The sequence below is a fragment of the Hyla sarda genome, chromosome 3 (genome assembly GCF_029499605.1).
Source record: "Hyla sarda isolate aHylSar1 chromosome 3, aHylSar1.hap1, whole genome shotgun sequence".
NCBI lineage: Eukaryota > Metazoa > Chordata > Amphibia > Anura > Hylidae > Hyla > Hyla sarda.
In genome coordinates, this window is record NC_079191.1 from 267,624,893 (window position 1) to 268,201,608 (window position 576,716).

At 42.9% G+C, this 576,716-nt stretch overlaps 2 protein-coding genes, 2 long non-coding RNA genes and 1 pseudogene across 10 annotated transcripts; 3 read left to right on the top strand and 2 right to left on the bottom strand.

The window, feature by feature from the left end:
* Positions 1 to 43,198: 43,198 nt before the first annotated feature.
* Positions 43,199 to 43,307, bottom strand: LOC130363494 (U2 spliceosomal RNA; annotated as a pseudogene).
* A 69,424-nt stretch (positions 43,308 to 112,731) lies between these two features.
* LOC130362323 (uncharacterized) lies at positions 112,732 to 191,041 on the top strand. Its single transcript, XR_008891360.1, has 3 exons — positions 112,732 to 112,842; positions 171,340 to 171,478; positions 190,547 to 191,041. It is a non-coding gene; the product is annotated as an uncharacterized LOC130362323 (long non-coding RNA).
* LOC130362321 (2-aminomuconic semialdehyde dehydrogenase-like) lies at positions 151,666 to 289,385 on the bottom strand. 5 transcript variants are annotated; one of them, XM_056566594.1, is made up of 23 exons: positions 289,253 to 289,385; positions 273,543 to 273,608; positions 261,572 to 261,703; positions 261,303 to 261,497; positions 223,550 to 223,652; positions 213,207 to 213,457; positions 208,056 to 208,221; positions 207,295 to 207,412; positions 203,294 to 203,440; positions 201,785 to 201,859; positions 201,576 to 201,693; positions 194,151 to 194,219; positions 191,051 to 191,155; positions 188,081 to 188,171; positions 185,129 to 185,237; positions 184,880 to 184,980; positions 183,253 to 183,397; positions 171,328 to 171,475; positions 168,485 to 168,640; positions 168,264 to 168,413; positions 160,961 to 161,217; positions 155,455 to 155,616; positions 151,666 to 152,165 (listed from the first exon to the last, which is right to left on the bottom strand). In XM_056566594.1, the coding sequence occupies exons 1-23, from the start codon at positions 289,293 to 289,295 to the stop codon at positions 151,713 to 151,715; spliced, it is 3,360 nt and encodes a 1,119-aa protein (XP_056422569.1). In that variant the 5' UTR covers positions 289,296 to 289,385; the 3' UTR covers positions 151,666 to 151,712. The 5 variants fall into 5 exon arrangements, with proteins under 5 accessions (XP_056422569.1, XP_056422566.1, XP_056422565.1 ...); XM_056566591.1 differs by lacking the exon at positions 289,253 to 289,385 and adding an exon at positions 279,135 to 279,502; XM_056566590.1 differs by lacking the exon at positions 289,253 to 289,385 and adding an exon at positions 278,988 to 279,107.
* On the top strand, positions 279,400 to 378,806 carry LOC130362322 (uncharacterized). 2 transcript variants are annotated; one of them, XR_008891359.1, is made up of 4 exons: positions 279,400 to 279,525; positions 361,359 to 361,431; positions 366,589 to 366,810; positions 378,686 to 378,806. It is a non-coding gene; the product is annotated as an uncharacterized LOC130362322 (long non-coding RNA). The 2 variants fall into 2 exon arrangements; XR_008891358.1 differs by lacking the exon at positions 378,686 to 378,806 and adding an exon at positions 371,379 to 371,523.
* Positions 378,807 to 527,457: 148,651 nt separating this feature from the next.
* MYB (MYB proto-oncogene, transcription factor) lies at positions 527,458 to 546,890 on the top strand. Of its 2 annotated transcripts, XM_056566598.1 has the most exons (16): positions 528,098 to 528,153; positions 532,891 to 533,005; positions 533,475 to 533,546; positions 534,858 to 534,950; positions 535,587 to 535,807; positions 536,522 to 536,750; positions 537,905 to 537,973; positions 538,342 to 538,446; positions 539,762 to 540,004; positions 540,734 to 541,096; positions 541,467 to 541,612; positions 541,823 to 541,937; positions 542,214 to 542,339; positions 543,162 to 543,275; positions 543,688 to 543,795; positions 546,100 to 546,890. In XM_056566598.1, the coding sequence occupies exons 1-16, from the start codon at positions 528,131 to 528,133 to the stop codon at positions 546,208 to 546,210; spliced, it is 2,253 nt and encodes a 750-aa protein (XP_056422573.1). In that variant the 5' UTR covers positions 528,098 to 528,130; the 3' UTR covers positions 546,211 to 546,890. The 2 variants fall into 2 exon arrangements, with proteins under 2 accessions (XP_056422572.1, XP_056422573.1); XM_056566597.1 differs by lacking the exon at positions 540,734 to 541,096 and having other exon boundaries at positions 527,458 to 528,153.
* The last annotated feature ends 29,826 nt before the right edge of the window (positions 546,891 to 576,716 follow it).

Sequence of the window (576,716 nt, forward strand, 5' to 3'; positions counted from 1 at the left end):
CCCTCTCTGGCACAGAGGATCCACTACCTGCCAGCCGGCATCGTGACATTACCTATGGGATACTGTGATGCGTTCCACTGTGGAGTACATCGGGTTCCTAACTTAGTAGACACACGTGTTGAGCGTTTACTCTTCTCCACATGTGCATTAGGGTTATGCGTTCCATTGTGGAACGCATAACTCAAGGAAGCCGGCGGGTGGTTTCGATCATGTGACGGTAGGTGTCACATGACCGTGGCTTTCATTGATGAAACTTCCGGTTTACCTCCTCAAGGAGGAAAACGTTAGTTTACTACGATACTGGGTATCACGTGATCAATCATCATGTGGCCCAGTTATAGATCACATAATCTGCAGGTCCTTAAACTGGATCTGCAGGTCTCCAAACCGGATATTTGTGAAAAATGAACCACCAATTAACACGCTTCTCCCCCGGACGTGGTATGTATAAGAGGATTGTTTTATTATGTCTTACTATATGCCTGAGGAAGGAGGCGACTCTGTAAGCCCTCCGAAACACGTCGCATTAAACCGTATCTTAATATACCCACGGACTGTTCGGCTACTCTGTTGAACCTACCAGGAAGGGGATGATGGGAAAGGTTATGTCCTATATACATCTCCCCTAGTGAAGTAAGTGTACCTCTATGCCATTTTACCTCACTTATTTTGATTACAATCTCCATTGAACCATCTTCGAGCGCTGGTCTTTTCTGCATTTTTTCTCTTATGCTTATGTATGTGATTTATGTGTTATTGTACCCTTAAAGGGGAATTCCGGCTTTGTACATCTTATCCCCTATCCAAAGGACAGGGGATAAGATGTATGATTGCAGAGGTCCCGCCACTGAGGTCCTGCCGCAGGGGTCCTGCCGCATTCTGTGCCGGGCGCGTCCTCCGAGACGTGACATCACGGCCACGCCTCCTCGTGATATCATGTTACGCCCCTCCATACATGTCTACATGCCCCCTCCATTCATATCTACACATGAATGGAGGGGGAGTGGCGTGACATCACAAGGGGGTGTGGTCATGATGTCACGTCTCAGAAGCAGTGCCCGGCACAAAATGCTGGGGGCTGCACTAAGTTTGCTGGGGTCCCAGCAGCGGGACCCCTTGAATTATACATCTTATCCCCTGTTCTTTGGATAAGGAATAAGATGTATAAAGCCAGAATACTCCTTTAAGAGAGGAGCTGTATAAACCCCATGTGACCCTGCCTGCCAATGGGAACCCCTAAATTCTAGTCCATATAGGGTAGTGGGGGAGAAGTTGCCCAGTCTAGTTTAGCTTGAGCACCAGTGTGGTAAAGGTGTAAGGTGTGTTGTGTTCTCTAAGGGAAGGCCCAGATAAAATCTACTTTATACAGTCATTTTGCAAGGATCGCCCATTCGGTGGAAGTTAATGCCCTGGCGGAGGAAGCTACAAGACCTTGACAGAACCCTAGCTTCCAAGATCATTCTCTAAATCTCAGTATCATTTAATTGGGTGAAAGCACCACAAGTCCCAGCAAGACAACAGGGCTCCCAAGTGGGTACGCTGCATCCTCTCCCTCTGCACCAGACTGTACGTGTAATACCATCTGCACCCTACTCAGTAAAGACAGTTATCTGTAACCTGACGTTGTTGTGTTCCTTTAATTCCCATGTCTGGCCCAGGAGAAGCTGTCTCCAACCTCGGACCGTGTATAGGATAACGGTGCCCTGGCATCACAAAGTGATAAGGTATTTCCCTACACCACCTGTGGTACCACAGCAGCTTACTATGAACCAGTGGATTGGGCCAGTTACATTTCTGAGTGGAATCACAAAGAAAGAGCATAACACAGAAGTCTAACTAAATATTCCAGCAATATTATCTAATGGGTACTACAATTAATTACTAGAACATACAGGTCACCACTAGAATCCAATGATTTACAGGTGGCATCCTCTCTGAAAGATCAGAGTCATTACCTTTTCTTTCTCTTTATTTAGCCGGCTGGCCCAGATCTCTAAAAATACTTCAGAATTTTTCTACTAAAACACCTTTGGCCCTTCACTTCTGCATTAGTCCCTGGTTTCTTGTTTTCTTCCAGCATTCATACTTCATACTTCTACATCCACATGAACACCACACTCAAGCTAGAGCTGAAGCACTTTTATTGACATCATCATAGGTCTCTGAGGTTCTAGCTGCTGACCTCTTCTGTTTAGTTATTGCCATGATTTGCAGCATATTGCAACAAAAACACATCAATTTTGGAAAATCATGACAAAATACAAACACAGTCCGGGCTTCACTTGCAGAAAGGAGAAGGAAAATGGCCCACAGAGGAAACTGGCCCATCTGGCATTTGCCAAAATTGCTAGATGGGCAGTCCAGCTGTGCCTATAACCACAAATCTTAACCTCTTAAAACGTGTTACTATGTTCTACTACTATTTGATGATGAGTGTCAGAATTGGTGTCACTTTGTTCTTAATCCAGTTGTCTATGAATAGATTTCTTACTGATAACACAAGCTTTAGAGCTTCAGCACTTCCTACACATTGTGGCCTGCCAAGTGTTCCGATGACTAATTTCTGTCGACATATGACAAGTCACTTATGTGTGAAAGCAGGAATTTCAGAAGTCCCTTAAAAAGCAATAGTCTCAGAATTTCCATGTACAGAAATTAACCATAAAAGAAGTATAGGGTGGCTTTGTCCATGTTGTAGGCCTCCAGGTATATACTTGCTATCATTTGTCAAAAGCAATACAAATGACTAAACTAGTCAACACTAAAGCATACAACAATATATAGTTATTGCTTAGTTTATGTGTAAAGATTTCCCTGTGATAGTTAAAGGGTTTTTCTTACTATACCAACCCTTTATAAAAACTATAAAAAATAATGAAAGTGCAGCTCAAGCAGACTAGACCTACTCAGTGGCGTACTAAGGTGGTGGCGGGGGGTTGGGGGCGGCCTGCCCCGGGTGCCACTCTCAAGGGGGGTGCCAGGGGCGGACTGACCCGCCGCAACTACTGAGGATCTGGGACAGCTCTACATTCTCCTGTATGCGCGATACACGCACATACAGGAGAAGGCGTCCCCTCTGTGTGAGCCGCATCTGAAGTTACACAGAGGAGATGTGACCTCCGCCCCCACGCAGCACGCAGTACAGGCGCCGGTGACGTCACTCATCCGGCGCCTTTACTGTGGAGGGGAGAAGACGCGGGCCCTGCTGCTGAGGAGATCGCTGCGTGGGATATCAGGTGAGCATCCTTTTTATTTATTTTTTAACCCTGCCTAGAGAAGGGGGAAGGGGGGGGGGTGCTCTGTATATACCTATGGGGGAGGGGGGTGCTCTGTATATACCAATGGGGAAGGGAGGGAGGGGGGGTGCTCTGTATATACCTATGGGAAAGGGAGGGAGAGGGGGGAGGGTGCTCTGTATATACCTATGGGAAAGGGAGGGAGTGGGGGGTGCTTTGTATATACCTATGGGAAAGGGAGGGAGTGGGGGGTGCTCTGTATATACCTATGGGAAAGGGAGGGAGAGTGGGTGCTCTGTATATACCTATGGGAAAGGGAGGGAGAGGCGGGTGCTCTGTATATACATATGGGAAAGGGAGGGAGAGCGGGGTGCTCTGTATATACCTATGGGAAAGGGAGGGAGGGGGTGCTCTCATATACCTATGGGAAAGGGAGGGAGAGGGGGGTGCTCTGTATATACCTATGGGAAAGGGAGGGAGAGGGGGGGGGTGCTCTGTATATACTAATGGGAAAGGGAGGGAGAGGGGGGTGCTCTGTATATACCTATGGGAAAGGGAGGGAGAGGGGGTGCTCTGTATATACCTATGGGAAAGGGAGGGAGAGGGGGGGTGCTCTGTATATACCTACGGGAAAGAGGGGGGTGTAACTCTGCGTATACCTATGGGAATGGGGGGTTGTAGCGCTGCTCTGCATATACCTATGGGAAAGAGAGGGGGAATGTAACTCTGCATATACCTATGGGAAGGAGGGGGTTACCTGGCTACCTACCCACCTGCCCTTTTACTGTGCAGGACACCAAGGAGGGCATTATTACAGTTTGTGGGCCTATAGATGGGAAGATTGTGTATAGGAGGGGAGGGCACTAAAAAATGCAGAGTCTGACATGTTTTTCCTGCATATGTTAAGAGATCCACATGGCAGTCTTATCCGTACGGAGAAGAAAAGGAAAGAGGACGCCGCTGATCAGAAAAGACGTAATTGTGAGTCCCAAAATGTAACTGTAATCGCTTATATGGTGCACACATCCTGTGTATAGCTGATATCTACCGCCATATGGTCCTGTATATAATCGCTTATATAGTATACAGGTCCTGTATAGTATACTGATCTGTGTATAGTGGTTTTATTCAGTACAATATGGCGGTATTATCCAGTTAATGTGTGGTGGTAAATATTTACTCCTTGTATACCAGTATTATTGGTCATTGAAATGTACCTATTTTAAAGTGTTTCTTACATACCGTATTTTTCGGCGTATAACACGCACTTTTAAAACTTAAATTTAAGGCAAAAAGTCTGCCTGCGTGTTATACGCCGATAAGTCTTTTGGTCACTGATTTAAAACGGCCGCAGCAGCGTCTGCTTGTTAAGTATTAACAGCAAGGCCGCGGCCACTTTAAATCAGTAACCAGCGGCATCTCCTCCCCACTCACATGTTTTCTCCCGCACTATCCACAGGTACTGGTGATTAAAATGAGCCCTACCTTGCCTGGATCTGCGCTACCTTTTAATCAGCATCTCCCGCACTAGTCACCAGTACCTGTGTATAGTGCGGGAGAACCTCCCCCCTCCCTCATTATTCCCCCTTTTCCTGCTTTTTATAGTTTTGTTTATTTTCCTTACCTGTCTGCGCTTCGGCAGGTCAGGCGGAGGGTCTTGCTTGGTCAGTGAAGCAAATGAGTTACGTCCTCTGCCGGCTTCTCTGTGCGGCATCACTGACGTCACTTTTCATTTCCTGTAGTCGCCGCCGAAAAGTGACATCCCTGATGCCGCACAGAGAAGCCGGGAGAGGACGTAACTCATCTGCTTCACTGACCCCGCAGCCCGCAAGACATTTGAAGCGCAAACAAGTAAGGAAAGGGGAAGAGTGGTCTTCAACCTGTGGACCTCCAGATGTTGCAAAACTGCAACTCCCAGCATGCCCGGACAGGAGTTGGCGGTCCGGGCATGCTGGGAGATGTAGTTTTGCAACATCTGGAGGTCCGCAGGTTGAAGACCACTGGATGCCATAGGAGGAAAATGATGGGGGGATTATGAGACGGGGAAATGATGAGGTGGAGGGGAATGATGGGGGATGAGACAGGGGGAAATGATGAGGGGGGGATGATGAGGCAGGGTGGGGGTATGATGAGGGGGGAATGATGAGGGACATGATGAGACAGGGTGGGGGGATGATGAGGGGGAATGATGGGGGACATGATGAGACAGGGTGGGGGGATGATGAGGGGGGAATGATGAGGGACATGATGAGACAGGGTGGGGGGATGATGAGGGGTAATGATGAGGGACATGATGTGACAGGGTGGGGGATGACGAGACAGGGTGGGGGGATGATGAGGGGGGAATGATGAGGGACATGATGAGACAGGGTGGGGGGATGATGAGGGGTAATGATGAGGGACATGATGTGACAGGGTGGGGGATGACGAGACAGGGTGGGGGGATGATGAGGGGGGATTGATGAGGGACATGATGAGACAGGGTGGGGGATGATGAGACGGGGTGGGGGGATGATGAGGGGGAATGATGGGGGACATGATGAGACAGGGGGAAATGATGGTGGGGGAGGCACTAAATGCTTAATGTCTGTATGGCTAGTGGTGGTCTATGACAGGGGGAAATGATGAGACATGGGGGGATGATGAGACATGGGGTGGCGATGAGAGGGGTAAATGTAGCACAGGGACTGATAAAAGGGAAGGAATGATGTGGAACTGGAGGGGACGGGACCAAACAGGTGCAGAAGAAAACGAAGTTGGGGGGATGATGTGGCATTTAGTCCAAGTCATTTATTTTACATTTTATTTTTTTTACTTACATTTCCCTGTTAAAATGGGGGTGCGTGTTATACGCCGATAAATACGGTATATAAATTTAAATTTATTGTGTGTGGGATTTGGGTGGAATAGGAGCGTGGCAGAAGATTTATTAGCTGAGGAGCCTAGCAGGGGCCCTTGCCTTTTTTTTGGTCTGGGGGCCCCGTGTGTTGCCAGTCAGAGGGGAGGGAGGGGTTGTAATTAAGGGGGGGTGCGTGTGTGTGGGGGGGGGCCAAACAAAGGGTCCGCCCCGGGTGCCAAATGCTCTAGGTACGCCCCTGGACCTACTGGGGGGACTGAGGATAAGTAAAAACAGGGGGCATCCAATGTGCCTGTTAGATATGAAAAAAATACTGTGTATAATGAAAAATTAGTCCTCATCCTACAGTCTAGGGGTATTTGGAGTGTATAATTCAATTTAATATACGGTATCTATTGCTACAAATACAGAAGATAATAGAAGAATAGCATATCCAGCTCCAATATATCCGTACGGAGGTGCTCGCAGATCCTGGATCCTTGGTTAGAGGATCAAAAATTGTTTAGACAGCGGAAAAAAATCTTGTCCACAGCACCAATTCCAAAAAAGTGTAGGTTTTATTCCATAACAGGTTGAGCTGACTGAAACGTCGCTATTGCTACAAAAAAAAAAAAATATATATATATATGTATATATATATATATATATATGACAATGTGATGCCAATATTAGATAGATAGATAGATAGATAGATAGATAGATGGATAGGGTCATGTAAATAGCAAAATGGAATTTAATGAAGGAATATAATACAAAAATATAATACAGAAAAATATAATATAGAATATGAGCATATGTTGTATAGTGTTGCTCGTGAATATTCGCAATGCAAATTTTATTCGCGAATATCGCATATCCGCGAATATAGCACTATATATTCGCAATTACGAATATTCGTTTTTTTTTCACAGTACACATCACAGTGATCATCCCTCTCTGCTTCCAGCTTGTGTGGTGTAAAGAAGGCTCTAATACTACTGTGTGAGACTGGCGTACGAATTTTCGCATATGCGAAAATGGGCATATGCTGATTTTCGAATATGCGAATTGTCGTTTATGCAAATGTCCGCTTATGCAAATTTTTGCATATGCTAATTTTCTCTTATGCTAATTTTCGCATGTGCAAATATTACGAATATGCGAATTTAGCGAATATATGACGAATATTCGTCCATATATTCACGAAATATCGCGAATTCGAATATGGCCTATGCTGCTCAACACTAATGTTGTATACCGCAATGCTCTTGTGGTTTATATAAGGCATAAAATGCGTGTGGTCCACCTAAAAATGCAGAGGGCATAAGATCCAAGTACAAATATTGATGTCTTAACTACATTGCTGTTTAGTGTCAAATAAAAAGTTCTAGAAATTCATACAAGGCTGATTCGATAAAAGGTCTCTACATATATGTATATATATATATATATATATATATATATCTATATATATATATGGTCCTATGTGTCTCACAATTGTAGGTGCTGTGCACTGCTCCTCTCATGGTGTTATTAAGGGGTCTAATGTACTTTCTCTAAAAATTGCTCAGTTATTCAGTGTCCGTTCCGGCAATAGAACAAATAGATACAATCTCTGTTCCTGTGGAGAGAAGATGTGGGTGCTATGCACCTCTCACCACTCCAAAGTCCTTTTAGGTCTTTTGTCCCTTGTCATTCTGTCCAATTGTCTTTCTCACCTGACAACCGTTGTTTGCTCCAGCTGAATGTGGCCACTACCAGCTGGCAGGTCATCCATACTAGCGAGCTGGGAGAGGGAAAAGTGAAGCTTGGATAGAAAAGGATCATCGATGGTAGTGGTAGAAGTCACAAGTACCGGTATGTATCGATAGCTAGGCTTGTTTCAGTATTTCTTGATCCTTTCCTCAGCCATAGCTAGGGGGCAGGCATGTATGGAATGAAATGTTTGCGTGGGCCAATTAAGTCGTTGAGAATGAGAAAATCTAATAGATTTGGGGTACCAAACAAGAGACCACTATGGCATCCATTTATGCTATATGCGCTATGGAAAGACCTCATTTAGTGGCTCAAAAATATCTTAAAGTTAAGGTCAAACATTGTGTAAACGCAGCATTTTTAATGCTGTGCAGCAAGAAATATGCTGCATATTCTCCTATGAGCAGACACACAGGGCTTCCCCAAGGCCGCTCTATGTGTTTTAGTGAGGTTTGTAGGCCGGGCAAGTGTGCCGTCATATGACTGTAACATGCGGGCCTGCCTCCAAACCTCACTACACACACAGGACAGCTGCGGGGAAGCCCTGTGTGTCTGCTCTTACGAGAATATGCAGCGTATTTCCTGCTGCACAGCGGATTTTGTGCAGCATGAAATACACTGCGCATACGTGTGACCTTACCCTAAAGGCATATTCCCATCTGAACATTTATTTCATATTCACAGCATATGCCATAAATGTCAAACTCGGGGAATAATGTCCATATTAAAATCAAGTGGCCTCTGGTCCCCTTTAGCCTGCTTGTGGCCACAGAGTGTGGTTAGAAAAGGCAAAACCAGTCAAATGGGCTGTTTAACATATAACAAACATATAACTATTTTACATGTAACTTCTATAGAGGTAATTGGGAGCTGTGCAAACAGTGTATTGTAGCCATTCTGTTTCTGTAACTATGGAGTTAAGTGACGGTTGTGTCACGTATGTGTTCCATTGATTTCTACAAGCAGAATCGCCAGATTTTGGTTAATGCAGTACACAAATATGGTTCCTTAGGATTGAAGATTCCCTGATGAAGGATTACACAGCTCAACTCTCATGAAGATATGCTCTAATATGTTATACCTAGAGAAATCTTTGAGGCAAAATGGCATTGCATTTTTAGAGAAATTGTGAAGTGATTTAATGTGACATTTTATGTTCCCTGTAGATTTCCCTGTCTTAATATGTAGGCAAACATCTCATTTACAGAGAGCACAACATGTGGTAAGTGGTCCATTGAGGCACAAAATAATAAGCAACAACAAAATCCAATATATTCAGTTACACATAGTAATGCTGTGTTTTATGTAAAATGATATACAATAGTACTTATCTGGGAATGCCACTACTGAGAAATGTTAGACTAAATTAACTGTAGTAAAACATAGACAGTAATCACAGACCGATACTCATACAGTGAATATGTTAAAGGAGCAGTCACCATATAACCTAGATGTTTTCCATTACTATTGCACTCAATCATAAAGCAGATTAGTGCCCCCAATACTAGATATCTGTCCCACAGACATCATTGCTGTGTATACTGACCCTGGATTTACAAACCAGTTCAGATTGGACTGAAGCATTATGGCTACTGACAACCCATATAGGTGTTTAATACAGTTTACTATCTTGTTTGCTTTACCCTATGAGCCATTGTCCTTAGCTATTTACTGTGTGTTCATTTTCTCTTTCATGTCAAAGAAGTACAAAGTGTTGACAGATGTGAAGACCTTTTGTAGTGATAAAGGAAGAGAAACATACGACTTCCCTTGCAAAACTAAGAAACTGGCCCAAACCAGTGCGATCTACTATAGGCTGCTGTGCTGCTGTTGACATTCCAGAAGGGCACTTGTCTGACTTCGGGATGATTTGTCTTCCATTTCATCTCAAAGCGCAAGACACAATGACTATGCACATGCTGGACTGTGTAGGAATAGCAATAGGTCAGACAGGAAGGGCTGAAAGGTCACATTTCAATGGAATGTTTCATACTGGGGTTTGTTTCTTTAAGTTGTATATTATTTTTAGAGTGTCAGAGATAGAGGAAACTGGACCTTAGCTCAAAAGAACCTAAACATACCAGCAATATACAGTATACTAATCCAGTCATCCCCAGTCACATTTCTTAGAAGGAACAGTTTCCAGTTTATGTATTGTATATGATGGACCAAGCTGACATAAAAAATGCCATCTAATCGAGGATGTACAAAGGTCAAGGGGGACATAATCAAACTAGGGCACCACTGGGTTCCCATTAGGGGCCAGGGAGGTTGGCACTTTTTATACCCTCTTCCCAGAATTGGCCAATATTAGACTGGGCCCCACTCCCCCGAAATGAATGGGCCTATAGATAGTGAAAGTGAAACCTATTTAATACATATGTTGATATAATAATCATATAAAACAAAAAAACACCGGGGAGAAATTCATCAATAGTGTGGAGTTCACATTTCTCATGTTGTTTTGTTCCCCACTGTGTAAACTTCTTCACATTTATTAATGTGTCTCACATTAGCCAGAATGTGGGCCTATCTCAATTTGTGGCCCATTGCACACAAATTTCTAACATACATCACATGATGCATCTTTACCTCACAACTTAAACTTTGGGATGGAGGAAAGATGGAGGCGCCTGTCACTTAGTGTGGAGGCTCCAGGAAGACACCAGAAGCCATAACAATTCTTAAAGACACATTTTCCACAGGAGGGTGAACCTAGAAGCTAGTATTTCCCGCAACCAAGATGTGACCATCTCCATCTACAAGCACAGCCATAGCAACAGTGGCAACCATGGTGGCTGAGGTAAATCCATCTCAGAATTTATGTTGTGGTAATAAGGAAAGATATAGGAAGTGGCTTGCAAAATTAAATTCCATAGTGTGAACATACCCTTATGCTGACAGGCACAATACACTGGACTACCACTACATCAATATGTCAACAGTAAAAAATAATAATAATATTTTATCACTTGTGTTACAACTAGCATTCCGGCCAGACACGCTGGCCATGAGCACTCCCCTGCCCTGTCCTCCTCTGCTGGCGGTGCTGCGGTTCGCATAGTTGGACGCGCTCGCATGTGAATGCTGGGCCGTTACTCACCTCCTGCTTCTTCCGCTGTCCCAGTTCGCCGGCGTGTGTGTACCCGCTCTCTAGGGTGCGCCCGCGTGCCGGCTCTCTGCGATTTAAAGGGCCAGTATGCCCTTAATTGGTTACTGCTGCTTGCTGACATATTAAGTGTCAGCACTTCCTGTTTCCCCTTGCCGGATCTTTGTGCTCACTAGCCCTAGAGAAAGCATTTCAGTTGTGTGTTGTCTACAGTGTTCAAGACTTCTTGCTTTGTGACCTGACCTTGCTCCTGTGCCGCCTGCCCTGTCCAGACTACGAGATTGCCTCATCCTACCTGTGCCACATAACACCTCAGCAGCCTGTGTGGACGAGTCGTCTGGCCGTGGGGACCCCGAACTATGCAAACTAAGATTTAAAAAATGCCAGTTATATATATATATATATATATATATATATATATATATAGTCTAGTTCTGTAAATACAAAGAAAGAGGGAGGAGTTAATGCAGGCAGATATGATCCAAGGTTAATTAAGTACATGTAAGCAAATCTGCAGGACTGGATGGATTATACCCAAGAGTTCTTAAAGAACTAAGTTCAGTCATTTCTGTACCCTTGTTCATGATATTTAGAGATTCTCTGGTGTCTGTTATTGTGCTGAGGGACTGGCGCAAGGCGAATGTGGTGCCAATCTTCAAAAAGGGCTCTAGGACTTCCCCAGGTAATTATAGACTGGTAAGCTTAACGTGCATTGTGGGAAAATTGTTTGAAGGACTCACAAGGGACTACATACAGGAAGACATAGGGGATAATAGTATTATAAGTGATAGCCAGTATTGGTTAACTAAGGATAGAAGTTGTCAAACCAATCTAATTTGCTTTTCATGAAGATGTGAGTAGAAGCCTTGACAGAGGAATGGCTGTGGATATAGTGTTTTTGGATTTTGCTAAAGCGTTTGATACTGTCCCTCATAGACGTCTGATAGGTAAGTTAAGGTCTTTGGGTTTGGAAACTTTAGTTTGTAACTGGATTGAAAACTGGCTCATGGATCGTACCCAGAGAGTGGTGGTCAATGATTTGTACTCTGATAGGTCCCTGGTTATTAGTGGTGTACCCCAAGGTTCAGTACTGGGCCCACTTTTGTTTATTTATGAATAATATAGAGGATGGTATTAACAGCTCTGTTTCTATTTTTGCAGATGACACCAAGCTTTGTAGTACGGTACAGTCTATAGAGGATGCGCACAAGTTACAAGATGACTTGGATAGACTAAGTGTCTGGGCATCCACTTGGCAAATGAGGTTCAATGTGGATAAATGTAAAGAGTCACTGATAGAAAAGGATCTGGGTGTACTTGTACATTCTACAGAATAGCATGCAATGTCAGGCAGCCACTTCTAAGGCCAGCAGGATATGGTCCTGTATCAAAAGAGGCAATGGCCCATACAAAAAATATGGGTAAAAACTGTTACAGGTTAAGCCCCCTCAAAGGACAAAGGTGCACTCCCTCTGTCTGGAGAAGAAAAGGTTTGGTCCCAAGGGGCGACACGCCTTCTTTACCATAAAAACTGGGGATTTATGGAACAGTCTACCTCAGGAACTGGTCACAGCCAAAACAGTTGTAAGCTTTAAAACAGGGTTAGATCCATTCCTAGAACAAAATAACATTAATGCTTATGCAGAAATATAATCACATCCCTTCCCCTTCATCCAACCATACCCCTTCCCTTCAATTCCTTGGTTGATCTTGATGGACGTATTATGTAACTATATATTAAATTATAAATGAATAAATACTGGCGCAACAAGTGTGCATAAAAAAATTACTCTATTTATTTTAGCTTTGTGCTTAAAAGTAGAAACCTACCGTGTTGCACAAACAGAGGCAGAAGAACATTCCCCTCGGGATCACTGGGTGAGGCAAATATTCTTATATGGCCAAAAAATACAAGCGGTTGGTAATATAGTAATAAATTACGAAAAACAGTATATATAGAGATACAATTAGAGTATTATGTACCCACCTAATGGTGTTCACTTGGTCTGAATGCGCATTGAAGCTTCTGTATATGGACCTTATGCGAGGCTATATAGAGGTGGTGTACATCTATAGGAAATGGATAATATTCACAATCTTATACACGACGAACAGAATTTTCACAATTAGGACATACTATTATATTCACGGTATCTTACGCTGTTGTTATATAGTTCATTCAAAGATGCTGGTGACTAGGTTTGTATAAACAGAAGGTGCAGTCAGTTTTCCAAGTTTAGATTAAGTTAGCTGTACCTTCTGTGTATAAATATATGTCATATGAGACAAAGGGGCTTGTTTGGTATTTACCCCCTATATATCCAGATGTTTAATTATGTACCTGTGGGTAACGTGGTATGTTCCGGTCCTGATATTTGGGGTTCGGTTCCGTGCAGATCTGGTGGAAATGTCCTGGTATCAGCTGTTTGGTGGAACTGGATGGGAGACTTCCCCGGCATCTCTACCATGCCTGGTCCCGCTGGATTGCACGTTGATGAGCTGGTTGCCGCTAGTGACGTCACTATGGAAGTGCAGATTGTTCGAAGGCAGTATCGGCCTCCTTCATCTGGGATAGGTGTATTTTATGTCTCCAGACCTTGAATGACATTGTTCCAGTTCCGCCTAGTTCAGGTAGATATTTCCTTCTTCTGAATTACTCCAAATATTTTTATTTAGACGTTGCTACATAAAGTGTGATAGTGAAAAAATATACAAGTGAATCCTCCAAAAAAACGAAGATTTCATAAGCCGCTAAATATCCATTTAGCCTCCGCTCTGGACATACAGGCAATGTAGAGTGTGTGTGTCCCCCCCCCCCCTCCAATGTGGCATGATTTTTTCTATGCCACAGAAAATTGAATCCTTCATTGTGGATTTGTGTTTGTCTCTTTAATGTACAGATAATAGATGCCCGTCATAACATTGTAGAGATGCTCAGTTATTCTTTGGGACAATACTTTCTTTGTTCGTCCAATATACCATTTTTTGCAGGGGCACCTAATTCCCTATATTACCCCCTTCTTTTTGCAATAAATGTGGCTGTTTATAGTTTTCTGTATATCCCCATTTTCTATAGACAAAATGGGTTTTGAATTATTCTTGCCACAACATGCCTTGCATTTGCGGTAAGGAAAAAACCTTTAAGTTGTTCTTGGGGGGAGAAAATATGCATTATGCTGGTCTGTTTTTTTTTTTTTTTTTTTTCTATTGTTGGTGCTACCAGATTGCCCAAAAGGAGGGTTTATCCGGTATTTTTTCTCCAATTATTTTATAATTTTTTTAAGTGTCCCAATGTCTTCTAATTATTCGTTTAAACAAATAGCTTTGGTTTAAATATGTTGCGATGATTGATAGTCTAATTTTTTCCTTTTCTTCTTCATTCTTGTTCTTTCTTTTATTCTTGAGTGAGTGTTCTTCATACCCTTTATTAAATAATTTTTTCTTTAAATCTTTAGCCTCTTGTTGGTATTCTTCTATTCTTGTGCAGTTTCGTCATGCCCGAATAAACTGATTGCGCGGAATGTATGCCAACCAAATTGGTAAGTGGCAACTTGTTTTCCTAATGAAGCTGTTACTATCCGTAGGTTTATGGAATATTTTAGTTTCGATTTTATTGTCTTTAATATAGACATTCAAGTCTAAAAAGTGTATGTCTGTTCTGTAATAACTGGCGGAAAATTAAAAAAAGAAATAATTTTTATTGATATCCTTTAAAAACAGTTTTAAAAGTTCTTCTCCTCCTCTCCAGATGAATACAATATCATCTATAAAACTTTTCCATAGGACCAAATTCGTACCCCGCTCTCCCCCAGGGTATATAGCTATGTTTTCCCAATACCCTACATACAGATTAGAATAACTGGGTGTGAGTTTGGTCCCCATCACTAGTGTTGCTCGCGAATATTCGCAATGCGAATTTTATTCGCGAATATCGCATATTCGCGAATATAGCACTATATATTCGTAATTACGAATATTCGTTTTTTTTTCTTATCACAGTACACATCATAGTGATCATCCCTCTCTGCTTCCAGCTTGTGTGGTGTAAAGAAGGCTCTAATACTACTGTGTGAGACAGGCGTGCGAATTTTCGTACATGCGAAAATTAGCATATGCTAATTTTCGCATATGCTAATTTTCGTTTATGTTAATTTTTGTATATGCCAATTTTCGCATACGCGAATTTTTAGCATATGCGAAAATAAAACGCGAATATTACGAATATGCGAATATATGACGAATATTCATCCATATATTCGCGAATATTCGCGAATTCGAATATGGCCTATGCCGCTCAACACTACCCATCACCGTGCCCCATGTCTGAATAAAAAATTCCTGTTTGCATTTAAAATAGTTGTGCTGTAAAATAAATTAAATACAATCCCCGATATGTGTAACCTAGGTAAATCTGGCTTCTTATTTAGAAAAAATTTAGCCGCCTCTCTTTCTTTGTCATGCTGTATGATAGTGTACAGTGATGTTACATCCAACGTGCCCAGGATGTAATCCTCCTTCCACTCTATTTCATTTAATATTTCCAGAATGTGTGTGGTATCTTTGAGGTATACGGGTAATCACACTTTATGCAACAACATCTAAATAAAAATATTTGGAGTAATTTGGAAGAAGGAAATATCTACCTGAACTGGGCGGAACAGGATCAATGTCATTCAAGGTCTGGAGACATAAAAAGTGGAGCATACACCTATCCCAGACGAAGAAGGCCGATACTGCCTTCGAAACGCGTCGGCAGGTTTTTCGTACAATCTGCACTTCCGTAGTGACGTCACTAGGGGGCAACCAGCTCCCCAACGTGTAATCCAATGGAACCTGGCACTGTAGAGATGCCACCGGCCGGGGTAGTCTCCTGTCTAGTTCCACCAAACAGTGAATACCAGGACATTTCCACCAGACCCGCACGGAACTGAACCCTGAATATCAGGACCGAAACATACCCCCTTACCCATAGGTACATAATTAAACATCTGGATATATAGGAGGTAGATACCAAACAAGCCCCTTTGCCAGCTAACTTAATCTAAACTTGGAAAACTGTCTGCACCTCCTGGGTGATTATTCACTGCTTTTTTCTTATTATTCTTATTATTCATATAAAGAAGAAGCTTTAGCAGTAACAGTGTTTGTGAGCCTTTTTTCATATGACTGTAAGCAAACCTAGTCACCAGCATCTTTGAATGAACTATATAACAGGGTAAGATACCGTGAATATAATAGTATCTTCTAATTGGGAAAATTCTGTTCCTCGTGTATAAGATTGTGAATATTATCCATTTCCTATAGATGTACACCACCTCTATATAGCCTCGCATAAGGTCCATATACAAAAGCTTCAATGCACATACAGACCAAGTGAACACCATTAGGTGGGTACATTATACTCTAATTGTATCTCTATATATACTGTTTTTCGTAATTTCTTACTATATGACCAACCGCTTGTATTTTTTGGCCATATAAGAATATTTGCCTCACCCAGTGATCCCGAGGGGAATGTTCTTCTGCCTCTGTTTGTGCAACACTGTAGGTTTCTACTTTTAAGCAAAAAAGCTAAAATAAACAGTCATTTTTTATGCACACTTGTTGCGCCAGTATTTATTTATATTTTAGTTCTGTCAATTTATATGTGGGAAACAGGGACCATAACTATACCAGGCCGCAACACACACATATATAGTTTTTTTCATTTAAGACAACCATCTTCACCCATTCCATAGGAGCGCTAGTGAAGTATACATATTATATATTAAATTACAAATACAAAGGTTAGCGTTACACCATTGTTCCAGTTACATTTCCAACTGATAAATAATAGCTATAACTTATCCTTAGATAATGTTTTCATGCTACTGATAGATTGGAGCATCTACTCTCCTGGAAATAAGATACAAATCACCAGGTATCCCCACCATGTATCTAATGATCATGGTTAGCATTAGAGCTTCACTTTTTACAAGTCCAAGAGACAAGTTTTGATTAATCGGAGTGTTTGTACCTCCACCGATCACTAGAACAAGCAGAGAAAGAAGCACATGACCGTGTGCTTCTCTCCTCGCTCTGTGTCTACCGGAGCAAGATAGTCCAAAAGACTTGCATTATGAGACCATCTTGGCCACATGACACAGAGCCCGAAGAGAATGTCATGAACACTTTTTTTTTTTTTTTTTTAAATGCCAGTGCCCATTTAGTGTCCTCATACATCTTAGACTAATGTCAGCCAAACCTGCCGCCACCGGAGCAGGGTCAGGTTAGAAAAAATCCAAAACAACTGACCCTTCTCTCCAGCAGTATCATCTGTCGGTGGGGAGTCAGAAGGTCACCATGCACCTTAAACAGACCTCTCCCCTCCAATTCGATCATAGTAAATGTTTGTGTGTATGGGGCGGTTAGCTGACAGTTACTGAACATGTATCAAACCTTTAAGCTTCTCATATCTTTTTGTATTTCAGCATATACAGTCCGGGGAACTGCTCTGAGAGGTTTTTTGTAAAGACTTATTCCTCTTTCCCCAAACATGGAGGTTTTGCTGGATCTGAGTGGGCACATCTATGTTAGGGCTTCAGCCAACATCTCTCTAATGTGTATGGCCAGATTTATTGTATTTCTAGACAACTAGAAATCTAATGTGTATATACAAAGCTACCATATATTCTTGTTTTTGGCTGACAGCCAAATTTTGTGAACTATCTATTTACATGTATGTTTGGCCATGTATGTATTCACAAAAAGTCACTGTCAGCCAAATTTTGTAAACTATCTTTTTACATGTACGTTTGGCCATGTATGTATTCTCAAAAAGTCACTGTCAGACTTGTAATTCAACATGCCTAATCCTTCTCTCCCCCAAAATCATCAGGAGATTGAAGGTCACAGACATCACAGAAAAAGTTGTTCCCAATTTCTGCAGGATAAGCCGACTGTCCAATGTGTATTGAAGCCTTTAGACCAGTGATTCCCAACCGGGGTGCCGCGGCACACTGGTATGCCGTTCGGCACTGCCAGGTGTGCCGCGGAATTTTGCAGTCAAAATTATTATTTATTATTTAATTATTATTGTTACTCATAGCGCTGCAGGGGGGAAGGGAAGTATGTGTGCGCTTTGCTGTGCGTGTGCACACAGCATCCCCCAGCGGCCCCCTCCCCCCTGCGGCCTAGTGAGTGAGTGCCCCGGCGGTGTAGTGACCAGTGCCCCGTGCCCCGGCTGTGTAGTGACCCATGCCCCGGCGGTGTAGTGACCCATGCCCCAGAGTCCCCCTCCCCTGCGGCGCAATGAATGAGTGCCCTGGCGGTGCTCTGCTGGATTCCCGTGCCGGCGTAATGACCCGTGCCCCAGCGTCCCCCTCCTCCCAGCGGCGCAGTGAATGTGTACCCTTTCCACCCCTCTGTCACCACTTCTTAACCCTGTCCACCCCCCCCCTCCTGTCACCCATGTGCACCCCCCTGTCACCCATGTCCACCCCCCTGTCACCCATGTCCACCCCCCCTCTCACCCATGTCATCCATGTCCACTCCTGCCATCCTTGACCACCCCTCTGTGACCCCTGTCCATTCCCCTGTAACACATGTTCACCCCCCCTCGTCCACCCCTCTGACCACCCCCCAGTCTACACCTGTCACCCATGTTCACCCCCTCTATTGACCCCTTTTTCACTCCTGTCCACCCCTCTTTTAACCGCTTGTCCACCCTCCTGTCATCCATGTCCACCCCTCTGACCCGTCTCCCATGTCCACCCCCCTATCTACCCCTCTGTCATCCCCCATTGTCCACCCCTCTTACCACATCCTTGTCACCCATGTTCACCCCTCTGTCCCTTTGTCACCCCTGTTACCACATTGTCACTCCTGTCCACCCCTGCCACCCATGTACACCCCTCTGTCACCCATGTACACCCCTCTGTCACCCATGTACACCACTCTGTCTCCCATGAACACCCCTGTCTCCCATGTACACCCCTGTCACCCATGTACACTCTTCTACACCTCTCTGTCTCCCATGTACACTCCTCTACACCCCTCTATCTCAATTGTACACCCCTGTCACTCATGTAGACTCTTCTACACCTCTCTGTCTCCCATGTACATTACTCTACACCCCTCTGTCTCCCATGTACACCCCTGTCACCCATGTACACTCCTCTACACTCCTCTGTCTCCCATGTACAACCCCCTGTCTCCCATGTACACTCTTCTACACCCCTCTGGCTCCCATGTACACCCCTCTGTCACCTATGTACACCCCTCTACACCCCTCTGTCTCCCATGTACACCCCTGTCACCCATGTACACTCTTCTACACCTCTCTGTCTCCCATGTACACTCCTCTACACCTGTCTGTCACCCATGTACACCCCTGTCAACCATGTAGACTCTTCCACACATCTCTGTCTCCCATGTACACCCCTCTGTCTCCCATGTACACTACTCTACACCCCTCTGTCTCCCATGTACACCCCTGTCACCCATGTACACTCCTCTACATCCCTCTGTCTCCCATGTACACCCCTCTGTCTCCCATGTACACTCTTCTACACCCCTCTGTCTCCCATGTACACCCATCTGTCTCCCATGTACACCCCTGTCACCCATGTATACTCTTCTACACCTCTCTGTCTCCCATGTACATTCCTCTACACCCCTCTGTCACCCATGTACACCCCACCCCTCTGTCTCCCATGTACACTCCTCTACAGTCCTCTGTCACCCATGTTCACCCCTGTTACAACCTTGTCACTCCTGTCCACCCCTGTCACCCATGTACAGTTTTCTACACCCCTCTGCCACCCATGTACACCCCTCTGTCACCCCTGTACACCCCTCTGTCTCCCATGTACACCCCTCTGTCTCCCATGTACACGCCTGTCTCCCATGTACACCCCTCTGTCTCCCATGTACACCCCTCTACACCCCTCTGTCTCCCATGTACACCCCTGTCACCCATGTACACTCTTCTACACCTCTCTGTCTCCCATGTACACTCCTCTACACCCCTCTGTCATCCATGTACACCCCTCTACACCCCTCTGTCTCCCATGTACACCCCTGTCACCCATGTAGACTCTTCTACACCTCTCTGTCTCCCATGTACACCCCTCTGTCACCCATGTATACACCCCTCTGTCTCCCATGACACCTGTCTCGGGAAACGCCCAGTTTAGAAGAGGTTTGCTATGGGGATTTGCTTCTAAACTGGGCGTCTCCCGAGACAGGTGTCATCAGAGGGGACTTAGACAGAAAAGAAGAAACTTAACTTCAGAAGGTCATAAGTACTGAAAGGATTAAGATTTTTTAATAGAAGTAATTTACAAATCTGGTTAACTTTCTGGAGCCAGTTGATATATAAAAAATGTTTTTTTATTGTTTTCAGCTAATCCTGAAACTCTCTTCCATTCTATGTATCATAGCTGCATATTAATACATTTTTACAAAAATAATAATACAAGTCATCTTGTACAGTGAATACAGTATGGGCACTTTGTCTTTTTGTACACTATGTCCTAAAAGAATTGTACCTAGTTTACTGTTTGTGTCTTGTCTTTCTTCTATTTTCAGAGAAAGGGCAGAGTCGTATTTCCACTTTGAACTAAAACCTGCATAACACATCTCTAAACACCCTCTTTAGTTTTTCTAGTAATATCTAGTTTGCTCTGGGTTTGTCCTAAACTGAGTGTCTTCCATTAGTCAAATGTGAGGTTAAGTGTCAATAAAAAAAGGGTGAGAGACACTGGTTGCTATGCGACAGACACATGTCAACAATCTAGATTCTTGAAAGCGTAGAATGAGCTGTAAAAGAGATGTGGAAAGTATATAAAATCATTTTGCATAGTTTTATTTCTTTTAATCTGCATCAAGAAAATGATATTAATAAAGTAAACACATTACAGACTTTAAAATATTTGTGTTTAGGTATGTTTGTTGTATTTAAAGGGGTACTGTGGTGAAAAGTAATTTATCGCTTAGCCACAGGAGCTGTGTCAGATTCTCTATGGGAGCGCCAAAGAGACCTGAGTGCTGTACTCGGGCATCTCTGGCATTCCCATAGGAGCGTGTGCCAACCCCAGCACATGCACCACTCGGGCCTTTTCAGGGGATTGTGGAGTGTCCCAATGGTCAAGGGTCCCTGTGGATAGGGGATAAGTTACTTTTCAGTACAGTAACTCTGCAATATTATGCAAACTATATTGTAATTTGTATCCATCCTGTGGAGGCCACAGAAGTGTAACTTTAAGCATTGGAACCCTGATAAATTATTTAAAACCAGGCCCCTTACATACAATGTACTTTTTTATAATAGTGGTATCTACTTATGGGGATTGATCCTTTCCTTGACGGAAAAAAAAACGCCAATCTAGTAAATCGGTGCTTGTCTAAAAAGGCTTTATATAGCTCAGGGGCACGAGAATAATCACTGGATCATTCATGCAGTCACCCACTTTTATCATTGTTGACAATGGACTCTCTATTTACACAATGCGATGTGCAGCCGACACAATAATTTTTAGACCCATATAAACTTTCTGATCAGCTGACATACAAGTGGTATTAAATTCATCAGCTGATCGCTGGTCCTTTTACATGAGCAATTATTGTGAGTGATCATTCCTAGAAGCATTCATTCAGCTTATAGTCAGCCCATGTTAAAGTACCTTTAAAGGGGTCTCTTTAGGCATCAGAGCCTAAGTATGGCAGTTACCCCCGCACACCTGTAGCTTCACCCCTGACAGGTCACTTCCATAAACAGCTTATTTTTTATTACGATATAGTTGAAAACTAGATTGTCCAGAGAAAATCTATAAACAAGGAGATTATGCTTACTACATGCAAATGAGACTATAATGAACGAATGGATGACATTAGAAAAGAGAACTATCTGGAGCATAGCTGTGGGGTAGCAGAAGTAGCAATTGACCCAAAGACCCTTTTATAAAAGGACACACCTCACAGGGGTGTGAGGTGGGGAAACACCTTGACTGTCGCTGCTGGTGTTCTTGGTATGTAACATCTTTTGTTTGAGGTTTATTTTATGAGCATTGGGGCATTGTTCTCTTAGCACCACCTTCTACTGTGGGATTTTTCCCACTGTGTGAGATATTTATATACAATAGGGGCACTGTGCCCATAATATATAGGGGCTTCTTCCCATCTGGACCATAGGGTACATTTTTGTGCTGTCATGTAATATTAACTTATGATTGCCTTGCTCTTCCCAGAAAACTCTGATGTGATTTTGTAATCTCTTACCTAGATAGGGTTTCACTAGCAACAGGTGGCATAGTGCAATATATACTTGTTTACATTTGTACATATATTCATTAATAAGGTGTTCCCCCACCACATGTTTTTTAAACTGTCTTGTGTGTTAATGTCTTAAGGAGGGGTTAACCTATTGTTATGAATTTATGTGATTATGATTCAATAAAGATTGATATTTTTTCATGAATTGGTGATTGTATTATTAGATTTTGGGTAAGTTGTTGTAGGGGGATATTTACAGCTTGTCCTGCTCTATAAACTTGGACTAAATACCGCCCATTCAGATGATTTCACGTGCATCAGAATTTCTTCATGGAGATCTGTCCGAATAGGCAGCAAAAACCAAATGTGTTACATGCACATTTTATTGAAGATTCATGAATTTACACAGAACGTGGTAAAATCAATCACAAATCTACAACATAATGAACATGCTGCGGCTGTATATCTGCAGGTAAAGTTCACAGTTGTAAACCGTGTAGATTCACCCAAAGTGAGGAAAGTTTTTTGTTTTCTCTCTAGGCCAGAGCATAGCAGCAACACATACATGAAAACTATAGATCATTTGTTTTTGTTACTCACTAAAGTGCTGCCCCCTTTCAAACTATTGCCCTATGCACAGGTCCTTGGGTCCCTCATGGCAAATCCAGCCCAGGCTCTGAGTACCCTTCATTAGGAAATTGAAGGCATCCACCCACTAAGGTTTCGCTGCAGGAATAGAAGTCTTGGCATGGTTTGTGTCATCACCATTACAATAAAGCTAGGCAAATTTTTCTTATGGACAACAACATGATCTCTGGGGTCAATGAAAGGGAGACATGATAGATCTTCTTGTATAGTTCTAAATCACTCAATTTTCAGGATAGGAAAAATAACTAGGCACAGCACTTAGGTCCTCGTATGTTTTTTTGGATTAGCATGTATGGTAATTTGAGCAGCATGTCCTCTAATGTTTATTTTTCTCCTTTCCCAACCTGTTTCTTACGTCCACTCCCACATTCCTCCAGATTTCTAAGAAGCTCCCTACACATTGCCCAGTGATGTAAACAATGGTGATGAGCATTCAGGTTTCCTCCAGTTGTAAGTGGCTTTAAAGTTAAGTTAGATTGTTGACATTTTTGCTAGGTAAGCGACCTTACGAGAATGATAAGGACTTTCTAACTCCAACCCTGTATACCAACCCTGTATAAAGTTGTTTGAAGCTGGAAATGTGAATAAAACCCTGCCAGAGATAAGCATATAACTATCCTAAGATAAAAATAAGAACAAAGGGGAGACCAGATGGACCATGTGGTCTTTTTCTGCTGCCAATATTCAATGTTTCTAAATGTATTTCTGTATCACATGATCCACAAGGTTAAGCTTCAATCTATGTTTTGGGAAATTATTTTATTTTGATTGTAAACAGTGAACATTTGAATTTTCTCATCATTTTTAATGTAGGCAAATAATATTCTCATAATATAAATATTACATTAAAAGTCATAACAACTAAGGGAAGTAAAAGTGTTCAAAATATTTTTTGTCTAAAATAATCGGCATGAACAGTTAAATCTATAATAATGACCAACTCAGTGACAATCCAGTTATTATTGAAGGGGTACTCCCCCCAAGACATCTTATCCCCTATCCAAAGGATAGGGGATAATATTTCTGATTACGGGGGGTCCTGCCACTGGGGACCCCCGCGATCTCCCTGCTGCACCCGGCGTTCGTTTAGAGCATTGGGTGTAGCGCCGGAGGCTCGTGATGTCACGGTCACGCCCCACTTGTGAAATCACAGCCACACACCCTCAATGCAAGTCTATGGAAGGGGGCGTGATGGTCATGCCCCCTCCCATAGACTTGCATTGAGGAGACGTGGCCATGACATCATGAGCGTGGCATGGCCATGATGTCACGAGCCTCCTCGCATAGCCAGTCATCTGGCACGGAGCGAAGTTCGCTCTGTGCACTGGATGTCTGGGGTGCTGCAGCCAAGATCCCATGGTCCCTAGAGGCGGGACCCCTGCAATCAGACATGTTATCCCCTATCCTTTGGATAGGGGATAAGGAGTTGGCTGTTTTAGAACCATGCACAGCCAACACTGTGTGACAGCCCCATGGCACAAATGGATATTTCCATATGTTGGCATTAAAAACTGTTAAAAAGTGTTGTTATAACATTTTATAGTGTGCAATACTAGAGAGTACAAACATGTTGACTTACTACATTTTATTTTAAAAAAATAAACACAATTGACTTAGCATTTTGAAGTTCTGCAAATCTAACTATAACATATAAATATTTCTGGAAGTTCTCACAACTGGACACATGGGAGATAAAGTAGTGTGTCATAGATATATCTCTGGACATTCTGCCAGTAATCCCATTAAAGATCACTATAGTCATACCCTCCCTAGCCTGGAATGGCCAACATCGGGTGAAAGGAGATCACATTTACTAGTACAGGAAATGTTATTTATTTTCAGAAATGTTTTATTTCTTTATTTAGCATCTTTTAGGTAAAACACTGGGTGGAACATTGGCTTGTGATAAAAGGCGAAGATGCCAGGGAAAGTATATTCAAAATAAATTCACCAGGAAAAGGGAAATTAAATGTTAAACCCTTTTGGAAGGACTAATGTGAGTAAGAACATCCTATGTATAGCCCTAAGAAAGGGGATTTTGTGATCCCTGATAGAAGGGAGGGGTGGTGAAACAGCAACTGCTGCTCCATTCAACTAGTGCTCATAGGACCCCATTCTAATCATGTGGATAAGCTATACCTGTCATTCATGGGACAACCACTTTCAGCACACACTTAAAGGGAACCTGTCACCATGAAAATGCTATGTAATCAGCATTATAGTTTAGAGCAGAAGGATCTGAGCAGAATAATATATAGTTTTATGGGAAAATATTTAGTATAACTTGTTATTTATTGATCGAAATCTCTGCTCTTTCCATGTGGAGGAGTCCAGTGGGTGGTCCTATGATTGTGAGTGGCACTCCACAATAGACTCCCAAGAATAAAAAGAATACAAAATATTTTCCTACAAAGATATATATATATATATACATATAAGGCTTCTTTCACACTGCCATTTGAACACGATGTGCAATGCCAGTGCAACGACAAGCAATGCAACACCCGTCAGGGAAACAGGAGAGAATAGCGGGAGAAAACATGCATCATGCAACGTCTTTTTCTCCGACTACTCCCATAAAAAAACCACTGTGCCCAATGGACCCCATGATAGTAAATGGGATCTGTCAGGCCCCATTGTTGCCCGTTGAGTCCCGTAGGGATAACAGACGTTAAAGGCATTAAAAAAAAAAAAAAAAAAGAACCTGATGGCTGTTTTCCAACGGAGCACAACAGCAATACAGCAGTGTGAAAGTAGCCTTAATCTGCTTTAAGGCTTTTTTTTATACATGCCTATTATATGCAAAATGAGCATTGTTAGGAACATTTCTTTCCAAAAACTGTCCTGTATAAAAGGGCTAGCATTCAACCAACAAATGAGAAAATGCTTGATGCAGCTGATCGCATTTTTCATACAGGCATTAGAATCCTTGTTATCAGCCACACTTCACCCCGTGAAAATGTAATGGAGCCCTGTGAAGACTTACTACAGAAGCGGGGATCAACAAGTGGTACCTGCTCAGCCCGTGTAAAAGGGCCTTTAAGTATGATATAGAGGTTTAATATGTACTTTTTAATGGTAAGTCTGGTAACATATTCTCCCAGGCTCTCCTGCTTCTTCTTTATAAAGCTACACTAAAGATTATTTCAGACACATATTTGCTTCCTGTATAGAATATTAGTTTCCTGACAAGTATTACAGAGCAATGCAAAACAACAAAAGCTGCTTTTAGCACCCATCCATCTTGAGCTTCAGGGGATACATAACCTATGGCTTCTGGCACATTTCACGAACAGGCTTAATCCTCCCCCACCCACAATCCGGTACTGTCTCAATCCACTACCTACCCTTAGGACACAAACATTCAGAGAGATACTTTCCCTGTACATATATAAGCCAGCACCGAGTAAGTACAATTAGTACGTTATTGTGGTAGCGGGGTGTGATGAGGGCAGATGTTATTACCCTAGGGACAGATGGCATTAACCCCGTGTATTCATGACGCCAGGGTGGGGTTTAGCCTAAAACCACCCAATGGTATACCGCTGGATACTGGGCTAGGCACGGGGGCAATAAAGACTCCAATGCCAAGTTACGGACAACCGTAACTTTACTGAGGGTAGACAGTTGGTAAAGTCTATACTGTTAAGCCAGGGTCCAAGGGGGTGACCAGTGACGCAGAGACCTTAACCTGTTGGGGACAGAGGACGTACCTGTATGCCCTCAGCCCACTCCCTTTCTATAGTGCGGGGCCATATGGTCATAGCGGGTCAGGCCTGGCCTCTAACAGTGGCCAGGACCCGTAGCAGTGCTATTAACCCTTTAGACACGGCATTCACGCCGCATCTAAAATGAAAGTAAACTGCTCCTGACTAGCTCAGTGGGCTGTTTGGGATCGCCGTGGCAAAATTACGGCATCCCGAACAGCTGTAGGACTGCAGGAGGGTCCCCTACCTTCCTCCTTGCTGTCCGATCACCGAATGACTTCTCAGTGCCTGAGATCCACGCATGAGCAGTCAAGCGGCAGAATCATTGATCAATGATTTCCTGTGAGAAACCATTGATCAATGTAAAAGATCAGTGTGTGCATTGTTATAGCCCCCTATGTGGGCTATAACACTGTAAAAAAAAGTGGGGGAAAAAGTGAAGAAAGATCATTTAACCCCTTCCCTAATAAAAGTTTGAATCACCCCCCTTTTTCCATTTAAAAAAAACTGTAAATAAAAATAAACATATGTGATATCGCTTTGTGCGCAATTGTCCGAATTATAAAAATATATAATTAATTAAACCGCACAGTCAATGGCATCCAAAATAATGTATTTTTGGTCACTTTTTATATAATGAAAAAATGAATAAAAAGCCATCAAAAGTCCGATCAATACAAAAATGGTACCACTAAAAACTTCAGATCATGGTGCAAAAAAATTAGCCCTCATACTGCCCCATATGCAGAAAAATAAAAAAGTTATAGGGGTCAGAAGATGACAATTTTAAACGTATTCATTTTCATACATGTAGTTATGATTTTTTCCAGAAGTACGACAAAATCAAACCTATATAAGTAGGGTATCATTTTGATTGTATAGACCTACAGAATAAAGAAAAGGTGTCATTTTTACCGAAAAATGCACTGCGTAGAAACGGAAGCCCCAAAATTTACAAAATGGTATTTTTTCTTAGTAATAAGATCTTTACATAGTAATAAGATCAGGTTCTCCTCTTACCAAGTGTAGCAGATCTTACTCTGAGCAGCAGTTCCTGTGTGCTGTCAGCAGGAGGAGCCAGAACCAGTGAGGAGAAAGCAGACTGTAGAGGCAGCAGTGAGCATCTTGTCTGTACAGTATGTAGTACAGACTATGTAGCCTCTGGACCAACAGTCACTGTGTCAGCCTGTCAGTTTCAGGACCTGTGTGTGATGCTGTAGCTGCGGTGCACAGGTCCTGAGTTCTCAGGCTGAAACACTGACTGATCTATATGTGTGTCAAGACTCCTAGCCTCCAGCCACTGCCAATGTTCCGACCCTGGCTGCTGCATGGGGGTGCAGCGGGCCAGGCCCCCTTGGGAGCTCGGTACCCTTACTGTGGTAATGGCTGTACCAACCTGATGGCGGCCCTGCTTCTACCCCTCTCATCCCTTGTGCTTCTACCCCTCTCATTCCTTATGTTTCTATCCCTCTCATCCCTTGTGTTTCTACCCCTCTCATCCCTTGTCTTTGTACCCCTCTCTTCCCTTGTGCTTCTACCCCTCATCCCTTGTGTTTCTACCCCTCTTATGCCTTGTGTTTCTACCCCTCATCCCTTGTGCTTCTACCCCTCTCATCCCTTGTTTCTACCACTCTCATCCCTTGTGCTTCTTCCCCTCTGATTCCTTGTGCTTCTGCCCCTCTCATCCCTTGTGCTTCTACCCCTCTCATCCCTTGTGTTTCTACCCCTCTCATCCCTTGTGCTTCTACCCCCTCATCCCTTGTGCTTCTACCCCCCTCATCCCTTGTGCTTCTACCCCCTCATCCCTTGTGCTTCTACCCCCCTCATCCCTGGTGCTTCTACCCCCTCATCCCTTGTGCTTCTACCCCACTCATCCCTTGTGCTTCTACCCCCTCATCCCTTGTGCTTCTACCCCCCTCATCCCTTGTCCTTCTACCCCTCTCATCCCATGTGCTTCTATCCCTCTCATCCCTTGTGCTTCTACCCCCCTCATCCCTTGAGCTTCTATCCCTCTCATCCCTTGTGTTTCTACCCCTCGCATCCCTTCTGTTTCTACCCCTCTTATGCCTTGTGTTTCTACCCTTTATTCCTTGTGTTTTTACCCCTTGTCCCTTGTGCTTCTATCCCTCTCATCCCTTGTGTTTCTACCCCCTCTCATTCCTTGTGCTTCTACCGCTCTCATCCCTTGTGTTTCTACCCCCTCTCATTCCTTGTGCTTCTACCCCTCTCATCCCTTGTGCTTCTACCCCCTCTCATTCCTTGTGCTTCTACCGCTCTCATCCCTTGTGTTTCTACCCACTCTCATCCCTTGTGCTTCTTCCCCTCTCATTCCTTGTGCTTCTGCCCCTCTCATCCCTTGTGCTTCTGCCCCTCTCATCCCTTGTGCTTCTACCCCTCTCATCCCTTGTGTTTCTACCCCTCTAATCCCTTGTGCTTCTACCCCCTCATCCCTTGTGCTTCTACCCCCCTCATCCTTTGTGCTTCTACCCCTCTCATCCCTTGTGCTTCTATCCCTCTCATCCCTTGTGCTTCTACCCCCCTCATCCCTTGTGCTTCTACTCCTCTCATCCCTTGTGCTTCTATCCCTCTCATCCCTTGAGCTTCTACCCCTTTCATCCCTTGAGCTTCTATCCCTCTCATCCCTTGTGCTTCTATCCCTCTCATCCCTTGTGTTTCTACCCCTCTCATCCCTTGTGTTTCTACCCCTCTTATGCCTTGTGTTTCTACCCTTCATCCCTTGTGTTTTACCCCTTATCCCTTGTGCTTCTATCCCTCTCATCCCTTGTGTTTCTACCCCCTCTCTTTCCTTGTGCTTCTACCGCTCTCATCCCTTGTGTTTCTACCCCCTCTCATTCCTTGTGCTTCAACCTCTCTCATCCCTTGTGCTTCAACCCCCTCTCATTCCTTGTGCTTCTACTGCTCTCATCCCTTGTGTTTCTACCCCCTCTCATTCCTTGTGCTTCTACCCCTCTCATCCCTTGTGTTTCTACCCCCTCTCATCCCTTGTGTTTCTACCCCCTCTCATTCCTTTTGCTTCCACCGCTCTCATCCCTTGTGTTTCTACCCCCTCTCATCCCTTGTGTTTCTACCCCTCTCATCCCTTGTCTTTGTACCCCTCTCTTCCCTTGTGCTTCTACCCCTCATTCCTTGTGTTTCTACCCCTCTTATGCCTTGTGTTTCTACCCCTCATCCCTTGTGCTTCTACCCCTCTCATCCCTTGTTTCTACCACTCTCATCCCTTGTGCTTCTTCCCCTCTGATTCCTTGTGCTTCTGCCCCTCTCATCCCTTGTGCTTCTACCCCTCTCATCCCTTGTGTTTCTACCCCTCTCATCCCTTGTGCTTCTACCCCCTCATCCCTTGTGCTTCTACCCCCCTCATCCCTTGTGCTTCTACCCCCTCATCCCTTGTGCTTCTACCCCCCTCATCCCTTGTGCTTCTACCCCCTCATCCCTTGTGCTTCTACCCCACTCATCCCTTGTTCTTCTACCCCCTCATCCCTTGTGCTTCTACCCCCCTCATCCCTTGTCCTTCTATCGCTCTCATCCCATGTGCTTCTATCCCTCTCATCCCTTGTGCTTCTACCCCCCTCATCCCTTGAGCTTCTATCCCTCTCATCCCTTGTGCTTCTATCCCTCTCATCCCTTGTGTTTCTATCCCTCTCATCCCTTGTGTTTCTACCCCTCTCATCCCTTCTGTTTCTACCCCTCTTATGCCTTGTGTTTCTACCCTTTATTCCTTGTGTTTTTACCCCTTATCCCTCGTGCTTCTATCCCTCTCATCCCTTGTGTTTCTACACCCTCTCATTCCTTTTGCTTCTACCGCTCTCATCCCTTGTGTTTCTACCCCCTCTCATTCCTTGTGCTTCTACCCCTCTCATCCCTTGTGCTTCTACCCCCTCTCATTCCTTGTGCTTCTACCGCTCTCATCCCTTGTGTTTCTACCCACTCTCATCCCTTGTGCTTCTTCCCCTCTCATTCCTTGTGCTTCTGCCCCTCTCATCCCTTGTGCTTCTGCCCCTCTCATCCCTTGTGCTTCTACCCCTCTCATCCCTTGTGTTTCTACCCCTCTAATCCCTTGTGCTTCTACCCCCTCATCCCTTGTGCTTCTACCCCCCTCATCCCTTGTGCTTCTACCCCTCTCATCCCTTGTGCTTCTATCCCTCTCATCCCTTGTGCTTCTACCCCCCTCATCCCTTGTGTTTCTACCCCTCTCATCCCTTGTGCTTCTATCCCTCTCATCCCTTGTGCTTCTACCCCCCTCATCCCTTGTGCTTCTACTCCTCTCATCCCTTGTGCTTCTATCCCTCTCATCCCTTGAGCTTCTACCCCTCTCATCCCTTGAGCTTCTATCCCTCTCATCCCTTGTGCTTCTATCCCTCTCATCCCTTGTGTTTCTACCCCTCTCATCCCTTGTGTTTCTACCCCTCTTATGCCTTGTGTTTCTACCCTTCATCCCTTGTGTTTTACCCCTTATCCCTTGTGCTTCTATCCCTCTCATCCCTTGTGTTTCTACCCCCTCTCTTTCCTTGTGCTTCTACCGCTCTCATCCCTTGTGTTTCTACCCCCTCTCATTCCTTGTGCTTCAACCTCTCTCATCCCTTGTGCTTCAACCCCCTCTCATTCCTTGTGCTTCTACCGCTCTCATCCCTTGTGTTTCTACCCCCTCTCATTCCTTGTGCTTCTACCCCTCTCATCCCTTGTGTTTCTACCCCCTCTCATCCCTTGTGTTTCTACCCCCTCTCATTCCTTTTGCTTCCACCGCTCTCATCCCTTGTGTTTCTACCCCCTCTCATCCCTTGTGTTTCTACCCCTCTCATCCCTTGTCTTTGTACCCCTCTCTTCCCTTGTGCTTCTACCCCTCATTCCTTGTGTTTCTACCCCTCTTATGCCTTGTGTTTCTACCCCTCATCCCTTGTGCTTCTACCCCTCTCATCCCTTGTTTCTACCACTCTCATCCCTTGTGCTTCTTCCCCTCTGATTCCTTGTGCTTCTGCCCCTCTCATCCCTTGTGCTTCTACCCCTCTCATCCCTTGTGTTTCTACCCCTCTCATCCCTTGTGCTTCTACCCCCTCATCCCTTGTGCTTCTACCCCCCTCATCCCTTGTGCTTCTACCCCCTCATCCCTTGTGCTTCTACCCCCCTCATCCCTTGTGCTTCTACCCCCTCATCCCTTGTGCTTCTATCCCTCTCATCCCTTGTGTTTCTACCCCCTCTCTTTCCTTGTGCTTCTACCGCTCTCATCCCTTGTGTTTCTACCCCCTCTCATTCCTTGTGCTTCAACCTCTCTCATCCCTTGTGCTTCTACCCCCTCTCATTCCTTGTGCTTCTACCGCTCTCATCCCTTGTGTTTCTACCCCCTCTCATTCCTTGTGCTTCTACCCCTCTCATCCCTTGTGTTTCTACCCCCTCTCATCCCTTGTGTTTCTACCCCCTCTCATTCCTTTTGCTTCTACCGCTCTCATCCCTTGTGTTTCTACCCCCTCTCATTCCTTGTGCTTCTACCCCTCTCATCCCTTGTGCTTCTACCCCTCTCATCCCTAGTGTTTCTACCCCTCTCATCCCTTGTGCTTCTACCCCTCTCATTCCTTGTGCTTCTACCCCTCTCATCCCTTGTATTTTTACCCCTCTCATCCCTTGTGCTTCTTCCCCTCTTATCCCTTGTGTTTCTACCCCTCTTATCCCTTGTGTTTCTACCCCTCAACCTTTGTGCTTTTACCCCTCTCATCCAGTATGCTTCTACCCCTCTAGGATATGATTCTACAATTTGCCTATATTATCTCTATCATGGGTTACCCTCTATGCGGCATCATAGATATTGTGTCATACATAGTTAGTCCTATGTTTTTACTACAGCCATTTGCCTTACAGTCAGTGACATGGCAGATCTGAGTAAGGGGGCAAATCAATGATCTCGTGGAACCCATATTTGAAGGAGATATATAATGCCCAAAAATGGATCCCCTATCCTCAATATAGGGGATAAGTTTTAGATCCCAGGGGTCCAACCGCTGGGACCCCACTGCGATCTCCTGTACGGAGCCCTGGCTCTCTCTGGGAATAGGGCATGTTGGGGCCCACACGAAGCGGCGGCCAACACACCCCCTTCATTTATCTTTATGGCTGAGATGAATATAGCTGAACGGCACTCCTATAGAGATGTATAGAGGGGGTGTGTCTACCACCGATTCATTCTACGGTCAGCACACTCCATTCCTGGGGAAAGCCTGGGCCCGTACAGGAGATCGAGGGGGGTCCCAGCAGTCAGATAGGGGATACGTTTTTGGGCATGATACTTCTCCTTTAAGAAATCTAAACAGTTTTATTTAAAAGGATTGTGTTTTCTACATTTAGTATTCCTTTAATTTGGGCATTACATAGTTATGAAAAAAAATTCCATTTGTGTAATCTTATGTAGCTGTCTATCTGGTATATACAGTCAGGATTGCAGCAAATGTTAAATGGGCCATGAATATGAAATGGCTGGAGATTTATAGTGCTGTTAGGTTAATGAAAAGCAGCTTGATAAAAAAAACATCTTTTTATACAAAAATAAAACAGGACTATTCAGATTAGGAATGTTATTATAATATTTAATGCTGTAGAATAAAAGTATTAGTGAAAATGCATTTAAACTGTCATATTGGAAAATGTTTATCGGAGTAAGCACAATATGGCCTGTCTAATAGATTTGTCTGCTTGGGTCTAAACATTTCATAATATAGTGAAATAAACAATATCCAGATATTGAGAGTATGAGTAATGATCTATGTATCCCCGAAATCTATAAAAACGACACCATACAAGAAATATGTTTTTACCTAGTTCCACAGATGTAAAAATAAAATAGTTGTTGGGGTCAGAATGCGGTGATGCAAACCATTTTCTTAAGAAGAAAATATCACAGAAACTATATAACTTTGATATTGCTGTAATTGAACTGACTCATAGAATGAGGATAATGTTATATATGTTGTTAACTATTATGCCTTGTTGTGTCCCCCTTCTCCTCCTCCATTTTAGTAAAGCAGTTGATCAGACTCATTCCATGATCGTCCCCAGCAGCAGGACCCTTGCGATCATACATCTTATCCCCTATTCTGTGAATAGGGGATAAGACGTATAAACCCGGAATACCCGGAATTGTACAGCATATACTATGCGGTAATCTGTCTCTATTTATTTATTTTTCTGATTTTTGTTGGCGGGACTTGCTGGATGACTTTCTAGGTTATAACATCAAGGAAAGTCAAGTTCTTGGCTTAAATGGAATAACAGACTTCCTTGTTTATGCTACCTGTGAATTCATAATGTCTGTAGGCACTGAACATGTGCTGGTCATGACTTTGGAGCAGGTTAAGGCTAGTTATTATTTAATGCTCCATTTGGCAGTGCCTCTGTATTCATCATCCATTAACAGTCTATGAATATATATACATTTTACCATATAATATATTCTCTATTCCTTTACTATGTACAGCAGTAACTAAAGGGGTCTTCTAAACATAAACAATCATGGCAGAGGATATATCATAAGCGTCTGACCTTTAGGGATCATACCTCTTAAACTCAATCAATTAAAGAGGTTGTCCTACCTTGCTACTTCCAGATTTTCCAGCTCCTTTGACTTGTTTGCATCAGCCGGAGGTGGTTGTAAAAGATGAAAGCAGCCGAAACAGGGAAGTTACGCAATTTGCGTGACTCCTATTCATTTTAACGGGAGTTGCGGAAAAGGTCTAGCTTTGCAGGTTGCTCTGGTCATGGAACTCCAGACTGCTTTTCAGCTGCTTTCATCTTTTCTGACCACCTCTGGCTGCTGTAAACAGGCCAAAGGAGCCGGAAAACCAGGAAGAAGCAAGGTGGGACAACCCCTTTAAGATAAGTGGGTCCATGACTGCATGCAGGATGTTCAAAGCTCGGTTCATTGTAGTCTCTGGAAGATAAAGAAATGGTAGAGATCATTTCTTTGCCTATGGATGATGTATCTTATAACATAGTATTTTCTGTTTGGAGATCTTCTCTTTATGTTAACTTCATGTTGAAAATAAAGGGGTTATCCAGGCTTAGAAAGACATGGCTACTTTTTTTTTCCAAAAATGGTGCAACCCCTGCCCTGTTGAATGTGGTATTACAGCTCAAATCCATTTACTTTAAAGGGTTACTCCACTGGCCAGTGTGAAACTAAATGTTTTGCTTATTTCGCGCTGCAGGGACGTCACAGCCACACCCCATAAGTGCAAGTCTATGGGAGGGGGCGTGATGGCTGTCACACCCCCTCCAGTAGACTTGCATACAGGGGGCATGGCTGTGATGTCACAAAGGGGGCATGTTGTCGACCCCTGCAGCGCAAAAACAGCGTTTGGAACATTTAGTTCTTCGCTGACCAGTGGAGTACCCCTTTAATGAAACTGGGCTGAGTATCACACACAATCTGAGGACAGGGTGGAACTGTTTCTGGGAGAAAGCAGCTGTTTTTATTCTAAGCCTGGATAACCCTCTTAACACAGATAACATAACATTTTGTATGCATTTACTAAGGGACATTTAATAAAGCAGACTTATCATGTAATATGGCATTTCAACTGGGGTTCCTTGGAATCTAGTGAATAGTTCCAGAGAAGACAGCAACAGCTGCCACCTTTATGGAAGGGATGGTATCATTTTAGGGGTTTCCAGTAGGGGGAACTTTTGCCACATGTTTTTTTTTTGTTTTGTTTGTTTTTTATGGTAAAAGGGTTGGGCATTGCTGGTTTACATAGAAGAGAAAGAGCAGTTTTTATAAGAATGAGTTATACATTTCTGAGCTGTGCAGACAATGAAGGTTGGCACGCATCAGAATCAGGTTTTTCTTCCATGCCTGACTGACATGGCATTAGTCATAGATGCAACAACCACTTTTATGAAAACAGCTTGAAATAGCAATGTTTTGCCTTGCAAGACACTAGTGCTATTGACGACAATTCCTTGTTTTTTACTGTCATTTTTTCTGTTTCTCAGCCAATGTTCTCTTTCAAAAACTCAGTAAATCTATTGCAACAATTTGGATAACATTGCAGCCGCTGTTGTGTCCCCAGGTATACAGGACAAATAGGCCTTCTGGTCATACTCCAAAACTGGTGCCAGGATTTTCTGCCTGTTACATATATTTCATCATGTAGGTGTGGCATTGTGAATTCTACATATCAACCAACCAGGATCAGTCTCACAGGACCAGCCTTAATGGCCGAGAGATGGAACAACTGTCAATATAGCATTGGATGATGTCCATAAAGTGTTTGAGCAAGTCTGTTCAATAAACTCAAATAACCTAACTCTTTCAGTGCACCGATCAGGCCAAACTGACCTCCTCCTACTAGACTGAAGTCAATGCCCTGTTCTTATGTTGGCTCAAGTATTTCCCCATCTCATGCAACAATATAGTTATCTAGACTATTACCAAATCTGCACATTTAACATCATCATGAACAAGCATTATTCTCTGAAATGGATTTAGAAAAGTCAGGGTTAGAAGATATATTGGGAGAAGAGTTCATAAATGGTCAAAGTAATAAATGGGTGGACTACAGTACCCAGAAAGAATATCAGAATTGGTGTTATTTAGTTTAGAAAATATCTGAGGGGTGATCTACGAACTCTAACTGTCTAGCTACTTGTCTGTCGGGTCAATAACAGAGTTCTCTCCCATGATTTATTTATACTCTGAACTGTATTTAGATTGTTCTCTATATCAATAATAAGCTTAATAATTGTGGTCTTGGTTCCTGCAATGAATCTTGGGATACAACTTTAGCTGGAATGTATTCATAGTAGGAATCATTTGCTAAAGACAGTTTATGTACTAGCTAGTACAAGTTATGCTTCCTAATACAACAGACCTTTGGGGGTTTGTTTTGTCCTTCAGGTATCTATGAGAGACTGTACTGTACCAAACATCTTTGCAAAGTCCAAAGTCCAAAACTATTATTTTGCAGTAATGGACCGGCATCAAAATCATATTAATGTGGTATAAAACAACTTGGGTGCCAAGACCTTATTAAAGGGGTTATCCAGCCTGTAAAAAGTGATAGCCTTTACCTGTCCAAGCTGTGACTTTGTCCCATTCAAGTTAACAAGACAACACTGCTGTTACGCCGAGCGCTCCGGGTCCCTGCTCCTCCCCGGAGCGCTCACGGCGTTCTCCTCTCTGCAGCGCCCCGGTCAGACCCGCTGACCGGGAGCGCTGCACTGACACTGCAGACGGGGATGCGATTCTCATAGCGGGACGCGCCCGCTCGCGAATCGCATCCCAATCCACTCACCTGTCCCGGTCCCCGGCTGTCACGTCCTGGCGCGGGCGGCTCCGCTCTCTTGGGCGCGTGCGCCAGCTCTCTAAGATTTAAAGGGCCAGTGCACCACTGATTGGTGCCTGGCCCAATCAGTGTATTAGCTCCCACCTGCTCCACGCCTTTATAACCTCACTTCCCCTTCCCAGCATGGCCGGATCTTGTTGCCCTTGTGCCTAGTGAAAGCGTTTCCTGTGATTGCCTTACCAGTGTTTCCAGACCTTCTGCCGTTACCATTGACTACGAACCTTGCCGCCTGCCCTGACCTTCTGCTACGTCTGACCACGCCTCTGTCTAGTCCTTCTGTCCCACGCCTTCTCAGCAGTCAGCGAGGTTGAGCCGTTACCGGTGGATACGACCTGGTTGCTACCGCCGCAGCAAGACCATCCTGCTTTGCGGCGGGCTCTGGGGAATACCAGTAGCAACTTAGAACCGGTCCACCGATACGGTCCACGCCAATCCCTCGCTGACACAGAGGATCCACATCCAGCCTGCCGAATCCTAACAACTGCATTTCCCTGTACCACCAGCACTTAATGTATGGCAATTACAAGGATGAGTACACATAAACATCAAAGAGGCTGCAGTGCTTGCTCAAGTGCCATGGACTCTTCAAGCAGCTGATAGTCAGAGATGCCATAGTTGGACATCTACCCATCTAATATAGGCCACCAATAATTTTTACAGTCTGGATAACCCCTTTAAATTACATATATGAATTTATACATCAACAACATGCACCTACTACATCAGCTACTCATTCTTCTTATGGATACACAGATCTAAAAATCCTATTAAACAGCTTTACTCAATCCTTTGAAGTTTTATGTTTACAAAGCATCTCTATAGGGTGCAACACAAACAGATTATGGCGCGGTGGCTTGGTAAAGAGATGATTTTCACTTCAAGGAGTACTTGGGTATTTAAAGGGGTACTCCTGTGGAAAACTTTGCTTTTAAAATCAACTGGTGCCAGAAAGTTAAAGGGGTACTCCAGTGGAAAACTGTTTTTGTTTAAATCAACTGGTGCCAGAAAGTTAAACAGATTTGTAAATTACTTCTATTAAAAAATCTTAATCCTTCCAGTACTATTGGAATGCTGAATACTACAGAGAAAATTATTTTCTTTTTGGAACACAGAGCTCTTTGCTGAATCACGAGCACAGTGCTTTCTGCTGACATCTCTGTCCATTTAAAGAACTGTGAAGAGTAGGAGAAAATCACCATAGTAAACATATGCTGCTCTGATGCTCGTGATTAGAGATGAGTGAATCGAAGCCGACGAACCCGAATTCGTTGCGAATTTCAGTATTTATTGCCACGATTCTATCGCGTGAATCGCTTCATTAAACTCTATTTTACAGCGTTCCAGGCTCCAGAGCACCTAAAATGGAGGATCCAAATGTCATTACATGCGGCAGGGGATGCTGGGAAGGCGGGAATGCAAGGCAGGATGCAGCCTATCAGCATTCATTGACCCCTGTGATGTCAAAGCCCTGTATAATCGGCAGCCATTTTGCGGCTGCTCATTTCATGCCATATACACTGCAGAGATAGGACGGACTGCGTGTCTGTGTCTGTTACACAGAGATGATGAATTGATTATGCTGCAGCGTTCCACTGCCAACTGCTAGTTACATCAGCATTGTGGACAGAGAGCAGTGCAGTGCTTTGCTTGTTGTCGCTGAGAAGGATTTTGTCGCCAGCCATTAACCTCCCAGTCACTTCATTCAGCATTTTATCAGAGAGGGGCAGATAGTATGAAACTTATCACAGGAGGCAGGAATGATTTATCAGCGCAATTCTGTGTATTTTTTCCACAAGAAATCATCTGCTGCTTATACTAGTCTGTAGACGGTATAAAAACCAGTTCACACCATTCTTAACACTCTGTGACAGAGTGCAATTTAGGGTTTAATCCCCCTTTTTTTTTTCTGGTGCTGCACTGTTGTGTCCTGCTGCTGTGCAAAAATAATTTTATTCAGCGGACTGTAGTGCATTTGTCTGCCCTCATACGTGCATACCACATACCTACATCAAAGCAGTCTAATATTTTGTATCTGTAAATCTGTAACAAGTCTAGATACTGGGAAAGTCCAGGCAAAAGTAATCACCGGCTAGTGTTTTACGAAACTACGTTTTCCAAGTGTACTGTAGCGCATTTTTCTGCCCTCATACGTGCATATCACATACCTACATCTAAGTAGAGCACTTTTTTGTACCTGTTAATCTGTAACAATCCTACATACAGTGAAAGGCCAGGGAAAACTAATCACTGGCTGTTGTTTCATGAAAATACGTTTTCCAAGTGTACTGTAGAGCATTTTTTTGCCCTCATCAGTGCATACCGCATACCTACATCTAAGTAGTGTACGATTTTGTACCTGTTAATCTGTCAAGGGCCTACATACTGTGAAAGGACAGCCAAAAGTAATCACCGGCTTGTGTTTTACAAAAATACAGAGTTTTAATGCGTATTGTAGCGCATTTTTCTGCCCTCATCAGTGCATACCGCATACGTACATCTAAGTAGTGTACTATTTTGTACCTGTTAATCTTTCAAGGGCCTACATAATGTGAAAGGACAGACAAAAGTAATCACCGGCTGGTGTTTTACAAAAAGAAAGAGTTTTTAATGCGTATTGTTGCACATTTTTCTGCTCTCATCAGTGCATACCGCATACGTACGTCTAAGTAGTGTACCATTTTGTACCTGTTAATTTGTCAAGGGCCTACATACTGTGAAAGTCCAAGCAATAGTACTCACCGGCTGGTGTCTTACAAAAATAGAGTTTTTAATGCGTATTGTAGCGCATTTTTCTGCCCTCATCAGTGCATACCGCATACGTACATCTAAGTAGTGTACTATTTTGTACTTGTTAACCTGTCAAGGGCCTAGATACTGTGAAAGGACAGCCAATAGTACACACCTGCTGCTGTTCTAGACAAATACTGTTTTAAGTGTAGTTAAGCGTATTGTACTCCCCTCAATAAGTATGTCAAGAAGAGTATTGCCAGGACGTGCACAGAGGAGTGGCAGAGGCCTTAATTCATCAGGCACAACTAGAGGTCGCAGCAGAGTAGGGGTGTGTGCCAGCCGGAGTCACAGCAAGAGGTCTGAGCTCCCGGTGTCAGCTAGAAATCGTGTTGCGACCAGCAAACCAGCAGCCGTGATTGATCGGTTCACTCGGTCATCCACTTCATCTCAAGTGACATTCGACACCCCCAGTCAACAGTCGGTGGGTTCCTCACATTCAAACCCTCAGTTGGCATGGCCCTCATGCTGCTGCTGCCACCTCCAGGCTCTGCCATTGTGCTGCTCTATGGTCTCCTCATGCTGTTGCTACCACCTCCAGACTCTGTCATTGTGCCGCAATATGGTCTCCTCATGCTGATGCTGCCATCTACAGGCTCTCTCATTCTGCTGCTCTATGGTCTCCTCATGCTAATGCTACCACCTCCACACTCTGTCATTGTGCCACAATATGGTCTCCTCATGCTGATGCTACCACCTCCAGGCTCTGTCGTTGTGCCGCCATATGGTCTCCTCATGCTGATGCTACCACCTCCAGGCACTGTCATTGTGCCACCATATGGTCTCCTCATGCTGATGCTGCCACCTCCAGGCTCTCTAATTGTGCTGCTCTATGGTCTCCTCATGCTGATGCTGCCACCTCCAGGCTCTATAATTGTGCTGCTCTATGGTCTCCTCATTCTGATGCTACCACCTCCAGGCTCTCTCATTGTGCTGCCATGGATACTGCAAAACATAATTAAGGTGCTGGTCCCCAGTTTCAGAAATTCCTTGCATTAGGGACACTAGTCTTTAAAACCAGACATGAAAATTGGACCAGCAATACAGGTTCTTCTCTTATTAAAATAATTATTAAAATATTATGAGCAGTTTACTAACAACTTAGTGTGACAGAGTCTTTAAAACCAGACCATGGTAATTCCAAAAACTGTTCAAATGCACTAAAATGTGCATGTGACTAGACAATGAGGGAGATTTATGAAAATTGGACCAGTTGACCATAGCAACCAATCCCTTCTTTAATTTTAAAGAGACATCTCTAAAAAAACAAACAAAAAAAAGCCATCTGATTGGATGCTATGGGCAACTGCTCGACTTTTCTTTTTCACACGTTTTGATATATCTTCCCCAATATACATACAAAATGCATGCTGGTAATCTCAAACTTGTGTGCTCATCTGCAAATCTGGGCTGGGTTCCAGTAAGGATCCTCAAGCATTGACTAGATTCTCTTGTAACAAGGGGTCAGCTGATAAAACATAAAGTGGCTGAGGATAACCTCCATAGGGAAACTTCACTCTGGACAAGAGCTTTACAGTGTAGTCTGAGCAGTTAGGTATTGTTTCAGTGAGGAGCCTACACAAGCTGTGCCAGCTGCTACCCACCAGAGTAGTCAGGTGACTGCAGTATAGAAGGTTTGCTGGACAGTAAAGTACATTGCTCAAAAAATAAAGGGAACACAATGTAACTCCAAGTCAATCACACTTCCGTGAAATCACACTGTCCACTCAGGAAGCAACACTGATTGACAATCAATTTCACATGCTGTTGTGCAAATGAAACAGACAACAGGTGGAAATTATAGGCAATTAGCAAGACACCCCCAATAAAGGAGTGGTTTTGCAGGTGGTGACCACAGACCACTTCTTTGTTCCTATGCTTCCTGGCTGATGTTTTGGTCATTTTTGAATGCTAGTGGTGCTTTTACTCTAGAGGTAGCATCAGACGGAGTCTACAACCCACACAAGTGGCTCAGGTAGTGCAGCTCATCCAGGATGGCACATTAATGTGAGCTGTGGCAAGAAGGTTTGCTGTGTCTGTCAGCGTAGTGTCCAGAGCATGGAGGCGCTACCAGGAGACAGGCCAGTAAATCAGGAGATGTGGAGGAGGCCGTAGGAGGGCAACAACCCAGCAGTAGGACTGCTATCCCTGCCTTTGTGGAAGGAGGAGCAGGAGTAGCACTGTCAGAGCCCTGCAAAATGTGCCTGTGTCCACTCAAACGGTCAGAAACAGACTCCATGAGGGTGGTATGAGGACCCGTAGTCCACAGGTGGGGGCTGCGCTTACAGCCCAACGCTGTGCATGACGTTTGGCATTTGCCAGAGAACACCAAATTGGCAAATTCGCCACTGGTGCCGTGTGCTCTTCACAGATGAAAACAGGTTCACACTGAGCACATGTGACAGAGTCTGGAGACACCGTGCAGAACGTTCTGCTGCCTGCAACATGCTCCAGCATGACTGGTTTGGCAGTGGGTCAGTAATGGTGTGGGGTGGCATTTTTGTGGGTCCGCACAGCCCTCCATGTGCTTGCCAGAGGTAGCCTGACTGCCATTAGGTACCGAGATGAGATCCTCAGACCCCTTGTGAGACCATATGCTGGTGTGGTTGGTTCTGGGTTCCTCCTAATGCAAGACAATGCTAGACCTCATGTGGCTGGAGTGTGTCAGCAGTTCCTGCAAGAGGAAGGCATTGATGCTATGGACTGGCCCAACCGTTCCTCAGACCTGAATCCGATTGAGCACATCTGGGACACCATTCTTTTTTTTTTTGCCGAGGCAAGTGCTCTCTATCACCCAAAGTGCAAGAAAAAGTGCAAACGTGTCACACTAAAAAAACGTGCACAAAGGATGCGGTCTATCGCTAAGCCCTTCTCCAACAGGATAGAGGCCCCCCAACAAACCTACCCTTCACCTCCGGACCAAAAGGCACCTTCAAGGATCCAGGTTCGATGCCCCTTTTCACCGAAGCTACTAAGGGGCCGAAAATGTTCCTGGCTTCAACCTAGGCGTTAGCCAAGGTATCAGCCAAGGAGCCGTATACTGGTGGCATCTTGACCAAAGCCAAGATGCCCAGGGGTTGCAGGGAGGTGAGGAACCTAATGGCCACACACACCTCCCCTAGACCGCCAGGAGGGACACCCAGAAGGGCTACCGCATCCTGCCAATCCTGTGTACAAAACAACACGTAAAAGTGGCACAGTGACAAAACACAAAAAATAAATAAGTGCAGACATACTGCCCCGTCATCCAGCCGGATCTATAAAAATTTCCCGGATCCTAGCGAGAAGGCCGGGATACCAAGGGTGAGTGCCAAAGGTGAAGAGTAATGGTGCAGTGCTTTCACTCAGTGAGTTATAACACCCAGTGAGTTTCGGCACCTCAGGGTCACCATTCCCCGAGGCACAGAAGTACCTCGGCTCTACACCCCTCTACCTCATGGCAAGACAGGGAGGAAACAGGTCACATCAGGGCTGATTCCTCAGAACCAGCCTCGGAATGCCCTGGTACACCTGCCCCCTCCATGCAGCACCCATCCCCACCAGCCCCACACTGATGGGACTTCTCCACCAGTATGAAACTGATAAGAACAGATACTACACTTGATCTTAGCCATAAGGCCGAGAAGCGATCTGGGACATCATGTCTCACTCTATACACCAATGCCACATTGCACCATAGACTGTTCAGGAGTTGGTGGATGCTTTAGTCCAGGTCTGGGAGGACATCAGGAGACTATCTGTCACCTCATCAGGAGCATGTCCAGGCCTTGTGGGGAGGTCAAACGGGCATGTGGAGGCCACACACACTACTGACTAGGACATAACATCAAAGTTGGATCAGCCTGTAGTGTTGTTTTCCACTTTGATTTTGAGTGTGCCTCAATATCCAGACCTCCATGGGTTGATAAATTTGATTTCCATTAATAATTTTTGTGTGATTTTGTTGTCAGCACATTCAACTATGTAAAAACGAAAGTATTTCATACGATCAGTTCATTTATTCAGATCTAGGATGTATCTTAGTGTTCCCTTTATATTTTTGAGCGGTGTATGTATTTCAGGTGCTGAAGGCCTAGATATGTTATGTCTGACATTTCATACAGTTCATTACATAATACAAATATGTATAGTACATAAACATTTGCAGTCATGGCCGTAAATGTTGGCACCCCTGAAATTTTTCTAGAAAATGAAGTATTTCTCACAGAAAAGGATTGCAGTAACACATGTTTTGCTATATACTTTATTCTTTTTGTGTGTATTGGAACTAAACCAAAAAAGGTAGGGAAAAAAAGCAAATTGGACATAATGTCACACCAAACTTCAAAAATGGGCTGGACAAAATTATTGGCACCCTTTCAAAATTGTAGAAAAACAAGATTGTTTCAAGCATGGGATGCTCCCTTAAACTCCCCTGGGGCAAGTAACAGGTATGGGTGATAAAAAAAATCACACCTGAAAGCAGATAAAAAGGAGAGAAGTTCACTTAGTCTTTGCATTGTGTGCCTGTGTGTTCCACACTAAGCATGGACAACAGAAAGAGGAGAAGAGAACTGTCTGAGGACTTGAGAACCAAAATTGTGGAAAAAATATCAACAATCTGCAGGCTCAGGGAGCATCAGTGTCAGCGCAAACTATCTGTCGACATTTAAATGAAATGAAACACTATGGAAGGAGACCCAGGAGGACCCCACTGCTGACACAGACATAAAAAAGTAAGACTTTTTGCCAAAATGAATTTGAGTAATCCAAAATCTTTCTGGGAAAACGTCTTGTGGACAGATGAGACCAAGATGGAGCTTTTTGGTAAAGCACATCATTCTACTGTTTACCAAAAATGGAATGAGGCCTACAAAGAAAAGAAAAGAACACAGTACTTACAGTGAAATATGGTGGAGGTTCAATTATGTTTTGTGGTTGTTTTGCTGCCTCTGGTACTGGGGGCCTTGAATGTGTGCAAGGCATCATGAAATCTGAGACTTACCAACAGATTTTGGGTAGCACTGCACAGCCCAGTGTCAGAAAGGTGGGTTTGCGTCTAAGATCTTGGGTCTTCCAGCAGGACAATGACCCCAAACATACATCAAAAAGCACCCAGAAATGGATGGCAACAAAGCGCTGGAGAATTCTTAAGTGTCCAGCAATGAGTCCAGATATAAATCCCATTGGACACCTGTGGAGAGATCTTAAAATTGCTGTTGGGAAAAGGCGCCCTTCCAATAAGAGAAACCTGGAGCAGTTTGTAAAGGAAGAGTGGTCCAACATTCTGGCTGAGAGGTGTAAGAAGGTTATTGATGGTTATTGGAAGCGACTGATTTCAGATATTTTTTCCAAAGGGTGTGCAACCAAATTTTAAGTTAAGGGCGCCAATAATTTTGTCCAGCCCATTTTTGGAGTTTGGTGTGACATTATGTCCAATTTGCTTTTTTTCCTCCCTTTTTTGGTTTAGTTCCAATACACACAAAGGGAATAAACATGTGTATAGCAAAACATGTGTTACTGCAATCCTTTTCTGGCAGAAATACTTCATTTTCTAGAAAAATTTCAGGGGTGCCAACACTTACGGCCATGACTGTATAATATACATAGATAGTAAATAGCCAGGTTGTGCTATAAAGTTTTGACCTAATATAGGTCTTTGTCAGTCATGCTTGCTAAAGACCTATACTATGTCAAAACATTGTAGATTTGTGTATGCGAGAATAAATGCTTGTTATGATTACATAGTTACATAGTTGTTGTGGTTGAAAAAAGACTATCCATCAAGTTCAAACAAGGAATTGAAGGGAAGGGGTACTAATTGAAGGGAAGGGGTACGAATTAAAGGGAAGGGCTACGAATTGAAGGGAAGGGGTATGCATAAACACCTATGGATGCTGTGACATATGTTTGCTTTGACTACTTAAAACTTAGAACTAGGAAAATCAGATTTCTAAGCTTTTTGTCAACAAAACTAGGATATTAAGAATCACTTACCTATGAGTTACTTTACTTTCATAGACAGCACCTAAAATAGATCAAGTACAAAAACTATGAAACATAACTTGAAAGACAAGCAATGTCACCTGATAATGTACACAATATTATATACTCAAGGGCTTGTGTGGTCTATTGTGGCCACCCAGGGTGTATGCTGGAACTAGTATGTCTACCGACATATCTATGGTGCTGCAAGTGGTGTGGCAGTCCCATTTAATGTGCATGTGGTGGTAATATGGCTGTCCTCTTGGGGAGCATTCCTTCATAATGTGTACTGGTAATGTTGGTCAGTTTGCCTTTGGTGTTGTGGTGCATTTAGATAATAAGACACAAGGAGATGAGAAAAAGGTGCAAGGCAAATTTACTTGCAAAACTTTAGATGTAACGTAGTCTTATGATTTTAATGCCTCAATTATTATATTTGTTACATAATGCACCGGTTTAGTTACCATTAAGCCTTTTCCAGAGGATCAACATACAATTTAGGGAATTAATCTGGAACGCCCGTAAACCAAAATTAAAACTAGAGTATTTGCAGCATCCCAAATCTGAGGGAGGGCTAGCTTTATCTAACCCCTGATGGTATTTTTTGGCTGCTCAGGCCCAATACTTTAGGAATTGGTACAAAGGGGACAACGGAAATATTCTGGACGGAATGATAAAGAGTATAGGGAGAGGAGAAAATAATTTACTACTTTCTTTAGAAAAAGGCGAGTTTAGGAAAAGAAAAATCAATAACTCCCTACGCTTGATCTAATGCACAGGGTATGGAATAGCATAAAAAAGATTAGAGGAGTCGGTCAGGTTAATGAGTATACCCCAATATGGGGGAATGATACACTTAAGGAGTTAAGTAAATTGGAAGGTTTTGTAAAATGGGAAAAAGCGGGAGTCAGGACATATATGTAGGGGAAAATAAAAGCTCCTTTTTGGAGTTACAGGAGGAATTTGATTTACCCCGATATGCCTTCTTCCAATATCTACAGCTGAGGCATGCGATGTCTGCCCAACAAAAATACACGGATATTAAATTAAGCAAAGACATAGCATTATATTTTATAATAAAGGACGATAGGAAGAAATGATTCATTTCAAAACTATACCAACTTATAGCTATGAAGGGCTGGGAAAAGCAAAACATACCAGCTTTTTATAAATGGAGAGAAGAGCAACAGGTGGCATTGGATCAATGGAATAATATCATGAGTAGTGTACCCAATCAGGCACTGGGTAAGGGTGCGAGACTATCCCAGCTGTATATATTGTATCGGGTGTATCAGACTCCAGCATTCCTGGCTAAAATAGGTTATCTAGAAGTGGCAAAATGTCCTCTGTGTATATGCTCTAGTGCTGATCTGCTCCATATGTTGTGGGAATGCCCAGTTATTAAAAGATATTGGGAAGAAATTATAGAATATATGAGGTTGATATTGATAGGAAGGTTAAAATATGTATACTGGGTTATGTGGAGGAACTGCCGATAGAAGACAACACTAAGTTAGCGGTGGGCAGACTATTATATAATGCGCGCAAGTTGATAGCCCAGCGCTGGAAAAACCCAAATCCACCATCCAGACTGCACTTTGTTCAAAAGATGGAAAAAATAGTTGCTTGGGAAAAAGCCATATATTTTAAAAGAGGGAATGAAGATAAATTTTGGTTGATATGGCGGAGATGGATTGACAGAGATTGGGTGAGGGGAAGAGAGAGAGAGAAAAGTATAATATGTTTTTATTTTGTTTTGTTTTGGTGTGTTTTGTTTTGTCCAGGTTTATTTTGTTTTCTTCCCCCCTTCATGGAATCCTTCCTCCATAAATGTGGGGAGAATATTGTTGTTTAAATCTTTGAGGAATGTAATGTGCCTTTGCTGAGTTAATGTATAAATGAAAAGCTTAATAAAAATGGAAGTATTAAAAAAAAAAACTTAATCTGCAGAGGAGTTGCTATCAGGACCTTTGGTATCTGCCTTTCTCCTGAAAGCTCCCTTAGACTTGTAGTGGACAATGAACATCCTGTCAGTGTGGAGGAAATTAGGTGTAGTACGTGTGACCTATGCATCACATGTGTGTAGTGCAATTAACCCTTGCCATACCTCCTTGCAGTGTCAGCTTTACTTTGTAAACTATAATAAATCATATACATAGAATGAAGACATATTTTCTTAATAAAACTCATTGTTGGACATTACACTATAACGTATTGCCGTGTTCTCTTATAGCAGAAAGCAGAGGTAACATTTTCATCAATGAGGATGAGATATTTGTGGCTACTAATGTAGGATATATCACAGATGCAAGATGTCATCACCATAAGCTATAGAATGGGGCAGAAGAAGACAGAAAAAAGGTTTCAATAGGTATTTGGTAAGACTAGTTTTTTGTTGTTACTGTTGTTTTTTTCCCTAATGGATTTTCTTCTCTAATGTTCATTAACAAATGAAGAGGTAATCCGGCCTTTGAAAATTAATGGCCTATCATCAGGATATATAGTATTATAAATAGGGTATATTATATTAGATTTGCAGGGGTCTGACTCCCTGCATTAAAATAGTTGAGCTTTCTAAAGGTAGCCATTCGCATGATGGCTGAATGCTCATGGACTACAGTTATTTCTTCCAACACCTCCCCCATTCACATGTACAATTCACTTGACTGAGCATACACGTTTTCAATAAAAAGAGGAAAATGAGCCACTTCCAGACATCTCTTTCAGTGGCTCATATCTCATGGCTAATCTTCCCTTGACATCGATCCGAGGAGTCAGGACACCCACATACACATATGATGGTTGACTGGTGCTCCAAAATAGCAATATCAATTGTGTATGGCCACCATAACTTACTTCTACTCAATAAGCCAGACGTAAGTCATGGAATTTCAGCAAATAATTAGCTAACAAGTATTATATTAAACATTTAATCTTGAAATGTAACATGTTTGTAGTAAAAACCTGTAGTAAAAGTTCTGAATGTTTTCAATATGAAGAATTAGAGCACAGTGAAATTTGGTGACATTTTCATTTGGACTAACATTTAATCTTTTAACACAAGAATTAGCAAAGTAAAGTCTAATTGTAAAATATTAATAAACTATGTGGTACACAAGGTCAGATTGGGCACCTACCCTCCTTGGGGAACTTCATTTCATTGCCGCTGGCTTTAGCTTGCCATAACTTTGATGTTGCTGGGACTATTCCCTCTTAGTTTTTGCAGCTAGTGGGCAGGCAGTTAGATTTCAGGATGCGTGTCCTCATTATCTAGGCAATACAAAATAGCATCAAATATATAAATAAAATAAATATTGACATGCAGTGCCCTAATAATTATCAGCCAGAAGCACAAGGTAAGTAAAAGTGTTAATGCATCATACCTGAGGTCGAATGATTACTCACCTTTCCAGGGCCCAACATTACCCCCCTTCCTTATTGGCCCACTGACAACTGTGACCGCTATGGCTAGGACACCAAAAATAAACTTCTTATGGAATTGGACCCATGGAAAATAAAAGACTGTCCAGAGCCTGACTTTAGCTGAAACACAGGTTGTACATTATCATACAAATGGATTTTATGTATAACAAATGTAAAGATGTTTGCATTTAGGTTAAGATCTTTATTGCCAAGTAATTTATATTGCCGCTAACCTCTTTCCTATATTACATGGCTCATAAACTAAACCAGTAATTTGCTCTTAACAACACAACAACATATTCATGGAAAGTATGTCTGTATAGAAGGAGGCCTTTTTATCAAGGTAAGTGTTTACAGTAGGAGGCCATTTTATCAAGGTAAGTGTTTACAGTAGGAGGCCTTTTTATCAAGGTAAGTGTTTACAGTAGGAGGCCTTTTTATCAAGGTAAGTCTTTACAGTAGCAGGCCATTTTATCAAGGTAAGTGTTTACAGTAGGAGGCCTTTTTATCAAGGTAAGTGTTTACAGTAGGAGGCCTTTTTATCAAGGTAAGTCTTTACAGTAGGAGGCCATTTTATCAAGGTAAGTCTTTACAGTAGGAGGCCATTTTATCAAGGTAAGTCTTTACAGTAGGAGGCCTTTTTATCAAGGTAAGTGTTTACAGTAGGAGGCCTTTTTTATCAAGGTAAGTCTTTACAGTAGGAGGCCTTTGACAAATGACATGGGATCTATGTATCAGCTGGTGATATAAGATAGATCTGTGTTATGATGGGATCATGTAGAGTCTATTTAATTCCTGTTGTAAATCCATGCTAGTTTTGCAAAACCCACAACAAACCTCCATTCGCAGTAATTATGATGAACCATACAACCTGCCGTGCAAGTAATATTGTTCTAATAACTATATAAAGAACCTTCTCAGTCCTCACTATTTTAAACAGGCTTTTACTACAAATAATGTCAGATTCTTCTACACATTCATGCTTGATTCTCACTTTATTATCAAGTCATTTTGTTCCCCATCTATTTTTTGGGGGAAAATGTTATTGTAGAATTGAATGTAGGCATGCAAATGAAATATACATTTTTTGGAAATAAATCTGAAGAATGCCAAGGATAATGTCACATTTGTACATTATTTGAATAAAGGAGAATACACAAGATAGAAGTAGACATGAAAAGTTCAAATGTAAGGAAGCATCTGTAGATGCCGCCACCGGTTGTAGACTTGTCACATCCGGTCAAAAATTCAAATAAGAGGATCTTCAGGTTGTTGTCCTGAGAATGGCCACCAGTTGATAGATGGACAAAGCAAGGATGAAAAAGCTGATACCAGATCCGATGAAAAGCATAGAATAGGACAGAACAGGAACAAAGGCATGAGGAACATGAAAACCAGATCACAAATGGAATGTGGTCATATCAGCAGAACTGGAACGCGGTCACAGCAGCAGGACTATAATGTGATCACAGCAACGAGTGGCTATAAAAAAGGAATCCATAAAGGCTGTATATACAGGGAAGAACCAGGACCAGGCTATATTATGTTGACACAGGCAAAGAATGAGAAAACCATTTGTGTTTACATAGCAGATACTAATAAGGTTGAGTTAAAGTTAACCGTTGTCTTGCTGGTGTAACAGGACAGAAAAAATAAAATAGCTTTAGCTCAACCCCCCCCCCCTTCTTAAGGTCCTTTTCCTTTCATAAATTGGAAACCATATCTGTTTTTATTTCATAGCATTCACACATACTTTTTATTGTCTCCTCTGTAACCTATATAGATTAATAAATACTAGCCTGGCAGTAAATCTACAGTGACCTTGAAACTGGAATTATATTACTACTGTACTTTGTGTTGATCATAAGCTCTGGTGAAAGTTGTAATATGTTTTTCAGCACTTAGTAATTTATGTATGTTAGCACAGCTGGCAAGACACATGCAATATGTTCACTTGTTTGGCCAACGCCTATTTCTGCCAACTCCACCATTACCCTGTGTTAACATTACCATGACCCTGCAGAACAAGCAAGTTCATTTCAATAGATAGTTATACAGAAACCTGGGCAATATCTCATTTACCCCATGACTCTTCAGATGGGATGAAAACTAAGCCAGTGTCTTTAGATTTGTTTGTCAAGGAATATGCAAGATGTCATAGTATAGCATTTATATAAATATATCTTGGCAACAGAGTAATATTGCATTGTGGAGAATAACAGGGGCCCTACAGAGAAGAAATAGTGTTATGGCAGGCTGAACTACAAATTCCTGTATGAATGTCAGCAAAGAAAGGATTTGTAAGCAGTATTTTCAGAAGAAGTAGCTCCAATCTGAATCTTTGTTGTGGGCAAGAAGGAAGCCTAGCATCATCGAGGTTGTGTATGTAGGACACCACATGTGCCTGGGTAAATTCAGTCTTTATATCTATATCGCAGTTTAGTATCTGGTAACACCAATATGTATTCAGTGATATTGTACAAATACAGTGCTATGTGTAACAGGCAATGGGTGTGAACCCACAATGCTACTGAACCAGCTTGACTTTGTGCCACATCTGGGAGCGGAGTTTATGCCCTGTAGGTCTTTACCCTTTATCCTGCTCCAGGATGCAAAAGCTGCTAGAGGAACCAGGTTGCTCCAGAAGTATGGTCCTTTTTTAGGTATTGGCTGGCCCAGCAGACCAGATGGTACTGGTGCATGGCATGGTGCGGGGTACAGGCAAGTAAGCGTAGTCAGCAAGACAGGTCAAACACAGGAGAGGCAATTTGATACTGTAGGAACAGGCAGAGTGAATAACAGGCCAAAGAATCAAAGCAGGCGGCACAGGTTCAGAGTTAACAATTAAGGTTGGTAGGAACAGCATTAAATAGATGCTTTCGAGTTGTGATAGGAAGGGAACAGATTTTAGAGATGGGCACTGTCCATTTAAATCCCAACAGGATTCACCTAGGAACTGAGGAGGGACAGGAGCATAGCAGTGGCCAGGAACACAGTGCGGGGTATGGATTAGGACCTAGAAGGAGTGGTAAGTGACATTGTCAGAACTACAGGCATCACAATGTGCAATGTGTTTTGCTATTTTATGCACATAATGTAAAGGGGGAGTACCTGACTGTAGGCCAGACATGCATTTTGCAATGTATAACAGGTACAGTATGTTCCCAGTATTTTTGTTTCTCATTTTAGATGTAACCTTTCTTTGGTGGTCATTGCACTACTACGTTCCCTAGTGAAGGACTTAATGTCCCTTTTCCATTAATATTGCTTCAATGCAGCATTTCTTTCCTGCTTCCAGCATCTTGAACAGAACTACAAGCAGCTTAAACCAGCTGTTAAATGAAGAGAAGGAATTCAAAGCTCACACACCAGCTAAAGCAAGCTAAAACTAGTCACCCTCACACAAAAATAGGAGCAACATGTGGAAGAACGGCTTTACACAGCAAGCTCCTTCAAGATCACCTCTTCTTTAAGAGATTTTATCACAGAAGAAACTAAAGCAGTAGTGTATCTCCTTTAAGAAGACCACTAAAGTAATATATAGAGACTTGCGAGCCATGCATTGCTCCATGGGAAAAAGCAGTAGAGGTGAGCTACTTTATATGACAGAAAGAAAACTTGTCTGCTTTTCCCCAGAAACCATTTTTGTCCATAAGATGTGTTTGCTATTACATCTTAAACCAATTGATTTAAAGAGTAGTCTTTGCATAAGCATATAATCCAATCTGAATTACACATAGTCACCAGAGGAAGAGCTACATTGGATACTGTTTAATCTCAAATTCTTCATGACTTCAATTTTAGAAGATGAATTCTGCTTTGATCAGTGCTTTATTCTCTGTATACTGTGAACTGCAATGTACATTCTGCGGGCCAATGTCAGGAAATGTTGTATTCCCCACAGCCTAGTAGTAGTATAACCTTTCATAAGGTGTACCTGTCAATAACAAAAACCTTTTATATAATTTAGAAAATAACATTACATGTATATTAGTAAGATACTTTGGTTAAAAATGTGTATATTTTTGTCTCTGCCGCTATTGTCTGTGTGTCTCTGTGAGTAAAAGAAATATAGGATGTGTGGGAGCACAAGCAAGGCTCTGTGCAATGAAAACAAGCAGGGCTCTGTGCACTGAGGACAAGCAGGGCTCTGTGCACTAAAAATAAACAGGGCTCTGCGCACTGAAGACAAGCAGGGCTCTGTGCACTGAACAAAAGCAGGGCTCTGTGCACTGAAGACAAGCAGGGCTCTGTGCACTGAGGACAAGCAGGGCTCTGTGCACTGAGGACAAGCAGGGGTCTGTACACTGAGGGCAAGCAGGGCTCTGTACACTGAGGACATGCGGGGTTCTGTACACTGAGCACAGACAGGACTCTGTGCACTGAGGACAAGCAGTGCTCTGTGCACTGAGGACAAGCAGGGCCCTGTGCACTGAGGACAAGCAGGGCTCTGTGCACTGAGGACAAGCAGAGCTCTGTGCTCTGAGGACAAGCAGGGCTCTGTGCACTGAGGACAAGCAGGGTTCTGTACACTGAGCACAGGCAGGGCTCTGTACACTGAGGACAAGCAGGACTCTGTACACTGAGGACAAGCAGGGCTCTGTGCGCTGAGGACAAGCAGGGCTCTGTGCTCTGAGGTCAAGCAGGGCTCTGTGCTCTGAGGACAAGCAGGGCTCTGTACACTGAGGACAAGCAGGGCTTTGTACAATGAGGACAAGCAGGGCTCTGTACACTGAGGACAAGTAGGGCTCTGTACACTCAGGACAAGTAGGGTTCTGTGCACTGAGGACAAGCAGGGCTCTGTACACTGAGGACAAGCAGGGCTCTGTGCACTGTGGACAAGAAGGGCTCTGTGCACTGTGGACAAGAAGGGCTCTGTGCAGGGAGGACAAGAAGGGCTCTGTACAATGAGGGCAGGCAGGGCTCTGTACACTGAGGACAAGCAAGGTTCTGAACACTGAGCACAGGCAGGACTCTGTACACTGAGGACAAGCAGGACTCTGTAAAGTGAGGACAAGCAGGGCTCTGTGCTCTGAGGACAAGTAGGGCTCTGTTCACTGAGGACAAGCAGGGCTTTGTACAATGAGGACAAGCAGGGCTCTGTACACTGAGGACAAGTAGGGCTCTGTGCACTGAGGACAAACAGGGCTCTGTGCACTGAATACAAGCAGGGCTCTGTACACTGAGGACAAGCAGGGCTCTGTACACTGAGAACAAGCAGGGGCCTGTACACTGAGGCCAAGCAGGGCTCTGTACACTGAGGACAAGCAGGGCTCTGTGCTGTGAGGACAAGCAGGGCTCTGTACACTGAGGACAAACAGGGCTCTCTGCAACGAAGACAAGCAGGGCTCTGTGAAGTGAGGACAAGCAGGGCTCTGTACACTGAGGGCAAGCAGGGCACTGTACACAGAGGACAAGCCGGGCTCTGTACACTGAGGACAAGCAGGGCTCTGTACGCTGAGGACAAGCAGGACTCTGTACACTGAGGACAAGCAGATCTCTGTACACTGAGGACAAGCAGGGCTCTGTGCACTGAAGACAAGCAAGGCTCTGTGCATTGAATACAAGCAGGGCTCTGTACACTGAGGACAAGCAGGGGTCTGTACACTGAGGACAAGCAGGGCTCTGTACACTGAGGACAAGCAGGGCTCTGTACACTGAGGACAAGCAGGGCTCTGTACACTGAGGGTAAGCAGGGCTCTGTACACTGAGGACAAGCAGGGCTCTGTACACTGAGGACAAGCAGGGCTCTGTACACTGAGGACAAGCAGGGCTCTGTGCACTGAGGGCAAGCAGAGCTCTGTGCTCTGAGGACAAGTAGGGCACTGTACACTGTGGACAAGCAGGGCTCTGTACAATGAGGACAAGCAGGGCTCTGTGCACTGAGGACAAGCAGGGCTCTGTGCACTGAGGACAAGCAGGGCTCTGTACGCTGAGGACAAGCGGGACTCTGTACACTGAGGACAAGCAGGGCTCTGTACACTGAGGACAAGCAGGGCTCTGTGCACTGAATATAAGCAGGGGTCTGTACACTGAGGACAAGCAGGGGTTTGTACACTGAGGACAAGCAGGGCACTGTGCTGTGAGGACAAGCAGGGCTCTGTACACTCAGGACAAGCAGGGCTCTGTGCACTGAGGACAAGCAGGGCTCTGTACACTGAGGACAAGCAGGGCTCTTTACACTGAGGACAAGCAGGGCTCTGTGCACTGAAGACAAGCAGGGCTCTGTGCACTGAATACAAGCAGGGCTCTGTACACTGAGGACAAGCAGGGCTCTGTACACTGAGGACAAGCAGGGGTCTGTACACTGAGGACAAGCAGGGGTCTGTACACTGAGGACAAGCAGGGGTCTGTACACTGAGGACAAGCAGGGCTCTGTACACTGAGGACAAGCAGGGCTCTGTGCACTGAGGACAAGCAGGGCTCTGTACACTGACGGCAAGCAGGGCTATGTACACTAAGGGCAGGCAGGGCTCTGTGCTCTGAGGACAAGCAGGGCTCTGTGCTCTGAGGTCAAGCAGGGCTCTTTGCTCTGAGGACAAGCAGGGCTCTGTGCAGTGAGGACAAGCAGGGCTCTGTACACTGAGGACAAGCAGGGCTCTGTACACTGAGGACAAGCAGGGCTCTTTACATTGAGGACAAGCAGGGCTCTGTGCACTGAGGACAAGCAGGGCTCTGTACACTTAGGACAAGCAGGGGTTTGTACACTGAGGACAAGCAGGGCTCTGTACACTGAGGACAAGCAAGGTTCTGTACACTGAGCACAGGCAGGACTCTGTACACTGAGGACAAGCCGGGCTCTGTACACTGAGGACAAGCAGGGCACTGTACACTGAGGACAAGCAGGGCTCTGTGCACTGAGGACAAGCAGGGCTCTGTGCACTGAGGACAAGCAGCGCTCTGTACACTGAGGACAAGCAGGGCTCTGTACACTGAGGACAAGCAGGGCTCTGTGCACTGAGGACAAGCAGGGCTCTGTACACCGAGGACAAGCAGGGCTCTGTACACTGAGGACAAGCAGGGCTCTGTACACTGATGACAAGCAGGGCTATGTGCTCTTCTGCACTCAGGCCGGTACCGGACTCCCTTAGGGAACCAGTAGGGATGCAAGGGAAATAGGAAGGAAAAAAAACATGCTGTGACATGCTCCCGAATCACACATCTGGATGATTGACAAGCCAGGAGCCTGCACAGGGCCTTGCTTGTCCTGCCCTGTATCTGGTCTCCTCACAGAATCACACAGGTAATAGCTGCAGGGACAAACACTTTTGGTAATTACTTTAATTTAAAGCTCGTGTGTCCAATGAATACTTATTACAGGTGCCACTTAGTAATGTCAGCCATACATAAACTTCCATGTTGTTAAAAGTCTGCTACACTGTATACATTTTTTGCCATATACCGCTTTATATAATAGCACAGCAGGTTGTGTTATTGTGATAGCCTTTGGGAGTAGGGAATATGGGATGTAGCTGTGTGGTTACTAAAGGGTGCTTGTTCAACCCTTTCTATTCGTGACGCCAGGGTGTGGGCTCCTCTGTAATGCTTGTCCTACCGCCACCCTTCCCAAGAGCGATAGGAAGGTATAGAATAATTGAATGTCCACAACCAGAGAGTTTGCTGAAAACAGTCGGAACTTTACTTAAGATTTTATGCAAGCTTCATAACCGGAACGGTCTCTATACAGGCAAAGTCTCTTAGAGATTGACAGCGGTTGGAACCTTAATCATTTAGGGTCCGTAGACTGATATTCGCTGTTCCACTGAATTTAGGGGATTTAGTTTTGGTCCTGTACTCACGATAGCTTTAGCGGGGATTTAGTTAAGGACTCACGGTTTAGTTTAAGCTGAGGCCGGCAGGTTTTCTGGCCTAGCTTGTCTTTGAAAGTTGCGCAAATCCGTCCTGCTAGTCCGGCATCCACTAGAGCAGCAACCCAAGAGAGCGATCATTGGCTACAGCTCCCTTATATGGGCAAGGGCTGGACTAGAGCTAATTGATCCAATACTTCTGTCAATCATCTTTACATAGAGTTATGGGTAAGCATATGACCCAAGGACCTCCAAAGGTCCTCCAACATAGCATAGAGGAATCAACATGGTCACTTAACCGAAGGTCCTGCAATGCTATCAAGGTAAGCACACTAATATGCATTATATTAAATATACACACTATTAAATATGTACACATAAACACTATAAAATTAGAAAAGTAGGAGGCGACTAGGGGCTGTCCCCCCTGGGAGACCCTACCTGAACGTAGTAACTCTGACTTTGGGAACCACCATACAAGGCAGGGTATTAAATAAGATACCGGGACACCACAAACCCCCTTACTTAAAATAAGTCGGCCTCGACGTCTGTCCCCTAAGACAGAGGGACGAAGTGAAGGTTGCTTTATAACAGTCCTGGGCATAACTTTTGAAATGTCCATTAGTCAGGCTGTATAAACACTACAAGAAGTTAAATAACCTTTTAGTTGCAAACATAAGCACGGGTAAACTCATGAACAGGATTACTTGGTTCATGAATTTAGTAACAGGATGACATTATCATACATGAGATACATCCTACTTAACATTTTTGAATTTCACTAGACATTTTTGAATCTCACTAGACATTTTTGCCATATTAGCTACCTGTTTAGTACACTGAGGGTTTTACTGGCTTGCCTGAGGCTTTCTACCAATGAAATGGCTACAAGGGTCCATTGGCTACTCGCTCTTACTCCTAGAACACAACAGATAAACCTTACCTAGGTTACCTTTTTGATTACGTGTATTATTTTTGCTCGCAAGAGCACCTACTGGCCGGGCAGGGCATCTCGCAGACGAAAGAGAAAGAAGAGAACAGTTAGTGTACATAACAGTGGCAGGAAATGGAAAATGACATAGGCTACAATTCCTAAAGCATTTACATGAGTGTGAGATATTTTTGTTGTTTGCAATTCTGACCACTGTCACTTTAAACATTAATAACTCTGGAATGCTTTTACTCATCATTCTGATTCTGAGATTGTTTTTTCGTGACATATTCTACTTTAACTTAGTGGTAAAATTTTATGGTAACTTGCATCCTTTCTTGGTGAAAAATCCCAAAATTTGATGAAAAAAATGAAAATTTAGCATTTTTCGAACTTTGAAGCCCTGTGCTTGTAAGGAAAATGGATATTCAAAATATATTTTTTTGGGTTCACATATACAATATGTCTACTTTATGTTTGCATCATAAAATTTATGAGTTTTTACTTTTGGAAGACACCAGAGGGCTTCAAAGTTCAGCAGCAATTTTGAAATTTTTCACAAACTTTTCAAACTCACTATTTTTCAGGGACCAGTTCAGGTTTGAAGTGGATTTGAAGGGTCTTCATATTAGAAATACCCCATAAAATACCCCATTATAAAAACTACACCCCCTAAATTATTCAAAAAAAACATTCAGTAAGTGTATTAACCCTTTAGGTGTTTCACAGGAATAGCAGCAAAGTGAAGGAGAAAATTCAAAATCTTCATTTTTTACACTCGCATGTTCTTGTAGACCCAATTTTTGAATTTTTGCAAGGGGTAAAAAGGAGAAAATTTTTACTTGTATTTGAAACCCAATTTCTCTCGAGTAAGCACATACCTCATATGTCTATGTTAATTGTTCGGTGGGCGCAGTAGAGGGCTCAGAAGGGAAGGAGCGACAAATGGTTTTTGGGGGGTATGCCGCATTTAGGAAGCCCCTATGGTGCCAGGACAGCAAAAAAAAAAACACATGGCATACCATTTTGGAAACTAGACCCCTCGGGGAACGTAACAAGGGGTAACGTGAACCTTAATGCCCTACAGGTGTTTCACGACTTTTGCATATGTAAAAAAAAAATTTTTTTTTACCTAAAATGCTTGTTTTCCCAAAATGTTTACATTTTTAAAAAGGGTAATAGCGGAAAATACCCCCCAAAATTTGAAGCACAATTTCTCCCGATTCAGAAAACACCCCATATGGGGGTGAAAAGTGCTCTGCTGGCGCGCTACAGGTCTCAGAAGAGAAGGAGTAACATTTGGCTTTTTGAAAGCAAATTTTGCTCTGGGGGCATGCCGCATTTAGGAAGCCCCTATGGTGCCAGAACAGCAAAAAAAAACACATGGCATACCATTTTGGAAACTAGACCCCTCGGGGAACGTAACAAGGGGTAATGTGAACCTTAATACCCTACAGGTGTTTCACGACTTTTGCATATGTAAAAAAATATGTATTTTTTTAACCTAAAATGCTTGGTTTCCCAAAATTTTTACAATTTTAAAAAGGGTAATAGCAGAAAATACCCCCCAAAATTTGAAGCCCAATTTCTCCCGATTCAGAAAACACCCCATATGGGGATGAAAAGTGCTCTGCTGGCGCACTACAGGTCTCAGAAGAGAAGGAGTCACATTTGGCTTTTTGAAAGCGAATTTTGCTCTGGGGGCATGCCGCATTTAGGAAGCCCCTATGGTGCCAGGACAGCAAAAAAAAAAAAACACATGGCATACCATTTTGGAAACTAGACCCCTCGGGGAATGTAACAAGGGGTAATGTGAACCTTAATACCCTACAGGTGTTTCACGACTTTTGCATATGTAAAAAAATATGTTTTTTTTTTACCTAAAATGCTTGGTTTCCCAAAATTTTTACAATTTTAAAAAGGGTAATAGCAGAATATACCCCCCAAAATTTGAAGCCCAATTTCTCCCGATTCAGAAAACACCCCATATGGGGGTGAAAAGTGCTCTGCTGGCGCACTACAGGTCTCAGAAGAGAAGGAGTCACATTTGGCTTTTTGAAAGCGAATTTTGCTCTGGGGGCATGCCGCATTTAGGAAGCCCCTATGGTGCCAGGACAGCAAAAAAAAAAAACACATGGCATACCATTTTGGAAACTAGACCCCTCGGGGAACGTAACAAGGGGTAATTTGAACCTTAATACCCTACAGGTGTTTCACGACTTTTGCATATGTAAAAAAATATATATATTTTTTACCTAAAATGCTTGTTTTCCCAAAAATTTTACATTTTTTAAAAGGGTAATAGCAGAAAATACCCCCCAAAATTTGTTAGGCAATTTCTCCCGAGTACGGCCATACCCCATATGTGGCCCTTAACTGTTGCCTTGAAATACGACAGGGCTCCAAAGTGAGAGCGCCATGCGCATTTGAGGCCTAAATTAGGGACTTGCATAGGGGTGGACATAGGGGTATTCTACGCCAGTGATTCCCAAACAGGGTGCCTCCAGCTGTTGTAAAACTCCCAGCATGCCTGGACAGTCAACGGCTATCTGGCAATACTGGGAGTAGTTGTTTTGCAACAGCTGGAGGCTCCGTTTTGGAAACAGTGGCGTACCAGACGTTTTTCATTTTTATTGGGGAGGGGGGTTGTATAGGGGTATGTGTATATGTAGTGTTTTTTACTTTTTATTTTATTTTGTGTTAGTGTAGTGTAGTGTTTTTAGGGTACAGTCGCACGGGCGGGGGTTCATAGTAGTTTCTCGCTGGCAGTTTGAGCTACGGCAGAAAATTTTACGCAGCTCAAATTTGCAGCCGGATACTTACTGTAATCCTCCGCCCATGTGAGTGTACCCTGTACGTTCACATTGGGGGGGGGGGGAAATCCAGCTGTTGCAAAACTACAACTCCCAGCATGTACGGTCTATCAGTGCATGCTGGAAGTTGTAGTTTTGCAACCGCTGGAGGCTCCGTTTTGGAAACAGTGGCGTACCAGACGTTTTTCATTTTTATTGGGGAGGGGAGGGGGGCTGTGTAGGGGTATGTGTATATGTAGTGTTTTTTACTTTTTATTTTATTGTGTGTTAGTTTAGTGTAGTGTTTTTAGGGTACAGTCACACGGGCGGGGGGTTCACAGTAGTTTCTCGCTGGCAGTTTGAGCTGGCAGTTTGTAGTTTTGCAACAGCTGGAGGCACACTGGTTGTGAAACACCGAGTTTGGTAACAAACTCAGTGTTTTGCAACCAGTGTGCCTTCAGCTGTTGCAAAAGCTTCAACCCCCAGCATGTACGGACAGCGGAAGGGCATGCTGGGTGTTGTAGTTATGCAAAAGCTGGAGGCATACTACTTTGGCTGGGGATGCTGGGGATTGTAGTTATGCAACAGCTGGAGACACACTGGTTTGCTACTTAACTCAGTGTGCCTTCAGCTGTTGCAAAACTACAACTCTCAGCAGTCACCGACAGCCAACGGGCATGCTGGGAGTTGTAGTTATGCAACCACCAGATGCACCACTACAACTCCCAGCATGCACTTTAGCTGATTGTGCAAGCTGGGAGTTGTAGTTATACAACAGCTGAAGGTACACTTTTCCATAGAAAGAATGTGCCTCCAGCTGTTGCAAAACTACAAGTCCCAGCATGCCCATAAGGGCAAGCTGGGAGTTGTGGTGGTCTGCCTCCTGCTGTTGCATAACTACAGCTCCCAGCATGCCCTTTTTGCATGCTGGGAGCTGTTGCTAAGCAACAGCAGGAGGCTGTCACTCACCTCCAACGATCCTCGCTGCACCAGGTCAGTCCCTCGTCGTCCCCGCCGCCGCCGCTGCTCCTAGGGCCCCGATCCCAACAGGGGCGCCGGGGATCGGGGTTCCCAGCACCCGAGGTGCACGTCCCGCACCCGCTCACGTCCCACGACCTCCGGAAGAGGGGCGGAGCGGGTTGCGGGAGTGACACCCGCAGCAGGCGCCCTGATTGGTCGGCCGGTAATCCGGCCGACGAATCAGGGCGATCGTGAGGTGGCACCAGTGCCACCTCACCCCTGCTGGCTCTGGCTGTTCGGGGCCGTCTCTGACGGCCCCGATCAGCCAATAATACCGGGTCACCGGGTCACTGGAGACCCGATTGACCCGGAATCCGCCGCAGATCGCTGGACTGAATTGTCCAGCGATCTGCGGCCATCGCCGACATGGGGGGTCATAATGACCCCCCTGGGTGATATGCCCTGATGCCTGCTGAACGATTTCAGCAGGCATCGGGCACCGGCTCCGCTCCAGATGGTTGCGAGGGGCCGGTAAAACACATGACGTTCTCATACGTCATGTGTCCTTAAGGACTCGGAAATGGAGACATATGAGAACGTCATGTGTCCTTAAGGGGTTAAAGGACAAGTCTCACAGTAAACAATTGTTCAGCTTTTAGTGCTGAAGGTAAAGTTATACAGGTTTGTAAATCACTTCCATTACCAATGCTGCTTAGAAACCAGCTTTATCTGCATTCTTCTGTCTGACAGGAAATTCAGCTGTTCCAGGTTTTCATGACTTTCGACCCCCTATTCAGGCTGTTATCAGCAGCATCCAGGGGCCGTGACGTGACAATTACCCAGAAAACCCCTGTGCTGCAGAGAGCTGACTGAGCTCGGCCTTAGCCCCTCCCATCTGATGAATATTCACACTGTCCTCCCTCTGTTCTGCAGTGATTGGCTGAGCAGCACTGCCTATATGCCGGCTGATTCAGATCATAGTTCTCTCCCCTCTCCTTGCTAATGTTTTTACACTGATAACGGAGGAGAGGGGGGAGGGGAGGGAGCTGCCAGCGTAGGGCTGTCACACTGAGAATGGAGGGGAGGGAGAGTAGAATTGTCACACTGAGCACTGGGGAGAGAGGAGTGCAGGGCAGAGGAGGGGGGAGGTGATTGTGCCACTGTAAAGCTGTTTCATTGAGAGGAGGAGGGGGAGGGAGTGATTTTACAGTGTAAAACTGCAGCTTCCACTCCAGGGTCCCTCTCTCTGAGCACTGAGATTACATTTTGTTTCCTCGTGGCCACCCTGCTGTATAGGGCTATGATTGGAGCTCAGTGTTATGTGGGAGTGACTAACATAAGTTAGGGGTGGTAACAAGCTCTCTGCTCAGGCAGCTGAGAGCAGGAAATGTGAGCAGTGCATGCAGGGAAATGTAGTCTTTGAGATCACAGGCATAGCCACCATAACCAGGAAGTAACTGCAATTTATGAGCTGAATAGCTGGTGAATGGGGGGCGGAAAAAAAATCACAAACATGTCAGAGAGGTGGTAGGTGAATATACTATGGAATGGCTAGGTATTTTTTTTTTCTTTGCTGCATGGGATATCTTCTTTAAGTGATTAGTTTGAGGTACTATGTGTACAGTAATACACAAAAGTCAGTCTTGGTACCTTAAGGGTGGTTTTCCCTGGGTAGACCGTTGAGATGGTGTTAGTGATGGGTGATGGAAATGTTACTCTCAGAGGAGCTGATAGAGCCACCCACTAGCAACTACTATAACACCTATTATTTAATTTTTTTTGTGTACACGTGCACAAGGCTATTTTTTTTCCCGTATACAATAACCATTTACATTGATGTACCTTAGCACAAATATCTATTAAACACCCCAACAGGGTTCAGGTGCATTCACCTGATAAGTGCAATTTAAGCAAAGAATATTACGTTACTATTAAGGTATTTACACGTAAACAGACGTGCAAGGATCATCAGTCCACCTGCACTAAGAGTCCAGATATCACGGCTAGCGCAGTTTAGCCAGGCACACACTTACGAATCTCCTACGGCTAGGAGTTTCTTGGTCTAGGGACCAGGCACAAAAGCTTGATGGTTAAGGTTTAACTTGAACAGTCTTAGCATAGTCCTGATAGGCACACTTCTTAAACGTTGCACACAAATCTGTGAAGGCAAGACCTTAGAAAAACATGAATATCACAGATCAGAAGAAACTCTTGCGGTGTAGTCCTGCTCCTCTTCTGGAACCTCTACCCCTCCCAACATCAGAAACAGGCAAAGAATTGATGTGGCTTTCCCACACCACATTAGTGAGGGTAGAGTGGGACACTGTAGGGTTAAGATTAATAGTTGGTGCTGGTTGACTCGGTCCCACCTCCTCGTCGGGAGTGGGCCGCAGCACTTTCGTTGTTACCTGGTGGGCAGGCCAAACCTCCTTGCCAGGAGTAAGCCTAGGTAATGTGGTTGGTGCCCGCTGTTTAGGCCAAACCTCCTTGGTAGGAAACAGAAGTAAGTGGCTGCTGCTGTAGAAACTCCTCCTCAGGCTGGCAGTTGGAGGCATCAGGAGCAGGTCATTTCGGCCTCAGCTGGAAGGGGTCCGCCTCCCAATCAATAGATGGAAAATACTTGAAAGGAAGCTGGGTTGGAGCTGCTGGTCTGGTGTCTGCGGCAGCCAACTCTCCTCGCAGGCTCTGGACAGGTGTGTATTCCATTACCTCACCCACCTCCAGGGAATGGAACTCTTTATTGATGTATGGCCTCTGGACAGCTCGACGGTTTACGAGGATGGTAAAGCCGGTGTGGCAATCAATGAGGGTACCGTAACCTCTGACCTTATTGAACTTGGCCACTGTTGCTCTGCAACATTCCAAGGGCTTCTCCCCTTCTCGGAGATAATCCCACATGCAAATATAGAGTGCCTCCATTTCTTTGGTGTTTTCTTGGGAACGGATCTTCTCCTCATGAGGCAGATGAACATGCTTTGCTGCATAAAGTTCACGATGTCGGGCCTTTAACTTTGCCATCACTTCAGCCAGTTTGGCTTCCTGACGGGTCCTTTCCCTCTGTGCCTTAGGGACCGGTGGAAGGAACTTACCAGGCAGGGTTTGGAGAACATCATGCATGTACTGGATCATTTCGAGTTCATCCCCAAAGGTCCATTTGGGCAATCTTGGCAAGCACGGTCATGCACTCGGCAAGGCAGACAGTGGTATTTCTGGCTCAGGGCTGGTGGAGGAAGAGAATGCAGCTTCTGATGGTGTACTTACAGAAGACTCCTCCATCGGGATCTCAGCCCATGAACCCCATGTCCGATGGTGAGGGGACAGTCTCACCAGTGAAGATGCTCCAGGTGTCCCAGCGGTTTCCCCTGGAGAGGTATCCAGCCAGTCATCATCATCGTCGGGCAATGGGGAAGATTGCAGGCCCCCTCTTCATCCAACGATAACTGCTGCAGACGGTCGGCAAGGTTGTGGAACAGTTGGGCTGCAACCGCCGCAACTTTCCTTTGCTCCGGTGCCATCTTGGTGCTCACGCCACGTGGACCACTGCTCTCCGCCATGTCTGCACTCTCCGTCTTTTCCTTGTGCAGACTGAAGAGGTCGCTGTGCAGGGATCCTTTTATAATGGGCTTCTCCAAAATGGCTGCCGGCCGGAAGGACGTCATCGATGCAGCCCCGACTTCCGGTCCCCCCTGGAAATAACAGCAGTGAATTTAAGTTCCCTTTTGGCTGTGACACATTTACTGCCCGCAGCGCGGGCTTTCTTCACGCGATTTTCCGGCAGCAAGTTAACTCTTGCATCGCTGACCGGACCAGAGGATCGTAGCATACATTCACTTCTCACTTTACACATTTCTGCAGCCAATACATTTTCGTCTCCCCCCCCCCCTTACTTTTCGCGTGTTCTCTCTGCACGCGGCACCATGCACACGATTCCGTACACTTAGATGGTGCTTTGTAACACATTAATAAAGTCTTTTACATAGGGGGAGTACACTTTAATTGGTGGCAACAGCTGTAGGCACACACCCGTATCCTATTCGTAGGACGCCAAAAAGCTATGTGATAGCCCTGGGGGAGTACTTATATGGGATGTAGCTGTGCGGTTACTAAAGGGTGCTTGTTTAACCCTTTGTATTTGTGACTCCAGGGTGGGGGCTCCTCTGTAATGCTTGTCCTACCGCCACCCTTCCCAAGAGTGATAGGGAGGTATAGAATAATTGAATGTCCGCAACTGGAGAGTTTGCTGAAAACAGTCGGAACTTTTCTGAATATTTTATGCAAGCTTCATAACCGGAAGACTCTCTATACATGCAAAGTCTCTTAGAGATTGACAGTGGTTGGGACCTTAATCGTTTTAGAGTCCGTAGACTGATATGCGCTCTTCCACTGGATTTAGGGGGATTTAGTTTTGGTCCAGTAGTCACGCCAGCTTTAGTGGGGATTTAGTTTAGGATTCACAGTTTAATTTAGGCTGAAGCCAGCACGTTTTCTGGCCGAGCTTGTCTTTGAAAGTTGTGCAGATCCGTCCTGCTAGTCCGGCATTCATGAGAGCAGCAACCCAAGAGAGCGATCATTGGCTACAGCTCCCTTATATGGGCAGGGGCTGGACTAGAGCTAATTGGTCCAATACTTCTGTCAATCATCTTTACATAGAGTTATGGGTAAACATGGGACCCAAGGACCTCCAAAGGTCCTCCAACATACCATAGAGGAATCAACATGGTCACATGACCGAAGGTCCTGCGACGCTATCAAGGTAAACACTCTAATAAACACTATATTAAATATTCACACTATTAAATATGTACACATAAACACTATAAAATTTGAGAAGTAGGAGGCGACTAGGGGCTGTCCCACCTGGGAGACCCTACCTGAACATAGTAACTCTGACTTTGGGGACCACCATACAAGGTACGGTATGCAATACGGTACTGGGACACCGCATTATTTCATGCAGAAAATAAAGGGAAACCCAATGTAAATTACCCACAGAGAGGTCACAATGACATTATTGTGGCTTCCCACAGATAAGGGGGTATAAGCAATCCTAAAAATGCCTACTATAGAAACAAAGTTATAATGTTTATAACACATTTAGTTATACAGTTAACACGTAATTTTAGATTATAACAACACAGATCAAAGAGCCTGCAACTAGCATCATGCTGCTGTATCTGGGCCATGTCATTTGGTGACTGAGCCGCCCAGCACATCCAGTAATGTTTAAAAATAAAACTACTAATGAATTTCTAAAGAAATCTCTCTGGGTTTACTCATCGTTTCCACTTGCAGGGGATGGAGGCGTCCATCAGACACATCTCCCCTTAACCAGCACAGTGCACTAGATACAATCCACTCTATAAGGTATTATTTCTCTTAAACACAGTAGCACTAAAGAGGACAAACTTGTACTCTGGCAGCATAAAACTAGTGACAGTCCCCTTAGGCACATAGGGATTCCCTCTGATTATTTAAGCACTGAAAACACCAGCGTTCACCTCCAGGGGTCAAGGTCGGTTTATATAGGATTGTACCATAATATTTTTGTCAGTCAGTTATCACGTGGGGCATTATTCTAAGAATAAGGACATCGCCCTTTACATTTTATAAATTCAGTGCATAAGGTCAAGACAATATTATTGTCAAAGCTGAATATTCATTGACCTGCAGTATAAGTAATGTATATGAGCACTAATTCTGGTACTATCTAGAATAAAGATGACCTGAAATAATACCTGGCGGGGGAAAAACAGAAATAACTTTAAAGGGGATATCCAGTATTATGTGGTATTGCAATTCAATTCCATTGGAGTTAAAGGAGTCAAGTTGTAATACCACGCACAACCTGAGGACAGATGTGGTGCTATTTTTGAAAGAAATCTGCTCTGTTTTTCTATTCTATGTCTCACCGCGGGGGTTCCGCCGCTGGGGACCCCTGCGATCTTGTATTCGCCACCCACCTGTTTGAGCTGCATGCCGCGGTGCCAGCTCACAAACAGCCGGGTGGCGACCACGGGGCCGGAGTATCGTGATGTCACGACTCTGCCCCGTGTGACATCACCCCTGCCCCCGCTATGTAAGTCTATATGAGGGGGCGTGACGGCCGTCACCCCCCCTCCCATAGACTTGCATAGCAGGGGTTGATGTCACACGGGGGCGGAGTCGTGACGTCACGATACTCCGGCCCCGTGGTTGCCACCCAGCTGGTTGTAAGCTGGCACCACGGCATGCAGCTCAAACAGGTGGGTGGCGAATACAAGATTGCGGGGGTCCCCAGCAGCGGGGCCCCCATGGTGAGACATCTTATACCCTATTCTTTAGATGGGGATAAGATGTCTCAGGGCCGGAGTACCCCTTTAAGGAAAAGGAGAAGTTGTAGAAGCATTTCCCAGCTAGGACAATCCTGTGCCTCAGTAACACCATGTGACTCAACAACAGGGTAGAAGTTTCTCCTGCCTCCTATAACAGATAGGCCATTAAGTGAAGACCCATGTGCCCTATTTGTTTTTTGATAAATTGTTTGACAGGACACAGGCTCTTTGCAAAGAAAGCATGCTGTCAAAATCCTGTGACTTGCCTTCCCTTCCTGATTCCTTTTATGTCATTTATTAAAAAATGGTTATTTTCACACACCTGTGGTTTTATACATTTTTGGAGGTCAAGGGAAAAGCTTTACCACATTTACCACATATTGCAGCAATTTTGTAGTGCCCATTGGCAGTGTGGTTTCTAAAAAGTTTCACAGCTGCGCTGTCCATAACCGTATTACTGTACTACTGGGATTTGGATTGAAAGCACATGCAAGGTCCTCTTCAAAATAAAAAAACACAATGCATTTTTTCATGACCCTCAACATGTGGAAGAAAGTGCAAATCTAGTGCAAAGTTTTTCCACTAAGTTGTGCTAATTTTTGTGGAATCTGTCTGCCCCTGTATAGTAGTGTGGTAGCTTGGGGGGTGTATGGTGGATAGGGTGTAGCTGTGCAGTGATAAAAGGGTGTAGCATTAACCCTCAACTGTCGTGACGCCAGGGTGCGGGTTCCTCTTCATATATATATCCTACCGCCACCCGTCCCAGGAACGATAGGGAGGAATAAAGGATTGCCCACAACCGGAATTGTAATAAACGGGAAATAACTTTACTGCAGATTTTATGCAGGATGAAATCAGCAAACAGTCTATACAAGAGGACCGGACTTTAGGCTCCTCACAGGTTGGTTGGGACTTTGTAGGGAATAAGCTTTGAGGCTTGACCGCATTGCCACTCACTAACCATCGCCTAGGAAGTCATCCTGGCCTGGGCCGGCCCAAGACATTGTGCTGCCTGGGTCCAAGAGGGAAATGCTGTGCTCTTACACCAGGCCTGGGGAATGTACAGTTAACAGCAATGCATACAACACTGTATGCATCACTGATAAGTACAGAAAGTGTACACTCACATCCAGCTTGGTAAGTAAGTGACAATGTACACAGTACTGGGTACCGTACAGGAACAAGTCCATAGAGTCCAAAGATAAACTGCAAAAACCACAACAACTCCGGACTTGGATTTCCCCATTAAAATCAATGGGTGAAAAAAACACAATAATCCATATTGTTGGTGAGATTTTTTTTCTGCAAGGTGCAGTGCTGTAAGTGATACAAATTCTCTGCATAGAAATTCTGTATGTAAAATCCGCATCATTTATACCACATCTGGTCCCCTGTGGATTACTATCACAAACTCATGGCTGCGAGCAGGTCTGTATGGTTTATAGGCGTTTCTATGTTTTACTATCCCATTCCTAGTTTGTATTCATTTATTTAAAATATACGTCAGCTGATCAGACTTTTTTTTTTTATCAAAATGCTCTCCTATAGATCAGATTTCAGTGTTTTTATTTCTGTTTGAACATAATTGCCCAAATGTATCAATTTGCCTTAAACTAAAAAACAAAACTGTATTTAGATGTTGTGCAGCTCACAGAGTTGGGAGTGCGAGGTTAACTGAAAGTTCTCACCCTATGAGAACAAAAAATTGCTAAATAAATCAGTAATATGGATTCAGTCCTCAGCACACCCCTATAAAAAATATAGTATTGGGTGGGTGTCTGTGTTACCCAATGAAAAAGAAGAGTTTAGTACATATATATTTATTCCACAATAAAATATATTAAAATAAATTTATAACAAACTTAAAGCGTTTCCCGCAGGGCCCTACGGTAGCGCAATGTAATATTAAAATTCCAATGGATATGAACAGATCAGTATGACATTACAGAGCGGTATTCCCATAAATAAGACTACTGCTAGAATTGTAACATAGATTGACACACTCCTTAGTTTCAAGTTCTGTATATGATAGTGTGTCAAGAAAGTAACACCTGTAAAGAAATACAATATATATCCTGTAAGAAAAAAGGATTTCCTATGAATAATGGCAGTCTTAGGAATGGGATTGTTCCTGTAGAAAGAAATTTGCAAATGTCCTGGAGAAAAGTAGTGCAATATAACCTATAGAAATGAGTAGAAAGTCCTACAATAAGTTCCAGTTTGTATAAGCCGTTTAGATCGGCAATTTATAGGTGGTACTGACACCAGTTTATTAGTACCGGTTGGTCTACTCCATACTGGCAATACCTGTGTAAAGAAATATATAGTTTTGGCACTGTTGTGCCACTCACCGCACCGCTGACGGGACAGATGGATGGTAGTCAGATGTGCTCCAGCCGGGAACAGGATACCATCACCCCTATACTCGGCCGGAACCTGGTGTTCTAGAGACATTATATCAACAATATCATTTTAATTTGGAAAGGTGCCCAGGGTGAGCTGGAATATTTCATTGTCGGTCTGAATGCCAACAACCAAAATTTTATATTTACTTCTACAATTAGCAAGGAGAAAATAGAATTTCTAGATTTGGAAATTTTCCCTTTGGATTCTAAATTACGGTGCAAAACATTTATCAAACCCACAGCCCGTATTAGTTATATTCAGTATAACAGTTGTCACCTACCAAGGTGACAATACAGATGATTGAAGTGCAACTGTACCTCAGACGTTCATTTTCAGGAAGAAACTTTAACCTTAACTACTCAATTTCTGGAGAAACAATATCCTGCACAAATACTGGAGAGATCTCTGAATCAAGTCAGGGACATAGATAGGACATCCTTTTTTATATCAAAAGAAAGAGATCAGGAGATTAGTGATCAACAACCCAAGTTAATTCTCCCATTTAACACCAACCACAAAAACGTTGAACAGATAATTTTCAAACATTGGCACTTAGCACGTAAGGACAAAACAATAGGTGATCTGCTTCCCCCTAGGCCTCAAATAGTTTATTAAAAAAAAAAGCAACAAATCTGGGATTAACTATAGCCCCATCTATTAAGAAACCAAGTGAGAGCAAGAAATCCCAAACCTGGATGTTCACCCAAGGCTTCTTCCGGTGGGGCAGTTGTTCCAACTGCCACACCACGGAAGGACCAAGAACAATTCAGGAGGTCAACTCCACTGTAAATTCTTACAGATGGAGGATTCCTGATTTAATCACGTGTTCAACTAAGGGGGGTCCTATACCTCTTAGAGTGTGGTTGCCACAAGCAATATGTGGGCAGAACTAAAAGGGCTTTAAAGGTACGCATAGCTGAGCACATATATAACATCAAAAGAGGATGCCCGAAACATCCACTATCACATCACTTTGCACAATATCATAATAGAGACCCAAAAAGTTTGTCGTATGTAGGGGTACAGGTAGTGAGAAAAGATTGGAGAGGGGGCAGCTTTCTCATAAAAATGTCGAGGATGGAAAGCCAAAAAATATTTGAGTTTGAATGCCTGGAGCCAAAGGGCCTCAATTCAAATATGGAGCTATTCAGATTCCTATGGGGGGGGAGCTTTTGCAAAAAGGAGATATGTTGTATGTTCATTTGTATACATTATTTCAGATAATTCAGATATATTTACATTCACTACACATTTTTATATATGTTTAATTCAATTTTTATTGTATTTTTAATTTTTACCTTTATTATTTTTCTTTTAATTTATTTTCTATTTATTTATTTTTTATCTCTATTTTATTTTATTTTATTTTTATTTTTACTTATTTTTATTTTTATTTTATATATATATATTTTTTTATTCTTATTTTTATTTTCGTTTTTATTTTTATTTATATAATTTTTTATTAGCACTTTTAGTTTAGTTACCTCACAAACACACAATATAAGCTCTATTTATGCACATACCCATTTTAGTACCTTTCCCATGTGGAACATAAGTTTATTGTTTATTTTTATTTTTAATCCACCATCACATTAAGGAATATAATAATAAAAAATCCAGTACATGGTTTAGTAAAATCTTGGAGAAGATCCATGCCACAATTTGTATCTATCCTAGTTTGGACAGTGGGTGTGACCCTAGTAAGGGTATAAAAATAGACCCTCAGTCCAGTTTTTTATACACCACTGAAGAAGGGGTTTATATTTGTGCTTTGACACCCCAAAACGCGTTTGTTGACTGAATTTGAGACTTTGTACATTGGTGTCAGTCTACACTACAGTTGCGGCTTTTAAGCGTTTTTTGGATTATTGCACCTGGAGAAACTACCATAGTGCTACCTATTCACTTCCCGAATCTGTATACCGCTGCTAACCAGCTAAGATTGGTATATAACCTTCCATTGTGGGAACATTGCCTCAAAACGGTTGGAGTTCTACTTTACCAACACGCCACTGAATACCTGCATCTATCTGCACCTTCGGCATCCAGCGCTCAATCTACAATCCAGCGCGGACTACGCCATTAAGCAGAAACCCGGCTCCCGTACCTGGTCAGCTGACTTGCCGTCAGCTGACTCTGACGTCAGATGCTAAGTCCGAGCTCACCGGCAAAGAGTGGCTGCATACTGTACTAACACCACGCCGCCCCGGCTGGAGCACATCTGACTACCATCCATCTGTCCCGTCAGCAGTGCAGTGAGTGGTACAACAGTGCCAAAACTATATATTTCTTTACACAGGTATTGCCAGTATGGAGTAGACCAACCGGTACTAATAAACTGGTGTCAGTACCACCTATAAATTGCCGATCAAAATGGCTTATACAAACTGGAACTTATTATAGAACTTTCTACTCATTTCTATAGGTTATATTGCACTACTTTTCTCCAGGACATTTGCAAATTTCTTTCTACAGGAACAATCCCATTCCTAAAACTGCCATTATTCATAGGACATCATAGGACATTTTTTCTTACAGGATATATATTGTATTTCTTTACAGTTGTTACTTTCTTGACACACTATCATATACAGAACTTGAAACTAAGGAGTGTGTCAATCTATGTTACAATTCTAGCAGTAGTCTTATTTATGGGAATACCGCTCTGTAATGTCATACTGATCTGTTCATATTCATTGGAATTTTAATATTACATTGCGCTACCGTAGGGCCCTGCGGGAAACGCTTTAAGTTTGTTATAAATTTATTTTAATATATTTTATTGTGGAATAAATATATATGTACTAAATTCTTCTTTTTTCTTTGGGCAACACAGACACCCACCCAATACTATATTTTTTATAGGGGTGTGCTGAGGACTGAATCCATATTACTGATTTATTTAAAAAAACAAAACTGTCTGGTTTTGCCCTTAACAACCAATTACAGCTCAGCTTTCACTTTAACAGAGCTCGTTAAGATATGAAAGCTGAGCAGTGATTGGTTGTTATGGGCAAACCCAGACAGGTTAGGTTTCAAGCAGATTTATAAATCTGGACCATTAATCCTCTAATATATAATCAGGGCCAGTGCCTATTGGCAAGCCAGAGGCATATCTGTCCTACCTATCAGCAGATTCATCCTAGCCTAACCATGCCAGCATGAAATACCAACAGACTTCCATATTACATAAGTTCTGAAAACAGTTTTAAAACTATGTGGCTTAGAGAGAACTGTCCATCAGGTAACGCCTCTCAACTTCTCCCCATCCAGCTCGGCATGATTGACAAGTCTCTCCCAGAAATAAAGTTCAGAAATAAAGTGGTCCGGTAATATGGTTCAGAAATGATATAATGGAGCAGTTCAGGGAGCGATATGCAGATAATGTAGGTTTGATAATATTAGGTAGCAGCCGGCTACCTCAGGAGTAGCAGTCTCGCGGTGGGGGTTTCTGTCGGTGCTGGCACGGCATGGTGGCCGGCCTTTGTGATCGATGGTGATCCCAGTAAAGTGGATTGGATGGGTCCAGCAGAGACAGGTTTGCACGGGATAGCGTCCGCCCACAAGAGGAGTATCATGGATGAATAGGTGATCGCTGACCCTAGCGTCTTCGTGTCCTAAGGAGAGAGGATCGTGCATGCGGTCCTCAGAGGTTCCAGAATAAGGGGTCTGCAGCGCTGCCAAAGCCGAGGTGGGCTTTAAAAGTAGTATAAGGTGGTTGCCGTAGGTAATGGGTATAAGACCAAGGCTATACGCGTTTCAAGACGACTGTCTTATTCTTCAGTGTAATGAGGATACTCATTATCTATGGCTACTGAAGAATAAGACAGTCGTCTTGAAATCGCGATGTCCCGATCAGCAAGGACGTGAGCGGAGACCCACTTACCTTGCTCAGTCGCATCCGATCGGCGTTTAATTGCTCCAAGCCTGAGCTACAGGCTTGAGCAATTGAGCCCCTATCTCGCTGATCCATACAAAGCTATGGCTTTGCAGGGATCAGTGTAAAAGATCAGTGTGTTCAGTGTTATAGCCCCTATGGGAGCTATAACACTGCAAAAAAAAAAAAAAAAGTTAACAAAGGTCATTTAACCCCTTCCCTAATAAAAGTTTTAATCAGTCCCCTTTTCCCATAAAAGAAAAACTGTGTAAATAAAAATAAAGATATGTGGTATTGCCGCGTGCGGAAATGTCTAAACTATAAAAATATATTGTTAATTAAATGGCGTACGCGCAAAAAAATTCCAAAGTCCAAAATAGCGTATTTTTGGTCACTTTTTACATCATGAAAAAATGAATAAAAAGCGATCAAAAAGTCCGATCAATACAAAAATTGTACCGATAAAAAAATCAGAACACGGCGCAAAAAATTTGTCCTCATACCGGCCCGTACGCGAAAACAAAAAAAGTTATAGTGGTTAGAAAATGAGAATCTTTTACGTATACATTTTCCTGCATGTAGTTATGATTTTTTTCTGAAGTACGACAATATCCAACCTATATACGTAGGGTATCATTTTAACCACATGGACCTACAGAATAAAGATAAGGTGTTATTTTTACCGGAAAATGCACTGCGCAGAAACGGAAGCCCTCAAAATTTACCAAATGTAATTTTTTCTTCAATTTTGTCGCACAATTAATTTTTTTTCTGTTTCGCTGTGGATTTTTTGGTAAAATGACTAATGTCACTGCAAAGTAGAATTGGTGATGCCAAAAATAAGCCATAATATGGAATTTTATGTGCAAAATTAAAAGCGTTATGATTTTTAGAAGGTGATGAGGAAAAAATGAAAATATAAAAACGGAAAAACCCTGCGTCCTTAAGGGGTTAAAGCCCACCTCGGCTTTGGCAGCACTGCAGACCCTTTATTCTGGGACCTCTGTGGACCGCACACACGATCATCTCTCCTTAGGACACGAAGACGCCAGGGTCAGCAATCACCTCTTCATCCACGATACTCCACTTGTGGCCGGACGCTATCCCGTGCCAACCTGTCTCTGCCGGACCCATCCAATCCACTTTACTGGGATCACCATAGATCACAAAGGCCGGCCACCACGCCGTGCCAGCACCAACAGAAACCCTCACCGCGAGACTGCTACTCCTGAGGATGCCGGCTGCACTTCGCCAGTAAGTGATACCACTCAAATCGGCAAACAGGTAGTACCTAATATTATCAAACCTACATTATCTGCATATCGCTCCCTGAACTGCTCCATTATATCATTTCTGAACTATATTACCGGACCACTTTATTTCTGAACTATATTACTGGACCACTTTATTTTTGGACATTTCCACATTTTTTAGCCCTATTTTAGGTGGTTGCTTTATAAATGACTTTTTAATATTACATCTATTTTAATATCAATATCTTATTAACATCTGGTGCAAGGGCCCTGCCCAGATGTAAGCAATTATCTTGTGAATAAATGTTATATTGTATTATTTTACTGCATTATCCTTGATTCAGGTCTTTTATTATCATTATATTATTCATTTACTTTCATTTACCATCATTATTTATTCAGTATCTATTTTATGACATTTAACTTATTGATTTTACATTTATTTGGTTCCACATCACCTTTTTTCTCGTTCATTTTATCTCCTTTTTTATCTCTTTTTATTTCACTATCCTTGAGGACTGGTTTTATATAATTTATTATATATACCTATTCATATTCTGTAATGACAGATACACTTTAAGAATCCCTATACTGTGCATCACTAATTACAAAGATAATAGGAAGGTTGTCCAAACACAGATCCTCCACACTAACATATGACTTACATTTCATGGAAAGGTTAATGTGAACAGGGTTGTGGTAATTAAAGGGGTACTTCAGTACATTGAAACTTATCCCCTATCTACATGGGGTTTTCAGGTAATGGAGTACCCCTTTAACATTATACCCAGACAGCTGTAATCCACTGCTAGAGGGCTTCTGATGAAGTCAAAAGTAACACTTGTAACCCCTACAAATATGGCAAATTGACCCCTATTGGTTTATTTTTATTCCCACTATAACAGTATATGTGTGGGAGTCAGAAATAGATAATAAACCTGACTGTAGACAAAGGTGATATTGCATACAGTTCAATAAAACTTTTTTTTTTTACTATACGCTAGATAATGAGTTATGATATATTGTAACTGCTGAAGATTTTACTAGTTTAGAAGATATCCTTGTGGATCTTTAACATCTTTAACCCCTTAACGACCACGGACGTAAATGTACGTCCTGGTTTGGCGGGACTTCCCGCACCAGGACGTACATTTTCGTCCTGTGTATGACCGCGAGCATCGGAAGGGTGCTCGCGTCATACACGGCAGGTTCCGGCTGCTATCAGCAGCCGGGGACCCGCCGGTAATGGCCGACATCCGTAATCGCGCGGATGTCCGCCATTAACCCCTCCGATGCCGTGATCAATACAGATCACGGCATCTGCGGCATTGCAGCATTTTGATTGGATGATCGGATCGCCCGCAGCGCTGCCGCGGGGATCCGATCATCCAGCATGACAGCCGGAGGTCCCCTCACCTGGCTCCGGCTGGCTCCCGGGGTCTTCTGCTCTGGTCTATGATCGAGCAGACCAGAGCAGAAGATCACCGATAATACTGAGCAGTGCTGTGTCCTATACAAAGCACTGCAAAGTATTAGCAATCAAATGATTGCTATAGATAGTCCCCTATGGGGACATAAAAAGTGTAAAAAAAAAAGTTGAAATATGTAAAAATAAAAAGTAAAAAAAAAAGTGAAAAATCCCCTCCCCCAATAAAAATTGTCAGTTTTTTCCATTTTACCCCCAATAAGTGTAAATATTTTTTTTAATAAACATATTTGGTATTGCCGCGTGCGTAAATGTCCGAACTATCAAAATCTAATGCTAATGATCCCATACAGGGAATGGCGTAAACATAAAAAATTTAAAAATCCACAAATGCTGCTTTTTTTGTCACATTTTATTAAAAAAATTAATAAAAAATGATCTAAAAGTTTTATATATGCAAATGTGGTATATAAAAAAAGTGCAGATGATGGCGCAAAAAAATGAGCCCTCATACCGACCTATATACGGAAAAATGAAAAAGTAATAGGTGGTCAAAATATGGCGATTTTAGATTACTGATTTTGTACAAAAAGTTTTAGATTTTTTTTAAGCGGTACAAAAATATAAAAGTATCTAGTCATGGGTATCATTTTAATCGTATTGACCCACAGAATGAAGAACACCTATCATTTTTACTGTAAAGTGTACAGTGTGAAAACAAACCCCTCCAAAATGTGCAAAATTTTGGTTTTCATTTAAATTTCCTCCCTAAAAAATTTGTTTGGGGGGTTCGCCATACATTTTATGGTAAAATGACAGGTTTCATTACAAAGTACAATTGATCACGCAAAAAACAAGCCCTTATATGGGTCTCTACATGGAAATATAAAGGAGTTATGGATTTTAGAAGGCGAGGAGGAAAAAACGAAAACGCAAAAATAAAATTGGCCTGGTCCTTGAGGTGAAAATGGGCTTGGTCATTAAGGGGTTAATAGTACCTCAGAATAAAACATTCACTGGGACCTCTGTGCTAGTGCAGTTATTTATCTATACAAAGAACAAGCTGTTATTTCATGTTCTCATTGATTCTTAGAATATGATAAAAAAGAGAGTATGTGGAGCTCACACTAAAGGGACACGAGGTTAACTGGATTCCTTCACTCAAGGAATATAATGGAAAAAATCTAGAAACAAAGAGGTCAGTCCTCAGTGTCTCACCCACATCTGTGAGTTTGTGATGGATATCTGGTATAAATAATGAAGCCAGTTATAATTAATATACTATTTAATATACAGTAATAAATGTTAATAAAAATTTTCTCTTAAAGTTACGCCTCCGCAGGGCCCTTGCGGTAAATAGGCTCACTTAAGAGAATATGTTAGTACAATTCTTTATAGAAATGGTGATCTGATATATTACTGCGGTTCACCCTTATGTAAATTGTAAATAATAATAATATTGCCAAAAAATAAATAAAGTCCTGTAGTGGAATAGCCTGTAAAAATAAAGTCCTGAAAAAATATATAATAAAATGTAGAATCCAATTAATTCCTAATGTTTCCAATCCTGTGGATAAATGATATGTCCAAATTTGATACAACAATATTATTATCAGCAGACACTGGATCTTTAAATTGAGTGTCTCGATGTATATCCTGTTTGAAGGAAAACCGGGCACACTGTGCCACTCACCGCCCTTTGCTCAGATGTTCACAGGGTCTCGAGATGGTGACTTTTCGACTGGAGGTGGCGACAACCAGTAATGGAGTCAAGCCTCTTCTAACAGTCTAGTACCGTTGCCTGCAGATGGTAACATGCTCACTTCGGCGTGAAGATGGATACCGCCCGATGAAAGCGGCGTGTAGAGGCAGCGGCATGTGATGTAATCGGTCAGCTGATTGCAGGTCAGCTGACCTCAAATGCAATCGATCCCGGTATGTCCCGCAAGTTGGAATTCACCCTGGCTTCGGATGGGAGGTTGCAGAGTGGCCTGGAGGACGTGGTTGTTGAGTCCAGTAATTGACGCTGGATAACAAAATCACAGTTGGCTGCTGATGGATCGCAAACAGGTCTGCTGGTAGTAGTAGTCCTTCTAATAATGAAAGTTATAGTCCTTGAATCCTCAATGTCCCGGACATAATAGACACAGACGGACAATCATTCCAATATGATCCCTCTATATAGCAAAATAAAACCGCAAGTGAACCAAAACCGCAGGTGAACCGCATCTAATATGAACTTGTAGCAATACCAAACGCGTTTCGGGGTATCTATGGATGGTGTCCTGACCCCTTCCTCAGTGGTACATACAAAGAAACTTCAGTGCATAATTGTTCAAATAATTAAAATATAACATTATTTCTCCCATATGGTAAATAGAGTCAATGTAAAAAAAAATTTGTAAAAATGCCAGACTTGCGATTTTTTTATCATGTCATATCACAGAAAATTATTATTTTTTTGTTTCGAAGTATGTTATGGAACAATAAAAGGTGTCATTACAAAGCACAATTGGCCCCACAAAAAAACAAGCCCTCATATGGGTGTGGAGATTAAAAAATAAGAGAGGTATGGCTATTAAAGGGTGAAGATTAAAAAACTAAAGTGCAAAAACTACAATGTGTCCTGTCCTTAAGGAATTAAAGGGGTACTCCAGTGGAAAAAAAAAATTTTTTTCAACTGGTGCCAGTAAGTTAAATAGATTTGTAAATGACTTCTATTAAAAAATGTAATACTTCCAGTACCTATCAGCTGCTGTATACTACAGAGGGAGTTCCCTTATTTTTGAGTTTCTTCTCTGTCTGACCAGAGTGCTCTCTGCTGACACCTCTGTCTATGACAGGAACTCTCAAAAAAAAAAATCCCCATAGCAAACCTATGCGGCTCCGGACAGTTCCTGAAATGGACAGAGGTGTCAGCAGAAAGCACTGTGGTCAGACAGAGAAGAAATTCAAAAAGAAAAGAACCTCCTCTGTAGTATACAGCAGCTGATAATGATATGGCACCAGTTATTTTGAGAAAAAAAAAATTCTACTGGAGTACCCCTTTAAAGGGATAGTCTGCCCCTAGACATCTTATCTCCTATCCCAAAGAATAGGGGATAAGATGTCTTATCGCAGGGGGTCTGGCTGCTGGGGCACCTCACGATCTCCAGCATTTTTGTTCAGAATGCTGGTTTTGGGAGGCCATGGCCCTATAGATATAAATGGAGGGGGCAGGGCACAACGTCACAACCAAGGCTGACCAAAACTGGTGTTCTGAACATGAATGTTTAGAACGCTAGGGTTCCGGGCAGATCATCAGACACTTTATCCCCTCCTATGCCTAGGGGCTGAGTACCCCTTTAAAAACTAGGAAGTATAATCCGCCACTGCTGTTAAATTAAAGACGATAGGGGAGATTTATCAAAACCTGTGTAGAGGAAGAGTGGAGCAGATCCCAATAGCAACCAATCAGATTGCTTCTTTCATTTTTCAGATGCCTTTTTAAAAATGAAAGAAGCGATCTGATTGGTTGCTGTGGGCAACTTCACCACTTTTTCTCTACACAGGTTTTGATAAATCTCCCTGAATGTAAATATGAATATCCAGGCAATGTACCACCATCAATGCTATCATGCAATTACTGTACTGGATTATTTATCTTTTAGATGAAAGCTGGACACAGGCAGCCAATGGCTGTCCGGGCATGCTGGAAGTTGTAGTTTTGTAACAGCTGGAGGCCCACTGATTGGGAAACACTTCCATTCGTTGTCAACACTAGCTTTTTTATAGTACTTTTTTATTAACTGCAAACGTATGCATGTCAGCATTAGATTGTCCCATAGAAATGAACAGGATCCTTATGTTTGTGACAACTAAGCAAACTGGAAAACAAGTTGACTAGTGGGCTGGAAACATCTATCATCATTATTTGGAAATAATATTTAGTCATTGTGTGGAGGTGTTATTCAGTCATTGTGGTATTATTTGGCCATTGCATAGTGTCAGCTAGTTCCTCAACGAGTCTAAGGTGTTTTCGGAGTTTAGCAACGCCCCTGGTAATAAATGAAATAAAGCAAGATTAATAAACATGTTAGGAAATATACAAAGTGTACTCACGTGTACCACTACAGGAATTATAAGCGTCAAACTGATCTTATCTATACAGCCTGTAGACCTAGAAGTGTTGCATAAGTAGGTGTGACGTTATTAATGTTTTAACAGTGTATTTTGCAAGAATATAGGCTTTGGCTAATAAAGGCTCATGTGGCTGTCACAAGTAGCGCTGCAGCCATACGTGCTGGCTGCGAGCGCATTCTGGTTCCATCCTCCAGTGCTGCTTCTGCCGCTGGTCGCATTGCGGGACGCGCCCACATGCAAATGCCGGGCTCTCACTCTACTCTCTGCATCTCTGCCCCCTCCACTGTTCCCTGCTGTCGGCCCATGCACCCCCGCCTCCTAGGGCATGCGTGTGCCGGCTTCCTCAGATTTAAAGGGCCAGCGCACCATTGATTGGTGCTTGTCTGATCCTGTGTCTATTTAACCCCACACTTCCTTCCAGTCCTTGATGGATCTTTGTGCTCACTAGCCCTAGAGAAAGCATTCCAGTTGTGTGTTGTCTAACAGTGTTCTTGACCTCTTGCTCTGTGATCTGACCTTGCTCCTGTGCTGCATGCCCTATGACCTCCTAGCTTTATTCCTGACCACACTTCTGTCCCGCCTGTCCTGATCCCTTGCCTGTCCAGACTACGAGTTTGCCTCATCTTACCTGTGCCACGTAACACCTCATCAGCCTGTGCTGACGAGTCGTACCAGGGGTAGTGACCTTGGTGCCTTCTGCCGCAGCAATTCTATCGCGCTTTGTGGCAGGCTCCTGTTAAAACCAGCGGCACCTTAGACTCCACTCCCTGGTACGGCCCACGCCATCATCCACACAGGTTCAGCGGATTCACTGCTCCACTGCCATTTTAGTTGCTTATCATTGTAGCCATTCACAAACCCCACAGCATTTTGGCAGTTCTGATACTTAGTGTATGGTTTGACTAAATACTAGGACCAAGTAAATAAAATACAGGTTTTCCTATGTAGGATTTGGGGTTTCTGATAAGGCATGACAATAATTCACACAAAACTACAAAGACTATCTTCACCAGTCAGACAAACAGAGGACACTACGTATTGAGAGGTGATGGGAAAGTGGTACATCACAATTCTCTATTGAGAAATACAACATCAATATTGTCAGCAAATGTAGAAAGGTAAATGCCGCAGAATATAAACAAGGAAGTAATTAACACAAATAATAGATTTCAGGAAGTATTAGTATGAATGCAAATGAAAGAAGGCATTTGAATGCATGAGTCAGTCTTCCTGATAAACTTTAGAGGGAACTCCTATGTTTTGCATGTACATCCTCAAACTATTTTGTGTTTTGCATTGATCCTTTGATGGTTTATGTGTATTTAATGAAAATCTGCACAAATGCCAGGAACCACTGAGGGTGTAAGGGGTACATGGTGACCTTGGGAAACACTCTTGTTAAATAAAGAGAGAAATACATAAGGTGTCCTTTACCTCTAATGGGCCTACTGTATATGCACCTGGAGTAAGCAGAGGTAACACCCAAACAATGGTAGCAAAGTATAATCACATGATTCTTAAAGGGGTACTCCACAGAAAAAAAATATATATATATATATATGTATATTTATTTATTTATTTATTTTAAATCAACTGGTGCCAGAAAGTTAAACACATTTGTAAATTACTTCTATTAAAAAATCTTAATCCTTCCAGTACTTATCAGCTGCTGTATGATCCACAGGAAGTTCTTTTATTTTTCTATTTCTTTTCTGGCTGACCACAGTGATCTCTGCTGACACCTCTGTCCATTTTAGGAACTGTCTAGAGTAGGAGTAAAATCCCCATAGAAAACCTATCCTGTTCTGGACAGTTCCTAAAATGGACAGAGGTGTCAGCAGAGAGCACTGTGGTCAGGCAGAAAGGAAATTCAAAAAGAAAAGAACTTCCTGTGGATCATACAGCAGCTGATAAGCACTGGAAGGATTAAGATTCTTTAATAAAAGTAATTTACAAATCTGTTTAACTTTCTGGCACCAGTTGAGTGGGGTACTCCTTTAACCTGTTAAGGACCCATGACGTAACGTTACGTCATGAGTCCGCTCCAGATCTATAACGTGGGGCCACGGCTCTAACAACGGCCGAGACCTGTGGCATTGATCGCGGTGCCACGCGCTATTAACCCTTTACACGCGGCGTTCAAAGTTGAACGCCGCGTCTAAAGTGAAAGCATGCCGGTTAGCTCAGGGAGCTGTTCGGGATAGCCACGGCGAAATCGCGGCATCCCGAACAGTTTACAGGACAGCTGGAGGACCCCTACCTGCCTCCTCGCTGTCCGATCACCGAATGACTGCTCAGTGCCTGAGATCCAGGCATGAGATGTCAAGTGTCAGAATCATCGATCACTGGTTTCCTATGAGAAACCAGTAATCAATGTAAAATATCAGTGTGTGCAGTGTTGTAGGTCCCTATGGGAGCTATAACACTGCAAAAAAAAGTGGGAAAAAAGTGAATAAAGATCATTTAAAACCTACCTTATAAAAAGTTTTAATCACCCCCCCCCCCCTTTTCCCATAAAAAAAAACACAGTGTAAATAAAAATAAACATATATGATATCGTCGAGTGCGGAAATGACCGAATTATAAAAATATATCGTTAATTAAACCACATGGTCAATGGCGTGCGCGCAAAAAAATTCCAAAGTCCAAAATAGTGCATTTTTTGTCACTTTTTATGTCATGAAAAAATGAACAATTAATAAGTCCTATCAATGCAAAAATGGTACCGCTAAAAACTTCAGATCACGGCGCAAAAAATGAGCGCTCATACCGCCCCATACACGGAAAAATAAAAAAGTTATAGGGATCAGAAATGACAATTTTAAGCATATTAATTTTCCTGCATGTAGTTATGAATTTTTTCAGAAGTACGACAAAATCAAACCTATATAAGTAGGGTATCATTTTAATCGTATGGACCTACAGAATAAAGATAAGGTGTCATTTTTACCGAAAAATTTACTACGTAGAAACGGAAGCCCCCAAAATTTACAAAACAGCGTTTTTTTTTTTCAATTTTGTCTCACAATGATTTTTTTTCCCGTTTCGCCGTAGATTTTTGGGCAAAATGACTGACGTCATTTACACAACCACGGTTTCTATATAAAAACCTTGCGGGTTTTACCCATGAAAACTAACTATAAAAGTTGTATGTAACTCCATATATATTGAAGGCATTGGGAGCTCTGTGTCAGAAAAAAGGAGCTACAACTTCTAGATTGGTACTAAAACTAATCCAGAATTTCATTCTATTAGGATTTAAAAAAGAAAAACTAATTTGTGTTCTAGGTTGAACATTCTTTTTAACCTGTTAAGGACCCAGGGCTTACCTGTATGCCCTGAGTCCGCTCCAGTTCTATAACGCGGGGCCATAGCGGGTCGGGCCCGGCCTCTAACAATGGCCAGGACGCGTGGCTAATAGCATAAATTTTTGGGTAAAATAACTGATGTAATTACAAAGTAGAATTGGTGGCACAAAGAATAAGCCATCATATGGATTTTTAGGTGCAAAATTGAAAGAGTTATGATTTTTTTAAAGGTAAGGAGGAAAAAACGAAAATGCAAAAACAAAAAAACCCTGGGTCCTTAAGGGGTTAATATTCTATTATAAGGCTTCACACTCACCCTTTTATGATCACTTTCCAAGTGAGTGGGGTAGCGGGGTGTGATGCAAAGGGCAGATGGAATTACCCTAGGGGCAGATGGCATTAACCCCTTGTATTCGTGATGCCAGGTTTATCCTCAATACCACTCGAAGGTATACCACTGGATCCTGGGCTAGGCACGGGGGCAATAATGACTCCGACACCAAGTTACGGATAACGGTAGCTTTACTGAGGGTAGACAGGTGAAAAAATGAAAAAGGTGACCAGTGACTCAGAGATCTTAAGGGCTTGCTGGGACTTGTAGTAGATGAGATCAATTTAATGCAGGCCATGTTGACTTGACAAATGACGACTGTGACTGACTTGACTTGTGACTGATGACTGACAAGACTGTGACTGTGGCTTACTTGCAGGTTTGTAGCTTGTGGCTGCAGACTGGACTTGAGGCCTCCTATGACTCTGGACACACACTTAGGCACGACTTGACTGGACCTCAGCAGGAAGCAAGAGAAGTGCAGAGGCTCCACCCAGGGTTTATATGGAGGAGGCTCTGGGGGGGATCCCATTGGTCACCCTTAAGTCACATGGTCACTGATACCTCCTGGGTAACAATCACATGACAAATCACATGGTAAACAGTCTTAAAGTGACAACATTTTCTTCACACATTACGCAGTATAATACATAATAAACATATTTACATGGGGGCCCAGGGGACACTGAAGGGAGGCTGCCTGAAATGGCAGCAAGGGTACAGGGTAACACCCCCCGTACTGGGCAACCCCATAAGGATTTTGTTTGAATTATGAAGAAAGTCTTAGAAAATATTCAGTATGTCACAAAAAGTTATTTTTGTATCCATGGTCCCACTGAAGTCAACCTATTTAGTAGTGACAGGATAATAATATGTCCTCAAGTTAAGAAGAAACAAAAACTATTTACAAATGATTGCACTAAAAATCTACACTAAACTCTTCACCACATATTGATCATGCACTTATTGGGGGAGATTTATCATTGCTTTTAGAGCATTTTTTTATCTATGTTTTGGCACAGTTAAGGTGCAAGCAGCTTATTTTGATACTTTTATGCTTCTTTTGATATTGACAGTTTTACTCTTTTTGCCTACCCGTAGAACTTTTTCTTTTTGACCATGCAGTGGTCACGTATTTGTCATTTGCGACTTTTGTCAAAAGTCGCTATTTTGTGCGCAAAGGTACTTTTTTAGGCACAAAGCTACACCACCTACCAGCACCTACCTTCCGCAATTCAACCTTTAACCTCTTGTGGACGACAGCGTCCCAATCCCCTTCTAGGACACGCGCTCAGGAGCTGAGCACGTGTTATAGCTCGGTGTTCCTGGCGACTATCTGCCACCAGGACCCATCTCTAATGCCAGAGATCATCGATGACAGTGATGCCCGACTTTAACCCTTTAGACACCGCAATCAAATTTGATTTTAGCTTCTAAAATGCAAGTAAAAATGTCCCGGCAGCTCTGTGAAAGTAAGTAAAAACACCTGACCTGCCAAATTCAGGACCCGGGAAAGTGTCTACTTCCCTCCCTCACAAGCGTCTAGAAAAAGTGTATAAAGTGGTAGAGCTTTTCCCATCACAGCAGAGCTGCGCAAAATTCATCATCCTGCTGCACCTTCTTGATAAATAAGATGCATGCTAGTCAAACCCACCACCAAAATAAAAGTGGGAAAATAGCTCTACCGTAGACATTCTTTGAGAAATCTGGGCCATTGTGTCTCAAATTAATATACTAGAAAGTTACACTGGTAAGGAAAGGAAAGAACCAGTGGTTGCACAGCCAGAAATTCAATGACAAACACAATAGAAAAATGGATCTTGTGCAGCGCTGGTCTCTGTGCGGCGCCGGCTCAGAAAAAAAACACTTCATTTATTGCACATATCAATGTGTTTCAGGCCTGGAACAGGCCCTTCCTCAAGAAAAGTGCATAGCATATTTGGTATCCCCACATGTAGAATTGTCTAAACTTTCAATATATAACATTATTGATCCTGTAGTTTAACAGCATAAATGAAAAAGTTGAAAATTGCTGATTATTACATCCCAGAAAAATTGAATAAAAAATTATGAAAAAGTCCAATTCAAAACAAGAATGGTACCGATAAAAACTGCAGACCACGGCGCAAAAATTAGTCTTTATAAAGCCTCTTACACCAAAAACTAAAAAAGTTACAGGGGTCAGAATAGGGCAATTTTAAGCATTTCTATTGAAAAAAAAAATATGCCTGTTTTACCATAAAGGTACACTGTGTAAAAAAAAATTTTTTTTTTAATTTCGCCAAACAAATAATATTTTTTGCTTTCACCATACATTTTATGGTAAAATATAATGTGTCAAAACAAAGTACAATTGGTCCCAAAAAACAAACAAACCCTCATATGGCTCTGTGGATGGTAGCATATAAGACGTTTGTCACCTAAAAGGCGAGGTGATTTTTTGTTGGTACCATTTTGGAATACGTATGACTACCGTATTTGATCGCTTTCTTTTATACAGCAATTCAGTTGTTTTTGTTTCTGTGTATACCATGACGAGATAAATAATGAAGTAATTTTATTATTTGGGTATTTACAGATGTGGCAATAGCACAAATGCAGGGTTTTTAGTTTGCTTTTTAATGTGTATGGGACTCTAAGAAGTGATAAGCAACATATTTCTGGACAGCCAGGTACACAGACAATGCCCATTTGTGTGCCTTGATCTACTTGCACATATTCAGTCATTCTGTACCGTGATTCATCCTTTCTTGACTTTAAAAGCATAGTAAGATGGATGCCACATAGAAAACTCTAAAGCAGGGGCACTCAACTGGCAGACCACGGTCCCGATCCAGACTGTGGGCACCAGTCATCCGGACCGCCCGCAGATCTCCCCTCATTCATTTGTATAGGTGTCCAGGGGCGGACTGACCGGCCGGGTAAAGGGCCCGATGCAGCTGCTGAGGATTCAGGACACTTGTCCCGGATCCCCAGTCAGACAAGCGCTACTTTCAGGTGATGTCTTTCTCTATGTAAATATCTCTGCACTGCTCCTGCTCTGCGAATCATTAGCAGAGACAGACAGCAGTGCAGGGATGAAGGGAACCTGATTGTTGGCTCCGCCCCCAGCACAGGAAGAGGACGGGGGCAGAGAGCCTCCAAGGAACACAGAGCGGCTGCTTCATGTGAGGGTGAGTGATGTCCCTGTGCGCTGCCTCTTTCCCCTCTGATCAGCAGTATATTCTGGCTGGGTCATGTGTATAATAGCAGCCCAGTGGGGTCACTTTCCCTCCTCCAGTGTCCACAGGTCACCAACAGGTCACATTACAAGAACAATTTTTGGGAAAAATTGCGGCAAAAATGGCACAGTTTTACCACGATTTTTCGAAAACACGGTAAAAGTGCGCCATTTTTGCCTCAATTTTTCAAAAAATTGTTCTGGTAACCTGTGGACACTGGAGGAGGGAAAGTGACCCCACTGAGGCGACAACATGTGAACACACTGCTTGTTTATTTATCATTAACCCTTGTACAGGATACAGGACATGTACAGGATATGCTGCATATTTTTCCTGCGTATTTTGTGCAGCTGATTTTACTACCGATTAGCTTCAGTGGGTAGCAAAATCATCTTCAGAAAATATACAGCAGATCCTGTATGTGTAAACATACCCTAAGTGCCCATTCACATGGACGGATCCACAGTGAATTTTACGCTGCAGATCCGCCTGCAATGGATGCTACAGTGCTGCCTCCATCTGCAGCAATCCGCCGCTACGAGCAGACATGCTTCAATGTGCATGTTCGCCGCACGCATGCACAGTGTACTCGCACACATCGCAGCCGCTCCCTCTGCTCCCTGAGCTAGGCCGAGAGCAGCCGAGATGTGTGCGAGTATACACATCAAAGCATGTCTGCTCGTAGCGGCAGATTGCCGCTATGAGCAGGCACAGATGGAGGCAGCACTGTAGGGTCCATTGTCGACGGATCCGCACCGTAAAATACGCTGCGGATCCGTCCATGTAAATGAGCCCTAAGGACACAAGGCGTACATATACACACTGTGCCTGCTCCCACTGTGTTGTATAAATCATTAGCTGGAACCCTTGGCTAATGCCAGACATCACCAATCAGGCTGATGTCCGACATTAACCCTTTAGATTCAATGTTGTTGAATCTAAATGGCCCTGTATATAATCACTTGTGTACAGCTGGTATATATTGCTATATAGGAACTGCATGGGGGAATACTGGTGTTTGTATAGTGGTTTAATTCAGTACTGTATGGCGGTATTACCCAGTTATTGTGTGGTGGGATATATTTCCTCCTTGTATACCAGTATTATTGGTGATGAAAAATTCTTACCTACGTTACATATATTTCATTTTATTTTGTATGTAGAAGTGGTGCATGAGAAGGGATTTGGGTAGAATAGGGGTGGGGCAGAGTTGTGGCCAGGGGCCGAATGGGGGCCCTTGCTTAATTTGGTCCAGGACCCTGTGTGTTGTCAGTCCGCCCCTGTAGGTGTCTTTCAACACCGATACGAATGAATAGCCGTGGCCGAACGCTGTGTCGCCCATCCGGCACTTCTTTTGTGATGCAGGCTGTGTGGTTAGCGCTTCCTGCATCATCTGCTCTGGCCAGGTCACTGTTATTGCCACCACTGCTTTATACAGCGTTGGCTTTTGTGAAGTAGCATGGCGCAGCATAACGTGCTGCGTGGTCTGAATACCAGGAGATGGGGCGGGGAGGCTGCTGGGAACAGACGTGACCCGCACAGGCACACAAGTCTGTTCTTAGCCCCGCCTGCATCTTCCATCATGTGCTGAATGAGGGGGAAAAAGTGAATGCCAGCCCGGTACACTGGTGTCCTGTCATAGTCTGCTGTGAGCGCTGCCTACCCGCGCTACATCCCCTGCCACTGAAGCTACTGAGCAATGCTGATCTCCTGTCAGAAAGGTGAGGGGGGGCGGAGGTGAGAAGGGGCACAGCGGCATCATTTATTGTGGGGGCACAGCAACATCTTTTATTGAGAGGGCAAAGCGGTATAATTCTTTGTGGGGGCACAGGGGCATAATTGATTGTGGGGGCACAGCGGCATCATTTATTGTGAGGGCACAGCGGCATCATTTATTGAGAGGGCACAGCGGCAATATTTATTGAGAGGGCACAGCGGCATCATTCATTGTTTTATGGTATAATAAGTCGGTACAGGGTACAGTGTTTTGTCAAAATTATATTTGGGGACATAGGGGGAGATTTATCAAAACCAGTGGACAGGCAAAGTTGCCCAGTTACTCATAGCAACCAATCAGATCGCTTCTTTCATTTTTCACAGGCCTTGTTAAGAATGAAGGACGCAATCTGATCGGTTGCTATGGGCATCTGGGCAACTTTTCCTCTCCCCAGGTTTAGAAAAATCTCCCCCATAGCATGTGGCAGTAATATAACAGGGATATAGCATGTGGCAGTAAAATAACAGGGATATAGCATGTGGCAGTACTATACCAGGGGCATACTGTGCGGTAGAAATATACCAGGGATACAGAATTTGACAGTAATATACCTAGAGCACAGCATGTGGCAGTAATATATTAGGGGCATAGCATGTGGCAACACTATACCAGGGGAATAGCATGTGGCAATAATATACCAGGGCACAGTGTGAGGCAGTAATATATCCAGGGGAACAGCGTGCAGGCAGTAATATATACAGGGGCATAGCGTGTGGCAGTAATATACCAGGGGCACAGCATGCGGCAGTAATATATGCAGGGGTATAGTATATGGCAGTATTATATTCAGGGGGTACAGTGTGTGGCAGTAATATATTTAGTGGTACAGTGTGTGGCGGTAATATAATTAGGGGTACAGTGTGTGGCAGTATTATATTCAACAGAAATATATAGAAAAAGACAGAGGAGACACAATGCGCATCTAAGCGTAGTAAAAAAAAATATATATATATATATATATATATATATATATATAGATAATCTGAGTGTAAAAGAAAATAATTAAATTAAATAAAAAATGGATGTCGGCTCCAAGGAAGGGGGGGAGCAGCCGTTTCCAGATTCGTGTTTTCAGTTGTTATGTTAGGTTTGCTCACCTTTCTGTGTTGTACCGTGGGCACAACACCAGTAGACGCTTGTTTCCCACTATTCTGGGGGACACAGATTGGAGGAGTGCAGCCGGCACTAGACCCGTTCTCACCGGCGGAGGACGGTCACTGGAATGGAAGAATATCGGTCCCGTGGTCCCGAGAAAAAAGAGAAGTGCTTCTGTGGGCGCTCACCTCCGTCACAGATGTAGTCCGTCACAGGTATGTGGAAGTTTCCGAGAACTTGGTAAAATAAAACCGCTTGGACACGGATGTATTTTGGAAAATAAAAAGAAGGTTTATTCCTTCAGCATGCAATACAGCAACGCGTTTCGAGGGGCAGGGACCCCCTCTTCATCAGGCTATCTGATTGGGCAGTGTGGATGTCCTTTATTTATACCTAATTTGCCCGCGAAAATCACATGTGTGTGTTACATAACATGAAAATAAAACAATAAAGAAAAAGTATTATATTCAGGGGTACAGCATGTGACAGTATTTTAGTTAGGGGGACAGTGCGGCAGTATTACATTCAGGGGCAGTATTTTATTGTCTGTGGCAGTATTATTTTCATTGGTACAGTATGTGGTAGTATTATTTTCAGAGATACAGTCTGTGGCAGTATTATTTTCAGGGGTACAGTATGCAGCAGTATAATTTTCAGGGGTATAGTAGGCAGCAGTATTTTAGGGGTACAGTATGCAGCAGTATTTTCAGAGATACAGTCTGTCACAGTATTATTTTTATGCAGCAGTATTATTTCAGGGGTACAGTAAACAGCGATATTATTTTTAGGTATGCAGCAGTATTTTTAGAGAGTCTGTGACGGTATTATTTTCAGTGGTACAGTATACAACAGTATTAATTTCAGGGGTACAATAGGCAGTGGTATTATTTTTAGGGGTACAGTATGCGGCAGTATTATTTTTAGAGAGTCTGACAGTATTATTTTCAGGGGTACAGTATGCAGCAGCATTTTCAGTGGTCTAGTAGGCAACAGTATTATTTTTAGGGGTACAGTATGCGGCAGTATTATTTTCAGGGTTACAGTAGGCGGTAGTATTATTTTCAGGGGTACAGTAGGCAACTGTATTATTTTTAGAGCTACAGTATGCGGCAGTGTTATCTTCAGGGGTACAGTAGGCAGCGGTATTATTTTTTAGGGGTACAGTATGGGGCAGTATTAAGAAAATACAGGAAACAGTACATTTACATCCTCCAGAGTTCAGTCATTTTACCTATGTCCTTCATGGCACTGCGGCCAATAGGTGTGAACCAGGCTTTAGCGCTTAGCTCGGTCCTTTACCAGTGACAGACCTGGATGAGCGGACCCTCACTAAAAATAGTTGAGTACCCCTGCTCTAAGGTTAAGAATAGTCATATATCTGTAAAGGCACAAAATAAAACATACTAAGTGCATTTTGCAATGATTTGCCCTCATGGAATAAGCCTCAATGTCTGCTAGGGACTAAGTTACATATTTTCACACAAATAATTATCAGTTTAGTCCAGCTTTCTTGGCCTCCCGTACACCAAAATTCCTTTTTTAGCGTGACATAAAGATTTAATTGCATTAGCTGATCCGACAAACGTTATCCACCTAATCTTATGTTATTAGCTTTTCCCTGAATCTAACCATGACTTGTGTCCTGGAACACAGTGACTTACGTAAACTAAGTACAGATCCGTTCTCAGAGTTACATAAAACACATCAATAGCTCTTTAAAAAAATATTATTATATACATTTTTTATCTTATGAAGGATGAAGCCTGCCTGTCATTTGCAAAAACTTTTTATATAGTGTAGATAATAACATTATATGCATATTTGTAATATCTATTGGTTAAAATGTGTATATGTGTGAGTAAAAAATGCTGTCCTAGAGCATCACTGCACAGAGCCCTGCTTGTCCCCACTACACAGAGCCCTGTTTTCCACAGTGCACAGAGCCCTGCTTGTCCTCAGTGTACAGAACCCTGCTTGCCCTCAGTGCACAGAACCCTGCTTGTCCTCAGTGTACAGAGTCCTGCTTGTCCTCAGTGTACAGAGCCTTATTTGTCCTCAGTGTACAGAGTCCTGCTTGTCCTCAGTGTACAGAGCCTTACTTGTCCTCAGTGTACAGAGCCCTGCTTGTCCTCAGTGTACAGAGTCCTGCTTTCCTCAGTGTACTGAGTCCTGCTTGTCCTCAGTGCACAGAGCCCTGCTTGTCCTCAGTGTACAGAGTCCTGCTTGTCCTCAGTGCACTGATATTTATTCTGTAGGTCCATACAGTATACAGTTAAAATGATACCCTACTTATATAGGTTTGATTTTGTCGTACTTCTGGAAAAAATCATAACTTCATGCAGGAAAATTAATACGTTTAAAATTGTCATTTCTGACCCCTATAACTTTTTTATTTTTCCGTGTATGGGGCGGTATGAGGACTCATTTTTTGCGCCGTGATCTGAAGTTATTAACGGTACAATGTTTGCATTGATAGGACTTATTGATCGCTTTTTATTCATATTTTCATGATATAAAAAGTGACCAAAAATGCACTATTTTGGACTTTGTAATTTTTTTGCGCGCACGCCATTGACCGTGCGGTTTAATTAACGATATATTTTTATAATTCGGAAAAAAAATTATGGGAAAAGGGGGGTGATTCAAACTTTTAATAGGGAAGCGGTTAAATTATATTTATTCACTTTTTTTTTGCAGTGTTATAGGTCCCATAGGGACCTATAACACTGCACACACTAATCTTTCACATTGATCACTGGTTTCTCATAACAAACCAGTGATCGATGATTCTGACGCTTGACTGCTCATGCCTGGATCTCAGGCACTGAGCAGTCATTCGGCGATCAGACAGCGAGGAGGCAGGTAGGGACCCTCCTGCTGTCCTGTAAGCTGTTCGGGATGCCGCGATTTCGCCACGGCTATCCCGAACAGCCCACTGAGCTAACCGCCATGGTTTCAGTTTCACTGTCGACGCAGCGTTCAACTTTGAACGCCACGTCTAAAGGGTTAATAGTGCACGGCACAGCGATCAATGCCGCACGCTATTAGGCACGGGTCCCGGCCGTTGTTAGAGGCCGGACACATGACGTTCCAGTACGTCATGTGTCCTTAAGGGGTTAAAGTTTTTCACTTTTTAAAAAACATTTTTTTATGTAGTACTACTATTCCCAGCATGGAACAGACTGTTCCATGATGGGAGTAGTAGTACCTGTACTAATAGACAGATTGCCCCGGGTGTCACTTTTGACACCCGTTGCATTCCTCTCATATAATGTATAGAAGACACGGCACGGCCACTCTTCTGCGCGATCCTGCACTATGTTCTGCTATATATAGTTCTTCAGATCCCAGATTCATATTTCCCGCAGAGAGCTGTGAGGCAGTGCAGGGGACCAGAGAAGAGCGTCCGTGCTCCTCATCTATACATTATACAGGAAGATGGTAGCGGGTGTCAGGAGGGACACCTGCTGGGATTTTTCTTTAACTGCAGGTACTACTGCTCCCAACATGGAGTACACTCTGCTCCATGTTTGGAGCTGTAGTACCTGCATTGATAGATCAGAACAGGTGTAAGACGTGACACCTGTTGCGATCTGTCTAATAATGCAGGTACTACAGCTCCCAGCAAAAAGCAGAGTGTGCTCTATGTTGGGAGCAGTAGTACCTGCAAGAGCACAGCAGGTGTCCCTCCTGACACCCCCTGTGATCCTCCTGTATAATGTATAGATGCTGCCGGCCGCTCTTCACTGGTCCCATGCACTGCTGTATATATACCTATTATTCATATTTTCTGCAGAGAGTTGTGATTGGCTGGAACCATCTGGCCAATAACAGCCCTCTGTGGGAAATATGAATCTGTGATGTTTCTTGCAGTGCAGGAACGTGCAGAAAAGCGGCCAACCGCCTGCTTCTATACATTATACAGGAGGATCGCAATGGGTGTCAGAAGTGACACTCATTGCGATCTGTCTATTAGTACAGGTACTACTACTCCCATTATGGAACAGTAGAAAAAATGTTTTAAAAGAGTTAAGCCATGGTAATTGAGGGAACAACAACTAAACTAGTAATACTACATGATTGTTTATTGTTATTCTATCCCTTAAAGGGTAACTCTCATTAAAAAATTTTTTGCTATTGCACTCCTTATGGTAAATAAAAAAAAATTCTAATATACTTTGTTTAAAAAAAATGAAGTTTTCTATGTTTTATATGTGCTTTTCCCCCATCTCATACACAGACTTTGGACGGAAGTCCAAACACAGAAAGTGCAGCCTGGAGTGCTGAGGGGGTGTGTCCAGCCTCATCCAATCATAGCTCCTCTCACACTTAACTGCCATATGCTGTTGGTTGGACCCCCCCCCCCCCCTCAGCACTCCAGGCTGCACCTCCTGTGTTTGGGCTTCGGTCCAAAGTCTGTGTATGAGATGGAGGGAAATGTGCTCTTGAGCTCTTTTTAAGCAAAAATAAAACATAGAAAACTTAATTTTTGAAAACAAAGTATATTAGAAATATTTTCTATTTACCATAAGGAGTGCAATAGCAAAAATTAGTTTTGATAAGAGTGCCCATTTAACAGATTATAAATCTGGGCCAAGGCCCTTTACCCTCTCAAGAAGTTATGTATGCAGCTGACATTAAATGCTTGCACCTCCCCCCACACCCCTCTAGATAGATGGCATGGTCAAAAATTGGAGAATCTGCATAGATAGATAAAGAAAGCCACCAATTTATTTAGACTCCATCTTTTCATGGCCATTTGGTGAGAAGAAACAGAAGAATTAAAAGCCATGCTATAGTGATGGTTCTGGGACCCTTTCCCTAGTGATCATACATTTATCACCTATAGTGTAGATTGGATAATATTGTAGATGTTGTTAAGGGATTACCCTAGGTTAATATATAAAAATATTATTATAAAACGTCACATTGTTGAGTTGTTTACTGCAACTTGACAAAGAGTCTTCAAACACTAATGTGTACATAAAACACAGAAGCAAAATAATCACAAAGCTTGGTAACAGGAACTGTTCTGTTGGGGGTCAAGAAATTACACTGGGTGTAGCATTGGAGTTATCATATTATGTCTAAGAATCCTTGGTGTTGAGCGTGGTGCATTGTAAATGTTGTGGCACCCAGCTTATGATTATTTTTTTGTTTTGGTGCATTGTGTGCACATCAGTGTTTGAGGACTTTTTGACTATATGTGTAATGTCAGTTTATCTGTATTTTGAATTTTCTGCTTAGGGTCCTGTTCAGACACAAACCTAATGTCTGAACAGGACCCTAAGCAGAAACTTTTCTGCGTTAATTCTCCCTGGCATGGGAAGAGTTAACCTTCCTGACTTCAGCACTGGAAGGATATATAAGGCCTCTTCCGGTGCTGTTCTTTGCAGGTGATTAGACCTGTACTCTGACAATGTCTTGTTTATGAGGCACCTTAGCTTTTGTCTGTCTGTGCACATATCCTGAGTTTTAACCATGGTTATTAATCCTGTTATATATATATATATATTTTAGCTTGCCTTGTTTAAGTACTTTAGATTTTAGTATTTTTGTATTGTTTGTTCTGCATATGCTTTGTGTTTCCTTATCCTGTATTCTCACTGTGCATTTTGTCAGTCCTGTTTTGGCCTTGTTTGATCCTGGATCTCCTAAGATACAATCTGCTCTGAGCCTTGAGCTAATCCATCTATCTAGGAGTGAGTTATTCTTGTGTCTGTACTTGTGATGGCTTGTATTTAGGATTTTTGTTTCCTCCTAGGCTAGCATTCTGATCACTCGGTGGAGTGTGTACTCTAGTGAGGAGCCAATTAGGCTTTGGTATTGATGTCCCTCCATGATTGGAGTGGGGTGTCTAGTGTGTTTCTTGTTCAGAGTCCAGTGTGAACAGTGCTCTTGTTATCCTGACCCGTTTAGTGTTCTGACATTCTGTTAACCTGTTCATCCCCTGCATCTCCTGGTTTTGTCTTCTATATAATTATCCTCTTATCTAGTCTTGTTGATATTATCATATCTGCCGTTAATCTTGATTCTGGTTTCTGAACTGTATGTTAGTATATTATTTCCTGCTTTGTTTATATTTATAAATGTTTGTTGGTTATTGTATTCCTGTTATGTTCCTGACTAGTTCCCCGACTTTCTACAGTACTATTTGTTTTATTTGACTCGTACGCCCATGCACTTTAACGTAAGGAAGGGACCAGCTTCAAGTTAATGATCCGTCGTTTAGGGCGGATGTGCAAGTAGGCAGAGTGGTCTTAGGGACAGCTTTAGGGCTCACTTCTCCCTGACCCCAGTTCATGAAAATATGTTAAGGATATGCAAAAAGTTTTAATTCTGGAACGTTGCTCCTGTGATAGCTCTGGTACAACTATCTTTACCTATTACCCTATTGTGAGTCTACTAAAAGCAACTTGTACAGCAAACTTACATCAGCATCTACAACTGGTCTTTTAGATTGGTTACAATTAACAGCCATACATTAATAAAGTATGTACAAAATATGTTGGTACTATTGTTATGCTATATATTGTGCTATTGATGATGAGTAAATTCAGTGTACAGTATACATAACTGATGCACCATTTATTTTCACTCTAACTGTATGTCTCCTGAAGTTATTTGTAGATTGATTTAGGTAGCGTGCAAAGTTGTGTTGAAATATTGCTCCCTGATTTGCCTTTATTTTCAGTCTTGGGATAATAAACTAAGCACTACTGCCTGCCAAATATCTGTGTACAGTATAATAATCCTAGCTTAGGCTGGTTTACAGTGGTTGTGGATATCTTTGCTGCATATCTCTATTCAACTGGGTTCAACAATGTTAAGTGCAGTTCACAAAAAGACCATTACAATGCTTTAACACTTTCAGCCACAAATGTGGAAATCTAAATTTTTGATTTTTTTGCTGACCCACAGCTAGAATCCCCCCAGTCCCTAAAATGGGGTCCCAAATCTTCAGTTTCGCCTCACCTACTAACACGTTCAACCATCACTCTATACAAGCCTCTCCTCTCTGGTTATGTAGGTAGTGGGTCTTTTTCTAATGGTCAATAGAGCCCCCAAGGATCAAACATTTATTACCTATCAAATGGGGGAGATTTAGCAAAACCTGTTCAGAGGAAAAGTTGCTAAGTTGCCCATAGCAACCAATCAGACTCCTTCTTTTATTTTTCAGAGGCCTTTTCAAAAATGAAAGAAGCAATCTGATTGGTTGCTATTGGCAACTCAGCAACTTTTCCTTTGGTTTTGATAAATTTCCCCCAATCTTTTTATTTCTATTTTTCATATGTCTCTTATTTAAGAAATATTTAATGCTTTGAAAGAGTAAATCAATAAATAAACGATAATAAAGATAAACAAGTTGAATAGAATCTAAATATAATATCATAATTCGATCCTGTCCTTGGGGCACTGTCCTTGCTAACAGATGGTACTTTCAGTAAGAAGAGATAATAAGACTGTGTTAGATATTTGACCCTCGTGTCATGGGAATTCTTATAATGACCTTGGTATGGGATGAGCTTTGATTTCAATAGTCTTTTATTTACAATGCTTATTGTATTTCTGTGAAATACTGTATACATTTACACAGACAACACCAACAGTAGATGAATATGGGTTCTGTTCTAGATGCTTCAAAAAATCTGACTTAGGAAAAAAAAAAAATCTTTTTACGACAAAAGTCTTCTACAAAGATTACATATTACATACAATACAAAGGCCTCTTGTCTGAAAATAGAACGCATTTGCAAACACTGAAATAGTCCAAATTTTCAACCCACGGTGAAGAACTGCAGTAAAACCTAACAGACACAGAGTTGTGAGAGGGCGTTTTTTCATATCAGTGTCACATCATAGACTGTGTATGAAAATATATTGAGCAATCCAAGAGATTTATATGACTATTACAATACATGTCATAAGCTGACCCACATTTTAAAATAAAATGTTATTGAGCCGTGGACAAGAGTAGGAGATCATTAAAATTCTAGTGGCACATATACTTGCTCAGCAAGGTCAGGCTATGGACTTTGAAGGTGTTTATCCTATTCTGAACAGTTAGAAGGACAAAGTGCTAAATATTGTGTACTCTATATTAAAATGTTATAGGTTGATACTAACTAGAAGTCAATTATGTAAGAAATACTATTTTCAAATACCCTATTACCGTATATTCTCGAGTATAAGCCGACCCGATTATAAACCGAGGCCCCTAATTTCACCCCAAAAACCCAGTAAAAGTTATTGACTCAACTATAAGCCTAGGGTAGGAAATACATCATCCCCCCCATGTCATCATCCCCCCCCCTGTCATCATCCAGACCCTCGTCATTAACACCTCCGTCATCATCACCCTGTCATCATCACCCTGTCATCATCCCCCTCGTCATCACGGGGTGATGATGACGGGGTGATGATGACGGGGGTGATGATGACAGGGTGACGCTGCTGGGCACGGACGTTCCTGTCCGTCGTCATCAAGGCAACGTCACTAGTCAGGGGCCGGCCCGGAGCAGAGAAGAGGGCCTCCCGGTGAAAATGGACAGCCCGGAATGACTAACCCTCCCCACCGGACGGTCCCTGCAGCATAGATGGCCCAGACCAGCTCACCCTTCCTTCCCACTGAGGGGAGGTGAGTAGAAAACTAAAGGAGGGTCTGGATGATGACGAAGGCCGCAGTGGTCTTCAACCTGCGGACCTCCAGATGTTTCAAAACTACAACTCCCAGCATGCCCGGACAGCCGATGGCTGTCCGGGCATGCTGGGAGTTGTAGTTTTGCAACATCTGGTGGTCCGCAGGTTGAAGACCACTGAGAAGGGATTGACAGGCGGAGAGTTCACTCGAGTATAAGCCGATGGGGGCCTTTTCAGGATGAAAAATCGTGCTGAAAAAATTGGCTTTTACTCGAGTATATACGGTAGTTTTTGCCTTTTTATTATTGTCCGTTATTACTGCATATTTCTGCAGCTGATTTTGCTAACAATTGAAGTTAATGGGTAGCAAAATCAGTATATGTAATCATTGTGCACACCTCCTCAAGCATTGGCCCTGTGATACAACAACATTGCCACTTTATATATGAGAGTGTAGCCAAGGAGTTCTGCAACTGTCAAGCTTGAATGCTTCCTGTGTTGGAAACTGAAGCTTTGAATTCAGCTGCAGTCTACAAGATTTTAAAAGCATTCCACCAAAACAGTGCTGTTCGGATAAGAGAAGCTCCCGAACTCAAATAAAAAGCTAAAGTTTAAATAGGACTTGCTAGCATAACTGGTGTATCTGTTTTAGTAAATACTTTTATCCCTCATAATAGTTCTGGAACATCTTTTCTTGGTGGCTGCAGATCTCAGCTAAGGGAACAAAAGCTGGTTGAATTCATACTAGGCACTTGTACTTAAAACTTTTCAGGTAAAATATGTTCAACAAGAATATATTACTCTTCAAAAGTTTAAAGTTGGTCTCAGGTTCATTTTCTCTTCTCTTTCCCACCCTGGTCTGTTTCCTCACAAAGGATTACACCAGTTCACAGCTTCCACTAATGACAATTCCAGGATTAAGGACTCCACCACTCATCCATACAGGTCACCAATACTGTGCGGACTTTATGAGCCTTGTTCACCTACAGCCAATACTTTTCTAGAATAAGTGTAGTAACAGCAGTCACATTATTAACCCACTGTCTGCTTTGTGATATTCTAGCCCCATTTGTCAGTGCATCACAATTTCATACCCTGCTAAGGCCAATATCATTCCCATCTGTACCTCAGAAGGCTGTCTTTATTCTTCATCAGTGCCAAATACCAAACCAAGCCCTTATAATGCCCTTCCTAGGCTCCTACCATACCAAATGAAGAAAATAAAAGAAAAGGATGGAGGCGCCTCGTTTAGTCGTGGTGTATCTTTGTTGTGGCCCTCTATGAGGGTATCGTAGGATCAGCGTCTGGGTGAAGTCCCTTCATAGGGTATCCAAGCCGCCAGTAGGCTGGACGGTGTCCTGGCAGTTACTCGTAAAGGTATTCAGAAGGGTAGGAAGAAAAAATGGCACTACTGCAATGGCGCTCCCATATAGTATCTGAAGTCGTACGTGTTCAGCATCAAGTAAAGTTTATCGATACAAGTGTAAGCTTAAACAAACATAAATAAAATAAGCATAAAAAGAGCAAAAAGCATTTTGGGAGGGTGATCTCCCTTTCTCAATTACAGGGGGTAAAAGTCTACAACCTCTCAGTAAGGGGAGGTATATACACAGAGAAAAGGCACCAAATAGACAAATTGGGGTGTGTACAGGTAGGGGAGCATAGTGATAAACATCAGAATTAATATGTACCCAAAATCAGGATCGAGAAGGGAGAAGTCCATATTTGTAAAGTCTTTTAAAAAGGAAGGATTAAAATCGAAATACAAGGTTTAAAAATTTGCACCGGCATCCTGGTGTGGAGCGACCAATCGGGTGTCTCGGCGTCAGCTGTTGTCAAGCAGATTAGGTAAGAATGGGTTTGAAGTTGGCGCTGAAGGCTCGGTGAGGAGTGACCAATTGGCATGGAGGATTCAGTGAGAGGCGACCAATCAGATATTTAGCAAACCCAACGTCATCTGTTGTCGTGCCGGTGTTTAGTGGCAGTCAAGTAGTGTGAGTTCATTGATTCGATTGACTGATCCATGAGCCAATCAGCGAGGATCAGTATTCTTACATAAAAGAGTCTGTATGTACGCTGAATGGTGTAATGAGTGGAGAAGACGGCGACCAATGTGAGAGTTCCTGTATTGTTCAATGGAGTAAAGGCAGTAATGTTACGTACTGTATAGTCTTCATTGTACAACAAGTCACATATGGTGTGGCGGCCAATGAAAAAGCTTCTGGTGTTCCACAGGCCTGAACTTGGATTTCAATGCAGGTGCCACTGGAGGTATCTGGTAGGAATATTTCAAGGTGCATAGACCTGTGGATAAATGGGAGAAAGGAGATATATCCAATATAGGGAAAGGTAGAGATAATATGAGATTCGGTAGATGTAAATGGATTAAAACCGATGGGAAAAGTTTAGACATTCGGCTGTGCGCGAAAATGGTTGTTAGCTTTTGAGCACCTTCATCCCGTCGTCTCCCAGCGCAACGGAATTGTCTGAAATACAGCAAGTCACAGAACCGGTGAGTGCAAGTGAACATTCTCTTTCTATATTGTATATATATATATATATATATATATATATACATACGTACATGTAAGTCTGCTTACAATCTGCTTTTTTTATATGAGTAATGGAAGAATGCATTAATACTGGATAACTGTTTTTTTTTATAAAAGCAACTCACAGACCATGTCATGTGATTTTTTGTCCAGTAATACACCTTCAGACATTTTGCAATTCCCCAAGGACAAATTAAATATGTGCATGCATTATATGGCGCAAAGCTGCCACCTTAAAGGGGTTCTCCACCATAAGGTGAATTTAGTACATACCTGGCAGGCAGTAATGGACATGCTTAGGAAGGATCTGTGCTTGTCTTGGGGCTAAATGGCTATGTCATGAGATTACCATAACACTGTATGGTATTTCCTGTTTGAATTTTCTTTTTTGCCTACAAATCCCACTATTCCATTTTCCTCCCTCCCACACATCAGCCACCCCACCCATTGAAACATAAATGAGCTGCATCCATTCAAAAGACCTGTGGTTTTCAATCAGGGTGCATACAGCTGTTGCATTAGTTGTAGATTGAACTCTCTCTCACCAAGTGATCCCTCCACCCATTGAAGCAGACAGGTTTCCTGTCATCAGCTGACTAGTGAGTCAGGTCTCGGCTGCATTGCAACCTGGGAAAAATCTGAGACAACAGTCATGTTGTATGCTGTTAAAAATAATTATGGGGGTGAAAATCACATAAGAATTGTGAGAAAACACAGGTACAGACATTATATTATGAACTACACTAACTTTACAGCCCCTGTAGCATAGTCAAATGCCCCCTTAAATATGTAGCATCTTACAGCGGGAGTTACTGACTTGTGATGTATATATGATGGATTATAGTAATGGAGACTATGGTATTGATTAGAATTAATATATGGGCTAAATCTAGTAAAAACAGCCCTCTCTGGCAAGGGAGGTTGGAATTTAATTCCGGTTCTTACAATGGACATAAGCTTTTTACACAGCTCTTTAACAAATTTGCAGAGTCACTGAGAAATATTTGGGATAGAAAGTTTTGTATTACAAAGCTGGAGGACCTCCAGAGTACTTACAATAACTATAAAGGAGTACTAGGGTTGCCACCTGGCCGGTATTTTAGTCACCCTGCCGGTATTTTTATATTAAAAACACCGGCCATGCAATGGCCGGTATTTATCCGACCAGTTTTCCAACTCCCAAAATGTTGCACTATATACTATAAAAGTGTTTCCCAACCAGAGTGCCTCCATCTGTAGCAAAACTACAACTCCCAGCATGCTCGGACAGCCGTTGGCTGTCTGGGCATGCTGGGAGCTGTACTTTTGCAACAGCTGGAGGCACCCCTGGTTGGGAGACACTGACCTATACTATATACTACTATCCAGCATGTCCCCCAGTCTGAGGCTATATACCCAGCAGATGTGAGTGAAATAAGTGTTAGGGTCCCATCCAAAACTAGGCCACCTCCGCGTGGTGGATGGGGGACACATTTTGATCAAAAAGTGCGCTAAGAGCCTCCATTTTTTGACCAAGAGTGCTGCTGCAACCTTCTTTTTTGTATACTCTATATACTACTTTATAGTCCAACATGCTGGGAGTTGTAGTTTTGCATCAGCTGGAGGCACCCCTGGTTGGGAAACACTGATCTATACTATATATTACTATATAGTCCAACATGCTGGGGGTTGTAGTTTTGCATCAGCTGGAGGCACCCCTGGTTGGGAAACACTGATCTATACTATATACTATATATAGTCTATATATACTATATATAGTCCAACATATAGTCCAACATGCTGGGGGTTGTAGTTTTTTTTTTCGTTTAGGGCAGCTGCTGAGCCACAGGCTGTATCAGGGCATGCTGGGAGTTGTAGTTAGTAACTAACTGCAACTCCCGAATTTAATTGAAAAAAAGCGATCAAAAAGTCACATCAAAACAAAAAAGGTACAGATCGGGCACAAAAAAATATCCCTCATGCCGGCCCGTATAAGGAGAAATAAAAAAAACCTTATAGGGGTCAGAATAAGACAACATTTTCCCCGCATATGTGTATCCTGTGATATTACACATACATAATTAATTATGCAAATTAGCATGACTGGTATTTTTTTCGCAGCAAAGGTAGCAACCCTAGGGAGTACCCACCCCTAATACATTAAGCAATGGAACATGTTATCTATCATATATATATATATATATATATATATATATATATATATATATATATGTATATATACAGAATTATCTATTATATATATATATATATATATATATATATATATATATATAGAATAAATCTTTATGGTGGACCCAGCACTCAAATAGCTTCATAACACAAACTTTTACAGTTTATTTCTATACAATAGGGCAGTCAACCAGTTTTTCTGGCTGGATTTATTCTTCCTGTTTTCCGTGTCAGATTGGTCTCTACGTGTTATTTCTGCGCATCATCCCTAGTCAGTGCCCTTGTATAGCACACATTTATTGCGCTCTACTGGTTCCTGATTTGTGTATACAGCACTGTGGCGCTCAGGCAATACATGTCAACAGTCCATTGGTGCAAACACCCACACAACATTAAGGATTTGCCTTCTAAAGTAGCCAAAAAATAATATCACTTTATGCTTTTGAAAGGACAGACAGATGTCTATAGAAATGGTTTACTCATCCATGATGTATTAAGACAATATGTGGCCAAAATGTTTTCTTAATCTAAGTGGATTTGTGGGCGCAAGGCATTAGATGAAAAGTAAGCAGTCACGTCACTGATACAAAACATAGAATGGAATGCCCATGTTTTCTTTGCTCTGACTGGAATAAAGACCTGTCCAAAAAAAGGCTATAATATTGTCTATGTAACTGTAAAACACAACATATACTATCGGTTCCTCTTCAGTTTATAATACAGCTGGGAAGAGATGTACATACAAGCTGGGCTGAAATAAAAATTTAAGTTTGTGACCTTCTTGTCATTAAAATAAACACTAAATGCTGAAATTATGTTAATCTACAATATGAGGAAGTACAGTGTCCATATTTTAAAAAAAATCGCCTATTGGCACCATACAAGAAGCACTATTCAGCTAAATGCCAAATGTGGGGTTCCTGACACTGGACCATAGGAACAGACATCTTGTAAACCTTTTACAGTAAGAGAATGCAGCTTGCTAACATATATTCTCTAATACTAATGTGGTAGAGGGTGTTGGAAGGGCAGGTGTTGTAACCCTTAGGGCAGATGGTATTAACCCTTTGTGTTCGTGACGCCAGGGCGTGGTTATCCTCTACACCACCGGAGGTATGGCTGATGGTTCCTGGGCCAGGAAAATAATACTCCGATGCAAGGTTACGGAACAACAGCAGCTTTACTGAGGCAGATAGATGATAAAGTCTTTACAGCTCAGTTTAGGCCCAAGGAGATGACCAGTTAACTTAAGGAGGCTTGTTGGCTCGCTGGGACTTGTAGTGGACTTGGACTCAATTATGCAACCCACACTGACTTTAGACTTCACAGACTTGACTATGCTTACTGGACTTCTCCCCTGTATTCGTGCTTACCAGGCTTTAACTTTCACCTGTAGGGGGTTCCATAGATGGTGGCCGCATGGCTGCGTGACTGGGCCTTGGTCTCCCTCAGGAAGACCAGACACTCTCAGGTCTTCACTTGACTGTACCTCAGCTTAGACTGATCTCAGAACTGACTATACTAGCTCCTCCCAGCTATATATAGGAGCAATTTGGAGGGGTCCCATAGTTCACCAACAAGTCACCTGGTCACTTACACCTTTACACAGGATTTAAAGATACATCAACACATAATGCAATACATTAACTCTGTATGGGCAATGAGAGTTCTGAGAAGTGTGGGGGCCAAGGGACTGGGACTGAGTCCATCTGATAGGACCAATAGTGTACAGAAGGGCCACTTTTGTACTGGGTCACCACACTAAGCTTTAGGCAAATAATCAATTATAGGGTTTCCACTCATGGCATACTTGTAGAGAACACTCATTGTGCTATATGGGGCACTAAGTACAGTATATGAATACTACTTTAAAATATTCTTGGCTGATTCTTCATATATAAAATAATAAAACCACATGTAAAAATGCTTAATTAAGGTTGCTATACACATTAGACGAACGTCTTTTCCCAAAACCAGATGTCAGAGAATAGAAGTATTACATTTCAAATGACCAATCCTTTAAAGTGAATGGGACCCGATACCAACACTACACAATGAAAAGAGCCAACTGCTTCCAGCCATTCAGTGTGCATGTGCCAGAGCTGCATTACCAAATAGCTGATCAGCGAGGGTTCTGAGTGTCAATATCTTGTGGGGCTATTAATGTGAAATGCCCTTAAATATAGAGGGTGGCTTCAGGAGTGAGGGCCAAAGATGTCAAACTTTGTGGATATTGGGATAGGCCATTATGGCGGATTGGGCTGGACAGAGAAGAATGAAATGTAAACAACTGCAATCAGAGAGGATACTACTTGTGAGTCACCAGTGACTGTGTCTGATCACTGCTGTATTGTCTACAGGGTAATGTAAGTATGTGGAGCCTGACCCAAAGTCCAAATAAAAACAGCATACAATGTTTCCCAGAAAAGATTACAGTAACATGAACAGCGATTAGAGAATTCATAGGCTCCTATTGCGCCCATTATGCCCTACGCGTTTCCTGTATACACATACATTCATCAGGGGTAATTATATAGTGGTTTATGCAGTCATAGCGTAGGGAATGTGCATGGTAATTTTATTGGTTTTTATTTTTCTTCCATTATTTAATGTTTATTTTAATACATACATGCATAATTTTGGGCAGTTGGGTTGGTGCTTGCGCTATAGTAGTGACTGAAGGGGAAGTTGTTTTTATGGTACATTCACACGTACGCACATTTGATGCGCAGTATTTGATGCACAGGATTTTCTGCTGCAGATTCTAATGTAAACTAAATGACTGAGCACAGCTTCTAATCGGCAGTTACAAATCCTGCGCATAAAATCTGCGCAGGATCCCGTACGTGTGAATGCACCCTTAAAGGGAATTGATGTTGCATGTGGTCGTGAGATCTAAAAAAAAGAACAGCCCTGGGTCACTAGAGTCAACAGCACTTATGACACTTGCCAACCCAGTCTGACACTGCATCCAATTTTTTAAATCGTGATGTGTAGGTGGCCAGATATATTGTTTTGTATTATTTTTAACAATGTTCCAGAAAAATCTCTCACAGCAGGATAAATCATTTACATACCTTATATTACTCTTACAGTCAGAAATAGCAGCCTAAAGGTAAAATGCAACAACTGTATTGTCAACTTAAGGTCTGACTGGAAAATAATAACTTTGCATTCTATAAAAAGCCATCATGTGACACAAAAGGCATGGAAGGAGCAAGTAAATTGGAAAAATGACTTTGTTTTCGCTTACTGTACTAAGGACAACTCGGTCATGCATTCTCTGGTTAGATATTAGAAGAGTAGACACACAGAGACATATTGTGGGTATTTATAGACTTCAGTTTTAACAAAGCTCGTGCCTACAGTTAATGCTGTACATTGCGATTATTAAAAATTTATTGTGAAGTTTATACATTTTAAATCATTTTAAACTACAAAACCAGCTTTGTGTATGAGTTATACTGAAGCAAAGTTCAATAGAATCCACAATGTGTCTCTTTGCATCTGTATTTTCTACACTTATTTGATGGTAGAAGGAGTAGAGTGGTGCAAAGACCTGAGCAACATTATTTGCTCTCAAACATTAAAGGGGTATCCCATCAGAAGAAGTCATTCCCTATTCACAGAATAGGGTATAACAAGCTGATCAGTAGATATTTTACCTGCCTCACCGGTCTCGACCTTGTCTGTGCTAATATGACTTCAGCTTAGGAAAGGTGGATTTCATGTTTCAAAAGGTCATTTTTATTCTCTGTACCTTGTTTAAAGCAGCAAATTGAGCAAATCTGAGAAACTTTCATCATCCAGCACAATAAAGAGTGCAAGACTATGTCCAATGACCTTAGATCTTAGATTGAAATGCTATAAAGAAATGTGCTACTTGTGGAACAGTCAAAAACTCTTCAAGATGTATTGGAAAGATTAACAAGAGAACTGTCATGTTCGGGGTGGGGATTGGTGCAGATCTGAGCTTGCCCAAAACCACTGTCTCTTCCTACTTTGTTGATCTGGTCCCCAACTGGATGATGGTCCCTACACTGAACCAAGTACACGGGGCATCAGAAAAGTCAGACAGACCTGGTCGGCAACAAACAGACAGCTAGGCACACAATGGACAGACAAGGGTTTAACCAGGGAAAGCCAAAAGTCAAAACCAAGGGGCAGTGCAGTACATAAACAGAACCAGAAGAGATGTCAGGCAAGGGACACACCTATAGTATAGCGTCTTACAAAATCAGCAGGCAAATTCAGGGTTGGTTTACAAGCAGAGGTCAGGTCAAAAGCAGGGGTCAGGTCACAGGGAAAGCACTAGAAATGTGAGTGAAGCCATCAACCACAATAGTGGGCGTAGGACTGGGCAGATGTTCAGTTTAAATGTTCTCCTGGGGAAGGTGTGAGCACCAGCAACACAGCTGATTGGCAGAGCACTCCCATCTTCTGATAGGCCGGCTCATCATTCAGTGACTAAAGACCCTGCAAGGTTTTGTCTGGATGAAGAGGTAAGCTGTTGAGGGGGGCAGAGTGAAAAAAGGAAGAGGAGCTGGAGCCAACAAGGTACATAATCTAACAAAAGCTCTACAAACTGTGTCAAAGCAACAAAAAACATCCAAAGAACTTGGAAATATCTGGAGACACCTGGAATGATGGTTTCAACCCATACCATACACTGCACACTTAATAGAACATGCATCTATGTGAAAAGGTCAAGGAGGATACCATTGCTTAAAGGGGTACTCTGCTGCAAACATCTTATCCCCTATCCAAAGCATAGGGGATAAGATGTTATAGCGTGAGGGTCCGGCCGCTGGGGACCCCCGCGATCTCCCAGCCGGCACCCCTGTCATTCGGGTCTCGGAGTGAACTCCACTCTATGCCCAATGACTGGCGATGCAGGCCAACACGCCTCCTCCATTCAAGTCTATGGGAGGAGGCGTGACGGCTTTGTACTAGTTGTCATGCCCCCTCCCATAGACATGAATGGAGGGGGCATGGCGTGACGTCACAAACGTGGAAGCTGAAATCTTCTGTGTTTCGGATGTCACAGCTGCCGGCCCAGAGATCCTGGTGGTCCCCAGTGGTTGGACCCCCACAATCTAACATCCCCTATTCTTTGGATAGGGGATAGGATGTGTGCAGTGGAGTACTCCTTTAAGGAAAGACATGAAAATGAGCAATTGAGGTTAAAATTAAGCCTATAAAGAAAAGTGCACGCTACCTACAGTAATACATGGTGGAGAATCTAGGACTTGGGGCCTAGAATGTGGGACAAGAACAGTGAAATCAGAGGATTATCACAGCATTTTAGAGGGAAATTACATTTGTACTCAGGCATACCGTAAGTTATGCATCTGTGTAATTATGAAGAGTATAACGGACGGTAATGTCAGTATCTATGTTTGTAGTGATAGATCTTGTGTATGTGTTTCACTAACATGTCTGTCTTATCACACTCTGATGGAGCCATCTGGAGGCAGTTTTGTGTGAAGCAGTATCCATTCATCATGTCATCGTGTAATATTCTGTCATCATGTGAAGGGCCTTGCTAAAAGCTCAGGCCTGGTTCACACCTAGCGGCCATTGAAAAAAAGAGGAACTGCCTGTTGCCTCTTATTACGCCAATAATAAGTCACAGAGTAAAACAATCTACTAAAGTGTGGAGGATATAAGTCTACAGCCTCCAGTATGACCTGCATACTGCCACACATTGTGCCCCTGATTATTATAATCCTGCACACTGTTCATTGTTCACCTAAGTATAATACTTCCAAACACTGCCCCCCTGAATGTAATACTTCCACAGACTATGCTTATAAATGTAATAATGCTGCACACATAGCTGCTGAATGTAACAAAAATAGATTAAAATAAACATTGCATTCATATTGCACTAAAATAATTTAAAGGTGTATTCCAGGGGAAAAAATACTTTTTTTTTAATATAAACTGGCTTCAGAAAGTTAAACAGGTTTGTAAATTACTTCTAATGAAAAATCTTAATCCTTCCAGTAGTTATCAGCTGCTGAAGTTGAGTTGTTCTTTTCTGTCTGACAACAGTGCACTCTGCTGACACCTCTGCTTTTATCAGGAACTGTCCAGAGTAGGAGCAAATCCCCATAGCAAACCTCTAATGCTTCGGACAGTTCCTGAGACAAGCAGAGGTGTAAGCAGAGAGCACTGTTGTCAGAAAGAACAACTCAACTTCAGCAGCTGATAACTACTGGAAGGATTAAGATTTTTTAATAGAAGGAATTTATAAATCTGTTTAACTTCCTGGAGCCAGTTGATTTTTTTCCTGTAATACCCCTTTAAACAAATCCTGTTTCCCAATGCATATCTGGTAAAATTGTTGCATATCAATATAGAGTTAGTACATGCCAAATTTACCCATACTGACATCTGACGTATGTATGTCCTGGTGTTCTGGTACATGATGCACCAGGATGAGCAATTACATCCTGAGCGGCATTCCAACTATAAAATTAGTGCTGAAACGGGGTTCGCTTTACAGGTAGTGGGGGGTCCTGGCTATCAGCAGCCGAGACCTGGCCACTAATGGTGGTCATCAGCGATGATGCTGATGCCAACCATTAACCTTTAGATGCCATGATCAATACTGATCACAGCATCTAAAGTAGTTGCAGAGCTTAGTGACACTCATTGGACCATTTGCAGCATGATTGGGGGAGTGGATGTCAGATGAGTAAAGATGATGGCTGAGGTGTCTGTGATGCTTTTCTGGGATCTATTTGTATAGTTTGCTGCCTGGCAAGCTGTAAAAGTGGATCGCCAATATCACTGATCAGTGCTATGCCATTGTATAGCACTAAACAGTAATAGAAATTAAAGTAAAACAGTAAAGTAAATAATAAAAAATGTTTTTTAGAATATAAATAAGCCCCTCCCACAAAAAATTTTTAATCAACCCCCCCTTCCTTACCACTTTACAAAGAGAATGTAAAAAAAAAAAAATGTAAACATTTTTCCCAGAAAAAAAAAGAAATAAAAAGTTATCAAAAAGTCACATGTGCAGATGTGGTATCAATAAAAACTACAGATCAACTGTGCAAAAAATAAGTCCTCAACTGAAAAGAACTGTGCAATTACAAGCAAATTTTGTAAAATAGTACTGCATCATTGGAGCATTTATCTATCACCCGAAGGCAGGTAAGGGGACATTCCACTGAAATTTCAGCTAAACACACCCTCGCGATCATATTGCGAGGGTCCAATGAGCTTCCTGCGCTAACCGGCATCTGTGATTTAATACTTTAGACATCGTGATATGCCCTGGTGTGTAAAGTCCCAGACAGCAAGTATGTACATGTATGCCTGATATTGTTTATGGGTTAATCATATCGACCCACAGAATGAACATAGCATGTCAGGTTTTACTATAAAGTGCACTGCGTAAAAATGAAACCCCAAAAAATTTCCAAAATTGCAGTTTGCTTAAAGGACAACTGTAATGCAACACTTTTATATATTCCCGTGCCCGGGCCTCAAAAATAAACAAAATCAACTTTAACATACCTTCCTACATGCGCCCATTGGTCCGGCACAGGCTAACCTCCTTCCACTTCCTGGGGACGCCGCGGGGCCATCAGCGTATCACCGGCCGCAGCGATGTCCCGCCCCGGCTGGTGATAGGCTGAGCCCACTGTCATGTAAGAAGCCGGCCAGAGCTCCTTACATGACAGTGCGCTCAGCCTATCACCGGCGTGGGACATCGCTGCAGCCGAACACTAAATGAAAATTCGGCAAGTTCGGCGAGATGAACTTTTGTAAATGTGAATGAGTTGTATGCAGTGAAGCAGCTGTATATGCTGCAGTCTATTTGGCTGTATTTCACTGTGTGTGAGAGGAGATCTGAACAACTGAGCATGCCTGACCAGAAGAGAAAACTACCTACAAGATGTAACCCATTGCAACAAGCAAAAAAAAAAAAAAAAAAAAAAACAAGAGAGCATCCAGCCTATACTGGTAGGGCTGCCTTTCAAAAATGGGTCTGATGTGTGTACATGAGAATGAAGACTATTTCTGGCCAGTAATCACTTATGTGTGACATTTTTTAAATCAGATTTCTGGTCTGTAGGCTTCATCTTTAGTTTTCAGTTCTATGTGGATCAAGTCCTGGGGTGCGATCTTTTATTCAGAGTGACTGGTGTTGTCTCTTTGCTGTCTCTCTGCAACAGCTTCTTGTCTCTCTAATCACTCCCCCTGCCAAATACTGCACTCACCCATATAAGTTGCGCCTATGGAGCACAACTCCATGTGGGCCAATAAAGTAATATAGAAGCTGCAACCATTTTCCTCCTGGATCTCCATGTAAGGATTGGTCTTAGTAGCACTCTAGTATGTCTCACATTTGGGGTAGAAAAAATGGAAGTATGCATTGGACGCAGACTCTGTTTCTCCATAGGAGGAAATGGATGGATGAAAAGAATGTCTTTGCTCCCAAGTGCTAAATCTCAGGAATTTGCTTCTACATATTCAGTTAAGGAGACATCAAGAGACAGATGCTGATATAAAAGTGAATCCAGGTAGTTATTAATGTGGAGCAAAGAGATGTTTATATTTCTCTGAAATCCAACATTAAAGAACATCTTTTAGGTACACAACAACAGGGAAAAACATCAATCTTATATGTAACTGATCCTGTGACAGCAGCATTGTGATCTATCTTTTAGAGTGCCAATGCCAGAAACAATATGTGGGGAAAACCAGGCAAACGCTGCAGAAAAGAATAACCAGACATAGGAAAAAACCTAGGGCAGCGACATAGAACAGCAGACCAAGGTTGGTGCCCATTTTATGCTATTCCCTAATTTATTTGATAATGTAATTTTTGCAAATGTAATTTACCATCTTACAATTCTTGGCTAGTGAAGGTCTCCCATATACTGCACAACCCCAAAGGCATTTGCTTAGCTTTCCAGGTAAGTAACGGTTGGTTTACTATTTTAAAGCATACTTGTCAAATCCTACAAAAGAAAAAAAGAATTAATATGTTACTCAGTACCTAATCCTGACCATGTATAATCAAATTTTTATGCCTCTATCACCTATTTTTATTATAAAAAATACCTCTTTTCCTTAGCTCACAGTGATAGAAATCCTCTCGGGGGAAGGGGGCATGTCCCTCCCTTGTGGTGGGAGGTGATTGGTGTGTCTTGTTCATTTGTCATCCCTTGTCCGTGATTCATGGACAAGCTGATACTGCTGCAGTTTAAACAACCATATAACAAAAAAAAGGTCTTTAATTTTCATCAATAACAAGATATAATTTTTTTTTTGATCTGACAGTATTTGGGGCTCCAAAAAAATACTAAAACATTGATAATCCATTTAAGCTGTCCGTGTATGTTTCCAACCGTGGGAGCACGGACGTTCTTTTTATTTATTAATGTTTGCTGTGGAAATAGGGAGCCTGTGTCTGTTGCATGCTTCCAATTTTTGCCACCCCAGAGGTGGGTATACCAGACCGGCCCAGATTGGTCAATCTGCCTGAAACCAAAACTGTCTGGTTTAGCCCATAAATCAGTTGCAGCTTAGGTTTCATTTTTTGAGAGCTAATGTCAATGTATTTGAGTGCTAATGTTGGTAGGATGTAGCCTGCTGATCTGACTGCTGTTGCTGTGCACAGCACCTATTACCTATATATAGCACAGCGGAGATCAATTATACTCTATTTACATAGGCAGTAATCAAATAGAAAGTTTTTATAGAGGTAGTTGTTTAGCACAAAATAAGCATCCAGTGGAATAATAGGTTTCATAATGGCAGAATTTCAGGATTTTAAAAGTTTTGTTTCACAACTTTGGTGCAGGTAGTACAGCTTATTTTAAAGAGAATCTGTCACATTGAAATGCATTTCAGTCTACAGGTAGTATGTTATAGAACAAGAGGAGCTGAACATATTGATCCTGCAGATCCTGCTCTGGACAGTTCCTGACAAAGACAGAGGTGGCGGCAGAGAGCACTGTGGTCAGACTGGAAAGAACTATACAACTTTTTCTGGAGCATTCAGTGGCTGATAAGTACTGAAAGGCTTTAGATTTTACATGGAAATATTTTAGAAATCTGTATAGATTTCTGGCACTAGTTGATTTGAAAACATGTCTTCCCCTTTAACCCCTTAAGGACCAGGCCATTTTACACCTTAGGACCCGGCCATTTTTTGCACATCTGACCACTGTCACTTTAAGCATTAATAACTCTGGAATGCTTTTAGTTATCATTCTGATTCCGAGATTGTTTTTTTCGTGACATATTCTACTTTAACATAGTGGTAAAATTTTGTGGTAACTTGCATCCTTTCTTGGTGAAAAATCCCCAAATTTGATGAAAAAATTTTCCTTAAAAAATCCATACCTAAAATTAATTCAGTGTTTTTTTTTTTTTCGTTTTGTTGATGATGTTTTTATGCTTTTGAGCGGGTCCGTCGAAGAATTTGACCAGTTTGTAGCTATGTTAAATGTGAACGAGATGAACATGAGGTTCACCAGTAAATGCAGCAAAACGGAGTTGGAATTCCTGGATGTGCAGGTTTTAGTGGAAAATGGTGAACTAACCACCAGAGGCTATAGGAAGAGTACAGCTTCAAATTCTTATCTACATTTTTCTAGCTTCCACCCTGCGTATACCAGGAATGCTATTCCATACAGACAATATCTGAGGTTGAGGAGAATTAACAGTGAGGAAAGTAGTTTTCAAAATCGGGCCCATTCTCTCACACAGCGTTTATTAGCGAGAGGATATCCACAAGATGTCCTCTTGAAAGCACTAACCAAAAGCTAGAAAAATCGATAGAAAAACCGTAATGCAGAAAAAAACAAGTGCAAAAAATCCCTCAACAAAAATCTCAGAAGAATAACAGGTTTACGTTTTCTTTTAAATACAGTCCGGCCGCAGACATAATAAAAAAAATGCCATCTGTCAAAACTGGCATTTAATCTCAAGAGACACGGATTTTGGGGACATGAGATTAAATAAGCCACTGATAACGTTCAAAAGAACAAAAAACTTAAAAGACGAATTGGTGCAGAGCAAGTTTGTGGACAATGATGAAAATAAAAATTGGTTGGAAAAAGGTACCCTTCTGGGGAACTTTAAATGTGGCCGTTGTAAATGGTGCCCTTATTTTGCTCCAGGAAAATTTATACAAATAGGAGGACAAACAAAGAACATAACTGAATTTATTTGTTGTAGGACACCAGTCACAGTGTATGCGTTAATTTGCACCTGTGGTAAATTCTATATAGGAAGCACGATTCGTGCCCTTAATACTCGGTTCCGGGAGCATGCCTGGTCTGTAAGATCAAAAAAAACATTACCTGCTTTTTGGTTTTAAACTTTGTGTTTTGTATCTTTTCACTTGTTTTTAACTAGGTGTTCTGTAATCCCCGCCCTAGTGCTTGCGTCATCCAGGTGAGGTGTTTAAATGGATGTGTGACCACAGGAAGGGGAGGGTCTGTTGAAGCTCAGTTGAGCGAAACAATTGTAAACTGGGAACATACAAGCTGGCGTCTGCACCTTGCTAGGTGAACTATGTCGTTTTAAAAACATGCACAATTTTTTGAATAAAGGAAGAATTTGAAGCGTATGGTGAGTGCCTTTCCTGTTTTCTACTTACATGAAGTTTACGTTTTGCCTCATCTTTTCTTGGGAGTAGAGCACCGCTGGCTTCTTTTAAAAAAGGAGGACTCTGCTTTGCAGTTTCAATATTGGGTGTTTGCAGTGCCAACCAGCTTTCTTCTCCTATGCATTTGATAGAAAATTGACAAGTTTTTACTTTGGGAAGACATAAGAGGGCTTCAAAGTTCAGCAGCAATTTTCAAATTTTTCACAAAATTTCCAAACTCACTATTTTTCAGGGACAAGTTCAGGTTTGAAGTGGATTTGAAGGGTCTTCATATTAGAAATACCCCACAAATTACCCCATTATAAAAACTGCACCCCCCAAAGTATTCAAAATGACATTCAGTCAGCGTTTTAACCCTTTAGGTGTTTCACAGGAATAGCAGCAAAGTGAAGGAGAAAATTCACAATCTTCATTTTTTACACTCGCATGTTCTTGTAGACCCAATTTTTGAATTTTTACAAGGGGTAAAAGGAGAAAATTTACACTTATATGTGTAGCCCAATTTCTCTCGAGTAAGCACATACCTCATATGTCTATGTAAATTGTTCGGCGGGCGCAGTAGAGCGCTCAGAAGCGAAGGAGCGACAAGGGGATTTTGGAGAGTACGTTTTTCTGAAATGGTTTTTGGAGGGCATGTTGCATTTAGGAAGCCCCTATGGTGTCAGAACAGTAAAAAAAAAAACATGGCATACCATTTTGGAAACTAGACCCCTTGAGGAACGTAACAAGGAATAAAGTGAGCCTTAATACCCCACAGGTGTTTCACGACTTTTGCATATGTAAAAAAATAAAAAATAAATTCACTAAAATGTGTGTTTCCCCCCCCAAATTTCACATTTTTGCAAGGATTAATAGCATAAAATACCCCCCCAAAATTTGTAACCCCATCTCTTCTTAGTATGGAGGTACCCCATAAGTTGATCTGAAGTGCACTTCGGGCAAACTACAATGCTCAGAAGAGAAGGAGTCATATTTGGCTTTTTGAGAGCAAATTTTGCTCGGGGGCATGTTGCATTTAGGAAGCCCCTATGGTGCCAGGACAGCAAAAAAAAAAACCACATGGCATACCATTTTGGAAACTAGACCCCTTGAGGAACGTAACAAGGAATAAAGGGAGCCTTAATAACCCACAGGGGTTTCACGATTTTTGCATGCGATTTTTGAGGAACGTAACAAGGGGTACAGTGAGCATTTAGCAATTTTTAATTTGCACAGCCCACTGTTCCAAAGATCTGTCAGACACTGCACCCCTCATTACATTCCGTGAGGGGTGTAGTTTCCGAAATGGGGTCACATGTGTTTTTTTCTTTTTTTTTTGCGTTTGTCAAAACCGCTGTAACAATCAGCCACCCATGTGCAAATCACCTAAAATGTACATGGTGCACACTCCCTTCTGGGCCTTGTTGTGCCCCCCCAGAGCACTTTGTGCCCACATATGGGGTATCTCCGTAGTCGGGAGAAATTGCATTCGAAATTTTGGGGGGCTTTTTTCCCTTTTACCTCTTGTCAAAATAAAAAGTATAGGGCAACACCAGCATGTTAGAGTAAAAAAAAATTTTTTTTACACTAACATGCTGGTGTAGACCCCAACTTCACCTTTTCCTAAGGGGTAAAAGGAGAAAAAGCCCCACAAAATTTGTTAGGCAATTTCTCCCGAGTACGGCAATACCCCATATGTGTCCCTAAACTGTTTCCTTGAAATACGACAGGGCTCTGAAGTGAGAGAGCGCCATGCGCATTTGAGGACTAAATTAGGGATTGCATAGGGGTGGACATAGGGGTATTCTACGCCAGTGATTCCCAAACAGGGTGCCTCCAGCTGTTGCAAAACTCCCAGCATGCCTGGACAGTCAGTGGCTGTCCGGAAATGCTGGGAGTTGTTGTTTTGCAACAGCTGGTGGCTCCGTTTTGGAAACAGTGGCGTACCAGACATTTTTTTCATTTTTATTGGGGAGGGGGGCTGTGTAGGGGTATGTGTATATGTAGTGTTTTTTACTTTTTATTTTATTTTGTGTTAGTGTAGTGTAGTGTTTTTAGGGTACAGTCACACAGGCGGGGAATTACAGCGAGTTTCCTGCTGAGAGTTTGAACTGCCGCGCAAAATTTGCTGCATCGCAAACTTGCAGCCTGATACTCACTGTAAGCCCCCTGCCCATGTGAATGTACCCTGTACATTCACAGGGGGGGGGGGACCTCCAGCTGTTGCAAAATTACAACTCCCAGCATGCACAGTCTATCAGTGCATGCTGGTAGTTATAGTTTTGCAACAGCTGGAGGCACACGGGTTGGGCAACACTGAGTTAGGAAACAGACAATGTTTCCCAACCAGTGTGCCTCCAGTTGTTGCAAAACCACTACTCCCAAACATTCTCAGGCATGCTGGAAGTAGTAGTTCGGCAACATCTTTAGAGCCAGATGTTGCTGAACTACAACTCCCAGCATGCTTGGAGTTGTAGTTTTGCAACATCTGGGGGACTACAGTTTGGGAACCATTGTATTAGTGGTCTGCAATCTGTGCCCTTCCAGATGTTGCAAAACTACAACTCCCAGTATGCCAAAACTGTACAGGCATGCTGGAAGTTGTAGTTCTGCAACATCTGAAGGGCCAGATGTTACAGAACTACAACTCCCAGCATGCCTGGACAGCAAGGGCATGCTGAGAATGTGTAGTTTTGCAACATCTGGAAGGGCACAGTGGTCCCAAAACTGCGGACCTCCAGATGTTGCAAAACTGCAACTCCCAGCATGCCCGGACGCCAAGGTCTGTCTGGGCATGCTGGGAGTTGTAGTGTAAGGGGACCAGATGGAGCAGTCCAGATCGCTTTACGGTGCCGCCGGGATCTGGGTCTTTAGGGACGAGGAAAGTACCGGGGCCGGGTCCCAGCAATCACCCGTCCCCCGCCGCGTCCTCCGGTCTTCCTCCTGTTCTCTCCGGACTTCCAGGGGCCAGGCAGGGTGGGAGGAAGTAACTGCCCCCCCTGCGATTGGTCGGTTAGCTAACCAAGGAATCCCAGGGGATAGGAGGAGGTGGCAGGCTTGCCACCTCGCTCCTATACTTCAGCATGGTCCTGGCTGTCTGTGACAGCCGGGATCATGCAAAATTACCGGTCGGTCGGTCGGTCCCAGAGACTCGATCAGCACAGTATCGTCGCAGATCGCATGGGCAATTTCTCTCGCGATTTGCGACGATCGCCGACATGGGGGGCCTACATGGCCCCCCTCAGCGTTTGCCCTGGGTGCCTACTGAAGCATTTCAGCAGGTATCCGCTTACGATCTCTGCCCGGCGCGCGGCAGGGACCGGAAAACGCCATGACGTACTCATACGTCATGGGTCCTTAAAGCCCAGGGTGCGGAGACGTATGCATACGTCATGGGTCCTTAAGGGGTCTTTACCTCAATGGCTTTGTGCCCAAAGGAGTTTGGTAATGAATGAATAATGAATCGGACCTCTCACAGGGGATCTCATACTGAAGACTACCTGGAATACAGACCTCAGAGAATCATGGAATTATACCATTTCTCATATTGATTTCTTCTTACAAGACTAGTGTTGACTGCTTCTTCTGCATATAGTTGTACTGGTCGCGTGAACAGACCCATAAAATAGAAGTTCTTCAGTGAGTCTGCTAAAGGTCAATGCTCTAAACGTCTCTCGATGAAGCAGAGCTCATCCAGTACGAATGTTCAGCTTGATTTTACTAGTTGTTGCTGTGCAGAGAACCCTGACATTATTCCAAGCTGTCTTGGATTTGGATGCATTCTTATATGTTTTTATTCTGGTTGTATGATAAAAGGTCAGACACTTTATGATTGTTTGGTCTTGTACTGAGCAACTACCAGATAACACACTACTTCCGTGTATGAAACGTTTTGATGCACTGGTGAAACAAAAATCTTTTATTAGAAGGAAAGTACAGATTTATAGGGCAGCAGAGTACAGCATGTTTTCCAATGTGTGACTTCTGGTGACAGCCGGAATAACACTAGTTAAATTCAATGTTCTTCCTTGGGTCTAAATCCTTTCCAAGTCGTTGACTTGTATTAAATGATCTGTTTGATTTCTTGTAAACTGAACCTGAATTTCCTAGTGTGACCTGTACAAATGCCGAGTCTTGGCATAAATTAACCACACCGAATTGTGAATGGCACCACCTTTTGTGGTCACCTGATCATATTTTTCTAACGCAAAGAAAAAATAAGCTGTCACAATATAGATCCTTGAACTCCCAAGTTAGAACCATAAAGCTAGGATAAGCCAAAGTGGTGGTTTCATAAGGTGCACTGCACGGCCAATCAAAGGCTTTGTATGCAAGTCATTTTTTTGAGCATTCTTTTTGCACGTTGCGTTTCTCCATGCCCGCAGTCCCTACCCTACGCATTAGACTGTTGCATGGAATCCTACTACAAAAGGTACATTTAGGCAATTTTATTTACAATTAGAGCATTAAGGCAGTGGATGTCAGGTGCTCTATCTTCCTCTGCCACATATCATGTAAAACCTAGTAAAACGTAAAATGTACATAACAGTTTTCCAGTAGTAGAGAGGCTATTTGTTGCACCATATAAAATTTGTCAGAAATGACAGGATCTTAGAAAACATAATTGTCTAACATTTATACAAATATAAATTATACAGCTGGACCGCACACGTCACGAGGGGGCGGGCTTGTCAGGAAGGACAATAAGAAGCCAAGCCCCCTGTGATCAGCTGTTGTCTCAAGCCAAACAGGATCCCAGGACAGACTTGAGACAACAGTCATCCAGAGATTAGAGAAATGCTGAACCTTGGGGACCAAGGACCATGGAGTCGAAGCACCCCACACTAATTACTTAAGACATAACTTTGCTTCACAAGCACGATACTGAAAAGTTAATAAAACTTGGAATACCCCTGGAAAACCTGGAAGTGGACGTAAATGTACGTCCTGATGCGCTGGTACTTCGTGCACCAGGATGTACATTTATACCTTATACATGATCCAAGCACCAGAGGACAAAGGTGTCAGCAGGGAGCATTGTGATTGTGACAGAAAAGAAATCCCAAAAGAAAGAATTTCCTCTGTAGTATACAGCTGCTAATAAGTACTGTAAGGATTAAGAATTTTTAATAGAAGTAATTTACAAATTTGTTTAACTTTCTGGCACCAGTTGATTTAAAAAAAAAAAAAAAAGTTTTCCACTAGAGTACCCCTTTAAACATACTTATTTTGCAAAGAAGAGTTTGAGAGTTTTTAAAAGCAGTACAATAATAGAAAAGTATGTAATTATGGGTATCATTTTAATTGTATTGACCCACAGAATAAAAAAAACATATCATTTTGACTGTGCAGTGTACAGCGTGAAAACGAAACCCTCCAAAAGTAGCAAAATTGTGGTTTTCATAAACATTTTCTCACGCAAATAATATTTTTTGGGGTTCACCGTACATTTTATGGTAAAATGAGTGATGTCATTACAAAGCACAATTGGTTGCACAAAAATCAAGCCCTCATATGGGTCTGTAAATGGCACTATAAAACAGCCTTCACGCCCCCTCCCATAGACTTGCATTGAGGGGGTGGAGTGTGACACCATCTACTTAAAGGTGTACTCCGCGACACAAGCTACTTAAAGGGGTACTCCGCTGCTCAGCGTTTGGAACAAACTGTTCCAAACGCTGGAGCCGGTGCCGGGAGCTTGTGACGTCATAGCCCTGCCCCCTCACTGCAAGTCCATGGGAGGGGGCGTGACAGCCGCCACGCCCCCTCCCATAGACTTGCATTGAGGGGGTGGAGTGTGACACCATCTACTTAAAGGTGTACTCCGCGACACAAGCTACTTAAAGGGGGACTCCGCTGCTCAGCGTTTGGAACAAACTGTTCCAAACGCTGGGGCCAGTGCCGGGAGCTTGTGACTTCATAGCCCGGCCCCCTCAATGCAAGTCCATGGGAGGGGGCGTGACAGTCGTCACACCCCTTCCCATAGACTTGCATTGATGGGGTGGAGTGTGACATCATCTACTTAAAGGGGTACTCCGTGACACAAGCTACTTAAAGAGGCACTCCGCTGCTCACTCATCGTTTGGAACAAACTCTTCCAAACGCTGGAGCCGGCGCCGGGAGCTTGTGACGTCATAGCCCCGCCCCCTCAGCGGGGCTGTGATGTCACAAGCTCCCGGCGCCGGCTCCAGCTTTCGGAACAGTTTGTTCCAAACGAGCAGCGGAGTACCCCTTTAAGTAGCTTGTGTCGCTTTGCCAATAGTAAAGGAAAGTCTATCATTTTCCCTTTCTCCTCAATAAAAAGTACATATTGACCTTCCTACTTTATTGCTTTATATTGTTTTGAAGGAAATAAACAGAGGTAACCGGTTTTATAAAATATAAGGCGTCTTGTCATGAAGTCTAGTTTGAGGTTACTGTCCACAAGGACAAAGTCAACTACTGAAGAAGTACAATAATGTACAAGAATAGACTCCACTGTTCTCATCTGAGGTTAAGCTTCATTTTATTAGCATACTAAGCCAATGAAAGTTTCCATGTATATAACCCTGACTAAACTGTACTAGGCAGAATTACTGTAGAGACTGGAGTCATTGAAGTGAGGAGGATTTACTCTAACAAACGGGAGTCTGTACAAGAAAAGGATCAGCGCTTGTAGGTCTTGGAACACGAGTATCTGGAACACGAGTATCTGGATGAGACCCTCAGGCCTAGTGAATAAATGTGATGAGTTTCGGGAAATGTGATGTGAGGAGTTTCGGGAAATGATTCAGTGCTAATAGGATAAAAACCAAGACAAAGCTGAAGTGACAGCAGTCTACCCCCACATAAAGGGAAACTGACAGGTGAATCGACTTCACTAACCTGTATATACAGGTGGTTTTGTGTGGGTGATCCTAAGTAAATTTATGTATTTTTTACCCAAATCCATTTAGCTGCTCTCGAGATGTAGCACAATTTTGCAATATGCAAATAAACTCTTAAAGGGGTACTCTGGTGGAAAACTTTTTTTTTCCAGTACTTATTAGCAGCTGAATACTACAGTGGAAATTATTTTCTGTTTGGAACACAGAGCTCTCTGCTGACATCATGACCACAGTGCTCTCTGCTGACATCTCTGTCCATTTTAGAAACTGTCCAGAGCAGCATATATTTGCTATGGGGATTTTCTACTACTCTGGACAGTTCCTAAAATGGACAGAGATGTCAGCAGAGAGCACTGTGCTCGTGATGTCAGCAGAGAGCTTTGTGTTCCAAAAAAGAAACTAATTTCCTATTTAGTATTCAGCAGTAATAAGTACTGGAAGGTTTAATATTTTTTAATAGAAGCAATTTACAAATCTGTTTAACTTTCTGGTACCAGTTGATAAAGTTTTCCACTGGATTACCCCTTTAAAGGAGTACTCTGGAGCAGACTACCCCTGCTCCGTCCTGCCTGGGCTGCAAAAAAAATTAAAATAAACCATCACTCACTTTCCTGGGTTCCCTTGGAGCGCCACTACAGCTGATCGGTCCTCCGGTCCATCTTCTTCTTACTTCCGTGTGAACGAAGCGTCACATGGCGCTCAGCCTATTATGGGCCGAGGCAGAACATCGCAGCGGCCGGCCACAGGCTGAGCGCCAATGTGACGCTTCGTTCACACTGAAGTAAGAAGAAGATGGACCGGAGGACCGATCAGCTGTAGTGGCACAACGCGGGAACCCAGGAACGTGAGTTATGGTTTATTTTCATTTTTTTTTGCAGCCTGGGCAGAACGGAGCAGGAGTAGTCTGCACCAGAGTACTCCTTTAACTGCAATGGAGGCAGGCTTGAAGACTATCTGCATGCGTCATCCTCTGGGTCCTGCTTGCGCCGCCGTGTTTATCAATATTCCTCTCTCCTCTCCAATATCTCCAGGATAAGTGGGGTGGTGCGAACAGAACCCAGGGGATGGTGTCAGAGGTGCAGATAGGCTGTAAACCCGCCTACAGTGCAGTTAAGACTTATTGTGCTATAACTTGGGAATGGCTAAACGGATTACGGTAGGGAATACATTGTTTCACTCAGGATCACCCACACTATCCGCTTGTATATTCAGGTCAGTGGGGTTGATCCATATGTCAGATTCCTTTTAACATTCAAGGTAAAAAACATACAGTGATCCCTCAACATACAGTACAGTAAGGGTACGTTCACATGTACGCAGATTTGATGCGCAGAATTTTTTGCTGCAGATTTCATTGTAAACTATATGACTGAGCACAGCTTCTAATCTGCAGTTACAAATCCTGCGCATCAAATCTGCGCAGGATACTGTACATGTGAACGTACCCTTAAATAAAGTTTCACATGTTGTAAAGACATGTCAAAAGTTTTGATCGGTAGAATGAGCCAGGCAGAGAGCGTGCTTAGTGAGACAAACTTACAGTGTAAGGCCCCTTTCACACTGCCGTTATGTTCCTGCATTCTGACACCCAATAACGGGTCAAGAAAAAAAAAAACGAAATATCTACAACGGATGATAACTGATGACCAATTTTGACCAACATTCTGTCAAAATAAAGGACATGCACCATGCAGGAGCATAACGGTAGTGTGAAAGGGGCCTAAGTCTATGGGATTTTCTCAGTCAGCCATGCTTTTCTAGCAATTGGTTGGGTGTGACCCAGACCGATCAAAACCTTTAACATGTCTTTAGGGCAAACTTTTGACAAGTACACTTTAACCCCTTAAGGACGCAGGACGTAAATGTACGCCCTGGTGAGGTGGTACTTAACGCACCAGGACGTACATTTACGTCCTGTGCATAACCGCGGGCATCGGAGCGATGCCCGTGTCATGCGTGGCTGATCCCGGCTGCTGATCGCAGCCAGGGACCTGCCGGCAATGGCCGACGCCCGTGATCTCGCGGGCGTCCGCCATTAACCCCTCAGGTGCCGGGATCAATACAGATCCCGGCATCTGCGGCAGTTCGCGATTTAAATGAACGATCGGATCGCCCGCAGCGCTGCTGCGGGGATCCGATCATTCAGAACGCCGGACGGAGGTCCCCTCTCCTGCCTTCGTCCAGCTCCCGGCGTCTCCTGCTCTGGTCTGTGATCGAGCAGACCAGAGCAGGAGATGACCGATAATACTGATCTGTTCTATGTCCTATACATAGAACAGATAAGTATTAGCAATCATGGTATTGCTATGAATAGTCCCCTATGGGGACTATTCAAGTGTAAAAAAAAATGTAAAAAAATGTAAAAGTAACAGTAAAAAAAAAGTGAAAAATCCCCTCCCCCAATAAAAAAGTAAAACGTCCGTTTTTTCCTATTTTACCCCCAAAAAGCGTAAAAAACATTTTTTATAGACATATTTGGTATTGCCGCGTGCGTAAATGTCCGAACTATTAAAATAAAATGTTAATGATCCCGTACGGTGAACGGCGTGAACGAAAAAAAAAAAGTCCAAAATTCCTACTTTTTTCATACATTTTATTTAAAAAAAAATTATAAAAAATGTATTATGTTTTTTACATGCAAATGTGGTATAAAAAAAAAGTACAGATCATGGCGCAAAAAATGAGCCCCCATACCACCATTTATACGGAAAAATAAAAAAGTTAGAGGTCATCAAAATAAAGGGATTATAAACGTACTAATTTGGTTAAAAAGTTTGTGATTTTTTTTAAGCGCAACAATAATATAAAAGTATATAATAATGGGTTTCATTTTAATCGTATTGACCCTCAGAATAAAAAACACATGTCATTTTTACCATAAATTGTACGGCGTGAAAACAAAACCTTCCAAAATTAGCAAAATTGCGTTTTTCGTTTTAATTTCCCCACAAAAATAGTGTTTTTTGGTTGCGCCATACATTTTATGATATAATGAGTGATGTCATTACAAAGGACAACTGGTCGCGCAAAAAACAAGCCCTCATACTAGTCTGTGGATGAAAATATAAAAGAGTTATGATTTTTAGAAGGCGAGGAGGAAAAAATGAAAACGTAAAAATTTAATTGTCTGAGTCCTTAAGGCCAAAATGGGCTGAGTCCTTAAGGGGTTAAAGAAGCACCCCAGGTTCCCTTTGTTTTTTGCCCTTATCATACACAATCACCATCACTTGGTCTACAGTGTCATTTTGTTTCCTACTAGCACAGCTGCATCTGTGTATTTCATCATTGTAACTGGGTCATGTGATCACCAGTCTGACACACAGAAAATCACAGTGTTTAATGTGTCAGTCCTGGGTCAGTTCCAATGAACTACAGGATGGCATCATGATCTATCAAATTCTCCTCTCAGCTACCAGACCCCTTCCCTCTCAGCTCCATATTTATACTGTTACTACTGCTATCTCTATGGGATCCAGATATATAGTAACTAAACCAATCACCTAGGCCTCCCTGCGCATGAACGTCCCTGTGCGTCATCGTCAAGGCAATGTCACTAGTCCGGGGCAGGCCAGGAGTGCGGAGAAGAGGGGCCCCCCCCTGGTGAAAATGGACAGCCCGGAACGACTAACCCTCCCCACCGGACGGTCCCTTCAGCATAGAGGCCCGGACCAGCTCACCCTCCCTTCCCACCGAGGGGAGGTGAGTAGAAAACTAAAGGGGGGGTCTGGTTGATGACGAAGGCCGCAGTGGTCTTCAACCTGTGGACCTCCAGAGGTTTCAAAACTACGACTCCCAGCATGCCCGGACAGCCGATGGCTGTCCGGGCATGCAAGGAGTTGTAGTTTTGAAACATTTGGAGGTCTGCAGGTTGAAGACCACTGAGAAGGGATTGACAGGCAGAGAATTCACTTGAGTATAAGCCGAGGGGGGCGTTTTCAGCACAAAAATCGTGCCGAAAACTGAGCTCATACTCGAGTATGTGCGGTAATAACGCAATTGCACAAATCGCATGCTTGAAATGTGTCATTTTAAATCGATTTTGAAAAATTGCAGCAAAAATACAACCAAAACAAAATGAAAACAGGTCCCGTTACGTCACATTGCCGCTGAGTCTATCACCGGCTGAAACCGGACATCGCTGCAGCTGGCGATTAGCGGACAGCAGTGTGATGTGTCGGGCACCAAAAACCGGAAGAAGAACGAGGCCGGTTGAAGAGAGACTCATTCCAGCGGCACAGCCACAAAAAGAAGGCTAAAGGTTATTATTTTTTGTATGGCAGCCCAAGAGCATAGGATAACGAAAACATTTCGCTGGAGTTCTCCTTTGAATCGACTCCAATCCGATCGACAAAATCCAGCAGTAGACAACCTTAGTTTCAGTAAACCTTGGAGCCATTAACATTTGGCCTAATATTGGTATATCTTGTGCATGCAAGGAATTTTTTCGCTCTTATTGATATTACATAACAACATGCAAGACTAGAATTCTTGCAAATGGTAAAAAATGTATAGTTTACTGTCGCCATGGACACCGATTATGTAATTTGCTTCTATGACGTTAAATTGAGGAATCTGCTTTATGAACCCAGCATTGCAAACAAAGACCGTTTTCTAATTTTTCTGACATCCCCTTCTTCAGAAGCCCTACAGAGATTCATCACACATACCAGGATGTTCTTCTGTCATCTCCCATTTCACATGATTCTTAATATAGAAGTCAAATTATTCAAGAAGGGAAATTGGACTGTTCAAGCTGACCATGGCTGCTACCATGTGATGAGGCCGCCATGTGACTTCTTGTCATAACGCAGCATTATGACCTTGACGACTAATAGAAATCTATCAAAGACAACAGTCCCCACCCTTGTGTCTCTCATCAGAACATTATAGGAATGCTTTTTATAAGTTCTCATCTAATTTTGTCCGTACACAGAAACTTTTCACTGGCAATGTCCCAAGGGATAACCGAAGAGCATTTGGAGGTGGAATGTCACATGAACAATGTTCAGTCTCTAACTTATGAACACAGTAAATATGAGTTAATATATTTCAGTCAAACAATATCTGACTGAACTTAAACACATGTTTTTTCAGAAAAGTACCCCTCTCAGGAGTGCACTGTTAAGAGGGGAATAAACATGGTTGTAATACCACACATGTCCTGTAGACAGATGTGGTGCTGTTTTCCGAATCCTAAGCAATCAGTAGTGTTGAGCGGCATAGGCCATATTCGAATTCGCGAATATTCGCGAATATATGGACGAATATTCGTCATATTCGCGAATATTCACATATTCGTAATATTCTCGTTTTATTTTCGCATATGCGAATATTCACGTGTGCGAATATTAACATATGCGAAAATTTGCATTTACAAAAATTAGCATAAGCGAAAATTCGCACATGCGAAAATGTGCATTTGCAAATTTTCGCATATGCGAAACTTCGCGCACCAGTCTCACACAGTAGTATTAGAGCCTTCTTACACCACATAAGCTGGAAGCAGAGAGGGATGATCACTGTGATGTGTACTGTAAAAAAAAAAAAAATGAAAAAAATAATTAAAAAAAAAAACGAATATTCGTCATTACGAATATATAGCGCTATATTTGCGAATATTCACGAATTCGCGAATATTCGCGAATTCACGAATATGCGATATTCGTGAATAAAATTCTAATTGCGAATATTCGCGAGCAACACTAGCAATCAGTACAGAGACGATTGCAGATAAATAGTGCCTATGCTGTCCCTTAAAGCTTTTAAATGTAACCTTTGGAGGAAATATATGGCATCTGCCCTAACCTCACTGTCAAGCATCTACCCACGGGTGTAGCTGAGGTTACTATTCATAGAATAGCACAAACTGACTTGGCCCCGCTATGACGCATCACATAAGTGCATCCACGTGAGTATCCCCCAACTTGTCTATCGGTCTGCTATCTGGACCAGGACCTAGAAGCATGCAACATGAAGTGCACTGAAGTCAACAGAGTATCTTCCTTCAATGCAACCCATTGTAGCACTATCTTGTCAGCGTGGTCTTGGCTAGTAGTGTTGAGCGGCATAGGCCATATTCGAATTCGCGAATATTTGCGAATATATGGACGAATATTCGTCATATATTTGCGAATATTCGCATATTCGTCATATCCTCGTTTTATTTTCGCATATGCGAAAATGTACAGATGTGAAAATTAGCATATACAAAATTAGCATACGCGAAAATTCTAATTTTCGTATATGCGAATTTTCGCGCGCCAGTCTCACACAGTAGTATTAGAGCCTTCTTTACACCACACAAGCTGGAAGCAGAGAGGGATGATCACTGTGATGTGTACTGTGAAGGAAAAAAAACAAGAAAAAAAAACGAATATTCGTAATTACGAATATATAGCGCTATATTCGCGAAATTCGCGAATTCGCGAATATGCGATATTCGCGAATAATATTCGAATTGCGAATATTCGCGAGCAACACTATTGGCTAGGTGAAAAAGCAGTTTCTATCTCGCTGTCTCTTTCTATCTGAACTGTCTCCTCTACCTCAAGGGCAGTGACCTATTGATTTTAGGAGCGAATACAAAGACAATATATACAGTGGGGCAAAAAAAAGTATTTAGTCAGCCACCAATTGTGCAAGTTCTCCCTCTTAAAAAGATGAGAGAGGCCTGTAATTTTCATCATAGGTATACCTCAACTATGAGAGACATAATGAGAAAAAAAATCCATAACATCACATTGTCAGATTTTTAAAGAATTTAGTTGCTAATTATGGTGGAAAATAAGTATTTGGTCAATAACAAAAGTTCATCTCAATACTTTGTTATATACCCTTTGTTGGCAATGACAGAGGTCAAACGTTTTCTGTAAGTCTCCACAAGGTTTTCACACACTGTTGCTGGTATTTTGGCCCATTCCTCTTGAGCAGTGATGTTTTGGGGCTGTCGCTGGGCAACACAGATTTTCAACAAAAAAAAACTAAACGTTTTCTATGGGGTTGAGATCTGGAGACTGGCTAGGCCACTCCAGGACCTTGAAATGCTTCTTACGAAGCCACTCCTTCGTTGCCCGGGGCAGTGTGTTTGGGATCATTTTCATGCTTAAAGACCCAGCCACGTTTCATCTTCAATGCCCTTACTGATGGAAGGAGGTTTTCACTCAAAATCTCATGATACATGGCCCCATTCATTCTTTCCTTTACACAGATGAGTCATCCTGGTGCCTTTGTTGAAAAACAGCCCAAAAGCATGATATTTCCACCTCCATGCTTCACAGTAGGTATGGTGTTCTTTGTATGCAACTCAGCATTCTTCCTCCTTCAAACAGGACGAGTTGAGTTTTTACCAAAAAGTTCTACTTTGGTTTAATCTGACCATATAACATTCTCCCAATCCTCTTCTGGATCATCCAAATGCTCTCTAGCAAACTTCAGATGGGCCCAGACATGTACTGGCTTAAGCAGGGGGACACATCTGGCATTGTATGATTTGAGTCCCTAACAGCGTAGTGTGTTACTGATGGTAGGCTTTGTTACTTTGGTCCCAGCTCTCTGCAGATCATTCACTAGGTCTCCTGGTGTGGTTCTGGGATTTTTGCTCACCGTTCTTGTGATCATTTTGACACCACGGCGTGAGATCTTGCGTGGAGCCACAGATCGAGGGAGATTATCAGAGGTCTTGTATGTCTTTCATGTTCTACTATATGATACCACAGTTGATTTCTTCACACCAAGATGCTTGCCTATTGCAATTCAGTCTTCCCAGCCAGGTGCAGGTTTACAATTTTGTTTCTGGTGTTCTTCGACAGCTCTTTGGTCTTGGTCATAGTGGAGTTTGGAGTGTGACTGTTTGAGGTTGTGGACAGGTGTCTTTTATCCCGATAACAAGTTCAAACAGGTGCCATTAATACAGGTAATGAGTGGAGGACAGAGGAGACTCTTACAGAAGAAGTTACAGGTGTCTGTGAGAGCCAGAAATCTTGCTTGTTTGTAGGTGACCAAATACTTATTTTCCACCATAAATTGCAAATAAATTCTTTAAAAACCAGACAATGGGATTTGATGGATTTTTTTTCTCCTTATGTCTCTCATAGTTGAGGTATACCTATGATGAAAATTACAGGCCTCTTATCTTTTTAAGTGGTGGTGACCACAGACCACTTCTCTGTTCCTATGCTTCCTGGCTGATGTTTTGGTCACTTTTGAATGCTGGTGGTGCTTTCACTCTAGTGGTAGCATGAGACAGAGTCAACAACCCACACAAGTGGCTCAGGTAAAGCAGCTCATCCAGGATGGCACATCAATGCGAGCTGTGGCAAGAAGGTTTGCTGTGTCTGTCAGCATAGTGTCCAGAGCATGGACATACTACCAGGAGACAGGCCAGTACATCAGGAGATGTGGAGGAGGCCGTAGGAGGGCAACAACCCAGCAGCAGGTCCGCTACCTCCACCTTTGTGCAAGGAGGAGCAAGAGGAGCACTGCCAGAGCCCTGCAAAATGACCTCCAGCAGGCCACATGTCCATGTGTCCACTCAAATGGTCAGAAACAGACTCCATGATGGTGGTATGAGGGCCCGACGTCCACAGGTGGGGGTTGTGCTTACAGCCCAACACCATGCAGGACGTTTGGCATGTGCCAGAGAATACCAAGATTGACAAATTCACCACTGGCACCCTGTGCTCTTCACAGATGAAAGCAGGTTCACACTGAGCACATGTGATAGATGTGACAGAGTCTGGAGACGCTGTGGAGAACATTCTGCTGCCTGCAACATCCTCTAGCCTGACCGGTTTGGGGGTGGGTCAGTAATAGTGTGGGATGGAATTTCTTTGGGGGGGGGGGGCGCTCTCTGTGCTTGCCAGAGGTAGCCTGACTGCCATTAGGTACCGAGATGAGATCCCCAGACCCCTTATGAGACCATATACTGTTGCGGTTGGCCCTGGGTTCCTCCTAATGCAAGACAATGCTAGACATCATGTGGAGTGTAAGAGAAAGGTATTGATGCTATGGACTGGCTTGCCAGTCCCCCAGACCTGAATCTGATTAAGCACATCTGGGACATCATGTCTCGCTCCATCCACCAACGCCACGTTGCAACGTTGTCCAGGAGTTGGTGCCACCTCATCAGGAGCATGCCCAGGCATTGTAGGAAGGTCATATGGGCATGTGGGGGCCACACACTACTGAGCCTCATTTTGACTTGTTTTAAGGACATTGCATCAAAGTTGGATCAGCCTGTAGTGTGGTTTTCCACTTTGATTTTGAGTGTGACTCCATATCCAGACCTCCATGGGTTGATAAATTTGATTTCCATTGATAATTTTTGTGTGATTTTGTTGTCAGCACATTCAACTATGTAAAGATGAAAGTATTTCATATGATTAGTTCATTCATTCAGATCTAGGATGTGTTATTTTAGTGTTCCCTTAATTTTTTTGAGCAGTGTAGTAAATTAATAGTGGTGCCTTGTCATCAACCTTATGCAAGACAGTGTTATGGCTGCTTTATTCCTAGACACTTAAAGGGGTACTCCAGTGCTTAGACATCTTATCCCCTATCCAAAGGATAGAGGATAAGATGCCTGATCGCGGGGGTCCCGCTGCTGGGGACCCCCGTGATCTTGCACGCCGCAGCCCAGTTAAAATCAGTCCCCGGAGTGTGTTCGCTCTGGGTCTGATTACCGGCGACCACAGGGTCGACGGCGTGTGACGTCATGCCTCCGCCCCCATGTGACATCACGCTCCGCCCCTCAATGCAAGCCTATGGGAGGGGGCGTGACAGCTATCACGCCCTGTGGTCGCTGGTAATCAGACCCGGAGTTAACACGCTCCGGGGACTGATTTTAACTGGGGTGCGGCGTGCAAGATCACGGGGGTCCCCAGCGGCAGCACTCCCGCGATCAAGCATCTTATCCCCTGTCCTTTAGATAGGGGATAAGATGTCTAAGCGCTGGAGTACCCCTTTAAAGGCATGGAACCACATAAGCATTAAAGGGATATTTTGTTATCAAAGCATTTAATAAGACTATCACCCCATGATATATAACTTCCTAATATAGAGATATCACAAATTGTACTGGCTTCAGTATGCTTTTGCGTAATTCACACCTGATGGGAAGTCGTGTAGTTCTTTAATTTTCAATGTGGTATTGTCTCCAAGTCCCTGCTCCTCCCTCTCTTCTATGACAACACATATTCATCTACTGTCTCAGGAGGTGTGGACGGATCTTGTCTCGGAGCTTAAGCTTCATCCCCCAAGTGATATAATGACCTCTGATTAATTTCTAAAGCCTATATCATCATCTCCCTGTCATATAAATATATACATTTTTTAGACATTTAGGGAGAATGATGTGTGTTTATGTTGATACGCCGAGCGCTCCGGGTCCCTGCTCCTCCCCGGAGCGCTCGCAGCGTTCTCCTCTCTGCAGGGCCCCGGTCAGACCCGCTGACCGGGAGCGCTGCACTGTCTCTGCCGACGGGGATGCGATCCACGTAGCGCAACGCACCCGCCCGCGGGTCGCATCCCAATCCACTCACCTGTCCCGTTCCCCGGCTGTCATGTCCGGGCGCGTGCCTGGCCCAATCAGTGTCAATCACTTCCAGTGTTATAAAAACCCACTTCCCCTTCCTGACCTTGCCGGATCTTGTTGCCTTGTGCCCTGAGAAAGCGTTTTAGTGTGTTCCCAAGCCTGTGTACCCAGACCTTCTGCTGTTGCCCCTGACTACGACTCTTGCTGCCTGCCCTGACCTTCTGATACGTCCGACCTTGCTCTTGCCTTGTCCTTGTGTACCGCGCCTGTCTCAGCTGTCAGTGGGGTTGAGTCGCTATCGGGTGAAACGACCTGGGGGTTACCTGCCGCTGCAAGTCCATCTCGCTTTGCGGCGGGCTCTGGTGAAAACCAGTAACCCCTTAGATTCCGTTCCCCTGGTACGGCCCACGCCATCACCTCACTGACACAGAGGATCCCCCTCCAGTGTCCTCGCTGCATACCAGTCCGGATCCTGACATATGTGCAGAGGAGCAGACACGGAATGAAGAGCAGGTGCTGACATTGATTTCACTGCTACGAATTGAGATCTTCTGCAGCAGCTCTGGGTGAGGAACTGGAAGCAGTGTTGTGGAAGGAGAGTGAGCAAGTTGGAAGGACTGTGATGAAAAGCAATGCATTCTGGGAATTAGTACTAAGCAACTGTTTAACCAGGAAGTACATTGTAATTCAGATCCCAAAATGAAATAGTTTTTTGGTGGTTTCAGAACTGGGGAATAGAAGTAAGCAATGATATATGCTTCTGCAGCATTTTTATGTTTTTATTTATTAATTTGTTTTACCTGACATCAGAATACCCCTTTAAAATCATAGACCATAAAGCTTGTAAAAACATGGGACATAATGTGAATCTAGATGTTATATCAACACATTGTTCTGCCCAGATATGGTCTGTTGCTGGCATAATAAAAGTCAGATGCCTTCCGTCCTATTTTCTCTTATCTAATTGGTTTGAACTCTGTCCCTCACCTCAAGCCACGCTAGATCTTGTCAGCTCCAAGAAACAGTTTAGACATAACAAGCTCCTGTAAACACATAACCAGTAAATAGCATTTACACTTTTATTAAAGCACTTTATACAGGATTTCTAGTTTGATGTAAATAAGGCTTGATCACGGCATAAAAGATGTTTGGAAACTTTATAAAGGTCCCCATACACATCAGTCGAAAGTCAGCTGAACCTATCCATTTCAGTGGGACCAGTCTAACGTCTAATGTGTACGGAGGCCTTCAGACTCTCCCCCAACAGGCAGAGGCATACCTAGTGCCCCATGCGCCCATGGCGAGCTGCCGTTTCAGCACCCACCCCCACACATGCATGCATCGACACCTTACCCCCGCCTTTTTATCATGCAGTTCAATTAAGCAACTCACCATTAACATCTTTTCTGATTGGCATCATCCTCTTTCTTTTTCTTTTCTTTTTGGCTGAGATTGGCATCATGGCGACTTCTTTAAGTTAAAACTTCATCTCTTCAGCATATGAAGGACAAACAACTTAGAATCCACATTTTCAGTGCCCTCCCCTCCTCTAAACAATCTCCCCATCTATAGGTCCCCAAACTCTTATAATGCCCCTCCCCCCTTGTGTCCTGCACAGTAAAAGTGGGTAGAATTGTAGGTACCCCATTAAGTAGGTATATCACTATGTTGGTAAGTAGGGAGATACAGTGGGGCCAAAAAGTATTTAGCCAGCCATCAATTGTGCAAGTTCTCCCACTTAAGAGAGAGAGGCCTGTAATTTTCATCATAGGTATACCTCAACTATGAGACACATGAGAAAAAGAAATAAATAAAATCACATTATCTGATTTTTAAAGAATTTATTTGCAAATTATGGTTGAAAATAAGTATTTAGTCTCCTACAAACAAGCAAGATTTATGGCTCTCACAGACCTGTAACTTCTTCTTTAAGAGTCTCCTCTGTCCTCCACTCGTTACCTGTATTAATGGCACCTTTTTGAACTTGTTATCAGTATAAAAGACACCTGTCCACAACCTCAAACAGTCACAATCCAAACTCCACTGTGGCCAAGAACAAAGAGACAAAATTGTAGACCTGTACCAGGCTGGGAAGACTGAATCTGCAATAGGCAAGCAGCTTTGTGTAAAGAAATCAACTGTGGGAGCAATTATTAGAAATTGGAAGACATACAAGACCCCTGATAATCTATCTCGATCTGGGGCTCCACACAAGATCTCACCTCGTGGTGTCAAAATAATCACAAGAACGGTGAGCAAAAATCCCAGAACCACACGGGGGGACCTAGTAAATGACCTGGAGAGAGCTGGAACCAAAGTAACAAAACCTACCATCAGTAACACACTTCACTGTTAGGGACTAAAATTATGCAGTGTCAGACGTATCCCCCTGCTTAAGTCAGTACATGTCTGGGTCCGTCTGAAGTTTGCTAGAGAGCATTTGGATGATCCAGAAGAGGATTGGGAGAACGTCATATGGCAAGATGAAACCAAAGTAGAACTTTTTGGTAAAAACTCAACTCGTCGTGTTTGGAGGAGAAGTAGTAAGGGTTAGGTAAAGGTAACCAGGGAGGTAGTATTTACAAACAGAAACGGAGATGGCTCTCTGACCAAAATAATACAATTTTCTAGATTGGGCTAGCCAGTGTTCACCTATACCTCAGGTGTAGGAAAAGACACAATAAACAAAACCATAACTGGTGCTCAAGATCTGTAATATAAGGCACAGTAATTATCTGAACTTTCTAATAAGACTTATTCTGATTATGTCACAGTTATAGAAAACAGTAAATTAAAATTAAAATAAAATAACTACCAACACAAACAGGGCCCTTGTTTGAGTGATAACAGTAATAATAGTATAAAGAATATAGTGACATAACAATCTCATTATATGCAAGAGATAAATATATTGGTTACTGATTTGGAAATGTACCAAGTTAAAATCGTAATATTTAAAAACTCTCGTAGTCCATAAAGATTGTTCCCAGTCTATTGTGGAGTTTAACCGACTGCAAATAGTAGAAACAAATGCGTGGTACAATGTGCCGCTCACCCGAGTGGAGCGTGCAGGCTTCCTGGTTCTTGCACCTAGCACACATGTGGTGCCATCCTTCAGTGTAGATCTCGTTGATCACTGGCGGTGACCCAGGCAGATTGCTACTGCCAAGTGATACAGATCATGATTGCTGCTCAATTTGGATGATCATGCAGACCTCCTGGTTCTTGCACACAACGTAATGCTGGTAACGGTGGAGTGTGCAGACCTCGAAGCTGTAGGAGATAACTGTAGGAGAGATTCTTCCAGCTCAGGGTATCGCTGAAGTCGGAGGAATTGTTAAAATTTCACTGGTGTCCTCGTGGTAATGGACTGCACCAAAACAGAACTTTCAATACGTACAGATAATGAATTTTTGCTGTCTTGCAGGGGTCCCATGGTTTCAGCATAGCTCACCCTCACACCATTATTTTAGGTGTTCACATCTTCTATGAACAGACTATCCTCCTGACAAGTGTGTACAGGGGCAGGTTGATGTTCACATTTGACAGGACAGTCTGTTTATAGAAGATGCTGAAACCATGGGACCCCTGCATGACAGCAATAATTAATTATCTCTCCATATTTGGAAGTTCCATATTGGCACACTCCATTACCACGAGGACGCCAGTGAAATTTTACCAATTCCTCCAACTTCAGCATTACCCTGAGCTGGCAGAATCTCTCCTAGAGTTATCTCCTGCAACTTCGAGGTCTGCCCACTCCACTGTTACCAACATTACATTGTGTGCAAGAACCAGGAGGTCTGCACGATCATCAAGGGCGAGCGGCAATCATGATCTGTATCACTTGGCAGCAGCAATCTGCCTGGGTCACCACCAGCGATCAACGAGATCTGCACTGAAGGACGGTACCGCATGTGTGCTAGGTGCAAGAACCAGGAAGCCTGCACGCTCCACTCAGGTGAGCGGTACAATGTACTACATGTTGCACTCCACAATAGACTGGGAACAATATTTTTCGACTTTCCAATTTTTTTCAAATAATTTTAACTTAGTACATTTCCAATTCAGTAACCAATATTTTTATTTCTTACATATAACAATATTTTTATGGTAATGTATTCCTAATTCTATTATTACTGTTACCAAACAAACAAGGGTCATTTTTATTTTATTTTAATTTACTGTATTCTATTATCAGAATAAATCTTATTAGAAAGTTCAGATAATTGCTGTGCCTTATATTATAGATCTTGAGCTCCAGGTAGTATTAACTGGTTAACAACAATGGACGTATATATTTACGTCCATTGCTGGCTCCCACTGTATATGGCGCGCTCAGAAGCTGAGCTTGCTTCATGCCCGATGGGTCCTGGTTGCGGATAGTGATAGCAATCAAAGTTGATTGCGGCGTCTATATAACGGGAGAAAATTAATCCCATCTAGCTCAGTGGGCTGATTTGGCTAATGGCCCTTACCTGCCTCCTCTCCATCTGATCGGAGCTCCAAGGCTCCAGTCAGCCATGGCAGGCTCAAGCAGCAGAGCACCAATAACACTGATCAATGCTATGCTATGGCATAGCACTGAACAGTGTATGCATCCAATGATTGCATGTAATAGTCCCCTATGGGGACTAAAAAGGTGTAAAAGAAAAAAAAAGTTAATAAATGTGAATTAATCCCTAGCCTAATAAAAGTTGAAATCACCTCACTATTCCTATTTTTTTTAAATAAAATATTGTGAACAAAAATGAACTTATGTAGTGTCACCACGTGCATAAATGTTCGAACTTTTAAAATATTATGTTAATTTAACCACACAGTCAATGGTGTGCACATAAAAAAAATATCATAGTGCAGAATTGCGTATTTTTTGTCACTTCTTATATAAAAAAAATGAATAAAAGCGATCAAAAAGTCCCATCACAACAAAAATGGTACAGACAAAACCTACAGATCACGGCACAAAAAAAAAAAAAAAATTATCACTCAAAAACAAATAAGTTATAGGGTTCATAAAAGAACAATTTTAAGTATACTCATACATAAAAAGTAATAAAATAGGACAAGGAGCTGTTCCTGCAGGCTGGAGGAGGCTGTGTAATTCACATTGGCAGTGCTCTGTGTGTCTGCCCATCAACAGAGATCTCTCACCTTAGTGCCTGTCTTCATCACCTTCATCACCTCCTCTTGCACAGGTGCCATTGTGCCGGGGCTGCAGCCCTGATACACAAAGGGTTAAATTTTGGATACATAACCTTGTCCGGATCTGTGATTGCCATGCCTGCGGAAGCTGCGCCTGCACAGTGAAACGCATTTCATCTTTGTCGAATAAAAGCATTTTACCTGGATTGTCTCTGTTCCGTTCAGCACCATAGAGTTCCCTACCACCCACAAAGTTTACTGGATTGTAAAAGTACAATCGGTGGCACAAAAAAAAAGCCCTCATATGGGTCCGTAGGTGGAAAATTGATAGCATTATGATTTTTAGAAGGGGAGGAGGAAAAAAAACGAAAGTGCAAAAAAAATAAAAAAGTTGTTAAGGGGGTTAAAGGGGTATTCCAAGATTTTTTTTAATTTGACTATGCTACAGGGGCTGTAAAGTTAGTGTAGTTCATAATATAGTGTCTGTACCTGTATGTGACGGTTTTCTTAATATTCTTCAGTGATTTTCACCCCAATATTTATTTTTAGCAGCATACACAATGACTGTTGTCTCGGATTTTGCCCAGCTTGCAATGCGGCCGAGACCTGACTCACTAGTCAGCTGATGACAGGGAGCCTGTCTGCTTCAATAGATGGAGGGATCAATCTGCAACTAATGCAACAGCTGTAGGCACCCTGACTGAAAACTACAGGTCTTTTGTTTCAATGGGAGGGGTGGCTAATGTGTGGGAGGGAGGAAAATGGAATTGTGGGATTTGTAGTCAAAAGAAGAAAAGTCAAACAGGAAATAGCAGTTCACAAAAAGCTAGCCACAGTATTATGGTAATCTCATGATATAGCCATTTAGCCCCAAGACAAGCGCAGATCCTTCCTAAGCATATTCATTACTGTCTGCCAGGTATAAATCACCTTATGGTGGATAACCCCTTTAAGGGTTAGGTATAGGTAGAATTTTGGATTAGGTAAAGGTAGCCAAGTAGGTAGTATTCAGGGTAAGGTATAGGTTGCCAGGTAGGTAGTAGTCATAGTTAGGTGTAGGTAGTGTTCAGGGTAAGGTATAGGTAGCGAGGTAGGTAGTATTCAGGGTAAAGTATAGGTAGCCAGGTTGGTAGTATTCAGGTTTAGCTATGGATAGCCAGGTAGGTAGTATTCCGGGTTAAGTAAAAGTAGCCAGGTAGGTAGTAGCACCAATCCTCTCCTTGCCCTTCCCTCCCCTATGATTGCAAATTTAAAAAAAATTAAAAAAAATCTTATGCTTACTTCACCATGTCCCATGCAGCGATCTCCTCCACAGGCTGTCCGCAACTCCCTGCCTTCATAGTGCAGGCGCCGATAAGTGACGTCATTGGCACCTGCACTGCGTGATGGGTGCGGAGGTCACATATCCTGTCAGTGTAGGCCGCAGTTAATGGTGGCTCACACTGAGAGAAGGCTTTTAGTTGTATGATCGTGAGCCACCCATACAGCTAATAGCAGCGCCTACTCGCATGGGGATCCGGGGAAAGTGTCCTAGATACCCATTAGCAAACGAGCACCGGTGCCGGATCTACACTTTGGCGGCCTGCGCCCCAACTCGGTGTGCGCCCCTGGTGGGGGCGGTTTTGCCAAGGTGTAGGTACGCCACTGCTAACAGGTAATGTCTGGGAGAAAAAGGTTCAGACATACTGGATTTCAACTGCCAACTCACTGTTTTTTGAGAGTTAGGTTATGTTCACACAGGAGAATGTCTGCAGGGAAAATTTCCAGCAGAACATGCTGATGCTAGGAGCGCATAGAAATTTGCTGTCTCATAGACAATGCATTTCCATACAGACTTTGCAGAAAAAGCAGACATGTCAATTCTTTCTGAGGACTCCGGAATTGGGGAATTGGGATTTCCATGGCAGAAGCATCTGCCGCAAAAATTCCGCCATGTGCACAGTGCAGCAGAATCCCATTGAAATCCCATTGGTGCTGCGGAATTTCCATGTGGAATTCTTCTGCCGAATTCTGCACAGAAATTCTGTCGTGTGAACATAGCCTAAAGCTGCTGTCAGAGGAGTCTGGCAGTGACTTACCACTCCTCTCTCCACTGATATGTGGGGAACAAGAGAGATAGCTGTCGCCATATGGGATCTTCAGTTTACAGTTATTGAAAGTGTATGACCACTGGGTCTACACCAAAGATGTTTGTTTGCTCTCAGTGAATGACGATAGTTGGCACCTTTTCAAAAACAGGGGCTTCATATGGACGTTAGATAAATTCATAGGAAATTTGTTCACCATAAAGAATGTCTCAACAAAATGAAATAAATCCTATAAAAGATTTGATGTATAGTTTTCCAACATTGACATATTTGGCCAATAATTTGTGTAAAATGGCTGCACATATATAACTTCTGATCCTTGTAGGATACTTTTTTTTTTTTTTGCTATATTTAGAAATGTATCTTTACAGATAAAGGTTCACACACAGGGGGGCTCTTCTGGGAATATACTGGAAGGTATTCAAAAACATTTCTGGAAGTTTCAACAGATATCAACCGTTCTCAGTTCCCATCAAGGTTATAACCTGACAGATATTGATACACAGGAGCATGGATCCAATGAACGTTTCTACTTAGATTTCAACAAGTTTGATTCCTGGCATCACTTTGTGAGTTTCCTTTCCTTCCCCACCCATCCCATGAATAGATAAAGGAGTATCTTCCTGTACAGGGTCATACCTCTGTAAGATAAGAGCGCTATTGTTAGGAGAATGGTGGATGATCAGCAGACATCAGAGATGATCTCACTTGCCGCAGCATGCCAAGAGATAGGGGTCTATTGCCAGGTCAGTGTACTTGGAGGGGAAGTACAACTTTACAAATCCCTGACTGACAGTGCTGGAATATGTGATACCAATGCCAGGCATTGCACAACTGCTTAAAGCTCTTCACTTCTCAACACTCTTGAGAATACAAAAGCCTGTGGTATCCACTTCTCAACATTTCTTAGAGAATTATCACTACAGTATTGTAATATGAAGCATTCCATTGAGTGTATTAGTCAGTGGAATACCTACCATAAAGGCAAAGCATTCAACTGCTCTGGGGCCTGCCATGTGAAGTCATATAGGACTATATATATATATATATATATATATATATATATATATATATATATATGTTAATCTCTCTGAAACCTAAATTGTCTGGCTTACCCAAAACAACCAATTACAGCTCAGCTTTCCTATCTTAAAAAGCTCTGGTAAAATGAAAGATGAGCTGTGATTGGTTGTTATGAGCAAAACCAGTTTTAGTTTATGGCAGCTTAGTGTTTGGGCCTTAGTGTTTGTTTTCTTGTTTATTTATCACAAAAACAACTAAATTATTATTTTTCTTTTTTCAATTCCATCCCAAACTGTCTAGATACCACTTCAAATATGCCTTGCCAAAATTCTGATATTTTCAGGCAGCTCCACCAAGACTGTTTATAATCTGCATTGCGATTTTCACACTTCGACATTTACCATCTCTCTTATAACATATCTTATTTAACCACTTCAGAACACAGCCAATTTTGGCCTTTAGGACACAGCCAATATCTATCAGTAGGCATGCCGGGCAAACCCCTGGGGGGGTCCTGAGACCTGAGATTTGCGGTGTTTCCGAGTCAATCGGGTCCCGGTGACCGAGAAAAAAAAGGGTGAATGGGGCTGTCCAAGACCCCATTCACCCTTACCCAGCAGGAGTGAGGTGGCATAGGTGCCACCTCACGATCACGTGATTGGGCGTTGATCCTCGATCCTGCTGGGCGTTGATCGAGGTGGAGATCGGGGCCGGCAGGGGTCTCTTACCTCTCCCTGGTCTGGCTGGGGTCCCTTCAGGAGTGGCGGTCCCAGTGGCAGGAGCGGCAGCGGTCCCAGTGGCAGGATACAGCAGGAGGTGAGGCCAGCATGCCCTTTGGTAGTCTGTGCATGCTGGGGGATGTAGTTATGCAACAGCTGGCGGCACATTTTTCCTATGAAAAAGTGTGCATCCAGCTGTTGCATAACTACAACTCCCAGCATGCACAGACTACCAAAGGGCATGAGTTGTAGCAGTGTGCCTCCAGCTGTTGCAAAACTACAACTCTCAGCATGCCCTTCGACTGTCAATGCATGCTGAGTGTTGCAGTTTTGCAATAGCTGGAGACACGTTGGTTGTGAAACAGAGTTTGTGTCCTAACTCAGTGTTTCGCAACCACTGTGCCTCCAGCTGTGTCAAAAGTACAACTCCCAGCATGCACTCAGAGACTGTACATGCTGGGAGTTCTAGTTTTGCAACAGCTGGAGGCACACTGGTTGCAAAACACTGAGTTAAGTAAAAAAAACTCACAGTGTTGTGCAACCAGTGTGCCTCCAGCTGTTGCATAACTACAACTCCCAGCAAGTATGGTCTGTCAGTGCATGCTGGGAGTTGTAGTTTTGCAACAGCTGGAGGTACAGGGTACATTCACACAGGCGGGTTTACAGTGAGTCTTCTGCTGCAAGTTTGAAATGTGGCAAATTTTCCGCCGCAGCTCAAACTCCCAGCGAGAAACTCACTGTAAACCCCCGCCTGTGTGAATGTACCCTAAAAACAATACACTACACTACACAAAATAAAAAGTAAAACACTACATATACATTTTGCCCTACACAGTCCCCTCAATAAAAAAAAAAGTCTTGTACGGCAGTGTTTCCAAAACAGAGCCTCCAGCTGTTGAAAAACAACAACTTTCAGTATTGCCGGACAGCCAATGACTGTCAAGGCATGCTGGAAGTTTTGCAACAGCTGGAGACACCCTGTTTGGGAAACACTGCCGTAGGGTATTTTGGTGGCATACAAATTTTTCTCCTTTTACCTCCTATGAAAAGGTAAAGTTGGGGTGTACACCAGCATGTTAGTGTAAAAAAAATAAATAAATTTACACTAACATGCTGGTGTTGCCCCATACTTTTAATTTTCACAAGCGTTAAAAGGAAAGAATTACCCACAAAATTTGTAAGGCAATTTCTTCTGAGTATAGAACTACCCCATATGTGGGTGTAAAATGCTCTACGGGCGCACAACATGGCTCAGAAGTGAGAGCACACCATGTACATTTGAGGCCTAAATTGGTGATTTGCACAGGGGTGGCTGATTTTACAGCGGTTCTGACAAACGCAAAACAATAAATACTCACATGTGACCCCATTTTGGAAACTACACCCCTCACGGAACGTAACAAGGGGTATAGTAAGCCTTAACACCCCACAGGTGTTTGACGAATTTTGGTTAAAGTTAGATGTGAAAATGCTGGTGTTACCCTAAATTTTTCATTTTCACAAGGGAGAATAGGAAAAAGCCCCCCAAAAGTAAGAACATACCCCATATGTGGATATAAAGTGCTCTGTAGGCGAACTACAATGCTTAGAAGAGAAGGAGCACCATTGGGATTTTGGAGAGAGAATGTGTCTGGAATTGAAGGCCACATGTGTTTACAAAACAGTACAGTGCCAGAACAGTGGAACCCCCCCACATGTGACCCCATTTTTGGAAACTACACCCCTCACAGAATGTAATAAGGGGTACAGTGAGCATTTACACCCCACAGGTGTCTGACAGATTTTTGGAACAGTGGTCTGTGAAAATGAAAAATTTTATTTTTCATTTGCACAGCCCACTGTTCCAAAGATATGTCAAACGCCAGTGGGGTGTAAATGCTCACTGCACCCCTTATTACATTCTGTGAGGGGTGTAGTTTCCATAATGGGGTCACATGTGGGGGCTCCACTGTTCTGGCACCACGGGGGGCTTTGTAAATGCACATGGCCCCCGATTTCTATTCCAATCAAATTCTCTCTCCTAAAGCTCAATGGCACTCCTCCTCTTCTGAGCATTGTAGTTCATATGCAGAACACCTTACATCCACATATGGGGTATTTCCATACTCAGAAGAAATGTGATTACAGATTTTGGGAGGCTTTTTCTACTATTACCCCTTGTGAAAATGATAAATTTGGGGTAACACCAGCATTTTAGTGAAAAAAATAAAAATTTTCATTTTCATGTTAAGGCTCACTTTCCCCCTTGTTACGTTCCTTGAGGGGTGTAGTTTCCAAAATAGTATGCCATGTGTTTTTTTTGCTGTTCTGGCACCATAGGGGCTTCCTAAATGCGACACGCCCCCCAAAAAACATTTCAGCAAAATTTGCCTCCAAAAGCCAAATGTAACTTCTTCTCTTCTGAGCATTGTAGTGCACCAGCAGAGCAGATGATGTCCACACATGGGGTATTTACATACTCAGAACAGATGGGGCAAAAAATTTTGGGGGGGGGGGGCATTTTCTTATATTACCCCTTGTAAAAATGTAAAATTTGCGGAGGGGTGTTAAGGCTCACTGTACCCCTTTGTTACGTTCCTTGTTACGTTCCATTTCCAAAATGGTATGCCATGTGAGGGGGTTTTCTGCTGTTCTGGCACCATGGGGGCTTCCTAAATGTGACATGCCCCCCAAAAACCATTTCTGAAAAACTCACTCTCCAAAATCCCACTGTCGCTCCTTCCCTTCTGAGCCCTCAAGTGCACCCACAGAGCACTTTACATACACATATGAGGAAAAATTTTAGGAAGATTTTTCTCCTTTTACCCTTTCAAAAATTGGGTCTACAAGAACATGGGAGTGTAAAAAATGAAGATTTTGAATTTTCTCCTTCAATTTGCTGCTATTCCTGTGAAACACCTAAAGGGTTAACAAACTTTTTGAATGTGATTTTGAATACTCTGAGGGGTGCAGTTTTTATAATGGGGTCATTTATGGGGTTCTTCTTATAAGAAGGCCCTTCAAATCCACTTCAAACCTGACCTGGTCCCTGAAAAATGTTGATTTTGAAAATGTTGTGAAAAATTGCTGCTGAACTTTGAAGCCCTCTAATGTCTTCCAAAAGTAAAAACACGTCAACTTTATGATGCCATCATAAAGTAGACATATTGTATGTGAATCGATATATAATTTATTTGGAATATCCATTTTCCTTATAGGCAGAGAGATTCAAAGTAAAAAAAAAAAAGCCAAATTTTCAATTTTTTCATCAAATTTTTGATCAACGAAATTTTACCACTAACATAAAGTAGAATAAGTCATGACAAAACAATCTCAGAATCAGAATGAAAAGTAAAAGCATTCCAGAGTTATTAATGCTTAAAGTGACAGTGGTCAGATGTGCACAAAATGGCCGGGTCCTTAAGGGGTTTTAGCTATACCTTCATATAGAATGCTCCTTACAAAAGATTTCAATGTCTCCTATACTGTGCTATCAGGGGCCAATTTTAAGTTTACTGTTTTCAATTGAACTGAACTTTAATCACTAATATATACGAGCAAATTGAGAGCACAGGGTACTTTAATACCTTTCTAATATTTAACCAAGTTGAACCAATCCTAATAATCTGACACTTTTTATGTCATACGTTATTCATTACTATGACTATAGTGTAGTGGTCTGAAACGCCTCTGTAATAATATTTTACTTATTCACTACATAAAATCAAGTCCATATGTGACATAGTGAGTTATTATAACATGAATTATTCTGAAGGGTGCAATGGCACGTAACTTATAGTATTGGTCTCCCAAACAGTGTAAAAACGCTTATTCCAAGGGAACCTTTAAAACATCACTTTTATTGAGTTACTATTAAAATGTTATACACACGTGATAGTGATTTATAAAATATGTGACAATGGCCACCTCCAATGTCCCGCATCCACGGTAAGTATATTGATATTAGTCCGAGTCACTTATTACTCCTGTAAATGAATGCTGTGCACCACATACGTTCCAATTGCTGCTATATTGCACATACAGCAGCAATTGGAACGTATGTGGTGCACACCATTCATTTACAGGAGTAATAAGTGACTCGGACTAATATCAATATACTTACCGTGTACAGTTACAGTTCTTACCGTGTACAGTTCTACTCAATCCATAGTACAATAGAGAGTGTCTATGTTCTTGACAATTGTACAATGTCCCAATATTTGCACCATGTCAGTATATTTCTCTGCTAAACTATATCACTCAGACAGCGGTGTTTGTGAAGTCATAAAATTGCACAATGTCTTATAGGTTTCATCACATAGTCCATAGACCTCACTGCACACTTTCCCAATATTGCACAGTAATATCCGCTATTTGTATTGCACTTAGTCCCCATTCACCAAACATATCAGTCACAGCATATTGAACAGTATCTAAAGTGCATAGTCTTATAAGTGCATGGTGCTTGAATTGCTTAATCCTTCCAGTGTACTATACCGGTATATTAGTTTGCTGGCCTTATACACTTAGCTGCTTCTTGAAGGTAATGGAGGTGGACTTGTTGGTCCTCGATATTGCAGATCCCACGCGTTTCCTTCGCCTTAATTCATCAGGGATCTCTTTGGCTGTACGATGACATTGTTCATATCGTGTGCGGCTCTTATGGCGGCTGTACACTTCTGTTTGTTTTACCGTGGTTTTATATCTGTAGCCCCTCCCACTGATCCCCCACATGACCTGTTCTGTGCAATCCCAACTTTTCTCCTCAGCCGTAGCTTCTGTTGCACCTTGTGTGATTGTTACCTATTCTGCAGGTATGTTGGGGCGGCTTTTTTTCTTTCACATTCGGATATGCTAGTCAAGCCTCGTGGATGCATTGGAGGTGGCCATTGTCACATATTTTATAAATCACTATCCCGTGTGTATTACATTTTAATAGTAACTCAAGAAAAGTGATGTTTTAAAGGTTCCCTTGGAATAAGCATTTTTATTATTTCATGAATATTCCTTTCTCTGTACACAATCTTGCTAATGGAGTTGTATTTAAAGACCTGCCCACAAAAATACATCTGGCCCTAACAAGGCTTTGTTCATTACATAGTTAATATGGCCCATAGTCATCAAAGGGCAGTCATTTTAACCTACTGAAAATAGACATAGAAGAATAGAGGGGTGGAATATAAACAAAAGCAGGAATACAAACCAAGTAGTATAATCTACAGTAAAGAAATATCACCCATCATTATCTATCTCCTTACCCAGTGTTTCAAATTTAACTCTTCATGGATAAGGACACCCACCCGCTTCGAAAAGGAGGTGTGTATCGAGTAAATTTGTTGTATGCAATATTTATTATCTAGTCTAACAATCTTGTCCCTTATCAGGTGAGTTTCTGGTATACATATGATTGCTAGGAATTGCTTTTTAAAATATCCAAATAATATTAACCCTTTCAATTCATCTCTCACTCCTCAATGCTTTCTATAGTACACCCTTAGGCTCATATACCTATCATAATTGATTATACTATGAATCATACATATAAGCCTAAAAATATATTTTCCCCAGACCGTTCTCCTCTCCGCCATCCCACCCCCAAATTTGGCTCTAATCATCTATGAAGCTTATCTACTCAACATTCCCCTGCCCTTACCATCACTAAGACATTTTCCTCAGCAGATGAGTAAAAGTTTGCTTTGTTTTGATAAACCACCCGCATCTTAGCTGGATACATCAAAGAATATTTGATCCCGGCTTCTCATAACCTTTTTTGTGTATAATTAAAGGATTGCCTTCTCTGCTGCCTTTCAAAGCAATAATCCGGATATATTGCTATTTTAGAATTATTATACAGTATGTTAAGTTCTGTCACTCTCTGCCATTTCTTAAAATAACTTCTCGATCTTTAAAGCACATTACTTTGGCAATAATCGCTCTAGGATTAGCCCCGGAAGGAGGTGATCAAGCCGGAATCCTATGTGTTCTTTCAATTTAAAAGAGTGGTGATAAATGCTTTTTCCCTATTCCTTTCATAATCCAATTTTGTAGATGCCTAATCATTTCTGCTTCTAGAATACTGAAAATTCCTAGATAGCTCTTTCTAGACCATTCTTCCAGACCCATAATTTTATTTTTAAGGCTCTCATTTCCTTCTTTTAACTTACTTCTCTTTTTAAAAAGTCACATCATTTTCTGTTATGCTTACCGTATATACTCGAGTATAAGCTGAGTTTTTCAGCACAATTTTTCGTGCTGAAAACGCCCCCCTCGGCTTATACTTGAGTAAACTCTCCGCCTTTCAATCCCTTCTCAGTGGTCTTCAACCTGCGGACCTCCAGATGTTGCAAAACTACAACTCCCAGCATGCCCGGAATTGTAGTTTTGAAACATTTGGAGGTCCGCAGGTTGAAGACACTGCGGCCTTCATCATCATCCAGACCTCCCTTTAGTTTTCTACTCACCTCCCCTCGGTGGGAAGGAAGGGTGAGCTGGTCCGGCCCATCTATGCTGCAGGGACCGTCCGGTGGGGAGGGTTAGTCGTTCCAGGCTGTCCATCTTCACCGGGAGGCCCTCTTCTCCGCTCCGAGAGCGGCCCCGGACTAGTGATGTTGCCTTGACGACGACGCACAGGGATGTTCCTGCCCATGTTCCTGCTCCCCCTTCCTTCCCACCGAGGGGAGGTGAGTAGAAAACTAAAAGGGTAGGGTCAGAATGATGATGAAGGCCGCAGTGGTCTTCAACCTGCGGACCCCCAGGTGTTTCAAAACTACAACTCCCAGCATGCCCAGACAGCCAATGGCTGTCTGGGCATGCTGGGAGATGTAGTTTTGCAACATCTGGAGGTCCGCAGGTTGAAGACCATTGATTGAAGGGATTCACAGGCGGTGATGATATAGGGGGGCGGGGATGATGACAGTGGTATGGATGATGACAGGCGGTGATGAAGAAGGGGGGATGATGGCAGTGTGATGATGAAGGGGGGGATGATGACAGGGTGAAGATAACAGGCGGTGTTGATGAAGGCGGTGATGATGACAGGGTGATGATGATGGGGGTCTGGATGATGACGGGGGGGAATGATGACATGGGGGGATGATATATTTCCTACCCGAGTCAATAACTTTTCCTGGGTTTTTGGGGTGAAATTAGGGGCCTCGGCTTATATTCGGGTCGGCTTATACTCGAGTATATACGGTACCTTATTTTTAACCTGAGTACTTCTTTTTCTAAGTTTTCTTAGTTCATCTCTTATAATAGTAACTGGCATTCTCTACCTGAAAAGACACTTTATTTGTTGCTCCTTTTTTTTTGCTGTTGTGGCTGTATTGGTTTGAACAGGGGGAAAACCGTATCCACTATCTCAGAGGTTTTGGCATCTTTAGGTGGACTGAGTGATTTCCTACTTTTAGGTGGTATATTACAATACTTATTCATTTGCCGTTAATAGGGTAGAAATATAGTGATCCTATATCTTATCTGGAGTTAACAAAAAATGCTCATGCTGACTCAGGCATCAGCGGCTTAGTCCTGTAATGACCTGTAGTGACTTAAAGGAAGTTAAAAAATATACCATCTTACTGTGTCAGCTTAGTCCTGGCTGACCTTATCAGCTCAAATTCAAGCAGTCCAACGCCCTGCTCAGACAGCTCATATGATCTAAATATATACCCAGATTATATTGACAGCCATACAACACAAGTGCTAGTGCAGATTAAGATGCAAATAAATAAATATTCAAATTTCTATTCAAGTATAAGCAGGGTAAAGCGATAATGTAACATTATTGATATATCCTAAGCAGTTCATCCAAACCCAGTAACAGATTAACAGTTATTCATAATTTCTCCGTTGTGAATTAATGAATGGCGCTCCTATTCAAGTATATGTAGGACAAAGTGCACATTCAGCTAAAGAGCAGAAGTGTCAGTGACTTCATTTCATCCAGAACCGATAATTGTTTAGTAGAAACTCATAGTCCCTTTCTCATCGGTTAATATTTCAGTTTCTGTTCAACCACATGCAGGTCAAAGTGCACAGTGCACATGCAGCAAATGGGGCGACAATCTGGCAAACAAAGGTTACTGTGGAGACCTATATCTGACCATTGCCCCGTGTAACAATCCCAGCCATCAGCTGACAAAAAACACTCAATGTTAGCTGATCGCATCTTTTATGAAAACATTAATATTATCATTTGTTTATAGCACATCCCTCTATGGGGACATTAAACGGGTGCTAGACATGTTATTTCTTATCCAAAAGATAAGGATAACATGTCTGATCGCAGGGGTCTGGCCGCTGGGGACCCCCGTGATCTCTGCTGCTGCACCTCAGTCATCCGATGCATTGAGCGAACTCCGCTCTGTGCCAGATGACCGGCAAACACAGTTGCCACTCCCCCTCCATTCATGTCTATAGGAGGAGGCGTGACGGCTGTGTACTAGCCATCACGACTCCTCCCATAGACATGAATGGAGGGGGTGCTGCGTGACGTCACGATCACAGAAGGTGGGGTACGCTGGTTTTAGACAGGGAGTGTGGAACGAGACGTTGAGACACAGTCTAAACAATAAACATATATGTTGGCATCTGGATGATAATAGGCATCAGTAGCTGAGTCCTATACAACAGTACCACCTAGTGGGCTGAAAGTGAAAGCGCCTCACCACACCACCTGATAATTTTAATCCTGTATGTGTTTGAATTAATAAAAATATTAATCTTTTAAACGGAATAATAAAAGTTATATTTTAGGTGGGTCTTCAGTTTAGGGTATTATTCCCTGTAGGAGTCGCCCTCCAATAAGGGGATTGGTTTTGAAGTCAATGATCCTGAGACCCACTGGGACACTTTTTGATTTATTTGTCACGATCACAGAAGCCCCAGGTTACCGTGACCATAGCACTGGTGCAGAGATTGCGGGGGGGGGGGGGGGGGGGGGGGAGGGGTCCCCGCGGCCGAGCTGCCCACGATCAGACATGTTATCCCCTATCTTTTAAATAGGGGATAGCATGTCTGGGGGCGGAGTACCCTTTCAATCATTTGACTGTTATCAAAGTGAGTTTTTAAGTAATTTAGCTTTTTCCTTTATTTTGCTTATGCGCAACATATTTATCATACTATCAAGTGGGGTTGATAAATTTGGCTCACTTAAGCAAAAAAAAATACAAAATAATCACTTCAGAACACAATTTTGTATGATTCCTCCTCTCCTGTGCAACTTTTCTGCACAAAAAGTTGCTGTTGCGACTTTTTAAAAGTGTTCACCAAAGGCATTTTGACTTGCAACATTTTGGAGGGGTTTGCAACTTTTTATTTTTTCCTACGTGCGACATTTGTTGCTTAAGTGATGTTCGCTACATTACAGTGCTTACAGTGCTTAGGCTTATGTGAGACATTTTGTGTGCCGGAGTAAGCATAAAAAATCCTTTAAATGCAATGATAAATCCACCTCTATGTAACCAGGAAATGTGCTGCCAATGAATGGTGTATGTCTATGAGTCTATGAGGGAAGGGGTTTTGCTGAAAGATCACAAGTACGTTGTTTTGTTCAAACCCCTCTCAATAATCAGTTCGAAAAATAAAATTGAGCAAAGCGCCAACTTCCTGCTTTTTTTAAATTGTATTTAATAAAACACATAAATGCAGTCATTCTGAGTTTTTTTTATTTTTATTTTAACAAATTTAAGCTACAGATCAGTGTTTTATTGTAACAGTTTTCACTTCAGTGAAGAACTCATATGAATCTTTCGCCCCTTCTCTACCCAGACCTGACGCTTTCATGCCACCAAATGGTAAATTAAGGTCCCTCACTAACCAGCAATTGGTCCATATCAGACCAGCCTGAAGTCTCTTGGCCACCCGGTGGGTACGGGCCACATCCCTTGTCCAAATAGTTGCAGCTAAGCCATATTTTACACCATTAGCCTTTTCAATGGCTTCTTCTTCTGTATCAAATGGAACCACACATGTCACAGGACCAAAAATCTCTTCTTGCATGCAGCAGGATTCCTCCTTTAATCCAGTGATAACCGTAGGCAACATGAAATAACCACTCCGGTTACTTGGTGGGATGTTTAGGGTATCCACACTTTCCCCACACTTAATTGTAGCACCTTCTGCCAAAGCCTTCTTGACATAGTTCCTCACCTACAGACACATCATGGTATATTGTTAGCTTCAAACTTGCAGGGTGAAGTCAAAAGAAGCATGTATCCTAAGTCAAATCACCATTGCAAAGGGCTGTTTGCCCCCACTTTGGACCTAGCCCTTCCTAACAGACACTTAAAACATATACTTAAATCTTTAAGATAATAGTGGGTAGGTTGGATGAAAACTGAATTAAAAGCTACAGTTAAGTGTACAGGGCATAATTTCAAATACTGACACTGATGTATATAAAATCCAGAGATATACTAAGGTGTGTCTGCATCCAGACCTGTCAACCATCAATTAAAGGGTTACTCCACTGCCCCAGCGTTTGGAACATTTAGTTCTGAATTCTGGGTGCGGGCGTTGTGATGTCACGACCACGCCCCCTCAATGCAAGTCTATAGGAGGGGGCATGGTGGCCGCCACGCCTCCTCTCATAGACTTGCATTGAGGGGGTGTGTCATGACATCACGAGAGCCTTGGCTGTGACGTCATGACCCCTACAGCCCACACCCAGCATTGGGAATTAAATGTTCAGAATGCTGGGGCAGTGGAGTACCCCTTTAAATATTGCATTGTCACCAACATAGTTAAAAGCTTCCACACAATCAAAATAGTTTCCCCTGACATGTTTTGCTGCAGAAGCAGAGTCATCAGGGTAATGGGACACAATTAGAAATGACAGCCATGAACTGTCCTTCACTCTCTTAAGGATTAAACAATGAAGGATAAGTTTGAAGTGCCTGTTAGGAAGGGCTCGGTTCTTCATGGGGCCATTTAACCCTTTTGGAAAAGTGATGTGTTCTAATACATTTCTGTTCCAAAGAAACTTTTTATTCTTAGACATGCTTTCTGTCCTAAGTCAGGCAAATATTCAGAGGCATGGCTGGATTGTGTACAGAAGTAGCATCTGTTTTTCTGTCCTCTACTTCAAGTCCATGAGGTCTGCTGTCTGACATTAGGCTTAGTGAGGGAGATTTATCGTTGTTGCCCTTGGAGTTTTCTAATATATCACTGGGAAATTTATTCTTCAATAAGAACACCCCTTTCCCCATGAGACTTCTCACTAATAGGGTGTATTGATAAAGATGCCCTTGGAGAGAAAAATTATACTGTATATGTAGAGTTTAAGGAACATCCAATAAGGCAGTGATACAAAAATAATAAATAACTTTTATTCTGATTCTGTATATATAATACGAAAATTTTTAAAAGTCCATAACTGGCAGTATAATTGGTCAACACAGGACCGTGCTCAAAAGATGGGTATAGGGTAACAGGTGAATACCTATATCTAAATAGTCCTACCTCATCCTAGGACTATCCCTCACTACGTTTAGTGTGGGTGGGGGTGGGGTTTAGTGATTTCCACTCGCAGGTGGTTGGCTAATTATTCTCTCATACTCCTGTCCATGGACAGGAGTATGAGAGAATAATTAGCCAACCACCTGCGAGTGGAAATCACTAAACCCCACCCCCACCCACACTAAACGTAGTGAGGGATAGTCCTAGGATGAGGTAGGACTATTTAGATATAGGTATTCACCTGTTACCCTATACCCATCTTTTGAGCACGGTCCTGTGTTGACCAATTATACTGCCAGTTATGGACTTTTAAAAATTTTCGTATTATATATACAGAATCAGAATAAAAGTTATTTATTATTTTTGTATCACTGCCTTATTGGATGTTCCTTAAACTCTACATATACCCTTGGAGTTTTGAAGTATTTATTTATTTTTTGCCTTATTTTTGCTTATGTGCTACAAATGTATCATACTATCACAGGGGGTTGATACATTTGGCGCACATTAGCAAAAAACAACAAATCACTTCAGAACACCCGTTTGTATGATTCCTCCTCTTTTCTGAGATTTTTCTGCACACAAAGTCTCAGAGACTTTTAAAAGTGCTCTCCAATGGATGTTTTGTAAGCCAGGTCTCCCCTGGCTTTGACTTGCGACTTCTTAGAGGGGTTTGCGACTTTTTTTTTGCCTACATACGACATTTGCACTTCATAAATTTGGGGCCACTGCAGAGTGAAAAATGAAATTTGCTAAGGTACCGTATTTTTCGCCGTATAAGACTCACTTGGGGGGGTAAAGTTGGTGCGTCTTATACAGCGAATACACACCTATCGCGGCGGTCCCTGCGGCCATCTACGAACGGGACCCACGGCTAATACAGGACATCACCGACTGCGGTGATGCCCTGTATTAACGCGCCACACCCCTACCCCTTAATTCCCTGGTTGAACTTGATGGACATATGTCTTTTTTCGACCGTACTAACTATGTAACTATGTAACTATGTAAAAATAAGATTAATGCTTATGAAGAAATATAAAATCTCATCCCTTCCCCAATATCGCGCCACACCCCTACCCCTTAATTCCCTGGTTGAACTTGATGGACATATGTCTTTTTTCGACCGTACTAACTATGTAACTATGTAACTCTTCAGACGCGGCAATCAAAGCTGACCGCTGCGTCTGAAGAGAAAGTGACACTAACCCGTCTGCTCAGTTGGGCTGCTCGGGACCGCCGTGATGAAATCGCGGCGTCACGAACAGCTTACAGGACGCCGGGATTGACCTTACCTGCCTCCTCGGTGTCTGCTCCGTGCCTGGATACCCTGCATAGCCGGCGCTCTCCTTTGACATCATCACGTCGTCGCGCATCCAATAGGAGCGGCGTGCGTAGCGACGTGATGACGGCAATGGAGAGCGTGGATCCCGGGAAGAAGACGTCCGGAGCGTCGGGGACACCCCGGGGACTCGGTGACAGTGATGGAGCGACATCAAGGGCAGCGGTGACAGGTCTGGAGCGGCGGGGACACGTGAGTATTACCTCCTATACAAGTGATCTTCAACCTGCGGACCTCCAGATGCTGCAAAACTACAACTCACAGCCGTTGGCTGTCCGGGCATGCTGGGAGTTGTAGTTTTGCAACATCTGGAGGTCCGCAGGTTGAAGATCACTGTTGGGTTCAGAATCTTTTTTTTTCTAGATTTTGCACCTTTAAAATTGGGTGCATCTTATATGCCGGTGTGTCCTATAGGGCGAAAAATACGGTAATACTGCTTGCTACTTTATAAGTACCCGCGAACATCGGAAAAAAAGTTCTTAGGTGCACGTGCAACATTTCGTGCGCCCTGAGTAAGCAAAACAAAAGCTCTAAATGCAATGATAAATCTCCCCCAGTGAGTATTTTACATATTCTGTTCGCAGTCATATTCCATCAATGAAAAGCACTATGAAAATGCAGTGCAGAAAATAGAATTACCTTTGCTAAATGCATCTCACTTATCAAAGCCCCCATACTGGCTGTGGGGTCAGAGGGAAAAGACACCTTCCATTTTCTTGTCGCTTCCACAAACTTCTGCAGAAACTCATTATAAATTGAGCGCTGAACATAAATTCTGCTTGTGCAAAGACAAATCTCCCCCTGCAAAACAACATGGATCACCAAAAGAATGAGCTCATGGAATGCACTAGAAGTCTCTTTTTAAAGTCATAGGAATCCATGACCACATCAAGTGCTGGAAGCTGTATTGGAAGCAGGCGCCAATTGGCACATGGAGTAAAAAGCAGTAAGGTCCATATTACAAAGTTACTTCTTATTTCTATAATAACTATAGATAGATTTATATAACTTACAAGTTTAGACCCCTTTTAATATGACTTCATTATCTTACGGGTTCAAAGCCTACCCCCTAGCAATCTGTCAATAGGCACTACCATTGTCTTTCTACAAACTAACATTTTCGGCACATCACCACCATCTTGTGGTAGAAATAGGCATTTGCAACAGTAAATTTGGATAGGGCAATGTATTGATCTGCCATGTAGGTAGTTGATCTAAACTGTAAAAAAAAAAAAAAAAAAAAAAAATGACTGGCCCCAAAAAAGAGAGTTGTCATTTGTAACAATGGAAAGGATTATAAACAGTGGTGTCGCTACAGGGGCCAAAAGAAGGATCCCGCACTGGCACGGCAGAAGGAAGCTCTAACAGACATACTGTCAGGAGCCGCTTTGTCTATCAGCTCCCTGTCCTGCGTACATACACAGGCAGGTGCACTAGGGAGGAAACACCTTCTCAGAGGGTTTAACCCTTACAGCGCCTTCCCTCTAATAAAAACTCTCTGCAGGCACTGTAAAGGTTAAAGGAGTACTCCGGTGGAAAAGTTAAACAGATTGGTAAATGACTTCTATGTAAAAAACCTTAATCCTTCCAGTACTTATCCGCTGTTGTATGCTCCACGGGAAGTTCTTTATTTATTTATTTATTTTTCAGTCTGATCACAGTGCTCTCTGCTGACACCTCTGTCCGTGTCAGGAACTGTCCAGAGCATGAAAAAATCCCCATAGTAAACCTATGCTCCTCTGGACAGTTCCTGGCATGGACAGAGGTGTCAGCAGAGAGCACTGTGGTCAGACAGAAAAGAAATGTAAAAAGAATTTTGGGAAATTTTGGGACCCCTTAACCTAGCTCCGCGGTAGGTAGTGTCCCCAGGTGGGTAATGTCTCCCAGGTGGATAATGCCCCCAGTTGAGTAATAATGCCTTCAGTTAGGTAATAATGTCCCCAGTTAGGTAATAATGTACCCAGTTACGTAATAATGTCCCCAGTTAGGTAATAATGTACCCAGTTAGGTAATAATGTCCCCAGTTAGGTAATAATTCCCCCAGAAAGGTAACAAAGCCCCAACATAGGTAATGCCCCCAGTTAGGTAATAATGCCTCCACATAAATAATGCATACATTTCCCCCACATAGGTTTTATAAAAAATATTAAAAATTTATTCACCTTTCTGCCAATCCTGCGCTGAGGATGGGCTCTCAGTAGCCTGTGGAGCGGGACTTCGCTAGCAGGCCGCGTAATGAAATGATGCCATCACGTGGCCTGCAGTGCAATCTACACTCTTGTATGGACATTGTGTACGCTATTTCTGTAATGTAAAAAAATAGCAGCCGGAAAATGCTTTAGCCTGTATGTACATTATGTACGCAATTTGCGTATTGTACTTCCAGAAGCAGGAGAACGCTGTTTAAACAGCGGTTTTCTGCTTCTTCGCTTCTGCTGCCGTGGGGCGGCGAGGCCCGGGGGGGTTGGGGGTTTGGGGTGCAGCGAAAAAGTGTGCAAAAACTCCATGTACTCCTACTGTGCATTGACCCTGTGCATTGACAGGGTCGCGATCAAGGGGGGTACAGCCAGTTCTCCAGTAAGGGACCCGGGCCCCTTACCTGGGTACTGGCTCAGCAGTCAATGCACAGTAGGAGTACATTATGTTTTTTGGACACTTTTTCAATTCTATTGATAATAAATAAGTTTGGCAGGAGCAAAGAATGTTAAAATTTGCAAAGACATATTCACTATATGACATGACCAGTAAATAGTGTGGTAGCTCAATCCTGACTGAAAATATTTTTTGTTAAAAAAAAAACTATAAAAAAAAAAAAAAAAAAAAAAAAATTTTGGCTTGTTACTCCATGAAGCAAATCTGATTTGTGTCAGATGTGAGATTTGTGTATTTGCTGCTAAGTGAACAATCTCCATGAATGTTAAGTGTGTTTATTCCATAGTATTTTTTTCCAGGGATGATGCAGGAAAGATCCCTGTGTACACACTGTAGGGTATGAACACTTATCAATACAGGATGCAACATATCTGCCATCTAGTGGCCACTGAACTTTAACATTACAGTGAAATCAATTCTATGCGGGTGCTGAATCTCCAGTTTCGGAAACCTCCGGGTTTCCGGGACAGGGGAAGTGACGTCATGCCACGCCCCCCCATTCATGTAGGAGAAACTGGAAACTGGAGATTCAGCACCCGCATAGAATGCGGGTGCTGCAGGGAGATCGCGGGGGGTCTCAGCAGCGGGCCCCCCGCGATCAGACATCGTATCCCCTATCCTTTGGATAGGGGATACAATGTTTTTGCCCGGAATACCCCTTTAACCCCTTAACGACGAAGGACGTAAATGTACGTCCTGGTGATGCGGTACTTAACGCACCAGGACGTACATTTACGTCCTAAGCATAACCGCGGGCATCGGAGCGATGCCCGAAACATGCGCGGCAGGTCCCGGCTGTTGATCGCAGCCAGGGACCCGCCGGTAATGGCGGACAACCGCTATCCCGCGGATGTCCGCCATTAACCCTTCAGATGCCGTGATCAATACTGATCACGGCATCTGCAGCATCGCAGTCACTTAATTGGATGATCGGATCGCCCCCACAGCGCTGCCACGGCGATCCGATCATCCAGCACGGCAGCCGGAGGTCCCCTCACCTGCCTCCGCTGTCTTCCGGGAGTCTTCTGCTCTGATCTGCCTTCCCGCAGACCAGAGCAGAAGATGACCGATAACACTGATCAGTGCTATGTCCTATACATAGCACTGAACAGCATTAGCAATCGAGCGATTGCTATAAATAGTCCCCTATGGGGACTATTAAAGTGTAAAAATAAAAGTAAAAGTTAAAAAAATTTGAAAAACCCCCTCCCCAAATAAAAACTTAAATTGTCCCATTTTCCCTATTTCACCTTTAAAAAGTGTTAAAAAAATATTTTATATACATAGATGCTTTTTTTTACAACATTTTATTCCCCAAAAAATTTTATAAAAAATTTATTAAAATTTTATATAAGCAAATATGGTATCAATAAAAAGTACAGATCACGGCGCCAAAAATGAGCCCTCATACCGCCGCTTATACAGAAAAATGAAAAAGTTATAGGTCTTCAAATTAGGGGGATCTTAAACGTACTAATTTGGTTAAAAAGTTTGTGATTTTTTTTAAGCGCAACAGTAATAGAAAAGTATGTTATCACGGGTATCGTTTTAATTGTATTGACCCAAAGAATAAAGAACACACGTCATTTTTACCATAAATTGTACGGCGTGAAAATAAAACCTTCCAAAATTAGCAAAATTGCGGTTTTCTTTTTAATTTCCCCACACAAATAGTATTTTTTTGGTTGCGCCATACATTTTATGGTAAAGTGAGTGACGGCATTACAACGGACAACTGGTCGCGCAAAAAACAAGCCCTCATACTAGTCTGTGGATGAAAATATAAAAGAGTTATGATTTTTTGAAGGCGAGGAGGAAAAAAGGAAAACGTAAAAATAAAATTTTCTGCGTCCTTATGGCCAAAATGGGCTTCGTCCTTAAGGGGTTAAATAGTGATCTTCAATGAGACTGGTGTCCTCAAAAAATGGTCAGCATGTATAATGTATCATGGAGTGATCTATCACATAAATAGTCTGGATAAAGAGGTGATCTCAAAGAGGAGGTTTAACAGTATTTATTACCGTATATACTCGAGTATAAGCCGACCCGAGTATAAGCCGAGACCCCTAATTTCAACCCAAAATCCCAGGAAAAGTTATTGACTCGAGTATAAGCCTAGGGTGGGAAATACATCATCCCCCCCCTGTCATCATCCAGACCCGTCATTAACATCCTCATCATCATCACCGCCGGTCATCATCCAGACCCTCATCATCATCACCTGTCATCATCCCCTTGTCATCATCCCACACATCCCCCCTTCATCATCCCATTGTCATCATCCCCACCCCCCTTCATCATCCCCTTGTCATCATCTCCTTGTCATCATCCCCACCCCCCTTCAGCATCCCCTTGTCATCATCCCCACCCCCCTTCATCATCCCCTTGTCATCATCCCCACCCCCCTTTATCATCCCCCCTTCATCATCCTCTTATCATCCCACACCCCCCCTTCATCATCCTCTTCTCATCATCCGCCCTCAGTGGTCTTCAACCTGCGGACCTCCAGAGGTTTCAAAACTACAACTCCCAGCAAGCCCGGGCAGCCATCGGCTGTCCGGGCTTGCTGGGAGTTGTAGTTTTGAAACCTCCGGAGGTCTGCAGGTTGAAGACCACTGCGGCCTTCGACATCATCCAGCCCCCTCTCACCCCCCTTTAGTTCTGTACAGTACTCACCTCCGCTCTGCGCTGGTCCGGTGCTGCAGGGCTGTCCGGAGAGGAGGTGGTCCGGTGGGATAATGGTTCCGGGCTGCTATCTTCACCGGGGGCGCCTCTTCTCCACGCTTCCGGCCCGAAATAGAGGCGTTGCCTTGACAATGACGCAGAAGTACGTTGGCAATGAACGTACCTCTGCGTCGTTGTCAAGGCAACGTGACTATTCTGGGGCCGGGCCCGAAGCGCTTAGAAGAGGCCTCCCTGGTGAAGATAGCAGCCCGGAACCACTATCCCACCCGACGACCTCCTCACCGGACAGTCCTGCAGCACCAGACCAGCGCCGAGCGGAGGTGAGTACTGTACAGAACTAAAGGGGGGTGAGAGGGGGCTGGATGATGTCGAAGGCCGCAGTGGTCTTCAACCTGCGGACCTCCGGAGGTTTCAAAACTACAACTCCCAGCAAGCCCGGACAGCCGATGGCTGCCCGGGCTTGCTGGGAGTTGTAGTTTTGAAACCTCTGGAGGTCCGCAGGTTGAAGACCACTGCGGGTGGAGAGTTCACTCGAGTATAAGCCGAGGGGGGTGTTTTCAGCACGAAAAATCGTGCTGAAAAACTCGGCTTATACTCGAGTATATACGGTACATTGTTATTGCATTAAAATGGTTTCACATGGATTTTAGACTTCTCAGCACTTTGGACTGGCCGCAATAAAATAGACGCATAATACACACAAAAATTTCTTCAACACTGAACACTTGTGATGCTCCAGAGATAAGAGAACAATATATAGCAAAACAATGGTGATGACTGTTGATTTATTAATATTCATGTCACTTACCTGGTTAGAAAAACTTGACCTTACAGTGGTAGTCACACATTCGTCTAGGTTGGCATCTTCAAAAACAATGGCTGGGTTCTTTCCTCCTAGTTCTAAGGACAGCTTTTTACAATAGGGAGCGCTCTTTTCTATTATGCGCTGAGCAGTCCCAGTACTTCCAGTAAAGGAGATAACGGGCACATCGGGGTGACAGACAAGGGCCTCCCCTGCTTTCGGGCCAGTACCAAACACTATATTAACAACTCCTGGTGGGACACCTTTAATGATAAAACAATAGAAAAGTTTAAAGGTAATGTAATCACCTAGGAAACACGTTTCTGAAATAAGAATAATCCCAGGTTCTGATGTAACATGCAACAGTTTTTTTTTACATTTTGTTATAAGGAGGCCTTGTGCTAAAATGCGTTTCCTCTCATTAGGCTGCACCAAATACCCCATATTGTGAGAAAGGAAAAAAATCTTTTTTTTGCATTGACATAAGTAATCAGACCCTTTGCTCTGCCACTTTAAATTTAGCTCTGGCTCCTCCCATTTCTCTTCATCATCTTTGAAATGTTTCTACACCTTGATTAGAATCACCTGTGGTAAATTCCGGTGAGGCTAAGTCTCCACTTGTTTTTTTTCCTGTCAGTATTTGGCTCAAAAACTGCAGTGGGATTTTTCCAAAGTCAGAAGTGGATCTATAAGAGGGGAGAAGTATAAGTCCTTCCTTTATATGTCCTATTCCTTTTGAATACATTTCTGGCTTTGGCTCAAAAGCTGCAGTGGGAGTTTTCCAAAAACTGCCAAAAAAAAAAAAAACAAGTGGAAACTTAGCCTGATTGGACAGGATTGGGTAAGACACAGCCCTATCTATATAAGATCTCACAGCTGACTATGCATATTAGAACAAAAAAACTGCCATGATGTGGAAAGAACTACCTGTAGAGCTCAGACAGGATAGTCTGGAGGCACAGATCTGGAGAAGGGTACAAAAAATTTCTGCTATACTAAAAGTACTTTTTAAATAGACAAAGTTTAAAACAACCAGGACTCTTCCTAGAACTAGCCACACCACCAAACATAGTAATCAGTGGAGAAAGGCTTTGGTATGAGAGGTGACCAAGAACCCAATGGTCACTCTGGATGGAGCTTCAAAAATAATGTGTGCAGATCAGAGAGACTTCCTAAAGGTCAAACATGACTGTAGCACTCCACCAATCTAGGCTTTATAGCAGAGTGATCAGAAAGAAGCCTCTCCTTAGTAAAGGACACATGAAAAGTCTGCGTGGAGTTTAAAAGAAAGCACCTAACGGGCTCTGACGGTAGGTTCACACGTGGGGATTTTCGCAGCGTATTTCGCTGCGGATCTGTCGCTGAAGGCCCCCCTACATGCTGCCTTTATATGTACCTGCTCGGAGCGGCAATACGCCGCTCCGAGCAGACACACTGCAATATGCGAGTTGTCGCGCGCATGCGCAGTATACTCGCACATCGCGGCAGCTCCCGGCCTAGCTCATTGAGCAGGGGGAGCGGCCATGATGTGTGCGAGTACACCACGCATGCGCGGCGACTCGCACATCGCAGTGTGTCTGCTCGGAGTGGTGTATTGCGGCTCCGAGCAGGCACAGTTAAGGGCACCATACAGAGGTCCTTCAACGGTGGATCTGCAGCGTAAAATATGCTGTAAATCCGCACGTGTGAATGTATCCTAAAAAAGAAGATTCTCTGGTCTGATGAAACCAAAATGTAACTTTGTGGCCTCAATTCTAAGCATCATGTCTGGAGGAAACCAGGCACTGCTCATCCCCTGCCCGGTGAAGCATGGTGGTGGCTGCTCTATTTATCTTCTCATCTATCCTACAGCATGATGCTAAACTACAAAGATATTCTGAATACCAACCTGATCCAGAGTGCTCTGGACCTCAGATTGGACGAATGTTCACCTTCTAACAAGACAATGGGGCAGATTTATTAAAACCTGTACAGAGGAAAAGTTGACCAGTTGTCCATAGCAACCAATCAGATAATTTATTTAATTATTCCGAGGCCTTGTTAAAAATGAAAGGAGCGATCTGATTGGTTGCTATAGACAACTGGTCAACTTTTCCTCTGCACAGGTTTTGATAAATCTCCCCCAATGACCCTAAACACACAGCGAAGTCAACACTTAGGAACAACTCTGTGAATGGTCTTGAGTGGCCAGAGCCCTGACTTAAACCCCCCTGAAAATTGCTTTCATATAAGTACTGAAAGGTACAAATAAAGGGTCTGGATACTTATGTCATTGTAGTATTTTAGATTTTCCTGTTCATATCTGTAACATTCTGTTTTCAATTTGTGATTATGGGGTATTAAGGTGTAAAAAAAAATGGAGGAAAACTTGATTTTATTTTTTATTTTAGCACCAGGTTGCAAATGAACAAAATGTGAAAAAATTGAAAGGGTCAGAAGATTTTCCAAATGTATTGGAAATACAATTCCTACATTCCTCAAAAGTTGTAGAATTATGGAAATCCCAGGATTGACATGTCAATGATGAAATGGAAATAAAATATTCAAAACATCTCGCTTTATTCAGTACAAAGTGTGAGCACCACGCGCACTTACATGCCTTACCATGCTATCAATTAGTTTATAAATGGTTGTCAGAGGGATTTTATGCCACACAACGCGTAGCGATCTGCTGTGGTGATAAACCAAGGTCACTCACTTTAATGATAACTGGCTGTTATGATTCGGCTGGCTGGAGGTGGATCCTCTGTGTCAGAGAGGGATTGGCGTGGACCGTACCGGTGGACCGGTTCTAAGTTGCTACTGGTATTCGCCAGAGCCCGCCGCAAAGCGGGATGGTCTTGCTGCGGAGGTAGCAACCAGGTCGTATCCACCGGTAACGGCTCAACCTCTCTGACTGCTGAGACAGGCGCGGTACAGAAGGACAAGGCAAGAGCAAGGTCGGACGTAGCAGAAGGTCAGGGCAGGCAGCAAGGGTCGTAGTCAGGGGCAACAGCAGAAGATCTGGAACACAGGCTTTGGACAACACTAAACGCTTTCTCTGGCACAAGGCAACAAGATCCGGCAAGGAAGTGAAGGGGAAGTGAGGTTAAATAGACAGGGAGCAGGTGGAGCCTAATTAGACTGATTGGGCCAGGCACCACTCATTGGTGCACTGGCCCTTTAAATCTTAGAGAGCTGGCGCGCGCGCCCTAAGGAGCGGAGCCACGCTCGCCAGAACGTGACAGCCGGGGACCGGGACGGGTAAGTGGCTTGGGATGTCAGTGCTCCCGGTCAGCGGGTCTGACCGGGGCGCTGCAGAGAGGAGAACGCCGCGAGCGCTCTGGGGAGGAGCAGGGACCCGGAGCGCTCGGCGTAACAGTACCCCCCCCTTAGGTCTCCCCCTCTTTTTGTCTCCTTGTCCCTTCAAATGAGACGAGAACATAGGGGGCGCCTCGAGTTTCCTTCCGGAACAAAAAGAAGTCCTGGGTAGCTACATCAGCGGCAGGTAATCCAGAAGAAGTGGGAATGGGGAGGGGGGGCAGAGGGTGAAGCTTGTCACGGGGCAGAGTGTCACCAGGAAGGGGGCTATGAGGAGCAGATGTGAGACATCGTTTGTGACAAGCAGGACCCCAATTCTTGATCTCCCCGGTGGTCCAGTCAAGGGTGGGAGAATGACGCTGGAGCCATGGCAGACCAAGGAGGACTTCAGAGGTGCAGTTGGGCAAAACAAAAAATTCAATTTTCTCGTGATGCAGTCCAATGCTCATAAGCAAGGGCTCTGTGCGGTAACGCACAGTGCAGTCCAACTTCACTCCGTTGACCGAAGAAATGTAGAGCGGCTTGACGAGACGGGTCACCGGGATGCAGAACCTATTAACCAAAGAGGCCAGAATAAAATTTCCAGCAGAACCAGAGTCCAAGAAGGCCACAGCTGAGAAGGAGGAGTTGGCAGAAGGAGCAATCCGCAAGGGCACAGTGAGACGTGGAGAAGCAGAATTCACACCAAGGGACGCCACTCCCATTTGAACAGGATGCGTGCATGCCTTTCCCAGACGTGGAGGACAAATAGGGCAATCCACCAAGAAATGTTCGGTACTAGCGCAGTACAGACATAAATTTTTATCTCTGCGGCGAGTCATCTCTTCATGGGTCAGACGAGACCGATCCACTTGCATAGCCTCCTCGGCGGGAGGCACAGGGGTAGATTGCAAAGGATACTGGGAGAGAGGTGCCCAGAGATCAAGGTCCTTTTCCTGGCGGAGCTCCTGGTGTCTTTCAGAAAAACGCTTGTCAATGCGGGTGGCCAAAAGGATAAGTTCTGACAGGTTAGCTGGAATTTCTCGTGCGGCCAGTACATCTTTGCTGTTGCTGGATAGGCCTTTTTTAAAGGTCGCGCAGAGGGCCTCCTTGTTCCAAGATAATTCAGAGGCGAGGGTACGAAATTGGATGGCGTATTCGCCTACAGAAGAATTTCACTGGACCAGGTTCAGCAAGGCAGTTTCGGCAGAAGAAGCTCGGGCTGGTTCCTCGAAGACACTACAGACTTCAGCGAAGAAGGACTGGACTGGACAGGCTGTGGCAGGATCATTGCGGTCCCAGAGCGGTGTGGCCCAGGACAAGGCCTTTCCAGACAGAAGACTAACTACGAAAGCCACCTTAGACCGTTCTGTAGGAAATTGGTCCGACATCATCTCCATATGTAGGGAACATTGAGACAGGAATCCACGGCAGAGTCTAGAGTCCCCATCAAATTTGTCCGGCAGGGACAAGCGGAGGCTAGGAGCGGCCACTCGCTGCGGAGGAGGTGCAGGAGCTGGCAGGGGAGATGGTTGCTGCTGTAGCAGTGGCAGAAGTTGCTGTAACATGGCGGTCAACTGCGACAGCTGCTGTCCTTGTTGGGCAATTTGTTGAGATTGCTGGGCACCACCGTGGGTAGGTCAGCGAGACTTGGCAGCAGCACCTCAGCGGGATCCATGGCCGGATCTACTGTTATGATTCGGCTGGCTGGAGGTGGATCCTCTGTGTCAGAGAGGGATTGGCGTGGACCGGTTCTAAGTTGCTACTGGTATTCGCCAGAGCCCGCCGCAAAGCGGGATGGTCTTGCTGCGGCGGTAGCAACCAGGTCGTATCCACCGGTAACGGCTCAATCTCTCTGACTGCTGAGACAGGCGCGGTACAAAAGGACAAGGCAAGAGCATGGTCGGACGTAGCAGAAGGTCAGGGCAGGCAGCAAGGGTCGTAGTCAGGGGCAACAGCAGAAGATCTGGAACACAGGCTTTGGACAACACTAAACGCTTTCTCTGGCACAAGGCAACAAGATCCGGCAAGGAAGTGAAGGGGAAGTGAAGTTAAATAGACAGGGAGCAGATGGAGGCTAATTAGACTGATTGGGCCAGGCACCACTCATTGGTCCACTGGCCCTTTAAATCTTAGAGAGCTGGCGCGCGCGCGCCCTAAGGAGTGGAGCCGCACGCGCCAGAACGTGACAGCCAGGGACCGGGACGGGTAAGTGGCTTGGGATGTCAGTGCAGTGCTCCCGGTCAGCGGGTCTGACCGGGGCGCTGCAGAGAGGAGAACGCCGCGAGCGTGTAACACTGGCACATCGAATAACAGGACCTACCACTCCGGCAAAGACACAGTTAAAGGGGTACTCCAGTGAAAACATTTTTTTTTTATCAACTGGTGCCAGAAAAGCTAAACAGATTTGTAAATTACTTCTATTTAAAAATATTATTCCTTCCAGTACTTATCAGCTGCTGTATGCTCCACAGGAAGATCTTTTCTTTTTGAATTTCTTTTCTGCCTGACCACAGTGCTCTCTGCTGACACCTCAGTCCATGTCAGGAACTGTCTAGAGCAGGAGCAAATCCCCATAGCAAACCTAACCTTCTCTGGACAGTTCCTCACACAGTCAGAGGTGTCAGCAGAGAGCTCTGTGGTCAGACAGAAAAGAAATACAACTTCCTCTGTAGAGCTGATAAATACTGGAAGGATTAAGATTTATTTTTTTTATAAAAGTAATTCACAAATCTGTTTAACTTTCTGGCACCAGTTGATAAAAAAAAAAAAAAATGCCACCCGAGTACGCCATTTAAGATGTTAATAATAAATAAAGGGTTTTCCGGAACTTGTAGTCCCACACATCCCAGAGCAGGGAAAGTCACAGTTGAGGTTACAGATGTCACAGTTGGCTACTGTAAGAATCTCAGAGGGACCGCACTGATGGTATATAGTCAGTATCCCCTGGGGCACTTGCTGGTGACTATGTCTTCTTTGATGGTGCATGAAAGGCCCATGATGTTAAGTGCACATTATAAACCAAGACAAGGAAACTTAAAAGGTGTTACAATACAATGGCTAATTTTTACTTAACTTTTTCCACATAGTGAAGGTACTAATCTTATAGATTTCCAATGAAAACAGTACCTGAGGTAGGTGATTGTAGATGGTACTGTACAATAGGGACAGGACTATGCTGTCAAGCACAGCCACATTCATATGTATGGAACAGTACATGTGTAAGAAATACTTGATTTACTTGACCCCTTCTGGCCAGCAGGGTCCTTTTTTTTTTTTTCTTCTTTTTAGAATAAAAAAGAAAAAAACCAAAAAGAAAAAAAACAAACACTATTCAATAAAACAGTTCCCTGTAGTTTATTATATAGCTTCATACATTATCATAATGGTCTTCAAGTATCTTTTTCTACATACCTTAATCCCTTAAGGACATGGCCCATTTTAACCTTGAGGATTTCATTTTCATTTGTGCGTTTTTGTTTTTCCTTAAAATGTACCGTGAAACCAAAAACTTGTGGGTGGGGGGGGGGGGGGGGTTTACACAGCGCACGTTATGGTAAAAATGATACATTATCTTTACTATGCAAACTTTTTTTTAACAGAATTGGTATGCATAAAATTGTTCTTTTCTGAGCCCTATAACTTTTTTATTTTTCTGTATACATAGATGTTTGAGGGCTACTTTTTTGCGCTGTGATCTGTAGTATTTATTAGTACCATGTTTGTTTTGATGGGACTATTTGATCGCTTTTTAATCTTCTTTTTCTGATATATGATATTGTACATTATATATTTTCATGGTAGCCGAAGTTTATTTCTTGCATTCACAAGTCATGCACTCAATGTCACGTACAAGCAGCAGAATGAGACAACACCAGGAGGGGTTACTTAACAGTGAAACTAAGCTCTTCACCTTCTATTATGTCATCGGTGTTTGTACTTGCTGTTAGCTAAACATTGAAGCTTTTTAAGGGTCTAACACTTTTCCACAGTTGTCTTTCTAAAGGTTAGATTGTTTATAAACCAATACCTGCTTCACTCAGAAATCTGCACATCATCCATGCCGTAACTGAGGTCATCTCACTCGGCTTTGCCACAACTGTATTACCACAGGCTATAGCAGGGGCAATCTTCCAGGTCAACAAATATAGGGGTAGGTTCCATGGGCTGATCAATCCAGCTGACAGAAAGAAACACAGTTAAGGAAGACACAGTATTAAGAAAATCCAGCCAACCTATGACATATATTACCGACTCCAATCGGGGTGCGCACGGTGTAATTCATGCAATTCAGGTGGTCCATCTGTGTGCATTCTGTGGTGTGATGCAGGATGGATGAGGCAAAGAACCGAAAGTTGTATGCAGAACGTGGTATATCCACAGTACGTGCAAATGTAACAGTTTTACCTAGAGAGTTAAAAAAGATGTTCACTTTTAGAAAGGGTCCAGGGAAAATTTGAACTATTGCTAATAAGTGATGGCATGCATGGGTTAATATGGATGCAGGGCTATACTGTGACTTTTTGTAGAGCTACAGGATTTGTTTTAACTACTGAGGGATAGCTGCAGTCCACAAGATTGCAAAGAGCTCAATGTACAGTGGGGATCAAAAGTTTGGGCACCCCAGGTAAAAAATTGTATTAATGTGCATAAAGAAGCCAAGGAAAAATTGAATAATCTCCAAAAGGCATCAAATTACAGATTAAACATTCTTATAACATGTCAACAAAAGTTAGATTTTATTTCCATCATTTACACTTTCAAAATAACAGAAAACAAAAAAAAATGTCATCTGCAAAAGTTTGGGCACCCTGCAGAGTTAATATCTTGTACTGCCCCCTTTGGCAAGTATCACAGCTTGTAAACACTTTTTGTAGCCAGCCAAGAGTCTTTCAATTCTTGTTTGATGTATCTTTGCCCATTCTTCCTTACAAAAGTATTCCAGTTCTTTGAGATTTCTGGGCTGTCTGTCACGCACTGCTCTTTTAAGGTCTATCCATAGATTTTCAATTATGTTGAGGTCTGGAGATTGTGAAGGCCATGGCAAAACCTTCAGTTTACGCCTCTTGATGTAATCCCCTGTGGATTTCGAGGTGTGTTTTGGATCATTATCCATTTGTAGAAGCCATCCTCTCTTTAACTTCAGCTTTTTCACAGATGGCATCAAGTTAGCATCCAAAATTTGCTGAAATATTATTGAATCAATTTTTCCTTCTACTCGTGAGATGTTCTCTGTGCAACTGGCTGCAATACAACCCCAAAGCATCATTGATCCACCCCCATGCTTAACAGTTGGACAGAGGTTCTTTTAGTTAAATTCTCTTCCCCTTCTTCTCCAAATGTACCTTTGCTCATTCCGGCCAAAAAGTTCAATTTTAACCTCATCGGTCCACAGAACTTTTTCCAAAATGCATCAGGCTTGCCTATATGTTCATTTGCAAAGTTCAAACATTTTTGTGGTGAGGACGTAGAAGAAGTTTTCTTCTGATGACTCTTCCATGAAGACCATATTTGTACAAGTATCTCTTTATAGTGTAATAGTGTACCACAACTCCAGTGTCTGCCAGATCTTTCTGGAGGGATTGTGCAGTCAAACGTGGGTTTTGAATTGTTTTTCTCACAATCCTGCGAGCTGTTCTGTCTGATATTTTTCTTGGTCTTCCAGGTCTTGCTTTAACTTCCACTGTTCCTGATGACTGCCATTTCTTAATTACATTCCGAACAGAGGATATTGACATCTGAAAATGTTTTGCTATCTTCTTATAGCCTTCTCCAGCTTTGTGAGCGTCAACTATTTTCAGTTTCAGATTTCTAGACAACTGCTTAGAAGAACCCATGGTGCTGATTGTTGGGGCAAAGTCAGATGAGTCTGGGCACTTAAAACCTTTGAGATTGACATCACCTGGTCTTCCCAGATGATGATTGAGAACAATCCATGACACTGGCAGGTCTCAGCTTTGCAAAGGTGGCAGTGCATACTATAAATTCTGCAGGGTGCCCAAACTTTTGCAGACGCCATTTTTTTGTTTTCTGTTATTTTGAAAGTGTAAATGATGGAAATAAAATCTAACTTTTTTTGACATAAGAATGTCCAATCTGTAATTTGATGCCTTTTGGAGATTTTTCCATCTTTCCTTGGCTTCTTTATGCACATTAATACAAATTTTTACCTGGGGTGCCCAAACTTTTGATCCCCACTGTAGACTGTGGGCTGCAGCTCAATAGTTAAAACCAATGTTGTAGTTCTACAAAAGGTGGCAGAATAGTAGAACTTGTCACTTTGCTATACATATTACTGGGAAGATTACATTGACGGCTATCAAAGTACGCTTGAAGCTGTTGTTTCGCAGCAGCTAGAGACCACCAAACTGGAAGAATGTTATATTTGTATGATCAACAAAACAATGTACCAAGTACTAGACCTGGACAAATCTATTTGGCTGCTGACATTGTTGAGAACCTTATGACAGTTTTTACCATGTGATTTCTGGGAAATGTGGTTACCAAGAATTACATATCTTTTCATATATGGGTGAAGCATAGAAAAGCACTTTCCCCATTTGGTGCAGGTACCTTTTAGAGGAAATGGTTGATCTACAGTACAGGCAGAGGCGTGTTGACTGCTTCTTTAGGAAATACCCATACATGTTTTAAGTTAGTAAATCTGGTGCAAACCAACTTAGATGTTATGCAAACTCATTTCCTTTAGCATACAAGCTAACTTTCCCTGTTTGGGATTTTGCAGGCATAAAAAGTTATTTTGTGACTCATTTCTGGCCCGTTACTAAAACACCTTTAAATATGCTTGCAAATCAAGTGGTTTTTTTACCTAATGTGATGGCTTAAGCATGTCACATATCTTTTATTTAATTTAGGCTCTACAATAAATCCAGAGATTTCTTAAACTGTAGATTCCAGTAATGCATTACCCAATGCCTATATGTTACATATTTGTCATTTTTAAGGGGAACTCCACTCCCAGATAGTCATCACATGGGACAGTGCTGTGGGCATACATATTAAATATGATGACTGTACATGTGCCAACAAATTACTATACCACTACAACTTCAAAAATATATGTCCTTTGTCACCTTGGTCCTTAGATTCGGCCTGTGCAAACTCCTCCAAGTGGTTTTCAATAAGGTCTGCTAGCTTGTTCATGACTCTTGATCTGTCTTGGGCGCTCCAAGTAGACCAGATGGGGAATGCAGCTTTGGCAGCATCGACTGCTGCACCAACCTGGTAAGGAAATATCAGCTATTTACTACTTATCAACCATACATTGCTGGCAGAAGTTATTTATGCTTGTAGTCTATTTTCTAAACATTCTATGACCTAGCCTATGTTAGGATTGGCGATCAATGAATGATCAGTGGGTTGGGGAGGGGGGGATTTCAAATGATCAGTGCAATGAAGGAGCTGCAGCACTCCTTTGATTCCAACATTGTCACAGCATGTTCTATTGAACAGGCTGAAATATGGTACCGGGCACCACAACTCCTCAAGACAACTTCTGTGCTTATGTACCGTAGAGATTAAAGGGCTAGCTGTGCTCACAAGACCCTGAAGGTTGGACAGCCACTAGTCAAACAGTGATGGCCACTATAGACAATCATTGTTATAGTCCCAAAGAAACCCTTGGAATTAGGAATCATGGGAAAATACTTTTTCACTTTTCGATTAGTAAAGAGAAGTCATTTCAGGAGACAAGAAGGTTCTCAAATAATAGGCAGCCATGAATTACAACCAACCACACAGTAAGGCACAGACACAACTTTTAGCAGAGAATATGCAACCTTATTACTTGACAACCTTATAAAAATGGATATACTTGTGCAACAAATGGACTGCTCCAAGGTCAGCTTTAAATGGAGTTTTCCTATCCTGGATATCACTTGTCATTTTGTTAAAAGGCCCGAATATCAACTCAGAACTTAGCACCACCTAATTACGCTCTGGTCCTCTTCTGGACCAGTTCTACCATGTGTTTTGGCGATATACCAGGACAAGTAAGCAAATGAACCAAAACCTTTCCACAAGACCACCATGTGATAAATTGTTGGTCCACCATACATAATGCATAGTGACCATTTTCTTTGAGAAGCCCACCCCCATGCAAAAGTGTAGTATCAATGCATCTTTACTCCATTGGAACAGAACAGGGTAACATTTTATAATTTTGGACTGTTGGTGGTCCTCGAGGACTGGGTTGGGGACCTGTGTTGTAGCAGAACATCATGGTGGGTTAAAAAAGAATAAAAAGAATAAAAAAAATAAAGAACACCAGCATATTCTGCAGAATTTTGCAATACAGAGGGGCCAAGTACAAACAAAATTAAACATGAAACAAGGAAATAGCACTGACAACAGTCAAAAGTTCTTGTTTTCCACAATGGTCCAGTCATCTTTTATAAGAAACCAGCATGACCCAGTCATCTAGTAATGGTTTTGTAAGGCTGAGATGCTATTAAGTCAGGAATAAGCTCACATTTCCTGTATATAAATATATATTTACATTAAATGATTCATACATGTAATCAAGACGTGACAAAGGCATTGTGATTGATAGCTATAAAAGACTCATCATTGAATTGTCCCCAGTGTATTTGGTGGAGTGTCAGGTTCTTTCTTGCACCACTTTAAGGATACATTCACACGTGCATATTTTTGCTGCAGATTTGCTGTAGCAGATTTTGCTAGCCATTAAAGTCAATGGGCAGCCAGATCTGATACAAAAATATGAACGTGTGAACGCACCCTAAAAGGACAAAGACAAGATAAAAACAAGATTGCTGCAGTTATTTTCCTCACCTCCTCATTGTCACTATCAGGCACCTTGCAGTTGACCTTCCCTGTAGAAGGATCATATGAATCGATGTAGGATTTAGCTGGGACAAATCTTCCACCAATATAGTTTTGCAGCTCCAGAAAAGCAGTCTCAGTCTCCATGTTTAGCTAGAAAGAGTTGTGTTCTCTTCCCAAGGTTCAGAAAACAGATCATTAATCTGGAATTTGGACTGTAATGTTTATTGGGATAAGCTCCTCCCAACTCTGCAAACACACAACTAGGTAGTTGTGTCACTGCACCTTTACCTATTCCAGCCTTAATACAGAAGGTGGAAAATAAATAACGGTCTCTGTGCCATAGAAGCATGTAATACGTATATGCAAAGAGTAAAGAAGAAAAAAAGATGCAGGCACTCTCTAAGTGTAGTAATCCCGATAAGTTGGTTACAATTAATGCAAAGTTTTAGAATAAATTGTGCATGAGAGAAGTGATGTGTGCGCACACTCACCTTTTAGTGTTGCGCTACAGGCACAACACTGCACAGCGCATGTATGAGTGCATTCACTCAAATCAAATCCTTGTGGCAGCCTTGCATCCTATCTCGGACATCTGTGATGGCGGTGAGGCAGTAAAGGATACGGAGTGAAGTTCAGAGTATTCCACTCACTTGTTAGGATCACAGTGCGGAGCCTTGTCAGAGATGCACGGAGGGCAATGGATGTAAATCCAAGACGATTTATTGAAATAAATATAATAAAAATATGAGACAACGCGTTTTGCCAGGGGGGCCCTCACTTCATCAGGTCTAGTGTACCATACTATCGTGAAACCTTAAATATTTTTTTTTTAAAGTGTGACGTCACCTTCAGACCGGAAGCATGCAAAATTCTCATTCACGTAAATACATTTAAAAACCTTACATTTAGCATAATAGTAAGTAGAGATGAGCGAACTTACAGTAAATTCGATTCGTCACGAACTTCTCGGCTCGGCAGTTGATGACTTATCCTGCATAAATTAGTTCAGCTTTCAGGTGCTCCGGTGGGCTGGAAAAGGTGGATACAGTCCTAGTAGACTCTTTCCTAGGACTGTATCCACCTTTTCCAGCCCACCGGAGCACCTGAAAGCTGAACTAATTTACGCAGGATAAGGCATCAACTGCCAGGCGGAGAAGTTTGTGACGAATGTAATTTTCTGTAAGTTCGCTCATCTCGAATTGTAAGCATAAAGGACAGTAAGAAGTATAACAGTATCTCGTATGTATCCATATATTGCATGGGTTTGGATAGTGCTCAGCGCTAGAGATGAGCGAACTTACAGTAATTCGATTTGTCACGAACTTCGCGGCTCTGAAGTTGTTTACTTTAGCCTGCATAAATTAGTTCAGCTTTCAGGTGCTCCGGTGGGCCGAAAAAGATGGATACAGTCCTAGGAGAGAGTCTCTCTTGGACTGTATCCACCTTTTTCAGGCCATCGGAGCACCTGAAAGCTGAGCTAATTTATGCAGGCTAAAGTCAGCAACTGCCGAGCTGAGAAGTTTGTGATTAATCGTATTACTGTAAATTCGCTCATCTCTACTCAGCACCACTGCAGAGTGCATCAACCAGGGCAGCTGTAGAATCCAGCGCTGCGCCGTACGGCATGGGACCTGCCAATCTAGCTGCTGTTCTGGCCGTGGACTGTATGGGAGACCTGCCTGGACAGCTTAGGAGGGTCAGATTGCACTCAAAGCTGGGACCTAGTAATTATAAAATTATATTATATTCTAGTGTAGTCCTATTAAGTTATTATAATGTAAGTAGGAGTGTGGAGCGCTCCCAGCACAGGGCACCTAAATGTACATTTGGCATATGGAGACATCCTGGTATGCGTGTTGGCGTTAGTATAATGTATAGCACGGTTTGTATACATGTCGGCATAGTATGATTGATATATTGATTGTTGTATATTTATGAGAAGCTATGTTACTATTCCATGTATAATGTATAGCACTGTTTGTATACATATCGGCATAGTATGATTGATATATTGATTGTTGTATATTTTTGAGAAGCTATGTTACTATTCCATGTATAATGTATAGCACTGTTTGTATACATATCGGCATAGTATGATTGATATATTGATTGTTGTATATTTTTGAGAAGCTATGTTACTATTCCATGTATAATGTATAGCACTATTTGTATACATATCGGCATAGTATGATTGATATATTGATTGTATATTTATGAGACGCTATGTTACTATTCCATGTATATTAGGAATTGGAGCGATAATCCATCGGGGAGCGCTCAGTCATTTTTCTCTGGTCACTAGCATGCATAATGGTCTTATTTTGGATAGATTTATAACCTCAAAATATAATCACTAGTATGTGCTGTATTATAGTGGTGGACATTCTGTGCCACCATTTGGTGATAAACCACATAAGTAATGTGTTAAAATAGAATAGGTAAAATCACAAAGTATGGTACACAATATAAATTATACAATATAAAATAATGTAATTGGGGAGGGGGGGCAATAAATTAAAATTATATAATAATATAATCTAATAATGTGCAGAATGGAACTGTGTCCCCCAATGGAGCTTCTGAGAAAAAGATTTTACGGTAAGTGTAAAAAATCTCCTTTTCTCATTTCAGCTCCATTGGGGGACACAGGAACCGTGGGACATACCAAAGCAGTCCCCGGGGGGGGGAAACCATGTAACCCAGAATCAAGCAGACGGCAGAGCCACCGCTGCCTGCAAAACCTGACGCCCGAAAGAGGCGTCGGCGGATGCAGAAGTGTGCACTTGGTAAAACTTGGTGAATGTGTGCACCGAAGACCAAGTAGCCGCCTTACACACCTGTAGGGCCGAAGCCCTGTTAAAGACCGCCCAAGAGGCCCCCATAGAGCGAGTGGAGTGAGCCGTAACTCGGAAGGGAGGATCCTTCCCCTTGGAACGGTATGCTTCAGAAATGGTGGACCGGATCCATCTGGAGATGGTGGCCTTAGAAGCCGGCAAACCCTTGCGTCGGCCCTCCGGAAGGACAAACAGCGACTCCGACCGTCGGAAGAAGAAGTGGCCTTGAGGTAGACTCGCAAGGCTCGCACCACATCCTGATTGTGGAGAGAACACTCCTTAGGATGAGACGGAGCAGGGCAGAAGGAAGGGAGAGCGATATCCTCGTTCAGATGAAAGACGAAACCATCTTCGGTTGAAAAGAAGGAAGGCGATATGCCTTCCACCTTGAGTTTCCTGAGCACTCTGGGAAGGAGGGGATTGGCGGAAACAGGTATGGGAGAGTGAACAGAGACCAGAGAATGACGAGGGCGTCCACGGCCAACGCCAGAGGAACTCTGGACTTTGGCACGAAGCTTGGAACCTGCCGGTGTAAGCGGGACGCAAGAGGTCCATGTCCGGAATCCCCCAACGACGGCAAATGGACTCACACACCTCTGGGTGAAGGGACCACTCCCCTGTATCAGGGGAGGAGGGACTTAGAAGTTCACCTCCCATTTGTCCACCCCCGGAACGTGGATCGCTGAATTGGAGGGAACCATGCGTTCTGCCCAGGTCAACCTTGGACACTTCGGTCACGGCGACACTGCTGCGAGTGCCCCCTTGGCGGTTGAGATACGCCATGGCCGTGGCGTTGTCCGTTTGAATGCGAACCGGGCGACCCAGAAGAAAAGACACCCAGTGTCGGAGACAAAGTAATATCGCCCGAATCTCCAGGACATTGATAGGAAGCCTGGTTTCCCGAGGTGACCGCTGGCCCTGGACCGTCCAGGCCAGGAGGACACGCCCCCCCACACCGGGGAGGCACGCATCCGTAGTTAGAACCAGCCAGTTCAACGGTAGAAACGAGCGGCCGTTCTGAAGGAGGGGAGAGTGTAGCCACCAAGAAGAGACTAGCAAGCCGAAGTGGGCAGACGAATCCGATGATCCAAGGACAGGGGGGATCCATCCCACAGAGACAGAATAGCCCACTGAAGTGGGCGGCAACAGAACTGTGCAAACGGAACCACCGTTATGGCCGTCCGTCAAGAGACGAACACCTGACAGCAGAGCACTCCGCTTGTCCGGAGGGATGAAGATTCGGGCACTCCCAGTATCGAACCGGAGGCCCAGAAGGACCAGAGATTGGAGGGAGAAAGGTTGGATTTCTCCTCGTCAATCAGCCACCTGAAGCTGGTTAGGGTCAGCAGGGTGATGCGGAGACTCTCCTCGTTCTGGATCCGGGACAGGGCCTTGACAATAAGGTCGTTCAGGTAAGGAAGGACAGACACCCCCCGGGACCTGAGAATGACCATGACAGCCGCCAGGATCTTGGCAAAAAACACGGGGGGCAGTGGCCAGGCCGAAAGGCAGAACCACAATTGAAAGTGACGGCAAAGCAGCAAAACGGCAAAGAAGAGGAAACGTTGATGAGGAGGAAAAAAATCGGAATGTGTAGATACGCATCCCAAATGTCCACCGCCCTGATCCATGGATGCCACGATCGACCGTAGTGACTCCATAGGGAAGTGGTGAAATCGAGGAGTTTCAGGTCCAAATCGGACGGACTGAATCCTCCTTTTGGCACAACAAAGAAGATTGAATAGAAACCCCTGGAACGGTCCTGAGGTGGAACAGGCAAAATAATACCCTGTTGCAGCAGAGTGCGAATAGCAGAATGAAAATCTGCGGCCAGTGTAGGTGAACGAGGATGCCGGGATCGAAAAAAACGATCCCGGGGAAAGAAGCGAACTCTATTTGGTAACCGTCGGAATGACATCCCGAACTCAAGAGTCCCTGACTTGAGCCAACCAGACGTTCCGAAAAAGTAGTAAGCGACCGACCACCCGAGACGGAGTCCCGGGTTGGGGGCGCCCCTTCAGGCAGGGTTTGCGGGTACCTGATTTAGCGGGAATCGGTTGGAACGATTATCCTGCTTCCAGGAGGAGCGAAGTTTGAAGGATGGCCTGCCTACCTTGCGAGGGGCTCGAGGTTTCCTGGCGCCCCTGACCCAAGGGGCGAAGGACCGAAAGGAGGTTGACTTACGAAAACCCCCACGAGCCTCGCTCTGGGGAAGCAAGAACTTTTACCTCCCGTAGCCCAAGAGATGATGTCGTCAAGCCGTTTCCCCAAAAAAGGCGACTGCCAGTAAAAGCCATTGTCGTCAGAGATTTCTTGGAAGCCGAATCGGCGTTCCAAGCTTGAGTCACAAGGAGCGACGAATGGCGACTAGATTGCAAGACGCGACAGCCGCACAGAGTGCAGACACCAACGAAACCTGGCATAAATATTCACCTGCGTCTGAAACCTGACGAGCAATCTCAGCCAGAACATCCAGGGAGGCCCCGGACAACAGAACTTGACGAAGCTGAGAAATCCACACTGCTATGGCCTTCGCAACCCAGGTGGAAGAGAAGGCCAGAAGCAGGGAGGATCCCACCGCTTCAAATGCATATTTGGCTAAATCTCGACCCGCTTGTCCGCGGGATCCTTAAAGGAAGCGGCATCCGCCAATGGTAGAGTGGTGGATTTGGATAAACGGGAGACTGGGGGTCCACAGATGGTGGAACGGTCCATTTAGGGATAAGGTCCTGAGGGAATGGACACAAAGTCTTTAACCGTTTAGTGCCCTGGAAGCGCTTCTCCGGAAGCTTCTAGGCGGTCTCCAGAAGCACATCCAACTCCATCCAGGCGGTCTCCAGAAGCACATCCAACTCCTTATGAGGATGGAAAAACTTAGGAGAACGAGGAGTACGGGCAAAGGAAACCTCAGGAGCAGGGTCCGAGGGGACTTGAAGAGACATTGGTCAGTTTTCCATATACCGCACTCAGCAGTGGGGTATCGGAACTGCAACCACAGGCATCTCAGCCGTGAGACGTGTGATAAATGGCCGAGGAAACCATGCAGACCACTGTCTGGCTTACTGGTATGGGTCCTGAAGAGACATTAGTCAGTTCTTCCCATACCGCACACAGCAGTGGGGTATTGGAACTGTAGCCACAGGCATCTCACGAGGAAACCATGCAGACCACTGTCTGGCTTACTAGTATGAGTCATTTCCACCTATACCGCACCCAGCAGAGGTATCGGAATGCAGCAACAATACATCAGTCGTGAGAGACCCCCGTCCGGCTTACCGGTATGGGTCCGCCTGCAGGTATGGACAAGACATGCCATTGGACATCTCGCACATAAGAAGGCCCAGAGTACCCCAAATGTGCAGAAAGCTGCAGAATTATTATTTTATTTTGTTTTCTTTTTGTTAGCAGCAAAATGAAGGAGAAAATTCAAAATCTTAATTTTTTACACTCGCATGTTCTTGTAGACCCAGTTTTTGAATTTCTAAAAGGGGTAATAGGAGAAAAAGCACCCCAAAATTTGTAACCAAATTTCTCTCGAGTAAGGAAATACCTCATATGTGTATGTGAAGTGTTCGGCGAGCACAGTAGAGGGCTCAGAAGGGAAGGAGCGACAGTGGGATTTTGTGAAATGGTTTTTGGGGGGGCATGTCGTATTTAGGAAGCCCCTATTGTGCCGGAACAGCAAAATAAAATAAAAAAAAGCACATGGCATACTATTTTGCAAACTACACCTCTCAAGGAATGTAACAAGGGGTCCAGTGAGCCTGAACACCCCACAGGTGCTTGACGACTTTTCCTTAAAGTTGGATGTGTAAATGAAAAGTTTTTTTTTCCAAAGTGCAGTTTTTCCCCCAAATTTACCATTTTTTACAAAGGGTAATGGGAGAAAATGCCCCCCAAAATTTGTAACCCCATCTCTTCTGAGTATGGAAATATCCCATGTTAGGATGTAAAATGCTAATATTAATAAGAGGTGCAGTGAGCATTTATACCCCACTGACGTTTGACAGATCTTTGGAACAGTGGGCTGTGCAAATGAAAAATTACATTTTTCATTTTCATGGACCATTGTTCCAAAAAATCGGTCAGACACCCGTGGGGGGGGGGGGGGGGGGGGGCGTTAAACTTCCAGCTGTTTCAAAACTACAACTCCCAGCATGTACTGACAGACCGTGCATGCTGGGAGTTGTACTTTTGCAGCAGGTGGAGGCACACTGGTTGGAAAACCTTCAGTTGGGTTCTGTTATCTAACTCAGTATTTTCCAACCAGTGTTGCAAAACTACAACTCCCAGCATGCCAAGACAGCTGTGTAGGCATGCTGGGAGTTGTAGTTTGGCAAGATCTAGAGGGCCACAGTTTAGAGACCACTGCACAGTGATCTCCAAACTGTAGCCCTCCAGCTTTTGAAACATCTGGAGGTCTACAGTTTAGCCCAGATGTTGCTAGGCAACTCACCGGCTTCCGTAGTCTGCACCAGGGAGCCAGCCGCACGTCATTGCCGCCCGCTGCCGCCTCCGTTGGTAAGTGACCTCCGGTGCCAGTCACCGATGGTTCCCCTGCTCTGCCTCTGCCCGGACAACAGTGGGTGGGCAGAGAGGGAGAACCGAACTATAACCCCCCCGATCTGCTATTGGTCGGTAGCGTCTGACTGACCAATAGCAGGGATAGGAGGGGTGGCACCCCTGCCACCTAACTCCTATTCCTTCAGGGGGACCGGGGTGTCTTGGTCACCCCCGATCCCCCTTATTGCCCCCCTTAATCCTGTGCCAATGCCCCCACCCCCCTCCGGGCATTGGCACGGGATGCCTGCTTAAGGAATGTCAAAAGTGCCTAAAATGAATTCTCTAACCACAACTTTAAAAAAATTAATAAATAAAGTCGCCACCCACACAACGAAACTATAAATTCGCTGACACTTTCTCATACATTCTTTTAATGCACTGTACAGTCATGGGCAAAAGTTTTGAGACTAAAACAAATTTTGGTTTTCATAAAGTAGATAGGGGCTAAGTTTAGTTCCGTTGACCACCCCTTTCAATAAAAAATATTAAAAAGTTGGTATTATTTTGAGAAACAGTGCCAGTTATGTTCATGTACTTTGTCTAGAATTGTATTGCAGCTCAGCATCATCCAAGAGAATAGATCACAGCTAAAAAGCTAGACAGAGTATGTGGTACAAGGATTTGTGGAAATGAAGACAACCCTAGCTTTCTAACCCTCAATGGGGCAGATTTACAAAATGTCACAAAAACCGCAGCATAAAAAACTAAAAAGATAAAATAAAAAATAAAACACACCAGTGTGTGAAATCGGGCCTTAAATGTGCGTGAAAACCTCCCACAGTATTTTACATATTTAGGTAAGAATAGCCTATTACATTAAGCAGATGCAGAGACAACTGATAGGTTATGCTTAAACCAAGGCTTTTTAATAAGTCTAAATTAAATCCATATTTATCACTTAATTAAATTGGCTCACACAGCAAATTCCCAAATCTTCTCACTTTTCAATGGCCAACCATGCTCTAAAACTTAAAAAAAAAAAAATAAATTGTCCTTGGATTTGTTCTGATGCACAGAAGCAGTTTATACTCCGCACTAAATATTTTAGATCAAATCTATTAATATAAAGGAAAAAAAATAAAAGTCTGCAGACATTTCAGAAAAGAGAACTGTAAACTTGTCTGCCGGTTTTAGTTGACAGCATCATGCCAAGTTTCAGAAAATTATCAATATAAATTAATTTAGCATTTTGTGCGAGAAGCTGCAGCAAGTCATTGTTATGTAGGACGGTAGAGAGAGCTGGAGAGACACTTGATCACCGGTCGTGTGTTCTTCATGATTCTGGACAAGGTTTCCTGGCTCTTTGTTCTAGGAAGTTCTCCGCTTGTAACAATCCACAGTGGCTCTCTGTTCTTTCAATTGCACTTCTGTCTTCAGCCAGGGATTCTTAGGTAGAGAACTTGAGCAGCCAAGGTGGATGTACTCAACTGGTTGCAAAGGTCTCCATAATGGGTCAAGTGTCATTCTTTAATCTGAGAAAAAGAATACATTACTATACTACAGATAACTCTCCCATTATCACTTTATACCCAAGATTATCCATAACAAAAGGGACAGCCCCAAGGTTTTTACACCATCAAAGCAGTGAGAAAGTGGTCATAGTGAACTCACTTGTGTTTAAAAGGGGCCTGGATGCATTCCTGGAGAGTCATAAAATTACAGGTTATGATACTAGTTTCTGATCATGTTTTTTTCCATCACTGCAGGGTAAGGGGCTGAACTGTATGGATGGATGGCTTTTCATCTTCACCCTTACAAACTAGGCTGATATAAAATACAAAATACTGCACAATCCTTGTCAGCTACACACACAAAAAAAAATAAAAATAAACACTTGGCATAAACTGCATCACTAAAAAGGGAGGACATGCAATATTTTAGTTGGAACAGCAGTTTTACTGTACAGAAAAGCAACCAACCACGGAGCCCAGCATGTTGTTGACTAGAGTGGCTCACAATATCCTTATGTTTTATCCAGTGGGGTAACTGCACGAATGAAAATCAGGGCCATATACTGTAGATTGAGTTTAGTGACTCAACTTAATGGGGTATGCCAAGTTAAATTCTGCCCCATATAGCAGCAGGCCCCCCACCCTGCCCGCACATACTGCACTCATACAGCAGTAAGCTCCCCCATAAGTAAGTAGGCCCCCATTCCCATTAGTTACCAACAGTGCTCCAAAGTCAAAGTGATGCATAATCCTCCTCCCCTGCTCCAATTTGGTGGGCAGTGACAGGTTGTAGCAGACATGCCCGTGCATGGCATGTCTGCTCCCAACAGCTGCCACGTTCTTAAAGCAACAGCAGCAGAGGTTCTTAAACATTGGGGCTGGGAGTGAGCCACACAGCATCTAGGAAACAGCTGCATGCAGCTTAGGAGCCACAGCTTGGCTACCCCATAGATAGGTTATATTACACTATTCTGCAGTTCTGTCATTTCATAAACCAAGTAAATGAAATAAAATTGAAATGTAGAAAATTCCAATGAGGTTTATTGTTGATTAAGTGACGCATATGCTTTAGCATACTTGGACAATAAATAACTTTGTATGCGCATGTGATGGATTTTATTCATTTCAGCTGTAAAAATCATTCAGAATGAGTACATTCAATTTATAGTAGTAGTAGGTGAATGGCTAGATCTCTACGGGTTCCATTACTGCATGCTTGTGTGGTTACGTAGCATGCTAATTCAGCCGATTTTAAACATGCTTGTTGTTTAGAATGGTGTTTGGACATCTCATGCTGTGATATACATAAAGTGCTAGCATAACCATTCTGCAATTGAAAGCAGAGAAAACTGCAGCAACCTACCTCTGTGACAACTCCAGCTGCTATAGATGACCCACTGTATCGAAGCATGAACCTGCCAAGTTCTTTAAATTCTTTGTATAATTCTAAAGCAACAGGTCTCTGTGTCTGCAGCTCTATTATGGCATTCATACCTTTTGTTAGACACCTGAAAATTAAAGCAACAGCATGAAAACAAACCCAGATCTTAATTTAAAAAAAGGGATAGATACAAAGTTTATAGAGCATAAGAGCAGAGTGTACTTGGTCCCCAGGCTACATTTTGCTAACCCTCCCCTGTTATTATTATACTGTGGAAATGAAGCAAATCAGCTCTGCATGTACATATATAGTAGGCACAAATTGGCTGTGCATGTGATTGTACTGAGGGTGGTGAAACAGTGCTGCATGTCATAACACTGTGTGGGTGATGCAGCTCTGCATGTAAATAAACTGTGTGGGTGATTCAGTTCTGCATGTAAAACTGTGTGGGTGATGCAGCTCTGCATGTAAAACTGTGTGGGCGATGCAGCTCTGCATGTAAAACTGTGTGGGCGACGCAGCTGTGCATGTAAAACTGTGTGGACGATGCAGCTCTGCATGTAAAAAACTGTGTGGACGATGCAGCTATGCATGTAAAACTGTGTAGGTGATGCAGCTCTGCATGTAAAACTGTGTGGGTGATGCAGCTCTGCATGTAAAACTGTGTGGGCGATGCAGCTCTGCATGTAAAACTGTGTGGGTGATGCAGCTCTGCATGTAAATAAACTGTGTGGGTGATGCAGCTCTGCATGTAAATAAACTGGAGACTGTCAAAAAATAAATAATTTTTTTTTACAGTCCACATAGATGCCATGATCACAATTAACCATTGCTTCTAATGGGTTGGATGGCCTGGACCAGAGTTATTATGGTGGAGACAGAGAATACAAGTAAAGGTTTACTTTCATGTATCTTCAGGCATTCAAGAGGTATGATTGTTTCTACAAAATAATTAAAAAATAAATAAAAATAAAACAATTCTTTAATTCCACAGGATATCTGCTTGCAGTCAATACATTGGCCAACTTTTTTTATTCACTGGAAGTAACCATGAAGATTCCCAATCAATGACTGCAAACAGGGATTTTTAAAAACCATTAGAAATTGATACAAAATAAATTGAAAAATAAACATATTGAAAGCACATTGCCCCATTAGGACTGATTGTCCATAAGCTGGGTAAAGGTGTGTGCAAAAGTCTCATTCATTTAAAACATTTATTTTATGTCAAAAAACATGTCCCTAGGTAGAGTACACCTCTATCAATGCATTTTTTCTTTTAGGGTACGTTCCCACCTGGCGTATTTGCTGCTGCGTATTTTATTTTCCCATAGGAAAATACGCAGCAGCAAATACGCAGCAAAATACGCCAGGTGGGAATGCACCCTTAAGGGGTAAATGTGGCACTTATGCAGCCTTTTTTTTTAAATATCTGCATTATCTCTGATGAGCATAAACACAGTCCTTCCCCGTTGCATCACAGTCACGCCGGCATGTGTATACTCGTCGGAGAATATACAGTGTATTTCCCGCTGCGCAGCATGAAACACATGTACCCTTATACAGTAAAAAGGTATATGGCCAAAAAAAGAAACTATAAAAATCTCACTTTGGCTTTTTCTTAACCACTTCTCCAGTGCTCTTGTGTAGAACGCTGATCAGCTTCCTGATGGTGGCAGGCTCACTCACAGTTTGGTAGTGTATAATAACCTAGAGGCGCAAAAATATATAAAACAAAATGCACACACGGACATACACCATAGCATATGACTAAAAAGGGTGAAGACAATGGAGCAGACAAAGATCTTTAAAAGAAATAAGATTGTAGTCGAGGACTAAACATAAACAATGTACTTACCGGGAATCCCCGCGTTATAGGAACATCAAAATTAAAGATGAGAACTCTGGCTCGGAAACGTGTGCAGGCTCTGATGGGTTCAATAGGATTGCAAAATACAAAGCCCACGCTGAAAAAGAGGAATATTCCCTGTCAGGCTAGAATACATTCATGCTGCCATACTGGTTTACAGGAAGGAAAGGTTCTGTAGACCACGATCAGAAATGTGACTAGCAAAACCTGTGCAGAAGAAAATTGAAGCCGTTGTCCAAAGGAACCAGATTGTTTATCTTTCATTTTAAAAAAGGCCTTTGAAGTGATCTGATTGGTTGATATCACGAACTGCTCCATAAGGAAAAATTGATTTGATCTATAATTACAACTGAGGTGTTTTATGAAGAAACGTTCACATGCTGAGTTTTAGCATTTTGTACTGTTTTTACTGCGTTTAGGCTGTGTTTTTGCTGTCATTTTCCAAAACTGCGGTACACACAACATTTTGTGAAACTAGCACCAAATAGCACCATTTTTCTGCCATTTTAGGAAAATCACAAGAAAACTCATTAAAACCACAGCTAAAACGCAACATATGAACACAGAATCAGGAGTTGTGTATAGCTACTATATATCCTAAACCAATAGAGATAGCAGCAGCAGTAATACAGAAAGAGCTGGATAGTGAGGGGTCTGATAGCATCCTGAAGGTCAGAGGTAGTCCACTAACACATGGCAAACTACTGACATTATACACAGATTTTCTGTGTGTCAGGCTGGTGATCACATTACCCAGTCACAGTAATGAAACACTGATGCAGCTGTGCTGGAAGAAAACATATGGTGCTGTAGGAATAGTGATGGTGAGTATGCTTGATATTGGGGAAAAAGTACCAAGTTTGAAGAAGCACTACAGCTTGAGTGCAAAATCCATGTCAAAGTTCTCCCGTCCCTTAACTTGTTCATTACCATGCATGTTTAGATTACTAAAGCATGGATTTTTAATTAAGTACCCATTCAGCCAGCATTAAAGGGGGTTCCCCAATCTTGGTACAAGGGCCCCCTCCAGCCTGTCTGTGGCTGCTGGAGGGGAAACAAAAAATAGCAAAGGCAACCATTTTATGCAATTTGCGCAATTTCCATTAGCTTTAATAGGAGTTATGTAAACAGAGTAGCTGGAAGTGCTATATGGAAGCTATGCATATTGTGTATAACAGCTGGCTTGGCTGTTTCTGGCTTCACCTCCAGCAGCCACAAACAGGATGGAGGGGGTTCTTGTACCAAGATGGGGGATCCCCATTTAATGTGTATGGCTTACTACCAACCTGCCTCATTCTATCAACTTTATCTATTAACAGAAGCCCTGAAAAAAATGCAGCTATTGTACTACTTAGTCATGTTTCAAGGGTTTCTGCTTCACAGAGAAACCTTGCCATTTCAAGGAATGCCTCCAATTGCTGTGGTTAGGAGCCTGACATACGGTTCACTTCCTAGAATGCCTATATCATGTAGTGTCATGTATGTGTTACTCTCAATGTGTTCCTAGAATCTGTTCCAACTGTGGTATATATTTTAATTCCCAGCAGTTGGACCCCACTGAACAGCTAGTTATCCCCCTACCCTGTATAGGAGATCATTCCTTTAGGGTGCGTTCACACATGCATATTTTTGTTGACAATCCGCTGCAGATTTTGCTGCCCATTTACTTTAATGTGCAGTTGAATCTGCTGAAGCAAATCTGCAACAGATCTGCAGAAAATACGCACGTGTGATGTACCCTTAGGGACAGTACACACATTCGTATTTTCTGCTGCAGATCTGCTGTAGCAGATTTTGCTACTTATTGAAGTCAATGGGCAGCAAAATCTGCAGTAGCAAATCTGCAGCAAAAATACGCATGTGTGAACGCACCCTTAGGGTCTATTCAAGCATACAGTATCCTGTGCAGATTTGATGCACAGGAATTGTAACTGCAGATTAGAAGCTGTGCTCAGTGATTGTTTACATTGAAATCTGCAGCAGAAAATCCTGTGCATCAAATCTGCACAGGATACTGTGCGGTAGGTTCACACGTGCCATATTTTGCTGCTACGTTTTGGCTACCAATTGAAGCCAATAAGCTGCGTATTTTGCTACAAATTTACTACAATGGGAAGAAAGCTACGCAGCAGCAAATACGAAGCAAAATATGGCACGTGAGACCCTACTCTTAGGGTGTACTCACACGTACAGAATCCTGTGCATATTTGATGCGCAGGATTTTATTGCTGCAGATTTCAATGTAAACGAAAATACTAAACAGCTTGAAATCCTGTTCATTAAATATGTGCAGGATGCTGTACATGTGTATAGATCCATATGTTTTGTTTTTTTGCAGTCAACAAAAAGACCTCTCTCTTATCTATACTTACCAAGGCCACCACTTAAAAGGTGAATCAAAAGATTACATTTTGGGGACAATTTATATCCAATGAGGTAAGGTACCTTACTGGTAGAGAAAGGATCCGAAAGGAGCCCCTGTGTATATCATCAAGTGGTTCTCATATTGCTGTTTGACATGATACGCAAACGTGACCCAATATCTATCGTGTAGACAAAACACTTGACCGCAAGACAATTCCAAAATCAGTGTCCAATTCACTCGTAACCACTATGCAAATGAAGAAGTCACTAATGTGACTAAAAAGGTACAAGGGAGCAATACCACACCCAGGTGCAGAGTTCTGCAAAGGTTGCAATGTGGTGACAACTGATGTCTTTTGGCTGAGAACAGAACAGACGAACAAGTTACAAACTGCAGAGTAACATGTTCCTGTTTACGGGAGAATAGTTTCAGACCCGGTTTCATTAATAATTGACAAATTTCAAGCAACAGTCAATTCTGTCTAAAAATAAAACCACGTAATTCTCAGAGACTACGCCCTGTTCACGGTGTCCTGAAACCGCTGCTGAGTCAGACACTGATTGATGAGCACTTACTTGATTTTGATGATATCCATGCCGGTCAAAGTGAGACTAACGTGATCTCCGGCAGCGGCCCAGTCAACTGCTTCATCATGTAATGTGATTCCTGGAAATGAGTAAGATCACAACCCAATTGCTGGATGCAAGAAACACAACCTCTTCTCTGCGCCAAAACTGATACATGACTCATTGCTTTTCTGTTAGAAATAGTTACAGGCAAAAACTAAAATCTATATGATGGCACAGAAGACGGGGGTATAGAATACTGACAGCAATGGATTCAATGATGTGGAGGGTTCTATTTACTAACTGCAAGCAGTGATCCTGAAAAAATGGTTAGAAACGGATACACTAACCGTGTAACGGTGCATAACTTTTTACTGCGAATCAATGAATTGTTATGCATAAAACTGGTAGAGATGAGCACTATCCTAGATGGATTTAATAATACAATATACCTGACCAGCATACAAATGCTGTCCTGACTGCAATTACACATGTTCTCAATAGAGGGCACTAAAGGCAAGTAAGACATTTCTTACACAAAACTAAAAACTGCGAACGTGGTAGAATAATTAGAAATTCCTATCACTGGAGAACAAAAGGACTCCACTAGCTATACTAAATACTTCTCTATGTTCGGCTAAAAAAAGACTGACAAAAAAGGGAAAGCAAGAAAAAAAGGGGGATATAAATTCAATGTGACTCTGCTGCTGCAGAATGTCTGTGTGCATTATTCATGCGGAATTCCATACAGACATTCTGCCATATGAACATAGCCTCACTGTTCATGGAAAAATACAAGCCCTCACACAGCCTCTAATGGGGTTTAAAATAGTTTGACAACCCCTTTACGTGCAGTAACAGCCCTATTTATTGCTTCCATTTTAATTCTATGTAGCCTAATTTGCTAGTGACAGCGTTGAAAAGCCTAGTATAAACTTTTATACAACAAAATTAAGGGTCTCATTTACAGTTTGAGTAAAAAAAAAAATTTATGGATCTGCAGCATGTCAATTTAGGGGTTCGGTCACAGACTGATCTTCTGCGAGTTTTTCACTGCAGGTTTGGCCGTTGCAGAATTTCTGAAGAGAAAAATCTGCAGCAGATTTTGTGGACCTAAACAGAGTCTGATGCAGATTATCCACAGCAGAAAAACAGTCGCGGTTAAACCTGCAGCGAAAAAAACTCAGTGTCAGAGTCACTGGATTTATTGTGGATTTTCCCCATTGATTTCAAAGAGGAAGTCAAAATCCAAAGGATAGGGGATAAGATGTATGATCACGGGGGTCCCGCCGCTGGGGACCCCTGCAATCTGTCATTCCACAACCACCTTTGTGAGCTCTCCGCAGCACTGGAGGCTCAGAGTGTTAAGCGTGACAACCACAGGGCCGGAGTATCATGACGTCATGCCTTCGCTCCCGTGTAACCTCACGCCCCGCCCCCTCAATGCAAGACTATGGGAGTGGGTGTGACGGCTCACAAAGGGGGGTGCGGATGACAGATTGCAAGGGTCCCCAGTGGCAGGACCCCCGTGATCAAACATCTTATCCGCTTGCCTTTGGATAGGGTATAAGATGTATTAGGGCCGGAGTACCCCTTTAAATCCTCAGTAGCGGATCCCCTATCTTATCTGTTGATACATTCTGTGTTTCTATGTTTAGTGTTAAGTTCTTCACGAACCCTGTTCCGTGCCAGATCATGAGCGCCCCACAGCTGCCCCGCCCCCTTCCCCTCCCTGTAGTGAAATATAACTTATCTCCTATCCAAAGGATAGGGGATAAGTTATAGATTGCAGGGGGGTCCGACCACTGGGACCCCCTGCAATCTCCTGAACAGGGCCCCAGCAGTCTGCTGGAAGGGGGCGTGCCAACCCCCGCACGGAGCAGCGACCGACACGCCCCTTCCATGTATGCCATAGAGATACATGGAGGGGACATGTCGGTCGCGGCTTCTTGCGAGGGTCGGAATGGCCTCATTCAGGAGATCGTAGGGGGTCCCAACGGTTGGACCCCCATGATCTATAACCTATCCCCTATCCTTTGGATAGAGGATAAGTTACATTTCACTGCACTACTCCTTTAAGGGAGGGGGGTACGGGGACCACGGCTGCCCGCAGCCTAGCACAACAGACGTTCTAAACATAAATGTTCAGAACGCAAGGGTGCCGGGCATCAGCTTTGAATAGGAGATGTCTAGGGGCGGAGTACCCATTTATGGATTTTCTGCAACTGATCTGCAGCATGTGAACATACCATTACAATAGAGTCTGTTTGAGTCATGGCGGGACAGGCTGAATAATTATTGCAATGTCCTCCTCTGTGACTGATTTTCTGTAAGGTTCTACAGAGGAACAGAAGCAACTACAATCTCTTCACATAGCAATATGGAATTAATTTATTGTAAGGCTTAAAGCCCTGGGTAGACTACACTTAAAAGATGAGTTTCTGCCATTCCTTTATTTCTCTCTTTTTGTTTTAGATAAAGTTGTGGAACCTACGCTAAACTTGACAAGCTTGCATTTATATTGCTAACGTTGCAAGAAACGTCAGACTTTCGAAATGATATAATACAAGTATAAAAGTTTTATTTTTAGGACCATAAAGCAAAAACATAACCCCTCTCACTAGTCTTATCAGAGTGTGATCTAAAAGGGGTTCGAAGGCAAGCAACAGTGTATAAACAAGATGACTAATAGAGCAATGTGGGAATCATATGGTGGCGTGAGAAAAAGAAGCCTCAAGCTCAAGCATCAAGCGAAATGTCTCACAGACACGCAGCCCCAGAAACGTTCAGACACACAGTCACCTGTGAGGAGATTCGTTTCAAGATTTTGGATAAATTATTCAACAGTCAGTATCAGTTTGACAGCATGTTCCAGTTTCAGGTGCAGAAAGGGCTTTCAGAAGTTGTCCCAAAACAGATGCTGTGAAGTAAAATAGAGCATCCTTCGATAGCAGACTTCAGCATTGTCTATCTACTTACCTTTTACTGTGCAGGCCTCATTAGGGGGCATAACTAGTAAGCGGTCTCCAGTTTGGACATACCCAGCTTCTATTTTGCCAGTTATACAAAATCCAGAGCCTTGATCTGAGCAAAAAGACAATCACATACAATCATTTACACTTTTCCTCTTATCCAACATATCATAATAAAGATGTAAAATACAGGGTTATAAAAGGTTTTCCAATGGCTCACAGTGAGGGCATAACTCTATATGCTACAGGGATGTGGAATTCCTATCGCCCGACGCCCGGGACATGCAGTTACGGGCACCGGGCAGGTGAATTTTTAGTCCTGCTTCGGGCAAGCAGAGCCGGACCTGACAAGCATGGCGGCGCTCAACAGTCTGTATGGAGTGGGCTCCGGACTCGTGCCCAGTCCATACTCTGCAGCCCCCAGCTGTTCTCAGTAGCCGGGGGCCACTGCTAATAGCCAGCATGCAGCGATCGCCGTGGCTGGCTATTAACCCTTTAGATCGCCGCTGTCAAAGCTTTGACAGCGGCATCTAAAGGGACATGTGAATGCTCCCAGATGGGCTAGTGCGGTGGATCGCCGGGGGGGAGATCCACTATAGAGGTAGCCGGAGGGCTTACCTCTGTTCCCTGGTGTCTGTGGCTCTGTCATTGATAGTGCCTGACTGGACTAGGCTCTATCAATGGATTGCAGAGCACACAGATCAATGGAGTTCAATAGAACTCTATTGATCTGTATGAGGAAACTAATGATTTCTCCTAAAAGTAAAAAAATAAAAAAAGTAAAAAAACAAAAAGTTAAACGTTTAAAGACACACATTAACCCTTTCCATGTTAAAAGTTCAAATCATCCTATTTTCCTATATAAAAACATGTGAACGTAATAAAAATAAACATTTAATATCGCTGCATGCGTAACTGTACGAACTATTAAAATATAACCTTATGTATCCTGTACGGTAAATGACGTAAAAAAAAAAAAAAACACAGAATTGCAATTTTTATAATATCCTAGAAAAAAAAAATAAAAGTTAAAAAAGCGATTAAAAACATTGATACAAAAAACTGATTATGGCACAAAAATGAGCCCTCATACAGCCTGGTATGCGGGAAAAAAAGCTATAGGGGTCAAAAAATGGCAATTAAAAACATTTGAAAAAGTTCAGAATGTTTTTTCAATTAGTAAAACATGACGGAAACTATACAAATCTGGTATTTCTGTAATCAGGCGCCCTAAAGTTTCAAAATATGATGGCTCAGCTACAAGGTAAATGGCGTAAAAGAAAACCACCAAATTAGCAAAATTATCACTTCACAGATATATATATATTATATATATATGTAGAGGAGAGCAGCACTCTCAAAATAGCAGCGTATAAGGTGCAGAGCAGTTTCTAGGGCTGTGGTCAAAAGCCCACCATTTGGATACAAAAAAGGGATATACTGCAGCACACAAGGTTAGGTGAAAAAGATTCCAAGTGATTTATTCCATAAAAAACAGGGTGAATTCACAGCAAATAGCTACGTTCACCCTGTTTTTTATGGAATAAATCACTTGGAATCTTTTTCACCTAACCTTGTGTGCTGCAGTATATCCCTATATATATATATAATTCTTTTTTTTGGGTTCGGGAATATGTTATAGAAAATTAAAAGGTATCATGGTAGGTAGTTATGGCTATTATAAGGCAAGGAGGAAAAAATGAGAGCGTAAAGCGAAAATTGATCCGGACAAGTGGATCGTCATGAGGGAGAAGTAGATTTTGCTCCGTATTAGTCCAGTAGTTTTTTTTAAATAAAATTTCCACACCCCTGTGCCACCAATATCTGACTGCTGGGTATAAATGGATTTTACAACCTCTAGGACATCTGTAACCACACATACGTTAAAGACCCCCACGATCATGAGAATGGGAATAATCTGTTCCGTGTAAATGGAGCAACAGGTGAGCAGCCTCAATCTATGAGACATCCAAACATAGTCACAGAGTTCATTACAATGTTTTGACGTCCTATAGAGAATAAATTAAGCCACATTCAAGTGTGTGCACTGCGCCTTCCTTCTCCTGAGTGACAGAAGACCCCCTCGAGATAGGGGATAACAAGCTGATCGATCAACACGTTCAGCTAGTTATCCCTTATTCTAACTTTAGATCTTCAAATAGCCCCTTAAAAAGGTATTTTAAATCAACTAGTGCCAGAATGTTAAACAGATTTGGAAATTACTTCTATTTAAAAATCTTAACCCTTCCAGTACTTAGCTGCTGTATGCTCCATAGGAAGTTCTTTTGTTTTGAAATTTCTTTCCTGTCTGACCACAGTGCTCTCTGCTGACACCTCTGTCCATGTCAGGAACTGTCCAGAGCAGGATAGGTTTGCTGTGGGGAATTGTTCCTGCTCTGGACAGTTCCTGGCACAGAAAGAGGTGTCAGCAGAGAGCACTGTGATGTCAAACAGAAAACAAATTAAAAAAGAAAAGAACTTCCTGTGGAGCATGCAGCAGCTGATATGTACTGGAAGGGTTAAGATTTTTAAATAGAAGTAATTTACAAATCTGTTTAATTTTCTGGCACCAGTTGATTTTTAAAAAATTAAAAAATTCACGGGAGTACCCCTTAACTGTTTCCAATCTCAACCAGCCTAACTGCGATTGCATCTCTAGGATATAATGCAGGATGTAACAAAGGATCCATGTCAAATAAGAAATCAATGTAAATATTAAAATGAATGGAGTGCGAAGTCCATACCCTTTATCTCTTTAGCTATAACCCACCTGCCATTGCCAGAGATAACTATTCTAAAACCTCAATTATCTGCTCTTTGAACACATATTATAGTAATTTACAGTCAACTTTCAGGTCTCCTGTCTATTTTACGCTATTGTGCCACATACAAAGAATGATTAAATAAATAATTAAAGTACCGGTATATAAATGAATAAATGCTAATAAAAACATAAGTTGTTATTAGAGATATTGGTGGCAGAGAAAAGAAATCAACAACTATTGTGCAAATTATGTGCAAATACAGGTACCTAGCACAGAAGGGTGAGCTCTGGCTAAGTAAACCATTATAAGCAAATTACAGATCCTTTAATACGGAGTTCTTACCTTTAAAAACATCAGATGCACACAACCTGAAAGGTTTGTCTACTGAACGCTGCGGCGCTTTAAACGAATCTGCATTGAGTAAAAAACACTTTCAATTATAAGTTATAAAGAGACCAAAAGGAGTGAGCAAATTAAATTTAAAGGAGCACTCAAAAAAAAAAAAAAAAAAAAAAGCCAAGCAAAGAACAACAACCTTCTTTAAAGGGGTACTCCCACGCTAGACATCTTATCCCCTATCCAAAGGATAGGAGATAAGAGGTCTGATCGCAGGGGTCCCGCCGCTGGGGACCCCCGCATTATTGCATACGGCACCCACCTGTGTTCTCACCGGAACTGCTGGAGGGTCTGAGTCACGACTCCGGGAAAGGAAGTCTGTGATGTCAAGACTCCGCTCCCGTGTGACGTCACGCCCATCCCCTCAATGCAAGTCTATGGGAGGTGGCGTGACGCCCCCTCCCATAGACTTGCATTGAGGGGACGGGCGTGACGTCACAGGGGGGCGGAGTCCTTACGTCACGGACTTCCGTTCCCGGAGTCACGACTCAGACCCTCCAATGGTTCTGGTGAGAACACAGGTGGGTGCCGCATGCAATAATGCGGGGGTCCCCAGCGGCGGGACCCCCACGATCAGACATCTTATCCCCTATCCTTTGGATAGGGGATAAGATGTCTAGGGTGGGAGTACCCCTTTAATGTCCATATTTTCTTGCCACCATTCTGGCTTATATTACATTATAAAAAGTAAAATAAAAATCAAAAATAGAAAATCAGTGTGTTCTTACCTTGGAAGGCAGACACATTTATCCAATGGTGATCAGAGAGTATTAGGCCTTGATACATGAACATCTGTATACACACAATTTACCTAAGCAGTATGTGTATTTTACATAACCATTATAGAGGTTATCAAGCAATATTCCCGGACTGCACACTGTCACATCTGCCTAGTTATGCATTGTTAAATCACTCATATTCTGGCACAAGCAATCAGATTTTCTGAACACATCTCTGTATTTATTCTCTGGTACACCCACATTTTGCTGTGGCATTGCTAGGCAGTACACGCCTTCCAATTTGAAGTCCACCGAAAGTATGAACAAGTTCATTCTTTTGGTGGAATTCACTGGGAAAAGCCCATTAGTCAATGGGATTTTGATTACTGACGTTTATTTCCTGAGTAAAATTCTGTATAAAAATAAGCATAATTTTGAGTGGCACAGATCCATTGAGGAAATTTAGCAAGTGAATTTCTTGCTGAACTAATTCAGTATGTGTGAGCCCTTAGGATTCCTGGGAAACATGGGTAAACCTTATGGAGCAGTAATACAGATCAGTAGAATACTAAATCTACCTAGATACATTTTTCTTCTCGTCAGCAAATCCAGTCATATCCGGAACCTTAGCAAGCTAAGTGACAGGGTTCTTTTTTTGGCATTTAAGCGACATATACTTTTTTGTAAAAATGATTTAATAAAGATTCTTACTGTGGTTACCATGCACACATCAGAACGCAAAGTGAGTGAAAACATCAGTGAAAACAAAAATAAATAAAAAGTAGCTGATTCCCAGCTTCAGATTTTTCAATATAGTACACTAAGGGGGAGATTTATCAAAAACCTGTCCCGGGGTAAAGTAACTGAGTTGCCCATAGCAACCAATCACATTTCTTCTTTCATTTTGCAGAGGCCTTGTTAACCCCTTATGACGAAGGACGTAAATGTACGTCCTGGTGAGGTGGTACTTAATGCACCAGGATAGCAGCCAGGGACCTGCCCGTAATTGCGGACATCCGCGATTGCGCGGATGTCCGCCATTAACCCCTCATACAATACAGATCACGGCATCTGCAGCATCGCGGTACTTTGAATGGATGATCGCTGCTGCGCCGATCCAATCATCCAGCATGGCGGCCTCACCTTGCTCCGGCCGTCTCCCGGGGTCTTCTGCTCTGGTCTGCGATCGAGCAGACCAGAGCAGAAGATGACCGATAATGCTGATCAGTGCTATGTCCTATACATAGAACAGATCAGTATTAGCAATCGAATGATTGCTATAAATAGTCCCCTTTGGGGACTATTAAAGTGTAAAAATAAAAGTAAAAAAAAAAGTGAAAAACCCCCTCTCCCAATAAAAACGTAAATTGTCCCATTTTCCCTATTTCACCCCAAAAAAGTGTAAAAAAAAAAATATTTTATATACATATTTGGTATCGCCGCATGAGTAAATATCCCAACTATTAAAATAAAATAAAATAAAATGTTAATGATCCCGTACGGTAAACAGCGTGAATGTAAAAAAAAGTCCAAAATAGCTGCTTTTTTATAACATTTTATTCCAAAAATAATTAACTAAAAAAAGTTATAAAAGTTTTATATTAGCAAATATGGTATTAATAAAAGGTACAAATCACGGCGCAAAAAATGAGCCCTCATACCGCAGCTTATACAGAAAAATGAAAAAGTTAAAGGTCTTCAAAATAGGGGGATTTTAAACGTACTAATTTGGTTAAACAGTTTGCGATTTTTTTTTTAAGCGCAACAGTAATAGAAAAGTACATTTTCATGGGTATCATTTTAATTGTATTGACCCAAAGAATAAAGAACACGTCATTTTTACCATAAATTGTACGGCGTGAAAACGAAACCTTCCAAAATTTGCTAAATTGCGGGTTTCTTTTTAATTTCCCCACACAAAGAGTTTTTTTTTTGGTTGCGCCATACATTTTATGGTAAAGTGAGTGATGGCATTACAACGGACAACTGGTTGCGCAAAAATCAAGCCCTCATACTAGTCTGTGGATGAAAATATAAAAGAGTTATGATTTTTTGAAGGCGAGGAGGAAAAAAGGAAAACGTAAAAATAAAATTGTCCGCGTCCTTAAGGCCCAAATGGGCTGAGTCCTTAAGGGGTTAAAAAGGAAAGAAGCGAGCTGATTGGTTGCTATGGGAAACTCAGCAACTTTCCCTCTGGACAGGTTTTAATAAATCTCCCCCTAAGAGTTTTTATTATCAATTAGGACTAAAGTCTGGCTTTGGTCTGTAGCCAGGGATGTGGAAATCCAATAGCCCGACGCCCGGGACAAGTAGTTTTGGGCGCCGGGCAGGTGAATTGTTTATAGATTTAGCCCTGTATCGGGCGAGCAGGGACAGACAGACTTCCCCCTTATTTTTCTTTAATGTCGGTGTGAGGTGCAGGAGCCGATGGAAGTCTCCACCTCACACCAGCTCCGAGTGTATGGAGGGGCGGCGGCGGCCTCCAGCTGACTGCAGAGCCCCCTTATCTCCCCTCCCGGAGGATGAAGGACGCAGCTCAGAAGACACAGCAGGGGGAGAGAAAGGACGTAGACAGCTCCGTGCACAGCTCCATCCCCCACACACAGCTCCATCCCTCCCCCTCCCCTGATCTGTCTAGACAGGACCTAATCCACCACGGGGAGGTTGCTTGTTTGCACGGGGAAAACACAGAGCAGGGGGGAGGGGAGAGAGGAGAGGACGGAAATCTCACCTCACACCGGCCTGGACTACAGCTCTGATGTCCTCTCATGGCGGCTCAGGTGAGGAGACCAAGAATACAGACGGCGGCAGGAAGGGTGGTTGTATATGTATGGTGTGAGTGTATGTGTGATGTGTATGTAATGTATGATGGGGGGGGGGGGGGGGGGCAGCGGCACGTGTATGTATGATGTGTGCATATGTATGGTGTATTTCAGTGTTTCCCAACCAGGGTGCCTCCAGCTGTTGCAAAACTACAACTCCCAGCATGCCCTGGGCATGCTGGGAGTTGTAGTTTTGCAACAGCTGGAGGCACCCTGGTTGGGAAACACTGGTGGATATGTATGGTGTGAGTGTGTGTGTGTGTATGATGTCTGTGTGTGATGTGTATGTAATGTATGATGTGTGTATAATGTCTAAGTGTGATGTGTGTGTATGTGATGTATGATGTGGGGTGGGCAGCGGTAGGTGTATGTATGATGTGAGCATATATATGGTGTATATGTATGGTGTGAGTGTATGTGTGTATGTAATGTATAATGTGGGGTGGGCAGCGGTGGGTGTATGTATGATGTGAGCATATATATGGTGTATATGTATGGTGTGAGTGTATGTGTGTATGTAATGTATGATGTGAGCATATATATGGTGTATATGTATGGTGTGAGTGTATGTATGATGTGTGTATGATGTCTAAGTGTGATGTGTATGTAATGTATGATGTCTAAGTGTGATGTGTATGTGATGTATGATGTGGGGTGGGCAGCGGCGGGTGTATGTATGATGTGTGCATATGTATGGTGTATATGTATGGTGTGAGTGTATGTATGATGTGTGTATGATGTCTAAGTGTGATGTGTATGTAATGTATGATGTCTAAGTGTGATGTGTATGTGATGTATGATGTGGGGTGGGCAGCGGCAGGTGTATGTATGATGTGTGCATATGTATGGTGTATATGTATGGTGTGAGTGTATGTGTGTATGTAATGTATGATGTGGGGGGGGGCAGTGGCGGGTGTGTGTGTGTGTGTATGATATGGGGGCAGTGGCTGGTGCATGTATGATATGTGTATACATAAATGTTTTGTATAGGAGCAGACGGGCATTAGGGCAGTTGTGCCATCTAATTTTATTTATTTTTAGTGGCCCCCGCACTAAATTGCACCCCCAGAATCCTGCCCCTTCATACTCACCCGCCAACCAAGAGCCCCACGGATGCACACAAACACGCCCGAACCAAAACTACAACTCCCAGCATGGTGGACCATAACCTAAACTGTAGAACTATAAAGTGCAACATGCTGGGAGTTGTAGTTTTGGTTCGGGTCAGCTGCAGAGCTATAGGCTGCATCAGGGCATGCTGGGAGTTGTAGTTACTAACTGTAATTCCCAGTATTCCTTGACACAGACTATGGCTCTGCAGCTGACACGAACCAAAACTACAACTCCCAGCATGTTACACAATAACCTTAACTGTACTATACAGTGCAACATGCTGCAACACCCACACAACCATAGGCTGTATCAGGGCATGCTGGGAGTTGTAGTTATCTAGTAACTAAATGCAACTTCCAGCATTTTCTGACACAAAATGCAGCACATAAACTGGAGAAGCAGAACACCCCCCCCCCCCAGTAACATAAGTCCCTATTGAGACTGAAAAATTGTGATTAAAATATTGTAAAAAGTGCGTATACATGTGAATAAGCCCCTTTCCTAATAAAAGTTTCCAATTTTCTTTAAATAAAAATAATGTACAAAAATAAACATAAGTGGTATCGCTGCATGTGGAAATGTCCAGACTATTAAAATATAATGTTAATTAAACCGTACGGTGAACGGTGTAAATGTAAATAATAGTCCAGAATTGCTCATTTTTGGTCACTTCATATGAGAAATTTTTTATAAGGTGATCAAAAAGTTATATCTAGACTTTTCTGTGGTTGTCTCGGGCGTAAGAGGAGCTACAGCTCTCCCCCGCTAATAACCTGGCATACTGCGATCACCTATTAAACCATTAGATCAGCGCTGTCAGCTGTGTCTAAAGGGATCTTATATCCATCCCTGGTGGTCTAGTGGGGGGGGATCAGACTATTTTGGTGGAAATTATTTTATCTGCCAGGACAAGTGGATTTTCTTGAGGGACAAGTAGATTGTGTTCCACTTTAGTCCCTTGGACAAGTAGTTTTTTTTTAAATTTCCACACCCCTGGTAGCCATAAAATACTTGTAAGCATATCTATAGAGAACATTTTTATATATGTATTCTCTTTATGTATTTTAACCCCTTAAGGACTCAGCCCATTTTGGCCTTAAGGACTCAGACAATTTAATTTTTACGTTTTCATTTCTAAAAATCATAACTTTTATATTTTCATACACAGACTAGCATGAGGGCTTGTTTTTTGCGCGACCAGTTGTCCTTTGTAATTACATAACTCATTATATCATAAAATGTATGGCGCAACCAAAAAACACTATTTTTGTGGGGAAATTAAAAAGAAAAACGCAATTTTGCAAATTTTGGAAGGTTTCGTTTTGACGCCGTACAATTTATGGTAAAAATGACGTGTGTTCTTTATTCTGAGGGTCAATACGATTAAAATTATACCCATTATTACATACTTTTAAATTGTTGTGCTTAAAAAAAAAAATCAAACTTTTTAACCAAATTAGTAAGTTTATAATCCCTTTATTTTGATGACCTATAACTTTTTTATTTTTCCGTATAAGCGGCGGTATGAGGGCTCATTTTTTGCGCCATGATCTGTACTATTTTGTGATACCACATTTGCATAGAAAAAACTTTTAATACATTTTTCATAATTATTTTTTTATAAAATGTTTTAAAAAAGTAGCAATTTTGTTCACGCCGTTCACCGTACGGGATCATTAAGATTTTATTTTAATAGTTCGGACATTTACGCACGCGGCGATACCAAATATGTCTATAAAATTTATTTTTTACGCTTTTTGGGGGTAAAATAGGAAAAAACGGACGTTTTACTTTTTAATTGGGGGGAGGCGATTTTTCACTTTTTTTTTACTTTTACTTTTACATTTTTTTTTACACTTGAATAGTCCCCATAGGGGCTATTCATAGCAATACCATGATTGCTAATACTGATCTGTTCTATGTATAGGACATAGAACAGATCAGTGTTATCGGCTATCTTCTGTTCTGGTCTGCTCGATCTTAGACCAGAGCAGAAGAAAACGGGAGCCGGAAGGAGGAAGGTGAGGGGACCTCCGTGCGGCGTTCTGAATGATCGGATCCCCGCAGCAGCGCTGCGGGCGATCCGATCGTTCATTTAAATCGCGCACTGCCGCAGATGCCGGGATCTGTATTGATCCCGGCACCTGAGCGGTTAATGGCGGACGCCTGCGAGATCTCGGGCGTCGGCCATTGCTGGCGGGTCCCTGGCTGCGATCAGCAGACGGGATCAGCCGCGCATGACACGGGCATCGCTCCGATGCCCGCGGTTATGCACAGGACGTAAATGTACATCCTGGTGCGTTAAGTGATTAAGGGTTTATTTAAACAGTCAAGGGGTTAAGGTTTAGGGTTCCTTTAAACAGTCAGCTCCTTAAATACAATCAGTGGTGTGTTTAACTAGAGATATGTTTGTCAAATCATATACTTTTTGGTAGCACCACTTATGCCAATTCTCAGAAATGGTGAATTAGGCTGGGGCTACATGGCGATTTCTGGTCACAAAAATCACAGTGTCGTGTTGTGACCCACAAGTGGCAGTGACTGCGACCACGCAGTCACTTGAGGGTCGCAGTGCACCTCCATTCATTCACACGAGTTGTGCGATCATGGCAGCGTGAAAGTGACTAGACATCACTGTGTAGCCCCGGCCTAAAAGCTGTTCAAAAAGCAAAAGCAGTTTAAAAGACATACAGAAAAAGGTACAAAAAAGTTCCCACCAATTTGGTCAATAAGGCAATGTCCTTGGTACCAACTTGTCAGTTCGCTTATTTCGCTCTTTTTTGCCAAATTTTCACCACTTAGACCACTAGTGGGAATGTAATAAACATCGCTGTCCTACAAGAGGTGAAATAAATATAAAGAATTAGCACTGCAGTTTTCTTATGCCCGGTGTCATATCAGATATGTTAACCAAAGAGCATACTACCTTAAAACCAGCTTGCTTAAGGAAATGTCCAAGCTTACTAGTAACTTCCCGAAATCTTTCCTCCTGCCAGTTCACCTGCCAAAAGTAGAATGTTTTAACACAAAGAAAACGCTCTTAACCATCATGTGATGAATGGATCCAGGAGATCCAACTTTCATTTCATAAGAAACTGATCAGCCCAAAAAAGCATCATGGTATAAAGCCCTAGCAGTCTGTGACACGTCAGAGGGTAAATCCACCCTTTTCCTTCTCTACGGACTACTGAAAATACATACCGTACCATTCAGTGAATGTCAATATCTTGGTCCATCAAGTATTCTAAACCTACTGAACTTCTTTCCAGATGTTAAAAATTAGGCAAATAAAAAAGGGTTTCTTTCTTACAAAGACAATGACTATTTATACTGAAATCGGCTTTGTGATGCTCTGATCATTATAGGTCCAATATCCCCAACCATCAACTGTCCTCTGCAGTGGTTACTTTAGAGGACTGTAGAGTTATGTGCCAGCCACTGTAATGACTAATCATCCATGTAATGCACAGATGTGGTGGGTCTGCCAGAGTGGTTCTCTGTTCTGGTTCTGAGTGGGGCAACCCAAAGAGACCCCCATTTTTCATTTATATGCACATGGAACAGGATACTCCTAATTAGAATGCTTATTTAAAAGGTGTGAACAAAGAAAAAGGGAAAAAAAGAAATAAAAATAAAATGGATGTTTAGCACAACATTACCATTATATTCCTCTCTACTTTTGCATTTACTGTTTACTTCTGAATCACCTACCGGTACAGGAGTAAAGCAATACAACTAGGGTACAACAGTTATGAGATTACTACAGCCAAGTGGGAACCCCTCACAACCTTTTAGCAATGAGCAGTTTGCCCCATCTCTGTGCTAAATGAATCAAGATTCAGCAAGTCTGTAATCAGATAAAACAAAAAGACTGAAGTCATGAGGTAGGGTCCGGTCAGAGCTTTATGTAAGGACTATACAATTTGATGGATTGCTTTAGTCGAGTCATGGCGTGGAGGTAAATTCAGAACAAAGAAGGAAAAAAGGAATTCAAGTAGTGCAGACCAGGAACAGAAGGTAAGTAACTTTATTGATCAAGATGCAACACGTTCTGTTGCGCATGTGAAGTTAAATGCGTTGCATGTTGGTCGATAAAGTTACTTACCTTTACCAACGTTTATGTCCTGTTCCTGGTCTGCACCACTTGAATTCCTGTTTTTTTCTTTGTTCTTAAGTTACTTCCACGCCATTATTCCCACACAGGAAGGCTGCAGACAGGATCTTCTCTACTATATACACATTCTCCATTGTTGTGTTATGTGATTACACAACTTGATCCGGTAAGCGGTTTTTAATATTTCCCTTGCTGTTGTACAGGTTTTACTTCACATTGGAGTGAATACAATAAGGCAATAGTAGAAGCATATGCACAGTGCTGTAGCTACCGCGCACTGTCACTAAACGTACATGTAAAATATTTATTAGCAAAAAATACCTGATCCATTTTATTGACTACCACTGCTAACTGAGTCACTCCAAGAGATCGGACCAGGAGTGCATGTTCACGTGTTTGTCCACCAGCTTCAAAGCCTGCTTCAAACTCCCCACGACTGGCATCTACAACCAAAATGGCCACGTCAGCCTGAAAGACAGGAGGAAAGTCTATATACAAGACAGCCATACAATGCAAGAATACGATACAAAATATATTACAGCTACAGTGCAGTACAGAAAAATTGTGTCTGCTATTGAGAGATGTCCCCTATTGTAAAAAAAAAAAAAAAAAAAGCTCAAAATCTTTCTAAATGACCGAATACTGTACTGTACTCACTCCAGAGTGTAATTACCTATAGAAAGTGATATTACAGTAGACTCTCCCAGTAATGCATAATCACCCCTTATCACCTCCCTGTACCATTTCACCTACCCCCCCCGTGCCATTTTATTCCACCTCTTGATCCCTCCATGCACCTTCATTCCTACCCCCTTGAACCTTGTCAAATAATCCCCTCCTTAACCCGTGCTACATTTCCCCTTGACCCCCCTCTGTGCCATTTCATTACCCCTGTGCTATTTCATTCCCCCTTTATCCCCGTGCCAAATCGTTCCCCTTCTCACCCCTTGTGCCACATAACATAATCTTTCCCCTTCCCTACTCCCCCTGTTCTTACCTGGCCAGCAAGCTCAGGTGCAGGGGCTCTCAGTGGGTTTGACGTTCTCCTGACATCCTCTGCACTGCACTTACTGAGAGCACTGATGAGTGACATCAGGAACATTACTCTTGACTGCTGGCAGCCTGTCAGTGAGTGCAGTGCAGTGGATGTCAGGAGAATGTAAAACCCGCCGAGAGCCCCTGCACTTGAGCTTGCTGGCCAGGTAAGAAGAACAATGGGGAGGAGGGAAGGGGAAAATTGGTGTGGCACAAGGGATGAGGGGGGATGATTTGACACAGGGGGAATAAAGTGGCACGAGGGGATTGGGGGGGGGGGGGGGGCCAAGTATGATGTAGCCGGCGGATGTACAGAAGCAGGAGACCACTGTTCAAACAGAAGTCTTCTGCTTTTGTGCTGGAGCTGCAGCAGAAGGGTGCAGTGGGGGCCAGGGCTCCTTACTGGGGTATTGGTTGTACTCCCGACAGCAGCCCTGTGTACAAGGTAGGGCCAACACTTAAGCCTAGTTGGCCCCTGTTGAGCGAGTGCTTTGTTCCCTATTGGTAGTGTCCGCATCAGTCATTGGGAGTGTTCCCTGCCGGGGAATAAGAAAAACTGTCCGCTAGTGCTGGGCGATATACCGGTTCATACCGAACACAGTTTTTTTCTTTTTATTCTGTACGATATGAATTTTTCCTATACCGCAATACCGGTCGGGCCCCTCCCCCCTTCGAATGTATGAATTATCAGTTGAATTATTAGCCGCAGTGGCTGTCCCCACATCTGGGAACTAATCATATGTGACCCCCGGACGCTGCTCCCCCCCGTCCTCCTGTGAGCCGCCGGCGCTTTAACCCCTTAAGGACTCAGCTTTTTTCCGTTTTTTGCATTTTCATTTTTTCCTCATCACCTTCTAAAAATCATAACACTTTCAATTTTGCACCTAAAAATCCATATGATGGCTTATTTTTAGTGCCACTAATTAGTAATTTTACCCAAAAATACATGGCGAAACGGAAAAAAATAATCATTGTGCGACAAAATTGAAGAAAAAAATTTCATTTTGTAACTTTTGGGGGCTTCCGTTTCTACGCAGTGCATTTTTTGGTCAAATTTACACCTTAGGTCCATATGGTTAAAATGATACCCTACTTATATAGGTTTGATTTTGTCGCACTTCTTTGTCGCACTAACTACATGCAGGAAAATTTATACGTTTAAAATTGTCATCTTCTAACCCCTGTAACTTTTTAATTACGGGCTCATTTTTTGCGCCGTGTTCTGAAGTTTTTATCGGTACCATTTTTGTGTTGATCGGACTTTTTGATCGCTTTTTATAAATTTTTTTAGGATATAAAAAGTGACCAAAAATACGCTATTTTAATTAATGATATCATTTTATAGTTCAGACATTTACGCACGCGGCGATACCACATATGTTAATTTTTATTTACACAGTTTTTTTTTTATGGGAAAAGGGGGGTGATTAAAACTTTTATTAGGGAAGGGGTTGAATGACCTTTGTTAACTTTTTTTTTTCACAGTGCTATAGCTCCCATAGGGAGCTATAGCACTGCACACACTGATCTCCTATGCTGATCCCTGCAAAGCCATAGCTTTGCAGGGATCAGTGAGATAGGGGCTTGATTGCTCAAGCCTGTAGCTCAGGCTTGGAGCAATCAATCGACGATCGGACGCCACGGAGTCAGGTAAGGAGACCTCCGCCTGCGTCCCAGCTGATCGGAACATCGCGATTTTATCGCGATGTCCCGATCAGCCCGACTGAGCTGCTGGGAAGAGTTTACTTTAGTTTTCAGACGCGGCGGTCAACTTTGAGCGCCACGTCTGAAGGGTTAACCGCGCGCGGCACAACGATCGGTGCCGCACGCTGTTAGCCCAGGGTCCCGGTTATCGTTTGCAGCCGGGACCGACCCGGTGTGATGCGGGGTCACGGCGTGATCCCGTGTTTCACACCGGGACCGGGCTCAGGGCGTACAGGTACGCCCTGAGTCCTTAAGAGGTTAAATGAATGAGTTGCGGGCCGCAGCACTGGAAATGATTAATAAAGGACATCTGTACTGATTAATTTTACATATTCCTGTGCCCGGGCTGCAAAAATAAACTTTGACTCACCTTCCTAAGTGCATTTTTTTTGTAAAAACGACACATTATTCTGTAGGTTCATACGGTTAAAAGGATACCCTACTTATATAGGTTTAATTTTGTCGTACTTCTGTAAAAAATCCTAACCTCATGCAGTAAAATGTATACGTTTAAAAATGTCCTCTTCCTACCCCTATAACTTTTTTATTTTTCCGCATATGGGGATGTATGAGGGCTCATTTTTGCGCCATGATCTGAAGTTTTTATCTGCACCATTTTTGTTTTGATCGGACTTGATTGCTTTTTATAAATTTTTTTAAAAAGTGACCAAAAATACGCTATTTTGGAATTTTTTTTTATGTGTACGCCATTGACCATGAGGTTTAATTAACAATATATTTTTATAGTTCGGACATTAACGCACCAGGCGATACCACATATGTTTATACTTATTTTTATTTGCATAGTTTTTTTACATGGGAAAAGGGGGGGTGATTCTGACTTTTATTAGGGAAGGGGTTAAATCACATTTAACACTTTTTTTTTAACAATGTTCTAGCCCCCATAGGGGACTAACATTGCACACACTGATTTCCTACACTTATCACTGCCATGCATTAACATGGCATTGATCAGTGTTATCACCGATCGACTGCTCCTGCCTGGATCTCAGGCACGGAGCAGTCATTCGGCAATCGGACACGCAGGAGGCAGGTAGGGATCCTCCTCGTGCCCTGCAAGCTGTTCGGGATGTAATTAGTTTCACTTCAGATGCGGCAGTCAACTCTGACTGCCGCGTCTGAAGGGTTAATACAGGGCATCACCACGATCGGTGATGTCCGGTATTAGCCGTGGGTCCCGGCCGTTGATGGCCGCCGGGACCGACCTGATATTACGTGAGGTAACGCGTGATCCCGCTTATATCGCAGGACGTAAATATACGTCCAGCGTAGTTAAGGGAGTTAACCGAGCATATAAGACTTTTGGATCAGACTAAAAAACACAGCAGAACATCATTTTTAGTGAGATCCAACAGTGGGACATGCTCTAAAATTAACCCAAATGTAATCACTAGCTGATTACACTTGGGTCATAGGATTGAAAGGGGTCTGTGCTTGTCCGTGCAGAGCTGGAATACCCCTTTAATATGCCATTGTGGCTGTGAGGTAAACAAAAGTATGGTCTCCAACTTCAGCACAGCACTAAAAGCACAAAGAACAAAGAAAGCAAAACGACAACTTACTTGTGCAGCTCCTGTAATCATGTTTGGGATAAAATCTTTGTGCCCAGGGGCATCCATCAGAGTAATAACTTTAGTCTTTGTTTCAAATTTGGTCATGCCTACATCCATAGTTACTCCTCTAACAGGAAAAAAAAATAAGAATATAAAAATAAGGAAATAGTGCCAACATATACAGTATAAAAGTTTTTACACAAGCTTTGCCCAGGCTTACAGTAGTGATGATCTTGCCTCAGTTGCTGTAAAACGTGTAACGGTGTTACAAGGTACTGAGGCACTGTCTCATTTAAGCTGCAGTCCCCTCAAACAGCTGATCAGTAGAATGCTGGGAGTACGAGGATACTGGTAACAAGGTACCCTGATTCAGCCACATCTGGAGGATATGCTCTACCAAAACGTGCGCAAAAAAATGCGCAAAAAAAATACACACAAAATAGGGGTAAAATCTTTGATACATGTCCCCCCGTATTTCTATATAAGCGTTCTTAGCATTTTGGTTTATACATTACATTCTACTAGCAAAGCAATTCATAGTAGTAACATTCATGAATGGCTGAAACTATAGATGACTTTAAACTGTTCAAGTTCCCCTCCAGCGGTTACGTTTATTGGATTAACTTTTGGTCACAACTTTATTCCAGTACCATAACCACTCCCAGAACAGAACATTTTAGTTCACCATGGAATAAATAACCTGGATGATGCCAAAAAACATTAATATGCTATATTACAGACGTCACAGAAGCTTGTAAGGGACAAAATACCTTTGCCTTTCTTCTCCAGTCTCATCTAGCACCCACGCATAAGCAAAAGAAGCTTTTCCCGCTTTCTTGGACTCTTGTTCATATTTGTGCATAGTTCTTTTGTTTACATGTCCCAAAAGGTATAATAAATGTCCCATGAGAGTGCTTTTACCGGCATCAACATGACCTAAATGAATGAAGAGAATACAGCGTGAATACTCACACACCATCACCCCAGTCTACTGCAGGCTTTCAATGCTATGTTTGCCATAGGGAAGAAAAATAAGGTTTCCCAGCTTGTATGATGTAACTTAACCATTGTAAACAGCCGAACGTTAAACAGCCAAGCTATGCATATTAGAATATATTACCTGAATGACACAGTTAACATTCAGACTATCTACTAATACTAAAGAAAGGTGAATACATTTATTTGTTCAAGATTTAAAAAACATGTCTGCCACTTGCTACAGAGACAAACCATTGTATTTTAGACTATAGTGTGTTTTATGAGGTCCTTAAAGGGGAACTCTGATAAATAAGTTATTTTGCCCTAAACACAGGATCCTGATCACGGGGGTCCAACCACTGGTTGACAGTAATGTGTGCATGGAGCGGAGGTAGCTCCGTGCATGTAGAGAGCCAGGGTGTCGGGCTGGGACCCCTATGATCAGACAGTTATCCCCTAGCCACAGAATCCTGTGGATAGGAGATAAGTACTTATGTACTGGAATCCCCTTTAAGATTATAGCTTCCCATTGGATCCAGTCTACTCCACCTACCCTTTTTGAATTTAGAACTAGGATGAATGCTGTTATGGGGGTGGAGAGGCGAGTCTATCTTAAAAGACCTCTAACTTTAAATATAAAATAAGCAATCTGGTTGATATGGGCAACTGCAGCACTCTTCCTCAACATGTTTTGATAAATTTCCCCCATTGTTTACACAAGATTAACCCCATGCCGCAGAACGCAGTTTATAAACGGCACTGCGGCATGGCTGGGTTATAAAGCAAGCTCAGGAGCTGAGCTCGCATCATGCCGGCACAGTCCCAGGTGCTATCAGCAGCCAGGACCCGTGGCTAATGCCGGACATCGCCATTCAGGCAGATGTCCGGCATTAACTCTTTAGACGCGACGATCAATGGTGATCGCCGTGTCTAAAGTGAAACTAAAATCTTCCCGGCAGCTCGGTGAAACCGCGGTGTCCCGATCAGCTAGGACGCACGAGGAGGATCCCTACCTGCCTCCTCTGCATCAGATTGGCGAATGACTGCTCCGTGCCTGAGATCCAGGCAGGAGCAGTCAAGCTGTGACAACACTGATCAATGCTATGCTATGGCATAGCATTGATCAGTGAAAGAGATCAGCGTAATGCATGTTAGAGTACCCTATGAGAGCTATAACATTGAAAAAAAAAAAAAAAGTTCATAAAGATGATTTAACCCCTCTAATAAAAGTTTGAATCACGCCCCATTTTTCCATAAAAAAATAAATAAATAAAAAAAAATGGGTAAATAAGGATAAACATATGTGGTATTGCCGCATGCATAAATGTCCGAACTATAAAAATATATTGTTAAATTAAACCGCACGGTCTATGGCGTATGCGCTAAAAATTCCAAAATAGCGTATTTTTGGTCACTTTTTATACCATAAGTAAATGAATAAAAAGCGATCAAAAAGTCAGATCAAAACAAAAATGGTACCGATAAAAACTACAGATTACAGAGCAAAAAGCCCTCATACCTCCCCGTACGTGGAAAAATAAAAAAAGTTATAGGGGGTCAGAAGAAGACAATTTTAAACATATTTGTTTTTGTGCATGTAGTTATGATTTTTTCCAGAAAACAAAATCAAACAAAAGGGTAATCATTTTAATAGTACGGACCTACAGAATAAAGATAAGGTGTGATTTTTACCGAAAAATTTACTGCGTAGAAACAGAAGGCCTAAAAAGTTACAAAATTGCATTTTTCTTCAATTTTGTTATATATTTTTTTTTGTGTCGCCGTAAAAAGGCTCAGTCCTTAAAGAGTAGCTCCCACCATGTAACAAAAAAATGTTTCTGTACCTGCCTATTGCCCATCTATCACTAACCCCATTCCTGCCTTTAAAAATGTATTTACCCCCTTAGCTTATTTTTGTCTGCCAGGCAGTGTGCTCACTTATCAGGCAGACCTTCCCAGCAGGCGCAACGTCACTGATGCCTGCTGGGGGGCCAACTCCCGTCAGGAGCGCACATAGATGAGCGGCCAATAGCATGGCAGGCTGCTCCGGGGTCTCCTCCTCCCTGTTTAGCAGTGTAGCGTTATCCAGGGAGGAGGAGTATAGAAGCATCGCCCACCTGCCGTGCTCACCGCCGAGACCCGGGACCGAAACGAAGTACGGGTAAGTGAAATAAGATCTCACTTACCCGTACAGGACATGTACAGTCCTGGAGCATCAGTGCAGCACAGAGATTCGGTGTCGCGCTGCCTCAAGACTGTACATGCCGGGGGTGGCAGCCAATGAGCGCAGGCAGCTGCAAGGCGAGGCAGCGAATGAGCTCAGCCCAGGCATTCACATCACTCTCTCCCGCCTGTCTGATTGACAGGCAGGGAGAGAGCGCAGGCTGACTGAATTAGGACAGATTGCTCGGCTGCCATCGGTCCGAATTCAGTCATGACGTCACGGCAAGCTGCAGCCGGCCACTAGGAGGGAGACCCCTAGTGGCCGGTTTTCAAATATAAAATACTATATTTTAATTTAAAAAAGAATAATGAATGTTTATTAAAGATATGTTGTAGTACGTAAGTACTACAACATATATAAAAAATAAAAAAAAAGGTTAATGACAGTGCCCATTTAAGGGGTTAAATTAATTCATGGATGCTGAATTGACACTCCTGACCTATCCACTACTATGGTGTAGTGCATATATAGGAATCCTATGCAAGTATTTTTGAACACAATGCTCTGATTATATAACACCGAAATATTCAAACATTAGAGGAACATAAAAAAAAAAAAAAAAGGAAAAGGGGGAGAAAAAGAAAAACGCCATGGCCCTAATGCTGCCTTAACTCTGTAGCTTAATTTCAGCCAATGACCAGTGTCTATTAATCTTCTGATACCTCCCTATACATTATAATAGACAAACCAAAACAAAAAACTCCTCCTTCTGCTCTTTCCCTTCCCTGATTGCAATTGCTCACTGTATTAATTTACTGCAAATTCTAACCACCTACTCCAAATTCTTTTATAGAATTCTTGCTTCCCTTGTGCCTCTGCTATCCACTCTTCAGCTCTCCTAATAGCTGATAATTCCTTGTACCATTCTCTGAGGGATGAGGTTGTCTCCCTCCCCCTGTGTCTTGGAATTATCATTCTAGCGGCTGCCAAATCTAAAAATTCCCAATTTATAAGCGCTTATTGAACCATGTCAGTCTGCAGTGCTACCTGAGGGGTATCCTAATTCCAGTCATTTCCCTATGGATTCCCAGTATTCTGTCCCAAAAGCTCTTGATCCTTGTACATCCCCGCCAGATGTGGACCATGGTCCCTCTCTCTATATTGCATCTCCAACAGCTATCCGATTTATCCAGTGAGATTTTATGGATTGTTGTAGGGCATATACACCATCTGGAAATAATCTTAATTTTTTTTTTCTTTATGCTAGCTGAAACAGACATCCCATATGAAAGTATGCAAATCTTAGTTATCTCTTCTTGACTGAATATTCTCCCCAAATCCTGTTCAAGTTGAAAAAAAAAATGCACTACCTTCATTGCATAAATGGGCACTGTCAAATACAAAAACTTTTGATATGTTGTAAAGCATGTATAACCAAAAGCAAAAATGTTTAGTATTTCATACTGAAAAAGCCAGTCAAACAACTGCCCCCCCTGCCTGCTTGGAAACATACTAGTCATGCTGTGTCCATGCATCATCACCTATGTCATGGACACACTTCCTTGATTGACAGCTGTGAGTGCAGGGCTCACAGCTGGAGGAAAAATCCTCCCACTATCAGCTTGTGTCCCGCTACTGTCAGTGAGGACAAGCTGGGAGTTGTAGTTTTGCTAATGCTAGGGGAGATGTGAACAGACAGCATACTGAGGGAGGGGGCAGAGTCCCGCACAGTCAGGCCACACCCCTCCCTTTGAGAGGAATTCAGACTAGGGAGCTAAATTAAAAGTGTAATAAAAATAAAGGTGGTAGACACAAAAATTTTATGTACATGGTCAGGATTAGGTACTGAGTGATATATTTAAAAAAATAATAATTATTTTTTGTTGGATCTGACAGGTACGCTTTAAAGATATCAGAAGTTGATACACCTTTGACAGCTGACTTAAGGGGGCTTCTTCAGATAAAAAGATTTTATCTGCTTTCGTAAGCTCCTGGTTTTCAGATACATCCAGATTTGCTCTTACAAAAGCCCCAATCTGAGCATGTTCTATCCAAGATATTAAAGCACTCAAACGTGTTTTGTCCAATCGTCAAAGGTGATCAGTCGGTCATCTACAAATAAATCTTTTACTCTGTTTGTTCCTAAACCTCTCTTATACCCTGGTGGGAATGCTGGATTGTCAAAATGGCGGGCATATCAAGAATCAAAAAAGAAACTACTTAAAAAAAAATGCAGTGGGGAAGAGTTGGATTACTGGATATTAGGTTATATCAGGAAGCTGCATTTCTATAATCTATGTTGGACTGGGGACATAGAGTTCACACTAAAAAATTAGTTATAACACAGAGTAAAGAAATGCACTCACCACACTCTTGAATAGGCTGTAAATAGCTGGTCTCTTTATTGATGTCCAGGCTTGACACTATATACAGCACTTCCAGCTAAGCAAGATACAGCAGGGATACCCCCGTTATCCCTGCTGTATCTTGCTTAGCTGGAAGTGCTGTTTATCGTGTCAAGCCTGGACATCAATAAAGAGACCAGCTATTTACAGCCTAGGTACTTTTTAAGATGAATATTAAGAAATTTAGAAAAATCGGCACTGTTAAAATGAGTTATCCAGAGAACTAAAACTGTATCCCATTCTTCCCCTCTAAGACTTTGATAATAGTCTAAATAACTGTTTTTGTTGGTATTGGATAACTTTTTTTTTCCACATAAGGCATGATGGCAAAACATAACATGTATATTTTCAGCCTTTTACACAAGTGCTTATACCTATAACAACAAGGTTGAGTAGCTGCTTTCCTCCTTGTCTTTTCTCCAGCTCCTCTTTAATATTTATCTTTTGTTTGGATTTGCCAATAATTTTCACTTGTGATGGAGTAGAATTCAGGTCTTCTGAGATCAGAGATGCATTAGATAATGTAGGAGATAGAGTATGGTTGTCAATTTCTTCCATAGTGTCGTCCATAGCTTGGCCTCTTGTACAAGACGTAACACTTTGACCATTAAGTTCAGATGGTGTACTGTTGAAAGCATGAATAAAAAAAATTAAAATTATGTCACAGACCACAAGACGGAATATTTAATACATAGAGGAGTCTAGTCCTTTAGAACTAGAACCACCGATATTTTCCCTTAATATTATCCATAAGGTATTTGACACATCCACATTAATAATTAAACACTCAGTGAACTCCTCAGAATGTGGGTGCACATGACTAGCAGCACTATTTCTGGGTGTTCTATACCATGTTTCACCAGGTTTTCTTTCCACAGGCTTCATCTCTAATTTTTAGTTGTCTCTGAGATAGTAGGCAGAGACTAGCTGCTATGATGGCTGTCATACGCTGCACACAAGCGAGAGAATTCTGCTCTTGTATACCTCTAAAGCATGCGCTAGAAGCAGAAGTACAGCCGGCATTATAGGGCAGTACTGAACAGCATAAGCTGTACATTAAGTACTGGGTAAGATAGAAGTATTTCTAGAAGTTTCAGCTGTGTCTTTCTCTGCCTATAACGCCTCCCTATCTATTGGCAGAACCCCCAGTTAGTTTATAGTCTGTCTTGCAAGATGGATTTTACACAGTTTTTAACAGTAAATAATAAGTGTAGAAGAGGGAAGAGGAATAGAGTCTGATAAGTGGAAAAAGTGGCATTTTTCTTAGTTAACATAGTAACATAGTTCATAAGGTTGAAAAAGACCAGAGTCCATCAAGTTCAACCTATACCCCTAATAAGTCCCTACTGAGTTGAGTTGATCCAGAGGAAGGCAAAAAAAACAACTCAGAGGTAAAAATTCCTTCCTGACTCCAAATATGGCAGTCAGAATAAATCCCTGGATCAACTTTCTGTCCCTATAAATCTAATATACATAACCTGTAATGTTATTATTCTCCAAAAATGCATCCAGACCCTTTCTGAACTCTTTTACAGAGTTCACCATGGCCACCTCCTCAGGCAGAGAATTCCACAGTCTCACTGCTCTTACAGTAAAGAACCCCCGTCTGTGCTGGTGTAGAAACCTTCTTTCCTCTAAACGTTGAGGATGCCCCCTTGTTATAGATACAGTCCTGGGTATAAATAGATCATGGGAGAGATCTCTGTACTGTCCCAAGATATATTTATACATAGTTATGAGGTCTCCCCTAAGCCTTCTTTTTTTTTCCAAACTAAATAACCCCAATTCTGATAATCTTTCTTGGTACTGTAGTCCTCCCATTCCCCGTATTACCCTGGTTGCCCGTCTTTGAACCCTCTCCAGCTCCACTATATCTTTCTTGTACACTGGTGCCCAGTACTGTACCAGGGATGTAGAAATCCTATCGCCCGACGTCCGGGACAAGTAGTTTTGGGCGCCGGGCAGGTGAATTTGTCATAGATTTAGCCCTGTATCGGGCGAGCAGGGACAGACCGACTTCCCCCTTATTTTTCTTTAATGTCGGTGTGAGGCGCAGGAGCTGATGGAAGTCTCCACCTCACACCGGCGCTCAGAGTGTATGGAGGGGGCGGCGGCCTCCAGCTGACTGCAGAGACCCCTTATCTCCCCTCCCGGAGGATGGACGGAGCTCAGAAGACACAGCAGGGTGAGAGAAAGGATGTAGACAGCTCCGTGCACAGCTCCATCCCCCACACACAGCTCTATCCCTCCCCCTCCCCCTGATCTGTCTCCACAGGACCTAATCCACCACGGGGAGGTTGCTAGTTTGCACGGGGAAAACACAGAGCAGGGGGGTGGGGGGATTGGGTGAGGGGGAAGACGGAAATCTCACCTCACACCGGCGGTGACTACAGCTCTGATGTCCACTCATGTCGGATCAGGTGAGGAGACAGAGAATACAGGCGGCAGGAAGGGTGGTTGTATATGTATGGTGTGAGTGTATGTGTGATGTGTGTATGTAATGTATGATGGGGGGGCAGCGGCAGGTGTATGGTGTATATCAGTGTTTCCCAACCAGGGTGCCTCCAGCTGTTGCAAAACTACAACTCCCAGCATGCCCTGGGCATGCTGGGAGTTGTAGTTTTGCAAAAGCTGGAGGCACCCTGGTTGGGAAACACTTGTGGATATGTATGGTGTGAGTGTATGTGTGATGTGTGTATGATGTCTGTCTGTGTGATGTGTATGTAATGTATAATGTGTGTATGATGTCTGTCTGTGTGATGTGTATGTAATGTATAATGTGTGTAGGATGTCTATGTGTGATGTGTATGTAATGTATAATGTGTGTATGATGTCTGTCTGTGTGATGTGTATGTAATGTATAATGTGTGTATGATGTCTGTGTGATGTGTATGTAATGTATAATGTGTGTATGATGTCTGTCTATGTGTGATGTGTATGTAATGTATGATGTGTGTATGACGTCTGTGTGATGTGTATGTAATGTATGATGTGTGTATGATGTCTGTGTGATGTGTATGTAATGTATAATGTGTGTATGATGTCTGTGTGATGTGTATGTAATGTATAATGTGTGTATGATGTCTGTCTATGTGTGATGTGTATGTAATGTATGATGTGTGTATGACGTCTGTGTGATGTGTATGTAATGTATGATGTGTGTATGATGTCTGTGTGATGTGTATGTAATGTGTAATGTGTGTATGATGTCTGTCTATGTGTGATGTGTATGTAATGTATAATGGGTGTATGATGTGTATGTAATGTATGATGTGTGTATGAGTGATGTGTATGTAATGTATGATGTGTGTATGATGTCTATGAGTGATGTGTATGTAATGTATGATGTGTGTATGATGTCTAAGTGTGATGTGTGTATGTATGTGATGTATGATGTGGGGTGGGCAGCGGTGGGTGTATGTATGTATGTATGATGTGTGTATATGTATGGTGTATATGTATGGTGTGAGTGTATGTGTGTATGTAATGTATGATGCGGGGGGGGGCAGTGGCGGGGGGGGGGGGGGTATGTATGATATGGGGGCAGTGGCTGGTGCATGTAGGATATGTGTATGCATGAATGTTTTGTATAGGAGCGGACTGTCACGTCGGGCATTAGGGCAGTTGTGCCATCTAATTTTATTTATTTTTAGTGCCACCCACACTGAATTGCACCCCCAGAATCCCATCCCCTTCATACTCACCCGCCGACCAAGAGCCCCACGGATGCACACAAACACGCCCGAACCAAAACTACAACTCCCAGCATGTTGGACCATAACCTAAACTGTAGAACTATAAAGTGTAACATGCTGGGAGTTGTAGTTTTGGTTCGGGTCAGCTGCAGAGCCATAGGCTGCATCAGGGCATGCTGGGTGTTGTAGTTACTAACTGCAATTCCCTGTATTCCTTGACACATCCTATGGCTCTGCAGCTGACCCGAACCAAAACTACAACTCCCAGCATGTTACACAATAACCTTAACTGTACTACTATACACTGCAACATGCTGCAACACCCACACAACCATAGGCTGCATCAGGGCATGCTGGGAGTTGTAGTTACTAACTGTAATTCCTAGTATTCCCGGACACAGACTATGGCTCTGCAGCTGACACAAACCAAAACTACAACTCCCAGCATGTTACACAATAACCTTAACTGTCCTACTATACAGTGCAACATGCTGCAACACCCACACAACCACAGGCTGTATCAGGGCATGCTGGGTGTTGTAGTTATCTAGTAACTAAATGCAACTTCCAGCATTTTCTGACACAAAATGCACCACATAAACTTGAGAAGCAGAACCCCCCCTCCCCCAGTAACACATAAGTCCCTATGAAGACTGAAAAATAGTGATTAAATATTTAAAAAAGTGCGTATATATGTGAATAGGCCCCTTTCCTAATAAAAGTTTCCAATTTTCTTTAAATAAAAATAATATACAAAAATAAACATAAGTGGTATCGCTTGCATGTGGAAATGTCCAGGCTATTAAAATATAATGTTAATTAAACCGTACGGTGAACGGTGTAAATGTAAATAATAGTCCAGGATTGCTCATTTTTGGTCACTTCATATGAGAAATTTTTTATGGTGATCAAAAAGTTACATCTAGACTTTTCTGGTCTTGCCTCGGGTGTAAAAGGAGCTACAGTTCTCCGGCCGCTAATAGCCCGGCATGCTGCGATCACCTCGGCCGCTATTAAACCATTAGATCACCGCTGTCTAAGTTGACAGCAGTGTCTAAAGGATCTTATATCATCCCTGGTGGTCTAGTGGGGGGGGGGGGATCAGACTATTTTGGTTGAAATTATTTCATCTACCAGGACAAGTGGATTTTCTTGAGGGACAAGTAGATTGTGTTCCGCTTTAGTCCCTTGGACAAGTAGTTTTTTTTTTAATTTCCACACCCCTGCTGTACGCAGTATTCTATGTGTGGTCTGACTAGTGATTTGTACAGCGGTAGAATAATTTCCTTGTCGTAGGCATCTATTCCCCTATTGATGCACCCCATGATTTTATTTGCCTTGGTAGCAGCTGCCCGACACGGACCACTACAGCTAAATTTACTGTTAACTAAGACTCCCAAGTCCTTTTCCACGTCAATCGTCCCAAGTGTGCTCCCATTTAATACATAATCCCAGGCCGGATTTTTCTTCCTTATGTGCATTACCTTACATTTATCAGTGTTGAACCTCATCTTCCCAGCCCAAACTTCCAACCTATCCAGATCCATTTGTAACAGTGCACTGTCCTCTATAGTGTTTACCGCTTTACAGAGTTTAGTATTATCTGCAAAGATTGCTACTTTACTATTCAACCCCTCTACAAAGGTCATTAATAAATATATTAAATTTAAATTAATGATGTGTCTTGTAACTGCCTGCGCTTTTGTGTCCCTTAAGATATATTACAATGTGTATGTGTGATACATTTGCTCCACTATTAATTTACAGAAAGTTTGTTCAAAGGTTCTCGACCATTTAGGCCTATTCAGCCATAAACTTTACTTAAAACTGGTATTATAGTTTCAGTAAATAAAAATGTCACTTTGTATAATGAAAAGTTACTTGACATTATAATTTCTGTATTAATTTCTCATGGTTATAAAGATCTTCGATTGCTGTTATTCAGTAGGAACCTTCCTTGTCTACTTGCAGAAAAAACAAATCTATCTTGATCATGTAAGGGAAACAAAAGTGCAGGCAGTTACAAGACACATCACCAAAGTCTGTACTAGAACAATCTAGTCTTGCACTTGTGTGTCTATTACATGACAAGGACAAATTTTGAATGACCACAAAAAGAGACCTAGAAAATTGTGAAGAACTAAAATATATTGCAATACTGTATAACTTATTGATATAGAAAGAATACCTTGCATAAGCTATAATAACTCTTTAGGGTAAGGTAACAAAGCGCTTTTGCTGCAGATGCCCTACTGACCGTCCCTAGAGTAAGCCTCATATTTTGCCCGTGTGTCCTGCTTTGTCTGCTCGTAGCAGCAATACGTCGCTACAAGCAGACACAGATGGAGCTGAGAGTCAAGCACACATGCACAGCATACTTACAGACATTGTGGCCGCTCAGCTTAGCAGAGGGAGCAACCGTGATTTCTGCAAGTACACTGTGCATGCACGCGACTCGCAGCTCCATCTGTGTCTGCTCGCAGCGGCGTATTGCTGCTACGAGCAGACAAAGCAGGACACACGGCAATGTAGGAGGCTGACTCTAGGGGCAGTGAGTAGTGCATTTCCAAGTCGAATGACGCAGCAAAAGCGCTACGTGTGACCTTACCCTTAGGCTGCATTCCAATGTTGAATAAAATTTGCACGTTCGATCTACATTTAACTGCATATTTGGCAAAATGGCTAGGTTCCCATTAAAGCAAAGTAAAATAGCCACAAATAAAGTTTTCTCATAAACTGCTCAAAAAAATAAAGGGAACACTATGATAACACATCCTAGATTTGAATGAATGAACTAATTATTGGTAAGAAATACTTTCGTCTTTACATAGTTGAATGTGCTGACAACAAAAATTATCAATGGAAATTAAATTTATCAACACACAAAATCAAAGTGGAAAACCACACTACAGGCTGATCCAACTTTGATGTAATGTCCGTAAAACAAGTAAAAATGAGGCTCAGTAGTGTGTGTGTGGCCTCCATGTGCCCGTATGACCTCCCTACAACGCCTGGGCAAGCTCCTGATGAGGTGGCATATGGTCTCCTAAAGCATCCGCCAACTCCTGGACAGTCTGTGGTGCAATGTGGCGTTGGTGGCTGGAGCGAGACATGATGTCCCATAGGGATGTCCCGATACCATTTTTTTAAAGACCGATACCGGTCCGAGTACCGATACTTTTATTCTAGTACTCGCCGATACCAAGTACGAGTACTTATATTTTAAAGGGAATCTAACACCAGGGTTACCCGGTTTCTGGCTCTGCTTACCGTGCTGATATGTAGGTTCCTTGTCGTGCGCAAGGGAGGCGGCTGCTGTAGTATGAGCCAAGATTTCTCTCTTATCCATTGAGCAGAACAGGGAATTTGCATTGGCGGTGAGACCGATGTACACATGGTGAGCAGCGGTAGAAACCGGGTCTATAAATTCAAGTTATAGCAGCTGACTCTGCTGTAAGATTGCCTTTAATAGTAGGTAGTATCCCCTTGTAGACATTAGCAGCAGCCCCCCGGCAGTCATAAGTAGCAGCCCCCCTTGTAGACAGCAGCCCCCCTTGTAGACAGCAGGCCCCCCCCCCTTGTAGACATTAGTAGAAGCCCCCCTGTAGACAGCAGCCCCCCTTTAGAGAGTGGGCACCCATTTAAACAGCAGCAGGGCCCCCCCCCTCTAATCAGCAGCAGCAGCAGCCCCCCCTCTAGTCAGCAGCAGCCCCCCCTCTAGTCAGCAGCAGCCCCCCCTCTAGTCAGCAGCAGCCCCCCCCTCTAGTCAGCAGCAGCCCCCCCCCTCTAGTCAGCAGCAGCCCCCCCCTCTAGTCAGCAGCAGCCCCCCCCTCTAGTCAGCAGCAGCCCCCCCCTCTAGTCAGCAGCAGCCCCCCCCTCTAGTCAGCAGCAGCCCCCCCCTCTAGTCAGCAGCAGCCCCCCCCCTCTAGTCAGCAGCAGCCCCCCCCCTCTAGTCAGCAGCAGCCCCCCCCCTCTAGTCAGCAGCAGCAGCCCCCCCCTCTAGTCAGCAGTAGCAGCAGCCCCCCCTCTAGTCAGCAGTAGCAGCAGCCCCCCCTCTAGTCAGCAGCAGGGGCCCCCCCCCCTCTAGTCAGCAGCAGCCCCCCCCCCCTCTAGTCAGCAGCAGCCCCCCCTCTAGTCAGCAGCAGCAGGGCCCCCCCTCTAGTCAGCAGCAGGGCCCCCCCTCTAGTCAGCAGCAGGGCCCCCCCTCTAGTCAGCAGCAGGGCCCCTCTGTCTAGACAGCAGCAGCCCCCTCCTTGCAGACAGCTCACCTGCGGCTGTACTCTGTCGGGTGCTGCCGCTCCACTGCCCCGTTCTCCCGTCTGCATCATGGCGTCCTATGGAGGAGCATGTGACATATACGTCACTCTGCTTCCTCCGTAGCCTTACGCTGGGCGCAGGGGAGATGGTGGAATGACGTGTGTGTCACATGCTCCTCCATGGAACACTATGATGCGGACGGGAGAATGGGGCAGCGGAGCGGCAGCAGGTATCGGACTTGGTATCGGGGACATTAAACGAGTCCCCGATACCATGCAAATGGATAGTATTGGCCCCGATACAGATACTAGTATAGGGACATCCCTAATGTTCCAGATGTGCTCAATCGGTTTCAGGTCTGGAGGAACGGGTGGGCCAGTCCATAGCATCAATGCCTTCCTCTTACAGGAACTGCTGACACTCCAGCCACATGAGGTCTAGCATTGTCTTGCATTAGGAGGAACCCAGGGCCAATCGCACCAGCATATGGTCTCACAAGGGGTCGAAGGATCTCATCTCAATACCTAATGGCAGTCAGGCTACCTCTGGCAAGCACATGGAGGGCTGTGTGGCCCTCCGTCACATGTGCTCAGTGTGAACCTGCCTTCATCTCTGAAGAGCACAGGGCACCAGTGACAAATTTGCCAATCTTGGTGTTCTCTGGCAAATGGCAAACGTCCTGCACCATGTTGGGCTGTAAGCACATCCCCCACCTGTGGACATTGGGCCCTCATACCACCCTCATGGAGTCTGTTTCTGACCGTTTGAGTGTACACATGCACATCTGTGGCCTGCTGGTGGTCATTTTGCAGGGTTCTAGCAGTGCTCCTCCTGCGCCTCCTTGCACAAAGGCAGAGGTCCTGCTGCTGGGTGGTTGCGCCTCCATGCTCTGGACACTACGTTGACAGACACAGCAAACCTTCTTGCCACAGCCCACATTGATGTGCCATCCTGGATGGGCTGCATTACCTGAGCCACTTGTGTGGGTTGTAGTCTCCGCCTCACGTTACCACTAGAGGGAAAGCACCGCCAGCATTCACAAGTGACCAAAACATCAGCCAAGAAGCATAGGAAATGAGAAGTGGACTGTGGTCTCCACCTGCAGAACCACTCTTTTATTGGGGGTATCTTGCTAGTTGCCTATAATTTCCCCCCGTTGTCTGTTCTATTTGCACAAAATCATATGAAATTGATTGTCAATCAGTGTTGCTTCCTGAGTGGACAGTGTGATTACACAGAAGTGTGATTGACTTGGAGTTACACTGTGTTGTTTAAGTGTTCCCTTTATTTTGTTGAGCAGTGTATAATGCTATCCATTCCTACTCATGCAGATGAATGCAAAAAAACTATGTAAATGAGCCATATTTGGTACCCTTGCTATAGTCTTATGTATTACTAACATATAATACATAAGACTATAGCAAGGGTACTAAATATGGCCTCATTTACATAGTTTTTTTGCATTCATCTGCATGAGTAGGAATGGATAGCATTATACTATGGTCTATGTAGAGGACAGGATCTTCTTCGGGGTCCTGTACAGTACACGCAATCTCCTAAAAAGTAACATGGAGTCACCCTCACCTGGTGTCCAAAGGAGCAGCTAATTCTGGTACAGGTAAAGTGTACAGAAAATGTAATACCTCCCTGTACTGTAGGGGGCGCTACCAGACACCAGTCCGTGAATACGCTTCAGTAATACAGGGGTTTTACCAGTGAATGCCCATTCTGATTGGTCAGTTCTTCCGGCCATTGACACGTTTCACAGATCTGGACTGTCCGTAGCATTGTATGTTGAGTCTGGTCTCAACTTACAATGGTCCAGAAAAGACCATTATATGTTGAAACTATTGTATGTTGAGGCCATTGTAAGTTGAGGGATCACTGTAATTGCAAATTGGTATGTAGGTCACATTATTGTCATATAATCATGTTGTTATATGTTGTTTAGTATAAATTATTCTATGTGTTCTAAACATCCCAATATGTGTAAACCTGTTCCACCCATGAAAAACAAACTAAACCTAAATTGACTGAGTTTAGGATACGGATCAAAAAAGGTCTGCAAACTGCTACAAGCGCAACCTGGCTGAGACTTTAACGGCCATTCACATATAGAAAAATGCAAAACCCCAAATGATTTAAGTAACGGACACAGATATTACTCATCTTTGCACTTGTTACCTACAGAATCTTCCTGCTGTAATGCCTTGTTCTCTCAAGTTTGACTCAATTCACCCCACCTGTCCGAGTGAAGTACACATGCCTATCCTTCCTCAGCAGTCTCATATCCTGTCCCAGATGACACGTTAACTATGCTACTTACTGAGCAGAACAACATGACCGGGGGGAGATGGAAGAAGCTGTGTATATAATGTCCCAGCTGCCTTCATATTGATGTTTCTATTATTGATCTACAGTTTCAAGTTGAGAATACTTGTATATATTCAGGCAAATGTATGTTTTTATACCAAGCAGAGTATTGTTTGTATGCCCTTTTTTCATTTTTAGTGTCCCTCATCTACTGATTCCCACTGATGATTTCTTGCTTTTTTTATTGTGCTTTTTTTTTTTTCTTAGTACAGGGGTCTACAAAATAATTTGACTGGCCAATTCCGTGTCCTGGTCTGTCACCCAGTAGACAGTCTTCAGTATGAGCACTAGTTGAGGATGATCGGTCACGCTGAGAAATAACTTACATGCCGCTTTATGGCATGCAGCAAAGTAACACATGTGTACTCATCCATATCCTTTATTATACACACCTTGGAACAGCGAATCCCATGGTTTGCTTATTTCCAGAGACTGTCAACTTGGCAATTTTAGGAAGAATTTGTGCATCTGGAAAAGGCAGTTCCCTTGTTTTTCCTATAGTAAAAAGAAATGTAAAAAAATATATTCATATAAAAACATTTGCTGAAGTCAAATTCTGCTTTGGCTACAGTGACTATATTTTTAGCCCAAAAAGTTTTAAATACAAAGGTTCCAAGGTGAGCGTGATCAGAATAATACACTGAAGTGATATATACATATATACACAGCCATAGCTTAAACTCCTACCTGTGCAGCCTGAATATACCCCATTAGGATCCTACGTAGAGTACAATTACACAGCGTTTAATGACTAGACAACTGATGGTTTAAGATGCAAGTTAAAGAAGAAAAATAGATTGAAATACCCTAGGTATTATGTGTGCAATAAGGCACATATCAGTGACCACTGCCATGATTAGTAAAATAGGCATTTTTCACACAAGCACAATACAGATACATTATACATTAAGCCCTGGTCAGACTGCAGATCTGATCAGCTAAAACGTCATCTGCTCTATTTGGATCACCAAAAACGCAGTAGGCAGCCAGTATGACGCCTGTGTGAGACAAGCTGTAAGAGATTTCAATAAGGAACTGTCAGCTCGGAAATCTCCATAAGACAGCAGTTCTGGAGTATATTTTCTTAGAACTCTGCATTGTGCCATTCCTCTGTCACTCCTCCTGGAAATGTGTAAGTAAATGGACAACTAGGCACAGCTATGCACTTTGTTACTATAATGGGTGTAACTCATCAAGGGTACTGACAATAACACCGCCCACTTTTCCATTTACAGTGGTCCCTCAAGTTACAACATTCCAGGGTGACCATTGTATGTTGAGACCATAACTCTATGGAAACCTGGTAATTGGTTCTGAAGCCCCAAACGGTCATCCAAAAATAGGAAAAAGTGAGGGTTAAAGAAAAATAAGTAGATAACTAATACAGATAAAACTAGTCCTTACATAAAAAAAAAAAAAAAAGAAAAGATCTGCTGGGAGCTGTAAATCACTGTATGTAGAAGACAGGAGCTTCTTCAGGGTCCTGTACAGTACACACAATACGGGAGATTTATTAAAACCTGTCCAGAGGAAGAGTGGTGCAGTTGCCCATAGCAACCAATCAGATCGCTTCTTTCATTTTGCAGAGGCCTTGTTAAAAATGAAAGAAGCAAGCTGATTGGTTGCTATGGGCAACTGGGCAACTTTTCCTCTAGACAGGTTTTGATAAATCTTCCCCTATGTCCCAAAGAGTTTAAAATGGAGCCCCCCTTACCCAGGTGTCCAAAGGAGCAGCTATCCCTGGCACAGGTAAAAAGTAGTACAGAACGAGTCGTAAATGCCCCAAGAAGTTTGACAAAGTAGGGGTACCATGGATGTTGCTTTATGTCTCTATGGATCCTCCGGTTCGGGGGTGGGGGTGGTCTCCCAGGTGTAGTATAGTTAATGGGTTGGAAGGTGAGCTCCTAGGATGTGTTCTGATGTGTGTGTGACTGTGTCTGTGCTTGTTCTGTTTATTGGTATTCTCTCCAGGGATGTACCATGCCTTACTAACTGGACTGGAATATAGTCCTTGTAGCTTGTTTAAGTTATGCAATGTTCCTGCATCCTATATTCTTTGGCTTATTGTACTCTCATACTGCATAAGGGGTGGTGTGATCCCCAGAGGATTGTTTGAATTTGTTCATGTTTTTTTTTTTTTTTTTTTTATTTAAAAAACAAATAAAAACATTAAAAAAAAAATAGTAGTAGGGAGTAGTGCAGAACATGTACTACCTCCCTGTACTGTAGGAGGCGCTACCAGAAAGCCAGTCAGTGCATGCACTTCAGTAATACAGGGGTTTTACCAGTAAAATGCCCATTCTGATTGGTCAGTTCTTCCAGCCACTGGCACATTACGCAGATCTGGACTGTCCGTAGCATTGTATGCTGAGTCTGGTTTCAAGTTACAATGGTCCAGAAAAGACCATTGTATGTTGAAACTATTGTATGTTTATGCCATTGTAAGTTGGGGGATCACTGTATATATTTCCAATAGGAAAATTTAAGAAAATATGCTCCAGCAATGCAAGTATTTACTAAATCAGACACGTCAGGAGAGTGCACAGGCCTTTTTTAACAGTCAATAGTGAGGCTAGGTTCATTCCATAATTGGTGCCACGGAGCACGGACATGTTAGGATAATGTCAACATACCAACAAGTTTGTGCTTGGACAGGCAGGGGCAACATTCATTCCAATGGCCTGAGTGTAGTCAGCTAGTGACTACTTTCATGTAATTTTCCAAGCTTATTTGAGATTTGTCTGATTTGTTTGAGCCAAAACTTGAGTAAGCTGGGGAAATCATCTAAACGTATTCACCAGCTGACTACACTTTGGCTATTAAAAATTAATGGGGCCGTGTCTGAGCATGGACAGGTCAGGATGTCAATTTGACATTGATGTATCCGTAGCTTGAAGGCACAGATCATGGTGTAAACAAGGCCTTATTCTTCCATTTAAACTTGTATTCTAAATACAATACAAAAACAAGTGCAAGCTGCATTAATTCTAGAATGTTAGGAAGTGGTATGCAATGTAAAACGTCCTCCAACCTGGTGACTGGCTAGAGAGGCGCTGGACAGTGTACATCATGCATAGCACTCCCTGTTGGCTGTTATTTCTGGACAATAAGCAGTACTGTAGAACCTCTTTATGACTTTGCAGTTGTGTATTTTATTTAAAACTAGCTGAGTACCCGGCGTTGCCCGGTTTTTCCTTCCTAATCCTTTTGGGGAGGAAAATAAACAAAGGAGGAAGCTTTTGACTTCATATGCAGTCCTCATATATTGTTGTCATATCCCGACCTCATATCCCAACCTCCTGTGTCCTCATATCCCGACTCGTAATATGTGTACCAGGTAATGAAATATCTCCAGCCTAACGGAAATTAGATGGAAACATACATTTCCCATTGATTTACATGGGACTTTTAAAAACCCTGACCCTCACAAATGGGGGTAGTTAAGGGTTAAATTAACTATCCTATATTTTAAGTGGACATATAAGTAACGTGACCAAGTATTATCGAAATATCTCCAGCTGTTTGGAAGTTATGCAGTAACATATATTTCCCATCGACTTGCATGGGACTTTAAACATAAGCCCCGCCCCTGGCAAATGGGGGTGAGTATGGGTTAAATTACCTATCCTATGTTTGTTGTTGACATAAGTAACGTGTGCCAAGTTTCATGTTAATATCTTTAGCCGTTTGAAAGTTTTTGTGGAACATACACATATACACACATACATACATACATACATACATACACACACACACACACACACACACACACACACACACACACACACATTGAGTTTTATATATATTGATTCACTAGTATATCTGGGATGGGAAAGCACCCAAAATATATCTGAGTACTTTGCAAAAATGCAACCTATGCACTAGACTTCTACGGAACCCTGTAAACGTTGATTCTGTACCATATACTGTCACATGGTAAGGTCAGATACAATTGTTCTTTATCTTTTCCATTTGTCAAGGAAGGAAAAGACTAAACTCCTAAATTGTAGTCATATTCCGCTAATCCTTCTTACATTATATACATTCCATAAGTCTATATGTTGCACACATTTACATATAAAGAAGCTAACAGACATTAAATCATTGATAAGGCCACAGAAAAGTCTAAACTGAAGATGAGGAAAATACCCTGTAGAAGTAGAAATAAGGACATGCTCATTCTCTTGAGAACATTTCAGTTGTGTATAGTAGTTGTGATTGTAACCACAATTGGTTTTAAGGTTAGAAAGACTGCCTAGTTATTAACTTTTATCTTCTGAACCACAAACGTCTGGGGCTTGGCTCTTGCCACACAAGCTTAACCTTTTTATAAAAAGTCTGGCCACAACGAAGATGTACTGTAGCCGTGGTGTATGGGAAGTAAAAGTACATCCTTTGCAAATACTTTACAGATTATCTAGAAAGATACTAGCTCTACCTATTGAGCTGAGATGGATAACCGACTGGTCTATTGAGAAAAAAAAAATCCTACAAATGACTTGAACAAAACTGTCAACTAAACTAAATGAAGTGATCATTTCTAATTTCAAAAAATAAAAATATGCAAAGACTTGTATGTACCTGTATGATTGGGACCAAATCTGACTAGTGTAAGGGTCTATTCACAGGTGCAGTATCCTGTTCATAGTTTCCGGATATAAAAACGTATCCGCTATCCTAAGAACAGAAGGAACAAAAAATCAGATTGCAGGGGGTCAGACCGATGGGCTTGATCTCTTGCCAGACACTGTGCCTCTCCTACTGAATGGGGCGCGGTGATCACCTTAGGATAGGGGATAAGGTTTTCTATCCCGGAGTACTCTTGAGCAGGATTTAAAGCTGCAGTTTTGAAGCTGTGTTCTTTCATTTAGTTTACATTGTAATCTGCAGCTTTCAATCCTGTGCAGGATACTGTACATGTACGTAGAGAAGGAGGAGGGAGTGCGGCTGCAGTAACTCTACCTCAGTGTTGCAGTGAAAAAGCATAAAGGAAAGAAGGCAACATTAGTGGGGAGGAGACAACTTAATGGTCTCTTAATGGTTCAGTTGCTGCTCAGTTCAGGTAAATTGGTGTTTTTTTCTCTATCAGCCGTTCTCACTTTAAAACTCCATTTTTGGAGACAGAAAGCCATTCCTTTTCTCTTATGGAACAACTTAAATAACTTTTCTGTGCTCCCATAATGCACTAATGTATGTTAACAGGAAGCGACCAATTCTGAAATTAGCTTTTCAGCGTAGGAGAAACCATCATGTGACTCATCAGATCTGTACACGACAAGTAACCCGCTTTCAAATCTACACTTTAAATGTACTGCTGGAAAATATACTTCACAGGCAGAGTCTACAAAAAAATATTCCCTATCCAGGACTAGGTCACCCTCTTCTGTTCTACTATACTGCTAAGAAATGCTAATGGTATGTATGTTACTTATTATAACCACTTCAAGCCAATGTGTATGGCAACCACTTATGATCTTCACAATATCAGATCTGTAGTGACTGAAAACACACACGTTCCCCTTTCAAAGTCATTCTACAAATAGATAAAGAGTTAGCCCAAGTATTACACCAGAGGCCTATTCTTTGGTTAGCCCACCAATATTTGATTGCTGGGGGGGGTCTTAAGGGACCACAGAACAAAGTGTCCATTGATAGTTGTATAATTTTACTGAATATACAGGACAAAACATTTCACATACGTAGGTTTCTTCTACTGCAAATCATACACTTATCCTGTTGGACATCATACTCCATTTTCCTGATTTTAGGCACCTAAGCTGGGATTGTTCATTTTTCTGTTAATTCTGGACTGAGGTCGACACTCATGACCCAATGCCATTAGTAAGCGACCACCAAGACAGAGACTGTCACAATGGAAGAAACTTGTTAACACTTTGTTTATGAGAACGTGGTTCATAAAACAAGGGTTGTCTACAAAAAATTTCACAAGGTGTAGACCAGGTGGTATAACTACCCCCTGACGCACTATACTGCACTATGCCTCCATACTACTTTCTCCATACTTTATACACACGGCTAAGTGATGGCTAGAGGTATAATCCATGGTTAACAGCGGTTTCCAGGAAAAGAAACAGAGCGGATTTCTTTCAAAATTTGCACCACTCTTGTCTGCATGTTGTGTATGGAATTGCAACTTGGCTGTTACTTCACTGAAACGGAGAATGCAATACCACACACAACCTGAAGACAGAGGTGGTGCTGTTTTTTGAAAAATGTAGCTCTGTTTCTAATCCTGAATAACCCATTTTAGTCTTCTCAACATTCCTCTCCCCTCCATGTCTACTTTAGTCCTTCACCTTTCTTCCCTGCACCCCATCCCACTCCTCTTTATCCCATATCTGAAGCATTATGACTGTAAAAGCCAAAAAACCTGTGAACACTTCATCAATTTATTGTTGAGTAAAGATGAATGAAAACCCCAAAGTGAAAATTGGCCTTAAGGCTAAAATGAGCTACATCTTTAAAGGAGTACTGCAATCTTAGACAATTATCACCTATCCTCAGGATAGGGTAAAAGCATCTGATCATGTGGGGTCTGACTGCTGCGACCCCCCTGCGATCTCCCGTACGGGGACCCGGCATTGCCGTGGCTACTGCATGTGTCTTCATCCTCACTGAGGTCAACAACACGCCCCCTGCATACAGCTCTATGGGAGAGGTGGGGGATGCACAAACGCTGCACCTCTGCCTTTCCCATAGAAATACAGTCATGGCCGTAAATGTTGGCATCCCTGAAATTTTTCAAGAAAATGAAGTATTTCTCACAGGAAAGGATTGCAGTAACACATGTTTTGCTATACACATGTTTATTCCCTTTGTGTGTATTGGAAGTAAACCAAAAAGGGAGGAAAAATAGCAAATTGGACATAATGTCACACCAAACTCCAAAAATGGGCTTGACAAAATTATTGGCACCCTTAATATTTGGTTGCACACCCTTTGGAAAAAAATAACTGAAATCAGTTGCTTCCTATAACCATCAATAAGCTTCTTACACCTCTCAGCCGGAATGTTGGACCACTCTTCCTTTGCAAACTGCTCCAGGTCTCTTATTGGAAGGGCGCCTTTTCCCAACAACAATTTTAAAATCTCTCCACAGGTGTTCAATGGGATTTAGATCAGGACTCATTGCTGGCCCCTTCAGAACTCTCCAGCACTTTGATGCCATCCATTTCTGGGTGCTTTTTGACATATGTTTGGGTTCATTGTCCTGCTGGAAGACCCAAGATCTCGGACGCAAACCCAGCTTTCTGACACTGGGCTGTACAGTGCGACCCAAAATCCGTTGGTAATCCTCAGATTTCATTAGGTCTTGCACACATTCAAGGCACCCAGTGCCAGGGGCAGCAAAACAACCCAAAACATCAATGAACCTCCACCATATTTCACTCTAGGTACTGTGTTCCGTTTTCGTTAAACAGTAGAATGATGTGCTTTACCAAAAAGCTCTATATTGGTCTCATCTGTCCACAATATGTTTTCCCAGAAGGATTTTGGCTTACTCAAGTTCATTTTGGCAAATGTAGTCTTGCTTTTTTTGTCTCTGTGTCGACAGATAGTTCGCGCTGACACTGATGCTCCCTGAGCCTGCAGGACAGCTTGAATATCTTTGGAACTTGTTTGGGGCTGCTTATCCACTATCTGCACTATCCTGCGTTGACACTTTTCATAATTTTTTCTCTTCCATCCACGCCCAGGGAGATTAGCTACAGTGCCATGGGTTGCTAACTTCTTGATAATGTTGCACACTGTGGACAAAAGCAAATCTAGATCTCTGGAGATGGAATTTTAACCTTGAGATAGTTGATATTTTTGAACAATTTTGGTTCTCAAGTCCTCAGACAGTTCTCTTCTCCTCTTTCTGTTGTCCATGCTTAGTGTGGCCCACACAGACACACAATGCAAAGACTAAGTGAACTTCTTCCCTTTTATCTGCTTTCAGGTGGGATTTTTATATTGCCCACACCTTTTACTTGCCTCAGGAGAGTTTAAAGGAGCATCACATGCTTGAAACAATCTTATTTTTCCACAATTTTGAAAGGGTGCCAATAACTTTGTCCAGCCCATTTTTGGAGTTTGGTGTGACATTTGCTTTTTTCCCTCCTTTTTTTATTTAGTTCCAATATAGACAAAGGGAATAAACGTGTATAGCAAAACATGTGTTACTGCAATCCTTTTCTGTGAGAAATACTTCCTTTTCTAGAAAAATGTCAGGGGTGCCAACATTTATGGCCATGATCGTACACTGAGAAGGCGTGTCTGTTGCGGAGTCATATTGCGGTCGACATGCCACCTGGACGGAACGGCCCTGGACAGGAGATCCTGGGAGGGGTCACAGCGTTTGGACCCCTCATGATCAGACACCTATCTATCCCCAATCCTGCGGATAAGGGATACCTGTCTAACATGGCAGATCTCCTTTAAGAGGTTAATGTGATTTTGTTTGTACTGTTTACGATCATTACTTGCACATATTTTTACTTGACATTGTTGCACGATAATCCACTGTAATGTTAGAAGAAAACTCCTCCAGCTGGAGTTTCTTTTAACTATGGCCATTGTGCCAGAAGACAATCACATCGGGGTACTGAAGCAGGACACTGGGTTCCGTCTCCATTGCACAAAGTCAGCAATAGCAATGGAGGCTAATGCAACAGGTATCTCCGGAACCAGATCATGGATCTGGGTAAGAGTTACCTTACTGTAAATAACCCAAATCCCTTCTCTATAAATATTCTTACATTGGAGGGCAAAAAGGGGATATTGCAATGAGGTTCCCAAATGGGTAGTTTCAAGCTTAGATAACCCTTTTGATGTAAATACGTATGTTCGCTAAATATATTGTACAGTGATAGTGAATATATTCATTTACATGACACTGGCAATACTAATATAAAAACTGAATTCTCCTTGAGTCTTTTTCACTAGACAAGTGTCATTTACATACCACATTATCAATCGCTGCTAAGGTTACATTTTGTGGTTACAGATGTTACACATTTGCTTCAGGTAAGGAAGCAGCAAACCGCAAGTTTGCTCTTAGTGGACAAAAGCAAAAATAGATGAACTACAATTGCACGATTCATCAAGAATAAGGTGTACGTTATAAACCCCAGATATTCAGGGATACAAACCACAATAGCTATTAACAAAGGGGTCCAGCGAGGCAAGATGTGGGAAGCTATTTGCAGGGTCACTTCATCAAAGAACGCTAACTTTACTCCACTTAAAAATAGCAAGTTCACATCTTAGGCTCTGCTCTCTTCTGTACTTTGGTTTCCATTTACTTTGGTGCCTGAACCATTATGTGATATATTAGGGCCTGTCAAGGTTTCCTTCATGCTGCACTACTTCTGAGGTAAAAAAATAAGTAATGACAGTCAAATGCAGATGGGAACTATGCCCTATTTTACAATTCCCGTGATGACAAACACACAAGACTATAAGGGGTGCTCTTCTGCGAAACATGCAGCACAACATCTGAAGAACAGAGGCTGCTAGAAGGGACTGTCAAGTTGATCATGACACATTGGGGGGGGGGGGGGGGTCTTCAGTACCGAACTTAAAAAATAAAAATAAAAATAAAAAGTGAAGAGTCAGATGTGAAGAACTATTGCTTGGACTATTAACTACTTTATTTATTGCATTAAAAAAGCATATATTATACATAGCCACCACACTTCTACCTCAGAGAATTCATGTTTAATCCATCTGACGGATTTCCAGAACTGTGAAAAGGTCTGTTATCCGTGCACTCAAAGCTATTTAATGACCATAAAACCTCATTTTTGGGTTGGGTTCTTCATGGGTTATCTGAGTAAACATCCGCTTATATGCCACATATATTGGGCTGCATTCACATCAGGGTTAGTCACTATGCCAAATCTCATTCACTTACATGAGCCGACCGGAGTCAGATAGTGACTCCGACCGGCTCATTTTTGCCCTGTATCCGGTTTTGTGACCGGACTTAAACCGTAGCATATCACGGTTTTAAGTCCGGTCAAAAAAAAACAGATACTGGGCAAAAATTAGCCGGTCGGCTCATTTAAGTGAATGAGATTTGGCGTCTGTCCGGCTGGGATACGGGAGTGCCCGGTTTTGAAATTTCCCAGCCATAGAGACAAACCATGATGTGAATGCAGCCTTAGACAAGTCTATCAACTGTATGTGGAAAATCTACAGGCTTCCACAAAGTAAAATTTAGCTCCTAGATGAACAAACCCATGTGAAGGATATATGGTAAGAAGGATATGGTGCTTAATGTTGACACACCACAAGATGACTGTCATTGACATCTGTCAGAAAATAAGGTCGGAACAGATGTGTCTGCCAGTGACTTGTCTGCCTGTCCCCTAAACAACATGAGAAGGGATAAGCAGAGGGGTGATATTGGGTGGTCTTTAAGCATACAGCACATCTCATCATACAAGGAAAAACACAAACAAGGTAATAATGTGGGCATGAAACAAAGGCTAATTTGAAGAAGGATTTAGTTAAAGGGGTTATCCAGGAAATTTTTTTTTTGATTTATCAACTGGCTCCAGAAAGTTAAACAGATTTGTAAATTACTTCTATTAAAAAATCATAATCCTTTCAGTATTTATGAGCTGCTGAAGATGAGTTCTTTTATGTCTAAGTGGTCTCTGATGACACCTGTCTCGGGAACCACCCAGTTTAGAAGCAAATCCCCATAGCAAGCCTATTCTACTCTGTGCAGTTCCTGAGACAAGCAGAGATGTCAGCAGACAGAAAACAACAACAACTCAACTTCAGCATCTGATAATTATTGGAAGGATTAAGATTTTTTAATAGAAATAAATTTACGAATCTGTAACTTTCTGGAGCCAGTTGATATAAGAAAAAAAGTTTTTTCCTGGAATACCCCTTTAAATTATGCTGGTCCATGGGTTGTGCTTGCCACTGCCCCTCCGTTGAGTTCACTTAAATTAAACTAAGTTGCAATACCGGACAACCTGCAGACACATATGGAACTGTTTCTGTAACAAAATGTTTTTTTTTTTTTTTATAGGATTAGAAAAACTACTAGTCAGTGCAGGCACCTCTTCCTGAACAGTCAGTATAGCAGTCAATTCTCACAATATCTATGGATCTTCTAGATCTCTACTGATCAGTGTTTAGCTACACTTCCCATTTTTAAAGGAGAACTACGGGATTGAAAATGTTATCCCCTATCCTAAGGATAGGGGATAAGTTTCAGATCGCCGGGGCTCCGACCGCTGGGGCCCCCCACGATCTCCCGGCTCTCTGGTTAGAGAGGGCGTGTTGACCACCACATGAGGCGGCGGCTGACACACGCCCTCCATTTACTGCTACGGGAGAGCCGAAGCGCTGCCTTCGGCAATTTCCGCCTTTCCTATAGCAGTGTATGGAGGGGGCGTGTCGGCCGCCGCCTCTTGCGGTGGTCAACACGCCCTCTCTAACCAGAGAGCCAGGGCCCCGTACGGGAGATCGTGGGGGGCCCCAGCGGTCGGACCCCCCGCGATCTGAAACTTATCCCCTATCCTTAGGATAGGGGATACATTTTTCAATCCCGTAGTTCTCCTTTAAGTCCTAAAACTATTTGGGAAACCCCCTAAGCAAGGGAAGAATCTGATAGTTCTGAAGATTTCAGTTCCTTTTGTAATTTGCATGTCACGCTTTTATGTATTTTACTTTTGTAACATAATAGATTACACGAGCATTAACATGGGTGGTAATAGCTTTTATTATACAAGTTTACATACGTATTATTAAATAAAATTGTGATATGTGCTACACAAGTTATTTAGGTACCCTGACTGGGGCTTTCCTGAGCGTCTATGAACATTTACGTGCAAACAGTTTCAGTCTGTCTGTACTAGATACTCAGAACAATTCTGCGTAAAGATTCAAAGAACATCTGGGTTTTTCAAAGAAGACAGATCTCCAAATGCAAAACAAATATTCACTAGTTAGAAGATACTGTCACCTACAAGTACGGCGAAAGTCACTTTTCACACCGCAACTACATGAACTGACACCAAAGCAGATAAAGCAGCGAATGTTATGAAGCACTATGGCCTAAAGTTGTAAAAGTACAATATGATTTTTGGTTACCTTTATTTAATGGGGTTGTCCTGAACTAGAAACAGCACCAGCCTTGTCCATAGGCTGCATCTAGCATTGCAGCTTGCCCTATTCAATTGAATTTCCTACCTACTTTCATTTCAAATCCACAGTTACCTAAGAGCCAAGAGGCCACCAGACCCATTAGAAGGTCACCGAATCCCTTCCTGGTCTTAGCCAACATTTGTCTTATTTGTATGGCTGGCTTTAGCATTGGTCTCCCTCAAAAAACAAAAAAAAGCTAAAGGTGCCTTTTGTAACTTAAAGGTCTTTTATCAATGGTACAATGGGCTCCCCATCAGGAAGAAAAAGGGAAACCTACCCTAAGGAACATCCAACTTCATATGTAGTTATTAAAGGGTTACTCCGGCCCTAAGACATCTTATCCCCTATCCAAAAGGATAAGATGTCTGATCGTGGGGGTCCTGCCGCTGGGGACCACCGCAATCTAGCATGCAGCACCCACTTGTAAGCATTGCTGGAAGCTCTCAGACTTGCATTGAGGGGGCAGGGTGTGATGTCACATGGGGGCAGAGTCGTGATGTCACAATACTCCGTCCCTGTGGTTGGGAGACATAACACAGAGCCTCCAGCAGTGCTTACAGGTGGGTGCTGCATGCTAGATTGCGGGGGTCCCCAGCAGCGGGACCCCCGCGATCAGCATCTTATCCCCTATCCTTTGGATAGGGGAAAAGATGTCTTGGAGCCGGAGTACCCCTTTAAATGGATAGATCTCACAGAAGCCTAAAAAGGTTCACATGGCAGATTTTCAAGCTGATTATGTAACATAATCCACACATTTTTCAACACATCAATTCCACCCCAAACCACATCACACTGTTTTACATACCACCGTGTGGCATACATTTTAGGCACTCTTTACACATGTGCATTGTCTGGCAGGGTTTTCTGTCAGGCGCTGTATAAAATAAATTAAAAAAAAACCTACGGGAAACTGATTTTAAGACTGATCCCATTTAAATAGGACAGTTTACAAGCTGGACGTGCACGGGACAGGGAAATGCATCTTGTCGCATTTCATTGTCTGGCTTGCACAATTAATGATTGCTGGACTAAACAATGGATGCCAACCGATGCACTTTTGTCATGAGTTGTGGAGAGTTTAGGTTGGTTTTATGGGTTTATCGAGCCAGACATAGAAATCCAAAGGGCATACTCTGAGCCTGAGTTTTCATGATACAGGTACAAAACAGATTTCTTTCAACAGAAAAATCTATTGCATACTCTATTTAAGTCCACTTTTAGTGCCTTTTCAATGTCCTTCCAAAAAAATAACACCCTGAATGTAAATACAATATGCTAGCATATATTTGCTGTCAGCGATCTAGAACACAACTTCATCCAGTCTACTTATTACCCTGCCAGTTACTTACCTGGGCTCCAGATACATTTAGTTCATACAGAATTTCCCATACTAGATTTTCTGCTGCAATACATAAAAGTGCCCTAATTCACTGACCGCAAACAGGTCTTTAAAACTGTCAAGAACTTAAAAGGGGTACTCTGACCCAAGACATCTTTATCCCCTATCCAAAGGATAGGGGATAAGATGTCTGATCACGGGGGTCCCGCCACTGGGGACCCCGCAATCTCTCATGCAGCACCCACCTGTCTCAGCTTCAGGAAGCGATGATCGCTCCGTGTCTGAAGCCTCACAACCATGGGCCGGAGTATCTTGATGTCACAACTCCGCCCCCTTGTGACATCATGCCCTGCCCCCCTCAATGCAAGGCTATGGTAGGGGGCATGACGGCTGTCACGCCCCCTCCCATAGACTTGCATTGAGGGGGGTGTGACGTCACACGGGGGCGGAGTCGTGATGTCACGATACTCCAGCCCCATGGTTATGAGGCTTCAGACTCGGAGCCTCCAGCGCTGCATGCAGCTCACACAGGTGGGTGCTGCATGAGAGATTGCGGGGGGTCCCCTGCGATAGGGCTGGGCGGTATGACCAAATGTGTGTACCACAGTATTTTTGTGACTTTCGGTGGTTCCACGGTATATAACGGTATTTCCTCCTCCTCCTCCCTCCCTCCCCCCCAAAAAAAATGTATTATCAGCCCAGCGCTGCCCCATTGGGGTAAATACTCACATGTCACCCGCTAGCGCTGCCTTCTTCCTGCTGTTTGTTGCGGCCGCCGACACTGGCACAAGGTAAACAAAATAAACTAACGGATGTTCCTACGTCTGTCTTACGCTGGAGAATGGAACGTCGGCCAGCCGTCAGCCTATCACCGGCCGCTGCGATGTTCCACCTCGACCGCTCATAGGCTGAGCCCCTATCATGTAAGGAGCTCTGGACGGCTTCTTACATGACAGTGGGCTAAGCCTATCAGCGGCCGAGGCGGAACATCGCTGCGGCCGGTGATAGGCTGACGGCTGTCCGACGTTTCATTCCCTAGGAAGCAGATTAGGCCGGTACCGGACCAACGGGAGGTAAAATAAAGTTTATTTTGTTTATTTTTTGCAGCCCGGGCATAGGGATACCACACAGTATAGAGCAGTGGTCTTCAACCTGCAGACCTCCAGATGTTGCAAAACTACAACTCCCAGCATGCATGCTAATAGTTGTAGTTTTGCAACATCTGGAGGTCCGCAGGTTGAAGACCACTGGTATAGAGTGTCAGCGCCGGCGGCCGCAACAAACAGGAGGATGGGGATAGCGCTGGGCTGATAATTAATTGGGGGGCAGAACAGCGCTCGCGGGCAACATATGATTAGTTCCTCGATGTGGGGACAGCGCAGCACTGGGCTAATTCATTCATTCCCGAGAGGGGAGGGGCCAAACCGGTATTGCGGTATGGGTTAAAATTCATATCGTGCAGCACAAAAATGTCGGTATTCGGTATGAATCAGTATACCACCCAGCCCTACCCCGCGATCAGACATCTTATCCCCTATCCTTTGGATAGGGGATAAGATGTCTTAGGGCCAGAATACCCCTTTAACCCCTTAAGGACCAGGCCCATTTTGGCCTTAAGGACCAGACAAATTTATTTTTGCATTTTCGTTTTTTCCTCCTCGCCTTCTAAAAATCATAACTCTCTTATATTTCCATCCACAGACCCATTTGAGGGCTTGTTTTTTTGCATCACCAATAGTACTTGGTAATGACATCACTTATTTTACCATAAAATGTACGGCGCAACCAAACAAATATTATTTATGTTGGAAAATTGAAAAGAAAACCGCAATTTAGCAAATTTTGGAAGGTTTTGTTTTAACGCTGTACACTTTCTGGTAAAAATGACATGTTTTCTTTATTCTGTGGGTCAATACGATTAAAATGATACCCATGTTATATGCTTTTCTACGCTTAAAAAAAATCTCAAACTATTTTAACAAAATTAGTATGTTTGAAATTGCCCTATTTTGACCACCTATAACCTTCTCATTTTTCCGTATATGGGGCGATATGAGGGCTCATTTTTTGCGCCATGATCTGTAGTTTTTATCAGTACCATTTTTGCTCAGGTTTTACTTTTTATAAAAATGTTTTTGGAATAAAATGTGACCAAAAAAAGCAGCAATTTTGGGCACTTTTTTATTATTTTACGTTCATGCCGTTAACCGTACGGGATAATTAACAATATACTTTAATAGTTCAGACTTTTACGTACGCGGCAATACCAAATGTGTATTAATAATTTTTTTCTATTGGGGGAGGGGATTTTTCAATTTTTTTCCTTTTTTATTTTACATATTTTTTTCCTTTTTTTTTTTTTTCCTTTATACTTTTTATGTCCCCATGGCAATCAGTTGATTGCTAATACTGTTAAATGCTATGTATAGGACATAGCACTGATCAGTATTATCGGTGATCTTCTGCTCTGGTCTGCTCGATCTCAGACCAGAGCAGACGGCCGGAGCCAGGTGAGGGAACCTCCGGCCGCCATGCTGGATGATCGTATCCCCGCGGCAGTGCTGCGGGCGATCCGATCATCTATTCAAAGTACAGCACTGCTGCAGATGCCGTGATCTGTATTGATCACGGCATCTGAGGGGTTAATGGCGGACATCCGCGCGATCGCGGATGTCGGCCATCACCGGCGGGTCCCTGGCTGCTGATTGCAGCCAGGACCTGCCGGGCATGACGCGAGCACCGCTCCGGTGCTCGCGATCATGGTGGCGCGTAAATGTACCTCATGGTGCGCTAAGTACCACGTCACCATGACGTACATTTACGTCCATTGTCATTAAGGGGTTAAAGTATATTAAAAAGCTTTATAACTTCATTTCTACAGGGATCTAGTCAGATTAAAAAAGGTCCAAGGGATAATACCTTAACTCTTTATTGATTCAACCTTGTTTTGGCCTTTATAAAGCACCATTTGTTTTCTCCTCTCATTTTGAAATCCATAGCGCTATCAATTTTTCCCCTACAGGTCCATATGAGGCTTGTTTTATGTGGGACTATTTGTACTTTGTAATGACATCACTTATTTCATAAAAATCTACAGCTAGGCCAAAAAAGAATATTTGTTGAGCAAAATACAAATAAAAAAGCAATTTTGCAACTTTTAGGTGGGTTTTTTTTCCATCTAAGCAGTGCACTTTATTAAAATGACATTTTATACATCATTACAATTTCAACTACTTTTAATAAATTATAGCTTTTTGTAAAAAAAAATGTTGTCCTATTCTGACGCCTGTAAACACTTTGTACCGTATACAGGGCTGTATGTGCACTATGATCTGCAGTTTTAATCATTTTTACCATTTTGTTTTGATGGGACTTTTTGATCATATTTTATAAATTTTTTCAGGTATAAATAGTGACCAAAAATCAGCCATTCTGGACTTTGGTAATATTTTTATTTACATTTACACCATTCACTTGTAGGGGCCCTCTGGCCATCATCTTAGCTGATCGGTACCCAGCAGTGGTCCCGATTGGCTTCCCCAACTTTGGGGATCAATTTAGACTGTGGGATCTAAAGGGTTACTGCTGGGCATGGGCATGATCTCTGCTGCCCGGTATTAAAGGCGCCTCCTGGCTGCTGCTATCAGCTATTTCACACTATTGAGGTAAACGCAGCTCCTGCTCTTGTATAAAAGAAGGTTAAATGCTACATGATGTAAATATACGTCATGTCCCGCTAATATATTTCCACCTATGGCTTAACTATATGCCATAGGGTGGAAAGGGTCAGAGGGAACCAATAACATTGTAAATGCAGTCTGATCTGCCAATATCATAAAGAGCAGGAAGAGCTGAGCAGATTGATGTATATCTTTGTGGGAAAATATTCAGTAGAACTTCTCATTTATTGATTGAAATTTCCAATCTTTCCATGCTGAGGAGTCCAGTAGATGATCCTATCATTGAGTGACACTGCCCACTGGACCCTGAAGGGTAGGGTCACGCGTAAAATACGCTGCAGATCCATTACGTGTGACCCTACCATAAGACTAGAAGGAGCAGGGATTTCAATCTGTAAGTAGCAGTTCTGCTTATTTTTTTGTCACATTTACCTAATCCCCCACCACGGCCGCTACGAGCAGCCACACAGGGGGCCTGCGAGTCGGCGAGTGCACTCTTACATCGCGGCTGCTCCGTGATATCAAAGTGCACTCGCCGACCCTCTGTGTGGCTGCTCGTAGTGGCGGATTGCCGATGCGAGCAGGCCAGGCACAAAATGGATCAGATCACCGGCGGATCTGCAGCGTAAAATATGCTGCAGATCCGTTACGTGTGACCCTACCATAAGACTAGAAGGAGCAGGGATTTCAATCTGTAAGTAGCAGTTCTGCTTATTTTTTTTGTCACACTTACCTAATCCCCCACCACTGCCATATATCCTGGCTGGCAACACTTGTACAGGGGTAGTCCACTGGCCAGCATTCAGAACTAAATGTTCCGAACGCTGTTTTTGCGCTGTGGGGGGTCAGCCATGCCCCTCGTGACATCACGGGCCACACCCCTTCAATGCAAGTCTATTGACGTCACGCCCCCTCCCATAGACTTAAATTGAGGGTGTGTGGTCATGATGTCACGAGGGGCGTGGCCGACCCCAACAGCGCGAAAACCGTGTTTGGAAAATTTAGTTCCGAATGCTGGCCAGTGGACTACCCCTTTAAAGAGAATCCGTCATTACTTTTGACCTTCTGCAACAGTCACTAACATGTTTTATGAATGAAAGTCCAGAGAAGGTCGGCACTGCAAATAGGTGGTAGGTGCCCGAGGACCAAATATAGCAATAATCCAAATGAAGAAAGGGCCCCGGCACTCAATTGCTTGTGAAAGCTCAGTAATTTATTTATGCAACATGCATAGCATACAGACAGGTACGCATTACGGCTCAATAGCCTTTGTCAACCATGTCTTGACCATGACATGGTTGACAAAGGCTATTGAGCCGTAACGCGTACCTGTCTGTATGCTGTGTATGTTGCATAAATAAATTACTGAGATTTCACAAGCAATTGAGTGCCGGGGCCCTTTCTTCATTTGGATTATTACTAACATGTTTTAGACCTCAGGATCAGGGCAGATTTCTCGGCATCTTGTATGGGTCTCTGCAATACTTAAAAGGGGCAGGGATGTGGAAATCCTATAGCCCGACGCCCGGGACAAGTAGTTTTGGGCGCCGGGCAGGTGAATTGTTTATAGATTTAGCCCTGTATCGGGCAGGGACAGACAGACTTCCCCCTTATTTTTCTTTAATGTCGGTGTGAGAAGCAGGAGCCGATGGAAGTCTACACCTCACACCGGCACTCAGAGTGTATGGAGGGGGCGGCGGCCTCCAGCTGACTGCAGAGCCCCCTTATCTCCCCTCCCGGAGGATGGACGGAGCTCAGAAGACACAGCAGGGTGAGAGAGAGGACGTAGACAGCTCCGTACACAGCTCCATCCCCCGCACACAGCTCTATCCCTCCCCCTCCCCTGCTCTGTCTAGACAGGACCTAATCCACCACGGGGAGGTTGCTTGTTTGCACGGGGAAAACACAGAGCAGGGGGGGACACAGAGCAGGGGGGACGGAAATCTCTCCTCACACCGGCCGGGACTACAGCTCTGATGTCCACTCATGGCGGCTCAGGTGAGGAGACCGAGAATGCAGGCGGCGGCAGGAAGGTTGGTTGTATATGTAGGGTGTGAGTGTATGTGTGATGTGTATGTAATGTATGATGGGGGGGCAGCGGCAGGTGTATGTATGATGTGTGCATATGTATGGTGTATATCAGTGTTTCCCAACCAGGGTGCCTCCAGCTGTTGCAAAACTACAACTCCCAGCATGCCCTGGGCATGCTGGGAGTTGTAGTTTTGCAACAGCTGGAGGCACCCTGGTTGGGAAACACTGGTGGATATGTATGGTGTGAGTATGTGTGTATGATGTCTATGTGTGATGTGTATGTAATGTATGATGTGTGTATTAATGTCTAAGTGTGATGTGTATGTATGTGATGTATGATGTGGGGTGGGCAGCGGCAGGTGTATGTATGGTGTATATGTATGGTGTGAGTGTATGTGTGTATGTAATGTATGATGTGGGGGGGGGGGGCAGTGGCTGGTGCATGTATGATATGTGTATGCATGAATGTTTTGTATAGGAGCGGACTGTCACGTCGGGCATTAGGCAGTTTGTCCAACTAATTTTATTTATTTTTAGTGGCCCCCGCACTAAATTGCACCCCCAGAATCCCCCCCCCCTTCATACTCACCCACCAACCAAGACCCCCACGGATGCACACAAACACGCCCGAACCAAAACTACAACTCCAAGCATGGTGGACCATAACCTAAACTGTAGAACTATAAAGTGCAACATGCTGGGAGTTGTAGTTTTGGTTCGGGTCAGCTGCAGAGCCATAGGCTGTATCAGGGCATGCTGGGAGTTGTAGTTACTAACTGTAATTCCCAGTATTCCTTGACACAGACTATGGCTCAGCAGCTGACACAAACCAAAACTACAACTCCCAGCATGTTACACAATAACCTTAACTGTACTATACAGTGCAACATGCTGCAACACCCACACAACCATAGGCTGTATCAGGGCATACTGGGAGTTGTAGTTATCTAGTAACTAAATGCAACTTCCAGCATTTTCTGACACAAAATGCAGCACAAACTGGAGAAGCAGAACACCCCCCCCCCCCCCCAGTAACATAAGTCCCTATTGAGACTGAAAAAAAGTGATAAAAATATTTTAAAAAGTGCCTATATATGTGAATAAGCCCCTTTCCTAATAAAAGTTTCCAATTTTCTTTAAATAAAAATAATGTACAAAAATAAACATCAGTGGTATCGCTGATTGTGGAAATGTCCAGGCTATTAAAATATGATGTTAATTAAACCGTACGGTGAACGGTGTAAATGTAAAAAATAGTCCAGAATTGCTCATTTTTGGTCACTTCATATTAGAAATTTTTTATAAGGTGATCAAAAAGTTACATCTAGACTTTTCTGGGCTTGTCTGGGGTGTAAGAGGAGCTACAGCTCTCCCGCTTCTAATAGCCCGGCATGCTGCGATCGCCTATTAAACCATTAGATCACCACTGTCAGCAGTGTCTAAAGGATCTTATATCCATCCCTGGTGGTCTAGTGGGGGGGATCAGACTATTTTGGTGGAAATTATTTTATCTGCCAGGACAAGTGGATTTTCTTGAGGGACAAGTAGATTGTGTTCCGCTTTAGTCCCTTGGACAAGTAGTTTTTTTTTAAATTTCCACACCCCTGAGGGGTTATCCACCATAAGGTGATTTTAGTATGTACCTGGCAGGCAGTAATGGACATGCTTAGGGAGGATCTGCGCTTGTCTTGGGGCTAAATGCTATGTCATGAGATTACCATAACACTGTGGCTAGCTTTTTGTGAACTGGTATTTCCTGTTTGATTTTTCTTTTTTTGACTACAAATCCCACAATCCCATTTTCCTCCCTCCAACACATCAGCCACCCCACCCATTGAAACAAAAGACCTGTGGTTTTCAATCAGGTTGCCTACAGCTGTTGCATTAGTTGAAGATTGATCTCTTCACCCATTGAAGCAGACAGGCTCCCTGTCATCAGCTGACTAGCGAGTCAGGTCTCGGCCGCATTGCAAGCTGGGAAAAATCCGAGACAACAGTAATTTTGTATGCTGTTAAAAATAAATATTGGGGTGAAAATCACAGAAGAATTGTGAGAAAACCGTCACACACAGGTACAGACACTATATTATAAACTACACTAACTTTACAGGCCTTGTAAAGTAAAAAAAAAACTAAAAACTGGAATACCCCTTTAAAGAGAAGCTGAGAAGTCTGCCGTGCCAGGGCTATCGATCACACATGATCACAGCCCTGGGAGCAGTGACTAGTTCCCAGCCCAGAATGCCCCGATGACTGTTCCAGATTTAGATAAGGCAATGGAAAGTTTTATAAATTCACTTCTCATTACTGTACAAGGATCCAGAAAGGACATGGAAGCATAGTAGGGATCACTGTGAGGTATAAACATGTTTGTGAATGTTGTAGATGGTTAAAAGTAACGACAGGTTCCCTTTAAAGGGTACTCCGGTGGAAAACTATTTATTTTAAATCAACTGGTGCCAGAAAGTTAAACAGATTTGTAAATTATTTCTATTAAAAAAAATCTTAATTCTTACAGTACTAATCAGCTGCTGTATACTACAGAGAAAGTTATTTTCTTTTTTAATTTCTTTTCTGTCTGACCACAGTGCTCTCTGCTGACACCACTGTCCATGTCAGGAACTGTCCAGAGCAGGAGCAAATACCCATAGCAAACCTATCCTGCTCTGGACAGTTCCTGACATGGACCGAGGTGTTAGCAGACAGCACTTGTGGACAGACCGAAAAAAATAAAAAATAAAATAAATAAAGAACTTCCTCTGTAGTAAACAGCAGCTGATACATACTGGAAGGATTAAGAATTTTTAACAGAAGTAATTTTCAAATCAGTTTAACTTTCTGGCACCAGTTGATTTAAAATGGTTTTACACCGGAGTACCCCTTTAATGTCTCTTCTCCAACTGCAAAATAAACAACTATAATTGATTCCATCCTTTTCCCCTTTCATCATTCTACAATCAGTATTCGCTTTGTTAGATTGTACAGGCGGATTATACAGAAATGTTTCCGTTTTGTTCTTTAATCATTTCCCTATTGGGTGATCAGTAGAGGAAAGAGAAAAGACGGAGGCGCTCCTTGTGGAGAAAAATTCCTATAATGTAGGGGGAGGGTAGGGGGAAGAATCACCGCTCACCCGACATAGTTGTGTAGCCCATACACAACAATGGTAATCGCGTAGAAAATGGTCCGGGTCTGCAGCCTTCCTGCTATGAGACAATGGTGAACAGGGCGGGCTTCTAGTTCAGGAATTCATCGGCGCTGACCGGGAGAAGGACATCAGACAGGTAGGATACCTTGACAGAGGATTTTATTGTAGGTAATGCAACGCGTTTCACCACGCATGCGTGGTGAAACGCGTTGCATTACCTACAATAAAATCCTCTGTCAAGGTATCCTACCTGTCTGATGTCCTTCTCCCGGTCAGCGCCGATGAATTCCTGAACTAGAAGCCCACCCTGTTCACTATTGGGTGATCAGGATAGGATCCTCTGGACTTTTGCCCATATAGGATAGAATCCTCCACTCCAGCACAGACGATATGAAGATTTTATACTTTTTTTTTTCCACATTTCATCTCAAAGTTTCAGAATGGCAATAGAGCAGTGCTGACTAGTGTGAATTTACCCTTAAGCTAGTAATAATAATTGGAGAATTTACTAAGCTGGATACAGCCCTCTAAGTATGCATTTACTACTAAAATAAAATAAAATAAATATAAATAACTGATATGGCTAGTTTTACCTGAAATATTAAACTATTGATTGAAAGTCACGTCTATAGCAGGGCCCTTGCCACATACATATGAATTAGAAAAAAATTATGAGCGGCCGGAAGAAGCTGTGTGCAAACGGCTGTTAGCCGCTGAGAACTCATCTGAATGTCTCCCTGCCCCCCGGAGGTCCCGTGAATGAATGAACTACATATATATTGGATGCTATCTTTGCATTTTATTGGAACTTAGCACCCCGGCAGTAGCTACACTTAGCAGCTTCGGATACTGAACACGAATGGGACTGTGTTATATTATTTGGTTCAAGTCTGCTTAATTTTGACTGTGCCCTCTGTTTTTTTCTATTTTTTCTATTGAACTTTCAAATCTATTCACCAAACAATTTTTTTTTCACTCGCAACTGCTGGAGCCTCACTACTTAGGTACCACTGTACCACGCACGCAATACTCAGCACGAGGACGCCACCACTCCACACTGCACCAACCACTGCTACCAACTACAGCCACTTCCATCACGGTTGGACGCACATCAGTGCCATCCTGCAGCAAGATCAGATCGCAACAAGCAGTACTCTCCGGAGCAGCAGACTAAATTTGGGCCGGACGCATGTCTATGCCAGTCTGCAAGCATTAAGAAGAACGGCTCTGTTCATGTACTGCTACTCAGATGGCACATCTCCTCTGAAAGCTGCAGGGACCTTGCTCTATTTGCAGGCTGTTGGGTGGTGAGTGGTGCAGCGCACCAACTGTCTCATATGTTTATATACGCTTAACATAGAATGTGTCGGCAGATAAGAACCATTTGGCCCATCTAGTCTGCCCAATAATCTGAATCCTATCAATAGTCCCTTATATGAAGGATAGCCTTATGCTTATCCCATGCATGTTTTAACTCCTTCACTGTATTTGCAGCGACCACTTCTGCAGGAAGGCTATTCCATGCATCCACTACTCTCTCAGTAAAGTAATACTTCCTCATATTACTGCAGAAACCTTTGCCCCTCTAATTTAAATCTATGTCCTCTTGTGCTTAACTTATCTGATTATATCATAGACCGTATGCAATGAGTGACAATATATACATTTTTATACAGGCGGTCTTTCATTGGACTTAATACTGATTTTTATCATCTTTTTACTCATCACTTATTACTAATTCATATATATGTGTATCTCGTCTGTGGCAAGGACCCTGTTGCTATAGACATGACTTTCAATCCTAAGTAAAGCTAGCCATATCAGTTATTTTTAATTATTTTATTTTAGTAGTATATGCATACTTAGAGGGCTGTATCCAGTCGTGTAAATTCTCAGTTTGTTTTTTGGCACGAAGAGTATTGAGCAACACAGCGACCTCGATATATATTGTACTTTATAGTGTGAGACACCCACAACCCTTTGTATTATTTAGTAATAATAACTGCCAGCTGAGGGCGCTAGTGGACTACAAAACCACTTCGATGTGCACAGCGGAAGGATTGGGGGCACTGCATTATTTACTAGGTTCACACACTGTTTTTAGTCAAAACCATGAGTGGAACAGATAGAGAAAAAAAACAACACAAAGATATGCACCTTTTTCTGCGTTTTGGACCCACTTTTGGTTTTGACTAAAAGCACTGGCCAAATGATAAAAAATACAACGAGACACACTTTTACAGTAGGATTCCCTTTGTTGCCCATAATAACCAGTGCTCAGCTTTAGTCTCTCATATGGCTCTGGTAAAATGAAAGCAGAGCTGTCATTGGTTGCTAGGGGCAACAAAGTGAATCTTAATGTAAGACAGCTCTTTTGTTATAAGGCACTCTATTCTGCCCACAGAAAAAAGTGTAATAAAAATATATATATATAAAAAAAAAAAATGTTAATAGATGGTTCGGTAAAACCAAATCATGCCCAGTGGTTCCCTAAACAAACATGTCTTTAGTAGTAGAAGGTCTACAAAAAAATGTAAAAAAAATAGTGTTTAATTCAGGCCTATGACCAAGATCTTAAGGTGGTCATACACATAGATTTGCAAATGCAGGACATCAAAATCACACATGGTAACTGAAGGGAGAATAGCCAGGGCTTGTCGCAGAGCAGAACAAAACCTTAGCCATACTTATAAAAAAAACTAAACAAAAAAAATAAAAATTTATATATATATATATATATATATATATATATATATATATATATATATATATTTTTTTTTTTTTTTTTTTTTTTTTTTTTTGCTGGATATACTGTACTTATATGGTTGCCAGACTGGTGGTCACATATCGCAGTTCTGAATTGAGGACGCAGTGGAGCTGTGATGAAACTAGCGGCACTACAGTAATACTGGTGGTGACTGTGCATATACAGTGAAATCTCCCTTAGCAGACACCTCCCAATAGCGGTCAGTATTTAATTCCCCGACAGAGTCCCATAGCGGTCGTGGACACACCCAATAGGGGGGAATGATTTGGCATTACTTTTTCTAATTAAAGGGGTATTCCAGGCCAAAACTTTTTTTTATATATCAACTGGCTCCGGAAAGTTACCGTAAACAGATTTGTAAATTACTTCTATTAAAAAATCTTAATCCTTCCAATAGTTATTAGCTTCTGAAGTTGAGTTGTTGTTTTCTGTCTAACTGCTCTCTGATGACTCACGTCCCAGGAGCTGAGCAGTTCCTATGGGGATATTCTCCCATCATGCACAGCTCCCGGGACATGACATCATCATTGAGCAGTTAGACAGAAAACTTCAGAAGCTAATAACTATTGGAAGGATTAAGATTTTTTAAATAGAAGTAATTTACAAATCTGTTTAACTTTCCAGAGCCAGTTGATATATATAAAAAAAAGTTTTGCCTGGAATACCCCTTTAATTATATTGTTGAGATTTCTTTAAAGCCTTATAAGGGTACGTTCACACGTACAGGATCCTGCGCAGATTTGATGCGCAGGATTTGTAACTGCAGATTAGATGCTGTGCTCAGTCATTTAGTTTACTTTGAAATTTGCAGCAGAAAATCCTGTGCATCAAATCTGTGTATGTGTGAACGTGCCCTTACAGTGCAAAATTATGTATTTATATTTAGCTTTTAAAAATAAGTGCTTTTTAGGGTCTATTTACATATATGATGCACAGGATTTGAAGCGGTTTTCAGTGATTGAAGGAGATGTGGTCCGACTGCTTTAGAGCTGTATCCCATTTATGCCTTTTTCCTTGCACAGCAGCATCCTTGCTATATAATGATCCCATTCAAGTAAGTGGTGTTGTACCCTAGGAACCTGAACAGCAGGAACACTGGGCTAATCTAGTGCTGATGCCCCTTTATTTTTAGGAAAGAGGGGGGGGGTCCTGCGATCTTCTGTATAGGGCCCCGGAGAGCCCCATGCAGGAGAGCCACAGCATGAGGCCGCAGTCGACACACCCCCTCCATGTATCTCTGCGGGAGAGGTCGGAGATGCAGCGTTCGTGCATCGCCACCTCTCCGATAGAGCTGTATGGAGGGGGGGTGTCGTCACCTTCAGTGAGGTCGACGAAACGTGCATTAGCCCCAGCAATGCTGGGTCCCCGTACGGGAGATCGCAGGGGATCCCAGCGGTCGGAGCCCCTGCAATTAGACACTTATGCCCTATCCTGAGGGCTAAGACTGCAGTACGCCTTTAAATTTTACCAACTCCCCACCAGTGTAATAAAGGTGCATTTCTATGTATGCATTACATCCACAGCTGCGGGTCTTATCACACAAAATAATAGCACATTAGGTCCTCGCGACACCGCTCATTTTTGTGATCAGACCCATGTCTGGGCTAGGATTTGTGACGGTCATATAGGTGCGGAACAGGGCTGCACAATTTGGGGAAAATGTGTATTTGCGACTATGGAGGTAAAAATTGCGATTTCCATATGGGATTGTGATAACAAACATATGCTGAAATCCCTCCTATTTCATGTCCAATCCCCTCATTTCATATAGCCAACAGTTCTCCCCCCCCCCCCCCATTTCATGTTCATTGGCTGAACATAAAATAGAAGGGATTGGCTATGAAATGGGAATAAAAGAGCCTATATCCTCCTCCGCATTTCATGTGCCTGGTATAGTGTAATCCGCGTACTCTCCGGTGCTGTTACGTTGCTCTATGGTGCAGCGCAGCCGCGTAGGAAGGAGCACTGGGAGTAAGGGACTTCCTTTTATGCGCCAACAATTATACTTTGTCATGACATCACTCATTTTACCACAGAATCTCTGACCCCTATAACTTATTTTTCTGTATACAGGATTGTATGAGAGCTTATTTTCTGTGCCGTGATCTCTAGTTTTTATCGGTTCCTTTTTTTTATTGGCCTTTTTGATCACTTTTTATAAAAAAAAAAAAAAATTCTGGTATATGAAGTGACCAAAAATCTGCAATCCTGGTATTTGGTATTTTTTATTTACGTTCATGCCATTGACTGCACAGTTTCATTAATGTTATATTTTGATAGTACGGACTCCAAATAGGTTTATGTTTATTTTTGTTAACATCATTTTATATAAAAATGGGTTAAAAAAGAGGGGTGATTTAACCTTTTATTAGGGGAGGGGCTTATTAAAGGGGTACTCCGGTGGAAAACATTTTTTATTTTTTTTATCAACTGGTGCCAGAAAGTTAAACAGATTTTTAAATTACTTCTATTGAAAAATCTTTACCCTTCCAGTACTTTTTAGCAGCTGTATGCTACAGAGGAAATTCTTTTTGAATTTATTTTTTGTCTTGTCCGCAGTGCTCTCTGCTGACACCTCTGTCTGTGTCAGGAACTGTCCAGAGCAGCATAGGTTTGCAATGGGGATTTTCTCCTGCTCTGGACTGTTCCTGATACGGGCATCAGGTGTCAGCACTGTGGACAAGACAAAAAAAAGAAATTCAAAAAGAAAAGAATTTCCTCTATAGCATACAACTGCTAAAAAGTACTGGAAGGGTAAAGATTTTTTTTTTATAGAAGTCATTTACAAATCTGTTTAACTTTCTGGGACCAATTGATTTAACCCCTTAAGGACGCAGGACGTAAATGTACGTCCTGGTGCTGTGGTACTTAATGCACCAGGACGTACATTTACGTCCTAAGCATGACCGCGGGCATCGGAGCGATGCCCGTGTCATGCGCGGCTGATCCCGGCTGCTGATCGCAGCCAGGGACCCGCCGGCAATGGCCGACGCCCGCGATCTCGCGGGCGTCCGCCATTAACCCCTCAGGTGCCGGGATCAATACAGATCCCGGCATCTGTGGCAGTGCGCGATTTGAATGAATGATTGGATCGCCCGCAGCGCTGCTGCGGGGATCCGATCATTCATAACGCCGCACGGAGGTCCCCTCTCCTTCCTCCGTGCGGCTCCCGGCGTCTCCTGCTCTGGTCTGTGATCGAGCAGACCAGAGCAGAAGATGACCGAAAACACTGATCTGTTCTATGTCCTATACATAGAACAGATCAGTATTAACAATCATGGTATTGCTATGAATAGTCCCCTATGGGGACTATTCAAGTGTAAAAAAAAATGTAAAAAAATGTTAAAGTAAAAAAAAAAGGGAAAAATCCCCTCCCCCAATAAAAAAGTAAAACGTCCGTTTTTTCCTATTTTACCCCCAAAAAGCGTAAAAAATTTTTTTTATAGACATATTTGGTATCGTCGCGTGCGTAAATGTCCGAACTATTAAAATAAAATGTTAATGATCCCGTACGGTTAACGGTGTGAACGGAAAAAAAAAAAAAAAAGTCCAAAATTCCTACTTTTTTAATACATTTTATTAAAAAAAAATTATAAAAAATTTATTAAAAGTTTTTTATATGCAAATGTAGTATCATGGCAGATCAGTACAGATCATGGCGCAAAAAATGAGCCCCCATACCGCCGCTTATACGGAAAAATAAAAAAGTTATAGGTCATCAAAATAAAGGGATTATAAACGTACTAATTTGGTTAAAAAGTTTGTGATTTTTTTTAAGCGCAACAATAATATAAAAGTATGTAATAATGGGTATCATTTTAATCGTATTGACCCTCAGAATAAAGAACATATGTCATTTTTACCGTAAATTGTACGGCGTGAAAACGAAACCTTCCAAAATTAGCAAAATTGCGTTTTTCGTTTTAATTTCCCCACAAAAATAGTGTTTTTTGGTTGCGCCATACATTTTATGATATAATGAGTGATGTCATTACAAAGGACAACTGGTCGCGCAAAAAACAAGCCCTCATACTAATCTGTGGATGAAAATATAAAAGAGTTATGATTTTTAGAAGGCGAGGAGGAAAAAATGAAAACGTAAAAATTAAATTGTCTGAGTCCTTAAGGCCAAAATGGGCTGAGTCCTTAAGGGGTTAAAAAAAAATATATAAAAATCTTTACCAACAGAGTACCCCTTTAAAAAAATGTTACATTTTCTTTTCACTTTTTTTTCCAATTTTTCTGTCCCCATAGGGCAATGTTTTCCAAAGAGTGTGCCTCCAGTGGTTGCCAAAGGCTGTCCAGGCATGCTGGGAGATGTAGTTTTGCGACAGCTGGAGGCACTTTGTTGGGGAAAAACTGCCATGGGGCCTACACTAATACTTGCAATCTTGTGATTGCAGACACTGATCAATGCTGTGCCATAGGCAGAGCATTGATCAGTTATCGGCGCTCAATTACTATAGTATCATGTATTGTGCAGGCACTGTATTTGAGTGCTATCTAGAATGCAGGCGTCTAGAATCAATAGACTATGCTATAGTGTACTACTGTTTACCTGTCAGCATAACCCCACACTATTCTATTCCCTCACAAGAAAAATCTCTAGCTTGCACTAGAGGGTTTCCTAAATGCCAGAACACATGAAGCAAGATTAATCTGAATAAACAGACATTCCCTAAAATGGTGTCCCTGTCAATAGGCTATGTCTGCTGACCTATAAGAAGAACAGGAATGTCAATCATTTCCCTTTTGACCAAATCAAGTATACCACTACTACAGTATAGAGGGGCCAGCTATACCCTTACATATTACCATCATACTGTTAATGACCAAAGTCAGTACACCCAGGATCAATTATACCACCACCATATAGCTATATTGTTACTAAAGAGAACACACTTGTAGCCATACACAGACATGTTTTATTAAGATATGCATAAATAGAATATAGTGCAGAAAAACTGATAAGACTTGGAAACTAAACAAGACCTCTACAAGAGAAGGCAGAGATATTGATCAGCAGATGCTTGTCAATTACCCAGCATCTACTTATAGGCTACTCAATATATTTATACATGAAAGAAAACCATGAAAAACACTGAAGTCTCAGACTTTCCAGTGTGGGTGTGCTGGTAAAAAAATAAAAAAATATGCATTTGAACCATGTTTTGTTGTAATAGAAGCCACATCCTCTGCTCAGTACCCACAATGCAAAATACCACCGTGGGGAAGAATCTGCACAAACCCAAGATGAACCCCATTGTCACTATAACAATCTGGACCTTATGTAAATGAAAACACTATACTATCCCTATACAAGTTACACATTTAAATATAGAAAATTGTTTCTTGTCATGCAGTAGATTCAAGAACTCAAAGGGCTAGGGCTTCAGGTGGCAGGGGACAGTACGGGAAGAATGGTAGGTTTTCACCAGTAAGTAATCATGTGAGGGAGTTATTGTTGTGGAGTAGAGGTCAAATGATCTTTATACGACTCTACAGTCTTTCTTACAGTGAGCGAATGGAGTGGCAGTCAGGTGTGCACGCTATGAATATACAAGCATTATTCTCATGACTGGTGGGGGTCCCCCCCATCAACCTGTATATGGATGATCATTTAAAATCTTGCAATAACCCCCTTTAGGGTATGTTCACACGAGCGGATTTACAGCGGATTTTACGCTGCGGATCCGCTGGTGAAGGCCTGCTCTATGCTGTCTTTACATGTGCCTGTTCATAGCGGCGATACGCCGCAACGAGCAGACACACTGCAGCGATGTGCGCTCTCTCCCTGCTCTGAGCTAGGCAGAGAGCTCCCGCGATGTGCGAGTATACTGCGACTCACACATCACATTGTGTCTGCTCGTAGCGGTGTATTGCCACTACGAGCAGGCACATGTAAAGACAGCATAGAGCGGGCCTTCAACGGCAGATCCGCAGCAAAATCTGCTGCGAAAATCCGCTCGAGTGAACGTACCCTTAGAGTCCAGAACCTTAACTTTCGACGATGCAAGGCTCAATACTTTAGTTGCAATATTCAGGGTACAGCATGTGTTTGAGGTCCAGGAGCAGAATGAAGTTTTACTCCCTAAGAGAAGTGGGAACGGGCGTCACTCACCGGTATTGTAATTTTTATTTAAAGGTGCAGCATGAAAGGGTGCAAACACGGAGGAGACCTTAGGGGATGCAGCTAGTCAGCCATGAGCTGGGTAACCAGGCTCTATGGAACCACGGTGGTTGTATGTGTTCACCGTTTAAAGTGAAGCTGTACCAATTATGAAGTTTACGCTGCTTTGAAGTTGCTCGTGTAGAGTTGGAATATTAGTGGGGTAGTTGTGCCAACTGCTGTTTTATTACAAAAATTGATATGTTCACAAGGCATGTTTCACAGGAGGGAAAAATACCCCGTATAATATGTGACAAAAATTCTTAATAGGCATACATTTTTGTCATGCATTTTACTAGCTGTCAAGGATGCAGATTTGCTCCATTCAATGGACCAGCACTTTCCCAAGCGATGTGCTCAGAATAAGTTCTGACACGTATTGCAGCATATTTAATCTGTGCATTTAAAAAAATACATGCTACATTTCGCAGCGTGATCTGTGGAACGTATTCTCACTGTAAAAACTAGGGACAAGCCCACATAGAAGTATCATACAGCATGAAATTTGCCACATAGGGCCCAAAATAAGTGACAAACCTACATGCGAACCCAGCACATCTTTGCCACTGTATAATCTATAGTGAATGGAATATGGACTTTTCTTTATGTTATCACCCCTCTTCCTAAACCTTCTATATTAGTTGGTGTTGTACATCTAATAGTAACAATGTAAAAACAGTTTTGCTTTGGAATGATTAATCTTTATGACTAACTAATTCATAATCAGATGTACTATTTGTGTTTGTGTGGAAAAGATATGCACCACGTGCACAGCAATGGAGCACACACTAAAGAACCTACATGATAAATACTCTGACATTATGCCTGCTTAGACATAACTGGACTGGGATTCTGAAGGGGGAAATCCTAAGCATACAAAAACATGAAAAAGTGAAAACCTGTGCCATTCCAGTAAAAGCAGTTTATAGAACTGCTGCTACAGAAATCAGGTCACAGAAACCCAGAGAAAATTGCTAAGACTGATATTTTTGGAAACATTTCGTCCACTGAAGAGAGCCATCATTTTTGTTTTGTGGCTGTAAAATGTAAAAGTAAAATTTAAAAAATTAAAAATTAAAATACAACAAATATGTGAATACAGCTCCTAAACACAATGTTAATAAATAGCGCATGATAAATAGGGTAATGTGCAGGAGTCAGAAAAGGAGGGTCTCCCCTCTTCATCTTTATTAAGGATACAGCATACACAAGCACAACACATCTGATAAAATACCATCTCTATATGGTTTAAAAAGTTTTATGAGAAAAACAAAACACCAAGGTAGAAAAAGTTGACCATAAAATTTTTACATCTTGAACATGTCACTGTAATCATATACTTCATACTGACACCTGCCCCCACCCCCCCTGGCCATTTACTGCTTCTAACTGCAGATATCCCCGGCAAATGGATCGCTACGCGTCTACTGTGGTCACACAGCAAATGTGGTTTTACTACCAGTTTATAAGAAGGGAAAATGCTTGATACAAATAATACATTGATATTGAGTATAAAAATGTTTTCTAATCATTAATAAAATTAATGGTTAAAAAACAATAGGTAAATTATAAAGTAGGCTTTTCAAAAAGGTCTCCCAAAAATCTTCGCAAAAATAGCCAAATTTTCTGATAAGATCTCGAAGCCAACAAGTTTGACAAAAATACCTTTGAGGACAAGATACTGCTTGTGGATCTAAAAGTATAAAAAAATTCTACAGAGTATAATGAAGTATAAAAATAAACATTTCTAAAATAGAACTAGATATACATAGCTTCATTTATGCCGACTTTACATACAATCCAGGAAATTTCTATGTAAAAAAAAAAGAAAAAAAGAAAAAAAGGGGGAAAAACTTCCATCGGAAGGCTATCTCATAAAAGCTTTCTTCTGATTCTCTTTTACAATGTCATCAGGGGAGGGAGCCTGGAAATCAAATGGAATGATCTCAGGATGAGCCATGTGACTAGTCAGCTTCAGTTCATTCCTATTAAAGTCTGGTGCCGGAGTTATTGAAAGAGACTTCCTGCACGCTTTGGGAATGTAGGTAAAACACAAACTTAATGCAAATGTTGAAGGCTTGGCTTTCAAAGACTTAACCCAAAGGGCAGGTTTCTTGCGGTTTTTAGAAGCTAGTCTTTTCACATCGTGTATACATTTGTCACTGGAGGGATTGAGTTCTAATTGTTCATGGGCAGTAGGCTTTGTATTAAGACTCACGGGATCGAGTCCACCAAGTGGCTCACTAATAAGAGAGCGGAGATCAATGTTGGTATCAGTCTCAGTCATGGTGACTCCACTTGACTGAAAGAAGCTGTGCAAGTCATCAAGAGGTTTATTGGCTTCAGCAATGAGATCGGACAGAGAGACGTGACAGTCTCTCCGACCAGCGCTCTGAGAAACCGCAAGGGATGACAGAGATGTTGTCAATGATGGTATATCTAATACTGCATTAGGGCCATCACATAACTGAGACAAAGGAACGAATGATCCAGTCTGCACGTCTGTATTACACGGATTCTTCTGAGGAGAATCAATCACAAGGTCTTGTAAAGGGTTCCTCTGTTTGTGCTCCTGGATCAGATCAGCCAGTGATGGGCTTCCATACTTTGGCACAGACAGATTTTCTCCATCAGAGGACAGACTATCTTCAGAAAGTAATACTGAACTTAGGCTTCCAAATAAAGTAGCCTTTTCAAGCAAGACATGATTTTCTGTCCCAATGTATTTTGGGAACAAAGTTGCTTGAGAACTATTTACGCCACTGGCAGAAACACCTTTAGTCTCCTGTACATGCTCAGAAGCATTAGAATGACCCAATTGTATCAAATCAGGGATCTGGGCTATGGGCTTCGGTGCAGACCGATCTAAATCACCAGAGGATGGATTCATCAAATCCAACAAACTCATATGAGACAGCCCGACAGGTTTCCCAGTACCAACATTCTGCTGCGAGCTTTCATTTATGAGGGACGATAAAGAAAGAGTGGGAGTGAAACCAGATAAAGTGTCCTCCCTGTTACCATCTATGGGATCACCAGAAAATATGGTAATCTGAGGTGGTCTTTCTGCTGGGTTATTAAAGCTTAGCCCTGAACTGTCTGCACATTTTGGTTTGTTTGGAAGTAAAGAAGATAAAGGTTTGTCATTGGGTAAGTGCTGTAAAGAGGTAAATAAGGCTTCTTACCTTACCAAGGCCAAGAATATTCAGGTTGTCAGAAAGAGGCAAAATCCATACAAAAAGTTAGCAGGAACAAAGCAAAAAGGAAGAAGACACAAAAAGGCATTTATTTGCTAAATGTCACATTAAAATAATATATACAGTAGATGTGTTTATAAAGACATATCTTGAGCATATCAAAATGTATTCAGCCTTTTATATTAAAGTCTGCCCACATACATCTGCTTCACTGAGGTTATCTGACCACTTCCACTGAACGCATGGGTCAGGTTAACTTTCCCTCAACGTATGGATTTTGTTTTACAGCAACATAACTATTAGGCTAGGTTCACACTACGGAATCTCCAGATGGAAAAATACAGTCTAGAGATTCTGAGTACGGCCAGCACCAACTGAATCAGTCGGTGCTAGGACCGTGCGTACATTACCGTCCCCAATAGACTGCTATGTCTTCCGTGAGTAGATCCGCCTGAAGAACGAGCACCACCATTCTTTAGAGCAAGTTTTCTGCTTCAAAAATTATGAAGTGTGAATTAGTGGACGGAAAACCTCTTGACTAGCTTCAACATTTTAGTAAGCAGAATTTATGTCTGCAATTTCAAAGCAGAATTGCAGGCAGAAATTCTGTAGTGTGAACCTAGCCTTAGAGGATGGCTCCATTACTGAACAAAGTAGTTCTGATCAATGCAGTGTAGAGCCTAAGTAGTGCAGCAAAATCCACAGTATCTATAGTTACACCTCAAGCTCCTTCACAAATATTACATTCTGTGACTTTAAAGGGGTACTCCACTGGAAAACTTTTTTTTTAAATCAACTGGTGCCAGAAAGTTAAACAGATTTGTAAATTACTTCTATTTAAAAATCTTAATCCTTCCAGTACTTATCAGCTGCTGTATGATCCACAGGAGTTCTTTTTCTTTTTGAATTTCCTTTCTGTCTGACCACAGTGCTCTCTGCTGATACCTCTGTCCATGTCAGGAACTTTCCAGAGCAAGAGAGGTTTGCTATGGGGATTTGCTCCTACTCTGGATAGTTCCTGAGAGACGTGTCAGCAGAGAGCATTGTGGTCAGACAGAAAGGAAATTCAAAAAGAAAAAGAACTTCCTGTGGATCATACAGCAGCTGTTAAGTATTGGAAGGATTAAGATTTTTAAATAGAAGTAATTTACAAATTTGTTTAACTTTCTGGCACCAGTTGATTTAAATAAAAGTTGTTTTCCAGTGGAGTACCCCTTTAACAAAACACTTAAGACAAAATATACAGGCTATATTAAAAATGCTAAATTCCATTAACCTGGTATAAGTGGAACATGAAAGGAGTTACATACAGTCTTGGCAATAGGTTTCTGAGACTGACACAAATTTTGGTTTGCACAAAGTTTGCTGCTTCAGTTTAGAATGTTAAATTGTATTAACTGTTTTGAAGAGTGAACGGACGAATTGCAATCATTTGCAAAGTTATTTCTTGCCATAAAATTTTATTTAAATATCCCAAAAAATGAATTTCCACAGAATTTAAGCCCCATCACAAAATGATCTGCTAACATCATTTTAAGTGCCAGGTCCATCTCCTAAAGAGGATTCAGCTAAAGTATCAGTTCAACGCCAGTGGACAGTTTTGATCAGGAATGGTAGCAGGCAGGTATCAGTTCTTGCACAGTGAGGCTCTGGTATTAAGAAAGTCAGCAAAGAAGCTGTAAATTTCTTCTATTAAAAAATCTTGATCCTTCCAGTACTTATCAGCTCTTATGATCCACATGAAGTTCTTTTATTTTTGAATTTCCTTTCTGCTGACACCTATGTCCATGTCAGGAACTATCCAGACTCTGATCCTACTCTGGACAGTTCCTAAAATGGACAGAGTTGTCAGCAGAGAGCACTGTGGTCAGGCACAAAAGAAATTCAAAAAGAAAAGAACTTCCTGTGGATCATAACAGCAGCTGATAAGTACTGGAAGGATTACGATTTTTTTAATAGAAGTAATTTACAAATCTGTTTAACTTTCTGGCACCAGTTGATTTAAAAAAAAAATAATAAAAAATGTTTTCCAGAGGAGTACCCCTATAAGAGAGACAATGTCAGACTGACAGGGATTGGACTACAGAGTACTGGGGTAAAATGACCTTCTCTGATGAAGCCCTGTCAGATTGTTTGTGACATCTGGAAGAATGATTGTCCAGAAAAGAAAAAGGTGAGCGCTACCATGTGTCCTGTGCTATAGTAAAGTGTCCTAAATCCAGTCACGTATGGGGTTGCTATCCATCCAAGGGAGAGGGCGCACAATTTGGGTTCACTCACAAGAACACAGCCATGAATAAAGAATAGTATCTAAACATCCAAGAGCAACTTCTCCCAACAATAAAGGGGCAATGTGGTAACGAAAAAATGCTTCTTTCAGCATGATGGAACACCAGGTCAAAAGGAAAAAGGGATAACTGTGGTTTGGTGAACAAAACATCAAAAGTTTGGGTCCATGGTCAGAAAATTCCATTTTCCATTCTTAAAAAGAGAGTGGACAAAAACACAAAGAATTTGTGATAAACTCCAAGCACTGATAAGAATATGTCACCAGTCGGGATTTGGCCCAGAAGCTGATACCCAGCATAACAGTGGGAATCGCATACGTTTTGAAAAAGAAGGGTCAGCAGTGTTAAAATTTGCATAACCTATGAAATGCTTATATTTGGACTTCAGTATATCATAGAAACATCTAACAAAAAGCTCTAAAATCACTGAAGCAGTAGACTTTGCGAAAACCAACATTTATGTAGGTCTCAAAGCCACAACTGTATATTAATATATTACTAAAGAGCAGCTTTAAAGAAGCATAATACAGCCACAATTCCAGCCAGGCTGTGATGCTGTCCCCAAGATGCTTGCCTACTGGGAATTGTGGCCATTTTACACTCATCTGAAACTAGCTAAAGAAAAGGGCTATAAAGGGAAAAAAAAAACAAATCTCAACACATAACACTATGGCCCAGATTTATCAAACTGTGTGAGAGAAACAGTGGAGAGATTTCCCCACAGTGACCAATCACAGCTCAGCTAACAAGCTCTGGTAAAGTGAAAGCTGAGCTGTGATTGGTTGCTGAGGGAATCTCTCTCCACTTTCACTCTGAAAAAGTCTGATAACTCTGGGCCTATGTGATCACTTTAGTCATTAATCTTGTTTCTATGGGGGAAGATTTATCAAAACCTGTGCAGAGGAAGAGTGGTGCAGTTTCCCATAGCAACCAATCAGATTGCTTCTTTCATTTTCCACAGGCCTCTAAAGAGGCCTGTGGAAAATGAAAGAAGCAATCTGATTGGTTGCTATGGGCAACTGCACCACTCTTCCTCTGCACAGGTTTTGATAAATCTCCCCCTATGTGTTCAAATTCCCAGAAGTCTGGTATGCGAGACTTCATGGTCTTTTCTGGGGTATCAAAACACTTGGAAAGGGGAATGACCAACAAGCCTACATAAATCACTGGCCAATTCGTTAGATTCGAGTTTACCAAATGTTACCGTAGATTCCATCAAGTCCAGATCTATATGTTTCTGATTTTGAGAAATCCAACATATCTCTTATGATCTTAGCAGGGGTAAGCAGATGAGCCAAGATCAGTGAGGTCTCAGTTCTGAAAATAAGAGAACAGTCGTAAAGTAAACATACCTTTTCCTGGTCTGTCAGCAGGGGAAGCATCTTGGGTAACCGGCTTCTTGCTTCTGTTGCTGTCCTGCCCAAATACTAAGTCCAGAGCCTTTGGTACATCAAAGCCAGACTGCAATACTGCATCCATCATGACTTGCTCTGCTACAGACTCTCCAAGGACTTCTCTCATTTGATCAAGGCATGAATACATACGAGCTGAAAGATATATCAAATATGTAAAAATGCTTCTTAAATAGTGAAAACTGTAAGAAGAAATAAGTTCAAAGTACCTTGATCTAAAGAACTTAGGGCGGGACAAGAGGCTTTGGATTTGTCATCCTGTTCATATTCATCATCTTCCTCTTCCAGGGGCTCTGTACAGCTGGCATGTCTGTGCCGTTTAGAATATATGAATTGAGCAGCTGCAAATAAGAACAGAGTAGGCTGAAACAGCAATATTATTATTCATATTACAAAGAGTTCTACCAGGGTCAGTACTGAAAAACATAGATATAGAGTGGGGCAAAAAGTATTTAGTCAGACACCAATTGTGCAAGTTCTCCCTCTTAAAAAGATGAGAGAGGCCTGTAATTTTCATCATAGGTATACCTCAATTATGAGAGACATAATGAGAAAAAAAATCCATAAAATCACATTGTCTGATTTTTGAAGAATTTGCAAATTTTGGTGGAAAATAAGTATTTAGTCAATAACAAAAGTTCATCTCAATGCTTTGTTATACACCCTTTGTTGGCAATGACAGAGGTCAAACTTTTTCTATGTCTTCACAAGGTTTTCACACATTGTTGCTGGTATTTTGGCTGATTCCACCATGCACATCTCCTCTAGAACTCCCTCCAAAGGTTTTCTATGGGGTTGAGATCTGGAGACTGGCTAGGCCACTCCTTGAACCTTGAAATGCTTCTTATGAAGCCACTCCTTTGTTGCTCGGGCGGTGTGTTTGGGATCATTGTCATGCTGAAAGACCCAACCATGTTTCATCGTCATTCACTCAAAATCTCACGATACATGGCCCCATTCATTCTTTCCTTTACACAGATCAGACTTCCTGGTCCCTTAGCAGAAAAACAGCCCCAAAGCATAATGTTTCCACCCCCATGCTTCACAGTTCTTTGAATGCAACTCAGCATTCTTTCTCCTACAAACAAAACGAGTTGAGTTTTTAACAAAAAGTTCTACTTTGGTTTCATCTGACCATATGACATTCTCCCAATCCTCTTCTGGATCATCCAAATGCTCTCTAGCAAACTTCAGACAGGTCTGGACATGTACCGGCTTAACCTGTTGGGGCCCACGGGCGTATGGGTACGCCCTTGCGCCTGGTACTTAAGGACCACCCCTGCGAATTTAGCCCAGAAAATAGGGATGATCGGAGCGGTCAGAGGCAGCTCCGACCATCCTGAAGGATAGGAGTGAGGTGGCAGGGTGCCACCTCCTCCTATCCCCTGCGATTGGCCGATCAGGACTGACCAGCGAATCACAGGGCAGGGGTGAAAGTTCATTTCCCCTGCTCTGCCCACCCCTGGATGTCGGGGCAGAGCGGGGGAAAGGTGGTGGTGATGGTGCGGCAGCTGTTACCTGCGATCATGGCGCAGGGACCAGGACCGGCGTCTGACAGGAGGCGGCAGGCAAGTAGCGGTGGCAGATACAGCTGTGAAGATCGCCGTAAAGTGATCTTTACTGCTATATCTAGGAGTTTCAAAACTACAACTCCCAGCATGACCAGACAGCCTTTGGCTGTCTGGGCATGCTGGGAGTTGTAGTTTGCAACATCTGGAGGGCCACAGTTTGGAGACCACTTTCCTTCCAGATGTTGTAAAACTACAACTCTCAGCATGCTCAGACAGTCCAGGCATGCTGGGAGTTGTAGTTCTGTAACATGTGGCCCTTCAGATGTTGCAGAACTACAACTCCCAGCATGCCTGGACAGTCTCAGCATGCTGGGAGTTGTAGTTCTGCAACATCTGGAGGGCACTATCTACAATCTACAGTGGTCTCCAAACAGTTCTTCCCCATTTGTTGCATAACTACAACTCCCAACATGCCCTTCGGCTGTCTGGGCATGCTGGGAATTATAGTATTGCAACAACTGGAGGCACACTCGTTGGAAAACATTGTCTGTTTCCTAACTCAGTGTTTCCCAACCAGTGTGCCTCCTGCTGTTGCAAAACTATAACTCCCAGCATGCACTGACAGAAAACTGAGTTAAGAAACAGACAGTGGAGCGGAAACACTGCGGTAGTCTGTTACCTAACTCTGTGTTTCCCAATCCCAACCAGTGTGCTTCTAGCTGTTGCATAACCACGACTCCCAGCATGCACGGTCTGTCATTGCATTCTGGGAGTTGTAGTTCCCCCCCCCCATGTGAATGTTTAAGTTTGAGATGCGGCAAATTTTCCGCTGCAGCGGGAAACTCACTGTAAACCCCTGCCTGTGTGAATGTACCCTAAAAACACTTCACTACACTAACCCTAAATAAAGAGTAAAACATTACATATACCCTTACACTGTCGCGCCCCCCAATTAAAATAAAAAACGTCTTGTATGTCAGTTTTTCCAAAACGGAGCCTCCAGCTGTTACAAAACAACTCCCAGTATTGCTGGACAGCCATTGACTGTCCAGGTATGTTGGGAATTTTGCAACAGCTGGAGGCACCCTGTTTGGGGGGAAAACTGACAGTATTTTTGGTGGAGGAGGAAAATCCCTAATTTAGGCCTCAAATGCACCTGGCACTCTCTCACTTCAGAGCCCTGTTGTATTTCAAGGCAACACATGGGAAATCTCTGTATTTGGGAGAATTTTTCTCCTTTTTTTCTCCTTTTACCCCTTATGAAAAGGTAAAGTTGGGGGTCTACACCAGCATGTTAGTGTAAATTTTTTTAATTTTTTACACTAACATGCTGGTGTTGCCCCATACTTTCCATTTCATAAGAGCTAAAAGGAAAAAAAAAAAGACCCACAAAATTTGTAACACAATTTCTCCCAAGTACGGAAATACCCCATATGTGTACGTAAAATGCTCTGCGGGCGCACAACAAGGCTCAGGAGTGAGAGTGCACACTGTGCATTTGAGGCCTAAACTGGTGATTTGCACAGGGGTGGCTGCTGGTCACAGCGGTTCGGACATAAACACAAAAAAATAAATACCCACGTGACCCCATTTTGGGAACTACACCCCTCACAGAACCTAATAAGGGGTATAGTGAGCCTTAACACCCCACAGATTTTTGGAACAGTGGTCCATGAAAATGAAAATGTAATTTTTCATTTGCACAGCCCACTGTTACAAATATCTGTCAAACGCCAGTGGGGTGTAAATACTCACTGCACCCCTTGTTACATTCCTTGAGGGGTTTAGTTTCCTAAATAGTGTGCCATGTGGGGTGTTTTTTGCTGTTCTGGCACCATAGGGGCTTCCTAAATGAGACATGCCCCCCAAAAACTGTTTCACCAAAATTCACTTTCCAAAAGCCCAATGTCACTCCTTCCCTTCTGAGCCCTCTAGTGCACCCGCAGATCACTTTACATACACATGAGGTATTTCCTTACTCGAGAGAAATGGGGTTTCAAATTTTGGGGGACATTTTTATCTATTACCCCTTGTGAAAATGAAAAATTAGGGGTAACATCAGCATTTCAGTAAAAAAATATATAATTTTCACGTCCAACTTCAACGCAAAGTCGTCAAACACTTGTGGGGTGTTAAGGCTCACTGAACCCCTTTTTTTGTTCCTTCAGGGGTGTACTTCACCAAATAGTGTGCCATGTGGGGTGTATTTTGCTGTTCTGGCACCATGGGGGCTTCCTAAATGTGACGTGCCCTGCAAAAACCATTTAAGCAAAATTCGCTTTCCAAAAGCCCAATGTCACTCCTTCCCTTCTGAGCCTTGTAGTGCACCCACAAAGCACTTTACATCCACATATTTTCTTACTCAAGAGAAATTGGGTTACAAATTTTGGGGGGCTTTTTCTCCTTTTACCCCTTGTAAAAATAAACAATGGGTCTACAAGAACATGTCAGTGTAAAAAATGAAGATTTTGAATTTTCGCCTCCACTTTGCTGAAACACCTAAAGAGTTAACAAACTTTCTGAATGTCATCTTGAATACGTTGAGGGGTGCAGTTTTCATAATGGGGTCCATTAGAGGGTATTTCTAACATATAGACCCTCAAATTCACCCTAAAAAATTCTGATTTTGAAATCTACTTGAAAAATTGCTGCTATACTTTGAAGCCCTTTAATGTCTTCAAAAAGTAAAAACGTCAACTTTATGATGAAAGTATAAAGTAGACATATTGTATATGTGAATCAATATATAATTTGGAATGTCTTTTTTTCTTACAAGCAGAGAGCTTCAAAGTTATAAAAAAGCTAAATTTTCTAAATTTTCATGAAATTTTGGAATTTTTCACCAAGAAATGATGCAAGTATCGACGGGAATTTACCACTAACATAAAGAAGAATATAAGTACAAGCATCCCAGAGTTATTAATGTTTAAAGTGACAGTGGTCAGATGTGCAAAAAACGCTCTGGTCCTTAAGGCCAAAATGGGCTCGGTCCTCAAGGGGTTAAAGGGGTACTCCGGTGGAAAACTTATTTTCTTAAATGAAGTGATGCCAGAAAGTTAAACAGATCTGTAAATTACTTCTGTTTAAAAATCTTAATCCTTTCAGTATTTATTAGCAGCTGTATGCTACAGAGGAAATTCTTTACATTTTGAATTTCTTTTTTGTCTTGTCCACAGTGCTCTTTGCTGACACCTCTGTCCGTGTCAGGAACTGTCCAGAGCAGCATAGGTTTGCTATGAGGATTTTTTCCTGCTCTGGACAGTTCCCGATACGGGCATCAGGTGACAGAAGAGAGCACTGTGGACAGGACAAAAAATAAATTAAAAAGAAAAGAATTTCCTCTGTAGCATACAGCTGCTAATAAGTACTGGAAGGGTAAAGATTTTTTAATAGAAGTAATTTACAAATCTGTTTAATTTTCTGGCACCAGTTGATTTAAAAAATAAATGTTTTCCACTGGAGTACCCTTTTAAGTCCCTGGCCGCGTAGTATGTTACTGATGGTAGCTTTTGTTACTTTGGACCCAGCTCTCTGCAGGTCATTCACTAGGTCACCCCGTGTGGTTCTGGGATTTTTGCTCACCGTTCTTGTGATCATTTTGACACCATGGGGGGGGATCTTGTGTGGAGCCCCAGATCGGGGGAGATTATCAGTGTTCTTGTATGTCTTCCATTTTCTAATAATTGTTCCCACAGTTGATTTCTTCACACCAAGCTGTTGCCTATTGCAGATTCAGTCTTCCCAGCCTGGTGCAGGTCTACAATTTTGTTTCTGGTGTCCTTCGACAGCTCTTTGGTCTTGGCCATGATGGAGTTTGGAGTGTGACTGTTTGAGGTTGTGGACAGGTGTACAGACCAAATGCTTATTTTCCACCATAATTTGCAAATAAATTCTTTAGAAATCAGACTGTGATTTTATAGATTTTCTTCCTCATTATTTTCTCTCTTTAAGTGGGAGAACTTGCACAATTGGTGGCTGACTAAATACTTTTTTGCCCTACTGAAGCATGCACACTGATTTACTCTTTGCCTGCAAGTCTCGAATGGAGATCTGTCCTTTTGCCCAGTGTAGATAGTCACTAGAAGCAGCCAGCAGTGACACAAAGAGCACAAGCACAATCACAATTCAAGATCCCCGGGAAGAGATAAGGATAACATTGATCAATGATTCTGTCGCTTGACTGCTCATGCCTGGATCTCAGGCACTGAGTAGTCATTCGGCGATCGGACACGCAGGAGGAAGGTAGGCACCCTCTCCTTGTGTCTGACAGCTGTTCGAGATGCTGCAATTTTGCTGCGACGGTCCCGAACAGCCCGCTGAGCTAGCCGGGAGCCGTTTACTTTAACTTTAGACGCGGCAATCAACTTTGAACACAGTGTCTAAAGGGTTAATAGTGCGCAGCACCGCGATCAGTGCTGTGCGCTATTAGCCAGGGGTCCCAGCCTTTGTTAGAGGCCGGGCCTGACCGGCTATGACGTGGGGCCATGCCGTGGTCCTGCGATATAGAAAGGGAGCGGACTCAGGCGCACAGGTACGCCCTGCGTCCTTAAGGAGTTAATGAGATGACTGATCGATGTATAACTGCCTATGTACATGCAAACATTGTGTACAAGGTCAGAAGTGTTGTCATGAGGACATATGAATGAGTGTGACCTAGCAAGCACTTTTTCTTCCAATACTAAGGTCCTAAAATGCCTACAAAATCATGCAGAGAAAAAACATAGCCTACAGAGTATTCTATTACATCAATCGTCCTTCTTTAAAAGGGTTACTCCGTCCCGATACATGCTATTTTCTGTCTGATCACCAGGGGTCCAGCCGCTGGGACACCACGCGATCTACAAGCCAGTGCTGTTGCGTTTCTGTGTTCATAAAGGCAGCAACGCCGGCTCGTAAATCACAGGGGGTCCCATTTATCTCTATCTGAGTGAGCGTGACGGCTATGTACTAGCCATCACGCTCCCTCCCATAAACATTAATGAAGGAGCCATGGCGTGACATCATGAACACGAAAGCCCAAGGCTTCAGTGTTCATAAATGCTGCAGTGCCTGCACAGAGACCGCAAGGGGGACCCCCCTGCGATAAGACATGTTATCCCCTATCCTTTGAGGGAAGGGGTACCCCTTTAATACGCATAGACACTATTTAAAGGGGTACTCCAGTGGAAAAACTTTTTAAAATCAACTGGTGCCAGAAAGATTTATAAAATTACTTCTATAAAAAATTCTTAATCGTTCCAGTACTTATCAGTTGCTGTATGCTACAGAGAAAGTTGTGTAGTTCTTTCCAGTCTGACCACAGTGCTCTCTGCCGACAACTCTGTCCGTGTTAGGAACTGTCCAGAGCAGGATTGATTTGCTATGGTGATTTGCTCCTACTCTTGACAGTTCCTGACACGGACAGAGGTGTCAGCAGAGAGCACTGTGGTCAGACTGGAAACTACTACACAACTTCCTCTGTGTATACAGCAGCTGATAAGTACTGGAAGGAATAAGATTTTAAATAGAAGTGATTTACAAATCTGATTAACTTTCTGGCACCAGTTGATCTTAAAAATAAATTTCTACTGAAGTACCCCTTTAATGGGGCAATTTGGCAAATACATACAAATTAGAAAACATATGGAAAAGAATGTAGCTGGAGGATCAGACCGCAGAGTATTTGCAGTACATTGACATGTATAAGAATAATGTAGAACACTTGGAGACGAGTGGAGTAGCAATGATACCTTTATTGGCTAACTTAGAGCCTATAGTTTGCGGGCTTTCAAGAGCTCTTAGGCCCCTTCATCAGGCATGGTAACATGTCTGATGAAGGGGCCTCAGAGGTCACGAAAGCCCATAATCTATAGGCTCTAAGTTAGGGAATAAAGGTATCAATGCTACTCCACTCAATTCCTATATTTCTAAGGCTAACACGGTACAAACTCATCTGATTAGAGCACTTATAGACACTAAAAGGTAACAAATATTGAATGAAGGTTAATGGCACAGTTAAAATAAAGGAGAAATGGAGTGGCTCTTGTTCCAACCACGCCCAATATAGACCTGGGCTGCCCAATCAGTACACTTATACCCACGGTGCACAAGGAAAATGTATAATTAATAAGAGGAATGTTGGGGCTCAAGGTCAAGGATTTAAGGACATAGATATGAATAAAATATTTGAATAAATGTATTCTATAAATAATACATATATGTACAGGGATACCAATAACTCACAGGGCCCTTGTGTAGTTATGGTAATCACTGAATGTAGAAATATAATATAAGAACTGATATAAAATGGTATATAAAAAGGTAATAAATAAAAAAATAATGATAGGACCACATATAAATATTAATATTAATAATAGCCTATAGCAATAATAGCACAAAGTCCAATGATCAATTAGTCCTGCAATAAATTCATCCAGAGAATTGTCCCAAAATCGCTGATGTAACAAATCAGATTGCTGTATCCTATAGCAACAGTCAGAAGGTACCACTATGTAACAGTCTGTGTGGTATAGTATAGGTATGCTTTAGATATGATTTAGATGAATAATGACTGTCACTGTGTTTCCATGTTCAATGATATAACCGGCATATAGGAAATATATCTTTAAACAGTTAGTAGATGATGCTAATTGTAGCAAGTGGCAAGGGATACTCGTATGCTCACCGCTCCAGTGGTAACAGATGGAACAGGCTCACCGCTCGGGCATCGGTCTGTGAAGGGCAGGTACCGTAGTCTGCATGAGATACTGCAATCTCTCCTGCAGTCTATTGTGTGATCCGATGGTATGCCTGTGTGGTACGATGTCTATCTCAGCAGGAGAGAACGGCATCGGAGATTCGGCCGCCTCCTAAGCTGGCGGCGTTAGGTAGCAGTGGGTCCCAAACACGGGTGCTTCAGCATTTCCACTGGCGATGCCGGTCACGTCCTCGTGGCTAATGACCGCGCACACGGGACTGGCGTTGTGGTGGAAGGTAAGGTGGCAAAGTCTGTGGTTGGCAGGATATATATGGTGGTGGTCTCAGTGGTCAATACTTCTAGCTGGACGCGTTTCAATAGCTTCTCAGTATTTTCCGCAGCAGCAATATATATACTTGCTGCTGCTGAGGATAATACTGAGAAGGTATTGAAACGCGTCCAGCTAGAAGTAGAAGTCATTATTCATCTAAAGCATATCTAAAGCATACCTATACTATACCACACAGGCTGTTACATAGTGGTACCTTCTGACAGTTGCTATAGGATACAGCAATCTGATCTGTCATTTGTTACATCAGCGATTTTGGGACAATTCTCTGGATGGTTTTATTGCAGGACTAATTGATCATTAGACTTTGTGCTATTATTGCTATAGGCTATTATTAATATTAATATTTATAGGTGGTCCTATCATTATTTTTTTAATTACTTTTTTATATACCATTTTATATCAGTTCTTATATTATATTTCTACATTCAGTGATTACAATAACTACACAAGGGCCCTGTAAGTAATTCGTATCCCTGTACATATATGTATTATTTATAGAATACATTTATTCAAATATTTTATTTATATCTGTGTCCTTAAATCCTTGACCTTGAGCCCAACATTCCTCTTATTAATGGCACAGTTACTTTACTTTTTAAATCCATTTAAAGCTATACATGTAAGTGGAATCTGTCATTTCTATGAGAAAATAGAGGTTCACTATTAGCCGATTCTAATCTGCCTGTATCCAAAGTCTAACTCACCTGTCATAGTAGTTATTGCTGAAAGGCTATGCCAAAAGTACCATATTACTGTGATATGCACAAATGGCTCAAGTAAGTCACAAAAAAATGCCACTTTCCCATCATATTTATTTGAGGATTACAATATAGGAAAGAATGCAGGGTGGTGTCAATAAGGTTATAGCTTCAGTTGGAAGTAAGAAAACTAACAGAGGTGGCAGAATTACAAGAAAACCCATATATATGGTGACAATTTCCATCAACAGCAACACGCCCTATTGTTCAGAAAGTACTGAACGTCACAGAGGCTAAACAAATACAATGGATTCTCAAACTGTGGGTTATTTATGGTACTAAGCAGTGACAGAAAGCATGGCAGAGGGGACATCTCTGCTCCCTGGCTTGGCTACAACTGCAGCAGAAATAGATTTAAAGGGGTACTCCGCTAATGGGCAACTTATCCCCTACTAAAAGAATAGCGGGATAAGATGTCTGATCGCAGGGGTCTCTTTCTTGATCGCGAGGGTTTTCTTTAGATTGAGGAAAAGATGTCTAGGGCAGTGGTTCTCAACATATTAATCCCCTTTTGCCATTATCCCTCTCGCGCGCGCGCGCCCCCCCATCCATCTTAACGCCCTTGTGCCATTATTTCTCTCTCCCCCCCTCCAATCCCCCTGGGCTAATATATATGTTGTTCACATACAAAACCCTCCCTCCCTTCCATACACTTATTTCTTACTTTACAGGTTCGGATACCTGTTCTGGTGTACAGTGTGTCCAGTGTGGCCTGTCCAGGTAAACAGCGCTTCCCAGAGTCCTGTTCGGCAGGGCAGCACTGACGTGTGGCATCCTCCTGTGCTGTGCGGCACATTCGCGCAACGTCAGGGGAGGTCACACGTCTCCCCAGCAACCACGAAGCTCCCGTACAGTAGCTCCGGCTGCGATACTATACAGGGAGCTGCCGCGGCCATTCTCCGCTGTGCGCTGACAAATACTGGTCAATATATGGCTGGTATTTGTCAGGGCATCGGCGTACCCTCGCACAACCGGTTGAGAAGCCCTTTAATCATTGTACTTATCTGTTATTTCTTTATATATCAGGGATGTGGAATTCCTGTCACCCGACGCCCGGGACTAGCAGTTTTGGGCGCCAGGCAGGTGAATTTGTCCGGCCCTTAGCAGGGCCAGACCTGGCAAGACGTCAGGACCTCTGCAGTCTGTATGGAGCGGGCTGCCGACTCCTGCCCGCTCCATACTCTGCAGCCCCCGGCTGTAAAAACCTGTGTCCTCCGAAGCAGAGCAGGGGAGATGAGAAGCTGTGTACAATATTTGTCTTCTCTCCCCTGCTCTGCAGACGTGCGGCCTCTGCCTTCACTCCCCCCAGCTGTAGCTTCGGAGAGCTGAGGGGAGGAGGCGCGTCTGCGCTGGGAGATGCATGCGGCGCTCACAGGGGAGTATGGAGCGGGCTCGGGGCTCCTGCCCGCTCCATACTCTGCAGCCCCCGGCTGTTCTCAGTAGCCGGGGGCCGCCGCTAATAGCCAGCATGTGGCGATCGCCGCGGCTGGCTATTAACCCTTTAGATCCCCGCTGTCAAAGCTGACAGCGGCATCTAAAGGGAGATGTGAATGCTCCCTGGTGGGCTAGTGGGGCGGATCGCCCCCCCCCCCCCCGCAGCGCGATCGCAGGTGGGCGATCCACTATGGAGGTAGCCGGAGGACTTACCTCTGTTCCCTGCTGTCCTGGCTCTGTCATTGATAGATCCTGGCTGGACCAGGCTCTATCAATGGATCACAGAGCACACAGATTAATAGAGTTCAATAGAACTCAATTCATCTGTATGGGGAATCTAATGATTCCTCCTATAAGTGTAATTAAGTGTTAAAAAAAAAAAAAAAAAAAGTTTGAAAGACACACATTAACCCAGTGGTCTTCAAACTGTGGCCCTCCAGATGTTACAAAACTACAATTCCCAGCATGCCAGGACAGCCGTTGGCTGTCCGGGCATGCTGGGGGTTGTAGTTTTGCAACATCTGGAGGGCCACAGTTTGAAGACCGCTGCATTAACCCCTTCCATGTTAACAGTTCAAATCACCCCCTTTTCCTATATAAGAACATGCAAACATAATACAAATAAACATATTTGGTATCGCTTCGTGCGTAATTGTACAACCTATTAAAATATAACATTATGTATCCCGTACAGTAAATGTAATAAAAATACCAAATCACAGATTTGCAATTTTTATAATATCCCAGAAAAAAAAAGTTAAAAAGCGATTAAAAAGTCAGATCAATACCAAAATGGTACCGATACAAAAAACAGATTATGGCGCAAAAAATGAGCCCTCATACAGCCTGGTATGCGGAAAAAAAATAAAGCTACAGGGGTTAAAAAATGGCAATTAAAAAAATTTGAAAAAGTTCAGAATTAGTAAAACATGACGTAAACGATACAAATCTGTTATTGCTGTAATCAGGCGCCTAAAGTATAAAACTAACAGGTTACCTCAACCACAAGGTAAATGGCGCAGAAAAGAAAAACCACCAAATCTGCAAAATTATCTTTTACTATTTCAATTTCACTTCCCTAAATATATATATATATATATATTATATATATATATATATATATATATATATATATTTGGGTTCAGAGAATATGTTATTGAAAAATTAAAAGATATCCTTATAGTAGGTAGTTATGGCTATAATAGGGCGAGGAGGAAAAAATGAGTGCGTAAAAGCGAAAATTGGCCCGGACAAGTGGATCGTCACGAGGGACATGTAGATTTTGCTCCATTTTAGTCCCGTGGACAAGTAGTTTTTTTTATAAAATTTCCACACCCCTGTATATGTTTCTTTTTTGTTCACACCAATAATGGAAGGATTGGGCTAATAGTTTCCGCAGGTGATTAACACTAGTCACTTGTAGGGACACAAAACAAGGTTGAAGTGTACCTGTTGCTGGTGAGACACCATAGTCATCCTCTACCGAGTGTCCATACATGTCATCATCTTCGAAATCTGGAACAAAAAAAAAAAAACACATTTGAGACAGGCCAGGTCTACATAAAAGGAGAAGTAAACGCTACGTACACAGTGAGCAAGTATAATGTTTATAAGATGGATTCACAAACAAACCGATTACTAGAAATTAAGAAAGAGGATTCCTGGGGCAGAATTTCTCTTTTTAATTTGGCTGCCACCATTTTAAACAATAAAGGAATTTATTCTGATGACAACCCCCAGAATGCTGGATAACCCCTTTACCAACCAATGATGACATATATTCAGCATGGCCACCTGTAAATCTGTATATCATGTAGCTATGAATCAAGCTCACAAGCTAAAAGTTAACTCCTAAAATGCTTGCAGCAGTGAATTGACAGGAGTGGCATATACTTGCACTCTGCCAAGGTACCACGGTATCTGTAGGCCTTCTGAAGACCACCATGCCTGCCAACCAGCACAGTACTGATTTAACATTGCTCTGTAATGATTGACAGCGGGTTTACCCGCACTAAACCCAGTACAAAGGGTTATAATGTGGGTGCACCAGATTACAATGAGGTATCCCTTACCAAGATCTGCCCTTGAGTTTTGGGGATACACTCTATTAGTCACCATTACTAATCTTAAAATGGCCGGCTTTGTGCAATGGAGGCTTGAAGCGCCATAGCCAGCATCCCTGCCTCCGACCCTTCAGCACCAAAATGTCCACCGACCTCACGCTCACATTGCCGAAGGTGTCCCATGAATAGTCATGAGGCGAGTGTGAAAGGGACAGTGGCAGGGAAGCTGGGTTTATGCCTGGTCCCACCTCTACTGCCCCTTGTTTGCACATTGCTGGTAGTTGTCACTGCCTGCTGGGAGTTGTAGTGCTGCACCAGCTACACAGCCACAAGTTGCAGATCACTGCTCTATAGCACAACCTGCTGGGAGTTGTAGTTTTGGGTCAATTTCAGCTTTTGGCCAAACGCTTCCTAAATTTTCATTTTGGTGCATCACAAAATATAATTATACTAAAATGTAAAAGTGGGCGGGGCAAGACATTTTTGGGTTTGGTTTTCTGCCAAGCACATCCTGAATTTTCAGTTTTTGACTCAAATTTTCATTTCAGTATACCACTGTTTTTTGGGAGATTGGCTAAGTGAATAATTGAATTCTGCACCGGCATAACGCGATGTGTCAAGGGGTCACACATCTCATGCACAATCCTATACATAGAAGTGCCTGCACAGACCGCTGACATATCTTGGCTAATGCCGAATTGTAAGCATCTCTATTAGAGATGAGCGAACTTACAGTAAAATCGATTCGTCACGAACTTCTCGGCTCGGCAGTTGATGACTTATCCTGCATAAATGAGTTCAGCTTTCAGGTGCTCCCGTGGGCTGGAAAAGGTGGATACAGTTCTAAGAGACTCTTTCCTAGGACTGTATCCACCTTTTCCAGCCCACCGGAGCACCTGAAAGCTGAACTCATTTATGCAGGAAAAGTCATCAACTGCCGAGCCTAGAAGTTTGTGACAAATCAAATTTATTGTAAGTTCGCTCATCTCTAATCTCAATGTATAGGAGCATGTAGGATCAGCACCAATAATGCAAAAAAAAAAATAAAAATCTAAGTTTGTATGCCGGCTCTCTCCATATGTCCACGCTTAAACATTTCTCAATGTCGTATTTCACACACATTGGGGGAGATTCATCAAAACCTGTGCCGAGGAAACGTTGCCCAGTTTCTCATAGCAACCAATCAGATTGCTTCATTTTTGACAAGGCCTCTGAAAAATGAAAGAAGCGCTCCGATTGGTTGCTGTGGGTAACTGGGCAACTTTTCCTCTGTGCAGGTTTTGGTAAGTCTCCCCGAATTCCGTGTAAAGATTTCTGTGTGGAATAGCAGGGGTGACCTACAGTGCTTAGTAGGGCTGGGCGGTATACAGGTTCATACCGAATACCAAAATTTTTGTCCTGCACTATATGAATTTTTCCCCATACCGCAATACCGGTTTGGCCCCTCCCCCTCGGAAATTAATTATCATCCCAGCGCAGCGCTGTCCCCACATCGGGGAACCAATCATATGTGACCCGCCAGCGCTGTTCTGCCCCCAATTAATTATCATCCCAGCGCAGCGCTGTCCCCACATCGGGGAACCAATCATATGTGACCCACCAGCACTGTTCTGCCCCCAGTTAATTATCATCCCAGCGCAGCGCTGTCCCCACATCGGGGAACTAATCATATGTGACCCGCCAGCGCTGTTCTGCCCCCAATTAATTATCATCCCAGCGCAGCGCTGTCCCCACATCGGGGAACTAATCATATGTGACCCACCAGCACTGTTCTGCCCCCAATTAATTATCATCCCAGCGCAGCGCTGTCCCCACATCGGGGAACTAATCATATGTGACCCGCCAGCGCTGTTCTGCCCCCAATTAATTATCATCCCAGCGCAGCGCTGTCCCCACATCGGGGAACTAATCATATGTGACCCGCCAGCGCTGTTCTGCCCCCAATTAATTATCATCCCAGCGCAGCGCTGTCCCCACATCGGGGAACCAATCATATGTGACCCGCCAGCGCTGTTCTGCCCCCAATTAATTATCATCCCAGCGCAGCGCTGTCCCCACATCGGGGAACCAATCATATGTGACCCACCAGCACTGTTCTGCCCCCAATTAATTATCATCCCAGCGCAGCGCTGTCCCCACATCGGGGAACCAATCATATGTGACCCACCAGCACTGTTCTGCCCCCAATTAATTATCATCCCAGCGCAGCGCTGTCCCCACATCGGGGAACTAATCATATGTGACCCACCAGCGCTGTTCTGCCCCCAATTAATTATCATCCCAGCGCAGCGCTGTCCCCACATCGGGGAACTAATCATATGTGACCCGCCAGCGCTGTTCTGCCCCCAATTAATTATCATCCCAGCGCAGCGCTGTCCCCACATCGGGGAACCAATCATATGTGACCCACCAGCACTGTTCTGCCCCCAATTAATTATCATCCCAGCGCAGCGCTGTCCCCACATCGGGGAACTAATCATATGTGACCCACCAGCGCTGTTCTGCCCCCAATTAATTATCATCCCAGCGCAGCGCAGCGCTGTCCCCACATCGGGGAACTAATCATATGTGACCCGCCAGCGCTGTTCTGCCCCCAATTAATTATCATCCCAGCGCAGCGCTGTCCCCACATCGGGGAACTAATCATATGTGACCCGCCAGCGCTGTTCTGCCCCCAATTAATTATCATCCCAGCGCAGCGCTGTCCCCACATCGGGGAACTAATCATATGTGACCCGCCAGCGCTATTCTGCCCCCAATTAATTATCATCCCAGCGCAGCGCTGTCCCCACATCGGGGAACTAATCATATGTGACCCGCCAGCGCTGTTCTGCCCCCAATTAATTATCATCCCAGCGCAGCGCTGTCCCCACATCGGGGAACTAATCATATGTGACCCGCCAGCGCTGTTCTGCCCCCTGCCCCCAATTAATTATCAGCCCAGCACTGCGCTGTCCCCATCAGGGTAAATTCTCACATATCACTCGCAAGCGCTGCCAGCCTCGTCGTCCTGTTTTTTTGCGGTAGCCGGCGCTGACACTCTATACTGTACGCCCAGGCTTCCCTGTCAGTCCGGACCTGTTTCCTGGGGATGGGAACGTCGGAGAGCCGTCAGCCTATCACCGGCCGCAGCGTTCCGCCTCAGCCGGTGATAGACTGAGCCCACTGTCATGTAAGAAGCCGGAGGCGGAACATCGCTGCACCGGTGATAGGCTGACGTCTGTCCGACATTCCCATCCCCAGGAAAAGCGTAAGGCCGATGTAGGAACGTGCATTAAAGTTTATTTTGTTTATCTTTTGCAGCCCGGGCATAGGGATACAGCGTACAGTATAGAGTGTCAGCGCTGGCGGCCCGCAACAAACAGGCGGACAAGGAGGGAAGCGTTGTGGGTGATATGTGAGTATTTCCCCCGATGGGGACAGCGCAGCGCTGGGCTGAAAATTTTGTGGGAGGGGGGGGGAATATCATTATATACCGCGGAACCGCCATAAGTTACAAAAATACCGTGATACACATATTTGGTCATACCGCTAAGCCCTAGTGCTCAGTAGCTGTGCAGGGTCTGTCATGACACCACAGTCATATATAGATGAATATTCCCCATTATGATTGGGCCATAGCTAGATGTACGTGGTCACATTCTTGTAGATAGCTATGAGGGTAACATATGCCTAGGTGTGTTCTTCTGCTGCACCAGAATATGACTGGATATTGCATCATTTTATAAAGATACGTACGACTTCTAGTCATGATCATTGGGGGTCTGGGTGCTAAGGCCACCACCAATTACTAAGTGTTTTCCAAACAGTGCGTCTCCAGCTGTTGCAAAACTACAACTCCCAGCATGCCCGGACAGCCTTCGGCTGTCCGGGCATGCTGGGAGTTGTAGTTTTGCAACAGCTGGAGATGCCCCATTTAGAAAACACTGCGCTAAAGCAAAGAGGCTGTTTTAGTAAGCCAAATTATAAAACTAAGGATGTACCACTTTAGCAGAAATAATATGTATCCTTCTCAAGTCCATTGACAGGAAAGTGGATGAGCAGCTCACAGCAACCAATCACGCTTTTGCTTTCATTTTCCGAGTAGCTTCCTGATTGGTTAAAGGGGTACTCCCGTGGAATTCTTTTTTTTTTTTTTTTTTTTTTAAATCAACTGGTGCCAGAAAATTAAACAGATTTGTAAATTACTTCTATTAAAAAATCTTAATCCTTCCAGTACTTAATAGCTGATGAATACTACACAGGAAATGGTTTTCTTTTTGGTACATAGAGCTCTCTGCTAACATCATGACCACAGTGCTCTCTGCTGACATCTCTGTCCATTTTAAGAACTGTCCAGAGTAGAAGAAAATTCCCATAGCAAACATATGCTGCTCTGGACAGTTCCTAAAATGGATAGATGTCAGCAGAGAGCACTGTGGTCATGATGTCAGCAGAGAGCACTGTGTTCCAAAAAGAAAAACATTTGTTCTGTAGTATTCAGCAGCTAATAAGTATTGGAAGGATTAAGATTTTTTTAATAGAAGTAATTTACAAATCTGTTTCACTTTCTGGCACCAGTTGATTAAAAAAATAAAAAAGTTTTCCATGGGAGTACCCCTTTAACTAGCACTTTTCCCTGCATCTCCTATTAAAGTCTATGGGCTGAGCAGCTTTATTTAGTGGTCACATCAGGAACTTTCTATAGGACTAAGCAAAGAAGTGATCACATGACTCATCATACTGTACACCACTGCAGCAGGCTGATAACAGTTAACACTAGATCACGTGTACAGTAGGTGATTATAGTGTAGTAGTGGGCCAAGCAATGACTGGTTAGAATGACCATAACCTATAAGGATGTACAGAGGAGTGTGCAGTGTGGTCTCCCCCCCTAGACTATAACATATGGAAAGGACCATCTCCCCGTGTGTCTATAACATATGGACTGGACCGGCCGCCGCAAACACGGGCTCCTCCCACTCGCGGAGTCTCTCACCCTCATCATAGTTGTACCCGCGCACATTGCGGTGCCGGGCCATGGCGGTCGCCGCTTACTAGGCTCTCGTGCCCTCACCACCTGCACATCTTCTTCCTTTACCACGCTGGCGCCGCCACTCTGACACGGCAGCCAACGTCACCGTATGTGTCCGTAGCGTATGGAGCACGCCCGTCACTAGAGGCCGAACTGTCCACGACACGTTCGGTAACATCCGGCTTTTACATTAACTGTGTGGTGATCAAGGCGGTAGCCATTTTATCGAAGACCACAGTATTATTTCCCACTATGTCTACGGAAATCCTCGGAAGACAGGAGGAGGTGAAGGATTGTCAGACTGACGTACAAGCACGTAACCATAGAGTGAACGTTTTTTAACCAACTTTATGAAGTAAACAATGTTAAGTTGTTGGTTTATAATAAATAGTGCTCGGTGGACGCTGTAATGTGACTAAATCAGTGTTTCCCAATCATAGTGCCTCCAGCTGTTGCAAAACTACAACTCCCAGCCTGCCCGCAAGAGGTTTACAAGTAGCAGTGTTTAGCAGGTGGCATGGCCTACATTTGTGGCTGTGTTCACACTACTAAACACTTTGTGGTACGTGTCGGCATATTGCCTGTAAGATATGCCAACTTATAAGGTGGCGTAACTACACAGGACTAGTGATGAGCGGCATTGGCCATAGTGGAATTCGTGATATTTTGCGTATAGATATAGACGAATATTCGTCCTATATTCGCACATTTCGCGTATTCGTTAGATTTGCATATGTGAATATTCGCATATTCGTGTATTTGAGGAAGAAAACAGTGAGGGGGTGGGCAACTTTACTATTGGTTGCTAGGGATGTTGTTGATAACCTCTGACAAGTGTATTTGCATCATTCTAATTGGCCCACAGGTGAAAAGAATTAATATGTGAATATTTACATATGCGAATATGCAGAAAAATGTGAATATTCATAAGCTCGAATATATAGCGAATATATTCTCAATATTCGCGAATTTGCGGTATTCGTGATAAAAATTAGAAATGCGAATATTTGCACCCAACACTATACAGGACCTGTTGAGTTAAATGGAGGAAACGAGATCTAGCAGGCAGTGTCCTGAAGTAACAGTATAATGTGCAAATAAAAAACAACAACAACCATGGGTTGGGGAGAGGGCACTGCCAAGTTGAAATAAGTGAATAGAATTACTCCTCCAAGGGGGTGTGAGGATTATGGTCACAGTTCTCAAACATAGGGTTTTGCCACTCTCCAGTTCCATTTAAAATGGATCCAATAAAATCAATAAATTCCCTACATTTATTATCATAAAAGTTGTACAATGCAAACCCTTTTCTGGGTATATTGTCATGGATGTAAATGTTGGCACCCCTGAAATTTTTCTAAAAAATGATGTATTTCTCACAGAAAAGGATTGCAGTAACACATGTTTTGCTATACATATGTTTATTCCCTTTATGTGTATTGGAACAAAACAAAAAAAGGGAGAAAAAAAAAGCAAATTGGACATAATGTCACACCAAACTCCAAAAATGGTCTGGACAAAATTATTGGCATCCTTTCAAAATTGTGGAAAAATAAGATTGTTTCAAACATGTGATGCTCCTTTAAACTACCCTGGGTCAAGTTACAAGTGTGGGCAATATAAAAATCCCACCTGAAAGCAGATAAAAAGAAGAGAGAAGTTCACTTAGTCTCTGCATTGTGTGTCTGTGTGCCACACTAAGCATGGACAACAGAAAGAGGAGAAGAGAACTGTCTGAGGACTTGAGAACCAAAATTGTGGAAATATCAACAATCTCAAGGTTACAAGTCGATCGCTAGAGATCTAGATTTGCCTTTGTCCACAGTCCGCAACATTATCAAGAAGTTTGCAACCCATGGCACTGTAGCTAATCTCCCTGGGAGTGGACGGAAGAGAAAAATTTATGAAAGGTGTCAACACAGAATAGTCCGGATGGTGGATAAGCAGCCCCAAACAAGTTCCAAAGATATTCAAGCTGTCCTGCAGGCTCAGGGAGCATCAGTGTCAGCGTGAACTATCCATAGACATTTAAATGAAATGAAATGCTATGGCAGGAGACCCAGGAGGACCCCACTGCTGACACAGACACATAAAAAAGCAAGACTACATTTTGCCAAAATGAACTTGAGAAAGCCAAAATCCTTCTGGGAAAAAATCTTGTGGACAGATGAAACAAAGATAGAGCTTTTTGGTAAAGCACATCATAATACTGTTTACCGAAAATGGAATGAGGCCTACAAAGAAAAGAACACAGTACCTACAGTGAAATATGGTGGAGGTTCTATGATATTTTGGGGTCCTTTCGCTGCCTCTGGCACTGGGTGCCTTGAATGTGTGCAAGGCATCATGAAATCTGAGGATTACCAATGGATTTTGGGTCGCACTGTACAGCCCAGTGTCAGAAAGCTGGGTTTGCGTCCGAGATCTGGGGTCTTCCAGCAGGACAATGACCCCAAACATATGTCAAAAAGCACCCAGAAATGGATGGCAACAAAGCACTGGAGAGTTCTGAAGTGGCCAGCAATGAGTCCAGATCTAAATCCCATTGAGCACCTGTGGAGAGATCTTAACCCCTTCCCGCAGAATGTCATATATAAACGCCGGGTTGTGCAGTGCGTTCGCGCATCCCGGCGTTTATAAATGACATTCAGTTAACCCGCCGATGCGCAGCATCGCACGGGTTAACTGGCAGAAGTCCCGCTGTTTCCAGCAGGGGACAACTTCTGCTTCACCCCCCAGGACCATCCATTGATGGTCCTGGTCAGCGATCACTGTGATTGGTCCCTGTGGACCAATCACAGTGATCTGGGGTGAAAGTTCAGATCCCCCGCACTGCCCGCCCCTGGAAGTCGGGCAGAACGGGGGACGAAGGCTGCAGGGGCTTGCGGGGACCTGCGGCATTCGGGGGGAACACGTGGGGACCGGCGGACTTACCTGATCCAGCGGCGGGACCGAGGAGCAGCGCGGGACCGGCCACGTGGACGAGCAGCGACGGGTAAGTATGTGGTCCTCAGAGGCAGCAGTGAAGATCTTCACTGCTGCTTCTAGGAGTCTGAAAACTACAACTCCCAGCATGCCTAGACAGCCTTTGGCTGTCTGGGCATGCTGGGAGTTGTAGTTTTGCAACATCTGGAGGGCCCCCGTTTGGAGACCATTGTATAATGGTCTCCAATCTGTGCTCTTCCAGCTGTTGCAAAACTACAACTCCCAGTATGCACTGACTGTCCAGGCATGCTGGGAGTTTTAGTTCAGCAACATCTGGCCCTTCAGATGTTGCCGAACTACAACTCCCAGCATGCCCTTCAGCTGTCTGGGCATGCTGGGAGTTGTAGTTTTGCAACAACTGGAGACACACTGGTTGGGAAACATTGTCTGTTTCTAACTCAGTGTTTCCTAACCTGTGTGCCTCCAGCTGTTGCAAAACTATAACTCCAAGCATGCACAGACCATGCATGCTGGGAGTTGTGGTTTTGCAACAGCTGGTGCACCCCCCCCCCCCCTCCCCCATGTGAATGTACAGGGTACATTCACATGGGCGAGGCTTTTACAGTGGGTTTCTCGCATCTTGAGATGCAGCAAATTTTGCGCTGGGAAACTCGCTGTAATCCCCCGCCCATGTGACTGTACCCTAAAAACACTACACTACACTAACACAAAATAAAATAAAAAGTTAAAAACACTACATATACACATACCCCTACACAGCCCCCCTCCCCCAATAAGAACGTCCGGTACACCACTGTTTCCAAAGCAGAGCCTCCAGCTGTTGAAAAACAACAACTCCCAGTATTGCCGGACAGCCGTTGACTGTCCACGCATGCTGGGAGTTTTGCAACAGCTGGAGGCACCCTGTTTGGGAATCACTGGCGTAGAATACCCCTATGTCCACCCCTATGCAAATCCCTAATTTAGGCCTCAAATGCGCACGGCGCTCTCACTTTGGAGCCCTGTCGTATTTCAAGGCAACAGTTTAGGGCGACATATGGGGTATCGCCGTACTCGGGAGAAATTGCGTTACAAGGTTTGGGGGGCTTTTTCTTCTTTAACCCTTCATGAAAAGGAAATGTTGGGGTCTACACCAGAATGTTAGTGTAAAAAAATTTAATTTTTTACACTAACATGCTGATGTTGCCCTATACTTTACATTTTCACAAGAGGTAAAAGGGAAAAAAGCCCCCCAAAATTTGTAATGCAATTTCTCCCGACTACAGAGATACCCCATATGTGAGCGCAAAGTGCTCTGGGGGCGCACAACAAGGCCCAGAAGGGAGAGTGCGCCATTTACATTTGAGGTGATTTGCACAGGGGTGGCTGATTGTTACAGCGGTTTTGACAAACGCAAAAAAAACAAAACCCCACATGTGACCCCATTTCGGAAACGACACCCCTCACGGAATGTAATGAGGGGTGCAGTGAGAATTTACCCCCCACAGGTGTCTGACGGATCTTTGGAACAGTGGTCCGTGAAAATGAAAACTTGTACAGCCCACTGTTCCAAAGATCTGTCAGACACCAGTGGGGGGCAAATGCTCACTGTATCCCTTTTTATGTTCCTCAAGGGGTCTCGTTTCCAAAATGGTATGCCACGTGTTTTTTTTTTGCTGTTCTGGCACCATAGGGGCTTCCTAAATGCGATATGCCCCCCGAGCAAAATTTGCTCTCAAAAAGCCAAATATGACTCCTTCTCTTCTGAGCATTGTAGTTCGCCCATAGTGCACTTCAGGTCCACTTATGGGGTACCTTCATACTCAGAAGAGAAGGGGTTACAAATATTGGGGAGTATTTCCTGCTATTAACCCTTGCAAAAATGTGAAATTTGGGGGGAAACACACATTTTAGTGGAATTTTTTTTTTTTTACATATGCAAAAGTCGTGAAACACCTGTGGGGTAATAAGGCTCACTTTATTCCTTGTTACATTCCTCAAGGGGTCTAGTTTCCAAAATGGTATGCCATGTGTTTTTTTTTTTGCTGTTCTGGCACCATAGGGGCTTCCTAAATGCGACATGCCCCCCGAGCAAAATTTGCTCTCAAAAAGCCAAATATGACTCCTTCTCTTCTGAGCATTGTAGTTCGCCCATAGTGCACTTCAGGTCAACTTATGGGGTACCTCCATACTCAGAAGAGAAGGGGTTACAAATATTGGGGGGTATTTCCTGCTATTAACCCTTGGAAAAATGTGAAATTTGGGGGGAAACACACATTTTAGTGAAAAAAAATATTTTTTTTTTTACATATGCCAAAGTCGTGAAACACCTGTGGGGTATTAAGGCTCACTTTATTCCTTGTTATGTTCCTCAAGGGGTCTAGTTTCCAAAATGGTATGCCATGTGAGGGGTTTTTGCTGTTCTGGCACCATAGGGGCTTCCTAAATGCAACATGCCCCCCAAAAACCATTTCAGAAAAACGTACTCTCCAAAATCCCCTTGTCGCTCTTTCCCTTCTGAGCCCTCTACTGCGCCCGCCGAACAATTTACATAGACATATGAGGTATGTGCTTACTCGAGAGAAATGGGGCTACAAATATAAGTATACATTTTCTCCTTTTACCCCTTGTAAAAATTCAAAAATTGGGTCTACAAGAACATGCGAGTGTAAAAAATTAAGATTGTGAATTTTCTCCTTCACTTTGCTTCTATTCCTGTGAAACACCTAAAGGGTTAAAATTATGACTGAATGTCATTTTGAATACTTTGGGGGTGCAGTTTTTATAATGGGGTCTTTTGTGGGGTATTTCTAATATGAAGACCCTTCAAATCCACTTCAAACCTGAACTGGTCCCTGAAAAATAGTGAGTTTGAAAATTTTGTGAAAAATTGGAAAATTGCTGCTGAACTTTGAAGCCCTCTGGTGTCTTCCAAAAGTAAAAACTCGTCACTTTTATGATGCATACATAAAGTAGACATATTGTATATGTGAATAAATTTTTTTTTAATTTGTAATATACATTTTCCTTACAAGCAGAGAGCTTCAAAGTTAGAAAAATGCAAAATTTTCAAATTTTTCATCAAATTTTAGGATTTTTCACAAGGAAAGGATGCAAGTTACCACAAAAATTTACCACCATGTTAAAGTAGAATATGTCACGAAAAAACAATCTCGGAATCAGAATGATAACTAAAAGCATTCCAGAGTTATTAATGTTTAAAGTGACAGTGGTCAGATGTGCAAAAAACGCTCTGGTCCTTAAGGCCAAAATGGGCTTGGTCCTGAAGGGGTTAAAATTGCTGTTGGGAAAAGGCGCCCTTCCAATAAGAGAGACCTGGAGCAGTTTGCAAAGGAAGAGTGGTCCAACATTCCAGCTGAGAGGTGTAAGAAGCTTATTGATGGTTACAGGAAGCGACTGAATTCTGTTATTTTTTCCAAAGGGTATGCAACCAAATATTAAGTTAAGGGTGATACTGGGGAAAATAGCGGCAGCCGAAAGCATATATGGCATTAATCCTAACTCGGAGAACTGGGATCATCTTAAAAAGCTGCAAGACCTGTACAGTAAAATTGCCCTAGAGAAGGCTCAACACGCTATTTTTTTCAGGAAAGAGAGACAATATGTTGAAACAGGTAAACCAAACAAAACACTTATGGGAATTATTAATCAGAAAGTGAAAAAAACAATTATTGGGATAAAAAATAAAGAGGGTAGGGAATGTACTAAACAGGAGGAAATAACAAGTGTGGCAACCCAATTTTACCAGGATTTATACTCGAGGGAAAGCTTTGTGTCAGATGATGAAATTGACATTTTTTTGAAGAAAATAGGGCTCCCTAGTATCAGCGAGGAAGAAAAGGTGAAAATGGGGGAAGAGATTAGTATAGGAGAAATGGAATTTGCCCTAAAGTCCTTTGTACATAACTCCGCCCCGGGCTCGGATGGTCTGGTCTTTGAAGTTTATAAATGTTTTGGGGGTGTGCTACTGCCATACCTTTTAGAGGTTTATAATGAATCCTTGAGTAGGGGGGAGTTATCCCCAACTATGGCTGAAGCCATCATTGTACTGATTCCTAAGAAAGGTAGGGAAAGTGGCGCAATGGATGATTTTAGGCCAATTTCACTCTTAAACACAGACCAGAAAATTTTAGCTAAAATTTGGGCCAGTCGCTTGCAACGAGTGATGGATAAGCTAATAGGGAAGGAACAGAAAGGATTTATGCAGGGAAGAAATATCTATAATAATATAAGAAGAGTTTTTCTTAATATGCAGGCAAGGGGTGAGGGTGGCTCCCACTCCATCCTGTCTCTTGACGCTCAAAAAGCGTTTGACAGGGTGGAGTGGGGCTTCCTCTTTAAAATAATAGAACATATGAATCTTGGAGAAGGCTTCTTACAGGGGCTTAGGGCCCTATATAGATCCCCCAAAGCCAAAGTTAATATTTAATAATATTATTTCCGGGGAGGTAGTGACGCTGCAGAGAGGAACTAGGCAGGGATGTCCTCTATCACCGCTCCTCTTCTCCTTCTTCATTGAACCACTCGCGCAGTTGATTAGATCTTCCAGCTTGTTTGATGGGTTTGGTGTCGAGGGAGAGGAGGAGAAAATACTGCTTTATGCAGACGATGTTGTATTGTTTGTCACAGATCCAGGAAGAAAGCTTGTTAGCATTATTGATTTGATAAAGGATTTTGGTAAATATTCTGGCTTTCAGATAAACTGGAATAAATCAGGATTATTAATATTGTCAGGTGATAGCCAGGGCTGCTAGAGAGTGATACATGTTTTGCAGGAAAATGAGGCCTTGGAATATCTAGGAATTAAGATTTTGAGAAATATAGAAGAGTTTGCCCAGTTGAATATTACCCCATTGAGACAGAAAGTAAGAAACAAAATTCAAATATGGAAAAAGTTGTGTATGAATATGGCTGAAAGAATTACTCTGATAAAGACAATTATTTTCCCTATGGTTTTGCATGTGATTAGAGCAGCATCGGTTTGGTTAGGGGAACACCATTTTAATAAAATACAGAGTGAGATTAATGATTTTTTTATGGGATGGGAAACAAACACACATTTCTGAGTCCTCCTTTGAGTAGTGGTGGTTTGGGTATACCAAATATGCAACTGTATTATATAGCGGCACAAATTGAATACATGATAAAGGAAGATGATGTTTTAAAAGTTTTTTTTTCTAAATGAGGTATTAGGGGGGATAGCACTTTGGAATTAATCGAAGGGGGAAGATGTATGCACAGGGGAAAAATCCCCACTTGCAATATGTTTAATAAAGTATGGAGATTCACAAGACGTTTATTAGGGATTAAGGGTAGTATGCACTACACACTAATGTGGGGTAATGGAAATTTTCCAGAAATGATGAAACTAAAGGAATATGTTAACTGGGAAAGAAAAGGGGTTATTAGAGTTAAAGATTTTGTGATAGAAAGCACGCTAAAAGAGTGGAAAACATTCCATAGGGAATTTAGTATTAGTCAGAGCGAATACTTTTCATACTTTCATACAAGGTATTAGGTAACTTATATAAGGGCCTAGTTAGATTTTCCGTTGAAAAATTCCCTCCAAAGAGTAGGGATAAATGGAAGCAAGTAGTAGGTCAGATTGATGGGGAAGAATGGAGGGAAGTATTCATAAATATTTCCCACTCATCTCTCAATATGAACCATAAAACCTCTATGATAAAGCTGATACATAGGATCCCATATACGCCGGGGTTCTTGTATAAGATAGGAAAAAGACTTGACTCTAAATGCCCGAAATGTAATATGGAAGGTGCGGATTTGTCACATATGGTGTGGAGCTGCCCAAAACTGCTTTCCTTTTGGACAGGGGTATACAATATGGTAGAAATGAAATTGGGTACTAAGATAAGCTTTGATATTAAAACGGCCATTCTAGGGATAGGACTTAGAATGCAGTGCAAGAACAGTGTTCTGATAAAGGCTTTCGGATTAGCTAGAATAATTATTCTTAGGAGATGGTTTGCTCCCCAGGGCCCATGTTGGGTTGAGTGGCAGAGGGAAGTTCAACAAATGAGAAGATTTGAAGCTATTTACTATCAGGGAAAAAAGTTAGGTCAAAAAGTTGAAAACGAGTGGAAGAAATGGGATGAGGCATCCTAGCTGGTAGTGGGTGGGGGGATAGGGGTGTGGGTGGGATTATTTATATTGTGTAAAGCGAATTTTGAAATGCATTATTGTAATTTTGTAATTTGAAATAAAAAAATAAAAAAGTTAAGGGTGCCAATAATTTTGTCCAGACCATTTTTGGAGTTTGGTGTGACATTATGTCCAATTTGCTTTTTTTCTTCCCTTTTTTGGTTTAGTTCCAATACACACAAAGGGAATAAACATGTGTATAGCAAAACATGTGTTACTGCAATCCTTTTCTGTGAGAAATACTTTTCTTAAAAATGTTCAGGGGTGCCAACATTTACGGCCATGACTGTATATCCACATCCATGTTACAAGATCACATTTAACAATTCCAGTAAAGCTGTTTCTAAATTTGTGTCTCTCCTAAAAGGTTAGTGTATTATGTACACCAATAATTCTATAAAAGTATTTTTCAGGTTTTACCTAGTTGGAGCTGTTTGTGGCCCAAAATATATAAAAAAAAAGGTTTTGCCTGCAATACCCCTTTAACAATAAACTTTCTGCCAGGTAGAGATTGCATTACAGAGGCTCCCTGCGCCAATTACCAAGGGGAATTCCTTCTGTTGCTTACCTTCTCTATGCCATAGTTGAAACTGTAACATTGAGTGCAGTATAACAGAGATTAAACAGACAGACATTCCCTGTTAGAGCCGTTACAAACCTAGGATAGTCACACTGAACTTCTGAATTTTGCAAACATAGTGTCAGCACCGTAATAACACACTGCGTACCATGGCTGGACAGGGGCCAAAAATAGCAGCCCATTTTTGTGGGGGGGGGGGGGGGGGGGGGGAGGATCTGACTGCTGGGACCCTCAACAATCACTTTGGTTCAATTGGCCCTCCAGCTGTTGCAAAGTTACAACTCCCATGATTCCTGGAGAGCTTTTTGCATGACGGAAGTTGTAGTTTTGTAACAGCTGGAGAGCCGCAGATTAGGTAGGGTACAGTTTTATCCATCATCACTGAAGAACTTACAAATGACTACAGCTGTAATGGAAAAGTCAGGCAGAATACACATAAATATGACTCGCAGGTGACGTCATCTCTGTTGTTCCTTCTCTTCTTCATCTGGTCTATATGCCAGGACTTCTTCCTGCTACATCTTCTTCTGCAGAATTTGACAACCAGACATCATTGGTTCATTCCTTTGTCAGAAGATTCTCAGTGTCTATATGAAGACAATTATCATTATAACCCTGCTAGACACTTTGCCCCCTGAATATAACCCTGCCACACAGTGCACCCCCTGAATATAACTCAATCAGACATCTTGCCCCCTGAAAATGATACTGTCACACACTGTTTCATCTTGGTTGGGCAGATTCCTTACCCTGTACTGTCCTCTTCCAGACTCCTCTGCCCCCTCCCCCAGATCCCTTGTTATTTTTGGTGTTGCAGCCTGGGCAGAACTTACACATAAAAAAAAAACGGTGGATAATCACTTTAATGGCAAATACTACTACACATGAGCTAGAATTTGAAAGTAATCTAGCATATCAGTGGTGATAAGAGTCACAATACATTGGTGGAAAGACTCCATTAGAATCTTTGATGGCAGTTCCCATATAAACTGCTGGAACTGTATATGTCCCATACATATTGCTACCTTGGAATGACAATGTACACCACACTGTTATTAAATGAAGGGGGTAGCTGCATTCGGCACACAGAGAACCTGGATTAGTTGCTAAAAAGAATAACATTGATGACATTGGATTCATTTAAAATTCAAACGCATTGCCTGCACCCGATCCCCCCCCCCCCCCCCCCCCAACATGTTGCATTCTAACAGGAATCTCATCAGGGGTAAATAACTACCATTGCCTTCATTTTTGGATGTGTCTTAAATGAAAAACCTGAACTACTATAGATTGAAACTGTATTGTCTTTAGCAACTATTCCAGATTCTCTATGGGCCATGGAGGTGGTCAGGTTCAAGTAGTGAGCGCTGTAATCCTTACTTTGCTGTGAAGCCATCACATGACAGTCTTTTACCCCTAGAAATTATACCAGGGACAGTAACAGCTCAGCAATATGTACAGGACATATTGTGGCCACATATGTTGCCTCTCATGTCCAGGCTTACAACTTGCATTTTTTAGTAGGATAATACCTGCCATCACACTAATATTGTAATAATTTACATATATCATCATTACATAGTTACATAGTTAGTATGGTTGAAAAAAGACATACGTCCATCAAGTTCAACCAGGGGATTGAAGGGTAGGGGTGTGGCGCGATATTGGGGAAGGGATGGGATTTTATATTTCTTCATAAGCATTAATGTTATTTTGTTCCAGGAATATATCTAACCCTGTTTTAAAGCTGTTAATTGTTCCTGCTGTGACCAGTTCCTGAGGTAGACTGTTCCATAAATTCACAGTTCTCATGGTAAAGAAGGCGTGTCGCCCCTTGAGACTAAACCTTTTCTTCTCCAGACGGAGGGAGTGCCCCCTCGTCCTTTGGGGGGGGGGGGGTTTAACCTGGAACAGTTTTTCTCCATATTTTTTGTATGGGCCATTAATATACTTATATACATTTATCATATCCCCCCTTAAACGTCTCTTCTCAAGACTAAACAATTGTAACTCCTTTAATCGCTCCTCATAGCTAAGATGTTCCATGCCCCATATTAGTTTAGTCGCGTGTCTCTGCACCCTTTCCAACTCCGCAGTGTCCCTTTTATGGACTGGTGCCCGAAACTGAACAGCATATTCCAGGTGAGGCCCTACCAATGCTTTATAAAGGGGGAGTATTATGTCCCTGTCCCTTGAGTCCATGCCTCTTTTGATACATGACAATATCCTGCTGGCTTTGGAAGCAGCAGCCTGACATTGCATGTTATTCTGTAGTCTGTGATCTACAAGTACACCCAGATCCTTCTCTACCAGTGACTCTGCCAGTTTAATCCCCCCTAAGACATACGATGCATGCATGTTCTTAGTACCCAGATGCATAACTTTACATTTATCCACATTGAACCTCATTTGCCAAGTGGATGCCCAGACACTTAGTCTATCCAAGTCATCTTGTAACTTATGCACATCCTCTATAGACTGTACCGTGCTACAAAGCTTGGTGTCATCTGCAAAGATAGAAACAGAGCTGTTAATACCATCCTCTATATCACTGATAAATAAATTAAACAATAGCGGGCCCAGTACTGAACCTTGGGGTACACCACTAATAACCGGGGACCAATCAGAGTACGAATTATTGACCACCACTCTCTGGGTACGATCCATGAGCCAGTGTTCAATCCAGTTACAAACTAAAGTTTCCAAACCCAAAGACCTTAACTTACCTGTCAGACGTCTATGAGGGACAGTATCAAACGCTTTAGCAAAATCCAGAAACACTATGGCCCAGATCTATCAAACCTTGGGAGAGAAAAAAGTGGAGTGATTTTCCCACAGCAACCAATCACAGCTCAGATAATGAGCTGAGGTAAAGTGAAACCTGAGCTGTGATTGGTCGCTATGGGAAAATCCCTCCACTTTTTCTCTCACACAGTTTGATAAATCTGGGCCTATATCCACAGCCATTCCTCTGTCAAGGCTTCTACTCACCTCTTCATAAAAGCAAATTAGATTGGTTTGACAACTTCTATCCTTAGTAAACCCATGCTGGTTATCACTTATAATACTATTATCCCCTATGTATTCCTGTATGTAATCCCTTATAAGTCCTTCAAACAATTTACCCACAATGCACGTTAAACTTACCGGTCTATAGTTTACAGGGGAAGACCTAGAGCCCTTTTTGAAGATTGGCACCACATTTGCCTTGCGCCAGTCCCTTGGCACAATACCAGACACCAGAGAATCTCTAAATATCATGAACAAGGGTACAGATATTACTGAACTTACCTCTCTAAGAACTCTTGGGTGTAGTCCATCCGGCCCTGGAGATTTGCTTACATTTACTTTACTTTACTTACCTTGTACCATCTCTACATTAAAGGGGTATTCCAGGCCAAAACTTTTATATATATATATCAACTGGCTCCGGAAAGTTAAACAGATTTGTAAATTACTTCTATTAAAAAATCTTAATCCTTCCAATAGTTATTAGCTTCTGAAGTTGAGTTGTGGTTTTCTGTCTAACTGCTCTCTGATGACTCACGTCCCGGGAGCTTTGCAGTTCTTCTCCCATCATGCACAACTCCTGGGATGTGACATCATCATTGAGCAGTTAGACAGAAAACTTCAGAAGCTAATAACTATTGGAAGGATTAAGATTTTTTAATAGAAGTAATATACAAATCTGTTTAACTTTACGGAGCCAGTTGATATATATATATATATATATATATATATATATATATATAAGGTTTTGCCTGGAATACCCCTTTAAGCCAGTTCAGTACATTACATGATGTGTTACCAGCACTGACCTGTCCAATGTCAGCTCCTTTTTCCATAGTATATACAGAACTAAAGAACCCATTCAGTAGCTCCGCCTTCTCTTGATCGCCTGTGACAACCTCCCCATTATCATTATTAAGGGGTCCTACATGCTCTGTCCTTGTTTTTTTTTGCATTTATATATCTAAAAAAATATTTAGGATTAGTTTTGCTTTCTTTGGCCACCTGTCTCTCGTTTTGAATTTTTGCTGTTTTTATTACATTTTTACAGATTTTATTAAGCTCCTTGTACTGTTTAAATGTTATAGCTGACCCCTCAGATTTGTATTTTTTGAAAGCTATTTTTTTGTTGTTTATTGCTCTTTTAACATTATTTGTCAGCCATGTAGGATTTAGTTTTAATCGTTTATATTTGTTCCCCTTTGGTATATATTTAGCTGTATAGTTATTTAGAGTTGATTTAAAGATGTCCCATTTACCTTCTGTATCAGTATTTGACAACACCTCCCCCCAGTCTATGTCCTGTAGTGCAGCTCTCAGCCCAGGAAATTTGCCTTTTTAAAGTTATATGTTTTTGCCTTCCCCGCCTGTCTTTGTTTTCTACATTTTAAGTCAAAAGTAACTATATTGTGGTCGCTATTACCAAGGTTTTCCCGCACAGTTACATTACCAACCAGCTCTGCGTTGTTGGAAATGATCAGATCCAACAAGGCATCACTTCTTGTTGGGTCCTCCACAAACTGGCCCATACAATTATCCTGCAATAAATTTAGGAATTGTCGCCCCTTTGTAGTTTTAGCCAACCCCAATCTATATCTGGATAGTTAAAATCTCCCATTATTATCACTGTACCTGCCCGGGCGGCCCTCTCTATTTGTTTATGAAGCCGACCTTCTATCTCTTCAGTGATATTAGGGGGTCTGTAGATTACACCAAATATTATTTTTTCAGTATTTCCCTCCTTTTGTAATTCTACCCACAGTGATTCCACCTCCTCAGAATCATCACACACTATGGCATCGTTCACACTGACTTTCATACCACTTCTTACATACAGACAGACTCCACCACCTTTTCTGTTCATTCTATCTTTGCGAAACAATGTAAACCCCTGCAGATTGACAGCCCAGTCATGCGAGGAGTCCAGCCATGTCTCAGTGACCCCAACTATATCAATATGTTCCTCCAGTATCAAGGCCTCAAGCTCCCCCATTTTATTTGCTAGGCTTCTGGCATTTGTGAACATACACTTTATATTTCCATCCTTTATGTTATTGGGGTTAATGGGATTCAAGGGTGTAAGTTTTATTTTCCTATGAAGCTTATTCCTATTAACTATTCTAACCCCTCCCTCCGCTCCACCCCCAGGTACATTTATAATTCCCACCTCTCTGTCTGCACTAGCTTCCCCCTCTTTGCTGTAGGTTCCCTCCCCCCAAGTCCCTAGTTTAAACACTCCTCCACCCTTCTAGCCATCTTCTCCCCAAACATACATTCACAAACATAAAAGTTAATTCTACTCCAACAACTCCTTATTGCTTTAGTGCTTTTTTTGTCTTTCTTGTTTTATTTTTTATTTTTTTTATATGTTATAGATTTATATTAAAGACATTAAAACTGTGAAGGAACACATTTGGAATTAAGCAAAGTGTTAAACAAACCAAAATGTTTAATGTTTTAGGTTCCTCAAAGTAGCTGCCTTTTTCTGTTATGACAGCTTTGCACTCTTGGCATTCTCTCCATCAGCTTCATGAGGTAATCCCTTGGAATGGTTTTTCAACAGTCTTAAAAGGGTACTCCACCCCTAGACATCTTATCCCCTATCCAAAGGAACCCCGCAATATAGCATGCGGCACCCACTTGTTACTGCTCCAGAAGCGCTGAAGGGTCTGGGTCCCGACCACAGGAACGGAAGATTGTGACGTCACCACTCCGCCCCCATGTGACATCACGCCCCACCCCCTCAATGCAAGTCTATGGGAGGGAGTGTGACGTCACACGGGGGCCGAGTCGTGATGTCACGATCTTCTGGTCCCATGGTCGGGACCCAGACCCCTCAGCGCTTCCAGAGCAGTAACAGGTGGGTGCCACATGCTATGTTGCGGGGGGTCCCCAGCGGCGGAACAGACATCAGACATCTTATCCCCTATCCTTTGGATAGGGGATAAGATGTCTAAGGGTGGAGTACCCCTTTAAAGGATTTCCCAGGATTGCTAAGCACTTCTTGACTTATTTCCCTTTACTCTGATGTCCATATTCATCTCTAATCATCTCATCTGGGTTTAGATATGGTGATTGTGGAGACTATAGGGAGAAATTTATCAAAATCTGTCTAGAGGAAAAGTTGCTGAGTTGCCCAAAGCAACCGGTCAGATCGCTTCTTTAATTTCTTAGTCATTTTCAAAAATGAAAGAAGCGGTCTGATTCTTTTCACTTCTATCTTACATAGCCTGAAGAAATGATTAGAGTCACTGTCCTGTTGAAAAACAAACAATGGTCCCACTAAGCAAAAACCAGATGGCTTAGCATGACGCTGCAACTCCTTCGTGGTGCTTTTTTTTTAGTGATTGTATAGAATAAAGTTTTGCCCCTCTGCTATATTTAAATTTTGGCTGCTTTCACACCACATTTATGGAGCACACTTGCTATATGTATCAGGAAGGCTTCTGGCTAATATGGCAAACATATCCAAAGACCCCCCAACCCCTCACCTGATGATGGCCAAAAAATTGTCAACCAATGAGATTGCTTCTTTTAATTTGTAAAAGGCCTTTGAAAACTTGAACATGTGAACGCGCACTAAATATTTACTCTAACTTTACAATGTCTAAGAATTAGATATCCCAAATAAAATATACTACTCTAGAATTACATTTTTATTTCACCTATCCTACTCTTTCATTTATTATTGCTCATCTTACAACGAGGTGAATGAATATGTGGGAACCATCCAAAGACAAAGGACGGTTAATTTATTATTCTAAATGAGTGCTGTGGGGGTGTGAGAGGCAAAATGAGCCTCACAATGTATGAATAAATAAAATAATCTGTGGTTTGTTTCAAAGAAACCATCATTTAGCTCTGGGCAATGGTGAGGATATACCAGCTACCTATAGACACAGCTCAAGGCACAGTACCTTGCCTGTAAACACGAAGAGCACTATTGTACAACCAACACAAAGCCTGGCTATAAAAAGTTCTGGCCAACTAATGAACTAGCATCTGTTTTGTTTTTATCAGTAGCTCTGACTCAGTATAAAAAATTCCCCCTGGCTAGTGTTCACAATGAGACTTTTATACAATGAAATTGCATAATTCACCTTCTTTAGATTTTGTGATCAGGTATAAGGATGTAAAAATTGCTTGGTTGGTTGTGGATGGAATAATAAAAGAGTTATGGCTCTTAGAAGGCGAGGAGGAAAATACAAAAACACAAAAATTCTAATTAGGTGTGTGTTCACAAGGTCAACATGGGCTGTGTCTTTAAGGGGGTTAAAGGGGTATTCCAGGATTTTTATTTTTTTATTTGACTATGCTACAGGGGCTGTAAAGTTAGTGTGGTTCATAATATAGTGTCTGTACCTGTGTTTCATGGGGATCTCACAATTCTTCTGTAATTTTTGCTCCAATGTTTTTTTTAACAGCATAAAAGTCGTCTCAGGTTTTTCCAGGTTGCAGTGCAGACTGAGACATTACACCACTAGTCAGGTGTTCAGAGGGAGCCTGTCTGATTTAATGGGTGGAGCGACCACTGGATAGGAGGGAGAACATTCTGCAAGAATTGTAGTTTTGCAACAGCTGGAGGCATCCTGGTTAGAAAACACTGGTCTATTGCATGGAAAGGATCACAGGTGTGTTTCAATGTGTGGGGGGTTGCTGATGTGTGGGAGGGAAAAAAAGTTACTTCACACTTGCAAACAAGGAATCATGGGACTTGTAGTTTACAGGAACAAACTCCAACAGGAGATAGCCAGATCACAAAAAGCTAGCCAAAGTGTTATTGTAATCTCACAACATAGCCATTTAGCCCCAAGAATGTGCATTACTGTCTGGCATGTATATACTAAAATCACCTCATGGTGGAGATCCGCTTTAACATTTAAAGGATACATAATTTCTGGTACACAAAACACAAAAATATGATCTTAAAAATGCTGCAAAAGAATGCAGCAAAATGTGTGTTAAACAAGCTTTAGGCTGCATTTCCACTTTTTTGGAAAACTGCCAAGACAGTTTTTGTACCAAAGCCAGAAGGAGATTCAAAAGGAATGGGAAATATAAATAAAGGACTTATACTTCTCCTTCCTGCTGGATCCACTTCTGGCTTTTGCAGTGGTAATTTTCCCCAAAAAACTTCCAAGTGGAAACACAGCCTTAAACCTGGAACCATAAAAGTATCTCCCATGCTGTATCTCGTACTGTATGTCTAAACCACTAAATGTAAAATGAATAATTTAGTATTACCACTTTAACATATTTTATTTCACATTTAATTCCACCAGCTTTATTACTCTGCATGTATGTAACTTATTACACAAGCAGTTCATCTTTTTCACACGTGGTAAGAATTAACATTAAAGTGGAAACTTAGCGCTTCACATCGACAGTAGACCACAAGCTGTATATATTTACTTTATCTCCCATCTGGCCACCCACCTTCACTTTTATTATCATTGATTTTCTTGGTATATGTTCTGCCTCTGCAGAGGTAGACATGTGTAGTGCAATGGTAGATTTCTATTGCTCTCAAAGGGAATCTGTCATCAGTATCGCCAACACTAACCTGCTGGTACACGCTTGTAGTGCTATTGACACTGATGACATAGGCCCTTCAAAGCTAGCCATGTCAGTGAATTGCCAAGCATCAAGCTATTAGTAGGTAGGAAAGAAAAAACACCGTCTCTGGCGCCGGTCTGCTGCAGATAGTAGGACTAGGACATCTGGTATTCCTATATTAAAAAGGGTTTATACCATAGTACACATGCAACGCGTTTCTGGTCCGTACCGGACCCTTCACCAGGCAAGGTGTATAACAACAGTGTGGAAAGCCAGGTATAAATGCACTCAGTACGTTCAAATAAAAGGTTACTTTCATTACAAAATTCATGAACAAATTACGCAATGTGCGCAGCTCATACCGCTGCGCATTCTGCGCAGCGGTATGAGCTGCGCACATTGCATAATTTGTTCATGAATTTTGTAATGAACGTAGTAACCTTTTATTTGAACGTACTGAGTGCATTTATACCTGGCTTTCCACACTGTTGTTATACACCCTGCCTGATGAAGGGTCCGGTATGGACCAGAAACGCGTTGCATGTGTACTATGGTATCAATCCTTTTTAATATAAGAATACCAGATGTCCTAGTCCTATCTGCAGCAGACCAGGGTCAGAGATGGTCATTTTTTCTTTTCTACCTACTACTTAATACTGGGAGAACAAGCTTGGTTCCAGAGGACCGTGGCTGCAGGTCCGGATATCGTATAAAGCCTACTGAGGTTTTGTGCTCTCAGCGCAAACCCACTTGGTGAACGTACTTCACTAGGGGCACAATCCCCCTCTTTTTTCCTGTTAAGTATCAAGCTATGGACATTATGTGCAGTGGAGATGTCTTCTTACACTTTTGCATTATAAGTTAAAGCGTACCTGTCATAGTGCAAAAAAAGAAAAAAAGTGATATGTTACTATGGACCCAATCCTGATCATGTGCATATAATTTTTATGTGTCCCTATATATCCAGAGATATAAGCATTTATCTGCTGGTAAGTTACTTTTTCATTGTGCAGGCTGGAGGGGGCGTGTCAGTCTGTCTCCCTCACAGGAGCAAGCCTGGGCAGACAGCCAATCAGTACGCTCTACTCTGTAACCCTTTCCTCTCTGGTTTTATGCTGTGTCATGTTACACAGAGAAAGATACTTGGAGCTTGCCTGCAGTAATCAGAAGACATTATGGAGGGGCATTTACTAAGGGGTTTAGTAATTTTTTTCTGACTATTTTTGGCGCAAAATTGTCGCAATTGCGCCTACCCTAGTTTCTGTGCGACTTTCTCTAGCAAGAGCTAGAAAGTCAAATTTCTTTTTCCCGCTTAATTTATGCTAGTTTTCAGTTTTTACTTGCAGTGGTCAGGAATTTATTAACTGAGACAGTCGCAGTTGCGCAATAAACTGTCGCAACGGCCGTAAAAAATGACTAAATTTACTCCTACTGCCGCCCGGGCCCCGACATACTTTCTCCCCGCTACCCTCACTGCGCTACCGGGACACTGCAGTGATTTACATCCCCCCCTCTCACCTGCCAGCGCCACACAACTCCCATCTGTCTGCTGTTGCAAGACTACAAGTCCCAGCATGCCCTTACAGTGAGGACACGCTGGGAGTTGTAGTCTTGTAGCAGCGGGAGCTGAGCGGCGCAGGCGGGAGACAAGGGGGGGGGGGGGTAGCGGGGAGGCCGTATGAGGAGCCCGGGCGGGAGACAAGGGGGGGTAGCGGGAAGACCGTATGAGGAGCCCGGGCGGGAGACAAGGGGGGTAGCGGGGAGACCGTATAAGGAGCCCGGGCGGCTGCACTGTAATCTCAGCCCGGGCTCCTGCCCTGAGAGCCAAAGGCTTTGGCTGTCAGGGCATGCTGGGTGTTGTAGTTTTGCAACAGCTGGAGGGCCACAGTTTGCAGACCACTGGTGTGTGGTCTGTAAACTGTAGTCCTCCAGCTGTTGCAAAACTAAACAGTTGAAGGGGACCGGCGAAGACGATCACTTACCCTTCCGAGGCTCCAGCGACGATCGCTGACGGAGATCGTCGCGCGGCACTGTCGTGCAGCGCTGGATCCTACGGAAGCCGGTAAGTTGCCCAAGCTTCCCAACCAGGGTGCCTCCAAATGTTGCAAGACTACAACTCCCAGCATGCCTGGACACCCTTTGGCTGTCCAGGCATGCTGGGAGTTGTTGTTTTGCAACAGCTGGAGGCACCCTTGTTGGGAAACACTGGCCTAAAACAGTGTTTCCCAACCAGGGTGCCTCCAGATGTTGCAAGACTACAACTCCCAGCATGCCTGGACAGCCATTGGCTGTCCAGGCATGCTGGGAGTTGTAGTTTTGCAACAGCTGGAGGGCCACAGTTTGCAGACCACTGGTTTGTGGTCTGTAAACTGTAGTCCTCCAGCTGTTGCAAAACTAAACAGCTGAAGGGGACCGGCGAAGCCGGTAAGTTGCCCAAGCTTCCCAACCAGGGTGCCTCCAGATGTTGCAAGACTACAACTCCCAGCAGGCCTGGACAGCCTTTGGCTGTCCAGGCATGCTGGGAGTTGTAGTTTTGCAACATCTGGAGGCACCTTGGTTGGGAAACACTGTTTTAGGCCAGTGTTTCCCAACCAGGGTGCCTCCAGATGTTGCAAGACTACAACTCCCAGCATGCCTGGACAGCCTTTGACTGTCCAGGCATGCTGGGACTTGTAGTTTTGCAACATCTGGAGGCACCCTGGTTGGGAAACACTGGCCTAAAACAGTGTTTCCCAACCAGGGTGCCTCCAGATGTTGCAAAACTACAAGTCCCAGGTTGGGAAACACTGTGCCCGGCCTCCGCCCCACCTTACTGTAAGGGCATGCTGGGAGTTGTAGTCCTGCAGCTGGGGGCAGGGGACAAGCTTGTCACTTGCCCACTCATCTCCTGCACCACACAACTACAACTCCCAGCTGACTGTAAGGGCATGCTGACAGTTGTAGTCGTGCGGGGCGGGAGATGTGTGAGCAGGTGATAATAAATGTACTAACCCATTTTTTTTGTTTTCTTCTCATTTCAGATCCGTGTATCCTGTGGACTCCTTCGGATTCGGTGGACTACTTCGATGACCAGCGTTTTTCTTTGTTTGATTTTAATAAAATGGTTAAGGAGGGCTTGTGGGGGAGTGTTTTTTGTAATAAAAATTTTTTAAAACCTGTTGTGTTTTTTCCTTACTTTATTAGGCAGGCTTAGTAGTGGAAGCTGTCTTATTGACGGAGTCCATTACTAACCTGGGCTTAGCGTTAGCCACAAAAACAGCTAGCGCTAACCCCCTATTATTACCCCGGTACCCAACGCCACAGGGGTGCCGGGAAGAGCCGGTACCAACAGGCCTGGAGCGTCAAAAATGGCGCTCCTGGGCCTAGACGGTAACAGGCTGGCGTTATTTAGGCTGGGGAGGGCCAGTAACAATGGTCCTCGCCCACCCTGGGAACGTCAGGCTGTTACTGTTTGGTTGGTATTTGGCTGAGAATGAAAATAGGGGGGACCCTATGCGTTTTTTTTTTTAAAATAAATAATATATAAAAAAAACGCATAGGGTCCCCCTATTTTTATTCTCAGCCAAATACCAACCAAACAGTAACAGCCTAACGTTACCAGGGTGGGCGAGGACCATTGTTACTGGTCCTCCCCAACCTAAATAACACCAGCCTGTTACCGCCTAGGCCCAGACGCGCCCCTGTGGTGTTGGGTACCGGGGTAATAATTGGGGGTTAGCGCTAGCTGTTTTTGTGGCTAACGCTAAGCCCGGCTTAGTAATGGACTCAGTCTATAAGACAGCTTCCACTACTAAGCCTGTCTAGTAAAGTAAAATTAAAAAAAACACAACAGGTTTAAAAAAAAAATTTATTACAAAAAAACACTCCCCCACAAGCCCTCGTTAACCATTTTATTAACATCAAGCAAAGAAAAACGCTGGTCATCGAAGTAGTCCTCCGAATCCGAAGGAGTCCACAGGATACACGGATCTGTAGAAGAAGTAACAAAAAAAAAAAGTGTAAGTACATTTAGGGAGAGAAAAACTGTGTTAAAAAAAATTTCATAAACACACACACACACACACTAAACGCCGTTTACCACTTCTGAGCCATGACTACAATTTACAGTGATCCCTCAACTTACAATGGCCTCAACATACAATAATTTCAACATACAATGGTCTTTTCTGGACCATCGTAAGTTGAAACCAGACTCAACATACAATTCTACAGACAGTCCAGATCTGTGAAACGTGTCAATGGCTGGAAGAACCAACCAATCAAAATGGGCATTCATTGGTAAAACCCCTGTATTACTGAAGTGTATGCACTGACTGGCGTCTGGTATTACATGTTCTGTACACTTTACCTGTATCAGGGTTAGCTGCTCTTTTGGACACCAGGTGAGGGCGACTCCATTACTTGTTTGGGACATTGCCTGTACTGTACAGGACCCCTGAAGAAGCTGCTGTCCTCTACATAGACCAGTGTTTCCCAATCAGGGTGGCCTCATCTTTTGCAAAACTACAACTCCCAGCATGCCCGGACAGCCTTTGGCTGTCCAGGCATGCTGGGAGTTATAGTTTTGCAACAGCTGGAGGCTCCCTGCTTGGGAAACACTGACATAGACAGTGATTTACAGCTCCCAGCAGATCTTTATTACTTTTATATGTAGGGATTTGCTTTATCTATATTAGTTATCTACTTATTTTTCTTTGTCACTTTTTCCTATTTTGGATGACATTTTGGTGCCTTTAGAACCAATTACCACGTTTACATAGAGTTATAGTCTCAACATACAATGGTTTCAACTTACAATGGTTGTCCTGGAACCAATTAATATTGTAACTTGAGGGACCACTGTAGTTATTGAATTATTTAGATGTGGTGAAAAAGCTAAAAAAAAAACTCAAAAACAAAAGATCCAGAGAAACCTAGCAGCCAAACCTATTCAGACAGCAGGAAAAAGGAACAGACTATTTTTTCTACTACATGAAGTAAATTTCCCACTTTTGCCTATGTGTGCCAAATTTATTAATGTCGTGCAACAATTTAGTAAATTTGACGCACATAGTCAAAAATGAAGTAGAAAAAAACAAGGTAAAAAACAGACTACATAGTAAAAGATTAGTAAATGCCCCTCATGGTGAATTCATAACAGGATAAAATGTATAAATATAAGAATAGATCTTTATAAAATTAGAGCAAGGATTTTTTAGATAAAAGTACAGCATTTTTATGAATACATGTTCTATCTGTTTTATCTTCTCCTAGTAAAGCTGGATGCTAATCAGCATAGCTGTAACTATGTGTGTCATTCACATTTCACAGACTCCTGAATGTCTGATCAACTTCTTTGTCATTCAGGAGTCCGAGAAAGCTTTGACTATTTCAGCATGCTGGGAGTTGTAGTTAGTAACAACTGAAGCTGCAATGTTTGTAAATAACTGTGTTAGAGCAGTGTTGCCTCCAGCTGTTGTAAAACTACAGCTCCCAGCATGTCCACACATCCTTTAGCTGTAGTTTAGCATACACTCAATAGAAGTCTCCTATACTGGATACCGGTATGCTTTACGGCCGGTATCCAGTATGCTGTAAAATCTAGACTAGTCTGTCTGGCTAAAAGACAGGCGACCCCTAGTGGTGGCTATTTTGAGCTTGAATTTCAGGTGAAAATGTAAAAAAAAATTTTAACAGGTGTATATTGTGAAATGTCATATTATAATGAGTCCTGCAATATATGAAAAGTTTTTAACAATGACAGTGCCTCTTTAAAACTTTATGAACAAGAAACAATAGTATGTGATTCTATTGTCTTAATCTACATTTAGTGATCCCTTTATTAGGGATACCTTTTCTGTACTGGGTAGGACCATCCAGATTGTTTTATGGTGATAAGACAGTATACCATTCATGTTGCCTATTCCCATTCCCACTACATCCCAGTGGTGCTCTACTGAATTCAGATCTCTGGTAAATGTGCACGCTAGTGTTCATGGAACCATCGTGAGTTGATGTGAATTTGGTAACGGTGTGTTATTTTTTGCTGGAATAACCATTAGAAGATCGACCGTGGTTGAAAAGTCATGCACATACATATGCTCCAAGAATTCAAGCACGTATGTTGTTTCCACTGTTTTTATTCTTCTATCTGTATGTTACAAGAATAATCGTAATGAGAAGTGGCATTTATTCCAAAACCTGACCAGTTTTACTGAGCCAGTTCCCACCATAGCTTCAGTTTCCTGTTACTTGCTCACAGGTGTGAAATGCAATGTTGTTACGCCGAGCGCTCCGGGTCCCCGCTCCTCCCCGGAGCGCTCGCAACATCCTCGCAATTGCAGCGCCCCGGTCAGACCTGCTGACCGGGTGCGCTGCGATACCTCTCCCAGCCGGGATGCGATTCGCGATGCGGGTGGCGCCCGCTCGCGATGCGCACCCCGGCTCCCGTACCTGACTCGCTCTCCGTCGGTCCTGTCCCGGCGCGCGCGGCCCCGCTCCTTAGGGCGCGCGCGCGCCGGGTCTCTGCGATTTAAAGGGCCACTGCGCCACTGATTGGCGCAGTTGGCTTAATTAGTGTGTTCACCTGTGCACTCCCTATTTATACCTCACTTCCCCTGCACTCCCTCGCCGGATCTTGTTGCCATTGTGCCAGTGAAAGCGTTTCCTTGTGTGTTCCTAGCCTGTGTTCCAGACCTCCTGCCGTTGCCCCTGACTACGATCCTTGCTGCCTGCCCCGACCTTCTGCTACGTCCGACCTTGCTCTTGTCTACTCCCTTGTACCGCGCCTATCTTCAGCAGTCAGAGAGGTTGAGCCGTTGCTGGTGGATACGACCTGGTTGCTACCGCCGCTGCAAGACCATCCCGCTTTGCGGCGGGCTCTGGTGAATACCAGTAGCAACTTAGAACCGGTCCACCAGCACGGTCCATGCCAATCCCTCTCTGGCACAGAGGATCCACCTCCTGCCAGCCGAATCGTGACAGTAGATCCGGCCATGGATCCCGCTGAAGTTCCACTGCCAGTTGTCGCCGACCTCACCCCGGTGGTCGCCCAGCAGTCGCAACAGATAGCGCAACAAGGCCACCAGCTGTCTCAACTGACCGTGATGCTACAGCAGCTACTACCACAGCTTCAGCAATCATCTCCTCCGCCAGCTCCTGCACCTCCTCCGCAGCGAGTGGCCGCTTCCGGCCTACGACTATCCTTGCCGGATAAATTTGATGGGGACTCTAAGTTTTGCCGTGGCTTTCTTTCACAATGTTCCCTGCACTTGGAGATGATGTCGGACCAGTTTCCTACTGAAAGGTCTAAGGTGGCTTTCGTAGTCAGCCTTCTGTCTGGGAAAGCTCTGTCATGGGCCACACCGCTCTGGGACCGCAATGACCCCGTCACTGCCTCTGTACACTCCTTCTTCACGGAGATTCGAAGTGTCTTTGAGGAACCTGCCCGAGCCTCTTCTGCTGAGACTGCCCTGCTGAACCTGGTCCAGGGTAATTCTTCCGTTGGCGAGTACACCATCCAATTCCGTACTCTTGCCTTCGAATTATCCTGGAATAATGAGGCCCTCTGCGCGACCTTTAAAAAAGGCCTATCCAGCAACATTAAAGATGTTCTGGCCGCACGAGAAATTCCTGCTAACCTGCATGAACTTATTCATCTAGCCACTCGCATTGACATGCGTTTTTCCGAAAGGCGTCAGGAGCTCCGCCAGGATATGGACTTTGTTCGCACGAGGCGTTTTTTCTCCCCGACTCCTCTCTCCTCTGGTCCTCTGCAATCCGTTCCTGTGCCTCCCGCCGTGGAGGCTATGCAAGTTGACCGGTCTCGCTTGACACCTCAAGAGAGGACACGACGCCGCATGGAGAATCTGTGCCTGTACTGTGACGGTACCGAACACTTCCTGAAGGAATGTCCTATCCGTCCTCCCCGCCTGGAAAGACGTACGCTGACTCCGCACAATGGTGAGACAGTTCTTGATGTGAACTCTGCTTCTCCACGCCTTACTGTGCCTGTGCGGATATCTTCCTCTACCTTCTCCTTCTCTACTATGGCCTTCCTGGATTCCGGATCTGCAGGAAATTTTATTTTGGCCTCTCTCATCAATAGGTTCAACATCCCGGTGACCAGTCTCGCCAGACCCCTCTACATCAATTGTGTTAACAATGAAAGATTGGACTGTACCGTGCGTTACCGCACGGAACCCCTCCTAATGTGCATCGGACCTCATCACGAAAAAATTTAGTTTTTGGTCCTCTCCAATTGCACTTCCGAAATTCTCCTTGGATTACCGTGGCTTCAACGCCATTCCCCAACCCGTGATTGGTCCACAGGAGAGATCAAGAGCTGGGGTACTTCTTGTTTCAAGGACTGTCTTAAACCGGTTCCCAGTACTCCCTGCCGTGACCCTGTGGTTCCCCCTGTAACCGGTCTCCCTAAGGCTTATATGGACTATGCTGACGTGTTTTGCAAAAAGCAAGCTGAGACTTTACCTCCTCACAGGCCTTATGACTGTCCTATTGACCTCCTCCCGGGCACTACTCCACCCCGGGGCAGAATTTATCCTCTGTCCGCTCCAGAGACTCTTGCTTTGTCTGAATACATCCAGGAAAATTTAAAAAAGAGGTTTATCCGCAAATCCTCCTCTCCTGCCGGAGCTGGATTTTTTTTTGTGTCCAAAAAAGATGGCTCCCTACGTCCTTGCATTGATTACCGCGGACTTAATAAAATCACGGTAAAGAACCGCTACCCCCTACCTCTTATCTCAGAACTCTTTGATCGCCTTCAAGGTGCCCACATCTTTACCAAACTGGACTTAAGAGGTGCTTATAATCTCATCCGCATCAGGGAGGGGGACGAATGGAAGACTGCATTTAACACCAGAGATGGACACTTTGAGTATCTGGTCATGCCCTTTGGCCTGTGCAACGCCCCTGCCGTCTTCCAAGACTTTGTTAATGAAATTTTTCGTGATCTCTTATATTCCTGTGTTGTTGTGTATCTGGACGATATTCTGATTTTTTCTGCCAACTTAGATGAACACCGCCAGCATGTCCGCATGGTTCTTCAGAGACTTCGAGACAATCAACTTTATGCCAAAATGGAGAAATGTCTGTTTGAATGTCAATCTCTTCCTTTCCTAGGATACTTGGTCTCTGGCCAGGGATTACAAATGGACCCGGATAAACTCTCTGCCATCTTAGATTGGCCACGCCCCTCCGGACTCCGTGCTATCCAACGTTTTTTGGGGTTCGCCAATTATTACAGACAATTTATTCCACACTTTTCCACTATTGTGGCTCCTATCGTGGCTTTAACCAAGAAAAATGCCAATCCCAAGTCCTGGTCTCCCCAAGCGGAAGACGCATTTAAACGGCTCAAGTCTGCCTTTTCTTCTGCTCCCGTGCTCTCCAGACCTGACCCATCTAAACCCTTCCTATTGGAGGTAGATGCCTCCTCAGTGGGAGCTGCAGCGGTCCTTCTACAAAAAAATTCTTCCGGGCATGCTGTTACTTGTGGTTTTTTTTCTAGGACCTTCTCTCCGGCGGAGAGAAACTACTCCATCGGGGATCGAGAACTACTGGCCATTAAATTGGCACTTGAGGAATGGAGGCATCTGCTGGAGGGATCAAAATTTCCAGTTATCATTTACACCGATCACAAGAATCTCTCCTATCTCCAGTCTGCCCAACGGCTGAACCCTCGCCAGGCCAGGTGGTTGTTGTTCTTTGCCCGTTTTAACTTTGAAATTCATTTTCGCCCTGCCGACAAGAACATTAGGGCCGATGCCCTCTCTCGTTCCTCGGATGCCTCGGAAGTAGAGGTCTCTCCGCAAAACATCATTCCTCCTGACTGTCTGATCTCCACTTCTCCAGCCTCCATCAGGCAAACTCCTCCAGGGAAGACCTTCGTTTCTCCACGCCAACGTCTCGGGATTCTCAGATGGGGTCACTCCTCCCACCTCGCAGGCCATGCGGGCATCAAAAAGTCGTTGCAACTCATCTCTCGTTTCTATTGGTGGCCGACTCTGGAGACGGATGTTGTTGATTTTGTGCGGGCCTGTACTGTCTGTGCCCGGGATAAGACTCCTCGCCAGAAGCCTGCTGGTCTCCTTCATCCTCTGCCTGTCCCCGAACAGCCTTGGTCACTGATTGGTATGGACTTTATTACAGACTTACCCCCATCCCGTGGCAACACTGTTGTTTGGGTGGTCGTTGATCGATTTTCCAAGATGGCACATTTTATTCCTCTTCCTGGTCTTCCTTCAGCGCCTCAGTTGGCAAAACAATTTTTTGTACACATTTTTCGTCTTCACGGTTTGCCCACGCAGATCGTCTCGGATAGAGGCGTCCAATTCGTGTCTAAATTCTGGAGGGCCCTCTGTAAACAGCTCAAGATTAAATTAAACTTCTCTTCTTCTTATCATCCCCAATCCAATGGGCAAGTAGAAAGAATTAACCAGGTCCTGGGTGACTATTTACGGCATTTTGTTTCCTCCCGCCAGGATGACTGGGCAGATCTTCTACCATGGGCCGAATTCTCATACAACTTCAGAGTCTCTGAATCTTCTGCTAAGTCCCCATTTTTCGTGGTGTACGGCCGTCACCCTCTTCCCCCCCTCCCTACTCCCTTGCCCTCTGGTTTGCCCGCTGTGGATGAAGTGACTCGTGATCTTTCCACCATATGGAAAGAGACCCAAAATTCTCTTTTACAGGCTTCATCCCGCATGAAAAGGTTTGCCGATAAGAAAAGAAGAACTCCCCCCATTTTTGCTCCCGGAGACAAGGTATGGCTCTCCGCTAAATATGTCCGCTTTCGTGTCCCCAGTTACAAACTGGGACCACGCTATCTTGGTCCTTTCAAAGTCTTGTGCCAGATTAATCCTGTCTCTTACAAACTCCTTCTTCCTCCTTCTCTTCGTATTCCCAATGCCTTCCATGTCTCTCTCCTTAAACCACTTATCATCAACCGTTTCTCTCCCAAACTTGTTTCTACCACTCCTGTTTCCGGTTCTTCTGACATCTTCTCCGTGAAGGAGATACTGGCCTCCAAGACGGTCAGAGGAAAAAGATTTTTTTTGGTAGATTGGGAGGGCTGTGGTCCTGAAGAGAGATCCTGGGAACCTGAGGACAACATCCTAGACAAAAGTCTGGTCCTCAGGTTCTCAGGCTCCAAGAAGAGGGGGAGACCCAAGGGGGGGGGTACTGTTACGCCGAGCGCTCCGGGTCCCCGCTCCTCCCCGGAGCGCTCGCAACATCCTCGCAATTGCAGCGCCCCGGTCAGACCTGCTGACCGGGTGCGCTGCGATACCTCTCCCAGCCGGGATGCGATTCGCGATGCGGGTGGCGCCCGCTCGCGATGCGCACCCCGGCTCCCGTACCTGACTCGCTCTCCGTCGGTCCTGTCCCGGCGCGCGCGGCCCCGCTCCTTAGGGCGCGCGCGCGCCGGGTCTCTGCGATTTAAAGGGCCACTGCGCCACTGATTGGCGCAGTTGGCTTAATTAGTGTGTTCACCTGTGCACTCCCTATTTATACCTCACTTCCCCTGCACTCCCTCGCCGGATCTTGTTGCCATTGTGCCAGTGAAAGCGTTTCCTTGTGTGTTCCTAGCCTGTGTTCTAGACCTTCTGCCGTTGCCCCTGACTACGATCCTTGCTGCCTGCCCCGACCTTCTGCTACGTCCGACCTTGCTCTTGTCTACTCCCTTGTACCGCGCCTATCTTCAGCAGTCAGAGAGGTTGAGCCGTTGCTGGTGGATACGACCTGGTTGCTACCGCCGCTGCAAGACCATCCCGCTTTGCGGCGGGCTCTGGTGAATACCAGTAGCAACTTAGAACCGGTCCACCAGCACGGTCCACGCCAATCTCTCTCTGGCACAGAGGATCCACCTCCTGCCAGCCGAATCGTGACAAATGTGTTGTGTTCTTACAGCTTATCCGTTTCAAAAGTCAGTGTAGTCAGCACTCAAGGAGATTATATAGCCGCACACAGAATTTCTTCAATACTGTCTTATAACGCAACAAGCATTATTATGCCGCTGCTTTTGTATTCTCCCAGTAAAGCTTTGGTATTCCAGTGCAATGGAATGTGATGTCATTATGTTTCCTATTTGAATCAGCAGGAAATCCCTATGTGTGTCCATCATATCGCCCAGCACAGAACTATACATTTATTAGTCATCTGCATGAAGCCGATTTGCCATCTTGTCAGCGTAAAAAGCAATAAATGTTTTGTGCACTATTTTCTGTAAACTCAAGAGAATTTTCTATAGGAAAATTTGTGGTTTATGAGATACCGGAACCACTTCAACCAAAGCCACTCAGAATCCATTTTACCTACATTTTGGTTCATACACTGGTTTTACGAGCATCGGTAAATAAACCCTTATGCTACAGCTATATTGTCTTTAACCCCTTAACAACCACGGACGTAAATGTACGTCCTGGTTTGGCGGTACTTCGCGCATCAGGACGTACATTTACGTCCTGTGTATGACCGCGAGCATCGGAACGGTGCTCGCGTCATACACGGCAGCCGAGGACCCGCCGGTAATGGCCGGCATCCGTGATCCCGCGGATGCCCGACATTAACCCCTCAGAGGCCGTGATCAATACAGATCACGGCATCTCGGCAGTGCGGTACTTTAAATGGATGATCGGTTCGCCCGCAGCGCTGCCGCGGCGATCCAATCATCCAACATGGCAGCCAGAGGTCCCCTCACCTGCCTCCGGCTGGCTCCCGAGGTCTTCTGCTCTGGTCTGAGATCGAGCAGACCAGAGCAGAAGATCACCGATAATACTGAACAGTGCTATGTTCTATGCATAGCACTGAACAGTATTAGCAATCAAAGGATTGCTATAGACATAAAAGGTGTAAAAAAAAAAGTTGAAAAATGTAAAAATTTAAAGTAAAAAAAAGTGAAAAATCCCCTCCCCCAATAAAAATGAAAATTGTCAGTTTTCCCCATTTTACCCCCAAAAAGCTTTTTTTTTTTTATAAACATATTTGGTATCGCCGCGTGCGTAAATGTCCGACCTATCAAAATATAATGTTAATGATCCCATATGGTGATTGCCGTAAACAATAAAAAAAAAGTTCCAAAATTCTGCTTTTTTGTAAAATTTTATTGAAAATTTTTTTATAAAAAATGATCTAAAAGTTTTATATATGCAAATGTGGTATCAATAAAAATTACAGATGATGGCTCAAAAAATTAGCCCTCATACCGCCCTATACATGGAAAAATTATAGGTGGTCAAAATTGGGCAATTTTAGATTACTGATTTTGTACAAAAAGTTTTCGATTTTTTATAAGCTGTGCAAAAATATAAAAGTATCTAGCCATGGGTATCATTTTAATCGTATTAACCCACAGAATAAAGAACACATGCCATTTTTACCGTAAAGTGTACAGTGTAAAAACAAAACCCTCCAAAATGTGCAAAATTGTGGTTTTCATTAAAATTTTCTCCCTAAAAATTTTTTCGGGGGTTTGCTGTACATTTTATGGTAAAATGAGAGGTTTCATTACAAAGTACAATTGGTAACGCAAACAAAATAGCCCTTATATGGGTCTGTAGATGGAAATATAAGGGTCTTCATGTTGTCTAAGGGTATATGGTTATTTCGATTTGTTTTTACCCCAGACTACAATAACTGGCATACCTTAGGATGTGTTAGCTTGGTACACAGGGATTTAAAATAAATAATAATAATAAATATCTAAATATTATTGTGCGCAGCAGAACAGAACAGCTGAATTAGAATTTTGATGACTATCTATAAACAATATGTTTTATGGTATAAATACGTCCATTTTTAATAACACATTTTGTAAAACATTGTAATGTTTCTTAGTCATGAAAGGCTCGAATAGGTAACAAGGTAGTATTCATGGATGGCTGCCTTTACATGACTATAGTCCAGTAGCCCAGATGTTTGCACAACATGTATGTCTTTCATCAGCAGAATTAGTATGTACCGCAAGATGTTTCTTTATAGAAATAGCTATAATATGAGACATGTGTATATGTATTAAATATATTTATTAAATGTATTTATATTGTCAGCTATAATGTATGACATTACAGAAATTAAACCTCATGGGATCAACATACACTTGCCCTACTACTTTAGATTGAATAATTAGTGTGTAAAATTGTAATGTCTGGGATTTTTCTGTATGTGTACCCTCAGAAATGTAAAGTGCTGCAGAATATGTTGGTACTATATAAATAAGTAAATATTATTATTTTTATTATCATTCATATTATTATTATACTTCAAAAAAGTATCACATGGGGAAATAGCAACTCTTCCTTATAATGCAATATTATCCATGGTGCCTGTATAAAATACACAGTGCTAATGTTAAATAGCAATATACCACACTATGCTTTAGTGCTGTTACCTCTACTGTTTCCTGTCAGGAAACCTGGAAACATTTTACATCCACCACTACACAGGATTGAAGTCTAAACCTGAGCATACACATCAGAGAAAAGCCAGCCAAACCTGATGATTTCAGCAGAATTAGCTGACCATCTTATGTGTATGGGGACCTCCAGATGTCAGAAGAGAGAAGGGTCAGGCATGTTGGATTTCAGATGCCCAATGTTTTTTCCTGTTTTGCTTGTTTGGCAGCAGCTTTCTTCCCTCTCCCTATTCAGTATACTAAATGCCATGCATGCCTGTGTATTGAGTGAACAGGAGAATTCCTTAGAATGAGCATCTGGCCCACAGCTATTGGATATATATGGCCAGCTTAAAGGGTTATCCACCTTAAGGTGATTTTAGTACGTACCTGGCAGACAGTAATGGACATGCTTAGGAAGGATCTGCGCTTGTCTTGAGTCTAAATGGCTATGTTGTAAGATTACCATAACACTGTGGCTAGCTTTTTGTGAACTGGTATTTCCTGTTTGATTTTTCTTTTTTTGACTACAAATCCCACAATTCCATTTTCCTCCCTCCCACACATCAGCCACCCCACCCATTGAAACATAAATGAGCTGCATCCATTCAAAAGACCTGTGGTTTTCAATCAGGGTGCCTCCAGCTGTTGCATTAGTTGCAGATTGATCCCTTGAAGCAGACAGGCTCCCTGTCATCAGCTGACAAGTGAGTCAGGTCTTGGCCGCATTGCAAACTGGGAAAAATCTGAGACAACAGTCATTTTGTATGCTGTTAAAAATAAATATTGGGGTAAAAATCACATAAGAATTGTGAGAAAACCATCACACACAGGTACAGACACTATATTATGAACTACACTAACTTTACAGCCCCTGTAGCATAGTCAAATAAAAAAAAATCCTGGAATACCCCTTTAAGTGTGTAAGTGGAGATATGTAAGTAGAGATAAGTTCAACCCACTTAAATCAGACTCTGGTGTGGTGCTTTAAACTATATGGGGTAGATTTATCATTGAGTTTACCCCTTTTCCTTGTGTATTTTTTTGCGCAAAAATTTGCGCAGTGACTTTCATTGCGTCTTTTTTGTTCGTCTTATTTGATAGAATATTTTCCGATGGTCTCTATGTGCTCGTGTACCATATAAAGAAAAATGCTTTACACAGTAATTTACTATTGCTCATTTTTTGTTTAGATATTAAAACTTTGCGCAAAGGCAACAGATTTTGCGCAAATATAGAAAACCGAGGAGTGCACGTACCAAGTGTCAGACGGTAGAAACATGAAGGAATGTCTATGTTTGAGCAAAATTTATCAACATACTTACGCACGGTTGATAAATTTTGCACACACATGTAAAACATAGTGTTACTGTCACGATTCGGCTGGCTGGAGGTGGATCCTCTGTGCCAGAGAGGGATTGGCGTGGACCGTGTCGGTGGACCGGTTCTAAGTTGCTACTGGTATTCACCAGAGCCCGCCGCAAAGCGGGATGGTCTTGCAGCGGCGGTAGCAACCAGGTCGTATCCACCGGCAACGGCTCAACCTCTCTGACTGCTGAGATAAGCGCGGTACAAGGGAGTAGACAAGAGCAAGGTCGGACGTAGCAGAAGGTCGGGGCAGGCGGCAAGGTTCGTAGTCTATAGAATTAGCAGTAGGTCATGAACACAGTATGGGTAAACACAGAAGAAGCTTTCTCAAGGCACTAAGGCAACAAGATCCGGCAAGGGAGTGCAGGGGAAGTGAGGTAATATAGCCAGGGAGCAGGTGGAAGCTAATTAGGCTGATTGGGCCAGGCACCAATCATTGGTGCACTGGCCCTTTAAATCTCAGAGAGCTGGAGCGCGCGCACCCTAGAGAGCGGAGCCGCGCGCGCCAGAACATGACAGCCGGGGACCGGGACAGGTGAGTGACTTGGGATGCGATTCGCGAGCGGGCGCGTCCCGCTATGCGAATCGCATCCCCGCCGGCAATGTCAGTGCAGCGCTCCCGGTCAGCGGGTCTGACCGGGGCGCTGCAGGGAGAGAAACGCCGCGAGCGCTTCGGGGAGGAGCAGAGACCCGGAGCGCTCCGCATAACAGTACCCCCCCCTTAGGTCTCCCCCTCTTTTTGTCGGGATGTCGCTCCATAAGGGACGAGGACATTGGGAGCGATTGTAGAGTCTCCTTCTGGGGGACAGTGAAGTCCTGGGTATGCCCTTGAACGGCAGACAGTTCAGAAGGAGTGGGAATGGGGAGGGGGGCAGAGGGTGAGGCTTGGCACGGGGCAGAGTGTTACCAGGACGAGGGCTATGAGGAGGCACGGCACAGTCCTGATAAGCCTTGGGGAGACCAGGCACAGGAGGAGACACTGAGGCCCGACAGACGGGGCTGGGAGCAGACGTGAGGCATTTCTTGCGGCAAGCAGTACCCCAATTCTTGATCTCCCCGGTGGTCCAGTCCAGGGTAGGAGAATGAAGCTGGAGCCATGGCAGACCGAGGAGGACTTCAGAGGTGCAGTTGGGCAGGACCAAAAATTCTATTTTCTCGTGATGCCGTCCAATGTTCATAAGTAGGGGCTCTGTGCGGTAACGCACAGTGCAGTGCAACTTCACTCCATTGACCGAGGAAATGTAAAGCGGCTTGACGAGACGCGTCACCGGGATGCAGTACCTATCAAGCAAAGAGGCCAGAATAAAATTTCCAGAAGAACCAGAGTCCACGACGGCCACGGCTGAGAAGGAGGAGTTGGCAGAAGGAGAAATCCGCACGGGCACAGTGAGACATGGAGAAGCAGAGTTCGTACCATGAGACGCCAGACCCACGTGAGCAGGGTGCGAGCGTGCGTTTTCCAGACGTGGAGGACGGATAGGGCAATCCACCAAGAAATGTTCGGTACTAGCGCAGTACAGACATAGATTTTTATCCCTACGGCGAGACCTCTCTTCAAGGGTCAGGCGAGACCGATCCACTTGCATAGCCTCCTCGGCAGGAGGCACAGGGGTAGATTGCAAAGGATATCGTGAGAGAGGTGCCCAGGGATTAAGGTCTTTTCCCTGGCGGAGTTCCTGGTGTCTTTCAGAAAAACGCATGTCAATGCAGGTGGCCAAATGGATAAGTTCATGCAGGTTGGCAGGAATTTCTCGTGCGGCCAGCACATCTTTGATGTTACTGGATAGGCCTTTTTTAAAGGTCGCGCAGAGAGCCTCGTTGTTCCAGGATAATTCAGAGGCGAGGGTACGAAATTGGATGGCGTATTCGCCTACAGAAGAACTATCCTGGACCAGGTTTAACAAGGCAGTTTCGGCAGAAGAAGCTCGGGCTGGTTCCTCGAAGACACTGTGAACCTCAGAGAAGAAGGACTGTACAGTGGCGGTGACAGGATAATCGCAGTCCCAGAGCGGTGTGGCCCAAGACAAAGCCTTCCCAGACAGGAGACTAACCACGAAAGCCAACATCTCCAAATGTAGGGAACATTGTGACAGGAAACCACGGCAGAGTCTAGAGTCCCCATCAAATTTGTCCGGCAGGGACAAGCGGAGGTTAGGAGCGGCACTCGCTGCGGAGGAGGTGCTGGAGATGGTGGCTGCTGTTGCAGCTGCTGTAGCTGCGACTGAAGTTGCTGTAACATGGTGGACACTTGCGACAGCTGGTGACCTAGATGGGCGATCTGTCGGGATTGCTGGGCGACCACCGTGGTGAGGTCAGCGACAACTGGCAGGGGACCTCAGCGGGATCCATGGCCGGATCTACTGTCACGATTCGGCTGGCTGGAGGTGGATCCTCTGTGCCAGAGAGGGATTGGCGTGGACCGTGTCGGTGGACCGGTTCTAAGTTGCTACTGGTATTCACCAGAGCCCGCCGCAAAGCGGGATGGTCTTGCAGCGGCGGTAGCAACCAGGTCGTATCCACCGGCAACGGCTCAGCCTCTCTGACTGCTGAGATAAGCGCGGTACAAGGGAGTAGACAAGAGCAAGGTCGGACATAGCAGAAGGTCGGGGCAGGCGGCAAGGTTCGTAGTCTATAGAATTAGCAGGAGGTCAGGAACACAGTATGGGTAAACACAGAAGAAGCTTTCTCAAGGCACTAAGGCAACAAGATCCGGCAAGGGAGTGCAGGGGAAGTGAGGTAATATAGCCAGGGAGCAGGTGGAAGCTAATTAGGCTGATTGGGCCAGGCACCAATCATTGGTGCACTGGCCCTTTAAATCTCAGAGAGCTGGCGCGCGCGCCCTAGAGAGCGGAGCCGCGCGCGCCAGAACATGACAGCCGGGGACCGGGACAGGTGAGTGACTTGGGATGCGATTCGCGAGCGGGCGCGTCCCGCTATGCGAATCGCATCCCCGCCGGCAATGTCAGTGCAGCACTCCCGGTCAGCGCGTCTGACCGGGGCGCTGCAGGGAGAGAAACGCTGCGAGCGCTTCGGGGAGGAGCAGGGACCCGGAGTGCTCGGCGTAACAATTACATTATGTGCTCCAGCCGCACACACTGACCGTGAGCACATGGTCCCGTTACCTGCTGCTGCCGGCGAGGCTGGGACTCGCATCCAAGGCCGTGCCCGCATGCGAGCCCCAGTCTGTCACTCACCTGGTGCTTCTCCTGCCCCCGCCTCTGCCTCTCTGCTCCAGCGCATGTGTCCCCGTGACCTACGGTGCGTGCACACCGGAGCTTTAAGATTTAAAGGGCCAGTGCGCACATTAGTGTAATTCACCTGTGGCTCACTCATAAATTCCTTCACCCTCCTCACTTCCCTGCTGGATCTTTGTTGCCTTGAGCCTGAGAGAAAGTATTCCTGTTATTGCCTTGCCGTGTATCTGATCCTTTGCTCCGTTACCTAGAAATGCCTGTTCGAGAAATCTAGTCTTCCGTTTCTTGGCTACATTGTCTCTCATCAGGGCCTGCAGATCGATTCAGATAACTTGTGTACAGTATTGGATTGGCCTTGTCCTTCATGCTATTCAACGCTTTCTGGGATTTGCAAACTATTATCGTCAATTTATCCCACATTTTTCATCTTTGGTTTCTCCAATTGTGGCTCTCAGTAAGAAGACATCTAATCCTAAGTCTTGGCCTCAAAAGGCTGAAGACCCTTCTCACGTTTAAAGTCTGCACTTGCCTCTGCTCCCGTGCTTACAAGACCTGATCTGGAGAGGCCCTTTGCTTTGGAGTTTGATGCCTCATCTATTGGAGCGGGTGCCGTTCTTACTCAGAAAAAACGCCAAGGGCAAAACGGTTACTTGTGGGTTTTTCTCCAAGACCTTCTCTCCTGCTTAGAGGAGTTACTCCATTGGAGATTGTGAACTCCTTGCTATCAAGCTAGCTTTGGAGGAATGGCAACATTTATTGGAAGGTTCTCATCCATTCAGCATCTACTCCGACCATAAGAATCTTCTATACCTTCAGTCTGCTCAGCATTTGAACCCCTGCCAGGCAAGGTGGTCACTGTTCTTTTTTAGATTCAACTCCTTCATTCACTTCAGTCCAGCAGACAAGAACATAAGGGCTGATGCTCTTTCCAGGTCCTCTGACATCATTGGTTTGGACTCCATGCCTAGGCATATTATTCCTCCTGACCGTTTGATTCCTGCAGAGATTCAGCAAGTTCCTCCGGGAAAATCCTTTGTGCCTGCCAGATTGAGACGCAAGGTCCCGAAATGTGGTAATTCTTCCTTGACAGCAGGACATCCTGGAAAACGCAAAACTCTAATTCTTATCTCCCGGCACTACTGGTGGCCCCATCTTGAACGTGATGTTTCTGATTTTGTTCGTTCCTGTGTAACCTGTGCCCATGACAAAACTCCTTGACAGAGACCTGCAGGACTCTTACAGCCTTTACCCATTCCATAGACTCCCTGGTCCCATATTGCCATGGATTTCATCACCGATTTGCCACCATCTCATAATAACACCTGGGTCATTGTAGATCGGTTTTCCAAGATTGCTCATTTCATTCCTCTACCAGGTCTTCCTTCTGCCCTGCAACTGGCAAAGTACTTCTTATTGCATGTCTTTTGTTTACATGGTCTTCCTCAGTATATTGTTTTGGATTGAGGTGTGCAGTTTGTCTCTAAGTTCTGGTGAGCCCTTTGTAACCATCTGGACATCAATCTGGACTTCTCCTTGGCCTACCACCCTCAGTCTAATGGTCAGGTGGAGAGGGTTAATCAAATCCTAGAGACTTATCTTCGGCATTTTGTTTCAGCTTGCCAAGACGATTGGGTCTACCTTCTTCCCTGGGCTGAATTCTCATATAATCATAAGGATTTCGAGTCTACAAGGTCGTCCCCCTTTTTGTTGTCTATGGACTCCATCTCCGTCCTTCTCTTCATCTCCCAGTTTCCTCCAGTTTGCCTACTGTTAATGAGCTGGTCCGTGAATTCTCTACCATCTGGCAACAGACCCGACAGACGTTATCTTAGGCTTCTTCGCGCATGAAGGCACAAGCGGATCAAAGTAGAAGACCTCCTCCATCCTTCTCTCCTAGTGACATGGTGTTGCTTTCATCCAAGTACATCTGCTTCAAGATCCCCTGTTAAAAGCTTGGTCCTCGCTACCTTGGTCCCTTCCAGATTCTACAAAAAAATCAACCCTGTCTACTACAAACTCCGTCTACCAGCTACATTACGTATTCCCAATTCCTTCCATGTCTCTCCTTAAGCCTCTTGTCATAAACCGGTTTTCTCAGAAGAATCTTGTCCCCTGGCTCTTCTGACATCTTCAAGGTTAAAGAGATTCTTGCTACAAAAACTGTGAGAGGTAAAAAAAAATTTGGGTCGACTGGGAGGGTTACAGTCCTGAGGAAAGATCTTGGGAGCCTAAGGAGAATATCCTGGACCGTGACCTTCTCAGGAGTTTTTGGACTCATAAAAGGAGGGGGAGACCAAAGAGGGTACTGTAACGTTATGCGCTCCAGCCGCACACGCTGGTCGTGAGCGCATGGTCTCGTTACCTGCTGCTGCCGGCGGGGCTGGGACTCGCATCACGGGAAGCGCCCGCATGCGAGCCCCAGTCCGCCACTCACCTGGTGCTTCTCCTGCCTCTGCCTCTCTGCTCTGGCATGCGTGTCACTGTCCTCGGCACGCGCCGGAGCTTTAAGCTTTAAAGGGACAGTGCACTCATTAGTGTAATTCACCTGTGGCTCATTGATAAATTCCTCCACCCTCCTCAATTCCCTGACGGATCTTTGTTGCCTTGAGCCTGAGAGAAAGCATTCCTGTTATTGCCTTGCTGTGTATCTGATCCTTTGCTCCGTTACCTGACCTTGCTGCTTGCCGCCTGCCTACTGACCATTTGCTACATTCCTGACTACGCTACTCTCCCACCTACCCTGAGCTTCTGCTATCCTGTCTACGAGCTGTCTTATCCCTCCTGTGCCTCGCATCTCCTCAGCCACCTGAGTGGTCGGGGTAGCGACCTGGGTGCTGCCTGCCGCAGCAAGTCCATCCTGCTTTGCGGCGGGCTCTGGTGAAAACCAGCGACACCTTAGATTCCGCTACCTGGTAAGGTCCAAGTTATCTGCCATACAGCTAAAACAAAAAAGAAGAGCGCTCCATAGCCACTCCAGGGTCCAATTTAAAGTGGTAGAAAACACTTACCGAAGGCGGTTGTGTGAACTCACACACAACAATGGTCTGCGTGAAAGAGAGAGTACATCTGGTCTGCAGCCTCCCCGACCTAGGCAATATTCAACAGGTGATGACTTCCAAGGGGTGGTGGGGGATATCGGCGCTGGCCAAGATCAGACACGTCCCGTGAGTAAAATATATTTTATTCAAATGTAACGCGTTTCAGCGCACTTAGGCGGCTTCATTATGATGCCTGATGAAGCCGCCTAAGTGCGGTGAATCGCATTGCATTTGAATAAAATATCTTTTACTCACCGGACGTGTCCGATCTTGGCCAGAGCCGATATCCCCAATCTGCCACACAGGTCCAGCAGATCCACATCCACTGGGGTTCCTGTCTTAAGAAACGTGAGTGTTACACATAGAAGCACATGGTTTAAATGATTTCTACCTCACACCGACATTGATGTTTCCCCCCCTATGTCTCTGTGGGTCCCCATATTTTCCAACTCTCCTAGAATGCATGGAAGATTCACGGAAGGATTCTGACAAGCACCAGAAGCACAATATTCTCTGCAGCAGTGCCTGGGAGTGAAGAGAACTGCAAAAATTTTGAAATGTACATTATATCACATAAATAAGTACACCATAAGTGAATCCACCCCTCACATTTTTGTAAAGATTTTATTATATCTTTTATTGTGACAACACTAAGAAAATTACACTCTGCTTGTGGGCGCACAGATGTATAACAGTGTTTTCATGTTGTGTTCCCTCAAAATAACTCAATATTTTGTGTTGTAATTATTTTCCAGCACTGCCTTAGGCCTTTTGGACATGGAGTTCACCAGAGCTTTATAGGTTGCTGCTGAAGTCCTCTTTTGCTTTTCCATGATGACATCATGGAGCTGGTGGCTGTTAGAGACCTTGCGCTCCTCCACCTACAGTTTGAGGATGTCCTATAAATACTCAATAGGTTTTAGATCTGGAGACATGCCTGGCCAGTCCATTACCTTTACCCTCAGCTTCTGTAGAAGGCAGCGGTTGTTTTGTAGGTGTGTTTGGGGTCATTATTATGTTGGAATACTGACCTGTGACCCAGTCTACAAAGGGAGGGGATTATGCTCTGCTTCAGTATGTCAAAGTTCATGTTGGCATTCATGGTCTCCTCAATGAACTGTTTGTCCCCAGTGCCATCAGCACTCATACAGCCCTTGACCAAACTCCAACTACCATGCTTGATTGTAGGCAAGACACACTTGTCCTTGTACTCACCTGGTTGCCGCCACACACGCTTGACACCATCTGAACCAAATATGTTTACCTTGGTCTCATTGGACCACAGGACAGGTTTCCAGTAATCCAGTAAGCTTGTCTTCAGCAAACTTTTTGCGTTTTTTCTTGTGCATCAATGGCCATGGTCAGGGACAGACTGACTGGCTAGTCCATTTGGACTTTGTCCGAGGGCCCGGCCGGGTAAAGAGCCCACCGCCCGCCGCTGTTACTGGGGAACCAGGACATTTGTCACGCACATGCAGCAGAAAGCCTCCTCTATGTGTGAGCCGCATCTGCGGCCTACACTGAAAGGAGATGCGACCTCCACCCTTACGCAGTGCAGGCTCTGATGATGTTACTCATCGGCGCCTGCACTCTGGAGAAGGCAGACAGGCTTAGCCTGCATTCACACAGTCCAGACTCTCTAGCCCAAATAGCGCTGGCTAAGCCCCACTCCGACATGTGCGAAAAGATAGTGTCCATTTATGAGCTTATTTATGAGCATACACTCTTTGTGTATGGTGATATTTGACATTGATCGCTGCTATATAGTTTTATGATCTCTGTATAACTATTTATCTAAGATTTGATCATGTGTTGCAAATAAAAGCTGCCAAGGGCATTTGCTTCATTGTAGATCAGATGTATATTGCACATGTAGTGACATATGTACATATGTCATAGAGGCATATATACCGCCCCTGATATATCCCATACACAGAAACAAATACTTATTTTTTCATATTTTGCATAAATAAGAATAAAAAATCGTATTTCATCAGCTGCAGATCACTGATATGTAGGTTATATTTGTAGAACTACATTGTATTTCACTTAAAATATTTTCCTCTGATGCTTCCTCCCAAGCAGTCTTACCATATCTTTCAAATACTAATCTTTTTAAAAAGCTGCCTTTGAGAATTGAAAATAAATCTATCTGGAAACCAATCAGATAGCAAATTCATGCCTGCAGACAGATGATTCATGTTATATCTGTGTACTTGTCACTCAGACTCTTCTTAAATAAAAAAATATGCAGCCATGGTTTGGGTGGGTGTTGAAATATGTGAGCATACGATAATAGGAAGACATTTGCCACAAAGATTAAAAGAACACAAACAACCCAAGCCTATGCCCAGTATTACATTATTGAGGGCACAATTCTGACATTTTAAATAAAGAACTTCTAACAACATGGCTTCTTCATGGTGCTCTAGATTTCCTACTATAATATTACATGCAACATATTGTGTTACATAAAACAATGCACACTGATGACTTCCTATAAGTACTGTGACATGGTATGTCTAATACATATAGATCTGTGTACAAGAGGGGTATGGAGCAAAAGGGGAGAAAATTAAGAACATAATGGCATGGCAAAAAGAAGTACTCATGCTTTTCCCACCACCCATTTTCAGTGGATTTCTTGAGATGGATACATGGCAGTGGGAGCAAAAACTACAGAGGGAGAGAACACTAACATCAATAACCTCCATATGAAGATTACTGTATTCACCTGTCAATGCGCACCCTGACTGGGGCACAAACTGCTGTACTGAGTCTTCATATTCCATATTATAAGAGATTGAATGCCTAATACCTTGTTACTAACCAAATCAAAACTTTGTCTCTATGACATATCAAAAGTTTTTTTTCAGGACAGTGCCCATTTAAGTGGACTTTACATGTGACACTGTTGGTTCAAGACACATGTAACCAGCATGGCTACCTCAGCATTCTGCAGTGCCATGCCATTCCATTTGTGTTATGCTTAGAGGGACCATCTTTTGTTTTTTAACTGGTCCGGGACTTCAAACACCCCTTCAGAATTTGTATGGGCTATTTGACCAAGAAGGAGAGTGATGGGATGCTACACAGTTGTCATGGCCTTCACAATCACCTGTTCTAAACCCAGTTAAGATGGTTTGGGATGAGTTGGATCACAGACTGAAGGGAAATCAGCCAATAATCCAAAACATGCTCAGTACCTCTGGAAACTCCTTCAAAACTGTTGGAAAACTATTCCAGGTGACTACCTCATAAAGATGAGAGAATGCCAAGAGTGTGCAAAGCTGTCATGAAAGCAACATGAACCTACTTTGAAGAATCCAGTTTGCTTAGCTACAGCGCCCTTTTCCACAGCACTCATTGCTTTCTTGAGTCTGGACAATTACTTCATTTACTTCATTAGCTCCCTGTTTATTGTGGTACTATTCATTTTTGGTCATATGACTGTGTCTTGATGATAGGTCACAGCAGTTATTTCCCTTTAGTAAAGATGATTTCTATGATAAACTCCAATCAATTGGTGATGGTGGGATATCATATGACCAAATTAGACCTCACTCATTAGTCCATATAACAATGGATTGACCGTTATGATTAGTCGTCGAGTCAGTTAATTGCTTCTTACACGTTGTTCGTTGTTAAATAGTCAATGCAGTAATGCCCTTTTAAGGATTGTATTTTCATTTCTCAGATTCTATGCCTAAGAACTTCAACAACTTTTATGGATTACATAGAGAAGAGTAGTGCTTTTATATATATCTTCTGCGCTGTGTCCCTCCTCCTCTATTTGTAAGTTTGCACTAATAAGGGATGTCCAAATTACCTAGCCAAGTTAATGAGGTGGTGTCACAAAGTTTTTTTTAGAAAAATTTTCCAGTTTTTCCTTCATTTTATTAGCCAAAGCCAGGAGTAGATTCAAAAGAAATAGGAAATATGAAGGAAGGGCTTATACTTCTTCCTAGTAGATCCACTTCTAGCTTGGGCTCATAAAACTGGATCAAAAACTATCCAGCCTAAGGGTAGGGTCACACATAACATTTACGCAGCATATTTCATACTGCGCAAAATCTGCTGTGCAGTGTGAAATATGCTGCGTATTCTCCAATGAGCAGGAGGCTGCCCTACAGTATGTGTACAGTAAGGTTTGGAGATGCGCCCATGCCTCACGGTCACATCGGCGAGCTGGCCTTTCCTTCAAACTTCAGTGCGTACACAGGGCTGCTGCCAGGTCGCCCTGTGTGTCTGATCATTGGAGAATACAAAGCATATTTGCTGCTCCGCAGAATATTTTGCACAGAGTGAAATAAAATGCCTATAGGAAATGTGTGACCCTACCATTAGGCTGCGTTTTCACTTGCTTTTTTGTGTTTTTTTTTTTTTTTTAAACTGTCCCTACAGTTTTTGAGCCAAAGCCAGAAGTGGATTCAAAAGGAATAGGAAATATAATAGTTATACTTTTCCTTACTCATGGATTAAGTGGAAATGTGGCCTAAAGAACTTACTTCGCAAATATTCAAGGTATTTAACATTTAATGTGAAACTAAAAACAGGGTGACTCGCACTTCCCTAAATATGCAGGTAGATAGTGTGGTGACCCTGTTTCTAATGTTTCTTACTGGGCAAAAATTGGTGCTTTGGTTCAGGAGATATACCTAAAGTATGTAAATGTATATTACTATTTAAGTGTACTTTAGTTTATAATATTTGTATATTGATTCTCTTAATTTTCATTAAATGGCCACTGTCAGATACAAAAACATCTTGGCAAAACAATAGTTTTCTAACGTTTTTCATAAGAAAATTTAATTTCCTTTTTATAGAAATCATGGCTTATAAAATCATGGTATTGTCCAAGCTGAAGCACAGGCATGGACAAAGTCCAGTAAGTGAGGGTGGGCTAGCACTCCTCTGTGCTCTCTCCTGTCTGATAGTTCTCCTCTGTGCTCTCTCCTGTCTGATAGTACTCCTCTGTGCTCTCTCCTGTCTGATAGTTCTACTCTGTGCTCTCTCCTGTCTGATAGTTCTCCTCTGTGCTCTCTCCTGTCTGATAGTACTCCTCTGTGCTCTCTCCTGTCTGCTAGTTCTCCTCTGTGCTCTCTCCTGTCTGCTAGTTCTCCTCTGTGCTCTCTCCTGTCTGATAGTTCTCCTCTGTGCTCTCTCCTGTCTGATAGCAATCCTCTGTGCTCCATCCTGTCTGATAGTTCTCCGCTGTGCTCTCTCATGTCTGATAGCAATCCTCTGTGCTCCCTCCTGTCTGATAGGACTCCTCTGTGCTCTCTCCTGTCTGATAGCACTCCTCTGTGCTCCATCCTGTCTGATAGTTCTCCGCTGTGCTCTCTCATGTCTGATAGCAATCCTCTGTGCTCCCTCCTGTCTGATAGGACTCCTATGTGCTCTCTCCTGTCTCATAGTACTCCTCTGTGGTCTCTCCTGTCTGATTGTACTATTCTGTGCTCTCTCCTGTCTGATAGGACTCCCCTGTGCTCTCTCTTTTGTCTGATAGTACTCCTCTGTGCTCTCTCCTGTCTGATATTGCTCTCTCCTGTGTGATAGTACTCCCCGTGCTCTCTCCTGTCTGATAGCACTCCTCTGTGCTCTCTCCTGTCTGATAGTACTCCTCTGTGCTCTCTCCTGTCTGATAGCACTCCTATGTGCTCTCTCCTGTCTGATAGCACTCCTCTGTGCTCTCTCCCATCTGATAGCACTCCTCTGTGCTCTCTCCTGTCTGATAGCACTCCTTTGTGCTCTCTCCTCTCTGATAGTACTCCTCTGTGATCTCTACTGTCTGATAGTACTCCTCTGTGCTCTTTCCTGTCTGATAGTACTCCTCTGTGCTCTTTCCTGTCTGATAGTACTCCTCTGTGCTCTCTCCTGTATGATAGTACTCCTCTGTGCTCTCTCCTGTCTAATAGGACTCCTCTGTGCTCTCTCCTGTCTGATAGGACTCCTCTGTTCTCTCTCCTGTCTGATAGGACTCCTCTGTGCTCTCTCCTGTCTGATAGTATTCCTCTGTGCTCTCTCCTGTCTGATAGGACTCATCTGTGCTCTCTCCTGTATGATAGTACTCCTCTGTTCTCTCTCCTGTCCTATCAGACACAGAGGAGTGCTAGCTCACCCTCACTTACTGGATTTTGTCCATGATTGTGCTTCAGCTTGGACAAAGCCATGATTTTATAAGCCATGATTTCTATAAAAAGGAAATATAATTTTCGTATGAAGTATATTGAAAAAGTTAATGTTTTGCTAAGATGCACAACATATAAAAAGTTTTTGAATCTGACAGTATCCATTTAAATCTGTGTGATGCCTGGGTGAAAACATACAATACCTTATCCCAACAGGTCCTGAGATAGCACCTGAGCTATGTAAATTGGGTGCGATCATTATGTGCCTGTGTCCCATATCTTGTACCTGCCTGTAAGGGCGAGTGCTGGGGATTGTTCTTCAGCTTCTGGTTATTATGACTAGATTGCACTGATTCCAGTTACACTAATTGGGGATTTGCTGCAATAAAATACATTTCTAGGCAACAAGATTTCCGCAGAAGTTTTAATTATCACAGCTTCAAATTACTGGATGGGAAAATCCCAACAGCCAGCTTCAAAGATAATCCTATACTTAAACGTATATGTGTCCCTGGCACCGTGCTCAAAGAGACTCATATGCATAAGCTTTCAAATTTCAAAAGGAGTTTTTTTTGCCATAGGCATGAACATGGGGAAATCCTGTTTAGAAGTAAGCAGCTATTATATATAGTAACTAAGTTATATTTAAGACAAACATAGAGAAGACTGAAACAAGCAGGTTTATAGTGACTGGGTTCAAACCAGGCTAAAGGTTCGTGTTTATATATAGTTGTGATCTTTATGTGTGTGTTAGCCCCTACATGCCAAGAGAAATTTGGACATTTAAGGACTTCTCCACCTAAACCCTTTTTTTTTTACAAAATTAATATGGTAGTAGAGGTGAGAGAGACAAAGTCTGATCACTGCCAGTTTGACCTGTGATCTAAATAGATCGGAAATATGAGACAAGGTGATTGATGGGGAATTGTTTATCAACAATATTTAATGGCACAATAAATATTGCGTATGTAACAGTGTCCAGTATGAATTTGAATGTGAGACTTTTCAGCAAGATGCAAAAATAAGAAGATTTGCTGACATCTTGCATGAAATCTGGAACACCTTCCTCCAGCCTCTTCCATCTTTGGCTGGAGACCGGTTGCAGCAGTGTGCACCAGCACGGTATCATTGCTGTATCTGGAAAAAGGGAAGGGTTTAGCCCCTGTTCAATATAATGAGGTCAATTTGACAGACAGCGATGAAGACCCTAAAGTACAGAACAAGTGTAGCTCGAAGGCAAGAATTACACCTGGAATAGGTTATTGTAAGGTGGTATTCCCATCTAAAAAATTTATGGCATATCCACAGGACATAAAATAAAGCAAAAGGTCATACCTTCCATAAAATGGTACCAATGAAAACTACAAGTATTCCTATAAAACGATCCCCCACACATAGGAAAAATAAAAAAGGCACAGATGGTAAAAACAAATAAAATAGCTTGTTCATTAGGGCCAGAATTTATGCATTATTAATGGGGTTAAATAATTAAATAGATAACAAAACAATAAACCTCTTGCTATCACATCAATCAGACACCTAAAGAGGTATTCCAGGAATTTCGTCTATTTGACTATGCTACAGTGGCTGTAAAGTTAGTGTATTTCATAATACAGTGTCTGTACCTGTGTGTGATGGTCACTTCTGTGATTTTTGCCCAATATTTATATTTGCCAGCTTACAAAATTACTGTTGTCTCAGGTTTTCCCAAGTTGCAGTACGGCCAAGACATTTCATCACTAGTCAGGTGATGACAGGGAGCCTGTCCTGCTTCAAAGGGTGGAGCAACCGCTGGGTGGGAGAGAGATCATTCTGCATTGTATTTTTGCAAAAGCTGGAGGCACCCTGCTTAGAAAACACATGTCTTTTTAATGTTTCGTTTGGGGGTCAACACGCCCTGCTCTCGGAGAGAACTGAGGCTCTGCAGAGGGGATCATGGGGGCCCACACGGTCAGACCCCCCACAAACTAAATCTTATCCTGTGCATAGGGAATACATTTTTGTACATGATACATCTCCTTTAACCACTTAAGGACTCATTTGGGCCTTAAGGACTTTTATTTTTACGTTTTCGTTTTTTCCTCCTCGCCTTCAAAAAATCATATCTCTTTTATATTTTCATCCACAGACTAGTATGAGGGCTTGTTTTTTGTGCGACCAGTTGTCCATTGTAATGCCATCATTCACTAAAATGTATGGCGCAACCAAAAAAATACTATTTGTGTGGGGAAATGAAAAAGAAAACGGCAATTTTTCTAATTTTAGAAGGTTTCGTTTTCACACCGTACAATTTACAGTAAAAATGACATGTGTTCTTTATTATTTGGGTCAATACGATTAAAATGATACCCATGATTATGCACTTTTTTAATACTGTTGCGCTTAAAAAAAAATTGCTAACTTTTTAACCAAATTAGTACGTTTAAAATCCCCCTATTTTAAGACCTATAACTTTTTAATTTTTCCGTATAAGCGGCGGTATGATGGCTAATTATCTTTACTTTTTATTGATACAATGTTTGCTGATATAAAACTTTTAATACATTTTTTATGAATTTTTTTTGGAATTAAATGTTATAAAAAAAGCAGCTATTTTGGATTTTTTTTTTTTACGTTCACGCCGTTCACCGTACGGTATCTGCGGCGATACGATCATCCATTTTAGTCATCGCGATGATGCAGATGCCGTGATCTGTATTGATCACGGCATCTGAGGGGTTAATGGCAGACATCCGCGTGATCGCGGATGTCCGCCATTACCGGTGGGTCCCTGGCTGCTATCAGCAGCCGTTACCTGCCACGCATGACTCGAGCATCGCTGCGATGCTCGTGGTTATGCATAGCATGTAAATATATGTCCTGGTGCGTTAAGTACCAGCTCACCACGACGTACATTTACGTCCGGCGTCGTTAAGGTGTTAACCCGTTAAGGACGCCGGGCGTATCCATACGTCCCCGTTTTAAAGTCCTTAAGGACTGAGGGCATATGGATACGCCCGTAGGAATTCCGTTCTCCGCCGCTCGCCGGGCGAGGACCAGAACGGGGGGACTGCTGATATCTATCAGCAGGCACCCCGTGCAAACCCCTGGGGGTGTCCCGAGACCCCCCCATGTCTGCGATCGCCGCAAATCGTCGGTCAATTCAGACCAACGATTTGCGGCTTTTCCGGGTCAATCGGGTCTCTGGTGACCCGGAAACGGTGAATGGGGCTGTCCGAGACAGCCCCATTCACCCTTACCCAGCAGGAGTGAGGTGACACAGGTGCCGCCTCACGATCACGTGATTGATCGGTCGGAACGACCGATCAAAAGGAGCAGCAGGATCGGCGGCAGCAGCGGTGGCAGTCCCAGCGGAAGGATACGGAAGGAGGTGAGGCCTGGTCACTTCCTGCTGTTGCTTAGCAACAAATCGCAGCATGCACAGGCAAAGGGCATGCTGGGAGTTGTAGTTTTGCAACAGCTGGAGTTCCAAATACAACTCCCAGCATGCCGTTTGGTAGTCTGTGCATGCTGAGGGTTGTAGTTTTGCAATAGCTGGAGGCACTTTTTTTCTATGAAAAAGTGTGCAGCCAGCTGTTGCAAAACTACAACTCCCAGCATGCAGAGACTACCAAAGGGCATGCTGGGAGTTGTAGCAGTGTGCCTCCAGCTGTTGCAAAACTAGAACTCCCAGCATGCCCTTCGGCTGTCAATGCATGCTGATTGTTGCAGTTTTGCAACAGCTGCACACACATTGGTTGTGAAACTGAGTTTGTTAGCTAACTCAGTGTTTTGCAACCAGTGTGCCTCCAGCTGTTGCAAAAATACAACTCCAAGCATGCACTGAGAGACTGTACATGCTGGGAGTTCTAGTTTTGCAACAGCTGGAGGCACACTGGTTGCGAAACACTGAGTTAAGTAACAAACTCTGTGTTTTGCAACCAATGTGCCTCCATCTGTTACATAACTACAACTCCGAGCATGTATGGTCTGTCAGTGCATGCTGGGAGTTGTAGTTTTGCAACAGCTGGAGGTTAGCCCCCCCCTATGTGAATGTACAGAGTACATTCAAACGCGCGGGTTTGAGATGCGGCAAATTTTCCGCCGCAGCTCAAACTCCCAGCGAGAAACTCATTGTAAACCTGCGCCCGTGTGAATGTATCCTAAAAACACTACACTAACACATAATAAAGGGAAAAGTACTACATATACACATACCCCTAGTCCCCCCCCACTCCAATAAAAAAAACAACAAAAAAAAAGGTATTGTACGGCAGTGTTTCCAAAACAGAGCCTCCAGCTGTTGAAAAACAACAACTCACAGTATTGCCAACAATCACTGACTGTCAATGTATGCTGGGAGTTTTGCAACAGCTGGAGAAACCCTGTTTGGGAAACACTGCCGTAGGGTATTTTTGTGGCGGATTCAAATACCCTATTTAGTCCTCAAATGCGCATGGTGCTCTCTCACTTCGGAGCCCTGTCGTATTTCAAGGAAAGAGTTTAGGGCCACATATGGGGTATCTCCGTACTCGGGAGAAATTGCGTTACAAATTTTGTCGGGCTTTTTCTCCTTTTACCCCTTATGAAAAGGAAAAGTTGGGGTCTACACCAGCATGTTAGTGTAAAAAAAATTTTTTTTTACACTAACATACTGGTGTTGCCCCATACTTTTAATTTTCACAAGCGGTAAAAGGAAAAAAAGACCCCCAAAATTTGTAACGCAATTTCTCCTGAGTACGGAAATACCCCATATGTGGGCGTTAAGTGCTCTGCTAACGCACAACATGGCTCAGAAGTGAGAGCGTGCCATGTACATTTGAGGTCTAAATTGGTGATTTGCACAGGGGTGGCTGATTTTACAGCGGTTCTGACATAAACGCAAAACAATAAATACCCAGATGTGACACCATTTTGGAAACTACACCCCTCACGGATTGTAACAAGGTGTATAGTGAGCCCTAACAACCCACAGGTGTTTGAAAAATTTCCGTTAAAGTTGGATGTGAAAATGAAAAAAAAAAATGTCACTAAAATGCTGGTGTTACCCTACATTTTTCATTTTCACAAGGGAGAATAGGAAAAAAGCCCCCCAAAATGTGTAGCCCCATTTCTTCTGAGTAAGAACACACCCCATATGTGTGTGTAAAGTGCTCTTCTGGCGCACTACAATGCTCAGAAAAGAAGCAGCGCCATTGGGCTTCTGGAGAGAGAATGTGTCCGAAATTGAAGGTCATGTGTGTTTACAAAGCCCCCATAGTGCCAGAACAGTGGACCCCCCCCCCCCACATGTGACCCCATTTTGGAAACTACACCCCTCACGTATTGTAATAAGTGTTGCTGTGAGCATTTACACCCCACAGGTGTCTGACAGATTTTTGGAACAGTGGTCCGTGAAAATGAAAAATTACATTTTTCATTTGCACAGCCCACTGTTCCAATGATCTGTCAAATGCCAGTGGGGTGTAAATGTTCACTGCACCCCTTATTAAATTCTATGAGGGGTGTAGTTTCCAAAATAGGGTCACATGTGGGGGGGTCCACTGTTCTGACACCACGAGGAGCTTTGTAAACACACATGGCCCCTGACTTCCATTCCAAACAAATTCTCTCGCCATAAGCTCAATGGTGCTCCTTCTCTTCTGAGCATTGTAGTTCGCCAGCAGAGCTTTTGACGTCAACACATGGGGTATTTCCATACTCAGAAGAAATGGGGTTACCAATTTTGGGGGGCATTTTCTCCTATAACCCTTTGTAAAAATGTAAAAGTTGGGGGAAAACCAGCATTTTAGTGAAAAAAAATAAATTCATTTGCACATCCAACTTTAACGAAAAGTAATCAAACACCTGTGGGGTGTTAAGGCTCACTGGACCCCTCGTTACGTGCCTTGAGGGGTGTAGTTTCTAAAATAGTATGCCATGTGGGGTTTTCTACTGTTCATTTTGAATACTTGGAGGGGGTGCAGTTTTTATTATGGGGTCATTTGTGGGATATTTCTAATATGAAGACCCCTCAAATCCACTTTGAAACTGAACTGGTCCCTGAAAAATTCAGATTTTGAAAATTTTGTGAAAAATTTGAAAATTGCTGCTGAACTTTGAAGCCCTCTGATGTCTTCCAAAAGTAAAAACATGTCAACTTTATGATGCAAACATAAAGTAGACATATTGTATTTGTGAATCAATATATAATTTATTTGGAATATTCATTTTCTTTGCAAGCAGAGAGTTTCAAAGTTAGAAAAATGCAAAATTTTCAAAATTTTTTACCAAGAAAGGATGCAAGTAACAACGAAAATTTACCACTGTGTTAACCTCTTAAGGACCCAGGGCGTATGGATACGCCCTCACACCCTGGGCCTTAAGGACCCAGGGCGTATCCATACGCCCTGGCGTTTTCCGGTCTCTGCCGCACGCCGGGCAGAGATCGGAACTGGATGCCTGCTGAAATCCTTCAGCAGGCATCCAGGGCAAACGCCGAGGGGGGCCATGTAGGCCCCACATGTCGGCGAACGCCGCAAATCGCAAGGGAAATCGCCCTTGCGATCTGCGGCGATACCGGGCTGATCGGGTCTCTGGGACCCGACCGCCCGGTAATTTCGCATGATCCCGGCTGTCACAGACAGCCAGGACCATGCTGGAGCCTAGGAGCGAGGTGGCAAACCTGCCACCTCCTCCGATCCCCTGCGATCTGTCGGTTAGTTAACCGACCAATCGCAGAAGGGGGGGCGGTTACTTCCTCCCGTTCTGCCCGGCCCCTGAAAGTCCGGAGAGAACGGGAGGAAGACCGGAGGACGCGGCGGGGGACGGGGGAGTGCTGGGGACCGGCCCCCGGTACTTACCTCGTCCCTGAAGACCCGGATCCCGGCGATGAAGATGGCGGCGGCGGCGACAGGTGAGTAGATCTTCAGCCGCGGTCGGGCCCTTTACAGCAATGCACGTCGCCGTAAAGCGACATGCATTGCTGTAATGGGACCCTGTAAACTACAACTCCCAGCATGCCCAGACAGCCCTTGGCATCTGGGCATGCTGGGAGTTGCAGTTTTGCAACATCTGGAGGTCCACAGTTTGGAGACCACTGTGCCCTTTCAGATGTTGCAAAACTACACATCCTCAGCATGCCCTTACTGTCCAGACATGCTGGGAGTTGTAGTTCTGTAACATCTGGCCCTTCAGAGGTTGCAGAACTACAACTCCCAGCATGCCTGGACAGTTTTGGCATACTGGGAGTTGTAGTTTTGCAACATCTGGAAGGGCACAGATTGGGAACCACTGTATTAGTGGTCTGCAAACTGTAGTCCTCCAGATGTTGCAAAACTACAACTCCAAGCATGCTGGGAGTTGTAGTTCGGCAACATCTGGCTCTAAAGATGTTGCCAACTACTACTCCCAGCATGCTTGAGAATGCTGAGAGTTGTGGTTTTGCAACAACTGGAAGCACACTGGTTGGGAAACATTGTCTGTTTCCTAACTCAGTGTTTCCCAACCCGTGTGCCTCCAGCTGTTGCAAAACTATAACTACCAGCATGCACTGATAGACTGTGCATGCTGGGAGTTGTAGTTTTGCAACAGCTGGAGGTCCCCCCTGTGAATGTACAGGGTACATTCACATGGGCAGGGGCTTACAGTGAGTATCAGGCTGCAAGTTTGCGATGCAGCAAATTTTGCGCGGCAGCTCAAACTCGCTGTAACCCCCCGCCCATGTGACTGTACCCTAAAAACACTACACTACACTACACTAACACAAAATAAAATAAAAAGTAAAAAACACTACTTATACACATACCCCTACACAGCCCCCCTCCCCAATAAAAATGAAAAACGTCTGGTACGCCACTGTTTCCAAAATGGAGCCTCCAGCTGTTGCAAAACAACTCCCAGTATTTCTGGAGAGCCGTTGACTGTCCAAGCATGCTGGGAGTTTTGCAACAGCTGGAGGCACCCTGTTTGGGAATCACTGGCGTAGAATACCCCTATGTCCACCCCTATGCAAATCCCTAATTCAGGCCTCAAATGCGCATGGCGCTCTCACTTTGGAGCCCGGTCGTATTTCAAGGCAACAGTTTAGGGCCACATATGGGGTATCGCCGTACTCGGGAGAAATTGCCTAACAAATTTTGGGGGGCTTTTTCTCCTTTCACCCCTTATGAAAATGTGAAGTTGGGGTCTACACCAGCATGTTAGTGTAAAAAAATAAATTTTTTACACTAACATGCTGGTGTTGCCCTATACTTTTCATTTTGACAAGAGGTAAAAGGGAAAAATGCCCCTAAAATTTGTAACACAATTTCTCCCGAGTACGGAGATACCCCATATGTGGGCGCAAAGTGCTCTGGAGGCGCACAACAAGGCCCAGAAGGGAGAGTGCACCATGTACATTTGAGGTGATTTGCACAGGGGTGGCTGATTGTTACAGCGGTTTTGACAAACGCAAAAAAAAAAAAACAACAACATGTGACCCCATTTCGGAAACTACACCCCTCACGGAATGTAATGAGGGGTGCAGTGAGAATTTACACCCCACAGGTGTCTGACAGATCTTTGGAACAGTGGACTGTGCAAATTAAAAATGTTGTACAGACCACTGTTCAAAAGTTCTGACAGACACAAGTGGGGGTAAATGCTCACTGTACCCCTTGTTACGTTCCTCAAGGGGTCTAGTTTCCAAAATGGTATGCCATGTGGGGTTTATTTTGCTGTCCTGGCACTTCTGAGCATTGTAGTTCGCTCGTAGTGCACTTCAGGTCAACTTATGGGGTACCTCCATACTCAGAAGAGATGGGGTTTCAAATTTTGGGGGGTATTTTTTGCTATTAACCCTTGCAAAATGTGAAATTTGGGGGGAAACACCCATTTTAATGAAATTTTTTTTTTTTTTTTTTACGTATGCAAAAGTCGTGAAACCCGTGTGGGGTATTAAGGCTCACTTTATTCCTTGTTACGTTCCTCAAGGGGTCTAGTTTCCAAAATGGTATGCCATGTGGGTAATTTTTTGCTGTCCTGGCACCATAGGGGCTTCCTATATGGGACATCCCCCCCCGAGCAAAATTTGCTCTCAAAAAGCCAAATATGACTCCTTCTCTTCGGAGCATTGTAGTTCGCCCGTAGTGCACTTCAGGTCAACTTATGGGGTACCTCCATACTCAGAAGAGATGGGGTTACAAATTTTGGGGGGTATTTTCTGCTATTAACCCTGGCAAAAATGTGAAATTTGGGGGGAAACACACATTTTAGTGAAATTTTATTTTATTTTTTTACATATGCAAAAGTCGTGAAACACATGTGGGGTATTAAGGCTCACTTAATTCCTTGTTACGTTCCTCAAGGGGTCTTGTTTCCAAAATGGTATGGCATGTGTTTTTTTTTTGCTGTTCTGGCACCATAGGGGCTTCCTAAATGCAACATGCCCCCCAAAAACCATTTCAGAAAAACGTACTCTCCAAAATCCCCTTGTCACTCCTTCGGTTCTGAGCCCTCTACTGCGCCCGCCGGACACTTTACATAGACATATGAGGTATGTGCTTACTCGAGAGAAATTGGGCTACAAATATAAGTATACATTTTCTCCTTTTACCCCTCGTAAAAATTCAAAAATTGGGTCTACAAGAACATGCGAGTGTAAAAAATGAAGATTGTGAATTTTCTCCTTCACTTTCCTGCTATTCCTGTGAAACACCTAAAGGGTTAAAAGGCTGACCGAATATCATTTTGTATACATTGAGGGGTGCAGTTTTTATAATGGGGTCATTTGTGGGGTATTTCTAAGATGAAGATCCTTCAAATCCACTTCAAACCTGAACTGGTCCCTGAAAAATAGTGAGTTTGGAAATTTTGTGAAAAATTGGAAAATTGCTGCTGAACTTTGAAGCCCTCTGGTGTCTTCCAAAAGTAAAAACTTGTCAATTTTATGATGCAAACATAAAGTAGACATATTGTATATGTGAATTTTTTTTTTAAATATTTTGAATATCCATTTTCCTTACAAACAGAGAGCTTCAAAGTTAGAAAAATGCAAAATTTTCAAATTTTTCATAAAATTTTCAAATTTTTCACCAAGAAAGGATGCAAGTTACAATTTTTTTTTACCACTATGTTAAAGTAGAATATGTCACGAAAAAACAATCTCGGAATCAGAATGATAACTAAAAGCATTCCAGAGTTATTAATGTTTAAAGTGACAGTGGTCAGATGTTCAAAAAATGGCCGGGTCCTAAGGTGTAAAATGGCTGGGTCCTTAAGAGGTTAAAGTAGAATATGTTACGGAAAAACTATCTCGGAATCAAAACAATCGGTAAAAGCATCCCAGAGTTATTAATGCTTAAAGTGACAGTGGTCAGAATTGCAAAAAAGGGCACATTCCGTAAGGTGAAAAAGGGCTCAGTCCTTAAGGTGAAAAAGGGCTCAGTCCTTAAGGGGTTAAAGGGGTACTCCACTGGAAAAAAAACATTTTTAAATCAACTGGTACCAGAAAGATAAAACAGATTTGTAAATTACTTCTATTTAAAAATCTTAATCCTTCCAGTACCTATCATTTGCTGTATACTATAGAGAAAGTTATTTTCTTTTTTACTTTCCTTTCTGTCTGACCACAGTGCTCTCTGCTGACACCTCTGTCCTATTTAGACACTGTTCAGAGTAGAAGCAAATCCCCATAGCAAACCTATCCTGTGCTGGACAGTTCCTAATATGGACAGAGGTGTCAGCAGAGAGCACTATGGTCTGACAGAAAAGAATTCCAGAAAAAAATACAACTTCCTCTGTAGTATACAGCAGCTGATAAGTACTGCAAGGATTAAGATTTTTTAATAGAAGTAACTTACAAATCTGTTTAACTTTCTGGCATCAGTTGATTTAAAAAAAAAAAATTCCAGCGGAGTATCCCTTTAACCCCTTAACGACTACGTATATTTACACTTGTGACCGGCTTCCGTTCCCGTTATGTGAAGCGCGCTCAGGAGCTGAGCGCACTTCATAAACGGCAGGTCTCGGTTGCTATCAGCAGCCAGGACTGGGGGCTAATACTGGACATTGCCGATCGGGCTGATGTCCGGTATTAACTTTTTAGATGCTGCGATCAAAGTTGATTGCAGAGTCTAAAACGGGAGGAAACAGTTGCCGGTTAGCTCAATGGGTTGTTCAGGACCACGGTGGTGAAATTGCGGTGTCCCAAACAGCTGAAAGGACAGTGGGAGGCTTCTTACCTTGCTTTCTGCTGTCAGAACATCGCTCTGCTGCTCCATGCCTGAGATCCAGGCTGGAGCAGCGAACACTGATAACACTGATCAATGCTATGCTATGGCAAAGCATTGAACAGTGTATCAATCCATGCGTAAATGTCAGAACTATAAACATTTTATAAACCGAACAGTCAATGGCGTACACATGAAAAAATACCAAATTCCAAAATTGCATATTTTTTGTCACTTTGTATACACAAAAAAAATGTATAAAAAGCGATCAGAAAGTCCCATCAAAACAAAAATAAAAACTTATCAATACCAGTACCAATAAAAACTTCAGATCACGGTGCAAAAAGTGAACCCTTATACATCCGTGTATATGGAAAAATAAAAAAGTTATAGGGGTCAGAAGATGACAATTTTGCACATACTAATTTTGGTTCATGTTGCTATAATTATTTTAAGTAGTAAAATAAAATAAAACCTATATAAATGAGGTATCCTTGTAACTATATGATCCTACAGAATAAAGATAAGGTGTCATTTTTACCAAAAAGTGCACTGCGTAGAATCGGAAGCCCCCATAATTTACAAAATGGCGTTTGTTTTTTCTAATTTTGCCCAACAAATATAGTTTTTCTGAGTTCACCATAAATTTTGTGGTGAAATTATTGATGTCAATACAAAGTACAATTGGTGGTGCAAAAAATAAGCCCTCATATGAGTCTGTAGGTGCAAAATTGAAAGCGTTATGATTTTTAGAAGGTGATGAGGAAAAAACGAAAGTGCAAAAACTGAAAAACCTGCGGTCCTTAAGGGGTTAAGCACAGACAGAAGACAGTGGCTGCTGATGAATTTGATATTTATTGTTTTCAATTGTTATTTTATGTTTTCCAATGTATTTAGTGTGCACAAAAGTAATAACAATGAAAGTAAAGTATAATAACAGGAAATAACAACATTGACTATTAGTCTTTGTATAGAACAATAAAAAATTACTTATGGTTTATTTCTCAGTGCTAAAGTAGATTTCTGTGTTGAAAGAAATTAATATTACTGTAGAAACTATAATAACTAGAGAATATGGGTGTAAGAAAATTCTTTGCTGGCAAAAAAAGCGATATAGGCGATAGAGATATTTGATAATTGTGAATTAAGGATCCTTTTCATGGAACAGCATGATGTAATAATCGCCAGATCTTGGCATTGTATTGTTGAGTTTAGCACTCATGGCTTTATATCTAAAGTTGTTCTCAACTCGGTTAATAATATCTAGTGTAGTGGGTGTTCTATAGATTTACATTTTGGTCAATAGCTGCTAAAGTAGCAATAGAAATGTGGTATGGTATTGCGCTATTTCTTTTATTAAAGGATTCAATACCTAAATGAAGGAGGTACAGTTCTAGTGTATTTATATAATTCATTTTTAGGATAGACATGGAAAGGAGATTAATAGAATTCCATAGTATGTTTATATGAGACACTCCCAGAATATATGTAGTAAAGTAGCCCATTGGTTACTATTTGTCCAGCATAAGTGGGTACATCTTCCAAAGTTTATATGATATGATATGACCTGGAAAATGTAATGTCATTTGTGATTTGTAAAGTTTTTTTTTAGGTCTCGTTCCCACTTTGTAATGTATGATGTAAGGAAAGTAAAATAATATGTTGGAGCTCAAAAGTATATAGATATTGGGATAATAATTTATTTAAAACTAGCTGAGTACCCGGCGTTGCCCGGTTTTTCCTTCCTAATCCTTGTTGTGGAGGAAAATCAACAGAGGAGGAAGCTTTTGACTTCATATCCTGTCCTCATATATTGTTGTCATATCCCAACCCCATATCCTTACCTCCTATCCTGACCTCCTATCCCAACCTCCTATCCCGTCCTCCTATCCTGACCTCCTATCCCAACCTCCTATCCCATCCTCCTATCCCGTCTTCCTATCCCGACCTCCTATCTTGACCTCCTATCCCGACCTCCTATCCCGTCCTCCTATTCCGACTTCCTATCCCGTCCTCCTTTCCTGTCCTCATATCTTGACCTCCTATCTAGACCTCCTATCCCGACCTTGTATCCCGACCTCCTATCCCGACCTCCTATCTTGACCTTCTATCTCGACCTCCTATACCAACCTCCTATCCTGACCTCCTTTCCTGTCCTCATATCTTGACCTCCTATCCCGACCTCCTATCTCGACCTCATATACCGACCTCCTATCATGACCTCCTATCCCATCCTCCTATCCTGACCTCCTATCCCGTCCTCCTATCCCTTCCTCCTATCCCTTCCTTCTATCCCGTCCTCCTATCTCATCCTCCTATCCCGTCCTCCTATCTCATCCTCCTATCTCGACCTCCTATCTCGTCCTCCTATCTCGACCTCCTATCCCGACCATCCCGTCCTCCTATCTTGACCTCCTATCTCAACCTCCCATCGCGTCCTCATATCCCGACCTGTAATATGTGTACCAGGTATTGAAATATCTCCAGCCGTACGGATATTATGTGAGAACATACATTTCCCATTGATTTGCATGGGACTTTAAACAAAAACCCCGACACTCACAAATGGGGGTAATTAAGGGTTAAATTAACTATTCTATATTTCAAGTGGACATATAAGTAACATGTGACCAAGTATTATCGAAATATCTCCAGCTGTTTGGAAGTTATGCAGCAACATATATTTCCCATTGACTTGTATGGGACTTTAAACATAAACCCCGCCTCTGGCAAATGGGGGTGAGTAAGGGTTAAATCACCTATCCTATGTTTGTTTTTGACATATTAGTAACATGTGTGCCAAGTTTCATGTTAATATCTTTAGCCGTTTGGAAGTTTTTGTGGAACATACATACACACACACACACGTTGAGTTTTATATATATAGACTAGCTGAATACCCGGCGTTGCCCGGTTTTTCCTTCCTAATCCTTGTTGGGGAGGAAAATAAACAAAGGAGGAAGCTTTTGACTTCATATCCCGTCCTCATATATTGTTATCATATCCCAACCCCATATCTTGTCCTCATATCCTGACCTCCTATCCCGTCATCATATCCCAACCTCATATCCCATCCTCACATCTTGTCCTCATATCTTGACCTCCTATCCCGAACTCTTATCCCAACCTCCTATCCCGTCCTCCTATCCCGACCTCCTATCCCATCCTCCTATCCCGACCTCCTATCCTGACCTCCTATCCCGACCTCCTATCCCGACCTCCTATCCCGACCTCCTATCCCGACCTTCTATCCCGACCTCCTATCCCGACCTCCTATCTCAACCTCCTATCCTGACCTCCTATCCCGTCCTCCTATCCCGTGCTCCTATCCCGTCCTCCTATCCCGACCTCCTATCCTGTCCTCCTATCCCGTCCTCCTATCCCGTCTTCCTATCTTGACCTCCTATCTCGACCTCTTATCCCATCCTCCTATCCCGACTTCCTATCCCGACCTCCTATCCTGACCACCTATCTCGACCTCCTATCTTGACCTCCTATCCCGACCTCCTATCCCGTCCTCCTATCCCGTCCTCCTATCCCGACCTCCTATCCCGTCCTCCTATCTCAACCCCCTATCCTGTCCTATCTCCACCTCTTATCCCGACCTCCTATCTCGTCCTCCTATCCTGTCCTCCTATCTCGACCTCCTATCCTGACCTCCTATCTCAACCTTTTATCCCGTCCTCCTATCCCGTCCTCATATCCCGACCTCCTAACTCAACCTCCTATCCTGACCATCCCGTCCTCCTATCTTGACCTCCTATCTTGACCTCCTATCTCGACCTCCCATCCCGTCCTCATATTCCGACCTGTAATATGTGTACCAGGTATTGAAATATCTCCAGCCATACAGAAGTTATGTGAGAACATACATTTCCCATTGATTTGCATGGGACTTTAAACAAAAACCCCGACCCTCACAAATGGGGGAAGTTAAGGGTTAAATTAACTATCCTATATTTTAAGTGGACATATAAGTAACAGTAATTCCCTGGTTGGACTTGCAATTCCCTGGTTGGACTTTAATTCCCTGGTTGGACTTGATGGACGTATGTCTTTTTTTCAACCATACTAACTATGTAACTATGTGACCAAGTATTATTGAAATATCTCCATCCGTTTGGAAGTTATGCAGTAACATATATTTCCCATAGACTTGTATAGGACTTTAAACATAAACCCCGCCCCTGGCAAATGGGGGTAAGTAAGGGTTAAATCACCTATCCTATGTTTGTTGTTGGCATATAAGTAATATGTGTGCCAAGTTTCATGTTAATATCTTTAGCCGTTTGGAAGTTTTTGTGGAACATACATACACACACACACACGTTGAGTTTTATATTATATATAGATGTATAAAGAAGCATACATAAATGGGTGGTTCACAGGGCACTTGTGAAACCACCCCTTAAAATAGCCACAAATAAAATCACATGAAGATTGCACTCTGTAGGCATTAAATATAGCCAATACGTAGAATACCACCAATTATAGCCACTAGTTAGTGGAATTAGATACAGTAGTCTATGATAGCTGAGCTGGTCTTACAGTGGGGATCAAAAGTTTGGGCACCCCAGGTAAGAATTTGTATTAATGTGCATAAAGAAGCCAAGGAAAGATGGAAAAATCTCCAAAAGGCATCAAATTAGAGATTAGACATTCTTATAATATGTCAACAAAAGTTAGATTTTATTTCCATCATTTACAATTTCAAAATAACAGAAAACAAAAAAATGTCATCTGCAAAAGTTTGGGTACCCTGCAGAATTTATAGCATGCACTGTCCCCTTTGCAAAGTTGAGACCTGCCAGTGTCATGGATTGTTCTCAATCGTCATCATTTGGGAAGACCAGGTGTTGTCAATCTCAAAGGTTTTATATGTCCAGACTCATTTGACATTGCTCCAACAACCATCACCATGGGTTCTTCTAAGCAGTTGTCTAGAAATCTGAAACTTGAAATAGTTGACGCTCACAAAACTGGAGAAGGCTATAAGAAGATAGCAAAATGTTTTCAGATGTCAATATCCTCTGTTCGGAATGTAATTAAGAAATGGCAGTCATCAGGAACAGTTGAAGTTAAAGCAAGATCTGGAAGACCAAGAAAATATCAGACAGAACAGCTCGCAGGATTGTGAGAAAAACAATTCAAAACCCACGTTTGACTGCACAGTCCCTCCAGAAAGATCTGTCAGACACTGGAGTTGTGGTACACTATTCCACTATAAACAGATACTTGTACAAATATGGTCTTGATGGAAGAGTCATCAGAAGAAAACCTCTTCTACGTCAAAATCAGCTTTTGAAATTTGCAAATGAACAAATAGACAAGTCTGGTGCATTTTGGAAATATGTTCTGGGGACTGATGAAGTTAAAATGGAACTTTTTGGCCGGAATGAGCAAAGGTACATTTGGAGAAGAAGGGGAACAGAATTTAATGAAAAGAACCTCTGTCAAACTGTTAAGCAAGGGGGGTGGATCAATCATGCTTTGGGGTTGTATTGCAGCCAGTGGCACAGGGAACATCTCACGAGTAGAAGGAAAAATTGATTCAATAAAATTTCAGCAAATTTTGGATGCTAACTTGATTCCATCTGTGAAAAAGCTGAAGTTAAAGAGAGGATGGCTTCTACAAATGGATAATGATCCTAAACACACCTTGAAATCCATGGGGGATTACATCAAGAGGCGTAAACTGAAGGTTTTGCCATGGCCTTCACAATCTCCTGACCCCAACATAATTGAAATGGATAGACCTTAAAAGGGCAGTGCGTGACAGACAGCCCAGAAATCTCAAAGAACTGAAAGACTTTTGTAAGGAAGAATGGGCAAAGATACCTCAAACAAGAATTGAAAGACTCTTGGCTGGCTACAAAAAGCGTTTACAAGCTGTGATACTTGCCAAAGGGGGCAATACAAGATATTAACTCTGCAGGGTGCCCAAACTTTTGCAGACACCATTTTTTTGTTTTCTGTTATTTTGAAAGTGTAAACGATGGAAATAAAATCTAACTTTTCTTGACATATTATAAGAATGTCTAATCTGTAATTTGATGCCTTTTGAAGATTTTTCCATCTTTCCTTGGCTTCTTTACGCACATTAACACAAATGTTTCCCTGAGGTGCCCAAACTTTTGATCCCCATTGTAGTTGCACTGTGTATCTGTAGATGTTGGCGGCGCAGCAAGCTGGATTAGCGATCCTCGTATGCTCACGCTCTCAGTGTTTGTCAGCTGTAGATAGTGTGAAGACCTTGCTAGCAGCACAGGGCTAGCGTCCTCATGGATGCTGAGTGTGCGCTCTGATCACTCTGATGACAGAGGATGATGCAGGATGATGCTCAATGATGCGTTTGGATCACTCTGATGACAGAAGGTGGTTCCAGAGGATGGTTCCAGGTGACTGACAACTGCTCAGTAGAGGTGGATATTCGTGGTAGCGAGAAAATGTCAAGCTATAGGTGGTATCACTAGACTTAGTGTAAATTACTAGAAAGGCATTTCAGAACCAGCCATAGGTTCCTTCTTAAGCAGTAGTTTCACAAGGGCCCTGTGAACCACCCATTTATGTATGTTATTTTATACATATTAAATAAATTATCATCCCAATATATATAGACTTTTGAGCTCCAACATATTACTTTCCAACATTTTACTTTACTTGCATTTTTACACTGTGGGTATAGGTGTTGGGTTGGGTTGCTCAGTCTAGCCAGTGCTATTTAGTATAATTTGAGCCGTATCTGTTTTTTTTATTTTTTTTTACCAATATACCATGTAGGCATATTAGGCAACAGATGTGATAAATGGGTATAAAAGGTAGTAAGTGTTTGATAAAAATGTGTATATGGTTGTAGGTATTAACCCCTTAATGGCTGACCACCATATTTATGCAGCACAGCTCTGCAGCAGGTCTATGAAGAAAACTCAGAAGCTGAGCTCACTTTATACCCATTTTGTATTAGCAGTGGGATCCTTGGCTGATGCCAGATATTGCTGATCAGGCATTAACTCTATTGACGCTGCGGTCAAAGTTGATGGCGACATCTAAAATGGCAAAAATCAAGTGCTAGTAGCTCAGTGGAGCTGGTCAGGACACCGGCAAAATCACAGGGTCCCGATCAGCTGAGAGGACGGGCGGAGGGTCCCTACCTGCCTCCATCCCTTTCGATTGGCACTCCAATATTGCAGGCAGCCTCAGCAGCCTGCACTATGTAAAAAAATAGTTAATGAATATGAAAAAATTATGTAAACAAAAAAATAAACATAAACCTATGTGTTATCGCCACATGCGAAAATGTCCAATAAGTCAAGAATTGCTGATTTATGGTTACTTCCTATACCAAATTCTTATTTTTAATAAAAAGTGCTAATAGTCCTATCAAAACAAAAATGGTACCGAGAAAAACTACAGATTATGGTGCAGAAAATAATTTGAAACCTACAAATTTTCTTACAAAAAGATATAATTTTTTGAAAGCAATAAATAAAAGCAAAGCCTAAATAAATTCAGTATCAATGTAATCCTCTGGACCTACAGTATAAAGATATCAGGGGAGATTCATCAAAACCTGTCCAGAGGAAAAGCTGCTGAGTTGCCCATAGCAACCAATCAGATTGCTTCTTTCAGGCCTTTACAAAAATAAAAGAAGCGATCTGGTTGCTATGGGCAACTCAGCAACTTTTCCTCTGGACAGGTTTTGATGAATCTCCCCCATGGTGTCATTTTTTTTTACCGAAAAGTAGACTGCATAGAAACAAAATCCCCAAAATTTGCTATTGTTGTTGAGGTAAAATGAATTATGTCACCACAAAGTACAATTGGTGGCGCACAAAACAATTAGAGAAGGATTAGAGAAGTTTGCAGTTGTTGATGAGAAATATCAGCGACCAGCCCTCCAGGCATACCCCTGCTTGGAGGGCTCCCTTAACAGAGGGATGGTTTACCGGCAGAAGGTCAAGGGAAGTGGATAGAAAGGAGTTTTTTTTTTTTTTATGAGAATGTACTAGAGGCAATTTTCTAATTTATGCTTAAGTTTTTTTTTTTTTTACCAGGATTTTGCTTGATCTACCAGACTACTATGTGGTAACGGTAGAGGTCAGGAAGGCTGAGTCCACTAAAACCTTTTTTAAGCCTATATAGCTGATATAGATAATGCTATCCTTGGTTGTTTATCTTTTCAGATTAACGTATACATCTTTGAGTGTGGTTTAGTAAAAAATGTGCTTCATCCGGCTATATCTAACAATCAGTTAAAGAGAGTCTACCATCAGTTTTGGTGAAATTTAACTGATGGTTTTGGTGAATAGAGGACATAATTGTGTAATGAACCCTACCTTTAATATGATGAAGTGCTGCATCGTTGTCTGTGAAAACTGGTGGTAGTCTCCCTTTAATTTTAAGACAGTGATGATTTTAAACCATGCATATAAGGATACATCTTTAATGATGAATTTCATATACACAATATAAAGTTATATAAGCCAAAATATAAATATTACCACAGGGAATAGATGTTCATACTGTAGTGATCAGACATGAACTCTGCTACACACGGAACTGTAATCTATCTTCATGTACATGCAAAATGACACTTTACCCTCAAGTAATGTACTTAGATGACAACTTAGGGCCAGTCGAGGTAAAAATATCTAGATGCTGATTATTATGTCACTGGTTGATGTAAGCTTGAATAAGAACAATAAAATAAAACACATAAAATTATCTATATTTATTTAACTACCGTATATACTCGAGTATAAGCCGACCCGAGTATAAGCCGAGACCCCTAATTTCAACCCAAAATCCCAGGAAAAGTTATTGACTCGAGTATAAGCCTAGGGTGGGAAATACCTCATCCCCCCCTGTCATCATCCAGACCCGTCATTAACATCCTCATAATCATCCCCTTGTCATCATCCCACACATCCCCCCTTCATCATCCCCTTATCATCCCACACATCCCCCCTTCATCATCCCCTTGTCATCATCCCACACATCCCCCCTTCATCATCCCCTTGTCATCATCCCACACATCCCCCCTTCATCATCCCCTTATCATCCCCCCTTCATCATCCCCTTATCATCCCACACATCCCCCCTTCATCATCCCCTTATCATCCCACACATCCCCCCTTCATCATCCCCTTATCATCCCGCACATCCCCCCTTCATCATCCCCTTATCATCCCACACCCCCCCTTCATCATCCCCACCCCCCTTCATCATCCCCACACCCCCCCTTCATCATCCTCTTCTCATCATTCGCCCTCATTGGTCTTCAACCTGCGGACCTCCAGAGGTTTCAAAACTACAACTCCCAGCAAGCCCGGGCAGCCATCGGCTGTCCGGGCTTGCTGGGAGTTGTAGTTTTGAAACCTCCGGAGGTCCGCAGGTTGAAGACCACTGCGGCCTTCAACATCATCCAGCCCCCCTCTCACCCCCTTTAGTTCTGAGTACTCACCTCCGCTCGGCGCTGGTCCGGTCCTGCAGGGCTGTCCGGTGGGGAGGTGGTCCGGGCTGCTATCTTCACCGGGGGCGCCTCTTCTCCGCGCTTCCGGCCCGGAATAGAGGCGTTGCCTTGACAATGACGCAGGAGTACGTTGGCAATGAACGCACCTCTGCGTCGTTGTCACGGCAACGTGACTATTCTGAGGCCGGGCCCGAAGCGCTTAGAAGAGGCCTCCCCGGTGAAGATAGCAGCCCGGAACCAGTATCCCACCGGACCACCTCCTCACCGGACAGTCCTGCAGGACCGGACCAGCGCCGAGCGGAGGTGAGTACTCAGAACTAAAGGGGGTGAGAGGGGGCTGGATGATGTTGAAGGCCGCAGTGGTCTTCAACCTGCGGACCTCCGGAGGTTTCAAAACTACAACTCCCAGCAAGCCCGGACAGCCGATGGCTGCCCGGGCTTGCTGGGAGTTGTAGTTTTGAAACCTCTGGAGGTCCGCAGGTTGAAGACCACTGCGGGTGGGGGAGTTCACTCGAGTATAAGCCGAGGGGGGTGTTTTCAGCACGAAAAATCGTGCTGAAAAACTCGGCTTATACTCGAGTATATACGGTAATAGAATTTGAGATTTCCAGAATCTCATTCCTTACTATTTTCTTATTTTCTCTATTATGTATATTTAATTCAGGTGTGCACTTTAAAGGAGTATTGTAGCCATAGATACTTATCCCATATGGGGACCAGTCATTACCGCGGCTCTGTGCGACAAATGCGCATGTCGCACTGAGGTCGACGACATGCCCCCTTCATACAGCTCTAGAGTAGAGGTGGGGATGCACGAATGCTGCATCTCCGCCTCTCTCATAGAGATACATACACTGGAGATCAAAATTAGAGAACAACACACAATTTCCTAAATGTCAAGGTCATTGTATAGTCCTATGTGAATATATCCTAACATGAGTAAAATAGCAGTATTTTAAGCTTATTTCATAAATTGTATTTATTCTAAAGCACAGAATAAAAATGTAAATGAGATAAATTGAAAAAGAACACTGATCAAAATTAGAGAACATTTTCAGATACCTGCAAGTTATTGGTGTTACTCTGGCAACTGGTGCTAATTTCCTTAATGATCTGACAAACCCTATTTAACTGGCAGCCTAACTTTTCAGTTTTCACTGACTTTGCAAAAATGGTGTGCCATTCCATAGTGACTGAAACCCTTTGATAGCAGGTTGTCCAGATGAAGGCCAAAGGGGTGACCTTTTCAGCCATAGCAAGAGAAGTTGGTCGTCACAAGTCTGTGATTTCTAGAATACTGCATCTTTATACTATCACAAGCTCATTGAGTCCACCAAGAAGGCTGTTCGCCCTCGAAAGACAAATGCAAGAGAGGACAGGATAATGCAGAGAATCTCCATGGGTAATCATTTCAACACTGCAGCTGGAATTGCTCACCAGTTCAGCACTGAACTGGGTAAGGATCTGTCTCGTCATACAGTGTCTCAACGTTTCAGAGCATTTGGACTGAAAGCCCACTCTGCAGTGACCAAACCTCTCTTTAGCAGAAAGAATCAAAAGGCTAGACTCACCTCTGCTGATGAGCATGTTGTGTGGACAGAGGAGGAGAGGAAACATTATGTTTGTCGACAAACTGGGGAAAGACTGAACTCATAAGTGTGTAAAGAAGTCAGTGAAAGGTGGAGGAGGAAGTGTCATGGTTTGGGGAATGTTTTCTGCAGCAGGAGTTTAACATGCTGCGCTCCGACCGCTGACTCCGGCCGTGAGCGCAGAGTCCCCGTGTCCCCGACTCCCAGTGTGTACCTCGTTCCTGCTGCTTCCTCTCAGCCTCGGTGCACGCGTCCCCGTCACTTAGGGCGCGCGCATGCCAGTGTTTTGAAAATTAAGGGCCAGTGCGCCCATAATTAGTAATGCACCTGAACAGCACATTATAAGTTGTTGCACCTCCCACACCCCCCTGCCAGATCTTCAGTGCTTATTGCCAAGAGAAAGCGTTCCCATAGCCTGTTTTTGCCATACCTGTGTTCCAGACCTTCCTGCTATGTTTACTGACTGCAAACCTTTGCCGCCTACCTTGACCTGCTGCTATGTTGACTACGCCTCTGCTTCATCCTCTGGTACCTCGCCTTGCCCAGTTACCTGTGTAGTCGTGCGGTTTTGGGGGTAGCGACCTGGGTGTCGCCTGCCGCAGCAAATCCATCCTGTTTTGCGGCGGGCTCTGGTGAAGACCAGCGGCACCTTAGACTCCGCTCCCCGATACGGTCCGAATCATCAGCCACACAGATAGAGGATCCAGATCCAGTTCGTGATAGCCCGCATTCAGGTGCGTGACAATGAGTTAGACCATTAATACAGCTACATGGCAGAGTGAATGCAAGTGTGTATCAGAACCTTCTTCAACAACACATGGTTCCTTCCTTGTGTTCATCACTCAATCAGCAGGAATTTTCATGCAGGAAAATGCCCCCTGAAACACGGCAAAATGGGTACAGCAGTTCCTTGAAACTGAAAACAATGAAATGGCCAGCCCAGAGTCCTGATCTCAACCCAATAGAAAACCTCTGGAAAATCCTTGGTGACAAAGTTATGACCAAGAAACCCACAACAGTCACAGAACTGTGGAAGAGACTGGAAGAAGAGTGGAGCAAAATCACACCAGAACAGTGTGAGAGATTAGTGATGTCCTGTGGACGCAGAGCTGCTAAAGTCATTCAAAGCAAAGGCCTGTACGCTTCTTACTGATCGGTGACTGTTGGAACCTTCAGATAATTTACTTAGAATCTTTCTCTGTGCTAAAGTCATTGCTGTTCTCTAATTATGATCATCATGTTTTTTTGAAAAATAAAGGTTTCATGTTGATATACTTCGGTTATGTTGTAAAACACTGTTCCAATGGCATGGTGTACCCCTTACAAAAAATCCTTTAAATGATGATCAATGTAGATTACATTATTTCTGAAAAAATCAAGTGTTCATAAATTGTTCTCTAATTTTAAACTCCAGTGTAGAGGGGGCGTATACAGAGCCGGGGCCCCGTACAGGAGATCGCAGGAAGGTCACAGCATTTGGACCCCCCCTGCGTATAGGGGATAAGTGTCTATGGCTGCAGATCACCTTTAAGGGGTGTTTAACTAAAAACCTACCTGGAGTGTGCTGCCTGTAAAAAATAACAAACTTGAAAATACTCACCCAGGGTCTTATTTATGACTTGCGATGTGCTAGGCATGGAGAACTGAATCCATTAGGGTGCATTCTGTTGTTAATTCACTGTGGATATCATCCCAATATACAGAAATTGTTCAAACCAACCTCAAATCCACAACATAATAGTGAACAGCTGTGGTTGCAAATCAGCAGGTATACGGTGTCCATTTTAGGACATCAGTCGTCAGCCGTACCTCCGTTCTCCGTCAGGCAAAACAGCGTCCCGCCTCCTCCCTTGGACCAATTGCCTTCAGTCGTCAGCCGAAACTCCATCCTCCTTCAGGCAAAAAAGCATCCCGCCTCCTCCCTCGGACCAATCGCTGTCAGTCGTCAGCCGCAACTATGTCCTCCGTCAGGCAAAACAGCGTCCCGCCTCCTCCCTCGGACCAATTGCCGTCAGCCGAAACTCCGTCCTCCTTCAGTCAAAAAAGCATCCCGCCTCCTCCCTCGGACCAATCGCCGTCAGTTGTCAGCCGCAACTCCGTCCTCAGTCAGGCAAAACAATGTTCTGCCTCCTCCCTCGGACCAATCGCCATCAGTCGTCAGCTGCAACTCCGTCCTCCGTCAGGCAAAACGGCATCCCGCCTCTTCCCTCACACCAATCGCTGTCATCCTTCAGCCACAACTCCCCCATCCGAAAGTCCCTCATCCAAAACACCATCATGCCTCAGGCGATTCTCCCTCAGATGCAACTTCCTGCCACATAGCAGAGCCGACACTGCACAGCACTGTATAGCAGAGCCGATATTGATTAGCATGTACAGCAGAACCCGTATAGCAGAGAGCCGACACTGACTCGGCTCTGCTACACGGCAGGAAGGTTTTTCGTCTGAGGGATGACAGAGTTTTGGATGAGAGACTTTAGGATGACGGAGTTGTGGGTGAGAAACTTTTGGATGACAGAGTTTTGGATGAGAGACTTTAGGATGACAAAGGAGGAAGGAGGGAGTTGCGGCTGATGCCTGACGGAGATTGGTCCGAGAGACTTTAGGATGACAGAGTTTTGGATGAGAGACTTTAGGATGACAAATGAGGGAGGAGGGAGTTGCGGTTGACGCCTGACAGAGATTGGTCCGAGGGAGGAGGCCGGTCGCTGTTTTGCCTGATGGAGGACGTAGGTACGGCTGACGACTGATGATGTCCTAAAATGGACACCGTACAGGTACATTTTTCAGAGGTTCTAGTTCTAACCCATGTGGGTTTAACAAACGTATTTTTTTTTTTTTACCAGACCACAGCATGGCAGCAGAAGCTAAATCAAAAGTGTTTATCTTTTTAGCAATGTACTCATTGCTCCAGTCCCTTTGTTTACTTACCCCAATTTTGCACTCTTTTTGGTCTGCTAGCAAATATTATTCTTTCATCATTATAGTTGTTTCCTGCTCAGATGATAATGTTTGAAACCTGCTGCTTTTGGGGTACCGATCATGTGTTAGAAAACTTAAATTTTCTTTAGGGGGGGGGGGGGGGTTAATATAAAAAACAACAAGTCTTTATGTTAGACCAAAAGAGGCAAACAAGATTACTAATGCTGTGAAAGTATCAGAGAAGAAAGAAATGGCCAAATCTGTTAAGAAGGAGAGATAAAACCTTCAGATATACAGTATCTGACATAAGTAAGTCCACCCCTCACATTGCTGTAAATATTTTATTATATCTTTTTATGTGACAACACAGAAGAAATGACACTTTACTATGTAAAGTAGTGAGTGCACAACCTGTATAACAGTGTTTAAAGGGGTATTCCAGGAAAAAACTTTTTTTTTATATATCAACTGGTTCCAGAAAGTTAAACAGATTTGTAAAATACTTCTATTAAAAAATCTTAATCCTTTCAGTACTTATGAGCTGCTAAAGTTGAGCTGTTCTTTTCTGTCTAAGTGCTCTCTGATGACACGTGTCTCAGGAACCGCCCAGTTTGGAAACAAATCCCCATAGCAAACCTCTTCTACTCTGTGCAGTTCCTGAGACAAGGAGAGATGTCAGCAGAGAGCACTGTTGCCAGACAGAAAACAACAACTCAACTTCAGCAGCTGATAATTATTGAAAGGATTAAGATTTTTTAATAGAAGTAATTTACAAATCTGTTTAACTTTCTGGAGCCAGTTGATATATAGAAAAAAAGTTTTTTCCTTGATAACCCCTTTAACCTTGTGTCCCCTCAAAATAAATCAACACACAGCCATTAATGTCTAAACCTAGGCAACTATAGTGAGTACACCCCTAAATGGAAATGTCCAAATTGGGCCCAAAGTGTCAATATTTTGTGTGACCACCATTATTTTCCAGTACTGCCAGTAAGGCTTTTGGGCATAGAGTTCACCAGAGCTTCACAGGTTGCCACTGGAGTCCTCTTCCATTCCTCCATGACAACATCACAGAGCTGGTGGATTTTAGTGTTCCCCCCTCTTTCCATTTGAGGATGCCCCACGTCAATAGGTTCTAGGTCTGGAGACATGCTTGGCCAGTCCATCACCTTTACCCTCAGCTCCTTTAACAAGGCATTGGTTGTCCTGGAAGTGTGTTTGGGGTCCTTATCATTTTGGAATACTGCCCTGCAACCCAGTCTCTGAAGGGAGGGGGTTATGCTCTGTTTCAGTCTATCACAGTACATGTTAGCATTCAGAGTTCCCTCAATGAACTGTTGCTCCCCAGTGCCAGCAGCACTCAGGCAGCCCCAGAACATGACCCCCCACCACCACCATGCTTGACTGTAGGCAAGACACACTTGCCTTTGTACTCCTCATCTGGTTGCCCCCCAAACACGCTTCACAACATCTGAACTAAATAAGTTTATCTTGGCCTCATAGGACCAAAGAACATGGTTCCAGTAATCCATGTCCTTAGTCTGCTTGTCTTCAGCAAAGTGCTTTTAGGAGGACAGTTATGCACACCAATTTGATACATTGTGTGTCGTATGGTCTGAGAACTGATAGACTGACACCAAGACTGATCATACAATTGTGACATGCCTGATTGACATGTCCTGAAGGTGTTACAGGACAAAACATCTTTAAGGTTTAAGGATGAGAGTCAGCTGTTAATCTGACAGCTCTGATAAAAGGCAAAATACAGGTGGCATATAGCAAAAGAGCCAAGAATTTAGACAGCAATGCACAGCAAGGTGTTAGCTAGGATTTTAGTATAATTCAGTTTTTCTCTTAGAGCATAAATAATGTTTACTAGTAGATCACGTTAGACTATGTGAGTAAGAGATTTTGTATTCATGCCCCAGGTCTTTTTCTCAACAGATGTACTCCCGAAGTACATCTGTTGTGAAGTATTAAACTCTAATGTAGGCCATGAAGTTTTCTAATTAAAATAGAAGTTGTTGTTTCAGTTTTATTGTGAGCTTCATATTTTATGTAAGTATTTATGACTAGTTATTGATGATACTTTTTAGGCACTTCTATAGCAAGAATAAAGATAGAGATGCTATTTTAGAAGATGGTGGCAATTATCAGTTGTGACATTTAAATGAATGAATGAGGAAAGAATCAGGTACAACTGATTCTGAATAGAATTTTCACAGTGACAGAACATAAGAAAGTGGCTGAAATATAGCTGTCAGACATGGTCCAGCACTGAAGATGAGGAAAGGTGGCCGGAATTACTAACTTCTGAGACACATGTGGGAGAATTTTTTTTTCTCTCTCCTTAAAGGATCTGTAGTGCTAATAACTTATCCCCTATCATGGGGAGTCCGAGAACTGGAGCTGCAACAGTCTGCCGAAAGGACCGTTTTGTCCCCAAGCCGCAGCAGACACGCCCCCTCCATGTATCTCTATGGGATTCATGGAGGAGGCATGACGGCTGCCGCGTCATGCGGGGAAGGGATGCCCCCTTTCCTGTACATTGCCACGGCCCTGTACTGAGATCACAGGGGGCCCCAGCACTCAGACCCCCCGTGATCTATAACTTATTTCCTATCCTTCGGATAGAGGATAAGTTCTGAGCACTACAGATCTCCTTTAAAGGAGATATCTCATGCAAAAAAAAAACTTGTCCCCTAAGTTATAAGCATGAGTTTTTGATTGGGGGGGGGGGGGGTCCGAGTGCTGTGACCCCCCACAATCTCCTTTATATGCCCTCTTCTCTCTCCTGGAGCGGCACGTCATGACCCTCGCCCAAAGCGGTGGCCACCACACTCCCTCCATATATCTCTATGTGAGAGCCGAATATAGTGGAATGGCTCTCCCATAGAGATATATGGAGGGGTGGGGGTCATGATGTGCCGGGGCTCCGTACAGGAGATCGCGGGGGGTCCCAGTGCTCGGACCCCTCGCTATCTAACTTAAAAGTTTTTTCCCCATGATACTACTCCTTTAATAAAAGAATATACCCTAAGGGTATGTTCACACTGCAGAATCTCCGTTCGCGGAATTCCACGTGCGGAGATTCCGTCAGGTGGTGGCTGTCGCCGAAGATACTTTGGCGGTAGGATTGCGGGGCACTGCGCCATCAACATTGACATCTATGCAGTACTTGCGGAAGGAATTTTTCATGTGCACAGCCCACTGTTCCAAAGATCTGTCAAATGCCAGTGCAGTTTAAAGGGTCACTGCACCCCTTAGTACATTCTGTGAGGGGTTTAGTTTCCAAGATGGGGTCACATGTGGGGGGGGGGTCCACTGTTATGGCAGCATGGAGGCTGTATAAAATGCACATGGCCCCCGACTTCTATTCCAACCAAATTCTCTCTGCAAAAGCTCAATGGCGTTCCTTCTCTTCTGAGCATTGTAGTGCGCCAGCAGAACACTTTACATCCACATATGGGGTATTTCCATACTCAGAAGAAAAATGGGGTTACAAATTTAGGGGAGCATTTTTCTCATATTACCCCTTGTGAAAATGAAAAATTTGGGGTAACACCAGCATTTTTGTGGAAAAAATCACATTTTTCATTTTCATGTCCAAATTTAGCGAAAATTTGTCTATCACCTGTAAAGGCTCACTGTACCCTTTGTTGTGTTCCTTGAGGGGTGTAGTTTCCCAAATAATGTGCCATTCACTCTCCAAAAATATCATTGTATCCCTGTAGTGTGCCAGCAGAGCACTTTACATCCACATATGAGGTATTTCCTCACTCGAGAGAAATTAGGTTACACATTTTGGTGACTTGGGTCTACAAGAACATGCGAGTGTAAAAAATGAAGATCTTGAATTTTCTATCCACCTTGCTGCTATTCCTGTGAAACACCTAAAGGGTTAATAACTTTCTTTTAATGTCATTTTGAATACTTTTAGGGGCACAATTTTTATAATGGGATTCATTATATTTCTAACATAAGGACCCTCAAATTCACTTCAAAACTTAACTGGTCCCTAAAAAATTCTGATTTTGAAATTTTCGTGAAAAATTTGAAAATTGCTACTGAACTTTGAAGCCCTCTGATGTCTTCAAAAAGTAAAAACATGTCAACTTTATGATGAAAACATAAAGTAGACATATTGTTTCTGTGAATCAATATATAATTTATTTGGAAAGTCCATTTTCCTTACAAGCAGAGAGTTTCAAAATTAGAAAAATGCTAAATTTTCAAATTTTTCATGACATTTGGGGGTTTCGCTGAAAATTTACCTCTAACATAAAGTAGAATATGTCACGAAAAAAAACTATCTCGGAATCAAATTCGTAAGTAAAAGCATCCCAGAGTTTTGTGACAGTGGTCAGATGTGCAAAAAATGCTCTGATCCTTAAGGTGAATATGGGCTTGGTCCTTAAGGGGTTATAACATCTGTTAATGTCAGTTATTTTATAACCATTGCCATTTAATATTTCTACTAGTAGCAATAACGGATAAAATAATGGATAAAAATAACTGAGTTACTTGCTTCACCATAGACTTTCATGTTTAATTACTACATCCATTGTTACATCCGTTATTTATGACAGAAAAAAAAATTCTGCATGCCCGTCTTTTCTCTGTTCAAAAGTAAAGCAAATTATATGCAACGGACAATAACAGAGTACAGCGGAGATTAAAAAAAGCCCATTGACATGAATGGGATCTGTTACCTTCTTTTTTAATCCCCGTCGCTCATTTCTATAAGGCTATGTTTCCACTTGTTTTTTTTTTTTTTTTTTTTTACACTTAAAAGAAACGACAGCAAAAACACCAGAAAAACTGCCACAGGTTTTTCCTACGTTTTGGCAGTTTTACTGGTGTTTTTTCCGGCATTTTTGACTTTGAGTGGAAATTGCATTTTTGGAAATTTTTATGTAAATTTGTTGGGTACCAAAAAAAAAAAAAAAAAAAGATGCAGTAGGGATGGGAAAAAACTTATTTAACTAAATAATTTTTTTATAGCGAAATTTTTATACATTTTTAATAAAGTGCAAGTGTCTGTTTCACTTTTTTTCTCTATTTTTTAAAATTTTTAGGTAGTACTTCTACTCCCAGCATGGAACAGACTGTTCCATGATGGGAGTAGTAGTACCTGTACTAATAGAAAGAGCGCCCTGGGTGTCACTCCTGACACCCGATGCGATCGTCTTATCTATTGCAGGGATGCGGAGCGGCTCTATACAGCGCTCGCATCTCTGCTCTGTACTCCGGCCGGCCAGTGATGTGAATTGATATTCACCTCACTCATTCATATTTTCCACCCAGAGTGGGGATTGGCCAGATGGTAGCAGCCAATCACAGCTCTCAGAGGGAAATATGAATGAGTGATGTTCTATTCACATGGCTGGAGTTTAGTGCAGAGATGCGAGCGCTGTACAGAGCCGCTCCGCATCGCTGCAATAGATAGGATGATCGTATTGTGTGTCAGGAGTGACACCCGCTGTGATCTGTCCTTAACTGCAGGTACTACTACTCCCAACATGGAGCACACTCTGCTGGGAGCTGTAGTACCTGCATTAATAGACAGATCGCAGCGGGTGTCACTTCTGACACCCAATGCGATCGTCCTGTATAATGTATAGATGTGGGCGGCCGCTCTTCTATGGTCCCCTGCACTGACGTATATATATATATATATATATATATATATATATATATATATATACACCTATTCATATTTCCCACAGAGAGTTGTGATTGGCTGGAACCATCTGGCCAATCACTGCTCTCTGCGTCAAATATGAATATGTGTACATATACGGCAGTGCAGGGGACCATAGAAGAGCAGCCGGCCGCATCTATAAATGATACAGAAGGATCGCAATGGACACGGGTCGATCTGTCAATTAGTACAGGTATTACTACTTACATCATGGAACAGTGTGTTCCATGCTGGGAGTAGTAGTACTACCTAAAAAAAAAGTGAAAAAAAAAAGTGAAAAACACACACACTACATTTTTATTATTGTCCGCTACATTTTTTGTGCCCTGCCCACACAAATGGATTGATCCCTGTTTAAAAATTTATAAAAATGTTGTTATAAAAAAGATAAATTGCGTTAAATACAATTTTTTCCATCACTGCTGTATCTTTTTTATTATTTTTTCTTTTTTAATAGTACCCTACGACATTTTACTAAAAAAGGTATCTCCATCACTTTTTTGGATCGCTAAAGTCCAAAAAAGAAAAAAAAAACACCTGAAAAAAAGGCAAAGTTAAAACCCACATGGCGCCAAAGTCTCAACAAGAGGTTGTTTTTGAAAACTGCCAAAGAGCCAAAAATTGCTGAAAAATGCCAAAAGGATAAAAAAAAATGCCAGACTGAAAAATGCCAAGTGGATATGGCATTTTGCAGTTCCCTATTGACTTGTAGCTAACATCTGGACGCAGCGTTTTTTCACAAAAAAAAAATAAAAATGCCATGCGGCAGAATGGGCATTTTTATTGTCGATTTTGCAAAAAAAAAAAAAACAAGTGGAAACCTAGCCTAAAGCAGATGAGAAACACTGATGTAAACCCAGACTAAGCAAGGTATTGTTCTTTATTTGGAAGTAGTGCTAGATTATTGTGTATTGGTATAAAGCACTGTCATGAAATATAATGCTATTTACTGATTGGTGGTTTATTGACTATATTGTATTGATATTTTTGCACTGCTGTATTATAGGTACAACACTCAAGCTAATTGTTTTATTTTAGTAATTGGTTTTCCCTGTTATACTGTATTATTATTACTACTGCTCTAGCGCAGTTAAAGGGGTACTCCGCCCCTAGACATCTTATCCCCTATCTAAAGGATAGGGGATAAGATGTCTGATCGTGGGGGTCCCGCCGCTGTAGACCCCCAGGATCTTGATTGCGGCACCAGGCTGTCATTACTGCACAGAGCACACTCGCTCTGTGCGTAATGACGGGCAATACAGGGGCCGAAGCATCGTGACGTCACGGCTCTGCCCCTCGTGACGTCACAGCCCACACCACAATACAAGTCTATGGGAGGGGGCATGGTGGCCATCATGCCCCCTTCCATAGACTTGCATTAAGAGGGCGGATCGTGACATCACGAGGGGCGGAGCTGTGATGTCACGATGCTCCGGCCCCTGTATTGCCCATCATTACGCACAGAGACAGTTTGCTCTGTGCAGTAATAACAGTGGGGTGCCGCAGCCAAGATCCTGGGGTCTACAGCGGCGGGACCCCCGCAATCAGACATCTTATCCCCTATCCTTTGGATAGGGGATAAGATGTCTAGGGGCGGAGTATCCCTTTAACTGACTAAGCATGTTTTTTTTAATGGTGAGAGCTCCATCTTCCCCAGAATAAAAGGATCAGACAGATGAAAAACAACTGCCCGATCCTTATCTCCCCCAACATTTCCCATTGAATGACAGAGTTATCTTGGGTTCATATTATGTGCTGTGTTTCTGTTTTAATTTCTCTGTTTCATTACATTTAATTTTGCTGCATACAAAAGCGCAGTCAACTACGCTACTGTATACAGCAAAAAAAAAGTAGACGTTGCAATGCATTTATTAGGTAAGTCAATGGGTAATGGATTCTGCTGAATGACATTCAGCAACATCTGTTTTAGCATCCCTTCAACATATACATTTTTAGATAACACAATACAAGAATGATAGCATGCACTCACCGCTGGGACTGTGTCTAGATGTCCGAAGGTCCGGGATCACATGACAGCATACCGGGATGTGCTGAAGCACTCAGAGGCTACGCCGGGCATTTCACATGTTTATGCGCGCTTCTTCCGGCCTCCAGAGGCCAGAAGAACTGCGCATAGTCATGTGAAATTACCGGCATAGCCTCTGAGTGCTTTGGCGGTTTTAACAGTTTTAGCGGTGAGTGCATCCTTTCGTTCTTGTATTGTGTTATTTATTGATCCTATATCTGGATTGCGTGCACCCCGCAGGTGTCACTCACGTTTTGCTGCTGGATCCTCGACTGCTACGGCATATGCCTCTCTTTGGATTGGTTCTGTAACACTTGCATTTAGCAAGGTGTGCTTTCCCCGGTATTCCTCCGCTATAAAGCATATACATTTTTAGCCTTTTTAATATACAACATACAATGTATATGTTAAAGGGGTTATCGGGGAATAGAAAAACACAGCTGCTTTCTTTCAAAAACCGCACTACATCTGTCTCCAGTTTGGGTTTGGTTCTGCAGCTCAGTTGCATTGAAGTGAATGGAGCCAAGTTGTAAAAGCACACACAACCTGGAGACAGACATAGTGCTGTTTTTGAAAGAAAGTAGCTGTGTTTTTCTATTCCTGGATAACCCCTTTAAATGTAGGTGCAGTATGAACCCAGCTTCAGGAGGCTGCCATACACATTAAATCTTCCAACTGTACCACAGTAGGTTTGTCAGACATTTATTGAATGTATATTTGTATTTGGTCATATCTATTGTAGTAGCCATTGGATTTTGTTCCTCAGATTTACATAGATAAGATATTTTTAACAAATCCAGAGAAAATTCATATGCTCTGTAGACATGCCTGTTATGGGAATCAGATTTTTATAAATCGCACAATTTGCTTGATATGCAATTAAATATTCCAATTCTTAAGCACAAACGGAATTCAGGATTGGAGCCATTTCCAAAACCCATTTTGACACAGTTATATAACCAGTTAAAAAAACGACTCATATGTATATTATGCCTGGGGATAAAGATAATTTGTAGGACACAGATAATCTACTGAGATGACCTTCAATACACCAAATATGTGACGAATTAGTAGGAGGGGAAGGAAGAGCATTATTAGTTTAAATAAAGGCTTTATCTTGAAAATGAAATCATAGTGATAGTACTACTGATACTATCATATACAGTATGCTGCAAAGTAGCATGTCAAATGGAAATTTAAGTGCCTGGTAAGTTCTGCCAGAGTAGGCATGGATCATTTTGTTCTTGAATTTTATGGTGGAGAGACTTTGGCTTATGCTACAGGGGCTGTAAAGTTAGTGTAGTTCATAATATAGTGTCTGTACTTGTGTGTGACAGATTTCTCTTAATTCTTATGTGATTTTCACCCCAATATTTATTTTTAACAGCATACAAAATTACTGTTGTCTCAGATTTTTCCCAGGTTGCAATTCGCCGAGACCTGACTCACTAGTCAGCTGATGACAGTGAGCCTGTCTGCTTCAATGGGTGGAGGGATAAATCGGCAACTAATGCAACAGCTGGAGGCACCCTGATTGAAAAAAAACACAGGTCTTTTGAATGGATGCAGCTCATTTATGTTTCAATGTGTGGGGTAGCTGATGTGTGAGGGAGGAAGATGGAATTATGGGATTTGTAATAAAAAAAAAGAAAATCAAACAGGAAATACCGGTTCACAAAATGCTAGCCACAGTGTTATGGTTATCTCACAACATAGCCATTTAACCCCAAGACAAGCGCATATCCTTCCTAAGAATGTCCATTACTGCCTGCCAGGTTCATACTAAAATCCCCTTATGGTGGATAACCCCTTTAATATAAACTTCAAACTACCATAAAGCTTGATTTACTAATTTGGTCATAAGACCTCACCAAGGCTTGGGGAATTCAACCACTGCAGGAGGTCTGAACAGGGTCAGAATAACTTGGGGTGCCCTGATCACACACCTTTTATCAGTTTCTTGATATGGCTTCCTATTTCCAAAATAAGGTGGTTTATACTTTGTCTGACAATTCAGGGAATCCATCAGATGGGCGTGAACTAAATTTTAATAATGGAAGTGACTATTAGGTGATGGGCAGGATTATACTGTCAAGGGGTATTTATTAGGCATACCCACCCCTTCAATGTACGACATTCACACCCCCTGGGTGTATAATTCTTACCCATCCCATTATTAAAATTAAGTTCACACCCATCTGACTGATTTCGAAGAACTGTAAGACAAAATATAAACCCTCATATCTCAGGAACTGGAGGGTGTTTCAAGAAACTGCAAAAGGGTGTTTGATCAAGGCACCCTAAGCTATTTAATGTTACTCTTATTTTTTGGATTGGCCAAAGGTCCTCTCTAACAGGCAGTACTCCCTGGGTAGCATTAACATATTGAACACTGTAATTTAACAATGTCTTTAGCAATATGTGTTTGCTCTCTTTAGTAGTCTCTGTAGCAGCTCTCTTTAGCAGTCTCTGTAGCAGCTCTCTTTAGCAGTCTCTGTAACAGCTCTCTATAGCAGTCTCTGTAGCAGCTCTCTTTAGCAGTCTCTGTAGCAGCTCTCTTTAGCAGTCTCTGTAGCAGCTCTCTATAGCAGTCTCTGTAGCAGCATCTGTTGCTAGCAATCTCTTGCTGTTAGATGCTGCAAAAAGCTCTTTAGGCAAAAAGCTTCTAATAGTCAGACCCATCCTTTGCAGTGTGTGATCAATCCCAGTACTTGACCAAGTTAAAGGACTTTACTAGGACTGCCCATAATGTAGGTTTTAGAGAAAGGATATGGCTGGTAGGCTCTTTAAGTAGGGAATGAATAAAACAATATAAGATAGAGGGCAAAATAGTGAGAAGAAGAGAAAATGGTAGTTGGGTAGGAAATGTAATTTGGTGAAACTTATAGAGAACAAAAATTATTGATACTGCCTGAGTGTTTTTTGTTCTTGCAGAACAGCAGCTGGTGCATAACCAGGAGGACACAAGCAGTTGGACCCATTTTGATCAGCCTAGGTAGTCATGAAGGTTGGTCAGCGCAAACAACAATTAATTGGGGGCCAGCTGGGTGCAGATGGGCAAAGCTGGCAAAGTCAGACTAAGTCTGACTAACTGATAATTAGCAGCGGTAAGGCCAAGGGTCATTGAGCCCCCACTTGGCCGTATGGTGCAGTCATTTATTGAGCTCTACAACAGAATAATTTTTCTGTAAAATAAAATGTTGCTGACCCCACAATTTTTGACATAGTATACTGTTTAGTGTGTTTATTGGAGTTGGTACCCATTTTTTATCTTTTCTTTTCCTGATTTTCTACCAGAACGACCTATGCTGAAATAGTATAGTAAAGCAGAATCTGTACAGCCATTTAGCAAAAAATTTAGCCATTTACAGTTCAAAAAATTGTCCACCCTCCCCATTTTTTTGTTTTATGTTCCATTTATAATCTAAGCTGAGAAAAAGTGCATCCACATATATGAGCGAGCGTGCACGAATATTTCAAGAGATTAAGGGGGAGATTTATCAAAACCTGTCCAGAGGAAAAGTTACCTATAGCAACCAATCAGATCGCTTCTTTAATTTTTAAAGAGACCTCGGAAAAATGAACAAAACAATCCCCCAAAGACCTCTGGCTCCCCTGGAATGGGCATGAAATAGTGTTCTAGGTTAGCAGCCGCCCCCCAATAAAAATAATGCTGTTGGTATTTCACATCCAGAATGGATAGGTTTTCCAACTTTAGTCATGTGTGGGGCAGATTTATGAAAAGCAAGTAACAATCCTGTAAGGCTAAGTTTCCTTTTGTTTTTTGTTTTTTTTTGTGCATTTTTCCCCAAAAAATGACAAAACGGCCCCTGTCTAAAAAAATATAAAATTTGTTAAATACATATTTTTCCATCACTACTGCATCCTTTTTTTTTTTTTTGTACCCAACAAATTGCCAAAAATTCTATTTTCACTCAAAGGCAAAAGGCGCCAGAAAAAAAAGCTAGGAAAATGCTGTGGCGTTTTTTCTTGCGTTTTTTTTTTGGGGGGCCAGAAAAAAATCAAGTGGAAACTTAGCCTTAAACTTATTGTCCTGTACTCTGTTAAGAAATTCTAAACATTTATTCCTCTCAAAGCAGACATTAAAAAGACTTGCAAAAACATATAACATACTGGCCCTTATTTACTAAGAGTGTAGTGTAGGTTTCTTTGTGGGTTTTAATTCCCTACAATTTATTTTCCACTGTATTTACTAAGGTTTCCCTACATTTTCCACTTTCCCTACATGCTGCTTTTTTTTTTACACCTGCTCTGATCTGTAGGGTTTTCCTCAGCTGAAATCCACCACATTTTATGTGGAAACCTTAGTAAATATGTTGTTTTTTTGTGAAAATGTCGGGAACACGCCCCTTTTCGGTGGCCACCCCCCCCCCCCCCTTTTCCTGCCGACCACGCTCCTTTTTCGGGTTTTCTTAGTAAAATGGAGAGTTAGTCAGGTTTTTTAGCACACAACCCAACAAAACTTGTGTGGTTTGCAATAGTAAATGAGGGCCACTGAGTTTGAAAAATAAATCCTTCCGGAGTTCATAGATGTGATATATTTTGTTAGTCTTTTTAATGTCTGTTCTGATAAGTTGTGTACATGCATGTCTGTTTCTACCTATTGTGATGAGAGTTTGTATGGTGTTAGCCTTAGCAATATAGGAGATAAGTGGAGTAGAGATGATACCTTTATTGGCTGAGAAGATTTAGATTGTAAGCTTTCAAGACCTCTTAGTTCCCTTCATCGGGCATCTTACAAAAAATGTGGAGAACATCTCTCTTAAATACAATTCTAACTGGCATGGTTACAAATGGGAAACAGATATGATCAACCCAGTGTAGGACAGTTCTTTGATCAGTCAGAGATGGTATATACAGTACATTGCATCTCTTCTGAGTACATTTACAACATGCATACTGCTTTCTATTTGTAACTATGTATGTTGCACATATACTCAAAAGAGATGCAATGTACTGTATAGATATACTATCTCTGACTAATCAAAAAACTGTTCTACACTGGGTTGATCATATATGTTCCCCAATTTGTAGCCATGCCAGTTAGAATTGTATTTAGGAGACATGTTCTCCACATCTATTTTGTAACATGCCTGATAGAGTGACCTAAGAGGTCTTGAAAGCTTACAATCTATATCTTCTCAGTTAGCTAATAAAGGTATCACCGCTACTCCATTTATCCTCTAGATATTATGTCATACAATGCCAGAACACAATGCTTTCCAGTTTGATAATGTCATTTATAGGCAGACGAGGGGCTGTGCTATGGGGACTCGTTTCGCCCCAAGTTATGCTAATTTGGTCATGGGGCAATTCGAGTCCCAGTACATAGCACAGTCCCCCGCCTTTAGCCCTTATATTATTTTTTACAGACCATTTATTGACGATTTAATCATTATTTGGTCCGGTACTAAAAATCTTGCTGAACAGTTTGTTAATCATTTAAACTCTAATGATTGGGGTCTATCTTTTACTTTAAATTTTTCTGATGAAAATATAGAATTTTTGGATTTGTGTATAAAGAAGGATTCCGTGGGAAATATTTCCACTGAAACCTTCTTTAAAAAGGTAGATGTGAATAGTCTATTAGACTTCTATAGCTCCCATTTTCCCAAGTGGATAAGTAATGTGCCATACGGCCAGTACTTACGTGTATGTAAAAATTGTACGAATGACTGCAATTTTTTAAAAACAATCAAAGATACTTCAAAACCATTTTTCCGAGAAAGGCTATCCAAAGAAAATGTTATCACAGGCTTACAACAGGGTGAAAAATATGTCTCAGGGAGATTTGGTAAATGAGAGACCAAAACCAGAAAATAAAACTATTGATAATACATACCGTATATACTCGAGTATAAGCCGACCCGAGTATAAGCCGAGACCCCTAATTTCAACCCAAAATCCCAGGAAAAGTTATTGACTCGAGTATAAGCCTAGGGTGGGAAATACATCATCCCCCCCTGTCATCATCCAGACCCCCGTCATTAACATCCTCATCATCATCACCGCCTGTCATCATCCAGACCCTCATCATCATCACCTGTCATCATCCCACCCCCCCCCTCATCATCCCCTTGTCATCATCCCCACCCCCCTTCATCATCCCCTTGTCATCATCCCCACCCCCCTTCATCATCATCCCACACCCCCCCTTCATCATCCCCACCCCCCTTCATCATCCCCTTGTCATCATCCCCACCCCCTTCATCATCCCCTTGTAATCATCCCACCCCCCCCTTCATCATCCCCTTGTCATCATCCCACACACCCCCCTTCATCATCCCACACCCCCCCCTCATCATCCTCTTGTCATCATCCCACACCCCCCCTTCATCATCCTCTTGTCATCATCCGCCCGCAGTGGTCTTCAACCTGCGGACCTCCAGAGGTTTCAAAACTACAACTCCCAGCAAGCCCGGGCAGCCATCGGCTGTCCGGGCTTGCTGGGAGTTGTAGTTTTGAAACCTCCGGAGGTCCGCAGGTTGAAGACCACTGTGGCCTTCGACATCATCCAGCCCCCTCTCACCCCCTTTAGTTCTGTACAGTACTCACCTCCGCTCGGCGCTGGTCCGGTGCTGCAGGACTGTCCGGTGAGGAGGTCGTCCGGTGGGATAGTGGTTCCGGGCTGCTATCTTCACCGGGGGCGCCTCTTCTCCGCGCTGCGGGCCCAGAATAGAGGCTTTGCCTGGACGATGACGCAGAAGTACGTTGGTAATGAACGTACCTCTGCGTCGTTGTCAAGGCAACGTGACTATTCTGGGGCCGGGCTCGAAGAGCTTAGAAGAGGCCTCCCCGGTGAAGATAGCAGCCCGGAACCACTATCCCACCGGACGACCTCCTCACCGGACAGTCCTGCAGCACCGGACCAGCGCCGAGCGGAGGTGAGTACTGTACAGAACTAAAGGGGGTGAGAGGGGGCTGGATGATGTCGAAGGCCGCAGTGGTCTTCAACCTGCGGACCTCCGGAGGTTTCAAAACTACAACTCCCAGCAAGCCCGGACAGCCGATGGCTGCCCGGGCTTGCTGGGAGTTGTAGTTTTGAAACCTCTGGAGGTCCGCAGGTTGAAGACCACTGCGGGTGGAGAGTTCACTCGAGTATAAGCCGAGGGGGGTGTTTTCAGCACGAAGAATCGTGCTGAAAAACTCGGCTTATACTCGAGTATATATGGTACAAATTTAATTTTATTACAGATTATACTTGTGCAGCAAATAATATCAAAAATATTATTTCCAAAAATTGGTTAATTTTGAGGAACGATCCTATCATGAAAGATGTTTTGCGCCCCAAACCAGGAGTAACATTCCGTAGTTTAAGAAATTTGGTTGCCCCGAGCAAAATGAGAACCGATGCGGTTCCATCCGAGTGGATAGTGACAGATGCATCAGGCACTTTTCCATGTGGACGTGCCCGTTGCATGTGTTGCTCCCTTACCGGTGGTCCGACTACGTCTTTCATTTCTAATGTCACTAAAGAACTTTTTTCTATTAAGGGATACCATACTTGCGATAGTTCATTTGCTGTGTATCTCCTGATATGTGATTGTGGACTCCAATACGTTGGCCGCACAGTTCAGACTGTGCGGTCACGTATGAATAAACATAGGTTTAACATCAAAAATGGATTCCTATTAAATAGTGTGTCCGGACACTTGTCATTTAAACATGACAGGTGTATTAATAAACTAAAGTTAACCATACTTGAAACCATCCCCTATAACTTTCCTAATCGAACCCAAAGATTAAATAACAGGCTTTTTGGATTTTCATTCTCTCCACGTTAGTTCCAGATGGTCTTAATGAAACATTAGAAAATGCCCGTTGAGACAAATTTTTTCGCCCCTTTTTTATGGTTGTTTTTTTTATAATATATAGGTACACGTTTTTTGTATATATACATTTTTATCTATCTTTTTATATAAAAAATTTTTTTATATTTTTGATATCTTCTTTTTGTATGATTTATTGTCTTATCGACATATGTAAATCCTTGTTTGATTTTAGCATGTGTCTTTAGTGTCCATTTTTGCAATGTTTTAGATATAATTAATATCAGTCTAAGTCTAAATTGTAAGGGGTGAATCCTTTCCCCCCTTGAAAGGGTTAAGGATTCTCCCTATATAAACTGCACACCGTGTTCTAGTTCTCATGCCTGATGAAGCGGAACCTCCACGAAACGCGTTGCATTATGGGAATAAAGTAGAAGTTTTACTCTCACCTTGGTTTCAAGCGCCTCTTTGACTCTGCCTATATTGGAGGAAATTGGATTGGATCTGTATCTGTGAAAGGTGGAGCGGCTGCTGGAACTCTACGCTGTATGCACTCTTATCCATGGTTGTACTTGGACGCAGTACAACCCGACTTGGTAAGCGCACATTCACATTCAGCGTTACCTGTACACCTGCGGTATCACACTAGGGAGCGCTTCCTGCTCTGTTTTTTATTCTAATACAATGCCAGAAGAAGAACCCAGGTTGAAAAGCTCTCAATGTAACATTTAATTTATGTTTACAACTCAAAGGTATCAAACTGTAAAACTGTTTCTCTCTCTCCTTCTCTCTCTCCCTCTCTCTCTCTCACTCTCCTTCTCTCTCCTTCTCTCTCCCTCTCTCTCTCCTTCTCTCTCTCTCTCCTCTCTCCTTCTCTCCCTCTCTCTCTCCCCTTCTCTCCCTCTCTCTCCTTCTCTCTCCCTCTCTCTCTCTCTCTTTCAATTGGCTGACACCTTACAAATTTTTATTTGTGAATGATCATCTTTTAAAGATAAATGATAATTTAGTTTACCATTGATCTGTTACTAACTTACACACAGTTATTATCCTGATGTGGCCACTTATAATGGGAAGCATTTACAACAACCTGGATACTTTGTATTTGTTCTTCATTTTGTCACATCTGGCATTTCTGAATCCATGTTGCAATATCACATGTAAAAGCAAATGTGAATAAACTATATATAGTGGTAACCAGTCACCAACCACTGATGATAAAGGTGCTTGCCACACATCATGCAGCTGCTGAAATTACCTGTATAGGAAATGTACATAGTTAAGAATAATAAACAATGGCACTTTGTTCTAGCTGACAAACAGGTTAAAACAAAATAAAAAAGAATATGACTGAAGTTTGCAGCTTGGTTTTGTATACCAGAAAGAACTCTGCTGTTTTATGTGTCCTATTATTTTCATGGTAACAATAGAATACTGTGTGAATTGTACATACCTGTGACCACAGGTTTTATCTTTCCAGGGGAACACTCTCACCACAGCTTCTTGTGACTCACTATTGGTGGGTCTTTTATGATTTATGACTGTTTAGGAGATCTGTTTTTATCGGTTGCTTGACATTTCCCTACAATGAAGAAAAATAATGAGCATTATGTTCAGAAATGATAGTAACCTATGGATGTAAAATGTTCTGAGGTTTATAGTTCTATGATATTTTGATGTTGAACCAAAACTATTTTTCTTCATAATATAAACTAGAAGACTTCCTGTTGCCAGCCACAACCCTGTCTAGCACTTTATCGAAACTGAGCTGTGCTCAGATGCAATGTTATGGGTTATAGCTAGGTGCTTTTTTTGATAGAAAACCATATTTGGAGCTACCCAGTCAGATTGTTGTATGTTAATCTCCCCCAAAAATTATGTAGTTATTTGATATGTGGGCAATACATACATATATATTGTAAGGATTTCACCCTGGGGATAGCTCTGGGATCATCCTTGACACAGCCACAGACACATTTCTACTTCATTCACCAGACAAACAACAATTCTTTATGCAAGTCTGGCACCTCACCAGCTTTATTAGACAGGTTGCAGGATAAATAAAAACATAAGACAGGAACAAACAAAACCCTAGACCATCTAGTCACTAACGAAACAATCCAGCGTGCCCTGACTATCAACTGGTGGGCTTTTCCTGGCCAGTTAAAGTTATGCCTCCTGCAACCTTCTACTCACTGTTCACACACAGCATTTGCAACCTCTTGCTGTTTGTGCTAAGACTCCTTGTCTTGTCCACTACCTCATTATTTATTGTAATCCTACAAGACACTCGTCAATAAATGGTATATGCTACCTATATCAATACATATCTCCTACAAAAGCAAATGGTAGACTGAGACAAAAATCATAATCAAATATATATTTTATTGAAATTACAAAAATACATTTCTAAAACACATAAAAGGCACAAAACATACAGGACAAAAAAAGAGAATTCCTACAGGTAAAGTGGCAGAGACTACTGGGTGGAGGAAGGATAGTTTTCCTCCCAGGATGTCAGTTTATATAATCCAAAAAAGTGCAGTGCAAATCGTACAGACAGAACAGGACAGAAGGCCAATTCTCTCACAGGGTAGAAAATTGCAACAAAAGATCCCGGCAGTAAAAAGGTGCTGTAGTATATGTAAACACGCAACAAAGTGCATATATCAAGTAACCGGATCTTATTGCACAAACCCTAAATAGCCCAAGAATATCCGTGCCTGTTAACTAAACAGTCAGAAAATATATGTAAGTACTGACAAAATAAACCATACCCCCTCCTTTAGCCAAAAGAGGTCCCCCCAGAGCTTCACAAGTTACCTGCAGGTCACACAGACAGTTTCCCTAACGCGCGTTTCGCGTTCCGCTTGATCACAAGGACTCGGTGACCGAGTCCCTGTGATCAAGCGGAACGCGAAACACGCGTTAGGGAAACTGTCTGTAGTCTTAATTTTTATCTTTATTTTACCATTTAGTCTTAATTTTTATCTTTATTTTACCATTTCAAATATTTGTATCTTAGCTTGTTATACTATTGATTATTTGAGTCTGCGCAAGTGCCCTGCAACAGATTTCTGTACTATATATCTATGTATATAAAACTCAACGTGTGTGTGTATGTATGTGTGTATGTTCCACAAAAACTTTCAAACGGCTAAAGATATTAACATGAAACTTGGCACACATGTTACTTATATATCAACAACAAACATAGGATAGGTGATTTAACCCTTACTCACCCCCATTTGCCAGGGGCGGGGCTTATTTTTAAAGTCCCATGCAAGTCAATGGGAAATATATGTTACCGCATAACTTCCAAACGGCTGGAGATATTTCGATAATACTTGATCACATGTTACTTATATGTCCACTTAATATATAGGATAGTTAATTTAACCCTTAACTACCCCCATTTGTGAGGGTTGGGGTTTTTGTTTAAAGTCCCATGCAAATCAATGGGAAATGTATGTTCCCACATAACTTCCGTAGGGCTGGAGATATTTCAATACCTGGTACACATATTACAGGTCGGGATATGAGGACAGGATGGGAGGTCGGGATAGGAGGTCAGGTAGGAGGACGGGATATGAGGACAGGATATGAGGACGGAATAGGAGGTCTGGATAGGAGGTCGAGATATGAGGACGGGAAAGGAGGATGGGAAGGGATGACGGGATAGGAGGACGGGATAGGAGGACAGGATAGGAGGTCGGGATAGGAGGTTGAGATAGGAGGTCGAGAAAAGAGGACGGGATTGGAGGTGGGGATAGGAGCTCGAGATTGGAGGACAGGATAGGAGGTGGGGATAGGAGGACGGATAGGAGGATGGGATAGGAGGATGGGATAGGAGATCGGGATAGGAGGACGGGATAGGAGGATGGTATAGGAGGTCGGGACATGAGGTCGAGATAGGAGGACGGGATAGGAGGACGGGATATGAGGACGGGATAGGAGGTCTGGATAGGAGGTCGAGATATGAGGACGGGAAAGGAGAATGGGAAAGGAGGACGGGATAGGAGGTCGGGATAGGAGGTCGAGATAGGAGGTGGAGATAGGAGGTTGAGATAGGAGGTCGAGAAAGGAGGATGGGATAGGAGGTCGGGATAGGAGCTCAAGATTGGAGGACAGGATAGGAGGTGGGGATAGGAGGACTGGATAGAAGGACGAGATAGGAGGTCGAGATAGGAGGACGGGATAGGAGGTCGGTATAGGAGGTCGGGATAGGAGGACGGTATAGGAAGTCGGGACAGGAGGTCGAGATAGGAGGACGGGATAGGAGGTTGGGATGTGGGGTTGGGATATGACAACAATATATGAGGACGGGATATGAAGTCAAAAGCTTCCTCCTTTGTTTATTTTCCTCCCCAACAAGGATTAGGAAGGAAAACCGGGCAACACCGGATACTCAGCTAGTATTTAATAAATTATCTTATATGATATTTCCACTTATATATTATATAATTTATATAATAGTCCACTTTATATTATATAATTTATTATGTAAATAACTTTTTTTTCTGTCTGACCACAGTGCTCTCTGCTGACATCCCTGTCCATTTCAGGAACTGTCCAGAGCAGGAGAGGTTTGCTATGGGGATTTGCTCCTACTCTGGACAGTTCCTGACATGGAACTGTCAGTAGAGAGCACTGTGGTCAGATAAAAAAGAAATTAAAAAAGAAAAGAACTTCCTGTGGAGCATACATCAGCTGAGAAGTACTGGAAGGATTAAGATTTTTAAATAGAAGTAATTTAAAAGTCACCAGTTGATTTAAAAAGAAAATAGTTTTCCAGCGGAGTACCCATTTAAGTCAATAGGAGCTTAAAAGGGTACTCCGTCCCTTGATATCTTATCCCCTATCAAAAGGACAGGGAATAAGATGTCTGATTGCGGGGGGTCCCACTGCTGGGGACCCCCGTGATCTTGGCTGCGGCACCCCGCTTTCATCACTGTACAGAGCAAACTCGCTCTGTGCGTAAAGACAGGTGATACAGGGGCCGGAGCATCGTGACATCACCGCTCCGTCCCCTCAAGACAAGCCTATGGATAGGGGATAAGATGTCTAGGGGCCGAGTACCCCTTTAAAATGACACTTTTTTTCTGTGTTAATCTTTCTGAAAATGTATGTATAAATTGATAACTAGATGTTTCAATTCTGTTTGTAGTGTCTCCACACATTGACCGTATCCAAGAAGTGCACCAGTACAGTCCACGGGAGTAAATAGAAAGGCACAGTGTTTTAAGAAAAGATATTCAAGAATTCTTTTTTCATTAGAAAAAAAAAAGAATGTACTAAAACATATACATCAGGAGAGCTCCCTGCCTTTCAGATATTTCATCTTGCCCAAACCAACATGCAGGAACAGCTTATTTACAATACACTGTGATTTACTCAGAAACACTGCCCATTTCAGAAGAACCATAGTTTAAAGGGGTTATCCAACATAAGGTTATTTTAGTACTTACCTGCTAGACAGTAATGGACATGCATAGGAAGGATCAATGCTTGTCTTGGGGCTAAATGGCTGTGTTGCAAGTCCACCATAATGCTGCTGTTTTCTTTTTGTGAAATGGCTATTTCCTGTTGGAGTTCCCTCCCTCCATCTACAAGTTCCAGGATCCCTAGTTTGTAAGTGCGAGGTCACTTTTTATCTGCCCCACCCATTGCAGCACAGCTAGGCTCACTTTCATGAATGCTGTGCTTTAAAAACTACAATTTCCTGCAGCCCTGTGGAGAATGATCTCCCTCCCACCAAGCTTTCACTCCAAGCTTTAAAGCACAGACAAGCTTCTTTACAACAACTTACTACTGATGTTTTGGAATGCACTATTACCTGGGAAAAGCCAGATACAACACTCATTTTGTATCCTAAGAATTGCGAGAAAAGCCATCAATATAGGCACAGACACTATATTATGAACTACACTATCTACAGCCCCTGTAGCATAGTCAAATAAAAAATAAAAAATACCCCTTTAAGAATACCCCAGAATACCCCTTTAAATAATGAGCCTGAAACCCGGCATGCAGTCAAAAAGGCAGCTCTCAGACACTACTCTCTGCTCATTGGGTTTGACTGAAAAGTCTCTCCCTCTACACACATAGGAGACCTGTCAATCAAGGAGACCTGTCAATCAAGATAAGTAAGATGGGAAGCAGTAGTACACTGTGTGCACAGCTCCTGTCTCATCTTTAGGGTATGTTCACTATGAGAATTTCCATCCAGACTAATTCTGGGCGGAAATTCTCAGTGCAGCAGGCGCCACCAGCTCTAGGACTCGTGTGATTGGTGTGAACTGGCCCTTAAACTTATGAAATCGCTATTGAAAGGTTGCCCTGCTCGTATTATGCTACCCTTGGTTCAGGCAACAAAAAAACAGCTGACATGTTCCCTTTAAGGATATGTTTTAATAGCACCTATTTTATTTCCTGTTTTGTTTTGCCTAAAACTTCACTAGCTATATAATTTGTAATTTACATTTTGGAATACTTTGGCATATGAGGAGGACTTTTTTTCTTAGCAAACTTGCACACATCTACTGTTGAGACATAAGAGAAATGCAGCCAAAAAAGGACAATCAGCTGCTGAAAATTAGTCTAGTAAAGTACGCCAGACACAAACCACATCCAGTCTACATTTCCAAAAACCTACAGAGATTGCCATAACAAAGATTTTTATTCATTATAACATTTATTATGCCAGTTTTACCACATTGCAAAAATGTAAAATTAATTTAATCTATTAACAAATGTTTTATTCTAAAACCCTGTTTCTCAGTTTTTTTCAAGTGACCTTTAGGTATCTTCTTTTGTCAAGTTTAGTATTTTATCCATTTCTGGCAAACAGGGTAGACAACTGATATGGTTCCTACAGGGTTCTTACTGGGTGTATAGATATCCTTCCTCCATAATAACAAGTCTCCCTGATTATAAGGCTTTGTCTGAGCAGGAAATTCAGGGTGTTAGTGGGGCATTTGAAAGACAACTATGCCCTATGTGCAAAAAAATTAGTTCTGGTGCACTAAAGGGGTTGTCCCACCATCAACACTTTTTTTTTCCATCCACAAGATAGTATGTAAGTGTATCATCATGAGGGTTTAACTGGTGGGACCCCCTGTGATCTTAAGAATATGGTTCAGAGTATCTTGTCAGTATGGAGCAGCGTGCGCACTACTGTGCCATTTATTGTCTGTGGGAGCAGCTTGGCTTGGAAATCTCTGGCAGCTTCAATAGACAATGGTGGGCCGCTTGACTGTCTTCCAATAGGAGAATTCTTTGTTCACATGGTAGATAAGCTGCCACCATAGAAGTATGAAGGTTTTTGCTTTCTCCCCATTGAAACAAACACGGATCCTTTGTTTGAGTCAGGAGAAATATTTGTTATACAGTATATGTCATTACCAGTATTTTTACTAATTAATTATCATACATTAAACAGTTTCTACAACACAAAACAACACTACACACTATTGTTATGCTATGCGTGCCGGCCACACATGCTGGCCGTGAGTGCATGGTCCCCTTACCTTCTGTGCCGACGGGGCTGGGACTTGCATTGAGGGACGCGCCCGCATCCCGCGAGCCCCAGTCCGTCACTCTCCGGGTGTTTCTACTGCCTCGGCCTCCGCCTCTCTTCTCCTGCGCGTGTCCCTGTCCCTTAGGGCGTGCACGCATCGGAGCTTTAAGATTTAAAGGGCCAGTACGCTCATTAGTGTAATCCACCTGTGGCTTGTTTATAAATTCCTCCACCCTCCTCAGTTCTCTGCCAGATCTTTGTTGCCTTGTGCACAAGAGAAAGTGTTCCTTTGTATTGCTAAGCCGTGTACCAGATCTCCTGCTTTTGTGACTTGACTTTGCTCCTCTGCCGCCTGCTCTGACCTTCTGCTATCCAGACTATGAGTTGTCTCATCCCTTCTGTACCTCGCATCTCCTCAGCCGCCTGTGTGGTCGAGCCGTGCCAGGGGTAGCGACCTGGGTGTCGCCTGCAGCTGCAAGCCCATCCCGCTTTGCGGCGGGCTCTGGTGAAAACCAGCGGCACCTTAGTCTTGGCTCCCTGGTACAGTCCGAATCATCTGCCACACAGGTCCAGCAGATCCACACACACCGGAGTTCTGTCTTCAGAAACGTGAGTGTTACAACTATAACACTGAACATCCCCAAATCAATAGAAAATTAAGATTTTATTGTTTGAAAAAGCACAACTGAAGAAAAAAAACATGTAAAAGTTACAGAAATAGTTTAAAGTCAAATATATAGAATAAGGACCAGCAGCAGCACAGCCCCCCCCCATAATGGTGCAAAGTATAGCAAAAAATGCACAGACCAGTAGAAACAGATGTGCTTAATCAAGAATGATATATAATGAAATAAGACCAGACCACATAACACACCATTTATTTCAGAAGTACAAAAATACTAGTACAAAAATGATGATGGTAAAACAGCCCCTAGGCAACTCATTCCGTAAGTACAAAAGATGAACCAAAATAAAAGAAGAGCAATGTTATCAAAAAAGAATGTGACATCAGACAAGGAGTGAAAAATATATGCCCCACACGGTAAAACAAAAATAATGATGGTAGATATCAAAATCATGATCAAATTATATAAAACTGAAGAATGGCAATAAGGAACTGAAGAGCGTGCCAAAATGCAGGAAGCCCCAAACGTACTTCATAAAGCGACTTCCATAGTGATAACTAGTGCTAGCTACAAATATGCCTTGAATACACAAAAAATCTGTACATAGGCATTAATAAGCAATGTACAGTGGGGCAAAAAAGTATTTAATCAGCCACCAATTGTGCAAGTTCTGCCACTTAAAAAGATGAGAGAGGCGTGTAATTTTCATCATAGATATACCTCAACTATGAGAGATATAATGAGAGAAAAAAATCCATAAAATCACATTGTCTGATTTTTAAAGAATTTATTTGCAAATTATGGTGGAAAATAAGTATTTGGTCAATAACAAAAGTTTGTCTCAATACTTTGTTATATACCAGTTGTAGGAAATGACAGAGGTCAAACGTTTTCTAAGTCTTCACAAGGTTTTCACACACTGTTGCTGGTATTTTGGCCCATTTCTCCATGCAGATCTCCTCTAGAGCAGTGATGTTTTTGGGCTGTCACTGGGCAACTCGGACTTTCAATTCCCTCCAAAGATTTTCTATGGGTTTGAGATCTGGAGACAGGCTAGGCCACTACAGGACCTTGAAATGCTTCTTACGAAGCCACTCCTTCGTTGCCCGGGCGGTGTGTTTGGGATCATTGTCATGCTGAAAAACCCAGCCACGTTTCATCTTCAATGCCCTTGCTGATGGATGAAGGTTTTCACTCAAAATCTCCCGATTCTTTCCTTTACACAGACCAGTCGTCATAGTCCCTTAGCAGAAAAACAGCCATCATGCTTCACAGTAGATATGCTGTTCTTTGAATGCAACTCAGCATTCTTTCTCCTCCAAACATGATGAGTTGAGTTTTTACCAAAAAGTTCTACTTTGGTTTCATCTGACCATATGAGATTCTCCCATTCTGGATCATCCAAATGCTCTCTAGCAAACTTCAGACAGGTCTGGACATGTACTGGCTTAAGCAGGGGGCACGTCTTGCACTGCATGATTTGAGTCCCTGGCGGCGTAGTATGTTACTGATGGTAGCCTTTGTTACCTTGGTTATTCACTAAATCCCCCCCCCCCCCATTTGGTTCTGGAATTTTTGCTCACCATTCTTGTGATCATTTTGACACCACGGGGTGAGATGTTGCATGGAGCCCCAGATCGAGGGAGATTATCAGGGGTCTTTTATGTCTTTCATTTTCTAATAATTGCTCCCACGGTTGATTTCTTCACATCAAGCTGCTTGTCTATTGCGGATTCAATCTTCCCAGCCTGGTGCAGGTCTACAATTTTGTTTCTGGTGTCCTTTGACAACTCTCTGGTCTTGGCAATAGTGGAATTTGGAGTGTCACTGTTTTAGGTTGTGGACAGGTGTCTTTTATACTGATAACATGTTCAAACAGGTGCCATTAATACAGGTAATGAGTGGAGGACAGAGGAGACTCTTAAAGAAGTTACAGGTCTGTGAAAGCTAGAAATCTTGCTTTTTTTTTTAGGTGATCAAATACTTATTTTCCACCACAATTTGCAAATAAATTCTTTAAAAATTAGACAATGTGATTTTATGATTTTTTTCTTCTCATTATGTCTCTCATTGTTGAGGTATACCTATGATGAAAATTACAGGCCTCTCTCATCTTTTTAAGTGGGAGAACATGTACAATTGGTGGATGACTAAATACTTTTTTGCCCCACTGTAATATAATAAATTACCACTTCTTAAAGCATATACTGCTAAGTAGAACACAATTTATTTTATTAGTTTTATAGTTATAATCTGTGTATAGCTATGGGGGTGGGGCTAATCATATACCTGTTTACACCATGAAGATCCGTCCATGGATTTTTGTGTAGACCAGTGTTATTATATGGACTATGTTCTCTGCATTGACTGTAGTTGGGGGCTTGCATATGAACAGGTTATTACCACTTTTTCTTTGACCACCGGTCCTCTTTAATGGACAAATATAATGTGTGGCAAATATATAACATATACAGGAACAGGGCACCAAGATCACCATTAACATTATCAGCGACAAGTAATATTAAGATTTTTGAGAGATTTCTCTTGGGTCAGTGGTCTAATCTTTCCTCCATTCTCCATTACATCATTTTTTTTTTCTTATCCAGGTTTATTCTCTTTTCTTTAAAGCCAAAGCTGAAAAGTTACTCCCAACGAGTTCAATGGGAGTTGTGCAAATGGTGTAGCCCCCCCCCCAAGTTATTCTGTGTACATAATTCCCAAGGTTATGCAAACAACAGAGCTCATGGGACAACACCATTTACACAACTCTCATTACAGTTAATGGGAGTTATAAAAGTTGCGTAACTTCCCCGCTTCGGCTGCCTTTTGGCTTCCTGACCTATTCCACAAAACAGATCAGAGGGGGGCAGTAAGGCAAAATTAGAAGTTGGGAATATTCTTTAACATATATTGTGTTCTTCTAAATTACTACCACATTTTTTGTCTAAGGGTGGGTTCCCATATTATAGTTTTGCTATACGGTTTTGGCATATGGTTTCATAAAAAAAATGTATGCAACCATACAGAAAACCGTGCCCATAGACTTCCCATTCAAAACCGTATGCACCATATTGAATACTGTTGTTTCCGTTTTTCAAACCATACGTTTTTTTTTTTTCTGGACAGAAAACTGATACAGGAATTGTATTGCAAAAATGTGGTGTGAACCCACCCTTAGAGTAGCTAGAGTAGTTGTATGGCATTATTAAACATTTGTTCTTTTTCCCTATGAAGCTATTGATAACATGTACAGCATCACAGTATTAGGCAGAATAACTGTACTGCTTCATATTTCTTTAAGTCTACACTTATCGCAGCTTATCTTGTGCAATACATAAATATACAGTAAACTGAATGCACCTCAGTCTGGTTCTTCAAGACCTGTTGTAGCATGTAATGGGAAATCCGGTTGATGTTAGAAGAACAAGTAAAAGCAAAGGTGGAGTTTCCCTTCTAACATGTTCATGATCTTTATATACCTTAATGTAAATAATTTGTGCATAACCACTAATTTTACATTGTAATCTCCTTTGTGTTCTCTTTACTACGTATAATTAGACTGAAGCTTAAATGTGTAGGTGAAATAACAGAAATGGTGAAATTCATACTGGAGATAACAGTAAAACTTGGGGGCAGATTTATAGAAATATCAGTGCTTTAGCATTATCATACATAAAGCGTCAGTACTGCTCTTACTAATATGAATCTGTCAGGAAAAGTAAACAAATCTAATAAAGGGAATGTGTCGGCTAGATTTGTTTTTCCTGATTAGAGCCAGGTACTGAAACATTAGCATGTCATTTTTTATTTAATTTTTTTGTACATTATTATGGGGGCTGTCATCTTATCTGAGCGTTTTTAACAACATTTAGTGATATGCTTTACAGCAGGGCCCATGCACCATAGACAACAATGGACAGGACCTGTCCCATTCACATGAATTGGAGACACTGAGCATTCTCTGTAAACGTTTCAGAGGTTATTCTATAGGGAGAGTAGAGGGTGCCTGTGAATGGTGGTGGATTCAGTGTTATCTCTCTACTGACTTACCCATATATTAGTAAATATCAGTAAATACCAACAATAAGGAGTTGTGACCTCGCATGTAATTGAGGTATATGCTCCGTCCAAACAAGAATCATTAGATTTTTCTGTTTTAACTACACATAGTTACATAGAGACACAAGTTGACAGGTGTGAACATGATCCTTTAAATGCTTTAGGAGCAGTAGGTGTCAATCTTAGTCCCACTTTGTCTTTATTTAGTACAGATTCTATATTGGATATGTCTGAAAGTACTGTTATTGATAATACTGTGTCTCCGGTCAGTTTTTAGGCTCCCTACTTGTGGACACTGGGAATCTCATTCCAACCCTAACCAGTCCCAAATCCCAACCAACTATAATCAAGCTCTTTCCATATGTGGATCAGGGGATAAAACATACCCAAGAAAAAAAGAAAAAGAAAACTCGAAAGGGAGGAACTAGAGGTAGACAGCAACCAAAGAGAATTAATAGAAGGAGCTAGGAAAAAAAAATCACAAAAGAGAAAAATATTTAATTTGCCCTCATATTTTTGGGGGGAGAATAAGATTTCCCATTTATCCAAGGGACTCTCCTTTTGTCCCAATACTTCAGCTTACTCTTTCTCATTATTTTTGGGTTTGAATGAATGCACTAGAAAATTAACCCTTTCAAGGTTTTTTGCCCTACAATAAAAAAAATAGTCACTCTAATGGAGATTCTTCCCCTAATCAGGTAGAGTTTGATTCAATAGTATCTAGTAAAGAAACTTCTTTGGGAATAGCTGAGTATAATAACATTAAACATGTAACTTGTATCTTCTTTCTCATAGAGGTAATTTCCTTGTGTTAAAAATACTCAGAAACAATTCCTCTATAATTGTGTGTCCCGCTGACAAGGGGGGCGGCACAGTAATATTAGATAGAGAGGACTATAGTAAAGGGTTATTCCATAAAAAAAATGTTTGACTGTGCTACAGGGGCTGAAAAGTTAGTGTAATTCATAATATAATGTCTGTACCTATGGTCTCACAATTCTTATGTGATATTCGCCCCAATATTTATTTTTTACATCATACAAAATTACTCAGGTCTCAGGATTTCTCAGGTTACAGTGCATCAAGACATGACCTCACTAGTCAGTTGTGCAAAAGCAGCCAGTCCTGCTTCAATAAGTGGGGCAATCGCTGGGTGCACACAAGTTGAATTAAATCCTTTAACCCCTTAAGGACAATGGATATAAAATGTACATCCTGATGCCTTGGTACTTAATGCACCAGGACATACATTTACGCCCGGTGCTCGCATCATACAGAGTAGGTCTCGGCTGCTATCAACAGTGGTGGACATCAGCGATCGCCATTAACCCCTCAGATGCCGTGATCAATACAGATCACAACATCTGTGGCAATGCCGGCACTTGGATAGATGATCGGATCGCCCGGGATACGATTGTTTAACATGGCAGTCGGAGGTCCCCTCACCTGCTCCAGCCGTCATCCCGGGTCTTTTTCTCTGGTCTGACATCGAGCAGACTAGAGAAGAAGATTGCCGATAATACTGAGCAGTGCTATGCCTATGCAAAGCACTGTTCAGTATATGCAGTCTAATGATTGCTATAAATAGTCCCCCATGGGGACTATAAAAGTGTAAAAATAATAATAATAAAAGTTTAAAAAAAACATGAAAAAGCACCTCCCCCAATAAAAATTTAAATGGCCCCTTTTTCCTATTTTATCCCAAAAAGCGTAAAAATATTAACTAATAAACATATTTGGTATCACCGCATGTGTAAATGTCCTAACTATCATGTATGAGCGGCATAAACATAAAAAAGTCCAAAATTGCTGCTCTTTTTCACATTTTATCCCATAAAAAAAAAAAGATTAAAAAGTTACATATAAGCAAAAGTGGTACTGATAAAAACTACAGATCATGGCGCAAAAAATGAGCCCTCATACAGCCCAGTATACGGAAAAATTTGAAAGTTATAGGTAGTCAAAATAGAGTGATTTTAAACATACCAATTTTGTTAAAAAAAAGTTTGAGATATGATTTTATCATTGTAATCGTACTGACCCACTGAATTTTTACCGTAAAATGTACAGTGTGAAAACAAAACCTTCCAAAATTTGTTAAATTGCGGTTTTCTTTCAATTTCCCCCACACACAAATAATATTTTTTGGTTGCGCCATACATTTTATGGTAAAATGAGTGATGTCATTACAAAGAACAATTAGTCATGCAAAAAACAAGCCCTTACATGGGTCTGTATGGAAATATAAAAGAGTTATGATTTTTAGAAGGCGAGGAGGAGAAAAAACAAAAATGCTAAAATAAAATTGGCCTGGTCCTTAAGGCCAAAATGGGCTTGGTCCTTAACCCCTTGCCGCAAAATGCCGTTTATAAATGGCACTCCGGCATGGGAGGGTTATGAAGCAAGCTCAGGAGCTGAGCTCGCATCATACCCGCACGATCCCTGCTGCTATTAGCAGCCAGGACCTGGGGCTAATGCCGGACATCACCGTTCAGGGAGATGTCCAGCATTAACTCTTTAGACGCAGTGATCGTCGTGTCTAAAGTCAGAGTGAAAGCTTCCCGGCAGCTCAGTCGGGCTAATCGGGACCATCGCGGTAAAATCGCAATATCCTGATCAGCTAGGATGCATCAGGAGGGTGCTTTACTTGCCTCCTGTACGTTCGATTGGCAATTGATTTCTCCAAGCCTGAAATCAAGGCTCGAGCAATCAACCACCGATAACACTGATCAATGCATTGCAATGAATAAAAAGCGATCAAAAAGTCAGATCAAAACAAAAATGGTACTGATAAAAACTTCAGATCACGGCACAAAAAATTATCCGCCCCGTAAAAAAAGTTTAAAAAGTTATAGGGGTCAGAAGAGGACAATTTTTAATGTATAAGTTTTCCTGCATGTAGTTATGATTTTTTCAGAATTAATACAAAATCAAACCTATGTAAGTAGGGTATACTTTTAATCGTATGAACCTACAGAATAAAGATAAGGTGTAATTTTAACCGAAAAAAGTACTGTGTAGAAACAGAAGCCCCTAAAAGTTACAAAATGTTGTTTTTTTCTTCCATTTTGTGTCACAATGATTTTTTTCCGTTTTGCCGTAGATTTTTGGATAAAGTGACTGATGTCATTACGAAGTAGAATTGGTGGCACAAAAAATAAGCCATCCTATGGATTTTTAGGTGCAAAATTGAAAGGGTTATGATTTTAAAAGGTAAGGAGGCAAAAACGAAAGTGCAAAAACGGAAAAACGGCCTTAAGGGGTTAAGGGGTTAAAATCCAAATAGAAGGCTAAAATCCAAATAGAAGGCAGTATAAGCGAGTACACTTTGGCAATATGATATATTTACATCATAGGAGAAGTCCTCATTCTCAGTCTAGTGACCTTTAACCCCTTAAGGATAGGGGATAAGATGTTAGATCGCCACTGTCCCGCTGCTGGCGACCCCGGGATTGCCGCTGCGGCACCCAGCTGTCATTACTGCACAGAGCGAGTTCGCTCTGTGCGTAATGACAGGCGATACAGTGGATGGAGCAGCGTGACGGCATGGCTCCACCCCTCGTGACATCACGGCCCACCCCCTTAACCCCTTAAGGACCCGGGGTTTTTCCATTTTTGTTTTTTTTTCCTCCTTGCCTTTAAAAAAATCATAACTCTTTCAATTTTGCACCTAAAATCCATATGATGGCTTATTTTTTGTGCCACCAGTTCTACTTTGTAATGATGTCAGTCATTTTGCCCAAAAACCTACGGCGAAACTGGAAAAAAAATCATTGTGAGACAAAATTGAAAAATTTTGTAACTTTTGGGGGCTTCCGTTTCTACGTAGTAAATTTTTAGGTAAAAATAACACCTTATCATTGTTCTGTAGGTCCATACGATTAAAATGATACCCTACTTATATAGGTTTGATTTTGTCGTACTTCTGGAAAAAATCATAACTACATGCAGGAAAATTAATATGTTTAAAATTATCATCTTCTGACCCCTATAACTTTTTAATTTTTCCACGTATTGGCCGGTATAAAGGCTCATTTTTTGCGCTGTGATCTGAAGTTTTTAGTGGTACCATTTTTGCATTGATAGGACTTATTGATCACTTTTTATTCATTTTTTCAAGGTATAAAAATTGACTAAAAATGCACTATTTTGGACTTAATTAATGATATATTTTTATAATTTCCACATGCGGCGATACCATATATGTTTATTTTTATTTACACTGTGTTTTTTTTTATGGGAAAAGCCGCGTCTAAAGGGTTAATAGCGTGCGGCACCGCAAACAATGCCGCGCGCTATTACCCACGGGTCCCGGCGGTTGTTAGAGGCCGTGGCCCCGCGTTATAGATCGGGAGCGGACTCATGACGTAACGCTACGTCATGGGTCCTTAACAGGTTAATGCAAGTCTATGGCAGGGGCGTGACGACCGCCACGCCCCCTCCCATAGACAATTTCTTCTGAGTACGAAAATACCAGAAAACATTAAAACTTTACTTTTAATAAATCACTCTAAAATATATAGACCATCAAAAACCACATATAACAATTCTGGTGTTGTACCCAAATGTCGTACATCCAAACAGAAAGGACAAAGTAGGTTATACCTTGGTCATACAGACCACTTTTTGCTGCACTGCAACTATGATAAGTTGACCCTTTGCAGACTTACAAAAAGAAAAAGCAACAACACAGTCCCCTGGTTCGGCAGCAGTATTAAGGTAAATACAGATTGTAGGATCAATGTGAACAAATTATCCTAAAATAAAGGATGAGTATAAGGGTGGGGTAGGTACGGGTGGGACCTGGGGGTAGCACGGGCTAGATGTAGAATGCCCCTATGGCTATCCTGACCCTAGGTGATCACCCTGCTCTAGGCCTCAACCTAGGCGTAGTGTACGCCCTGATAAGGGCGGCCTCGCTCCGGAACCTTCCCTGATGTGCCCTAGAAACCCTATTTAGGAGACAATTAGGAAAGTGTCTCACTGTCTCACTGGGGCGCCCTATCTGACTCGGTGGACAGGGAGGTTACCCTAACTTACGGTAGAAGATGTTATATAACAAGTAGTGTCCCACTGAGGTGTTTATGTAAATTCCCCAATGTGTTTAGTGTATGACTCAAATTATAGAACACTGGACTATGTACCAGTATTTTTGTCTGTCAGGATAACACAGGTTTAAATGGTAGTATTCTGATGCACTGTGAATTCACACAGACAAATAAGGCTAAAATATAGCAACGATATCTAATTGCTGTGAAAACAGACACACAAATATCTACCTGTCATAGCCATGGCAGGTAAAAAAATGGCAATGCTGCTCCAAAATCATTGTTCTCAACACAGAGCTAGAATGCTTAGTTACTATAAACAACCACAGCAGGCATTGATGGCAATCTCTTGTTTTCATAGGCAACCAAAGTGATACACAAATCAAAATGGATTTCAATTAGATGACTTTTGAAACCCCATAAATCCAAATGAAAAGTCATACACAACACAGATTAGCCGATGTAAATTTGCACAAGAGAAGGATCAGTGGGATACTTATCAAGGCTGATTGAGGACCGGAGGACTGCAGTCCCTACACGTTTCACCCCCTCAGTTCTTCAGGGGACTGATAGAGGGGTGATATGGAGTGAATGGACAATCCCATGATGGTGGATGGAGAGCAGTAGGGTGAAAAACCTGCTCTCCATCTGCCATCATGGGATGACATTTTTTAAATGTCCCCAGAAATGCCCCATATGTGGATGTAAAGTGCTCTGCGGGCGAACTACAATGCTCAGAAGATCAGCAAAATTCTCTCTCCAAAAGTCCAATGGCATGCCTTCTGTTTTGAGACCTGTAGTGCACCAGCAGAGCACTTAACGTCCACATATGGGCGTTTTCTTAATCGGGAGAAATTGGGCTTCAAATTTTGGGGTCCATTTTGTCCTGTTACCGCTTGTGAAAAAGAAAAATTTGGTGTTAAAATCTAATTTTCCATTTTCACGTCCAACTTTCCCTCTTGAGCCATGTTGTGAGCCCGCAGAGCACTTTATCTCAAAATAAGAGTTAATTCCATACTCGTGAGAAATTGGTCAACAAATTGTGGGGGCTTTTTCTCCTTATACCACTTTTAAAAAATGAAAAAAATGGGGCTACAAGAACCCTGTTAGTGTAAAAAATGCAGATTTAGATTTTTCTCCTCCACTTTGCTGCTGTTCTTGTGAAACACCTAAAGGGTTAACAAACATTCTGAATTTTATTTTGAATACTTTGAGGGGTGCAGTTTCTATAATGGGACCATTTATGGGGTATTTCTCACAGAAAGGCCCGTCAAATCCACTTCAAACTTAACTGTTCCCGGAAAAATTCAGATTTTGACATTTTCGTGATATTTGAAGCCCTCTAATGTCTTCAAAAAGTAAAACCATGTCAACTTTATGATGCCAACATAAAGTACAAATATTGTATTTGTGAATCAATATAAAATTTATTTGGAATATCTATTTTCCTTCCAAGCAGAGAGTTTCAAAGTTAGAAAAATGCTAAATTTTCTAAATTTTCATGAAATTTTGGGATTTATCACCAAGAAAGTATGCAATTAACTATGAAAATTTAGCACTATGTTAAAGTAGACTATGTCACGAAAAAACAGTCTCAGAATCAGAATAAACGGTAAAAGCATCCCAGAGTTACTAATGCATAAAGTGACAGTGGTCAGAATTGAAAAAAAGGGCTGAGTCCTTAAGGTGAAAATGGGCTTAAGGGGTTAATCATGGCTTACACCCTGCAGCTAACTGTACCTGACACTACCTGCTAGTTTCTGCTCAGCTGCCAGTACCTACTCTGCCTGCAGATCCACCATATCTCGCTCTCCTGCACTGCCTGCTGGCCGCAGCTCCTCGTCTCTGGCCTCTTGCCGCTTGGACACTGTAAATTGGGAGGCTGTGCCTCCAGACTGTGGCTGCTGCAGCAAGAAAGTGATACTGCTGCCCAGCTTCTATGGTGCTCTATTGAGACATGGTACTCTTTGATGAGACAACCCCTTTCAGAATGCGGACACTTTAGCAATCAAGTGACTAATGCAAATGTAGCTCCTGCAACCCCTGGCAAACAGCTGAATCTGTGGTCAGTGACTGCTGCAGGGGAAATGTAGTACTACATGGTGGCCATTTAGTAATGAATAGACATGTCGAGAAGAGGGAGTCCCAATTGAAAGATCCTTTTCTATGATGTCCATAGGCTTTAACAAGGCTGATGAAGAGAGGTTAGCTTCAGAGGACACCAGGAGTTGTTTAAGCTATATAAAACAACATTTCATAAACATTTAGGATAGTTAGCAGATGAACATTTGTTCAACCCAGAATTATTTCTCTCAATCCACACACACACACACACACACACACACACACATATTTGGTTGAATGTATATGTTTTCTAAATGGAGAGGTAGGAAAGCTGCTGCCAGACACCTCCAAAAACAAATGTTTCAGGAATGATGAAATCCAACATTCCCAACTGTTCTCTTCCCTGACCTCTGTCATCAAGGGAGAGATGGGAGGCCCCCCATACACATGGTCAGCCAACGATAACCTAACATGTATGGCCAGCTTATGGTATAAATATATTGTATATAATTGTCAGGAAAATAAATATTTTCACCTGGGTTTCTGTTTCATTAGCACTGTATTTTCTGGTCTCTGAGGACAATCTCCTTTCCTTGTGTTCACGCTATCATATCCAGATACTGTATGTTATCTAGGGCCTGGGCATCACAAGATAACTGCCTTAGTGCACTTCCTGATGGTTATCATAGTTCACTGCTATAGATGATCTTTATAAATACCATGTTTTGGCATACAACAGATTTAGGAATACAATGACAGAAGTTTATCTTTATTATAATAGCAGATGAGACATTTGAACAAGTGCATGTTAACAATGCGTCAATAACAATACACTCCAGAATCATGTGATCAATGGTAGAAGTAAAAAATCATTATCTTACATGTAAATATATTTTTTTACTCCTTTATGAACTTATTTTTGTCTTACTTTATTCTGACAGCTCTAACTTTTTTGTTTGTTGACGTAGTTGTACAAGGTGGTTGTTCGGTTAAGTAAAATGACTCATATTTAGTCCCTTCAGCACGTCTTGGTTGTATTCGACACCCTTGCTGGGATGTTGATGTTGCTTGCTGGGGCAGAGATTGTTCAGCCAATAGGAGACCACCAGCAGTCACAACAGCAGACTCCTGATGGCGCACCAACAGAAATGGAGGTTATGCCACAGGACCCACTTGAAAGAACAAGACTAGCAGAATCCATGCAAGGGGGCATTATAAGGTAGCCTGGATGTTAGAGTTTTTGTGTAGTTGGATTACCCCTTCAACTTTTATTTTTAGGGGGAATGAAAAAGAAGCAATTCCATTGTCGATTTTGTAAAGCCGTTCCATCGTTTTCATATTGGCTATATTAAATTTGTTTTCTTCGTGTTATCAATACAAAAATGTATTTTTTTTTTTACGAAATCTGTTGAATTTTTGTTGTGTTTATTACATTTTATAAAAATTATGGACAACTGCATAATGCACTGAAATAAGCAACTATTAGTTCATGTTCAATTTTCATCATGTTTATATATTATGACCTGAATTACATTTAAATCTATATATGGATCAGTTTTCTACTCTATATATATTAACTGTGGTAAAAATACAGCTATTATCTTATCTACTATACAAATGTGGAGAACCAGTAACATAGTGGAGTCCCTTTACCCCCCATGTACATGAAACAAAAAATAACTAATACAGAAATACAGTGACCCCCCCCCCCCCCCGACCTACGATGGCCCCGAAATACGATCATTTCAACATACAATAGCCTCTCAGAGGCCATCGCATGTTGAAGGCAGCATCAACATACGATGCTTTTGTATGTCGGGGCCATCACATAAACGGCTATCCGGCAGCGCTGACTGCTTCAGCTGCCACCTGATAGCCGTTTACGGTGCCCCGTGTGGTCCGCTGACGATCATTTACCTGTCCTCGGGGCTCCTGAGCGTCCTCTTCGGGATCCCCTGCATCGTCGGCGCTCTCCATCGTCGTCATCACGTCGCTGCGCCCCATCATTCAATAGGAGCGGCGTGCGTAGCGATGTGATGGCGGTGACTGAGAGCGAGGATGCCAGGGAAGCAGAGGCCTTGCCGGAGTGTCGGGGACACCCTGGGGACGCGGCGACAGCGATGGAAGGCGACATCCAGGGCAGCGGTGATGAGTGGTGATGGTCCGGAGTGGCGGGGACACGTGAGTATAACCTCCAAAACCGTTGGCTGTCCGGGCATGCTGGGTGTTGTAGTTTTGCAACATCTGGTTGTAGACCACTGTCCTATACTTTACATTGCACGGATCCCTCAACATACGATAGTTTCAACAAACGATGGTCCATTTGGAACGGATTACCATCGTATGTTGAGGGATCACTGTACTGTATTGGATGATGTATTTGTTATTTTTATAATTGATAATATATGTATTTAATCTGGAAAGATGAAAGGATAATTGACATCTTAACCTGATAAATACGCCTGGTCTATGAGAAAAGAGACTTTTCATGTAATGTAAGCACACATAAAGCTATATTTTATAGTCATCATTTTTTTACGGCCATTTTTTTATTTATTTCTATGCTCTTATTTTTTACAGTGAACATAGCCTAAAAAACGAAACTCTTTAAAGCTCAAAATCTTTGTAAGCATAACAGAGCATTTATATCACCAATGGTCGACCACGTTTTTCAATCAAAGCCAAAATTTAACCGGAATAAACTTGCAAAATGACCCCCAATGTAGTCTCTAGGTAACCACATTGGGGGTCATTGAATTGAATGGGGTCCATGCCTATCCACTTTTGAGTTTCTGCAGATGCATCCGTGCCTTGGAGGCACAAATCGTAACGTGAATGCCTCTTACATATGCTGATGCTTTTTCTTCTGTAATAGACTATATTAATTCGACTATAGCAAAAACACTTTGTTTTAGCAACTATCTTAATGAAAATATCGTAGACATTTATCATTTACACAGTGATGTAGGGCATATAGACTTCTTATAGGGTGGCCACATGCTCCAGAGCAGAGAGGTGCTCTGGTGAAAGCATTCATTTGAATGGCCAGCATTTAAGTTTTTGTTTATTTTTTGGATTCACATTTTTTTGTACTAGTTGTTTTCCTCTATCCTACTTTTTGGGGGGCACTCCAGGATGTTTTTGTTGGTGGGAATTTTCAAGAGAAACTGATAGGTGATAATGAGGGGCATTTATCAACCCTTTTACCCGAGTTTTTTTGTGTAAATTTGTCGCAAAAAAGTCGCTACTGCGACACCGCGACTTTTCGTGCGACAATCATCTATGCGAGCAAGAAGAGCAAGTTTTGTTTTTTTGACTACGGTACGCGGGTTTGAAAACTTTACTTGATTTAGTCAGGGATTTATCAACCGCGACATTCGCAAAGCCTTCAAAAACCGACTAAATATACCCCAGCAAAATCATGGCTTACAAACCTGTCTGTTGAACTCTGTTGTGGGAATGTTTTAAGAGGCAATATTCAGGTTGTACGATTTGTTGTAATAAAACGAACTCTTGTTTCTAAAACTTTTGTTCAGATTAGCTTATGGGTTATTAATAACTTATTAACACTTGTGCTCCTTCACAGATTATTTATGACCAGGGGCGTCAGACCGTGACATCATAGCCCTGCCCCCTCTTTTGGTCACGGCATGCACCCGTAATGAAAGTGTATTTGAGGTGGCGTGTTCAAAGTCACACCCCCTCCCATAGTCTGGACTCATGGAGCCAGGGCGTGATGTCATGAATGTGCGGTTCTATGACAACTGCAGGTCACGTATACTACATTATCTGGAATCAGAAATTTTTCACTGTTTTAAATTGTGTTACATAGGACTGCAGGTCACGTATACTACTTTTTCTGTACTCTGAGAGTTAACACTGTGTTATCTGTGGTGTCACATAGGACTGCAGGTCACGGATACAACATTATCTGGACTCCGAGAGTTATCACTGGGTTCTCTGTGGTGTTACATAGGACTGCAGATCACATCTACTTCATTAGATGAGTTTTGCCTAGAAGTGTAGGTGAGGGGCTGGTTGCGTGTGGGAGCTCTGGTGGAAGGGGGTTGGGGGAGGGGGCATGTTGTTGAGGTGTTGGGGGGGGGGTTCTGCTAAAATGGAGCTTCGCTTGTGTAGGCCGATAACCTTGCATCGGCCCTGCATAGAGGTGTATGGCGGGGGCGTGTGAGCCACAAGGGCAGGCTGCGCCTACCAAGTCCCCTGCACAAGGGAGAGCAGCAGCCCAACTGTGGCCTTGTACAAAAGCTAGCGGGGGTCCAAATGGTTCTTCCCCAAACCCTCCCCCTACCCAAAAATTCATTTTTTCTCTGACTAAGATATATTGCCAAAGATACAATTCGTTTTAGATGTCCTATACATTAAATTTACTTATTGGAAGGTTACATTTGTTTAAAAGGTAAAAATGATCTAAGTAATTTTGCCATTGCAAAACATACTGAGGGGCATTTTGAACAAAGCTTTTTAATGAGATATGTAGCGCTAATTTTAAAGTCGTCTACGGCACCAGCCAGACGAAAAATAGAAAGCAAGCTTAAACTAAACTGACAGTGTTTCACAGTTGCTACGGTAAGTGTCCGGGTCAGCCATAAATAGTGCCCTATGGGCTGGGAACCTCAGCGTGTTGTCAACCCCGGCGATGTTGCATCTTGGATGGTGAAAGGCTGAGCAAACTGTCAAGTAAAGGAGCCCGGACATAGCTCCTTTAACGGACAGGTTGGTAAGCCTATCACCGGCTGAGGCGGGACATCACTGCAGGTGGGGATAGGCTGAGGTTCCGAGCCCCAAAAGAAACATGGCAAGAGGAAAGGGACACATACCAGAGCAAATGGGGACCACAGGCAGGTAAGTTAAAGCTTGCTTACTATTTTTTGGCTGCCCAGGGACATAGCCTAATTAATATTTTGTGCTACATATCTACTTAAATGCCTGACATAAACCCAAACTGCAACCTCCATAAGAAACATGTTAAACTCCAATCATCTGCATTGCTTTTTTTTTTTGGACTTGCTAAATAATAAAAAAGGAGATCCAACATGTTTGGACATACCTAATTTTAAAATAAATAATTACCTCATCAACTAGCACCTCCATCTCCTGATCTGTATAATTTTTTTTTTTCACATATTGAAGACGTCGCTTTGGAGGGGCAACATTTCATTTTGGGAGGGTTGGTGGATTTCAATGTCTGCAGTCATAGTTTGTAAGATCTCCTCAGCTGAAGTTGGCTGCAAAATATTGTGACGTTTGCTGATGCTTTTCCCTCCAGCTCTCGACATTTTAAGGTAGTAAGTTTGGCAACAAGCCAAGAAAGGCACAAAGGCAGGTCTTTAAAATTAAACAAATAACACTTTCCCGGGCCAAAAAGCTAAGAATAAAGCGGACCGAGCGCTCTGTAAAAGAAGCATAAAGCTGACAAAAAATGTTGCTTATATGTGCGACAATCCTTATTTTGCTTACGTGCGACAAATTTACTAACGCCGTGCGACAATATAGTAAATTTGTCGCACGACAGCAAAAAAAAGGTAAAGAAAAACTGACTAAAAAAACACAGACGTATGATAGTTTTCATAAATGCCCCTGAATGTTATCCTGTACTTCATAGAAATTCGGTTACACAAGACAGACCGAAACACAATGATCGCATGACCCAGTTATAGTATATAAACACATGGCAGTGCTGGAATGTAACCAATGGATATAAAGGATCAGTGATGGTGAATATGCATCATATGAGCCAAAACACTGGAGTGCTTCTTTAAAGTAAAGTGGAGCTTCATGCAACTCTGCACACACTGGATGCAAAATGTGAGCAGCCTATGTAAAAATGTATTCTAACTACACTTCAATTCACCAAAGCTAATATGCCTTTGCTATCACTATATTCACTATACATAAAATATCTCTTGTTTGTGTCAGTGGTTGGCAAAATCTTTTTTTTGTTCTTAAACAATTATAAATTTGCCTTGTCATATAATTCATGATATCGTTCTCATTTCATTCATCTTTCTTTTTATCCATTTCCAGTTTTAAGAAAACGTTGGCTCTAACACAAGGGTGGGTCTAAAAAGGGATTTTCCTTTGAAATAAAAACAACATAAAACAGATTGACTGTATCCTAAGGAGTTATGTATGCAAACCTACCATTAAACTGCTGTCAGTTGTATGTGGGTGATTTCCATATATTTGTTCTTAAAAACAATTTTGTGCCCTGCATATACGACGTCTGACAATAAAATAAGAATTTACAGCAACAAGGGCAAGCTTTGTCCACTGCTTCATGTCCCAGTATCATTTTCTACTAGTTTCCCTGCTGATGATGTAATATTTATAACCAGTTTATTATTTATTTTTTTATTATTTAGATAACAAGAAGGGTGTGTTTTTTTTTTCCCTCAAACAGTGCCACTTTGGTCCTTAGGCTGTGTGTGTTATTGCAGCTCAGCACCATTCAAGTGAGGGGGGCTGAGCTTCAATACTTGTCTATGTACAAGAGGCAGAATTTGTGTAAAATAAGCAGACTTTTTCTATGTATCCTAGCTTCAAGTTAACAAAGGCAAAGATGATTGTGGCCATATAAGAAAAAACACAATCTGAGGCTCTCCAGCTGTTGCAAAACTTCATCCTAATGCATGCACTAACAGCAGGTTGTAGACTGATGGACTAGACAGCACTATCCTATAGAGCTTGAACATTATGTTCCAGCTTCGATTCCAAAAGAAAAGGGCCTCGGAGTGTGCTGTTTATCGTCTCTGCTACTTTAAAGGGGTACTCCTGCGCTAAGACATCTTATCCCCTATCCGAAGGATAGGGGATAAGATGGCTGATCGCGGGGGTCCCGCCGCTGGGGACCCCCATAATCTTGCACGCAGCCCCCCGTTACAATCAGTCCCATGTTCGCTCCGGGTCTGATTACTGGCGATCACAGGGCCAGAGCATTGTGATGTCACGGCTCCGCTCCCATGTGATGTCACGCTCCTCCCCCCAATGCAAGCTTATGGAAGGGGGCGTGGCAGCTGTCACGCCCCCTCCCATAGGCTTGCATTGAGGTGGCTAAGCGTGACGTCACACGGGGTGGAGCCGTGACGACACAATGGCTGTCACGCTCCCTCCCATAGGCTTGCATTGAGGGGGCTAAGCATGATGTCACATGGGGCGGAGCAGTGATGTCACAATGCTCCGGCCCCGTGATCGCCAGTAATCAGACCCGGAGCGAACATGCTCCGGGGACTGATTGTAACGGGGTGCTGCATGCAAGATCACTGGGGTCCCCAGCGACGGGACCCCTGCGATCAGGCATCTCATCCCCTCTCCTTTGGATAGGGGATAAGATGTCTTAGCGCCGGAGTACCCCTTTAAGTCCTAGATATAAAGCATATGGCTGTAGCACTGCACAATAATCTTTATATCTAGGGCATAGGGGCAGCACAACAGTATTACAAACTTGCACAGTATATTTTTGACCCCTTCCTATATACAACCCCCGAGTAGCTTTCCATTACCTTTTCAAGAGATTTGAGGATGATGGCCACTTTTAACCCCTTAAGGACCAAGGACGTACCGGTACGTCCTTGGTCCTGCTCTTCTGATATAACGCGGGGTTACACAGTAACCCCGCGTCATATCATGGCGGGCCCGGCGTCATAGTGAAGCTGGGACCCGCCTCTAATAGCGTGCAGCACCGATCGCGGCGCCGCACGTTATTAACCCTTTAGCTGCGCGCTCAGAGCTGAGCCGCGCGGCTAAAAGTGAAAGTGAAAGTTCCCGGCTAGCTCAGTTGGGCTGTTCGGGATAGCCGCGGCTAATCGCGGCATCCCGAACAGCTGACAGGACAGCGGGAGGGCCCCTTCCTGCTTCCTCGCTGTCTGATCGCCGAATGACTGCTCAGTGCCTGAGATCCAGGCATGAGCAGTCATGCGGCAGAATCGTTGATCACTGGTTTCTTATGAGAAACCAGTGATCAATGATGAAGATCAGTGTGTGCAATGTTATAGGTCCCTATGGGACCTATAACACTGCAAAAAAAAAGTGAAAAAAAAAAGTGAATAAAGATCATTTAACTCCTCCCCTATTAAAAGTTTGAATCACCCCCCTTTTCCAATAAAAAAAAAAAACACAGTGTAAATAAAAATAAACATATATGGTATCGCCGCGTGCGGAAATGTCCGAATTATAAAAATATATCATTAATTAAACCGCTCGGTCAATGGCGTGCGCGCAAAAAAATTCCAAAATCCAAAATAGTGCATTTTTGGTCACTTTTTATATCATTTAAAAATGAATAAAAAGCGATCAATAAGTCCTATCAATGCAAAAATGGTACCGTTAAAAGATCAAGGTGCAAAAAATGAGCCCTCATACCGCCCCATACACGGAAAAATAAAAAAGATATAGGGGTCAGAAGATGACAATTTTAAACGTATTAATTTTCCTGCATGTAGTTATGATTTTTTCCAGAAGTACGACAAGATCAAACCTATATAAGTAGGGTATCATTTTAATCGTATAGACCTACAGAATAAAGATAAGGTGTCATTTTTACCGAAAAATGTACTACGTAGAAACGGAAGCCCCCAAAATTTACAAAACAGCGTTTTTTTTTTCAATTTTGTCGCACAATGATTTTTTTTCCCGTTTCACCGTAGATTTTTGGGCAAAATGACTGATGTCATTACAAAGTACAATTGGTGGCGCAAAAAATAAGCCATCATATGGATTTTTAGGTGCAAATTTGAAAGAGTTATGATTTTTTTAAAGGCAAGGAGCAAAAAACGAAAATGCAAAAACGGGAAAAAAAACGGTCCTTAACGGGTTAAAGTGCACAAATGTCTGCAAATAGTAGTGAGCCTATTTAGCTTTTTTCCTTTCTACTTACATTCATCAGATATTAGGGGTTATCCCACAAGTAAATACAATATTGCTCTGTTTCAATTGTAGTCTTTTATGATAACTTAGTTTATGTCTAGATATTCCTGTTACATACTTATGTTGCCCACTGCTGTTCTTTTGATTCCCTCTCAGAACATCCACCTACTGTGTCCAGTGCTCGTGGTCACACATGCTTAGTAGTCAGACAGACTGGACACTATTGTATATTGGTAGTGGAGTGATTCTTGTTATTGCACAGGTCAGCCAATAACACACAGGACACTAGAAGTGGATTCTTCCCACCAGCACTGGACACATGAGTTGGATGTTCTTAGAGGCAATAAAAAAACTGTAACAGTAATATCTATCTCTGATGGGGCTTATTTTTCTTGCAGAGACCTCCAACATAGGGAGTCTTACAGGCAATAATGCACCCTGGGAAGTCTGAAAATAAGAGTATTCCTGTCTCTAGCATTACCTATTATAGGTAGATTCCAATTTAAGACTATACAATCACCAGCATGTTATAACCCTTGCTGGTTGACCCAGTGATACTGGTTTCAATGCATGTGCTCTGAAACCACAATTGCAAATAGTATCCATTCAGTGATTGTATGTATTGCTATCATATGGCAATGAGAACCTAAATTTGGATGAAACATTCCACATAAAGTCAATAGGCAAGTGTGGCAATAGGCAATTGTTTAGCACGTTCCCCTTACTTGGCAATTGTTATGTTCAATTATTTTAGACTGAATAAGTTATTACACCGTGCTATGCCGCGGGGTCTCAGTCATGACTTCATGGCAAGTAGGTAACCTGTTTGAATCCCACCCCTGTGTACAGGCCTCTTTAACCCCTTAAGGACCAGGCAGTTTTGGACTTAAAGGGGTACTCCGGTGCTTAGACATCTTATCCCCTATCCAAAGGATAGGGGATAAGATGCCTGATCGCGGGAGTCCCGCTGCTGTTGGGATGCCTGTGATCTTCCATGCGGCACCCCGTTTATAATCAGTCCCCGGAACGTGTTTCGGGGACTGATTATAAACAGGGTGCCGTGTGGAAGATCACGGGCATCCCCAGCGGCGGGACTCCCGCGATCAGGCATCTTATCTGGGTCTGATTACCAGCGACCACAGGGCCGACGGCGTGTGACGTCACACGGGGGCGGAGGCGTGACGTCACACGCCGTTGGCCCTGTGGTCGCTGGTAATCAGACCCGAAGCGAACACGCTCCAGGGACTGATTATAAACGGGATCACGGAAGATCACGCAGCGGCCCCAGCGGCGGGACTCCCGCGATCAGGCATCTTATCCCCTATCCTTTGGATAGGGGATAAGATGTCTAAGCACCGGAGTACTCCTTTAAGAACCAGGCTATTTTTCGTTTTTGTACTTCTTTCCTCCTCCCTTTTTAAAAATCATAATTCTTTCAATTTTGAACCTACAGACCCATATAAGGGCTTGTTTTTTGTGTCACCAATTGTACTTTGTAATAACATGAATCATTTCATAACAAAGTCTATGGCAAAACAAAACAAAAATTTGTGGGTAAAATTGAAAAAAAAACTATTTTTTAACTTTTGGGGGCTTCCGATTCTATGCAGTGCATTTTTTGGTAAAAATGACACCTTATATTTATTCTGTAGGTCCATATATTTATAAGGATACCCAATTTACATAAGTTTAATTTTATTTTACTACTTTAAAAAACATTGTACCTACATGCACCAAAATTAGTATTATTAAAATTGTCCTCTTCTGACCCCTATACATTTTTTATTTCTCCACGTACAGGACTATATAATGGCTCATTTTTTGCTGGGGCTTTTTTTTTTAATAGTTTTTTATAATAAAATTTGTATGGTATATGAAGTGAACAAAAATGCGCAATTTTGAATTTGGGTATTTTCTATGAAAATGCCATCGGCCGTGTGGTTTAACTAATCTTATATTTTAATAGTGCAGACATTTACGCACAAGGCTGTACCACATATGATTATGTTTATTTTTGATTACATTATTTTATTTAAAAAAAATGGGAAAAGGGTGATAATTCAAACTTGTATTAGGGGAAGGGGTTCATTTTATTAACTTTTTTTTTACACTTTTTTTTTAGTCCCCATAGTAGGCTATAACACGCAATCTTGCGATTGCATACACTGTTCGATGCTAAGCTTTGGCTCAGCATTGATCAGTGTGATCGGTGCCCTCAGGCAGAGAACAAGAGGAAAATCCAGCTCCCAAGGTGCAAGTACAATAAAACTTAATGTTTACTTCATCCAATTAAAAATTTCCTTTGTTTGAATTTTATCTATTGTTTGAACCATGTTCACACGGGGCGATAATAAATACCGGCTTCCTTGTCCGTAATGAAGTTTTTTCTCCGTATACATTGTGAGTATAGTATACTGAGTTCTTTTGTACATTTCTATCTCGATACATGAAAGAAATTAATTTTCAATGTTGTGCATTGTATTGATAATTTATTCAGTTTTTATGAAGTATCGGAGGTTTTTGCGTGAAGTGCATAAAAAGACTAAGAAAGTTGATCATAAGTTTGCAACAAACAAATGAAAACGTATATTACTGAAGGAATGTTTTGTCTCAGAGTTTGCACTTTGGCGTCTGTTCACATTGTGCAGTAATTCAAACACGAGTTTTCATGCTGTGTATGTTTCTGGAGTTTTATTTTTTGCAACAAACTTTTTGGATATGATTTGGCATTATACTATAGAAAGAAATATGAAGTCCTGTGAATGTTTATACATATATATTTTTTTATGTGTATTCACATTGTACGTCAAGTAACTTTGTTTGGCATTCTTGTACATATCTTGGTCATTCAACAGGATGGGAGAGTAAGTAATCCTGTTGCTCCTGTATTGGGAACTTGATGTCAGTTCAGACTCCAGAGACCAGTGGGTGTATCTGAATGGAGGTTTGTATTATTTGCAAATGTTTGTTTAAACCCCTCAGTACGGTAATATCACTGCCAATACTAAGAGCTTATGCTCGAAACGCGTCGGCATTTCACTTCGATTTTAAAGTGACATGTCACTACTAACTTCCACCACAGAATTTTATTTTTAATTGGATGAAGTAAACATTAAGTTTTATTGTACTCGCACCTTGGGAGCTGGATTTTCCTCTTGTTCTCTTCCTGAGTGCTACGGGGATAGGCGGATCCCTGCATCCGTGCTTCCATAATATCATCCGTCTGTGTCTGAAGTCTCCAAGCGGTGAGCTGATCTATTTCCCTTCTGTACCTCCTAGTTATCGGTGCCCTGCTGCTCTAGCCTGCCATGGCTGGCTGGGAGCATTAGATCACCTATCAGAGGGCGAGGAGGCAGGTAAGGGCCCTCCTGCTGTCCTCTCAGCTGATCAGGACATAATGGTTTCACCACAATGGTCCCGGTATTGTTCTTTTATACATTTCAGACTCCAGGATCAACTGATCTCAGCATCTAAAGGGTTAATGCCAGGCATCGGCCCGAACAGCGATGCCCAGCATTAACCCTGGGTCCTGGCTCATAGCAACCAGGACCCACCGGGTATGAAGCGTGCTCAACTCATGAGCACGCTTCAAACCCTTCGTCCTTAACAGGTTATATTCATCAGGGAAAGGCTGGGTGGTGAAGACAATTGAGGAGGCATACCAGGCTGAGGAATTTAAACAGATCAGCACTGCTCCTTGGCACTTGGCTGAGAAATAAAAAGGCGTAAAGTTTTTCTGTATAAACACAAAGGGGGAGGGGTATTCATTTGTGTGAAAACTGTATGCAGCATAATTCACTGTATGAACAGGAGATGCTACATTACTTTTTCCAGTAGCAACACTTCACCCTACAGTTATGAGCAGTTTTTTCTAGCCTTATTGTCTGTCCCAGGTGACATCTGTTAGATCCAGTTTACTGGTATTAGTTTTGGATTGTGACTATTTACAGCGAGATCTACAACAATTTGCTTTGTGGATTTATTAGAATAATGGGCTATACTGCTCTAAGGCAAATATTATAGGTGAAATGTAGGCTAGGCCAGCATTCCAGCTGTTACTATTAATGATCCAGCTGCTACCCTTAAAATAGTCCAATTGACAGGTAGAAAAAGTAGTTCTGAAATATTAATAACACATAATCTACATTATTCTGAATAGGAAAACAAACTATAAACAAGTGCTTGAAAAATCTGGCCACTACATTTACTCTATTTCATATTGTGCTCTTCAATAAACACACTGTACCATATACTGTGTTACTTGTCTCTAGTAAGACTTTTATTATTCAAATATATACAATAGTTGGTGTGCTTTATTATTTTAACCCCACCAGGACCAAGGGCGTACAGTAATGCCCTAGCGTACCTGTACGCCCTCGGCATTTCTGTTCATCGCCAGTAACCGGGCGGTGAACGGATCGGCATGCCTGCTGAAATAGTTCAGCAGGCATCCTGTGCCAACGCCTGGGGGGGTCCTGAGACACCCCCCCCCCATGTCAGCGATCGCCGCAAATCGCCGGTCAATTCAGACGGTTGATCTGCGGGGATTCCAAGTCATACGGGTATCCAGTGACCCAGAAAATAAAGGGGATCCGGACTATCCAAGACAGCCCCAATCCCCCTGAAGGAATAGGAGTGAAGTGGCAGGGGTACCACCCCTCTTATCCATGCTATTGGTCAGTCAGAAGCGACCGACCAATAGCAGATCGGGGGTGGGTTAAAGTTTGGTTCCCCCGCTCTGCCCACCCACGGTAGTCCGAGCAGAGTGGGGGAACTTTGCTGGGAGCAACAGCGGAGGGCCCCTACCTATAGCGGGTGGCGATCAGTGGCAGGCAGCTGGCCATCCTCCTCTGCGTGTGTCGGCAACGATCCAGCAACTGATGCGGTGAGTTGCTGCCTAACAACATTTGGAGGGCCACAGTTTAGAGACCAATCTAATCTGTAGCTCTCCAGATGTTGCAAAACTACAACTACCAGCATGCCCAGACAGCCGTTTGCTGTTTGGGCATGCTGGAATTTGTAGTTTTGCAAGATTTAGTGGGGTACAGTTTGTTGCAAAACTACAACTCCCAGCATTCCCTTTGATGATCAGTACATGCTGGGAGTTGTAGTTTTGCAAAAGCTGGAGAACATAACTCAAGGCTTTCCAACCAGTGTGCCTCCAGCTGTTGCAAAACTACAACTCCCAGCATGCACGGTCTGTCAGTGCATGCTGAGAGTTGTAGTTTTGCAACAGCTGGAGGTTTGCCCCCACCCCATGTGAATGTACAGGGTACATTCATACGGGCAGGGGTTTACAGAGAGTTTCCTGCTTCAAGTTTGAGCTGTGGCAAATTTTCCGCAACAGCTCAAACTCCTAGCAGGAAACTCACCATAAACCCCCGATTGTACTCTAAAAACACTACACTAACACAAAATAAAAGGTAAAACACTACATATACACATCCTTCACTGTCCCCCCCTTCCCCCCAATAAAAATTTAAAACATCTTGTACGGTAGTGTTGCAAAACAACAACTCACAGCATTGACGGACAGCCACTGACTGTCCAGGCATGCTGGGAGTTTAGAAACAGCTGGAGGGACCTTGTTTTGAATCACTGGCGTAGAATATTTTTGGTAGCGGAGGCAATTGTAACGCTTGCATCCAGGTCTGCCCCTATGCAAATCCCTAATTTAGGCCTCAAATGCGCATTGCGCTCTCTCACGTCGGAGCCCTGACGTATTTCTAGGAAACAGTTTAGGGCCACATATGAGGTATTTCCGTACTTGGGAGAAATTGTGTTACAAATTTTTGGGGGCTTTTTCTCCTTTTACCCCATGTAAAAAGGAAAAGTTGGGGTCTACACCAGCCTGTAGTTTAAAAAAATAGAACGAAAAAAAAACCTCCTAAATTTGTAACGCAATTTCTCCTGAGTATGGAAATACCCCATATGTGGATGTAAAATGCCCTGCAGGCACACAACAGGGCTCAATTGCTAAGGGGTGGCTAATTTTACAGCGGTCCTGACATAAACGCAAATAAATAAATACCCACCATGTGTGGCACCATTTTGGAAACTACACCCCTCACGGAACGTAACAGGGGTATAGTGAGCCTTAACACCCCACAGGTGTTTGACACATTTTCGTTAAAGTTGGATGTGAAAATGAAAAAAATAAAAATAATAATAATTCACTAAAATGCTGGTGTTACCCCAAATTTTTTATTTTCACAAGGGAAAATAAGAAAAAAGCCCCTGGAATTTTGTAACCCCATTTGTTCTGAGTATGGAAATACCCCATATGTGGATGTAAAGTGCTCTGCAGGCGCACTACAATGCTCAGAAGAGAAGGAGCTCCATTGGGCTTTTGGAGAGAGTTTGTCCGTAATTGAAGGCCATGTGTGTTTACAAAGCCCTCATGGTGCCAGAACAGTGGACCCCCCCCCCACATGTGACCCCCATTTTAGAAATTACACTTCTCACGGAATGTAATAAGGGTTGCAGTGAGCATTTACACCCCACAGGTGTCTGACAGATTTTTGGAACAGTGGTCCGTGAAAATTTAAAATTGTATTTTTCATTTGCACAGCCTACTGTTCCTACTGGGGTGTAAATGCTCACTAAACCCCTTATTACATTCTGTGAAGGGTGTAGTTTCCAAAATGGGGCCACATGTGGGAGGGGGTCCACTGTTCTGGCACCATGGGGGCTTTGTAGACTTCCATTCCTAACAAATTCTCTCTCCAAAAGCCCAATGGCGCTTCTTCTCTTCTGAGCATTTTAGTTCATTAGTACATCCACACATGAGGCATTTCCATACTCAGAAGAAATGGTGTTACAAATTTTGGGGGTTATTTCTCCTATTACCCCTTGTGAAAATGAAAAATTTGGTGTAACACCAGCATTTTTGTGAAAAAAAATTTAATTTTTCATTTTCACGTCCAACTTTAGAGAAAATCCGTGGGGTGTTGAGGCTCACTGAGCCCTTTGTCAAGTTCCTTGAGGATTGTAGTTTCCAAAATAGTATGCCATGTGTGTTTTTTTTTTATTTATTTTTTTTTGCTGTTCGGGCACGATAGGGGCTTCCTAAATGCAAAATTTTTTTCATTTACACATCCAAATTTAACGAAAAGTCGTCAAACACCTGTGGGGTGTTAAAGTTCACTGTACCTCTTGTTATGTTCCTTGAGGGGTGTAGTTTCCAAAATAGTATACCAAATGGGACATGCCCCCCAAAAAATGTCAGCAAAATTCGCTCTCCAAAATCCCATTGTCACTCCTTCTCTTCTGATCCCCCTAGTGTGCTTGCAGAATACTTTACATCCACATGTGAGGTATTTACTTACTCAAGAGAAATTGGGTAACAAATTTTGGATGGCTTTTTCTCCTTTTACCCCTTGTAAAAATTAGAAAAAAAAATAGGTCTACAAGAACATGTTAGTGTAAAAAATTTAGATTTTGAATTTTCTCCTCCACATTTCAGCTATTCCTGTGAAACGCCTAAAGGGTTAACCAACTTTCTGAAAGTAATTTTTTATACTTTGAGGGGTGCAGTTTTCATAATGGGGTCCATTATGGGGTATTTATAACATAAAGACCCTCAAATTCACCTCAAAACGGAACTGGTCCCTGAACAATTCTGATTTAGAAATTTTTGTTAAAAATTTGAAAATGCTCCTAAACTTTGAAGCCCTCTAATGTCTTCAAAATGTAAAAACATGTCAACTTTATGATGCAAACGTAAAGTAGACATATTGCATATGTGAATCAATATATAATTTATATGGCATGTCCATTTTCCTTACAAACAGAGAGCTTCAAAGTTAGAAAAATGTAAAATGTTAAAATTTTTCATGAAATTTTGACATTTTTCATGATGAAATTATGCAAGTATCAACGAAAATTTACCACTAACATAAAGTAGAATATGTCATGAAAAAACTTTCTCGGAATCAAATACATAAGTTAAAGCATCTCAGAGTTATTAATGCTTAAAGTGACAGTGGTCATATTTGCAAAAAATGCTCTGGTCCTTAAGGTGAAAATGGGCTTGATCCTTAAGAGGTTAATATATAAAAATAAAAACATACATTATGTTAAATATCATATTATATTTCAGGTAAAATGCTAAGCAGAAGTGGCTGGACTGGTTATTACGGGGTTGTACGGGATTACAAAAACATGCCTGCTTTCTTGTGTCTGGTATTGCAGCTTGACTCCACTAAAGTGAATGTAGCTAAGCTTTCATGCTGCAAATAATGAGTCTTTTTATAAGCTTCATATATTTGTCAAGAAAATTTAAAAAACTTATGAAATGTTTAGCCTTGTGTTTATACCAATATATCATTGAAAATTGGAGACCCAGCGTTAGAAACCATCCACCCTGCAAGTGATCAACTTGGGTGCCAGACCAATGTTGCAAAAGGCAAGACTGCCAAAACATCACAGTTTATGGTGAACAGAATAAAACTATAGCTGTAAGATTTTCCAGTTTTCCGTCTCTGGTGTGATCATGTTGTCTTCAGTATTCCATTGAAACATCCGACCAATAGATCTAAAAGCACTCAAGCAGCAAACTTTGTCGAAAAATAACAATTACTAGTATATACAGTTTAAGGATTAATAGTACTGCATGCCGAACCCACAAATTGCTTCAAAATAAAAGACAGTAAACAAGCCATAGAGGTTTTATATTACAGTTAGATCATATAAGCCGGTGATTCATATGCACCATAAAGGAAAACTCCTTTGTATGAGTCAAGCTGTGGGCTTCTATCACGAAAATATGTTTGTTCTTATGTTCCAATACAATGAAAGCCAGGGCTTCCCTCATATTGATGTACTCAGTGTGCACCTCACAGTGACGGTTACCTCTTCCTGTACCTATTTTTAAGGGATCCCATGCACACTCCTACACTGCTTGTTTGCCCTTTTCTTGTGGTTTTCATGTGATATAAAGATAAACCAAACATTAAGTTTGTTAGAAGAAAACATGATAATAATCACATATTTGAAAATGTTCCACTTTATATGAGATTTTACCTTCAGTTTAATTGTCTTCTTTTTGTCACATACAGAAAAGTTTATTGTAAATTCTTAAGTAAATGTAGTTTATAGAAATGTGCATTGAATAGATATGTGCTACTTTCCATGTGAATTTACAAGAATCAGTAATAGGTACAATATGTCATAACTGATATAAATTTATGTATAAATATTATTTAGTAAAATTTGAAGTTGCTTCACCCCTGATCCTGCATATTTTAAACCTTAAGAGTCTATTCGCATGTACATTATCCTGCACAGGATTTTCTGCTGCAGATTTTAATGTAAAATGTAATGTACAAAGCTTCAAATCCTGCGCATGGAATCCTGCGCATGGAATCTGCGCAGGATACTGTACGTGTGAATACACCCTAAAGGCCATGCAATTATTTTTTGTTTGTTTTTTCATACCCACATTAAAAAACATAACCTTTTAAAAGAGCATACCTGTTGTTTCAGGTGACTTTTTAGGATGAGCTGTCCTGTGTGATTACATGAGGAGCAGCACTATTTCTGTCTATTATATTACTTATAAATACAGAAGGTAACTTGAACTGTGAGTCAATGATGAGTGTAGAGTACATGCAAAAAAACAAACAAAAAAAAAAAAACAGACTGAGCGCTGCCTGGTGCAGTTAACTGGGAGAATCAGAATGACCATATACAGATAAATATACTACTCACCTTGCTGTGTTGGGCCAACACCTCTGTTAGCGTAAAATTAATTCCACGGCGGCTGCCTCCAACCCGGACCAGTCTGGCAGAGAGGTCAACGTATATAGGGGAATCTGAGTCCACAGGAACAAAGGAAAAAAATGGTTTCTGGGGTGTTGCCGATAGGAGATGACCGCAGACACCGTAAAATATAATAAACAGGTACTTTATTTACACGGACTGTCATGGGAAAATAAAATGTAATGCCCCCCTATGAAGGAATTGCCAATTGCAGGCATATGGCAATGAGAGGAAAAACTGATAAACTTTCTGAATATATTGGACTCCTGGCATCAGCACAGGAGTCCAATTTAGGAGCACAGTGTGGCACTGGAGATTCATAAGAGTCCCGACACACGTAAGACTAAAATGAAAGGTTTCTGTTAAAGAAAGCAGAAACTCACACAAAGATGTGAGGACTTTTTTTCTGTTACATTTTCAGTGTATCCTTACTTCTGAAAGTTTGCAAATAGGTAAAGTTGAGGTAAAATACAGAAGCTGTACATCTGAAGTAAATGATTAAAATTGTTTCTTGTACATTGAAAAATTGCAACAATTATGCAATTGATAATGATGTTAGCCTTGCTTGTTCAAACATTAAGAATTGCCTAACAATACTGAGGGCTATAATTTAATTCCCTGGATTAATTGTGAACCATGGAATGCTTGTTGAAGGTTTGTTGGAAAGCGCAGTGAACAGACTGTGTGGCATACTTACCTAGCATTTAATATTTTGGCACGATTTAAGTTTACATTTCTCCATATATAACATGTATATGTAACTTAAAGGCAAGCTACTTATTTATGCAAGTGTATACTTATATGAGTGGCAGCTATCTTTACCAGTGTTGTTTTAGAAAAGATGGTATGGCTTGTAATACATTATCCAGCTTAAAGGGGTATTTCGGCCTCAGACATCTTATCCCCCCCGCCCCCTTGTGACTTCACGCCACTCCCCCTTCATTCATGTCAATGAGAGGGTGCATGACGTCATCATGCCCCCTCCCATAGACATTAATGCAGGGGCGTGGCGTGATGTATAGGGGATAAGATGTCTAAGGCCGTAATACCCCTTTAATTACTATCACTCCCATAATTTTATCTTATAAAAAAAACACCTAGAATTACATTATCATTTCCTTTTTCCATTTTCATGTCACTTTACAAAACATCTAATTTTTAAGAGATTTCAGCACATGCAATGTACTTGGCCGTAAACCGAAACAAAACAGGTGGAACAAAAAGATGAGGGAAGCATAATATAAAAGCACCTGCAGCTTGGTGGGTCCAGAAACATTGACATGTGAAAATTAGTTAATGTTTCGTGAGACCATATTTCTGAAATAAGGATAAGGTTTTTTTTTAAGGTTGTTGCCTTTGACTTGTGTCCTACAAGGGGCACAAATAGAGAACCCAAAAAGGTTTCTAATTTTGTAGCATGCGACATGTCCGAGGATCACGTTGAAAGCCCATCGAATCTCATAAACAGGTCCGTATGGACCTCATTGACTTTCTCTGTTCTCAGTTTTTTTTTACTCTTGAGTATAATCTGATTTGGTGTTTTAATTTGTCCAAAATTGTCCATTTTACACTTTATAACATATGTCCTCTGTATTGTAATATATAGTTGTTTGACTTGTTTCTGATTAGGAAATTGTGTTGTCAGAAAGTACTAGAAACAAAAGAACTATTTATTTCTGAGTGGTTACTTAACTACATGAATAGTAAACAGAGTCAGTAGTAATTCATCCGAATCAAGCACTCATCCTGTAGAAAACAAATACTTTTACACTAAGTATCTAAAGGCAGATCTGTATTAGCTTAGATTTTCTGGGACTTGAAAACACAGGACTGTATTTCATGGAATATGTATTGTGTTGGCCAAAATTTGGACAGAATGTTGGAAGTAGTTTGCTTCTGAATGTTTGCAAAATATGCTACAGATTTATACTTCCAGGTAAGACATGCATTGGGATTAGAAGATTTATTTAAAAAGAGAAATCTTTAGACATACATAACATTGCTTGACAGCACTCCTTAGGGCAAATGGAATTTGGAAAACAAATTCAAATTGCTGTGAAGACTGCACATTTCATCTAGAAAATAAAAGACGCTTTTCTCTTAATATGTTCTAAAGTATGACAGTTTTTAAATTCTCTCATTCAATTTATAAGTTTGTGTGTACATTCTTGCCCTGATCCCTGTTTAAAAGTAGACTGTCTCGTAGGGTAGGAAAAATGCTTCCCTGAGCTCATCCAGAACCTTTTTCCCTGCCTACTTGCATATCCGCCCTAAATAGCGAATCCGCAACTGGTCGACTGTCCCTGTGCTATAATAATATGTAGGGATGTTGCAAGTCAAAACAATAATCAGTACTGTACAAAGGTCAGGGAAACCAGGCTGGGCTATGAAGGGTTACAGGCAAAAACTAAAGTCAAAAGAGAGACAAGGAATAATCAACAGGCCAGGTCTTTACCAGAGAGAGCAACGCAGTACCAATACTGTAGACAGGAGAATGGTGAAGAGAATAGCCAAAGGTCAAATATATATACAGTATAGCAAAAGAAGAGCAAGAGCTGATAGAGACAAACAAACATGAGAAATAAATGACAGACTGGCTGGAAATGTATATGCACCTGAGAAGAGTGTTGACATAAAGAACAGATTTTATAGGTTCTAAGTTCATTCCCCCTGATAAAACCGGGTGCTACCACAGCTACGCATGATGCTAAACCAAACAGCAGAAAACTTAACCCTTCAGGCAGAACTAATACTAACTACATAGACCTGTATAATTCAAACAGATAAAAAAAATCTATTACTGATTTGCACCAGATACTGAATTATTTCCTTTTTTGTGCATTATTATTATTATGTTGCCTGAGCTGTTTTTTTTTTTTACTTATAACATATAATTATTTGTCTGATGCTATCTTTAACACAAACAACACCTCACAAAAAACATCAGACAAAAAAATGGTAAATGATATCAACATTTTATTGTAATCACAAAAGAATTTAAAACACAATAAAAATAGAAAGAATAGAAAGATTAAAAAAGAAGTGCACAAGGGGCAATGGATATCAAAATGCAGATAAAGTAATCTGTCAATGACACCATATGAAGATGGTTAAATGATAATAAATACTGTACATGAGCAAAGTTTAATGTTATACAATACACTTAAATAAATGCTGCAAAATTGCATGCACACATAATATCAGTATGTAACACAAAAAGCCAATGAAAAAATAATAAAACCCAGGGATGGACAGAGAGATGTGAATGAAAGCAAGCAGGTAAACGAGCTCTCCCCACAAATGGACAAAAACAGGGCATCCCAACTTAAAGCAAAGGCCGCAAAGGAGTAGAAAACATACCCACAAACAAAAGATATAAAGGGAAAAAACAAACATCAAAAGTCCATTACCAGAGGGAGCACACCCCTGTTAGCTCTTACACATCCCTCCACCATTTCATTTCCTGTTTTGTCAGGAATGTTGTTGCTGATAATGCTAGAAATGATTGGGCTACACAAACAATCTATTGTGCAGCTGACATTAATGAAATGAACGGCTGCACAAATGACCCAGTGATCGTTTCTGAAATACCTGTCCAGGACCACAAATAGACAACAGGTAAAGAACCACAGATAGAGACAACTGTACCGTACAGTTAATACCTTCATTATAATAATTAAAAATATAAAAGTAACAAACAATTGCGGAATCCAGGAACCTGGTCAAACACACAGCCAGGGGTATGGAACCAAAACAGGTACTCAGGAGGAGCCAAAATCTGGATACTGGAAAGCCACATAGTCAGAGTTCAGAATCAGGAACCTAAGTCGATGTCAGCCTGGCCAGGGTCATACAGAGAATCACTATCAGGAACTACAGGAATGTGCTAAGAGATCAGAAATCACACAATTGCAGTGACAATCTGACCTGTTGCAGTTAAAAAGCCAGGGCCCAGCAGGGAAGAAGCTGGCTGATTAGCATTTAGACAGGAAAATAGGAGGAGGTGATCTTTAGTTACAGCAAAAGTGTTGCTCTCTGCTGAGAAGCAGGTGCCCCTATGCCCCTATGCCCTTAACGACGCAGGACGTATATTTACGTCCTGCGCCGACTCCCGCGATTTGAAGCGGGATCGCGCCGCGATCCCGCATCATATCGCGTCGGTCCCGGCGCTCATCAACGGCCGGGACCCGCGGCTAATACCACACATCGCCGATCGCGGCGATGTGCGGTATTAACTCTTTAGAAGCGGCGGTCAAAGCTGACCGCCGCTTCTAAAGTGAAAGTGACCCGGTGAAATCACGGCGTCCCGAACAGCTGACAGGACACCGGGAGAGCCCCTACCTGCCTCCTCGGTGTCCGATCGACGAATGACTGCTCCGTGCCTGAGATCCAGGCAGGAGTAGTCAAGCGCCGATAATGCTGATCACAGGCGTGTTAATACACGCCAGTGATCAGCATAGGAGATCAGTGTGTGCAGTGTTATAGGTCCCTATGGGACCTATAACACTGCAAAAAAAATGTTTAAAAAAAGTGTTAATAAAGGTCATTTAACCCCTTCCCTAATAAAAGTTTGACTCACCCCCCTTTTCCCATAAAAAAAATAAAACAGTGTAAAAAAAATTAAAATAAACATATGTGGTATCGCCGCGTGCGTAAATGTCCGAACTATAAAAATATATCATTAATTAAACCGCACGGTCAATGGCGTACGCGCAAAAAAATTCCAAAGTCAAAAAAAGCGCATTTTTGGTTACTTTTTATACCATTAAAAAATGAATAAAAAGTGATCAAAAAGTCCGTTCAAAACAAAAATCATACCGATAAAATCTTCAGATCACGGCGCAAAAAATGAGTCCTCATACCGCCCTGTATGTGGAAAAATAAAAAGTTATAGGGGTCAGAAGATGACATTTTTAAACGTATAAATTTTCCTGCATGTAGTTATGATTTTTTCCAGAAGTGCGACAAAATCAAACATATATATGTAGGGTATCATTTTAACCGTATGGACCTACAGAATAATTATAAGGTGTAATTTTTACCAAAATATGCACTGCGTAGAAACGGAAGCCCCCAAAAGTTACAAAATGGCGTTTTTTTCTTCGATTTTGTCGCACAATGATTTTTTTTCCGTTTCGCCGTGCATTTTTGGGTAAAATGACTGATGTCACTGCAAAGTAGAATTGGCGACGCAAAAAATAAGCCATAATATGGATTTTTAGGTGGAAAATTGAAAGGGTTATGATTTTTTAAAGATAAGGAGGAAAAAACGAAAGTGCAAAAACGGAAAAACCCTGAGTCCTTAAAGGGTTAAAAGGTGCCTAAAGGCCCATTAACACTATGCAGCAGCCTCCCACTGTTTTCAATACACAGTGCAGAATTTCCACAGCAGAATTTTGGGCACAGAAATTCCGGATTCCGGGCTCCGTTGAAACAATGACCAATCATTCCTTTGGCAGAATTACGCGTGGACTACACTGCTGTCAATGGAGAAAAAAAAAAGAGAAAAACATGGGGAAAAATATGGGAAAAAAGAGGTGGAAAAGTGGTTTTAAATATTATTTATGCCAATTGTATGCAATTTTTATTACACTGCATGCTTTGCCTATTCCCACAAATAGTTAAATACATAAGTTTTTACTTTTTTACCACCCCTAAGAGTTGATGTGTATACAGGTCTATTTATTGTAATGTTTAGGGAAAACATGGCTTTTTTAATGAAGAACTACAGCATTGCTTAGGAGGAAAGCAGGTGGAATAATGTTTGCTTCTGAACCAAATAATAACCATGGCACCGCTCTGGTCCATCTGCTTAGGGAGCATAGCGATGATGCGCTAATCACGCCGAGTGGGCGTCATAGGGTGACTAGGGAGTAACTTACAAACTTCATATCCTCACCATATTTTACCATATATAATGTAATACAAGGTAAAATCTAATGCTTGGCTCCCTTTAACATGCACCAGAGGCACAGGTTGGTTTGTTCTATTGGGGCCATAAACTAGTTTCATTTGGCAAGTGCACCTTAAAGGGGTATTCTATGAAAAAAAATACAAATTCATATCAACTGGCTGCAGAAAGTTAAACAGATTTGTCATTTACTTCTATTAAAAAATCTTAATCCTACCAGTACTTATCAGTTGCTGAAATTGAGTTGTTCTTTTTTGTCTGATAACAGTACTCTCTACTGACACCTCTGTCTGTCTCAGGAACTGTCCAGAGTAAGTGAGTGATCCAGCTCACCTTCCCTGATGTATGGTGCTCGGACCGGTGCCTGGCAAGGCATCCAATATTGAAGAAAGAAAGTACGGAGGGCCCAGCACTTCGTTGCGAGCATCTTTAATACATCACACCATAAAAACGACAGTCAGTCAGACATGTTTCGAGCGCAAGCGCTCTTCCTCGGTCACCGAGTTAGAGCGCTTGTGCTCGAAACATGTCTGACTGACTGTTGTTTTTATGGTGTGATGTATCTTCAATAAAGCTGCTTGCAATGAAGTGCTGGACCCTCTGTACTTTCTTTCTTCACTGTCCAGAGTAGCAGCTAATCCCCATAGCAAACCTCTCCTGCTCTGGACAGACAGAGGTGTCAGCAGAGAGCACTGTTCTCAGACAGAAAATAACAACTCAGCTTCAGCAGCTGATAAGTACTGGTAGGATTAAGATTTAATAGAAGTAATTTATTAAAGAATAGGTACACTAAAAAAATGTACTGCACTATGTGACAATTAAGTGCATGTGTGCATCCATCTGACATATTGATAGCAAACACTTCTTTTTATGACTTGCTATGACCCTATATCCCCCTCTGTTTCTTTGTTATTTTTGTGGCATACCAGTTCATTGATAGTAGGCCACACCTTAATTATACTTGTCACATTTTATTCCCTTGTCAACTTGCAGACTAACCACCCTTTAACTCTACGCCCTGATATCGATGGGGTTTTGACTGCAAAAAAATGATAATGATTTAGTTTTTTGTTTATCACCTAACATAAACCTAAATATAAGAATTTCAATTTATTACACAGAACAACAAATGCACTGTCTTTGTAGATACTAGCTTTGTATTTCATTAGCCTGTAAACATTCACTAAACTAACAAAGAAACATACATATAAGATTGCTTATAGCCTGGGCAGCTGTTGTTATGGCCTATGAACTACAGTAACATTCTATGTGATGGTTGTCATATTGGTGTGCTATGGTTATTACCACTTCTTCTATAGTAAATTCCAAAAGTAGTCAGTCCATTGTTACTTGTTTGTTCTGTTTTCTGTGTTTTAAATTTATTGATGCCAACCCCCCCCCCCATCACATACTTTATAACATAATTACCACTATTAATGTCAGGTAGTAGTATTTTTACTATGAAGGCTCATTCTCACTCAATCAAATTCTACAGATCCCATCTTTAGCGGGCCGGCAGAACAAGCCCACACTAGGACTGCTTGGGGGCACTGTAGTTTTTGGCCCAAAATCAGAGGCAGATTAAAAAGATATGGGAAATATAAAGGTAGTACTTATACTTCTCTTTCTTGCTGGATCCACCTCTGGCTTTGGCTCAAAAATTACAGTGGCCCAAAGAACTGCCATGTGTGAGAGCACAAAGATACGGAGTCATTTAAACCGAATTATAAAAAATAGCAATTTTATTCAATCAATCAATCAATATACAAGGCGCAAAAAATATTAAAAACACAAGGGACAAAAACTCACACTGGGAGGATTAAACAAAGGGGTGACACTACCTGCTCATGCTTGTACCAATATGCAGGTATGGTAGGGTAGACAAAAATGGAGGGTGCAAATGGTGCCTCAATCTTTTATACATACAACCCGGGTATTAATGGCTCAAGGAATACAGAGAAAGAACAGGCATAACAATACATACCAGAATAATCATAAGTACAATTGCAGAGCAGGAGTGGCGCCACCCCAACGTACGTTTCGGTACAATCCTTAGTCCTGGGGACCCCCTGATAGTCTCTCTCTGATTTATTATAAGTCTTTTCTTCCTCTTCTTCTTGTCTTCCTATAATTCTCTTGCCTCTGGTCTCTCTTTACCCCATGACACTCTGTGAGATCATATTTCTTCATAGGTCTTCACCAAGTAGGGCAAGGACTTCTTTATAGACATAAACTGAAGGGGGTCTTGGCCTCCCAAATATCTATCATTATTGAGTGGCATCTCATCTCATGCAAGTGGTGGACTGGCATCTGCACGCTACCACGAAACTGTTGGTCTCAAAGGAGGCTCAGCTGTCTTGCTCCGCAACCCTTGCTGGTTTCCCCGTGATTGTCCGTGGCACTGTGCCCTCCTCTGTCTCATCCTGTTTCTCTACTACCCTGTGTGACAAGTATTTAGAGCAGGGGCACCCTCACTTCTTGTCCTTCTACGACTTATCCAATTCTCCAAAATCTTTGCTTCCCTCCTGGCCTCACAGATCCAGAATTTTGCCAGCTGGCTGATTCTCGGAGCAGTGGATTATAGCTGAAATTCAGATCTCAAGGTGCAGACAAAATTAAGAAATTAAAACTATAACAGAATAGGATGTAACTGATTTCTCTATAATCACATGTTCTTTTTAATAATGTTAAAAATCATATAAAAAGCATATATCAAAAGCTGGAATCCGAGCAGGGCCCTTACTACAGATTCAAATTATATATATAAAAGCAATAGAATGATAAAATTGGTCACAACATATAAGGTAATAGAAATAATTGATCAGTGTGAAATGCCATCTTGTTAGTCTCAATTAAAATTGCATAAGAATTATTGCAGGCAGTGTGACTAATAAGGTTGTATAATGAATATCTCAGTAGTAACAGTCTTGGATTGTATCTATGTCATAGATCCAAAGAATAAGTCTTAGTAACAGAAATACTGCTGAGATATAAAACTGGTGTCTGTGCTGTTCCCACAGGTTGGCACAGGTAGCTCCCGGCCTAGGGAACGAAATACCTGTGATTCCAGAAGGTCAGCGGGGATCGTTGGTGAGAATCAGCGATATTGGGGATCGTTGCTAGCAATGGATATCACTAGGTTGCGCTGGTTGTAAGTGTAGTGTGGAAGTGCCGGCTTTCTCTGCTGCTCACTGGCACGGATCGGCATCCGGCTCGAGGTGACAGAAGTGGGGCAGCTGAGATAGTGCTGGCACTGATGATCCAGGCATCCTCATGCGGCAGTTAGAGCTTGAGGAGCTCAAGCACACATGGCGGTGGTCCCGGTTTGGGGAGACTGCAGCGCTTGCGAGGGATGGACTCAAAGGTAGGTAAGTGCAAAAGTGCAAAATGGCAATCCTGGTCAAAGTAGTAGGGTGGATAATGCCAGATGCGTTTCAGGGAGGTTCCCTTTATCAATGGCTTAATAGGACTGACTTGGACAGCCGCCACGCCCCCTCCCATAAGCTTGCATTGCGTGAAGTCACAATACTCCGGCCCCATGATCGTGATTCCTCAGACCCGAAGTGATGTTCGCTCCAGAGGCTGATGATAGCGGGGGGGGGGGGGGGGGGGGGGTTGGGGGGGGGGTTCCTGTATAAGATGTATGCCTTTAAGGTTGGGTTCACATGTTGTATTTTGGTCAGTACTGTGTTGTTCCTCTTCTGGTTTGGGTGAAAATACTGACCAAAATACTATGTTTGTACCCAGCCTCACGTGGATGTGTTGCCTTGATATTTTTTTATACATTAGAGACAGAAACATGTTCTTTTTTTCTAATCTGTTTCACTTTTTGTGCATCATTATGGGAGCAACCATCTTGCCTGAGCTGTTTTAAAAACATTTAGAAATATGCCTTATAGCAAGCCCCATGGGTATAGACACAAAAACTGTCATATTGACATCAATTGTATAGTTTACTGGCAAAGGTCCTTCCACAGGGAGGGGGAGGCTAAGCTCCGAGCTTCAGCTATTGTGAAGGGTGGTAAATCCCATACTATTCTATCTACTGTTGTGACCTTTCACTGTAAGGCTATGTTCACACATCGGAATTTCCGTACGGAATTCTGCTTGGAATTGTGCACGGAGATTCCGCTGCAGCAGAGTTCCATTGAATTCAACGGGATTCTGCTGCACTGTGAACTTGGCGAAATTTCCGTGCCATGTTTCTGGCATGGAAATTCTGATTTCTGTGTCAGCAAAAAGAATGAACCTTCATTTTTAAGTAAGGGAGTTAGCGGGTTTATATTTTTCTATATAAATCCATAATTTATTTGTTTTTAACTAATGACACCACCCTAGCAAGCACCTAAAAGTCAACTAGGAACTAGGTTTTAAAGGGTTACTCTGGAGGAAAAAAAATTCAAATCAACTTGTTATACAGATTTGTACATTTTGCACATTTAACAATATGTAGATGATAACATTATATGAATATTTTTATATACATTGGTTTAAAAATGTTTATTTTTGGGTGAATAAATGCTGTCCCAGCATATATTGCCAGTGTGTCTCTATGCAGAAAGAAAACAGGAAGTGAGGTCTCTGTGTAGGCTCCTGGCTTGTGAATCAGCCTGCTGTGTGAGCAGGGAGCGACACGCTCCCTGCTCACACAGCAGGCTGATTCACAAGCCCTGCTGTTTGTCCTCAGTGCCTCTGTTTGTCCTCACAGGCAATAGCTGCAGGGACAGCATTTTTCACCTAAAAATATACACATTTTTAACCCCTTAAGGACCAAGCCCATTTTCACCTTAATTTTATTTTTGAGTTTTCGTTTTTTCCTCCTCGCCTTCTAAAATCCATAATTCCGTTATCTTTCCATCTACAGACCCATATAAGGGCTTGTTTTTTGCATGACCAATTGTACTTGTTAATGAAACCTCTCATTTTACCATAAAATGAACAGCGAACCCCAAAAAAATTTAATGAAAACCACAATGTTGCGCATTTTGGAGAGTTTTGTTTTCACACTATACACTTTACGGTAAAAATGACGTGTTATTTATTCTGTGGGTCAGTATGATTAAAATGATACCCATGGCTAGATACTTTTATATTTTTGTACCGCTTAAAAAAATCTAAAACTTTTTGTACAAAATCAGTAATCTAAAATCGCCCTACCACCTATAACTTTTTCATTTTTCTGTATATAGGGCGGTATGAGGGCTAATTTTTTGCGCCATCAACTGTACTTTTTATCAATACCACATTTGCATATATAAAACTTTTAGATCATTTTTTAATATTTTTTTTTTAATAAAATGTGACAAAAAAGCAGCATTTTTGGACTTTTGGAAATTTTTTACATTTACGCCATTCCCCGTACAGGATAATTAACATTATATTTTGATAGTACGGACATTTACGCACGCAACAATTTTCATTTTTATTGGGAGGGGATTTTTCACTTTTTTTTTCTTTTTCTTTTTACATCTTTCAACTTTTATTTTACACTTTTTAGGTCCCTATAGGGGACTATCTAAAGCAATCCTTTGAATGCTAATACTGTTCAGTGCTATGTATAGGACACAGCACTGATCATTATTATCGGTGATCTTCTGCACTGGTCTGCTAGATCGCAGACCAGAACAGAAGACCCCGGGATGATCGGATCGCCGTGGCAGCGCTGCCGGCGATCCGATCATCCATTCAAAGTACCGCACTGCCGCAGATGCCGTGATATGTATTGATCACGGCAGCTGAGGGGTTAATGGCAGACATCCGCGAGATCGCGCATGTCGGACATTACGGGCGGGTCCCCGGCTGCTAGTAGCCGGAACCTGCCGTGTATGACGCGAGCACCACGGTCATATAGGATGTAAATGTACGTCCGGGAGCGGGATTTCCCGCCAAACCAGGACGTACATTTACGTCCGTGGTCATTAAGTGGTTAAGCCATGTATATAACAAATATACATATAATGTTATGTACATTATATAAAAAGTTTTTGCAAATGACAGGTACACTTTAAGCCTTCCAGTACTTATCCGCTGTTGTATGCTCCAGAAGGTGTGTAGTTCTCTACAGTCCTACCACAGTGCTCTTTGCTTTCACCTCTGTCTGTGTCAGAAACTGCCCAGAGCAGGTGCAAATCCTCAAAACCAAAATTTTTCCTCCAGTGCACCCCTTTGAAGAATAAAAAAAAGGGAAATGTACCTCAGGACTAGACCTGTTGAGCTATTCAAGTCCCCATAATTCTGCTTACCTGAATAAATCTTTTCTGGGGTTTCCTTACAGGCTACAACCGAAGCAAAAGCCAGACAGCATTGCCTGGAGCCACTTTGTAGAAAAATGGGCATCTTTTCGAGGATATGCAGTCTTATCAGTATCAATTAATGAACATACTTCCCTCTCATTTAATTCAGTTCATTTTTATATAAACATATTTTATTTGACAAAGATGTAGACTGTATTTACTGGATGTATTTATAAAAAAAAAAAATAACAGCCACAAACAAGTAATGTTTGCTTATTTAGTGTGATTTTTTCCTTTTACTTACTGTACATATTACTAAGATGCTTTTGTACCATTTGTAATCATCTACATAAGTAGGCCAATAACAACACACATCTATACCTTCTTGTAAAGGATTCATATTGAAACCATATAAAATGATGTTTTGTATGCCATTGCCCTAGTTTTGCAGCTGGAAACTCCACCATGGCGTTCTTATTAATGTACACATTTCTTATAACTCTCTCTCTCTCTCTCTATGAATATATATATTCTTTATAATATAACTGGTTTTACTATATCTTATTTTACATGATTTAATAGTAAACTTCCAATTTGCCTGAACCTGTAGAAGGTTGTCCACATACCATATGGTGAACATGTACTGAAAGCTTCACATAAATACACCCCCCAGAGGCCACGCTCCCAGACACTGTTTTCACATACAGTAAGTGTAGCTTCTATCTTTAAGCTGTTGGTCTTAAACAGCTGTCATCAAAGTGAGCTGTCCAACATTTAGAATGACTGTGGATAAGCTAATAACATGTAATGATAGAACATGAAAGGCATATACTGTTGAGTTAGGATAAATATTTAAACATTAATATATCTTTGTTCTATATCTCTTTGTAAATTAGTATGTGTTTTATTTACTTCTATAGTTTCTGTTATGTTGTTGTTCTTGGCTATCCTTATTGTAGCACTGTCCTGTCGGAAGAAGGAGTCATCTACACTGTAGAAAAATGAATGAGTTTTTTACAGAAAATTATTATAGTTGGTTATTTGTGACAGTTGATATTTTAAAGGGTAAGTAATATGTAATAAGACAGTAATAGAAGGTCAGGGATATAAGACCGAATGATAAGATCTATCATCAGTTATAGAGTCCCATGATTGTCAGATAAGTAATTGAGTCATTTGAGGCAGCTTCCCTTAGTAGTCCAGTTCAAGTACACACTTTAATGGACAAATTATTGGGTAAGTCTCACTAAACAGACTTTTTTTTTATTTTAACCCCTTGAGGACACAGTCCATTTTGCCCTTGAGTACTTGAGCTTTCTGCCTTAAATTGTATATATATTTTTTTTACTTTGGTCATTCCACAATCCATCAGTAGTTGGCTTCCTTGGACATTCCATAGAAGAAAACCAAACCTTTTTGCTAATGTCATGCTGGAGTACTGCATAGAAAACTAAAGCACTTATTACATACATTACATTACATTTTGTTTAGTCATTGTTGTTGCCAAAACAAGAGGAGAATATGAAGTTCTTTACATACAATGAGAGTTTTTGACGGAGGACTTTTTGGCCAATTTTATTAAGCAGTTGTACTATTATTTTGCTATTCCTCACTATCTTTACTGTAACCCTGTCCACGTGAAAAAAGGAGGCACCTAAAATGATGAGGGTTTTCTTTTTTTCTTCTTCTTTTTTCTTGGAAATTAATAAGTAATATGGAGACAAAAATACACCTGTATCGTACTCATGTAAAAATGTCCAAAAATAGTATTTTTATATATTTATCAAGGTGCCAATTTGCTCTTGTATACATATATTTACTCAAATACTTAAAGGTTTTTTTTTGGGCAGTATGGGGGGGATTCATCAAAACATGTAGAGGAAAAGTTGACCAGTTGCCCATAGCAACCAATTAGATTTTCAGAGGCCTTTTTCTTAAAAATAAAAGAAGTGAACTGATGTTGTTATGGGCAACTGGTCAACTTTTCCTCTGCACAGATTTTAGTCTTCAGCCTTCCCCTATGTCAAAAGACACATACCTCTTACATCCCTTACTCCGGCGCCAGTGCCACAATTAAGGGGTACTCCAGTACTAGTAACTTATCCAGAGGATAGGGGATAAGTCTCTGATTGCAGTGGGTCTGGCCTCCGGGGCCCCCTGCGATTTCCTCTCCGTGCCGGGTTACTGTGTACCACAGCCCGAAGCTGTGGCCAACACACCCCCTCCATATATCTCTATGGGAGATTCCAAAATATACAAATGCTGTATCTCCGTTTTTCGTAGAGACATGAATGGAGGAGGCTTGTTGACCACGGCCGATCCGAAGCTTAGCACAGCCAACATTCTGAAATAATTGTTCAGAACGCAGGGGTGGCAGACCAGAGATCGCTGGGGTCCCAGCAGTCGGACCCCCCGCAATTAGACATCATGTCGCCTATCCTGTTGATAGGGGATAAGATGTCTAGTACTGGAGTACCCCTTTAGCTAGCTCCTACTCCTGCTGTCCTGTGCTTCTGAGTTATGGGACGTGATGTCACAGGCAAACTCAGCCAAACAGTGACTGAGGTGGGACACCACTGCTGCTGCTGCCTGGCTAGGCGGGCCTATAACATCACTTCCCCAAACCTGGAACTGCTTAGTTGGTTAGTAAGAAATAAAACTAGCCAGCAGCAGTATATGATACAGTATTTTATTCCCCAAAGCAAAGTTGATAAAATATACAGTTAGTAGAGACTCTGAGGGGAACTTATCAAGCTGCTTTCAATGCTTTTTTGGTCTAAATTTGTAGCAGGAAAAGTCGCAGGTTGGCCCCTGTGTGACTTTTTCTGCGACATTTCATTTAGACCTTTCAAAATTCTTGACCATAAAGTGATCTTATTTAGATCACTTTGTGCATTAGTCACTAATTTATCATGTGCGGCTTTTTGGGAAAAGTCTCATCAAAGTCACACAAAAGAAGCACGGGCCAGATTTAGAAGTTATCACAGGGCAATTCAACCCTGCCCTATATAACTCTTTGTGACAAATGTTTTAATGTCTCTGCACGACATTTAATACAATTGTCGCACAGCCGGCACTACTCTGTGACATTTAACCAGAGCAGTTCAGTGGTCATTCATCAAAGTCTGTGCTCCACTTTCACCATGACTTTTTTGCTCTAAAGTCATCAAAAAGAAAGTAAAGATTTGATACATGCCCCTCTCTATCTCAATGCAACCCATAGGTCGAGTTCTCAGGAACTTGTCCAGCAAACATGTTTATACATCACTATTAAAAGATTTATTGCATATATAGATTGTCATGTATACAGTGAGTCCACAGACTGTGCTGTATGGACATTTGAGTGTAAACAAAAAGAACACCTTTTAATCCTCTAAGGCAGTGTTCCAAACTAGCTGATCTCCAGCTGTTATATAGCTACATTTACACATCATAATTCCCTGAACAGCTGTGAACCTAATGTTCACAAGGGTATTTTGGATCTGTATGACACAAATAAGAGTAACATAAGGCAGTTTTGCATTTCAATTGTATCATGCATACTACCAAATCAAAAATTTGTCAGAGACTATAGAAAGAAAAAAAGCAGAATGCCCCATCACATGCTTAGGTCCCCCCAAAATCCCTGAATTCAGTGCTACTCCAGGTAATCTCAATGAGGCACATTTATCAATGTTGATGTGAGGTAGTATAGATTTTACCCCTGTTTGCTTGGTGTATTTTTTACACAGTTTCCAAATATTTACCAAAATGGTGCACAGACTTGATAAATTCTGCACAATTATAGAAATCAGGGAGCTAGGTTTAACTACTTAGGGACCAAGGACGTACAGGTACGCCCTGGTACTTAAGGATCAAGGGTGTACCTGTACTTCAAAATCATTCAGCAGGCATCCAGTGACAATGCCCAGGGGGGTCCTGAGACACGATGATCCCGAGTTAGAAGGTGATCGCCAGTGTACTATACACCGCCAATCACCTCCTGTAGCTGGGGGGAGGTGGCGATCCCATCACTCCCCCAGGAGCGCTGCTATTGGTAGAACGGCAGTGGAGGGGTTAATGTCCCCTTCTCTCAGCTCTGCTAGCCCACTGAGTTCAGTCAGCAGGCAGAGCTGAGAGAAAGAGCCAGGGACCCCCCCCCCCCCATGCTGCGATCTGTGCCCCTCAGGGCTGAAGAAGTGTCCTCCAGTGTCCTCAGGATGAGTTTTGTGTGCAGGGACAGGTAGGAGTTTTTGCAGCGGGACCCGGGCCCTATTAGGGTTTCAGGGCGCTGCATTTGCCCCCCCCCCTTTTTTGGGGGGGCCACAGCATTTTTTTTATTATAACAGTGTGTGACTTATAATCACACACCGTTATGTAAGGTTTGCACTAAACACATACACAACACACTACCCAAACCTTCACACACACACACCCGCCACTGTCCCCCTTGTTATTTCAGTACAACTTTGTCAATCTAATGGTGGAGCAAACTAACTTGTTGCCCAACAGTTCATTGCCCACCACCCTGATTAATTTTTGACTAGGCCGAATGAATGGTACGCCATCAATGCAGCCGAAATGAGGACATTTTGGGGCCTCGTGCTGCATATGGGCCTGGTCAAAAAAACTATTGTCAGGCAGTACTGGAGCAGGGGCGTCCTCTACCAGACCTCGATTTACAGTATGGTCATGGCACGGAGGCAGTTCGAGGCCATTCGGAAATTCCTGCATCACACTGATAATGCGGCATGTCGCCAAATTTTTGGAGGCCTATGTACCCCTCAGGGAGCTCTCGGTAGATGAGTCTCTTATCAGTTTTAAGGGGAGACTCATCTTCCGCCAGTATATTCCCTCGAAGCGGGAATGTATATGAGGGACGAGATTCCCATATTGAACCCCCAGAATGTCCCCCCCACTCTGGGTGTTAGCAGGAAAATCGTTTGAGACCTTGTGCACCCATTGCTGGATAAAGGTTACCACCTTTACGTGGACAATTTTTATACCAACATCCCTCTGTTCACATCCCTTGCTGCCAGATCCACATCCGCTTGTGGGACCGTGCAGAAGAACCATAGAGGCCTCCCTCTAAATTTGATCCAGACACCTATGCCCAAGGGTGAGTCCCGTGCCCTTACCCATGAAAACCTGTTGCTGGTCAGGTATAAGGATAAGAGGGATGTCTTTATGCCGACCACAATTCATGGTAACAGCAGCTCACCTGTCCCTGTGCGAGGTACCACAACAACGGTCCTCAAGCCTGATTGTATTCTGGGCTACAATCAGTATATGGGGGGAGTTGATCTTTCTGATCAAGTCCTCAAGCCATACAACACCATGCAGAAAACATGGGTATGGTACAAAAAAGTTGCGGTCTACTTGGTACAGGTTGCCATGTACAACTCTTTTGCACTTTCCCCGGTACGCTGGCAACACAGGGACATTCCTCCAGTTCCAAGAAGAAGTCCTAAGGGCCCTGATCCTTGGCGACCAGGAAAGAGCAGGCCGGAGTTCCAAAGGAACTGGAGTTATAGGTGCCAGGATCGTCCCAGGCCAACACTTTCCAGGTGAGGTCCCCCACACTTGAAAGAAGAGACAATCCCAGAAAAAATGCAGAGTGAATCACAAGAGGGGGAAACGGAAGGACACCACCACTCAGGGTGAGACTTGCCTGGATCATCAGGGCCTCTGCATTAAGGATTGCTTCAGGGAGTATCACACTTCAATGGAGTACTAAATTTTCCCTTTTCATTTTAATTTCCCATAATTTGACACCAATGTACCAAGTCCAGAGTACATTCCAAATTTTAACCAAATAAAACCACTAAACTGCCCAAAAAAATATTTTATAAAAAAACAAACCTGATATGACCTCTGGTGGTATTTTTTCCAAAAATGGCTCATAGGTCACTGAGTCACTATCATCGGGGACTTTTTTATGTTGCCTCAAATGCGCAGCGCTCTCTCTCCACCTGAGCATTTGAGGCAACAGGTAAGGGACGGCCAAACACTTCACATTGCCAGAATGATGATTCAGAGCATAGGGTTTGGGGTGGGCATATTTTTTAGTTTTGGCTATGCTCTGGGTCATCATTCTGGGAATATAACCTATTTTGTCATTTGACGGCCCACTGTACCCCACTTTATTAACTTAGTGTACGCCATGTAATGCTCCTTGAGGGGGCGGGTCCCACTGTTCTGGCTCCATAGGCAGCTATGTAAATGTTCAAGGCCCCTGACTGCGATCCTGCTCTTCAGAGACCTGGTGTGCAGCCGCAGAGCAGGTTACGTTCAGATATAAGGTATATCCTTATTCAAAAGAAATGTATTTACAAATTTACAGTGACATTTTCTCCAATTACCACTTGTGAAAATGAAAAATTTGGGGTAAACCAGGCATTTTAGTGTAAAAAAATAAATGTTTTTTCACATCCCACTTTAACCCCTTAAGGACCGGGGGGTTTTCCGTTTTTGCATTTTCGTTTTTTGCTCCTTGCCTTTAAAAAATCATAACTCTTTCAATTTTGCACCTAAAAATTCATATGATGGCTTATTTTTTGCGCCACTAATTCTACTTTGTAATGACGTCAGTCATTTTGCCCAAAAATCTACGGTGAAACGGAAAAAAATATCATTGTGCGACAAAATTGAAAAAAAAACCACCGTTTTGTAACTTTTGGGGGCTTCCGTTTCTACGTAGTACATTTTTCGGCAAAAATGACACCTTATCTTTATTCTGTAGGTCCAAACGATTAAAATGATACCCTACTTATATAGGTTTGATTTTGTCGGACTTCTGGAAAAAATCATAACTACATGCAGGAAAATTAATACGCTTAAAATTGTCATCTTCTGAACCCTATAACTTTTTTATTTTTCCGTGTATGGGGCGGTATGAGGGCTAATTTTTTGCGCCGTGATCTGAAGTTTTTAACGGTACCATTTTTGCATTGATAGGACTTATTGATCGCTTTTTATTAATTTTTAAATGATATAAAAAGTGACCAATTTTTTTGCGCGCACGCCATTGACCGAGCGGTTTAATTAATGATATATTTTTATAATTCAGACATTTCCGCACGTGGTGATACCATATATGTTTATTTTTATTTTTATTTACACTGTGTTTTTTTTTTTATTGGAAAAGGGGGAGGAGTTAAATGATCTTTATTCACTTTTTTTTTCACTTTTTTTTTGCAGTGTTATAGGTCCCATAGGGACCTATAACACTGCACACACTGATCTTCATCATTGATCACTGGTTTCTCATGAGAAACCAGTGATCAACGATTCTGCCGCATGACTGCTCATGCCTGGATCTCAGGCACTGAGCAGTCATTCGGCGATCGGACAGAGAGGAGGCAGGTAGGGGCCCTCCCGCTGTCCTGTAAGCTGTTCGGGATGCCGCGATTAGCCGCGGCAATCCCGAACAGCCCGACTGAGCTAGCCGGCAACTTTCACTTTCACTTTTAGCCGCGCGGCTCAGCTCTGAGCACGCGGCTAAAGGGTTAATAGCGCTGCGCGCTATTAGAGGCGGGTCCCGGCTTCACTATGACGCCGGGCCCGCCGTGATATGACGCGGGGTTACTGTGTAACCCCGCGTTATATCAGGAGAGCAGGACCAAGGACGTACCGGTACGTCCTTGGTCCTTAAGGGGTTAATGAACATTTATCAAACACCTGTGGGGTGTTAAGGCTCATTACACCGCATGTTATGTTCCTTGAGGAGTGTAATTTCCAAAATAGTATGCCATGCCTTTTTCTTGCTGTTCTGGCACCATAGGGGCTTCCTAAATGCGACATGCCCCCCCCCCCCCCCCAAAAAAAAAAAAACATTTCAGCAAAATTTGCTTTCCAAAAGCCAAATGTGACTCCTCCTCTTCTGAACATTGTAGTGCGCCCGCAGAGCACTTGACATCCACACATGGGGTATTTCCATATTCAGAAGAGATGGGGTTACAAATTTTGGTGGGGCATTTTCTCCTATTAATCCTTGTAAAAATGAAAAATTTGGGGGAGAACCAGCATTTTAGTGAAAAAAAAATCATTTACACATCCAACTTTAACAAAAAGTCATCAAACACCTGTGGGGTGTTAAGGCTCACTGTACCCCTTGTTGCATTCCTTGAGGGGTGTAGTTTCCAAAATAGTATGTCATGTGTTTTGTTTTGTTTCTTCGCTGTCGTGGCACCATAGGGGCTTCCTAAATGGGACATGCCCCCCCCCCCAAAAAGCTTTCCAAAAGCCAAATGTGACTCCTTCTCTTCTAAGCATTGTAGTGCGCCTGCAGTGCAAATGACGGGAAAAAAAAGTGAAAACAAAATTCATTTACACATTACTTTAACGAAAAGTCGTCAAACACATGTGGGGTGTTAAGGCTCACTGTTCCCCTTGTTGCGTTCCTTGAGGGGTGTAGTTTCCAAAATAGTATGCCATGTGTTTTGTTTTGTATTTTATGTTCTGGCACCATAGAGGCTTCCTAAATGTGACATGCCCCCCAAAAACCATATCAGAAAAACTCACTCTCCAAAATCCCATTTTTGCTCCTTTCCTTCTGAGCCATCTACTGCGCCCGCAGTGCACTTGACATCCACATATGAGGTATTTCCTTACTCTAGAGAAATTGGGTTACAAAGTTTGGGGGTATTTCTCTCCTTTTACCCCTTGCTTTTAAATTTCTCCTTCACTTTGCTGCTATTCCTGTGAAACACCTAAAGGGTTAACTTACTGAATGTCATTTTGAATACATTGAGGGCTGCAGTTTTTATAATGGGGTCATTTGTGGGTATTTCTGATATGAAGGCCCTTCAAATCCACTTCAAAACTGAACTGGTCTCTGAAAAATTAAGATTTTAAAATTTTTATGAAAAATTGGAAAATTGCTGCTGAACTTTGAAGCCCTCTGATGTCTTCCAAAACATGTCAACTTTATAATGCAAACATAAAGTAGACATATTGTATATGTTAATCAATATACAGGGTGGGCCATTTATATGGATACACCTTAATAAAATGGGAATGGTTGGTGATATTAACTTCCTGTTTGTGGCACATTAGTATATGTGAGGGGGGAACTTTACAAGATGGGTGGTGACCATGGCAGCCATTTTGAAGTCAGCCATTTTGAATCCAACTTTTGTTTTTTCAATAGGAAGAGGGTCATGTGACACATCAAACTTATTGGGAATTTCACAAGAAAAACTATGATGTGCTTGGTTTTAACATAACTTTATTCTTTCAAGTTTCTGACCACTTATAAAATGTGTTCAATGTGATGCCCATTGTGTTGGATTGTCAATGCAACCCTCTTCTCCCACTCTTCACACACTGATAGCAACACTGCAGGAGAAATGCTAGCACAGGCTTCCAGTATCCGTAGTTTCAGGTTCTGCCCATCTCGTATCTTCACAGTATAGACAATTGCCTTCAGATGACCCAAAAGATAAAAGTCTAAGGGGGTCAGATTGGGAGACCTTGGGGGCCATTCAACTGGCCCACGTTGACCAATCCACTTTCCAGGAAACTGTTCATCTAGGAATGCTCGGACCTGACACCCATAATGTGGTGGTGCACCATCTTGCTGGAAAAACTCAGGGAACATGCCAGCTTCAGTGCATAAAGGGAAACACATCATCATGTAGCAATTTCGCATATCAAGAGGCCTTGAGGTTTCCATTGATGAAGAATGGCCCCACTATCTTTGTACCCCATATACCACACCATACCATCAATTTTTGTGTTCCAACAGTCTTGGAGGGATCTATCCAATGTGGGTTAGTGTCAGACTAATAGCGGTGGTTTTGTTTGTTAACTTTACCATTCCCATAAATGTTTGCCTCATCACTGAACAAAATCTTCTGCGTAAACTGAGTGTCCTAAAACACATTTTATAAGTGGTTAGAAACTTGTAAATAACTCATGAAAGAATAAAGTTATGTTAAAACCAAGCACATGATTGCTTTTCTTGTGACGTTCCCAATAAGTTTGATGTGTCACATGACCCTCTTCCTATTGAAAAAACAAAAGTTGGATTCAAAATGGCAGACTTCAAAATGGCCGCCATGGTCACCACCCATCTTGAAAAGTTTCCCCCTCACATATACTAATGTGCCAAAAAAAGGAAGTTAATATCACCAACCATTCCCATTTTATTAAGGTGTATAATTATAAATGGCCCACCCTGTATAATGTATTTGGTGTCTATTTTCCTTACAAGCAGAGAGATTCAAAGTTAGAAAAATGCAAAATTTTAAAATTTTCTCAAAATCAAATTAATAAGTAAAAGCATCCCAGAGTTATTAATGTTTAAAGTGACATTGGTCAGATATGAAAAAGAAATGCTCTGGTCCTTAAGGTGAAAATGGGCTTGGTCCTTAACCCCTTGGGGACGGAGCCCTTTATAACCCTAAGGACAGGAGCATTTTTTGCACATCTCACCACTGTCATTTTAAGCATTAATAACTCTGGGATGCTTTTACTTTTCATTCTGATTCCGAGATTGTTTTTTCGTGACATATTCTACTTTATGTTAGTGGTAAATTTTTGTCGATGCTTGCATCATTTCTTGGTGAAAAATTCCAAAATTTGATGAAAAAAATTGAAAATTTTGCATTTTCTAACTTTGAAGCTCTCTGCTTGTAAGGAAAACAGACATTCCAAATAAATTATATATTGATTCACAAATACAATATTTATACTTTATATTTTCATCATAAAGTTGCCATGTTTTTACTTTTGGAAAACATCAGAGGGCTTCAAAGTTCAGCAGCAATTTTCCAATTTTTCACAGAATTTTCTAAATCGGAAATTTTCAGGGACCAGTTCAGTTTTGAAGTGGATTTGAAGGGCCTTCATATTAGAAATACCCCATAAATGACCCCATTATAAAAACTGCACCCCTCAAAGAATTCAAAATGGCATTCAGAAAGTTTGTTAACCCTTTAGGTGTTTCACCGGAATAGCAGCAAAGTGAAGGAGAAAATTCAAATTCTTCATTTTTTTACACTTGCATGTTTTGTAGACACAGTTTTTGAAATTTTACATGGAGTAAAAGGAGAAAAAGCCCACAAAATTTGTAATCCAATTTCTCTCGAGTAAGGAAATACCTCATATGTGTATGTCAAGTGTTCGGCGGGCGCAGTAGAGGGCTCAGAAGGGAAGGATCAACAATGGGATTTTGGAGAGTGAATTTTTCTGAAATCGTTTTTGAGGGGCTTGTCACATTTAGGAAGCCCCTATGGTGCCAGAACAGCAAAAAAAAAAAAAAAAAAAAAAAACACATGGCATACTATTTTGGAAACTACACCCCACAAGGCACATAAGAAGGGGTCCAGTGAACCTTAACACCCCACAGGTGTTTGACGACTTTTCGTTAAAGTCGGATGTGTAAATGGAAAAAAAAAATTTCACTAAAGTGCAGTTTTTTTCCCCAAATTTACCATTTCTACAAAGGGTAATGGGAGAAAATGCCCCCCAAAATGTGTAACCCCATCTCTTCTGAGTATGGAAATATCCCATGTTTGGACCTAAAATGCTCTGTGAGCTAACTACGATGCTCAGAAGAGAAGGAGTCACATTTGGCTTTGGGAAAGCAAATTTAGCTGAAATGGTTTTTGAGGGGTATGTCGTATTTAGGAAGCTTTGGTGCTAGAACAGGAAAAAAAAACACATGGCATACTATTTTGGAAACTACACCCCTCAAGGCACATAACAAGGGGTCCAGTGAGCCTTAACACCCCACAGGTGATTGACGAACTTTCGTTAAAGTGGGACGTGAAAATGAAAAATTAGATTTTTAACACTAAAATGCTGGTGTTACCCCAAACTTTTCATTTTCACAAGGAGTAATAGGAGAAAATGCCCCACAAAATTTGTAACCCCATTTCTCTCGAGTAAGGAAATACCTCATATGTCGATGTAAAGTGATCTGCGGGTGCACTAGAGGGCTCAGAAGGGAAGGAGTGACATTGGGCTTTTGGAGAATTTTTCTGAAATGGTTTTTGGGGCATGTCCCATTTAGGAAGCCCCTATGATGCCAGAACAGTAAAAAAAAAAAAAAAACACATGGCATACTATTTTGGAAACTAAACCCCTCACAGAATTTAATAAGGGGTGCAGTGAGCATTTACACCCCACTGGCATTTGACAGATCTTTGGAACAGTGGGCTGTGCAAATGAAAAATTACATTTTTCATTTTTACGGACGACTGCTCAAAAAATCTGTCAGACACCTGTGGGGAGTAAATGCTCACTGTACCCCTTGTTACATTCTGTGAGGGGTGTAGTTTCCAAAATGGGGTCACATGTGGAGGGGGTCCACTGTTCTGGCACCACGGGGGGCTTTGAAAACACACATAGCCTTCAATTCCAGCCTAGTTCTCTTTCAAAAAGCCCAATGGCGCTCCTTCTCTTATGAGCATTGTAGTTCACCGGCAGAGCACTTTACATCCACATATGGGGTATTTATATACTCAGAAGAAGTGGGGTTAAAAATTTTGGGGGGCTTTTTTCCTATCACCCCTTGTGAAAATGAAAAAGTTGTGGTAACACCAGCATTTCAGGGGGAAAAAAACTAATTTTAAATTTTCATGTCCAACTTTAACAAAAAATTGTCAAAGACCCGTGGGTTGTTAAGGCTCACTATACCCCTTGTTACATTCCGTGAGGGGTGTAGTTTCCAAAATGGGGTCACATTTGGGTGTTTTATATTTGTGTTCATGTCAGAACCGCTGTAACGATCAGCCACCCCTGTGCAAATCACCAATTTAGGCCTCAAATGTACATGGCGCTCTCTCACTCCTGAGCCATGTAGTTCATCCGCAGAGCATTTTACGTACAAATATGGGGTATTTCCGTACTCAGAAGAAATTGCGTTAGAAATTTTGGGGGTCTTTTTCTCCTTTAACCTCTTGTCAAAATGAAAAGTATGGGGCAACACCAGCATGTTAGTGTAAAAATGTAAAAAATTTTTACACTAACATGCTGGTGTAGCCCCCAACTTTACCTTTTCATAAGGGGTAAAAGGAGAAGATCCCCCCAAAATTTGTAACGCAATTTCTCCCGAGTACGGAGATACCCCATATGTGGCCCTTAACTGTTGCCTTGAAATATGAGAGGGCTCTGAAGTGAGAGAGCGCCATACGCATTTGAGGCCTAAATAAGGAATTTGCAATAGGGGCGGACCCGGTTACAAGGATGGGGCTTGTCTCCACCAAAACCCTACAGCAGTGTTTCCCAAACAGGGTGCTTCCAGATGTTGCAAGACTCCCAGCCTGCCAGGACAGTCTATGGCTGTCCGGCAACATTGGGAGTTGTGGTTTTGCAACAGCGGGAGGCGCCATTTAGGAAACACTGCCGTATGAGACGTTTTTCATTTTTATTTGGGGGGGGGGGGTGTAAGGGGATGTATATGTAGTGTTTTACTTTTTACTATTTGTTAGTGTGTAGTGTAGTGTTTTTAGGGTACATTAACACAGGCGGGGGTTCACAGTAAGTTTTCCGCTGGGAGTTTGAGCTGCGGCAGTGTACTCTGTACATTCACATGGGGGGGGGGGGGGGGGGTTGCGCCCCAAACCTTCAGCTGTGGCAAAGTGACAACTCCCAGAATGCACTGATAGACCGTACATGCTGGGAGTTGTAGTTTTACAACAGCTGTAGGCACACTGGTGGGGAACCGCTCAGTTAGAAAACAGACTCTAGCTCAGTGATTCCAACCCGTGTGCCTCCAGCTGTTGCAAAACTACAACTCCCAGCATGTACGGTCTGTCAGGGATGCTGGGCGTGTAGTTCTGCAATATCTGTCCTTCAGATGTTGCAGAACTACAACTCCCAGCATGCCTGGAAAGTCTGGGCATACTAGGAGTTGTAGTTATGCAACAACTGGGGAAGAACAGTTTGGAGACCACTAAGTAGTGGCCTCCAAACTGTAGCCCTCCAGATGTTGCAAAACTACAACTCCAAGCATTCCCAGACTGTCCAGGCATGCTGCGAGTTGTAGTACTGCAACATATGAAGGGCCAGATATTGCAGAACTAAACGCCCAGCATCCCTGACTGTCTGGCAATGCTGGGAATTGTACTTTTGCAACATCTGGAGGGCTACAGTTTGGAGACCGCCGTATAGTGGTCTCCAAACTGTGCCATTTTAGATGTTGCAAAACTACAACTCCCAGCATGCCCAGACAGTCAGTACATGCTGAAAGTTGTAGTTTTGCAACATCTGGAGGACCACAGTTTAGAGACCACTTCACAGTGGTCTCCAAACTGTGACCCTCCAGATGTTGCAAAACTACAACTCCCAGCATGCCCAGACAGCCTTTTAGAAGGCCACAGAGAAAATCACTTACCGCGATCTTCACTGCAGCCTTCTCTACGCGCACTTTCCGGCCGCATTCCTCCTGCTGCCGCCACTGCTCCTGGATGCCACCTCCGCCGCCTCCGCCGGTCCGGGTAAGCCGGGCCATATTCCCCCCCCCCCCTCTCCGCCCGTGTCCCCCCCCCCCCCCCCTCACACTGCCCTGACTTCGATCGGTGGGCAGAGCGGGGAAATGAACTCTTATTGTTTTTGTGCACTTTCGTTTTTTCCTCCTTAGCTTTTAAAAATCATAACCCTTTCAATTTTGCACCTAAAAAAACCATATGATGACTAATTTTTTGCGCCACCAATTCTACTTTGTAATGACATCAGTCATTTTACCCAAAAATCTACGGCGAAATAGAAAAAATAATCATTGTACGACAAAATTGAAGAAAAAACACCATTTTGTAACTTTTGGGGGCTTCCGTTTCTACGCAGTGCATTTTTTTGTAAAAATAACACCTTATTATTCTGTAGGTCCGTACGATTAAAATGATACCCTACTTATATAGGTTTGATTTTGTCGTACTTCTGAAAAAATCATAACTACATGCAGAAAAATTAATACTTTTAAAATTATCATCTTCTGACTCCTATAACTTTTTTATTTTTTCATGTATGGAGTAATATGAGGGCTCATATTTTGTGCTGTGATCTGAAGTTTTTATCGGTACCATTTTTGATTTGATCAGACATTTTGATCGCATTTTATAAATTTTTTATGGTATAAAAAGTGACCAAAAATATGCTATTTTGGACTTTGGAATTTTTTTGCGCATACGTCATTGACCGTGCGGTTTAATTAATGATATATTTTCATATTTCGGATATTTACGCACGCGGCAATACCACATTTGTTTATTTTTATTATGTGTATATATTTTTTATATGGAATTTTATAAGGAAGGGGTTAATATGTGGGGTTTTTAAACTTTATAAAAACTTTTTCTTTTTGACACTTTTAGTCCCCTTAGGGGACTTTTAGGAGGAATCATTTGATTCCTCATACAGATCAATGTGGTTCCATAGAACCACATTGATCTGTGTGTTCTGCGCTCAATTGATAAAGCCTGCCCTGCCAGGTTTTATCATTCTGAGCGCAGGAGCCGCCGAGGAAGGAGAGGTAACCCCTCAGGCTACCTCAGCAGTGGATCTCAGGCTACCTCAGCAGTGAATTTCAGCTCACTATGAAATAAATAGTATGAAATACTATGAAATAAATTTCATAATGAGAATATGGCTAGTTGCCAATGTATCAAAGGTCAATGACATATATGTTTGTTTTCAGAGGTGTCTATCATTCACATAGTTGTCAGCACAGGTGCATTTGGAGGAGTGGTAACACAGACATGCTTATAGTTGCCATGGTCTGCCTTTTAAGTAATGTCAACAAACCCATACACTATAAATAGATATTATGCTACAACAGGAAGCTAATTCAAACAAAACCTGATCCGGGTGATGCAGCATGGTGAATTTCTATACAATATTATAACACATTAAACACATAAACATAAGTTTATGCGTGTATATTTGGTCAGTGACACAATTTTCATGATCCAGCCCCTGTATACCTCCACAATGGATTTCAAACAAGGCCATCAATACAGTCACTGCCGTAAATATTGGCACCCCTAAAATGTTCTTAAAAATTTAGTATTTCTCACAGAAAAGGACTGAAGTAACACATGTTTTGCTATACACATGTTTATTCCCTTTGTGTGTGTTGGAACTAAACCAAAAAAGAGAGGAAAAAAAACAAATTGGACATAATGTCACACCAAACTTAAAAAATGGTCTGGACAAAATTATTGGCACCCTTTCAAAATTGCGGAAAAATAAGATGGTTTCAAGCATGTGATGCTCCTTTAAACTCACCTGGGGCAAGTAACAGGTGTGGGCAATATAAAAATCACACCTGAAAGCAGATAAAAAGGAAAGACGTTCACTTAGTCTTTGCATTGTGTGTCTGTCTGTGCCACACTAAACACGGACAACAGAAAGAGGAGAAGAGAACTGTCTGAAGACTTGAGAACCAAAATTGTGGAAAAATATCAACAATCTCAAGGTTACAAGTGCATCTCCAGAGATCTAGATTTACCTTTGTCCACAGTGCCCAACATTATCAAGAAGATTGCAACCCATGGCACTGTAGCTAATCTCCCTGGGCATGGACGGAAGAAAAAAATTGATGAAAGATGTCAACGCAGATAGTCCAGATGGTGGATAAGCAGCCCCAAACAAGTTCCAAAGATATTCAAGCTGTCCTGCAGGCTCAGGGAGCATCAGTGTCAGTGCGAACTATCTGTCGACATTTAAATAAAATTAAATGCTATGGCAGGAGACCCAGGAGGACCCCACTGCTGACACAGAGACATAAAAAAGCAAGACTACATTTTGCCAAAATGAACTTGAGTAAGCCATAATTGTCACGATGCCGGCTGGCAGGTAGTGGATCCTCTGTGCCAGAGAGGGATTGGCGTGGACCGTGCTAGTGGACCGGTTCTAAGCCACTACTGGTTTTCACCAGAGCCCGCCGCAAAGCGGGATGGTCTTGCTGCGGCGGTAGTGACCAGGTCGTATCCACTAGCAACGGCTCACCTCTCTGGCTGCTGAAGATAGGCGCGGTACAAGGGAGTAGGCAAAAGCAAGGTCGGACGTAGCAGAAGGTCTGGGCAGGCAGCAAGGATCGTAGTCAGGGGCAACGGCAGAAGGTCTGGAAACACAGGCAAGGAACACACAAGGAACGCTTTCACTGGCACTAAGGCAACAAGATCCGGCAAGGGAGTGCAGGGGAAGTGAGGTGATATAGGGAAGTGCACAGGTGAACACACTAATTGGAACCACTGCGCCAATCAGCGGCGCAGTGGCCCTTTAAATCGCAGAGACCCGGCGCGCGCGCGCCCTAGGGAGCGGGGCCGCGCGCGCCGGGACAGAACAGACGGAGAGCGAGTCAGGTAGGGGAGCCGGGGTGCGCATCGCGAGCGGGCGCTACCCGCATCGCGAATCGCATCCCGGCTGGCAGCGGAATCGCAGCGCCCCGGGTCAGAGGACGTGACCGGAGCGCTGCCGCGGGGAGAGTGAAGCGAGCGCTCCGGGGAGGAGCGGGGACCCGGAGCGCTCGGCGTAACAGTACCCCCCCCCTTGGGTCTCCCCCTCTTCTTAGAGCCTGAGAACCTGAGGAGCAGACTTTTGTCTAGGATGTTGTCCTCAGGTTCCCAGGATCTCTCTTCAGGACCACAACCCTCCCAGTCCACTAAAAAAAATTTTTTCCCTCTGACCTTTTTGGCAGCTAAAATTTCTTTGACCGAGAAGATGTCCGAGGAGCCGGAAACAGGAGTGGGAGGAACAGATTTGGGAGAAAAACGGTTGAGGATGAGTGGTTTGAGAAGAGAGACGTGAAAGGCATTAGGGATACGAAGAGAGGGAGGAAGAAGAAGTTTATAAGAGACAGGATTAATTTGACACAAAATTTTGAAAGGACCAAGATAGCGTGGTCCCAACTTGTAGCTAGGGACACGGAAGCGGACATATTTAGCGGAGAGCCATACCTTGTCTCCAGGGGAAAAAACGGGGGGGGGCTCTTCTTTTCTTATCCGCGAACTTCTTCATGCGTGATGAAGCCTGTAAGAGAGATTTTTGGGTCTCTCTCCATATGATGGAAAGGTCACGAGAAATTTCATCCACAGCGGGCAGACCAGAGGGCAAGGGAGTAGGGAGGGGGGGAAGAGGGTGACGGCCGTACACCAAGAAAAATGGGGATTTGGAGGAAGACTCAGAGACCCTGAAGTTATACGAGAATTCGGCCCATGGGAGGAGATCTGCCCAGTCATCCTGGCGGGAGGAAACAAAATGTCGCAAATAATCACCCAAGATCTGGTTAATCCTTTCTACTTGTCCATTGGACTGGGGATGATATGCAGAAGAAAAATTTAATTTAATCTTGAGTTGTTTACAGAGAGCCCTCCAGAATTTAGACACGAATTGGACGCCTCTATCCGAGACAATCTGCGTAGGCAACCCGTGAAGACGAAAAATGTGTACAAAAAATTGTTTAGCCAACTGAGGCGCAGAAGGAAGACCAGGAAGAGGGATGAAATGTGCCATTTTGGAGAATCGATCAACGACCACCCAAATAACAGTGTTGCCACGGGAAGGGGGTAAATCAGTAATAAAATCCATACCAATCAGAGACCAAGGCTGTTCGGGGACAGGCAGAGGGTGAAGAAAACCAGCGGGCTTCTGGCGAGGAGTCTTATCCCGGGCACAGATAGTGCAGGCTCGCACAAAGTCCACAACATCCGTCTCCAGAGTCGGCCACCAATAGAAGCGGGAGATGAGTTGCACAGATTTCTTGATACCCGCATGACCTGCGAGATGGGAGGAGTGACCCCATTTGAGGATTCCGAGGCGTTGGCGAGGAGAAACAAAGGTCTTTCCTGGAGGAGTCTGCCTGATGGAGGCAGGAGAAGTGGAGATCAGGCAGTCAGGTGGAATGATGTGTTGCGGAGAGAGTTCAACTTCTGAGGCATCCGAGGAACGAGAGAGAGCATCGGCCCTAATGTTCTTATCGGCAGGACGAAAGTGAATCTCAAAATTAAATCGGGCAAAGAACAGAGACCACCGGGCCTGGCGAGGATTCAGCCGTTGGGCAGACTGGAGGTAGGAGAGGTTCTTGTGGTCGGTGTAGATAATAACAGGAGAACTTGATCCCTCCAGCAGATGCCTCCATTCCTCAAGTGCTAATTTAATGGCTAGAAGCTCTCGATCCCCGATGGAGTAGTTCCTCTCCGCTGGAGAGAAGGTCCTAGAGAAAAAACCACAAGTGACAGCATGCCCGGAAGAATTTTTTTGTAGAAGAACAGCTCCAGCTCCCACTGAGGAGGCATCAACCTCCAATAGGAAGGGTTTGGAAGGGTCAGGTCTGGAGAGGACGGGAGCCGAAGAAAAGGCAGACTTGAGTCGTTTAAAGGCGTCTTCTGCTTGAGGAGGCCAGGACTTGGGATCAGCATTTTTTTTGGTTAAAGCCACGATAGGAGCCACAATGGTAGAAAAATGTGGAATAAATTGCCTGTAATAATTGGCGAACCCCAAAAAGCGTTGGATAGCACGGAGTCCGGAGGGGCGTGGCCAATCTAAGACGGCAGAGAGTTTGTCTGGATCCATCTGTAGTCCCTGGCCAGAGACCAAATATCCTAGAAAAGGAAGAGATTGGCATTCAAACAGACATTTCTCAATTTTGGCATAGAGTTGGTTGTCACGAAGTCTCTGAAGAACCATACGGACATGCTGGCGGTGTTCTTCTAGATTGGCAGAAAAAATTAGGATATCGTCCAGATATACAACAACACAGGAGTATAACAGATCACGAAAAATTTCATTGACAAAGTCTTGGAAGACGGCAGGGGCGTTGCACAGTCCAAAGGGCATGACCAGATACTCAAAGTGTCCATCTCTGGTGTTAAATGCCGTTTTCCACTCGTCCCCCTCTCTGATGCGGATGAGGTTATAGGCGCCTCTTAAGTCCAATTTAGTGAAGATGTGGGCACCTTGGAGGCGATCAAAGAGTTCAGAGATGAGGGGTAAGGGGTAGCGGCTCTTAACCGTGATTTTATTAAGACCGCGGTAGTCAATGCAAGGACGTAGGGAGCCATCTTTTTTGGACACAAAGAAAAATCCGGCTCCGGCAGGAGAGGAGGATTTACGGATAAAGCCCTTTTTTAGATTCTCCTGGACGTATTCGGACATGGCAAGAGTCTCTGGGGCAGAGAGAGGATAAATTCTGCCCCGGGGTGGAGTAGTGCCCGGGAGGAGGTCGATAGGGCAATCATAAGGCCTGTGAGGAGGTAGAGTCTCAGCTTGTTTTTTGCAGAAAACATCCGCGAAGTCCATATAGGCCTTAGGGAGACCGGTTACTGGAGGAACCACAGAGTTACGGCAAGGGTTACTGGGAACCGGTTTTAGACAGTTCTTGGAACAAGAGGACCCCCAACTCTTGATCTCCCCAGTGGACCAATCCAGGGTAGGGGAATGAAGTTGAAGCCAGGGAAGTCCAAGGAGAATTTCCGAGGTGCAATTGGGGAGGACCAAAAGTTCAATCCTCTCATGATGAGATCCGATGCTCATAAGAAGGGGCTCCGTGCGGAAACGTATGGTACAGTCCAATCTTTCATTATTTACACAATTGATGTAGAGGGGTCTGGCGAGACTGGTCACCGGGATGTTGAACCTGTTGACGAGAGAGGCCAAAATAAAATTTCCTGCAGATCCAGAGTCCAAGAAGGCCACTGTAGAGAAGGAGAAGGCAGAGGCAGACATCCGCACAGGCACAGTAAGACGTGGAGAAGCAGAGTAGACATCAAGGACTGTCTCACCTTTGTGCGGAGTCAGCGTACGTCTTTCCAGGCGGGGAGGACGGATAGGACAATCTCTCAGGAAGTGTTCGGTACTAGCACAGTACAGGCAGAGGTTCTCCATACGGCGTCGTGTCCTCTCTTGAGGTGTCAGGCGAGACCGGTCGACCTGCATAGCCTCCACGGCGGGAGGCACAGGAACAGATTGCAGGGGACCAGAGGAGAGAGGAGCCGAGGAGAAGAAACGCCTCGTGCGAACAGAGTCCATATCTTGGCGGAGTTCCTGACGCCTTTCGGAAAAACGCATGTCAATGCGAGTGGCTAGGTGAATAAGTTCATGTAGATTAGCAGGAATTTCTCGTGCGGCCAGAACATCTTTAATGTTGCTGGATAGGCCTTTTTTGAAGGTCGCGCAGAGGGCCTCATTATTCCAGGACAATTCTGAAGCAAGAGTACGGAATTGTACGGCATACTCGCCAACGGAAGAATTACCCTGGACCAGGTTCAACAGGGCAGTCTCAGCAGAAGAGGCTCGGGCAGGTTCCTCAAAGACACTTCGGATTTCCGAGAAGAAGGAGTGTACAGAGGCAGTGACGGGGTCATTGCGGTCCCAGAGCGGTGTGGCCCATGACAGGGCTTTTCCGGACAGAAGGCTGACTACGAAAGCCACCTTAGACCTTTCAGTGGGAAACAGGTCCGACATCATCTCCAGATGCAGGGAACATTGGGAAAGAAAGCCACGGCAAAACTTAGAGTCCCCATCAAATTTATCCGGCAAGGATAAGCGTATCCCAGGAGCGGCCACTCGCTGCGGAGGAGGTGCAGGAGCTGGCGGAGGAGATGACTGCTGAAGCTGTGGTAGTAACTGTTGTAGCATAATGGTCAGTTGAGACAGCTGTTGGCCTTGTTGCGCTATCTGTTGTGACTGCTGGGCGACCACTGTGGTGAGGTCAGCGACAACTGGCAGAGGAACTTCAGCGGGATCCATGGCCGGATCTACTGTCACGATGCCGGCTGGCAGGTAGTGGATCCTCTGTGCCAGAGAGGGATTGGCGTGGACCGTGCTAGTGGACCGGTTCTAAGCCACTACTGGTTTTCACCAGAGCCCGCCGCAAAGCGGGATGGTCTTGCTGCGGCGGTAGTGACCAGGTCGTATCCACTAGCAACGGCTCACCTCTCTGGCTGCTGAAGATAGGCGCGGTACAAGGGAGTAGGCAAAAGCAAGGTCGGACGTAGCAGAAGGTCGGGGCAGGCAGCAAGGATCGTAGTCAGGGGCAACGGCAGAAGGTCTGGAAACACAGGCAAGGAACACACAAGGAACGCTTTCACTGGCACTAAGGCAACAAGATCCGGCAAGGGAGTGCAGGGGAAGTGAGGTGATATAGGGAAGTGCACAGGTGAACACACTAATTGGAACCACTGCGCCAATCAGCGGCGCAGTGGCCCTTTAAATCGCAGAGACCCGGCGCGCGCGCGCCCTAGGGAGCGGGGCCGCGCGCGCCGGGACAGAACAGACGGAGAGCGAGTCAGGTAGGGGAGCCGGGGTGCGCATCGCGAGCGGGCGCTACCCGCATCGCGAATCGCATCCCGGCTGGCAGCGGAATCGCAGCGCCCCGGGTCAGAGGACGTGACCGGAGCGCTGCCGCGGGGAGAGTGAAGCGAGCGCTCCGGGGAGGAGCGGGGACCCGGAGCGCTCGGCGTAACAATAATCCTTCTGGGAAAACATCTTGTGGACAGATGAGACCAAGCTAGAGCTTTTTGGTAAAGCACATCATTCTACTGGTTACCGAAAATGGAATGAGGCCTACAAAGAAAAGAACACAGTACCTACAGTGAAATATGGTGGAGGTTCAATTATGTTTTGGGGTAGTTTTGCTGCCTCTGGCACAGGGAGCCTTCAATGTGTGCAAGGCATCATGAAATCTGAGGATTACCAATGGATTTTGGATTGTACAGCCCAGTGTCAAAAAGCTGGGTTTGCATTTGAGATCTTTGGTCTTCCAGCAGGACAACGACCCCAAACATACATAAAAAAAACACCCAGAAATGGATGGCAACAAAGCGCTGGAGAGTTCTGAAGTGGCCAGCAATGAGTCCAGATTTAAATCCCATTGGACACCTGTGGAGAGATCTTAAAATTGCTGTTGGGAAAAGGCGCTCTTCCAATAAGAGAAACCTGGAGCAGTTTGCAAAGGAAGAGTGGTCCAACATTCCGGCTGAGAGGTTTAAGAAGCTTATTGATGGCTATAGGAAGCGACTGATTTCAGTTATTTTTCCAAACGGTGTGCAACCAAATATTAAGTTAAGGGTGCCAATAATTTTGTCAAGCCCCTTTTTGGAGTTTGGTGTGACATTATGTACAATTAGCTTTTTTTCCTCTCTTTTTGTTTAGTTCCCATACACACAAAGTGAATAAACACATGTATAGCAAAAACATGTGTTACTGCAATCCTTTTTTTCTCTGAGAAATACTTTATTTTCTTGAAAAGTTTCAGGGGTGCCAACATTTAAGGCCATGACTGTATGTGATTGCAGTACAGTCTTTTAGCTAAGGTTAAATCTTGCATTCGGCACCCACCTCTTTGAGCTCCATGCCGCGCTGCCAGCTCACAAACTGCTGGGTGCCGACCACAGGGCCAGAGTATCGTGACATCACGACTCTTTCCCAGTGTGACATCACCCCCCCCGCTATGCAAGTCTATGGGAGGGGGCGTGATGGCCATCATCCTCATCATCCCCAGGGAACTTTCCTGCGTGCAAGGATGGTGAGGATATGAAGTTTGCAAGTCTCCCCCATGGCCCTGGATGGGGAGCTAAGCTTACCCAGTCCTTAGGGCCAGGGCCGTAGTAATGCCCCCTCCGCTCTGCTCTGTCTGCTTAGGGAGCAGAGCGATGACGCAGACTGTCAATCACACCGGGGGGGGGGGGGGGGAATCACTAAGGCCTGGGCGGCGGAACTGGGTAAGCATAGCACATTGCCCAGGGGACTACTTACTGGGGCTGTGAGGGAGACTTACAAACTTCATATTCTCACTATACCTACGTGCAGGAACACCCCCCGGTAAAATCTAATGCTTGGTTCCCTTTAAGGGAATGCCATGAATGTTCTGGTAATCCAAATTTGCTTAACTTTCCCTCTCTTTCTGAAAAAAATTCCCTCCAATTTTACATTTGTTTCTCTGTCTAGCTCTCCTACAAAGGTTTCACCTCAGGCTGTGTCTAATGCTATCTCTTTCAGCTCCTTCAATTTAGGGCCATTTGTTTAACATTTCCATATCAATGTTGGAGTCAAAGGTGAAATGTCTTACCAGACCATTAGGATTCCTGGCACAATAAGTTAAACAATTGAACATAAAAATATAAATAACTTGCATAAAGATTAAGAACCGCCAAAATAAAATTTTTCCAAAATGTACAACAATGTAATAACATCAACAATAAAACATTTAGCATAATGCTTACATTTAGAAAAAAAAAGCTGGAAATTGAATCTGGCCAATATTCAAAGTAAAAAGTGTGAGTTTATTTTTTTTTTCTTTGACAAATCTATAGAAAATTTGTATACATTTGTAAAAAAAAAAAACATAACAGATACTATTAGAGATGAGCGAATCGAAGCTGACGAACCCGAATTTGTTATGAATTTCATGAAATATTCGATTGGCAACTAATGCGAATATGGCCGTGATTCCATCGCGCGAATCGCTTCATTAAACTCCATTTCCTGCGGTCCAGGCTCCAGAACATCTAAAATGGCAGATCCACATGTCAGTACATGGGGCAAGGAATGCTGGGAAGGCGGGAAGGCAAGGCGGGAAGGGAAGTAGGCGGGATGACCCTGAATCACATGCAGGATGCAGCCTATCAGCAGCCAGTCACCCCTGTGATGTCACAGCCCTATATATTCGGCAGCCATTTTGCGGCTCCTCATATAATTCATTACAGTGCAAATAGATAGGACGGACATCGCTGTGTGTGTGTGTTACACAGAAAAGCTCATTCCAGCAGCATTTCACATCATAGTCACAGCAGCGTTCTGGTGGACAGAGCAGTATTTTTTTCCCTGAAAAGGATTTTTACTGCAGCCATTAATCTCGAGTTACTTTTTTCAGCATTGTATTACAGAATGGAGCAGATAGCTGTGTGTTACCTCATACATTTCAAAAAGCTGCCTCAACTTCATAAACCTTAGCAGAGGAGGCAGGAACAATTTTTCAGCGCAATTCTGTGTCTGTTCCACAACAAATCATCTACTGGTTATACTAGTCTGTAGATGGTATAATAACCAGCAGTCCATTCCTAATAGTCTTTGACAGAGTGAAATTTTGTGTTAAATACACAGCTTTTTTGTGCTGCAGCATTGCTGTGTTCTGCTGGTGTTGTGCAAAAAGCATACTGTACCGCATTTTTCTGCCCTCATAAGTGCATACCATATACGTACATCTAAGTAGTGTACTATTTTTTGCCTGTTAATCTGTCAAGAGTCTAAATACTGTGAAAGTCCAGGCCAAAGTAATCACCACCTGGTGTTTTACTAAAATACGTTTTTTTAAGCGTACTGTACCGCATTTTTCTGCCCTCATAAGTGCATACCACATACCTACATCTAAGTGGTATACTATTTTGTGCCTGTTAATCTGTCAAGGGCCTACATACTGTGAAAGGACAGCCAAAAGTAATAACTGGCTGGTGTTTTACTCCAATATGTTTATTAAGTGTACAGTAGCGCATTTTTCGGCCCTCATAAGTGCATACCGCACACGTACATCTAAGTAATGTACTATTTTGTACCTGTTAATCTGTCAAGGGCCTACATACTGTAAAAGGACAGCCAAAAGTAATCACCAGCTGGTGTTTTACTAAAAATACTTTTTTTTTAACCGTACTGTACCGCATTTTTCTGCCCTCATAAGTGCATACCACATACCTACATCTAAGTGGTGTACTATTTTGTGCCTGTAAATCTGTCAAGGGTCTAAATACTGTGAAAGTCCATGCCAAAGTAATCACCACCTGGTGTTTTACTAAAAAAAAATTTTTAAGCATACTGTACCGCATTTTTCTGCCCTCAGAAGTGCATAGCACATACCTACATCTAAGTGGTATACTATTTTGTGCCTGTTAATCTGCCAAGGGCCTACATACTGTGAAAGGTCAGCCAAAAGTAATTACTGGCTGGTGTTTTACTCCAATACGTTTATTAAGCTTACAGTAGCGCATTTTTCTGCCCTCATAAGTGCATACTACATACCTACATCTAAGTAGTGTACTATTTTGTACCTGCTAATCTGTCAAGGGCCTAGATACTGTTAACCCCTTAAAGGAGTAGTCCAGTGGTGACTCAGTGGTGAACAACTTATCCCCTATCTTAAGGATAGGGGATAAGTTGCAGATCGCGGGGGGTCCGACCCCTGGGGCCCCCTGCGATCTCCTGTACGGAGCCCCGACAGCCTGCGGGAAGGGGACGTGTCGACCTCCGCACGAGGCGGCGGCCGACACGCCCCCTCAATACAACTCTATGGCAGAGCCGAAGCTCTGCCTTCGGCAATCTCCGGCTCTGCCATAGAGATCTATTGAGGGGGCGTGTCGGCCGCCGCTTCGTGCGGGGGTCGACACCCGCTATCTGGCTGGAGAGCCTGGCCCCTGTACAGAGAGATCGCAGGGGGCCCCAGCGGTCGGACCCCCTGCGATCTCAAACTCATCTCCTATCCTTAGGATAGGGGATAAGTTTTTCACCACTGGACTACCCCTTTAAGGATGCAGGGTTTTTCAGTTTTTGCATTTTCGTTTTTTCCTCCTTACCTTTTAAAAATCATAACCCTTTCAATTTTCCACCTAAAATCCATATTATGGCTTTTTTTTTCTGTCACCAATTCTACTTTGCAGTGACATTAGTCATTTTACCCAAAAATCCACGGCGAAACGGAAAAAAAAATCATTGTGCGACAAAATCGAAGAAAAAACACAATTTTGTCTTTTTGTGGGCTTCCGTTTCTACGCAGTGCATATTTCGGTAAAAATGACACCTTATCATTATTCTGTAGGTCCATACGGTTAAAATGATACCCTACTTATACAGGTTTAATTTTGTCGTACTTCTGGAAAAAATCATAGCTACATGCAGGAAAATTTATACGTTTAAAAGTGTCCTCTTCTGACCCCTATAACTTTTTTATTTTTCCACATACAGGGCGGTATGAGGGCTCATTTTTTGCGCAGTGATCTGAAGTTTTTATCGGTACCATGTTTGTTTTGATCTGACTTTTTGATCACTTTTTATTCATTTTTTAATGGTATAAAAAGTGACCAAAAATACGCTTTTTTGGACTTTGGAATTTTTTTACGTGTACGCCATTGACCGTGCGGTTTAATTATTGATATATTTTTATAGTTCGGACATTTATGCACGCGGCGGTACCGCATATGTTTATTTTTATTTACACTGTTTTATTTATTTTTTTATGGGAAAAGGGGGGTGATTCAAACTTTTGTTAGTGAAGGGGTGAAATGATCTTTATTAACACTTTTTTTTAAACTTTTTTTTGCAGTGTTATAGCTCCCATAGGGACCTATAACACTGCACACACTGATCTTTTACACAGATCACTGCCGTGTATTAACAGTTGATGGCTGCCGGGACCGACCAGATATGACGAGGGGACACTGCGTGACCCTGCGGCATATGGCGGGATCTGGCGGAGGATGTAAATATACGTCCTTCGTCACTAAGGGGTTAAACTCCAGGCCAAAGTAATCACCAGCTGGTGTTTTACTAAAATAGTTTTTTTTTAAGCGTATTGTCCTGCATTTTTCTGCCCTCATAAGTGCATACCACATACCTACATCTAAGTAGTGTACTATTTTGTACCCGTTAATCTGTCAAGGGCCTAGATACTGTGAAAGTCCATGCCAAAGTAATCACCAGCTGATGTTTTAATAAAATATGTTTTTTTAGGCGTAATGTACCGCATTTTTCTGCCCTGTTGCAGAATTGTCAATGGATTTTTCCGACGACCATGGCCTAACTTTGTACAATTACCGCCAGACTCATAAATGAAAAAATTTAAATAGATGCAGACTGTCAAAAGTCGCTAATAGTTTGTGCAAACGCCCATTATGCACAACAATTCTATAACTTTTTCCAGTCTGTTTTTTTTTTTTACAGCACCACATTTGTCAAAGTGGTGGAAGGGGGGCTCGGCTTTGCACGGATGAGGGAGCGTGGCATCCACAAACACCATATTTGTTACAATTTACACCAGGTGTAAATTGCTGCAGATATCTACCCCAACACCAATCTGGCACACAAGCAGCCTCCGATCCACCTTGAGGAATATGATTATCAGTAAATCCACGGCAAAATAATACGGACAGAGTTTTACATAAGACAGGAGTACAAAAACATCTGCTTAAAAAGTCTCCACCTTTATCCATAAACCAGTCATGCAAGTGATGATTTTTCTCATTGTTTTTGCACCATTCATTGTACATTCTAAAACTCTTGTGTTTATAAGGCTAGGAAGCTCAAGTTAAAAAGTTTAAAATATTAATGTAGTCAGATCATTTAAATCTGGGACCTAAAATGGATATCCAGGATTTTAAAAAAACTGAGAGCTGCGTCTCTCGCTCCTCGCCAAGGATATTCATCCTGATGCTGTATCTTACTGTACATTCAAGTAACAATAAAGATTCTACTGTTGAAGATCAATGCACAAGAAGGGGGAAACAAGCTTATTAATGGTATACCTGCTGGGACCCTCATCAATCCCGAGAATAGGGACAGAAACATCCTCAAAAGAAATGGTGCACACCACTTTTCTTGCTCTGTGGGGCTGACGAACATGCTAGGCAGAGTGCTTAAAATTTTAACATGTCATTGTATACTCATGTGACACATTGGGGTTTATTTACTAACATGATCCCGACTCTTTTTTGTCAGGTTTTGAGCCCAAATCGTGTCGCACGTCCCTTGCGACACAATTTGCGACCCAAAAAACCAAAACCCTCCATTTTACAAGAAAACCACGAAAAGGGGGCATGGCCACGGGATAAAGCGGGCGTGGTCCCGATAAAGGGGCGTGGTCCCGGCCGTTTTGGAAAATCCCAACATATTTTCTAAGGTTTCCACCGAAAAAGTGGTGTATTTGTGCTCAGAAAAACCCGACAGATCAGAACAGTTGTAAAAAAAGCAAAATGTAGGGAAAAGTGCAAAATGTAGGGAAACCTTAGTAAATACCTTGGGAAAATACCAGTGGGAAATCAAAACACACAAAGAAACCTACACTCCACTCTTAGTAAATAAACCCCATTGTCTTTAGCTCCCGACAACCCATTTCGACAAGTTCCCAGCAATCAGCCTTAGTTTCTGTGGCCAGATACACATTTCCCCTACTGCAGCCACTATGGGTTTATATGATGCATGGATGAGTCTTTGGTCTGGCTCAGTCCATATGAGTTGCCAAGATGGGTTGTAAAGATTAGGTAACACTTTAAATGAGTGTTCAAAACCCAAAGTTATCCCTTATTTAAAGGGGTACTCCGGAGGAAAACTTTATTTTTTTAAATCAACTGGTGCCAGAAAGTTAAACAGATTTGTAAATAAAAATTAAAAAATCTTAAACCTTCCATCCAAGCTGCTGAATACTACAGAGAAAATTATTTTCTTTTTGGAGCACAGAGCTCTCTGCTGAACCACGAGCGCAGTGCTCTCTGCTGACATCTCTGTCCATTTTAAGAACTGTCCAGAGTAGGAGAAAATCCCCATAGCAAACATATGCTGCTCTGGACAGTTTTTAAAATGGACAGAGATGTCAGCAGAGAGTTCTGTGTTCCAAAAAGATAAGAATTTCCTCCGTAGTATTCAGTAGCTAATAAGTACTGGAAGGATTAAGATTTTTTAATAGAAGTAATTTACAAATCTGTTTAACTTTCTGCCACCAGTTGATTAAGAAAAAAACATTTTTCCACCAGAGTACACCTTTAACATCTGGAGCTGGGAATACCCCTTCAAATAAAACATCCAGTTGTAGTGATAAATGATTTTTATGATAAAAAAAAAGCCATTTCTTGGGCTATGACTTTTGCTTTTGCCCATGAATGGCTGAAAATAAATACAGTGTGATGTCACAGTGTCTTGTCCAAACACGTGCCGACATATGCTCAGATATCGATTCCACAGTTTCAGTATTGCATTCTTTCAGCTTATTTAGATCTTATGGCTTGGGAGGGTGGTCAGTCACACCAAATTCTTGATGCAGCCCCAGAGAAATCATTTGCAGGGTGATATATCTGGTGATCGTGGAAGCCATCACAACATTTGTAAATAGTTTTCTTTGATCCAAAGTTCCAGAGGAGTTTCATTCAGATATCGGCAAACATCAAAATGGAAGTGTGGGGCACATTCTGCTGATTACTACTGATTACTAAGTTTAGCAGATCTGTGACATAGGCCATTTCAATCATGCCCAGGTAGGAGTGGCCAGTGACAGTATTCTTGGCAAAAAAAGAAGGGACTGTAGATTATGCACCTGCTCATTACATAGTGCTCGATAAGGGCACATGGTTTTTCATAGCCCAAAATGTTACCATACTGATTGTATCACAGAAAGCAAAATGCATTTATTATGCAGAGAACAATTACTGAATATATTCTAAAAGTTTTGCTGTAATTTCACAACAGACCCATTCTTCCAAATTCCACAGCCAAATATTCTTGCTTAGTTTTTGCCATTTTATGTCACGCTATGTAAGTACATTTCAAATTTGGTCCTCGAAAATTAAAGGTGTGCAGTGATTTGTTCTTATGGGCAACTAAGGCAGTTTTCTTTGATTTGCAGTCACTGGCCATTTACCATTGGCCAGTTACTATACTTTGAATAACTACAGGCCTTTACTTCTGCATGATTCTTATTAAATACCCTGTTACAGTTTTGTCACCTATTTGCTTTCATGTGCTCCCACTGTGGAGATGTAGCTGAGCTGGAGGAGCACGTACCGTGAATGTCACTCAACATCTTCCATAGGCATATACAGGCCCAGTGGAGGACATCATCGGAGGTACTTGGTGACATGCTCTGTCATGTTCAGCCATCTTATAAAAGCAATTGCTGTTCACAGTGCAAAGAAGGATGGGCAGCAAGGGGGCAGGGCTTCTTATATCTCGACAATGAGGCACAGTGGGAGCACATGGCAGTAAGCAAGTGGTATAACTATGCTAGTCAAGTACAATTAATAATTTAAGAAAAAGGTAGCCAAGTCCTTTAACCTGTTAAGGACCAAGGGTGTACCTGTACATCCTGGGTCCTTTCCCTTTCTATAACGTGGGGCCACGCTTGGCTCCGCATCAACAACGGCCAGGATCATGGCTAATAGCGCGTGGCACTGATCGCGGTGCCGCGCACTATTAACCCTTTAGATGCAGCGTATTAACCCTTTAGACGTGGCTAGCTCAGGGGGCTGTTCGGGACCGGTGTACCGAACAGCTGTAGGACATGAGGAGGTTCCCCTTACCTGCCTCCTGGTGTCCGATCCCCGATTGACTGCTCAGTGCCTGAGATCCAGACATGAGCAGTCAAGCGGCAGAATCATTGATCGATGGTTTCCTATGAGAAACCATTGATCAATGTAAAAGATCAGTGAGTGCAGTGTTATAGCCCACTATGGGAGCTATAACACTGCAAAAAATAAAAAGGGGAAAAAAAAGTTAATAATGCTCATTTAACCCCTTCCCTAATAAAAGTTTGAATCAACCCCCTTTTTCCCATTTACAAAAAAAAAAACGGTGTAAATAAAGATAAAATTAAACATCTTTGGTATCGCCGCCTGAGGAAATGTCCGAATTATAAAAATATATTGTTAATTAAACCGCACGGTCAATGACGTACGCGCTAAAATATTCCAAACATTCCAAAATAGCGTATTTTTGGTAACTTTTTATATCATGAAAATATTAATAAAAAGCGATCAAAAAGTTTGATCAATACAAGAATGGTACCGCGCAAAAAATTAGTCCTCATACCGCCCCCTATGCAGAAAAATAAAAATGTTATAGGGGTCAGAAGATGACAATTTTAAACGTATACATTTTCCTGCATGTAGTTATGATTTTTTCCGGAAGTACGACAAAATTAAACCTATATAAGTAGGGTATCCTTTTAATCGTATGGACCTACAGAATAAAGATAAGGTGTCATTTTTACCAAAAAATGTGCTGTGTAGAAACGGAAGCCCTCAAAAGTTACAAAATGGTGTTTTTCCTTCAATTTTGTCGCACAATGATTCTTTTTCCGTTACTTGTAGATTTTTGGGCAAAATGGTTAATGTCATTACAAAGTAGAATTGGTGGCGCAAAAAATAAGCCATCTTATGGATTTTTAGGTGCAAAATAGGTGAAAGAGTTATGATTTTTTAAATGTAAGGAGGTAAAAATGAAAGTTAAAAAAAGGAAAAAACCCTGGTCCTTAAAGGAGTAGTCCAGTGGTGATTCAGTGGTGAGCAACTTATCCCCTATCCTAAGGATAGGGGATAAGTTGCAGATCGCGGGGGGTCCGACCCCTGGGGCCCCCCGCGATCTCCTGTACGGAGCCCCGACAGCCCGCTGGAAGGGGGCGTGTCGACCTCCGCACGAGGCGGCGGCCGACACGCCCCCTCAATACAACTCTATGGCAGAGCCGAAGCGCTGCCTTCGGCAATCTCCGGCTCTGCCATAGAGATGTATTGAGGGGGCGTATCGGCCGCCGCCTCGTGCGGGGGTCGACACCCGCTATCTCGGCGGAGAGCCGGGGCCCCGTACAGAGAGATCGCAGGGGGCCCCAGCGGTCGGACCCCCCGCGATCTCAAACTTATCCCCTATCCTTAGGATAGGGGATAAGTTTTTCACCACTGGACTACCCCTTTAAGGGGTTAATATTCAAACACAAGATGGATAAAATATGGCTTCATTAAAATGTGTCTTCAAACATTAATGCACAAGGAATTAGGTGCTATATACAGAAGCATTTTAACTTCATACATTGTATCTAAATAAAGTGCACAATAAGGAAAATTGCAATAGATTTTAAACAGCCTGGTCAACTTTTCCTACTGATGGCGAAATTAGATTTTTATGTATGCTGCCAAGCAGTGAAAGTCCAGCATAGCAGTAAAACAGTAAATATTTTTACATGTTAAGCATAAAAATAAATATTAATGGGAATTAATGGGATTTTTTTTATTTGACTATGCTACAGGGGCTGTAAAGTTAGTGTAGTTAATAATATAGTGTCTGTACCTGTGTGTTAAAACAAATGAGGAAAAAGAAAAAGGAAGGAGAAAGAAAACAGCGCCTTGCGTAATTCTGTGACGTAACGGTCCCCAGGTTCCCTTGTGAGATGTTGTGCCCACCTGAGATGACCCTTGGGTTCATGCATATAACCCTTCCGTATGGGGTACAGAGGTGGGATCTCAGCTGCAGCCTGCAAATTTTTTGAACCGTTTCCTCGTGGCAGAGGGGAGTCCGGTAAATGAAAAATACTTGTGGATCAGGAAAAAGTCCTTTGCATTGGCGCTGCTCTCTAGCGATCACTTTCAGGCATCAGTCCAGTATTATGTATCAAGACTTCTTTTATTGACACATTAAAAGCAAAAAAATATAATGGACAGTGAAGCAAATGCGTTTCGGGAGTAAGTTCTCCGTTTTTCAATTGCAAGAAAGGCTGTCTAATGATTGTCATGCAATGGTTCTTTTAAATACAGTTGTTTCTGGCACCAAAATACAAAGGTCAAAGGTCAAGGTGAAATCATGCTAGTATAGATAAATGGTTTAAAGGCACTTTTTCGGGGGATTTATACATATCATATATAATAAATAATAAAACCCATATACATACATTTCGAAAAAGGAAAATAAAACATATTAAAATTAGAATTAAGATTATAAAGCAGCTTGTCTAAGCTCGCTCTGTAAAGCCAAACAAGGCTGGAATTGAGGTTGAGGCTTGGATGTGTAGTATGTTTTGAATCGCCCGCTTTTTCATTCATGAAAAATGGGCAGCCAATCATGGGGCTTTTTCTCAGAGGACGTCATCAGTAAAACTTGGTGAATTTGCTTGAGCTGGGTTTGGTCACATGATCGTCAGTCAGCCAATAGTAGTTCACCCGGAGTGGGTGTGTGATATGGATGTGGGCCAATCACCATCTGTATAGACCCGTCTGATGTATGTGTATAACTGTATCCAATCAGGATCCGGTCGCTTCTGGATTTTAGCCAATCAGACTGGCGCCTACCCGAGTCCCAAATGCGAGGGAGAATTTGAGAGTCTGCGCACAGGGCCGCGTATTCGCGCCGTCAAGGATGTGTGAATGAGATGTGATGGCCAATCAGAATGCTTGATTCCAAAGACTTTCATTGGTGGAAACAGTGTCACGCTGTAAACAATGGGATTTGAAGAGGCTATTACACAGTAACCAATCAGATGTGTGCCTACCTGTATTCACACAGTTAATGTGTGGAGGACCAGTGTATTTTGACAGATTATATTATGTTTTCCTTGCATTATTCTATAATGTAAGTTTTTCTTCTTCCGGTCTAGGATCGTGGTCATTAAAAAAGTGGACCTCCAGATGTTGAGAAAATCAGGAGATTTAGGCAATGCTGTGATTTTGGAGGACTGGATGTTTTTTAGACTGAATGTTCAATATATTCATTCAAGCCCTGTGGCACCAAAGTATTAAGCTTAAATATTCAGAAATGTTCTCTCCTACATAGCTGTGTGAACCTTCGATGGCTGGTCGCTGGATTGTGTTCTATGGGTAGTGTTGTGAAATGAGAAAAATCGTACTTATGCTGTATGGAGAAAAATCTGAAAATAAACATTGTTTCAACGTGAAAACAGGCTATGCATTGCATAGCGTATCCCGACATGCCTCCATACAGCATAAGGGCAATTTTTCTCATTTCACATAGTTAAATACTAAGCAGCTGATAAATTACAGCTGTTTGCAGCCAGCTAGCCCTTTGCATTCACTTCCAGGCAGTGGAAGAGAGAGGTGGTATCTGGTAGCTATAAAAGCAAGTACACTAAGCGATTGTTTGAGCTAGTGATTGGGTGTCTGTATACAAGAGTGTGAAGTATACAAGTGAGTGTAAGTATAAAAGTGAGAGGACTTTAAATTCAGGAAGATTAACCCCTTAAGAACATAGGACGTACAGGTGCGCCCTGACGTCTTGGTATTTAAGGACACAGGGTGTACCTGTACCCCCCCCCCCCGCCCCATGTCAATTCAGAGTGGCAATTTGCGGCGATTCTGGGTCATCCGGATCTCTGGATCAAGTGATTGATCGGTCGGAATGACCAACCAATCACGACCCTCCTGGGCGGTGATCCGGGCGGCGATCGGGGCCGGCGGGGGTCTCTTACCTCTCCCTGGTCCGGCAGGGTCCCCTTTGGTGCTGCAGGAGTGGCGGCAACAGGAGCAGCAGCGGTGGTCCCGGTGGCAAGATACAGCAGGAGGTGAGGCCCATTCACCTCCTGCTGTTGCTTAGCAAGAACTCTCAGCATGCACAGCCAAAGGGCATGTTGGGAGTTGTAGTTTTGCAACAGCTGGAGTTACAACTACAACTCCCAGCATGCCCTTTGGTAGTCTATGAAAAAGTGTGTATCCAGCTGTTGCTTATTTTTAATTGTCTGTTTTATATTGTCTAATAAAGATTGTTATACTTTTTGAAATAATATTAGTATTGTGGGTCTCTTTGTTTTTGGCTATATAACTACAACTCCCAGCATGCACAGACTACCAAAGGGCATTCTGGGAGTTGTAGCAGTGTGCCTCAATCTGTTGCAAAACTACAACTGGAGACACATTGGTTGTGAAACAGAGTTTGTGTCCTAACTCAGTGTTTCGCAACTAGTGTGCCTCCAGCTGTTGCAAAAATACAACTCACAGCATGCACTGAGAGACTGTACATGCTGGGAGTTCTAGTTTTGCAACAGCTGGAGGCACACTGGTTGTGAAACACTGAGTTAAGTAACAAACTCTCAGTGTTTTGCAACCAATGTGCCTCCAGCTGTTGCATAACTACAACTCCCAGCATGTATGGTCTGTCAGTGCATGCTGGGAGTTGTAGTTTTGCAACAGCTGGAGGTTTGCCCCCCACCCATGTGAATGTACAGGGCACATTCACACGGGCGGATTTACAGCAAGTTTTCTGCTGCAAGTTTGAGATGCGGCAAATTTTCCGCCGCAGCTCAAACTCCTAGCAAGAAACTCACTGTAAACCCCCGCCTGTGTGAATGTACCCTAAAAACACTACACTACACTGCACACAATAAAAAGTAGAACAGTACACATAGCCCTACACAGTCCCCCCCAATGAAAATAAAAACATCTTGTACGGCACTGTTTCCAAAACGGAGCCTCCAGCTGTTTAAAAACAATAACTCCGAGCCGCTGACTGTCAAGGCATGCTGGGAGTTTTGCAATTACTGGAGACACCCTGTTTGGGAAACAATGCCGTAGGGTATTTTTGTAGCGGATGCAAATCCCCAATTAATTCCTCAAATGCGCATGGCGCTCTCTCGCTTTGGAGCCCTGTCGTATTTCAAGTCAATAGTTTAGGGCCACATATGGGGTATTTCGGTACTAAAGAGAAATTGCGTTACAGACTTTGGGGGGCTTTTTCTCCTTTTACCCCTTATGAAAAGGTAAAGTTGGGGTCTACACCAGCATGTTAGTGTAAAAAAATAATTTTGTTTACACTAACATGCTGGTGTTGCCTCATACTTTTCATTTTCACAAGCGGTAAAAGCAAAAAAAAATAAAAAATTTGTTACGCAATTTCTCCTGAGTATGGAAATACCCCATATGTGGACCTAAAATGCTCTGAGGGTGCACAACAGGGCTCAGGAGTGAGAGCGCACCATGTACATTTGAGGTCTAAATTGGTGATTTTCACAGGGGTGGTTGATTTTACAGCGGTTCTGACATAAACGCAAAACAATAAATACCCACACGTGACCCCATTTTGGAAACTACACCTCTCACGGAACGTGACAAGGGGTATAGTGAGCCTTAACACCCCACAGGTGTTTGACAGATTTTCATTAAAGTTGGATGTGAAAATGAGAAAACATTTTTTTTTTTACAAAAATGCATGTGTTATCCTACATTTTTCAATTTCACAAGGGAGAATAGGAAAGAAGCCCCCCAGAATTTGTAGCTCCATCTCTTCTGAGTAATAACATACCCCATATGTGGATGTAAAGTGCTCGGCTGGCGCACTACAATGCTCGGGAGAGAAGGAGCGCCTTTGGACTCTTGGAAAGAGAATGTGTCTGAAATTGAAGGCCATGTGTGTTTACAAAGCCCCCATAGTGCTAGAACAGTGGACCCCCCCACATGTGACCCCATTTTGGAAATCACACCATTCACGGAATGTAATAAGGGGTACAGTGAGCATTTACAACCCACAGGTGTCTGACAGATTTTTGGAACAGTGGTCTGTGAAAATGAAAAATATTTTTTTTTATTTGCACAGCCCACTGTTCCAAAGATCTGTCAAACGCCAGAAGGGTATAAATGCTCACTGCACCCCTTATTAAATTCTGTGAGGGGTGTAGTTTCCAAAATAGGGTCCACTATTCTGGCACCACAGGGAGATATGTAAATGCACATGGCCCTCGACTTCTATTCCAACCAAATTCTCTCTCCAAAAGCTCAATGGCGCTCCTTCTCCCCTGAGCATTGTAGTGCGCCAGCATAGCACTTTACATCCACATATGGGGCATTTACATACTCAGAAGAAATGGGGTTACAAATTTTGGGATGCGTTTTCTCCTATTACCCCTTGTGAAAATGTAAAATTTAGGGTAACACCAGCATTTTAGTGAAATGCACATTTTACTTTACACATCTGACTTTAACGAAAAGTCGTCAAACACTTGTGGGGTGTTAAGGCTCACTGGACCCCTTGTTACTTTCCTTGAGGGGTGTAGTTTCCAAAATAGTATGCCATGATGTTGTTTTTTTTTTTTTTTTTTTGCTGTTCTGGCACCATAGGGGCTTCCTAAATCTGACATGCCCTCCAAAAACCATTTCAGAAAAACTCACTCTCCAAAATCCCATTGTCGCTCCTTCCCTTCTGAGCCTTGTATTGCACACGCAGAGCACTTGACATCCACATATGAGGTATTTCCTTACTCGAGAGAAGTTGGGTTACAAATTTTGGGGGTCTTTTTCTCCTTTTACCCCTTGTAAAAGTTCAAAAATTGGGTCTACAAGAACATGCGAGTGTAAAAAAAGATTTTGAACTTTCCCCTTCAGCTTAATGCTATTCCTGTGAAACACCTAAAGGGTTAACACACTTTGTGAATGTCATTATGAATACTTTGGTGGTGCAGTTTTTATAATGGGGTAATTTATGGGGTATGTCTAATATGAAGACCCCTCAAATCCACTTCAAAACTGAACTGGTCCCAGAAAAATTCAGATTTTCAAAATTTTGTGAAAAATTAGAAAAATAGCTGCTTAACTTTGAAGCCCTCTGATGTCCTCCAAAAGTAAGAACATGTCAACTTTATGATGCAAGCATAAAGTAAACATATTGTATATGTGAATTAATCTATCATTTATTTGATATATCTAATTTCAAAGAAAAGAAAATGCTAAATTTTCAAATTTTTCATCAAATTTGGGGATTTTTCACCAAGAAAGGATCCAAGTAACACCGAAACTTTACCACATGTTAAAGTATAATATGTCACGAAAAAATAATCTCGGAATCAGAATGAAAAGTAAAAGCACTCCAGAGTTATTAATGCTTAAAGTGACAATGGTCAGATTTGCAAAAAAAAAACACTCTGGTCCTTAAGGTGAAAATGGGCTTGGTCCTTAACCACTTAAGGACCTAGGGCGTATGGATACGCCTTGACGTCCTGGTACTTAAGGACCCAGGGCGTATCCATACGTCCGTGGGAATTTCGGTCCCCGCCGCGCGCCGGGCGGGGACCGGGCCGGGGTGACTGCTGATATCAATCAGCAGGCACCCTGTGCAAATACCCAGGGGGGTCATCAGACCCCCCCACGTCGGCGATAATTGCAAGTGAATTCACACTTGCGATTTGCGCCGATTCCGGGTCATACGGGTCTATTGTGACACGGTGACCCGGAATAGAAGGGGGATCGCGGTTGTCTAAGACACCCACGATCCCCCTGTAGGCATAGGAGTGAGGTGGCAGGGTTGCCACCCCTCCTATCCCTGCTATTGGTCTGCTATTGATCGTCAGAGGCGACGACCAATAGCAGACCGGGGGCGGGGGGGTTAACTTTCGTTTTCCCCGTCCTGCCCACCCACAATAGGCGGGGCAGAACGGGGAACCGAAGGGGACCGGGCGCTGACGTCCACTTACCCGTCCGGAGGCTGCGGCGACGTTGATCGGCGGGCGGCGTCACGTGCTTCTGAAGAGGACGGCTCCCGGGATCCTACAGAAGCCGGTAAGTAGATCTGGAGGGCTACAGTCTGAGACTGTGGTCTCTAACTGTAGCCCTCCAGATGTTGCAAAACTACAACTCCCAGCATGCCCAGACAGCTGTTTGGGCATGCTGGAATATGTAGTTTTGCAACAGCTGGAGGGCTGCAGTTTGAGACCACTATACAGTGGTCTCTAAACTATATCCCTCCAGATGTTGCAAAACTACAACTCCTAGCATGCCCACATAGCTGTTTGTTGTCTGGAAATGCTGGGAGTTGTAGTTTTGCAACATCTGGAGGTCCACAGTTTGGAGATCACTGTGCAGTGGTCTAACAACTGTAGCTCTCCAGATGTTGCAAAACTGCAATTCCCAGCATGCCCAGAAAGCAAACAGCTGTCTCGGCATGCTGGGAGTTGTAGTTGGGTACTTCCAGCTGTTGCATAACTACATCTCCCAGCATGCCCTTCGGTGATTAGTACATGCTGGGAATTGTAGTTTTGCAACAGCTGGAGGCACACTGGTTGGAAAATATTGAGTTAGGTAACAGAACCTAACTGAAGGTTTTCCAACCAGTGTGCCTCCAGCTGTTGCAAAACTACAATTCCCAGCATGCATGGTCTGTCAGTACATGCTGCTGGGAGTTGTAGTTTTGAAACAGCTGGAGGTTTGCCCCCCCATGTGAACGTACAGGGTACATTCACATAGGCGGGTTTACAGTAAATTTCCTGCTTCAAGTTTGGGCTGCGGCTAATTTTTTGCCACAGTGCAAACTCCTAGCGGGAAATTCACCGTAACCCGCCAGTGTGAATGTACCCTAAAAACACTACACTAACACATAATAAAGGGTAAAACACTACATATACACCCCCTTACACTGTCCCCCCCCCCCCCCCCAATAAACAATTTAAAACGTCTTGTACGGCAGGGTTTCCAAAACGGAGCCTCCAGCTGTTGCAAAACAACAACTCCCAGCATTTCTGGACAGCCACTGACTGTCCAGGCATGCTGGGAGTTTAGCAACAGCTGGAGGCACCCTGTTTGGGAATCACTGGCGTAGAATACCCCTATGTAATCCCTAATTTAGTCCTCAAATGCGCATGGTGCTCTATTACTTCGGAGCCCTGTCGTATTTCAAGGAAACAGTTTAGGGCCACATATGGGGTATCTCCGTACTCGGGAGAAATTACACTACACATTTTGGGGGCTTTTTTTCCTTTTACCGCTTGTGAAAAGGAAAAGTTGGGGGCTACACCAGCCTGTTAGTGTAAAAAAAGAAAAAAATTTTACACTAACATGCTGGTGTTGCCCCATACTTTTTATTTCCACAAGCGGTAAAAGGAAAAAAAAGACCCCCAAAATTTGTAACGCAATTTCTCCTGAGTACGGAAATACCCCATATGTGGGTGTAAAATGCTCTGCGGGCACAAAACAAGGCTCAGGAGTGAGAGCGCACCAAGTACATTTGAGGCCTAAATTGGTGATTTGCACAGGGGTGGCTGATTTTACAGCGGTTCTGACAAACGCAAAAAAAAAAAAATACCCACATGTGACCCCATTTTGGAAACTACACCCCTCACCGAACGTGACAAGGGGTATAGTGAGCCTGAACAACCCACAGGTGTTTGACGAATTTTCATTAAAGTTGGATGGGAAAATGAAAAAAATTATATTTTTTCACTAAAATGCTGGTGTTACCCTAAATTTTTCATTTTCACATCGGGAAATAGGAAAAAGCCCCCCCCAAATTTGTAAACCCATCTCTTCTGAGTAAGAACATACCCCATATGTGAATTTAAAGTGCTCTGGGGCGAACTACAATGCTCAGAAGAGAAGGAGCGCCATTGGGATTTTGTAGAGAAAATTTGTCCGGAATTGAAGGCCACATGTGTTTACAAAGCCCCCATAGTGCCAGAACAATGGACCCCCGACACATGTGACCCCATTTTGGAAACTACACCCCTCACGTAATGTAATAAGGGGTACATTGAGAATTTACGCCCCACAGGTATATGACAGATTTTTGGAACAGTGGTCCGTAAAAATGAAAAATAAATTTTTTTATTTGCACAGCCCACTGTTCCAAAGATCTGTGGGGTGTAAATACTCACTGCACCCCTTATTAAATTCTGTGAGGGGTGTAGTTTCCAAAATGGGGTCCCATGTGGGGGGGTTCTACTGTTCTGGCACCACGGGGAGCTTTGTAAACGCACATGGCCCCTGACTACCATTCCAAACTAATTCTCTTTCCAAAAGCTCAATGGCGCTCCTCCTCTTCTGAGCATTGTAGTTCACCAGCAGAGCATTTTACGTCCTAACATGGGGTATTTTCATACTCAGAAGAAATGGGGTTACACATTTTGGGGGTCATTTTCTCCTATTACCCCTTGTAAAAATGTAAAATTTAGGGGAAAAACTGCATTTTAGTAAAAAAAAAAAAAATATTTCATTTACACATCCAACTTTAACGAAAAGTCATCAAACATATGTGGGGTGTTAAGGCTCAGCGGACCCCTTGTTACTTTCCTTGAGGGGTGTAGTTTCCAAAATAGTATGCCATGTGGGTATTTTTGGCCGTTCTGGCACCACAGGGGCTTCCTAAATGCGACATGCCCCCAAAAAACCATTTCAGCAAAAGTTGCTTTCAAAAAGCCAAATGTGACTCCTTCTCTTCTGAGCATTGTACTTCGCCCGCAGAGCATTTTATGTCCTAACATGTGGTATTTCCTTAATTAGAAGAGATGGGGTTACAAATTTGGGGAGGCATTTTCTCCCATTACCCTTTGTAAAAATGGTAAATTTGGGGGAAAAACTGCACTTAAGTGAAAAAATTTTTTTTTTCATTTACACATCCGACTTTAACGAAAAGTCGTCAAACACCTGTGGGGTATTAAGGCTCACTGGACCCCTTGTTACGTGCCTTGAGGGGTCTAGTTTCCAAAATGGTATGCCATGTTGGGGTTTTCTGCTGTTCTGGCACCATAGGGGCTTCCTAAATGTGACATGCCCCCCAAAAACCATTTCAGCAAAATTCCCTCTCCAAAATCCTATTGTCGGTCCTTCCCTTCTGAGCCCTCTAGTGCACCCGCCGAACACTTGACATACACATATGAGGTATTTCCTTACTCGAGAGGAATTGGGTTACAAATTTTGGGGGGATTTTTCATCTATTACCCCTTGTAAAAATTCAAAAACTGGGTCTACAAGAACATGCGAGTGTAAAAAATGAAGATTTTGAATTTTCTCCTTCAATTTGCTGCTATTCCTGTGAAACACCTAAAGGGTTAAAACGCTGACTGAATGTCATTTTGAATACTTTGAGGGGTGCAGTTTTTATAATGGGGTCATTTGTGGGGTATTTCTAATATGAAGGCCCTTCAAATCCCCTTCAAAACTGAACTGGTCCCTGAAAAATTCCGATTTTGAAAATTTTGTGAAAAATTGGAAAATTGCTGCTGAACTTTGAAGCCCTCTGATGTCTTCCAAAAGTAAAAACACGTCAATTTTATGATGCAAACATAAAGTAGACATATTGTATATGTGAATCAATGTATAATTTATTTGGAATATCCATTTTCCTTACAAGCAGTGAGCTTCAAAGTTAAAAAAATGCAAAATTTTCAATTTTTTCATCAAATTTTGGAATTTTTCACCAAGAAATGATGCAAGTATCGACAAAATTTTACCACTAACATAAAGTAGAATATGTCACGAAAAAACAATCTCGGAATCAGAATGAAAGGTAAAAGCATCCCAGAGTTATTATTGCTTGAAGTGACAGTGGTCAGATGTCCAAAAAATGGCCGGGTCCTTAAGGTATATTTGGGCTGGGTCCTTAAGGGGTTAAAGGGGTTATCCAGGAAAAAACTTTTTTTTATTAATCAACTGGCTCCAGAAAGTTAAACAGATTTGTAAATTACTTCTATTGAAAAATCTTAATCCTTTCAGTACTTATGAGCTTCTGAAGTTAAGGTTGTTCTTTTCTGTCTAAGTTCTCTCTGATGACACGTGTCTCGGAAACCACCCAGTTTAGAAGAGTTTGGCTATGGGGATTTGCTTCTAAACTGGGCGGTTCCCGAGACACGTGTCATCAGAGAGCACTTAGACAGAAAAGAACAACCTTAACTTCAGAAGCTCATAAGTACTGAAAGGATTAAGATTTTTTAATAGAAGTAATTTACAAATCTGTTTAACTTTCTGGAGCCAGTTGATATATAAAAAAAAAAGTTTTTTCCTGGATAACCCCTTTAAGGGGCTAATTGAAATTGATTCAAATTGATCAAAAATTTATTGTTTTTATTTTTACTGTTAATTTTTGCAATCCCCAAATCTAGTATGGCATCCATGTTGGAAAATGCAGTCCAGTGTGCATCTTGCACATTGTATGCAATCCTTGAACAGTAGTTTGAGGATGCATATTGCTGTGCGAGATGTGTGCAAGTTGTTCATTTGGAAGCCCATATTCTGGATCTAGAGGAGCAACTGGAAACACTGAGATGCATAAACAACCTGGAGAGGAGACTCCTGCTCACTGAGCAAGTACTCTCTTGGGTAGAGGTGGGGGAGGATAGTGGGACGGAGATACAGGACAGTCAGGCAGCTAGCTGGGTTACAGTTAGAAAATAGGGTAGAGGGAAAAGTGTAAGGGAGGCTAGTCCTGAACTAGCACACCCCAACAAGTTTGCTCAGTTGTCAGATGAGGGGGATGCCATTTCAGGCCTAGCAGTACTGCAGCAGGACTCTGCCTCTGACTGCCAGGGGGGTGTCTGCTCCAGTAAAGAGGGAGGGAGGAGTGTAGGGCAGGGCAGACAGGTATTGGCACTGGTGGACTCAATTATTAAGGGGACAGACAGGGCGACCTGTCACAAAGACCGTGATCGCCGAACAGTGTGTTGTCTTCCTGGCGCTCGAGTTCGGCACATCGCGGATCAGGTTGACAGGTTGCTGGGCGGGGCTGTAGAGGACCCAGCAGTCATGGTACATATTGGCACCAATGACAAAGTAAGAGGTAGGTGGATTGTCCTTAAAAATGATTTCAGGGACTTAGGCCGCCAGCATAAAGGGGTATTCCCGGAATTCTTTTTATTTGAATATGCTACAGGGGCTGTAAAGTTAGTGTAGTTCATAATACAGTGTCTGTACCTGTGTGTGATGGTTTTCTCACAATTCTTATGTGATTTTCACCCCAATATTTATTTTTAACAGCATACAAAATGACTGTTGTCTCAGATTTTTCCCAGGTCGCAATGCGACCGAGACCTGACTCACTAGTCAGCTTATGACAGAGAGCCTGTCTGCTTTAATGGGTGGAGCGATCACTTGGTGGGAGAGGGATCACTCGGCAACTAATACAACAGCTGTAGGCACCCTGATTGAAAACCACAGATCTTTGAATGGATGCTTCTTATTTATGTTTCAATGGGTGGAGTGGCTGATGTGTGGGAGGGAGGAAGATGGAATTGTGGGATTTGTAGTAAAAAAAAAAAAAATCAAGCAGGAAATACCAGTTCACAAAAAGCTAGCCAGTGTTATGGTAATCTCACAACATAGCCATTTAGCCCCAAGACAAGCGCAGATCCTTCCTAAGCATGTCCATTACTGTCTGCCAGGTACGTACTAAAATCCCCTTATGGTGGATAACCCCTTAAAGGCAAGGACCTCCAAGGTAATATGTTCTGAAATATTACCTGCAACACGAGCCACACCAGAGAGACAGTGGGAGATTAGGGAGGTAAACAGGTGGCTCAGAAGCTGGTGTAGGAAGGAGGGGTTTGGGTTCATGAAGAACTGGGCCGACTTCGCTGTTAGATATCGGCTTTACCGTAGGGAGCTGTGCATGATGGGAGAATATCCCCATAGGAACTGCACAGCTCCCGGGACGTGAGTCATTAGAGAGCAGTTAGACAGAAAACAACAACTCAACTTCAGAAGCTAATAACTATTGGAAGGATTACGATTTTTTAATAGAAGTCATTTACAAATCTGTTTAACTTTCCGAAGCCAGTTGATATATAAAAAAAAGTTTTGGCCTGGAATACCCCTTTAAATTCTCACTGTAAGATGTATATAACTATTAAAACAGGACGGCAGTAAAGAAGAATTAAAAAGCTATAGAGAAAAATGTAAAATATGTAAAAAACAGATAAAAGCCACACAAATAGAGACAGAAAGATTAATTACCAAAGAGAGTAAAACTAATCCCAAAATGTTTTTTAACTATATAAATAGCAAAAAGGTCAAAAATGAAAGTGTAGGCCTTTTAAAAAATGAGGAGGAAATTATAAACAGGGATCAGGAAAAAGCAAATATATTAAATAAATTCTTCTCCACTGTATTCACTGAGGAAAATGAAATGCCAGGTGAAATACAACGAGATAAGGTAAACTCCTTTCTAGGCAGGTCACCTGTCTAACCCAGGAAGAAGTACAGTGCTGCCAACAAAAAATCAAAATAGGCAAATCGCCAGGTCCAGATGACATTCACCTCCGTGTTCTAAAGGAATTAAGTAATGTAATAGACAGACCCCTATTTTTAATATTCAGGGACTCTATAGTAACAGGGACTGTTCCCCAGGACTGGCGATTGGCAAATGTGGTGCCAATATTTAAAAAGGGAACAAAAGATGACCCCGGGAATTATAGACCTGTTAGTTTAACCTCCGTGGTATGTAAATTGTTTGAGGGTTTTCTAAGGGATGCTATTTTGGAGTATCTTGATAAAAATAAATGTATGACTCTATATCAGCATGGCTTTATGAGGGATCGATCCTGTCAAACTAACCTGATCAGCTTTTATGAGGAGGTGAGCTCCAGACTGGACCAGGGGCAATCGCTGGATGTCCTATATCTGGATTTTTCCAAAGCATTTGATACAGTGCCACATAAAAGGTTGGTGCATAAAATGAGAATGCTTGGACTGGGGGAAAATGTGTGCAAGTGGGTAAGAAACTGGCTCAGTGATAGGAAACAGAGAGTGTTTATTAATGGTACTTATTCTGATTGGGTGACTGTTACTAGTGGGGTACCACAGGGGTCAGTCTTGGGTCCTGTTCTATTTAATATATTTATTAATGACCTTGTAGAGGGGTTGAATAGTAAAGTAGCAATCTTAACTCTGTAAAGCGGTAAACACTATAGAGGACTGTGCACTGTTACAAATGCATCTGGATAGGTTGGAGGTTTTTGCTGGGAAGTGGCACATGAGGTTCAACACTGATAAATGTAAGGTAATGCACATGGGGAAGAAAAATCCGGGCTGGGATTATGTATTAAATGGGAGAACACTTGGGACGACTGACGTGGAAAAGGACTTGGGAGTCTTAGTTAACAGTAAATTTAGCTGCAGTGACCAGTGTCAGACAGCTGCTGCCAATGCAAATAAAATCATGGGGTGCATCAATAGGGGCATAGATGCCCACGACAAGGAAATAATTCTACCTCTGTACAACTCACTAGTCAGACCACAGATAGAATACTGTGAACAGTACTGGGCACCAGTGTACAAGAAAGATATAGTGGAGCTGGAGAGGGTTCAAAGACGGGCAACCAGAGTAATACGGGGAATGGGAGGACTACAGTACCCAGAAAGATTATCAGAATGAGGGTTATTTAATTTAGAAAAAATAAGGCTTAGGGGAGACCAAATACTATGTATAAATATATCAGGGGACCTTACAGAGATCTCTCCCATGATCTATTTATACCCAGGACTGTATCTATAACAAGGGGGCATCCTCTTCTTTTAGAGGAAAGAAGGTTTCTACACCAGCACAGACGGGGGTTCTTTACTGTAAGAGCAGTGAGACTGTGGAATTCTCTGCCAGAGGAGGTGGTCATGGAGAACTCTGTAAAAGAATTTAAAAGGGGTCTGGATGCATTTTTGGAGACTAATAACATTACAGATTATGGATTCTAGATCTATATGGACAGAAGGTTGATCCAGGGATCTATTCTGATACCATATTTGGAGCCTGGAATGAATTTTTACCTCTGGATCAACTCAGTAGGGACTCATTAGGGTTATAGGTTGAACTTGATGGACTCTGGTCTTTTTTCAACCTTATGAACTATGTTACTATACAAAATTACTAAGGTCTCAGGTTTTCCCAGGTTGCAGTGTGTCGAGATGTGACATCACTAATCAGGTGATGACAGGGAGCCTGTCTGCTTTAATGGGTGGAGCGACCGCTGAGTGGAAGAAGATCATTTTGCAACAGCTTTAGGCCCCCTGGTTAGAAAACACTGGTCTTTTGAATGGAGTGCAACTCATTTGTGTTTCAATGGGTGGGGTGGCTGATGTGTGGAACTATGCGATGTGTAGTTTGAGAATGAAATCCAACAGAAAATACCCAGTTCACAAAAAGATAGCCACAGCCTCATGGTAATCTCACAACATAGCCATTTAGCCCCAAGACAAGCACAGATCCTTCCTAAGCATGGCTATTACTGTCTGGTAGGTAAGTACTAAAATCACGTTATGGTGGATAACCCCTTCAATATTTAAATACGTAATTCAGAATTGTTATTTTTTCAAGTTTAGTCTTGTTAATTCTAGTAGTTCAGTAGCAAAGACTTCATAATGGCAAAATTAAAACAAATTTCCACGTCAGGGTGCATACACACCACGGTTCGGGCATACAGGATCTGGTGGGAGAATTGTAAAGTGGCTGCTGCCATATCCCTGCCGGACCCATGCCTATGCTCTATTTATTTCAATGTGTCAACCAGAGTTAGCTACTGACTCCATTGGCTTCATTTTCGTACCATGTCCTTTTTTTCCCTGTAGACTGAAAAACACATTTTTAGCCCAGCAAATAAAAAATATGAACGGTTTGAAATTGACCTGACCGATGACACTAGCTGACTTTTTTAAATAAACGGGGTATGGTACAAGTTTGGCGGGTATCCAGCAGCAGAGTGGCTACTGAGAGGAGGAAAATAAAACCAATTACCTAGTCAGCCAGACTCAAAAAATAGGCAAACATTATTTGTGATTGGGGAGAACATTATCTGTGTTGGGGGAGAACATTAATAAGAATCAGATAGATAAATGTCAGTTAAGAGGACAGAAACATCAACAACTGTAATACCACCAAGATGGAGCTCAACTACAACCAAATTAAACTGAAACCTTTTCCCTGCAGCACCCCTAGAGGCAGAAATGCATATTACTCTTCTTTAAAAACTGCATTCTCAGCATTTGAATTGTACTCCAATATTTGCTTGTCTTCAGGTGAGAGTGGAGAACTTACAAAGATTCTCAGATGTCTTTCATTAAGCTCTAAATGTTATATAGTTTGAATATCATATTATAAACATATTGAGGGAGATTTATCAAAACCTGTGCAGAGGAAAAGTTGCCCAGTTGCCCATAGCAACCAATCAGATTGCTTCTTTCATTTTGCAGAGGCCTTGTTAAAAATGAAAGAAGCAATCTGATTGGTTGCTATTAGCAACTGGGCAACTTTTCCTCTGCACAGGTTTTGATAAATCTCCCTCATTATGTATTCATATAAACTAACAAATTCCTTAGGCTGGGTACACACCACGTTTTCAGCCAAACAGGACCGCATTTTGCCCCGTATGCGGTTTTCCCACCGGACCTAAAACCGTGGTGGACCACGGTTTTAGGTCAGGTGGAAAAGCGCACACGGGGCAAAAATGAGCCAACCGGAGTCAGCGTTTCACTCTGGTCGGCTCATTGAAATGAATTAGATATGGGCGGCATACTGCAGGGATAAGGGAGCGCCCGGTTTTAGCTCCCCCCAGCCGTCTGCGGTCCCGTATGGCTGAAAATGTTGTGTGAACCCAGCCTTACTCCTTTTTTTTTGTTTTAAATTTTCTGGGTAAAAAAAAAAAGCACAAAACGGCTTGGGGGGGGGGGGGGGGGGGGGGAACCCAAGAAACACTATTTTCCCAATTTTTCCAAGGCTACCCATCTCTAATCAGGACTCACTTCTAATGCTGAACATCAACATTCAGGTTGATGTATGGCATTCACCCTTTAGATACCCTTGTCCGTGCTGTCCAATTGTCGCTCTGACTATTCAATCTGCCTTGGAAAACTGTATAAGCAAAGCACCAATAACACTGATCAATGCTATGCTATGGCACACTGCACTGAACAATGTTAGCAACTATTAAAATCTTTTATTTTTTTTTTTAAATCCTGCACAGCGATTAGAAGAACATTGATGCTTTCTTCCAGAAATCGTACCACTCTTGCCCTCAGTTTTTATATGGCATTGCAGTTTAGTTACTTTGAAGAGATAGGAGCCAATTTGTAATACCACAGACAACCTGAGGACAGGTGGTCTACAAGCCAGACATCCAACTACAGGTGTTCCATTGCCTTACAATACTGCTCTAAAAGAATATCAAGGTGCAGAGCAAGACAGCAATAGAGGCTGGAATGGAGGTCTATTTTCTTCTCCTATGAGTCCCACTTTTTTCTCGGATACAATAATAGCAGAGATTGGTCTGAAGACTACATAGACAATGCCATAAGAAGGCCTTCACAAAGGTACAACACACTGGTCCTACTCATAATTGTGGTGTGGGGCATAATATATGGTAGTTGAACCCCTCCAGTCTTTATTTGAGGTTCTCTAACAGCTGGAATTTATATTGATTTGGTTGTGGAGCCAGTGATATGTCCCAGGAGCCATTTTTATACACAATAACACCAGGCCGCATGTTGCACAGGCTACTGTGAGCAGTTGGTGTGACCTAAATGTACCTACATGGCTTGTAGTATCTCTAGACTTGTCTCCTATCAAGCACATCTGGGACATCATTGTCCACTACCGTAAACGTTCTCTGGAGACAAGGCCGCCTTTCTAAGAGCTGTGGCTGGCGGTCGCTGCTTTAACCGCTTCAGGACATAGGGCGTATGGATACGCCCTGCATTCCGAGTCCTTAAGGACCGAGGGCGTATCCATACGCCCGTGGGAATTCCGGTCCCCACCGCTAGCCGGTTGGGGACCGGAGCCAGATGCCTGCTGAAATCGTTCAGCAAGCATCCCGGCATATCGCCCAGGGGGGTCATTATGCCCCCCCATGTCGGCGATGGCCGCAGATCGCTGGACAATTCAGTCCAGCGATCTGCGGCGATTCCGGGTCAATCGGGTCTCTGACGGCCCCGAACAGCCAGAGCCTGCAGGGGTGAGGTGGCACTGGTGCCACCTCACGATCGCCCTGATTCGTCGGCCGGTTTACCGGCCGACCAATCAGGGCGCCTGCTGCGGGTGTCACTCCCGCAACCCGCTCCGCCCCTCTTCCGGTGGACGTGAGCGGGTGCGGGACGTGCACCCCGGGTGCTGGGGACCCCGATCCCCGGCGTCAATGTTGGGATCGGGGCCCCAGGAGCAGCGGCGGCGACAACGAGGGACTGACCTGCGCGGCGTGGATCGTTGGAGGTGAGTGACAGCCTCCTGCTGTTGCTTAGCAACAGCTCCCAGCATGCAAAAAGGGCATGCTGGGAGCTGTAGTTATGCAACAGCAGGAGGCAGACCACCACAACTCCCAGCATTCCCTTATGTGCATGCTGGGACTTATGGTTTTGCAACAGCTGGAGGCACATTTTTTCCTATGGAAAAGTGTACCTTCAGCTGTTGTATAACTACAACTCCCAGCTTGCACAAACAGCTAAAGTGCATGCTGGGAGTTGTAGTGGTGCATCTGCTGGTTGCATAACTACAACTCCCAGCATGCCCGTTGGCTGTCGGTGACTGCTGAGAGTTGTAGTTTTGCAACAGCTGAAGGCACACTGGTTGTGAAACTTAGAGTTTTTTTTTTTTACCTAACTCAGTGTTTCACGACTGGTGTGCCTCCAGCTGTTGCAAACTCCAACTCTCAACAGTCAATGTACACCATGCACCGTACATGCTGGGAGTTGTAGTTTTGCAACAGCTGGAGGCACACTGGTTGTGAAACACTGATTTAGGTCACAAACTCAGTGATACATAACCAGTGTGCCTACAGCTGTTGCAAAACTAAAACTCTCAGCATGTACAGTCTGTCAGCGCATGCTGGGAGTTGTAGTTTTACAACAGCTGGATGTTCCCCCCTCCCCAATGTGAACGTACAGGGTACACTCACATGGGCGGAGGTTTACAGCAAGTATCTGGCTGCAAGTTTGAGCTGCTGCAAATTTTCTGCCGCAGCTCAAACTGCCAGCGAGAAACTACTGTGAACCCCCGCCCGTGTGACTGTACCCTAAAAACACTACACTACACTAACACAAAATAAAATAAAAAGTAAAAAACACTACATATACACATACCCCTACACAGCCCCCCTCCCCTCCCCTCCCCAATAAAAATGAAAGTGTCTGGTACACCACTGTTTCCAAAACGGAGCCTCCAGCTGTTGCAAAACAACAACTCCCAGTATTGTCGGACAGCCGTTGACTGTCCAGGCATGCTGGGAGTTTTGCAAGAGCTGGAGGCACCCTGTTTGGGAATCACTGGCGTAGAATTCCCCTATGTCCACCCCTATGCAAGTCCCTAATTTAGGCCTCAAATGCGCATGGCGCTCTCACTTTGGAGCACTGTCGTATTTTAAGGCAACAGTTTAGGGTCACATATGGGGTATCGCCGTACTCGGGAGGAATTGTGTTACAAATTTTGTGGGGTATTTTCTGCTTTTACCCTTTTTAAAAATGTAAAATTTTTGGGAAAACAAGCATTTTAGGTAAAAAAAAACATACGCAATACATATGCAAAAGTCGTGAAACACCTGTGGGGTATAAAGGTTCACTTAACCCCTTGTTACATTCCCCGAGGGGTCTAGTTTCCAAAATGGTATGCCATGTGTTTTTTTTGTTGTTGTCCTGGCACCATAGGGGCTTCCTAAATGCGGCATGCCCCCAGAGCAAAATTTGCTTTCAAAAAGCCAAATGTGACTCCTTCTCTTCCGAGACCTGTAGTGCGCCAGCAGAGCACTTTTCACCCCATATGGGGTGTTTTCTGAATCGGGAGAAATTGGGCTTCAAATTTTTACGGGTATTTTCTGCTATTACTCTTTTTAAAAATGTCAAATTTTTGGGAAAACAAGCATTTTAGGTAAAAATTATAATTTTTTTTTACATTTGCAAAATTCGTGAAACACCTGTGGGGTATAAAGGCTCACTTTATCCCATGTTACATTCCCCGAGGGGTCTAGTTTCCAAAATGGTATGCCATGTGGTTTTTTTTTGCTGTTCTGGCACCATAAGGACTTCCTAAATGCAACATGCCCCCCAAAAACCATTTCAGAAAAACGTACTGTCCAAAATCCCCTTGTCACTTCCATTCTGAGCCCTCTACTGCGCCCGCCGAACACTTTACATAGACATATGAGGTATGTGCTTACTCGAGAGAAATTGGGCCACAAATACAAGTAAAAATGTTCTACTTTTACCCCTTGTAAAAATTCAAAAATTGAGTCTACAAGAACATGTGAGTGTAAAAAATGAAGATTGTGAATTTTCTCCTTCACTTTGCTGCTATTCGTGTGAAACACCTAAAGGGTTAAAATGCTGACTGAATGTCATTTTGAATACTTTGGGGGGTGCAGTTTTTATAATGGGTCATTTATGGGGTATTTCTAATGTGAAGACCCTGCAAATCCACTTCAAACCTGAACTGGTCCCTGAAAAATATCGAGTTTGAAAATTTGGTGAAAAATCGGAAAATTGCTGCTGAACTTTGGTGTCTTCCAAAAGTAAAAACTCATCAATTTTATGATGCAAACATAAAGTAGACATATTGTATATGTGAATTTTAAAAAAATTATTTGTAATATCCATTTTCCTTACAAGCAGAGAGCTTCAAAGTTAGAAAAATGCAAAATTTTCAAATTTTTCATCAAATTTATGGATTTTTTACCAAGAAAGGATGCAAGTATCGACAAAAATTTAACACTATGTTAAAGTAGAATATGTCACGAAAAAACTATCTCGGAATCAGAATGATAACTTAAAGCATTCCAGAGTTATTAATGTTTAAAGTGACAGTGGTCAGATGTGCAAAAAACGCTCCGGTCCTTAAGGCCAAAATGGGCTTGGTCCTGAAGGGGTTAAGAGCTGCAGTCGGGTGCAGCTTAAAGAGCTGTTGCTGGCATTCTCCACTTTAGGAGTCATGCTGCCCAGGCACATCTCCATGAACACACCCCTTACGTGGGCCATAGAGGAGCTCAGGAGCTGAAAAACAACACAGTTTCTGGTAATCTGCAGCCCACCGCGCTGCATGTGTACTGGGGACATAGGGGTCTGGGGAAGGTGTTGAAAAAGGGATCTGGAGGGGGCAGAGGGATCTGGGAGAGGGGAAGACAGAGTGAACTGGAGGGTGCAGAGGGGTCTGGGAGATGGGTCATAGGGCTCTGGAGGGGGGAAGAGGGGTCTGGGAATGGGACACAGGGATCTAGAGGGAGCATAGGGGTCTGGAAGGGGGGACATATGGAATTGGAGGGGGCAGAGGGGTCTTGAGGGGAGACATAGTTGTCTTGGAGAGGGAACAGAGGGGTCTGGAGGAGGACAGAGAGGTCTGGGGGAACATAGGGGTCTAAGGGGGGATAGAGGGGTCTGGGAGGGGGACATAGGAATCTGGATGGGGCAGAGGGGTCTGGGAGAGGGGAAGACAGAAGGAACTGGAGGATGCAAAGGGGTCTGGGAGGTGGGTCATAGGGCTCTGGAGGGGGGATGAGGGGTCTGGGAGGGGGACATAGGGATCTCGAGGGGGCATAGGGGTCTGGAAGGGGGGACATAGGGACCTGGAGGGGCAGAGGGGTCTTGGGGGAGACATAGTAGTCTTGGAGAGGGAACAGAGGGGTCTGGAGGAGGAGGACAGAGAGGTCTAGGGGAACATAGGGGTCTAAGGGGGGATAGAGGGGTCTGGGAGGGGGACATAGGAATCTGGAAGGGGGGCATAGGGATCTGGAGGGGGCAGAGGGGTCTTTGGGGAGACAGGGGTCTGAAGGAACAGAGGAGTCTGGAAGAGGGAACAGAAGGGTCTGGAGGAGAAGGGTTATGGGGGCATAAAGGTCCAAGGGGGATAGAAGGGTCTTGTAGTGGGACATAGGGATCTGAAAGGGGGCAGAGAGGTCTTGGGGCAGAAATAGGTGTCTGGAGGAAGAGAGTTCTGGGGGGCATAGGAGTCTGGAGGAGGAGGACAGAGGGGTCTTGGGGGCAGAGGGGTCTGGTGGGGGACATAGGGTTCTGGAGGGGGCAGAGGAGTTTTGGGGGGTAGAGATGGGGCTGGGGGGACAGAGGGGTCTGGAGAATAGGACAATGGTGTCTGGAGGAAGGAACAGAGGGGTCTGGAGGAAGAAAACAGTAGGGGTCTGTAGAAAGAGGACAGAGGGGTCTTAGGGGGTATCTGGGTCTGGAGAAAGAAGACAGAGGGGTCTGAGAGGGTATAGAGGTCTGGAAGAGAACAGAGGGGTCTTGTGGGAGCATAGAGGTCTAGAGGGGAAAGATGGGATGAGGACAGAGGGGTCTGGAGTAGAACAGTACAGAGGTGGGAATATTATTTTCAGGGCACACCTGTATATTCAGGGGCATGGTGAGTAGTAGTATTATTTCAAGTGGTGCAATGTGTGGCAAAAAATATATTCAGAGACACAGTACTTGGCAGGGTTATAATGATAATTGTCTTCATATAGATCTATTATTGTCTGGGCGTGAAACTCTGCAGAAGAAAGATGTAGCTGAAAGAACTCCTGGTGCCTAGACAAGAAGAAGATGAAGACTACAGAAAATACTTCTCCTGGAGTCACTATATCATTGTGTATTCGCCTGACTATCCCATTAGAGCTGTAGTCACTTGTAAGTTCTACAGAAATGATGGGTGAAACTGTACCCCAATCTTTGGCTCTCCAGCTGTTAGAAAACTACAACTTCCATAATGCCTAATGCTCTCCAAGAATGATGGGAGTTGTATATTTACAACAGCTGGAGAGCCATTTGAAGCAAGGTGATCGATGGGGGTCCAAGCAGTCAGACCCTCACATATCAAAATAGGCTGATTAGTCTCAAATGCCTGGGCCTATTTTTTGTCCAATCTGGGCCTGATTGTTTATGAATTGCAAAGGGAGATGAAAACTTTATGATTTGCATGCCCAAGTGCATTCAGAAAATTCCTCCGACAACTAACAATAACCTTAAGGATAGCATGCCAAGGCATGTAGGTGTTTTGAATATTCTGTTTCCATTTTTTATAATTTGCATGTCATAATATTTTTATTGATCCTGTGATTTCCATGATGCCATTATTTTTTCTTTTTTGTGTTCAAATTTTAATGTTGAGAAGTGTATGTGCTTTACAATTTCCTTTTTTTCCCCATACTTAAAGGAGTAGTGCAGTGGAAAAAAAAAAGTATCCCCTATCCAAAGGACTACATTACTCCTTTGATGGAGATGTATGCAATTTCTTATAATATTTGAGAGACCCTTACCTAATATCTTTGTAATCATTTACTATCCTTTGTTCACTATCTTAAGTGCTGAAATTCTGACAAAAATGTCCACAGCATTCTGCCCTCCATGTACCTACACTGATCAAGGAATAACAGCTCTAAGATACAATGGGGCAAAAAAATATTTAGTCAGCCACCAATTGTGCAAGTTCTCCCACTGTAAAAGATGAGAGAGGCCTGTAATTTTCATCATAGGTATACCTCAACTATGAGAGACATAATCTATATAAATCTATAAAATCACATTGTCTGATTTTTAAAGAATTTAGTTGCAAATTATTGTGGAAAATAAGTTTTGTTATCAATAACAAAAGTTAATCTCAATACTTTGTTATATATATACCCTTTGTTGGCAATGACAGAGGTCAAACGTTTTCTGTAAGTCTTCACAAGGATTTCACACACTGTTGCTGTTATTTTGGCCCATTCTTCCATGCAGATTTCCTCTAGAGCAGTGATGTTTTGAGGCTGTCATTGGGCAACACAGACTTTTAACTCACTCCAAAGGTTTTCTATGGGGTTGAGATCTGGAGACTGGCTAGGCCACTCCAGGACCTTGAAATGCTTCTTACAAAGTCACTCCTTTGTTGCCCGGGCGGTGTGTTTGGGATCATTATCATGCTGAAAGACCCAGCCACATTTCATCTTAAATACCCTTGCTGATGGAAGGAGGTTTTCACTCAAAATCCCAGGATACATGGCCCCATTCATTCTTTCCTTTACAGGGATTAGTCATCCTGGTCCCTTAGCGGAAAAACAGCCCAAAGCATGATGTTTCCACCCCCATGCTTCACAGTAGGTATGGCGTTCTTTGGATTTTACTCAGCATTCTTTCTCATCCAAACACAAGTTGAGATTTTACCAAAAAGTTCTACTTTGGTTTCATCTAACCATATTACATTCTCCCAATACTCTTCTGGATCATCCAAATGCTCTCTAGCAAACTTCAGACGGGCCCGGACATGTACTGGCTTAAGAAGGAGGACATGTCTGGCACTGCATGATTTGAGTTCCTGCATAGTATTGTGGTAGGCCTCTGGGGTAGGGGCAGTGTAGTCAGGGTGTTGCTTCAGTATATCAAGGGTTAAGGTTAGCCCTGTTGTTTGTGACGCCAGGCTGAGGGCTAGTATGCTGAGGTAATTCTCCGGCCTATCGCCGCCCTTCCCAGTAATGATAGGTGCATACATAAAATGACTGAAGGTCCACAAGGTAGTTGAACTTGAACTTGGATAACTTTACTTAAAGACTTGCAGTACATCCAATGAACAGTAACAGTCTCATTAATACAGTCTCCATACACTTCAGTGACTGACAGTTGTTGCGGACCTTGACTTTTCATATAAGTCTCTGAATTTAGGGTAATTTGCGAAGATCCGTCTGGATTTAGGGGTTAGATAAGGTCCGGTGATCTTGCAGAGTGCTTAGGGATTGATTACACTCACAGTTTTGTAAAGATCAGCCGTCGCCGCAAGGCTCGGGCCTAACTCACTGATGACAGCAGCGCAGATCCTTCCCTGTCAACAGCCCACGAGGAAAGAGATGTTGCTTGCTTGGCTGCACAGGAACAAGAAAAAGATTAATGGCTGCAGCTCCCTTATATGGGCAGGGGATGAGCTGTTTTGGATTGGTCCAATCAGCTGTCACTCACTGTTACAAAGCATGGTGGGTGATCACCTGACTTCCTCCCAAAGGTCCTTGAACCATAAACCATAGAGTTTCACCCGATCACATGACCCGCAGGTCCTGCGACACTAACTAGGCAAGTACACTTACTATATAAATATATACACATTAAATCTAAAATAATTTTAATTACAAAAGGGATGACAAGGGGCAAACTAAGGATGAGGACCCCACCTACACCTAGGGACTCGGACTTTGGGGACCTCACCACAAGGCAACGGATGCAATCCGATACCGGAACACCACAGTATGATACTGATGGATAGCCTTTGTTACTTTGGTCCAACTCTCTGCAGGTCATTCACTATGTCCCCCCGTGTGGTTCTGGGAATTTTGCTCACCATTCTTGTGATATTTTGACACCACAGGGTGAGATCTTGCGTGGAGCCCAAGATCGAGGGAGATTATCAGTGGTCTTGTATGTCTTCCATTTTCTAATAATTGCTTCCACAATTGATTTCTTCACACCAAGCTGCTTGCCTATATTCAGTCTTCCCAGCCTGGTGCAGGTCTACAATTTTGTTTCTGGTGTCCTTTGACAGCTCTTTGGTCTTGGCCATTGTGGAGTTTGGAGTGTAACTGTTTGAGGTTGTGGATGGGTGTCTTCTATACTGATAATAAGTTCCAACAGTTGCCATTAATACAGGTAACGAGTGGAGGACAGAGGAGACTCTAAAAGAAGAAGCTACAGGTCTGTGAGAGCCAGAAATCTTGCTTGTTAGTAGGTAACCAAATACTTATTTTCCACCATAATTTGCAAATAAATGATATAGGTATACCTATGATGAAAATTGCAGGCCTCTCCCATCTTTTTAAGTGGGAGAACTTGCACAATTGGTGGCTGACTAAATACTTTTATGCCCCACTGTATCCTAATTGGCAGTATCTTGGTGGTGGTGATGGTAAGGACAATGCCCTTTAGAGTAGGGTCAGTACAAGTAAAGTAAAACAAGTAAACATGTGCCAGATAGATGGCAGGAAATAAAAAATGTGGTTGTGGCATCAAAAGCAGATTGAATAGTGTTATACTACTGTTAATGTTGCTTTTGACAAACGTTCAAGAAATAGCGCCTCCTATTATGAGGACTGTAACCATCAATTCTGCTGTGCCACTGTATATGGAGAAGTGTTTAATAAATTTGATTGGGTTGAATTACATTAATCCTTGATTAATAATTTTAAATAATAATTTTAAAGAGGAGCCACCAGAGAATAAAAACCCATGTTGCATATCAATAATGAAATAATATATGGTGTTCATAGTTACTGTATAATTATGAGCAGGTGATTTATGTTCTATGACATGTTATAATGACTATGTCTATAGCTATACCTATGTCATTAGTATTGTCATTTCCCTGTTTTTGCATGTATAATCTTCATTATTGTGTTACTGTCTCTAAGAATGGGCAAAGAATCAACAGCTTCTTATCAATTCTGGTCCCGATCACAGTTCAATGAGTTTTATAGCTTCCTATTGAAGAGTGGGAGCGGCCAGAAGGAGGTGTAGGGAAGGTGAATTTTTTATTGCAGGATATTATGTCAGGTATAACACCTGCTGCATGAAATCTATGGTATAAGTGAATTAACCCTTTAACTTAGAAAATAAGTAATCCTTTACCTTTTTGTTTACTTTTGCAATTGGAAAAAAAAATTAATTGAACAAATTAAATCCAGATGTAAGAAACCCATACTGCTTATTGGGTTGGATAAAAAATGGAGGAGATTTATCAAAACCTGTCCAGCGGAAATGTTGCTGAGTTGCCTAACACTAATAGGTTGCATATATTTATACTTACTGACCAAATAGTTTACAAAACTTATACTCAGATGTCAGATGTCAACTTTATTTTGACAGCATTTTTTTGTTTTTAATTAACATTTTAAATTAATTAGAAGCCTAACAATTCAACTTGAAATTTTGAAAATTTTGAAAATTTGAAAAGTACATCATTTTTTATGTGCTATGCAAAGTTTGCAGAAGTTTGAAGGTGGTAGAACATAGGAACACCCCCCCCCCCCCAAATGACCCCATTTTAAAAACTAGACCCCTCAAGGTATTCGTTAGGGGTACAGTGAGTATTTTAACACTATAGTTTTTTGGCAGGAATTATTACAAACTCAGTGTTAAAAATTCGAAATTTGCATTTTTTCACAAATGCATCATTTGTGGGACATATTTTTTGTACATTACTTCTGATATTGCAAGAAATGCACCCTATATTTTATTATGCTGCTCGGGCCGTGTTTGGAAATATCCCCGCTTAGGCCATATTTGGTTCCTTGACGGCGTGGTAGGACCCAGAAGCAGAGGAGCGCCATCTGGCCTTCAGGGCATCATTTTAGGCCGAATGGATTGTAGGCCGCACTTCATGCCTGCAAAGGGTTTTAGCTGCCAGAACCATACCGCACCCCCACAAGTGACCCCATTTTGGAAACTACACCCCCTAAAGTATTCATCTAGACCAAGAGTGAGTACTTTGAGTCCTTTTTGTGTGGCTGGAATGGATACAAAGTCAGTGGGGAAAAAAAAATTTTTTCACAAATGCATTATTTGTGGGACATATTTTTTGTACATTGCATCTGAAAAGTAGAAAATGCGCCCCATATTTTATTACGCTGTTCGTCCCGTGTTCGGTAATACCCCCGCTTAGCCCATATTTGGTTGCATGGCCACACGGTGGGACCCAAAAGGAGAGGAGCACCATTTGGCTTTCAGCATATCATTATACAAATTATAGTCCGCACGTCACCTTGCAAAGCATTCTAGCTGTCAGAACAATACCGCACCCCCAGAAATGACCTCATTTTAAAAACTACACCCCCTAAAGTATTCACCTAGGGCAAAAGTGAGCATGTTGAGCCCTTAATGTGTGGCTAGAATTATTTCAAAGTCAATGGAAAAAATTGAAATTAGCTTTTTTTCCCCACAAATTCTTTATTTGTGGAACATCATTTTGGTACGTCGCTTTTGAAATGGAGGAAATGCACCCATATTTTATCACGCTATTTGTCCCGGGCTGGGCAGTACCCCTTCTTCGGCCATATCTGGTTGCCTGACCGCCTGGTAGGACCAAGAAGGAGAGGAGCCCCCTTTTCATATGACCTGAAAGCCCATCATTATATGAATAGTCCCCATTCATACTGAGTTTCTGCAGTTTAGGTGTCCGTTGTCATGTCAAAAAAGGGATGCCAATGTATACTGTACCCGTCTCATTCAGAAATGGATGGAGCTGCTACAGTATACGTCAGCATCATTCTTTTTGACGTGATGGTGACGGATACCTCTAACACTGCGGAAACGCAGTATGAACGGGACGCAGTGTAGGGGCACATAGAGCACATCCGCGGCTTATTTCACACCGCGGATGCCCCCCAGCAATCACAAGGGCGAGATCACTGCTGTGGCTGGGTAGCTCAATGTGTCCTCTCATGACTGCCGGCGAGAAATCCGCCGCTATGAGTGGACACATAAAGCTACCTAGCCGCAGCAGGGAGCTCAATATTGTGACTGTTGGCGGGCATCCGCAGCACGTAATATGCTGCGGATGTGTGCCGTGTGATCCCACACATTATGCATTTTTATTTTTGATTATATTTATTTAATAAATATATTTTTATTATTTTTTGACACTTTTTAAAAAAAAATTTACATTTATTGTCTTTACACTTTCTTTTTTACACTTTTATTCATTTTATATTTTTTTACACGTTTTTAATGCTTTGGAATACTTAGTATTCCAAAGCATTGCAACTATATGCTGCCTGCTAGTTTTACACTAGCAGGCAGCATATGAGGACGTGCCTCTGGCACGTCCTCACAGGCAATAACCAGGGCAGACCTGGGGGTCCTAGTAAAGACCCCCAGCTGCCCAGGTAAGCAGCAGCACCCTGCGGTCGTTGCAGGGTGCTATAGGAGAGACAGAGGGAGCCCCCTCCGTCAAAACTCCTTACAACTCTCGGTCACTTCCGACCGCGGCTGTAAGGGTTAATTTGCCAGGACCGAAGTTGTCTTCGGTCCCGGCAGTGCGGCAGGTCATCGCCCGCCGGGGATCACACACAGCACCCCGCGATCGCGCTGCGGGGTGCTGCACGGGTGACAGAGGGAGCTCCCTCCCTCTGTCATTACACTTACAGCCCGCGGTCGCTTCCGAACACGGCTGTAAGGGTTAAACTGCCGGGACCGAAGATTAGTTCGGTCCCGGCAGTGAGGCAGGGTCCCGACTGTGTGTTACAGCCGAGTCCCTGCTGCGATCTCGTGGGTGCACTGGGCAGCACCCACGAGAGCCATGGACGAGTATACACGTCCTAATGGCTGAACGTGCATTCAGCCTGGACGTGCATACACGTCCATGGTCCTTAAGGTGTTAAAAGGAACCTATCACATTGAGAATGCAGTCCAATCTGCAGGCATCATGTTATAGAGCTGTAACTGCTGAGCTGATTGATGTATTTTTATGAGATTACAGATTTTCTTCCAATTTTCTATTTTACTATACATATTTTAAAATGATCCAAAAATCTTGCAGTTTTCATTCCAAACACTAAACCTATAAAGTTGAAAGTTCCTCTGCTGTACCAATCATTTTCCAGCAGTGTCTGCCTTATCATCGCAGTTACCTTAACTCCTTGGGGACAGAGCCCATTATAACCCTAGGGATGGGAGCATGTTTTGCAATTCTGATCACTGTCACTTTAAGCATTAATAACTCTGGGATGCTTTTAATTTTCATTCTCATTCTGAGAAAGTTTTTTCGTGACATATTCTACTTCATGTTAGTGGTACATTTTTGTCGATACTTCATAATTTCTTGGTGAAAAATTCCAAAATGTTATGAAAAAATAGAAAATGTTGAATTTTTCTAACTTTGAAGCTCTCTGCTTGTAAGGAAAACAGACATTCATATAAATGATATATTGATTCACAAATACAATATGTCTACTTTATATTTGCATCATAAAGCTGACATGTTTTTACTTTTGGAAGACATCAGAGGGCTTCAAAGTTAAGCAGCAATTTTCCAATTTTTCACAATATTTTCAAAATCGGAATTTTTCAGGGACCAGTTCCGTTTTGAAGTGGATTTGAAGGGCCTTCATATTAGAAATACTCCACAAATGACCCCATAATAAAAACTGCAGCCCTTTAGGTGTTTCACAGGAATAGCAGCAAAGTGAAGGAGAAAATTCAAAATCTTAATTTTTTACACTCACATGTTCTTGTAGACCCAGTTTTCGAATTTTTACAAGGGGTAATAAGAGAAAAAGCCCCCAAAAATGTATAACCCAATTTCTCTCGAGTAAGGAAATACCTCAAATGTGTATGTCAAGTGATCTTCGGGTGCACTAGAGGGCTCAGATGGAAGGAGAAACATTGGCTTTTGGAGAGCGAATTTTGCTGAAATGGCTTTTGGGGGCATGTCGCATTTAGGAAGCCCCCATGATGCCAGAACAGTAAAAAAAAAAAAAAAAAAAAAAAAACATGGCATACTATTTTGGAAACTACATTCCTCACAGAATGTAATAAGGGGTGCAGTGAGCATTTATACCCCACTGGCATTTGACAGATCTTTGGAACAGTGGGCTGTGCAAATGAAAAATAAAATTTTAAATTTTTACGTACTGTTCAAAAAATCTGTCAAACACCTGTGGGGCGTAAATGCTCACTGCACCCCTTGTTACATTCCATGAGGGGTGTAGTTTCCAAAATGGGGTCACATGTGGAGGGGGTCCACTGTTCTGGCACCATGGGGGCTTTGTAAACACACACAACCTTCAATTCCAGCCTAATTCTCTCTCAAAAAGCCCAATGGCGCTCCTTCTCTTCTGAGCATTGTAGTTCGCCCACAGAGCACTTTACTTCCACATATGTGGTACTCAAATACTCAGAAGAAATGGGGTTACAAATTTTGGGCGGCTTTTTTCCTATTACCCCTTGTGAAAATGAAATATTTGGGGTATTGCCAGCATTTCAGGGAAAAAAACAAATTTTTAATTTTCATGTCCAACTTTAAAGAAAATTTGTCAAAGACCTGAAGGGTGTTAAGGGTCACTATACCCCTAGTTACATTCTGTGAGGAGTGTAGTTTCCAAAATGGGGTCACATGTGGGTGGTTTCTTTTTTGCGTTCATGTCAGAACCGCTGTAACGACCATCCACCCCTGTGCAAATCACCAATTTAGGCCTCAAATGTACATGGCACTCTCTCACTCCTGAGCCCTGTAGTTCATCCGCAGAGCATTTTACGTACACATATGGGGTATGTCCGTACTCAGAAGAAATTGTGTTACAAATTTTGGGGGTCATTTTCTCCTTTTACCTCTTGTGAAAATGAAAAGTATGGGGCAACACCAGCATGTAAGTGTAAAAAAATTTTTTACACTACCATGCTGGTGTAGCCCCCAACTTGACCTTTTCATTAGGGGTAAAAGGAGAAAAATCACCCCAAAATTTGTAGTGCAATTTCTCCTGAGTATGGAAATACCCCATATGTGGCCCTAAACTGTTGCCTTGAAATACGACAGGGCTCTGAAGTGAGAGAGCACCATGCGCATTTTAGGCCTAAATAAGGAATATGCAATAGGGGCGGACCCGGTTACCTACAGTAATACCCTACAGCAGTGTTTCCCAAACAGCGTGCCTCCAGCTGTTACAAGACTCCCAGCCTGCCAGGACAGTCTATGGCTGTCTGGCAATACTGTGAGTTGTGGTTTTGCAACAGCTGGAGGCTCCGTTTAAGAAACACTGCCAATGAGACGTTTTTCATTTTTATTGGGGGGGGGGGGAGACGTGTAAGGGGGTGTATATGTATAGTTTTACTTTTTATTATTTGTTAGTGTAGTATAGCGTTTTTAGGGTGCATTCACACAGGCGGGGGTTCACAGTAAGTTTTCTGCTGGGAGTTTGAGCTGCGGCGGAAAATTTGCCACAGCTCAAACTTGTAGTAAGAAACCCACTGTAAACCCGCCCGTGTGAATGTACCCTGTACATTCACATGGGGGGAGCCCCAAACCTTCAGCTGTGGCAAAATGACAACTCCCAGAATGCACTGACAGACCGTACATGCTGGGAGTTGTAGTTTTACAACAGCTGTAGGCACACTGGTGGGGAATTACTGAGTTAGGAAACAGACTCTAGCTCAGTGATTCCAACCAATGTGCCTCCAGCTGTTGCAAAACTACAACTCCCAGCATGTACGGTCTGTCAGTGCATTCTGACACACAGGTTGGGATCACTGAGTTAGGAAATATACTCTAGCTCAGTGTTTCCCAACCAGTGTGCCTACAGCTGTTGCAAAACTACATGAACTCTAAACCCCCCTGCCCCCCTCCTGCCATTGGTGGTCAACACTTCCACCTCGCTCCTATCCTTTAGGATGGTCGGAGCTGTCTCTGACAGCTCCTATCATTCTTATTTTCCAGGCGATCGGGTCACGAGTGATCCAATTAGCCTGGATCATGGGCAAATCGCTGGTCTGAATTGACCAACTATTTGCCGCGATCGCTGACATGGGGGGGTGGGGTCTCAGGACCCCCCTAGGCATTGCCACGGGATGCCTGCTGATAGATATCAGCAGTCATCCCGGTCCGATCACCGCCCGGCGAGCGGCGGTGATCGGAAATGCGGAGGGCGTATGGATACGCCCTCCGTCCTTAAGTGACGGGATGCGAGGGCGTATGCATACGCCCTTCGTCCCCAAGGAGTTAAAGGGGTACTCCGGTGGAAAACTTTTTTTTTTTTTTTAAATCAACTAGTGCCAGAAAGTTAGACAGATTTGTAAATTATTTCTATTAAAAAATCTTAATCTTTCCAGTACTTATTAGCTGCTGAATACTACAGAGGAAATTATTTTCTTTTTGGAACACAGAGCTCTCTACTGACATCACGAGCACAGTGCTCTCTGCTGAAATCTCTGTCCATTTTAAGAACTGTCCAGAGTAGGAGAAAAAAATCCCTATAGCAAACATATGCTTCTCTGGACAGTTCCTAAAATGGACAGAGATGTCAGCAGAGAGCACTGTGCTCGTTATGTCAGCAGATAGCACTGTGTTCTAAAAAGAAAATAATTTCCTCTGTAGTATTCAGGAGCTAATAAGTACTGGAAGGATTAAGATTTTTTAATAGAAGTAATTTACAAATCTGTTTAAAGCATACCCGTCAGATCCAACAAAATTGTTTTTTTATATATCACTCAGTACCTAATCCTGACCATGTACATCTAATTTTATGTGTCTAACACCTTTATTTTTTTATTACACTTTTAATTTAACTCACTAGTCTGAATTCCTCTCAAAGGGAGGGGGCGTGGCCTCACTGTGCAGGTCTCCGCCCCCTCCCTCAGTATGCTGTCTGCTCACATCTCCCCTAGCATTAGCAAAAGTACAACTCCCAGCTTGTCCTCACTGACAGTAGCGGGACACAAGATGACAGTGGGAGGATTTTACCTCCAGCTGTGAGCCCTGTGCTCACAGCTGTCAATCAAGGAAGTGTGTCCATAACATAGGTGATGATGCATGGACACAGCAGGATTAGTAGGTGTCCAAGCAGACAGGGGGGGCAGTTGTTTGACTGGCTTTTTCAGTATGAAATACTGAAAAATTTCTAATGAAAGCAATTGCAAAACCTATTGGATTTGCATGCTTTACAACATATCAAAAGTTTTTGTATCTGACAGTGCCCATTTAACTTTCTGGCACCAGTTGATTAAAAAAAAAAAAGTTTTCCACCAGAGTACCCCTTTAATTGTCGGACACCATTCACTATAGCTTAAGCTTATTGTTCTACCTTCCCCTTTTTCTGTAACATTACCTCTGCACAAGTGACAGAACATGCCAAGAAAGCTCTCCCAGACCATTGTGTCTATGTCTATAGGACGTACTGTAAAGTATTTCTCTAACTCCTGTTCAAAGCAATTCCAGCACAATTTCCTCCAGAATTATCAGAAAATAGAAACCAATTAGAAAAAAAAGAATGTTTCAATATCTGCTTCTAATTGTTAGAAGACAACCCTAGCTATATCTATTCTAAGATAAAAATAAATAAATAAATAATATAGTCAGACTACATGGACCACTTGGTCTTTTTCTGCTCTCAGTTTTCTTTGTGTCTATGCTTCAAACCACACATACATAGATTATTTGGTAAAATGTTATTTGTAAATTATGTTAAATATTTATAGTTTAATTATGTAAGTTTTTATGTCCTTTGTATTTTGAATCTGCAGCTGCTGTCCAAGAAGTTTTATGGTTGAGATTAAGCAGTTGTGTTACCAAGGTTTTTGTTTGCATATTTTTATTACATCCTGCCATCACTGCTGATACACTTGTTCTTGTTTTAAAACTTAAGAGGGAAAAACTGATAGTGACATAACCCTGAAACATGATTTTTAACAAAAATTTTTGAAATGTTATCTATTAGAACAATTGTTTATCCTTTGTAAAAAAAAAAAAAAAAAGTAGCCATGCAGCTTTGCAAATACTGTTGTTTTAAATATCAAATGTTTTATTTTATTTTTGATCATTTTCATTTTGATTCTATATATTTATAGTGTTTGTATCGTACATTAATGAATAGAATGCAAAAACGCTAGTGTAATAGATTCTGTAGTGTAGGGAAACCCAAATGCCTCATATGCATAACAAAGCCTGTATGGCTTCTCAAGATTACAGATCCATGGGCACTTGGTGTTCCTTATGTGTGGCACTATATCCTCCCCTAGAAGCAAAATATATGGTGGTTTTTGGGGGGGAACTTGGTTGCCAGGCTTAACAGGCATGTTGAAATCCAACATGCCTGATCCCCTTTTTTTTTGTGGGAGTTAGGCCACCACCAAAGTTATCTGGCATACATTTTTACTATGGACCATTGCCTGAATATCCCAAAACAACTAATAGCCCCAATGACTCCTGGGGAGGGTTTTATACCATTCAGGGCCGGCTCTAGCCATAGGCTGAGTAGGCAGCTGCCTAGAGCGCACCCTTGATGAGGGCGCCACCTGTGGCCTTAAGTATAACACTGGCGGCGCGGCGGGTCTCTAGGGCCTCTATCTGCCAGCCATCAGGAGCACAGCACTGCCAAATCCCATACACAGTAATTATAACTGTGTATGGGATGTGATAGTGCTACGCCACTGATAGCCGGATAGAAGAGTGACCCTGCGTTCTCCTTTTCCGCTTGGATTCTCCAGGGCTTGAGTCCTGCAGTACCTACCCTAGTAGTATGTTTACCCTTCCCTCCACTTCCTCCCCATACTTACTTTCTAGATGGCAAAGGACTTTTGATGATGTCAACATCATGTGACCAGTTACATGGGGGCGGAGCTCAGCTGTGCCAGATAAAAGATGGTGGCTGAGCTAGAGTGGAGGTCACATGATTCCTGCAGTCAGTACTGTTGTGTTGTGTGTAAAGAAATCTGCACCTCAGTGTCACCCCAGTAATAAGAAGATTACATGTGGAGGAGGTATGTCACCCCAGTAAAAAGGGAATTACATAGGAAGGGGTTTTGTTACAGTGTGTCACCCCAGTAGTAAGGGGATTACATTAAGAGGGGGTTTGCTACAGTGTGTCACCCTAGTACTAAGTGTTATGAAGCTGGATGTGGATCTTCTAACCTGTGTGGCTGATGACTCAGACCGTATCGGGGAGCGGAGTCTAAGGTGCCGCTGGTCTTCACCAGAGCCCGCCGCATGGCAGGATGGGCTTGCTGCGGCAGGCGACGCCCAGGTCGCTACACCCGACACGGCTCAACCACACAGGTAGCTGGGCAAGGCGACACACCGAAGGATAAGGCAGTAGCATAATCAAACGTAGCAGAAGGTCAAGGCAGGCGGCAAAGGTGCGGAGTCAAATAATGTAGCGGGAAGGTCTGGATACAAGGGTAAGGCAAACAGGCAGTATGGAACGTTTAATCTGAGGCTAGAGGCACTGAAGATCCGTCAGGGAAGTGTGGGAGGTGCAAGGACTTATAGAGTAGTGTCAGGTGTGAAACATAATTATGGGTGTACTGGCCCTTTAAATATCAAAGCTCCAGCACGCGCGCCCTAGGGGACGGGTACGCGTGCGCCGGAGCTGAGAAGCAGCAGAGGAGGCAGCAGGGGAACGTGGTAAGTGACGGGCTGGAATTCACATGCGGGCGTGTCCCGCGATGCGAATCCCCATCCCGCCATCAGCAGGGGAGAAGGGAACAATGCGCTCGCGGCCGGTGCACTGCCGTAGACTGTAATTTGCCATAGATTGTGATGGAGTGACTCCCTGTCCCAGTTTTCCCTGCTCGAGCGCTCCGCCTCCATTACAATCTATAGGCTGACACTCGCACACCACCCCCCAACCATTGGTTACTGCGGGGGCTGGGGGGGGGTGCGAGTGTCACGTGACATATTTAATCATCAGGCATCGGTATCGGGCCACAGAAGCTAATACTTTTACTGTTTTATTGTCATCCGCCAGCGTGCTCGTTCGCCACCGCTATTGGGATCCCTATGCCCAATAGCGTTGTTATCAGCTTTTCACCCGCCAGCGCGATCGCTCGACAGCGCTATCGGGATCCCTATGCCCGATAGCGCTGACAACCGCTTGCCTCCCCGCCCGCTGCTCTGCTCCCTGTCCCCTGTTAACTCTCAGGGAACGGGGAACAGAAAGTAGAGCAGCGGGCACAGCTAAAGTAGTACTGCGCATGCGCAGCACTACGCAAATAGCGTAGGTAGGTAGCGTAGCCGTAGATTAGTGTAGGTTGTAATTTAGCATAGTTAATATTAAAAGTGAAAGGGGGTTAGGCACCACAACTCCCAGCATGGGAGTTGTAGTTTAGGACTACAACTCCCAGCATGCCCAGACAGCTAAAGGCTTCCCAGGCATACTGGGAGTTGTAGTTTAGCTTAGATTAGACAGCAAAGGAACAACAACTCCCAGCATGCCCAGGCAGCTAAAGGCTGCCCAAGGCATGCTGGGAGTTGTAATTTAGGACTACAACTCCCAGCATGCCCAGACAGCTTAAGGCTGCCCAGGCATGCTGGGAGTTGTAGTTTAGGACTACAACTCCCAGCATGCCCAGATAGCTGAAGGCTGCCTGGGCATGCTGGGAGTTGTAGTGCAGTGATGGGACCACAAATCCCAGCATGCCCAGACAGCTGAAGGCTGCCAGGGCATGCTGGGAGTTGTAGTTTAGCTTAGATTAGACAGCAAAAGGACTACAACTCCCAGCATGCCCAGACAGCTAAAGGCTGCCCAGGCATGCTGGGAGTTCTAGTTTAGCTGATCGGACCACAACTCCCAGCATGCCCAGACAGCTGAAGGCTGCGTGGTGATGCTGGGAGTTGTAGTGCAGTGAAGGCACGACAACTCCCAGCATGCCCAGACAGCTGAAGGCTGCATGGTGATGCTGGGAGTTGTAGTGCAGTGAAGGCACCACAACTCCCAGCATCACCACGCAGCCTTCAGCTGTCTAGGCATGCTGGGAGTTGTAGTCCTAAACTACAACTCCCAGCATGCCTGGGCAGCCTTTAGCTGTCTGGGCATGCTGGGAGTTGTAGTCCTTTTGCTGTCTAATCTAAGCTAAACTACAACTCCCAGCATGCCTTGGCAGCCTTTAGCTGTATGGGCATGCTGGGAGTTGTGGTGCCTAACCCCCTTTCAATTTTAATACTAAACTATGCTAAATTACAACCTACACTAATCTACGGCTACGCTACCTACCTACGCTATTTGTGTAGTGCTGCGCATGCAGTGACAATAAAACAGTAAAAGTATTAGCTTCTGTGGCCCGATACCGCTCTCGGAATCGGGCCACAAAGGCCATGAGAGCTCTGTGCAGCTTCGGGCTATCACAGGGAGAGATCCTCTCGTGTGATAGCCCAAGTGAGACTGCTGTCAGCTGCGATGCCTGATGATTAAATATGTCACGTGACACTAGCACCCCCCCCCCAGCCACCGCAATAACAAATGGTTGGGGGGTGGTGTGCGAGTGTCAGCCTATAGATTGTAATGGAGGCGGAGCGCTCGAGCAGGGAAAACTGCTGAGTCACTCCATCACAATCTATGGCAAATCACAATCTACGGCAGTGCACCGATGCGTGCAGCCAGAGTGCAAAGTGTTACAGTAACCCCCCTTCCCCCCCCCCTTTGGTCTCCACCTCCTTTTGCGGTTCAGAAATTTCTTGAGAAGGTCTTGGTACAGGATATTGTCTTGCGGCTCCCAAGACCTTTCCTCCGGCCAGAATCCTTTCCAGTCCACAAGGAAGAAGCGTCTTCCTCTGACCAGCTTGGAGTCCAAGATTTCCTTAACAACAAAAACATCAGAGGTACCAGAGATGGGGGAAGGCGAGATGTCCTTTTGAGAAAAACGCTTGTGAATGGCAGGCTTCAAGAGAGAGACATGGAAGGAATTCGGGATCCAGAGAGAGGAAGGCAGATGGAGGGAACAAGCCACGGGATTAAGTCGTTTTTTTACTTTATAGGGACCCAAATAGCATGGACCCAGTTTATAACATATATTTGGAGGATAACCACACTTTGTCCCCAAGACAGAATTCAGGAGGAGAGCGTCTTTTCTTGTCCGCTTGCGACTTCATACAGGTCGTGGCATATAGAAGGGAGTGACAAGTCTTCTGCCAGATGGAGGTGAAATTCAGTACTAGTTTGTCAGCCATAGGAACTCCGGAAGAAGACAAGGGAAGAGGAGGATGAGGATGAAGCCCATAGACCACAAAGAAGGGTGAGGTCCCAGTGGACTCAGAATCCCTATGGTTGTAAGAAAACACGGCCCAGGGGTCTTGGCGAGAAGAGACAAAATAGCGAAGATAGTCCCCCAGGACCTGGTTCACCCTTTTGACCTGACCATTGGATTGAGGGTGGTAAGCTGAGGAGAAGTCTAATTTAACTTGGAGACGTGAGCAGAGGGCCCTCCAGAACTTAGAGACAAAACATTGGCCAACAAAGAGGAATGACCCCATTTCAAGACTCGGAGTCTTAGACGGGGAGTTATGTAAGTCTTCCCAGGAGGCAGGTGCTGAAGACTTGCTGGTGCTGCAGAAATGAGACAATTAGGAGGAACAATATGTTGAGGGTGAGATTCTTGGTCTTGCACTTCAGACGATGTAGATAGAGCATCAGCCCAAAGATTCTTCTCTGCTGGACGGAAGTGGATAAAAAAGTTAAATCTGGAGAACAGAGACCAGCGAGCCTGTCGAGGGTTGAGACAATGGGCATTCTGTAGATAGAATACGTTTTTGTGGTTAGTATAAATAGTACACGGATGTACAGAGCCCTCAAAGAGATGACGCAATTCTTCCAATGCCAACTTAATAGCCAAGAGCTCGCGATCTCCAATGGTATAATTTCTCTCCGCAGGAGAGAAGGTCTTAGAGAAAAAAACGCAGGTTACAGTTTTTCCTTTAGAGGATTTTTGTGTCAAAACTGCACCTGTACCAACTGAAGAAGCATCCACTTCCAAAATAAATGGCTTGCCTGGATTTGGTCTTGACAACACAGGAACAGAAGCGAAGGCGGACTTTAACTTATTGAACGCTTCTTCGGCCTCAGGAGTCCAGACCTTCAGATTAGCAGATTTCTTGGTAAGAGAAAAATATGGGAGCAACCAAGGTGGAGTAGTGAGGAATAAATTGCCGATAATAATTGGCAAAGCCAAGGAAGCGCTGAATCACTTTCAAGCCAGAAGGTTGAGGCCAATCCAGTACAGCGGACAACTTGTTAGGATCCATGTGTAGACCTTGACTGGTAACAATACACCCCAGAAACGGAAGTCTGGTCTTTTCAAAAGTATGCTTCTCAAGTTTTGCATAGAGATGGTTGTCTCGGGGGCACTGTAAAACTTGGCGGAGGTGTGAACAATGAGTGTGGAGATTGAGTAGATGAGAATGTCATCCAAATAGACAAAGACTCAGGAGTATAGGAGGTCACATAAAATGTAATTGACAAACTCCTGGAAGACTGCTGGAGCATTACAGAGTCCGAATGGCATCACAAGATACTCAAAATACCTGTCACGAGTATTAAACGCAGTCTTCCACTCGTCCCCTTCTCATAAACGAATCAAATTATAGGCCCCACGAAGGTCTAGTTTAGAGAAGATCCTGGTACCCCGCAGACAATCAAATAATTCCGAGATTAAAGGAAGAGGGTAGCGGTTCTTTACTGTAATTTTATTCAAGCCTTGGTAGTCGATGCAAGGTCGCAAGGACTCATCTTTCTTTTCCACGAACAAGAACCCGGCTCCGGCAGGGGAAGAAGACTTCCTGATAAATCCCTTCTGAAGATTATCCTGGATGTAATTAGACATAGCCTGAGTTTCAGGGACCGACAAAGGATAGATTCTGCCGCGAGGAGTTGTGGAGCCAGGCAGTAAATCAATAGGACAATTATAGGGATGATGTGATTGTAAGACTTCAGCTTGTTTTTCACTGAAGACATCAGCAAAATCCTGAAGAAACAAAGGCAAACAAGCAGAGGACAAGAAGATGGTTCCAACTTAGACAAACATATTTGAATACAGTGGTTGTTGCAATGGGGGCCCCAACTAAGAACTTCTCCAGTTTTCCAATCCAGCTGCCGGGCATGGAGTTGCAACCATGGTAGACTAAGCAGGAGAGGAGAAGTACAATTAGGGAGCACAGAAAGACAAGTTCTCCTTATGCAAGGCTCCGACCTGCATAGACAACAGTTCAGTGTGGTACAGTACAGTTTTTCTCCATTGACCCTAGAGATGTACAAGGGCTTTAACAGGCCAGATACAGGAAGATGATACCAATGTACTAGGGAGGCATCAATAAAATTTCCCACGGAACCAGAGCCCAAGAAGGCAAGAACAGAGACAATCTCTTTGGAGGGTAGAAAAAGCTGGACCCTCAAATTTAAGCGTAGATAGGTGGTATTCACACCTATGGAGGCCTCTCCCATAAACCTTAGGTGCGAGCGTTTCCCTGTGACTGTGGACATAGAGGACAATCTTTTAGGAAGTGATCCACATTGGCGCAGTATAGACATAGATTCTTAGTTCGTCGGCGAGTCCTTTCTTGCAGGGTCAGAAGAGACCGATCCACCTGCATAGCCTCCACTACGGGAGGCAACGTAGAGGGTTGCAGTGGTTGCTGGAAGACAGGGGCCGGACGAGGAAAACGCAGAGGTTGTGCAGACTCCCTTTCTTGGCAAAGTTCCTCATGTCGCTCAGAAAAACAGATATCAATCCGGGATTCAAACTGTATAAGTTCATTCAAGTTAGATGGCAATTCCCGGGCAGCAAGGGCATCCTTGATATAACTAGATAGTCCTCCCTTGAAGGTGGCGCAAAGAGCTTCTCTGTTTCATGATAACTCTGATGCCATGGTACGAAATCTTGCCCACAGAGGAGTTGCCCTGTGAAAGACTCAACAATGCCGTCTCAGCGGAGGAGGCTCAGGCTGGTTCTTCAAAGACACTTTAAAATTCCGTCAGGAAAGCCTGGAGATTGGTTGTGAGAGCATCACTGCGACCCCAAAGAGTTACATAGTTACATAGTTAGTACGGCCGAAAAAAACATATGTCCATCAAGTTGCCCAGGCCAAAGCCCTTCCAGACTGATGACGAAGGCCACCTTGGCTCGTTCTGTAGGGAACTGTTCCGCCATGAGTTCAATGTGCATGGCACACTGAGTCACTAAACCACGATAGGACTTGGGATCCCCCTCATATTTCTTTGCAAGAGAGAAGCAGAGTTTTGTTCCGGAGAAGACTGCAGCAGCGGGAGGCAGCACTGGATCAGGAGGAAGCTGTGGTTGTGGCAGTTGTTGTAGAGCAGTTAGCAACTGTTGCATCATGGCGGATAACTGGCTCAACTGCTGTGCCTGCTGGGCCAACTGCTGTGACTGGAGCGCCACGATAGAAGCGAAATCCGGATTATCTGGCAGAGGAGCCCCAGCGGGATCCATGGCCGGATCTTGCTGTTATGGAGTTGGATGTGGATCCTCTAACCTGTGCTGCTGATGACTCGGACCGTATCAGGGAGCGGAGTCTAAGGTGCCGCTGGTCTTCACCAGAGCCCGCTGCAAGGCAGGATGGGCTTGCTGCGGCAGGCGACACCCAGGTCGCTACACCCGACACGGCTCGACCAAACAGGTAGCTGGGCAAGGCGAGGTACCGAAGGATAAGGCAGTAGCATAATCAAACTTAGCAGAAGGTCAAGGCAGGCGGCAAAGGTGCTGAGTCAAATAACGTAGCGGAAAGGTCTGGATACACGGGTAAGGCAAACAGGCAATATGGAATGCTTAATCTCAGGCTAGGGGCACTGAAGATCCGGCAGGGAAGTGTGGGAGGTGCAGGGACTTATAGAGTAGTGTCAGGTGTGAAACATAATTATGGGTGTTCCAACACCGAAGAAAGGAAAATTAGAGAAGCCGGCACTGCCTTAACCCTATAGATGCAATGGTGAACTACACAAATGAGTGATTGAGGTGTAGCAGTATGAACAATCCAGGTAGTGCCACACGCTGCGGTAATAAATGAATATGCCACACAGAAGGAAAGAAAAGCTGAGCACTCAACATTCTGGTTGTCAGACAGACATAGGAAGCTGATCCATAGACCGGGCAGGGAGGCGGCAGCTGGATCCGGGGGAGTTCAGACGTCGGGCCACAGTCCGTATCACGCCTCTAGGCGCTTCGCCAGGCCACAGCAGATTTTCAGCAGCAGAATCTCCACTGTTTAAAATTCGCACATACATGGAGATGTGCAGGCAACAAAAGATGTTTTTTTTGTAAGCAAACTTTGGTTTTTTTGTTGGCCGATAGCTGGCCCTTTTACATAGGGTGTTGTTGGCTTGCTCTGGCGATATTCACTTCCTGTAATAGGCCCTAAGTCTTTGTACACTTGCAAAGTCTTTTAATGAAGACATAGCTCTGATTGCTGAATGTTTAGCCTTGGCAAATGCTGTCTATACAATTACCTACCTGTGATGGCAACAGGAGTGGTCAGGAAAAAAGAGACTTCTAAATAGGTGTGTTTTAAGATGAATAGATGAATCTGCAGTGTGAAATCCACAGCATGAATTCCGCAACAATATGTGTAAACATTTTCTAAATGAAGAATACACCCGTGACCCGGGTCACACACCGTTATATATAAAAGTTAACACCAAGCACACACTAAATACTCCCCCCCTCGTGATGCATATGGCCTGGTCAAAAAACCCAGTGTCAGGCAGAACTGGAGGGGGGGACATCCTATACCAGACCCTGCTTTACAGTATGGCCATGACACGGAAGTGGTTCGAGGCCATTCGGAAATGCCTCCATTACAATTATAATGCGGCATTTCCCCCCCAAAGTGATCTCGCCTCTGACCAGCTTTACAAAGTGAGGCTGGTCATAGATCACTTTGGGGCCAAATTTTTCGAGGCCTACGTACCCTTCAGGGAGCTCTCGGTAGATGAGTCTCTTATCAGTTTTAAGGGGAGACTCATCTTCCGCCAGTATATTCCCTCAAAGCTGGCGCGGTATGGCGTGAAACTCTACAAACTTTTGGAGAGTACCTCTGGGTACACTTACAAGTTTAGAGTATATGTGGGGCGAGATTCTCGTATGAACCCCCAGAATGTCCCCCCACTCTGGGTGTTAGCGGGAAAATCGTTTGGGACCTTGTGCACCCATTTCTGGATAAGGGTTACCACCTTTATGTGGACAACTTTTATACCAGGATCCCTCTATTCACATCCCTTGCCGCCAGATCCACGTCCGCTTGTGGGACCGTGCGGAAGAAACAGAGAGGCCTCCCCCTAAATTTGTTAAGACACCTATGTCCAAGGATGAGTACCGTGCCCTTACCCATGAAAACCTGTTGCTGGTCAGGTATAAGGATAAGAGGGATGTCCTTATGCTGACCACAATTCATGGTAACAGCAGCTCACCTGTGCGAGGTACCACAACAACGGTCCTCAAGCCTGATTGTGTTCTGGACTACAATCGGTATATGGGGGGAGTTGATCTCACTGATCAAATCCTCAAGCAATACAACAACATGTGCAAAACATGGGTATGGTACAAAAAAGTTGCGGTCTACTTGGTACAGGTTGCCATGTACAACTCTTTTGTACTGTCCCAGAATGCTGGCAACACAGGGACATACCTTCAGTTTCAAGAAGAAGTCTCAAAGGCCCTGATCTTTGGCGACCGGGAAAGAGCAGGCCAGAGTTCCCAAGGAACTGAGGTTATAGGTGCCAGGATCATACCATGCCAACACTTTCCAGGGGAAGTCCAGAGTGTGTCACAAGAGGGGCATTCGGAAGCACACCACCACTCAATGTGACACTTGCCCCGATCATCCGGGCCTCTGCATTAAAAATTGCTTCAGGGAGTATCACACTTCCATGCAGTACTAAATATTCCCTTTTTCATTTTAATTTCCCATAATTTGACCCAAATGTACCAAGTCCAGATTACATTCCAAGTTTTAACCCAATAAACCACTAAATTGCCCCAAAAAAATTTCATAAAAAAAATAAAAAAAAATAAGACCTCTGGGGGTATTTTTTCCAAAAATGGGTCATGGGTCACTGAGTCACTATCATCGGAGACTTTTTTTATGTTGCCTCAAATGCGCAGCACTCTCTCTCCACCTGAGCGGGAGGCAACAGGTTAGGGACGGCCACACACATCACATTCCCAGAATGATGATTCAGAGCATAGGGTTTGGGGTGGGCATATTTTTTAGTTTTGGCCATGCTTTGGGTCATCATCCTGGGAACATAACCTGTTTTATGATTTTATATCCCACTATGCCCCATTTTAGTAATTTACCCCATGTAACGCTCCTTGAGGAGGGGTCCCGCTGTTCTAGCTCCATAGGCAGCTATGTAGAAGCTTAAGGCCCCTGACTGCGCTCCTGCTCTCCGGTGACCAGTGTGAACCCACAGAGCTGTTTACGCCCAGATATAAGGTATGTCGTTACTCCAAAGAAATTTACTTAAAAATTTATGGTGACATTTTCTCCTGTTACCACTTGTGAAAATGAGAAATTTGGGGTAACTCCAGCATTTTTGTGTAAAAAAAATAAAAAATTTCCATTTCACATTCCACTTTAATGAACATTTATCAAACACCTATGGGGTGTTAAGGCTCACTGTACCCCTTGTTACGTGCCTTGAAGGGTGTAGTTTCTAAAATAGTATGCCATGTATTTTCTTTTTTTTTGCTGTTCTGGCACCATAGGGGCTTCCTAAATGCGACATGCCCCCCCCCCCCCCCCATTTCAGCAAAATTTGCAAATGTGACTCCTTCTCTTCTGAGCATTGTAGTGCACCTGCAGTCCACACATAGGGTATTTCCATACTCAGAAAAGATGGGGTTACACATTTTGGGGGGCATTTTCTCCTATTACCCCTTGTAAAAATGTAAAATTTGGAGGAAAACCAGCATTTTAGCGGAAAAATACGTTAAAAAAAAAATTTACACATCCAAAGTCGTCAAACACCTGTGGGGTATTAAGACTCCCTGTACCCCTTGTTACGTTCCTTGAGAGGTGTAGTTTTTAAAATAGTATGCCATGTGGTTTTTTTTTTTTGCTGGTCTGGCACCATATGTGACATGCCCATCAAAAACCATTTCAGCTAAATTTGCTTTCCAAAAGCCAAATGTGAATCCTTCTATTCTGAGCATTGTAGTGCACCCGCAGTGCACTTGAAGTCCACCCATGGGGTATTTCCATACTCAGAAGAAATGTGGTTACAAATTTTGGGGAGCATTTTCTCCTATTACCCCTTGTAAAAATGTAAAATTTGGGGGGAAACCAGCATTTTAGTAAAAAAAAAAAATAAAATCATTTACACATCCAAATGTAATGAAAAGTTGTCAAACACATGTGGGGTGTTAAGGCTCACTGTACCCCTTGTTACTTTCCCTGAGTGGTGTAGTTTTTAAATAGTATGCCATGTGTTTTTTTTTTTTCTTGCTGTTCTGGGACCATAGCGGCTTCCTAAATGTGATACGCCCCCCAAAAACCATTTCAGCAAAAAGCCAAATGTGACTCCTTCTCTTCTGAGCACTTGATGTCCACACATGGGGTATTTCCATACTCAGAAGAAATGGGGTTACAAATTTTGGGGAGCATTTTCTCCTATTACCCCATGTAAAAATTTTAAATGTGGGGGAAAACCAGCATTTTAGTGAAAAAATAAATAAAAATAATTTACACATCCAACTTTAATGAAAAGTTGTCAAACACCTGTGGGGTTTTAAGGCTCACTGAACCCATTGTTACATTCTTTGAGGGGTGCAGTATCCATAATATGACATGTAGGGGGTTTTCTGCTGTCCTGGAACCATAGGGGCTTCCTAAATGGGACCTGCCCCCCTAAAACCATTTTTAGCAAATTTGCTTTCCAAAAGCCAAATGTGACTCCCTCTCTTCTGAGCATTGCAGTGCGCCCGCAGTGCACTTGACGTCCATATATGGGGTATTTCCATTCTCAGACAGTCTTTGCATATCCACCATTGAAAAAGGGGACGCTGCTCCCCGAAACGCGTCTGGTCCAAGACTGCCTTTGTACAAGAAGTCGGGACTATTTGGATTATTTGTCCACCACTATTGGTCTTTTACTGCCCTCTCAGCATCTCCCCGTGCCGTCGGGGTAGAGAGGGATCCCACACCAAAGACCTCCAGCTCTGCCATGCGCTACAAACAAACATTACCTTTTCCAACGGACTACGCAATAACCATCTGTACCAGACATCTTCTCCTCTCCTACGCCTTCCCCGTGCTGCCGGGGCTGAGAGGCATCAATCCGGATCACCGGATCAAGTGCTGCTATGCGCATATGACTGCTTTCGCTGGAGTTGTTAAGAGGCACTAAGTGCCTGACTTTGATCTATTTTTCCTCTTGTACTTTGTCCCTGTGCCGTCGGGGTATAGAGGATAGATCTTTAGCGCTATTGCGCATACAAGTATACTCAGTGGGCTCATAACTGCGAGCCTCCAGCGCTGCAAAAACAGTTTATTGGACATATCCTATTACAAACATTGGACTATAAACCCCCACCATTGTCCCACCGTTTAAGTGCAATACTATTTTAACGTCATGTTTTAAATGTTTATAACTAACTTTTCCCATTCTATTTTAGTGAGCTGTCCCTGCCCCAGACCTCACAGTATTATTCAATAAATGTAATTATATTTTATATCAGACACTTCCTTTCTTTCTTTTTTTATTTATCTCTATTTAATTCTGCCTTATTCTAAATTTTCTTCCTAGCCTAGTAGGACTGCTATTTTCCCAATATTGTATATGTTAATTAATATATAATTTATTTGAAATATTCATTTTCCTTATAAGCAGAGAGCTTCAATGTAAAAAAAAAAAAATGCAACATTTTTTCATGAATTTCATCATTTTGGAATTTTGGAAGAAATGATGCAAGTATCGATTAAATTTTACCACTAACATAAAGTAGAATATGTCACGAAAAAACTGTCTCGGAATCAGAATGAAAGGTAAAAGCATCCCAGAGTTATTAATGCTTAAAGTGACAGTGGTCAGATGTACAACAAATGGCCAGGTCCTTAAGGGGTTAAACTCCTTCAATGTATTTGCAGCTACCACTTCTGCAAGAAGGCCATACGATGCATCCACTACTCCCTCAGCAAAGTAATACTTCCTCATATTACTTTTAAACCTTTGCCCCAATAATTTAAAACTATTTCCTCTTGTGGTAGTTTTTCTTCTTTTAAATAAACCCTCCTCCTTTACCATGTTGATTCCCTTTATGTATTTTAAAGTTTTTATAATATCCTCTCTGTCTCATCTTTCTTCCAAGCTATACATGTTAAGGTCCTTTAACCTTTCCTAGTAAGTTTTATCCTTCAACCCATGGACTAGTTTAATTGCTCTTGGTCTTATAAAACATATCTGTCTTATAAAACAAATTATGCAAAGTCTTCAAGATAAAACAAATAAATGCACAGCTGTACAGCCAAACGTGTCATACTACAGAAAACATTTTTCATAACTTCAACATAATTTAAAAAGACATCTGCTTATGCAAATACACAGGCTACATTTTTATTCAAGTCATGCCTTCCAGACAGGTTTTGGTAGGTGCACATATCATGCAGATTTCTTCATTTGCATAGACTGTGCTTAGTGAGTGATGTTTTTGTTTCCAGCCCGAACCCTTCCCCATCACAATAAGCAGGGCTGTTTAATATATAGTGAACACACTGCAAATGTTCCCTAATGTGCAAATGCCATTGTGTACCTATAAAAGAGCTGTACAATGAGGTGAGATTTACAATGAAGTAGCATGGCAGACGCGTGTTTGTATATTTAGCCACAACTCCCAATTGTTATTATAATGGGGATTTAGAAAGACAAAACTCTCAAGTGCAGCCTGTGTCAAACAAGTTCATGAAGTCCGGGAATCTGGTTTGAAGTGAGGTGGGAATTGTAAAAACAGACATAAAAATAATTCAGGATCATAAGTCAAGGTGTTGAAAGAGTGAAAGTGTGTATGCATTAGCTGTTCAATTTGGTTATTATGAGAGCATTTCCTTATGTTTTACTTTCTGTTTCTTACTGACATGCTACTACAATATACCAATAAGCACATATGACTACAAAGTGTTCCTATGCTTGTATTTAAGCAACTTAGTAGTTGGGCTGTAATAAATCTAAAACTGGATTGTGGCAATATTATACATTAGCAGACTATGTGAAATAGACAATCATTACAGGCAATGAAGAAGACTACAGGAGATCCAAAGGTCTGAAGAAAACAAAAAAAACAGTAAACCGATGCAATGACCCTGACTTACTAATTGACGCATTTCGCAAAAATAGGGTTGCAAGCCAGAAAAAAGGTTGTGGCCGATTGAATAGAGGCTGTGGTTGTCCGAAAAAAAAGCAGTGTGTTACATAGTTACATAGTTCGTAAGGTTGAAAAAAGACCAGAGTCCTTCAAGTTCAACCTATAACCGTAATGAGTCCCTACTGAGTTGATCCAGAGGAAGGCAAAAAACCCTCATACTCGGGGTAAAAATTCCTTCCCGACTCCAAATATGGCAATCAGAATAGATCCTTGGATCACCATTCTGTCCCTATAGATCTAGAATCCATAAATTGTAATGTTATTATTCTCCAAAAATGCATCCAGACCATTTTTAAATTATTTTACCGAGTTAAAGGGGTACTCCACCCCTAGACATCTTATCCCCTATCCAAAGGATAGGGGATAAGATGTCAGATCACCGCGGTCCTGCAGCTGGGGAGCCCCGGGATCCCCACTGCGGCACCCCGCTATCATTACAGCACAGAGCGAGTTCGCTCTGTGCGTAATGACGGGCGATACAGGGGACGGAGCAGCGTGACGTAATGGCTCCGCCCCTCGTGACATCACGGCCCGTCCCCTTAATGCAAGTCTATGGGAGGGGGCGTGATGACTGCCACGCCCCCTCCCATAGACTTGTATTGAAAGGGGTGGACCGTGACATCACGAGTGGCAGAGCCGTGACGTAACGCTGCTCCGGCCCCTGTATTGCCCGTCATTACGTGTAGAGCGAACTCGCTCTGTTCTGTAATGATAGCGCAGTGCCGCAGCAGGGATCCCGGGGATCCCCAGCAGCGGGACCGTGGTGATCTGATATCTTATCCCCTATCCTTTGGATAGGGGATAAGATGTCTAGGGGCGGAGTACCCCTTTAACCATGACCATCTCCTCAGGCAGAGAATTCCACAGTCTCACTGCTCTTACAGTGAAAAATCCCCGTCTGTGCTGGTGTAGAAACCTTCTTTCCTCTAAGTATGCGCCCTTGTCATAAATACAGTCCTGGGTATAAATAGATCATAGGAGAGATCTCTGTAAGGTCCCCTGATATATTTATACACAGTTATTAGGTCTCCCCTAAGCCTAATTCTGCTAATCTTTCTGGGTACTGTAGTACTCCCATTCCCCGCATTACTCTGGGTGCCTGTCTTTGAACCCTCTCCAGCTCCACTATATCTTTCTTGTACACTGGTGCCCAGTACTGTACACGGTATTCTATGTGTGGTCTGACTAGTGATTTGTACAGTGGTAGAATTATTTCCTTCCCGTAGGCATCTATGCCCCTATTGATGCATCCCACGATTTTATTTGCCTTGGCAGCAGCTGCCCAACACTGGTCACTACAGCAAAATTTACTATTAACTAAGACTCCCAAGTCCTTTTCCATGCCAGTCGTCCCAAGTGTGCTCCCATTTAATACATACCGTATATACTCGAGTATAAGCCGAGTTTTTCAGCACGATTTTTAGTGCTGAAAATGCCTCCCTCGGCTTATACTCGAGTGAACTCTCCGTCTGTCAATCCCTTCTCAGTAGTCTTTAACCTGTGGACCTCCAGATGTTGCAAAACTACGGGCATGCTGGGAGTAGTAGTTTTGAAACATCTGGAGGTCCGCAGGTTGAAGACCACTGCGGCCTACGTCATCATCCAGACCCCCCCCCCCACTTTAGTTTTCTACTCACCTCCCCTCGGTGGGAAGGAAGGGTGAGCTGGTCCGGGCCGTCTATGCTGCAGGGACCGTCCGGTGGTGAGGGTTAGTCGTTCCGGGCTGCCCATTTTCACCAGGAGGCCCAGACGCACAGAAACGTCCGTGCACAGCAGCGTGACATCCCTGCGTGTCGTTAAGGCAACGTCACTAGTCCGGGGCTGGGCCCGGAGCGGAGAAGAGGGCCTCCCGGTGAAAATGGACAGCCCGGAACGACTGACCCTCCCCACCGGACGGTCCCTGCAGCATAGATGGCCTGGACCAGCTCACCCTTCCCACCGAGGGGAGGTGAGTAGAAAACTAAAGGGGGGGGGGGTCTGAATGATGACGAAGGGCGCAGTGGTCTTCAACCTGCGGACCTCCAGATGTTTTAAAACTACACTCCCAGCATGCCCAGACAGCCGATGGCTGTCTGGGCATGCTGGGTGTTGTAGTTTTGCAACACCTGGAGGTCCGCAGGTTGAAGACCACTGAGGGATGGATAGGCGGTGATGATGAAGGGGTGGGATGATGACGGGGTGATGATGACGGGGGTGTTAATGACGGGGGTCTGGATGATGATGGGGGGGATGATGTATTTCCCACAGTAGGCTTATAGTCGAGTCAAAAACTTTTCCTGGGTTTTCGGGGTGAAATGAGGGGCCTCGGCTTATATTCGGGTCGGCTTATACTCGAGTATATACGGTAATCCCAGCCCGGATTTCTCTTCCCCGTGTGCATAACCGTACATTTATCAGTGTTGAACCTCATGTGCCCCTTTTCAACCCCTCTACAAGGTCATTAATGAATATATTAAATAGAACAGGAACCAAGACTGACCCCTGTGGTACCCCACTAGTAACAGTCACTCAATCAGAATAAGTACCTGTTACGCCGAGCGCTCCGGGTCCCTGCTCCTCCCCGGAGCGCTTGCGGCGTTCCTCTCTCTGCAGCGCCCCGGTCTCTGTCCCACGCCTTCTCAGCAGTCAGCGAGGTTGAGCCGTTGCCAGTGGATACGACCTGGTTGCTACCGCCGCAGCAAGACCATCCCGCTTTGCGGCGGCTCTGGTGAATACCAGTAGCATCTTAAAACCGGTCCACCGGCACGATCCACGCCAATCCCTCGCTGACACAGAGGATCCACAACCAGCTGAAACGCACGGTGCAAAACCCCTCTTAATGTGCATTGGACCCCATCACGAAAAGATTGAATTGTTCGTCCTTCCCAATTGCACCTCTGAAGTCCTCCTCGGTCTTCCATGGCTCCAGCATCATTCTCCCACCCTTGACTGGACCACCGGGGAGATCAAGAATTGGGGTTCTGCTTGCCGCAAGAGATGCCTCACGTCTCCTCCCAGTCCCGTCAGGCAAGCCTCGGTGCCTCCTCCTACACCTGGTCTCCCCAAGGCCTATCAGGACTGTGCCGTGCCTCCTCATGGCCCCCGTCCTGTTGACACCCTGCCCCGTGCCAAGCTTCACCCTCTGCCCTCCCTCCCCATTCCCACTCCTGCTGTACTGCCTGCCTTTGAGGAAACCCTACAATCACTCCCAGTGTCCTCGTCCCATGTGAAGCAGTTGCCGGACAAAAAAAGGGGGAGACCTAAGGGGGGGGGTACTGTTACGCCGAGCGCTCCGGGTCCCTGCTCCTCCCCGGAGCACTCGCGGCGTTCCTCTCTCTGCAGCGCCCCGGTCAGACCCGCTGACAGGGAGCGCTGCACTGACATTGCCGGCGGGGATGCGATTCGCATAGCGGGACGCGCCCGCTCGCGAATCGCATCCCAAGTCACTCACCTGTCCCGGCCCCCGGCTGTCATGTCCTGGCGCGCGCGGCTCCGCTCCTTAGGGCGCGCGCGCACCAGCTCTCTAAGATTTAAAGGGCCAGTGCACCAATGATTGGTGCCTGGCCCAATTAGCCTAATTAGCTTCCACCTGCTCCCTGGCTATATTACCTCACTTCCCCTGCACTTCCTTGCCGGATCTTGTTGCCTTGTGCCAGTGAAAGCGTTTAGTGTTGTCCAAAGCCTGTGTTTCCAGATCTCCTGCTATCCATATTGACTACGAACCTTGCCGCCTGCCCCAACCTTCTGCTACGTCTGACCTTGTCTCTGCCTAGTCCTTCTGTCCCATGCCTTCTCAGCAGACAGCGAGGTTGAGCCGTTGCCAGTGGATACGACCTGGTTGCTACCGCCGCAGCAAGACCATCCCGCTTTGCGGCGGGCTCTGGTGAATACCAGTAGCATCTTAGAACCGGTCCACCAGCTAGCCGAATCGTGATAGTACCATTAATAACCACCCTCTGTTTCCTATCACTGAGCAAGTTACTTATGCACTTGCACACATTTTTCCCCAGTCCATGCATTCTCATTTTATGCACCAACCTTTTATGTGGCACCATGCTTTGGAAAAATCCAGATATCCGACATCCAGCGATTTCCCCTGGTCTAGTCTGGAGCTCACCTCCTCATAAAAGCTGATCAGGTTAGTTTGACAGGAGCAATCCCTCATAAAGCCACGCTGATATAGAGTCATACATTTATTTTTATCAAGATACTCCAGAAAACCCTCAAACAATTTACATACAACAGAGAGGTTAAACTAACAGGTCTATAATTCCCGGGGTCACCTTATGACCCCTTTTTAAATATTGGCACAACATTTGCTATGCGCCAGTCCTGGGGAACAGTCCCTGTTACTATAGTCCCTGAATATAAAAAATTGGGGTCTGTCTATTACATTTCTTAATTCCTTTAGAATACGGGGGTGAATGCCATCTGGATCTGGCGATTTGTCTATTTAGATTTTTTGTAGGCGGCACTGTACTTCCTGGGTTACACAGGTGGCCTGTACTGGGGAGTTTACCTTATCTCGCTGTACTTCACCTGGCATTTCATTTTCCTGGGTGAATACAGTGGAGAAGAATTTGTTTCGTATATTTGCTTTTTCCTGATCCCCATTTATAATTTCTTCTTTATCGCTTTTTAAAGGGCCAACACTTTCATTTTTAACCTTTTTGCTATTCATAGTTTTGGGGTTGGTTTTACTCTCTTTGGCAATGAGTCTTTCTGTCTCTATTTTTGCGGCTTTTATCTGTATCGTTGTAAGACTTATTTACCATTGAATTCACACAAAATTCTGTGAATAAATAACTGGAAATTGCCAAAAAGATAAAGATGGTCAGAACTAGAGATGAGCGTAGCTGAATTTTCCTAAAACATTTGGTTTGGTCTGAATTTATTTGCGGCAAATCTGTATTAAAAATTGCTATTTCTGGCCTACAAAGAGCCTCAATATGGGTGTAGAACACTTTGCCTTGCTGTAACACGCATAGGGTGTGTGCTGGGTTAGTGAAATAAGGCTGGGTTCACACTACGTTTTCTCCCATACGGGAGCGCATACGGCAGGGGGGAGCTAAAACCTCGCGCTCCCGTATGCCTTCGTATGCGCTCCCGTATGTCATTCATTTCAATGAGCCGGACGGAGTGAAACGTTCTGTCCGGTCGGCTCATTTTTGCGCCGTATGCGCTTTTACAACCGGACCTCAAACCGTGGTTGACCACAGTTTTAGGTCCGGTTGTAAAAGCGCATACGGCGCAAAAATGAGCCGACCGGACCGAACGTTTCACTCCGGCCGGCTCATTGAAATGAATGACATACGGGAGCGCATACGAAGGCATACGGGAGCGCGAGGTTTTAGCTCCCCCCTGCCGTATGCGCTCCCGTATGGGAGAAAACGTAGTGTGAACCCAGCCTAACACTGTTATTCAGTATGACATGCAGATTAGAGGCATCGCTATTAGATTCACTGTCGCAGAGCGGCACAACGACAGAGCCTGGAGGTGGCGGCAGCATGAGGAGACCATAAAGTGATTGAATGACACAGCGTGGAGGTGGTGACAGAATGAGGAGACCATACAGTGGTTCAATGACCCAGCCTGGAGGTGACAACAGCCTGACGAGACCATAGGGCCTCACAATTGAAAAGATTAAAGATATTTTTTACCATTTAAATTGAAGATTTCAAATAGATGATAATTAAATAAATAAATATATTAATGATATTTAATGTTCCAGCAGCATAAGGAGACCACATGGCGGTATGGCGGTACAGTGACACAGCCTTGAGGTGGCGGAAGCATGAGTAGACTATTTAGTGGCTGAACGACACAGTCTGTAGTTGGCGGCAGCAAGACCAGACAATATAGTGTCTGAATTACACACCCTGGAGTTGGTGGCAGCATGAGAAGACCATATAGTGGCTGAATGACACAGCCTGGAGTTTGAAGCAGCATGAGGAGACCGTATAGTGGCTGAATGACACAGCCTGGAGTTGGCGGCAGCAAGAGCAGACCATATAGTGGCTGAATAAGACAGCCTGGAGTTGGTGACAGCATAAGGAGACCATATAGTGGCTGAATGACACAGCATGGAGTTGGCAGCACCATGAGGAGACCATATAATGGCTGAATAACACAGCCTGGAGGTGGCGGAAGCATGAGGAGACCATATAGTTGCAGAATGAGACAGCCTGGAGGTGGCAGTAGCATGAGGAGAACATATGGTGGCAGAATGAGACACCCTGGTCCTGGCATCAGCATGAGGAGAACATATGGTGGCAGTATGAGACAGCCTGGATGTTACAAGCACTCCTGCTGTCCCGGTCGCAGGTGCTCCCCTGCTGTTATGGGCGCTCCTGCAGTCTGGTGTCCCGGCCGCAGGCATTTGCCTGTGCCCCCTCTGGTGCTGCGGTCCGCTCCCTGGATCGCCGGGCACTCCCGTGTCCCCTGCCCCCTACTCACCTCTCCACGCTCCTATGCGTTTTGTTTGCTGCGCGCGTGCCGGCACTCTGAGATTTAAAGGGTAATTTGTAATTGCCGGGGGCTGACCCAATGAAGGGGACTGACTAAGTCTCGTTGAGCCTTAGAGAAAGCGTTTTCTGTGTGTTCTGATTATCCATGTACCGTACCTTCCTGCTAAGTTCCTGACCTTGCTCCTGTGCCGCCAGCCTCTGACCACCTTGATACGTTCCTGAACACACTTCTGTGCCGCCAGCCCTGACCTTTTGCCTGATCTGAGTACGATCTTGCTTTATCCTTCCTGTGCCACGCTACACCTCAGCAGCCTGTGTGGACGAGTCATATCAGAGATAGTGACCTGGGTGCCCCCTTCCACAGCAAGTCCATCCCACTTTGCGGCGGGCTCTGCTGAAAACCAGCGACACCTTAGACTCCACTCCCGGGTACGGCCCACGTCATCTTCCACACAGGTCCAGCGGATCTACTACTCCATCACCAGCCGTTACACTGGAGGTGGCATCGGCAGCATCAGAAGTCCTGAAAGTGACCCGGTGACATAGTGGGGCGGTGGGTCGCAAAACACCAGTACCCGGTGACGAAGGTGAGTGAAAAAAGGAGAACTTGGCATCAGATGTGTGGCATCAGATGGGTGGCAGGATCAGAATAGTAGCTGAGGCAGGTAGGCAGAAGAAAACGGTCTCTTTTGTAAAAGTGTTAGTATGCACAAGTATTGAGGATATGCATTACATAAAAATTTACTTTAAATAATATTCTTAGGATAAAATATATTTACCCAAATTTTTTCAAACAAAAGAAAAGGTGTGCAAAAAACATCATGTGCCACCTACACCACCAAGTACTGATGTGATGCAAAGACCTCCTAAAGGTGGAAGGGAACAACGTATGGTCCATTGTAACCGGTGGGGGTAAAAACTTCCCCTGTAAGGCCCTTCTCTCGCATTATTAATTCCCTTCTTGGCAAGTGTTACTTGCCCTAAAAAGGGCGGCCCCACACAGGAAACTCTCCCTATTTCCACCTAAAAACCCTGGGAAATGGCAGTGTTTTTAGGTGGAAATAGGAAGAGGTTCCTGTGTGGGGCCGCCCTTTTTAGGGCGAGTAACACCTTCCCAAAAGGAAATAATAATGCAAGAGTAGGGCCTTACAGGGGAAGTTTTTACCCCCACCGATTACAATGGACCATACGTTGTTCCCTTCAACCTTTTAGAGGTCTTTGCATCACATCAATACTTGGTGGTGTAGGTGGCACATTGTGTTTATTGCACACCTTTCCTTTTGTTTGATTTAAAAAAAAATTTGGGTACTTACATTTTATCCTAAGAAAAGTTAAGTTTTAGCTAATGCATATCCTCAATACTTACTTGTGGTCTGATGCCGAGGAATGTTTGTAACTGGGGAGCAGCACCTTAAATATGTTTTGCACTATCCACATTTGTGAAGTGTTGGTGTGGCACCATGGTCAATCTACTCTGATGTATCTGGCATTGGTGGGTGGAAATCCTGGCTGATCCATGCCTGACTCATCTTCACAAAGATCAGTCTCTCCACATTTTTCGTGGACAGATGAGTTCTTCTTGGGGTTACTATAGCCCCCGCCGCACAAAACACTACTAGTTGCAGCCACAAATCAAGTTTGGCTTCCCAGAAGTCCAGCGGATCTTGAAGGTGTGTTGGCATGGTCATGTCAAGGTATGTCTCCACCTGCTGATGAGTTGCTTCACTATGCGGGTGAAGAAAGCTACTCATCTGCGACTATAGACTCAGGCTGCTGCTGATGGAGCTGGTACTGCTCCTGCCACCCCACCCCTCCCCAGCAGCCATGGTAGAGGAAGGTGAGCACAGAGGGCCCCCCCGAGTCAGACCTGCGAGAGGATGGACGATGGCGCAGATAGGCATCGGCCAACTGACTACGTAGGATTTCTCTGTAGGGGGACAGTTTGTCCTCCCTCTCAGTGGGTGTAAAAAAGGCCCCCCTTTTGTGACAATAGCAAAGGTTCAATAAGGTAGAGAGCCAGAAGTCATCCCGCTGACGAATGGTGACAATTCGGTGGCCACTACGAAAGAAAGTGAGCATGCATCGTGCCATTTGTGCAAGTGACTCGGAGGGACTCCCTGCCTCCATCTCCACAGCATACTGCCATGGTGTGTCTGGGTCCTCTGTCTTGCATTCCTCATAACTCTCTTGCTCCTCTGGCTGCTCCTCCTCTCCTGTCAGATGACTAGAAAAACCACCCCTTTCACGAAACCTAAACTGTGCTCCACTGTGCCCTCCCTCTCCCCAGTTCAGCCCCCACAGGGCTCATGTGGCCGTGAGATGTAGGCGCCACATCTCCAGTGCCCTGACCAGCCATCGTTTCCAACACATGTTGTAGTAAATGAAGCAGTGGAATTATGTTGTTCATCCCTTAATCCTGGCGACTTACTAACAAGGTGGGTTCCTCAAAGGGCCTAAGCAAACGGCAGGTGTCCCGTATGAGCTGCCACTGGTTTACCTTGAAGTTACACAGGGGAGTCCGCTTGGATCATCAAGAAATCGGTGATGGCTTTTCTCTGTTCGTATAGTCGGTCCCACATAAGGAGGGTGGCATTCCAACCTGTGGAAACGTCGCAAACGAGACTATGTTGGGGGATACCATTCTGACGCTGCAACTCAAGGAGGGTGTGCTTTGCGGTGTACAAGTGGCTGAAGTGCATGCATAGTTTCCTTACGATTGTTAAGATGTCTTGCAGATGGGGGGGAACACTTCAAGAACCACTTGACAACCAGATTGAACATGTAACATGTGTGTGCAAGATGCATTTCTCAGGCTTCCTTGTCGCAGCGCAGACAAGATGTTCTTCCTGTTGTCATCACCATGGTTCCCATTTCCAGTTTTTGTGGAGCAAGCCATGATTCAATTTCTTGATGAATGACTTTTAGCAGTTCCTCCCCTGTGTGACTCCGTTCGCCAAGGCAAACCATGTGAAGAACAGCGTGACACCGCTGTGCCCTGCACACATGGTATGCTGGAGGGGCATTGAGACTTGTCCATGCAGTGGACGCTGAGGACACGGTGGAGGATGAGGAGGAGGGGGCCACACACTGTCACAGCACCAACGGCCTTAGAGCATGGAGGCGTGACCTGTCCAAGTTGCTGTTGTGGCTGTGCAGGAACCACATTCACCCAGTGGGCCGTAAAGGACATGTTTAACCCTGATTGTAGTTACAGCTCCACACGTTGGCGCTGCCGTGCACTTTGGTACACACCAACAGGCTCAAGGACTGGCCCACCTTCTGTTCCACAAAATTTTGCAGATCTGGTACTGCCTTCTTCGCAAAGAAATGATGGCTTGGGACTCTCCACCTCGGCTCGGCACCACTTGAAAAGGGAGCGACTGCATCACCAGCAATTTGGACAGCAGCACATTTAGCTCCTGCGCCGTTGGATGAGTTGGTGCACACTGTTGTCTCTTGGACATGGCTTCGCCGAGGGATTGCTGGCGGAATGAGTGACTCGAAGTAGGAGGAGCAGGAGCATCTGGAGCGACAAAAGATGGGTATGAGGTGGTGCAGCCTTGGCTGGCTGAAACAGGGAGCTGTGTGCCATTAGGTGATGCAGCAGGCTGGACCACAACAACGGAGCCACGGTTCTCCCAGGCCGCTTTATGGTGACACGGCATATGTTGACGCAGGGCCGTGGTGCCAACATTGGGACCCGGGCCACACTTCACCTCCTGCCGACACATCTTCCATGTGGCCAGGTTAACATCCTCCGGATGCTTGATGAAGAACTGCCACACCGCCGAGTAGCTAAATTTTCCCACCAACAGTCTGCACTGATTGACTGCTACTGCCGCCGGCTGTGAGAACCACTGTTCCAATACCTCCCAGGAAGGTCGGCTGCTTCAAAGCAGGTGGTTTGCCCTGGGCATGTTTGGCTCCAGACTTTCTACTTCTGCCACCATGCTGACTGCTAACCATGCTACCACCTTGATGGCTCAACTGCTGCCTCACAGGCAACCAGCAACCCTCTTCTCCTGATGATGATGAAGCCCCTTCTGCACCCAGCTCCCAAGTGCAATCAGCTTCATCATCATCGAGCTGTGTCTGCACATCACTGATGTCCTCCTCAGGTTCCTCAACAGTGTCTGCAGGAGCCTGAACGCTCGCAACACCACCTCCCATGCCACTCTACTCATCACTACTTGCCCACCTAGCGGAGGAAGCGGCAGATATCTCCTCCACTTCTTGGCTGGGCAGTAGCTGTTTACTGTCCTCTAGTAGATCGCCCTCACTAAATAGTGGAGATAGTTCTGTGGGGGAGGGAACAGCATAGGACAGAGGCAATGGGAGGACAGGGACTGCTCCCAGGCCATGCCAATTGAGCGTTGTGTCTGAGGAACCCACCGACTGTTGACTGGGGGTGTCAGATGTCATCTGTGATGAAGTGGATGACCGTGTTAACCAATCGATAAAGGCAGATGGGTTGCTCATCGAGACATGACCGCTAGCTGATACCGGGAGCTCAGGCCTCTCGCTGCAAGTCCTGGCGCCACTTGCCCCTAGTCTGCAGCAACATCTGCCTGATGAATTTAGGCCTCTGCCACTCCTCTGTGCACGTCTTGGCACTTCTCTGCCTGACATACTTAGTGCATATATGAGGGGAGGACAATGCGCTCCACTACGCTTAAAACAGTATTTGTCTACAACACCAGCAGGTGTGTACTTTCGTCTGGCCTTTCACAGTATCTAGGCCCTTAAGACCTTAACAGGAACAAAATGGTGCATCTTTTAGATGTACGTATGTGGAATGCACTTATGAGGGGAGAACAATGCGATCCAGTACGCTTAAAACAGTATTTGTCTTCAACACCAGCAGGTGTGTACTTTTGGCTGGCCTTCCACAGTATCTAGGCCCTTAAGATTTAACAGGAACAACATGGTACACCATTTAGATGTACGTAAGTGGTATGCACTTATGAGGGGAGGACAATGCAATTCAGTACGCTTAAAACAGTATTTGTCTACAACACCAGCAGGTGTGTACTTTTGCCTGGCCTTTCACAGTATCTAGACCCTTAAGACTTTAACAGGAACAAAATGGTACACCACTTAGATGTACGCACAGCTTACACTTAACATGTTAAGGACAGGTATGCCTTTGCTCCCTGGTACTTAAGGACACCGGGCGGGTACCGGACCGCGGTGACTGCTGATATCGATCAGCAGGCACCCTGTGCAAATGCCCAGGGGGATCATCAGACCCCCCCATGTCGGCGATTGGCGCAAATCGCAAGTGAATTCACACTTGCGATTTGCGCAATTCCGGGTCATTACGGGTCTATGATGACCCGGTGACTCGTAATATAAGGGGGATCGCGGTTGTCCAAGACACCCACGATCCCCCTGAAGGGATAGGAGTGAGGTGGCAGGGGTGCCACCCCTCCTATCCCTGCTATTGGGCGTCTAGAAGTGACTTACAATACCAGATCGGGGGCGGGGGGGTTAACTTAAATTTTCCCCGTTCTGCCCACCCACAATAGGCGGGGCAGGATGGGGAACCGAAGAGGACCGGCGACGAAGTCCACTTACCCTGCGGTCGAGGCTGCGGGCGACGATCGGTGTCGGAGATCGGCGGGCGGCATGTTGTGCGGCTGGCTCCCTGGATCCGACGGAAGCCGGTAAGTTGCCTTGCAACATCTAAAGGGCTACAGTTTGAGACCAATATACAGTGGTCTCTATACTGTAGCACTCCAGATGTTGCAAAACTACAACTCCCAGCATGCCCAGACAAGCTGTCATGCTGGGATTTGTAGTTTTGCAACAGCTGGAGGGCTACAGTTTGGATATCACTGTGTAGTGAACTGTGGCCCTCTAGATCTTGCAAATCTACAACTCCCAGCATGCCCACATAGCAGTTTGCTGTCTGGGCATGCTGGGATTTGTAGTTTTGCAACATCTGGAGGACCGCCACTGTGCAGTGATTTCTAAACTGTAGCCCTCCAGATGTTGCAAAACTGCAAATCCCAGCATGCCCAGACAGAAAACAGCTGCCTCGGCATGCTGGGAGTTGTAGTTGCGTACCTCCAACTGTTGCATAACTACATCTCCCAGCATGCCCTTCAGCGATCAGTACATGCTGGGAGTTGTAGATTTGCAACAGCTGGAGGCACACTGGTTGGAAAATACTGAGTTAGGTAACAGAACCTAACTGAAGGTTTTCCAACCAGTGTGCCTCCAGCTGTTGCAAAAGCACAACTCCCAGCATGCACGGTCTGTTTGCCCCCCCATGTGAATGTACAGGGTACATTCACATGGCCAGGTTTACAGTAAGTTTCCTGCTTCATGAGCTGCAGCAAATTTTTCACCGCAGCGCAAACTCCTAGCGGTAAGCTCACTGTAAACCTCCGCCAGTGAGAATGTACCCTAAAAACACTACACTACACCTCACTAACACATTATAAAGGGTAAAACACAACCCCCTTACAATGCCCCCCCCCCCCAATAAAAATGAAAAACGTATTGTACAGCAGTGTTTCCAAAACAGAGCCTCCAGCTGTTGCAAAACAACAACAAGGCATGCTGGGAGTTTAGCAACAGCTGGAGGCACCCTGTTTGGAAATCACTGGTGTAGAATACCCCTATGTCCACCCCTATGCAATCCCTAATTTAGTCCTCAAATGCGCATGGTGCTCTCTCACTTCGGAGCCCTGTCGTTTTTCAAGGAAACAGTTTAGTGCCAGATATGGGGTGTTTCCGTACTTGGGAGAAATTGCAATACAAATTTTGGGGGGCTTTTTCTCCTTTTACACCTTATGAAAAAGAAAAGTTGGGGTCTACACCACTTCACCAGCCTGTTAGTGTAAATAAAAGAAAAAATTTACACTAACATGCCCCTTAATTTTTATTTTCACAGGAGGTAAAAGTGAAAAAAAAGACCCCCAAAATTTGTAATACAATTTCTCCTGAGTACAGAAATGCCCCATATGTGGGCGTAAAAATGCTCTGCGGGCACACAACAAGGCTCATGAGTGAGAGCGCACCATGTACATTTTAGGCCTAAATTGGTGATTTGCACAGGGGTGGCTTACTTTACAGCGGTTCTGACATAAACGCAAAAAAATAAATTCCCACATGTGCCCCCATTTTGGAAACTATACCCCTCATGGAACGTTACAAGGGATTCACCCCACAGGTGTTTCACGAATTTTCATTAAAGTTGGATGGGAAAATAAAAAATTTCACTAAAATGCTGGTGTTACCCTAAATTTTTTATTTTCACAAGGGAAAATAGGAAAAAGCCCCCAAAATTTGTAACCCCATTTCTCTTGAGTATATAAATACCCTATATGTGGATGTAAAGTGCTCTGCGGGCGAACTACAATGCTCAGAAGAAAAGGTGCGCCATTGGGATTTTGAAGAGAAAATTTGTCCGGAATTGAAGGCCACATGTGTTTACAAAGCCCCCATAGTGCCAGAACAATGGAGCCCTCCCACATGTGACCCCCATTTTGGAATCTACACCCCTCACATAATGTAATAAGGGGTACAGTGAGTATTTACACCACACAGGTGTCTGACAGATTTTTGGAACAGTGGTTAATGAAAATGAAAAATGTAATTTTTCATTTGCTCAGCCCACTGTTCCAAAGATCTGTCAAATGCCGGAGGAGTGTAAATACTCACTGCACCCCTTATAAAATTCTGTGAGGGGTGTAGTTTCCAAAACGGGGTCACATGTGGGAGGGTCCACTGTTCTGGCACCACGGGGGGCTTTGTAAACGCACTTGGTCCCTGACTTTCATTCCAAACAAATTCCCTTTCCAAAAGCTCAATGGCGCTCCTCCTCTTCTGAGTATTGTAGTGCACCAGCAGAGCACTTGACGTCAACACATGGGGTATTTCCATACTCAAAAGAAATGGGGTTACAAATTTTCTACTATTACCCCTTGTAAAAATTTTATATTGGGGAAAAAACAGCATTTCAGTGAAAAATGAATTTTTTTTCATTTACACATCCAAATTTAACAAAAAGTTGTGAAATACTTGTGAGGTGTTAAGGCTCACTGTACCCCTTGTTACGTTTCTTGAGGGGTGTAGTTTCCAAAATAGGATGCCATGCTTTTTTTTTTTTTTTTTTTTTTTTTTTTTTGCTGTTCTGGCACCATAGGGGCTTCCTAAATACAACATGCCCCCCAAAAACCATATCAGCAAAATTTGCTTTCCAAAAGCCAAATGTGACTCCTTCTCTTCTGAGCATTGTAGTGCGCCCGTAGTGGACTTGAAGTCCACACATTGGGTATTTCCATACTCAGAAGAGATGGGGTTACAAATTTTGGGGGGCATTTTCTCCTATTACCCCTTGTAAAAATTAAAAATTTGGGGGAAAAGTAGCATTTTCGTGAAAAAAAAATCATTTACACATCCAACTTTAACTAAAAGTCGTCAAACACCTGTGGGGTGTTAAGGCTCACTGTACCCCTTGTTACGTTCCTTGAGGGGTATAGTTTCCAAAATAGTATGCCATGTTTTTTTTTTTTTTTTTTTTGCTGTTTTGGCACCATAGGGGCTTCTTAAATGTGACATGCCCCCCAAAAACTATTTCAGAAAAACTCACTCTCCAAAATCCCACTGTCACTCCTTCTCTTCTGAGCCCTTTAGTGTGCCCACAGAGCACTTGACATACACATATGAGGTATTTCTTTACACGAGAGAAATTGGGTTACACATTTTAGGAAGTTTTCTCTCCTTTACCCCTTGTAAAAATTCAAAAACTGGGTCTACAAGAACATGCCAGTGTAAAAAATTAAGATTTTGAATTTTCTCCTTCAATTTGCTGCTATTCCTGTGAAACACCTAAAGGGTTAACAAACCTTTTGAATGTCATTTTTAATACTTTGAGGGGTGCAGTTTTTATAATGGGGTCATTTATGCGGTATTTCTAATAAGAAGGCCCTTCAAATTCACTTCAAAATTGAACTGGTCCCTGAAAAATTTCGATTTAGAAAATTTTGGGAAAAATTGGAAAATTGTTGCTGCCCTCTGATGTCTTCCAAAAGTAAAAACATGTCAACTTCATGATGCAAACATAAAGTAGACATATTGTATATGTGAATCAATATAGCAGAGATCTTCAAAGTTATAAAAAAATGCTAAAGTTTCATAAAATTTTGGAATTTTTCACCAAGAAATGATGCAAGTATCGACAAAATTTTACTACTAACATAAAGTAGAATATGTCACGAAAAAACAATCTCGGAAACAGAATGAAAAGTAAAGCAACCCAGAGTTATTAATGCTTAAAGTGACAGTGGTCAGATGTGCAAATTTGGTCCTACACTGAAAATTGGCTGGGTCCTTAAGGGGTTAACCCCTTAAGAACGCAGGGTTTTTCAGTTCTTGCATTTTCGCTTTTTCCTCCTTACCTTTTAAAAATCATAACCCTTTCAATTTTCCACCTAAAAATCCATATTATGGCTTATTTTTTGCATCACCAATTCTACTTTTGCAGTGACATTAGTCATTTTACCCAAGAATCAACGGCGAAATGGAAAAAAAACTCATTGTGCGACAAAATCAAAGAAAAAACGCCATTTTGTAAATTTTGGGGGCTTCCGTTTCTACGCAGTGCATATTTCGGTAAAAATGACACCTTATCATTATTCTGTAGGTCCATACGGTTAAAATGGTCCCCTACTTATATAGGTTTAATTTTGTCGTACTTCTGGAAAAAATCATAACTACATGCAGGAAAATGTATACGTTTAAAAATGTCCTCTTCTGACCCCTATAACTTTTTTATTTTTCCATGTACAGGGCGGTATGAGGGCTCATTTTTTGCGCCGTGATCTGAAGTTTTTATTGGTACTATTTCTGTTTTGATCGGACTTTTTGATCACTTTTTATGCATTTTTAATGGTATAAAAAGTGACCAAAAATACGCTTTTTTGGACATAATTTTTTTTTTACGTGTACGTTATTGATCATGTGGTTAAATGAATGTTATATTTTTATATTTCGGACATTTACGCACATACCACATATGTTTATTTTTATTTACACTGTTTTATTTTTTTAATGGGAAAAGGGGGGTGATTCAAACTTTTATTAGGGAAGGGTTAAATGATCTTTATTAACACTTTTTTTTAACTCTTTTTTTGCAATGTTAGAGCACCCATAGGGGCCTATAACATTACATACACTGATCTTTTACACAGATCACTGGCATGTATTAACATGTCTGTGATCAGTGTTATGGGCGCTTGACTGCTCCTGCCTGGATCTCAGGCACGGAGCAGTCATTCGCTGATCGGACACCGAGGAGGCAGGTAGGGTCCCTCCCGGTGTCCTGTAAGCTGTAAACTGAGCAGCCGGGATAGTTTCACTTTCGCGTCTGAAGGGTTAATACAGGGCATCACCGCGATCGGTGATGTCCTGTATTAGCCGCGGGTCCCGGCCCTTGATGGCGGGGGGCGTATATTTACGTCCTGCGCCGGTTCCCGCGATATGCCGCCGCGTCATATCGCGGTGGCATATCGCGGGAGCCGGCGCAGGACGTAAATATACGCCCCCCCGCCTGGTCCCGGTGTTGAAAGCGGGGTCACGCTGTGACCCCGCATCACACCGGGTCGGTTCCGGCTGCTAACGATAGCCGGAATCCTGGGCTAATAGCGTGCGGCACCGATCGTTGTGCCGCCCGCTATTAACCCTTCAGACGCGGCAATCACCGCCGCCTCTGAAAGTGAAAGTAAACGCTTCCCGGCAGCTCAGTCGGGCTGATCGGGACATCGCAATAAAATCACGATGTTCCGATCAGCTAGGATGCGAGCGGAGATCCCCTTACCTTGCTCCGTCACATCCGATCGGTGTTTGATTGCTCCAAGCCTGAGCTACAGGCTTGAGCAATCGAGCCCCTATCTCGCTGATCCATGCAAATCTATGAGAGCTATAGCACTGCAAAAAAAATGTGAAAATAAAAAGTTAACAAAGGTCATTTAACCCCTTCCCTAATAAAAGTTTGAATTACCCCCGTTTTCCCATAAAAAAACTGTATAAATAAAAATAAACATATGTGGTATCGCCGCGTGCGCAAATGTCCGAATTATAAAAATATATAATCAATTAAACCACACGGTCAATGGCGTACGTGCAAAAAAATTCCAAAATAGTGTATTTTTGGTCACTTTTTATATCATGAAAAAATGAATAAAGAGCGATCAAAAAGTCAGATCAATACAAAAATGGTACCGATAAAAACTTCAGAACATGGCGCAAAAAATGAGTCCTCATACCGGCCCGTACGGGGAAAATAAAAAAGTTATAGGGGTTAGAAGATGAGAATTTTTAACATATAAATTTTCCTGCATGTAGTAATGTTTTTGTTCCGAAGTAGGACAATATCCGACCTATATAAGTAGGGTATCATTTTATCCATATGGACCTACAGAATAAAGATATTATTTTTACCGAAAAATGCACTGCGTAGAAACGGAAGCCCCCAAAAGTCACAAAATGACATTTTTTCTTCAATTTTGTCGCACAATGATTTTTTTTCCATTTTGCCGTGGATTTTTGGGTAAAATGGCTTATGTCACTGCAAGGTGGAATTGGTGGTGCAAAAAATAAGCCATTATATGGAATTTTATGTGCAAAATTGAAAGAGTTATGATTTTTAGAAGGTGATGAGGAAAAAATGAAAATGCAAAAACTGATAAACCCTGCGTCCTTAAGGGGTTAAGGAGTTAAAGGGGTACTTCGGTGGAAAACTTTTTTTTTTTTTAATCATCTGGTGCAAGAAAGTTAAACAGATTTGTAAATTACTTCTATTAAAACATCTTAATCCTTCCAGTACTTATTAGCTGCTGAATACTACAGAGGAAATTCTTTTCTTTTTGGAACACAGTGCTCTCTGCTGACATCACGAGCACAGTGCTCTCTGCTGACATCTCTCCATTTTAAGAACTGTCCAGAGTAGGCGAAAATGCCCATAGCAAACATATGCATCTCTGGACAGTTTCTAAAATGGACAGAGATGTCAGCAGAGAGCACTGTGCTCCTGATGTCAGCAGAGAGCACTGTGTTCCAAAAAGAAAATAATTTCCTCTGTAGTATTCAGCAGCTAATAAGTACTGGAAGGATTAAGATTTTTTCATAGATGTAATTTACAAATCTGTTTAACTTTCTGGCACCAGTTGATTTAAAAAAATAAATAAAGTTTTCCACCGGAGTACCCCATTAAGTATTCAGGCAGCAAAGAGTTCCTATACTTTGGTATTATTGACCTGAACACAGGACCTTATTTACAGCTGGTGCTGCTCTGGGCATTAGGACTGAATAAACCCCATTAGGTCAGGTTTACACTGAGAATCTCCGGCTGGAAAAATTTTGGCCAGAGAATGTGGCCAGCACCAACTGAGATCAGTCGGCACTAGGACCATACAGACATTTCCATCCCCATACAGACGGAGTGGATTTTGTTAGAAGAACAAGTTAAAGGGGTATTCCAGGCCAAAACTTTTTTTTATATATCAACTGGCTCGGGAAAGTTAAACAGATTTGTAAATTACTTCTATTAAAAAATCTTAATCCTTCCAATAGTTATTAGCTTCTGAAGTTGAGTTGTTATTTTCTGTCTAACTGCTCTCTGATGACTCATGTCCCGGGAGCGGTGCAGTTCCTATGGAGATATTCTCCCATCATGCACAGCTCCCGGGACGTGACATCATCATTGAGCAGTTAGACAGAAAACTTCAGAAGCTAATAACTATTGGAAGGATTAAGATTTTTTAATAGAAGTAATTTGCGAATCTGTTTAACTTTCCGGAGGCAGTTGATATATATAAAAAAAGGTTTTGCCTGGAATACCCCTTTAACTCTTTTGGCAATGAAATGTCAGCGGCGGAACATTCTGCAGTTTGCACTGTACAGCATAATCCCATTAATTGTAGTGTAAATCTGGCTTTAGAGTGATTCCGCATGTGTCAGAGCTTTTTCATACAGATCTGTAATGAATATGTAGCCCAAACCACATGTGGATTTTGATGCAGATTCACTATGGATCTTGCCACCTATCCACAGATGGTAAAATCTATCACAAATCTAACATATTGAGCAGCTGCAAATTTGCACGTAAATTTTGCAGCAGTTCTGATCCATGTGGATTCAACCAAAGGGCCCTAGGCCCTCAGGTGCCTATTTGCACTGCTTGTAGGCACTCAGCTTCTAGAGGATAATATCTATATTCATGTTCACACAGATTAAAACAGTGCTGAAAATTCAACATTAAAATTGACACGTCACTTATTTTTCCATACAAAAAGACCCCCATGGAGTAGTTATTGAAAACCCCATGTTTTTTCCCCATCTTCCATTGAAATCAATGAGAAATGGTTTCAAAGCTCCAGGATCTGTGATATGGAAATTGACACAGTTTAAATGTAAAAAACAACATAGGTTTTACCTGTGTGAATTTATCCTAATACAGCATGTGATGGAACATGCCACCAAATTTTTAGAGATTCTCTCAAAAAAAAAGCAGGCAAATACGAATAAAATAATCTCAATAAATCTAAGTTTAGTTTAAGTATTGATAGTGTGTTTTATTGCCAACACTGAAAAAGGTAAAACAGTCCAAGTTTTTATAAATGTAATGCTTTCTTAGCCAAACAATTGGATAACACTTGATAGCGCTAGATAAGTATTATTTTATAGGCAAGAAAAACGAATCAAAATCTGCCTTTTATGGAAATCATGGAAACATGTCTACAATCTTCCATGTATTTTATAAATACATTCTCCTTGTTCACTGTTGTATTGAATCTAACATGGAACATGACATGGAATAACTTTTAGTTCCCTTATACCATACCCTTCTATCTTTTACCATATCTTATAAAAATAAAACATACTTTTTAGGCTATGATTTAAAGTTATGTGTTAAATTGGTAAGTACTTCAGATGCCTTAAAGCACACTGTCATTAAACTTTTGACATACTGTCCAGACATGTCAGAGGTTTACATCACATTGGGTCTCACTCCGCTGCTGATGCGAGTTATAACCCTGTGAAGTGCACAGCATCGCTCTTTGTTCCCCAGCTGGCCTCTCTGTCCATCTTTTTCACTCCATAGACTTGTGCAGTGAAAGGGACAGGTTTAAGTATCAGCTGGGAGGTGAGCAGTGCGCTGTCAGACACTTCAACCCCTGTAACATGCCATAGCAGCAGATCCCCAGATGCATTTTATCCCCTTAGTGCCCTAAGGACCAATACATTTTTCCCTCTCTGTGTTTCAACAATCATAAATATTTTTTTCTTTAATGTAGCTGTATGAGTATTTTGTGGGATAAGTTGTAGTTTTTATAGTCACCATTTTAAGGTGTATTAACATTAATATTTTTGGGGAGAGACACAAAAAATGTTTAGCCACTTAGGTGCCATAACATTTGAGAGGTAAATCTCTGAAAGACACGGTCCATTTTGGCTTTAAGGACACAATTTTTCAGTTTTTTTTCCTCCTTGCCTTTTAAGAACAATGGGGGAGAGTGGTGCAGTTGCCCATGGCAACCAATCAGATTGCTTTTTTCATTTTTGAAGAGACCTGTGAAAAAGGAAAGAAGCGATCTGATTGGTTGCTATGGGCAACTCAGCAACTTTTCCTCTGCACAGGTTTTGATAAATCTCCTTCTATGTCTCATTTATTTTTCCATCCAGAGACTCATATGAGGGCTTGTTTTTTGTGCAATTGTACATTGTAATGACACCTTTTATCCCATTATAAAGTGTATTGTGCAACCAAAAAAATATTATTTGTGACAGGTAATTAAAAAGAAAACTGCAATTTTGGACTTATTTTTATAAATTTTTTTTTATACATTTACTTCGTTTACTGCATGGGATCATTACCATATATTTTTCCTTATATTTATTTTTTTTTATTTTTTTTATTTGTAAAATGGCTATTCAAAATAAGCAACAATGGCAGATGAGTAGTTGAGTGGCGAATAACCTCCTACTTTGTAAACAAAATTAAAAGTAAACCCTACAATATTATACTCAACATGCCTGTGAACTAAATTATTTTACTTTATTAAATCATATTAAAATAATATATAAAAGGATATAAAAATCCCCCTCTGGGGAAAGAGTGACATCACATACATCCACATGTTGCAAAATGTAATTGATAGTAAAAGTATTATCCTCAACTCCAATATATAACTATTAATGTGCTACACAGAGCCTCAAGAAGTCAAAGAAGTGGAGGAAAAAACATTTCATGCCACAAAAGTTAAATACAGTACCAATAAAAGATGTGTAGGGACACCACCCAAATACACAAATCCTTTCTACTTGGGGTAGGACTCGCCTCAGGAGTTTGTATAGAATGGTAGCATGGACAGGTGATTGATGGGGGGTTCTTATCAAACACAGGACAATCTATAAATGTTTACTGTTGGAAAATCCATATAGTGGATAGTCCTATACAAATTCGCAATATTTTGCAAAAATATGGACGAATTTTCGTCCTATTCACGCAAAATTTGCATATTTGATATATTCACGGTTATTTTCGCTTTGCGTAAATGCGCATGCGCATATGCAGATAACTATCTACGTATTTATCTATATTATCTATCCATCTATCTCCTAATATTATTGGTCTATACAGAGGTGATAATGCGTCTATGACATTTTTCATTTTGAATAATTTTCATGTCATATTCGGGAATATCGTCACTATCTATCTACCTATCTAATTTTAGTGACGATATCCGCAAATATGAGAATATTTGCGAATATATTCGCATATTCTCATATTCGCGAATATCGTCACTATCTATCTACCTATCTAATTTTAGTGACAATATCCGCGAATGAGGATATTTGCGAATATTCGCCTATTCTCATATTCGCGAATATTCGCTCTCCAGTCTAATACAATAAATAGTATAGGAGCCTTCTTTAGACCACAAGCTGGAAGCAGGGAGGGATGAGATCCCTGTGATGTGTTCTGTGGGAGGAAAAAAATTACGAATATTCATAATTTTGAATTTATAATGCTATATTCGCCATATTCGCAAATATGCGAAATTCACGATAAATATTCGAATTGCGAATATTCTCGCTCAACACTAATAGTGGATTCATTACGAGAAAGATGTCTACAGACATCAATGAGCAACTATGTCTCTGGATAGGGGTCTGGATGCATTTTTGGAGAAAAATAACATTACGGGTTATGGATTCTAGATTTATAGGGACAGAAGGTTGATCTAGGGATCTATTCTGACTGCCATATTTGGAGTCAGGAAGAAATTTTTACCTTGAGTATGAGGTTTTTTTTTGCCTTCCTCTGCATCAACTCAGTAGGAACTCATTAGGGTTATAGGTTGAACTTGATGGACTCTGGTGTTTTTTCAACCTTATGAACTATGTTACTAATATGTTGGAGAATTCTAGTTAGCATAATAAAATTTATTTTCCCATCATAGAAATGGAATGCATATCATATGATAGTAATTGTCTGGTACTCCTCTGCCATGCCCCACTTGGGAACCAAATAAAAATGTGTCTCAGGGGTCTAATTTACAAGATACAGCAGGTCCCAGCCCAACTGCAGGTCTAGAGACCCGAACTGACAGCGTTATGGATCACTAAAATGCTGCCACTTAAGGTTTTCAGATCCACATTTGGATCAGGACTTGTGGCTGTAATATGGATGCAACTTTTTACGCTCATGTAAAACTAGCCTTAGGATAAGTCCAAATATAGATTTTTTTTTTTGCCACTGTCTTGTGTAAAATTGTCATGTTTAGATATACTAATTTTTAAACATGGCTGAGACTATTCACTTAAAGGTGGACTAGCACTATATAAATAGCAAAAAGAGGGAAAAGGTATCACAGCTGCGGTAAAACTGTGATTTACTTCTCAGCCATTATTAATATTTTAACTTTTAAGGTTGCTCAGGGTATCAAGCAAAAAAAAAAAAAAAAATGCCGCCTATGCTGGTTCCTGATGTCATTGTTCCTTCTACTAATACATAGGAAGTGCCCAATCAGCCAATCACTTTCTGGAGAGGCTCTCCACTGCAGCCAGTGATTGGGTTAACAAGCACTGCCTATGTATCAGAACAGAGAAAAAAATGTGATAACAATGAGGACTGACACTGAGCGGTTTTTTTCGTCTGGAACACCCCTTGCATAAACATTTTTAAAACAGAATTTTAGTTGAAAAACGTAACAGAATACTCAGGTGATGTTATTGCTTCTAGAAAAGCATAATTCTACAGAATAACTCCATAACATGGTACAAACTATTTTTCACTGATGTCTATGCATAAATTCTGAGGCACATTTTGGTACAGTACCTGTCTATTGCTGGCTATGGACATCATATTTCTGATTCCCACAACATTGACCTGTTATATGGCTGCATCCATAGGTGTCAGGGCTTTGAGTTTATATATGCTCAAAAAAATAAAGGGAACACTAAGATAACACATCCTACACATCTTTACATGTGCTGACAACAAAATCACACAAAAATTATCAATGGAAATCAAATTAACCCATGGAGGTCTGGATATGGAGTCACACTCAAAATCAAAGTGGAAAACCACACTGCAAGCTGATCCAACTTTGGTGTAATGTCCTTAAAACAAGTCAAAATGAGGCTCAGTAGTGTGTGTGGCCTCCACGTGCGCGTATGACCTCCCTACAACGCCTGGGCATGTTCCAGATGAGGTGGTGGATGGTCTCCTGAGGGATGTCCTCCCAGACCTGGACTAAAGCATCCACCAACTCCTGGACAGTCTCTGGTGCAGTGTGGCGTTGGTGGATGGAGTGGGACATGATGTCCCAGATGTGCTCAATCGGATTCAGATCTGGGGAACGGGCCAGCCAGTCCATAGCATCAATGCCTTCCTCTTGCAGGAACTGCTGACACACTCCAGCCACATGAGGTCTAGCATTGTCTTGCATTAGGAGAATCCCAGGGCCAACCACACCAGCATATGGTCTCACAAGGGGTCTGAGGATCTCATCTCGGTACCTAATGGCAGTCAGGCTACCTCTAACAAGCACATGGAGGGCTGTGTGGCCCCCCAAAGAAATGCCACCCCACACCTTTACTGACCCACCGCCAAACCAGTCATGCTGTAGGATGTTGCTGGCAGCAGAACGTTCTCCATGGCATCTCCAGACTCTGTCACATCTGTCACATGTGCTCACTGTGAACCTGCTTTCATCTGTGAAGATCACCGGGGCGCCAGTGGCGAATTTGCTAATCTTGGTGTTCTCTGGCAAATGCCAAACGTCCTGCACAGTGTTGGGCTGTAAGCACAACCCCCCCACCTGTGGACGTCAGGCCCTCATACCACCCTCATGGAGTCTGTTTCTGACCATTTGAGTGGACACATGCACATTTTTGGCCTGCTGGAGGTCATTTTGCAGGGCTCTGGCAGTGCTCCTCCTTGCACAAAGGCAGAGGTAGCTGTCCTGCTGCTGGGTTGTTGCCCTCCTACAGCCTCCTCCACATCTCCTGATGTACTAGCCTGTCTCCTAGTAGCACCTCCATGCTCTGGACACTATGGGTTGTATACTCCGTCACATGCAATAACTAGAGTGAAAGCACCAGCAGCATTCAAAAGTGACCAAAACATCAGCCAGGAAGCATAGGAACTGAGAAGCAGTCTGTTGTCACCACCTGCAGAACCACTCCTTTATTGGGGGTGTCTTGCTAATTGCATACAATCTCCACCTGTTGTAAGTTCCATTTGCACAACAGCATGTGAAATTGATTGTCAATCAGTGTTGCTTCCTGAGTGGACAGTGTGATTGACTTGGAGTTACATTGTGTTGTTCAAGTGTTCCCTTTATTTTTTTTGAGCAGTATATATATATATATATATATATATATATATATATATTATCAAAGGAGAAAAATTATTACAAATTGAAAGAGCCCTTGCAAGTTTTGTGTCATCTTAATAAAAAAAACTGCTGTAATTTCCAATGTAACATGCTTTATATGCATAAAAAATATTAATAAATCATTTGGGAAAGGAATATTACTCATATGAAATACAAGCAAGGACACTGGACACTGAATCCACCTGTCCTAGCCAGTACAGACATGACAGCTTTCCATATGGAACTAAGGGGACTTTTACATGGGACTTACCCTCTGGTCATTCAGCATAAATGATTTTACATCACTATGTAAAAATACAGAAATAAAATTTAAATAAAGAATATAGTGCAACAGAAAAATAGACACACAGACCCAATGTCCTAAAAGCTAGCATTGAGAGATGCCATTAAAGATATGTCAGCTTCAGTGGTCCCTCAATTCACCATATTAATTGTTTTTGGGACGACCATTGTAAGTTGAAAATATTGTATCTAGAGGCCATATTGCTATGGAAAACTAGTAACTGGTGCTAAAACCCCTCAAAACTCAATCTATAATAAGAAGACAAACAGACGTGGATTACTGGCACAATGTCCTGTGGTCCGATGAGACCAAGATAAACCTATATGATTGATGGTATTGGTATTACAAAGTAAAATTGGTGGCGCAAACAAAAATGACTCATATGGGTCTTTAGGTGGAAAATTTAAAGTTATTATAAGTGCAAAAATAAAAAATGGTCCGGTCCACAAGGGGTTAAGATTCCAGCTTTCATTTTTCAGAGGCCTTTAAAAAAGAAAAAAAAAAATGAAAGCTGAAAATTGATTGGCTGCTTTAAGGCAACTGCTCCACCGCTCCTCTGCACAAGGTTTGATAAATCTCCCCCAAATATTTAGCCATACCTGTTTGTTTAGAATAAATAGTGCAATATAGGAATCAATATGGGATGTTTTCAATTACATATTTTATGTCATATTTCTGACTTTTCCTTTTTTTAAAGCAAAATACAAATGACATTTTATAATGAAAAAGGCACTATGATCAAGCGCACGTGTGATGTCCAGTAGGAATCAGTGCAGACTATTGCTCACCACAATATCACTGTCCCTACCTACTTGGACGATCTGCCCTAAACATTTGTCCCCATCTTGGCGATGGTCCCTACAGTGGACTTAGTGCATGAGGCATCAGAAAGGCCAGGCCTGCAACATTGGGGCAGTATACACCCTGTTCCAAATTATTATGCAAATTCTACTATATTTAAGTGTCACAAAGATTATCCCCTTAAGTTTTTGCACTTTCGTTTTTTCCTCCTTACTTTTTAAAAATCATAATTCTTTAAATTTTGCACCTAAAAATCCATATGCTGGCTTATGTTTTGCACCACCAATGCTACTTTGTAATGACATCAGTCATTTTACCCAAAAATCTATGGCGAAATGGCAAAAAAAATCATTGTGCAACAAAATTGAAGAAAAAATGAAATTTTGTAAATTCTTCTGTTTCCACGCAGTACATTTTTCGGTACAAATGACACCTTCTCTTTATTCTGTAGGTCCATATGATTAAAATGATACCCCACTTATACAGGTTTGATTTTGTCGTACTTCTGGAAAAAATCATAACTACATGCAGGAAAATTTATACGTTTAAAATTGTCATCTTCTGACCCCTATAACGTTTTTATTTTTCCACGTATGGAGTAATATGAGGGCTCATTTTTTGCGCAGTGATCTGAAGCTTTTAGCAGTATCATTTTTGTATTGATCTGACTTTTTGATCGCTTTTTATAAATTTTTTCATGATATGAAAGTGACCAAAAATACGCTATTTTGGACTTTGGATTTTTTTTGTGGGTTTACGCCATTGAACGTGCGGTTTAATTAACAATATATTTTTATAATTCTGACATTTCCGCACACAGGGATACCATATGTTTATTTTTATTTACACTGTTTTTATTTTTAAATGGGGAAAGGGGGGTGATACAAACTAGGGATCGACTGATATCGTTTTTTTAGGGCCGATACCGATATTCTGTGAAGGTTAGGGCCGATAGCCGATAACTTATACCGATATTCCGGTATCCCCCCGCACCGCCCTGGCCAGAGACCACCATCGCTGCCCCATTGCCTCCCCCATTCCCGGTTTTATGATTACCTGTTCCTGGGGCCCGGGGTCCGCTCTACTTCTGTCTCCGGCGCCGTCCTCTTGAGCTGTCACTGTGCGCAATGACGGTGATGTCGCGTTGAGGACGTCACTCGTCATTGCGCTGCGCAGTGCACAGCGTAACACAGGACGCGCAGGAGCCAGAAATAGCGTGGACCCTGGGCCCCGGGAACAGGTAATTATAAAACCGGGGATGGGGGAGGCAATGGGGCAGCGAAAGGGGCGGTGGTGGGGGGTGCGGTGCGGTGGTGGGGGGTGCGGTGCGGGGCATTTTAGGAATATTGGCAAGGTAATTGCCGATACCGATAACGTCCAAAATCGTGAATATCGGCCAAACTCATAATCGGTCGATCCCTAATTCAAACTTTTAATAGGGAAGGGGTTAAATTATCTTAACTTTTTTTTCAATGTTATAGCACCCATAGGGGGCTATAACACTGAACACACTGATGTTTTACATTGATCATTGTTATCCCACAGGATAACATTGATCAATGATTCTGCCGCTTGACTGCTCATGCCTGGATATCAAGCACTGAGCATTCATTCGGCGATAGGACACACAGGAGGAAGGTAGGGACCCTCCTTGTGTCCTCCAGCTGTTCTGGATGCCGCAATTTCGCTTTCACTTTGAACGCCACATCTAAAGGGTTAATCACACTATTAGCCACGGGTCCCGGGTTGTAAGAGGCCGGGCCCGACTCCATGGTCCTGCCTTATAGAAAGGGTGCGGACTCAGGGAGTACAGGTACGCCCTGGGTCCTTAAGTGGTTAAATATTTTGTTTTTCAGTTTAACTCATGGATGTCATTGGGTCTCAGGGCCCTTTTGATCACTGAAAAAAATCTTGGACACCTGTGATAATTAGATTGCCAGGTGAGCCCAATTTAAGGAAAATCTACTAAAGGTGGATGTTCAACATTATTAAGCAGAGCACCATTTTCAAGCAATATGGGGAAGAAAAACGATCTCTCTGCTGCCCAAAAGAGTGGAATAGTTCAATGGCTTGGACAAGGTGAAAACATTATATATTTCATGAAAACGTAAGCGTGATCATCTCACTATTAAGAGATGTGTGGCTGATTCAGAGCACAGACAGGTTTGTGCAGATAAAGGCAGATTGAGAAAGATTTCTGCCAGATCCATGCATCGGATCAAAAGAGCAGCTGCTAAAATACCATTACATAGCAGCAAACAGATATTTGAAGCTGCTGGTGCCTCTGGAGTCCCACGGACGTCAAGGTGTAGAGTCCTCCAGAGTCTCGCAATTGTGCATAAACCTTCTATTTGGCCACCACTAACCAATGCTCACAAGCAGAAACGGCTACATTGGGCAGAAAAATACATGAAACTAATTTTCAAACAGTCCTGTTCACTGATGAGTGCTTTGCAACCCTGGATGGTCCATATGGATGGAGTAGTGGATGGTTGGTGGACAGCCACCCTGTTCCAATAACGCTGCGACATCAGCAAGGCGGTGACCCTGGTACAGAAGGAAGAACTATGCTTTTCATAAGAAAATCATCTTCATGCATGACAATGCACCATCTCATGCTACAAAGAATACCTCTGCATCAATGGCTGCTATGGGGTTAAAAGGAGAGAAAGTCATGGTGTGGCCTCCATCCTCCCCTGACCTCAGTCCTATTAAGAGTCTTTGGAGCATCCTCAAGCAAAAGATCTATGAGGGTGGGAGGCAGTTTACATCCAAACAGCAGCTCTGGGATGCTATTCTGACATCTTGCAAACCAATTCAAGCAGAAAATGTCCAAAAACTCACAAGTTCAATGGATGCAAGACTTGTGAAGCTGCTGTGAAATAAGTGGTCCTATGTTAAAATGTAACATGACCTGTTAAAAATGTTTAAAAAGGTAAAATGTTGTTAAAAGTTTGACTGAAATATTTTGATTTCAGTAAATATTCTGCAAACATAACAAATGACAATTTTCAGTTCTTTACAACCTATAAAGTGTTTTGAAACTTACTGTGGTAATAATTTGGAACAGTGCATTGTAAGATTTTTATGTTTAAAAAAAATATTAGGTTTGTTCAATAAAATGTGGATTGTACTCCTAATAGTTGATAATGCTGACTAGTATTTACATCCATTATTTAGATAAATGAGAAAAATATAATTTGCATAATAATTTGGAACAGGGTGTATGTGCAAGACCACCGCCAGGACAAGGAACGCTGCCGACCGCCGGTAAGTTCATTACAGAAAGCCTCTTGATAAACCTGGGACATCTTTCACTGCCATATGCCACATTTTCAAATGTGTGCCAGCTACGCTGTAATTATGCCAGCTTCTGGGTTAAATTGAAATTAATCTGGGTGGCCATGCCCTCCCACAAAGACACTCGCACTTTTTAGTCAGAAAAATAAGTGTGATGTAAAAGACTTGCGCTAAAATATGTGGTTTTTATATTGCATAAAACTGGTGTGCAAGTCTTGATAAGTTTCCACAAAGTGTATCAGAAAGTTGCATTGGGTTTTTATTTTGTTTGCCTGCTCTGTTTGCAGCTCCATTTTTGCCTCCACAATACCACAAGTATCCCATAGTGATGGGACAAGCTGCAGTATGGTCTATAGTCATATGAATTCACCCCTATGCCATTATAAACCCCCTCTACACAGCGTACTAGGAGTCTTCTATCTTTCCTTTAGTGTGTGCCATGTAGTCTTCATGTGTGGCTCTCACACGTGTGCCTTTAGCCGCTGTCACACGCTGAATAAGCCGTCGCGCACACAGCTGACTACCAGTGTTACTCGCCCTGCTGCTATACTGGCAAATACGACACACGAGGCAGGGACCACTTGTCACCTGTGACAGGACCCGGCTATGTGGTGACTCGGGGCTATTTACTCTGTGTAGCGCCCTCCTCTCAGAGCGGGGTTTGCTTCTGAAAAGGCGCCGATACTTGGCGCTGCCCCGCCTCTAGTCCCCGCTTCTGCCCGGCTACCCCGGGGCCAGGGCGCCTGCGCAGGGCGCCAGATTTGGCGGGAGTGACGGGCCGCGGGCGCTTTTGTTTGAGGGAATCTCTGTTGTATTTGTCCGTCTTTCATATCAGGCCCCGCCCTCGCCCCCGCCCCCGCCCCGCCTCCAGCACAGCCTGAGAAACTTTCTTAGAGCTCATACCACTTAGAACAAGTACATTCACCTTCTTGCTCACCCTGCCTTGACCTTGCTGTAAGGATGGCGAGGAGACCAAGGAACAGGTAACAATCTCTGAGGATTTACCCGCTGACTGCTGGACCTGCTATTACCTTCTGTGTCATTAAGAGCTGCGGGGAGAATAGAAAGAATAGTAACCCTGGTACTGTCAATGAATGGACCTGCTGCAGCTCTGTAGCGGGACGGCTGCTGACATGCCAGTAGGTGGCATCTACAGCTGTGACAGCCGGCATGGTGCGGGGATGTGGGTGATGCCTGGTGGCCCCGCTCCGTACATGTCATAGTGAGTGTAGGGCAGGTGTCAGGTGCCATGCTGTGGGTGATACCTGCTGACCCTGTTGTGTGCCCCCGGTTCCGTACATGTGATAGTGAGTGCAGGTCAGGTGTCAGGTGCCATGCTGTGGGTGATGCCTGCTGACCCTGTTGTGTGCCCCCAGTTCCGTACATGTCATAGTGAGTGCAGGTCAGGTGCCATGCTGTGGGTGATACCTGCTGACCCTGTTGTGTGCCCCCAGTTCCGTACATGTCCTAGTGAGTGCAGGTCAGGTGCCATGCTGTGGGTGATACCTGCTGACCCTGTTGTGTGCCCCCGGTTCCGTACATGTCATAGTGAGTGTAGGGCAGGTGTCAGGTGCCATGCTGTGGGTGATACCTGCTGACCCTGTTGTGTGCCCCCAGTTCCGTACATGTCATAGTGAGTGCAGGTCAGGTGCCATGCTGTGGGTGATACCTGCTGACCCTGTTGTGTGCCCCCAGTTCCGTACATGTCATAGTGAGTGCAGGTCAGGTGCCATGCTGTGGGTGATACCTGCTGACCCTGTTGTGTGCCCCCAGTTCCGTACATGTCCTAGTGAGTGTAGGTCAGGTGTCAGGTGCCATGCTGTGGGTGATACCTGCTGACCCTGTTGTGTGCCCCCAGTTCCGTACATGTCCTAGTGAGTGCAGGTCAGGTGCCATGCTGTGGGTGATACCTGCTGACCCTGTTGTGTGTCCCCAGTTCCGTACATGTCATAGTGAGTGCAGGTCAGGTGCCATGCTGTGGGTGATACCTGCTGACCCTGTTGTGTGCCCCCAGTTCCGTACATGTCATAGTGAGTGTAGGGCAGGTGTCATGCTGTGGGTGATGCCTCCTGTGTGCCCCCCGCTCCATACAGGTCATAGAGCGGGGCAGGCGCCATGCTGAGGGTGATGCCTGGTGACCCAGCTGTAATAGTGGCGGCAGGTGCAGGAGGTGCCATGCAGTGTTTGGTACATGGTGATCCTGGTGTATACATGTCATACTGGTGCAGGAGATGCCCCTCATATGTGCCCAGTGCAGGAGCCTAACACGTGGATGGTTTTCCTTTCAATTCAGGCATCTGGAGGACTCTCCCGTTACCACATCTGCCGCCTGTGCCGGGCATACGGGGTGGGGTGATCGCTGCTGACAGGCAGGTGCAATAGACGCAGCGCTAATGCTGAATAGTAATCCCGATGAGGAGCGCAGTGTGTGGCAGGGCTGCCGCTCTCATCCGCAGGTGCCCGGCGAGATGCCAGGGAAGCCTGTGTGTCTAGAGGCTCCCGGGTGTGTGCGGTACAACATCCAGGGGGCATTCTGAATACTCTACTGTGCAGCACATGGCTGGGAAAGTAAACACTGGGATTTGCAGTACTGCAACCTGTTCTAGGAGGATCACCCGTCAGGTGGGTACATGGATGCTGGAGGTGTGGGCAGAGGAGGCAGCTGGGTCATCTTGTGGCTCCTCTCCAACAGGAGTTCTGCACTCTAGACTGACAGGATATGACCAGTATCTGGGTACTGTATTTCTAAAGTATTATGTGGGTACTGTATTTCTATAGTATTATGTGGGTACTGTATTTCTATAGTATTATGTTTGGTACTGTATTTCTATAGTATTATGTGGGTACTGTATTTCTATAGTATTATGTGGGTACTGTATTTCTATAGTATTATGTGGGTATTATGTGGGTATTGTATTTCTATAGTATTATGTGGGTATTGTATTTCTATAGTATTATGTGGGTATTGTATTTCTAAAGTATTATGTGGGTACTGTATTGCTATAGTATTATGTGGGTACTGTATTTCTATAGTATTATGTTGGTATTGTATTTCTATAGTATTATGTTGGTATTGTATTTCTATAGTATTACGTGGGTTCTGTATTTCTATAGTATATGGGCAATATGTTGGTATTGTATTTTATAGTATATGGCCAGTATGTGGGTACTGTATTTCTATAGTATTATGTTGGCATTGTATTTTTATAGTATATGGTCAGTATGTTGGTATTGTATTTTTATAGTATATGGGCAATATGTTGGTACTGTATATTTATAGTATATGACCAATATGTTGGCACTGTATTTTATAGTATATGGCCAGTATCTTGGTACTGTGTTTTTATAGTCTATTGTCATTATGCGGCTACTTTATTCCTGTAGTATATGGTCAGTATGTTGGTATTGTATTTTTATAGTATATGGTCAGTATGTTGGTATTGTATTTTTATAGTATATGGTCAGTATGTTGGTATTGTATTTTTATAGTATATGGTCAGTATGTTGGTATTGTATTTTTATAGTATATGGGCAATATGTTGGTACTGTATATTTATAGTATATGACCAATATGTTGGCACTGTATTTTATAGTATATGGCCAGTATCTTGGTACTGTGTTTTTATAGTCTATTGTCATTATGCGGCTACTTTATTCCTGTAGTATATGGTCAGTATGTTGGTATTGTATTTTTATAGTATATGGTCAGTATGTTGGTATTGTATTTTTATAGTATATGGTCAGTATGTTGGTATTGTATTTTTATAGTATATGGTCAGTATGTGGTTTCATTATTCCGGCAGTATATAGTCAGTATGCAGGCTGCTGTTGAGCTATAGTAGTCTGTACTTCCCATCTTACTGTCCTGGTCTGGCTGTGGTTACAGGCAGGAGCTGTTATCTCCCAGCCACATGTGTGTTTGTGTATTGATAGACCCTCAGAATCATTTATACTTCATATATATATATATATATATATATATATATATATATATATATATATGCTTTAATAGTGTTTGTCCGTTTAATGATATCAAATACAATGCTAGTTTTAAAAGTATCTGATATAAATTCTAAAGGCTGTGTTTAAATATATGCTAGAATATTGTGTCTCCTCCATAAGTGCATTGTGGACAATTCACCTTGTATGTTTGCCTTGGCCTATTTGTGAAAGCTTCAAAAAAAAAAAAAAACCCAGCCCCCACCCTTCTGCCCATCTATCTTCCCTTCACCTCTAAGGCCATTGCATAACCGAGTTCCTTCCAAAGTTGTAGCTTGCTGCTTACCTTACGCTAACCACACAGTGTGATGAAAGCGGTCTCCTACACTAGCCCACTCCCTCACTCATGTAGAATGTCTTGTAGAAAAACTGATAAAACGAGTCCAACTGCCTGCAACTATCTGCAAGCTGTATCTCTCCAATAGTGAGCTCTTAGTACAGTAAGTTTGCTCTATCAGGGCAGATGATCATCTCTCGCTCTCATCAGGCAGTTTCACTTGACATCATCTCTTTCCATACAGCTACATCTGGAGTACAGCACCCTGCTCTTCAGCCAGGGCACATGCTGCACCAGGGCACTACTGAAACAACCAGCTTCCTCTATGAGCCTCTGCCCCCTTGTCATCTTATCCTAGTGCACTTGCAGCCTGTTCGTTGTATTATGTTCTTTTATTTGCAGTGTCTTTACAGAGATGCATCTTCAGAGACTGTGAGAACAGGAGCTTTTTCCTTTCACTGAAATGTAGCTGATGGGGGAAATCCCTTAGTCACAAATACAGCTGCATAGTAATTGTAAAACTTTAGAAGGTCCCTTGTTGGAGAGGGGCTTACATGGTTCACGTCACATGCTAAACAAGAGCCTATATGGACCTTTTGGGTCACATAAAAAACAGGCTTTGACTTTTAACTTGGTTGCTCAGCAGTGCTCTTGTAAATCTGTCTTTTGTCTTCTTTGACCATGAACTGCAGGCGTGTTGGGTATAGTGTTTGTATACACAACAATATGATGGCTGCGGCTATTGGTGAGGTTTACGTAAAGAAAGACACATAATACATTTTTCCTGTTGAAATGTGTTGGTAAACTTGTCAGTAAATAATATTTTATCATTTTAATCTGTCCAAATAAGTGTTTGTGTGCTTTTAAAACTTTTGTTACCTGAAGGTTAATGACTTTAATCTTTTTAGGAGACTTTGCAATGTTTGCCTAGCATAGTGTTTTATAAAGTTGCACTCAGCTGACATACATATACCCTAGCAGAAGGTCAAACAAAAAGCCTCTTCCTTCATTCTCGGTTTTTAGTGAAAGTGAAGACAACAGTTTGGACTGCTTCCAACAAGTATAAACGAGTACTTCATAAAGCAGATAAAGAATCTTAGGGCCCGCTTGTGTAAATGACACGTATTATCAGACTCTTTTACTATGCTCAGACATTCAGGTTTATTTTGACTTTATTGGTGGAAAGGTTGCCAAATGTGCAATTTGCCACTCATGTGACAGCAGAAGCAGGTCTGAACATGTAGAGCAATGAGCAGTCTGCCAGGACCTTTCTCTTGTATCTGTGGATACCAAAAACAGTAGAACCTGTTCAGGGTATCAGTGCAATGGAATAGCGTGCAAAATCTACTTGACAGACTTCATTGTCCTGTTCTACATTATTTTAGTCTGTACTGCAGGAAAGTTTGGTGTTGTTTTGTTATGTCATGATGGTTTCTTATTGCAGTATATACAGCTCAGAGGAAGAAGAAGATGACATTGAGATGTATGAGCATGATTATGATGGCCTGCTATCAAAAGGAAAACGGCACCTGGGTAAAACACGCTGGACCCGTGAAGAGGTAGGTATGAATGAGAATAGCTTGGTGTTTAGACTTTTAAATGCTCATTGTTTACTTTGTGATATATTTTGCACCCAATGATTTGTTTAGGAAATATAAGTTCATTGAGTATCACTGGCATCCAGGCTCTAGTTTTGTTGTAATGTGGTTGCTTAGAGAGTGAAAGGGAGTGACTTGTTTCTTCATGTCAACTGGCAAGCAACCAGTTATTCTTTTTGATACGCTGATATCTGTAGATACGTCAGGTTGAGATCCTTGTCAATTATTAGAAGCAGAGGTTCTATATAGCCTGTGTGCTCATTGTTGCCCATAATTCCTCCCTTCCTCCCAGGTCTAGTAAAATATTCATTAAAATGTATAAGTAGAATTTAAAATAAGTGCTAAACGTTTGCAATATTTTATCTAAATAATTGTGTGGATAACAGTTTTATTTTTTTGTACCACTTATTTATATTTTTCTTAATTTTAGGATGAAAAACTTAAGAAACTAGTGGAACAGAATGGAACCGAGGACTGGAAAGTTATAGCCAGTTTCCTGCCTGTAAGTCTTATTATTTTTCTGTTTGAACATAAATGTGATATGTCCTTTAAACACCTATAAATAGTAGCATGCATTTACTAGTAATGGTTTTCTTAGATATATTATTATTTAATACCGTATATACTCGAGTATAAGCCGAGTTTTTCAGCACGATTTTTCGTGCTGAAAACACCCCCCTCGGCTTATACTCGAGTGAACTCCCCCACCCGCAGTGGTCTTCAACCTGCGGACCTCCAGAGGTTTCAAAACTACAACTCCCAGCAAGCCCGGCCAGCCATCGGCTGTCCGGCCTTGCTGGGAGTTGTAGTTTTGAAACCTCCGGAGGTCCGCAGGTTGAAGACCACTGCGGCCTTCGACATCATCCAGCCCCCTCTCACCCCCCTTTAGTTCTGAGTACTCACCTCCGCTCGGCGCTGGTCCGATGCTGCAGGGCTGTCCGGTGAGGAGGTGGTCCGGTGGGATAGTGGTTCCGGGCTGCTATCTTCACCGGGGAGGCCTCTTCTAAGCGCTTCGGGCCCGGCCTCAGAATAGTCACGTTGCCTTGACAACGACGCAGAGGTGCGTTCATTGCCAACGTACTTCTGCGTCGTTGTCAAGGCAACGCCTCTATTCCGGGCCGGAAGCGCGGAGAAGAGGCGCCCCCGGTGAAGATAGCAGCCCGGAACCACTATCCCACCGGACCACCTCCTCTCCGGACAGCCCTGCAGGACCGGACCAGCGCCGAGCGGAGGTGAGTACTCAGAACTAAAGGGGGGTGAGAGGGGGCTGGATGATGTCGAAGGCCGCAGTGGACTTCAACCTGCGGACCTCCGGAGGTTTCAAAACTACAACTCCCAGCAAGCCCGGACAGCCGATGGCTGCCCGGGCTTGCTGGGAGTTGTAGTTTTGAAACCTCTGGAGGTCCGCAGGTTGAAGACCACTGAGGGCGAATGATGACAAGGGGATGATGAAGGGGATGATGAAGGGGGGATGTGTGGGATGATAAGGGGATGATGAAGGGGGGATGTGTGGGATGATGACAAGGGGATGATGATGAGGATGTTAATGACGGGTCTGGATGATGACAGGGGGGGGATGATGTATTTCCCACCCTAGGCTTATACTCGAGTCAATAACTTTTCCTGGGATTTTGGGTTGAAATTAGGGGTCTCGGCTTATACTCGGGTCGGCTTATACTCGAGTATATACGGTAATTGTTTTAGCAAGTAGCCAACTATGTTTTTCTCCATTCAGATCCACTCCTTTTATATTAAATACACTTCTGGTCTGTGAACATGTTTTCATCACATTCCTTTTTTTTATTTTTTAAAGAATCGGACGGATGTTCAGTGCCAGCATAGATGGCAGAAAGTTTTAAATCCTGAACTTATTAAAGGACCATGGACTAAAGAAGAAGATCAAAGAGTAAGGCAATATCTTATGCTAATATTCAGTTTCGTGTCTGGTCACCAATTATTTTCTTTTTGGTTCTGTTAACATTTCATTCCCAGCTTATAACTTTGATAGGTAAAGGCATACAGTGCCATGTAAAGAAAAAAGTATTTTACCATTATACAATGCAATTATACAATTTTTTTTAGCAATATACTTTTGTATGGAATATCATAGTCTACTACAAGTATACCAAAAGACTCTGTTTTAGCAAAGGCCAGGTGGTGGGGTCTTTAGATATGTTCAGTTTATACACCAGGGCCTTTACTGGAGTATATAATGATTGTAGCACCAGCATGAGTTGTGAAAAGGACCTGATTTTGTTTATAATAATTTCCTACCGAAATGTGTATTGAAATGGAATTTGGCAAAATGTATTAATAGTAAGTATACATATTGCATCAAAAAGGGCTGTTCTGGGCATGTTGCTGGACTACTTAAGAATTACAATTATGCACATCAAGATTAATTTATTCTTTATGGGAGCTGCCGGAGATAGTAGAGTACAGTGTTTCTTCATGGAGTACCCCTTTAAACTTTAACTTTACATTTTACAGTGTTTTAAGAGAATTATATTAAACTTTTATTTTATTTTATTTTTTTAAAAAGGTTATTGAACTAGTGCAAAAGTATGGTCCCAAACGCTGGTCTATCATTGCAAAGCATTTGAAAGGAAGAATTGGCAAGCAGTGCAGAGAGAGGTGGCACAATCATCTCAATCCAGAAGTGAAGAAAACCTCTTGGACAGAAGAAGAGGATAGAATAATATATGAAGCCCACAAACGTCTGGGAAATAGATGGGCTGAAATTGCAAAGCTTCTTCCTGGGAGGTAATGTAACAGAAACTACTGTTAGCATTAAATATAAGTTTGCAAAAATGCGCAAGCTGTTGTCAGGTCACTCTTCCTGTTTTAGTAGAGTGAAATGAAGTTTAGACTGAATTTCAGAATCGGGTCATTTTTAATACTCAACGGCCCAGATTTATTTAAACTGTCTGATTTGTCTTTAGCAACCAATCACAGTTGAACTTTCATTTTATCCAAGCAATCTGAGAAATGAATAATGAGCTATGATTGGTTGCTATAGATTGAGCAGACAGTTTGTGTCTCGGATAGTTTCAGTAAATCTGACCTAATATATTCTTAAGAAGAAAAGTAAAATGTATTGCCCATATAACAGTGTCACATTACAGCCTTTATTTTTCCAGAACAGATTTAAAAAAACAACAACAATCTGATTAGCTGTCATGAGCAACATTGACACTTTGTTACTGATAATGTAGTTTAGTGTTGGTAATGCAGCCTACTAGAACAATAGTGCCCTGCAATGCTTACCAATTTTTCCTCAAGTGCATTCAGTAACATTCAGAGTGCTTATTACATTATATTAAAGAAAAAAATGTTTCAGATCTCACATTCACATTTACGCCGTAAACGCAGTCAATGCATTTCCATATGTTAAGGAATGTAGAATTCCTTAGAGCTAAACCTGCATTCTTCATATTGTCCAGAAGTTTTTATAAACTTTTAGTTTTCCTGTTTTAGAACGGATAATGCTATCAAGAACCACTGGAATTCTACTATGCGACGCAAGGTCGAACAAGAAGGCTATCTGCAGGAATCATCCAAAACCAACCAGCCTTCTGCAGCCACAAACTTTTCAAAAAGCAACCACTTGTTGGGCTTCACCACTCACATCCCATCTTCCCACATCTCTCAAAGTAGCCATGCTCCAGTGAACAACTTCTACTACCACTTAGCTGAGCCACAGAACGTAAGTATCCTTTGTGTAGGTATGGCTGTATAAAGTAGCTCTTTGTATATTTTTTTCTATTGTTGAAGGAAACTTCTTCATGTGTTACAGATGTAGTTTCCAGAAATGCAGCATGTCTGTAAAGTCATCCTGATTTAAAAGGCAAAACTATTCATATATTGTCCAGATTTTATGGTGATGTCTTCAAGGCTATGTTCACATCAGCGCTGTGGAGCTCCATTAGGGAGCTCTGTTACAACAGCTGATAACAGGGCTGGGATGTAGGTTGTGACAGCGGGCATCAACGGAACCCAACAGATCCTGTTCACTTTGAATGGCGTTTGTCAGGGTTCTGTTAGATGCCCGTTATTTTACAGGATTTAGCTGAGCAAAAAAACTAACATGCAGGGTTTTTTCTCTCCACTAAAGTCCCATAGTTATAACGGAATCAGCTTCATGATGACACTCCGAACGCTGATGTGAACCCAGCCTAAAATAGATTTTCTGCCACCATATTTACTTTCATAGCTAAAATTTACATTCACTGTGTACAAGAGCTATTTTTCCACATTAGTAAATATAGGAGTTCAATGAGACCAAGTAATGCAAATCCGTCTTAGATTAGGTGTTACGTTGACAGTACCTCTATATCAGAATAATAAAGGCCTTTTAAAGACTGGGACAGAATTCCATTTGCTTTACAGTTGACCTAATAATGCAAGCATTCATTCAAACATTGGGGTAGATTTATCAAAACCTGTATAGAGGAAAAGTTGACCAGTTGCCCATAGCAACCAATAAGATTGCTGCTTTCATTTTTAAAAAGGCCGCTGAAAAATAAAAGAAGCAATCTGGTTGATTGCTATGAGCAACTGGTCAACTTTTCCTTTGCACATATTTTAATAAATGTCCCTGTTGTGTTTAATATATAGACAAACTTTTATTGTTTTATTAACATATTCCTTAGGGGAACTGTATAAATGGCATAGCTATGGTGTTCTTAATCTTTTCTCCCATCTCCCGCTGCAAAGTTAATATTCTGCACAAGACAAGAAATAGAAAAAAAAGAAAACTGAAAGCAATTTAAGATATATTATAACATTAAAAGTTTAAATGAGAGAAACAAATGTATTGAAAATGTTGTATTAAATAACTTTTTTTGTATATGTTTGTAGGCACCTTATCCTGTAGCATTGCACGTAAATATAGTCAATGTTCCTCAACCAGCAACGGCAGTTGTTCAGGTATTTATTGATTTTTTTTTTCTCTCAGGGAACAGAAATATAGTCATTTTACATATTTATAAATGCCCACATTGATAAGTAAAGATTTGACCTAATCTGTATAAATTGTAAATGCTACTGAAATAGATCGGGTTGTTTTATGTCTCTCTTACAACTGTTAATTTATAGTGCAGATAAAGTCAGGAAAAGAGGAAGCAATGACTAGGCAAGATTGGTGGAATCTATACTGAATATGAGTGTTTTATCACACATTTCAGATGTGGATAGAATGTTTTGTAATAAATGTTGTTATTGTTATAATGTAGAACCAATGTAAAGTTTTCCTGGCTTGTACTTTTGATTGTAAACATATAATATCTTTATTTTAGAGACATTATAATGATGAAGATCCAGAAAAAGAGAAGAGGATTAAAGAGTTAGAGCTATTGCTCATGTCAACTGAGAATGAACTGAAGGGACATCATGCATTACCGGTAAGGCATATGTGAATAAATCACTTATAAAGCTCTGTTCACAGTGCATTAATACAGTGCATTCCAGCTATATCTCAGATCATGTTAAAACAGGGGTGTCATTGTATACTTTGCAAGCCCTGTTCTTTTCAGGGGCCAAAACATAGTCACGTTGTTACTATATTCAGGCCACTTCCCGCTTAAATAGATTTAATTTGCTGAATAGTGGAGTAGACCATGCTATTTAGCCCAGCGAATTAAACATACACAAGCAGTAAGCTGCCGAATGTAGTCACTATGGCAGACATTTATCATTGTCTTTAGACTGTTTTTTGGGTCTAGAAAAGGCGCAGAAAAAGGCCCAAAAAGGCACAAGCAGGGTTTTACTCCTTTTGGTTTACACATTTCTGCTGATCTTGAGTTGAAATCCACAGATTTTGGCAATACACATGATATGGAAGGGTTTTATGAACTGCACCTTTTTGTGAAAAGCTGCAAAAAAGGCGCAAAGCCACTGAAAAATCTCAAACTACACCAGCCCAGACTTAGCTTAGCTTTTTGGTGTATGTGAAGAGAAAAATTTCAGAAAATACCTACCTGCAAAAAATGTATCAAATGCTGTGACCTTTTTAATAAACTTGGTTTTCCAACACATTACCAGCACACAAGAATAAGGTGTATAAAAATGCTTTACTTACACATACAATGATAAATTCCGGCCTATATGACTATGGGCCATTGAAGTGAAGGGGACCTGCAGCAGTAACTCACTGTATACATTGGCATCTCTGTTTTTGCATGATCTGATGTATAGCTGTGATGCATTGCATTAACATTATGTGAATCTAGTCTCTGTGTTAATATTTTTATCTCGCTACTTGTAGTAGTGCAAAGTTTACTTTTTTCCATTATTAGTTTTTAACCCTGTTAAATCCAGATGGACTTGTGAGTGGCTTACATATTCATTCTGGTTTAGGATGTGCTGAATTCGATATCTGAGGCATAGTGGTACAGCATTATTTTGGTACAGCATGGATGCTGTTAGTATTTAGTGTTTATTAGTGTTTCTACACATAATGACTTTGTCATTTAAATATAGTTGCAATATGAAATAGTAATTGCAAGATGACACAACATATAGCAACATTTCAGGCACAGCACTACATTGATGAAAGGAAACATCTTGACAACTGTTTCAGAAGTGTAAGCTCTTTTGATGATGCAACTGCTTTTATCGGGACTCTAGCTGTGTGTGAGACACCTTGAGCAATTTCATTTTAAGTTCCTTCTTTTTACTATATTTTTCAATTTTCAACCCTTCTTTTTTGCAAAACAGAACCATGCAGAAGAATATCCTGTATGGCACAGTACAACAATTGCTGACAACTCCAGGCCTCATGGAGATAGTGCACCCGTATCATGCCTTGGTGAGGCACATAACTGTACGCCTTCCCCTCCCATGGACCATGGATGCCTTCCTGAAGAAAGTGCTTCACCTGCAAGATGCTTTGGTGTTAATTTATTAATACATATGAAAAACTTACCTGAATACTCAGAAACTCTTCAGCTTATTGATTCTGTAAGTTGCACAGGAGAATTCCATAATGTTATATGCTATGAGTCTGTACTCGTAAACGAGAGTAAAAGTGAAGCATTACTTTGCAGCTAAACCTAGTGACAGTTACATTTTTTTGTCTGAAAATATTGGGTTATCTACCATTGTATTCAATTGGAAAAATCAAAGACCCATATGTTCAAAATTAGATAAAATGTTTACATTGCATTCTGTAATAAGTATGGGAGAATTTATATTCATACTGCAAAAGATGGGGTGTGGCATGATAAAACTATACTTTTTATTAGGTATTTACTTAGCATTTCCTAAATTATGTAAATGTTTATGTATTGTTACTATATGCTTACATGGCATAATTTGTTTGCTTTTACTATAATGTGGATTAACTGCATAAAATGCTTGTCTGTCTTTTTCAAGCTTAACAAGCCTGCATGTGCTTCTTTGGTTTTAAAAAGTATTAGGCCTTACAGTATATTCTGTAGCTCTACACCTAGTGCTTCTTTCCATAACAGAGAGATACAGCAATCCTAAGGCTTCTGAGAATATGATCATGGTAGTAAAAGTATACATAGTCCTTATACTGCAAGAGAGGTTATCTGTATTTTAATCCTACCTCCTTACAGATTAGGCAGTTTTTATAAACAGAATCGTGCCTTAAATGTTTTTGGACTACTGTTTGAGGTGGCACCATACATAATGTTAAATGTTTCGTGCCTCCTACGTTGTTTTCAGGATTCTTCATCATGCAGTGAAGTCAGCAGTTTTGAAACCAATGAGCAAGGAGATTCTTCACCCAGCACATCTCCCTCAACTCGAGACTCAGAGCCTTCAGAGGGCATGGGTAGCATGTGCAGCCCAATGGATACACCTGATACAAACCTAAGCAAAAGTATGCTGTATCGGGGTTCTTTTATATCTCCCATCTCCCTAAATTCCTTAAAAAGTGCCTCGTCACCGCTGATCGTCTTGTGCAAAAAGAAAGGGCGTCTGAATTGCTTAGCCAGTGGAGACAGCAGTCCCCTAAACCTGGCTGGTATCATCAGTTCTACACCAAAGCAGTCCCCTATCAAAAGCCTGCCCTTCTCTCCCTCTCAGGTAGATTAAAAACTTCTCAAAGTTTTCACTAATTCTGAACAGTCACCAAAAAATTAACAAACTAGAAACTTATTGAAACAATGACTAATCCCTCACACTCATTGATTTCACATCATGGTGAAAACTTTACCAGCATCTCTTTAACCGGGGAAGGGGGTAGTGGTGTTGGTGCTTCTAGTCTTCGCTTCTGCCTTTTATTTGTGTGGAGATGGTATTCAATAACGTTTGTTAATATCTGCTGGATTTCTTCATTTAACACTGTAACCCACTTGCTGATGTTTCATTGCTTTTTTTGTATGAAACTATAATGATTTTCTCTGAAGTTTGTATTTCAGCAAAATCATAAATTCATTTTCATTTTTTTTTCCAGTTTTTAAACACAGCAGCAGCACATGACAATTTGGATATGGAGCACCCAAACCTAACCTCCACTCCAATCTGTACTTCTCATAAAGCTAGTATAGTAACGCCTTTTCACAGGGATCATACACCACGGCTTCAAAAAGAAAATAGCATGTAAGTTATTTCTGCTTTACTTTTTTTTTAAATAATTAAATGCAGAAATAATTGTCACCCCAAAGTTAGGAAGTAAAAAAAGTAGTATGTATCTACAGATCTGCTATGTAGATTATTGTTCGCAGTACTTTTTACAGATAGATTTTGTAGTTGTTGGACTTTTGTAATTTTGGGCATTTCTAAATATGTTTTATTCCTTTTTATTTAAAGTCTTCGGACTCCAGCTATAAAAAGGTCAATTTTGGATAGCTCTCCAAGAACTCCTACGCCATTTAAAAATGCCTTAGCAGCTCAAGAATTTAAATATGGACCACTTAAACTTTCGGTGAGTGAATGCATAAATTGTAACTGCTTTTATGATGTAAGCAGAATGGGTAATATATTTTATAAAGTTTTTTGTCATAAGTGCATGGATTTATCAAACTCCCTTTCACATGTTTTGGCACATGTGACTCCTAAATGTTGAAGAAAAGGGGTGTGTATTTCAAATTGTAGGCTGTGCAACTTTTTTTTCCAAAGCTGACACTTTTCTGTACAATATTGGTAGATTTACACCAATGTGTGTAATTCATTCTCTTCTTTTCCTTTGTGTATTTTTTAGCATCACACGCCTTCACACCTTGCCGAAGACCTGCAGGAAGTAATTAAGCAGGAGGCTGATGAGTCTGGCATTGTACCTGAGCTCCAAGAAATAGAAGAACCTCTGTTAAAGAAAATTAAACAAGAGGTTAGCAAACACAAACCTTGAGATATTTAAAATCAAAAAATCAGAAAATCTAAAATCACTAAAATCAAAAAATCTGAAATGACTTGTATAAATTGGCATACAGTGCTAACTGTAAAAAAACTTACCATTAAGGGATAAAAATTGATGTTGCGCTATCTGCCACAGAAGTTGATTTTTTTTTTTTAAAGGATTTACTGTTTTTATTGTAATTTTATTTATTGTTTTACATTTTTATGTAAATCATGCACAAAAATTTTATAGAAAAATTACATGTGAATATTTGCTTCTAACATGTAATCTCTATTATATATTTAGCACGTGAGGTCATTTATATTCAACTACCATCCCATGATACAATAGAGGGGCACAAAGTCGTACCACTACAATGTACTACTACATGCAGCTTTTGCCACAGTCATGGCCACAGCTTAAGGCTACAGTCCCACGTAGCACTAACGCAGCATATTTCAAGCAGCACAAAATTTGCTGTGCAGCTGGAAATACGCTGCGTATTCTGCGATGACCATACACACAGGGCTAGCCAGCGGCAGCCCTGTATGTTCAGTAAGTTTGGGTGCAGGGCAGCGCGTCACAGGCTAGCCCAGTGTGTATGCTCATCACAAAATATGCATCGTATTTTGCGCTGCACAGCACATTTTGTGCAGCGTGAAATTCACTGCATTAGCACTACGTGGGACTGTAGCTTAAAATGCTGTGTGGGAACATGGTTTATTATTTAGATTATATAGCCCTGTGAGATAATTCTTTTGTAGTATAAATAAATGTTTATGAAGAACTAATTTATAAATTTTTTCTTGTTAGGTGGAGTCACCATCACCAATGCATAAGGTTAGCCATTTCTCTTCCAGCGTTTGGGAACGAGAAAACCTGACAGCTCAGTTGTTCACACAGCAAAATGTTCTGGAAGACACTCCTGTAAGTATTTGACATGGTACTAGAAAATAATATAGTATAATAATATGCCATTACTATTTATGTTTATATAGTACATAGAATGATGCTTATCTCCTGCTCTAATGTAATACCTACTTGATAAAAAATTTATCTTGAGTCATAAAATGTTATTCTGGTATGTGAACCAGTGTCTGCTAGTAAATTCTGAACTCCTTTGCTTGTGTATGTATCACAGAACCTGTGATGGATCTTATCAGTCATCGTGTAATGATCTCAGTGTAGACACTTGTCAAGAAACTATATATTTAGCTATTGAGCATAATGTCACTTAAAAATGTATATTGTGGAAATTCTCTTTACATGCTACATTCTCTGACTACTGTAGATAATTTGATATTGGATCCTAGTTTTTAATTAGTGCCTTTTGTTTCAGAATCTTCTTACCAGTTCATTGCTGATGAAACCTATGTGTGATAAAGAAGACCATAGAGGGAAATATTTTACAGTACCCAGGAACAGATCATTGTCAAGCCCATTACAGGTGATTAAATACTATCAGGGGTGTGGAAATAAAAAAAAAAAAATGCTTGTCTAAGGGACTAAAACGGAGCAAAATCTACTTGTCCCTTATGACAATACACTTGTCCTGGTACATAAAATAATTTCAACCAAAATAGTATGTAAATAAGGTCTTTATTAATAGAAACTTAATAGGCAGACCCGTATATCACCCCATTAGGTGGATAGGGCCCCTGATAAGTAAGTCTGCCCCATTAAGTAGGCAGTCCCCCTTCAGGAAGGTATGTCCCTTTATCAGGTAGGTACATCCCCTCATCAGGTAGGTAGGCAGGTAGGGCTCCCCTAGTAAGTAAATAATGCCCCAGATAGATATGTCATGTCCCGTTCACCCCCAGTTGGTAGGAAGGGTGGGCTCCTCCAGTAGGCAGACAGAGCCCCAGAAAGATATGTCCCCCATTAGGTAGAGCTCCCCCATATGTAGACAGGTCCACAGATACATACATATGACCCCCCCATCAGGTAGGGCTCTTCAGTAGGTAGAAAGGCCCCCAGATAGATATAACCTCCATCAGGTAGGGCTCCCCAGTAGGTACACAGGCCCCCAGACAGATATGACCCCCATCAGGTAGGGCTCCACAATAGGTAGTCAGACCCCCAGATAGATATGACCCCCATCAGGTAGGGCTCCCCAGTAGGTACACAGGCCCCAGACAGATATGACCCCCATCAGGTAGGGCTCCCAAGTAGGTACACAGGCCCCCAGATAGATATGAAACCTCATCAGGTAGGGCTCCCCAGTAGGTAGACAGGCCCGAGACAGATATGACTCCCTTCACTGATGGGGGTCATATCTATCTGAGGGCCTGTCTACCTACTGGGGAGCCCTACCTGATGATTAGGTGGGGCTTCCCTGTAGGTAGAAAGGCCCCCAGATAGATATGACCCCCAGAAGGTAGGGCTCCCATTTCAACAATTATACCCCCTAAGTTTCAAACAGGGTGCCTCCAGCTGTTGCAAAAATACAACTCCCAGCATACCCGGACAGCCGAAGGCACCATGGTTTGGAAGCACTGCCCTAAGTAGATAGGTTAGCCCCTAGTGGTAGGCAGGTCCTCCCTTTTTATAGTAAGTAGCCAAGTTTGAGTTAGTAACTCACTGCTACTTACGTCAGCATCCCGTCGTCCTGTGCAGCACGTGCAATGATGTCACTCAGTCCGCACACCTCTGCCAGGAAGCCTTGCTATAGGCTGCAGCATACAGCTGCGATGTATAGCTGTTCAGTGACTGGGCAAGATAGTTTTTCCCTGTCATATGTGAATTCTTCCAGCATTTAGCGCTGCTTGCCCGAAGCAGGGCTAAATGCCTGACAAATTCACCTGCCCGGCGCCCAGAACTGCATGTCCCTGGCGTCGGGCGATACAATTCCCACATCCCTGCCTATCATCTCAAACTTCTGCTAGGTGACAGTAGTACTAACTTAAGTAGCTACATCATGACTGCTTCCTTTAGGACTCCATTGCAAAATACAAGCTGCTGTAAATAGTACTACTATGGAACTGCTAACATCACCTTCTGGGTTATTATTTGTGCTATGGTCTTATATTTATTTGCTTTCATACAGTCCATATTATATAGTAAAAATAAAAGACTTCTAAGGGATTTACTTTTTCAGCTTTTACTATGTTTATTTAATATAGGAGAAGATGTTTACTATTGTGATTATCACCTAGCATTACAGGAGGCATACATTTTTCACGTTACATGTAAAACTATTGTATGAAGGGACTATTATCGCTGAAACAGTCAATCTGTGCATTAGTCATTAAAGGGGTTATCCAGCGGGAGTTTTTTTTCCCCCTAACTATGCCCATTGTGTGAAAAAAAAACCTCTACTTTTCTCAATCCCCTGGTGCCTCCGGTGTTCTGCTGTGGTCCCCCAGTGCAATCGTCTTTCTGTGCCGCAGCGTGACATGTTGGGCCCGGGAAGCACCTGGGCCCAATATGTCATAGTGCATTTCAGCGCATAGCTGGCCACAGCGATTCGCTGAGCAGCAGTATGACACATTGGGCTCAGGTGCTTCCCGGGCCCAACATGTCACGTTGGCCCCCCCGCAGGATAACCCTTTTAAGGAGTGGAATCTGTGTGCATTCCTTCAAAAGAGTAAGAAAATAAGTGTGATGCAAGCTTATTTATTTACAATTAATCTGTGAATACCAAGAACCACAACAAGTAATCCAAATCAATGAAAAGGTTTGAACAATGATATTTAGACCACAAGGCAATTGTATCCTTATGCTAATATAATTGTATATTTTCTTCCAACAGCAGCGCAGCAATGCATGGGAAGCAATATCTTGTGGGAAAACAGAAGAGCAGAAGATGTATTCAGAAATGTATCACAAATGTATGAAAAATGTATCTACACTTGTCATGTGATGACTTTGGGGTCTGAACAAGCATTATCATAGAAACACTTCATATTAATTTGGGATTTTGTTGTAAAATTCCTCTACATGAAGCTTTGGGAATATTGTTAATTGGGAGATTTTTGTTGTGGTACAACAGTTGGGAGAAGCACCAAGTGCATTTTTTTCTAGTCACTGAGATTATTGTTGGAATTCCATTGCATCAACAAATATGGTTGGCGGATGCATATTTCCACTTATATAAAGTGACATTTCTGCCTATATAATTTAGGCGTTGCGCTATTAAGTGTATTTTACACAACATTTGAACAATAGAACAAACTTAATACCAGTATTGTTTTTATAAAAGAAATTTACTGGCATAGTATAAACAGAAACTTGACTAGTTTCTGTCTGATTGCCACTGGACAAAATCTACTGATACAAAAAAGTAGAAAGCATTACTACAATTGTCAATATTTATCGCACATGCAAAAAAAAGATGCAAAAGGGAGTGGTTATTGTTAATGTTCATAACTGTACTTTTTTTTATACAGTTTGTAAAAACGTCTGTGTCTGCTTTTGTTCTTTTTACACACATTTTTAGCTTTGCTCTAAATGGCTACTGACTGGAATTTTTTTAATAAAGCAAATTATATTTTTATTCACTAATTTAATTTTTTTAAATAAATTGCTGAGATTCTTTTGTGTTATATATATATATATATATATATATATATATATATATATATATATATATATATATATATATATAATCTTGTTACCCCTTGCCCTGCTGCTATGACTGTAGCATGTTGACATGCTGGCATTGTGACAATATAATTGGAGTATCTACAGAAAAAAAGACCACTGTGCTGATGTCTGCTTTATTATGCACTAGCATTTCATAAACTTTTTTATGACTTAAAAAAACAATTTTGTACATTTACTAAGTAAACAAAGAAAAAAAAGAAGAAAAAAAAGAAATACTGGGAGATTGTATAAAAAGACTGCACCTTCAGTTATTTGGGAGAAGACTGCATTGTATATGTTCGTTTTTTTTTATTATCTTTTGTTTGTCTGTTTTTCATGAGTTCTGTTATAGAGACTTGGTTTTCTACCCAATGTTTTATTGTTCGGTAGAGTAACTGCCTTTTTTTTTTTTACTTGTTGTGAAGAACACTGTTTTGTTTGTATACTTTAAATCTGCTGCCTTAAATGATGTAGTGCAGCATTACTGCACTTATTTTGTACTGCCTTTGTAAAAAAAATTTAAAAATAAAAAACAAAAGTGTTTTCTAACGTGTTGTATGTGTTGATCTTTACAAGGATTTCATCATAAAGGTTTAATTTCTCGGTCACTCTTCATTGGGGGACACCTATACTATATGGGTATATGGCTCTTGCCACAAGGAGGCGCTGACACTAGGAATAAAAGTCGGCTCCTCCCTGGCAGCTCAGCCTGCGGGATTCAGGGGGTTATGGCAGCACATGGCTCCACTCTTCTTCTCCCCCTCAGCCATTGCGCTTACTGGAGGCCAGGTAGCGCCTCCTTAAGGTTCAGAGGGTTATGGCGGCAAGTGGCTCCGCCTTTCTTCTCCCCCTGAGCAGTGCATGAACCGGGAGGTCAGGCAGCTCCTCCTCTCCAGGTTTGCATGCCCCACTGATCTCTACTGCGACCGGCAGGTGCTTACCCGCGGCCGTGATAACACGCACCTCCAGCGGCGTTAGCTCCGCCCCTCCACCATTGCAGGGGTCTGCGGAGCTTTGCAGCCGGAGTGGCTCTGTTGGCCTAGCTGGCTTCAGCCTGGCATGCTCTTGTTGCCTGTGCGGTGGCTTTGCAGGTGCTGCAGAGCACGCTGCTCTGTGCCGTCACCGCTCCTAGGGCTGCCGGTGTGCATTTCCTTAGTGTCCCTTAGCAGATCAGGCGGACAGCATCAGCGCAGACACCTAGCTCCCCACGCTTCCCTCCTGCCATGTGTTAAAAAAAAAAAATCTCTGCTACTGGTCAGTCTGTCCATTTAGTGGCATTTGGCGCCCTCTTGTGGTCTATCATTAAAAGTGTGTCCTTCTTTCCCATTTTTACTTGTGAGCTCAGCTTTGTGTCATCCATTAACTATTACAGCCTTGGCCTGTAATATGTGTTCTTTTCAGCTTAATATATGCCGGGGTCTGTTTTATTGTTTCTGTCACCCTGTAAGGGATCTGATATGGCAGATAACATTGAGTCAGTTGAGGTATGCCTCTGGCATACCTAATTTTGGCAGGGTTCTCACTCTGTCAGGGGGAGTTTGTGATTCGTTGTGGTGGGTCATTGCCAGGGATTTCCCGATCCCTTGGATGCTACCAGGGTTACAGTCAGTGACTGTCCTATACGCTGAGCACCATGACCTGTCCATTATGTCCGCCAGTCACCCATCGGGGTTTCTTAGCATGTGCATACAATTTTCCCTCCTCCACAGGCTGTCGCATATGCGGCTAGTTCCCCGGATTCCCACGTCCAGTGTGTGGTGTCCCTGCATGGGCATGGACTGGACTTGATATCATTATGCCAGACAGTAGTCTCCTCTGTCTCATTTCACAGCTGCCGCATCCGTGGCTGGTTTGAGGTACCCCACTACTAGTGCGAGGTGTCTGCCGGAGTGACCCATTGTCTACTATAGGACCCATACCAGTAAGCCAGACAGTGGTTTTCTGCATGGTTTTCTCCGCCGCCTGTCACTTATCCAAGGAGCTGATGTATCTGCGGCTGGAGTTCCAGTACCTCACTGCTACTGTGTGATGTCCGGAGGGGTAACCTGGCGTGTTATCATGGACCCTCTACAGGGCGATATAATCCACGGCTCCTCAGCCTCCCCGATCTCCCAGGGTGACAGGGTTTCTATCCATGGCGTCTAGACCTCCCCACCCTTCTACATGGTTCAGTGGAGCACAGCTAATGCTTCACTGACTGGGGCCCCTGTCACCAGCGCCTGGAGGGGCACTCACCCATCAGACCGTTGTCTGTATGGTCTCTGCCGCTGTTGGTATCCCTTCTCAGGGCTGCCGCGTGTTTGGCTGTTTTTTTTTTTTTCCCTGTACCTCACCGTTGGTGTGAGGAATCTGTAAAGGGTCAGTGCAGGTATGAGGGACTGATGCCAATAAGTCAGACATTGTTTGCATGGTTTCCTATTCCACTGGGTCACCAATCAGATCGGCCACACTCCTGTGCCCCACTTTCTCTCCAGTCAGCCAGACGAAAGTTCAGGTATCCCACTGCCAAGGTGCAGTTCTAGGAAAGTCACCTCTTTTGTGCTTCATGGGCTCTATACAGTGTGCTAAAGGCTGGTAAATGGCTCGACGACAGCTGGTCTAGCCACCGTCTGTTGTTTGGGCCCTGCCTTTGCTCTCCTCCCTCGGCTCAATTTTTCATTCTTCCCATTGACAGTGTCAGTTGTGCTACACTGACGCCTTCGTCTTTTGGAATAACCTTCCTGTGCCCAGAAACTGGGAGTCCCAGCTGGGTTCCTTTTTGTTCCCCCTCCGTTCCCGTCCTGACGGGATGTTGCTTCAAAGTGCTCTGGTTCCTTTGGACCACTGGTGCCATGGCCGGTTAGTCTCCTTGTCTTGGACATTATTTCAGTATGCTGTGGTGTGCCTTCTTTTCTTGGTAAGCCCTCCTGGTTCTTTGGGCCTTAGTGATGTTGAGGTCTCGGGCATGTGTAGCAATGCCCAGACTTCTCCGCAATCCCATTTGTGGGGCGGTTTTTCTGTACCGTACTTCTTTTCTCAACTCGGAAGTTTGTCACTCAGAGCGTTTTGTGGACGTTGTGTTTACTTACCCATTGGGGTGTAAGTCTTCCAGGAGACTTAGGGACTGCCAGTTCCCATGTCGGCTACTCCCGTGTTCCGGGTCTTGGCCATTTATTCTTTTGCGTACGTCTTCTTTCGCATACGTGACTCCGGACCCTCCAGTTCCCATGCCTGTTGCTCCGGTGCTCCAGGAGGCCCCTTTTTGACTGTTATTGCCTTTCGCTGTCTCCTTCGGTGGTCCATGTACTCTGTGATGGAGGACGTTACAGTCATCTGGTTGCTACAGTCAAGCAAATTTTGCCTTTCGGGTGCTATAGGCGGGCTCCTGGGACAGAGGTTTTGGGTCAGCAGATTTTCAGGTCATTGATCTTATGCACCTGGCCTCTCTAGAGTCACTTTCCGTCTCGTTCTTTTTTCCAGTGTTTTTTCTGGTCTCCACCTTCTGTGCTCGCCTTCTGCACAGGCACACGCTGCTCCCCCTGGTGTTTATTCCTCCAAGTTCTCTTGAATCGGTTGACTCTGGATATGGTTCTCTTGTGGTGCCCCTTTTTCCATTTTTGCTTTGCAACCGGGCTAGACCTCTGTCTGGTTCTGTGTTCCTTGGAGTTAATTCCTACCTCCTTCTGGGATGGTTCTGGCCCATCTGGCTTCTAAGTTGTCCTTTTCCTGTCTCTCTATGGACCATAGGCTTGCATTGAGGGGGCTGAGTGTGGCGTCACACAGGGGCGGGACGTGACATCACACGGGGGGTGGGGCCGTGACATCACAATGATCCGGCCCCGTGATCGCCAGTAATCAGACCCGGAGCAAACCTGCTCCGGGTACTGATTGTAACGGGGTGCTGCTAAGATGTCTTTGCGCCGGAGTATTCCTTTAACTGGAATGAATCCACCTTCCGGGAAGCAGTGCAGAAAAACAGACACTAGTAGAGTCAGTGGAGGTGCTGGAAGCAATCAGCAAATAGATGTGTCAGATATATTGTAACAACAAGAAACAAAAGCATTCCACACTCACCGCAAAGCTTCTGACTCGATGCTCCTATTCGGAGATGCCGGCGGACCTGGACAGCATGGGATGCATAGCGCTCAGAGGCTATTACCGGCAATTTCGCACAGTAAGTGCTTCTTCCGGCCTCAGAAGAAGAATAGGTCACAAACAAGCTACATAAAGTAATGTAAAGTTGAGTCACAATATGCAAAAAAAGCTATCAGATTGTTAGTCAGAAGTTTACACAAGACGTATTTTTATCTTTTTGTTAAACATGCAAATTTTTTTCTACTCCAAGGGCTTTACCAAGACCTAGCTATGCAAAGCAATTTGTATGCAGGGATAAAAAATGCTTTGCTCAGAAAAGCCAGAGGCCATTCAAATTTATCACATGCAGGACAAAAAAAATACTATTAATGAGGACAATGCACATGACGCATGAAAGCCACGGCTTATCTGCCCCTGAATCATTGTTTCAGCTTTAAGGCTATGTTCACACAGCAGATTTCCTGTGTGGAATTCCGCAGACGAATTCCGCACAGAAATCCCGCTGCAGCAAAGTCCCATTGATTTCAATGGGATTCTGCTACAATGTTGTATATGAAGAGGTGCGTGCGGCACTGCGGTAGTGATGGATGAGTGAAACAGGATTCTGCTGGAGTTTAGCTGTAGTGAAGTGTAGGTGGTGCTCAGTTATCAGAGTGTTTCCAGATATAACAGTTGATAGAAGGCAAAGGAAAAACGGCACTCACCGGTACTTCAAATCTTCTTGTTTTATTGCATGCTTGATACTCACATATAAAGGAAGGGAGACAAAGAGTGGGGGGAATAAAGGCAACAAAGCTCCGTTTCGTACAAAGAATGTACTTCCTCCGGCCATCTTACCCTAGTGCTAACTGCTTCTTTTAACCCCTTAAGGACCAAGGACGTACAAGTACGTCCTTGGTCCTGCTCCCGTGATATAACGCGGGGTTACACAATAACCCCACATCATATCACGGCGGGCTCGGCGTCATAGTGAAGCCGGGACCCGCCGCTAATAGCGCGCGGTGCCACGATCTGGGCTGCGCGCTAATAGCGGCGGGTCCCGGCTTCACTGCGCGCTATTAACCCTTTAGCCACGTGCTCAGAGCTGAGCCGCGCGGCTAAAAGTGAAAGTAAAAGATGCCGGTTAACTCAGTGGGCTGTTCGGGATAGCCGCGGCGAAATCGCGGCATCCCGATCAGCTTACAGGACAGCGGGAGGGCCCTCGTTGCTGTCCTACCTGCCTCCTCGCTGTCCGATCGCCGAATGACTGCTCAGTGCCTGAGATTCAGGCATGAGCAGTCAAGCGTCAGAATCATCGATCACTGGTTTCCTATGAGAAACCAGTGATCAATGATAAAGATCAGTGTGTGCAGTGTTATAGGTCCCTATGGGAGCTATAACACTGCAAAAAAAAAAGTGGAAAAAAAAGTGAATGAATATCATTTAACCCCTCCCCTATTAAAAGTTTGAATCACCCCCCTTTTCCCATAAGAAAAAAAACAAAGTGTAAATAAAAATAAACATATATGGTATCAACGCGTGTGGAAATGTCCGAATTATAAAAATATATCGTTAATTAAACCGCTCGGTCAATGGCGTACGCGCAAAAAAAATTCCAAAGTCCAAAATAGTGCATTTTTGGTCACTTTTTATATAATTTAAAAATGAACAAAAAGCGATCAATAAGTCCTATCAATGCAAAAATGGTACCGTTAAAAGATCAAGGCGCAAAAAATGAGCCCTCATACCGCCCCATACACAGAAAAATAAAAAAGATATAGGGGTCAGAAGATGACAATTTTAAACGTATTAATTTTCCTGCATGTAGTTATGATTTTTTCCAGAAGTACGGCAAAATCAAACCTATATAAGTAGGGTATCATTTTAATCGTATGGACCTACAGAATAAAGATAAGGTGTCATTTTTACCGAAAAATGTACTACGTAGAAATGGAAGCCCCCAAAATTTACAAAACGGCTTTTTTTTTCAATTTTGTCGCACAATTAATTTTTTTTCCGTTTCACCGTAGATTTTTGGGCAAAATGACTGACGTCATTACAAAGTAGAATTGGTGGCGCAAAAAATAAGCAATCATATGGATTTTTAGGTGCAAAATTGAAAGAGTTATGATTTTTTAAAGGCAAGGAGCAAAAAACGAAAATGCGAAAACGGAAACCCCCCCCGGTCCTTAAGGGGTTAAACAGGTGAGTCTACCTTTCCGCCTACCCCTATTGTGCACACCCACATAGTGACAGGTAACTGTTAAAACAGAGGGAGGAGGAGTGTTGATGAAAGCTAGAGGCAGGCTGACAGTTCTGTCCTGTCATTTAGCCCTAGTACACCTGTTGCGTTTGTTCATATAATCCATTGCGTTTCTCTATTCAGCATTTTTTTATCGAGACGTTCTCCTCTTTTTTGGGTTACTACTTCTAGTCCTGCGAACTTCAATATATTAGGATTATTTTCATGTTTTCTTTTATGTGAGACATTAGCCTGGCAGAACCTTGCTTACCGATGCAAATGGAATAAAAAATTTCGCGTATTCGCACCCGTAGCTGTCTGCTGGTTTGGCCCACATAATAATATCCGCAGGGACAGAGCAGAGCATAAACTACTCTCTCTGTTCTGCAGGTAATCAGATCTTGTACAGTGTGTGTAATGGCACCTAGTCTCAGGGTTTTTGCCTCCATATTAAATTCACAAAAATTGCAGTGTCTGCATTTCATATTACCCTTTGGCATGAGATCACCTAGCCACGTCTTTTTGTTTTTTTCTTCCTGATCATTTTTCGTTTTTAATATTTGGCCGATTGTTCTTGTTCTTTTGTATGTTATTCTTGGTTTCCTCAAAGCTATTTCTTTTATGTCATCATCGGACTCTAGTATGTACCAATTGCGGCGTAACGCTCTCTCTATTGTCTGATTCATTGGTGTATTATCTAATACAAAAGTGAATCTTTTTTCTTTTTTCTATTGAGTTTTTTTATTTGTTAGTATATCTATTCTCATTTTGCAATCTGCTTTATTTCTTGCTTGTGTGATAATGTTGTCTGGATATGATCTTTCATTTAGCCGTGTCTCTAGTTACTGTCACAATATCTAGATTGGATATTGAGCCCCCTACAAATGTCAATTCTCTCGTACATTAAAGACACGAGACATCTCCTCCAAATTATAAAAGACATACAGCGGAAAGAAGGGCTCAAATTATGCTCTATTGATGTAGTCAGCCTCTATACCCGCATCCCACACGATGCGGGTATAGAGGCTATCAGGAAATTCATACAAGCCACTGACACATCCCCAGAGATTATTGATTTTGTGTGTAATGGCCTCAGGTTTGTATTAACAAACAATACATTCAGATCAGGCAAAAACTGGTACAATGGGGACACCGGTCTCCTGTACATATGCAAACCTATTTATGGCCATTTTTTAAAACAAATATATATACACAATAAATAATCCTTATGCTCAATTTATAAAATCATACAACCGCTTCGTAGATTATATTTTAATCACTTGGACAGGTACTGAAATACAATTTATTGATTTTGTAACATATTTAAACAATAATAACACTGTCAAAATGCAATTTACCCACCAGTACGGAGATCAGAAGCTAGAATTTCTAGATGTAAAATTAAAAATAGAGCATAACCAGATCATATCAGAAGGATACAGGAAACCAGTAGCTAAAAATACTTTACTCCATTACCACAGTTCACACCAAAAATCAGTAAAAACGCAATACCCTATGGACAGTTTATTAGGCTCAAACGTAACAACACAACAGCAGAAAGTTATCAAAAACAGGCAGATGAACTAGAGACACAGCTAAAAGAAAGATCATATCCAGACAACATTATCAAACAAGCAAGAAATAAAGCAGATTGCAAAATGAGAATAGATCTATTAACAAATAAAAAAAACTCAACAGAAAAAATAAAAAAGATTCACTTTTGTATTAGATAATACACCAATGAATCAGACAATAGAGAGAGCATTACGCTACAATTGGTACATACTAGAGTCCGATGATGACATAAAAGAAATAGCTTTGAGGAAACCAAGAATAACAAAAGAACAAGAACAATCGGCCAGATATTAAAAACGAAAAAATGATCAGGAAGAAAAAAACAAAAAGACGTGGCTAGGTGATCTCATGCCAAAGGGTAATATGAAATGCAGACACTGCAATTTTTGTGAATTTAATAGGGAGGCAAAAACCCTGAGACTAGGTGCCATTACACACACTGTACAAGATCTGATTACCTGCAGAACAGAGATAGTAGTTTATGCTCTGCTCTGTCCCTGCGGATATTATTATGTGGGCCAAACCAGCAGACAGCTACGGGTGCGAATACGCGAAAATTTTTATTCCATTCGCACCGGTAAGCAAGGTTCTGCCAGGCTAATGTCTCACATAAAAGAAAAACATGAAAATAATCCTAATATATTGAAGTTCGCAGGACTAGAAGTAGTAACCCCAAAAAGAGGAGAACGTCTCGATAAAAAACTGCTGAATAGAGAAACGCAATGGATTATATGAACAAACGCAACAATTGTACTAGGGCTAAATGACAGGACAGAACTGTCAGCCTGCCTCTAGCTTTCATCGACACTCCTCCTCCCTCTGTTTTAACAGTTACCTGTCACTATGTGGGTGTGCACAATAGGGGTAGGCGGAAAGGTAGACTCACCTGTTTAAAAGAAGCAGTTAGCACTAGGGTAAGATGGCCGGAGGAAGTACATTCTTTGTATGAAACGGAGCTTTGTCGCCTTGATTCCCCCCACTGTTTGTCTCCCTTCCTTTATATGTGAGTATCAAGCATGCAATAAAGCAAGAAGATTTGAAGTACCGGTGAGTGCCGTTTTTTCCTTTGCCTTCTATCAACTGTTATTTCTGCTACAATGTGCACACGGCAGATGTTTCTGCCACGAAAATCCAGAGTCCGGCATCTGCACAGAGAATAGACATGTCTATTCTTTCTGTGGAGTCCGCATAGAAATGCATTGCTGTCTAAGAGACGGCACATTTCCGAGCTGTCTTATCACCGGCATGTTCTGCCGGCACTCCGCTGTTGGAGGAATGTCCACACAGAATTTTTTCGTGCGGACATTCGCCCGTGCGAATGTAGCCTTAGTATCTCTTCAGAATGTAGGTTATAATTAATAGTTTGGATAAGGCTTCTACTAAAATGAATGAAAAGGTGGGCTACACTAAATATAGTAAATCCGTAGAAAATGTGGGGGAAATTAGGATTCTGTAATCTAGAAAAATTAGCTAATTCCTGCAAAGATATTGGGAATTATGTTCTGAACTGATATACTGGTTTGTAATAATAAAATACTTAGGCTCGGTTCACATATATCAGGTGTCCGGCATGGTCTCCCTCCGACGTGCACCGGAGGGAAACTGAAGCTTCGACTGCCATACAACTGATGACAACTTGTCATTAGTTGTTGCATCAGTTGCATCGAGATCTAGGCTGAGTTCACCTATGCCGGATATAGGTGAACCCAGCATAACCTAAAGGTATAATTTGAGAAGTCTATCCCATAAACTGTTTACAAAATCAAGGATGGGTAAAGGGTATTTCATTTTACTGGTTTAAGCCATGCTGGTTTGCGGTAATTAACCTCTTATGGACTGGGCCAATTTGCACTTTCGTTTTTTCCTCCTCCCCTTTAAATAATCATAACACTTTCAATTTTCCACCTACAGACCCATATGATGGCTTGTTTTTTGTGCCACGAAATGTACTTTGTAATTACATCAGTCATTTCATAACAAAATCTACGACGAAGCTTAAAAAAATAGTTCCTGGGCCGACACTGAAAAAAAACATGGCTTTCATTTCTAGGCAGTGCACTTTTCAGTAAAAACAACACCTTTTTTCTGTAAAAACAACACTTTATTCTGAAGGTCCATATGATTACAATGACCAATTATAAATCTACCAAATACCCCATGGTGATGTATGAGGACTCATTTTTTGCGCCGTGATAGTTTTTATCTGTACCATTTTTGTTTTGATGGGACTTTTTGATCGTTTTTGTTATCCATTTTTATGGTATATTAAGTGACCAAAAAGGCATCATTTTGGACTTTGGTATTTTTTTATGTGTACGCCATTGACCGTGCGGTTTAATTAATATTTCGGAAATTTACGCACATGGTGATACCACATATGGTTATGTTATTTTTTTTGTTTATGTTATTTTATTTAAGAAATGGGAAAAGGGGGATAATTCTAATCTTTATTTGGGAGGGGGCTTATTTATTTATTAACCTTTTTAACACTTATTTGGCACCCTAAGGGGACTATTACATGTAATCATTGGATTGCAAACACTGAACAATGCTGCTCCATTGATGTTATCGGCGCTTCATTTCTCCAGCCTGTCATGACTTCCTGGAGCATTGGAGCTCCAATCGGATGGCGAGGAGGCAGGTAAGGGCCCTCCTGCCATCCTCTTAGCTGACTGAATCTTGCTATTTTACCATGGGTGTCCCGGTCAGCTCCACTGAGCTACCGCAGATTGATTGTTCCCATTTTTAGAAGCCGCAATTAACTTTGCGGCATCTTAAGGGTTCATGCCGGGCATCGGCCTGATCGTTGATGTCCAGCATTAGCTGTAGGTCCCAGTTGTTGATAGCAAAAAAAAATTTGTGTATAGCTCCCACCCTGATTTAGGTTATGTTCACACGCCAGAAATTCAGGGTAAAGATGCAGAATTCCAGCAAAATAATGCAGCTGCCGAATTCTGCATCTTTCCGCATCTATGAATTCCACCTAAATTCAGTGCACTGAAAAAGAAGGTGATTTTTGTCATTACAAAATTTTAATTTCACGCGTAAGCCACACGATTTCTCAACAAATTCCATAAGAAATTTGCACGATATCCACATTTAGAGGAGAAAATAAACTACCATTGACTTCAATGGGCTTCTTCAGCTGAATTCCGCAAAAGTTTAAGTCTTTTGCGGAATGGGGAATTTTAGCTGCAGTAAGTCTGCAGTGAAAATTCTGCAATGTGAATGGGACTGCATAATCCAATTGAAGTTAATAAGTCTATAAACATATGCAGAATTTCCATCCGGATTACAATGCGGAAAGCCATGCGGAAATTCTGGCGTGTGAGCATAGCCTTAAAGATAGTCTAAGATATGCTTTAAGATATGCTTATAGATTTTCTCTATGTTGGCAATGGCAACTGGCAATGGTGTTATTATAAGAGAAGGTATGAGGAACACAAGGCACTTTGGTGCCATTTTAGCATAGGATGAGGAAGTAGGAACATTGAGATGACGTCAGGGTAGCCCAGAATACTTTGCATGCGTACAGCTAGGGGTGGATCTAAAAGGACTGATAGAACCCCATGCACTGCCATCTTGGACAGACAAGCTGAGCACCTTGTGGCACTACCGAGCCCAGCCATAGACAGATTTTACATTACAAATCAAAGCATTCTTGTAGCAGTTCAGTTATGCAGTGGGTTGATTTCTATTTGACCTGTATTTTATCGATTTAAGGAAAAACATTTCTAGCTGGGATTAACGAAACACAGCATTTCAAGCTGTGAGAGTAAGACTTGACTAGGCAATAAGTGCCACTTTACCTGTATTGTCTGGGTTTAACAAAAAACAGACGGTGAAAGTTGACTGGGCCTTTACCTGTATTTTCTAGGTTTAATAAAAACAGCCTTTCTAGCTATGACAGAGAAAGTTGACTGGGCCTTTGTGGGCAACTTTACCTGCATTTTCTGGGTTTAAAGGGGTTATCCAACATAAGATGACTTACAGCAGTCTAGTGTAATACAGTAATGGACATGCTTTTCCTGTGCTTTTGTTGATCTGGTAAAAGAATGGTTGGACAAGAACGGGACAGAGGAAAGAGCACCTCTGCCAAGTTTGCTGCCTGTAAGTATGTTGGTGGCAGTACCAGCACTGTGGGTACTAAGGTTTTGTCCAGGCCCAGTAAAGGTAGCAGCAACAGCCAGGTGCCTGGTGCCAGTCATAGCAGCAGCCTCAGCAAGCAAAATTTGTCCATTTGTTCCAGGGATTTGGTTTGTTTAGGAGGATAATACAGCCATTGTGGACTTGTTTGGCTAGTTCTTGGCCATCTCAAGAGGATGAAGAGTCTGATGATATGATATTGAACCACGTATCATTGGATTCTTTATCGTCTACAGTTACATGGTGCAGTGCAAGGGTATTTTCTAGATGGTCTGTTCCACAATCTCTGTCTTTGCTTCCCTCCCAGGCTAAGCAAAAGGATATCCATGAGGAGGACAGGAAGCCTTTGGAGTGTGTTGCTCACGAATATTCGCAATGCGAATATTCGTAGTTATTATAGCATATTCGCAAATTCGCGAATATTTAGAATATCGTGAATAATATTCGCGATTACGAATATTCGTTTTTTCCCCAAACTTGTTTAACCCCTTAAGGACCAGGCCATTTTGCACCTTAGGACCAGAGTGTTTTTTGCACATCTGACCACTGTCACTTTAAACATTAATAACTCTGGAATGCTTTTACTTATCATTCTGATTCTGAGATTGTTTTTTCGTGACCTATTCTACTTTAACATGGTGGTAAATTTTTGTGGTAACTTGCATCCTTTCTTGGTGAAAAATCCCCAAATTTGATGAAAAAATTGAAAATTTAGCTTTTTTCTAACTTTGAAGCTCTTTGCTTGTAAGGAAAATGGATATTCCAAATAATTTTTTTTATTCACATTTGCAATATGTCTACTTTATGTTTTCATCATAAAATTGACAGAGGGCTTCAAAGTTCAGCAGCAATTTTCCAATTTTTCACAAAATTTTCAAACTCACTATTTTTCAGGGACCAGTTCAGGTTTGAAGTGGATTTGAAGGGTCTTCATATTAGAAATACCCCATAAATGACCCCATTATAAAAACTACACCCCCCACAGTATTCAAAATGACATTCAGTAAGTGTGTTAACCCTTTAGGTGTTTCACAGGAATAGCAGCAAAGTGAAGGAGAAAATTCAAAATCTTCATTTTTTACACTTGCATGTTCTTGTAGACCCAGTTTTTGAATTTTTACAAGGGGTAAAAGGAGAAAATTTATACTTGTATTTGTAGCCCAATTTCTCTCGAGTAAGCACATACCTCATATGTCTATGTAAATTGTTCGGCGGGCGCAGTAGAGGGCTCAGAAGGGAAGGAGCGACAAGGGGATTTTGGAGTACGTTTTTATGAAATGGTTTTTGGGGGGGCATGTTGCATTTAGGAAGCCCCTATGGTGGTAGAACAGCAAAAAAAAAACACATGGCATACCATTTTGGAAACTAGACCCCTTGAGGAACATAACAAGGAATAAAGTGAGCCTTAATACCCCACAGGGGTTTCACAACTTTTGCATATGTAAAAAAAATATATATTTTTTTTCACTAAAATGTGTGTTTCCCCCCAAATTTCACATTTTTGCAAGGGTTAATAGCAGAAAATACCCCCCAAAATTTGTAACCCCATCTCTTCCGAGTATGGAGGTACCCCATAAGTTGACCTGAAGTGCACTACGGGCGAGCTACAATGCTCAGAAGAGAAGGAGTCATATTTGGCTTTTTGAGAGCAAATTTTGCTCGGGGGGCATGTCGCATTTAGGAAGCCCCTATGGTGCCAGAACAGCAAAAAAAAAACACATGGCATACCATTTTGGAAACTAGACCCCTTGAGGAATGTAACAAGGAATAAAGTGAGCCTTAATACCCCACAGGGGTTTCACGACTTTTGCATATGTAAAAAAAAAATATTTTTTTTCACAAAAATGTGTGTTTCCCCCCAAATTTCACATTTTTGCAAGGGTTAATAGCAGAAAATACCCCAAAAATTTGTAACCCCATCTCTTCTGAGTATGGAGGTACCCCATAAGTTGACCTGAAGTGCACTACGGGCGAGCTACAATGCTCAGAAGAGAAGGAGTCATATTTGGCTTTTTGAGAGCAAATTTTGCTCGGGGGGCATGTCACATTTAGGAAGCCCCTATGGTGCCAGAACAGCAAAAAAAAACACATGGCATACCATTTTGGAAACTAGACCCCTTGAGGAATGTAACAAGGAATAAAGTGAGCCTTAATACCCCACAGGGGTTTCACGACTTTTGCATATGTAAAAAAAAAAAATTTTTCACAAAAATGTGTGTTTCCCCCCAAATTTCACATTTTTGCAAGGGTTAATAGCAGAAAATACCCCCCAAAATTTGTAACCCCATCTCTTCTGAGTATGGAGGTACCCCATAAGTTGACCTGAAGTGCACTACGGGCGAGCTACCATGCTCAGAAGAGAATGAGTCATATTTGGCTTTTTGAGAGCAAATTTTGCTCGGGGGGCATGTCGCATTTAGGAAGCCCCTATGGTGCCAGGACAGCAAAAAAAAAAAAAAAACACATGGCATACTATTTCGGAAACTACATCCCTCAAGGAACATAACAAGGGGTACAGTGAGACTTCACACCCCACAGGTGTTTGATAAATATTCATGAAGTGGGATGTGAAAATGAAAAATTGGATTTTTTTTACACTAAAATGCTGGGGTTACACCAAATTTTTCATTTTCACAAGTGGTAAAAGGAGAAAATGTCACTGTAAGTTTGTAAATACATTTCTTTGGAGTAAGGACATACCTCAAGTCTGGGCGTAAACAGCTTGCACACTGGTCTGAGAGGAGCAGGTCGCATTCAGGGGCCTTGAGCTTCTGCGTTGCGGCCTATGGAGCCAGAACAGTGGGACCCCCCCCTCAAGGGGCATTACATGGAGTAAATAACTGGAGTACACTAAATAACTAAAATGGGGTACAGTGGGACATAAAATTATAAAACAGGTTATGTTCCCAGAATGCGGACCCAGAGCATAGCCAAAACTAAAAAAATATGCCCGCCCCAAACACTATGCTCTGAATCATCATTCTGGGAATGTGACGTGTGTGGCCGTCCCTAACCTGTTGCCTCAAATGTACACCCCGCTCAGGTGGAGAGAGAGCGCTGCGCATTTGAGGCAACAAAAAAAGTCCCCCATGATAGTGACTCAGTGACCCATGACCCAGAGAAAAAAATACCCCCAGAGGTCTCATCAGTTTTGTTTTTTTAGATTAATTTTTTTGGGCAATTTAGTGGTTTTATGGTGTTAAATTTTTGAATGTACTCTGGACATGGTCAAATTATGGAAAATTAAAATGAAAAGGGAAAATTTAGTACTGCATGGAAGTGTGATACTCCCTGAAGCAGTTTTTAATGCAGAGGCCTGGATAATCGGGGCAAGTGTCACATTGAGTGGTGGTATCCTTCCGAATCCCCCTCCTGTTACACACTCTGCATTTTTTTCTGGGATCGTCCCTTCTTTCCAGTGTGGGGGACCTCACCTGGAAAGTGTTGGCCTGGGACGATCCTGGCACCTATAACTCCAGTTCCTTGGGAAATCCGGCCTGCTCTTTCCTGGTCGCCAAAGATCAGGACCTTTAGGACTTCTTCTTGGAACTGGAGGAATGTCCCTGTGTTGCCAGCGTACTGGGACAGTACAAAAGCGTTGTACATGGCAACATGTACCAAGTAGACCGCAACTTTTTTGTACCATACCCGTGTTTTACGCATGACCATGTATGGCTTGAGGACTTGATCAGAGAGATCAACTCCCCCCATATACCGATTGTAGTCCAGAATACAATTGGGCTTGAGAACCGGTGTTGTGGTACCTCGCACAGGGACAGGTGAGCTACCGTTACCATGAATAGTGGTCAGCATAAGGACATCCCTCTTATCCTTATACCTGACCAACAACAGGTTTTCATGGGTAAGGGCACGGGACTCGAGGGAATATACTGGCAGAAGATGAGTCTCCCCTTAAAACTGTTAAGAGACTCATCAACCGAGAGCTCCCTGAGGGGTACGTAGGCCTCCAAAAATTTGGCCCCAAAGTGATCGATGACTGGCCTCACTTTGTAAAGCCGGTCATGGGCGGGATCACCTCGGGACGGACATGCCGCATTATCTGCATAATGCAGGCATTTCCGAATGGCCTCGAACCGCCTCCGTGCCATGACCATACTGTAAAGCGGGGTCTGGTAGAGGATGTCCCCGCTCCAGTACTGTCTGACACTTGGTTTTTTGACCAGGCCCATATGCAACAAGAGGCCCCAAAATGTCCTCATCTCTGCTGCATCAATGGCGTACCATTCATTGGGCCTGGCCAAAAAAGAATCAGGGTGGTGGGCGATGAACTGCCTGGTGTACATATTCGTCTGCTCCACCATGTGATTGACAAAACTGTCACTGAAAAAATAACTGAAATAGTCAATTTCAGTGAATCCAGAATTGTCAATCCGGATTCTGGAGTCGCCAACAAACTCCGGAACCCGTGGCTGATAAGCCTCTGGGTGTCTTCAGACAGGTTCACCGGAAGGGAGCTCCGGTAAACTTGTCTGGGGGGTCGGACTCCTAGTACGAGCAGCATCACCACTCGCACTAGTGCCGGCCACTGGGCCACTATCATGGGGGGGTGCGTGGCCTCGCCTGGCGGCGTCTTCGCCGCCTTGCAGGGGGCTCATCATCAGTACTAGATGATGAGGAGGATGATGAAGAACACAGGAATGTTGGATCTTCATCATCCTCCCTGACAGATTCGGAGTCGGAGGCAAGAAAAGCGTGTGCCTCCGCTGCCGAAAATGCCTGGCGAGCCATTGCCTTTTTTCTACGGGGGGGGGGGGGGGTTGGTGTCAGGGGTGGCAGGTGTGTGTGTGTGGGGGGGGGGGGTGAGTATGTAGTGTGTGTGATTGGTGTAACTAACTGTATTGGGGGGGAAGCGCTGCGGCCCCCCAAAAAAATGGCCAAATGCAGCGCCCTGAATCCCTAATAGGGCACGGGTCACACTAAAAAAATTGTGGCGGACCCTTTAGGTCCTATTAGGGGGTCGGGGGGGGGGGGGGGAAATGTTAACTTTTTTTTACACTTTTTTTTTACTTTTGTTTTACTGGTTAACCCTACCTGTCCCTGGGGCTGTACTCTCTCCCTGCTCTAAGGGGGGTCTTCCTCTGTGAGGGGCTCCGATCTTCACCCCCCGTCCCTGGCTCCTTCTCGCAGCTCTGGCTGCTGAATGAACTCAGGGAGCAAGCAGAGCCGCGAGAAGGGGCCGTTAACCCCTCCCCTGCCGGCTGCTTTTGGCCGGACGTCCGGCCAATAGCAGCGATCCTGGGGGGGGGGGGGGGTGACGAAATCGCCACCTTCCCATAGATACAGAGGGTGATAGGGGGTGTATCCTACACCCCCAATCACCTTGTATCTCCGGGTCAGCGGGTCACACGTGACCCGCATCACCGGAATAGCCGAAAATCGCAAGTGTGAATTCACTTGCGATTTTCGGCGATCGCCTACATGGGGGGGGTCTTATGACCCCCCTGGGCATTGGCGCGGGGTGCCTGCTGATCGATATCAGCAGTCACCTGGGTCCGGTCCCCGCCCGGCGCACAGCAGGGACCGAAATTCCCACGGGAATACAGGTACGCCCTTGGTCCTTAAGTACCAGGGAGCAAAGGCGTACCTGTACGCCCTTGGTCCTTAAGGGGTTAAACACAGATCACATTATAGTGATCTCCATCGACGGATAATTGCATTGCAGGTATGATTAGAGAACATGGGGGGAGAATCTAAGGCGATTAGTTTGTGCATGCGAATATTCGTATTGCGAATATTCGTCTTGCGAATATTCGCAAATATATTCCACGCCCTTCTTATGCCTCTGAGCCAATGATAGTTCTGCAACCACAGTTGTCAGAGGTTAGCAACCTCCCTAGCAACCAATGGAAACTTGCTGGCACGACCAGTATATAAGATCACTCCCAGCAGTATTTGCTTGCAGATTCACATGGTGGTTTTGAGAGTGGAGTGCTTCTGTCATTTTTCCAGCGTCCTTTAAGCGTTGAGCTTTGTGCTTCATAGTACTACCTTAGACCCAACTGCTTTTTTCAAAGCAAAAGATCCAACTGCTTTTTTCAAAGCAAAAGCCCCAACTGCTTTTTTCACATTTGGGAAACACTGCGTGATCTTATATCATGACTAAAAGTTCTGATTCATAAATTTTAATCTAGTCTAAAATGCAGTTAAATATAATTAACTAACAGTGGTGAAAATACTTACACAAATCAGAACTCTCTCCTCACTTTCGCTGAAATTACTTCCCACCATCTTCGCTTCGCTTAGCTTATTCGCGATCGCAATCTCACTGGCAAGCATCCAGGAAACGATCTCTGTTATCGCATGATGTAATAGCGCGCATGCTATCAGTTATTTTCGCAATTATTTTCGCAATTTCCGAAAATTTGCAATGTTTAAAAATCTACTTGAATATAACAAATATTCGAAATTCACGAATATATGACGAATATTCGTCCATATATTCGTGAAATATCACGAATTCGAATATGGCTTATGCCGCTCAACACTATTGCAGAGGTGGTGGAGATAGAAGCAGTGGCTGAGCACAGTGATAGTGGGTGGTAGACATGGTATAAGGCATCATGATGAATGTGCTGAGGGGAAACACGGAGCCCGTGATCTCATGTAAGCCCATGGAACAGCATCACAAAGCCTGGCTGCAATAATCACTAGTCCACCACTGCCAGCTGTCTGCTGGCTACTACAGATACCACTAGTCCACCACCCCTGCTTTCCGTTGGATACTTTAACAACCACCAGTCCACCCCTCTATGCTGTCCACTGACTAGATCTACCACTAGTCGACCAACCCTGCTGTCTGGTGGCAACTACAAATACTACCAGTCCACCACCCCTGCTATCTGCTGGCCACTACAAATACTACAGTATACCACACCTGCTGTCCTCTGGCTACTACAACTGCAACCAGTACACCACCCCTTCTGTTCGCTGCCACTACAACTAGTCCACCACCCTGCTGTCTGCTGGCAACTACAACTACCACCAGTCCACCGCTGCCTGCTGTCCACTGACTACTACAATGACCACTAGTTCACCACCCCTGCTGTCCCCTGACTACTACAAATGCCACTAGTCCACTACCCTTGCTATCTGCTGGCCACTACAAATACTACCAGTATACCTCCCCTGCTGATCTCTGGCTACTACAACTAGTTCACCACTCCTTCTGTCCGCTGCCCACTACAACTACCACTAGTCCACCACCCCTTCTGTCTGCTGCCAGCTACAACTTCCACCAGTCCACCACTGCCTACTGTCCACTGACTACTACAATGACCATGAGTTCACCACCCCTGATGTCTGCTGGCTACTACACCTGCCACCAGTCAACCACCCCTGCTGTCCGCTGGCTACTACCACTACCACCAGCCCATCACCCCTTCTGTCTAGTGAAAACTACAACTACCACCAGTCCACCACCCCTGCTGTCTGCTGGCATCTACAACTACTAGCAGTTCACCACCCTTGCTTTCCGCTGACCACTATAAATACTACCAGTATACCTCCCCTGCTGGTCTCTGGCTACTACAACTGCAACCAGTCCACCACTCCTTCTGTCCACTGCCCACAACAACTACCAATAGTCCGCCACCCCTTCTGTCCACTGATGACTACAGCTACCACCACTTCACCACCCCTGCTGTCCGCTGGCAACTACAACTGTCGCCAGTCCACCACCCCTACTGTCCGCTGGCTACTACCGCTGCCACCAGTCCACCACTGCCTGCTGTCTGTTGGCTACTACATCCTTGACCAGTCCACCACCCGTGCTGTTGCCACTACCAGCCAGGCCTACAAATCCACAATCCACGATCTCAATTAAAAGGATAATTTTTTCGGCTTTTCATAAAAAAGCTATTCCTTCTTCACTTTTTTCGGGACACCAATCCTGTTTAATTTTTGGGTGGTGTGTCTCTCCTGTCTCTGTGTCTGAGTTTCAGTGGTGCAATGCGTTGTGGATAGAGGTTCAATGCATGTAAATAGAAGGTAAAGAAACTTCACGCAGCACTCACCGGATACTCTTACTTCTTCGTTATTCTTTTCGTTGCATGAAAATGCACAGACAGGTACAGCAGGTGAGCGGAAATCTCGTGTACGGGGGGATGTGGGTGGCGACGGACCGTTGCATGCTCACGGCACTTCCTCAGGCCATACGTCATCACGTAGGGGGAGTGCTTTTATCCCTGTCAGCGCAGGTAATCTAACAATAACCAATCACCTTAAATATAAAACAGTAACAGAACATGTTAAAAGCAGTATCCTAACACTGCGAGTCTAAGGATCTAGAATATTAGTTCAGGTAACTAAAAATGCTCCCATTTCATATTTTTCATTCAGCCCTAGCTACATAAGGCTTCCGTACGCAGAATCCATCTTGATTCTCTTTTAAGTAGCTCTTGGTTCTTGTCTCTGCCTCCTGCCGAATGTTCTACTCTTTCTAGGGCACTGAACCTGAAGGGGATTGATTCGCCAACATGGCACTCATTAATGTGCGCTATAAATCTGCTAGCCCCTACTCCTGTGGTGAGTGATCTTACATGCTCCCGAATCCTGTGAAACAGGGGTCTAATGGTTTTTCCGATGTAATGCCTGCCACATCCACAAATTAGGGTGTACACCACATAACTTGTCCTGCACGTGAAAAACTGCTTAATAACAACCTCATAGCCCCCTAGTTTCACGGATTTCGCTTTAGAATTATATTTACAAAAGGAGCAGTAAGAACAGGCATAGTTCCCCACTGGGGAACCAATTACCTTTTTGTTTATTTTCCCTTTGGTATCTTTTTATGGTATCCTGCACTGTCTTATTCTTTTTGTATGTTATTATATTTAATTCCTCGGTGCATTTTTCCAGGTCGCGATCTTGCTGCAACATATACCAGTATGTATTAATTGTCTTTTTTATCTGTGAATTCATTGGAGTGTTTTTGAAAGAGAAAACTATCCTATAATTTTTCAGCTGTTAAGTAATTCCTCTCTTGGGATTATGTCTATTCTCTTTTTTGCTTTTTTTAGTATATGGGGGGGGGATCACCTCTTTTTTCCAGGCGATTAATCATTTCTTGTGCTTGTGTTTCAAACAGAGTAGGGTCGTAATTAATCCTCTTCAGTCGTGTAAGCTGACTGAAGGGAATAGCGTTTTTAGTATGGCTGGGGTGGGAGGAGTTATAGTGAAGTATGGAATTCTTGGATGTGGATTTCCTATAACCCGTTGTGATTATTTCATTATTTATAATCTCTATCTTCACATCCAAGAATTCCAGACTTCTGCTTCAAAAAACGCTGGTGAAAGTCATGTTCTCATAATTTATTTCATTTAGGTATTGAACAAAACTTCCAAACACCTCCTCCGTGCCTTCCCAGACGACAAAAATGTCGTCTACGAAGCAGAGGAGGTTCTTGATATGACCTACATAGGGGTTCTGTTTGGTGAAGATGTATCTCCTTTTGAAGATGGCCAGGAATAGATTAGCGAACGAGCACGACACCGGAGTCCCCATGGCCGTGCCCGTTCGCTGTCTATACCACTGGCCATCATACTGAAATGCATTATTGTGGAGAATAAGATCTAGGGAATCTGCCACAAAATCTACAAAGGCCGGGGACTTGTTAGTGCACTGCAAGAACTCACGGATTGCCTGTATACCCGCATTCTGAGGAATGCGGGTATACAGGCTCTCCACATCTATAGAGGCCAATTTGTACCCCTCCTGCCATCTAAAGTCTCTCAAAGTTTGAATCAGTTCCCCTGTGTCCCGTATGTAGGTAGGAGTGTGCTTTAGGAGGGGGGACACCAGCCAATCTATGTAGCTGGACAGGTGCTCCATAGGAGCACCTATCCCAGCCACTGTAGGTCGCCCTGTGGTGGATATACCTTTTTGTGTGTTTTTGGCAACATGTACCATCTTGGTCTTGCAGGGTTTTTATGTATGTTTCCTCACTGGCACCACTATCGCTAACTAAACCCTCCTCCAAACTCATTAACTCCCTTATCGCCACCTCATCCTCTAATGTCCCCTCATTCATCACTCTGAACCCCAAAGGGCCAATAACACAGGGTAACTCCCCTTCTCTTTTTCGCTGCTCATGTGACATTGTTTTATTAGTGGAGACATTTTTTTTTAAATTAATCTTTCGTACCGCCTTATAAAAGTCCTCCTCAAATGAGGCATAATCAAAAGCCTCCGTGAGGCCAAAGTTCAGTCCTTTATTTAGAACCAAGATGCAAGCCTTGCTCAGTGTATGATCAGTCAGATTGATAACCAGATCATCCTCCTCATCTAATCTCTTCATGTTACCCCCTTGCATTTATCGGCGGCTTTCTTCGCTCCTCTGTTTCTCTTCCGTCCGCCCCGTCTCATTCTGCTCCTCTGGTTCTCTCTAAAAAATCAATCGCACTAGAAGGTCCACTCCTTGCTGATCTCTCATCTGATCCACTTGATTCAGATTCAGTGGTTAAATAATCGGATTTCTTGGGAGCTTTTTCGTTTTTATTAAACTTGTTAAGTCCACTGTTCTTATTGTGGAAATTCCCTCTCCGTTGCGGTTTTGACTTATTCCAAGTAAATTCTTGGTTCAACTCAAAGTCCCGCTTATCCCTTAGGAATTTGTCCCTTTTGGTTTCCTTCACAGCATTTTGGACGATGTTAATCTTCTTTTCTAAATTCAATGTAAACGTTTTGTATTGTTGACAGTCTAGTCCTCAGTTCACACTTCACCTTACACATCTCCTCCGTAATTAGGGCGTATTCCTGCTGGTTCTTCTCCAGAATTAATCTCTGCAAATTCAATGAATGTTGTAGGTGCTCTGCCTTCCAGGCTTTTACAAACTGTTCATCCTCCGTGAACTGTGAGGGTACTTTGTACGACCTCAATCCCCGCAGTGTGCGGTTACATTCGGCATATGCTTTTAAAGAGCTAATAGTCCAGAAAAAAAGCTCCCAAGAAATCCGATTATTTAACCACTGAATCTGAATCAAGTGGATCGGATGAGAGATCAGCAAGGAGTAGACCCTCTAGTGCGATTGATTTTTTAGAGAGAACCAGAGGAGCAGAACGAGATGGGGAGGACAGAAGAGGAACAGAGGAGCGAAGAAAGCCGCCGATAAAACGCAAGGGGTAACATGGAGAGATTAGATGAGGAGGAGGATCTGGTTATCAATCTGACTGATCATACACTGAGCAAGGCTTGAATCTCGGTTCTAAATAAAGGACTGAACTTTGGCCTCACGGAGGCTTTTGATTATGCCTCATTTGAGGAGGACTTTTATAAAGCAGTTCGCAAGATTAATAAAAAAAAAAAAATGTCTCCACTAATAAAACAATGTCACATGAGCAGCGAAAAAGAGAAGGGGAGTTACCCTGTGTTATTGGCCCTTTGGGGTTCAGAGTGATGAATGAGGGGACATTAGAGGATGAGGTGGCGATAAGGGAGTTAATGAGTTTGGAGGAGGGTTTAGTTAGCGATAGTGGTGCCAGTGAGAAAACATACTTCACTGGAGGTAACCCCTCGACGTTTAACCCCCCCATAGCTCCAGGAGGAGCAATTGATTTGTTCCACAGATCGGTCTGCAAAGATATAAAAGCCCTCATTTATCCTAAAAATGCCCCCAATATCACAACAGAAGAGAGGGAGGCATTAAAGTGGCTTTCTGAGAGGGAGGACATAGTCGTCTCAAAACCAGACAAGGGAGGTGGAGTAGTGGTCTGGTGGAGAGAGGACTATGACAAGGAAGCTCATAACCAGCTGGACAATGCAGCGGTGTATGAGAAGTTACAAAAAGACCCCACAGCTAGAATAATGGACAAATTGAGAGGGCATTTGAGAAAATACACTGAGAAAAATATTGTCACCGAAAAATTGGCAGAACGTCTCCTCCCTAAAAACCCTGCAAGACCAAGATGGTACATGTTGCCAAAAACACACAAAAATGTATATCCACCACCAGGGCGACCTATAGTGGCTGGGATAGGTGCTCCTATGGAGCACCTGTCCAGCTACATAGATTGGCTGGTGTCCCCCCTCCTAAAGCACACTCCTACCTACATACGGGACACAGGGGAACTGATTCAAACTTTGAGAGACTTTAGATGGCAGGAGGGGTACAAATTGGCCTCTATAGATGTGGAGAGCCTGTATACCCGCATTCCTCAGAATGCGGGTATACAGGCAATCCGTGAGTTCTTGCAGTGCACTAACAAGTCCCCGGCCTTTGTAGATTTTGTGGCAGATTCCCTAGATCTTATTCTCCACAATAATGCATTTCAGTATGATGGCCAGTGGTATAGACAGCGAACGGGCACGGCCATGGGGACTCCGGTGTCGTGCTCGTTCGCTAATCTATTCCTGGCCATCTTCGAAAGGAGATACATCTTCACCCAACAGAACCCCTATGTAGGTCATATCAAGAACCTCCTCCGCTTCGTAGACAACATTTTTGTTGTCTGGGAAGGCACGGAGGAGGTGTTTGGAAGTTTTGTTCAATACCTAAATGAAATAAATCATGAGAACATGACTTTCACCAGCGTTTTCTGGGGCAGAAGTCTGGAATTCTTGGATGTGAAGATAGAGATTATAAATAATGAAATAATCACAACGGGTTATAGGAAATCCACATCCAAGAATTCCATACTTCACTATAACTCCTCCCACCCCAGCCATACTAAAAACGCTATTCCCTTCAGTCAGCTTACACGACTGAAGAAGATTAATAACGACCCTACTCTGTTTGAAACACAAGCACAAGAAATGATTAATCGCCTGGAAAAAAGAGGTTATCCCCCCCATATACTAAAAAAAAAGCAAAAAAGAGAATAGACATAATCCCAAGAGAGGAATTACTTAAGACCAAAAATAAACAGCTGAAAAATGATAGGATAGTATTCTCTCTCAAAAACACTCCAATGAATTCACAGATAAAAAAGACAATTAGTACATACTGGTATATATTGCAGCAAGATCGCGACCTGGAAAAATGCGCCGAGGAATTACCTATAATAACATACAAAAAGAATAAGACAGTGCAGGATACCATAAAAAGATATCAAAGGGAAAAGAAACAAAAAGGTAATTGGTTAACTGACAGTCGCCCAGTGGGGAACTATGCCTGTTCTTCCTGCTCCTTTTGTAAATATAATTCTAAAGCGAAATCCGTGAAACTAGGGGGCTATGAGGTTGTTATTAAGCAGTTTTTCACGTGCAGGACAAGTTATGTGGTGTACACTCTAATTTGTGGATGTGGCAGGAATTACATCGGAAAAACCATTAGACCCCTGTTTCACAGGATTCGGGAGCATGTAAGATCGCTCAACACAAGAGTAGGGGCTAACAGATTTATAGCGCACATTAATGAGTGCCATGTTGGCGAATCAATCCCCTTCAGGTTCAGTGCCCTAGAAAGAGTAGAACATTCGGCAGGAGGCAGAGACAAGAACCAAGAGCTACTTAAAAGAGAATCAAGATGGATTCTGCGTACGGAAGCCTTAGGCCAGCTAGGGCTGAATGAAAAATATGAAATGGGAGCATTTTTAGTTACCTGCAGCATTTTTAGTTACTCGCAGTGTTAGGAGGATACTGCTTTTAACATGCTTTGTTACTGTTTTATATTTATGTACGGTGATTGGTTATTGTTAGATTACCTACGCTGACAGGGATAAAAGCACTCCCCCTACGTGATGACGTATGGCCTGAGGAAGTTCCGAGAGCACGCAACGGTCCGTCGCCACCCACATCCCCCCGCACACGAGATTTCCGCTCACCTGCTGTACCTGTCTGCGCATTTTAATGCAACGAAAAGAATAAAGAAGAAGTAAGAGTATCCAGTGAGTGCTGCGTGAAGTTTCTTTACCTTCTATTTACATGCATATTTCTAGGTGACCTAACAGTGTTATACATGGCTTTAGAGCTCTTAGATAATATTATTCACAAGTTTTAAGGGTTATCAAATTGCGGGTTCAAACTGAACCTTTGTGAAAAGTTCTTTAAATCCAACAAACTGAAGTTTTCAATCATTTGCTAAACTCTATACAAATATAATACTAACGAAACCAAAATACTGCTACGTGAGATCCCCCTCAGCAGCAATCATGTGCAGTATCTTACATAAGTAAGTAAACCCCTCACATTTTTGACAAGATTTTATTATACATTTTTAATGTAACAACACTGAAGAAGTGACACTAGTAGTGAGTGTTGAGCCGGTATAACAGTTTTTAATATTGCTCCCCCCACCACCACCACCAAATAACTTAACACACAGCCATTAATGTCTAAACCTTGGCAACATTTCCCCTAAGTGGAGAAATGTCCGGTTAGCCATATTGTCTCCCAAGTATCATGTAAATCTTTAGTGTTATGAAGTCTCATATGCTCAGTGTCATATCCAGAGGTTGTTTTTGGGAAAAATTTATAAAATGGCGTTATTTCTTGAACAATGATTTTTTTTTGTTTCTCCGTAGATTTTTGGGGCAAATTACTGATGTCATTACAAAGTAGAATTGGTTGCGCAAAAAATAAGCCACATTTGGGTCTGGATTTTTAAAAGGTGTGCTGGGGCCCCCCGCTATCTCCTGTTTAGAGCCCTGGCTCTTCTATACAGTGGGGCGTCACGATCCCAGCCCGAAGTGGAGGTTACCATACCCCCTCAATATAGCTCTATGCGAGAGCCGTTTGGCAATCTTCTGCTCTCCCACAGAACTATATAGAGTGGGCGTTATGGCCCCTGCTTCACGCGGAGTCGTGTTGGTATCCGGGATCCGGTGCTAATAGTGCACATCACCAAGCGCCCGGGACTGATAGCACGCATCACCAAGCGTGACACGAGCTATTAACCCTTTAGACGCGGCGTTCAAAGTTGATCGCCGTGTGTAAAATAAAGAATTTCCGGCAGCTCATTCGGGCTGATCGGGACCATCGCAATCAAACCGCGATGTCCCAGTCGGCTAGGACGGGAGCAAAGGGTCCGTTACCTGCCTCCAGTCCGTCTGATCGGCAATTGATTGCTCTAAGCCTGAGATCCAGGCTTGAGCAATGGACCACCAATAACACTGATCAATGCAATGCTATGGCTTTACATTGAACAGTGTTGGCAATCAATGTACTGCATATTATAACTTATTAACTTGCAAGTTAATAAAAGTTCAAATCACCCCCCTTTTCCCATAAAAAAAACATGTAAATAAAATAAATATTAACATATGTGGTATTGCCACATGCGTAAATGGCATAGCTTTGCATGGATCAGCGTTATAGGGGGTTGATTGCTCAAGCCTGTAGCCCAGGCTTGGAGCAATCAAATGCCGATCGGACGCGATGGAGCAAGGTAGGGGGACCTCCACTCGCGTCCTAGCTGATCGGGACATCGCGATTTTATCGCGATAGTCCCGATCAGCTCGACTGAGCTGCCAGGAAGCTTTTACTTTCGTTTTAGACGCGTCGATCAACTTTGATCGCCGTGTCTGAAGGGTTAATAGCGCGCGGCACAACGATCTGGGTAACATGCTATTAGCTCAGAGTCCCGGCTATCATAAGCTGCCGGGAATGACACAGTATGACGCGTGGCCCCGTTTAAAATACCGGGACCGGGCGCAGGGCATACAGGTACGCCCTGCTTCCTTAAGAGGTTAAACCGTACGGTCAATAGTGTACGCACCAAAAAATTCCAAAAAAGCATATTTTTGGGAACTTTTTATACCATAAAAAAATGAAAAAAAGCGATAAAAAAGTCAGATTAAAACAAAAATTGTACCGATTAAAAAATTTAAAAGTTATAGGGATCAGAACATGACAATTTTAAACGTATACATTTTCCTGCATGCAGTTATGATTATTTTCAGAAGTAAGACAAAATCAGACCTATATAAGTATGGTATCAGTCTAATCGTATGGACCTACAGAATAAAGATAAGGTGTCATTTTTACCGAAAAATGTACTGTGTAGAAACGGAAGCCCCCAAAATTTATAAAATGGCGTTATTTCTTGAACAATGATTTTTTTTTGTTTCGCCGTAGATTTTTGGGGCAAATTACTGATGTCATTACAAAGTAGAATTGGTGGCGCAAAAAATAAGCCACATTTGGGTCTGGATTTTTAAAAGGTGTGGTGGAAAAAACGAAATTGCAAAAAACAGAAAAACCCTGATTCCCCAAGGGGTTAAATAAAATAAAAAATAAAAATAATCATATGTGGTACTGCCATGTGTGTAAATGTCTGAGTTATCAAAATATAAGGATAGCTAAACCGCACGGTCGGTGGCATACCTGTAAAAATATGCCAAAATGCTAAATTGTATTTTTGTTTACTTCATATAACATAAAAATTTTTTAACAAAAATGGTACCAATAAAAACTTCAGACCACAGCACAAAAAATGAGCCCTCATATAGCCTCGTATGCTGAAAAAAAAAGTTAGAGGGGGTCAGAAGATGACAATTTTAAACATACACATTTTGGTGCATGTAGTTATAATTGTAAAATTAAAAATTTTTACCGAAAAATGCACTGTGTAGAAATGAAAGCACCCAAAAGTCCACAAATACGTATTTTTTTTGTTTTGGTGCAGATTATGTTATAAAATAAGTGATGTCATTACAAAGTACAATTGGTGATGCAAAAAACAAGCCTTTAAAATCTCTCTCTCTCTCTGCGTCTGCACTGTGGAAGATTAAAGATGTGGTCCCCTGCTGCGCTCCGGAGGAGATCACTGAGTTGGACATAACAAGATGAGCAAAAAAAATTTCCATCCTGGGAAGGGAAGGTAGGTGTTGGGGTGTTGAGGCTCGGGGACAGAGGTGGCTCTAGACTTTGTGAGGCCTTAGGCAAAACTCGAACATGAGGCTTTGCATTATTTTCTGCAGACTCCACATGGTGTTCCGATTGGTTGTGAAATGGTTGCACTGTTGTCAAAGCACCAATATTAAGTGGTGGCGAGGCAGATATAAGATCAGGTTGGCCTGGGGCCCCATGGCAAATTGTGTCCAGACCACAATCACCAATAATACCAGTATACAAAGAGGAAATATTATCACCATACATATTACAATCATACTGATGCTGAACAAATCCTGTATACTGAGAACAATATTACCAACAACACAATTAAAAAAAAAAAAAAATGGTCATAATCTCTAAATAAAATACCGTATTTATCGGCGTATAACACGCACTTTTTAGGCTAAAATTTTTAGCCTAAAGTCTATGTGCATGTTATACGCCGATACACCCCCAGGAAAGGCAGGGGGAGAGAGGCCGTCGCTGCCCGCTTCTCTCCCCCTGCCTTTCCTGGGATCTAGAGCCCTGCTGCCGGCTCTTGTCTCCCCCTGGCTATCGGCGCCGCTGCCCGTTCTGTCCCCCTGACTATCGGTTCCGGCGCCCCATTGCCGGCACCGATAGCCAGGGGGAGAGAAGCGGCACAGACAGCCAGGGGGAGAGAAGGGGCAGCGGCACCCATTGCTGGTGCCGCTGCCCCGTTGCCTCCCCCCATCCCCGGTTGCATAATTACCTGTTGCCGGGGTCAGGGCCGCGCTGCTTCAGTCCTCCGGTGTGTGTCCCCTGCGTCGTTGCTATGCGCTGCATGGTGCGGCGCATGACGTCAGTGCGCCGCGCCGTGCAGTGCATAGCAACGACGCAGGGGACGCACACCAGAGGCCTGAAGCAGCGCAGACCCGACCCCGGCAACAGGTAATTATGAAGTGGGGTGCTGACTACTTAATTGACTAACTACCTGGCTACCTAACTTTATACCTGGA

Bases quoted from the DNA above. Each gene is read 5' to 3' on its own strand.
- LOC130362321 (XM_056566590.1), bottom strand. From the start codon at position 279,057: ATGGTCCTTTCCATATGTTATAGTCTAGGGGGGGAGACCACACTGCAC. The intron at 203,441-207,294 runs GTAAGTTGTCGT...CCTGTCTTTCAG, and splicing joins TGATTACAGGAGCTGCACAA to GCTGACGTGGCCATTTTGGT. The intron at 161,218-168,263 runs GTATTGGTTTAT...TTATCATTAAAG, and splicing joins CAGATTTCTGAGTGAAGCAG to GTGTCCCACCAGGAGTTGTT.
- MYB (XM_056566598.1), top strand. From the start codon at position 528,131: ATGGCGAGGAGACCAAGGAACAG. The intron at 533,006-533,474 runs GTAGGTATGAAT...TCTTAATTTTAG, and splicing joins CACGCTGGACCCGTGAAGAG to GATGAAAAACTTAAGAAACT. The intron at 540,005-540,733 runs GTAAGTTGCACA...CGTTGTTTTCAG, and splicing joins CTCTTCAGCTTATTGATTCT to GATTCTTCATCATGCAGTGA.